This window comes from Podarcis erhardii (genome assembly GCF_964252035.2).
Source record: "Podarcis erhardii genome assembly, chromosome: 7".
Classification (NCBI taxonomy): domain Eukaryota; kingdom Metazoa; phylum Chordata; class Lepidosauria; order Squamata; family Lacertidae; genus Podarcis; species Podarcis erhardii.
In genome coordinates, this window is record NC_138511.1 from 54547234 (window position 1) to 55038041 (window position 490808).

At 46.5% G+C, this 490808-nt stretch overlaps 13 protein-coding genes and 4 long non-coding RNA genes across 42 annotated transcripts in view; 9 read left to right on the forward strand and 8 right to left on the reverse strand.

Moving 5' to 3' along the window:
* The window catches only part of LOC309347366 (C-signal-like), a 6831-nt gene extending 4236 nt beyond the window's left edge, over positions 1-2595 (reverse strand). The window contains exons 1-2 of the mRNA XM_081871897.1: positions 2355-2595; positions 758-809 (exon numbers count right to left, since the gene is read on the reverse strand). Coding sequence (XP_081728023.1) covers positions 758-809; positions 2355-2501 — 199 coding nt within the window. The 5' untranslated portion in view covers positions 2502-2595. The remainder of the gene's footprint in view (positions 1-757; positions 810-2354) is intronic.
* Positions 2596-8920: 6325 nt separating this feature from the next.
* Positions 8921-23017, reverse strand: LOC309347364 (C-signal-like). Of its 12 annotated transcripts, none has more exons than XM_081871894.1 (9): positions 22878-23017; positions 17385-17488; positions 14915-14999; positions 13428-13623; positions 12970-13021; positions 12225-12415; positions 10924-11082; positions 9925-10035; positions 8921-9131 (listed from the first exon to the last, which is right to left on the reverse strand). In XM_081871894.1, exons 3-9 carry the CDS (start codon positions 14965-14967, stop codon positions 9018-9020), a joined length of 876 nt encoding a protein of 291 aa, XP_081728020.1. In that variant the 5' UTR covers positions 14968-14999; positions 17385-17488; positions 22878-23017; the 3' UTR covers positions 8921-9017. The 12 variants fall into 12 exon arrangements, with proteins under 12 accessions (XP_081728020.1, XP_081728017.1, XP_081728019.1 ...); XM_081871891.1 differs by having other exon boundaries at positions 13428-13632; XM_081871893.1 differs by having other exon boundaries at positions 17367-17488.
* Positions 18935-27198, forward strand: LOC309347365 (C-signal-like). The gene is made up of 6 exons (XM_081871896.1): positions 18935-19608; positions 21854-21914; positions 23017-23204; positions 23444-23602; positions 25171-25281; positions 26941-27198. The coding sequence occupies exons 1-6, from the start codon at positions 19462-19464 to the stop codon at positions 27052-27054; spliced, it is 780 nt and encodes a 259-aa protein (XP_081728022.1). The 5' UTR covers positions 18935-19461; the 3' UTR covers positions 27055-27198.
* A 2066-nt stretch (positions 27199-29264) lies between these two features.
* ST3GAL2 (ST3 beta-galactoside alpha-2,3-sialyltransferase 2) lies at positions 29265-68034 on the reverse strand. Of its 2 annotated transcripts, none has more exons than XM_081872098.1 (7): positions 67755-68034; positions 48061-49345; positions 42240-42433; positions 40263-40442; positions 39716-39761; positions 39071-39190; positions 29265-33769 (listed from the first exon to the last, which is right to left on the reverse strand). In XM_081872098.1, exons 2-7 carry the CDS (start codon positions 48397-48399, stop codon positions 33596-33598), a joined length of 1053 nt encoding a protein of 350 aa, XP_081728224.1. In that variant the 5' UTR covers positions 48400-49345; positions 67755-68034; the 3' UTR covers positions 29265-33595. The 2 variants fall into 2 exon arrangements, with proteins under 2 accessions (XP_081728224.1, XP_081728225.1); XM_081872099.1 differs by lacking the exon at positions 67755-68034 and adding an exon at positions 65788-65891.
* Positions 68035-71572: 3538 nt separating this feature from the next.
* FCSK (fucose kinase) lies at positions 71573-94797 on the forward strand. 3 transcript variants are annotated; one of them, XM_081872295.1, is made up of 24 exons: positions 71573-71695; positions 73577-73695; positions 74349-74500; positions 74949-74999; positions 75230-75355; positions 75537-75609; positions 75847-75944; positions 76565-76645; positions 77273-77392; positions 80462-80636; positions 81259-81386; positions 81871-81972; positions 82726-82896; positions 83149-83219; positions 84395-84771; positions 85370-85580; positions 86780-86946; positions 87454-87681; positions 88388-88531; positions 89557-89676; positions 91383-91570; positions 92575-92674; positions 93655-93878; positions 94460-94797. In XM_081872295.1, the coding sequence occupies exons 2-24, from the start codon at positions 73617-73619 to the stop codon at positions 94544-94546; spliced, it is 3273 nt and encodes a 1090-aa protein (XP_081728421.1). In that variant the 5' UTR covers positions 71573-71695; positions 73577-73616; the 3' UTR covers positions 94547-94797. The 3 variants fall into 3 exon arrangements, 2 of the variants coding, with proteins under 2 accessions (XP_081728421.1, XP_081728422.1); XR_014158994.1 differs by lacking the exons at positions 93655-93878; positions 94460-94797 and adding an exon at positions 89956-90023; XM_081872296.1 differs by lacking the exons at positions 71573-71695; positions 73577-73695 and having other exon boundaries at positions 74366-74500; positions 74884-74999.
* COG4 (component of oligomeric golgi complex 4) lies at positions 94776-113783 on the reverse strand. 2 transcript variants are annotated; one of them, XM_081872299.1, is made up of 19 exons: positions 113557-113777; positions 111614-111696; positions 111404-111518; positions 110036-110210; positions 109237-109430; positions 108326-108431; positions 107888-108045; positions 106767-106825; positions 105376-105509; positions 103666-103784; positions 101616-101782; positions 100672-100837; positions 100020-100082; positions 99058-99174; positions 98227-98319; positions 97381-97464; positions 97086-97187; positions 96399-96527; positions 94776-95557 (listed from the first exon to the last, which is right to left on the reverse strand). In XM_081872299.1, exons 1-19 carry the CDS (start codon positions 113716-113718, stop codon positions 95423-95425), a joined length of 2361 nt encoding a protein of 786 aa, XP_081728425.1. In that variant the 5' UTR covers positions 113719-113777; the 3' UTR covers positions 94776-95422. The 2 variants fall into 2 exon arrangements, with proteins under 2 accessions (XP_081728425.1, XP_081728426.1); XM_081872300.1 differs by lacking the exons at positions 94776-95557; positions 96399-96527 and having other exon boundaries at positions 97114-97230; positions 113557-113783.
* A 1036-nt stretch (positions 113784-114819) lies between these two features.
* Positions 114820-148303, forward strand: SF3B3 (splicing factor 3b subunit 3). Of its 3 annotated transcripts, none has more exons than XM_081872292.1 (26): positions 114820-114960; positions 115682-115787; positions 116365-116691; positions 117833-118005; positions 119158-119299; positions 119998-120110; positions 121742-121879; positions 122036-122139; positions 122946-123111; positions 124691-124786; positions 125355-125427; positions 131234-131385; positions 135117-135272; positions 135701-135856; positions 136866-137009; positions 137613-137735; positions 138432-138586; positions 139520-139694; positions 140225-140430; positions 140904-141060; positions 141862-141987; positions 142895-143107; positions 143774-143872; positions 144917-145060; positions 146524-146628; positions 147586-148303. In XM_081872292.1, the coding sequence occupies exons 2-26, from the start codon at positions 115718-115720 to the stop codon at positions 147724-147726; spliced, it is 3654 nt and encodes a 1217-aa protein (XP_081728418.1). In that variant the 5' UTR covers positions 114820-114960; positions 115682-115717; the 3' UTR covers positions 147727-148303. The 3 variants fall into 3 exon arrangements, with proteins under 3 accessions (XP_081728418.1, XP_081728419.1, XP_081728420.1); XM_081872293.1 differs by having other exon boundaries at positions 114838-114960; positions 115685-115787; XM_081872294.1 differs by lacking the exon at positions 114820-114960 and adding an exon at positions 114997-115133.
* Positions 148304-148514: 211 nt separating this feature from the next.
* On the forward strand, positions 148515-150743 carry LOC309347620. The gene is made up of 2 exons (XR_014158995.1): positions 148515-149545; positions 149611-150743. It is a non-coding gene; the product is annotated as an uncharacterized lncRNA (long non-coding RNA).
* MTSS2 (MTSS I-BAR domain containing 2) lies at positions 150234-209604 on the reverse strand. 5 transcript variants are annotated; one of them, XM_081872308.1, is made up of 16 exons: positions 209124-209599; positions 189396-189457; positions 181576-181649; positions 171454-171538; positions 171052-171143; positions 170718-170792; positions 169105-169113; positions 163254-163411; positions 162084-162191; positions 161153-161250; positions 160104-160230; positions 158437-158511; positions 157896-157961; positions 156436-156612; positions 155290-155455; positions 150234-154966 (listed from the first exon to the last, which is right to left on the reverse strand). In XM_081872308.1, the coding sequence occupies exons 1-16, from the start codon at positions 209190-209192 to the stop codon at positions 154203-154205; spliced, it is 2205 nt and encodes a 734-aa protein (XP_081728434.1). In that variant the 5' UTR covers positions 209193-209599; the 3' UTR covers positions 150234-154202. The 5 variants fall into 5 exon arrangements, with proteins under 5 accessions (XP_081728434.1, XP_081728431.1, XP_081728433.1 ...); XM_081872305.1 differs by lacking the exon at positions 169105-169113 and having other exon boundaries at positions 209124-209604; XM_081872307.1 differs by lacking the exon at positions 158437-158511 and having other exon boundaries at positions 209124-209604.
* Positions 209605-211211: 1607 nt separating this feature from the next.
* Positions 211212-283707, reverse strand: VAC14 (VAC14 component of PIKFYVE complex). Its single transcript, XM_081872301.1, has 19 exons — positions 283451-283707; positions 282601-282751; positions 281444-281611; positions 280856-280918; positions 278473-278580; positions 276768-276877; positions 276172-276278; positions 275778-275912; positions 274621-274779; positions 273482-273542; positions 269442-269586; positions 267787-267852; positions 257794-257950; positions 246121-246253; positions 226436-226610; positions 225725-225843; positions 223858-223937; positions 220843-220993; positions 211212-212118 (listed from the first exon to the last, which is right to left on the reverse strand). Exons 1-19 carry the CDS (start codon positions 283552-283554, stop codon positions 211950-211952), a joined length of 2361 nt encoding a protein of 786 aa, XP_081728427.1. The 5' UTR covers positions 283555-283707; the 3' UTR covers positions 211212-211949.
* A 153-nt stretch (positions 283708-283860) lies between these two features.
* LOC309347622 lies at positions 283861-285189 on the forward strand. Its single transcript, XR_014158997.1, has 2 exons — positions 283861-284037; positions 284836-285189. It is a non-coding gene; the product is annotated as an uncharacterized lncRNA (long non-coding RNA).
* Positions 285190-285191: 2 nt separating this feature from the next.
* Positions 285192-420879, reverse strand: HYDIN (HYDIN axonemal central pair apparatus protein). 2 transcript variants are annotated; one of them, XM_081872290.1, is made up of 86 exons: positions 420865-420879; positions 416813-416955; positions 415010-415135; positions 413766-413885; positions 408937-409071; positions 407604-407803; positions 406287-406411; positions 404117-404318; positions 399030-399213; positions 394197-394296; positions 390923-391041; positions 389574-389797; positions 388678-388745; positions 385245-385480; positions 382910-383010; positions 381415-381550; positions 380886-381050; positions 379022-379174; positions 375376-375614; positions 373083-373323; positions 367995-368138; positions 365803-365946; positions 365271-365584; positions 355287-355397; positions 354381-354489; positions 353858-353977; positions 352817-353026; positions 351000-351137; positions 349725-349902; positions 349507-349634; positions 348861-348994; positions 347810-347946; positions 346852-346979; positions 345342-345533; positions 344488-344637; positions 342811-343050; positions 342404-342554; positions 340931-341125; positions 339617-339787; positions 338736-338909; positions 337271-337494; positions 335526-335663; positions 334295-334478; positions 333401-333542; positions 332247-332421; positions 330883-331524; positions 330119-330334; positions 328158-328351; positions 327731-327913; positions 326605-326724; positions 325989-326148; positions 325727-325899; positions 325074-325272; positions 324142-324241; positions 322846-322945; positions 321619-321787; positions 320322-320560; positions 319604-319724; positions 318393-318597; positions 317907-318142; positions 316590-316741; positions 316302-316491; positions 315150-315261; positions 314635-314886; positions 313306-313448; positions 312681-312899; positions 311703-311863; positions 311301-311425; positions 310098-310323; positions 309123-309335; positions 307846-307981; positions 306398-306563; positions 305623-305770; positions 305020-305227; positions 303314-303535; positions 302926-303095; positions 298978-299176; positions 297811-297969; positions 295676-295956; positions 294767-294986; positions 293400-293612; positions 292456-292619; positions 290757-290907; positions 289428-289658; positions 287809-288033; positions 285192-286129 (listed from the first exon to the last, which is right to left on the reverse strand). In XM_081872290.1, the coding sequence occupies exons 2-86, from the start codon at positions 416930-416932 to the stop codon at positions 285641-285643; spliced, it is 15357 nt and encodes a 5118-aa protein (XP_081728416.1). In that variant the 5' UTR covers positions 416933-416955; positions 420865-420879; the 3' UTR covers positions 285192-285640. The 2 variants fall into 2 exon arrangements, with proteins under 2 accessions (XP_081728416.1, XP_081728417.1); XM_081872291.1 differs by lacking the exon at positions 420865-420879 and adding an exon at positions 419054-419075.
* Positions 404479-408058, forward strand: LOC309347621. Its single transcript, XR_014158996.1, has 4 exons — positions 404479-404577; positions 405834-405946; positions 406644-406801; positions 407776-408058. It is a non-coding gene; the product is annotated as an uncharacterized lncRNA (long non-coding RNA).
* Positions 420880-430980: 10101 nt separating the features above from the next.
* CALB2 (calbindin 2) lies at positions 430981-457863 on the forward strand. Its single transcript, XM_081870462.1, has 11 exons — positions 430981-431176; positions 446883-446959; positions 447803-447892; positions 449017-449097; positions 450185-450241; positions 451815-451892; positions 453132-453187; positions 454381-454420; positions 454835-454888; positions 455353-455424; positions 457321-457863. Exons 1-11 carry the CDS (start codon positions 431086-431088, stop codon positions 457435-457437), a joined length of 813 nt encoding a protein of 270 aa, XP_081726588.1. The 5' UTR covers positions 430981-431085; the 3' UTR covers positions 457438-457863.
* Positions 457864-462168: 4305 nt separating this feature from the next.
* LOC309347623 lies at positions 462169-463315 on the reverse strand. Its single transcript, XR_014158998.1, has 2 exons — positions 462841-463315; positions 462169-462456 (listed from the first exon to the last, which is right to left on the reverse strand). It is a non-coding gene; the product is annotated as an uncharacterized lncRNA (long non-coding RNA).
* Positions 462632-473572, forward strand: GOT2 (glutamic-oxaloacetic transaminase 2). The gene is made up of 10 exons (XM_081872310.1): positions 462632-462800; positions 466230-466386; positions 467190-467318; positions 468455-468514; positions 468652-468813; positions 469698-469802; positions 470117-470267; positions 471159-471324; positions 471799-471949; positions 472567-473572. The coding sequence occupies exons 1-10, from the start codon at positions 462715-462717 to the stop codon at positions 472687-472689; spliced, it is 1290 nt and encodes a 429-aa protein (XP_081728436.1). The 5' UTR covers positions 462632-462714; the 3' UTR covers positions 472690-473572.
* A 3014-nt stretch (positions 473573-476586) lies between these two features.
* On the forward strand, positions 476587-487824 carry SLC38A7 (solute carrier family 38 member 7). Of its 4 annotated transcripts, none has more exons than XM_081872321.1 (11): positions 476587-476896; positions 479051-479506; positions 480228-480426; positions 481801-481945; positions 482241-482336; positions 483390-483447; positions 484548-484662; positions 484855-485002; positions 485142-485341; positions 486092-486146; positions 486259-487824. In XM_081872321.1, the coding sequence occupies exons 2-11, from the start codon at positions 479246-479248 to the stop codon at positions 486359-486361; spliced, it is 1380 nt and encodes a 459-aa protein (XP_081728447.1). In that variant the 5' UTR covers positions 476587-476896; positions 479051-479245; the 3' UTR covers positions 486362-487824. The 4 variants fall into 4 exon arrangements, with proteins under 4 accessions (XP_081728447.1, XP_081728446.1, XP_081728448.1 ...); XM_081872320.1 differs by lacking the exon at positions 476587-476896 and adding an exon at positions 476907-477277; XM_081872322.1 differs by lacking the exons at positions 476587-476896; positions 479051-479506 and adding an exon at positions 479558-479828.
* The last annotated feature ends 2984 nt before the right edge of the window (positions 487825-490808 follow it).

The window sequence follows — 490808 nt, forward strand, 5'->3', positions numbered from 1 at the left end:
TTTGCAATGCAAGCAGTTACAACAGCAAAGCATGGTCGTTTCTGCTAAGCTTTTCTTACCTGTTTATCCCACAGAATCTTAGATGTGGTTTGGTCAACTGGAAAGTAATTCATGAACCCGTATGGCATTCTCAGCCCTCCAAAACTTTGTGTCTAATGCCTGTTATGAAATTAGAGCTAAATGTGCTGCTTCTCTCAAAGGTTTGGGTGGGTATCACAACCCTGCAACATTTCTCTGATGAAAATGATAATGTCTTATAAGGTACCAGGAAGGTTTGTGGGTGACTTAGAACCACAAGGGGAAATGGAGAACAGTTAGAAAACTATTGTGCATGCTTAAAAAAGCTATGAATATTAGTCAAACAACCTGGTTGGAGCTAGAGCTAATCAGCATGATCATGGGATGTATGTAATGAAGGGGGTACATATCAAGGGGGAAATATGAAATAAGCAGACCAGGAAGTCTGTAAACTGCAGTTTCCAAACCAATAGGACAATGTAGGAGGAAAATTTGGATGGATTACTTAGGGCAAATTTGTCCAACAGATTCTGACTTGTAGTGCTTGTTTTGGGGCAAGTTAAGGGAGGGGAGAGGGCTTGTTAAAGATCCTCTATCTAGTACATAGTCTTGAGGATCATCTAAATACAGCCAGTGCCTTAAGAAATGATTGGATACAACAGGGAGAAGAAGTTGCCAAGGCTCAAATTAAGAAGCAACAGCCTTGCTGCTGTTTGCTGAAAGAGAGGAGAGGGCTTACCAAGCTGCAGAATTGCCAGATTGGGGTGCTTGGATGCCAGGTGCCTCAGCTCCTGTAGGAAACAAAAGAAAACAAATTATATCATGTTGTAATGTGTCCGAAGTTCTCCCACATAAATTACCACAGATCTTGTAAGTAGGCCAGTCTTAGCCCCATTGTGCAGGTGGCAGCCTGAGACTTCCATACTAGCTCTCACAAGGGCATTGTGGGACTGAACTCAAACAACATCAAGGAAGAACTCCAGAATGGCTGGCGAGAGCCATGTGGTGGAGCTGGAGCAACAAGCTCAAACCTCTTCACAGCTGAAGTTCACATGTAGACTGAAGGAGAACAATATACTTAATTACCCATTTTCTCCCAAGGTGAGCTAAACCTGGCAGGACAGCTTACTCTATGGCATTAACCCTTTCATGCATTAATTAGACTTAAGCAGGTTGGTTATATGAAGCAGTTTATCCCATAGAAGGTGAGTCCTGGGTCTGAAAAGGTTGAAAATTTATGCCCTATGGGAATAGTCTTGGTGATGCAACTAACTGACCAAAACAGCCAAGTGAGGGGCCATCTACCCCTGAGAAATTGTGCAGCTATTCCAAAGTTTTTTAAAAACTGGATTTTCTGTGCTCAGAAAACAACAGCTGGAAGCTGAAGAGGGGGAAGCATTAGAGGGGAATGTTTTCACATTGTGCAGGTGCCTTGAACAAAGGTGTGGTTGTTCCATAGTAAATGCCCAGCTTAACTTTTAACATGCCCTGGAGCTAGTTGAACATGGCTGCTACCACTGTGAAAGCTCCAAAGTATTCAATGTAGGCTGACTTCACCATGTTAAAACGAGGTCATGTGCTAAGGAGTTTCTTTGCAAACCACAGCAGTAGACTCTTTTTTCTCTTCTTGGAACAATAAGTGCCATTCTAATATTCAGCCTCATGTTTATTTCTCTTTGCTACAAACTCAGTTTGCCTCCAGCAACACTCAACTTCCGCATTTGTAAATACCGTAAATCCAAGCCTCCCTGTTCTCTCCTCCAAACGGAGAGGCCCCTAAATTAAGGAAGTCTAGAGCATGCAGCTCCACAAACTAAACAAACAACCAGAGTTCTCAAACAAGGGTTTGCAAACTTGCCTATCTCCTGTTTTAAATTCTATGGCTGAGACGAGCCTCTTGCTTATATAACAAATTGGAAACTTTTTAGCACAGATTCTGAAAAGGGCTCTTGCATGCAACACTGACTTATGGAAGTCAGAGTAACACAATCTGGCAGCAGGGAAGGAGACGTTCCAGCTTGAAAGGATGGAGTGTGGATGGATCCCTGACAGTTGCTTCAGGGGAGGGGAAAAAGTGGATCTTTCTCTTGCATGCACACGCAGGAATTGAAATTCCTAAACTGGAGGAAATAAGATATTTCTGCTTATAAACAATGTGCAGGGGTTGGGGAGACAACGGGATTTGCAGAAAGAAGCCTGTCTCAGACACATCAGCTTTGCAGAGAGAAAGTGTTTGTCCTCCTATTGTGCAAGGGTGTGTGTGTGTGTGTGTGTGTGTGTCCCGAGAGGGAGACTTTCTGCCTTCAAAGTCAGCTAAAGAGAGTCTAACAACTCACCTGTGCTCTGGCCCCTTCTGGATCCCGGCAGGTTGCGAACACTACTTGGGGAGGGTTTGGTTTCTCAAGGAAACATTTCACCAGCTGCAGCCCGATGCCTCGGTTGGATCCTGTCACCAACACACTGCGAATGTGACCTGATGCCATCCTGTTCTCACAGAAGCCGTTACTCCTTTCTGCAGCTCCTCTGTGCCTTGCCCCAAGTTTTCTTTCCAGTGGGCTGGGCGTGTGTCACTTCCTGCAGTGACTGGGGCACCCGTCTTCTTTCCCACTGGCTGGCTGCAGAAGAATATCAGATTCCATGTAGGCAAGCTCAGACTGCTTTTTGCTCAGAACCAATGGGCAGAAGGGATGTGGTCAAGCATGAGGAAGTTTTTACAAGTTTTGCAGGCTTTTGGACTTAAAAATAAATACGCCTCCAAGTCCTGTGAAATAAATGGGTGTGTGTGCACCAGTGCTTCTCAAGCATTTTAGATTGAATTGGGACCCACCTGTAAAAATTTCCACTTGACCTATGCTTTCTAGGCATGGGTCTGAGTGGTTTACCCCCACTCCTTTCCAAGGGGAAAACTGCTCTTTAGTGGCAGATCAGAAGAAATGGCAATCCAGGGGAAACCCAAATTGCTGTTTGCCCTAAAGAGCGCTAAAGAGTTGTTTTTCCAGGGGAAAGCAGCAGGGCAATAGGAAGTGTGGATAAGCTGTAAATTCTCCTTTCAAACCCCATCATCCTTCCTGAAACAGTCCATACAAGTAAGGACAAATTCCAATTCCTTCACATCTTCAATAGTATTTACTCATGGCACAGAGCAGAAGTGGGGGACATGTCATGCTTTTTCTGGGGTAGTTGGTCCACCTTTTGTCGCCCCCCCCCCCACTCAGCTCTCACCTGTGGCTCCTAGAAGCTGTCAGCATGCAACAGTAGCCACACCCTGGGAAACAGCTTCGACTGGCCGGCTAAACCAGGTGAGAGTAGCCGATGGATGGTAGCCGATTACAACCCAGGGAGGTAGACTAGTATTTCCTTTTCCTTTCTTTTCTTTTTTTACAATCAGGTAGTATATAAATTTTAGGGGGGGGGGGAATAAAATAAATAATTTTCAGAAAACTAGAAGGGATGTTGGGAGTGCAGTGGCAGCAACTGTGAGAGGTCTCTGACTTGCACCAAGCTCAGGACTATCAGAAACTAGCCCAGGCCAGGAGAAAACCAGGCTGGCAATAATACTATTAGTAATAGCATGTATGCATAGAGGTGGTAGCCTGTTTCCTTTAGGAGGTGTGCTAAAATAAAAAAAATACCTCTAATTCCCTTATGGGATATATAGAGCTCGTATAGAGTCCTTAGATGGAGTTCCCTATCGGTTGGAGAGAAAAAGCAGAGGACAAGAAGTGTATATTGAAAAGCAAAGCGGCTTTATTAAAGAGAAAATAAACTGTTGCAACAGGGTCCCCACTCACCACACGCAGGAGGGAGGAGAACCCCAAACAAAAGAAAAACAGAAGTTTATACCTTCCAATCCACAGGTGGACCTTCCCACAACCTATCCAGCCAGAGTGTAAGTCATACATCAGAAATACGTTATAGAACGGGGTACATCAGTTACAGATAAGTTTCACAGGATGCAGGTAAGTCTTTGACACCTCATTGAGCACTCAGTACAGTGATACCTCGGGTTACAGACGCTTCAGGTTACAGACTCCGCTGAGAAATAGTACCTCGGGTTAAGAACTTTGCTTCAGGATGAGAACAGAAATTGTGCTCCGGCAGCAGCGGGAGGCCCCATTAGCTAAAGTGGTGCTTCAGGTTAAGAACAGTTTCAGGTTAAAAATGAACAAATTAAGTTCTTAACCTGAGGTACCACTGTATTTAACATTTATATGTGTGGGACACACCCTTAGTAATGTGAAGAGGAAGTATTGAAAGAGCAACAAAGGGAATCTAGGGCTTGGGGTTTTGGCTTAACAGCGTATAGACTTAACTCATTCCCTTACCCTTTGTCTGCATAATAAACCTTATTGTTTTATCAGTTTTTGTCTCTCTCTGTATACTGTGTAAATCACATAAGGCATTATGTGATGTACTGTATAGGGAAAACACTGCTTGAAGGTTCCTGAATGAGCTTCCGCCATCCATTGAATAAATGGCTTGACATTTGTGGATTGGTGTTATTCATTATAGACAGTTTCTGTCTTCTTACAACAGGTGTGAATGCCATTACTTCAACGCAGGGGAGATTTCTGAGCAAGGCTGAACTTCAACCCAGAGGCTAAAACAGCTGTGCCCCCAAAGGACGGCTTGCCCCAGACAGCCTATCCAGGATGAGTGTGCAGTTGCTACTCTTGATGGGTAGAAAATCTGCTTGGCATGCATACTTATGGTACGGGAAAGGGAAGATTCATAGAAGCTTTTACAACCATATAATCAGGAAATCATTAATGAGAGTATGGGAGAGATATAAAGACTTATTGGAACAAAAGACTCTGTGGTGGCTTTCACCACATGAAGCATTACTGCTCAAACCACTTGGAAAGAAAGGAAAATGGCTCACATATGTTGATTTATTAAAGGACCATGATGGAAAATGGAAATTAAGAGATTATGATGAGATCAAAGACCACTTTCAGAGTTGGTTACATTATCAACAACTACATGAAACATATAAAGAAGACTGTAAGAAGGATTTAGTTATACTAGATCTAGGTTTATTGCAGTCATTAAGAGTCGTCAACAGGCTCATCACAGCTATCTGCCAATCACCCATTCCCACAACCCTTCTGAGTAATAATAATAATAATAATAAATTTTATTTATATCCCGCCCTCCCCAGCCGAAGCCGGGCTCAGGGCGGCTAACAACACTAAAACAGTACAACATTATAAAACATTATAAAAATGAATTAAAATCAAAATTGATGGCAACCATAAACTAAAGTTTTGTCAAGATTGCCAAAGGAGGGAGTCAGGCTGCGCCCTGACCAAAGGCCAGGTGGAACAGCTCTGTCTTGCAGGCCCTGCGGAAAGATGTCAAGTCCTGCAGGGCCCTTGTCTCTTGTGACAGAGTGTTCCACCAGGTTGGAGCCGCAGCCAAAAAAGCCCTGGCTCTAGTTGAGGCCAGCCTAACCTCTCTGTGGCTTGGGACCTTCAAGGTGTTTTTATTTGAAGATCGTAAGTTCCTCTGTAGGGCATACCAGGAGAGGCGGTCCCGTAGGTACGAGGGCCCTAGGCCGTATAGGGCTTTGAAGGTTAAAACCAGCACCTTAAACCTGATCCTGTACTCCACCGGGAGCCAGTGCAGCTGGTATAGCACCGGATGAATGTGATCTCTAAGCGAAGACCCCGTAAGGAGTCTCGCTGCGGCATTTTGCACCCACTGGAGTTTCTGGGTCAGTCTCAAGGGCAGCCCCACGTAGAGCGAGTTACAATAATCCAGTCTGGAGGTGACCGTCGCGTGGATCACAGTGGCTAGGTCAGGGCGAGAGAGGTAAGGAGCCAACTGCTTAGCTTGGCGGAGATGAAAAAATGCCGCCTTTGTTATAGCTGCAATCTGCGCCTCCATGGAGAGGGAGGTATCGAAGATTACACCCAAACTCTTAACGGACGGTGCTGGCACTAATTGCACCCCCGCAAGAGATGGGAGTTGCCCCCTCAATCCCATATCGCCCCATCCCAGCCAGAGGACCTCTGTCTTCGAAGGATTTAACTTCAACCGGCTCCCACGTAACCATCCAGCCACAGCCTCCAAGCATCTGATCAGTGTGTCTGGGGCCGAGTCCGGGTGGCCGTCCATCAACAGATAGAGTTGGGTGTCATCAGCATACTGATGGCAGCCCAGCCCAAAACTCCGGACAAGCTGGGCGAGGGGGCGCATAAAGATGTTAAAAAGCATCGGGGAGAGTATTGCACCCTGGGGCACACCACACACCAAGGAGTGGCAGGATGACAATTCCCCCCCCAAGCGCCACCCTCTGTCCCCGACCAGAGAGAAACGAGCGCAGCCATTGAAGGACTGTGCCCTGGATCCCCACGTCGGCAAGGCGGTGGTCCAGGAGTTCGTGATCGACCATGTCGAAGGCTGCTGACAGGTCTAGAAGAATCAGCAGCCCCGACCCGCCTCGATCCAGCTGCCTGCGGAGATCATCTGTTAGGGCGACCAGAGCCGTCTCGGTCCCATGACCAGCGCGGAAGCCAGACTGGAATGGATCCAGAGCCGATGGAGTAATACCCCTCCCCACCTTCTCACTATATAGAAGGGTCTGGTGACTTCTGTTTCAGTGTTTCTGAAGAAGTGTGCATGCACACGAAAGCTCATACCTAGAACTAACTTAGTTGGTCTTTAAGGTGCTACTGGAAGGAATTTTTTGTTTAGGTTTCAAACGGAAGTGATTGAAGGGAAAGTGAAACTACTGAAGGCCGCATATAACATACTATTAGAATGGGAGACAAAAGATGAAGAGGTAAAATCAGTTATGATTAAATGGGCACAAGATGTAGGTCACAACATTATGATGGAAGACTGGGTTAAATTATGGAAAACTGACTAAGGAAAAGGAGGGAACATTTTATCATATGTGGTGGGATTGTAAAGTAATTAAAAAATTTTGGGAAATGATATACAATGAATTGAAGAAAATGTTCCATTTAACATTTGTTTAAAAACCCGAGGCATTTTTGTTGGGGATTGTAGGGAAAGACCTGCCCAAATAGTTGAAAAACATCTTCATGTATGCGACAACGGCTGCGAGAGTTCTGGTAGCACAAGGATGGAAGACTGAAGAAACTCCAACTAAAGAATCATGGCAAGAAAAATTGTTTGTTTGTTTTTTTTTAAATAATTTTTATTAACTGGCCAATCACATCAAATTAAATCACATTGCATAAATTCCAAATTACAAAGCCAAATTTTTAAATTTTGTTGGGGGAACCCATACTTCAAGATCCAAAGGGGGATTCAGATCATCTTCTTATTACTGCGTTAATGTCCAAATCAGTCCCAATCAGTCCAGACAAAGTTCATAATTCTATCCAGTCTTATCTTGGTGTTTCCACATCATATCTTGTTCATATAATTTCTCTTTTTCCTTTACGATCTCTTCTGTTAGTCTCCTTAAACCGATAAGCAAATATAATAATCCTGTGTGGATTTCCTTTTCCTCCAAACTAAGTCCAGATGGTTTCCATATATCTCCTTCGTAGATAACATCGCTCTTTCCATCATAAATTAGGCATTTGTCACTCTTAAGTCCCACCAAGAAGTTGATTTCTCTCTTTCTCCTCCCAGACCCAAGAGCTCCAACAATGCCTCCCAAAATGGCGATGGCATTTTTAACTGCATCATTCCAAAACTCTTGGCTTTCCAGCTTCATCTTGAAACATTGCTTTGGTTCGGAAGTTTATCTCCACACAGCCTTAAATCTACAGCTTAAGTCCTTAATTTCTGACTCATTAGGGGAGGGGATTCTTGTTTAATCACATAAAAAAAGGAAAGGCAGGTTTTTCCCCCTCCCCCCTCAGTCATTTGTCGTACCGTATCTTGACGTATCTTTTCATATTTTATTCTTGTCTTGTTATCAGAGATCTCTTCTGTCAGCAGTCTTTACTCCCCCTTTTTCCTTGAAGTATGTGCAATTTATCTTGTCCAAATTGTTTCTTTTGAAGATTCTTGCAACTAGCGGCGCGGATCAGGGACGGCATCCAGGAGTGCCGAGATCCCACAGGAGGACTTTGTGCCTAGTGCCCCCACCCCCACAAATTTGGGGGTGGTATAGGGCACAGCAGGCAAGGGCTGTCCCCCCACAATCCTGGGGGGGTTAAGGAGGCTAATTACCCCCATCATAGCCTCCAAATTACCTCGTGTAGGTCGGAGAGATGTTATTGTCAGCCATCTTCCGATGCACCACCTAGTGGCCCCCCCATGGCAAGAAAAATTGATGGACTATGCAGAACTGGCAAAACTGACACATAATCTACAAAATAAGGATAACTGTGACTTTAAGGATGAATGGGAACCTTTCACAAAGTATTTGAGGATGCAACAAAGTGAACTGGACTCCTTGGCAGGTTTTGAATAAACATTCACAATTTTTTTACTGATAAAAATAAGCTAAACAGTTGGAGGATCTATACAACTCTGTAACATGCAGAAAATAGCATTATTTGAGAAACCAAAGACTGGAACTGAGGGAAGTCAGGGGGTGGGGTGGGGGGAATGGGTTTTATGGGGGGAGGGGAAATGGGGGGGGGAAATAAGGATATGTTTTTGGAAAATATCTTTTGTTATAATGTTGAATAAAATTTATTTTTTAAAAAAAGAAAATCTGCAGCCACCAAGAGCAGCTGGATGAAGAGAAGGGGAACCCTGCACCTCCTCTGCGGGACAACAAGGTCTTCTCCTTTGAAGAAGGAGCAAGTGGAGGTGGGGCTGTGTTGCCAAGTCAGGTCTTTTCCTCCACCAAACTGAAAACAGACACAATTTGCAAACTTGAAATGGGATCTATCAGTTGGCATCAACAGGCATTTCTAGATACAACAGAAACAAGCAAGCAAGTGAGAAAGAAATGGAAGCGGGCAACTCAGGAAGTTCACGTAGCTTTATCTGTGTTTTATTGCCATTGCAGACTTCATGGAGGGGATGGATGGATGGAGGCCCATGATTTGTGACTCGTTTTCTCACCAAGGAACAACACGCCCTTTCCAGTCAATGAAAGACCCTGAGTCTTTTTCAGTGACAGCAGAAAGCACTTTCAAGATCCCACTGCAACTCTCACTCACTGTAGTTGGGACCTATGAAATTGAGAGGGAACAGTTAGAAACGCCACGGGAATTACTAGGGAATCTGCCTTTCCCCTGGTTGACAGGGCTGACTACCTGTTCTGTTCTATCAGTCTCTCACCCTCATGAGCACAGGGACAGACCTTGTCATAAACTGCCACACAACGGAATTCATGAACATGTGCAAGCGAGAAGGCCCTGGCATCTCCTCTCCAATCCCAGAGCTGCTCACCAGCGCCACCTGCTGCTGCGCCGGCTTCCAACTTTTGTGTTATACTATTTGATTGAATTTTTTTGTTTTGTTTTAGATATGTACGAATGACCCCCGCTAGTTTGTCCCTCCTATTTACCTCTTTCTCACTTCCTTAAGAAATTATCTATATATTAAAGAATCATACAAATGTTTCCCAATGCATAGGTTGAATTAACCAAGTTTATACCCTCTCCGTCTGCACAAGGAACATGCTGTTGGGGTTCATTGATTGAGCTGGCCTTTTGCAGTCTAAAAGAGGGCATTCTTCCACTTCAAGGTATTACTATTATTTATTGAATTTATACACACTCGCAGGTCTTAGGGCAGTTTACAGAAGTACAACCAGATTAAGGTGCAGCTGGAGCTAAAAGTGAGTGTTACACCTGCCCAAGAAAGACCTCAGCAATGGATTTGAGGCTGCAAATGTGGAGCCCCCAGGAAGACTCCCTGATACTCCCTGGCCTTCCATTACAGAGACTTCCTCTAAGGGGAAAATCACTAAAATGCCTGAACATCCAAGGCATTTTAATGGGTGGATCTGGCCTCACTTACCAGACATGTCCCCATGGAAGTTTTCACCCAGCCAGGGTGGATGGAGATGCAAAGGATCCCCAACGGACCATACTCCAAGGACTGGCACCTGGTCAGCATGTTCACAGCAGTCTGAGGGCAAGAGGTTCCATGAGAAGAGGGCACATCAGGTGTGAGGTGTTCCAGGTAGAGGGCCCTTAAAGACTCAGGAGCACCAGGGTCCAGTTGCCCTGATAATTACACAAAAAGGTGGTGTCCAAGGTCTGGTTGCCCCCCCCCAAGTGTTTAGGATTAGGGAGGATGCACACACAGGGCACCTGTGCTGCCTGGAGAAGTTCAGAGCATATCCAGCTTAAAAGCAGCACTCAGGTAGCAGCAGCAGCAGGAGGAGAAGCTGGCCACTCTCTGGCAGCCAGAGCACAGAAGGCTGGGTTGTTAAATGCTGAACCTCTGAGTGTGGCCAAGAAGTGGTGAGTTCACCATTCAGAATTATTATTTCATTTATTTAAACAACAACACCATTATCAATGACATTGCATTGTTTGTTTGGGTAATGTAATGGTGGTGCAATTGATAATGACTGTATATGATTTTATCATATCACCATTACCATTACGTCACCCAAATAAATAATGAAAGGTAGATGACACGGTATATCTACACAAACATAAATTTTATACTGTTTCTGGGCATTATAATTCCCGTTGCCACTAAAAATTCAGGCCTTGAGGAGCTACCCCAGTGGACTGTTGTCATGAGGGTGAAGTCGCATGAAAACCCTGGTGCAGAATAAGTTTAAAAGTGGATCTCATCAACATCACATTTTCCAACACATCCACTAGGCTCTGACGTTTACCCTACATAAGAACTCGAAATTTCATGACTTGGCTAATTCACAAACCACTTGGAATCTGGTGCTTCCTTTAGACTAACTGGTGTGGGCTGCTGTTTTGGACTAGCTGCATCTTCCACATCTTAATCATACTTCAAACATTAGGAGCACACAGCCTTGAAAGGTACCTTGCTGCAGCGGTAGGAGATGACTTGAGAGAGGCCCCATCCAGCCATTTTCTCCAGAGAGCCAAAGTCACTGGCTAAGTTGACGATGCTTGCCTTGCTGCAGCTCAGCCCTTCTTGGAGGCTTCTTTGGGCAGCAACCTTCAGCAAGGGCAAGAAGGCCTGGGAGAAACCAGCACAACTGGGCTCATTAGATGGAAGGAAGATCCCAGGCGATGGACAGCTACTCAGAGAAGCCATTTCTAGTGGCAGGAAAGTATCGAAGGAAGGACTGGAAAGGGGGAAGTGTGGAAATGAGGAGGAGAAGGGGCAGAACAGCAGCCTTGACATCTCTGAGTTTGGGCTCGTCTTTCTCCTTGCATGCTTTCATCTTCCTGTTTAGGGTCACTGTCAGACAACCCATCACATTGTCGTAATTATTGTCTCATTCACACAAACAGTAACACAGGAAGCTGTCTTCTATTGAGTCAGACCATTGGTTCATCTAACTCAGTACTGTCTACACTGTCTGGCAGCAGTTCTCCAGGGTTTCAGATAGGAGTCTCTCTTTAGCCTTCCCTGGAGATGCCAAATGATTGAACCTGGAAATTCTGCATGCAAGGCAGATACTCCATCACTGAGCTGCAGCCCTTAATGTTAATAATAATAATAATAATAATAATAATAATAATAATAATAATACCATTGATATATTATATAATTTTAATTTTAACATTATTATTTGCACACACACATATAGTGTATATGCATATATATTTTCCTTAAAAAAACTTATTTAGAAAATAACTCTTTGGTACAAACCCCCTATCTGATGTTTAAAAATGGACCTCATCAATGTCAACAAACTTCCCTTGTCAGATCCTAGGAAGACACTTGCAGGGTTTGAGGGGCGGCGGCGTTGTAATGAAGTACCCTTCTCCGATGATCCATTGAAACCTCAAGTTCCCTCAGTCCTTGCCTGGTTGTTTTATCCCCATAGTCCAGAACAGACTTAACCTAAATCAAATCCACCTCAGCACCACTGCCCTATTGCCACCAAAGTCCAAGTGTCTTCCTTGTGACCAGGATCCTGGGCCCATCTGTCCTGAGCAGACTCTTGGGGCCATGTTTGCCTTGAGCAGACTTGGTCTAAGATGAAGAAGTCTCACATATCTGTCACTAGGACTTCTGTGGCTCTTGGGAGAGGTAACAGCTTCACAGGACCGTTTCCTTCCTGCACCTGCTCTCACTTTCATCATGTAACTTCTGGAAGGTTCCAGAGAAATGAAGAGTTTGCCCCCCCCCCCAACCTGGCACATCCTCACCTGACTGACTTGCAAGGTTCCCACAGTGTTTGTGTTGTACAGGGCGGACATGTTCTTGGCTGTTTCATTAGCCAAGTGGGTAAACTTGACCAAAATGGCAGCATTGTTAATTAGCAATGTCAGGCCATTTTCTTTGACGTGCTCCTCGACTCTCTGCACAACAGCCTCAATGCTCTTCAGATCTCGGATATCTGCTTGAAGAAAAGGGATAGTGATGAGCAAGCCCTGTTGATTGATTTAGCTAACTAGCCCTGTCTTAGCAACAGTGGCTGTCCAAGATACCAGAAGATACCAGAGACCAACTTGGGACCTTCTGCAGGCAAAGTAGATGTTCTCATGTTGAGCTATGGCTCCTCAGTTTAGCACACTACACTGCTTTGCCTGCTTGATGAAGCCATCAGATGACCATTTCACCACAAATTCACCACAGGATCAGACTGGCTGGACCAATGGTTGGAGCTGGTAGAAGGAAGTTTCTTAAGTTCCTGTGTTTAAGCTCTCAGCCAATTTCTGGGAGGCTTGCACTCATGCATCAGCCACAAGAGCAGTAGAGCATTCTGGCAAGTTTTTATTTCTGGCTAGTGTTCCACAGTGCCAGTGCTCCCTGGGAACACCTCTATTCAGGTGGGGATGAAACTATATGTGATGCCAACAACAAGATGAAGACAGTAAGTGAGAATTTGCAGGGGAAATGTGTAAAATTTTGCATCCATCAGCAGTGTTAGCAGGATGAAAACATACATACCTAACTGTAGCACCACCAGGTTTGGATGTTGCAGAGCCAGCTTTTTCAACTTCTACAAAAAAAAGAGGAAAAAAGCATTTCTGAAACCCCCTTTTTTACACCAAAATGATGAGACCCAGTGGAGGATATTAGTGCAGAAGTGGCCACATCCCAAGCATCCAAAGTTTCCCTTGCTATGTCATCTATTCCTCCATAATCTGCCATCCTAATGTGACCTCCTAATATTTTGGACTACAATTCCCAGATGACAACTGCAGTCCTAAACAGCTGGAATACTGAGGGGATGCCTCATTCTGTATCTTTGGAGCAATTGCTTCTCCTGTGCAAATGGAATTGCACAGAACTGGAACTATGTGACAGCCCCCATGAAACTGCGTGAGGCTTCCAGTGGCTTCTTTCCTCTCCTTGATATTACTGCCCCATATTTCTGCTTGTGCAATGGATAGGACCAGCCTTACCTTCCCATTAGGTCCTTCAGGATCCAGACTGGTGGCAAACACCCACTCTGGTGGGTTTGGCTTCATCAGGAACTGGGTGACAAGTCCCAGGCCAATCCCCTGATTGGATCCTGTCACTAGAACACTCTGGACATGAAATTTATCCATGGCTGTTGGTTCGCAGGCTTCAGAATTCTTCTTATATAGCACCTGTGTTCTAGGATGACTCAAAAGAATGCACAACATTTTAACACAGCAGTGTGTACATTTGAACTGCCTTACAAGAAAATTCTCCGGAAGCATCTTCCTCAGTGACTCATGAAAGATGCTTTCCAATTAAATCTAACTGGTAGGCATTGTGAAGAAGCTTTGAAGTTAACCTGAGCAAGGCCCAGCCCGGTGTGTGCAAAGTCCAATGTTTATGTGACCTGAGATTTGTAAGACAGATGATACGATACGATACGATGCGATGCGATACGATACGATACGATACGATACGATACGATACGATACGATACGATACGATACGATACGATACAATACAATACAATACAATACAATACAATACAATACAATACAATACTCTTTATTGTCATTGTCCCGTACAGAACAACGAAATTGAAAAAAATCTACATAAGACATTAAAAAACCAACAAGCTGCTACCCCAGCCATCCCAACCCCGTTAGCCCCCTAAAAACTCTGATACCCCATTTTTAAATACAATATACTTCCACAGAGACTCCTTACACAGCGTTTAAAATCAAAATCGCATTTGGATAGAAACTATTTCTCAGGCAGCTAGTCCTAGTCTTTATAACCCTGTTCCTTCTTCCAGAAGGCAGAAGCTGACAGAGATCATTTCCAGGACGTGCACTATCCTGCGCTATCTCTGCAGCTTTCTTATGGCACCTGGAAGCATAGATTTGATCCAAGGTGGGAAGAGTGCACCCAATTTATTCTCTCCACAGTCTTTACAACCCTGGATAGCATTGCTTTTTCTCTGACCGTGCAGCTCCCAAACCACACACAGAGACCATAAGTTAATACACTCTCAACAGTACAATGGTAAAATGCCATCAACAGGTCCTTTGAGAGATTGTTTTTCCGGAGGTTTCTCAGAAAATATAACCTCTGCTGTGCTCTCTTCATCAGGTCTTTGCTGTTTTTGCCCCAGGTTAGGTCATCTCTCAACTCCATTCCCAGAAATCGAAACACCAAGACCTGTTCCACGCACTTCCCCTCAATAATAAGTGGCTGAATATTCTATTTACATTTCCTAAAGTCCACAATAATCTCTTTTGTTTTCTTTCAGTTAAGGAGTAAGTTGTTTTTCCTGCACCACTCCCCCAACTGCTCAACTTCCTTCCTATAGGTTGCCTCCCCCTCTCCAGCCATGATTAAACCAACCACCATTGTATCATCTGCAAACTTAATGATCTTATTACTGGGGTATTTGGGGGCACAGTCAGCTGTATAGAGCATATATAAAAGTGGACTCAACACGCACCTCTGCGGCATCCCCGTATTCATGCTGAGATCGGCAGAGATGTAGGAACCCATCTTGACCTGTTGGGAATGGTTTGATAGAAAATCTAATGAGTAAGACAGATAAGAAAAGGGGCATGTCAAGGAAATGGGGCAGTGTCTACTAAAATGCTATGTTAGGAATGTACGGTAATCACCAATAAGAGCATATGAACTGAACAAGCTCATACTTCTGTGAAATGTAACCAATCAATTTAAAATTCTTTGTCTCAGAGTGCTAAGAAAGGGTATAAAAGATTTTGGTACTGTGCCATTTGCATCTCATGACCCGCACCATACCTTGGAAAGACCAGGGGATCCTAATGCAGCAGTGAAATAAGTATCAACCTCCTGGGTGCTTTTGCTTTATGGAAGTGGTCTCTGTCTATTCGTATTAGTCCCACCTGGAGACGGACAAGGCAGTGTGGAGTTTTTCCACAGCAGCAGGTTCCTTCAGAATTCAAGCACAGTTTCTCCAGACACAGTAAGAACTAAGTCAAGGCTGACTACCCAAATAACTTCAAGTTTCTAGGCCACAACTCAAGACCAAACACTGCAAGTATTCTTAGCTCAGAATTGGACTGCTTTAGGGACTGAATAATGGAATCCTTTCAAGTCCTTTCCTGACCCTTGGGCTGAGTGGATGTCATCTAATTACCCTGCTAGCCTGCTTAGATGGTTGGTGAGCAATCCAGGGGTTGGCATTGTTTAATTCTACTCACTGCACACCTTCCATTGTGAAGGGCAAAACACCAAGCCAGGCATAAAGCCCCAAAGTGCTTTTTTTGGTAAAATTATTAAGCATCCCTGAAGTTACATCACTGACTGCCACCCACTTTTATTCACCTTTACTTGGAAATAAACCAATGGGCACAAAGGGAGTTGCCCCAAGTCACTTTGACAGGCAGGACTGGCGCCTTAGTTGGCACCCATTTATTACTCCGCGGCTGCTATACAGCTTTTAAAAAGGCTATTCTGGTTGCTAGTGAAAAGGACTAAAAGCTTAGAGTTGTGTGTGTGTGTTGTAGGCCATCTAGGAATCCAGCCCCTAGCCTGATGCAGGAAGTCCCCATTGGGTATTTGTCCTCTTCTATGTGACTGTTCCATTCACCCTTTGGAGAGGACTTTCAGATTCCCCCCTCTGCCTTCTCTTCTCCAGAGTTAGCATCCCAACTTCCTTCCGCCTCTCCTCATGAGACATGTCTGCAATCTTGTTTGGGGAAAAGGTGACTATTGGAATACAAAACATCCCAAGGGCACAACAAATTCTTCCAGCTGGTGAGCGACTGGCACATGCCCATTATCTAGTATTGATTGGACAACAGATGAGTGAGCTTGCAAATGCAGCAGCTTCACTATCCTGGCTAAAGGATACATGCTCTGGTTACCACTGACAAGGCAGATAGGATCTCAGCCGCCATACTAGATGGAGCTGGTTTACAGCTGCCCTGTGGCTCCTAGAAGCAGCCACATCCTTGGAATGGCTTCTACTGGCTGGCTAAACCAAGTTAGCGTAGCCGAGGGGTCTTAAACTTGGTGAGTTAGGGACTTCCTCTGTGTGAAAAGAAAGGCGGACTGAACAGATGAGACTAATAGTGGGTCCACCTACACAATAAACCCTACAGAATCTGGAGGGGAGTCCCTAAGATGGTTGGATGGCACCTTGTACACCTCCTTCTGGCAACTCCTGCAGCCAAGCCAATGCCAAACATATTGCTCTGCTTTCCTTTGGACCACATCAGTGAGACCAAGGACCTCCATACACACTACCCAGGCTTGCTCCTCAGGGAGGTCACTTTGGCGCTGCTAACACAGAGATTTGACTCCACCCCCGGAGGTGCACTCCATTGACTCTCAAGACAGACAAATGTCAACAATCAACAACACCAATATTAGATACAGGAGTACCTTACTGGTACAGGAGATCTCCAGATTAACCAAGAGGCACCAGACTATGGAACAAATGAGGCTCAGACTGCTGAGCCTTTGGTCATTTTGATTTGATTTGATGCTGGGGATTATTACTGGTAACTGATGTGGCGATTTTATAAAGCCTGGGAAGGAAGAGTGAGAAAAGACAAAAGACGAAATACCAGGAAGGTGAGTAAAAACAAACAAACCCAAGAACCAATGAGCCCAGTTTAAGGGAGTCCCACTCTACTTGGAAATCCTTTGGGGAAAAAAGTCCTAAGTAGTTTAAGATACAAGAGGGAAAAGTGGTAAGAGAAAATCTGCCAGTGGCAGGTGATACTTAAATTCAAAACAAAGAGACAGTGAGAACAAAGGAGCAGCGCTGCCTAGTTGTAGGAGGGGAAATGACTTGATATGTGGTTGGGACTTACAACATTTTCCCTTTATGGCTGTATAGACTGTATGTCATTAGCTGCCCTGGCTTCTTTGCAATGGTATTTTTTTAATTACATAAAATTGCTTACCTGTGTTAACTTACTAACCTGGGGCCAGACACTTTGATGCACTAGAGCAGACTGTCTGGGGACAGAGATACAGGCGGTGCCCCTAGGTAGGAGGAAGATTGCCCAATGCAGGAGACAAACCCCTGGAGGAACATGGCACAAAAAAGCAGGACTGTCAGCAGCCATGCTGTGTCTCTGGAGCTACAAAATTGATTCCATGCAAGTACAGCGGTTGCAGACCTCAGAAAACACCAAGGTGGCAGTGGAAGGTACAGTGCAGAGAACGATTCCTGCCACTCTCCAGAGAAGGAAAAGACATGTGGTGATGACAGGTGACTCCCTACAGAGGGGGACAGAGGCAGGAGTGGAACTCTAACTCTGCCAGGAATGTAAGATCCAACCAATTCCTCCATTGACTCACTGACAATTTCATTTCCCAGAAGGTGGAATAAACAACAAAGGGATCATCTCTCTTGGATCTGGTCCTCATCAGAAGGGAGAAACCGACGAGGTGAAAGTATAGGGAACCTTGGGAGGAAGTGATCATGTCCTCTTGGGTTTCATTATACACAGGCAAAGGAAAGCTGCTAAAATGTGGGCTGGGTGACGTAACTGTTAGATGGATTTGTAGCTGGTTGACTGACTGAACCCAACGTGTACTCATTAATGGTTCCTCATCATCATCCTGGGGGGAAAGTGACAAGTGGGGTTCTGCCCTGGGACAGTTGTTGTTCAGTGTCTTTATAAATGACTTGAATGAAGGAATTGAGGGAATGCTTAATAATAATAATAATAATAATAATAATAATAATAATAATAATTTATTTATACCCCATCCATCTGGCTGGGTTTCCCCGGTCACTCTGGGCAGCTTCCAACAAAAGATTAAAAATACATTAAAACATCAGACCTTAAAAACTTCCCTAAGCAGGGCTGCCTTCAGATGTCTTTTAAACATCAGATAGTTATTTATTTCTTTGGCATCTGACTGGAGGGCATTCCACAGGGTGGGCACCACTACTGAGAAGGCCCTCTGCCTGCTTATAAAATTGCAGGTGATGCCAAACTGGAAGGGGTAGCCAATGCCTCAGAAGACAGAAACAGGAGATTACCTTAACAGATTGGAAAACTGGGCCTAAACTAACAGAATGAATTTCAGTAGGGACAAATGTTAGATTCTACACTTAGGCAGCAATAACCAGCTGCACAAATATAAGATGGGGAACACCTGCCTTACTAGTAGTACACGTGAAAATGATCTAGGGATCTTAGTAAATCACAAGTTTAACACAAGTCAATTGTGTGATGGAACATGTGCAGAGGAGGGCAGCAATGATGATTAAGGGATGGGAAACCAAGCTTTATGAGGAACAGTTTAGGGAGCTGGGTATGTTTAATCTGGAAAAGAGCACACTGAGAGGACATATGATAGCGATCTGAAGGGCTGTCACATGGAGGATGCAGCAAGCTTGTTTTCTCCTGCTCCAGAATGTAGGACTCTAGCCAATGGCTTCATGTTACAAGAAAGGAGATTCTAACTGAACATCAGGAAGAACTTTCTGACAGTAAGAGCTGTTTGACAGTGGAACAGAGTCGCTCGTGAGGCCATGGACTTCCTTGGATGTTTTTAAGCAGAGATTGGATGGACATCTGTCATAGATACTGTAGTTGAGATTCCGACATTGTAGGGGTTTGGACTAGATGACCCTTAGGATCCCTTCCAGTTCTATGATTCTATGAGCTGCAGCAAGACCTCTCCAAACTGATCATATCGTCATCAACATCATCATCAAACACCCACTGCTAATGCTTTTCAGGGAAGATGGTGTGATCAGACCTATTTTTCAAATGCCTCAACATCATTCAGGCCACACCTGATCTTGACACATCTGGGTGATGCATCATTTTAAATAGTTTCTTGTTGCTGAAATTAAAGCTGCTCGTGTGTGATTACTCTGGTGCTGAGGCAACTTAATTTACATTTTGCAAACTTGCATAACCATGGATATCAGCTGAAGATGGGCAGTGTCTCTTATGGCCCAGATATCTCCACTCCACCCAAGTTCCTCCAGTCAGAGGAGAGAGAAACACAGAGAGAGACAGACGGACAGACAACATGGAAGATTTCAGAATTCAGAGCATATTGTTGACAGGAAGCGACCGGGGGATTGGCCTGGGCTTGGTGGAGCAATTTCTCCAGCTGCCATATCCACCTCAGCTCATCTTTGCCACCTGCCGGCATCCAGATGAACCTGAAGGACAGGTAAGCACCTGAAGATTGGGATGAAACAGTTGGACATTGGCCAATCCATCAATAGATGGCTTGTTTATACAGGGGAGGAAATTAATGAAATCGGGGTTCAAGCAGGCAGAGAGTGTTCCATTATTTGGAACGGCTACACTGGAGGAGCTAATGAGAAATGAGCAACATGGGAAGCTGCCTGGCACTGAAAGACCTATTGATCCATCTAGCTCAGTGTTGTTTACAATGGCAGTAATGGCTCTCCCGAGTTTCAGGCTTGGGAGTCTCTTCCAGCTCTTCTAGGAGATGTCATTGGGAACTGAACCTGGGACTTTCTGCATGCAAACCAGTGGCTCTAACCACTGAACTCTGGGCATTTTTGAATGGAATGGTTTTGAAATCTTCCAATGGGTGGGTGTTGCATGTGCATTCTTGAAGATATACCAAATAATCATTTTCCTGCATTGCATTCATGTTGTACAAGACTACACTGCAACAATAGGGATTCTGTTAATTAATATATACAACATTTATCTGCATTTGGTTCAAAAGCAGTTTGTGTTGGCTGAGCTAAGTACTGATGTGTTTTGGGTAGTTTTGGTTAAAAGTTAGAAGTTAAAATGGAGCCAGTGATGGGTGCAGTTGTAAAGCAGCAAAGCCACCGTCCCTTTCCATTGTAAAACTCTGCAAATTTGTAGTAGAAAGTGGCCGGTCACAGCTGCCACCTGTGACCCCATGCAGAACCTTCTCTGCGACGGAGTGAGCTCCCGTTGCTTGGTCCCAGCTCCTGCCAACCTAGCAGTTTGAAAGCACGCCAAAAAGTGCAAGTAGATAAATAGGCGGGAAAGTAAATGGTTTTTCCGTGAGTTGCTCTGGTTTCAGTGTTCCATTGCACCAGAAGCAGCTTAGTCATGCTGGCCACATGACCTGGAAAAACTGTCTGCAGACAAATGCCAGCTCCCTTGGCCTGTAAAGCCAATATAATAATAATAATAATAATAATAATAATAATAATAATAATAATAATTTATTATTTATACCCCGCCCAACTGGCTGAGTTTCCCCAGCCACTCTGGGTGGCTCCCAATCAGGTGTTAAAAACAGTACAGCGTTAAATATTAAAAACTTCCCTGAACAGGGCTGCCTTCAGATGTCTTTTAAAGGTAGGATAGCTGCTTATTTCCCTCACATCTGAAGGGAGCGTGTTCCACAGGGTGGGTGCCACTACCGAGAAGGCCCTCTGTCTGGTTCCCTGTAACTTTACTTCTCGCAATGAGGGAACCGCCAGAAGGCCCTCAGCGCTGGATCTCAGTGTCTGGGCTGAACAATGGGGGTGGAGACGCTCCTTCAGGTATTCAGGACCGAGGCCGTTTAGGGCTTTAAAGGTCAGCACCAACACTTTGAATTGTGCTTGGAAACGTACTGGGAGCCAATGCAGATCTCTCAGAACCGGTGTTATGTGGTCCCAGCGGCCACTCCCAGTCACCAGTCTAGCTGCCGCATTCTGGAATAATTGCAGTTTCCAGATCACCTTCAAAGGTAGCCCCATGTAGAGCGTGTTGCAGTAGTCCAAGCGGGAGATAACTAGAGCATGCACCACTCTGGCGAGACAGGCGGCGGACAGGTAGGGTCTTAGCCTGCGTACCAGGTAGAGCTGGTAGACAGCTGCCCTGGACACAGAATTAACCTGCGCCTCCATGGACAGCTGTGAGTCCAAAATGACTCCCAGGCTGCGCACCTGGTCCTTCAGGGGCACAGTTACCCCATTCAGGACCAGGGAATCCCCCACACCCGCCCGCCCCCTGTCCCCCAAAAACAGTACTTCTGTCCTGTCAGGATTCAACCTCAATCTGTTAGCTGCCATCCATCCTCCAACCGCCTCCAGGCACTCACACAGGACCTTCACTGCCTTCACTAGTTCTGATTTAAAGGAGAGGTAGAGCTGGGTGTCATCTGCATACTGATGAACACCCAGCCCAGCCCAATATAATAATAATAATAATAATAATAATAATAATAATAATAATAATAATAATAATAATATGGAAGCTGGGGCAGGGAGTAGGAGAAAATGTGACTTTGAAACTGGGCCTGATATAACGGGTGCCTGCTCCACTCCCTACACAAATGGAATGTGTAGGGATTCCATTTATCTCTTTCCCCCCCAAGACATAGCCCAGTTGCTTTTGAATTTTGGAGCAGGCGCTTACTAGGGACTAGCATGTAAAACTTGCCTGTTTTCTCAAACTGATTTCTCTTTCTCCAGGTATTAAAGGAAATGGCTCGCAAGTATTCAAATGTCTCAACTCTTGTTCTACTTCAGCTGGGTATGTACCTACCATGAACTATAATAGCCTTACACTGCCCTTCCCATTGGCAATCCATTTCTTGTTGCTCCTCGTCTTTCCAAACTCCTCCACCTCTTCCAAAGAACGCAGGGAGCAGATAACAATTCCCATCTTTATTCTTCACAACGCTCTGAGGCAGGCTATCATAAGGTAAAAAAAGGTAAAGGACTGCTGGACGGTTAAGACCAGTCAAAGGCAAAAATGGGGTGAGGCGCTCATCTTGCTTTCAGGCCGAGGGAGCTGGCGTTTGTCCACAGACAACTTTCCGGGTCATGCAGCCAGCATGTCTAAACCACTTCTGGCGCAACGGAACACTGTGACGGAAGCCAGAGCGCACGGAAATGCCATTTACCTTCCCACTGCAGCGGTACCCATTTATCTACTGTATTTTTCGTCCTTTGGAACACACCAGACCATAGGCGGGGGAGAACAGAGAGCAGGTTGGGGATCAGCTTAAAGGCTGCGCGCAGCGCCCCATCTCGCTGTTTTGGCCTTGGGGACAGCAGGCAGCTATCTGCAAGCCTTGGGAGCCCAGCGGGAACTCCCGCCGGGCTCCGCAGGCTTGCGGATAGCTGCCCTAAGCCTGGGGTGTGCAGTGCCACGCTCCCCAGGCTTCGGGCTCCAGGCACCGACCCCTCTCGCTCTCCAGGCTTCAGCATAAGCCTGCATTCGCTCCATAGGACACACACACATTTCCCTTTCATTTTTGGAGGGGGAAAAGTGCGTCCTATAGAGCGAAAAATATGGTACTTGCACTGGCATGCTTTCAAACTGCTAGGTTGGCAGGAGCTGGGACAGAGCAACGGGAGCTCACCCCATCACGGGGATTCAAACCGTCGACCTTCCAATCAGCAAGCCCAAGAGGCTCAGTGGTCTAGACCACAGCGCCACCCGCTAGGGTAAGAGACAGCGGCCAAAGAGAGATTTGAATTCAGTTCTTACCTTTATACCTTTGCCATTCTCCTTAACCCTATCCTGGTTCTCCACAACTGCAGAATTACCACAGCAATATTTTGCTTTTTGCCACGGGAAGGAGCAGAGTGGCAGCAGCTGGCAAACTTATTAAATTCTTTTGATTTAGATGTCACAGATCCTCACAGCATCAAGGAAGCTACCAAGAAAGTGGAAGAGCGTGTGGCAGGCTGTGGTCTCAACCTGCTAATAAATAATGCTGCCATGGCTTGTGAAACAACTCTGAGCTCTGAGAACGCCCAGAACATGATGTCCCTATATACCACCAACACGATTGGGCCCATGCTGGTGTGTCAGGTGAGGAAAGAGTTGGCTAAAACCCTTGCAAGGCCACCAGTCCTACTCATAAGCCAGTTCTCCAGCTCTGGGCCTCTTCCCACTCAGAGGAAGCAGCAGGAAGCTGGTCTCCAGCTAATTTGAAAAGAATGGAGGAAAGAATTGAGGCTTCTTAGCAGGAGAGAGAATGAGAGGGGTGGGGGCCTGTAGGGTGAAGCACAACAATGGATGATGGGTGCTGCTTCTCTCTCCCTTTACAGGCCTTCTTGCCTTTGCTCAAAATGGCAGCTCAGCAAAGCAGGCATGGCGGGATGAGCTGCAGCAAAGCCGCCGTGGTCAACATGTCCAGCAGCTATGGCTCCATTTCACTCGTTGATGGGTGGGAGTGGAGGCAAGACGTCAGCTACCGCTGCAGCAAGGTGGGAAAGGAGGGGGAGAGGCTGGACTCCTGCTAAGGAGCCCTGAAGTTCCACTTCTGGAGGATGTGGGGAGGAGAGAGAGGGAGGGAGGGAGAGAGAGAAGGTCTTTAGGCCAAGTGAAAGATGAGTGGGGCACAGGGTGAATCTGAGGCACACTGTACTGTCTATGAGGACACATAGGTTTGTTTATTTAATGTATTTATAGGCGCCTAAGGTAGATTACAATTTCAAAACACTAAAGCAAATAAATGATATAAAATGCAGAGAATGGCAGAGGCCTCTCAGGCCGACTGGGAGCTAATGAGATGGGTGCTCCCTGGAGCCTGGGATCCATCACTTCTACCTTTGCTCAGGGCACACAGGGTTTTCTTTAGCAGCCCCATGGGAGGCAAAGAGCTTGCTAGGTTTTATGAGGTAGATGATGGGCTACAATTAACTATATTTTATTCCCCTACAGACCCACGGGGGGGCGGTGTTAACAGACAATAGGTTCAGCTTACCACTTGTGCTTAAAAGTACAGGCTGAACAGACTTTAAATCCCATTTTATGCAGTTTAATTGAAAGCATTATGCTGATTTCCCCCCTTTGTTACTGGATAGTAAAGATAGAGAAGATTTTTAGTTGCTGCGGTTAGTTCGCCTACTACCCGTGTTTCCTGTGTTTCCTTAATTCCCCATTTTCTCTCTCATACTCACTTCCGCATGCACTGTTCCTGGCGATCCTGGGATCTCTTGACTGGTTGTTTAAGGCCGGCCCGATCGAGCTTTGCTTCCTCTCGTTAGACCCACTGGAACTCGTTATTTCTGGACTCTGGGATCGCTGGAGGACTGGTGGCGCCTCCTGGCAAATAGCCTGGTGCGCGCTGGATCACCAGTCCTTCCTCGCCCCCAGAATCTGGGCAACTGAAACTCCTGCCTGGCTCGCCAAATTGTTATAAGAAAAAACGGCTCCTTTTTCCTTATGGGGTACCCAAGAGCCCATATAGAGACCTTTTGTAGGTTCTCTATTGATAGGAGAAAATAACAGAGGCCAACCAGAGAATATTGAGAAGCAAAGCAGCTAGTAAGCCTGATCTTTATTAACTGTTGCAACAGGGTGCTCACAACCACACACTGGAGGCAGGAGGGACCAAGAACTCCTATATAGACTTTTGAAATTCCCCACCCTGGAGCTCAAGACCACCCCCAGAAACATCATACATACATCACAGGAAGGGTGTAGCCCAAAGACCTACCCCAATACATCATAGAGAAGGGGCCGGCAGGAAACCTGTTGATGGGTTTACCTGGCTGTTAATGGGTTTACCCGGAGAGCCTGGCTAGTCTTTTGTGGTGATAACTACTTACGGTAATTCCTGAATCCAGGTCACAGGCTCACCCTATTCATATCTTAAATGTGCTCCATGGCCTGAGAGCCACAAGATGCTTGTAGACGGCTGGAACCAGCCAGGGCATGAAAGCAGGCAACAACGTAACCCCCTCTTGCAGCCTCAAACTTGGCTAGGCATCCCTTGAACCAATAGGTCCCAACTCTCCTGCCCCAATTGACTGTGCTTCTGCCTCTGCAGGCAGCTCTGAACATGCTGATGCGCTGCCAGTCTCTCGGGTATGGCCCCTATGGGATCCTGTGTGTCTCCATCCACCCTGGAGGAGTGAAGACCCACCTTGGAGTAGAGCAGGTAGGCACCAGCCCAAGTGATAATGGAATGGGGTGGGGGGCACATGGCACTGTGGATTTCAGCCTGACCACCTCCAAAGAAGAATCCTCAGGGCCCACTTCTGAGCAACGATATAGGGTGGATTTTGATGTGCCTGCAGGGAGGTCAGACCCTCCTGGACTTCGCTACCTTAGTCACAGAGAGGATGCACAGAAAGGGGAGGGGAGTGAATTCTACAACCCTCAGGGGAAGCCTTGTGTACCCATTGGATGAAAAAGGCACAAGCTTTCACATACAGACCAGTTAAGCTGTTGTGGGAGCTTGGAAAGAGGCACTTAGGGAATATTAATAAGCGAGAGCAGCACCCACACATGATCATCCTTACTTTCCTGGACTGCACAGTCACTGGCGGGAGGTCACAGATGAGGTCAGCCTCATCCAGGTCAACGGCAGCAGGGGAAACGCAGTCTGCAAGGTTTCCATGCAGCAGTTCCCTCTGAGCACCTTTTGAGTGGACCTCACCCCCCCCCCAATGACAGCGTTTTGGGGCCTGCTGGTCAGATTCCAAGATGTAAATGTCTCCATGGGATGAGGCTGAGGTGAGAGTTGAACAAAAATTCAGGTTCATCATTAATGCAATCAAGGAGCTGGATCCCCTGGTTTCCTTGGCGTGCTCCTTCACATCATCTGTAGCTGCTGTTGACACCTATGGACGGGTTAAGAAATGCTGCCCAACCAGAATGGCATCTGGTTAACACCCATAGGCAGCATAAAGCAGGGGAGGGTGGAGGCATCCCATGACTCAGGAAGGAGGCAAGTAGGAGGGGGGAGGAGATGGTCTATTTCCTTGTTGAAGGCCACTTTCCCATAGAGTCATCTGTCAGGGGCCAGAGGGTGGTACTGGGCAGAGCCAGAACCAGAAGTAGGTGGGGCTTTCCCTTTCCACATGAAACAAGGCCAAAAGGGCTGCCGGTTGCCCTCTTCCTCTGCCCCACCAGGAACACAAGCAGGGAACCATGTAGAGTTGGGCTGTTTTGCGAGAGCTCTGGGAGCCATTGTGACCAAGGGGAGCAGGGCTGTGCTGCAGCCCCATGGAAACGTACGGCAGGGTCTCTCCCAGCCCCACTAGGCAAGTTCATGTATCAGAGGAAGGAGCTGTAAGAGCCAGGGGTGAAACATAGCTGCTTCTTTCTGAGAAGCAGTGGTGCAGCACAGCCTCCTACCAGTTCCCAAGCAGAAAGAGGGAGGCTGAAATTGTGAAATTGGGCTCAGTTTATACCTTGAAGCAAAGTTTAGCTTGCATTTTTGGGGGGAGGGGGACACACCACAATTTCCCAAGGCGCCTCCTTCCACCTGTCTCAATAATTCCATGCCCTCCACCCAGGCTGGTGTGGTGCCACACCCCAGCCTTCAGCTCCGCCCCCAATCCCATTTGCAGCCCTTCACCCCCACATCCTTTGCCTCGTCCCTTGCCTCGCAAGGCTACTTCAGCATGCACAGGGCAATGGGCTGGCACTCCTGAAGGAAGGCTGCTTTGTCAGATTCTTGCAGCAGGCACGTCCCCAGGAGGTGCCAGCCTTGCTTCTGCGAATGCCAGGAACCTCTGTGGAGCTGCTGGTAGAACAGATGGCAGCTTTTGGCCACTTAATAATGCAGCATGATGTCGGTTTTTTGTTCCAGGGAGTCTTGAGTGTGGCCTCCAGCACAAGAGGGATCATCCAAGTGCTTTCCCGCCTCTCTGACCAGGACAACGGAACCTTTTTAGACTGGGAAGGAAAAACTGTCCCTTGGTGAGGAAGAGAATACAAAGGCAGAAGATGAGGGCCTTCCAGAAGTCCTGAGGGGGATGCCAGATTCACACAGGAGATGGGAAGAGCCACAGTTTGGGGTCTTCAGCTACTCAGGGTGCAAAGCAATAAAAGGAGCTCTTGGATTAGACTTTGGTAGTAGTTTGTTGACCTTCTGGGTGCTGTCTCCTTCACTAGCAAATTGCTAAAGCCAGCTACAAAACTGCCCAACCTCTCATCTATAGAAAGCCCCCCCCCCCAAACTGGTAAAATCTTGACCTAGACCAGAGATGGCTGAAGTTCTCAAGCCTTAAAGCCAGGTAACTATATCTATATATACATGGGACGCGGGTGGCGCTGTGGGTAAAACCTCAGCGCCTAGGACTTGCTGATCGCATGGTTGGCGGTTCGAATCCCCGCGGCGGGGTGCGCTCCCGTCGTCAGTCCCAGCGCCTGCCAACCTAGCAGTTCGAAAGCACCCTTGGGTGCAAGTAGATAAATAGGGACCGCTTACCAGCAGGAAGGTAAACGGCGTTCCGTGTGCTGCGCTGGCTCGCCAGATGCAGCTTGTCACGCTGGCCACGTGACCCGGAAGTGTCTGCGGACAGCGCTGGCTCCCGGCCTATAGAGTGAGATGAGCGCACCACCCTAGAGTCTGGCAAGACTGGCCCGTACGGGCAGGGGTACCTTTACCTTTACCTTTAACTATATCTAATTTTGAAAACAATTTTTAAAAGTCCCATTCGTACATGCTAGAACACCAAGAAGTGCACAATAATGTTAAATACACACCCTAAATAGAATCTTGTGGCACCTGAAACTCAGGAAGATTTATTGTGGTGGAAGAAATGTGTTATTCTTCAAAGGCTCCTCTTTTGTCCAGTGACCTCTCAGAGCATCATTCAAAAATTTCACCTGAGGCAGGAGAAACTAAGCCTAGAAAACCCCCATTGTGTGGAGGGAAAGTGGCACCCCGACTCTCAACGAGAACAGTGAGACCCTGTCCTTGGCACTGTATGCCCACAGAAGGCCTGAGGTGGTAAATGCATCTATGAAGAATATGCCAATCCTTGGTGGCAACTGTAGGGCTCTCTTCAAGAGGCTGCAGGGTCTTCCCAGGGTGCTCTGGGAACTGTACCTCTGGGAGGCGACTAGGGGTTTCCTTGCAACCGTCAGCACCCTTAACAAACTCCAGTTCCCAGGATTCTTTGGGGGAAGCTAGGATTGTTTGAAGCGGCAGCATAGTGCTTTAAATGTGTAGTGCAAATGGGGCCCAAGTGTGTGTGTGGGGGGGGGGGCTCATTATACGGGACCATTGGAGCCAGGAAGTCACAAACAAGAGCTGAAATTGCAGAATTACTTTCTGTGTTTCAATATAAAACTCAGTTCAAATTTAAGGAAAATACATGAAATAAGCCAATTCTAATACTTCTTATATCTCTGGATCCAGCAGTATCTATTAAGAGACCATTTTGGAATGCAGTTGCAAGATTACCATCACCACCTTCATCCATGAAGATGAATGTCAGCTCACCGAGTGCAACCTGAGAGGCTGCCTGGCTGCTCCCTACCCCCAGGTGATGGTTGACAACCTGTAGTGGTTACGTAGGATTGCTATGAGGAATGATGGAAAAATGAAGCAAGCCATTGTGTCAGTGATGAAAGCATTGCTTTGACTGGGCTGGTATCATTTCACATTATTTCTTATCAATCCCATCTCTGACCCATTTTCTCTAGGCTTGACAAATCTGTACACAGACCACTTGCTTCACCAGGCGTCCTAGTCATAAAGATAAGGAGGCAGCTTTGATTTAGAGTATACCTGGAGGTGGTAAGGGTTTCCTAAATGCATCCCTCCTTGGTTCTTGTTTATTTAGCTTAACTATGTATGCATGCTCAAGTAGGAAATAATTTCTTTGTAGTTAAAAGGATTTCTCTGATCTGATTTTGTCCCACATGGGGATTTTTTGAAATGCTCAGAGGAAATCTGATTGGTTCTTACAAATGCTGTGTTAAAAGTTCTTTTGTTAATAAAAGGGACCTGGGCCAGGGAGTGGCAGATTATTATGTGCCCTTCCTCCCAGAGTCTTGCTGGCCAAGTCCTTCCTTTACCTTCAGAACGCAACAACAACCTGGGTTGGGAGATGCTTAGGGGGCCAGAAACACAAACACAGAAAGGAAAAGAAAAAAGCTCCACCCACGCAGCCACTGCAGAAATCAGCAGAAGGAAAAAGGTACAGATTTTATTTTGTACAACAGAACACAAAATAAATCCAGTTTCTTCCAACTGTGGCATGTGAAGTCAAAAAGTACAAACGGAGGCAGCAGAACTGCATGTAATACTGATAAAGTGAAGTGTAGTCTAGAAAAGGAGGGCAAACAGCTTTGGATCCATGATTTCCTTAGTTTATAAGTAGCTGCTTATAAGAGATTTGTCTACAGAGGCAGCCCAAGGCAGAAGGGATGGGGAGGCAGGCAGAACTTTCATTCAGAGGAGGAGAAAGGAAGTCTTGGGGCTTGGACCATGGGTGGGAGCTGATGGTCCAGGCCTCCAAGTCTACCCCAGTCTGTGGAGCTCAGGAAGCAGAAGGGGGAGTTAAGCAGGAGTGCTTCTGATCACTCTGGGGAAAGCACAAGACCTCCTCCAGACTTTTCCTTCCCTTAAGAAGCATGGGGCACACCTCTCACACCTGCAACCTCTATTCAGACCATTTTGCTGGTTTGAGAAATCGTCCTGGGGTTTGCCAGCAGCCACCGCATACGTCGTCCAGCTCAGCCACTGGCAACTCTGAAAGGGCAGAGGTTTGTTCCATGCAGTTCTAAAGTTCCAAACCACCCACCCCCCGGTTATTCAGCAAAACTGCTGGCTGGGGACTGAAGGTCAGCTACTGTGGAGAAAGGAATCGTGTCACAGCAGCAGTGGGAAGCTCCCTTGCAAATGATCCACCAGGAACAACCATTTGCCTTATCCTATGGATGGGCTGGCCATGTGTCCAGCTGGCAGCTCATTTGTAGGAGCCAGGGGAGGGTGGCTCAGAGATGCAGGACTCTTTGACCAGGTGGCAAAACCAAAGTCAAGTGGAAATTACCTCACTGAAGGTGTGTGTGTCTGGGGTGAGAAACCTGGGTTCAGCCAACAGAGGTGCCCAGCAAGAGCATCTTAAAGAATCTTTGCAAACTGAGAACATTCATTTGGCCACTTACACAACCAGAACTCTGATCCTGCCAGTCCACAGCTCACTGTTGGCAATGTAGGATGCAGAGCCCTCCCTAGGGAGGAGCTTTTCTCTTTGAAGCAGAGATGGTCCCAAGGAGAAGGCAGGTGGTAAGGCAGGATCCGACCAAGGTTGCACATTTCATGCTCTGCCATACAAGTTCTACCTGGATATAGTCACCCATCACAACCTACCAGATATGTCTCCTGCAGGCATTAAGTGACCAGGCTGCTGAAGAGGCAGAAGAGATTCTTTCAAGCCACTCAGCAGGAATAATTGCAACCCATTTACAAAAGAGGCAGAGGGAAGGGGTGGGGAAGATTTCCATTTCCAAGTGACAGAGTGAGATGAGGAATATTTGCTGCTCTGAAGGCCCAGGGGTGGAGTGGCCTGGAAAGATTGTCCCCCACCAGAAGGCAGCCATGCAGGTGCTGCTGAGAGCCAGGCAGGGGCCAGCCTTGTTCCAAATTGGCTCTTTTGCTCAGGCAAAACCTCTCCACACATACATAGAACAGCAGGAAGGGAGAGACAGAGGGGGAAAAGGCAAGCACATAGCAGTCAAAACCACCAGTGAGTGGAAAGAGTCCAAGGGAGCCAGCAGGGCAAGTCAAGGCACTCTTTGATGCTCAAAATTTATCCCCCACGCCCCCCCCAAAAAAGTGCCCAGAGATTTTAGGAAAGTATTGGAAAGAAGAAAAAAGAACAGGTGGACTACCTGCTCCCTCAGCCAGCTGGCAGGAGGGAGGCTCCAGATGCCCAACCAGATGTGCCTTCCAGGGGTTTTGGACTCTCAGCCACAGCAGCATGAGGCAGTATTGGCTTGGAGGAGTCTCAAACCCCTAGAGGGTGGTGCTTGGATGGCTGCCCCCCTAGAAGTACATGCTCTTCTAGAGACAGACTTGCTCCCTTTTACTCTGACCATACACAGCAGCTGGGAGGCTGCACAGTGAGCCTGGCCAGTCCTGTTGCCTCTCAGCATCCAGATGGCAGCAGAAGCTCATTAGCAGAAGACTTTGCGGTTCAAACAAAGAGCATCTCTCTGGTCTCTAATGTGCTCTACTCCCTCAACACACACAATCTCTAGAGAGGCATATAAACAGGGTGGGGGAGGTACAGGAGGAAAGTGGAAGAAACAGGGTTTTTTAGGCTGTGCAGTTAAGTCACTGTTGCCACAAGGAGTCAGGATTGGTCCCCTTTAGGGCTGCTCCCTCCTACACAATTCATCTTTTTTTCTTTTTAAAGAAATACTTATTCAATACTGTTTGGCATGATTGCAGTTTTGAAGGGCTGAGAAAAGGGAGGGCTGGTGCCTGGGGTCTTGGCCTGCATACCCACAAATGCCTGATGCCCAAACAAGAGGGAAGTCCTTTGCTTTGCCTTTGCCCCTGCTCTCCTCCCTTCCAAGGTCAAGAAATGTAATGTAGCCCAACTTCCTAAGCCTCCTGCCCCCAACTAAAAGGCGAGGCCAGTGCAAACCCATGGACAGTGCGAAGTGAGGATGCCACAGGGCTCCGTTCAAAGGACAAGCCTGCCTGCTCCTTTCAGTGGTTATAAAACATTTCAGCAGAACTTGCCCATGGCCCAACAGCAAAACATTAAATAATACCTGTGTGCAATACCTGCGTTGGTTAAATCCTGGAAGCCTTCAGGAATGGAAAACATTAGGTCTAGAGGGCTGACAAGTTGACAGCCAGTCCTCTTCAATTGCCCAAAGGCAGCTGACGCAAACACCAGATTCCTTTCATGAAGGACATGTTCCTGAGTAGCATGGCTCACCCGCCCCCTGACTTTCTGCTCACCAGCAGGAACCCCTGCTGCATCTGAATATGATTCTGAGAAAAGGGAAACAAACAAACCCTGAAACTAGGCAGCTGTCCACATGCTACGTTGCTTTCCACCAGCCTAGCTTCTAGAGCTCCTCCTACTCTGCCCTTCAGCTAGCTTGCTACCCTCCAGCAATGCAGCCTAGTGCTCTTCCACCCTTCCAAACCACCTCTCTCCCTCCCCCCTCCCCCTCTCTGCTGCAATCTGCAGGGACTTAGCTACACAAATCAGTCCAATGGCAGGGAGTCTTGGTGGTGGGGCAGCAAGCAGTTCTTTCAGTCAAGGTCTGGACTATCTGGAGGCAGCTGCCCAGTCCTTTCAGACTGGGGGCCACCTCCTTGGCTCCCCCCCCCGCATTGAAACAATTTGAGTAAAAGGGTGGGGCAGAAAGGTGGAGGTAGAGTAGGCAAACACATGCAGGCACCCTGCTCTGAGATCACAAGAAACGGTTTGCCATGAGAGGGAACCTGCTGCTCACCCAAACCCAAGATGGCGGCCAACTTGATTACAGCCATGAATGGTAGAGAAAGGTAGAAGTCACCGGGTCTGAAACTCGGATGGCTTTGGCATGGGCTCCCCTTAGGTTCTAGCACAAGGGGGCGGTGCCTGTCCCAAGTGGCACCGGCTCCCTGAAAACCGCCTGTGTCCATAACCACCTGCCAGAGTCAGGGTGCAGAACGACAGAGTCTTCCGTAGGCGCCGCACCTCCCAGACTTGGCTTCCGCAAGCAAAATCTTCCAGAGTTTACTTGATTGTAACAACAACAAATACAATCCAGCTGCTCTCTGCATTTTAAACCTGATTGTACAAAATGAAGACACACATAAAAGGATCTTCCCTGGGCAAAATTGGGAAGTGAGAAGTGCCATTTAGCAAAGGAAAGTTGATTGTTCATTTGCTTTTTAAAAAAATAACAACAGCGGAGTCTCTCTGGATTGTAAGGGCTTCTTCCAGTTGCAGCTTCAAAGGCAGCCTTGCAGTGCCTCGCTCTTAGCAACCAGTCAGTGTCCAGGCTTCCCAGCAGACTCAGAAGGGCAGACCTCTGAGAACTGGTCAAAGAGCAGCCAAACCTGGCCAGCCACCAGGTAGATTTCCTCCTCCTTTGGCTGCTTTTGTGCACCCCTTCCTACTTCATTCAAAGAAAGAAAATGTGCAGCAATGTATCTCTTTTTAGCCCCCAGGTGGAAAGCCTGTGCTACATCCTCAAAACTTGATTTGTTCTATTTGAAAATCCTCTTGATTTGAGGGGAGAGGACCAACAAAACACACACACTTCCTTCACTCCCCTTTGAGAGTATCTTTCTGCTGCAATTGCTTTCAGAAACAGTGTACCTCATTTGCTCCCTGGGGCCTCCCTGGGGCGCAGGTTTCTCAGGGTCCATCTTGATGGTTTCAGGGGAAACCCAGTGCTCAGCCCAGGCCCAACAGGTAGCCGGCCACACCACCTGGCCCATCATCCCTTGCAGGCCAGCCACCAAGTCAGTGCTGGAACACCGCAGCCTGGAGGGGTCAGTTGCCACGATAAACATCAATCTTGTTTGTCTTCTCCAGAATATCAAGGATATGGGCTTCAAAATCAGCATCATGCACCCCAGTTTTCCGGAACTCTCCTGCATAGCGATTGTTTTCCCAGTAATGGTGCCAGTTGCCACGGCTGTCTGCCCCAAACCCAAAAACGTTCACCTACAGCCAGGGAAAGAAAAGAGAGGGTTCTTGTCAGCAAGGGAAACATCCACTGAAATGAAACCCAGTGGGATTACCCACTAAGAGACAATGGAGTGGCGGGGGGGGGGCACTGTAGGTGTAAATGACTACCAGACTTTGCAAAGCTGGCTTCACCGTATCATTATACACCTTTAGGTGCCAGGCAAAAACGTTCCTTTTCAATCAGGCCTTTGTTTAATCTGATTTACAGCCTATGCCCTTTTAAAATGTGTTGTTTTTTTGGGGGGGGCTATTGGGTTGTTTTCTTGTGCGTGTGTTTTGTGGTTTTATGTCTTGATTTTATTCTGTGAAATGCCCTGAGACCTCCGGGTATAGGGCAGTATATAAATAATTAACAATTAACAATTAACAATTAATAATTATACAGTAGTAATAATAATGGGAGGAGAGGAAGTGGTAGGCCTTTCATGGGAGAGGCTCCACACACTTGCCTGGCTTGGAGCCAAATGGGCACATTCATTTTTTCACAGCTCTTTTGTGCAAATCTGGCATATTAGGAAACTTGTATTTCAACAATAAATTGATTCCCCCCCCTTTTTATGATTACCTGTGCACATGCCCACAATGGACCTCATGTTTACAGAACATTAGGTGGGAGAGGACTGCAACATGGAGCACAAATGCTATCCATCAACACCATCAACTAACGTGGATAGGAAACACTAATACAGATTTTGGATGCATAAATTTAAATGCGTTCATGTGTGGATGAAGTTGCACAGATGCACACATGGAAAGAGCAACCCACATACACACAGACGTCCCAGTGTGGACACAGCCATATAAGACATCTGGCATTGTTGGTCCCCATCAGGTTGTTTGGTTATAATCTCTTCTATCTCTCAATTTACAGCATATTTTATTATTATGTCCAAAAGTGTGTGTGTGTGTGTGTGTGTGTGTGTGTGTGAATTAATGTACTATCATATAATTAAGTAAAACTAGCAGACCTGTCCATGATCCTGCCTTGTGTTGAATCTCTGTGCTGAGTGGTCGGCAACAGTGGCCCACCTTTTTACATTCTGTCTCCCTCGCCTCCCCTTTAAAACACACACAGGCACACATGTGTGTTGGTTTCTATTTCCCTCAGTGTACAGCAACTGCTTGTCACAAGACAATGTTTATATTCCACAGTCAGAGTTACTGTTGGGTTCCCATGGGAATGGGAGACTGGATGTGATGTACACTGGTTTCCTGTTTTTCAGTGTTCTCTCGGTTTCTTTGTGTCGAGAGGAGTTGCTTCTCTGCTCTCACAGAGGCAGAATGGATGTTTGTATTCTCTCAGCATAGAGTGTAAATAAAATTTAGCATGTAGCACAATACCTACTTATCCTTTTGCTGTGTGACGACGCTCTGCTTGGGCTCAAGATAAGATGGGCCTGTACCAGTTCCAGATGGGCAGGAAGCTGATCAAAATCTGACATTTTTGGTTATGGGCCCAGAGGATTGGAATGTCGGCAGAGGCAACGTGGCGTTATCTGCTCTGCGCGTCAAGAAGATTGATGAGAGGTATGTGCTCTTACTATGGGCAGCCTGCCAGTTCCTAATTAATGGCTTTAAGGCTGGACTTTGAACTTTTAAGCCAAAGCAGTTTTTTGCTGCGGCAGAGGCTCGAAAGTGCTTTTGAAAGTGCTTTTGGAATGCAGCTGCTGTAAGCAGACACAGCTTGTTTAAAACAGCAGAGATGGCTAATGCAAGGCTAGCTGAAGTTTTTGGGATTCCAAAGCTCGATAAAAAGAATTACGCTGAATGGGTGTTGTACGCAGAGGCTCTTCTGCGAAAAGAGGGTCTGTTTGAAGTAATAACAGACACCCCCCCCAGTTCCGATGATGGATGAATGGGCAGCTAAGGATTCCAAAGCAAGGGGAACTCTTACATTGCTAGTCTCCCCAGAAGAGCTATGTCTATTGTGTGATAAGGCCTCAGCCAGAGAAATCTGGGACACTTTAAGAGATTCTCATTTAAGAACAGAAGCTGGTGCTTCTTTGTTCTACTATGCCAAGTTGCATGATATGGCACTTGCTGAAGGTGCAGATGTACGTGCTCATCTGATGGAGATGCAGAATCTGAGACATGAGCTGCAACAGAGAGGTCTCACCTTTCCAGAGGCTGTGTATTCCTTCATGATACTACACTCTTTGGGTTCAAGTTGGGAATCCGTTGCCACTCAAGACTGCTGTTTTGCCAACTGCTCAGATCACAGTAGCACATGTTACTGCCGTGATTCAGAATGAAGCTGACCGCCGAGGTGCTAGCTGCATCGGATAGGAGGGAGTCTTCACAGACGTCATCCCAGAATGCAGTGGAACCACTAATGGCGCCAAAGCTTTGAAGGCAGTTAAATGCTACTCGTGTGGACATCTAGGCCATATGAAGAGGGAATGCAAACATCCCAGGGCCAAGACAGAGCAGCGCAGCGAAAGTTCAACGCGTGGAAAAGGCAAAGGTCCGGTGTCCAGGACAACGCAGCACAAGGCAATGGTCTCACGCTTCACTTCAAAGGTTGCAAAGGTCCAGAAGACATCTAGATCGTTATTCGTGATTGACTCAGGAGCGACGTGCCACATATGCAACGACAAGCGACTGTTAGTGTCTTTTACACCGCAGGAAGGTGCGATTCACCAGGCGGATGACCACACGATCTCCAGTCAAGGCTACGGAACTGTTGTTCTTCACAGTTTGGACTTGTCGATTCACAATCTTCTCTACGTTCCAGATGCTGCACACAATCTACTCAACGTTCCGCAGCTGAATGAACAGAACATTGATGTTTCTTTCAAGAACAAGAAGTGCACCATCACAAAGAAAAACGATTATGTATTATATGCTGAATATGTTGATTGTTTGTTTGTATTGTATTTTGATGATGTGCAGGATGAAACTTGTTGCATTGCAGGTTCTAACAAGGTTTTGCATGTAGGATGTATTCATGATTTTCACAGGAAATTTGGTCATTTGCATTTTGAGGCAGTATCCAAAATGCCTGCCTTGGTTGAAGGTATGACTATTAAACCCTGCAGGTACCACATGAAATGTAAGGCATGCCCAGCAAACAAGGTGAAAATGGCTGCGAAAGGTAAGGTGTCTAGTAGACAAGCTACAGAACCATACCAGGTAGTGCATGCTGATTTAGTTGGTCCACTATCGCCCTCTTTTGGTGAAACAGGTACTTAACGGTTCTCATTGATGCATTTTCCAGGTATATTTATGTGTACATTCTCAAGCAGAAATCAGAGGCTTTTCCTAGGTTCAAGGAATTCTGTGCTTGGTTGGAAAATGTGCATGGTAAGAAGATAAAGACTCTTTTCACTGACCGCGGCGGGGGGGGGATTCACTTTTCAGCAGTTTGAAGCTTTTCTGACTGAGAAAGGAATTCAACATGATTTGTCTAGTCCTCGTTCGCCATGGCAGAACGGACTTTGTGAGAGAGCAAATCAAACATTGCTTCAAGGATTGAAAACCTTGCTGCATGATGCCAATCTTCCAGAGAGTTATTGGGCCGAATCTCTCGCCTGTTTTGTTTACAGTTATAATCGCAGGTTATCACCATCGATTGGTTGTACCCCCTATGAAAAGATGTTTGGCAAGAAGCCATACATCAAGCACATGAGAATTTTTGGTTCTGACATGTGGGTTCACACACCACAAAGCTCCAAGTTAGGTAAGCGTGGTTTGCATGGTATTTTTCTAGGTTATCAGAAAGGTTCTTACAGAATAATGATGACTGAATCTAAGACAATTAGGCTCACAAGAAGTGTTGAGTACAATGCCAAGTGGGGGGAGAATGTGGGAATTTTCCAATGTTATCCTGATGACAGTGGTGAGACTGAGGATAGGCAACAGCCACAGCAACAGCAGCAGCAACAGCCACAGCTGCCGCAACAACCCACACCCACTGATCAAGGTCCTGATCCTGAGTATGAATCAGATGATTCAGAGGATTTCAAGAGTGCGAAAGCCTCTATGCGACCCTCTGAAGGCTCTGATCAAGAATTGGAGGAACCACTGTTCACTATAGGCCACTTTTCTCCTAAGAAGGAAGAAGAAAGTGTTGAAGACCTATAACTAATTCACAGGTCACAAAGAGCCACTAAAGGCAGACCTCCAAAGAGATTTGCTGATGAATTTGCTAAAACAGCAGTGGCAGCTGTTAAAAGCTCCAAGAAGGTATTTGAACCTTCAAGCTTCCAAGAAATCCAGGATTTGGATTCAAAGGAAGCTGAGCTATGGTTAAATGCCATGAAGGCTGAGCTTGATTACTTGGAGAGGAACAAAACATGGGAGCTAGTTCCAGTAGTTCCAGGAATGAAACTATTTGGAAGCAAATGGGTCTTCAAAGCGAAGACAGATCAAAATGGCAAGATAGTCAGACACAAAGCCAGACTGGTAGCCAGAGGTTTTTTACAGGTACCAGGAGAAGACTATCACGAGACCTACTCACCCACTGTGAGGTATGAGAGCGTTAGGCTTATGCTCAAGCTCGCTGCAGAGGAGAATCTACACGTTTCTCACCACGATGTGAATACAGCATTTTTATACGGATCTCTAGGTGAATCTCTTTATATGCTTCCACCTGATGGCGTACAGGTAAAACAGGGATTTGTTTGTGCTCTGAAGAAGTCCCTTTATGGTCTCAAACAGAGTGCACGGTGCTGGCACACTAAACTCACTGAAGTATTGTTTTCTCTAGGTTTTCAGCAAGGGAAAGTTGATCCATGTGTATTTGTCAAAGAGGAGGGGCAAAAGAAGCTGTATTGCTTGTTTTATGTTGAGGATATTTTGTTCTTTTGGAAGGATGTCACAATGTACAATAACGCCCTAGCTCAACTGAAAGAACACTTTGACATGAAAGATCTTGGTGAGGTAAACAACTACCTATCTCTGGAAATAGAGAGAGATCAAGATGGTAACATTCTAGTACACCAGTCACGGAAAATTGCTGATGTGTTAAGCAAACTAAACCTGATGGATGCTAACCCTGTAGACACACTGATGACAACAGGTTATCAGGTAGATTATCCTTTTGCTGCGTGACGACGCTCTGCTTGGGCTCAAGATAAGGCGGGCCTGTACCAGTTCCAGATGGGCAGGAAGCTGATCAAAATCTGACTGTGTGCACACACACATACACACACTATTGCATCCAGCCTGTTAAATAGACCAGAGGAGCCTGCCAACTTCCAGGCGGTGGCCCTCCCTCTGCAACATGAAATCTGTCTTTACAGGCTAGGAAGCCTCTCCAGCTACTTAAGAACCCACCTCATCACAAACATGCAAGGCAAAGAACAGGACCAGCATCCCCGTGGAAGGGTAGCGTCCGTGGTGCTCTGTCCATCGGTCATGGATGTATTTGAAGAAAGCTGGGTTGTAGATTTGAACCTAAGGACACAAATCACGGAAGACAACATCACAACAGGCAGTGCTTTCTCTGTGGGAAGCCCCTCCACATGGCCATTGAGTATTTCAGTCTCAGTCCACACAGTTCAGAGGAAAAAACTGAGGCACTGTTAGTGGGTGGTTCCCTAGACCGGGTGGCTGGGAAGTTGCCTGCTCTTGATGGGGTTACACACCCTCTGAAGGAGTGCATAAGCAGCTTGGGGGTAATCCTGGACTCATTGCTGTTGCTTGATGCTCAGTTGCCCTTTGTGGTGCAGAGCGACTTCCATTTTAAAAAATGTATCTGATTACCTTAGGAAACCTGGAGTGTGTATGTGTATAGTAATGCATATAGTATTCAAGAACTGTTTGTATTTTTAGCAGAACCAACCAACCCAAAAACCCAAAAAACTTGCTTCTCAAGCTATCTTAAGAGAGATGAGAATTTAGAAAATATCCATGCAGATGAAGCCAACATGGATATTTTCAGAGCATCCCTTTCCTCTCCTCCATGAGGGCCAGACTTACCTTGTCTTTGTCCACCCGAAGGAAAGGCTTCACGGGCGCATAAGTGCTATGAGAGAAGCAGAAGGGAGAAAGAATGAGAATGAGATGCTCCTCACTCCCCTCTTGCTCTGCTCAATTGCTCCCTCTGCCCTCCCTTCCCTCTTTCTGTCACTTCTCCATATTAACTGGGGGCTGGACCAACCTGAAATTGAACCAAGCAGCTCTGGAGTTTACCTTTATGTATGTTACACCCCTCATTTTGTGTAAAACATTCAAGTGTGGACTGTCTGTTCTGCTTACACCCTGGAAGCAACCTTTTGCTTTCAAACATTTAGCCATACACTGAAAAATAATAATGGGTGGGACCAGCATGCTACCCAAGACAAGGTCCAGAAAGGGTTGAAGGCACAGGAATGGGAATTACTTGTCCCCAGGAAATGACACGGTGCCTGTTGGCCAGGACTGTCCATCTTTGCCTCACTGGGAGGGATAGAATCATGGAATTGTGGAGTTGGAAGGTATCCAAAGGGTCTTCCAAGCTTAACCCCCTGCAATGCAGGATACATACAATCGGATCTGGCCCGTCGACAAGGCGCTTGCCATCCACAGCAGGTCCAGGGCTTTGAAGGGCACGAGAACAAAGCTAACGTTGGCCGGCAGGTTCTTGGCACTTTCTGGGTACATGAAGTGATGGGTTGTCCTACTCCCAACATCTGCCTCAAAGCCCACTGTAGGGGCCTGGTTCATTCTGCAAGGAAAGAATAGGGGAGAAGGGAGAAGCATTTGCTGAAGTTGTGGTCTGGAGCATTTCATTATTACAAAAAGGTGTGTGTGTGTGTGTGTGTGTGTGTGTGTGTGTGTGTGTGTGTGTTGCAGCTCAACCTAGCCTCTGAACACAAAAATATTCTTTTGGGGGGGGGGGTACTTGCACAGTTTTTACACTGCAGTGATAACAGCATACAGTGAAGAATCACAGTGCCTTTATAACTATTTGCAGAAGACAAATGGTGGCTCCTTCGCATCGCCTTGAAGCCCAAATATTCTGCAGCAGCAGATGCAACTAATCCTACCCAGCCTAATCGCTGCAGCCCTCTAGTTTGGGGCAATACTGGTGAAAACAGCCACACTGCTGACTCTGGCTCTCCTCAAATACAAACAGCGGCAGAACTCAGCCTCTCCCATCTCCAACAAACACTGGAGGGAGCAAAGTTTTTCAGCTCAGTCCTGGATCACCCACCAGTTGCCAAGTTAGGCAAAATCATAACATTAGGCCCAGTTATAGTAATACCAAGGAGCAAGACCTGAGGGTTTTGCTTCACTGAGAAAGGAGAGGCTGCATTGCTTCACAGGAGGCAGCCAAGCCCCATCCAGGATGTGATTCCAGAGCTGGCAGAGAAACACCTGGATCTCATCACCTGCTATTTAAGGGCAGCTGGGAACCCTGTCCACCAGGGACGCTGCAGGATGCTTCACCACAAGCTGCTTTTTGAGAGATCTGCCACTAGATGGCAGCAAGGTGATGAAGGATGAAGCTCTTATAGCTGCAAAAAAAGGGTCCGGAAAGGGGTGCTGTGGTGGGGCAGACACTGCTAAGGCACCGCTCTTCCACAGTCAGCTGGATTCAGAATGAGAACTCAGTTCCCCACACCACTTATGTGTTATTTGCAAAAGCATCTCATATGTGCTAGGTGCTGTACAAGAACACAAGAGCCCCCTATCTACAGGGCTGCAACTGCAGAAAGCCATGAGATGAAAGGAGCGGGGAGTTGGAGGGAGAGCAGGAGAGAAGAGGTGGAGGAACGAATACGATTAACCAAGTGTCCACTTGACAACACCATCCAAATGCCATATTGACCTGCAGCCAAACACCTGAACTGACTCTGCACTGCCGGCAATCCTGTCAGAGTGGTAGAAGGTCATCCCATCTCATGCATTCAAGGGAAAACTACTCAGTTCAGGGGACTCAAGAGCAGCCACCAGAAACAATGACGAGGAGTCAAGACACTAACAAAGTAGGGGTCCAAGCTTGTCCAAGTTCATCAATTTTAATTTTAATTTTTTTGCTTCCAGTTGAAATGCCAACTTTCCAGGCCTTTCTTTGGGAAACAGTTTCAGCCACTTTAGGCCTGTTTTGAGCCAACCCAGAAACAAGTTAATACTATTGCAAATTGCAAAGCAGTGTCTGCACAGTGACAGACCCCATATGCTGGCAGAGCTTCTGGAAACTTTCACGCAGCAGCAACGAAACGCAAGCACAGTTATCTGTTCCTTGGACAGCTGGTGGGGTGTCTGAGGGTGACCAACAGAGAATCGCCAAGAAGTCAGATGGTCACTTGGCCAGGCAAGAGGGGCTGGGAGTCAAACCTCCTTCCTTGGCAGGAAGAGAAACTGGAGTGGAAGAGGCAGGAAGCGCCAGCTGTTGCTGCTGCTTTCTTCGTCCCCAATGTTTGCTGGGCTGCTGTTCTCCGATGCAAGAGCCAACCCAGCAATGATGGAGAGAAGACAGCCCAAGACACAGAGGGATCAGGCCCTCCCAGTCACTCACCTCATGATGAAGTCATGCCCATTGATTTCCCTGCCATAACCAGAGCCTTGCAAGTTGCCCGAGTTGCCAACCACAGCACAGCGGCGGCACGGCTGAGAGTTCTGGGAGCTGTATGGGTTCTCTCCAGGGACAATCTGGAAGAGCTTCCCCAATACTTCATTCAGGTTGTGGGACTTGAACTGCGGCTGTAGCATCTGCAGGGAAAGGAGAGGGCAACATGAGGCCAAAGTGAACACCCCACAGGCACCAAGCAGCCTGCTGTTAGTTAGTGTGGTATACTAAATATGCTTCTGTGATTTTCTTTTATGAATTTCAGATATATATTGTACTGCTTTTGTTATTCTGATAAAATGAAATTTGATAGGGCTACGATTTATGTGAGCCGCTGCACTAGCTCAAGCATATTTGGGGAAAAGCAACATGCAAATATAACATCAAGATCCAATCCAGGGTATTAACAAGCCTCTTTCCCCAGGAGTCAAGGTGTGTTGCAATATGTGGTGTGAATGCATACCTGTTTTCCAATTATTTTGGAAATTAGTCTTTGAAGAAGTTTCTTCTATTACAGGACAGGTGATACAACCTGATCCAAGGCTAGCTTTATTAAATCTGTTTACAGATGACCATAAGAATTAATTATTTAATTTTTAATTCAGGAAGACGAAGACCAGAGGAACTATAAGGTGGATGTTTAATTCAGTACAACGGAAAGGACAATGTTGTCCACCCACCACCAGCTACCCATGCCTTACTCTGGGACAATCGGTTAAAACAGAGAGTAGAAGACCCTTAACTGCCCTAATCAAGCATGAACTATTGTACTAACCTGCTTATTGTTTGACTGTAGCATTTACTTTGTATATTCACATATGTTTCTTGGGGGTTATATGGGGATTGCTTGTTATATGCGTTTTTTGAAACTGAAAAATAAAGAAGTGGGGAGTGGAGGAGATGTGTTACAAAAGATGGGAGGCTGAAAAGCAGAGTGTGAGATGGCATTTCCTGCTGCTGTATATTCAGAAATGTGCAGAAGCCAAAGAAGAATATGAAGCACTTCTTGGTCCTGGGAATTCTGCCCTGCATGTCCACACTCTGCTGGACAAAAGAAACAGTGGGGTGGGATAGTTGGGGGCCAGCCTTTCCTGCAGCAGGCCCTAAGAAAGTTCTCCACTAAATCTTTGGAGAACTGACTTTGGTTAAAAACAAGAAATGAAAGACTATTCCCAGGACTGGTGACATATCTCTGGAGGACAACAAATGGTGAGATATGGTTTCGACTTCCTTGGTGACATAAGAAAAGGTTGCGTTGTTGCTCTGTTCTGTTTGGTTGGTTGTTTACCTGCCAAACATTAAATTCAAAAAGAAGAAGAAAGTTCTCGTCTGCAGAGGTGGCCTAAGAGGGACAAACCAAACCATATACAGCAAGAACCAGCTATCATATTGAGAGCCAGTGTGGTGTAGTGGTTAAGAGCAGTAGACTCGTAATCTGGTGAACCAGGTTCAAGTCTCCGCTCCTCCACATGCAGCTGCTGAGTGACCTTGGGCTAGTCACACTTCTTTGAAGTCTCTCAGCCCCACTCACCTCACAGAGTGTTTGTTGTGGGGGAGGGAGGGAAAGGAGAATGTTAGCTGCTTTGAGACTCCTTCAGGTAGTGATAAAGCGGGATATCAAATCCAAACTCTTCTACTCTTCTTCATCATATCCTCAGGAAGGCAGAAAGTGGTTCTTGCATATGGCCTCTTGCTCTTCCCAGTGCCAGAGATGCTTAGAGGATGGATGGTGCCTTCCCCCCAGGTATCCTCACCTGGCTCCTCAGAATCCCCAGTTAAAAGGTAGCAGGACTAGGAAAAGCCCTTCTCTGCTGAGGACCCTGGAGAACTACTCCTGGCAGGAGCAAATCAGCCACCCCCAACCTGGTACCTCCCCACCCCCACCCAGATGCTTTGGGCTACGACTTCCATCAGCCTCAGCCAGCAAAACCATGCTGGTAGAAACTGTAGAACCATAGAATTGTAGAGCTGGAAGGGACCACAAGGGCAATCTAGTCCAACCCCCTGCAATGCAGGAATATTTTACTCAATGTGGGGCTCTAACCCATGGCCCTAGCTCCACCGACTGAGCTAGTATGACAAATGGATGGCACTAGGCTGGGGAAGAGTGAAGGAAACATTCGAGGCAAAGAACAGCTGGCCTGCTGCTTCCTTATTCTTCTTTGCAGTTACACAAAGAGAGCACCAATCTGGGCCTTTTAAGAAAGGTGAGAAGTTCAGCCCCTGCAGCAAATCCAGCCTCAGTCACTCAGCAAAAAGCTCTGCAGCTTTCTTCAAACAGATGGTGCTGCTGGATGGGCAAAAGGAGAGGAGAGGAAGAAGCAGGCTATCCCAGGCAGAGGCAGAGGCTGGAGCTGGTTGCTTCTTCCCAAGTACCAACACCCAAACTAAGAACACATCTGGAGAGGCACAAACCTTGGTTCTGCCCAAACGGCAGAGGGAAGCAAAAGCCAAGCAACCTACACATGCATGAGTCATGGCTCTGTTTAGACTGCAGGTTTCTGGTTCTCCTCCCCTTGCACTAAAGGGAAAACTCCTGCAGAGGAGAAAAGCAAACCAAAGCAGCTTTCAATGAAATGGTGCCTGTACCATCTTTGTCACTTGACCCTGGAAGAATGTATTGCAAGGCCTTGTCTGCAGATGCTGAAGAATAGATATTTAAGATTTGCAGGCAAGATAACAAGCCACACGTCTAGGAAGCCCTATTGCCATGTACAACTGATAAAAAGCACTCCTGGTCAGCTGCTACTTGAGCACACGCTATTAGTTTGATTATTCCATTTGTAGCCCACCTTTCCACCCAAAGGAGCCCAAGGCAGCCAACTGCTAGCCACACAATGGCCCTGGTACCAGAAGAAGGGCTTTTGGATGATGTCATGACATGGAAAATATGGAATGGACAGAATTTGATGGTGCATTAGAGGTGCTTAAAAGGAAGAATCAACAAAAAAAAATCCTGGGATTTTTTATTCTTGGGGTGGTGGAGGGGTGCCCGGAGGTAAATCACTCTTAAAACTTCAGAGATCTAGGGAAAGGCTTTAATGTGACTTTTAGTCATCCCTCCACTAAGACAACCCAAAAACTGCATTCCATCTGGCCTTTGGGGAGAGAAGCCTTTGGGTGATCACTTCTAGGCAAGGTGTTATTTCACCTAGATTAATCATAGCACTGTAAATTATACCAGCAGTAGTACCAGAGAGCTTGATGGGAACCACTAAGAAACTTGTTAATTTTTTGAATTACATTATAATCTTTTTAAAAAACTCCAAGCTGAATTTGGAGTGGAGGGGTATTGTTTTGGCTTATTACAGGTGAAGGGCGGCAAAGAAATTTTAATAGTAACAACAAGAACAAGAACAACAAGAACAACAACTACTCATCTCCACTATGGTTCTCAAACAAACATGACGGATACAATTTGATAATATTTGAACAGCAAAGGGTTATAACCATTCCACGGATATTTAATTTCGACATAAGATAGAATTCTGATTTTGGGCTATTTGAATTTTGGAAATGAAACAGAATACACACACATAAACTGTGATTTGTTGGGAAGCGATGGAACTCAGTTGTAGATAGATCTACACCATTGAAGCAAATAGAGTTTCAGATGCACTTAATTTTATGCTGAACATGTCCTGTACTCACAGAACATAAAGTTAAAGCCTTGGTTTGTTCAGCCCACTATATTGCATCCACTGACTGGCAATGGTAGCTTTCCAGGGTTTCAGGGCAGGGATCTCTCCCAGACACACCTGGAGGTGGTGGGGATTGAACCTAGGACTTTCTGCATGCAAAGCAGATGTTTTCCCACTGAGCTATGGCCCTTCCTTAACATTTGATATTGAACAAACCACAGGGAGATAAGGAGAAAAAACAGGTTTTGAAAAGACTGAGGAAAACAATAAGCACCTGCTTTTTAATATAGAAAAGATTTTGTCACAGTATGACTGCAAAACAAGCAGGTTAAAGAGTTGATAGCACAACTGGGCTCCAGACCTCAGCAATAATATTCAAATGCAGGTCTGGAAGTATTTATGGTGAACAGGGGATGACCTTCTCTTGTGCATAAGAGAATTTTGAAATCAGTTTCAAAACAATGGTAAGGTGGTGCAGCAGTGATGGAAACCTCAAAGTAAGAGAAGACTTGTAGTAAAAATGTGAACTATGGGTTGACAAAGGATTTATAAAAATAGAGTTTTGAAAGAGATGCAGAGGGGGAAATCATTACATTAAGATCCACAATTGGGGGGGAGTCAAAGGGGATTATATGTTTATGCATTTAATTCATTCATTTATGTAAAATAGAAAATGCAAAAATAAAATTTATTAAAGAAAACAAAACCACATTGCCTTGGCAAGCTATAGGATGACAGCTACCAGGGTCCTGTATGGCAAGGACTGAAAACCTTAGTGGTGCCTACTTTAAAAGAACAGATGAAAAATATGTGGGGGTTTGCTCCAGCCATCCAACTGGCTTGTTATGTTAAGGGTTAAGGAAAACAGGAAAAAATAGAATAGTTTTATGAGCAGCTGGTCATCATTCATACATTAGTGTAAACTTTTAAAGTTTATTTTCAAATCTGCAGCTTTGTTTCAAGATTATGAAAGTTAGCTTATGACTCAAAGATATAAACATGTGTTCAGATCTACATTCATAATATACCAGTACGTAAAGACAGATTTTGAAGAATGCACACCAAGAGCTGCCAAATTCGTCCAAAAATGCTTAAGAATCATTGTACAAAATATGGAACTTTGCTTTGCCTCATCTAGTCATCTAGACAGTATCTCCCAGTCTGATTTCCCTTGCCCAGATATAGACTAAGCAGCTGGGAGGCTGGGAGTTTTGTTGTACGGTGCTTAGACTTAGCAGGCTGTAATCCTTGGGCAGGTCCACCAAAGGTGATAAAAGGTTCCTTCACATTCATTACACTTCCAGCAATTGTTATTGGGCAAATGATATATCTTTGCAAGCTTGACTGGGGTCATGTACCACCTATAGATCATTTTCATTATGTTCTCTTTCAGGGCACTACATGCCGTAAATTTAATACCTGTGGTCCATAACTGCTCCCAGTCAGCAAACATAATAGGATTAAGGCCTACTGGGAAATGATCTATAATGAAATTAAGAAAATCCTTAAGTGGACATTTGTAAAGAAACCGGAGGCTTTTCTCCTGGGCATGGTCGGCCAATTGGTACCAAAGAAAGATAGGACCTTTTTTATGTACGCAACAACAGCAGCAAGAATCCTTTTGGCGAAGTATTGGAAGACTAAAGAATTACCTACTCTGGAAGAATGGCAGACCAAGGTGACTGAATTTATGGGACTGGCAGAGATGACCGGCAGAATCCGTGACCAGAGGAAAGAGACAGTGGAGGAGGACTGGAAAAAATTTAAAATCTATCTTAAAAATTGTTGTAAAATTTCGGAATGTTAAGATGTCAGGGGATTGGACACTAAGAATTACAGCTATAAATCGAAATTTATAAAGCAGAAACTCTTTTTAAAGAGAATTAAATATAAAAATGGGATGAAGAATTGCTAAAAATTTTGAAATTTGGATGCAGTGAAGGAGAGGTTTGGGGAAGTCGCATTATGTTTGTTTGTTTTTTGTTTATGTTGTAAAATCAATAAAAATTATTATTAAAAAAAAAAAAATAGACTTAGCAGGCTGTCCTGGTCTTGCTGCCCTAAGTGGTTGTAATAGGAGTAGGAATGTCAAACACCCCCCCCCGGTCCCTGGTCCCCAAAAAACTCACCATCCACCACCTCTGGACATCCAATGGCAAGTCCATGTTCTCTTTGGTCCACACTGGGGAGATGTTACTGTCGTAACGGGTGTCGAACCACTCTGAGTCACTCACGTCCACCATGCACCTGTGACAGGTGCAGCTCCGCACAAAGAGCCCCTCCTTGCTGAGGCGCTGCATACCAGCATAGCCTGGAACAAGCTTCACCCTGTGGATGCCGTTCAGCCCATTGGGGTCTAGGTAGGCGATGCTGTGGTGGGAGTAGGTGAAAAGGAGGGACATGATGAAGACGAGCAGGAAAGCCGTGGAGAGGAACCAGAAGCGCAGCGAAAACTTCATGGTGGGCATGAGAGGGGAGGGGAGGCCAGGAAGGGTCACTTGGCCTGTGTCTCTCTTGCAACAGAAAAAAAGGCAGGGGGGAAAGCTGGCAAAGAAAGCGTTTGGCTTCTCAAAAGCTTCCTCTGGGAACCCTCACAGTTCTCCAGGTGCTGCAGAGACCAACTTAGTCATGGAAATGCGGGCAGGTGTTTAGAACAGACCATCCCAGGTAGCCTCTCTTTGGGGTTTTCTTACATCAGTCACAACTTTCTTACGCCCAAGCCTTTTGCATGCAGAATTTGGGCCACAGAAGAGCAAAATAAGAGCAGCCTGTGCCCTCTTCCACTGTTTGACTCAAGAGAGAGCCGTTTCCACAGGTTATCCCAGCAAACTAGGTCCCCAACTCTGCCTGAGTACTTTTCCTTCCTGAGAGGAGGGGGAGAGCCTGTCCTAATACAAAGGAGAACGCCATGGTCCCGTCTGCTCCTGGGCACACATTTCAAGGCTCTGCATCCCAGCCGGAGAAAGAGAAAGCAGCTGTTTACCGAGTATCAGAGCAGCTCCATCCTCGGGGTTAATGAGCCACGTTCCCTCAGCACCACCACTCCAGCAGATGGGAAGCTCCTGCCAGTTCCCATCCCAGGACCTCGCCTCTGAGCTGGCAGCTGCACATCTGGATCAGCGCTGCCCAGGGACAGCTGCCGCTTGGGTGGCCCAGGCACTCTCTCCGCCCTCCGCTGCCGCCACACACGCTCAGTCTGCAGACGCAGCTCCTGCTCAGTCCTGCAACTTCCTCTCCAATTTGGCATCTGGCAGACGTGGAAGTGCAGTGTCCCCGTGGCTCATCCTCCTCCTCCTCCTCCTCCTCCTCCTCCTCCTCCTCCTCAGCTGCTTAGGCTTTTAAATAATCCCTTGGCAATCTTTCCCTCTCCACTTGCTGGCCCAGAAAAGGTTCTGCTGCAACAAAGCCCTGAAACTGGAGAGAAAGAGGAGGATTTTAAAATGATACATATGCAAAAGAAGAATTGTCAAAGGTCAGCAAGAGGGAGTAAGCCTCAGCTCAAGGGTGCCTGGTAGAAGGGACCCCCCCCCCCCCGCCCCCTAATATGCTCCAACAGCCCTCAGGGAAGGCAAATTATTGGTTGCAACATCTGATCAATGCAAGCCCCCCTCCCCTCCTGTAAGAAACAGGGAACTTGTGTGAAATAGTCCTCTCCTGCAGGATAGACGATGAAGGGCCACTACAGATGGCTCAAGCCAGTCGCACCCCAGGATACCACAGTAAGAAAAAGAGAAGACTGCTTTCCATGGGCTTCTTCTCTCCCTTTGTATCAATTGTGCCATGAATAGAAAACCACTATAAATCTTTGTAGTCAAAGCCTCAGATTGCCACACTGGTCTCCAAGAACTAACGCAGAAGGTTGAAGAAAAACCCTTTTCCTGGACCCACCCCCCTCTGTTGTGCAAATGTATTGCAGGCTGTGGGTGTCAGGCTTCAAGTTAGAACTGCCTTTCAAAGTAGAAGCACCACACCCCCAGCTCTGGGCACTTTCTGGCATAATTTTGCATTTCTCACTGTCTTGCATCATGTCCTTTTACTAGTAAGGACTGAACCCCAGGGATAGAAACATGCTCTTATAAAATAAAAGCAGGCAATTGCCCACAACATGACATCCAGCTGGTTTTAGTCATTCTCCTAGAATCACGTCTTGGAATTCTGCAGAAAAGAACAGCACATCCACAAACCAAGCTTGTTCCTTTATTTTAATCAAACAGGACAAACAGCCCATCTTTCCCAACCCAGCCTGGCTTTGGATCAGTTCTGACACTCCAACAGCAGCCAATACTGCAGGCTGCTGTGTATCAGATTCATAAACATCCCTTTTACAAGGAGGCAGGAAGGAAGCAGTGACTGGTAACCTCAAACTGCCCAATGGCATCCAAAACAATATGACCCACAGCCGTATTCCAAGCCCACCTCCCTGAAACACTTCTCCAAAGAATCACAGAATCCTAGAATCTAGTCCAAATCCCTGCAATGCAGGAATCTCAACTAAAGCATCCATGGCAGACATCCACCCTTTCCAAGGGAGTCCATTTCCCTGTCAAACAGCTCTTACCATCAGAAAGTTCTTCATGATGTTTAGTCAGAATCTCCTTTCTTGTAACTTGAATCCATTGGTTTGGGTCCTACCTTCCAGAGAAGGAGTAAACAAGCTTGCTCCATCTTCCATGTGACAGCCCTTGAGATATTTGAAGATGCCTATCATATTGCTTCTTAAGTCTCCTCTTTTCCAGGCTAAACATGCCCATCTGCTTCCACGTTTCCTCACAAAGCTTGGCTTCCAGACCCTTTACCAGCTTAGTCACCCTCCCTCACACATGTCCCAGCTTGTCCATATCCTTTTTAAATTGTGGTGCCCAGAACTGGACACAGTACAACAGGTGGGATCTGACCAAGACAGAATAGAGCAGTACTATTGTGATAGGAATTTTATGGTCTTAAATATATGGCAACGTTCATAACCACACGTACATAGATCAGCACAGGGAAGCCAACCTGGAACCATTTTGATTCCTAAACTGAGCAAATGTTTCTCTGCATGGTCAAAATGGAAAAGCCTCCCCATTGTCTCTTCCTTCACAAATCCTGTCTTAATCTGTGTTTGAATAAGGGTGTGAGCCTTATCATTACAAAAGACTGCCCAGGCTCCCCAAGAAATCCACTTAAGTAACCTGCCAGACAGGAAATAAATAAAGCGACAGGAGAAAACGACATGCAAATGTTCTGTTTTAGATCGCCTTATCTGAGGGGTGGTCTTAGGTTACACCCCTTCTGTGATGAATGCATAATGTTTCTGGGGGTGGTCTTGATCTACAGGATGGGAATTTCAAAAGTCTTTATAAGCCCTTGCACAGCAATTTTGGGGGTCCTCCTCCTCTCCTGCGTGTGAGGGGAGTACCCTGTTGCAACAGATGAATAAAGATCAAGCTTACTAGCTGCTTTGCTTCTCAATATTCTCTGTTTGGCCTCTGTTATTTTCTCCTACCAATAGGGAACCTATGTAAGGACTCTATATGGGCTCTTGGATACCCCATAAAGGAAAAGGGCATATTTTTTATTTACAACACTATTCCTTAGGGACGTGGGTGGTGCTGTGGTCTAAGCCACAGAGCCTAGGACTTGCTGCTCAGAAGGTCGGCGGTTCGAATCCCCGTGACTGGGTGAGCTCCCATTGTTCGGTTGCAGCTCCTGCCCACCTAGCAGTTTGAAAGCACGTCAAAGTGCAAGTAGATAAATAGGTACTGCTCTGGCAGGAAGGTAAACGCTGTTTCCATGCACTGCTCCGGTTCACCAGGAGCAGCTTAGTCATGCTGGCCACATGACCCGGAAGCTGTCTTTGGACAAACACTGGCTCCCTCAGCATATAGAGCGAGATGAATGCACAACCCCAAAGTCTTCCGCAACTGGAGCTAACAGTCAGGTCAGGGTACCTTTACCTTTTATTCCTTCCCTTGATGTGGACACAATGCTTCTGTTGGTGCAGCCTAGAATAGCTAGGGAGAACCTCTCCAGGCAGATGTGGAAAAACTCAGAAGTTAGATGCAATGACATTTCCATACTGGGATGAGCACTACACACTCAGCTGATCACCAATTGCACAACAGTCTCCAGAACACAGTTAGCACCTTAAATTTGAGGGGGGGGGACCTGAGAATGATTTATTTGAGCAAACATAAATTAGAATTACAAAGTGGTCCTTAAGCTCCAGGTCTGAAGAGGATGCTAACTCCTAAAATCACCCTCCAATGAGGTGCCAATTTATGTTACAAATGTACCAGCGACAGGGTCAAATCATCACACTGTTATATATGAGGCTGAGAGGCCCCACAACTCTGTTAGGGGAGGAGGGGAGGACTAATAATAATAATCTGTTTAATTTACTGCAATAGGAAAAGACACAGATTCTTTTCTTCCCTAAAACAAAGGAAGTCTTCCTCTAGCTGAAACAGAAAACTCACTGAGAGGATTCACTGGCAAGAGTTCAAGGCCGACTTTGTCAATAGAAAGACAAGAGCCTCTGCATTGCATTGTTTGCCCCACTTACATGCAAACACACAGTATGTCCATTATTCTGACCAATGCTCTATTCATTCTGCAGCAAGCATGTTGCTTTTCACAAGATTCAATCCCTGATGAAGCTGCCCCTTACTTAAGCCAGTGAGTGCTCCTGGTGAATTATTTTTTAATATAGCCACTGTTATGAGATCAACTTGATTCAAATTATGGCAGGTGAAATTCTAGGCATACAAAGAGATCGGAGCAGCTTGAGTCATAACCAAAGGCCTGGTGGAGGAGCATCTACAGCACTGTCTCAGCCCCCACACCTGTGGCTCCTTCTGAATTGCTTGTTAAATTGAAAAACCAAGTCCCCCACTTAGAAGCAACAGACAAGGGTGGTTGCAGCTCAGGTTGGTTTTACCCTTTCTTTTGTTGGACCAAGACCTTTAACCAAGGAAACAACAATCTCTGAATACAGGGAGTTTGAGTAGACAGGAAAAAATAGATTGCAAGTCTTTGCTTCTATTTACATCATGAAGCCCTTATCTTGGGCATAAAAACAACTGCTTTTTGCCTCAGCAGCTGGGAACCTTTGGAAAAGAAATCTCACTCATTTCACGACGACATTCCATGTGGAAACCCCGTCTTGTCTCTTCTCAGCCCCACCACCAAGTCTTCATCTTTGCAGAAGTAAGGCAAAAGGTAAGGTAAAGGACCCCTGGATGGTTAAGCCCAGTCCAAGGTGACTATGGGGAGCGGTGCTCATCTCCCATTTGTCCACAGACAGCTTTCCAGGTCATGTGGCCAGCATGACTAAACCGCTTCTGGAGCAATGGGAGACTGTGATGAATGCCAGAGTGCATGGACCATTAGCTGCCCAAAGTCTATATTTTCCTTCTTGCCCCCAATCTCTCCTCTACAGGATTACCAGCTTTCGCTCACTCCCAGCCCCCCTTTCCCCAATCTTGCTTTCGGAGATCTGCTCTTTGCTTTGCCCTTTTCTCCTTCCTCATCTACACTTCTGCTTTTTTGCTGGTATATAACTTGCCCATTCACCAGCCATGCCCCCCAAGTCTCCCACAGCTTTCTTTCCATTCTTGCCCGAATCTTACCTAATGCCTATGCCTCACAAAGTCAATACCCAAAAGCCTTCTTCCTCCTCTGGAAACTTCTATTTCTCTTCTGGCAGCAAACAGCCCCAGTCACCATCCATTTCATCTCTTCACCTCACCTGTCACTCCTCCTTGCTTCAAGCTTCTTTCTCCAACTTGCCCAATTTTACCCCATCTAGGTCTGGCTTTGCATTTCTGCCTCTGCTTTTAGAACTGGCAAGCTTGGCCTGTAAGCTTCCACACTTTCAAAACTGAGCTACTGCTAGTGTGCTCTTTATGAAAGTCTGTGTCAATTGTTTCTGTATAACACACACACACACACACACACACACACACACACACACACGGGGAGAGAGAGAGGTACCTTGGTTTACAAACTTAATCTGTTCTGGAAGTCCATTCTTAAACCAAAACCATTCTTAAACCAAGGCACACTTTCCCTAGTGAGGCCTCCCGCCGCTAGTACCCTTCCACCGTTTGGATTCCGTTCTTAGACCGAGGTAAAGTGCTCAAACCAAGACACTATTTCTGGTTTTGTGGAGTTTGTAAACCAAATCGTTCTTAAACTGGACTGTTCTTAAACCGAGGTACCACTGTATATGTGAATTATTTTATAGTACAATAAATTGCTTGAATGATATTCAGTGGCATAAAAGTGACAGCTTCAGGATGCACTCAGGTCTCAAAGTCAAAAGATTCCGAGAGGAGAACCAAAGGTCTCCTATTGTTCACTCTGGACTTCAACTGCAGACCAGCTGCCTTGCTTCCCAGACATTCCTGCGACCTCTGATATTAAAGATTCTTCACCTCGCCTGCCTTCCTCAGATTAACAAATGACCTTTATACAAAATGTGTGCCCTTTGTGATTTGTTGGAAGTGTTGCAAGGGTTGTTTATTGTTTCGTCTTGTTTTTATTGTATGTCTGATGAAAAACTCCCAATTTGGTAACTGTTGAGTACATTCCATGAAAGAGCCCCATCCTCACGCAGACGAAAACCTCAGCCATCCAAGTTAAGGGCTACACACACAAGGGCCGCTTGAGCCCTGCAGCCTCTCACCCCTCCTGATTCCTCCTCTGGCTGTGCAGTTTTGAAGTTGGTTGTTTCAAATGAACAATAAGCTAACATTGTTCAACCACAGCATGCCTGACGAAGATAGCAGTTCCTACAGTAAACAGGGCTCATAGCTACAAAGGTTATCATAAATTTACAGAATGCTAGATGCTAGTCCTGGTAGATCTTAAAGTTAGCTTTAAGACTGAGACACAATTCATAGAACTGTAGAGTTTGGAGGGACCTCTGAGAGTCATCTAGTCCAACCCCCTACAATGCAGGAATCTCAACTAAAGCACCCATTATAGATGGCCATCCAACCTCCGCTTAAAGGCCTCCAGTGAAGGAGAGTCCTGGCTACAGGTGATAAAATTACTAGCTGAGAAACTGAGGTATTTCATGGAAAACAACTGATTGGTCAGGACTGCTTGGAACTTGCCATTTCCTGGGATTCATGCTAAGAACCCAGCACTTTGGCCTGATTCAGCAGGGCACTCCTAAAGTTCTTAAGCAACAAGAATGACCTGGGCAGTCAGGTTCAATGAACAAAGGTAAGTTATGCCTTCACTCTTAAGAAAGCCCAAACACACAAATTTGCTAAATAGCTTCATACACACCTGGGGTGGGGTGGGGGAGGTGTCTAAATATGGAAGTGACAGCAATATGTTTTGTAAATTCTGCTAAGATACTTTGACACCTAATAGGAACGGATCCTAGGATTACCTTGTTATCTGAAATAGTCAATGAAATCAATATATTTTAGTTTGGCTAGAAATCTTGGCTACCAAAATACCATTGCATGCCTCAGAATGGTAGAAAAAAACCACAATTATTTATTTCTTTTTATAGGAATTTATACCTCACCTGTCAATAAAATTTCCAAGCTTGCTTATAATAATTAATACATATCAATTTAAAATATACAAAAATATTCTAGGTACAATAAAACCATTATGAGTAACCTGGTCAACTTCCAACCTAGTCCTAGTGTTATGAAAGAGGGAGAAAAACTTAGCTCTTTCCACTTTCTCCAAGCCATGCATAATTTTATAAACTTTCATCATGTTGCCTCTTACTCACCTTTTCTATAAACTAAAAAGACTCAATTGCCGAAACATTTCTTCATAGGGAAGTCACTCCCATCCTCTTGGTCATTTTGGTTTCCCTTTGCTGAACCTTTTCCCAGCCCTATAATATCCTTTTTGAGGTGAGACAACCAGAACCGTACATAGCATTCCAAATGCGATCACACCATAGATTTGTATACTGTAGTGGCATGATGATATTGGCAGTTTAATTTAATGATCCCTAGCATAGAATATGCCTTTTCCAGAAATGGTGTACACTGGGGTGACATCTTCATTGAGTTATGTACTGTGACCCCAAGGTTTCATTCCTGGTCAGTCACCACCCTGGGAGCGTAGCTGTGAAATCAATATCTTTTTGCCCCAACGTGCATCACATCACAGTTGTTACACCGAACTGCACTTGCCATTTTGCTGCTCATTCTCCATCTGGAGCTCCTCACAATCCCTTCTTTTGAGTTGCAGTCCAAAATATCAAGAGGGCACCAGGTTGGGGGAAGCTGCCCTGCCCCACAAAGCCGTATGCTCCCTTTATTCATTCCAACACAACCCTGCCTGTAATGTATTTAAAGGCAAGGTTGTTTTTCTTCTTAAGGACATGCGAATCAACCACTATGCCCTAGAATCAGGAGGTTTATCAACCAATTCAGCAGACGAACTGGCAAAAAGCACCTCCAGTGGAGTTTCCGTGTGGAGCCAGCACACATTTACCTACATGTGCAATAGGCAAAATGGATCCCCTCCCCCACCCAGAGATTTAACTGCTGCAGTGCCTGGAAAGTGACCTGAATCCTAAAGGATGTCAAGCTGGTCAAGCAACTCACTAACTGAATAGCTTAACAAGGCATGGCCAAAAGGCAAAAATAAGCTCAACGATTTAGCTCCACAACAGGAAATAATTGGAATTTATGCAGAAAAAGAGCAAGAGAAAGTATGGTCCAGGATCTGGCCCAAAATAGTTTACATGTGCCACCCAAGGAAATGCAATCCTTAACATGAAAATGCTCTCCTCTCCTGGCTCAGAGGTGTTAGGCTTTTGCTGTTTCCCACTGAGCTGTGATGACCCTTCAAGGGCTCCCATTCACCAGCACATTTCATATTTCAAGATTGAAGAGGACAACTCTCAGTCTCCTCTTCTCAGCATCTCATATCCTCCTGTCCTCCTTCCTCCTCCTCCTCTTCCACCTCTTCCTCCAGCAGGTCACTCTGATGCCCACCCAACAGCCATCAATTGGTCCAGCTTGTATCCATGACACCCTCTGCCTCCTTCTGCCTGGATTTAGCCCCTCCCCTTACATTATCTGCCAAGAGGCAAAGCAAGCTCTTCTCTCTATGGGCTCCTTCTTAAAACAGCAGCTGGAGGAATCCAGGGTAATCCCTGCAATGGGAGAGAGATTTGCTGCAAAAGCAGCTCTGGCACAGCTGGAAGCAGTTAGGGATTTGCACTTCCCACCCCTCAGCAAAATCCCCAGAGCGGCTTACAAAAGGGGGACTTGGGGCAAGAAAACTCACTTGAAGCATCTCTCCCCACCCACTCACTGCACTTCAAAAGCTATGTATGCCGCCGCCACCAACCGCATCTGGCTATGGATTATGAATATTTAAATGGCTCAGATAGGCAGCACCTTCTTGAAGTTGGTTCTGCAGTACTGGCAAAGAGACCAAAACCACAACACAGCCACCATGCATATACAAAAGCTAGCATGGCAGGGCATGCCTCAACATGCTAGCTTTCTCTGTGGTGGGAGTTTGTTCAGGCGGCATCAAGTCCTCTAGATCTAGATTGAAGGTGGGCAGAAGGATCCAGGCAATGCTTTTTTACTGCCATATGTTTAACAATATTAGCCACCCCACTCCCACAAAGTATATTGCAGTAATTAAAAACGCTTGTGATCACCACAATGGATTTTTACATGGAAGGACTGTGCAGTCCATCCAGTTTTAGTACTCAGCATTAAAGAATTCTGAGCCCAAGATTTTCTCCTATTTCTTTTGCAACAGTCTGAAGCCTGATTCATATCTTGGGGTTCTTTTTTTAAAAAGATAGCAATGACTGATGGAGAATGTGACTGGCTCCTACGTACAGTCATGGTGGCTAACCGGCTCTTATTCCAGGACTGGAAAGAACAGCCACCCCCTGCCCTGTTTAATAGTGCAATGGCCGGAGGATGTGACTTGACTGTGCTGCATATGAGGAAGCAGCTTTCCACAAATTAAGACAAGATGGAAAGGTCTTAGGTGTATCAATCTCATATATGGACATGTTTCCTTCAGGCTGTATGAAGGACACTCTGGAAGTCACATCAAGTGACTGTGCACACCCTCCTCAACATTTTTTTTTATCCACCCCCCCCAGCACCCAAAGGGTTACCTGTATAAAACATCAAAAAGAAAAACTTGAAATGAATTTTTTAAAAGAGGGCGTTGGCCAAATAGAGTGTGCCCAGAAGAGGAAGACCAGGATGGTGGCCAGGGACCCCTCTGAGGAACAGTGGAAAGAGCTGGGCTATGGTTAGCCTGGCAAAGAGGGGTTTCCAATGGGAGTGGGGATCCCATGAGAGCTGCCTAGAACCAAGTGGCAGAAATTACATGGAAGCAGGTTTCAGCTATGCTAATGGGAAAAGCTATTTTTCAACAGGGGAACAGGCTGGCTGTGGCTGGCTGGGCCACCTGCCAGGGAGTCTTCACTTGGATCCTGCATTGCAGATCTGGCAAACAGCATGGGGTAGGGCCAGAGGGCCTTCAAGGCCCCTTCCAACTCTTATTTTATTACCCCAATCTGCTATCAACAACATTCTCTATTTACAAAAGACTTGGTGCTAACAGCAGTGAAAGTGGAGATGCCTAAGTACTGGAAAAGTGCCTTGGGCTACGCAATGCAAAGCTGGATCTTGCAACTTTGGCAGGGTGCGTCAGCTGAAAAACCAAATTAACATGATGATTCCACAAGCAAGACAATTAAAAAATAATAATGGTTCCAATCTGTCTCATGCATAAATAGCAGGATGCAGAACCTCTTTTCCCCCATCAGCAATCTGTCTTTCGGGAAACTCCTTACATAGCACATAGGATAACCATGTTTCTTTTGACACTTCCAAAAGTAACTCCTGATTCTACAGAGCATGTTAAACGACATTCTAAGATTAGCTGAATCCCTTTTGCATGTTTTGTACAGGTGTTGTGTTTGTTTACAAATACTTATTTTCAGTGGAGCAGGCAGAGAACAGAGGAAGATCCAGGAAACTACTTTGATATTGAGGAAGATCCCCGATAACATCAAGGAACACTGGACCAAGCTAAAAAATCCATTATTGCAGCCTGTGAACAAACTATTGGATACCAAACCAAGAAACTGGTTTGATGAGAGTGACAGTGAGATTGACCACATTATTGACAAGAAAAGGAAGGCCTTTCAAATCTGGCAAAGAGATAGAAACTGTGCCACTAAGAAAAAAACCCTATGCCAACGCTAATGCTGAGGTTCAATGAAGAACCAGAGAACTAAAGAACAGGAGGTGGATAAAAAAAAAAAAAAAGCTCAAGAGATCCAATACTTAGCTGACACTCATGATACACAGAGTTTCTTTAAGGCCACAAAGACCTTCTATGGGCCAATAAATCATGGCATAGGCCCCCTACTCTCAACAGACAGACCACACTTCTAAAAGATAAAGAAGCTATTGCACTGCACTGTAAAGAACATTGCCAGCATCTCCTTAGCTGCAACTCCCCTGTAGCTGCTGAGGTCCTCTCACAAATTCTCAAAAACAAATTAGAGATGAGCTTGCGGTATCTCCAAAACCATTAAACAAATGAAAAACAACAAAGCCAGCGGACCTGATGGAATACCTGCCATAGTCTTCAAAGTGGACAGAATTGTGCTTACACAACTTCGCAAGCTCATCATAAAAATCTGGGAGAGAGAGGAGATCCCAGCAGACTTTAGGGATACCAAAATTATCAATCTCTTTTTTAAAAAAGGTGATAGAACGGATTGTGGAAACTATCGAGGCATCTTGATTATTAAGCTGCAGCCGGCAAAATTCTTGCAAGTATCTTAACAAACCATCTCCTGACAATATCCAAAGCTACCCTTCCTGAATCCCAAAATGGTTTTCGACCTTCTAGGGGGACAGTGGACATGATTTTCACAGCTTGACAGCTTCAAGAAGAATGCACCCATTGTTCTGATTCAGCACTAAACCATGTGTTTTCCTGGGGGAAAGCAGTGGGGCAAATGGAGGTGTAGATGAGCCCAGAGTCTGAGCCTGTTGTCAAGAGAGATGCACTCAGGGTCGCCCTCCATTCAAGTGAGAGCTGCAGCAAAAGAAAAGAGGCTAAGAAAGGAAGTGGCCCTCAAAAAAGGAAAAGGAAAAATTGGGCCTGGTCTTACTGCCTTCTAAACAGCCACCTTATCAGACCAACTACAGGCATTTCCTGCCCTGGGATGCAGGGGTCCTGTTGACAGCTGCTGACCAGAATCAGCTGCACTGGGTACTCTTAGTTCTTTTGCTTCCTGAAGGCTCAATCCAGCCTCCAGCATGGAACAGGCTTATGGTGATTACAATGCAACTTTTCTGCTCTTCTCCATCACTTTCATGAAGAATCCTGGGAGCTAAAACTTGCTCTTAAATGCAGTCTGATGCATTCTGGGCCTGCTGCTTCATTATCAGTTTGCCCTCTCTGTCATTCCATATGTGGGACACTAGGTGCAAATGAACTGTCCCCTCATGCAGACTGGATGATCTGGCCTCGCTGCCCTGGACTTCCTTCTTCTGTCCAACAAGAACAGAGGGGATGGCTCCTTTCGGGCCAAATGATTTTGCTGGGTGCCAAAAGGGAAGCCCTTCTTCAATTTTCATTCCGAAAACCTGTGTTTCCCCAATATAAGCACTGAGCTTGGACGTCTGGTAGGGAAGGGGTGGTGGAAGATCACGGAGGGTTAGCAGCCTATAACAGTTTCTACAGAAACAGTCACCTTCTCCAGAGGGCCCATGCTGCATACTGAATCCATTGTGCCATCACTTAAGAGGAGGTTCCTCCTTTTTCTCATAACAGTTGCTGCAAAAAAGCAACACTAGACTTGAGCGTGCATCTGGCATACTTTCTAGGAGGAGGAGGAACCCCACCTCCTTTTCATGGTGCTGCACTGCAGCAAGAAGCAGCTCTGCTGGAGCCGTTGAAACCCTTCCATTGGCTGGATATCAGCCTGCGGACTCCACCAGGTGGAAAGGAAACTGCCAATTGAGGGGGAATTTGAGCCAACCACAGATAAATCCGAGGCAGCTTGGCAAGGCCTTGGCCCAGGGAGAGAGAGAGGGCAAGTGGGGGGGGGCAGTCAGAAAGAGCGTCTACCAAGAGGGATGGGAGGCTGACCTTGAAGGACCTCTGGTCAAATCCAGCTGCAGGGCTCTTCTTATAGGATGCGATACAATATGCAGATTGGCACAATGATAAAATGGAAGAGATGGAGGAAGCAGGTTCTTCACCTTCAGCTTCATAGAGAAAGAGTGGGCTATATAATAAAATGTATTATTAGGATTATGAGTAATTATTATTTTTTATACTGCCCTTTATCTGCAGATCACAGGGTGGTTTACAACTTAAATAAAGCTTATGCTGAAACAAACCCTGACATTTCATTTGCATGGAGTTCCTACACTGAGTGAGTGGGGACCGGCAAACAGATTGAGATGTGGTGCTGGCCAGAAGGAACTTCACACACCAAGTCGCTTTAGAATTGGAACAGAGTCATTCTAAGAGAGGATAACACTCTAGTAATGTTTTCAGCTCCCTCTTTACTTAAAACACTCTCTGATTGGGGGCAGGAATTACAGTGCAACTAAGGGGTTTGAAGTAACCGCTGGTATTTAAACTTTCCAATGAAGTCACTTTTGCCACATGATTCAGGCTTACTCCACATCCTCCTGTGTAGATGAACAAGGCTTGGCTGCTCACAAGATCAGGAGGCAGCGGCGGTGGCAGCCAAACAGAGCCAAGAGCCTACTCTCTATCCACAGGAAAATCAGGAGACTGAAGAGAGGCTGCATGAATAGCAAAACCGCAAACCTCACAGTACCTGAAGGAAAGTGGCTGCTAAATGGGCAGGAACCTTTCCCATGTGCCCCCCTCATTCCTCAGTTCTCTGTGCTCTTGACAGGGCTCCTCCTCCTCTTAAGTCTGTGTGGGCCAATGAAACCAATAATGAAATCCTTTTAAAAGGTTTCTGGACAGAGAGTGAGTGCCTGGGGATTTTCATACATATTGAGAAGTTTCAGAAATCTGGGCCATACATAGTAACATTGCCTGAGTATAGATTTCTCCAGCTCATTTTAGATGATGACGATGATGATAATGGTGTTGTTGTTGTTGTTGTTGTTGTTGTTGTTAAGTGAGTTGAAGTGTCCAACTGGATTATTCTTCAAGGTTAACTGTTGCAATTGTAATTAACTGCCCACTATATCACACTGGGCACCACAGAGCAGAGATTCAGTTGTACAGTTTAAAGTACAGTGGTACCTCGGGTTAAGTACTTAATTCATTCCAGAGGTCTGTTCTTAACCTGAAACTGTTCTTAACCTGAAGCACCACTTTAGCTAATGGGGCCTGCTGCTGCTGCCGCGCTGCCAGAGCACAATTTCTGTTCTTATCCTGAAGCAAAGTTCTTAACCAGAGGTACTATTTCTGGGTTAGCGGAGTCTGTAACCTGAAGAGTATGTAACCTAGGTACCACTGTACTTTATGTGGGTGGAATGTGTGGCTGCCACTGTCCAGCATGAGCATTTAACGTTTTCATTGTCCCCTCCTCTGGAGCTCTAGCACACAGATCTAGAAAAGGGTAGGTCAGATCTAAAGATCCCCGCAAGAATCTGCTGCTAAAAAACGATGACTTTGTGTTGCGCTGAAGTTAACTAAGATGGCTCTTGTGCCATCCAGCTCTCTACAAAAGCACTGCACATAAGCAGATCTGAGTGCAATGCAGATCACACACTTGTCCAACAGTACCCCTAGAAGCATTGTCTCTCACACACATACAAAGAGCAACGAGGCCTCTTAACTGCAACAGCTACTGAAAAGACCAACTACAAATTTGGCCATCAACTGTCTTCTCAAGAACCTGACCTCTGGTTTTGCAGGCCACGCTCCAAAAGCCAGAAGTACATTTTGCACTTTTGCTGTTGGCTCCCTTGCACTCCATGCAGATGTAAGATTTGCAATTTAGATGTCACAAAGAAAATAAAGAGGCAATTAAAGTGAGGAAAAACTTTGAACTCTTTTCTTTTCCCCTCTCAGGTGAGAACCCTGGGCAAACTTTTACTGCACCTCAGCTAGCCTGTGAAACTGCCTTGGGGCTGGATCTACGAACTTAGCCATCCATGAATGGTTTAAATTGTTTATTTTAAAATATGTATTTGCTGCTTTTCTGACATGGGTTCAAGGCAACTGCAAACAACTGATGAACCACAATTTTAAAAAAAACAACCTTAGCTAGAAGATGTTCTCAGCCATTCAGAAAAAACTCCCAAGGAGAAATCCTAGAGCAGCCTTTCCCCATCTGGTGCCCTCCAGATGTTTTAGACCACAACTGCCATCCGCCCCAGCATCATACACCTGTGCTGGTGAGAATTGATGTGAGTTGTAGTCCAAAAGATCCAGAGGGCACCAGACTGGGATAGGCTGTGCTAGAAGCAGGCAAGGAAAAGTTGTGACAGTCCTTTCAAATTATAAGAACAAATCCTCAGTTCCAGAGGGAGAGAGTGCCGTCCTAGCAACAGATGCTCTAATGAAGCAGGATCTGGTTGGGTAAACAAAGAAAGCAATAGAGATGACTTGTGTCAGAGGCATCTGCGTACTAGACTATGGGAATCTTTATAGCTTAAGCACGAGCACCTTGAACTGGGCCAATGAGCTGTGGTGCCAACCCCTCCTCTGGAACTGAAGGAGGAAAAGATGCTCCTTGCTTCTTCCCTCTGACATTTAACAGATGGGCTGCAGAATTTTGCATCTCCCAAGTCATCATCAAGGGCAGCCCCACATGAAGAATACCAAAGCAGTCAAGCTCAGCAGTTGCAAAAGTATGGGTCAAAGTGGCAGGCCCCATCATCCAAGAGGAGGTGCAGTGTGCACAGATGCTCTAGAAACAACAAAAATCCAGAGACAATTCAGAAAATTCCTGAGCAGCCTCAAGTTGGCTGCTGCCTCCTCAGTGCAGGTCTGGTTTGCAGCCCTTGGCATCGTCAGGAGCACAGCAGGCTCCAGAAGACCCCACGGCTGCCAGTCTACAGTGGTACCTCAGGTTACATACGCTTCAGGTTACAGACGCTTCAGGTTACAGACGCTTCAGGTTAAAGACTCCACTAACCCAGAAATAGTGCTTCAGGTAAAGAACTTTGCTTCAGGATGAGAACAAAAATCGGGCTCCAGCGGCGCGGCAGCAGGAGGAGGCCCCATTAGCTAAAGTGGTGCTTCAGGTTAAGAACAGTGTCAGGTTAAGTACGGACCTCCGGAACGAATTAAGTACTTAACCTGAGGTACCACAGTATATTGATGGAGCAACAGCCAGCTTGGTGTTACACAGTAACTTTTCTCACACTCTCTAAAATGTCTTTGCCTTTTACATCTTGTAACAGTAGGTTTCAACCAGGATTTTAATTAAAAGAAACCACCAGGCTTGTTACTCTGCCATGTACGCTTTTGTGCTTGGGATCTTGCAGATTTTATCATGCAGTGACTGCAGGGGTTTTGGTAACATGATGTGTGTTGCATTGCCCACAAACTAAAACATGTGTGCTCATCAACTTGCCTATTTTCAACTGCAAGTCTGAACTGGCTCCTGAGTCTAAGATGGGAGCCAACTGGGTGCTAATATTTTTTCATTAAAACCCTTCCAGCCCAATCCTTGAACCTGCAGTCTGAGAAACTCGACAAAGTTGGACCCCCAACTCTTTGCAAAGCACACCATGCCACACAAACACAACAAGTGGGAGGCTATGCCAACAGTGCAGATATGTCAATAAAAGAATATTTTATACTGTGCTGTTTTAAAAGCAGCAATGGGCACGGAAGTGTTTCCTTCACTAAGCACTTCTGTTCTGGGCCCACATCCATCACAGAAGCATCACATAAACTATGCTCAGAGATTAGGATGCAGTTGCCTCACAGCTTTGACTCCAACCAACTTATTGGGTGCTATCCGATGCAGCTCCGGGGCAGTCACAGAACCTGCTGTCTGGCACAGAATTTGGCATCCTGGAAAAACCTGAGCTTTAATTTAAAGGTCTCCAGCCACATGTCGCTCTCCCTGGACCCTCCTAATTTCATTAACCCTTTCCTTGGTTTCCCTCAATATCCATTTAGGAAATCTGAATCATGGAGCACTACAGGAAACTGTTAAGTGACAGCACAGGAAAAACTTTCTGGGAGCAGTAGCAAGCACAGCACGATCAAATTCAACATGTCTGCAAGTGAATGAATATCTAGAAAATCTTACTCAAGTCGTATTTAATTTCAGGAGAGAGAATTACTCAACAATGGAGGATCTGTAAAAGAGATGTTACATGGAAGAATTAAAATCCATTAAAGAAACTTGGAGGTTCTTTTGAAACGACTATAGCAGAGGCTCAGATAGTATGTATCACAGAGGAACAAGAATTCAGCATACTGCATAATGAAGCATTTTGTCTATATATTTGTTTGATTTAAGATCCTCTTCATCAAATAATTCAGTGTTGGTTTTAATTGAACATTAATAATATTATCATGGATTAGATATGCTTCATTCACTCACTTTTTAACTGGTCTTTAACTAACTTATGCAAAGCCTTTTTGGGGGGGAATGAAATATTTGTACAATAGTGCAATCCAAGAAGGTGCAAATTAAAAAATATACAAGCTGCCATTCTACTGCATCTACTGACAGTCAACTGCAACTCTGCCTGGGGTTATGGAAGTCATAAGAATGGGAGCAGGGAGTGCAAAGCATATTGCCCCTGGATAAAAACAAAAAGGAAGACAAACCCTGAGCAGATAAGTGCATACTGCAAACAGCAAATGAAGACATTTGAAGTGTTATTTCCTAAAGGCATAAAGACAACCAATTCAAATACCTCAGGAAATGGAAGGCAGCCAGGGCCATGATGGCAAAGGGCTGCTGGAGAGCAGAAATTGCAGGGAGAAGCTGTGTCAACTCTTTCTATCCTTCTTCACTGTGCAAAATGCTGGAGAGAGAAACCCATCGGAACCAGCTTTAAATAGCAAGCCTAGTCGCTATAGGCAACAAGGAATTCCATGCTGGCAAGTGAGTGGGCTGGTGGGGAGAGAGATCACTGCATGGCTTGGTTTTTGTTGTAGACACAGAGGAGAGGGAAGCCAAAACAGAAACACAACAACAGGCTAGCGGAGGAGCAGATCCAAGCTCACTTGCTTTCTGTGCTGAGCTGTGAAGGAAAGTCAGTTCCCTTGTGGCTACCAGCACAGAAAGCAAACGGGTTGGCCCAATGGCTCAAGGGCAGCAGAATGAGCTCTCCCTCCCTCCTCCCCCAGTCTGCTTACTAGACAGCCGAGAATCCTCCAGGGCAAGCTCTTAGCAGACTAGAGACTTTTGTGGGCTCATTTACAAGGCTGACCTGAAACACAGGTTTCGGTGGTGCTCTGTATCAAGATGCAAAAATTTGATACATAGGACGTCACACAGTTAAGAAGTCGGAGCTCTTTTAAAAACTAGGCCTCAGGGTCATGCAATGAAATTTACTGACAGCAGATTGTTAAGTAAGGATAAAAGTCCATTCACACACGCAAAACAAACCATCAGCTTATGGTCACCCCCTCACCTCAAGGGGCAATGATTGCCACTGATGTAGGCCTTCCCTCTGTAGGTTTCTCTAACATCACAGTTAAATGCAACCTCTACATCCAGAGGCAGTCTACATCTGGACAGCAGGTGCTGGGGGCATGCAATGTTGCCATCATGTCCTGTTTGTGGGGCTTCTCTTTGAGACTCCTGTCTGACCATTGCTGGGAACAGAGAATGAGGTGGGGTGGGTGGACCCCCATTCTGGTGCCCTCCAGATGTTTCTGACTGAAACTCCTCTCACCCAGCACAGCTGTAGGATGCTGGGGTCAAGCGCAGCCCAAAACATCTGGAAGGCAGGTAGTTGGGAAAGGCTGCCGTCAGATCCATCTTGTCCTGTACTGACTACACGGACTGGCAGCAGCTCTTCCGGGGCTGGACCCGGGGTCTTCCGCTCCAGTACTCTCTGCCACTGAAGTGCCCTCAGGAAGCAATCCGACCCCTTTTCAAACTCTTGGGCACCAACACAAAACAACGAGAGAGGTGCTGCCTCTGACTGCTCTCAGCTGCGGCAGGCAGTCCACTCTGCACATGCCCAGAAGCAACCGAATGCAGAGGGAACAGCCGTGGCAAGGTAACACGCCGGTTACAGAACGAATTTTACCGATTTCGGGGCTGAGGAAGACTCCGTGGGGGGCAGCCGGCAAGAGGCCCGGCCGGAGGCAGCCCCTTTTCAAGCCAGGAGCCGGAGGGATCCCGGAGGCACAAGCCATCCGGCTCTCCGCGTTGGAGAGGCGAGGGACCCAGGATCATCCCCGCCCCCGCCCCCCGCCAGAATAGAGATCCCGGCTTGGCCCGGCCTCCCGGCAAAAACAGGTCGGAACCTGGGACCCCTCACAGGGAGCAGCGGCAGAGCTCCGCTGGGCTGCAGCCGGGCGCGCAGAACCCAAGGCGGCGGCGCCCTCCCGAGTGGGAAAAGCCCCTGAAAGCGCGGCGGCGACCGAGTGCCCTTTGCCGCGCGGAGCAGGAGAAGCGAGAAGCGAGAAGGGAGCAGCAGCAGCCCCCGGCCGGGCCCTCCCTCGGCCTCGGCCCCAGCTCAGCAGCCCCTCGCGACGCTGCGGCAGGCAGGCAGGCAGGCAGGCAGGCGGTCCGCCCCACTGGGCTCGCTGCGGGCCGGGTCCACTCCCCCAGAGGGCCGGAGAGACAAAGGCGGCGGAAGGAGCTGCTCGCTGCCCAGCCCCGCGCAGGCCTCCTCTTCGTCGTTGTCGTCGTCTTGCCCCTTACCTGCCTCTGCGGCCGGCGGCTGCCGCGGGCCCCATCCATGGTGGGCGTTGGGGGGATTCAGCGGCAGCGGGCGGGCGGGCGGGCGGACTAGCGACACCGGGCCCAGCTCAGCTCAGCTCAGCCCCGCTTCACCAGGCGGCGGCAGCGGCCTCCTCAGCAGCAGCGGCAGCGTCGTTGTCCTGCCGCGGGGCTCCTGGCTGCTGCCTCCGCAGGCGCCCCGCCGCCCCATCCTCCGCGCCGCTCCGCCGGCCGAGCTGCGCGCGGGAAGGAGGGAGCGAGGCCGGCCGTCGGAGGGGAGGGGAGGAGGGGCGGAGACTCTGCGGAGGGGCGGGGGGCTCCCAGCTGCCTCGGCCCCCCGGGCGGGAAGAAAAGACCGCCTCTTCGGCCTCTCGCCAGCTTCGCCTCGGCGGTGGGAAAGCGGAGGGAGGGGGCTGCCGTTGCCTCTGTGAGCGGGTGGGCGCCGCTGCGTAGCTAGTCCTAGCCCTGCGCTTTCCGAGATCTCTGCCCCAAGGCATCTAGCAAGGGCACCGGGAGGAGCGCGCGCTCTTTCAGGGCATCGGCGCGCAGCAGGTCTTGTCGCCTCCGATGCGCTACCCGTGGCCAAGAAAGCCAGGCTGTGAGCTTCCTTGCGAGGCGGCGTAAACCGACCTCCGAGGAGAGCGGATGGAGATAAGGAAACTGGGGTGAGGGGAGCTCGGTGTTTGTGTTTGCTAAAGGGACAGCTCCTCTAAAAGGTGGGGGAGCTTTGAGCCACTATTGGTAAAACTCACCCCCCCCCCACCCCGGGGGTTGGCTGTTTATTGAACTATACTGATTTGTTTGCGAGGAAGAGCATTTTCCCTGCACTTTCCTTAACCCAAAAGTCTCAAAAACTCGATCTTGGAGGGGGGGGGGATTGGTTTAATGTGCAAAACCTCCTAACCTGCAGCAATTGTGAGGCCAGAATTTGCCAATTCCTGATTGAGTTAGCGACAGTCTACAAGCGTACTGCCTTCATCACGTACTGCCAAACTCAGGTGAAGTTGTTGCAAAGCTGTGTGCTTCCCCAAACGAACAGCAATAAAAAGAATGGGGGGGGGGTGCAAGCAAATCAATGAGCAGGTTGTTGCCTGGAAGCACCCATAGTTGATCTGGGAGTTCTTGAGCAATCAGCAGACTCCCCCGCCCCCAAATGCCCACTTTCAGTGTTCAGATTGTCCCGTCTTATGGAGCAATAGCCAAGCTTGCTGCCGCGAGGAGGGATGTCATTCATTATTTGTCTCTCAACTCTTTGGACAGCTCCTCCAGCACATGGTTAGCACAAGAGACTTCCGACACTTGTTTCCCCACGTGCACTAATACATCTCCTGTATTACATTTCCTGTTTCCAGAGTGGGTTCAAACATCAATTGTTCTTCCCAAGGAACTCTGGGAATTGCAGCTCCGGGGAGGAGAGCTCTCCTAACAACTCCCAGTACCTTTATAACACAACAGTTCCCAGAAATCTTTGTATGGAAGTGAGAGCTGGACCATCAAGAAGGCTGATCGCCGAAGAATTGATGCTTTTGAATTATGGTTCTGGAGGAGACTCTTGAGAGTCCCATGGACTGCAAGAAGATCAAACCTATCCATTCTTAAGGAAATCAGCCCTGAGTGCTCACTGGAAGGACAGATCCTGAAGCTGAGTCTCCAATACTTTGGCCACCTCATGAGAAGAGAAGACTCATTGGAAAAGACCCTGATGTTGGGAAAGATGGAGGGCACAAGGAGAAGGGCGAGAGGACAAGATGGTTGGACAGTGTTCTTGAAACTACCAACATGAGTTTGACCAAATTGCGGGAGGCAGGGGAAGACAGGAGTGCCTGGCGTGCTCTGGTCCATGGGGTCACGAAGAGTCGGACATGACTAAAGGACTAAACAACAACAATGACCATTTAAAGTAGCAAGATGCTGTTTTAAATGTATAGTGCAGATGGGACCTGAGAATCATAGCCCAGAACCTACACACTCTCACAGGTCCACAGACAGTCTGCTCTGTCCCCCTGAGCAAGCTAAGGGGACCCATGAAGAGCAAAGGCTTCAGCTCGGTGGCAGAGCACCTGATTTGCAAGTAAAAGGTCCCAGGTGCAACTCCTGGTTCAACTCCTTCAGGCAAGGCTGAGAAAGCCTCCTGCTTGAAGGCTTTTGGGCTGTACTACTCAAGGCACAGGGATGGCTGCCAGGAGGGGAACAGAGCATAACACAAAATTAGAACAAGTACAATCATAGTGAGGCTTTTTAATACCAGAAAAGTCTTAACCTGTTGAAATTCTGCCTGCCATGCAACTGTTTGAGGTACAAAAAAACCGGTTTTCCCTAGCGCCAACCTAAACCAAAACCTAGGCTGTCATCTTATACTCGCTGGGAGTAAACCCTCTTAAACACAGAGAGACTTTCTTTTGAATAGACATATATTATGGTGCTGCAAGCTAACAATACAGTAAATTCTTAAGGAGTGCCTGGTGTTCAGCTGCAGCACACCAGGAAACGTGCCTAAGATGTTTTCACGTTTGCAGAGGGGGCGGGGGAGAGAGGGGCTTTCTCTTTAACATCCACCTGCACATACTATGTCGTAGTATTTGCAGAAAATGACTTTATTTAGAGATTACCTGATCTCAGAAGAAGCCTTTTAGGGACCACTTTTCTGAGAAGAAAAATGCATACAGTATTGCTGCCTGGGAGTAAAGGCAGTGGAAACGGTGGAGATTCCAAGGGCTAGAAAATGAGGAGGATGTAGGGAAAGCACACTAAATGGGAGGAGGAAATGACCGCTTTTAAGACTACTGGGATTATTTCCCCCTGGTGTCGGAACAACCCGCTTGTCATCAATCATAACTCTGACTTTGCTGATTAGCTAAGAAGAGTGGCAGGCCACAGGCGCGAAAAGCATTTGGCTCATTTCACTTCACAAAGGCACTCTCATAGTTTGCTTGGAAAGGTACCCTCCTAAATTTCTTTTTCGGAGGTCCAGAGACTTACTTTTTAATATTTAAGTTGTTAAGTTGTGGGTGAACATATCAGATGACACAGCGATTCTTCAGACAGCTCTTGTTTTTTTTGTTTTTTTTTTTTTAAAAAGACCAGACAGCGCCTGCGGGGTATCAAACTGCCGTTAAGCAATTAGAAAGTCAGACAGCTCTTGTTTATTCACAGGCCAGAACAGAACTGGACTGAAGGGCTCCACTACAAAGCAACAGTATCAACTTTCTGTAACTATTCAATCAGTGAACGTCACTTTCAATTCCTTATTTGCATATGTGGACCTGAGTGAAAACTATCTATGGTATCCCCCTGCTGGCCCAGGGTGAGAACTTAAGTACATAACATAAGTGAAAGCTCAGGGTCTGGGGCATCCACCCAAGGGTACCAATGAAGGTCCTAGGGGCTCATTCCTAGTAGGTGAGCATAGGATCCGGCTGAACATCTAGTTGAGAGTTAACGCCTGCTGAACTCAGGGGACTTTTCTTCAAGGTAAGGCGCATAGGACCACTGTGCGCGCAAACGCAAGCACACACATATAAAACTTCCAAGGAATTAGCATTGCAAGTTGGTGCTGACTCAAATCCTGCAATATCGCTATCGCCGCCGCCGCAGGGTCTGGTTAGGAGGCACCCATGTGAGCGAAGGAGGGCCTGCGCCTTTAAAGAAGGAAAAGCAGCCCGCCCTCCCAGCTCGAAGGATAACGCCTCCTGGGAAGTGTAGTTCTACGGGCAGATGGACCTTCCCCTGTTTGTGAGTGAATGGACTACATTTCCCAGAGTGCAAATCTCGGGGTGGGGTGGGGATCTAGGGGAAAGAGGGCTCAGTTAAAGCGCCAGTGCAAGAGGAGGAAGTTGTCGTGGCGTGTTAAGGAGGGGCCGATTAATCCGATATTATTAAGGGGCTTGCAGCCTCAGCGTGCTCTGCTGCACGTCTACTCGGAAGTAAGTCGTTTTGGCTCCCGTGGGACTTACTCCCGTGTAAGCGTGCCATGCACTTTCGGGCTGCAGCAGCTTCGCTACCTGCAAAGTGGGCCTCACGGAAGGAAGCCCCGTGAAAGGGCCGAAAAGTCCTTCCCACGAGGGGTGGAGGGGAAGCCTGGCTCCTAGGAGGGAGGGAATGTCCGTCCCCCCACGGGCAGCCTCAAGGGCAGCTGAATGGCCGTGTGGTGTGTAGTCCTGGCCTCCCAGGGCTTGGGAGACCTGGGTTCAAAACTCCGTTCAGTCATGGCAGTCTCTCTCTCTCTCTCTCTCTCTGAGCTTAACCTACCTCACAGGGTTGATGTGAGGTGAGGATAAAAATGAGGAGGTGAGGGGAGAACCATCTACACCTCCATGAGCTCTTTGTAGGAAAGGTAGTGGGATAGAAATGTAACAATAATGACAAAAAAGTAAAACATGTAAAAGCTTAGTAAGAATTCTTAAGATGCTGAGCCCTCTGGGGTGAGACTGTGGGGTGGGTTTTTCCCCTCTCTAAACAATGGAACTGGGAAAGGATAAAATTTCAGGGATGATGTTGGCAGGGAGCCCATTAGGAAGGCCTTGGTGTTGGCACTGGGTGTTGGCTGCACGCATGCCTGTCAAAAATGCAAATATTTGAAGGGGGGCTGTGACAAGTTCCCACAAACTCTTTGTTTCACTGTGGTACAAAATAGGGTCACCTACTTGGGCGGCGGGGGGGGGGGGCAGGATGCCAATGCCAAGTAGTCCTGGAGCAATTTGTTTTGTTTTCCCTGCCCAAGTTAATGCCCAGGACTGTTTTTACGCTGTGCTGTGCTGATTAAAACACTTATGTCTATGTTCAGTGGCATTAGAGAAAAACAAATTTTGCAGCCGGTATAAATCATGCTAATTTTGCATGTTTTATATTTATATATTCAGCTTAGTTTGTTCAGCTTGTGAAAGAAGGAATGATGCCCAACTCATTTGGGATGGGAGGGCTTTGCAAAAGCGCTGAAAGAGCAGGATCTTCACAACTGCTTTGCTGCCAGAATGGTGGGAAGTGACCACAAAAGCCGGAGACCCAAAGCTCCCCACAGACCTATTAAGGATCCCTTGCCTTCTGGGGAACTTTGAGACCAAAAAACTTTATCAGCATAAATAAACTTTATCCAGGAGGAAGTGAACATGAATCAATCTCTTTTTGAGTGAAGTATGAAAGTGATAAATGCAATGCCCTTTGGTGATATGCAGTAACCTTTGTATTATTTATTTTTACATAAAACATCATCCATGATGTTCCTGGTGTTTATAGAGTGCACCAGAGGAGAGCCGACACTGCCCTACCCACCCCTGTCCCGAAAGGGGCATCCAATGTATATTTGAGATTGCATGGGCAGGAGGAGGGAAGTGGGAAAGAACAATGTATGCATTAGGGAAGTTATACCCACTTAGGTTTACCTACAGGCAGGCACAGGGACTCGCAGTAGTCCAGTGAGACAGCAGGTAGCCCACATTCATCAGCCAGCAAGATTCATTAGCAGACAACAATTGGAACACTGGCTCCCCTGCTCTCTTCACCCACTGCACCCATATGGTGTCCCCCAGAAGTTGTTGGACTCCATCTCCCATCAGCAATAGCCAAAAATGACCCAGTGTTCAGTGGTGATAGGAGTTGTAGTCCAACAAAAAAACATGTTGGCTCTTCAGTAGACCCAAGAACTGCATGGTTGGGCTGACATATGCCACCACCACCCCTTTTCCATGTTCACTAATAGATACTGGAGGGGTCCAAGCTTGTGATTTGGCAGGGCTTGTGTAATTGTGTCACTTAGATCAGTGGCTTTTAAGCTGAGCTTGATTGGCAGGTGGCTCCCTTATTTGCAGGCTCAGCAGTGTGAAAAGCAGAGAGGCCTGTTTTAAACGCATGGCTGGAGGAGAGGTGGACTGGACCGTCATCGTTTTGACATGTCAGCACAAGGACAGCGTCTTTGCCTTCCAAAAAGGTGAGTGGAGGCCTTCCTGTCCACACAGGGATCTGAGCCAACACATTGCAGGGCAAGGTTAGGGCTGGAGCTGAATTAAAAATGAGGGGGGTGGGGTGGGACTCAGAACAACGAAGTTGGAGTGGAGCTTGTAGGCCACCTCACTCAACCCTTTGTTGAAAATCCAGAGCTATTTTATGATTTTGTAATTTCATTATGCTTTCATGATTTTGTTGAAGAGCGCTGTGGGGTTTTTTAAAATGAGTTGGCAGTATGGTATTAATTTTTTCACTGACGACATCTTCTTGATCTTAGACAATCCTTTAACTGCTATTCTCGCCCTTTAGGCTAGATTTGATGTCTTTGGGGAGGTGGCAGGCTTAGCAGCTAATTATGAGCTTTTAATATTCTGTTGCCTAACCAAAAGCAAGCCCAAGCAATGTCCTCGGTCACCGTGTATTTAGGAATCCACCTGCAGGCGTGGCTGGACCAGCATCAGACAAGGGCTGGCAGGACTGAGGGATGCAGGAAAGGCTGGGACCAACCAGGGAGCCACTGACCCTTCCACTCCTACCTCCAGGGCTTCTCACAAGCTGCAGGGATCCTTCTTCCTTCGCCCTCTCTATGCTGTGACCTGTGTTTACTAACTGAGTCTCTATTCATTTGGCTTCCAGAGCTGGAGATCCGCAGGGATCGGAGCTCCTTGGGGCGACAGCCCATCCTGCTCACAGTTGAAGACCCCAAGGGCCAGGTTGGCAGTGGAGGAGCCACTCTCAATGCGCTCCTGGTGGCAGCTGAGCACTTGAGCGCTCGAGCAGGCTACACGGTGAGCAAGGGAGAAAACAAGTGCCAACTGACCTCCACCAGCCGAATCCCCCCACCCTCATGCCTAAGGGCACCTATTGACTGAGCAGGTATGGGAGGGCAATGTTGTGATATCTGCCCTGGTACCATCACAGCACTGCATCAGGCCGAGGCCCCATCCTAGCCCAGCATCCTGTTCTCACAGTGGCCAGCTAAGTGCCAACACCCCTTCTCTATGCATTTATGACATTTATTTATTTCTCTTTAATTTTTAAAAAATCAAACTAATAGAAGATTTAGACATTTATGAAAGCAGTAATTAGAATGGACTCCTAGGATCCCTGACCCCAGGCTGCCTCCTTCTGCCTCCTCTGCCCTGCTCATGGCACCTCTTTTGTCTCTCAGCTTCCAGACCACTGTATTTCCTAATCCACTGTATTTCCTAATCTAACCTCTGATGTTCCTTCCAGGTGGTCACATCTGATGTCTTGCAAAAGGCCTGGATCCTCATTCTGCACATGGTGAGCTCTGTGGTGGGGCTGCACTGACCATGCTTGGGTGTGATCCTCAGAAAAGCAAGAGGGCGGTGCCTATTTCTAGTCAGGCACCAAGGATAAGAGCTCCCAAAGCAGGAGACTTCCCTCCTCTTGGGTGGGACGACCTGCTCCTAATCCTCAGCCCAAGTACTTGGAGGCTGTGCCTTCGGCCTGCTCCCTCTGCTGCTCTGCTATTCTGCTTTCCTTCTTGCCAGGGCCGGGACTTCCTATTCGATGACTGCAGTCGGGCATTCACCTGCCTCCCCCTGGAGGAGCCTGCGGCCCCCACTGAGGCACTCATCTGCAACCTGGACAGCCTCCTTGCAACCCTGATGCACCAGGTCAGTGGGGCGGATCCTGTTTCAGTGCCTTGGTGGGCTTTGCCCTGGCCCTGCTGAGATTGTGGGCAAGCCTTCCACTCACCTCCTCTCCCTGCCAACCCCCACCATGCCCTGCAGGGGCTCAGAGGTGCTGCTCCTGCTCCTACAGGCTCAAATTCCTCCTCCTTGCCTCCATTTCCAGGTGTGCAGAGGCTCCCCCCCAGGGGTCTGGGTTTCCAGCACAGATATGCTTCTCACAGTCCCAACCATGACAGGTGAGGTGTATGGGAGGCCTCAAGGACTGGCTGGGAGAGAGTGGTGGTTCTTTGCAAGCCGGAAGAGGTTACGTCCTGAGGAATAGCTGAAAAGTGCCTTCTTTCTCGTCCCCTGATTCATTTTGAGGTGTTCCTTTAATTTTGATATCTATTTTGGGAGGTTGTGGGTGGGTGTTCCTCTATGGGCAAGACTTGCCAAATCTGATGTAAAGCTGGACACCTCCCCTCCCCTCCCAGAGATCGACTGGCATGGATTCCAGGGGGTGAGAGTCATTGCTGTGCCCGGGAGCATCTCCTATGCCAGGCAGCATGGAGTCTACCTCGCTGACACTCAGGTACCTCGCCCAAGGCCTCTTCCGGCAGCCACCCAGTTGCCCCTATAACCCCCTGCCTGGGGCAGGCAGAGGAGCATTCTGGTTGACCCTTTTGGCACTTGGGCTGGAAAGCCTCTACAATTCCCAAAAGTAATGGACAACAAGTTTCAGGCCCAGAGTTCTTTTGGGTGTTTTTCCCTTTGATGGCATCATTCTCCTGGGCTGCTTGCTTTCCTCCAGGCATTGCTAGACTCCCACTCCCATCTCCCCTGGCCATTAACCATGGTGCTTGCGGGGTCTGATGGGAGCTACAAACCCAGCAGCATCTGAAGATGCCTCTCCTCACTTGCCCCACTACTTTCATGGGTCCTGTAAGAAGACATAGTTGTGTATCTTTCCTTCCAGGGCAGATACTGTAGATGTGGTTTGGCAGATGCAGCCCAGATCAGGACTGTGGAGGAGACAAAGGGTGAAAGCCTCAGTCTCCGGGCTATGATGTCAGAGAAAAATAAAAAATTAAAAAGCCAACAAAGTGATTAGCACCGTGTCTCGTTAGGCCCTCCTCTCACAGATAATTGCTGCCCAAGTTCATTAGCTGTTGATGCTCCTTGGGGTAACTCTGCTCATCCTTGTCCCTCCAGGGGGTGGTGCAAGACATCTTCTACCAAAGCCCCGAAGACCAAATCCGGCAGTGCGTGGGGCCAGACGGGAAGGTCCCACTGGTGAGTTCTGGGCCTGGGCTGGAGTCACAAGAAGAGCCCTGCAGCTGGATCAGACCCATCTAGTGCAGCATCCTATTCTCTGTTGAGTTTCTGGATGTGTGCTCAATGTCTCCAAGACATGAGTCACTATAAATTGTCGGGGAAGGCTGTCGGAACCCCCTAGAGCTGCATGTTGGTGGGAGGGACAAGCTGGAAACGTTCCTGTCATTTGCCTGGGGGTCATTCATGCCCCCGGCCGACCCGACATTCTCACCATAGCCAACCAGATGCCCCCAAGGAAAGGAAGCCCCCAAGCAGGACCCGAGTGAAACTTCACCTTTCCCATTGTTATTCCCCATCATCTGGTATTCAGAGGTAGACTGAACCAGAACAAATGGCAATCTGTGGAAACCCAAATTGCTATGTATTCTGATTCTGCATCAAAGAGCTGGTTTTCCTGTGAAAATTGGGGGTGGGGGGGGAAGCATGGACCTGTGGCTAGAAAGTGCAGGGCAAAAATTAAGTGTGGGTGAGCCCTCAGTTGCAGGGCAAGCCTGCTGCAGAACCATCTGCCTAAAACTCTTGAAATCTCACTAGTCTGCAGGGCTGAAAACCCTAGAAAAGCTGAGCTTCTTATTACCCCTGCAGGTGTGTGGGGTTGTCTTCTTCTCCTCTGAAGCAGCGGAGCAGCTTCTGGCCACCCATGTCATCCCACCCCTTGATGCCTGCACCTACCTGGGACTGGACTCAGGAGCCCCCGCCATCCAGGTGAGGCCCTTAAGAAGAGGCAGGTTAGGGAAGAGGAAATCACCTGGGTGGCTGCAGATGAATCTGCCCAGGTGTGAATGCAGCTGGTCTGGGGGAAGTCCTGAGTGGCCAGCAGCAAGCCCCTGGCCAGACACCCCCACAATGGATGGTAGCAGGGTGAAGGCCAGGTGAGTGAGCTGTGGGGCTTTGGGCCCATTGAGTCAGCCTTCAAAAGGACAGTACAACCTGAGTTTGAGGTCAAAGTGCTCTTGAAGATTGTCTTAAGAGTTGCCAAGTCAAGCTGGGGGGCAGCTGACATGGCATCCTCTTGGAATACAGCTCCCGCCATCTGCAGCCAGCACCTGGAGGGCACCAACTGGGGTCTTCCCAGGCCCAGAATGGGCTGCTGCCTCCAGTCAATGCAAGTGATCCAGAGGAGGTCCCCAACACCACCTCCTAGCACATCTTCTCCTGGGCAAAGCATTTCCCCTGTTCTCCAACTGCAGCATTGAGTTGTTGGGAGAATGTGCTCCCCCCCTCCACTTCTTCACAGTAACAGCTATTTTGCAGGAAGCAGTGCTGTGAGGATTGTGGGCACACTAGTGTTCTCAGGTCCTATTGCAGCTTTGCAAGCCCTTCAAGGCTTCCCTGCCATGGTGAATTCTTCTCCATTTGAGTTACCTCTTCCCCTGGTGGGGTTTTTTTTTTTGAAGCTCAGTGCTCCAGCTGCAAAATGTTGGGACGCCCATGTGCACCAAAATATGCTATAACAGAGCTGCAGTTGTGTTGCCCGCTCCCCATCTTCCCCTATGAGGAGGCAGGTGGCATTGAGGCTGGGCTGGCTTTAGCGTTCCGATTGCAGTGATGGTTTCTTGGGCATCGGGAAGAATGCCTCAAGCTGCCAAGGACATCATGATCTGACCCCGAGAGGGCTTTATTGCATAATCTGTCACAAAAGCGTTTTCTTCATATCTCAAGGGTCAAAGAGCTGCCTTGCACCATAGATGGCTGCCCTGCAACTGCAGCCCCAGAGTACTGCCAGCCCCAGAGGTGTTCTTAGCCTGCATTAGAAACCAGGCTTTTAGTATTGCAGCATAAGCTCTCTGGAATTAATTCCCAACCAAAAACATTCAGGCCCCCCCTGAGATGACGTTTAAGTGCTTATGGAAGTCGTTTTTGTTTAGAGGAAGGCTTTCCCTGAGGTGTAACCTTACCATTTGTGGAAGATCAATTTTGTACCTGATGAAATGTTTTCTTTAGCGTGTGTGTGGAAGATCTGAGTTTGTTTAACTGATCTTATTGTTCTCAGAGATTTGTGTCTGCATCTTGTTCTGCTTTCATCTTGTATTCGATGGAATTTATGCCGTGATGCAGTCTGTAATAATAATTGTTTGTGGTCTTCCCCCATCATTTCTTTCTACTCCTGAATCCTGGTAGCTTTTTGCAGGTGTGTGTGTTTGTGTGGTGGAAGAATGGCTTCCCTCCCTCCCTATTCTTGTGACTTATACAAGTGAGGCTGCCTTTGGCCAAGGAGGAAGCAGCCTAAACAGTATTCAGTGTTCCGGCAAAACTGTTTCCCCCTGAAGCAGCTATTCCACCTCTCAATGGGCATTAACAACTATAATAAATGGGTTTTTTTGGGGGGGGCAATTTGAGAAGCCCCTTCTCTCTCTCTCTCATCTCCTTTTCTGTATGCAATACCCTTTTTTGGGGGGGGGAATAACACCTCCCTAATACAGAGACCGCTGGAGCTTGCACAGCTTCCCTCTTTCTGCACTTTGCGGAACAGTGAGTGAGCTTTCGTGTGAGCCCAGAGATCCTCCGCTACTAGCCATGATGGCTATTCTCTGCCTCAACCATCGGAGTTAGAACCCTTCTGAATACAGTGGTGCCTCGCAAGACGAAAAGAATCCATTCCGCGAGTCTCTTCCGTCTAGTGTTTTTTTCGTCTTGCGAAGCAAGCCCATTAGCGGCTTAGCGGATTAGCGCTATTAGCGGCTTAGCGGCTTTTAGCGGCTTTTAGCAGCTTAGCGGATAAGCGGCTTAGCGGCTTAGAAAAAGGGGGGGAGGGGAAAAAAGTTGGAAAAACTCGCAAGACATTTTCGTCTTGCAAAGCAAGCCCATAGGGAAATTCGTCTTGCGAAGCACCTCCAAAACGGAAAACCTTTTCGTCTAGCAGGTTTTTCGTCTTGTGAGGCATTCGTCTTGTGGGGCACCACTGTACCAGTTGCTAGAAACCGCAGGAGAGAAATGTGCTCTTAAAAAAAAAAGTTTTTTATTAAAGATTTTCTTGTGGAACAAACAAGCAAATAAACAAAAAAAGGACATATAGTGTCTCCACTTTCAATTCATAAGAGTCTTTACCATAGTTTGTTTGCATTCGGTATGAAACACTGTTGTTATCTGCATTATGCAGTTGGGAGAAAAGAGAGAGGAGAGAGAGACAGGGCAGGGAGAGACGGTAGGGATAATGATTTTCTGTTTCGTAATGTTTGTACAGGGTGTTTGTGTCAGCATCATGTGCTTCGGTCCTCTATCAGAGCTCGGCTGATTGCAATGTGATTTGCTTGTATGCGTGAGAATGGGGTCGTTGGGTCAGATTAGTCATATTGATTCATATGTTGTTGGGTTGGATAGGTCATTATCTTCTTGGCCTCTATATGTGATAAAGGGGAGCCACACTGGGGTGAAGGTGTCCTCCTTTGCCTGTCCCCATGCTACTTTAAGTTTGTTGGTGCTCGGTTCCTGCTTGTGGGTTTCTCCCAAGCATCTGGCTGGCCACTGTGAGAGCAGGAGGCTGGATGAGATGGCCCACCGACCTGATCCTGCAGGCTTGCCTTATGCTCTTAAGCCTGCTTCCTTGCAGATCCCCACAAGCCCCTCTGGGTAGCTTTTAACTTGAGACAGTGTTCCTTCAATCTCTCCCACCCACCCCATTTGTTCTTCCAGTCAGTCCATTGCACAGCTTGGAAACTGTCCCTCCACTTGTCATGATGTGCAAATGCTTTGCTTGGGTGTCTCCTTGTGGAGCCAGATCTTTCCCTGTCCAGAAGACTCATTCGCCCCCTCCTTGTTCTTCCCCCATGCCAGCTCTCTCTCTTCTTCGACATCCTGCTCTGCATGGCCCAGGGAGTCAGCGAAGAGGCCTTTGTGAAGGGTCAGAGACCAGGGATGGGCAGTGGCGACAATGTCCAGGAGGCAGGGTCAGAGAGAAGTGCCCGTTCCGTGCTGTGGAAAGCTCTCCATGCCGTGCCTCTCACGATGGGTGAGGTTGTGAACTTGCCTCGTCCAATGCCAGCCAGCCTCTCCAGCCTGATGCTTGGTGCCCTCGAGATGTTTTGAACTTTGACCCATCGGCTGTAGCTAGCACAGCTATACAATGCTGGGGCTGATGCGAGTTGTCAAAAACATCTGGTTGGTGAAATCGGCCTCCCTTCCACCATTTGGCGATGCTGCTTTTCTGGGGCAACGCATCGCTTTCTGTCCTAGGGTGTGGGCAAGGGTGCCCAGCGGGGAGGCAAGGGGCACACTGCACACAAAATCCTGATATCTGCCTCCAGGGAAACAAGCCTGCATATCTCTCCATCTCCTGCTCTGTAGTGGCTGTTTTCCTGTGGCAGGAGGCAGAAGAGGGGCTGCCATCCTGAGCCCTGGGGCAGACAAAACACATTGGCTTGTATAGGCATCTAAGTTCTACTCACAGCACACCAGAGTCAGCTGTGTCTATTGATTTCAGTGGGTCTACTCTGTGCAGGACTTGAGCTGGCTACATAACACGTTTCTGGCTTCCCTCTTTTGACCTTCCTTCTCGAGGCCTTTGGAGGCTTGTTGGTGTGGGATACCCTCTGAGGTGCCAATTGTGGCCTCTGGCTCCTCCCTCTCCACAGCGTACATCCCTGAGGGTTGCTATGACTACATGACCATGTCTGCCAGCGACCACATCCACCACCTCACACCCCACCCAGGCAATGCCCGCAGCAGGTCCTTCCGCAAAGTGGCACATTCCCATGTGGCTGTGAGTACAACCCTTGGTTGGGGGATGCCTCAGAGGCTCTTGAGTGCCTTGTTTTGGTGGGAGGGTTCCTCACGCCACCCCAGCAGCCCTTCTCTGCAGCACAGTTGTGTGTGTGCTTGGCAGGGTGGGGCAGCAGGGGAGTTATGCAACTGGGTGAAGCTGAAGTCTTGAGACAACTTTCCATAATTAAGATTCCAAAATTCTGGTTTTCTTGTAATTTAGAAGGTGTTGGCACAAACTGAGGACAGAAGGAGCAGCTGTTGCCAAAGGGGAAGGGGCAAAGAGCTGCTATGGGGCTCATATGGGGCAGTTGCTTCTGCTAAGCTCTACTCTGGGCCTTCCATTTCACCTGATGCTGCCCCACTTGATTGCATGTTTTGCTCCCCACCCATAAGGACTAGCAGCTTATGTAGGCAGAGTCTACCAAGGCTGCCTGGACTTCCCTGCCTCACCATGACCCCTCCTTCTCTTTCTTCCCATGCAGGAGCCTCAGCTGCTGGCTGAGGGCTGCTCTGTCACCAACAGCCTCTTGGAGGGAGCAGTGAAAGTGGGGCCTGGGAGCGTGATCCAGCACTGCCGCTTGAAGGTGGGCCATGCTGGGGATGGGAGTAAGAAGTTTGGCAACTGCCCTTGTTCTCTGCTGAGCGCCAGAAGTTCTCTCTCTGGCGACACAGGGTCATCTTTGGTGGATTTGGAACAGGAACCAATCCCAGAGATGGTATTTAAGGCCAAGCCTTGAGGTTTGGCAGCATCAGGCCCAGGGCAGGAGATGATATGAGGAGGACAAGGACCCAAGGTTCAGTATGGTGTAGGGGTTAAGATGGTTGAACTAGGACTTGGGAGACCAGGGTTTGAATCTCCCACTCAGCCCTGAAGCTCACTGGGTGGCCGTGGCCCAGTCATGGCCTCTCAACCAGACCTACCTGACTGGACTGCTCTGAGGATAAACTGAAGGGGTGGAGAACTACATCCGTCACCTTGAGCTCCTTGGAGGGAAGGAGGGGGGCAGAAATGCTGTAAACAGGCTGCAGGGAGCCAGAGCTGTTGGTGTTTTGCCTACCCTCGTTTGCTTTGAGAGTTCAACTCTCCCCAGCCAGCTAGTTGCCTGACACACAGGCAGACAGGGTGACTTGGCTGCAGCAACCTTGAGTCAGGATCTCAGGCCTGCTTTCTCCAGGTGGGCTTTGCCCTTGGGCAGTGGGCAAACAGTCTCCCCTCTCTCCCAGCTGTCCTGCTAACTTAGAGACCCAAAGAACAAGCTCCGTGTGGACTCCCTGCAGCGGCAGGAGAGCTGAGTGTGTGTCACAAATGCCCGAGTCCCCTTGGTCTTTTTCTCCAGGGTCCTTTGGAGATCCACACTGGCTGCCTCCTCACTGGGCTGGACATGACATCCTCCGTGGCCCTCAGGAGCTACCTGCTTCGGGACGTGGTTGTCCAGGGACACATTGTCAGGCTGAGAGGGATCTCTTGCAAGGTCTTCACCCTGAGTGGGCATCATGATGATTGGCAGGTGTGTAACAGGAGTCTGCTTGGCCTGGGAGGAAGGAGCCTGTACAGGTAGGAGGCACCTTGCAGGTCTCTGGGGAATCCCACTCCCCACAGCAACTCTGCTTCTTCTTTCAAAGAGCTGGGGGTGGCAGTTTGTCTTGAGGCAGGTGACCTCAAGAACCCCAGAACTGTCTGCCCCATCCCACCCCGCCTCTATTCTCTTGGTTATTCCTCCTTCTCTGAGACGCTCACACCTGCCCTCTTCTCTCTTTAGAGTGTGGCAGAGGAAGGCGGCACCTACCTGAACATGCCCTGGAGTGAGTTTTTCCTCCGCACTGGAATACGGTACGTGTGCAGGTCCCAGCCCATTCTCTTGAGGGCCCCACACATCAGCCACCCCACCCCCACCCCGTGTTGTGGAGCTGCTGCTCTGCCTCCATTTATTTTATTTATCTACAATTGCCCCTGAACAGTGTATGAAAAGTACAACAAAAAACCACTGTGCCGCTTGGACTTGCCGATCGAGAGGTCGGCAGTTAGAATCCCAGCGACGGCTAAAAAGATATGGGTTTAAAAATTAGTGGTTTGCAGGGGCGTTGATTAAGGAAAAAGAATAGAATTATCAAAAACTATGGGAAATATGGGAATGGATTTGTTGATAAGATAAATGAGATTAGAATACAGAAGGGGGAGGTGTGAGGAGGTCGGTGAAATTAGGTTTAGAAAATAAGGTTTGAATTTATACTTGTTTTTGGTTTGTTTGTTGGTTTATGTATGTTTTTATTGTTGTCTGTGTTTATATGTGTTTATTCGAAACTTTAAGAAATATCATTTTTTTAAAAAAAAAAGAATCCCAGCGACGGGGTTAGCTCCCATTGTTCGGTCTCAGCTCCTGCCAACCTAGCAGTTCGAAAGCACACAGTGCAAGTAGATAAACAGGTACCGCTCCAGTGGGAAGGGTAAACGGCGTTTCCATGCACTGCTCTGGTTCTACCAGAAGCAGCTTAGTCATGCTGGCCACATGACCCAGAAAAACTGTCTGCAGAAGCGGAAAAACGCCGGCTCATTTGGCCTTTAAAGCGAGATGAGCGCTGCAACCCCAGAGTCGTTTGTGACTGGACTTAATTGTCAGGAGTCCCTTTACCTTTACCTTTATAAATTAAAAATGCCTCCTTGGACACATGCTCTAGGTGCTTGGGCTCATCATTAACTAATTAAGACAAGATTTCAATTTGTATAACTGATACTCATTCAAGAGACACTTTCAGGGTGTATTTCATATTCAATGTACAATCTGTGTTGCAAGTTTGGATTTTTGATCCTTACAGTCCCGTTAAAAATGAGAGACAAAGCAGCCTTTTTGTTCATCATTTGCAGTGGAGGACTTTACTGGTTTGTGGCCTTGTAGCAGGAAGGGCTGGCTGGGGGCTGCCACCTTCCTTCCTTGTGGGGTTGAGGCTGCTTTTCCATGCTTTGCTGGGTGGTAGTGACTGACGTGCCACCATCCCTGCCCTGCCCAGGAGTCACGACCTTTGGAGCCCAGACACCCCTTCCAACCGCCGCTGCCTGCTGAATGCCCACCTGTTCCCCGTGCTGCATGCCTCTGAGCCCCTGGGAGTCGGGGATGTCCTCTGGCTCTTGGGCTCCCTTCTTTCTCCTCCAGGGGCTGAGCAGCTGCAGCGCTGGCGGACTTCCTGGCGCATGTCCTGGGAGGAGCTGAAGGGGAGCCTGGACCAGGAGGCGGAGCTGGCTGCCCGCAGGGCCACCTTCTTCTTGCAGGCCCAGAGCAAGACCAAGAGGGTCCTGATGGAACACAGCAACTGCAGCCTCCTACCGCTGATCCGTTCCGCAGCCCTGGAGGGCTACCACAAGGCTATGCTGGAGACACTGGACCAGGGTGAGACATACTGGCAGGGTGTGTGTGTCTGTGTGTCTGTGTGTCCGGGGCAGCATTTTGCCCATTTAATTGCAGGGTGCCTATATATGGGAGTGGAAGGAAGTAAGTAAGTGGGGGGCTCCTACCCAATTCCTGCCAACAGCTGGGTGAGAATTCCACCTTGGTTCCTTATGGCCGCTGCTGGATTGCCTTTCCCCCAGTCTGGGGAAACGGGCACCTCTGCTTCAGCTATTCCCAGAGTTCCCTGGGAGTCTGGCAGCTCCACCCACCAGCGCCTCAGTGAGCAGCTCCGCCATTGCCCAGCCTGGCTGTTTTCAAAGATGGCAGACTGGCCTTGCCCATGTGGGCGAAAGGGTTCTTTCCCCTCCACTCTTCCTGGCTCCAGGGACACTTGCATTGTGAATCCACACAAGCTTTGTGCAGACGGTTCCTCCCAGCCCTCCCATGGACCATTGGCTCTGGGGAGTTCTTGCAGACCATTTTGACACCCATTAAAACCTCCCAATGTTGCCAGGTGTAGCCATTCCCAGGACCAGCCCAGTTTCAAGCCAAAGAGCCACTTTTCAGGCTCTGAGGCCACTTCTTGTTTGCCTCCTAGTTGCCTCCATGGCCAAAGACCCTGGCGTTGCTGCTCGATCCCTGGCTTGCATTGCTGACCTCCTGGGCTGCCTGGCCAAAGGGGAAGGGGGCTTACGGAGCGGCCCGGCAGCCAACACAGCTTGGGCCCAGGCCTTCCAGCACTTGGAGAAGGGGGACATCCCTGAGGGTGTCAAGGAGCTGGCCAAGGAGAGGAAGAAGTGGCTGGACAGGTACTGCAAGCGTGTGTTTGTGTGTGTGTAGTGATAAAGCTGTATTCCCGCTGGCCCCACCTGTCCATCTGCCTGGCAAAGGCAAGTTCTCTGTGCAAAGCTCAGTCTGCACATGACCAGGAAAACTTTGCCATCACTGCTCAAGGCCATGCTGTTTCCTGCACTCACCGGGAGCATGGAAGGAAGGAACATGCTCAATGTGTCCCCCTTTTAGCTGCTCCAGGTGGGCTGGCCTTGTCTTCCGAGGCCCCAGGGGAAGGGCAGGTGTGCAGTGGCAAAGCACCTGAGCCAAGTTCAAATCCTGGCATCAGGTGATGGGAGGTCTTTTTCCACCTGGCCTGGTTGGGCAGGTCCCTGACTGACTCCAGTTACAAAAGCTGAGGCTCTTGAACAGGCTCTTGGGCTGGGATGTTGTTGGGGGGCGGGGGCAGTTGTTACTGTTATTGATAATAATTTTATGTATATTTATTTTTATATCTCGTTATGATTTAATGTGGGAATTGTTAAATTGGTTGTGCAGCTTCTGATGTGTTCTATTTACTGTTTATGGCTGCTTTCGTTATATTTCTAATTAAGTATGTTTTTCATGTTGTAAGCTGCTTTGAGCATGGTTTTAACTATGGAAAGGGGGCATACAAATAAAACGCTGCTTGTATGGGACCCTCCTCTGCCAAGGTGCTGGAGAGCTGCTGCCAGTCAGAAACTGGGCTACATAGACCAAGGGTTCAATTCTGCTTCTGATGTCCATGGGGTATTGCAGAGCAGATGCCTGGGCCCATGAGGGCCTTTGGAGTTGTGTAAGGGACAGAGGCTCACAAGTGGCCCTCCAGAGCAAGCCTGTGGTGGCAGACAGAGGATGGGAGAAGAATCTGGGGGCCTGCATGAGAGAGAGCTGCCTCTGTCCTGGAATGCCTCTGAGTGGAACTCACCCCACTGAAAAAATGGGAAGGAGAGTTTCCTTCAGGATGGCCTCTGTGTGGGCAAACACAACTGAGACGGAAAAGCACTTGGCCAATCAAGCAGCCTTCGCCAGCCTAGGACTACAACTCTCATCAGTCCCCGCATAATCTATGACCATGCTGACTCACAGCATCTCATGCTGATGGAAGTATTGGACCACTGCAGGGGACCCAGTTGGAGAAGGCTGTTGGCAGAAGCAGCCCAAGCAACCAGAGACACCCTTTTCTCCTTCCTTGCAGGCCTGTCCTCCTTGTTCGCGCTGCTCGACACTATGAGGGTGCCGAGCAGATCCTCGTCCGCCAGGCTGTGATGTCCTCCTGCCAGTTCATCAGCCTCAGGCTGGCCACGCTGCCTCCCATGGGCCGCTGGCTGAGAGCAGCCTGCCCAGCCAGAATAGACCTCTCTGGTAAGTGGCTGCTGGGCCTGGGCGTGTCAAGTTGCCCTTTCTGGAGCCAGGTAGCCACTTGCCTCTTTCGACCCCAGGTGCCTTGTGCCCAGAGGGCCAAGCTGGCAAGCCTGGGGAGGCTTAGCAGGGGCTCTTGTCCTCCTGCTCCACAGAACATGACTCAGTGCGGTCTTGAATGGAGGGAAGGAGCTTGTGTAGGACAGTGCAGGGGGGATTTGATAGGAAAGGGGCTGTGAGTGACATTTGGCTCCTGGCTTGAGTGCCGGGGGATCCTTTCCCTGCAAGGCAGAAGCAAGCCCTGGGCTCACTGAGGAGCAGCAGCATGATGTGCAGGGTCTCATGCAAGGGCACAGAAGATGAGTTGGGTGCAAGCAGCATCCAGCATCCTTTGCAGCACTGCAAGGTCTCCTGGGGAGAGTCCCACTCTTGGGTTATGGGCTTGGGTGGGTGGTTGGGCAGGAGGCTGTGCGGTTTCTTACGTGACCCCATTTGGGCTATTTTTTGCAGGTGGCTGGAGCGACACCCCTCCCATCACCTATGAACACGGAGGTGCAGTGGTGGACCTGGCCGTCCTGGTGGATGGGCACAGGCCCATTGGTGCACAGGCCCAGCGCATTGCCGAGCCAGAGCTGCGGCTCGTTAGCCGCAGCGGGAGGCTGGAGGGAGAGATGGTGGTGGAGCTGGTCTGCAGAGACCTGGAAGACCTGCGGGATTACTGCCAGCCTCATGCACCCGGTAAGAGCCCCTTTTCCTGGAGCGGGAAGGGAGCAACTGTACCAAAGCAGCTTCCTTGCTTGCTGTGAGGAAACCCTGTGAGAGGCATATCAGGTGGCAGTAGGGAGCCCTGTACTGGCTGGGCTGTAGCTCAGTGGTAGAATAGCTGTTTTGAATGCAGAAGGTTCCTGGTTCAATCCCCTGCAGCATCTCTAGGTTGGACTGCCTGAAATCCTGGAGAACTGCCGCCTGTCAGTGTAGACAATACTGAGCTAAATGGACCCAAGGGTTGACTTGTTATAAGGCAGCTTCCTATGATTCTAGGCAGAGTTGCATCTGCTATAAAATGTGCCTTTTGTTTTCACATGTCTGTCGGAGGCCTGAGAGTAGCCAGCCTCTTGCTCCTCTTTTAATGGGCCTCAGGACCAGCTACTCACTTGCTAGTTCACAATGCTTTGGAATGAGGCCAGTTTCTCTGCAATGCCATCTTGACTCTTGTTGTGAATTGTGCCCGCCCTCCAGTGTCACTCCTGCTGACTTTTGAAGTGGCTCCCCTGCCTGATCTCCCCACTATGGCCTGTTAGGTTTCATTGCATTCCCACTCCCGAGTTCAGATCCTAACTGCAACCCCGCCAGCCCCATCCCAAGTCCAGGTCTCATTTCTTTCCACTGTGGGCCAGAAAGGGGCTGTCCTGGCTTCCACCCCCATCTTTCTTCTTCTTCTTAGGAGCTTTGTTGAAAGCAGCCTTGATTTGCACCCACATTGTGGACCTTGCTTCTCAGAATTCCTTGCGGGAGCAACTGATGGAACACTTTGGAGGCGGCTTTGAAGTCCGCACCTGGTCACGTCTTCCTCACGGATCAGGACTGGGTATGCCTCCAACCTCTCTACGTGCATGCCTGGCATTGCTCAAGGGGACCTAGCAAAGATCTCAGGTCCACTCTGGCAGCATTTCTCTTGTTGACGTTGGAGGGGCCTCGTGTATCCTGCCCTGCTCCAAAGGCATGAGATGAGAACCCCATCCACCTCTCTTTCCTTTCCTCCATTCAACTTCAGTGCTTTTTTATATACTTCAACAAACACCACTATTGCTTCATTACGTGAACCACCTTTTGAACACAACACCCACATAACTAGCTGTAAAGTAACATAACGTGATATGTAATAAAAATGTAATTTTAATTGTCATATCAAAAAGCACAGTTCCTGATGGCAACATATCTTAACTTCTATATATATTGGTATCGTAAAGTCCAAGGATTGTCAAGTCCAAAGATTACAATGCAGTTCCTGTTGGCAATGCCATTACATTGCAAGCAGGAACTGCATTGTAATCTTTGGACTTGACAATCCTTGGACTATTCCAATATATATAGAAGATATGATGCATTGCCATCAGGAACTGTGCTTTTTGATATGATGATTAAAATTACAGTTTTATTACATATCATGTTATGTTACTTTACAGCTAGTTACGTGTGTGTTGTGGTTTTTATATACTTCTGCAGACCTTGTGCTCCTTCCCTTGAGTTTTCCAAACCTCCCTCTTGTTTGCCACTGTTGCTCTTTCGGCTGTAGAAGAACAGAAATAGAAGTAGAATATGAGATGTTAGGTATATGGAACCTCCAGTTTCCAGGCACTCTGCCATTGACTAGTACCAGCTACCAGGGAGCAACAGCTGGAGATGGCTGTTGTAGGGCTTCTCAGAGGCATCTACATGGCTAGAGAGGCCTTTGGTCTGACCTAGTCTGGCCCTTCTCATGACAAGGTTCTGGTCTGGTACTGTGGAATCCAAAGGGTGGCATAGGGCTCCAGTGACAAAGAAAAAAACTGGTAGGCCTCCACGCACACACACCCCGCTAGCCATGTTGTGCTCACTTGCCCTCTCCTATAGGCACCAGCAGCATCCTGGCGGGGGCTGTGATGGCTTCTTTATACCAGGCATCTGGGCACTCCACCAGTGTTGAGTCCCTCATCCACGCCGTGCTGCATTTGGAGCAGGTTCTCACCACAGGTAAGACCTTTTATTTGTTCTGCTGCACATGCCAAAGAAACCAAAAATCTGCAGAAAGGGAGATGTCTAACTCAGTGCCATCTCTCCCTCCTTTTCTTGAAGTTAGCCTCAAATATAGCATTAGCAGGGCCTCGAAGGCATTTCTTCATCTGCCTTGGTAGCTCAGTCGGTACAGCATGACAGTCTTAATCTCACGGCTGTGTATTCAAGCCCCATGTTGGGCAAAAGATTCCTGCATTGCAGGGGGTTGAACGAGATTATCCTTGTGGTCCCTTCCAGCTCTACAATTCTGTGATCAAGACTTGGCTGGAATCTCTCCAGTTCATTTGACTGCTGTGATTTCAAAGGTGCTGTTGGCTGTTTTCTTCCAGAAAATATTTTGGGGTGTTTCTGTTGCTTGCACAAAACTGCTCCCTCTTCTCCACAGTTCTGGCCACGTCTGATTCCCATGTCTGTATGTTTCATTGGATGAATGTTTTTATTCCTTCTATGCTGCTCCTTTTAAAATGTCATATCCTGCCCTTCTGCCAAGCAGCTAAGTCAGTGACCTCCTTCTTGCTTTGCAGACTTTTGCCCTCCACTTGAGTAACACATAAACAGGTCTTACGCCAGTCTGGATTCTGGTGCCTTCCAAGCAACTGGGCCAGTCCAGTAGCTTCTGCCCTTTGGCTGTGTTTTTGACTTTGCCCTGAAGGAATGTGCATAATAAAAGGCAGAGCCCCCACCAACAGCCTGACCCAGACTTGTTAGGAAGACAGGAAAACTAGCCTTGTGATGAAAGGATTCTTGTGCGATGAAAGAGTTTTTCAGAGGCAGCTTTTCAGAGTTGTGATCTGGGCCTGTGCCCAGAGGTGGAGAGGAGCCAAAAGTGATTAGAAGCAAACAGGGTTCTAGGTCAAAGAGGAAAAGGCAGTGGGTGGGATGCATGAGAGTGAGGGTGAAGGCAGAGCAGCCCTTTCAGGCCAAAGGGAAGGGCTAGGTTGAAGGCAGGGGGATCCTCATTTGCATCTCTTAGATATGCAATGGGATGTATAGGAGGAGGGTCTTTACCGTTTCTCAGTGTCCTTTTCTTTTGATAATTACATTCAGTGCTGCTTTGCCACTGGGGCAGAGCATTCCCATGCAGATAAACCGATGTGGGTGTATCTCTATTGGCTGAAGCAAGGATCTATTTTTGGTATTCTGCTTCTCACACCTACAGTACTTCCTAATATTGCCGAGGATGAGACATCATGGAAAGGTGCTCAATCTGACAGGGGAAATCACTTTTGATTAACCCCTCTCCATGGCACGGTTCCTACTCAAAGGGTGCCCAGGATAGCTTACAACATAGAACGGGATAAAACCAACAGCAAAATACAATAATTAAATGGCCATCATCATTCTGCAGGCCTGGACAAATAAAAGGACTTCAAGTGATGTTAATAATGTGAATTCTATCCCATGCTTTATCATGTCTAATTATACATTTTTAAACTATAAAAACATGGTGTAATAATTGAAACCGGATTAAACCAAAGCAGGGTCCTTCTGTCCTTTCCCACATCAGCAATTTTACTGCTTCAGAAAGGAAGAGGGTTCCCAACTATAGATTAAGTCTTCTCTCCATTGGATCAGAGACCCCTCCTGCCTCCCACAAGGGATTCACCTGGCAACTGGTAAACAAGCAGGATCTCTTCCTCAACACTTGTTCTTGTTCCTTGCAGGTGGAGGGTGGCAGGACCAAGTGGGTGGGCTGGTGCCAGGCCTCAAGATTGGGCGTTCAAAGCCTCAGCTGCCACTAAAGGTAGAAGTGGAGCAAATCACCGTCCCAGAGGGCTTCATACACACCCTGAATGAGCACCTGCTCCTGCTGTACACGGGCAAGACCCGCCTGGCCCGCAACCTGCTCCAGGTACGGAAGGTGCTTGGAGGTGCCAGTTGTGGCCTGAGGTCCACAGCTCTGACGTACCTTAGAGCAGAGAGTTGTACCTGTCCTACAACAGGTGTACCTTTCTCCCTGTGCTGTTGGCATGATGCATTTCACCCTTGAGTTTTGGTCTACACAGGTAGGATGACTCACCTGGTAGGGTTGCATGTATTCTTATTAATAGTTTTCTTATTGTTTTATTACCCCCCCTTCACCCTAAGGTCCTAGGGACATGTAAAATGCAATTTATTTTATTATTTATTTCAATTATATCCCACCTTTTCCTCCAATAATAATAATAATAATAATTTATTATTTATACCCCGCCCATCTGGCTGGGCCTCCCCAGCCACTCTGGGCGGCTTCCATAGAAACCAAAAATACACTAAAATATCACATGTTAAAAACTTCCCTGAACAGGGCTGCCTTAAGATGTCTTCTGAATGTCAGGTAGTTGTTTATTGCTTTGACATCTGCTGGAAGGGTGTTCCACAGGGCGGGCGCCACTACCGAGAAGGCCCTCTGCCTGGTTCCCTGTAGCTTTGCTTCTCGCAATGAGGGAACCGCCAGAAGGCCCTCGGCGCTGGACCTCAGCGTCCGGGCAGAACGATGGGGGTGGAGACGCCAAGCTCCAAGGAGCTTGAGGTGGCCTACAGGGTTCTATCCCTCCTCAATTTAATCTCCATTAACAACCCTGTGAAGTAGGTTAGACTGAGGCACTGACTGGCCCCCAAGGTCACTCAGTGAGTTTCATGGTCGTGTGGGGATTTGAACCCTGGTCTCCCAGGTTCTAGTCCAGTGTTCTAACCAATGACACCAGGATGGCTCTCAATTAAAACACAATGTTAAAAAGAGTATTTTTACACTGGCACTTTCCCCAAGGTGCAGGAGGGTGGTTGTAGAGGAGGAATTTGCTAAGCCTTTCTTCCTCTAAGCACTCTTGAGCACCAGAAAGGGAGACAATTTTTAATTGCTTCCTTTTCTTTCAGGATGTTCTAAGGAACTGGTATGCCCGGCTACCCGCCATTGTGCAGAATGCCAGCGCGCTGGTGAACAATGCAGAGGAGTGTGCCCAGGCCCTTCGGCAAGGTACTGCAGTTTGTTCATTGGGCATCTTGTACAGCTCATTACCCAGGGCAGAGGCTACAGCGCCTCTGCTCAAAACACCTTGCACAGAAACCATCTCCTATGTTGAACAGGCTCTCATTTTGCAACTAGGATAGTTGTGTGCATATGTGTGCTTCAGAGCAATTACCCCAGGCAACAACCAATGGGAGTAGGAGGGGGGCATCTTTTAAGATGTCATCATGGACTTTAAAGGTAAAGGTAAAGGTACCGCAGACCATCAGGTCCAGTCGTGACCGACTCTGGGGTTGCGCACTCATCTCGCTCTATAGGCCGGGAGCCGGCGCTTGTCCGCAGACAGCTTCCGGGTCACATGGCCAGCGTGACTAAGCCGCTTCTGGCGAGCCAGAGCAGCACACGGAAACGCCGTTTACCTTCCTGTCGGGGAGCGGTCCCTATTTATCTACTTGCACTTTGCGGTGCTTTCGAACTGCTAGGTGGGCAGGAGCAGGGACCGAACAACGGGAGCTCACCCTGTCGCGGGGATTCGAACCGCCGACCTTCCGATCGGCAAGTCCTAGACTCTGTGGTTTACCCCACAGCGCTACCCGCATCCCCATCATGGACTTTAGTCTTCCCCAAATTGCTGTAGCCCAAAACATCTGGAGGGCAAGCCCCATCAGCCCCAGCCAGCACTCACTGGTTTGGGGAAAGCAATTCTATCTAGCTGGATCTTGTAGCGCTCCTCTTGCTAGATTGAAAGCAGCAGAGAAGCAGCAGGGAAGAGCAGCCAGAGCTACTATCTTCCCACTTCTGTGGTGGGCAGCCCAGCCCAGGTGTCAGATTTCCCCAGAAGGAAGAAGGCTGACATGCACACCATGTGATTGGAGCCAAGAGCACTGTCTGGCTGTATCTGACAGGGAAAGGAGACCTAGCAACTTTGCTCTAAGATGGGCTAATCGTTCAATGCCAGAGTGTCCTGTAACTCCTCCTTCTCACCCCAGGCAACCTGGCTCTCTTGGGCAAGTGTATGAATCATTACTGGCTGCAGAAGAAGAATATGGCCCCTGGGTGTGAGCCTTTGGCTGTCCGGCGCATGATGGAGGTGCTCCAGCCTCATGTTTATGGGCAGAGCATGGCTGGCGCTGGAGGAGGTGGCTTTCTCTATGTTTTAACTAAAGAGCCCAGGAACCAAGAGGCCTTGCAGAGGATCTTGATGGAAACAGAGGTGAGTGGAGCCAACTCCTAAGTCCCTATCAATCGGTGTCCCCCTGCAGAAATTTCAGCAGGTTTGGGGTCCAGGAGCAGGTTAATGCACACCCTCTCCCAAGGAAATTTGGAGAGGAGAAATTCAGTGATGGGTGGGTACCATGTAGTTGCAGGGAGGGGGAGCCTCACACTTGGGAGCTGAGTTTGGCCCTCCAGGCCTCTCTAACAGGCCCTTGAGATTCTGGCCAGGGTTAGGCCACACCCCTTGCCAAGGCTACACTTCTCACCAATACTGCTTAGCATAATCTTTGAGTGCTTTGGCTGAGCTCTTCTGTTGTGATGATGCCCCTTTGCTTGGTCAGATGGAGACATGTGGCAGTGTGTAGAAACCTAATTTTTCAGAGCTAGCCTCCTGGCCAAAGAGAACAGTGGCCTCTGCACTGGCCTGTGACCTTCTAGGGCATGTAGGCCTAATGTCAGGTCAGGAGTGGCAGTCGACCCCCTTGTAGTGTTGAAGTTCCACCGGGCTGCAGAACAAAATATTCTGATTTAAATATTTTGTAGTGAAGATTTCACTCACCCTGCATGCCTTCCTTTCAGGGCCTGGGGAATTTCAGCATCCACACTGTGGAGGTGGACACAGCTGGGTTCCAAATACAGCTTCTGGAGGAGGATTGGGAACCATAGGCACTGCAGGGTTTCCTGCCCACGTCCTACAGCTGTGCAAGATCTATGGACGAATGACTCAGTGGCTGAATTTGGTTTAGTATTTCTTTGGAAGATTCATGCACTCCTTCACTGCAGATGGGGTGAAAACAGCAGCTGCCCCACCCAAGTGAAAAACAATACTTCGTTGTGAATTAGTAGGGCCTGGCAGTCAGATCTACAGCATTCTTCAGGAAATTATGTGAAGTAATCAATGAAAAACTTTTTATTTCCTTGCTGATGTAATTCTCTTTTATTTAAATTGACCCACCCTCCACACAGCATATGATGAACACATTAAGGGATCTTAAATGAATTCAGACCATTGATTGGTGGAGCTCAGCACTGTTGACTCTGACTGGAGGCAGCTATCCAGGGTCATAGTCAGGCATCTTAACTGTCTGTTTCTAAAGAGCCTTTTCACTGGAAACACCAAGGACAGAATGCAGAATCTACTGGCATAGAAGACATGTCTACATCCCCCAAAGCACCATCTTGTTCCTGTGACTTAGTTGATCTGTGGTCTTAGCCCCAATTAACTAAAATTTACAATATTTGCCTGGCAATTTCAGTTGCTATTTAACTTGAATTTGTGTAGAAATGTTTGTGCATTATGATAAAGATATAGAAACAGGTGAGCTGTACCAACTTGCAGAAAAACAAGAGAGAAATCTCTGAAGGAGGAACTAAGGTTTTGAAGTTTACCCAACGTATACTGAGTTGGCTGTTCTTTCAGCTTCAGAGATCCCACTGGGAAAGGGACTTGCATTTCCCTCCAGTCTTAAGAAGATAGCAAGGTCTTCTTAGAAGAGGGCACCAGTGATCTCCACTAGCAGGAGTAGGTTGTTGCAAAGACAGCTAGAGGCGAAGTCGCTTGATGTCTTCACTGCGAAAATCCATTCGGAGAGCCAGCACTTGACGGACCTCAGCGGGGGTTAAGCGCCATGTCAGTGGGCCTGAGTTTGGCCCCCAGTAATCCAAAATCTCTGCTACCTGAACGGAAGAGGGAAAGCAAAGTGATTCACCAGGCAGAAGAACAGAGTGACAGTCCACCCAAAAAGCAGTTGGGCAGCTTGGAACACAATAGCTGTGCCTGTCCTCAGCAGTGGGACTGATATGTTGCTGGGTTGGATGCTAAGCTCTATGTGGAGGAAGAGAAGCATGTACCCAACATGGGCCCACAAGTGCTCTCCTCTCTAGCCAGTGTATGACGTGCGAGAATTCCAGCTGCAAGGCCCAACACCAGCACCTGAACAGAAGAGACTGAGGCATACTATTTTTAGTCTATGCTATATTTGCTCTGGTCATCAGTTTTCTGAGCTTCTAAAGGTGGGACTACACAAGTCAAGTGAGTCAGCCATCCAGCCCTCTGCTCCTGCCTGTGCATCTGCTCCGCCTGCCTTGCTCTTCTGCTGCTGATTGCCCTTGACCCAGTGGGGGAGGGGAGAGACATTCTGCACTTGTTCAACGGAGCCTGCTTTGAATGCTGGGACCCCTTGGACCCCTTTCTATAAAGCCAGGTGGAAGAAGCAGCAGTTGCCTCCACGGCTTTCATATGCCTGTGCTCTCCACAGCCCTGTGAGGATGGGATGCTGCTAGAGTGAGAAAGCAAGGCGTGTGACTTGCTCTCTACTGCACTGTTTTGTTGCCAGCTGGGAACATTAATAACAATTAATCTGTTCCTGACTCAGAGCACAGCAAATCCAAGGAGAGCTGGTGGGTTGTGGTGAGTGGAGCAAATGGGTCAGAGCCCACCCTGGAACATACATATCTTGTCATTGCTTCCTGCTCCCTCCCCACTCCCAGTTCCCAAAGACAGCAAAAGCCTGCTCACCCTTTCCAAGTTGAGGATGGTTGCCATCTGGGAGAGCCGGGCAAACTTGTCACGGATGGTCCACGTGGTCACTGTGGTGAGGTAGGCAATTAGGGAGCGCAGCTCTTTGTCAAACTGCAGCCCACCCAGCTGATGAAGCCAAAGGAGAGCAAGAGGTTAGGGGTTGCCACAGGTGTGCCACAGAGTGATGGAGAACATTCGGTCTCAGGTAATAAAGCCAAACCAAAGTGAAAATAAACGACACTGATAAAGCCCAGATGAGGCATGGCTTGGTGCAGCATAAATGGGCAGGGTCCCAGAAAGAAGGGGGCAGCTGCTTTGCTCTTCTTCTGATTCTTCTGATTCTGCTGCTGTGGGCTATTTTGAAGGTGAAGCCATAGAATATACCTCAAACCATGGCTTAGTCCACAGCAGCAGGACCAGAAGAGAAGCAAAGCAGATGCAATCTTCTCTCCAGGAATCTGCAATAGTTTAGATTCACACTGCCATGTCTCTTGTCAGCATTTGCTTTGCTTACAAGATTCAGCTTCTCAAACTGAAGCTGCTGCTTGCAGCAAGTGCTTCTCACTGTGAGAAACCCAGCTCCACTGAGAGAAGAGCAACGGGACACGAATTCTGAGGAGTGGCAAGAAGGGAGCAGTCAGGCTGCTGTCTCTTTGGCCCTTCCTGCTTAAGGTCTCTCCTTACCCTACTGAAAGTAGACTTGAGAACAACCTTCTCCAGTTCAACAGCAATGAGGGTGGTCATCAGGCTGGTCAGGCTGTCATAGATCACCGGTGACAATCCTGCCTGCAGACAGAAAACAAGGGCTGCATCTCACAGGGCAATGTTACTGGAAAACAAGTGAGAGGAAAGAGTTGAGGAGGGCACTAATGGCCCCCTCTGTGGTGGTACATCCACTTGCCTGTGATGTGTCGTCAGGGCCACAGGCAAGCTGGGTTACAAAAGAGTACATAACGCCTGCTCAGGGCCCCAAACACACCTTGAACTCTGCCATCTGCTGCTCCAGATTGAGGATGAATTGCTGAACCCAGGGGTCATTGGCCTCATAGTCATTGAACTCTTCCTACAATGGGAGAAGGATACAGATTGGGTCTCCCATCATTCCAGCACAAGCCCATGAATTTTTTTAAAGCTTTTAAAATATACCAAAGAGGAAAAAAAGGAGGGAAACCCATATTAGTTTCCATTAACAAGAATAATCAATCAAAAAGGATAAGAATAACCTATCAAATTTAATTTAAACATATACATTAATGCAAGCTATCCATATGCCCAAATAGGTGTTCAAGCAATATTGTAAGATATATATTCAAATGTGAAAAGGGCAGTAAGATCTTCAAACCCCCGAATCACAGGTGGGCATTTATCCTTCCAACCTCTTTGTAGCTAGAAGGGCTCACAGGATCCCCTTCAACTGCCCTGGCATTTTTAACCAAAGCATCTTCATCAGCACCTGGCAGGTTTCCCTGCAGTATCACATGGAATTCTTCACTTCCTTTTAAGAGGCTGTTGCTTCCGCAGGCCAGAAGGCTTGAGGAAACACCCCCCGAGGATGGATTTTTAAAATACTTATCCTGCCTCTCCAAGTGCTTGAGATGGTGCAAGATATAGTAAAAATAACACTGAAAGTTATTTTCTTTAAAACCCACAAGAGTACTTAAAACTATCAGCAGCATAAAAGAGAGCTGTGCCAGTCAGTTTTAGCCCAGCCATTCTCTAGCTTGCTGTTTTGGTTGTATTTCTCTGCTGGAAAGTAGGAGTTCGTTCCAACAGCCCCTTCTCTGTACCATCTGAGCAGTTCAAATGAGCAGACAGTAGGACTCACCTCTTCAATGTTATGGGAGACTGACAGGAAGAGGTTGATCCAAGGTTTCACCTGTGGCTTGATAGCTGAGTTAGTGAGCTCATTCAACCCTTCCTGGGGGGAAGCAGGTGGAGAAAAAGAGAAAACCTCTGTCAATCTACCAACATATTTAAAAAACCAGGTACCAGAGACCTGTTCTTAGCCATTGCTGGCCTACAGGTACCAACTTTGCTCAGGAGAGCAGCTCCTGACAAAGGTGCAAATGAAACACAGGACTCCTCTGCCTCCAAAAGACAGAGGGAGGTTGCTTGCAATTGCAGCAACCTAGGAGTGTAACAACACTGGGTAGCAGGCTTATGGCCACACGTATATATGCCTGAGTCTGAGTGACTCCTGCAGTGGAGGAAGGGATTGCCTCCCAATCATGGAGTCACAGCATGGCCACCTGCAATTTGAAGTGGCAAAGTCCTGGGAAGCCCCAGAGACAAGACACAGGTGCTTAAGGATGGGAAGGGGTGTCACAGCAACCTGTCAGGTACTGGCCTGGTCTTATATTGCTCTAGGTAGGTGCTGCCCCAGGCAGTCCCACAAAAGGCTTCCCACTCTGCAACATCATAGCCCCTGTTCTGGATTCCACTTTAAGCATCAGCCAAATAAGATGTCTCTCCCTTTACAGTGAAGTTCTCATGCCTCAGAGGCTGAATGCCTCATGCAGGGCCCAAGCTTGTTGATTTCTGGAAATCAGAGGCAGCCTGCTGAGCAAACCATCACTAGGCAATTTTGTAAGACAGTCCTTGGGATTTGTCTGCTGAACGGAGCTAAGAGGCCATGTTCAAACATTGGAAAGCTTACCTGCAACAGATCTCGAAACTTGTTGGACATGGCAGCCATGTCTGAAAGACAGCTGTCAATCTTGGGTTGTGCTTGTTCACCCCCAAACCCCTGGCTAAGCAGCTTGGCACAGTCACTCTGTGTGAAAGCACAAAAGAACCTGAGGCAAAGGAAGAGCCTTGTTTGTTACCAGGAGCAAAGGAGAAACATGACTGGTGATTGTGAGAGAGAACATAGTTAAAGAGAAGTTAAAGAAATGGCCTTTGAAGCTAGACTGGCAAGCAGGAAACAGTGGGCTCATGCATTAGTGTAAATAAACACAGAAGAATCCTCTGCTCACTAACCCTCAGGAAGAAAAGGAAGTGGGAGGATAGTCCAGGCCACAATTGTTTCAGGGATTGCCCCTGCCCTTCATCACTTTCTGGTAGCAATCCTGATCCAGGAAGCAGAAATTGCCCATTTCTGCCCATTTTTCTGCTGGGAACAACCAAAACAATTGGGGGAGGGGGCTGGCCTTAGAAATAGGTGGGAAGACTCTCTGCCACAACCCACTGTTTTGTGGGCTCAACACAGTATGTAAAGAGTAACATTTTAAAGGGCGAAGGAAAAAGAGGTAAGAGCTGAGGTGGGAGAGGACTTCACTGACAGCCTCTACCACTTCACGCCATGCAAACTAGCTAGGGCTAAGCAGGCAGTGGGCCGTTTAAACCCAGTAGCTTATTTTAACAGACATCTTATTGAGAAGTTTCATTAGTCTGTGATTTAAGTGTGTTTACCACCCTAAACTGCTGGGATGAGCCAGTTAAAAAGTTTAAGAAAATGAATCAATCTAGATAAAAGCTCCCAACTGCAGATTTGAGTCAGGCCAACAGGCAACCTCCCAAGAGCAAAGAGTGCAGACTAACAACGCTAACAACAGATAAGAGAAAGATGCCCTCAAGACCTTTCTTGGTAATCAGTGGTGGAAGGTCTGCTGACAGTACCTCCAGGGTCTTCTTTAGTGTCATGATGTTTTCACTGCAGATCTCCACATTGTTTAATGTCACCTAAAGAATGGGAGGAGGCAGAGAGGAAAGGGGGATCAGAATCTTGTGAAATTTGCTACTCCTGGAAAGATCCTTGCTGTGGGCACAATTAGGATTGGGCACGAAGGACATAGCCAAATGCTCTCTTGAGACTTGCCACTGCTTGCTTGGCTAGTGGGTTAAGACAACCCACCTGCTTGTTTGTTTGTTTGGTTGGCTGCCTCCCTCCCTCCCTCTGGACAGAGAATACAGAACACCGTGACCGACCTCACCACTCCCTCTCCATCCTATTCATCTGGATGTAAGTACAACTTTCTTCATTGCAAATACAAAACCTTATTATACTTGACATTCATTCTTGGAGCCCATCACACTGACTTCTACTTGGTGACATCCATCCTTTCTCACCCAGTTACACTGCTCTGACACTATAGCTTAATCTTCCAGATCCTGGCTAATGCTTAATTAAATAATAATAATAGTATAATTTATATACTGCCCCTATACACGGAGGTCTCAGGGCGGTTCACAGAAAAGATCACAATGCTTGCTCCTATTCCTTCCCTATGTCTCCCACCTGTATTGCAGGGGTTTAAAGCAGCAGACCCACCAGAAAAGACTGCTTGGCCTCATCTGTACTTTCAATGCCTTTGGTGTCAAACTTGCCCTGCTGAAGGCTGCTGTGCATGATGCTCACTGCGCTGGTCACACCTCTCTGGAAGTCCTGGAATGTGGTGGCTGGGAAACCCATCTTGAGTTTGTTGCACAAGACCTCCCTGGAAAGGGCAAGAGAGGAGATGGAAGTTGCCAAGATGTCCTGTGAGATCTGACCACTTCCAAGTCACTGTCATACCACGCTGGGCAAAGGGGACAAAGGCAGTGAACTGCTCCAAGGCTTTCCTTCCTCCCAATTCTTCCAGTCATTGCCTGCCACCCTCCTACTCCCAACCTTTATTTAGAACCAGCTTCTATTTCAGCTGCTCATCAGCACATGGAAGGGACATACACAGTTCCCAAGAGGGCTCAGATAATATTCTGCTCTCTTGCCCAGGAATATTCTTGAGGCACTTGGCCATCCATCCCCAGAGCATCTGTTCACTGCATGCCAATGAAGTGCCCCACAAGTCACAGCCCTTCTTGTACACAAAAATGGCCAGGAATCTGGAAGGCTGCAGTATGAAGAAGCCAAGGAATTCTGCATGTAACATTTGCCATTGTGGAACTAGACATGATGGGACCCTTGTGTCAAATTCAGAATTTCTCTCTCTGCTCAAAGAAGAGGCTAGCCTGCTCCTCTCTGCTGCTCCTCTTGAAGCCTTTCACAGAAAAGAGGCTGGAAGTTGACTGCCCTTTCAAAGGGGGAGACAAAAGCTTAGGAAGCTTGGAGCAGATACTTACAAGGCAGGTAGGAACCTGCAGCTCATGGCGCCATCTGGTGGAGACCAAGGAGGCCAAAAACCAATGTGCTGAAAATCTGTAACCGTAAGCGCTATATTAGGTGAACTGCCTGGACCACCGCAGTCTAGGAGGGCCAAAAAGCTGCACACCACACACCTGAAATCTGACTCCAGCTCCGTGATGGAGTGGTTGATCATAGCACAGAGACAGTCAATGCTGGAGCTGGAAAGAGCCCGCCCAATGCACTTCTTCACAATATAGAAGACATCATCCACCATACTGGAGGTCAGCTGACCCTTCTCACATGTGTCCATAGCAACAGCCTGGCAAAGAAATCAACACATATCAATGACTTCCACAGAACACCTACATTGGTGCAGCTGCACTGGCTACCTGCATGTTTCCCGGCCTAATTCAAAGTGCCTGTTTTCACCTATATGATTCAGGACCTCGCTGGAGTCATTGATCTTCATCTGAGCCATTCTCTGGGTGCACTCTTTGAGGGAGATTCAGAGAGAAGGAACAAGGGAGAGCATGGCTTTTCAGCTCTGGTTCCCAGTCTGTGGAAGGCTGTCCCCAGTGAGGTCTGTCTGGCACGGTCAACAACATCCTTCAGGTGCCAGGTTAAAACTTGTCTCTTCTACCAGGGATATGACCTAGTATGACACCTATTTGATTGCATGCTCTTCCAGCTGATGTTTTTGGTTTTTCTGCTGGACTTGATTATAGGTTAGCAGAATGGTTTTACTGAAATGTATTGCCTTATATGTTATGTCATTCAACCTTTAGTAAGTCACTTAGAGTAAGACAAGTAAATAAAGAGGGCCAACAAGACTCTTCACGACCTGCAAAGCCAGCTGATCATGAACTGCTCTGGCAGGCAGGTGCGCCCTCCAGACATGGGCTGTAGTAAAGTTAGTACTTCCCTAGTAGCTGTTCTTTGGTCAAGTGGAAAGTGAGGCCTTGTGAGAAACCAGTAAGAATTATGGGAGCTGTCCTGTTGCTTTAATCCGTGGACTTGTTGGCCCCAAGGGTGTGAGAGGTTTACTATGGGAAAAGAATTCTCTGGCTCAATTGAAGGTCTGACACCTGGGTTCAAAGTTATGCACATACCCTCTGTGATGTTATCTATCTTTAATTGCTTGGGAATGTACATCTGCCTAAGCACCACCAATCTCCATGGGAAGGGAGAAAACACCTTGATCTAGGCTCTGGAGTCTTAATTGGTTCAGGTGCCACAAGTTAGAATTATTAACCCACAAGCTGGTCGTTGGACAATTCAGATGTAATCAAGGGTTTTGACTGGTCCTGGGGTTTCTGATTCCACGTGCAAATTATGGATAAAAGATCTTGAGAATGGTTTGAAAGCGCGCGCTCTGCAATTTGCAAAATTGCCCGGCTGCTGATGTCCACCAAAGCAGCCGTCCTTTCGTATTTTGTTCTTGTGTGATGAAGAAGGACTTTGAACTGTTCTATCTTTGCTTTAGAGTATAGAAGTAAGTATTAGCTAGCTATATTTTACAACGTTCTTATTTTTCTCTGTACTTGTAATTCACAAAAAGATGTGCCTGCTTATTAGCATGTTCTTTATGTTTTTTAAAAATAAATTTTAAGAAATAAAACTTCCTCTTGTATGTGCCTATCCGGGGGAATGGCTAATTCCAACGCCTAGACTTCTTGGTTGCGCTCTACCAAAGGATTTCTGCCTGCAAGCTTGTGGAAGCAACTTGTAGTTTGGGGTTAGCCGGTAACAAAGGAGCACAGCTGACTCCCTTGAGCTGTGGCTTCTGGTAACCCTAGGTCAAGGGAGTGGTGGCAGCCCTACCAGTTCTATTTTGTCCTGTTTTTGGAAAAGTAAACGGGCTTGCCAGCCTTGCTCCAGAAGCCTGCTCTGGCCGGAGAAGCAAAGGCAGGTGAGGGAGGGGCAAGTGGCTGGGCACTCGATTACTACTTTCAGAATTTGCTGTGGCTGAAGAATAGAGGATATTTTTTAATCTATGAAGAGAATTTCAAAGGGGTCTCAAAACCATAACAGTCCTTTCTGGTGCTCACACTATAGGCAATTCACAAATCCCCAACATTACACCCCACAGGAATTTTCAGAGCTCAGTCAATCAGAAGGGCCTCAATCCACTATGATGCACTCAGTACCCTAAGATTCAACTCAATATCCCCCCATCCTGAAAAGGAGGGCAGCTTCCCCTACCTTGTTGACAGTCTCCCTCATGAAATACTCCTCCATGGTAATATAATAGCCAATCAGCTCCTGCATGGCGCAGCTCAGTAAGCAGTTGTTCAGCAGCTTGTCCAGGCACTTCTGATGCTCTGTGGAGTACAAGCAGAGAAGCAGGCCATGGGCTGCAGTAACAGGACACCAGTCCAGCTCCTTCTGAGCAACTGCAATTTCCTGCACACAACATTCCCCACCCCTGGTAAGTCACCCACTTTGTATTGCAATCAACAGCCTATTTAGGAGGAAAACAAGAACAGTGGAATGATGCAGTTACAGATAGGTAGCCGTGTTGGTCTGCCATAGTCAAAACAAAATAAAAAAATTCCTTCCAGTAGCACCTTAAAGACCAACTAAGTTAGTTCTTGGTATGAGCTTTCGTGTGCATGCACACTTCTTCAGATACACTGTATAGTGAGAAGGTGGGGAGGGGTATTACTCAGAAGGGTGGTGGGATTGGGTGATTGGCAGTTAGCTGTGATGAGCCTGTTGACAACTCTTAACGACTGCAATAGGTCTTACATTGAACTCCCAGGACATTCTATACAAGATCTCAAAGTAGCTGTTCTATTACAAAGGAATTTCAGAAATAGACTGGAAAGAGAAGCTGCTGAATTGCAACTTATTACCAAACTTAAAACCATGGAGAGACCTGGTCTGCACAAAGACATTGGATTCTTATCTCATTATACATGACAAAGCCATTTTTCACCTTCTCACCCCTTGCTTTTTCCTGTAAGACCTATTGCAGTCGTTAAGAGTCGTCAACAGGCTCATCACAGCTAACTGCAATCACCCAATCCCACCACCCTTCTGAGTAATACCCCTCCCCACCTTCTCACTATATAGAAGGGTCTGGTGACTTCTGTTTCAGTGTATCTGAAGAAGTGTGCATGCACACGAAAGCTCATACCAAGAACTAACTTAGTTGGTCTTTAAGGTGCTACTGAGTGGAATGATGCTCACACAAGACTTGGGCCAGGGGAAAAAATGCACTCAGAATGAATTAGGCAGCAGGTTTTTGGAAGGCTTCCTTAGATCCTGAGGCAGGAGTAGGAGATATGGACTGCAAGCTCTGACTCTTTCCCAATATCAACACCAAGCAGCTTGTAAGCCATTTCCACACCCTCCTTGGTAACCACAGCCCAAGGGAACACAACCTTCTTGGCAGGACTGAAGTTGCAGAGGGGTGGGGGTGGGTTGAGCAATTCCCTAGTCCTGCTCTGTACTTTCCTAAAATGTTAATGCCTCTTGCCTGCCTGGATGGAGGCTTGAGACAGATATGTCTGAGCGTGCCTGGAGAAATCTTGTGCTGTTTGTTGCATGGCTGGAATTCAGCCAGATGTACAAAGGTGAGAGTCATTGTTACTCTGCCCACTTCCATCCCAACCCTACCCACATTGGCACATGAATCTTGGGAAATCCTGCCTGATCCAGAGCCCACAAAGCATGGCCAAGGAATCCTAATAGTGCAATCCTAACCATACCTACTCAGAAGCAAGTCCAACTGAATTCAATGGGGCTTACTCCCAGTAAGCGGAGTTAGTAACGCAGCATAATTTGTTAACTTATTATTTCTGTTTTGAAATCTTGCCCATTACACAAGTTCATCTGGTAAGCCAAACCAGCCACAAGTTAAAGAGCATCTCAGATTTGGTTTTGTGCAAGGAGCACTTAAGTTTTCACCTTGCTTCACATCCTCTGAAGCCATGGAATCTCCCACCTCAAAGTCGGAGATGATGCGCCTTCTAATGAATCTCAGATACAGCTCACTCCGTGCATTCATCAAGGTAACCTCTGTTAAAATGGGGTCAAGTTCCCTGTGAGAAGAAAAATGACAGTCAATAGCAGAACCACTGAGAGAGCAGGCATTTCACAACAAGATGAGGTAGTAGAACAAAGCCCTCAAGACAGCTCTGGACAGCCAGCAAGCTCATGTTGGAATCCTGAAATTGCCGCATGTAAAACAATGCTTCCAGTCAACAAACAAATGTTTGCAGATGTGGAAATGTAGTGCAATGAGCCATTCTGGGACCATAAGACTGGCTTTGCCATTTCCTGTCATGCCAGTGATTTGTGGTTTTTGTTTACCAGTTCTGTGAAAACCTGTTCCTCATAGCAGAGGAACAAGCTTAAGGGGAGGCCTTGCTGTTCCTGCAAGGAAATTGGTTAATAACTGTGCATTTGGGTTTGGCAGGAACAAGAATCCCTAGACACCTCAGCCTAGTCATCAGCTGGGTGGCTAAAACTTGAGCTTAGCAATGACCAGAGACAAACTCATAAGGTAGATAAAACTTGCCACAGCAGCTCTGAAGAGTGGGTTTTAAACTGGTGCAGGTGCAGGTGCATGTCCACACACACATACTTCCTTTCCAGAGAGAGATGCAAACCTCTGGCTGCTGCAAATTGCCTTCAATCCTATAAATTCACCCAGCTAATTGAACAACTCAAGCAGAGAAATGTAATACCAGCCAGGCCTTAACCTAGATTGGAACAGGGTCCAGTTAATGGCCAGTCTTCAACAGAGCCAGCAACTGCCACAACCCTCTTGAGTACCTTCCTGAGAAAGCATTAGCAACCAAGTGGTAGTTGTCATAATCATTTGCTCCAGGGTGTAAGTCACCTCATAAGTCCCTGGCCTGCTCATCCTCACCACTTTACATTCTTACCTATTCTAATCCATTCTTTCCCCTTTTCCATTCCAATTTGCAGCTTATATGATCACTCTCTGATGCAAATGGTTCCATCAAACACACAAATACTGTACAACACAATTCCATCTTGTGCAGTCTTCCATTGTGAGACAGGCCAGGGGAGAAAGCAGGTGATCCCCCCTAATCTATGAAAGAGCCTCTGCTTCCTAGTGGGCAGATGTCTGGCCCATTGGGTGGTGACAAAGGAGAGCACACTGGATGGCATCACAGAGGGAGAACACACTAGTTTCATAAGACTGGGCCTGGTCCTGTCCAGGATAGCCTTGGACATTTAAGTGCCAGGTCAAACCACAATTTCCCACAATGAAAAGAGTTGTGGCTGAAAAGCAGGAAGGAAAGAGGGGGAGATTTTGGCCAGTTTACCTTGGCTCAATCTTTTCCGCAACTGAACTCCTCATCATGCTGTTCTGAACATGCTGAAACTGCAAGCGTAAGAAGTAGAGAGCTGTTAGAAATCTCTTTTCTGCTTGTTGACTCCTAAATTACCAGTCTCCTCCCGCTGGAGCAGTAATAAGGCAACAGGTAGAGGGAAGGAGAGCTAAGGATGACCTCTTCATTCCATACCCAAGGGGAATTTACATAGGAGTTAGAGAGAGATCAGAAACAGAAGGATGCTGACAGAAGCTTTTGAAAGAAGCATTGAAAAGAAAAGAAAAAACACACTAACAAGCAAACCCCAGAAGTATTTGCTATGTTGGACAATAGGAGTCTACAGGGAAATCACCACCAAGCCTTACAGCATGACTCAGCAGAGAGAGAGAGAGAGAGAGAGAGAGAGAGAGAGAGAGCGCGCTCATTTATTTGCTGGGCCCTGAAGCTCATTGGGTGGCCTTGGACAAGCCAGCTAAACTGACACACAGGAGAGTTGGAAGGCAATGGGTAGCATTGTTACCCATTGGTGTACATGGCACATTGCAGAGTTAATAACTTAGGGACTACAGGAAAAGTCACTCACCTTCTGACATGCCTTGAGTGAGAGGGAAGGGGAGGGTGTGGGCTGTGGCTGCAGAGAGCTGCAGACATTTGGGGACACTTTTCTGTGTGGAACCTCAAGACCCTTTAGGCACCTCGGTCTGGGTACACTGGGTGGCCACACTCTGCCCTGATTCTACCCCATTTTGCAGATGGGACAGAAACAGTGACAGCCACCACTGGGATGTTGTAAAAATTGAACCAACAAGGATTGAAGGTATACAGTAGGCAGGACGGAGTGTGTGGGTGAGAGTCACTGGGGCCACTAGTAATTAGAGCATTTGAGCTCCCTAACCAGCCAAGAAACTAGCCTTCTGCACTGCCACCACCAGTAAGAAAACACAGGTGATCCCAGCAGCAGCCCACAATGTGAGGTCTGCATGTGCTGTTCCCATTGTTACAAGCCACATAAAGGGCTCTCTTGCACCAGCAAACTCAAGAGAAGCCTCATGGAACTGGCTCAAAGTGGGTTCCTCCATGTCTTCCTCAGGCCACACTGGCAAGTCTCTCACCTGTCTGTGATAGGATCTCTGCTGGATAAACTTGTCCACAACCTTTTCTACCTGTCGATCACATTCTGTCTGTAGGTGCTTAATCAGTGTATAAAGCCTGCCTGGTCCATAGTAGGTCTCCACAATGGGCTGGTGGGTCTCCACAATACGGGCAATCCCTAGAAGAAGAAAAAACAGGTGATATGAGATTGTTGTACAGTGCTCCAGAAAAAGCTGCCACCCCATCCTGTGAGGACAAAAGGATCATTCTAAACAGAAGTCCAAGACTATCCCCCAACACTTCACTGCATCTCCTAGTAGGTCTGGGAACACGCCCCAACTGAAATCATGAAAAGTCCCTGGCAGTCAGTATAGGCAGTACTGAATTAGATGGACCAATGGTTTCACTTAGCATAAGGCAGATATTCTAAGGTATTCTCAATGACGGCAGGGAGTTACCTTCAAAAAGTAGGGTCAGCGTGTCTGCAAAGATAGCTGCAGCTCTACGGTCACTCATGTCTGTCTTCATCACCAACTGCAGGTTCTCCTCTGCTTTATTTGCAACCTGAAAAAAATGGAGACTTTTAGCCTATGTTATCCCACAGCCTCAGTCAAAACTCATGCAAGGACAATCCTCCTGGAGGAGCCTTTTTTTAAACTAAGATTTTGTTAATCAATCAATCAATCAATCAATCAAATCTTTACAGCAGTCCAAGCTGGTGGCGATCACTTTTGCAGATAATTCCATAGTTGAATTATGTGTTACGTGATGGATATGAGGCTGCTTGTAACTGCACATACATCTACAGTGGTGCCCCGCAAGATGAACGCCTCGCAAGACGGAAAACCCGCTAGACGAAAGGGTTTTCCGTTTTGGAGGTGCTTCGCAAAACGAATTTCCTATGGGCTTGCTTCGCAAGATGAAAATGTCTTGCGAGTTCCTGCGGTTTTTTCCCCTCCCCCCCTTTTTCTAAGCCCCTAAGCCGCTTATCAGCTGATCCGCTAAGCCGCTTATCAGCTGATCCGCTAAGCCGCTTAACAGCTGATCCGCTAAGCCGCTTATCAGCTGATCCGCTAAGCCGCTTATCAGCTGATCCGCTAAGCCCCTAAGCCGCTAATAGCGCTAATCCGCTAATGGGCTTGCTTCGCAAGACGAAAAACCGCAAGACAAAGAGACTCGCGGAACGGATTCTTTTCGTCTTGCGAGGCACCACTGTACTGTGTTCCCTCCTTACCCATCTTTCTTTCTAAACTAAAAAGTCCCAGGTTCTATAAGACTGACCCACTAGAACAGGAGCAATGGCTCACCCCCAAGAAGCTCGGAATGCATCTCAGCTGTAAATGAGCAGCAGCTCTCAAGCTACTCTTACCTGTTTGCACAGGTACTCGGAGAATTTACTTAGTCCTTCTTCATGCAAGCCCAGCAGAGGAAATATCTTGAAAAAGCGCTCCACTTGGGGCAGGTCTTCCTGTTTTGTGGCAATGTCAAATTTCTCAGTCACAATCACCTTCAGGCGCTGCTCTGCCTCCTGCAGAAGCTTCAAGTTGGCCTCAATTATGCTGCCTGCCCAGAAAGGAGAGTCTCAGTATCTGCAATGGCTCCATACCTAAGAAAGGACCTCCCCTCAGATGTGGGTCACACATCAATATTATCACTTTAAAAAAATGCTCCTTTTTGTTCAGACCTTGGAAGGGCACCGTGATTTGCTTCTGCTGGTTATCTTTTCATTTCATCCCTGTTGGCATTTAATTTTACTTTTAATTAGGATTTATGATGGTTCTGTATTTATATACTGTTTATTATGTTTTTAAAACATGTGTCATGCCCTGCCCTGAAACACTTGCGTGAAGCACTAGGGTGTTATAAATATGGGGGGGGGGGGGCGGAATGGAAGTAGTAAAAGTTTAGGCACCATTTGTTCATAGTGACAAAGCTGGCTTTTGTTCATTTTTACTAGTAACAAGAGAAATCACAGAAACACAGAATTGAAGGATGACTTCTGGGTGTATTCTGTAAAACCAAATGAGACTTAATGTACTGGTACTTCACAACAATCAGATGTCTTTTTGGCTATTGTGAATATATTGGAATCCACCCCAAATATTGTTTCTACAGTGTAGGGTGGGATATTAGATACAATTAAATAAACCAATAAACATAATGATTACCTTCCCGGCCCTGCCTGCTGAGCTCAATGACAGATTTGTCCAAAGAAAGGTAGCGATGAATATGCGCAGCAGCCTGTTCATAATCTTCATTCCTCAGGGCTGTCTGGACTCCATCCATGCAGAACTTCAAGTCCAGAATGTCATCTGCTCTCTGGATGGCTTGATAGAGGCGATTCTGCCAAGAAGGGCTCCAATTAATTCCCCTCCAAAATTGGCAAGGCCAGGAGCAGAAGAGGCTAATGGAGACCACAACAGCTGATGAAGCTACATATGATGATTTCTCAGCTGTGGGTGCTCTGTGCCAGTCCCACCAGCCAGATTGCTGCTCTGTGAGCATGCATTCAAGACATGACAAGCAGGGCCTCCAAGATCTAGCACAGCAGGGAAGAGTTCTCCAGGATGCAAGTAGCCTGGCCACGATCACACACATTTGTCTCATCAAGGCTGGGCCAAAGCAGCACACCAGGATCAGGATGTCTTTGAAAAACATTTGGAAACTTAAGCTGAAGTTTTGACTGCGGCAAGCTTTTTTGCAGCTTGCTATTGCTATATCAGGTGTCATGGCTTCCAATGACTTCTTCTAAAGTCCTAAACAGCTCGGAGGCAGACCATCTCTTCCCACAAGGATCCTGCCCAGCTATACAGGGGAGGCTCTGCTCCCAGCACCAAAAGGGTGCCTGGTGGGAATGCGGGGGACAACCATTGTCATGGCATTGTATGTGTGGCATTCCATGCCCTGGGAGATGAGATGGGCTCCCTTCCTAACAGTTTTCAGATGCCAAGCAATGACATTTTTGTCCCAGCATGCCTACAATGCACCCTTTCCTTGCCTATCCCTGTAGTAACTAATATATTTGAATACCTTAGACCCTGGCCTGTTGTCTCTTTGCTCTTTCCCCTTTCTGTGATCATAGCCCACTTTAACTCCAGGTTAAAAGATCCCAACATGTCTCTTGATTATGCATATGAAGGGATATGCCCATGTAAATGGAGAATGTGTGGGAACAATTGTATTTGAAACAAGTGCGTCTGAAACATTTCTGCAACCCTTGACAACTCAAATAAAGACCACATCTCAAAAACAGATGAGTAAAATGGGACAGCCTTGTATTCTTATCTTTTATTTAATTTCTATACTGCCCTACTTATGAAGATCACACGGTGGTTCACAATATAAAAACACAAAAATACATACCATGATAACAAACCAAACAATACTCCCACAATGTTATTATTACTGTATAGGTATTAAAGGACCAGTGATGGGGGAGGGAAAGAAAAATTCATCCCTAAATGTAGACAATCACACACAGCCATGTCATGACAACCCAATCAGACTCAAAGCTCAGTAAGGCTTTATCTAGTTACCTTGGCAAGGTCGAGCTGTCGGACTTTGCTGCTGACATTCTCAGCCAGATTGCAGGTGAAAGTGATCATCCCAGCTAGCTGCTTCGCATCGCCTTCAATGAGCTGCAGGTTAGGACTGAAAACAAAGAAACAAGGGAAAGTAGGATGTCTATTTTGGAAAAAGCAGCAACGATGCAGCACTGCACATACAGTACTACAACTGCTACTCACCCCATGCGATGAAGGGTAGCCATCTTGCTCTCCATGGAGCTCTGCTGTTCCAGAAGCATCTCCAACTCTTCTTCCACGGCTTTCTGAAAAACAGAAATATAATGCTGCAGGCATAATCAATGCCCAATTTGCAGCTTGTCCCTTTCAAGATCAATGGTAACGGCATGGCTTAAGAACTCAATGTGACAAGAGATCAGGGATCCAAGCAAAAGGTTGCTAATAGGGGTTGGGCACATCACATGCTCTATTCTGCATCAGTTTATCCTTTCCATGAAAGAGGGTATGCTTCCTCTCAAACTACAATGGAGTCCGTTACTAGATAAATGGGATATTCATCACTATCATATCCTACTCCTGAGCTTCCAGAGGCAGATACTGCCCTGGAATGATCCATCAAGGCTCTTTTGTCTCCTTGGGTTCAGTACCTTTGCACACATGACCAATATTTGTTGCACATCACTAGCTCTGATTCTACCCAATCATATGACACAATCCACATTATGCTGGATTTGGGGTCCCCAACGTAACACCCATGACTACTCCCTGTGGTGCACTCTGAGGACAACTGCACCTGCCCATGCATGCTTAACACTGTGTGGTTCTGCCAAGCAAACTGCAGGCATTCGTGTGCTGTACAGTCTTCCCTTTCTTGGACCAGAGAAATTCCTCTTAGGAAAGGAAAGGAAGGTGGGGCAGCTGGAGGCTCATGCCTTTCTTTGCCTTGCCGCCTTTTCAGGAAAGAAAAAGGCAGGATCCTTTTAAAGGAGAAAGTAATATGGGTATGTTCCTGGCTGTTTTTATACATATGTTACTTTTACTGGCTTTTATGTTGAGTGGGTTGGAATGTTTTGCCAGTATTTGAGTGGGTGGTAGCAGCAGCAGGCTTAGTGGGACTGTTTTGCCTTCTTTGTGGGGGTGTTTGGATTGCCTGCGTTTGAGGTTGCATTCCTTTTGGCTGTTTGTTTTGGTAGGTTTGCTGATACCTCTTTTGCTTGTTTTGGGGGAGGTTGTCTCCCCTTTGACTTGCTTATGATGGTGTTTTCTCTGTAGTTTACTTAGGACAAGGTATTCTGTGTATCACTAGTTTTGGGGTCTTTGTAGTGCCCACAACAGTTTATTAGATTGCCAAATGTGTCCCAGGCCACGAAAGGTTTGGAACTAGAGTACTGACGGTTGTTACAACATCTGTCCAGAAACCGAAACAGACACTTGCTCAGATGCACCCAGGAATTTTATCTGTGGAATATTTGTGGCCCTATGACATTTTAGGTTTTCATCATTTTACCTTGTTTTAAGTTTTGTGAGGGAGAGTCATGAGCATCTCTTTAACCCACCCTTTGCCAACCATGCAGCCCCGACATCATTTGACCACATCTGGTGGGCAACAGGTTGGTGAAAGCTGGTCTCTCATCTTGAAGGAAGGAGAACCTAAGAGGGGTTTGATGGCTCAGGCCAAAGGCAGCCCACAGAGTCCAGCATCCTTTCCTCACCATGGCCAACCAGATGCCCCCAAGGGAAACCCACAGACAGGATATGGGTGCGACAGCAACTCTCCCTTTGCAATTCCAGAAACTACTATTCAGAAGCATCGCTGCCTCTGACCATGGAAGCAGCACATAGCCATCCTGGATAATAGCCACTGAAAACCTCCTCTTCCTCCATGAATTTGCCCAATACTCTTTTAATGCCCTCTAATTTAGTGCCCACCCCTGCCTCCTGCGGAAGGGAGTTCCACAGTTTAGCTCTGTGCTGCGGGAACATGGGGCTTTCTTTGGGGGGAAAGGGGGCCTTGCCCGCCGCTTACTTCCCCGTTCCTAACTAAAGGCGGCGGCGCGGAGGGGGGCACCCTAGACAGGAGCGAGGCCCGAAGGGATACCGAGGCAGCCTAGTTCCGGAGTGACGGGGGCTGGGAGGGGAGGGGGAGAATATAATCCAAGCCGCACCTCCTCCCCGCACAGGCGGCTGTAGGCGGCCTCCAGCTCCGGCAGGTCAGTGAGCGCCCGGATTTGCTCCATGGATAACGAGGAGGATGAGGAAACAGAAGGTCCGGAGCCGCCGCCATCGCTCCCTCCCCTCAGGCCTGAACCGGCCGCCGACGCCGCCATTTTGGCCCCGCGTCGTTCTAGAGATAAGAAAATTGAAGAGTCGCGCTGGATTAGCCAGAAAATGGCGCTTCCGGGCTCCTGTGGACGCTTTTTTTAATGGTACCCTCCTCCCCCGCCCGGGTCCTAAGCGTAAACGGACCACAGAAGCCGCGGGATGGCGGCTTTTGTTACTGATCTGTAATTAGATTTCTGCGCCCTCTTTCGGCCAGGAAGCTTACGGCTCTCCTCCCACATTTTATTCTCACAACCACCCTGCGAGGTAGGCCTACAAGCCGAGAGGCAGTGCTTAGCCTAAGGGCAGCCTCTGACTTCCAAGGCTGAGCGGGAGCGTTGAAGCCGGGTCTCCCGCGGTCTCCCCTGGCTCTTGATGTTTTACTTCATTTCACTTTGCCTCTCTTCGCCTTTCCTCCAAAGGGCCCAAAGCGCTGTACGCAGTCTCCGTGCTCCACGGGGGTTGCTTTATCCTCACAAAACCCCTGCGAGAGAGACGGGGACATGCCCGAGACCTCCCAAGTCCTGGTCTAACACGGTCACCAGGACCCCGCACCGGCTCAGTGCATTTCAGCCCAAGCGTTTCAACATAACAACAATTATTTTTTTTTTTACCCCAGCCACTCTGGGCGGCTTGCAGCATATATATAAACATAGTCAAACACCAAGCATTAAAAGCTCCCCGATACAGGGCTGCCTTCAGATGTCTTCTAAAAGAATACAAGCGGGGAATAAAACTCGCGAGGCAACGGAGCACAGGGAGACAAAGGCTGGCAGGAGAATGGACAGAAAAGACAGTGAAGCTCCTAGAAAATGGGGAAAGCACAGCGTCCAAAACTGAATTCGGCTTCCGGCGTCCGTGTATACGTCTACCCAAAATAGACTATAGCAGACAAATCGTCACATCCGGGAACATTAATATAGGTGCCTAAGCTATTGCCTGTGTCTCGGGGTGGGGATGGGGAAACAACCACCAACAGCGGCGTTTCTATTGCAGAATAAAATAGTGAGATTATTTCCTGAGCAAAACAACAACAACTCCAAGCTAAAACGGGTGAAGTGGAACAGTCCAAGCCGCGCGGGGGTTGCTTCCGGCACGCCGTGGCCAGCCCAATCGCTCAGTTCCGCGCTACGGACGTGGAAGGACCCAAGGAGCGCGGGAGGCCGCTGAGGCAATGGCGGTGCTTGACTGCGGGCTGTGGAGGAAGTGAAGCAGCGGCAGGATCCGCCGCCATCCGCGCTGCTCCTGCGGTAAACGCCGCCAGATCCCTTTCAGAATTAGGCTGCAACTTCTCTAATCCCCGGCGGGAGGAGGCCATGGCGTATTTGTAGGCTGCCACGCGCGCGGTGTTACCGAGGCCCTTGAGTGAACCGTTGCTGGGCGACGCCGGTGCGGGCGGGAAAGAGCTCTGGACAAGCAGGCAGTGAGGGTGCCGCGCTTTGTACACTTCTCTGGACAATTTTGGCCGCATTTTCACTTTGCCCACTGAGGGGAGGGGGCGCCTAGCAGCAGCGGTAGGACGCGCGCTGCTTTTTCGCAAACCACGAAGGAGTTTTTCGTGCAGGGTTTAAGCCCGACCCTCCATTGTTTTAACCCACATAGCTTGCAATACCAAGGCAGGTTTATTGTGGAGGGGGAAGCCCCGTTGAGCGGGGTGGCAGTTACGTTTGAGTCAGCGTGGAGAGGACGGTGCTGTTCTTTATTTGTAAGAGACTTATTTCTCTCCGCCCATCCCTACTGCACGTGTACTCGAAAGTGGATGTGGTCAGGATTTATGCAGCCGTGCAGTCCTGTGCATGTCTACTCAGAAATAAGGCCTGTTAAAATTGTTCTCCCTGATCATGCCATACATCTTTTAAGTTGTCTAATACTTTTTAAAATAACTGTTTGGTGAGCTGGACTTTAGTCCATAAAATCTTATATCATAAATACACACATAGTGTATTAACTGCTTGGTGTTCCTTTTCTCAGCAGGTGAACTGAGGGGAAGTGATATCAATCGGCACCATGTTCCTTTATAACCTAACTCTGCAGCGAGCCACGGGGATCAGTTATGCCATCCATGGCAACTTTTCAGGTACTCAGTTCTGACTGAAAGCTTAGATGAAAGGTGAAAGCAAAGTCTGGTATTAGACATAGCATGTATTTCTGCTGAAGTTGTATACCTGCAATTTTGTTTAGAATGGCAGAGATACTATTTCAGGATTCTTGTAGAATATGGGATCTCAACTTTGTCATATTTTTCTGAGCCAAATAAACTAAGTTTTCGGAACCTCTTCAGACATCAGGCAGTGGTTAGGCTTGCAACGTTCACTTTTCTCCTTGGCTTATCAAAAGGCAAGGAAGGGCAAGGTTAAGTGGCCACATATGTATATGGATAGCAGAGCAATATGCTTTTGAAAAGTAAGCAACTTGTCTGTTGACCTCCAATTCTGATTCAAGATTTGGCATTCTGATTTCTGGTCTGCATCACAATTTCAGGACAACTACTTATGTGTTCTCTCTGTAAAAAGTGGTCACAACTCAGGTAGGGAAAACAAACCTACAAGGCACTTTTGAACTTGTAAGCAGCAATGGGAGGTTTGATAGAGAAGTGCTGATGCTTTGGCCATCTTCCTCTTTGGCTGATGATCAGGTTTTTCTTTTCTTTTTAGGTACCAAACAACAAGAAATTGTTGTTTCTCGAGGCAAAATCTTGGAGTTGCTTCGTCCTGATCCGAACACAGGAAAAGTTCATACTTTGCTGACAGTGGAAGTCTTTGGAATCATTCGCTCTCTCATGGCCTTCAGATTAACTGGTGGAACCAAAGACTACATTGTGGTGGGCAGTGATTCAGGTCGCATTGTTATCTTGGAATATCAGCCCTCCAAAAATGTGTTTGAGAAGATTCACCAGGAAACCTTTGGCAAGAGTGGCTGTCGCAGAATTGTTCCTGGACAGTATTTGGCTGTGGATCCTAAGGGGCGAGCTGTCATGATCAGTAAGTTGGGATGGTTGTTTTCAGTGGTAGCTGTATAATACTGTTGAGTAACTGAATGGGAGAAATGATTTGGATAAGAAACATTGGTTGGTTTTTCTATCCTTGGTCTAGGTTTTGAAACCGCTCCAATCAAAAGTGCTTTTATTGGCGATCCCAGTGCAACTAGATCTGTGTTGCAAATGGGAACTGAGAAGTTGTGAGTTTCCTTAGGCCATCTAAATGAGTTTGTGGTTGAGTTGATATTTAGACCAGGGTTTCCCAGTTTATACTCTTAGCCACTCCAGCTAGATTTACTCTCAGCCAATCAGGGTGATTCCATGTTACGAAGAATTTGTTGGAATGCAGCATAATTCAAAATACTTCCCTTCTACGCATTTGGTACTTGATGTGGTTATGTGTATGACTGCTGAAAACTGAACTAGAAATAGAGCTAAGTTTGCTTAATGGGATGTAAGTGGAGCCTTCTGTGGGTGTCAGTTTGAAGAAAAGCACTTAAGCCCCATATAACTGGTGCAACAGTTTTCTCTTCCCTGATGTGATGATTAGGAATTCATGTCTCTTCTCTGACATAAGACGTGGAGACATTTGGATCCAATTCTGATCAGGTTCTCATCATAAATGCCCATTTTCTTATGCATGCATCATGTCATTTTTTTAAAGCTGAAATGTAATTTTGGGGTTTGATACAAATCTTAGTAGCTAAAGTGGATCTGTAAAAACACTGAATGTTGAACATGGTTTTCTAATTGTTTACCATCCTGTGATGGGAAAAAAGGTGTCTTCAGGTGAGCCTCCACTGCCATGGTTATAAGATCATATGCAGCTACCTTAATGCCACCTTTCCTTTATATGGGGCTGCACTATGACAATGGCAGTTATGGCTCTTGTAGTCCAGAAGAGGATGGGTGTGCGAAACCCAATCCTGCTGTGGTTCAACTTCTAATGTTAAACTGGTTTAGTGTTACATCTGAATGCAACTACTGGTTCTTCCAACAGGAAAGTAGCTGGGGAAAACTGCTGTGTCTTGAGAGGGCTGCAAGGCCTGCTTATGCAAGAGTAGGGATTGGGCACCTTAAGCATTAAAGTGCAGACATCTTCTGCTTCTGTATTCCTAATGTTCTCTCTGTCTATCTCTTCATAGGTGCCATTGAGAAGCAGAAGCTAGTGTACATTCTGAACAGGGATGCTGCAGCCCGACTCACAATTTCTTCCCCATTAGAAGCGCATAAAGCCAACACCTTGGTTTACCATGTAGTTGGAGTAGATGTGGGGTTTGAAAATCCCATGTTTGCCTGTCTGGAAATGGATTATGAGGTAATGAGGAATTCGTCTCTCTGGTGACTTCCTTGCTCAACTGTGTGTCTCTTTTTAAAAAATGCAACTAACACCTTATTGACTCCTTTGTCAACAAAGTCAACTGTCCATCTTCAAGTTCTCCAATATGCTTAGTATGCCCTTCTTATAAATAAGCTGACTTTCATCGTATTCTCCATAATACAGCAAAATAGAGATTTCTCTGGATGGCGTGGAGGAGGCCTCCAGTGCAACCATGGGTTAGGTCCCCACTATCAGAGTTAGGCAAGTCATATGACTGAGTACATAAACAGATCAGAAGGGCAAGGAGGGAAACAGGCCTTGGTGGGCAAGCAAGCAATTGCAGAGAGCAAATGCTCTCCAAAGGTGCCCAAGTCCTTGACTTTGGGCTTAGAACACAGCTTACGATCAGAGGGCACCTCACCTGAGTTTGTACTAGTATTTTGTTCTTAGTGGCATATTAATAGCAACAACAGTATTACTATTTGTTGTGTATATAGTGTCATTTATGCACCGGTATGATATATTCCTGTAACCTAAGAGATTTCTATTCTAAAACAGACACAGGGAAACAGTAGAGGAATTGGGGAGTGAAGAATGTGTGTTTGTTATTTATGTCAGCTCTGGATACATGTGGGACAGGCACTGTAAGAGAGGAGTTGCATGGATGTCTCTTGAAGTGCTTTGCGGTGTTTCTATTGGTTAGTTTGATTATAAGTTTATATTAGAGGTCTCTGTACTGCCCTTCACCAAAATAGTCACAGGGTGGTTTACAAAGAACAAAACATAATTTTAATTTTTATAAGTAATTCTTATATATTATGTTCCATTGATTTTGTGGCAATAGGGTCAGTTGCTGCACCAGATAAACAGGCAGGTGACAGCCTGAATAATCCGTTTCTGAACTATTGGATATTTAATTTTTTTATTCATGGCAGTTTTTCTTTCGGGACCTTCACTTACAGTGCAGGCAAACCTTTTCAGTCTGCTTTATTACTCTATTTTTTTTCATTTTATTATGAACATTTATATAGTATTCTTCAGTTGATATTTCCAGGACAGCTTACGTTAAAAATGCATCCAAATGTATGTTCTCTTACAAGGCAGAGTATGACACTAATTTATTGTTGGTACATGTATTGTTTTCCACAGGAAGCTGACAATGACCCCACAGGAGAAGCAGCAGCCAACACCCAGCAAACCTTGACATTTTATGAGTTAGATCTGGGTTTGAACCATGTTGTCAGGAAATACAGTGAACCCTTGGAAGAACATGGCAACTTCCTTATTACAGGTACTGCTACCATTTCCAGTCCTTTTAGGGAAAAGGCTTTATCCTAAGATGTCAGAAAGAGAACTGCTTGAGACAAATGCACATTTTCTGTAGGCTCAAGCCATACTTGATGAATGAAAAGTACAGCAGCATTACAACTATCCTTGATAGTTGCTTTTGTGCCATGCTTTACAAAAGTGCAACAAGTATTTCCACTCTATGCTCTACATTGGAAACCTAAAGTAGGTTAAAAAGTGGAGACCTCTGTTAGTAGGCAGAAACCATCAGATTGATGAAAGCTCACCATATGTAACCCTCTCACTCCTGTGCTTTTCTTTGCTACCCTGATGATTGTCTGCACCTTAGCCCAAACCATGACATTGTCTTATTGCAGCAGACATTCAAGCACGAATACATTACTACCAAGTAGTCTGGCAGCCAGGCCAATACTGGACAGGGCAGGATTGCCCGGAGGGGCAGCCAGAGTAGGAAAGCTGGCTTGCCAACCAGTTGGGTAACGCTGGATATTTGCAAGTCCCTTCATGCTTTCACTTCCTCTGCTTGAACATAGACCCCTCTTCAGCCTGAAAATGGTGGCAAACTTGTGCAGTTTTTTCTCAAGTGTACCTTGGGTAAACCAGTTCCACAAGAACCAGACGAAACTATAGATGGAGCTGCTCTTCTTCAGCTTCTTACAACATGTTTCTTTTATTCGTCAGTCCCTGGAGGTTCTGATGGTCCCAGTGGAGTGCTGATTTGTTCTGAAAACTACATCACCTACAAAAATTTTGGTGACCAACCAGATATCCGATGTCCCATTCCCAGGAGAAGGGTAAGGATCTTGTAGCCTTTTTCACCCTAAAGGAATATCCCAGTAGCATTCTCTGGGCAGCTGAAAAAATGGTTCACCTTTCAGGTTTGGCCAAAAACACGCAGCATTTGTATGAAGATGAATGCATTATTAACAAAGCTGTGTAGGCTCCATTGAGGTCCTTAGTGAACTTGGGCTTCCATGGAGTGGGGAGTGGGTCTTCCCATGCCACACCTTACTTGTTAACTCCTTTTCCATATCAGCTAGAAAGAGCTGGCAGCAAAAGGTTGACTTACGATTTTGCAAAATTCCCAAAATTCTCTCAATGCTCATTATCTTGCTAAGACTTTTAGGGACCATTAGGAATTTGAATCTATGTAACAATATATCTGAAGAGTCCACAAGGGACTGTGCTGCCTGAGCTAGGCAGGCAGGCCACCATTGCCACCTCCAGCAGCTGTGCTGGTAGACTTTGCAATAATTGTGGATGAGGTTGCTCTAGAAAGTGCATGCTCCATCACCACTTTGTCATAACTGTGGAAAATACTCTTAAACAGTATTTGCTTTCATCACAGCAAAATGGCAGCAATGCAAGCACTTTGCAGAGTGATCTTGCCCACTGTGCCTTATTCTGAGCAAGGTGTGAGATAGGCACCAAGGAGAGCATTTGGGTTATCCTTGCTTTATGGGAGGAAGGACCCAGTTGGATGGCTAGCAGTAGTGGCAGCTGGTGATGGAGGCAGGTCATTTGAGGGTAGGGGTGCCTAGTCTTCAGCCTGAGTTATGTGGTGTAGAGTGGCTCATTATAGGACCAGCCACAAAAATATTAATTTCCTAGTAGCTGAAACCATTATGATAGAAATTATTACTTAAGTATGGAAGTACTGCTAATTGTAAACTGAAAGTGAAAACGCTGTTGTGGCTTGATGTGATGAGTTGATGTCTCTTCTCTGATGCTTATTGTGGAGATGGCATTTCTTTCTGATCAAGCATTGTTGTTGATTACGTACTTGGTGCTGTGCAGGACACAGAAGACACTGTCTAGAGGTTTTTAAATTGCAAATCTATATTAGACAGTCAGAGACATTACTGAGAGAGGGCTCTGGTGGAGTTGGGGTACAGTCTCTTTTGTTGCTTTAGCCTTCAGGCAGCAACTACAAATGGTCCTCTTTCAGAGGATGTTTGAGACCCTTGAGCTGCAGTTTTAAGGTTCATGTTTTTGTTCCACTGCAAACCATTGCTTTGTCTGTTCTTTTTGTTGGTAGTTTAATTTTATGTTTTAATGTTTACTTGTAAGGTCTCTTGAGGTGCTTTGACAAGAGTTGGGAGATAGAATTAATTTAATAAATAGATCGTGTTTGAAATTGATATTTGATGGTGGGGGGGGGGGAGAGCTGGACCCAGGGATTGTGAGGTTTATAGCTCCTGCAAGGCCCAGCGAAAGAAGCGAGGGAAGTGGCTTGATAGAGGGCTCGGGAGCAGCATCCCAGAAGGGCCCAGAATGGAAGGAAGCAGTGAGGGAGCCTGGCAAAGCTGCTATAAAGAGGGGTGATATTTGCAGTAGGAGGGAAGCCATTAACAGGTGATTTCTAGCTATGATTCCATTAGGGCAGCTTCTAACTTTGAGTCTGACTTGCTCTTCCTTCTGACAGAATGACTTGGATGACCCTGAAAGAGGCATGATTTTTGTCTGCTCTGCTACACACAAGACCAAGTCTATGTTCTTCTTCTTGGCTCAGACTGAGCAGGGTGACATCTTCAAAATCACCTTGGAGACTGATGAGGACATGGTACGTCTCCTGCTGTATTCATGAATGTTTGCTTGTGTGTGAGAGAGAGAGGGGGGGGAATGTTTGCTTGTGTGTGAGGGGGAGAGGGAGGAAGAATGGGTGATGTGTGAACTTTCACATCTAGCTCAAGCAGTAACTCATTTGTGGTGGTTTCAGGTAACAGAAATTCGACTCAAGTACTTTGATACAGTTCCTGTCGCTGCTGCCATGTGTGTTCTGAAAACTGGGTTCCTCTTTGTGGCTTCTGAGTTTGGAAACCAGTAAGTAAAATCTCCGACTTCTTTCTGAAGGGTTGCTGAATTTTTATGCTTGATACTGCTGTTGATGTTCTGCAAAGCACACATGCAGTTTTGGCTACCTTTCCTTCTCCAAATCTGGAAATTGTTCAGGTTGTGGCTGAATCTCAGACCCTTGCAACCAACCACAGGTATGGCCTGCCTGCTTGGTTTCATCTTGCCAATTTCATCAAGGAGTGTGTCAGTGTCCTGTTTTCAGAATCTTACAGCAAGCATGGGTGTTGTGGGTTATTATGTCAGGATAAAATTTTGGATTTGTTTAGCCAGTGAGGCCCAAACACATCTATACACATATAGCTCATGGTGTGATATTTCATTCACAGGAAGAGAGAAAGGATCTGGGGCAGAGAGCGTATCGTATTGTTTGCCTTTTCTACAGATAGACCAGGGGTAGTCAATCTTTTTATACCTACCACCCAGTAATGCATCTTTCTTGATGGTAAAATTTCCTCACCGCCCACCAGTGCTCGATGGAAGGAGGATTCAGCTCGTTCCGTAGAACCACCTATCGCTCACCTAGAACCTTGAAACGCCCACTAGTGGGCAGTAGGGACCAGGTTCACAACTCCTGAGATAGACAAATAAGGATGTGAAGATGTGTCTTAAACTTGGCCCCTCAGCTACTCTCCTTTGTCCTCAAAGTGTTTTCTTCAGCAAGCAGCCCTACATCTTGGACATAATTGAAATAGCAAAGCCTGGGGTGGGGGTGGGGGAAACGGTCCAGTTTCATCAGAAGTGGCCCTCCTAGTGTCTCCCTCTTCTCTTTGCAGCTACCTCTATCAGATTGCTCATCTGGGGGATGATGATGAGGAGCCAGAGTTCTCCTCTGCCATGCCCTTGGAGGAAGGAGACACATTCTTTTTCCAGCCTCGGCCTCTCAAGAACTTGGTGCTGGTGGATGAACTGGACAGCCTGTCTCCCATCTTGTGTTGTCAGGTATGCTGTGTGCTTTGTCCCATAGCTTGTGACAAGCTGCTGGGTTCTGTGTTGACCTCTGATGCTGGACATTGCATAGCCCTCTAGACCTTGAGAATAATTCCAAAAATGGTATAAGTTTCCAAAACTCCTTTAGATCAGAAACGCAAAGCAGGTGAGTTAGTTCTTTGTCATGTTTGTATTTCACTTTTCCACAGAGTTGCTTAGCGCAACATGCCTGTCCCTCCTCTTCCCACCATTTATTTTCACAGCTGCTACTTTGAGTTGTAGGTTAGGAGGTGATACCCCTATGAGAGAGTGTTTGACTTGGTGGAAGTTGTATCCAGTGCACTGCACTCTTCTGAATTTTGCCACTTTTAATTTTGCATGGGATTTGTTAGGGGCCCAGGACTTAACACTTTATGCACCCCCAATAGTTTGCAAAGTGGGCTAGCATAATATTTTCTTAAGTTGAGCCAGCTGTAGGTCATTGTGCAGCATTTTTACAGAAGTGACTATCTGAAGGGAGGGAATTCTGTCAGGAGAGAGCCCACTCCCAGTGGGAGCAGTCAGAATTTTATTTATTTTTTTTAAAAGGTGAAATTTGGGAGAGGGATGGCTTGAAGGCCACATTTTTTTTGCCAATCCTCCATGACAGCGGGGGATCTATGGAAGCAGTTGGTTTTTTTAAAAAAGGCCTAAAATATTGGAGGTCTTGAGTGGAAACAAAAACCCTTTGGGGGAGCCACTTGCGGCACCTGATTTATAAAAAGGTAATTTTATACAAAACACCAAAATGTAAATTAATACTTTAAAATACCTCACAAAACTGCAAGCCTTTCAAAAAACCTACATAATTGGCAAACCAAAGTTAATGGACTATGCTGAAATGTAAAACTAACTGGAAAGCTCAGAAATCAAGACAACAAGAAATTTAAAAAAGAATGGGAAATGTTTATTATGTATTTGCAAAAGTATTGTAAACAGGTTAATACATTGGCAGGATTTTAAAAACACTTGAAATTTAAGAAATAGTACAGGAAATCTGAGGTAAAAAAATAATTTGGTGTAGAAATGATAATGCAGCTGAAAAGAAAACTTAAGGAACGGGGGGTGGGGAGTCACAGGGTTCGGAGAATCCCATTTTATGGATTTGATATTGTTTATGTATTTTTCTTTGTTTGTGGTTATTGTATTTGTTATTATGTGTTGTTGTTGTTTGTTATTTTTGTTGAAAATTTATTAAAAATATATATTAAAAAAGCCTAAATACAATTTTGAAGGGAAATCCGAAAAGTTGAAATCTGAAAAACATGGAGTAAAAGGTTGGAAGATGAGCTCTTCCATAAAAGATTGCTCCAACCGTGAGACTAATTCAGGGGAATATCTTCCCCACTTGATGTCATTTGCCATTAGTTATTAATGCAGATTACCAGTTTATCAAGTGGCAAATGTGAGAACCTTTGCCGCAATCACATATGTAAATGGGAGTAAAATGTTGTAGCTCTATTTATGATGCTTCGAAAGTGATAACCATCTTAACTGAACAACCTGTCACCTTTCCTCTCTTATCCCTGCATCTTGGCTGCTTTCTGTGCAGATAGCTGATCTGGCTAATGAAGACACCCCTCAGTTATATGTGGCCTGTGGGAGGGGGCCTCGGTCGTCACTGAGGGTCCTTAGACATGGTCTTGAGGTAAGAAGGGCAGGACATGAAGAGCAAAGCCATTCTGGATCTTCCTCTTGGGTGAAACCTTTTTTGTTAGATGAGAATGGATTCACTGGTGTATTCTGAAGCTGAGTAGAGCTAGAACAGGCATAGGCAAACACTGCCCTCCAGATGTTTTTGAGACTGCAATTCCCATCATCCCTGACCACTGGTCCTGTTAGCTAGGTACGATGGGAGTTATAGTCCCAAAACATCTGGAGGGCCGAGTTTGCCTATGCCTGGGCTAGAATGTCAGCCTAACTGATCTCACAGTTTGGTTAGATTTTAGAGCCAGGTGGATGAATCACATTTGCTGCGCTGTGTGAGAATGTCATAAGAAGTCATAAATAGCATGTGCATTGGGGATTTTGGAGAAATATACTGAGCTAGATTTTCCAGTGGTTGGGTTCAGTGTAAAGCATTTTTATAGTGGTTGAAGGACAGAATAATTCTTTTGTTTTCTCCTGTGTAATAGTAATAATTAGGTCCTTTTTATTTGGTGGAGAAAAGCCCTGTTTTAAGCTTTTTAGCATTAATAAAATATGTCTTTCTCTAGGTATCTGAAATGGCCGTCTCAGAGTTGCCTGGTAACCCCAATGCTGTATGGACAGTGAGGAGGCATGTTGAAGGTAGGAGGTCTTCTGTGATGCAAATGCAGTGGTAAATGGCACGTTGAATTTCATTGTTCATCTACAAGTCACCTTACTTGGTTCAGCTGTCTTTGCCTGGAGAGCATCTACCTGCCTCAGGATTATGACTTTCATTCTTAAACTGGAGTAAGCACAAATGTTGTGTGAAAATTGCACATACCAACTCGGAGAGAAAATCTGCCTGTTTGTAGGTTTTTAGGAGTCCCTCCCTGCTGAGAGCAGGAGCACTGACAATGCTGTTGCCCCTCTTGCTATAGATGTAGTGCATTCTGTTCAGTGATCTCTTGGCAGTGTTGCCTTTAAGCTCACTGCTGTGGCCTTTCTTGGTGTCTCTTAGTATATGATTATGATCTTTACCACTCATGGTGTTCCTTCAGCCTCCACCCCTGCCTTTCACTGGAATTGTCTTTGCCATACAGCCTTTGGTATCTTATGTGCTACTACACCTTCTGTGTGTTCCTGGAATCTCTGCTGGCGCAATGAAACTGGGCGGCTGTCCTGGGACATTCTGTCTTGGGGTGTATTATTGCAATAGAACCTGACCTGTCTGTGGAAGAAGAAGAGACCTTAATGCACAATCCTAGGCTTATGGTGGTAACATGATTGTTTCGCTCAAAAGCTCCATGGACAGCACAATTATGACTATTCATACTACATCATTTGCTTAATCATGAAAGAGTATTGTGCTTTTTTGGAATTAGGGGAAGTTGTAATGCCCTTCCCTGAAGGCATGTCTGAGAAATAACCAGGTACCCCTCCTGACTTGCATTTGCCATTTGCTGAAGGCCCTTGCTCCTCATTGTGTGTGTGTGTGTGTGTGTTGTTGTTGTTGTTGTTGTTTTTCTTCATATATTAATCTGTCCTCTGTTATGGAGTCAAAAGTGTGTATGGTCTTCAGACAGGACATCCGTGCTGTTCTCAGCTGTCTAGCTAGCACAGAACTTTGGAAAGCCAGGACCTGTTTTGATCAGCCTTTCTGTATTTTCAGCAGTTCAAGATTTGCTCTGAAAATGCTTTCCTGACCTGCAAGGGTTGCTTGTCATTCACATGGCTGGTGGTCAGGGGGGGAAAAATGCCCCTGTGAGACTTTTCCCAGACAGCAGCTGGTTTTTCATGGAGTGGAATTTAGAATCTTAGAGTTGGAAGGGACCCAAGGGCCATCTAGTCTAACCCCCTGCAATCTCAGCTAAAGCATCCATGACATGGCCATCCAACTTGTTCCATGTGTGAAAATAAATTTATTATATGTGGACTTCAGTGCCTCATAAATGTTTGGGTGACCCAAGTGAGTCCCAGCTCTCACGTTACAGTGTGATTGAGTAGAATACATTGGTCAGGAGGATAGCTTTACTGGTTCAGTTTTGCATCATGCACAAGGTTGTTTGATGCACTTAGTATTTATTAATGGCTCCCTCTAACCAGGTGTGTGCCAGTTTTCGCCATGTAATGTGTTAATGCAATGGCTTGGTGTCTAAAAAATACTAAGCCATGGTTTCTTAAACCATGGTTGGGTTGTACCCTGCCCAGTGGCTTAACTATGGTTTGTTTACTGCCAACAAACCACAATTTGAAGCCGTGGGTTCTTGTTGGCTTTGGAACCTTGTTTAGTTTTTAATTACGGCTTGCTATTATGTATGAATCCACCACATTTCCTCAATCACTATTTCTTTGGCCATCTCACCACCTCCTCACTAAGCTACCAAGCTACCAAGCTACAAAGACATGTGGCAAGATCAGCTTGAAAAGAAACCAAACTTTGGAAAAGAAAGCCATGGTTTGTTTTATTATCTGTGGTACAACTTGTGCCATATACACGGTCAAACAAACAATGACTTCACTTTGTGTGCAAACCAGGCCAGTAGTACAAAACTGACCTGGTCATAATGTGGTAATCCTGCCTGTGTCTGGCTTGTGCTTCTGAAGTTCTGCATTCTCTCATGTTACATGTGTACCATATGAACCCCTTCCAAGCAAAAACTAACCTTGGCTGGTATGTGGTCCCTGCTACTACCAATACCAAGCCTTCTTTTTTCTTCCACAGGTGGCTGGTGGTGGAGGTGCTGATCCCCTCCCACAGGTGTGTACCTACAGCCAGGGGCTGTAACTGGAGGGGGGGAGGAAGAGGCACAACCTTGAGGCTCTTTTTAAATTACTTTTCTTGCAAACACCTCTTTCAGCAAACTATGTAAGAAGTCAGTCAGTATCCAAGTACCATCTGAGTCCTCAGCCCTCTCCTGAGCTGGGATAAGAACTGGCTTTTACTGTCCAATTGCTTTCCACATCCTTGGGGTCTTTCTCAAGATAAAGTTAAGCTTCACATGCCTGTAACTATAAGGAACTGCCATCTTTTCTTGCCCACTGGTCCTGGGCATTCCAGTATTTTAATGGGGGTGGTGAGACCAAGTTCACGTTTAGAGATGTTAAAGTCTAGATATTCATTATACCATATTCTTCTACACCCCAGAGTTCTGGGTTTAGTGACTGTTGTTCCTTACCAGAGTTCCCACTCTGGGTACAAAATGAACAATACAGGCAGCTGTCTGATGCGCTGTTGACATATGATGGACCTTGTCTGCTCACTCACCCTGTTGGCCTCACCTTGCTCTGTGCTGAGGAGGAGAAAAGAGGTGCTGCTTGCCTGTCTTGATTCCTCTCTGGCTTGACTTCTTTCTCCTGCCTTTCACAGCAAGTTGGTGGTGGTGTTACCATTTCACTGCTGCTCACAAAATGACTTACAAGACTATTTAAATACAGCATAGCTTATGCAGCAGTTAAAATCCATGTGCAAAGTTAAGAGGCATGAGATCACGGGCATATCTGCAACTTTTAAACAGTGATATTTCAAGTACTTCTGTGATCACTCCCTCCCTCACTCAAAACTTTGCCGATGCTGTCTTTTATGGAGCAGTCAGACACTGGGCATAAGTTTCATTTAATTTTTCCAAGAGAGTTTGGGCTAGGAAAGCCATGTATGCACTGTCATTAGTGCTAACAGGTTACTTCTGTAACCACAAGAAAGGAATCTCAACAAAAATTAATGTTTGTGAATGAATTCCCAGTGCTAATGATACTGTTAACAATCTAGTCCATGATGAACTTCTGACTACTCGGACACCATGATTTTCCAAATAATTGATTTGCTTCTTGTGTTTAAAAGGGGTAAAGTCAATTGTGTAGATAAAATGAGGGATGAAGCTGCATGGGAACCCCGATAGTTGTCCAGGAGCGCCCCCTCCCCCAAAAGCTAGTTCTGGCAGCTGTTGGGTGCCAGCAGACAGAGGACAGTGGGGGTGCTTTGTGAATAAGGAAGCCTTGCTGCCTGTGTTGCTGAACCTTGTGCTCCATCACAATCGAATGCTTATGACATGGGTGAATCTGAACACCTGAGTGCCTCGATTTGGAACTGTGTTAGGAGTCTGTGGAGGACTTGGGTGGCGGCTTTAGCCTTTATTGTGACAGAGAGGAGCACATGTCATGGACTTCTGCACTGAGGTGGGAGTGAGTTCCACTCAGGTCAGCAAGTAAAAGTGTGAATGGCTTTGCTTTTGCCAACCTTAGGGCCCTCTCATCTGTTTTGGACTATCAGCTTTCCCCAGCACAGCTGATGGGAGCTGCAACCCAAAACAGCTGAATGGGCATGAGTTTGGTGAAGGCTATACAGTAAGCCTGAAATTTTGGGGGCGGGGTATATTATGGGGAAAGCACCAAAAGCAAAAATCACATATGGCCAAAACACATTGGAGGATATTGTGAAAGTCGTCGTCCCCCCTCAGATGCCTGCCCCCCTTTTAATTTATTTGCCAAGCACAAAAAGCTGAATTCGCACAAATTAAATATATGTAAGTTACAAGGTTACTGTATCTAGTTTCTGAAGCTGCACTAATTAGAGCCCTCCTATATGAGTTGCTCAGTTGCTTGCTCCTTTGCCTGCTGCCTCCACAGGATTGGCTGTGAGCTTGGTGGGCCAATCCGCTGTTGGTATTTAACTCTTTAGAATGACTGTTTTCCATATCTGAGTTCTTTGAAGCTGGTGGTCTACAGATGAAAAGAAATATACAGCCTAAGAGCCTGATTTGTGTGCTGCCCCTGTAAAAGGCCAAGCTGGAGAGTGCTTAACATGGAAAGCAGCTACGGAAGCAGCCTTGTATCTATTCAGACCATTGGGCTCAGTATTCTCTACCCTAACTGGCCGTGTCCCTGCAGGGCTTTCTTTTGGGAGGTATTAGCAGCGCTACTAGGGATTGCACCAGCAGGGGAAATGCTTTCTGCTATAGTGGTAATTTCTAAATGGTTTCATTGGCAGAATGAATGTGAGGAAACTGAACAGTGACGTGTCTGTTAAAATGTTACATATTTATTTGTTTATTATTAAATTTGTTAGTCACTTTATATTTCTCAAGGCAACCCAAAGCAACTTACAGCCAATTAAAATTCATATTAACGTATCTATGCATTGTCTAAATCCTGTGTAATCTCTGGCGCTATATTTAAAACATGTGAATAAGCTATTTTGTTTCTGTGGATAGAGGACAACTGGAAAGTGTTCATGTATCCATTTTCAAGCTGAGTGGACACCATGTTAGTTAACATTACAGTCTCTTCTTCAGCCCCACTTTTTTTTTACTTCAATTGAATGCATGTTGCCCCCCTGGTATAGCCATCCTTGGCAGTATTGCTGTTTAATTCTTCCTTTTTGCCCCCATTTATTTCCATGAAACTGCAGCCAAATTCTTTCCCTTCTGCCCCTTGAACAAGAAATCCCCTTGGTCTTTTTGGTGGTAACTAAACCGGACTTGCCACTTAGCATCTACTGTGGAAGCCTGAACTCTAGGGAGGACAACTGCTTGACCTGGAGTTCCTGTAGGGCTCCATTGTGGGAAGATGCAAAGAGAAGATGGGCATCTCTCTTTCTAGTGGCTTCTAATCTTGCATTTTGATGGTTCAATGCAATTTATACCTGTGAAGCCATAGAAGTTTCTCTAGCTCTGCAAAAGCCTGCTCTGACTCAGATTCCTCAATCTGGTGCTTAATAGTTCAGTGGCATTCTGGGTTTTTTTTCCTTTCTGGAATGTGGAAAGAAGGTGTGTGGATTCTTACTATTAACTTCTGGTGGAAAGATCTAAAATCTGTGAGAGGTTGCTAACCATTTGTTCTCTGAGCTTCCATCTGCTTCATTAATTCATTGTTTCCGTAATAGTGTTTTGTTATCCCTCCTGCCAACTCCATCATTTTTTTTAAAAAGAACTAAATTAGCTGCATCTCATATGTTTTAGTTAAGTTACATTGTCTGGGTTGGTGTATTTTTATTAACCTGTGGGATTTATTTTGATCTACATCACAATTTTTGTTTGACAGATACTCTGTGTTTGTGTGTGTTATTTAGAGAGAGCAAATGAGAATAAACTGTTCTGTTGGCTGCAGGCATAAACGTCTTGTCTGATCATTTTCTTGTGGTTAGGAGGAGAGCAAGAAACTGTTTTCACTTCAGTTGTATTCTGACCCAGATGTGATTATGATATAAATGGGGGGGGGGAGGGAGAGGCTCTTAAAGAAGGTCCACACTTCTTGCTGTAGCTTCCTTGTGCCTTGAGTATTCTTCTCCTTTTACCACAGTCCAAGTGTCTGAAGGCCATGCTGCCCCTTTGTCATGAACTTGTGTGTGATGGTGATGATGGAAATAACTGTAGTAGCCTTTGTGAAGAGTTTCTGTTGTCCATATTTGTTCTACAAACCTCTTTCTTGACCTTCTAAATATTGGCACCCGTCTTCTTTCTTCTGTAATTAGATGAATTTGATGCCTATATCATTGTGTCCTTCGTCAATGCCACCCTGGTACTGTCTATCGGAGAAACTGTAGAGGAGGTTACAGACTCGGGATTCCTTGGTACTACGCCCACCTTGTCTTGCTCATTGTTGGGAGATGATGCTTTGGTGCAGGTAAGGGGCCTTTTACCTCTTAGTGTTCTGCTTGCCTTTTGCAGCCAGGCCCGTTGGCCTTCTCAAGAGATGCAAGGAGAGGGTTTGGTTGTGGTGCTCTCCTGGCATGGATGGGGTGGTGGTAGCTTATTTAATAGTTGTGACCTGCAAACTGGCTAGAGAATAAGGTCACCTTTAAGGTTGGGAAAGGACTGTTTCCAGAGCCTTTCAAAGTAAGATTCCCTTGGTGTTCCGCTCTTACTAAAAACGTTTAGTCTTCTACTGCATTGTTTTAACTGGTTGCATAGACTAATATTCCCTGTGATTTTTGTTTTGTTTTGTTTTGTTTTTAAAGGTAAATAGGAGCTTGTGGAATCTTGATCATTTACCTTGGTAGCACTTTTCAAGTTGCTGTTTGTTGACCTTGCCCTCTCTCAGCTAGATATAATGAGAGCACTTGATGGTGAACGGCAGAAATTAGTTGTGTGAATGAGATAAAGATTATAGATCATTTTGTAAACTAAAAAGCTGTATAGGTAGGCATGGAAATCTTGCCATGTGCTTGTGGCAAATGGGCTAGAGATGAGCATTCTGAGTAAACTTTTGTAAACCAGATAAGAGGTGCTGGTTCTTCTGCTTCCCTTGTTGACCTGTGGTGTGTCCAAATGACAGTAAAAAACTGTATGTGAGCAAACAGTTTAGGAAAAAATTAAAAAAGGCTAGGCTGATAACTTCTGTGAACTGACTTGCAAGGCTAGCCTAATACAGTGGTGCCTCGCAAGACGAAATTAATTCGTTCCGCGATTTTTTTCGTCTAGCGAATTTTTCGTCTTGCGAAGCACGAAATCCCATAGGAATGCATTGAAAATCAATTAATGCGTTCCTATGGTCAAAAAAAATCCAAACAAAGCCAAATTTGGTACAAAAAGAGTTTATTAACTGCTCTTTAAAGTCACACATACTGTAAAGAGCATTTCAAAAATTGAAGGAACAATAAATTAAGTTTCTAAACATGACAGAAAAACATTTAAAAATTAACAAAGTGTACAGTACATTTTCTAAGACTCTGGGGGACCACTAGAAGAAGGCTCCTCTTCCACTCTTTGCTTCTTGCTCAAGAACCTGTCCATAGTCTGCTGCTTCATCCACCTTTTCAGCACCTCCCTGAAAGGCGACATGACCGTCGTATCATAAGTGTTCCCAAGGTCATGTGCCACATGCTTGCTAGGGTGGTGCCGCTCTGCAAAAGCCTGCACCTCCTTCCACTTCAGGCAAATGTCCCTCAGTTCTTTGGAGGACAGCCGTTCCTCAGTTGCTTCCTCCTCTTCCAGCGAGGCCCGCTCCTGCGCAGCCTCTGCCTGCAGTTCGACCAGCTCCTGGGTGGTCAGCTCGTGGTCGTGCTCCTCCACCAGCTCGCAGACGTCCTCCTCTGTGACCTCCAGGCCCATGGTCCTCCCCAAGGCAACAATGTCCTGCACCACTGTTGACTCTGGTGCATCAGAGTCACTTGGTGCCACACAGTCCGGCCACAGGCTGCGCCATGCGCAATTCAAATTTCTCTGGCTGAGCCCGTTCCAGGCCGTGGTGATCATCTTCAAGCAGGTGACGATGTCGAAGTGGTCCTTCCAGAATTCCCGCAGGGTGATGGTGGTGCAATCAGTCACCTCAAGGCCTTTAGGATGAGCAGGGGCATTGTCCATCAGAAGCAAAGCCTTCAGCGGCAGGTCATTGTCCAGCAGGTACTGTTTGACAGCAGGGCCAAAAGCAAGATTGACCCAGTCCACAAACAGCACACGTGTGACCCAAGCCTTACTGTTGGATCGCCACATGACACTCAGCTGCTCCTTGTCCACCTTGTGTCTCTTGAAGGCCTGTGGGTTCTCCGAGTGGTACACCAGCAGGGGCTTGATCTTCAGGTCGCCGCTTGCGTTGGCACAGAAGAGCAGGGTCAGACTGTCCCTCATGGGTTTGTGGCCAGGCAACTTGGCCTCCTCCTGTGTGATGAAAGTCCTTTTGGGCATCCTCTTCCAAAACAGCCCGGTCTCGTCGCAGTTGAAGACCTGCTGTGGAACGTAGCCCTCTGTCTTCACAACCTCCAGGAACTCCGCTGCAAACTCTTCAGCCGCAGGAACATCAGAACTGGCAGCCTCTCCATGCCTGACCACACTGTGGATTCCAGATCTTGCCTTGAACCGGTCAAACCAACCTCTGCTTGCCTTGAAGACTTCTGGCTTGCCTGAGGTTCCTGGCTGTTCCCGGACGAGGTCTGCGTGCAAGGCCTTGGCCTTCTCACAAATGACGGCCTCAGTCACTGTGTCCCCTGCACGCTGCTTCTCTTCTATCCAGATGAGCAGCAACTTCTCGACCTCTTCCAGAACAGCTGGGCGGTTCTTGACGATCCTGGTGACTCCCTTGGCTGCATCCGTCGCCATGATCTTCTCCCTCATCTTCAGGATGGTCCCGATGGTCAATGGATTCCTCCCGTACTCCCTGGCAAGGTCCGTCACACGCATTCCGCCATCGTGCTTCCGGATGATCTCCTTCTTCATTTCCAGCGTCACCTTCTCCTTCTTCCTCTCGCTGGCCTCTGCAGCAGCAGTCTTCTTGGGTCCCATGGCAGCACAGCTCCTACCTTCGTAAACTCACACACACAAAAAAAATCAGTGATGTGCTTCAAATAAAAAAAATGCAAAAGCACCCAGCCACCCACCACACAGAAATTAAAACCCAGAACCAAGTCCTTGAATCCCAAACACCCCAACCCAAAATCCAAAAACCCCCCAAAAAGTTTTAAAAGTTTAACTTACCAAATGGATGCAAAAGAAGTTCTGGAAAAGCTTCAACCAATCACCAAAGTCTTCAGAAACCTCAAATGGCTGCAAAAGAAGTTTTGGAAAAGCTTCAAAAATCACCAAAGTCTTCAAAAACCTCAACTGTTCCCCCAGCCACCCACCACACAGAAATTGCAAACCCCTCCCCAACTGCTGCAAACCCCTCCCCAACTGTTCCCCCAGCCAACCAGCACACAGAAATTCAAACCCAGAAAAAAAATTCAAAAAACAACAACATGGCCCAATTGTCACAGAGAAACAGAAAAATTCAAAAAAAACCCCACAAGCTCCCAGATTCCTGCAAACCCCTCCCCAACTGTTCACCCAGCCACCCAGCACACAGAAACTCAAACTCAGAATTTTTTTTTCAAAAAACAACAACATGGCCCAATGGTCACAGAAAATCATAAAAATTCAAAAAAAACACCCCACAAGCTCCCAGATTCTCGCAGAACCCCCCCCAACACCAAGTCCTTGAATCCCAAACACCCCAACCCAAAATCCAAAACCCCCCAAAAATTTTTTAAAAGTTTTACTTACCAAATGGATGCTAAAGAAGTTCTGGAAAAGTTTTGGAAAAGCTTCAAAAATGAGCAAGGTCTGAAAAAAGGCTACCAAACCGCGTGCTAACAGTTGCTCCTCGAAGTCAAGTCGCAACTGCAGCTGTTCAAGCAAGGCACCCTTGGTTTTAACGGTTTTAAGACAAAGGAAACAAAGTCGCAAGACGTTTTTGTCTTGCGAAGCAAGCCCATAGGGAAATTCGTCTTGCGAAGCAACTCGAAAACGGAAAACTCTTTCGTCTAGCGAGTTTTCCGTCTTGCGAGGCGTTCGTCTTGCGGGGCACCACTGTAATGGAAAGAACAGCAAAGGCACTTCCTGTCAGATGGACTGACTCAGCATCTTATTTCTGTATTTGTTTAGGTTTATCCTGATGGCATCCGGCACATCAGAGCAGATAAAAGAGTTAATGAGTGGAAAACACCAGGGAAGAAAACCATCGTCAAATGTGCTGTGAATCAGAGACAAGTGGTGATCGCACTGACAGGGGGAGAGCTGGTCTACTTTGAGATGGACCCGGTACGTGAGCTTAGCTGGAGGGAGATGTGACTTTCATGAGGGTTTGCAGACTAGGCTTGCAGTGGAAATAAATGAGAACTGCATCACAGCATTATTGGGCTCCTTATGTTGCATTCCTTCATTTCAGGGGTTCTTGTGCAGAATAACATTCAGGTAATTTGTGCTATTTGGATGGGGTGGGTGTTTGGGGGTTGCTTTGGTGGGCCATTGCAGAGACTGGCATATTTTTTAAGACCAGCTTATCTCTGATAAACTTGGTGTTCTTCAAAGTGCTCTAGGCTTCCTACCTCAAAAGGTCAAACAAGCAAGGTCACCTGTCATCATACGTGGTTTAAAGAATTACTGCACAGCTCTTGATCTGAAATGAGTCTGGTTCTGCTAATCCAGGTGTGACTTCCTTCCCCCATTGTGCCTTTTTTCCACACCAGTCAGGGCAGCTGAATGAATACACAGAGAGGAAGGAGATGTCTGCTGACGTGGTGTGCATGAGCTTGGCCAACGTTCCCCCAGGAGAGCAGCGCTCCCGGTTCCTTGCTGTTGGGCTGGTGGACAACACTGTGCGCATAATTTCCCTTGACCCCTCTGTAAGTGCTTCCTGAGAGTCGCTTGCCTGTAGCTAAGCCTTTGCTGACCCGACTTAAAGTATTGTAACCAAAACTACCCCCCCCAAAAAAAAAACTGAGTGAGAGGAAGTTCCAGGGGTGGTTAGCAGGGCTTTCCTTTCTTTGGATGTGAGAATGCACTAGACTGACTTTGGTTTGTTACCTAATATGAAAGGAGAGCATATTGGAAGCAAGCAGACTCATAAAGTGGGCAATACAACTGCTGGTGCTTCGTCAGAAACCCCAAAGGCATGGCTTACTCCTCCAGTACCCCAATATGTCTTCCAATTTTAGCTGACTCCAGCTGAACTCTAGCATGCTCTTTTCCCAACCCAAACTGCAGTTGCTTTCTCTCCCCTCCCCTTCTTTTTTTGATACCCTGCCTCTTAATTTGAAGGTTCAGGCATTCCAAAGGGCTTGATGCCAGTAAGGCGCATCCAAGCCTCTGGTCATGCATATAATAGGCCAATTCACAATAATCAAGGTGTATGTTGTACGTGAGCTTTCTCCAACCTGGTGACTTTCAGATGGTTTGAACTACAACTCACCCCAGCCCTAGCCAGTTTGGCTGAGGATTATGGGAGTTGTATTCCAAACTTTTGGAAGATAGTGGGTTGCCTGAAAGAAGGCCAGAGCTAAAAATGATTCTTCAAAGACTTCCTCAGATGAAATGAATCTTCCCACAGATTGCTCCAAATGGAGAAACACTTTGAGCTGGTTGGCATAATCAACATTGCCATGTGCTTCTTCAATCTGTCTCTTCAGACTGCTGGGGGATGTGGTTGAATGCCCTCCTACATAGCAAACTGGCAGGTCAGCCTAGTCTTCTCCTTCAAATATGCCAGGCATTTTTGTACAAAGGAGAATCCAGCCATTTACAGTTCCTCAGCTGATGTCTGAAGTGGTTCAGGGTAGCAACAAAGACCTTATGTGTTATGCTTTGTTCTTTCTCTCTGCTTTAGTAATGGTGTCTTCCTTCTCCATCCCTTAGGACTGTCTTCAGCCGCTGAGTATGCAAGCTCTCCCTGCCCAGCCAGAATCACTGTGTATTGTGGAAATGGGTGGAGCTGAGAAGCAGGATGAGCTGGGAGAGCGGGGCTCGATTGGCTTCTTGTACCTGAACATTGGCTTGCAGGTAAGCAATTACTGCCCAGAACCTTTGCTGGATCCTCGATATACGGGATTGGACCAGGTCTTGGTGCATTTGACTGGACTGTGTGGGAAGCCATACTCTTGAGTTTGTACAACCCTATAGAGACCCGTTCCACATACCCTCCCAGAAGGCCTGCCAGAATGGAACATTGCGTCCCTCCTGTCACCTTCTTCACTCTTCCAGAGCTCCCGAGGAACGGAGCCCTCTCCCGCTTTATTAAGGCAGACTCTAATCCCATTGTGAAGGATACCTTCTGTCTGCCAGGGAGGAGGGTGGAAGTGTTAGAGCTCATCTTCCAGCGGGTCAGGGGTCTTTGTATTTAGGTGGGAAGTGGCAGTAGCCTACACTTTAAGCTGCTTCACAAAAAAGCCTTTTCTTAGTTTGTTAAAGGAGGAAACAGCAGCTTTGTAGCAGTGTTGTGCTTAATTTTGTACATGCCAGAGAGAACCTGGAAATAGTAAGACTTCCAGAGTCAGGAGCCGAAGATACATTGGTATTCTGAGTTCATCTGGTGCTCTTTTTCTCTCTGCCTGCCCTTGTCCCTCTCCCCACACCTTGCTTTGCTCATCTTCCCTTGTAACCCAGAACGGTGTGCTTCTCCGAACTGTCCTTGATCCAGTTACTGGTGACCTCTCTGACACAAGGACCAGGTATCTGGGCTCGCGCCCTGTGAAGCTCTTCCGAGTCCGGATGCAAGGCCAAGAAGCGGTGAGTGAGCGGGGAATCAGAGGAGTGCACTCATGAAAAGCTGGAGGGGGAGGAGCAAAAACTTCAGGAGGACTGTGAATCTGGTGACTAAGATCTTTTAGAAATTTGGGGCGGGATGAGTTCACATCTAAATTCCTTGTTTACCGTCTGGTACAGACGGAAAATACATGCTATAGGATGGGGGTGTGAGTGAGGGAGAAAACAAGAGTGTTGATCAGGCCAGGGGAAAGGAAATACCTTGGCCTGCTTCTGGATCCTGCTCATTTTAGCTGCTTGTGAGAAAGGGAGGGGGCATTAAAGGAGGAGGAAGTATTCAATGTACTTTGTTTGCCTGGCTCTTGCTGCTGTAAATCATTGCACCTGATTTACAGAGTGCAAGGTGTTTTTGAAAGTTGGTGATAAAGTAGCCAGGCTTGTGGCCTTCAGGATCATATTGTTGTGGAGCTGGAAGGGACCCTGTGGGTCATCTAGTCCAACACCATGCAATGCAGGAATCTCAATTTGGCCCCCTCACAACTTCTCTTATGCTGCTGGCTTGGGGACTCCTAGAGCCTGTAATTAGTTCTGCCCTGCCAACAGAGCCTTTGATTGTGGAAGAAGAAGGCAGCCAGCTTGGTTCCTAGAGGTGTGAGCTGCTCTGTCCCATTTGCTGTTCTCTCCCTGAGTTTTCTCTCTCTTCTTTTCCTCCTGCTCCAGGTGCTGGCCATGTCAAGCCGTTCTTGGCTGAGTTACTCCTATCAGTCCCGCTTCCACTTAACACCCCTCTCATATGAAACGTTGGAGTTTGCCTCTGGCTTTGCTTCAGAGCAGTGTCCAGAGGGCATAGTAGCCATCTCAACAAACACACTGAGGTTCGTATCAAAATGCCAGCGGTGGGAAAGGAAACAAATAATGGAACCTGTTTGCCTTCTTTCTTGGCACACAGGACTGTCTGTCTGTCTTGCTTGTCTGTCCCAAGCTCCTTCCTGCGCAAAGCAGGGGCATCTGGTGCCCAAAAGGGTTGCCCTGAATGCCTCCTTTCTACATGACCTTGCATGGGTAAGGTGGCTTACCCACTCTGCATTGAGTAGCTTGATTTGGCCTCCTTCCTAGTTTCTCAAGATGGGAAGGAGAGCTGTACATGGCAGCCACCCACCCACTGCATCCCACCCGAAGCATGACTGGTTGTTGGGAGGAGATTATTCCTTGGTGGTAGCCAGTCTGTGGAGTGTACACTTCAGAGGCTGCTCTACTTTTTCACAAAGCATCGGGTGGTTCTGAAAAAGCAGCCTTGTTGGTTTTGTTGAAGGTCTACTTGATCTCTCTTCAGGGGCAGGAGGCAGCTGTCTCTCCTGATCTTGAATATTAAAGGAGGTTGCCTGGCATGCTGACACCCACAGGCTTTCCTGCATGAAGCTCCATAGAATACAAAGTACTGTGAATTGGCTGTCAAGGGTGGCCATTGTAAATAAGCCTGCAAAAGTAACTGGTCTTTAGCCATCATGCAAGTGCAGGTACAGCGCTCTTCCTTCCACTAAGCAGACTGAAGGAGGAGGGATGCAAGGACCCTTTCCTCCTCTGCCTTTCACTCACACACTCATGGAGCTCCCCATCACTGATGGCTACCAGGCAAGTTGTTAGTTTTCAGGTTGAAAAGGTCCCACTTCTCCTTGATGGAAGGTGGTTCATGCCACAGATGCTTTCCCACAAGGGAGGCTCCATTGTTTGGCCTGGATGTCCTTTTAGTTCCTTTAAGGTGGCTCACTGGGATAAGCTTAATGTCTGCAACTTTTTGGCTCCCACAGGATTTTGGCCCTGGAGAAGCTTGGAGCTGTCTTCAACCAGGTTGCCTTCCCGTTGCAGTACACTCCTAGGAAGTTCGTCATCCACCCTGAGAGCAACAACCTAATCATCATTGAGACGGACCACAATGCTTATACTGAGGCCACTAAAGCCCAAAGGAAGCAGCAGATGGCGGAGGTAACATGCCTGGCTTCTGCCTCGGGCCCAGCTCTCACCAAAGAAGGGCAGGGACAGGATTCTGTGAGCTGGAGCTTCTTTTGCTGCTGCTGCACTTGGTGGGGAAGTTGTCGCAACACAGTGCAGAGCAGTGACCACTTTCCTTTCTAGAGAGGAGGCTAGTCTGCTTTTGTAACCCATGGAAAAGCTCACTTACTTTCTGCACCTCAGTTAGGACTGCCTAATCGTCATAATCACAAGAAGCAGTGATGGCCACCAACTTGGATGGCTTTAAAAGAGCATTAAACAACTTCACGGAGAAGTATATTATCAGTTGCCTACTAACCATGATGACTATATTCTGTCTCCATTGCCAAAAGCAGCATGCCTCTGAATGCCAGTTCTTGGGAATGACTTAGGTCCTGCTTGGGCTTCCAAGAGGCATCTGCTTTGGCCACTGTGAGAACAGGATGCTGCACTAGAGATAGGTCTTTGGCCTGAACCAGCAGGCAGCTCTTACAGTCCTTTTTTTGCCCCTTTGTGCATTGCAGGAAATGGTGGAAGCCGCAGGGGAAGATGAGAGGGAACTAGCTGCAGAGATGGCGGCAGCGTTTCTGAACGAGAACCTTCCCGAGTCCATCTTTGGTGCCCCAAAGGCAGGAAATGGACAATGGGCGTCTGTTGTCCGGGTGATGAACCCCATCCAAGGAAACACTTTAGATCTAGTCCAGCTGGAGCAAAATGAAGCTGCCTTCAGGTAAGGAACAGTTTCTGCACCTCTGAAGCAAGTTACCCTTTTGAATGCTGCCCTTTCTGCTAAATAATGGAAATACTCTTTATACTTTTGTATACTTACTTTGGTCATACTTGAAGTACACCAGTCAAACCAAATATTTACTTGTGCTATTGTAGCTAGATGACTCTAGAATCTAATTAAATAAAGCAAAAATGTGGTCTACCTGAAGTTGTTTGGGGTCTTGGGGCTGATACACGGCAGTCATTTACCATGATCTTCTCAGCTGACAACGGCCCTAATTAAGTCTCATTCAGTTTGCGTATTGCATTTCTATGCTTCCTTAGTCACAAGCAAATGGTACAACATACTCTTCGCTGCTGCCTTCCCCCAAAGTGTTCTCTCTTGCTCTTCGTTGCTGTGAAGCAACTGCTTCTTTTGCCTTCCCAGTCTTCCCTTGTCTTGTCAAGTAACATTATCGTTCTGGCTCTCTACAGTGTGGCAGTGTGCCGATTTGCCAATGGTGGTGACGACTGGCATGTTCTAGTGGGCGTAGCCAAGGACCTCATCCTGAACCCACGCTCTGTGGCTGGAGGCTTTGTCTACACCTATAAGTTGATAAACAGTGGGGAGAAGCTTGAGTTCTTGCACAAGGTGAGAATTTCCTCCACTAGTGGGTTGGAGGGGGAGGAATCTGGGAAGATGAACATGGATGGGGCTTGCCAAGAGGTAGCTAAAATGTACTGATGAGACCCAACTCTTTGGGACGGAAATCTCTTGGTTGGGAACAGAGGACCATCACTGTTAGTAAGTACTCCACAAATGGTTTTCCTTCTGTCCACAAAACAGCAGCCATATCAAAAATCACATTGGATTTTGTCAGTGTTTGCCATGCAAAATGTATGCACATTGCTTGCTGCCAGGGAAATTTGAGCAATTATAGTAATGGTGTGACAGTTGCAGTTATCTAATGGACATTTGAAGCAAAACAAGCATAGACCTGTGAATGGGTCATTTATAGGTGATCTGACTTGAGCTTTTGCAGCATCTGATGGTGGTTGCTGAATACTTTGGCTTCTGTTGACGTGGAGAAAGCCAACAATGTACAGAGCACTGCAAAAGTTGAATTCTTCCTCCTTGTTGATACCTAGCAGCCTGGACCTGTGTGGATGCAGGTTCTTTTGTTGGGCAGGAACTGGACTAGGAGGCCCCTTCCTAGAGGCAGTTTGTCCTTGTGGGCTTGCAATGTCCATCTCTTCCCCAGTGGATGCAATGGGTACTTGATTCAAGTGGGCCCCAAAACTCAGTGGTGGTGGGTCTGCATCCTTTGCCAGGGCTGAAACTTGCCCATCCTTGCAGTGGCAGGGCTTCATCTATGCATTGAGGGTACTATTAATGATCTTTGTTTTGTCTGCTTGACAAAGGCTACTTCTCTTTCATTTCATTTCTGTTCAGACCCCAGTAGAGGAGGTACCAGCTGCTATTGCCCCCTTCCAAGGCAGAGTGCTCATTGGCGTGGGGAAACTCTTGCGGGTATATGACTTGGGCAAGAAGAAGCTGCTCCGGAAGTGTGAGAATAAGGTATTTAGAACGTGTTGTGTGTGTTTGTGTGCGCAGATCTCCTGGATGCTGCATTTCCTAAGGCAGACATTCCCTATCGCTTTTAACAAATTTGGTTGAAACCTTTGAACTTTTTTCAAGCTTCAGGGAAACGTTCTCTTGCCCAGAACTTTGGCTTCCTTCAAAAATTTAGGAATTAAGCAATTCCTAAATTGCTTAAGGGGTAAGTCTTCAGGGCTGTTTCCACCCTCTCTGTACCTTATTACATTTCACTGGATAGATAATCATTTTCTTTCCCTTTCGAATAGAATTGAGAATCAGAGGCTCAAAGGTGTGGTTTTGTGTTTCTGAAGCCATGGCCTATGATTCACATAAGGTGATAGTTGAAAGTTTTGGATTTTTTTTTGTCATTCCTGACACCAACTTTATAATGGTGTAGTGAACAGTCTGCACAAAAGGGCACAGAGCAGCCTGGAGCCCTCCAAATGTTTTGGACTACAACTCGCATCAGCTTTCAGCGTAGCCAATGGTCAAGGATGATGGGATTTGTAGTCCCAAACATCTGGCGGGTGCTGGGTTATAGAAAGTAGAAATAGGAAGATTTTCATATTTCACATATTTGCTTTTCCCTTGTTTGTTTGGCCTTCTGAGTATTATAGAATCAGGAGAGCTACCTAGAATGATGTTAGCACTGGTTCTCGGTGCACATTCAGATATAGAAAGTGATCACAGATAAGCAATGTCCCAACTCCCCTTTTCTCTCTTAGAAAGCTACAGCTGTTGCACTATAAATGATCATAGCCTTGCAGAGAGATGCCCGTGATGTTCAGATTTCATGAAGGCTCAGGAAGGGATTTTAGGGCTTGCCTTGAACAGCCTCCCCTTTCTGCTTTTTGAACTGCTTTTCTAAATTGCTATCACTTCCCAGCACATTGCCAACTACATCTGTGGGATCCAGACCATTGGGCACCGAGTGATCGTCTCAGATGTCCAGGAGAGCTTCATCTGGGTGCGCTACAAGAGGAACGAGAACCAGCTGATCATTTTTGCAGATGACACCCACCCCCGCTGGGTCACCACTGCCTGCCTCCTCGACTATGACACAGTGGCTGGGGCTGACAAGTTTGGCAACATCTGTGTGGTGAGTCAGCCTGAAGGCAGCCAGGAAACTCCTGGGGCTCATTTGAGAACTGTCCTGCTGTCGTTTTGATTCCCTGATGTGGGAGATGCCAGTGAAACCCCGGCCTTTTGCTAAGCACCATTTAGCTGGTGGCCTGAGACCTTTCTCCTACACTCACACGCTGCTGTCATGGGCGGTGGCAACTTCCTCTGGACACTCTTCTGCCAAAGTGCACACCTTGTGACTGTTCTGTTAATAGAGACATATGCTTGGTTGCTCTCCTTTTGTGGCTTGGATCACACATCACAGTCAGCCCACAGCTAAAAACAGACTGTGGATCTATGTGGTTGTGTTGGTGCATGCTGCTGAAAAGTTCTTGCTTTGCTCCTCTCCTACTACTGCTGCTGCGACGGCTTGTTGTGACTTCCAGACTTCATCCTGTTGGTTTGTTTGCTTCCAACAAGCACAAGCAATGAGTCAAGAACAAACCTTGTTAACTCTCATGGTTTGTTGGGGGAGAAACATGCTGTGAACCCAGGTTGGGGCACTCACTGTGGTTTTATGTGACATGCAGAGTGTTTGCTTGTTTGGGCTTTTCTGAATTCATGCTTACAACACCTTCAAGTTATTCCCATTTGCCATTGAGGCCACGCTTGAGTTTGACTCTCCTGATGCCTCCTCCTGTAGGTGCGGCTGCCACCCAACACAAATGATGAGGTAGACGAGGACCCAACTGGAAACAAGGCGTTGTGGGATAGAGGCCTTCTTAATGGGGCTTCTCAAAAGGTAACTTTGGTGTAGGGAAGGGGGTGCTTCCTCAGGTGAGAAACTGGAGGCTCTTTCTAGTTTTCTGGTTATTTATTAACTTCATTACCTGCTTATTTCTGGAACTGGCAACTTCCTTTTTAAGAATATATAAATCTACTGATAAAAAACATGTTAGAGTGATTTCTTTTTTTTTTTAAGCCAGAGTATCCCTATGGAATTAATAACATGACTGTCTGCCTGTTGGAGCCTGAAACGGCTTTTGAAATTAACTTCTGTGTCTATGTAAATGCAGTGTGGAGCAGAGTTAAACCCCTGCCTAGAGTGCAATTGTACTCATGTGGTCAAGCAGATGCCTTTGGAGCTTTGTAATTAGGGTTGTTTGTAGTTGTTTTTCATGCACAAAGAATGGAGATTTTTAAAAAGTTCACAGAAAAATCTCTTCCGTGTTCTTGAAATACTGTAACATGATACAGGCAAAACTTTTGTGATTTCCCCCTACTCTGCTTTGAGAAGTTCCTGGGGAGAGGAGGGACAGTTTCCCTTTCCAGTAGGGGAACATTGGACCCCTTTAGTTAAATGAAACTTGAAACAGAATGGGGGAGAAACAACCCAGGACAACTGACCCCGTGCAATTGTTGAGCCAGTATAGGGAGTATGAAGTGATTCAGGTTTGCTTAATTAATTTATTTATTTTTGCAAATATTTGAAATGCCTTCTGAGGTTCATAGCAAATTTTAAGACATATTTCAACAGTCCTCCTGTTTTAGGGGGGGATAATTTAATTGACACCTCATTTTAGAAATGTGAAATACTGTCCTAATGAAATACTGTGCTCATAATGGAAGGGGTCCAATGTACTCCAGTAGCCTAATTGCACCTCCCTCCCCAATCATTACACATAGGAAATCACTGTTGCAAGTTTGCATTATAAGTGTGTTTAGAAATGTCCTCACCAACCACTGGAAGTGATAAATGTAGGTTTTCTTTGATGAAAATGAGATTGTCTTGATTTAATGCATTATCTTAGGTCACCTGCTGAAGTCTTGCTTGTCTTACTTTCAGGCAGAGGTGATTATGAACTACCATGTAGGGGAAACAGTCCTGTCCCTGCAGAAGACAACTCTAATCCCCGGAGGCTCTGAATCTCTTGTCTATACGACCTTATCTGGGGGCATTGGCATTCTGGTCCCGTTTACATCACATGAGGTAGGAAGTTCTTGTATGATGGAAATATTAAGAGTTGTTCATCTACATAGTGCAGCAGGAGCACTTAATGCCCTGCAGTAGGGACAGTGAGTTATGGGAGGATGGAAGACAAAGCTGAAGGGGGGGGGGAGGCTATGCCACTCCCTGCCCACAGTTGGCCTCTTGGCTCTTCCTTGTGTGGATCAGAAATGGATCTGCTTAATGCACGTACTGAGCTTGGCTGCTGTTGGACCTCCTGAGCTGCCTATGGCTCTCTTTGCTCTCTGTATGTCTCCCCCCCCCCCAGTGCATACACTGATATCTGGCAATATAATGTACCCTGAAATTTGCCAGTTGGCTCTGCCCATGAGGCATGACTGAAATTTTATTGCATGACAGAATGAAGCAGAGCTAAAAAGGATTCACGGAAATTTTGGCATTTGGTTGCCCAAGGTACAAATGGGCTGGGCTACACGTTAGAAGCATCTGTCTAAGGAAAGGACTGGGTGACATATTTTACAGGAATATATGGCCCCCGCTCTGACTCACCCTCACAAGTTTACTATACTCAGTTGTTATAACTGCCAGAATGGTCAGACATCACGCCCAATCATAAGCCAATTAGCCAATAAAGCTCTAGGAGAAGACATGATCCCAATGGAGATTTATAAGACCGGATTTCTGGTCGCCCATTTTTGCAAAACAGTTTTCATATATTAACAGCTCAGGTTACATACCGGAAGGGTGGAAGCTGAGTATAATTGCCCCAATATACAAAAAGGGTGATTAGAAAAATCCTGCCAGTTATAGACCCATTAGTTTGTTAGATGTAGCCTCTAAACTATATGCTAGGCTCCTTCTTGGGAGACTGGATGAATGGGCAGATACAAATAAGGTGATATCTGAAGTCCAGGCCGGTTTCTGAAGAGGGAAATCCACATTGGACCAGTGCTTTGTGATGAACTTTCTGCTATGTAAATACATCCTTCCCCAAAATGATGCATGCCAGCCTGCAGAGGGCTCACTCTCTCTAGGACAGGGATCAGCAATCTTTTTTAGCTGTAGGCCGGTCCACCGTCCCTCAGACCATGTGGTGGGCTGGACTATATTTTGAAAAAAAACCTGAACCAATTCCTATGCCCCACAAATAACCCAGAGAGGCATTTTAAATAAAAGCACCCATTCTACTCATGTAAAAACACCAGGTAGGCCCCACAAATAACCCAGGGATGCATTTTAAATAAAAGGAGACATTCTACTCATGTAAAAACACTCTGATTCCCGGACCGTCCACAGGCCAGATTGGTCAGGCCGCTGGGCCTGGGGTTGCCTACCCCTGTTCTAGGAGGTTTGTTCAGGTGGCGTGTTGTCAACCAGTGTACCAATCACAGCTGCTCCTCTTTTCAGTGCTGGCCCCGGGTTTGGCCTGACACTGCTGCTTCCAGCTGTTTTCCTTTCCCTTTGATGGCGCTCTCTCTTTTCAGGATCATGACTTCTTCCAACATGTTGAGATGCATCTGAGGTCTGAACACCCTCCTCTCTGTGGACGAGACCACCTCAGCTTCCGCTCCTATTACTTCCCAGTGAAGGTAGGCTGAGTTTGTGGGTCTCTGCTACGTGTCCATCATAGGCTAGTAAGCACTTGAGCTCTGCTCATGGGTAAAAGTTGCCAATGTGAAGGCCAAATTTTCCCCTGCATTTTATGCTTGGTCAGAGCATCTGCTGAGGTTGCTGGAATGGCTTTTCCAGGACAGGATTCTGCTTGCTAAGAAGGGTAATCAGCAATGGGGCCTATATGTCTATGTGATTCTCTGACTTTTTCACCATCTGGGTGGTTTGTCTGAATGGACGTTTATCTTTTCTAAGTCATATGTATAGATTTCAAGCCCCGATTCCCTATTGCAGTTCTCCCTGGTGATGGTAGCATCCTGTTAGAACTGACCTAGGTATCAAGGTGGGTCTACTTTTTTCTTTGGAAACCATGTGTTTCTCTTGGGTCACCTGTACATCATGGATAGGGCAGCACTGTCCATTGTGTCAGAATTCGGTTTCTGCCCCCCCCCCTATGAATCTGCATTTCAGGAAATGCTTCTGTCACAATGAGGAGTCATGCAGCAGGTTATTTTTGCATTAGCATGGTTAAGTCTTCATTTCCAGACTTGCAGCATTAATAGTGTAGCTCTAAAGCTGCAAGTTCACCACATGCCAAGCCCTGGGGTGATCTTGAGCAAGATAGTTCAAGTTTGTTTGTTTTTTTGCTGGAGTTTTCTAGTTTTTTGTCCCGTCCCCCCCCCCCCCAATTCCATGGACTTGTGGACACCTTCATTTTTCACTTTTAGGAAAATGTCTGCTGAATACCTGTACTTTTTTAAAGAGAGAATTTGCTTTTTTTCATTCTGACTCTTGTGGAGAATCTTTGGGCCTCTTAGACAAGCCTCTTGTTCTGTGTGCTTTGGGTCTGCTTTCTGTGCTTGAGCCCATTCCCTCCTTCGTTCCATGGGCTACAGCTTCTAAAATAGCCCCCCACCCTTTCTTTCTCTTGCTAGAATGTCATTGATGGGGATCTGTGTGAGCAGTTCAACTCCATGGAGCCCAACAAGCAGAAGAACGTGTCTGAAGAGCTGGACAGGACCCCACCAGAGGTGTCCAAGAAGCTGGAGGACATCCGCACCCGCTATGCTTTCTGAGAGGCGCCTTTTCAGGGACGTGGCTGGGATTCCTGTTCCAAAGATGTTTTGAAGGGTATGAGCTTTTTTGGCCAGTTGCTCCCACTTTGGTACTCTTGTTTTCTTCCAGCGACGTGAAAGCCCAACCGTGTCATCAACCTGTTCTGTCCATGCTGTTCCAGGAGTCAGTCAGGTTCTCCCAAGTGGCGAGGCCTCCCCTTTCAGGTGTGTTTCTGGCTCCACCCTTTTTACAGACAGTTTGGGTGCTGCACCCACTACCAACCTGCCCTTGGACAAGGCCCTGGTGCCCTTTCCTTGTCAAGTGAGCTAGCTAGATGAAGTCCCCTTTTCTGAGTTGGTAAGATATGAGCACAGGGACGTTAGGGCTCCTCCTCTTCCATTGGCCAGTGTCTGGGAAGCCTTGTGGGCGTGGCTGGTGTAATTTTTCCATCCTGCAGTTTTTATCTCTGTGTTTGTAAATAGAGTCTTGTACCAAGTTAGCCTTTTGTCTGCTGAAGAGATGGCCTGTGTGATTCTGGCCATAGATTTTTCGTTAATAAAACCCAGCATCTGGATTAAAGGTTGGCTGACAAACCTGTTTGGTGACTTCTCTCATGAATTTTACCTGCTCCTGGGGACATGAGCTAGGGAGGAGCTCTGCCAATGGCACATTAAATTCATGGGAGGATCAATCTTGTCATCCATTTTAAAATGCACTTCTTGCCCTTTTGGCTGCAGAGGAAAGCCACATTTCCCTGCACTTGCAGTGTCTAGTATTAGGCTCTGTATTTCTCTAGAGATCTTACTCTCCCCTACCCTACCCCTTCAGAGAAGATAAGTTGCTGTTATGTTTACTTTCCTCAAAAGCAAACCTTTTGCACTCCCTCCCTCCGAGCCATTCTTAGGGCTGCATTACATGTGAATGACAGATCTCTTTGTTTCTATGGTGGGCTGACTACTTGTTTTAAATGTAATATAGGGGTTTGATTCATCCGAGTCAGCCTGGCCCAATAGTCAGGGATAATGGTAGCTGTTTGCAAATATTTGGAGGGCACAGGTTCCTGACCTCTGGAGGACAGTGCAGGTGTCTATGGAACTTGTGACTGGCTGCAGCTCCTAAACACAGATACTTGCTTGAAGAGATACAAATGCCCTTCAGATATTACGGGGACCAGATGTTCAGTTAAAAATGTGCTGGCTGCTGAGAGATCAGTGTCTGGTTTTAATAGTCATGAGCTCACCTTTAGTTGAGGTCCGGCTAGAAATACAGTGGAACTGGCAGCACTGCCCCTTGGTGGAATGGGCACTTGCCGGATCAGGCTACAGAGAACTTATGAGCAGTAGTTTATTTAAGCCCGAAGCCAGGTGATTTCAGATCTAGAAATTGGGCCAGGCTTTCTGGGCCTTTTTCAAAAGTTTCCTGGTGCTTCGGGTTGCTTTTGTTTCAAATGTCTTCACTGAACAATTACTTTAAAGGACCATTTCTCCTTCCATGTATGGATGTGGGAGTTCTGGATTGGATATCATCCATTTCAGAAGTAGAACTAAGCAAATTCTCTTGCCAGCTGAAAATCTCTCTTTCGGCTAGGCTCTGACATGCTATGTCAAACTGCCACACTGGACCTTCTCTGGCTCCAAGAAAAGGAGAGCCCATCCCATCAGAAGGGAGCCAGTAGCCAGTGAGGGATTGCGGAAAAGGGAGTAATCAGTGTCTGGTTGGGAAGTCTCTTGCCCTCTTAGACAAGGCCAGAGTGGAGCAGTGTGTAGCCTTTGAGGACTGCTGCTGCCTCACTAAGGTTGGGGCTGGTGGAGAGGCCTAACACAGCCCAGCCTTGAAATGGTTCAGTGATTAGGGGTGGGGATTGATGTGAAGGGCAACTGTCAGTGACAAAGACTGTGGTAAAGCTTGCTGTGGGGAAGAACTATCTTCTATGCTGCTATAGTGGAAGCTACAGAAATAATACCCCTCAGACTTCACCCCCATTACTTCTCCACATACACAAGCAGGCACACTTGGATACTAAGCAGCTCTTTAGATTCTATGGGCATGGTAATGCTCGTTTCTTGCTACAAGGTGTTGGAAATATGCAAATGGCTGTGAGAAGAGGGTTGGGGATTGATGCACTGGCTGGTACTGAAATCAGCAAGGTCCAGCTCCTTTCTCCTAGTCCAGGGGCTGGGGCTTTAGAGCAACAGCATTAGAAAAAGGCAGGCCCCAGAAGGCTAAAAAACAACAACACATGCTTATTGCTTTCCATGTGAGAAGATACAGAGAGACGCAGCTATTGATTGCTACTTCCACTGTTGGAGACAGTGTGCTTCTGAATACCAGTTGCTGGGAATCACATGAGTTATATTGTGCTCTCCCTTTGAGTTTCCTACAGGCATCTGGTTTGTCTCTGCCAGAGTGGGATGGGTCTTTGCTACAATCCAGCAGGCTCTTGTGCTCGTCTGAAATACACCTTAAGACATCTCTCTTAAGAACCCCTACTAGGCTAGAACTATAGAAGCTGGTGCTTTGTTTTAAAAAAAATACACTTACCTTTCGATTTCTGTAACCATAAATTCAGAATTGGAATGGCTGGGACAAATGTGTGTTAGCATTTGTGTTGTGATTCCAGGAGGGTTACAGGTAGGGAAACCACCTGTGGATGTTGTGTGCCTGGCCTGAAGAAACAACTGCTTTCTTCCTCTTATGCGTAGGAGAGTAAGAATGGGTATCCCCATGGGGTGGGAGGAACCAATTTGCGTTAATTACAGTACAACTTTTATTAATACTGGAATCTTCACAGTGCATTCGTTACTTGTAGCAGTGACTATTTTAAATGAAGGGAGAGGATAATTAACTTTAAGAATGAAAGAGGGTGGGTGGGTAAGGCCAGGGCTGCTAGCAAAGGGGGGGGGGTAGGGAAAATAAATTAGAAAAAAAGAACAAGTTAACAGCACCAGAATAGTTAACATCAGTTGAGAGAGACATTTTAAAGGGTTTTTTTCCTCTGTACAAAAAAATAAAAATAAAAAGCAAAATGCAAACATTTCTCACGCATTGTCACTGTTGTCATTTCTGGCCATGACAGGGAGGAGGGGGGCACCCACAGGAAGGTTGGTTGGTTAGAAACTAAACTGTTATTACTACGACAGTATAAGAGTTAAGGAGGCTACAACGTGACACCCACGCAAGCGCACATAAGACGTCTGGGCTGTGGGGAGGGTGGAGGGGACTGCTGTGGCTCTATGTACAACAACGACAACACCAGGCCCTGCTGTGCCTTGCAGGAACTAAGGATGGGGAGATGGGGAGGATCCAGCAAGAGGGAGCAGGCGCAGTTGTGCTTTCTCAGAGGCTTCTAGGCTCCCCAGCCCTTGCAAGGGGCCTTGAGTTGGCTGGTTTGTATTCACCACCGCTGTGCTTTGCTTGTGCCTCACCACACAGCACTCAATGCTGTCCACAGCTGTGCTCTCTCTCTAATAGAAAGGGTTGTTGACCACCATGCTGCTGCTATGAGAAATGTGGTGGCATCTCTCTTGAATAATTGTCACAAGCCCATCTTTCATTTTTTTCTTTGCATGGGTAAGCTCTGTACTCGAATGCCTGGCCTGTCCAAAGACAAAGGAAGCCCCTAATGTCTGGCATGGGCTCTGCCTCCCCCACTTAGCCACCCCATATGTGCTACATCTGTGCTGTTCAGTGATCCTTGGATACTCAACAATCCCACGAGAGGAAAGCAAGACATGCTCATTCTTGAGCCCAACAAACACAAAAGGTGGAGGTTATGCAGCACGGGCCGTTTAATGGACCCTCATTTGTTGACGAAGCTTGATCTGTAAAGCATGAGACTCTTAACCCAGGGCCAGGCCCCATGTTGGACAAAAGATTTCTGTATTGCAAAGGGTTGGACTGGATGACCCTCATTGTTCCTTCCAACTCGACAATTCTCTGATTCCTTCCTAGTCAAAGCACAGGGAAAGGCGTCTCCCTCTTTCCCCCTCACTTTAGACCACCTTAATTCCCAGCCACTGACTTTCCCCATCACTTTCTCTTTCTTTCAAGACTGTCCCCTTTCCCAACAACACTTTCCATTTGCCAACAGAGCCGATTTCTAGACTTTCTGGGACAATATCAGGGTGAGCACAAGGTAGATCCAAGTCTCTTGCACTCTCCAGATCTGGGTATAAGATTACGTAACTAATATAAATAAACTCAATGAATTTATCCAAACCCTTAAGTTGTTTCTGCGGGGCAAATTCTTCTGTTCCAAATTTGGGGGGGCAGGTGGAAGTAAATGAAACAGCTTAAAAAGTTGATAGGCACTATTTGTATTTATGTTCCTTCTGACTACCTGGCTTGCGTGCCCTAAATTCCAGCCCTGCTGAACTCTTAACTCCCATCAGGCCCAGAAACCGGCCTAGCCCATGGTCAGCATTGATGGGAGTCTTAATAACATTGGAAGGTGAAAAGTTATCCATCCCTGGCCTAAAACAGTGAGAAATGTGGATATTCTTACAGCAGCTGCATGGCCCAAGCTGGAGCTTCTGGCTGGGAGCTGCAATCCAACTCATGCTCCTTCAGCTCCAAGCACAAAGGAAGAAGCTGTGCTGAATATTCATTTGGTTATAGATCTGGAGGCCAAAACCAGAACAAGGGAGCTGGTCTGTTTCTGTAAATCCCCTCTGCCCCCATTTTTAAAGCCTGCTTGTGGCAATTCTTTCCTCACTTTCTGCTGGGACTCTAATTTCATGAGCAGGTCAGGGTGAATCGGGGAATCGTACCATGAATGCGATGTGGTTGACCATATAGCAGATCTGGCTAAGCAGCAGCAACTTCGCCAAAGGTAAACGAACCAACCAAGAGGGTTGGTTCAGCTATTTCCCTCTCTGCAGATACTTTAAACCCCTTTCAAAGTATCCACCCAATATTGACAAAATTGGGCCCCTTTTGATGCTGTTAGAAGAGGCACCCTGCCACACACTCACAGGCTTAGTCATAACCATACCCATACTTGGCCAAAACAGGCTCACATTGGAAAAGGCAGAGGACACTGCCCCAGACCCAGCACTCCGCCTAACACTGCTTGGCAGCAGCCTCCCACAACAAAGATCTTTCCTATTCTTATCTGGAGATGCCAACAGTTGAACCTGGGACCTTCTGCATGCCAAGCAGGTGCTCTACCACTCTGCTACAGCCTTTCCAGTGACACCAGAACCTGTGAGCATCAGTTTAACAACCTTTGGCCTTGCCAGATGGTTGTAGGAGAATTCAAGAGCAGACACCCTTGGTCTTTGCACACACCCTGCTTTCAAAACCCTCTAAGGCCCTCAATTACCAAAGTCCTCCACTACCATCCACAAAAATACTTCTTTTGCTCCTATATCCACTTAGCTACAGCTATTCCGGAGCAACAGCCATCCACCTTCACCTTTCCATCACTACCAATTCTGCTCCCTCCCACCCAACTTCAAGGGAGAACCATGGCCACTGCTCTTATCAAAAGGTTCAAGCCCAGTCCTGAAGTGGCACTGAGGGCAGATCAACAGCAGCCCAACCCTCGGCCTCAGATTACAGAGCTCCTACCCCACTTGGGATGAGAGCACAATCCTCTTCCTGAATATAACCAACCTGCCCACTCTGCTCCCAGTAGAGCCACGGAGGAAACGGAGGCCAATAAGTCTGTGGCTGTGACTCAACCTCTTGTTGGGGGGGGTTGGGCCCTCCTGCCTGGTGACATGCCTGCAGGTTGTTCACTCCCTGCCCCTTGCACCCTCTCCTCCAGCTGCGCATTTGGGATCCACCTGGGAACACGAGAGGCTTCCGGGATTGTTCACGGGGGTGTTAACTGCTGCTTGTAAAGTCTTTCTTGAAGTAGCTGATACAAACAGATGGCAAACAGAAAATAACTGGAAAGACAGACAAACAGACAGACAGACAGACAGACAGACAGAGAGCTGTGAAGGGAGGATTCAGCACAGGACTAACAGTGCATTTTTTTTGTCCGGAGGAGGTGGGTGCTCTCTAGGAACGGCAGCCTCCATTTCTTTGCCATGTGCAAGTGTGTCGGGGCGTGTGTGTGTAGTTTATACTAAGAACACTGTAGTTGCTAGATCCAGTTCAGGTTTTCACTCCTCCCTGACAATCATGGAGCAAGGGAATGGCCTCCCTCCTTGTGGCGGCAGCAGCAGCAGCAACCGGTCTCTCTGCAGGCCAGGATGAAGGAAGGTGCAGGAGGGGAAAGGAAACCTGGGCAGGGCAGCAGATGGAAAAACAATGTGTATAAAAGAGGCTCCAAAACCAGTTCAGTGCCAGGCTGTGCCTGTGCAGGTTTGTTAGCAAAGGCGTATAGATTAGTCTCCTTTATATCTAGACTCTGACACGATCTCCATAAAGTGGCTTTGCCTTTTGTGGTTCGTTTACTTCTCTTCCATTTCCCCTGGTTTAGTCCTGACTCTGGTTGCTCTCCAGCCACCGGGTGGGCACTGAGCAGGCGCTGGGGAAGAGTCCATCACAAAAACCGGGGCGCCGACCTGTCATTGGTGATGGTCCTGCGAAGGCGCACCCCACGCCGGATGGCCACCAGCATGTCTTCCGCCGGAGGGTCGCTGGAGGCCGCCGGGGGAGGAGTGGGTGTCTCTTCCCCGGGACCGAGGGCAGAGACCCCCGTGGGGAAGGGAAACTGGCCCTCGCCAAGGGCATGGGCACTGGCTACCAGCTCCCCAATCTTCTCCACAAGGCTGTGCCGGTTGGCTGCCAGCTGCTGCTCCTCCTCCTCTGTGGAGAGGTGCTTCCCGGCATACACAGAGATCTCCATCACGTTGCTGCCCCAGGCGGTGTTTGGCAGGCTCAGCCTCTTGGGCGAGGCTTTGGCAAAGTCCATGGCGCTTGGTGAGGCATCGTCAGTGTAGAACACACATTCCTCGCTGCCCACCCGGGTGGGGCCGGTGTACCCAGGGGAGTCAGGCACTGTTGGCGTCTTGACAGGGACAATGGGGGGTCTGATGGGAATGGGGCCGGCGTTGGAGAGGGTTCGGCGTACTGTGGGCTTGGTGGAAGGTGTGCGGCGGATGGTGGCCACCCCTGGCGTGGCGCCGGTGGGCAGGGCAGTGCCGGTGGGCAGGCCAGCAGTAGAAGCAGGCCGCTTGGTCTGGATCATGCGCCGGTAATTCTGGGCGATGTTGCTGTTGCGAGGGATAGTCGAGGATTTGTCGAATTCGCTCTGGTTCTCCCCTTCCATGTCGCCGTTCACGGAATAGCAGTCGTAATCTGAGCCTGTGGAGGCGACAGATGGACAGGGTGGGTGTCAGCATTCTCAGCTGGCAGGTGCAGCACAGCCAAGCAGCCACTGCTGGACTCCATGCGCAACACTCTCCACTATATGAGATCTTTCATACGTATATATTTTGATTTTGTTAATATATATAACCTGTGTCTATTTTAGTTGTAAGCTGCCTTGAATCCCATGGGTGTGGGGGGGAGGCAAGATATAGATAAATGTAATAACCATGTATGCCACCCTAAAAAAAATTACCACATTAAGTAAAACGCCACCCCACCCCTTCCCTGGGTGCCAATAAGCCCATTGGCAGAGATACCTTGCGAGGGGATGGTGTCCTCAGAGCAGGAAGGAGTGGTGGTTTGTGTGCTGTAGCCACTGGAGTACTGCAGGGAGTCCCGGCTACTCTTCTGGTGCTCAAGACTCAGGCCTCGGGTCAGCACCATGGCCAGGTCACTTGCGGCTGGGGACACCTCCTCCCCATGCTGGTGGAGAAACAAAATGGGGTGGGAAGTGAGCGGTGTGATGAGCTGGTCTCAAAGCAAATGGCACCCTGAGCTGTAGGAGATGGCACCATGTGTGTGCCTGGGCCAGGCCACCTGCACCCAAAGGTCAGAAAACATGAATGGAAAGCAAGTGGAGATGGGGAGATAGGAGAATGATCAAGTTATCTCATTCCCCAAAACTATGTTGGCCGTGAACACAACACCCCTAGTGGGCAAGCAGCTGCTGACATGAGGGTGGTTAGCCTGGATCTCTCCCAGGCTAACATGTGTGCCCCAATTCCACATGCACCCCATGAGTCCCTGCTCTGCTCAAGACAGGATGTGCAAATAATGCCCATTTCTTTTGTGTGTACTGGGGGGGGGGGCTGAAGTGAGGAGGCTTTGTGGGGCAGAGGCAAGGTGGAAGTAGGAGGAGGAAAGTGGCGCCTAAAGGCAGTGGCCAGCCCTCCCTCCCTCCCTCCCATGGCTATTCCCCAGTGACTCACATACAGCAGCTGGTGAGAGTAGGCATCATGTCTGCCAGGGTCACTCAAGCAGGTCCCTCATCAAACATATGAAGTATAAGCAACAGACATGCATCATTCAATTCCTCCAGGGCTCCACAGCCCCATCAGGGCAAAGGGCTACACAGGAAGCTGCTGGCATGCGATGGCATGCTGGGGGTGGCATTTTTTCACGATTCATATGAGCAAAACCCATCAACTGCAAAACACTTCTCCGAGAGAACTTCCTCTGCTGCCCTGAAATTCCCTTCTGCACTCAGCTCAAGGATGCCAGTTGCTATTTGGGTAAATCTCCTTCTGGAACAAGATATACAGAGGAGGCCTGGGTCTCCTCCTCCAGGGAGTTGCCTCCTAGCTAAGGTCTGGGACAAGTAAGTGCTCCATCACCTGGGTACCAAACCTATTCCAAGTTCCTGTCCCCCCGGTCTCCCATTTTGACACTGAAGCTGGCTATACCTTGGCAGCAATGGAGGCCGGGGACATGCGGGGCCTGGAGCCTTCCTCCAAGCTGATTCCTGGGTATACCAGGCTGGTGGAGCCCAGCTCAGCTTCACGGAGATGCTCTACGCGGTCCTTCCTTCGCTGCAGTGTGCTTGCCACCGGCTGTTCATAGAGGCTAGCCTTGGACCAATCCTGCAAAATCCAAGAGGAGATGGGTAGGACGGCACAGCTGGGGCCCCAACATCGGGCACAGCAGTGCAAAGTCAGGTGGGTATGGAATAGGGCAGAAATGGGAGATGAGACTGGATGGAGAGGGATTGGGCAAGGGGGTGGGGAGAGAGGAATTGGCAAAAGGGCCACCCCAGGGCAAAGAGCAGGGGTTGTGGCAATCACAAAATGGCTCTGCCACCATTTTGCTCTGTTGGGCTGGTGACGGAGAAATCCCCTCTTGGCTTAAAAAGGGTTTCAACAAAGACAGGAAAGGTGGAGGCGCCAGGCCAGGAGGGTGCCTGCTTCCTTTTAAAAGTGTGGGCTGCTTCCCCAAGAGCTTGAAGCAGCTGACAGTCATGATACCTCCAACAATATGTGTCCCCCATCCCACTGGAATCCCAATTCTCTCACTCTCCTCAAACACATTTTCTGGAAAGTCAGGTGAATGCATCTTCCCTCTTACAGAAAGTGCTATATAAATATTGAGTGTTCAAAACACAGCACATTCAGTTCTGCACGATCCATACAATGGTCCTGAAAGGCAGACTGCTGTCTAAAAGAACTCAGTGAGCTCATGGCTGACCTGAGAATGGAAGGACTTCCAGGCAGGGGCTGTTCTTAGCCCCCCCACCACCACCACTTCACTCCACTCACACCAAACCCTACATGGTGTTTGTTTATGGGAAGCAGTTCCTGCCCCAACTCAGAGAGATGGCAGCACAGGGACATTGCAGAGACTTTGGGGGGGGGGCAGGTGGGTCAGCTGAGGGGAAATAGTTCATATTCTGCCATCCCAAAGCTGTCCTGATGCAGGCTTCCTGTGTTCAGGAAGAAGGAAGCAGCACTTCCTGTTTCCAGAGCACTTTGATGTGCTCACAATGCCAGTGTGCAAGAGGAAAGAACGACTGCTTCAGACAGCCTGATGGGTTTGATCTGGGGCCACATGGGAGCCTTTGCTACCTGCACCTAAAAATGCTGGGGTGGGAGCCTGGCTGGGTTCAACCATTGAGCATATTAAATGATGCAGAAAACCCCCCAAACAGAACGGAACTTGTGCAGAGCAGAGGCTCTTGCTCCTGAGTGACCTCTGCAGCATCACCTCCATTGCTTTCCAGAGGGGAATCCCTAGGCTGCTGCTGGAAGATTAGGCTTGGAGCTACATGTTTCCAGAGCCAACAGAGCCACAGAAGGCTCCTGTTCCAGCTCTGGAGCAGCTGACTCCCCTGGTCAAGATCTCGGAAACGGACACACCACAATATACACACCAGGCTAAGGCTTCTTCTGGAGCTTCCTTCAGTCCTGGCCACATGAGCTACATTCAGGGGTTTCCACTGAAACACAGTAAGAAACCACGGTGAAGAGAACCCAGAGCACATGCATGACCGCTGCACACCCAGCCAACCTGCAGGGGGTGGGAAGGGGGCGGCCCGTGGCAACCGGCTGGGCAGAGCTGCAGAGGAAGCCAGAATCACACCGGAATCATCAAGCCAGGACCAAAAAAACAACAACCATCAAAAAGCCAAGAGCCAAAAGCCAGCCAACAAGGTGGGACCGGGAACAGAAATGGTGGAGGAAGAAGAGGAGGAGAGGGAGACGGCAACCAGAGGAGCAGGAGGAGGTGTCCATTTCCCCAAAGGTTTGTGACATGCTAAAGCCCTGCAGTACATCAGCCACTGGGTGGGGTGCGTATCCCTGGATCCTGGGTGTGTGATGGGTGGGTTGGTGGGTGGGTGGGAAGGATGTTGCCGATTTGCGCGTCACCTTCCGGCCGCCTGACCATGCCCCGGGGGCAGAGCTAGAACTGACCGAGGTCGGGGAGTTGCATTCGCTAACAGACTGGCAGGTTTCTGAGGCCTCGGACGATGCGGAGCTGGAGGACTTCTGCCATGCCCAAAGTCCAAAGGTCAGCAGGAGCAAAACAGACATATGGGAGAGAAGGGAGAGAAGAGACCTGGTTAAGCAGCTGGTGGAGGGAAAGCAGCAGGCAGAGAGAGAGAGAGAGACAGAGAGAGACCCGAGGAGGCAGATGCAAGCGCAGGGCAGCCAGCCTTGACACTTAAGAGCCAGGTGTTAGATCACAGCAGGCAGTGCAAACACCGGAGGAGCCACACACGCTCACGGGAAGCCCATGAGAGGCCTCACATGGATTTTGCACAGGCACTTGCAGGCCCTCTGCAATAACTCTTCAGCAGGGGAAGCGATGAGGAAGGAGCCGAGGAAAGGAAGGCCTCCTCCCTCTGCAAGGGCAATAGGAAATGACCAGCTGCAGGAAGCAGAGAGGCAGGGGGGGAAAGCCTCCTCTCGCCCAGGGTGTGGAAACAAGGCACACAGGAGGCCAGAGGGACGTCCCAAACTTCCTGCACCTTCCTCACAGGTGCACTCGGCAGCTGCCCTCTTCCTGCCCGCAGGCCAGACATTCTGCTTGCACCTCCATGAGACACTTTACAAAAACACAACATTATTCACAAATATCTTAACTTGCTTTTCTTGGAGCCACCCTCAGCTCAGAGCAGCTTGATAAACCCTCGCTCTGCAAGTCTTGGATAAAATCCCTCTGGACCATCTGTTGCAGAAGCCCCAGAGAAAGAGCTGCTGGCTCTTTACACTTAAAAGAAATGGGGACGTGAGAACCTTTGAGTGGCTGTAACCCTTCACGGCTGTGGGATTCAGAAATCCATGCTTTAGTGCCGCCTTCACGGGCCTGGAGCCCTCCAGATGTTATGGGCTCTTAATTCGCACTGGAACGGCCACACTGGGGCAGGCATCTTAATAGGCAGCAGGCTGGCAAAAGCTACTTGAGTGGGTGAGGGGGCTTGTTACATTCCCCGCAGCACTAAGCCCCTTCCCCAGTCACAGAGAAGTAAGCCATTATGTGCACCTGGCTATTCAGCTGGAGGGATGAGAGAGATCTTTTTGCCCTTCAAGGGAGGCTCCGAGCTGCAGGTCCCCCAAATCTGAAGCCTTGACACCTATGTAGGAGTTCTTCACCACCCCTGGAGAGTTGAGGCTGTCAGTTCCTGGGGCTCTGCAACCACCAGGTGGCCAAGGAGAGAAGCAGGCTTCTTTTCCTCACAGATTTCTGGGCCTACTCCCAGGCAAAAGAGAGACGTGGCTGCCAACAACTCACCTGGAACCAGCTAAAATGGGGACTGGCACACCCATCCGCTGCACAGCCCATGTAGTGCTGGGAACCTACCCCACCTAAATAGTCAACCAGCCTGGTTTATAAAATGAAGGACTGAGGGCAGAGGAATCTGATTAAACTGGAGGGGGTGGGGGATGGTAGCTCATTCAAGGGGTCTGTCCTGTGGCCACCAGTACCCTTGACTTCCCCTAAGAGACTGTGCCTGCACAACCGGATTGGGCCTGCCTGCAGCAGAGTAACAGCAAGAAGAGTGTTGATAGCTGCCATGTTTGCCCAGGGCTTCCCCTTTTCATTCTGTGGCCTTTGGCGGCTGCCCCGCTAAGCTTACCTGACTGGTGAGGTCCGAGGGCATTGGCGAAGGTGGCTTGGAGAACATGGCGTCCTGGGAGATGAAGCCAGAGTCATGCGATGAGACGCTGGACAGGCGGGTGTTGGCATTGACGGGCTGTGCCAGGCTGCGGTAGCGACATATGGAAGTTGGTGAGTATGTTTGAGAACCCGTGAGCCACGGGGGGCCACCCTGAGCACTGCTAGCGCCGCTAAAGGGTGGCAGGATGAGACGGCATGGCGGGCAGGAGGGGGGCGGGACGAGACGCGCAGGAGAGACAAAGCGCCATCAGCAAAGCGCATTGATGGGGTAGGAGTGAGAATAGCAGGGGGTGCAAAAGAAGGAAGAGAGAGTTTTGTTTTCATTTATTAAAAAAACAAAAAAACCAATCCAACCCACACAAACTGTGAGGAATTAAGTGGCATTACAGACAGGAAAGGAGCGTATTGGGGAAAGTGACACACTTCTCTCCCAGCTAAGAGACTGCAGTGGTGCTGAGGGCCTGACAATGATCACACACACACACAAATATACACACACAACCCCAGGGTGTTTCTGCACTAGGCCCACTGCTCTGGAAGTGCCATGTTCCCCCACTTCTTAGTCCACATGGCATGTCAGTTTCCTGAGGAGCCCGAGACACAGTCGCAGCATGAGCAGGCAACATGTGCCTAAAGCACCTCAGGGCTCCTGTGCCTTTAAACATGTCTCCTTTGCAAGTTCAGGTGACTGACTCCATTGCTTCCTGTTGATCCAAACTAGGGGACTGTTGGTCAACAGAGCTTTGAATTGCTAGCTTCTCTTCCCACAGTGATGGGGAGAGGTTTGCATTAGTTATTTGAACTTGGGATTTTTTAAACAAAATACCACAAAAAGAACTATTAAAAAAAGAAGAGTCACTCAAGAATTATAGCACCTCACTGGCTACCTCCATGGGATCATACGAGTGGCGACAGGCCCATTTAGAGAAAGGCAGGTCATGCTATGCTCCCCTTGGCAGTCATGCCCTTGAGCTTGGAGATTCCTCCAGCTGCGCCAAACACACCTACCTGCACATGCTGGATTTGCGGGACCCAGAGCTGCTGGGAGAGGACGGCGGGGTCTGGTAAGACCAGCTATAATCAGAGCCCTTCAAATCTTTGATCACCTGCAAAATATTTGGCATTAAAAGGTAGCTCCGTGACACTTCTCAGGGTGCAAAACGTTCTTCCAACTGTGTCTCATTTGTCCTCCCAATTAGAGCAGAGTCCAGGGGGTTACTCTACTTTCTCAGAAAAGGAGGAAATGCCACCAGTGGCCACTCAACAATCCCACACAGGCAGGCACACATTCTGACAATGCCCCATTAAGACCACCTTTAGCTGCCTCGAGACCACTGGCCCATCTAACCCTTCAATTCCACCTTATAAGTCTGCACTTCTTTTCTTTGTTTAATTCTCAAAAGACATATGTTTGCATATAAGGCCCATAAGTCATTACTTGGTTTGGCTAAGCTCCTGTATCCATCACTGTGGGTGTGAAGGAATAATTAGTTTCCATTATATAAAGGTATTTTGAACCTAGGAAGTATTTTCCAATTCCTTCCTTTCGGATTACCTCCTCCCTGGTTTCAGTTAGAGACTCTGCCACTGCTAGAAGTTTGATGCTGGGCTATCTGGGCACCTGTCACAATTAAATTCTGAAAGCTGGAGCTTGGGCTGGACTAGTTCCATATTTCCCAAACTGCATGATGCAATAAATTAACTGAGAATTTAATCAAGGGCCTTCTAGGATTTGTTCTGATTTAGTGAAGCTGCTACTGTGTTATCATTATTGTCGCTTTTAAATTGTTAATGTTTTATCTTTTGTACTGGAAGCCAATCTGAGAATTTGACTTGAAGAATCACATACAGATTTGGTATATAAATCCAAATAACATCCACATAGCTACACATCCTTTTCTAAAACCTCCCCAGCACTCCATCCTTTTGGCTCTCCCACCTGTTCACTGGCCGATGGCAATTTGTGGGGGTCAGCTGTCAGGACCACCAGGTCGTCAATGATGCCCTGCAGGTGGGTGATCTCTCCCAGCATGGTGATCTCTCCATTCTGCAAAAGAGACAAGAGAGAATCAAGCATTTGCTGTGTTCTGGAGAAAGACAACTCAATATTCCTGGCATTGCAGGGGGCTGGACTAGATGGCCCTTGTGGTCCCTTCCGATTCTATGTTAAGTATCCTTGCATTACAAATGGACCCTTTGCAAGTGCTGGTTCTGTCTGATGAAGGTTATGTGGCTTAACTTGGGCAGGGCCCAGCCATATGGTTCCCTAGCCTTGGAGATAGAAGTATGGATTTTTGGATGAAGAGTCAAAGGCAACTTAGCAGTTCAGCCTGGGCGATACTACCACAAGCACAGCCCACCTCTGGGGCTGATGGGAGTTGTAGTCCAAAATAACTAGAAGGCACCAGGTTGCAAAAGGCTGATCTAATATGTAGTCATCAAGAACCACATACACGGCCTTGAGCTCCTGGGAGGAAAAGATGAGATATAAATGCAATAAATAAATAAATCAACAGCATCTCTAGGGAAGGGCTTGACCAAAGTTTCATTAATTGTTGGCGCACACAGCCTCCTTAACCTTAACTTGGCAAGTCCACCTAAATCCACAATAGGACTGGCTCCCATGCACAGGGCTGAAGCCTTGGAAAGGAATGGATAGATAAAGACAGAATGTAGATTAGCAATATAAACGGGGCAAGTCCTTTTAAAGCATTGCTTCAGGTGGGAGCAGAGGTGTGTGCAGGTGTGACAGACAGTGTTGGGTGCAATCCAACCCTGTTGACACCCCATAGCTCAGAGTAAGTGTAGGAGGAGCCAGAGTTTGTTTTTCTCTGCAAGTTGCCTAAATTTGCATCTATATGCATAAATCACCACATACAAAATTGAGGCACATTTTTCTCCAATGGGCCCGTGCACCAAATATTTTAAGTACCTACCAATACCCAGAGATGTATAATGTCACTATGGGAGGGGTGGGGGTGGCTGCTAGAATTTTATTTGCAAATTAAAATACACTATAAATAAGGGACTTGTTTTCTCAGTTTACTCAACCCATGAAACAAATGTGGGCAGCTGAATATTGGGTAAGGTAGGGGTGGGGGGCACCTACCACCACAGGTTGCAAATAAGCAATGAAGGTGCAGAACCGCCCTCGCTCCTCAATGAGTGCCTTGCGGACAGCCTGTTTCTCCGTTTCTTCCAAAAGAAGGTACATGTCATTGACATCTTGGAGTGCATTGTCCAGTTGAGGCTGCAGGTCCCCTTTACCTGAAAGGAGGACAGGGAGACAGAGGCATCACCTCCTCTTCACCCACCAGCCCCCAGGTCCAGCCTCAAAGCTCTGGCCTACTTCTGGAGGTAGCCCCTGAACAGATGTGGCATCTCAAATCTGTCTATTTCCTGACTATGGTGAAACTGGGTAACCTAAACTGGAGCACTGAGAGGTCATCTAGGTAGGGAAAATGCCAGTCTAGAAACAAGCAAACCTTCCTAGATTTTACTGCTGCAAGTGATGTCTCCTGATATCTTCAGTGACTGGTGGTCTCTGCTGAATTAACACTACCTGGGCATAGAGCAGACTCCAACCTGGTGTCACAGATTTCTGTGAAAAAGCCTGTCGTGTCCTCAATAAATGGCAATTCCTCATCTTCCATTGTTCAGACACGAAATTAAATTCTGTTTAAACCAGTTTGATTATAGCATAATGCACCCGTATCCAGACTTACTGAATAGCTCCCAAGAAGCAAAAGCAACCATTTTGTGAGTCCTCTGACTTGTACTAGAGATGTTTAAAATACTCAAGAGTGTTGTGAAGAAACACACCCAAGTTGGTTTGCCAAACACTATGAGGGGCTCTTTTTTTTGTTCAATTTATAAGCTATTTTTGGAGCCTTTTTGCCTGAAGAGCAGGTTAAATGACTTTTTAAATAAGTAAACACTGGTCTTTGACCCTGTTGTCCAGGATTTGTCATTCTGATGAACTATGATGTTGGCTCTGTTGCTCTCAGTCCCTATTGTTATGATAGAGGGAAGCTCAGTTTCATGCTTGCTTAATTTTTATGGATGTTCACATGTGATAAAATTGATGATTTCAGACAAGTAGCATCATGACTGCATATATTGCAAAGGTCTATAAAAGTGTGAGGGCCACTATTAATATCTGTAGCTGGCACTGGGCTCCTGGCCCACATCAGCCCTGGCGACATTTCTGTCCATGTCTGCATCCCGAAAGGAGTGATATTGGCCAGATATGTCATATCACTGGTCACTGTGGAAAGCAACAAATTGTATTTATGTCTTTCCTAGGCTGCATGTTGTGCACTGACTGCCTTATACTTTGTATACCGCTTTGGATTTTTTAAATATTAAGCAGTTTACAAGTAATTTAAACTCAATCTATCAATAATAACTATATTTGTAAACAGGGCTAAGCCAAAACCTTCATTGTTTTTCAGGAACATCTTCTGCATAACCGAAAATGCCCACCATGCTATTTCAATATTGCTTGCAAAAATACTCCCCCCCCCCATCTCTTTGTACTGCCCTCCCCTGCCTACTCCCTCAACTGACTTCATTTGACTTCGCAGATGTCATCATGGAACCAAGCCTTATTTCACCCCATAGTCCCCAACTGCTACCAATTCATGAAGACGTATGAGGCAATAAAGGGAGTGGAGGATGTCACAACTGTCCCCATCTCCACTCCAAGGAGCACCTCACTCCTCTCCTTAAGCACCTGTGTTGGCTCCCACCAAGGATGCAAGCTCTCCACCCTCTTCACTTCCTATGAAATATTTCTCTTTTTGTCCTCTTAGTCTGAAGCAAGTTCTCCTTTACCTCTGCCTTCTTCTCCCTACTCTGCCTTTGCACCTTTGACTATGCCATTCTACAGCATCTGGAACAGCAGCCTCCTCGCTTTCAATCTGTGAAGTCACCTTTCTACCTTCTGGCCCATCGTGACCTATGCAAAGCACAATCGCTCCACCATTCCTGCTCCTCCTGTTACCACTCCCTCCACCTCCATGATTCACACAAGTCCTTTGCCAAGCCTCTACTCTCTAGCCTGACTCTCTAGACTGGGAGAGGAGCCATCGTACTGCTAGCAATAATTAGATGTTACATGAGATGCAGGTTGTCCTTCTCATATAGGGTTGCAGGGAGAAGAAAGCCCCATTGGCCCACGCAAGTCTGAAGGGGTCATGGTCAAAGCAGTGGGAGGCCTTCTCGTGCTATGCAGCATTTTCATTTTCTGGGTGTAGCAGCAAAATTGGGCCAAAACAACAAGAGCTTCTGGCTCTTCAACTCTCCAAAGGTGGGCAGGTGTGTCTAGATCCATCCTTTTCTGCTTCTTTGAATTCACCCCACAGGCTTTTTCCAATTGCCCAATGGCAAGAGGAGTCCCAGCAGTGGATCTGTGTATCACTAGCCAGATACAGAGCACAGTGGTCCTTTGGCACTCCTAGAGTCATGGAGAAGGCTGCCCTGCTCCCATGATGCACCTTGCCTTTCCCTCCTCCATCCCAGTTTGTGCTGGATTCATCACTCTCTCCTTCCCACACAAACCCATTCACAATTCCAATACTGTAATTCAAAAGCAGAAGTTCAAATTCATTCCAAGTTCAAACTGTAGTGTCACAGCGGTGCTGAAATTTGTGTGACTCAGTTCCTTGGAAGGCTGCACTGTGAGCAATCTGGGGTGGAGTGAATAGGTATTGCTACTCATACAAATACTCAAGGACACACAAAGGGAGACACAGACACAATGACTTCAAAAGCTCGTCGGAAGCACAGACACCAAGAGAGTCCTTAGGATCAAGGCTCCCCTGGAGCTGTCCATGCTCACAACCACCCACTGATCACAAGCTATGCAAAACAGAGGTGCCAGCAAGCAATTCACAATGTGTGCAGAACCAACCATGAAATGCTTGGCTTGATGGACAGCAATGAAGACCACCCTTGTGCAACCGCAGCCCTGCTGTCACTCAGATATGTTGCCTCCCACCACCACCACCAGCAGCCCACATGCAAAGAAGGTAAAGCAAGATGACGGAGCAGCCAGGCGGGTGGAAAACCAGTGTGGGGAGGAACGGGGAAGACTGGAAGAATGGCTGATTGCTGAGGAAAAGTCAAGAAACAGCCAAGCTGTTGAGGCAGTGGGCCCCAGGATATTGGAGGGCTAAGGCTGAGATCCTGATGCTTGGGCTTGGCAGCCAAAAGACCCAGGGAAAAGGAGCTATAAAGTTGAGGGGGGACCTGCGAGACCTATATAACGCTTGCTGAATTTAATAATGCTTGGGGAAAGCCAGAACTGGCCTTTTGAAAATGGAAGCCAAGGCACCAACCCACCCTTCTGATGAGCTGTTGCTGAAGGGTGCATTCCCTGTCCAATTCCACTTTTTAAAGTGGCTCTTCCCCCATCCCTAATCTCAAGGTTGTCACTCTCTGGGGTGGATCTGGGCCCAAGGTGGGTGGATCTCAGCATTTGCCCCAGAGCCATTTTGGAGCGGTGCAGCAGAGCCAAAGAATGAGGAGTGTCCAGATGGGAATAATGAGGCCCTGTGGTGATGCTGATAAGGCCTGAAATGAAAGCCAACTTAAAAAGCGCCCACTGACTATGTCTTGTTGCTTATGCCTTTGTGGTTCATGAGGGTGAGGATGCTAAGAGGGATCATAGGGACGCTCTTGTGAGTGTCTCACAGCACAAGACAAGAAGGCCTCCTCTTTGCTTTGGCCTAAGGGGGAAGGAATGGTTATTCCAAGCTGCACCAATCATTTTAACCAGGCCTTTGGTCCCTAACTGAAAGCACCTGGGGCCCTTAAGTGCCCAGACAAAATGGTGGCACTCTGCTGCAGGTGGAAAATGTGGTCTCCCTCTGAAGGAGACCTAGCCATCTTCCAGAACAGCCTTCCCTGAAGCCGGTGCCCTCCAGTTGTTTTGGGTTACATAAGCCATCCCATAAGCCAGTGGTATCCAAACTTTTTAAAAAGAGGGCCAGATTTGATGAAGTGAAGGGCCATGGGGGCTGACCAAAGGGCCAAGCAATGTTGTTGACCTTTTTTTAGGATTGAAGTTGTTGAGGGGTTTTTTAGGCTTTTACCCCAGGAAATAAACTGACGCAGGGGCTGGATTAAACCGACCAGCGGGCCACATTAGGTCCCCGAATTGGACTTTGGACATGCCTGCCATAAGCAATACCAAGGAGGATTTCCTCTAGAGAAGGCTGAGGCTGATGGGAGTTGTGGTCCAAAACACCAGGTTGGAGAAGATGGCCCCAGAGTGAGAGACTGAGCCAGTCTGGATCTGTGAGAATTCTAGCTGTTTTTCCATTGTGTGTTCAACTGATGAAACCAAAGTGTATGTGCTTTGAATGTGCCCTTTGATTTCCCCCTTTTCAAAGTGGCAGTAGGGCATATGAAGCAGCCTTGCACTGAGGCAGACCCCTGCCCAGAGGAGTGGCTCTGCAGGGTCTCAGGCAGGTGGAGAGGGTAGGACCCCTTCTTCCTCCTTCACATTGCTTGCTGCTACCAAATTCTTTAAACTGGGATTAAACCCAATACATCAGGCACAGGCAAACTTGACCCTCCAGATGTTTTGAGACTGCAATTCTCATCATCCCTGACCACTGGTCCTGTTAGCTAGGGATGGTGGGAGTTGTAGTCCCAAAACATCTGGAGGGCTGAGTTTGCCTATGCCTGCAATACATTCTGTAAAATAACCCAGTTTTTTGCAGCCCCAGGAAGGTGGGGCCTGAATGCAACTCTTCCAAATCAAACTAAGGGTTTTCATGTATGCTAGGCTTCTTTTAAGACACACAGAGCACTGTCTTTAGAAAACAGCTTCACAACAACCTTGTAAGGGAGCTTAGGCTGAAAGGTAGGGACTTTCCAAGGCCAGGAAAGGCCCAAGGTTGGAATGGTCAAACTATAGATACAGTGGTGCCTCGCAAGACGAAATTAATTCGTTCCGCGAGTTGCTTCGTCTTGCGATTTTTTCGTCTTGCGGAGCGCGGATTGCCCGGGTATTAACGGTTTTACGAAAAAGGAAGCAAACCCGCAAGACGTTTTCGTCTTGCGAAGCAAGCCCATAGGGAAATTCGTCTTGCGAAGCACCTCGAAAAACGGAAAACCCTTTCGTCTAGCGAGCTTTTCGTCTTGCGAGGCATTCGTCTTGCGGGGCACCACTGTAAATAAACCCAGCACACACCACATATTTTGACCTAAAAGGTCTCATAAGCCTCAGCCAGCAAGGCCAAGGGTTGGGGGTAGGAGTTCTACTCCACCAACATCTGGGAGGCACCAGGTAAGTGGGGAGTGTGGGGGGGGAGAGACTACTCTAAACAGAGGCAAGGCAAGAGCCCCATGGATTTTGGCATCTCAGGTGCTTAGCTAGTTTGTGGATGGGCTAGTCTGGATGTTGGCGTAGTAGGGGAGGCACACACCCATTTCCCATGGAGTCTTGAATGCCAGCAGGCCAAAATAAGATGGCTTTGGAACAAACTCCCAAGTCTCCAATTTGGCCTGAGGTAAGCTGCTCTTCTTCAGCCTCAGTCTGGCCACCTGCAACATGGGGGGCAGTGATGCTGGCCTGCCTTACAGGGTCATTGCAAGGTTCACTGAGAATAATGAAGCAACTTTGAACTTAGCATTTCTGTTCTTGCCATGTGATCTGTCAGCACCTTACACCTCAGGTTCCTGTGTTCATCACAGAGCAAGGACCACCTCCTCTCTGCCTCCAGCAAAGCTGGGCTGAGCCTCAGTCGGCCCCATCAGCTTAAGCTGCTCCCAACCCTCAATGCACCACTTGCGTCAGCATGGCCTCTGGAGGTTTCATTTCATTTCAAGCCCAACCGAAACAGAGTGGAGGGAGGGAGGGAGGAAAGGATTACAGGTAGTGAAGCCAAGAGCGTGGAGGAAGGGTGAGGGATGCCTGGATGAAGCTGAGATGGCAACATTTGACTTACCAAGTAGCTCTACAGGAAGGATGTGGAAAGGAGGGAAGAGAAAAGAGAGAGGGAGGAAGAGAGAAAGAATGTGTGAAAGACAGGCTGATGTATAGAGCCATCTTCTCACCCGGAACAGGACCCCACAGAACCACCACCCAACTCAGCCACATCACCAGGTACACAACTGCCCTCCCGCCATAAAATGACAGCAAGGGACAGCTGCATCTGGTCAGGTCTTCTCCACTGGCACAAGGAGCAAAAGTGGGAGCCACAGGACTCTGGTAACCTCCCCCAGGTGGGGGGTAATGGCAGGTCCAGGGATGGGGTGGGGATTCCCCAAGGCAGAATGCAAATGCCCCAGACCCAAGCCAAACGCCACAGGTCCCCAATCCACCTTGCATGGAGCAGCCAAACAGGAGGAGGAAGGCACAGAGACATTTGCACCCTGCACCTTGTCTTCCCAAGGAGTCACTGGTGGCCACGTGCACACGCAACATCTGGTTTGGGCCTCAGAGGGTCTGCTGCAGGAGCCAGGAAGATCCCTCTCAATACCTAGAAGGACTGAGAATGGTATGAGACGCCACACTGAGAACACCAACACAGTTCTCTTCCCATGACAGAGTGTGTGCATAAAGGGGAGGGAGAGGCACTTTGATAGGCAATTATCCCCGAGCCCCCCCCCCTTTGCAGTCAGCACCAGCATACACACATGGTAACTTCAAGGAGCAACAACCTGGATCAACACACTGGCCTCATTTTAGGGCAATAAGAACTTAGCAAGGCTCTGAAAGCAACCCTCCCCTGGCAATCACATGTTCACAAGATGGGAGGGCAAACCAAAAGTGCAGAAACCTAAAGCACCGGCTGTACAACGCCCCCTGCAGAAACTGCCACTCTCATCCAGACCCATTCAGACACACAAGCGAACCAGAGGCAAGCAAGCTTCCTTCTCCCCTAGGAATCTGCTACCACAACTCTGAAGACAGCTGGGCCTTCTTTCTCCTTGGGGGTTAAAATGCCTCACAGCTTTGAAGAGGATCGATAGCTGAGAGGCATGTGTTTTCTTCTGCACTTAAAACAAATAAATCCAAGATTCTTGAACTGAGCAAAGGTGAATGCTGTGAGCCTAATCAGCAGACCTCTCACTCGGCCATCTCCTCCGGTTTCTGAGGTCTCAGCCAGCATTGCCCACCCACACTGTCAAGCCACAGGGGCCAGAAACTTGCTTTAACACCCCCCCCCCAATAAATTCAGGAAGCTGAATTCAAGACTTCATTCCCTTTTCTGTCACTGCCTAACACAAAGCTCTGTCTCACCTGCAAAGCAAACAACCCACAAAGGGATTTGGAGAGCCTCTGGGCCCCAGGACATTATGCCGCAAGGAGGCCTCCACCCTAGTTTAACCAGGATCTTACACTGCAATGCATTTAACTGAAGAATTAAACCAAGGTCCTTGCTCCATCCATGCCATTACCTGTGCAGGGAAACGTTCACTGCTAAGGCAGAAGCAAATTATTTTATCCAAGGGCAGCCCAGCAAATCCAGCCCCCCTCTTCAATCAGGGGTTGGAGGCCAACATCACTAGCCAAACTGAGCTGCCCTTTGGCCAGAAACACCCTGGCAGATCTTACCTTTGCGGGCTTTCTTCTGAAGCTTCAGTGTGTCAGAGGACTTCTTCTTTATCTCATGGCGGGCTCGTTTGTATTCTAAGGAGACAGGAATCGGGAAACACGAGGCCTGATTCCAAGTGACCAGAAGGCAAACAGCTTGGCGGGTGGACCCCGAGGTCCCCCACATGGCGTGAGCAGACAAGGGAGGCCACTGCTCTCTATGGGGCCCAGACTCCTGGCTTTCATCTCCTCCCACCCTAAGCCACACAGTCACATCCTTGCCACTGCTTTCCTCTGAGCATCAGACACTGCCTCACAGGCTATGGGGCAGCCAGGATGCCTCCTGCCCTTTTACCTTTCGCGTGATCTTTGTCAAGCTGGTTAGCAGTCTTCTTCCAGTCCTCTATCCGATCCTGCAGGGGGTTAATCAGGCTCTCCATCAGGGCGCTGCAGGAGGGGGGAAGGCACCCAGAGAGAGGCGGGTTAGAAGGGCCAAGGGATGTGGAGAAGAGTTTTGCAACGAAATCCCCATAAATGTGCCGTGATCCAAATGGTTCAATAACTCATTCTCTGGACTAGAGTATGGAAGTGGCTTGAGTTTCTAAAACCCTGAGCCTCCTTCTGCATGTCTTGCCTATTTCAGCACCTCCCCAATCCCGTTTTCAAGGCCACTGAGCCTCTCCCTCTTCTTCGGAAAGGGAGCCTGGGGCTGGCCCGCACACATGACAAGCACACGAGTCTAACAAAAGGCACTTACTTGGTAAACTGCCTCAGCTTGGTCTCAATACTGCGGTGCCGCATACACATCCGGGTTAGTGCGGAGCCGATGTCCCTCGTGGCTCCTGAGGTGAAAAACCAGCCCTCATGTTAATGGAGAACAGTCAAGAGGTACTGCAGAAAAATTCAAGTACGGAATTTCTTTTCTTTCCTTCTCTCTTGTTCAGTCAGAGAGAAAGAAAATGGAGAGGCAAGGAATTGAGATGTCAGCACAGGCTGAAGGAACGCCTGACATTGGGGCTGGGTGAGGGAGTGAGATCACATGGGCTGGGAAACCAAGTTGCCTAAGAGTCTGAGGAAGGAGCACCTTGTTTCAGAAGTAGCAAAGCAGAGCTATCAGGGCTCTCTCCTGACTTTCCTCCTGAGGGGGCATACAGAAAGGCATCATATGTTACTCTCACAGGAGCCCTGCAAGCTGTTTCTTCAGCCTCTACCTGAGACTCAGTTCCTCCTCTCTGGACATCCCTGCTCTGTCGCCACCTTCTCTGAGGGAAAATGGATCTCCTGAACACTGTCCCAGATCTGGCTTTCTCTCCAGTCTCCTCAGAAGCCCCTATTATCTCCAGGCATTACATAGTACTGAAAAGTCAGAATAATAGAAGCTCTTATGAAACATTACTTTGGGGCAACATCTTCCCCTCCAGGATTTCACAGGTGAAAATGGACTCTCCAGTGGGCTTGTAACACTCCCCCCACCCAATTCATCTCACAAACACTTCTTCCCCTTGCCAAAGGTTATTCCAGGATTCCATTCATGCTAGAGTGACTCACTTGGCAATAGCCTATCTTACACAAATTAGTAAAATGTTCACAAGAGTTTCCATTAAAAAGAAAGGGTTTTTTCCTCTTACACAGTGGAGCTAGAGGCTGTGTTTGCAACTTAAAGAGCATCAGAAGGATCCTTCCAAACTGGGAGATTAGGAAACAAATGCATTTTGATGTTAAGAAGGTGTGTGGAGGGGAATGCATTTGGGGCACACCCCCTAACTTCACCCATAAATACACCATGATGAGGTCTGAGCTGCATTGCAATGTTGCAACCTTTCTGCAAATGGGGTTGATTAGTCCAGCCCCTTTGATAATTTTGGTTGCTCCTTTCTGCCTTTCCCTCCCAGCTCTAGAATATCCTTTGAGTTAAAGGCTATCACTATCAAAGGCTAACAATTGGCTCCAAGTCTAGATTGAGGGCCCTGCCTGATGGAGAACAGAGCAATTCAGATTTTGTCCATTGGGGGTAGCAATAACCACACTGACACTGACCCCTCTCTTTCTCTCTCTCTGAGCCTTGAACATGAGGATATGAATGGATGGAACAGTCTTTCATAGGAACCGCCCATCAAACTGCATCCCTCACAAAGCATGGATTATGGGGCATTCTGCTGCTTGAGGGAGAGAAAAATGCCCACATACACTAATTCACATGGGAGCCCAATCCAATGAGAAGTTATCTAGTGCAAGCCTCATTAAAATGACCGTGAACATGCATTTTTAGGGGCCTTTACGCAAGATGAGATGGCAGCCTGTGGGTCGCAGCTAAATGCCCTTGATAGTGCCAGAAACTAACAGCCAGAGGTGATTTCTGTCTCTTTCTGCTCATTTCCATTTCAGCTTGCTCCTGGTCACACGTGCTGTAATTGCTATGAGTGCTCCAGTTGGAGAACAGCCTCTACTAAAGGTGTCATTGACCTTAAAGAAGCACGAACTCAGGACGAAAGGGAGAAACGAGCTAAGAGGAAGGCAGCTTTGACAAATCCTCACCATGATCAACTCCCACCCAGAAACCTACGTCCCCACTATGGAAGGACGTGTGGATCCAGAATTGGCCTCCACAGCCACTTACGGACTCACTGTTAAGACCGTGGTCATGGAAGACAATCTTACTTGGCTACGAGTGATCGCCAAAGAAGAAGAATTGCTGCTCTAGAGAAGCCTTCTCCAATCTGTTGCTCCCCATATGCTTTGGACTACAATACCTGTGCTGACTGGAGCTGTTGGGAGTTACTTCCCAAAACATGAATGGCACCAACTTGGCAAAGGTGGCTCCAGGATCTAGACTACCTTCTCTTTTCCTTGAGATATACATAAAAAGTGCCCCCGAAGGATGTGTCTTCCTCTCAATCCTTCCTTTTAAGCACTTCCTAGGAAGAATACATTGCGTACTCCCACAACACCGAAGCAGAATGATTGTGAAAGATTAATGAGGCAAAGGCACGCAATTGTGCCAGGAAAGACGAATGCACAGAAATCACACATCAGAGGAACCCGGTGTCACCTGGGAATGGCAGATCCACCCCTCAAAGGTACTGGGAGGGAGGAAGTTAAGAGTGGATGCAACAGACCATGATCAACTCAGCCGGCATGATGAATCCAGGTTAATGAGGGATCTGCACGCACACCAGTATGCAGCACTGCGTGAGCTGCAGAGAGAAATTTGCCCCTCTTCAAAGCAGGATATAAGGCACTGCAAAACAGTTCACCTTCTGCTGGCCAGCCTGAGCTGGCCAGGAAGTGGCAAAAGTTGCAGGGAGTCTCCAAGACACAGCTTTCAGGAAGGGATCTTTGGAGGCTGCCCCAGAGCACTTGACATGCATTCTCTAACCCTACTCCTTAAAACAGCCCTTTAAAGCAGGCCAGCCACCACACTGCTTGGAAAGACATCTTTCATCCAGCTCTGGGTGAGGCACCTGATGCTCATTCAGTCCATGAGTTGGCCTGACCTGTCAGCTATCACTGGGGGGGAGGGAATGGAACAAGCTGCAAAATTTTTAATCAAACAGAGATTAATCAATTTCAAACTTTTGATCAAAAAGGTGCTCTTAAAGGTAGGGTACCTGTGAGGGCCAGGTGTCCTACCAGTGACCCAGTTCCTTTTACTAGTCTTGGATTACTAGGCAATGATTCGCCAAGTGGCCTTGCTCAATGCTAAGCACGATCACTGCGCTTTAGTCATCTCTCTCGTACATTCCAAGAGCCCAAGACCATTTCCTTCTTGACCTCAGATGAGGCCAGCTAATTCTCCGCAAGTCTGCTTGTGCTTATGGTTCTGGTCCTGCAGTCTGTTGAGCCTGACCTTCCAGAGCAACACTCTTTAGTGTTGGGGCATCAGAAGGTGACATTGTTGTGATTGACCCTCTGTTGCTTTTTGGAATTTGCTCCCAACCATGGAGGATGGAAAGACACCAGCACTACCTCCATAACAGTGGTGCACTTCACATACCCCTTCTTACTGGGGGTGGGGGGTCATTCTGGCTCCAGAGCCACCGCTGTGCAGCTGCAGCAATAGACAGAGGAGGATGACTCACTTCCTTTGCTTCTTTCCTTAGCTTGCTGAACGGGGCTTCTGCTGCATATCACAGCCATTGACAGGGAGAAATCATTTCCTCCTGTTCCCCCTTTCCTGGTTCTGACCAGGAGTGCTGCTTCCTCTTAGAGTTGCCAAGACATTTTGCCCCCAGCCCCCAACCCTATGGCTGTAATCACCTGACACAAAATACATCCTTAGCATCTCTTTCAGAAAAAAATTTTCCCAGCATTTTCTGCAAACATTGAGCTCTTGTGGTCCACATTCTGAATCACACTTGGCAACTTCACTAGCAACACCCCCCCCCCAGCAATGTCCACACATGTGCAATCAGAGCAACCCCCCAGTTTCCCTTGCCCTCTTCCACCACCCCACTAACAACTTAGTGGATAAAACTGTGCAGTCCCAGAGGTCCTTCTGTCTCTTTTCAGAGACCGCCTGGGGAATTTTGTTGCCATAAACACAAAAGTTAAAATGACGCAGCACCTCCTACTCACCCACCCATCAACCTTCTTGGACAACAGCGAAACATTAAAGAGGAAAGACAGACAAGAAAATTTAAAATGGGGTGGGGGAGGGGAGTCAATGCATTCAAAAGTCATCAGTGTCAAGATGGGAAGGCCAGGCCAAGTTGATTTTTTTCTCTCCTTCAATTACTGAGCTCAAATTGGCTACTTACTGGGGCTGGAAGCTTGGAGTTTCAGTAGCTGTGGTGTGTTTCTGAGACCTGGTGCTGACATGTAAAGCCTTGCTCTGCTTAGAAGCTGGTACCTGAAGAACTGCCTGCTCCCTTCCCACATCCCTTGGTGGGAAGGTTCATCCCCCGCCTGTGATTGTTTTGCACTTCAGTGTTTTTGCCTGCCTTTGAATTGTGAGCTGAATAATATTGTGATCATTTCAAGCTCCGGGACACCTTATGTTTGCAATTATTTATACCTTGCCTTTCCAAGGGAGCTTATACACATCTGTTAAAATAGCACTGAGGACAAAATACGAACTAAAACAGGCTAAACTACAACAAGCAAATAGCTTCATTTCCTTCATTTGTGCACCCCAGAGTGGTTGACATAATAAAAGCCATAAAACACAGTCATAAGCAAATGAGCCCACAAACGCAACTAAAAGCAAAACATAATCAGCACTAATAACCAGTTAAAGCCAAAAACCTGTCCTTAATGGTGTCGCACTAGCATAATAGGGCAGCTTTCACTTGGCCCTGAAGGAGAAAAAACTGGGCAGTGCATGATCCCCCACTGCAGCAAAGGTCCTATCGCTACCCTGCAATGGGAGTGGAGTGGAGTAGAGTGGAGTGGAGAGAGAGAGAGAGAGTGTGTGTGTGTGTGTGTGTGTGTGTGTTACCGAGAGCTTAGCAACTCCATATACAGGCAAGTTCATATGGGAGTTGTCCAGCCCTGTCTCCAAATATGTTAGAGGGCACCAAGTTGGGGAATGCTAGGATAGACAGCCCTTCAAAAGCCATGATTCCAAGCCACTTGGGGCATTATAGGTAGAAAACAAACAAACAACATGAGCTGAGCCTGGTAGAGAACTGGAGAAGCCAGTGAACGTCTTTCAACCACTGGTCAAATATTATCAGCACAGCAGATAGTAGTCCATATGCATGTCTACCACACTTTGAATCTACTGCACTGAAGTTTCTCAACACTTTTTATTGGCAGCCCCACATATAACATTGCCCTAGATATTACCAAGGCATGAGAAAATGTGGCAAAATTATTATTTTTCCAGACAAGCCCACAGTGCTAGTAAAAGTCACTCTTGAGCCACAGACTACTTTATTGCACTGTTGACCGTTTTAACTCTGCATGTAAATTTCCTTGGCAAATTTCCTGCCACGTCGAAGCATTAGACAGCTTTAGAATACCAAGATGATGCAGGCTTGTGGGCACAATGGCTTCCTTCCCATGGACTAGCTGCTTGTTTACTCCAGGAAACTTGGGGCAATGAAGCCAGCCTTGATTAAGGACAGCCAAGTGGTACAAGCACATGCACCAGGCGTTCAAGCACATGAAATTAAGAGTCTCTGAAACAGGGAACCTGTAAAGGGAGCTGGACATCCAACAGAGACAACCATGACTTCCCCAACCATCAAATTATGGTGAACCAAGGACCCACAAGCAAATATCCTGGACATATCTGCTGCCTTTAGAATCAAAAAAGCTGTCGCCATTGAAGTGTTTTCACGAGCAGCCTAACACAGTGCGCAGGGCAAGGCATTGTGAGTTAAAGAGCAAACGCTACAAGAAAAGGGGTGTATTTAAAATTGTTTCACCTTCTATTTTCTCTCTAGATGTTTTCTTTACTTCGTAAAAAAGCTCTCAACGTCCCTTTCTGTCCTGAATGTGCAAAAGGCAAAATAACTCAATCATAGCAGCAGAAGAATGCAAATAACAGCTGAGCTGCAAGTCTGCCTTACAACTATTCAAAGTCTCAAACTTCAAATTGCAATGGCAATCTCAAAACTGCATGTACGCAATTAAAGAAATGCATGAATGACTTTTTGCATATTTGTACAGAACATAAGTATACCACCTGAGACATCCCTGCTTCCGCTTTGATCTTCCTACAGAGGAAAGAACCACAACTGCACACTTTGCACATCATCAAAGTCTTCCCTCTCAGCTGCTCTCTGCTGAACAGCTGGACAGAAGGAAACCCAAAGAGAAGGATGATATCTAGCTGCCAACAGGCTCTGGGTGATTACCTATCATGTCCCCCTCTATATAATTCGGTTCCTTTTAGTTTCATGCCATAACCAAGACATCTAACCTCCAGAGGCAGAAACTGCCCACCCACACAAAATACCTGGATGGTGAAAAATTGGATTCAGCCATTCTTTCAGTAAACAGCTATGGGTGAATTGGCAGTTCTAGTCTGCAGGAAAAATTGAGAGTATGGAACTGGGTGATGTCCTAGGCATGTGGTTCAAGCATAGAAGCCATGTTCCCAAGATAGATCCAGATGCATCAGATGGGACATTCACTATGGTCTGAGTCAGCAGTGCAGCCCACAGGCTAGGCAGGCAACAAGGATGTCAAAAAGAATTACAGAGCAAAGCAACTCTCATTCACAGCCTGAGACTCACATATAGAAAGCTGGGGGTGGGGGTGGGGTAAGGAATAGTTGTATATGCTCATATGCTAATAACATGCTAATATTTAATTTGCTGGAAGCTGCTCAGATGACAGAATATAAATTATTATAATTACTACTACTACTATTGAGAATCATGCAACTGTTTCCCACTTGTGATCTGAAATGGCGCAGATGAAAAGTATTACCACCTCATTTTCCATTTGCATGATCTATGCCTCAGTCTCCCCTCTTGTGGAATTCTCCAAAGGGCCACACACTGCAAGCTACCAGGCAGCCCAGAAGCCCCTCCTCCTAAAGGACTCCCTTTCCTCTCCCCTGACCTCCTTTCCAAATCACAGCCGTGGCTGAATTTTCTATTACCTGTGGCTCCCTCCTTTAGTAATCACCCTGCACATCTGTCCACTAAGGCTTCCCTTAATTCCCTAGACCTAAAGAACAGGGAATTCTGTAGACTTGGGGGAGGTGGCAGGCTGGGCTAAGCCAGGCATGGACCTGTTCATTAAACATGTGTTGCTCACTGGTTTGGAAGAGGGGGGTTACTTCTAAAACTAAAAGTAAGCACACAAGGGTAGGTAGGTTTGAACCTTGCTCCCTTTCCCTACCTCTTTAAGACATTTCCCACATGCCATGTGGTCCGTTTTGCGTTAAAAGGGAAACTCCCTCTCATGATTTATAACCAAACTGATGAGCATGTGTTTGCTAGGCATACACTCCTGGCCTGGCACGGGTCACTGGCATCGCCACATCTTCCCAAAACATCATCTCAGCAGCAAACGCAAATCTCTACATGGGTTTGAGTAGTAGGTGCAGAAAGCCTGTGCAAGTAAATATGGAGGTCTACCCTTGTTTCCTCATCACAGCCCTTCCCTAGATGTTTATAGATAACAAGCTGTGGCTTCTTGTCTAAAAGCCGGAGTGAACCAGCCATAATAGAATGTCAGGAAACCGCTCCATAGCCCTTCTGCCCTCATACAAAGAGTCACGTTCAAAGGAAGAACCCTTCCCACACCAAACTTTTCCTGAAAAAAGGAAATAAATAGGTTCATAAGAATGTATAAAGAGCCTGCTGGGTCAGGCCAATGACCCATCTGGTTCTTTCAACGCTTTGTAGGGTTTTTTTGTTTTACATTTTATTTCTTACGTTTCTATCCCACCTTTCTGCGACCAAGGGAGCATTCCTGTGGTTCCCAGGTGGTTTCCCATCCAGGAGTCAGACCAGGCCCAGGGTTGCTTAGCTATAGCAAAGTGGTGAGTTCTTGTGTCTTCAGACCTTATTCTGGGATTAACTCACATTCCAAATCAGTTTTTTCATCCTGCTTCAGGTGAGAGGTGTTATTTACATTTTGCTTCCCTTCCAAGCTGCATTCGGTGCTCCCTATATCTCTCCAGAATACATCAGCCCTCCCTCCATCTCCTTATTTTGTACTAGCCTCCTCAGCTTTCCTTTATTGCCTGCTCCATCCTACCCAATTCTCTGCTTGCTTTCAGAGATTTATCCCAGTAACTGATGGCTCAACACAAATGCTGCCCACATACATTATTCTATCAATTGCTGTCAAACAACAAACTAACCTGCACAGTCAATTCCTTCCAATTCTGGCTTACTGCTGATTCTCCTTCTTTAAATAACCCAGTTTTTACTGTGGCATACCATGGCCCTTGTTTTAATTGTAACCTACCCTGGACCTTAGGGGTGAAGGGCGAGAAAATATATATATAAAATCCCAATGCCAGTTCTGAGAAGGGGCGGGCGGGCTCTTTACACGTGTACACAAGGAGGCATGGTTACACTGGTCTTTTTAAGGCTCAGAGGAGATTACTTTTTTAAAAAGCTGTGTTTTCCCTCTGCTCATTTTTGAAGAAGTTCAGGGCAGTGAAAATGGGTTATGTAGGTCAGCTCAAGGTTGATCAAGACCATCTCATGAGCTTCCTGGCTGATTTGTGCTTGGGTGGTGCCCATATCCAAGAAAAATCTGAGGGGCCACAAGCAAGACTGGTCCTCAGGTGCAGACCTCTGCGATCTACATGCCACAAGGTGCCCAGAATAGGTCACTTCGCCCTGCTACACCCCTACACGGAGGGAAAAGAGGCACACTCTGAAACTCTTCTTTCTTTCACAACATTTCTATACTGCTTGATAAAATCTCAAAGCAGTTTAAAGGTAAAGGTAAAGGTAAAGGGACCCCTGACCATTATATCCATTCGTGGCCGACTCTGGGGTTGCGGCGCACATCTCGCTTTATTGGCTGAGGGAGCCGGCGTACAGCTTCTGGTTCATGTGGCCAGCATGACTAAGCAGCTTCTGGAGAACCAGAGCAGCGCACGGAAATGCTGTTTACCTTCCCGCCGGAGTGGTACCTTTTTATCTACTTGCACTTTTGATGTGCTTTCGAACTGCTAGGTTGGCAGGAGCAGGGACTGAGCAACGGGAGCTCAACCGTCGCGGGGATTTGAACCGCCGACGACCTTCTGATTGGCAAGTCCTAGGCTCTGTGGTTTAACCCACAGCGCCACCCACGTCCCTTCAAAGCAGTTTAGAAACATAATAGAATGATCAGTAATAACAACAACAACAACAACAACAACAACAGGTAAAAGCAAATATTTAAAACATTCAAAAAGAATAAATATCAACAATAAACTAAACCAGATTAAAACACATGACAGCTTCTACATGTCTGGAAAGACTGCCACTTGCCTGAACAAAAACATTCTTAGCAGGAAACCAAAAGGTGCACTGATGGCGCCTGCCCAATGTCAGTGAAACTCATTTATAGGTAACTTTTAAGGGCTCCTGCCTTGCTGCCTCCAGAAGCCCGTTTCCCCCGCAATTGTAACACCCACCCAGAAATGAAGGAAGTGCCACTTAAAAGAGGGCCCTATTTATCACAGGGCCTCCGAATGAGCATTGCTAGAAAAGCAGGGTGATTGCTCTTCCCCTCATGGTGATCCCACAAGCATGTCTGGATTAGCAGAGATCAGCAGGGGGATTGCCGATGACCACGTAAGACCCCACCATGAAATTAATCTCTCTCTCTAAGCACCACAAGCTCAGGGTTTCCCAGATGCTGACTGGAACTTGGTTCAGAATGCAACACATATTTTATCTGCTGCTGCCACCCCCTTCTCATTTGGCTGTTTTATTACTATTGTTTATTACTGATGTGACCTGCCTCAAATGCTTCCTCAGAAGTGGGAAGGCGACATAACAAATCCTCTAATATATTTTTCTTCGGGAAAATATATTTATTGCTAAAAAATTAAAAGCCTTTGGAACTCACTGCCACAAGATGTGGCGATAGCCACTAAACTTAGTACCACAGTAGGGTCACCCATGGGGATGTCACAGAAACAGAAAGAAACACACACAGCAATTCTTGCTCCATCTCTGATGTTTGAACATGTCCCTCTTGAATGTTTCCCAGAGGCACCTGTTTGGCTGCTGCAGGTGGAAACCAAGCACAGGGCTAGATTGAGTGTGAGTACAAAGAGGGATTAAAAGTAGGTTGTGGGGTAACTGCAGCACTGTAAGTGATCACAAGAAAACAGAAAGGGGCCATGGGCCTGCCAGTTTGGTGGTGAGTTTTTTTCCACAGGTATTGTTCTGCTCTCTGCCATTGGCTGTGCGACATGGCTGGTTTTGCAGTCAGCTAGTTTTTAGTCCAAAAAGCTCCCACAACGTACCTCGTGTGTTGGTGGCCATGTCTGCCACTTTCTGGAAGGCATCCAGGAAGGCCACTGCAGCCAGGACAGTAGTCCTAAAACATAAGGACAGAGAGAGAGAGAGAGAGAGAGAGAGAGAGCTCAGAGGGTTGGCGGTCTTCACGCAGGAACAGCACAAGCCATTTTGCCATCTCAAAGGGCTGGGTGGGTGCAACAAGTGAGTCGGCCTCATCTCATCCCTTCACGGCCAGACCTGCATTATTAACACTTAGGCCTAAACCTGCAATGCTGCCAAGACTCAGGTAATCAGAGGTCAAAAGTACAACTGGGCTAATAATTCTGAGAAAACCGAATCTTGTTTGCTTCTAAAATCTTGAGGACATCCAGTGCCTCTTGCACAACTCTCCTCAGTTACCCTATTTAACAAATGATTTAAAGCCCACACTGTCAGCCTGTGGTCTGGAGAACTCTTGAAATTCCTCTGAAGCTTATCAGGGTCCCTGAGAGGCAGAGCGGTCCAGAAAGACTACGGGCTGACCACAGCTGACCTTCTACCAACATCGCACCCCCCCCTTACATGTACCTACCTTGCAAAGGAGCACATGGTGTGTTTCAGTGCACACTGTGTGTTTCAGCGCATACTCTGGGCTCTATGGACACAGGCTGGCTGCAAGGCCAAGAGAGCCAAGCTAGCAACCTGAGCATTCCATGTGCCAAAAGGCTCAGAGGCATGGAGAAAGTCCCATGACACATCCATGTGCACTGATGTTAAAAAGCCTGCATGTGACGGATCCTTACCCTAACTTCTAGGCCAAGCCAAACACCACACACCTGTCTTAGGTAGATCTTAAAGAACCAATCACAGCAATCACTATCAGGTGCCTTACCCCCAGGAAATTGGGAGGGTAGGGGGAAAACCTACAATTTTCTTTTTGTGGGGGATGGGCAGCATTTATCTCAAGAATGAACTTAACCAGCTCAAATAGACTCTATGCCAGCACCAATGTTTCCCCAGCTTTCCAGTTTTCTTGGAACTATATTGCCTGCCCTGTTTTTGTTTCAGCTTCCTTCCTTCCCTCCTTATTCTTGTCTTTCCCCCTTAGGCCTCCCATTCCCTGAGTTTCTCTCTGACGTCCTGCTGCCTTTGGCCACCTCAGGGCTGGCTCCTTGCCCTGCAGTCTGCCAACCTCTTCTTTACACATCATCTGGCCTCTGTGTTTAGCAGCAGCACTTGGAAACCGGGTGGGCTGGCCCAAGCTTCTGTGAGGACTTTGCACTCCCTGCTCTCCCCAGTCTGAGCAACATAGGAAGCTGCCTCAATACCGAATCAGACTGCTAGGTCTATCTAGTGCAGCATTATGAACACTGTCTGGCAGCCAAGGCTTTCCAGGGTTTCAGACACAGACCATTCCCAGCCCTACCTAGAGCTGCCAGTAGAAATTGAGCCTCAAACAGTTTGCATGCCAAGTAACCGAGATAGTGACAGGGCCTTTTCAGTGGTGGTTCTCTGGCTGTGGAGTAGCTGACAAAATACTGTTTCAAGTAACTCTAAGATCACTGGATGGAATAATGTTTTTAGCTGCTTCTAGAATTTTTTTTATAATTTAACTGCAACTGATTTTAGATGTTTTTAATTGTAGTTGTTTTTACAATGCTTTAAACAGATTTAAAATGTTTCCTTTTTTATTTTGTTTCTTTATTTTAAATGATACATGTGTTTGCTGCCCTGGGTTTCTTGGAGAGGAAAGGAGGGATATAAATCAAACCAATCAATTAATTAATTAAAACAGAGGAGGCTCTTCCCAAAGAAAGGCTTTAAGCGCCAAGTTTGTCCAGCCTTCCCTTCTACTTATGGGTTGGCCTACACTCCCTGTTAGGCAGAGCCCAGAGCTTCCATCTCTCCCTCCCCAAACTAGCTCTGAGCCGATGTGGAGTTACTCTGTGTGAGGAGAAATCGGAGGAAATAGAGAACACTCTCTCCAGATAGGCAATGAGCACAAAAGGCGCTTTGGGAGAGTGGAAGGGGAACACAGTGCGCAAACAGCTGAGGAGATGCTGAGCGGAACACAAGAGGCTCTTTCAGCTCCACGGAGGGCTGAGAAACACCAGCGAAGCCAGGGGGGCTATTAATAGGGCAGCCGCACAAGGCATATCCGGCGACGGCAAAGCCAGGGTGGACGGGCTGAAAGGGCCCCTTCATAGAAGCCTTTGATATGCCAGAGGAGGTGGCTGGCAAGCAGAAAGGGGGAGGATTCCAAAAAACTCTTGGGGAAAAGCAAAGCAAGGGGGTGACCCTGGGAACAAGGCTGGGGGGGGGGAGAGCAAGGCTCCTTTTGGGAACTCTGGGGAGGAAACCTTCTTACTCAGCGTTGATTGGAAGCTGCTCACAGGCAAGGCAGTCGAGGCAACTTTCAACCTCTTGGGATCTCAACTGCATCGGGATCTTGGGGCCGTGATATGTGGGGAGGGGGCTCTGCAGCTTCCCTCTGGATGCTGCAACTGCCTTGCCACTCTCAAAACCAGCCCCTTTGCTTCTGTGTTGCTGCATGGGAAGGAGCAACATGGCTTGAAGAGAGACTTCACATATCACAATTTTGGCACATTTACCTGGGATTTAGGAGAGCCAGGGCTTGCATTCTTAGCTGCTGGAAGGAGCTGGTAATGAATCAAAGCCACACTAGGCACTATGATGCTCATGTGTGCACTTCTTTTATTTCACTGCAACAGGGAGGCAGGGCTCCAACTTCAGCTGGAGTAGTGGGACAAAGGGAGGGGGGCTTAGCTAATACCCTGATCATGTGACTCTGTAAGTCACAAGTAGCTTAAGTGGTGCCCTGTATTGTTGGGACTACAGTACAACTTATCATCCTTGGCCACTAGCCATGCAGCATGGGACTAATGGTTTGGGGGAAAGCAGGGATTTTTATTGGGGAAAGGGCAATGGAGAAAGTCCATTAGCACCCCTTGCTTGCCCCCCCCCTGCAAGCACAAAAGGAAGCCTTGTCCATATTGTGTCATCAATACAAAGAATTTACAGATTGAATTGATAATCTTTCATTAATTAACAACTTCTGTGCTGTTAAATTGTGCATAATAACTCATTGGGGTTATATATGTTCCTATACTTTCCAATTCCAAAGAATCTTACTCAACTCTCAACTGAATAACTTTCCAATTTACTCTGCTTCTTGTCTGAGTAAAATTAGTAAGCTTCATCATACTAAAATCCCAGACATTTTCACAGCCATTGAAAGCTCGTTGTAACCTCCTATTTCTTGTTATACGTGAAATACATATTCCGGCAGCCATTAAAAGATAAATAACCATTTCCTGATCTTCCTTAGAGAGTATTATTTCTGTATGATCAAAAAGAACGACTAACGGATGTAGTGGGAGTTTATGGTCTGTCTTGTCTTCTGTATCATTGTTCCTAAAATTCCTTTATTTTAAGGCAAGATCCATCCACTGGTGTGGATGTCAAGCAGCAGAATATCAGTGACTATTAAGACAGGGGGAAAATGGGATTGCGTGGAAGGTAGCGTGCCAAAAGTGCACACAGAAAAATTGAATATGCAGGACTTGTTTGCGGCTTAAGAGCTGCTGTCCGGAAGCATCCTCAGTCTCTGTGGAGAGAAACATCATCTGCACAATCACTTGTAAAACTTCTTAAGGTTTGTGCTCATATTCATTTGAGTTGCAGAGTTCCATATGCATTTCCAGCTGTCTAAAGCAATATTTATCTGTAGATCTCGCTCCCATTTACCTTGCTAGGGATAAGGGCAAATATCTGATTCTGGCAATACTTAATATAATGTACTCTTTAGTATCTGGAGAACTTACGCCTTTCTCAAAATATACACATTCCTTTAGGGGCCTGTGTTTCCAGATTAATGGCTGGACCAGGTGGCAAGTACCTGGAAGCACTGGAACCATCACAGAAGGTGCGCCTGTGAAAATATCCCCAAGGCTTCTGAGCAAGACAACATGTCTCCTTGGCACAGTATATTTTCTTACTTTCACTGGATTATCTTGCTCCCGAAAATATCCTCATTTTTTACTTCAATATTATAGTAAGAGGTGGCAATCCTGGAGACAGTTTATTATTATTATTTTATTATTAACCAAAGAATCCTTCAGTTCCTTGTGCCACCTCAATCAAAGCAACCTACACTCTCTCTGTTGCAAAGGCGTGACACAATGGACCCATAGCTCATTATTATCCAGCATAGATACCCAAGAAGTGCTCACAAGGGCTCAGCATTAAAATGGAAGGGAGGTCTCACAGGGTGCCCCAGGGCTCTGTCCTAGGCCCTCTGCTGTTTTATAAAAGACTTGGAGGAGAACATAGAGAGTGCTTATCAAAACTGCAGATAATGCAAAACTGAGGGGTAGCTAACACTACAGAAGACAAAATCGAGGGCTAAAACTGCCTTGACAGGCTGGAAAGCTGGGCTGAAACCAAGAATGTAAATTCAATAGAAATGAATGTAAAATCCTCCATTTAAGTACCTAAGGGCCAAAGGTACAAGGATAGGATGCAGAGACACCTAGCCTGGCATCCAGATGACACCTTTCCACTCATTACTGAAACCTACCAGCTCTTAGCTGATTGCATCAGCACTGCAATTAATTTCACACACCAACCCCTGAAATCCCTTTTCCCTGTAAAACACATACAAGACTGTTGTCATGGTGTAATTCACAAGGCCACTGACAGATGGCACTAGCCCTGCAAACTACAGCATGATGACAATTAGGAGGAGAGGAAGGTGGAAACTGGAGGACAGGAGGTTAAAGCTGAAGCAAAGGAGGGGGGGAAGGGACTGAAGGAGGAGATGAGGCAGAGGAGAAAGGGTGCACAGCTGAGGAAGAGCCTCATGAGAAAGGGAGGAGGACTTTTGTGGGGTGGGGGGGGGGTGGACCAAAGGTGATAGCCCTGTCTGCCAATTTTATTTCAATTGCTTACAAAGAGCTCCGTTTGGCCATTCCTTCTGGGAACAGGCCAAACAGATGCGCCAAACTGCCCTTGACCTCTCCACCCATCAGCTGATGCATAGGGAGATCAAGTTAGCTTGACCTGGGTTCATGAGAGAGCTCCCTGCTCCATTTGCTGGGCTTTGGAGTCTTGAAGTTTGGACTTCAAAGTACCTCACAAGCAGCAATGTGGTACTAAAAGGAAGGCAAAAACCTTCTTTTTAGCAGCATGCAGCTGCCTGAGAGGCGATTTAATGCCCAGGCTTAGAAGCATGATGCCATTTGTGACATCACTTGACTGGCAGGTGGATGGACTTGCCCACCTGTCAATTTTGGACCACAAGGCAGATCCTGGTAAGGATATGGCTTGCAGAGCCAAAATGGTTCCCCACCCTGGGCTAAAGGGGGTATTGCAAGTAGAGGAAACAGGGGCACAGTCCCTAGTTTTTAGGTTTTTTTAATCCCAGGATAACACCAGACTATACTCTATCCTTCCTCCAGCAAAATGTCAAGAAACTCAGGTGTGATATAACACTAGCATAAGAAAACAGTGTTTTCCATAAATTTTTGAACTGTGATCAGAGTGATTTGTACAGGATTTTTTTCTGATGCCCTACATAATATTCTCATTTATCATGTTTATTTTACATTTGATTAGTAAACAAGATTAAAAACTTTGAAACTGCCAAGGTTGCCCGATATTGTACTTACAGTTGGCATCCACTCATTGCAACTAGCACACTCATAAAATATAATAGTGTGCATGTGTAAAAGAAGGCATTAGAAAAAATTATGCCCAAGGTAACTGTTAAAAAAACCAACTGCCACAGATGCTTTTAGCAGACTAACTGAATATAGTCAAATAGGCAAAACTGAGGCAGGCTCTACTCAAATACTGGGTTGGGCCACAAAGTAGTGTTTGGAAAGGTGCTTTTCCCTAAAGAATACCAGGAAAATGCTATATTCTTCACTTGAACCCTTTAGTGCTGCTGAGGCACTCACTTTGTTCAATTAACTAAAAAAAAAATTGAAAATAGAGGTTCCACACAAAGCCTTAAAATAGCTTTGTATTATCTATTATTCTCAAGATCCTTCTATAACATTAACTCACAAGAAAATCCTGTTCATGAAAGGTTTTCAGAAGCTTTAATTAAAAGTTTACTCCTTATAGAATGATCCCATTTTATGTTACCTGGAATCAATTATGAACAGCCTATTAATTGCCCCTTGAATGGACTTGGTTAATTGCCGGCCTAGGGTCAGTTTCTGTTCCCATGGGGTGGGGGCTTGGATTACAGATTTCCTTGTGTAAGTGTGTCTCCATACACACCCACCCTCATTTTTATATAGCCAAAAATGTATTCTGCTATTTTTTAAAATGATTTTTTAAAAAAAGAAAAATGATAAATGGAGCTTTCCCCTCCCCATGGGAACCACAACCAATATTAAGGCAATTAAGAAAGGCTATTCAAGAGGATATTAAAAGCTACTCACCACTAATCTTGAACCAGTGCTAATCACAAAGCTATGAGTTAAATCTGCAAACAGGAACTGTTTAATTAAAAAGGCAAAGGAGCCATTAAAAGACTCAATAGCACTTTGCCTGTAGATGGGCTGGGACTTCAATTTTGTTTTGTTACAAGAAGAAAAAGAGCCACAAGGTCTGAAAAGTATTGAGAGAAAATAAAAACCCCTAGGATACAAAGAACTAACAACAAGATCACAGTGATGATCAATCAAAAGGGAGAGAAGGAAGAATGGCAGTTCCAGAGAAAAGAGCAGGCACACTTGTCTGAGAGAAAGCAGCTGACATGGAGGAGGCTGTGGCTTTGGCACATGCTTTTCTGTGATGGCTGGAAGGGGATGGAAAGGAGGATCAGAACATGCACACCAGATCATGCTAAGAAATGGTACCTTCTTGTGGAGAGGGACATTCAGGTAAGAAATGGCAGGTGAAAGGAACTCAGGGGCCAACTATGCTGTTTCTGAGCAGCCATATGGGTGGGACCTCATTACTGGCAGCAAAGCTACTAGGATTCTGCCCTCCCCATTGCTTCTAAAACTTCTTAACTTAAAGCAGTAAGTTATTTTATTTTTGCATTGAACCAGGGCATTCCCAGCTCATTATGTGGTAGTCACAGCCTCCAGGGGTGCCAGCAGAATTTCCTGGGCCCATTTCACTGTATGTGGATTGAGCCCTATAACACACTCAGAAAAACTGACACAGATCTGCACAGGTTTTGTTTCCCCACATAGAAATGAGGCAGGGTGGTTTTTAAAAAATACGACTTAGACTGCATTTCGTCTGAGAGAAGACCTCCACCCAGCTTTTGGATCTAATGATATCCAAGGTAGCTTGCAGCAGATTACAATAATCCAAAATCGGCTCTCATTCTTCTGGCCAGTGTCACTCAACTCCTAGAGTAGCTGCCAGCTGGAAAATATACACCACTTGGGGTTATTTGCCCAGCTTGCACTGCTGTTTGGCCAAGAGCGCCTGATGAAACCATAATCTGCCATACAAAATCTACCCCATCACCTGCCACCCTCCAGCTGTTTTGGACTACAACTCCCATCAGCTACAGCTAGCATGACTAGGTGATTTGGGTCTAATGGGAGTTGTAGTCCAAAGCAGCTGGAGGGCACTCTCACTACGTACAGCGCTACTGCCTGTGGGGTTTCAAAAGAACCTGAACCAGCTGGGGACACATTGTTTGTTTTCTAAAGAAAGGAGGGTGTGGGGAGAGGAAGCTGAGAGCATAGAAGAAATCAAGAGTCTCTTTTCATGACACACATGGCGAGAAGACCAGGCTGGGGGACAAATGGCAGCTGTGTTGTTGCTGTGCCAGCTCTGTCGAGAAACTCACCGCAGCTGGGAGTGGAGTTTAGTTGCCTTGGAGTTGAAATCTTCCCAGATGGGGTAGGAACTCTGGAACAGAGAAGGGAGGGGGGAAAGAGTTGAGCAAACAGGTGACTGCTCTGCGTTCACTGCCTGAGCACCCCAGCCCCACAAACAGGACACAACAAACAGCCAATCTTGAATCCAGAGGGCTCCTGTGAAAAGACCAACCGTCATCTCCTTGTACATTTTCAGCATCATTCGTAAATGTGAGCAGCCATCTCTGGCTGAGGATTGTTGCCTCTCTTTGAGAAGAAAACTGTTAAAGGCGGCCATTTTTAAATGACTGATTGTTGAAGCTGAACTTAAAAGAGGCCTCAGCTGCTTAGCAAACCCTGGTGGGAACCTGGTTTACTTTAACCATAGTTACCATCTGGTGCTGATGTTTACATTGTTAAGGGGTGTTGTGCTTGGGAGGGGAAGTGGGCAACCCCTCCCCTGTCTCAGCCCAGCCCTAAAATCTTGGCAAGGGTGAAAATATCACCTCCACTGCATCTGCTGTCCCAGCAGTCTCTTGTCCCCTATGTTGGAGAGGCAGAGATGCTGCCAGGCGGCTGCCAGGTCCAATGACCAACAGCAGAGACCCAGCTGTTTCTGCCGGGTCATGAATGAGGAAAAAATATTTCACTGTTGCAAGGAAGAAATGCAGCTGTCCACATTCTCCTGCCCCAGTTTGGAAACTGACAGGCCTGCGAGAGGCCTAAAGGCAACTCAACAACAAACTTAGCTCTTAACAAGGACTGCCTATAATTTCTTCTTCTGCAAATCCTATCAAGGGAGACGGCAGGGAGAAAGGGAAAGATGCCAAAACGGACTCGCCTCTCTCCCCCCCCCCTTGCACTTTGTGGCAACTTTGTGCTTATGCACTGCTGCACTGCCACATCAAAACCCGGGCTTAACATATAATTTTCTTTAAAGATTCTAGGCCAAACATGTGTCCTCAGATGTAGAAGCAGGACCAGCAGAAGTGCCAATCAGAAACAGTATGGAGAGCAGCACATTTCATGTCCATAGCTTTGCATACTGCTCATGGAGGGTGCTGTGCCTTCCCGGGTCTTTGGGGAGCAACAGCTTGGACTGAATTGCCCAAAGGCGGCTGGAGGTGCCATTTTCTGCCTTTCTTTGGAGAACTGGTTGTTTCCACAGAGAGTTTATGTCCACTATAGTTACCACAATACCACATGACCAAGTCTAAAGAATCCAAAAGGTACTTTATTACTGGTTAATGTTTGCTGAGACAGAAAAGGTGGCAACCCTAATAATTTACCCCAAATTTATTGACCCTTATTGTTATGAATCAACATAAATTGATCTTCTGCATGGGCTCTCTGTGTGGTACAAACTGTGTCTGTGAAATTGAGTGTGTTCTATGCAGGAAGAAAGAATAAATGAAATAACCAAACCTATGCTAATTGATTGAAAAAGCAGATGAGAGGAAAAAATGACCCCTCCTTTTTTTACTGTGAAGGATGGGTTTTTTTATTGTTCATGCTGAAGTTTGTCTTTAAAATAGAAATAACAGTACCAGAACTCCCTCTCCACTCTTAGACCGATTTTGAAATCTTTATTTTTCCACAGCTAGTAGCACGAGTAGTATTAACACTATTAATAATCAGATTTGCTATTTGCTTGCTACCTGAAGGTCTCCAAGTAACTTACAACACTGTTAAAAGAACAAATAAATATACTGTAGCATGGAACTAAAACAAAAAGTAACCCCCTTAAGAGCCACAGGAAACTTGGGCAGCACACTAACGACAAAAGCGTCATCTTTCATCTGTCAAAAGGCTGGGGGGAAACACAGGCTTTCTCCTGGTATCAGTCAATGAAGGCATTAGGCGGGCCTTGCTGAGGAGCACATTCCATAGATGGGAGCCACAACTGAAAAGCCCTCTTCCCTTGTCAGAACCCTCAGAACCAGAATCTGCAGAAGGGCCTCAACAAAGCTCTAAAGGCCCCGGTAGGTTCATATTGGAGATCCTGAGCTCTAAAGGTCAAAACCAGCACTTTGAATTGGGCTTGGAAGCATACAGGCAACCAGTGTTGTTGGAACAGAACTGGTGTTATATGATCTGTTTGCCTTGAAGCTGTCAACAGCTGGGCAGCCACACTCTGCACTAATTGAGGCTTCCAAAGTTTTTAAAAGGCAGCCCCATATAAATTGCTCTGCAGTAATCTAGCCTCGGCGTTACCAGAGAAAAGATTGTTGTAGCCAAGTTATCCTTGTGCAGGTAGGGTCATAATTGAACTGACAGCAATGAGTCTTGGAGGAACGCCCAAACTATGAACCCGCTGTTTCAGAGGGAGTGTAATCCCCACCTAGAACAGGCCAAACGCCACTCAGCAGGTCAGAGGAACCACCTACCAACATTTCAGTCTTGTCTGGATTAAGCTTTAGTTTTACTGGCTCTCATCCAGTCCATTATTGCAACCAAGCACTGATTCAGAACACTGCCTGCCTCATCTGCAGAAGATGAAAAGGAGGGCTAGAACTGTGTCATCAGCATACTGATAACAACACACTCCAGAAATCAGTATGAACCCACTCAGCTGTTTCATCTAGATCAGGGTTCAGCAACCCGCGTCTCCGGAGCCGCATGTGGCTCTTTTACACCTTTGCCGCGGCTCCGGGGCAGATACTAGCGAGGGGAGGAGGTGCATTGTGTGCCCCGACACTCCCCACTGTTTTAAATGTCGTAATGGTTTTGCGGCTCCCAGTTGTTTTTTCTTCGGTCCAAGTGGCTCTTTTTGTCTTAAAGGTTGCAGACCCCTGATCTAGATATTAAAGAGCATGGGAAACAGAACTGACTCTGTGATTCATGCAGGACCCCATACTAGATAAAACACAAGAGTTGAGCAATGCTCCCCAAGAACTACCTTCTGGAGCCATCCATCCAAGGAGGAGTGGAACCTCCACAATGCAGTGCCCCCAATACCCAACTCAGACAGTCGCCTCAGAAGGATACCATGGCTGATGATATTGAAAGTCACCAAGCGATCAATGAGGATCAACATAGTCACAATCCCCCTGCCTTGTTCCCAGCACAGGTCATGTAACTAAGGCAGTTTCGGTACTAAAACCAGGCTTCAGTCCAAATTGAAATGGATCCAGAAAACCTGTCTCTTCCAAGAGCACCTGAATCTGTTTGGCAACCACCCTCTCAAGAACCTTGCCTAAAATGGGGACATTTGATACTTGTCAAAAATTATTCAGATCTTCCAGGTCTAGGGAAGGCTTATTCAGGAATGGTCTTATGATGACTACTACTGATAATAATGGTCTTATTTAATGCTTGATCTCTCCTCTCCTCTTTCTAACATAGAAATAAACCAAATAAAGAATGATAATACAGTACCCTCTGCCCAACTTAAGCCATACTAAAATACGTTTCCTCCCTGAACTGCAAGGAATACCCACCTTTGAAGGGGTTGGCATGAACCACCCCTGTTGGCACTAAACAGCAAGTAAATGGCTCTCTCAATTTGAGACGCTGTTCTTTTTCTGGAGCACCCTTTAATATACGCAAAGCAGGCAAGTGCCACATTCTCTGTCTCTAGGAACTCCAGGAAAGGCTCCAGGTTTCTCCCGGTCCTGCAGTTGTGGAAAACACGGTAGCCTCCTCCACCACTTTCTCAAAACAGAGCTGGAGAGGGGAAGCCCACCCCTTTCAGATATGGCAGAACACCTCCCACTGCAGTGCTCTTACCCATGACAGGATTGCAAACAGCAACATCTCTAGCCAGGCAGTTCTTCAAGGAACCCAGGAGTCCTGCCGGTTCTGATCTAGGGGCTACTTTGAAGAAATTCAGCTCTCTCAGACACAGGCACCCAAAGTGGCACCAAAGTGTTTTTTGTGAGGGAGAAGGAGGTCAAAGCACGTGCCCTGGCAACACCTTTCGTCTCACATCTATCATGCAAGCCCCTCTCCAAGCCACTGCTGGGAACACATCAATCTGACATCAAGTATCTGCATCACATCCAGCTGAGCCTCTTCCCCTTCTGCTGTAAACTGCCTGAACCCTTTGCACTAAAATCTGACTTCCTTGCTAGTAATTATGAAAATCCTGAAAACTATTGCGGGAACTGGGCCACATGTCGAACTGGGCTGGGGGCATGCGGGAAGAGAAAACAGCTTTGGAATGCCTCATTGGCAAAACATGTACTTCTTGAGATGGAAGGTAGGTGGACATCTTGAAAGCAAGTTTTCCAGACAGAAAGAAATGTTCGACCGGGGCATCAAAACTTCTGGGGGTACCACTGAAGGTGGCAGCACCAAGGGGTGGGGGACTGCAAGTGATGCTAGAGCTCCTCCCCCAGATTGCTGAGCGGGGCAAATGAAGATGCTAAATACAGAGTGAGACTATTCACTCGTCTAGTACAGTGCCAGCAGCTCTGACTGGTAGGATCTCTCCAGCATCTCTCCTTAGACAAGAATTCTTTCTGGCCCTACTTGTAGGGCTAGCAGGGGGGACGTAAAGGGGGCCTCCTGCATGCACAGCATGTGTTCTGCTCCTGAACTTATGAAGAGCCTGCTGGATGAGCTACACAAGTCAGGTACAGCAACATGCTTTGTGGAAACATTCCTGCCTCCAACTTGGGAGGGCTGTTTGCTGCCTCCTGCTCCTCTTATAGCCCAGGAAGAGCTCCCTTGCCTTGCTAGAGAGAGCTTGCCTGAACTCTTCCGCGGGTGCTGTGCTCTCCTGATCCCTGGCTGCCAGATGGGGCTGCCTGCTACCACTGCCATGGCTCTGGTTTTGATTTAACTGTACTCTGCTCTCCCACATCCAGCTGCCAATAGAAGCCAAGCCACACATAAACACAGAGACAAAAAAACAGCAAGAGCTGGAGTTCTCCATCTACTCCAGATCTCTATGCACAATCTTGCCCAGCAGCACCGGTCAGATTAAACATGAAGGAAGAGACTATGGAGACTTGCAGAACCAAGAGGAGAGGGGATGTCCCAAGGAGCTGGACATCTGGACTGCAAGGACCAGTGTTCGAAACTCCCATTGTTCTAGGCGCATTTTGCGACAGGGAATTTCATTAGCACAAGCAGTTTCTGAGCTCTGGGCACAGTGCTGCGCCTAAGATTTCAGATTAAAACTGCAGAGTCGAAGGAAAGGAGGACCTTTTTCTGCCTCCCCACTTCCAGCTACTCTCTGAAGACTGGAGAAGAGACCCTCTTAAGAATATTGGGGGGTGGGCAAGGGAAGGAATAGACCATGTGAAAAATGAACACTTTTAGCTGCAGTTCATTCATTTTCAACTTTGAAATCTTTTTTTAAAAAATATTTTTATTGGTTTTTAACATACAGAATTATAAAGCATACCACACAATTTATCACAAATACATTCTTATTGGACTTCCATCAGCACCTCTGATAATCCTCCGTCTTAATCACTTCTTACGCATTTCCTAACTTAATATTGCCTTTACATTCTTAATATATCATGTCTCCTCCTCCATTTTTGCAGTATTTCTAATATTATTCCTCACAGAACTTCTTGCAAACCTACAAACGTCGTCTGGTGATCACAAATACTTTTCAAATAATCCGTAAATTCAACTTTGAATTCTTGTTATAAAAAAGTGCACCTAGACATTCCGTTGTTGCACCCATAACCTAGATTTAAGGTGCCATTTAGCTCCTAGCTTTTATATCTCAGTTTCTAATACTGGTCAGAAGGAGGCAATTCCTACGAATGTATTCCAGGTGGCGAGATGTGGTACTTGCTAAGCCTCTCTTATGGAAATGATGAAAGTAACATTCCGCATATGACATCATGCAAAACCACCTCAGGATAACTTGGCTACAGTGCACCTCAATACTGCCACAGATACACTTGATGAGCAAAATCCAATAATCAACAAGGAGAGAATGCAATCAAGACTCTTTCCAAGGATGAACAACAACAACAACATTCCCTGGCCAGACTGCCCAATGCAGAAGGCATTTGTAAGTGTAGAAAAAACATGCACCCATTTTCTGCTGGATTCTAGAATGTCACAAATGGAGAGGACGAAGTATCTAGACCACCAGGCTTGAAACTCAACTTGGCTTCAAAGAAATTGCAGCACAACCCTCCTTCGTCCAAAATGCTTAGGTAGACATGCTCTATCAAAAATCAAAACCACAACCTGGGGAACTCCCTCCCTGCCCCCTTTTAAAATTGTGTTCACATCCATTTTGTGCTGTAAAATAATTTTATGACATATACAACAAACTAGTCAGAAAGTCTGCCTTGGAGACTTCCCTGTGATCTTTGCCCATGCATGATGCAGAGGGAATCTCACCCTGCTTCTCAAAATCATCAATTCACCATGCCTTCGCCAACCTGGCACCCTTCATCTGCCCTGTAGTACAACTCCCACCTGCCTTTGCCTTTGGTACTCCAAAACATCTGAAGGGCACCAGGTTGGCAAAGGATAGGTTAGGTAGCTAGTATCCCCCGACTTGCTGTGTTTATTGTTAGTCCCTCCAGTTATTCTCTCAAAATGGTTGATCTGAAAAGTGACAGTTCAGTTGTTCAGGAAATAGGATGATGGCAACAATTTACATGGCTTCTTTGCCTACTTGAGAATTTGTCTTTGTCCCTGCCAGCTGGCTCTAGCCACTTGCCCACTCTACTTTGGCATGTGTTGAAGTCATCATGGGTAAGGTGCCCGACAAGGCCCATTAATAACACCTACCCAGGGCCCACTGCTTTGAGCAGCACTGGGGGGGGGGGAGGTTGGGTCGAGTTACTATTTTAATTTTCCCCAGTGCCCCCAGTATAGAATTACCCCAGGGCATTGTGGGAATCAGGCCCAGTTGCCCGGCACTGCTTGCAGCAAGGACTGCAGCAACTAAGTAACACTCCCAGGGCTCCTGGAGAGAGGACAAGGCCTACCAATCAGATGGAGCTGGTGCTGGCCACACAGGCTGTTGGGTAGAGCCCCATAATCTATGTGCTGCCTAATCTTCTGCAGTTCTAAATAAATTAGCATTGTTGTATTATATTGCCAAGGCTCTCTAGTGAAGTACCATTTAAATGAAAAAGCACAGCCAGAAAAGCATTAGTACTAAATAAAATACAAAAAGGTGTTAAAAATGGTGCCCATCACAAACGTTATAGTGAACATGTGCTGAGATTCAAGTGGCTTCTCAGGTGAATTAAACTTCCCCAGCCACAACAGCCCACTGGGGTGCATGGAACATAGTTGAATGACCACACAGAAGAAATGCAGCAGTTATAAGGAGTCAATCCATGGCAATTCTGCTTGCAGCTTACAGCTGAAGTATAGTGACTATGAACACTAGAAGCCCCCAGACTCCATCAGAAGACAGCCCAAGGCAATGCACAACATTTTGCCGAAAACCATCAACCTATTGCCGAAAAAGGTGCCACGAAAACCATAAGCAGTACTGTCCTTTGACAATTTTGGAATGCAACTGCTGACTGGAGTCTGGCATCCTATGGCAACAGCAGAGCCAATGCAGACCCAAGCAGGTCAGCCAATGAATGCGGAAGAGAGGAGAAGAGAAGCAAGGCAGGTGTCAAGTGTATGTTAACTCTCAGGGTTGGATTGATAGCAAGGCATGTTGCCTAGCAGCCAGAGGAGAAGGAAGACACTCAGTGCAGCCATGTGGGTTTTCTAAAAAAAATTAAAGTGGAAAAATTTCAGATGCAAATTAAGGTAATTTGCATTGAAAAAAATTCAGTTTGCATCGGAAAATTATCTTCTACCCAGGAGTGATCTCATTTCGGATGTTTACTGTATTACTCAGCAGATATTCTCCCAGCTGCTTGCAGTGCGGTTTGCAGGGCATCATCTCTCCCTCCCTGGCAAAACTGACTCGCAGTGGAAACCCCTGGAGTGCCTGTGGTTATACAAAGCCCTAGTCACCGGGCTGGGTCAGTGGCCTGCGTGGCGTCCAGAGGAACCTGGGCCTTCAGAGGCACAGTTGTCCTAGCCACAGAGGCCTCTGTCTCTCTGCCAGGGAAAAGCTCAAGCAGTCAACTGCAGCGCCTTTCATTTCTCACCCAGCTCATCTTCCTCCGCCTGCCCTGTGCCAGACGGACGGGTTGCCATGTCTGCAGCTAAGCCTCTTGGGGAAGTCTTTTTTTGTAAAAAAAAAATTGTGTGTTGCCTACCCAAGGGAGAGAAAATGAAGATGTCGGCTCAGTGTGCAGCAGCTGTGAAAGAGGCAAATTCCATGCTAGGGATCATTAGGAAAGGAATTTAAAATAAAACTGCCAATACCATAATGCTGTTATACAAATCTATGCTGCAACTGCTCTTAGAATATTGTGTACAGTCCAGGTCCTCTCACCCCAAAAAAGGATATTGTAGACCTGGAAAATGTTTAGAAAAAGGCAGCCAAAAGGATCAAGGTGAAGAAAGGCTGCAGCATTTGAGGCTTTTTAGTTTAGAGAAAAAAGATATACGAAGCAACAAGACAGAAGTTTATAATAGCTATGCTGTACCTTCACTATCAGAGGCAGTATGCATCTGAATACCAGTTGCTGGAGGTGAGAGTGCTGATGAGCTCTGGTCCAGCTTGAAGGCTCCCCATAAGGTCATTTGACTGGCCACTACTGGATGCTGAACTAAATGGGCCGTTGGCAAGTGGCACAGTCACAGCATGTGCCAAGTGGTACAGTAACAGCATGCCAAAATGATGGCAATAGCATGAAGCCACAGCGTGCAACGGAAAGCTTCTCTCTTTTGCAGTATTTATTATTGCACTTCCTCATTCAACACTACTATTCCTGTCAGGCCCAATGCCTAAAGTGATCCTGGCACTCAGGCCCAGCAAACCCAAAGGCTGACACTTGACCTTTGAATGACAAGACATTCTCAGGAAGGCTCAGTGTCATGCCACCAGGCAGTTCCTGGATTGAAATGGACCTGAACCATCTTGTTTGGCCCCGTGGAACCTCCAGCTGCAGGAGCAGTGTGCACCCCTCAACTCCAGTGGTTATAGGGCCTCCCCCTTGTGGGCTTCTCAGAGGCACCTCTGACTGAGCACTGCAGGGAGCAGAGGGGCCTGTGGGTGGTGTGACAAGATAAGGTGCTTAACAACAGCGGGGCCCTTGTTCTGTTTAACTCAAATGCCCCTTTCCTCTATGCTGCAGGGTCAAGCTCTGAAAATGCTAGGTCTCTGCAAGTCTGCAACAAAAGGGCTGCTTGTGAATGGTGCTGACTGATGGCATCAACTGTGATGCTAAGAAACTGCTTCCCTTCCCAGCTCCAGAAGAGTATTTTAAAAAAGCAACAGAGGAATGTTTCAGATATATATATATATATATAAAAGCAGGTAGCCCAACGTAGCCATCGAGGCAGGGCAAGTCCAATGGCAACCCAGCCAGATGGGTAGGGTATAAATAATAAAATTATTATGAATATTATGTGTGACAATTCCTCCCTCACGCCCATTTTCCCCTCCCCTTCTTCGGTTGCTTCCTGTGTGCCATATTCTACACCACAAGCTCCAGAGCCAAGGCATCCTCTCACTCTTCATAAAGCACCATTTTCATGAATGGACCTAGATCAGTAATAAAGGGGTAGTTGTCATTCAAGATGAGAAGTCAGGAGGGAAGTAGGATTTCCATTTGTCATTGAGGGGCCCACCAAGAGTTATTTTCTGTATTATATCCACCTTCACCCCGTATTCCACCTTCTCTCCAACACTTTAGGCAGGAGAGCTACAGGACGAGGCCCAAGCATCTCCTTTCAGGGGTTGCCACCACCTGGTCCTCACAGCCAAACAATCCGCTGCTCCTCTGAAGCCAGACAAAACTCTGCAGCTGCTCATCTTCTGCTCAAAGCGCGGAGCCAACTGTCACTTTGCTGCTTCTGGCACACCTGTCACGGATGGTCCCCACTGCAGGCAGCCAGTCACTGCAGACCCCGGAGCTATTTTCAGAATGCTTTGGAGAGATGGTTTTGGAAGTGTTGCCAGTCTCCACACCACATATACTCCCTCTCTCACACACGCTATTTTAATCCTTAAGTTGTACTTTTGCAGGGTAGCCTAAATATCAATCACCATTGCGGACAACAGATTCAGAGATGGATGTTTACAGAGAAAGGGTTAATATTAAGATGGCAGTGAGCAGGGCAGAAGAAAAAAATTTGTACAAATGTTGTGCACATGAAGGGGGAGGATTAAGCATTGCCTACCACAGACAACAAATGAATCAGGAGCGTGTCATCGGCAATAAAACACCACCCCCATATTATCCACCATATTGCCTATACTTCTGACCAAGTAGCATGGGATGCCAGTATGAAATTAATGTAAAATTAAGCTGTTGTGTATATGGTGCCCATTACATGGAATGACCAAGTCCACATCTGCTAATCTGGGAGAGTGACAATGAGTTTCCCACAGCACCTGCTCAGATATGCCATCAAGAGAGGGAGGGAGGGTTGCCTCCTGTACCTATACTTGGGACTCACTTCCTCACTTGGCCCAGCCAACGTGGTCCAGAGAGAGGCTTGTGGGCCAATATCATTATCCTCTTTTAAGTATGGCTCCTCCAGGACAAACATACCTGCTGGCTGGGATAAACTGGCTGTAATATACAAGTGATATACAAGAGGACCGAAACATGAAAAGAACTTTGATCTGCAGTCATTGTACAAAAGAAAAGACTAAGAATCCTGCTGCAATGGAGTCCTCCAAGAAGTTCATGACAACAAACAGAATTGACCAGAGAGCTGCAGAGAAGAGAGATAATAACAGCCCTATGGTTTCATTATGAGTAACGCTAACAATGTGTGATCCCTATCCCACCTTTTCATATATAAGCTAAAACCTGAAGTGAAGAATAGAGAAGCCCAACAGCAGGATTCAAAAATAACAAGGGGTTCTGGGGTTTCCGTAAATCATAAGCTAAATGCAGGCCAACTCTGATGTGGTGGCGAAAATGACAAATGCAATTCTAGGCTACATTAGCAGAAAAAAGGCATCTAGAAGATGTTGTTGTAACAGCATCACCCATCTCTGCTTAGGTTGCACTACACCTGGACTGCCATGCCCACTTCTGTGTAACACAGTTTAAGAAGGATATTGGTAGACTGGAAAATGTCCAGAGAGGGCAGGAGGCCAAGTCCTAAGAGGAGGAGAGGCCTACAGTGCTTTGAATGTGTAGCCTGGGTAAGAGGATTAAGAGGTGAGACGATAGCCATCTGAGACGATAGCCATCTTCAAAGAACTGAAAGGCTGTCACAAAGATGATGGACCAAACTTCCTTTGGTCCAATTAGCTCAGAAAGGACTACTCTGGCAGAAGCAGCCCCTCTGAGGGTCTCTGTCAGAGAGAAACGTCTTTCTCAGACTGCTCCTGAGGATTCTTTAACCAAAGTAGCTGGAGATTGAACCTGGAACCTTCTGCATGCAAAGCATCCATTCTGCCATGAAGAACATCAGAAGAGCCCTTCAGCAGCTGGATCAGACCAAAGGGGGCTCATGTAGTCATGCATCCTGTTTGCACAGCAGCCAACTAGATGCCCCAATGGGAAACCCACAAGCTGGACCTGAGCATAAGAGGGTCCTCCCCTCCTATGGTTTCCCACAACTGGGATTCAGAATGGATAGTCAGACCTGCTAGGAAAGACTGATGCAGCTGTACAAGTCCAGGATGGAGAGGGAACAGTTTTAGAGATGAAATGATAGCCGTCTGCAAATACCTGAAGGGCTGGTGTAGATGACAGGGCAAATTTATTTTGTGATCGTCCAGGATGCAGGATCAACAAGTTCAAATTACAAGAAGTGAGATTTTTGAGCAAACATTAGGAAAAATGTCCAGCGTGCGTGCTGCTTTGACAGTGGGACAAACTGCCTCAGAAGATGGCCACCTCTCCTTTGTTAGATGCACCTCAGCAAGGGCTGGATGGAAGCTGTGACTTCCTGCAGAGGTTTCCTACAGGGGGAGTTTTGACCAGTTGTCCTTTGAGATCCCTTTCCCACATGTCAAACTCCAATGTTACAGGTCGGACTCCAGTCAGCTCCTCACCTGATCTTGTTTGAGAGTTGGGCAGCAGCTGGAGCTATGTGTTCTGTGTGACCTTATCCTGCCCCTTCCTTGGCCTGCACACCAAGCAGTGGACCCTGCTCAGTCCACATAGACAAAAAATAAAAATCACTCATTAACAGAGAAGTGAAACCCTTACTGCTTCTGCCCAAGGGCAGGAGGCCCAACAGTTCTCATAACCACGAGCCCTTGAAGAACGAACTGAAACACCTTGCAGGTCAAGGGTCTGTGGAGCAGGCACGGCCCCCTGGATCCAAAGCTGAGGATCCACTTGAGAGGCTGTGTGGGTTGATCCCTGGTGAAAAATCCCTACAACTGTCAGATGAGGCTCCTCACTTGACCTTCCCTGCACAGTCCTCAAGAACGCCAGCACCCAAAGCTTGGGGTCCAGGCCAAAAACGACCTAGTATGTGCCTTTGGATACAGTCACAGATCTACTCATGAGTATGCAATCTCTGATACTCCTTCATTTTCACTCCCAGCAGCTGTGGTTTCAGAGACCAGAGGGTTTCAGAGGGTATAAGGCCTCCCAGTTAAGCCCCCCAGTAGCTGTAAATAAAAAAGGGCTTCTGTCTCCTTTTTGAACTCCCTATGAGCCAAACCATGTTTCCAGATTACATTTTGGATCTAAAGTGGTTGTCTCTGCTTGACTTCAACTTGTTGAGACTATGCTACACCTTGAACCCTGAGTTTTGGTAAAAGGGTTTGCCCCTGTTGGGATGAGAGCCTAGCCTAGTCCCCAAGGGCACCCACTGGAGCACAGAGCCTAGGCTATAGACTAGAGCTACAAACAGCTGCACACAGGGTGTTCCTGGTGGTCCCTGCACTTCCGGGTTCTCATTTGGGGATGCAATGTGGATGATGGCTGCTTTGTGAATTCAGCAGGAAAGAAATGAATGACTCAAACAAGAAAGTAGGAATGAATGAAGCAAACAGCTGGAAAATCCAGGGCAGGCAAGTTGCCTCTTCTTTCCCCTAAAATGGCGATAAATGCTTTCACCAACTTGGTGTCCTCCATATTATTTAAACTGAAGGTGATAAATCATGCTGACTGTGGTTGATAGATGGTTGTGGTCCAAAACATATGAAAAGCACCAAGCTGATGAAGGCTGGCATTGGCCAGGGCCTCCGGGCTCTCTCTTGGTCCAGCTGCATTGGCACTATCTGTCCAGGCCCTCCATGGGGCACCCCTTGTTCTGAGAGTGGGAGGCTTCCTTCTCCCTGCCCCCACAAGGATCTAGGCCTGAAGAACTCACTGCAACCTTTTTTGTCCTCTCCCTGGCTCTGAAGGGCTCTAGAGCAGAAAATGGCTTCCCCACCCCCCTCTTGCCCCTGGGGAAAAGCTGCTGGAAACAGGGCGGCATCAGAGCTGGAGGTTAGCCCAAAGCTGGGCTTCCTGAGAGTTGCAGCTTCAATGTGAGAAAAGTTTGTAAATGGTATATAAGCAGGTGTAGGATGAGGCATCCATTTTTTTAAGTTCCACTGAACCACCTAGGGCACCTCTCCCTTTTCATTCCTCAGAAGATGATATGGGAAGGGAATCAACAGACTTGAGGAAGTCTTAAACTCCTCACTTGCATGCTTCCTTTTGTCTGAAAAATCAGAAGCCCCTGCTAACTTTATCCACATGTAAACATAAAGGCCTCCAGCCCCTGCATCTAGTTTTGGCTTTACTAACTTTTCATTGCTAACCTGGCCTGCACCTGTGTACAATTAACATCTGGAAGGGGAGATGGAAGCCTGCAGTATCTATACACTTAAAGTGCTTTGTGCACTGAGCCTGAGTGTCATCAGTGGCAGAAAATGATGCTCAATCCACACCAGGGGAATTTAAAATTATGGAACATGGTGTTCTGTCTGTGCTTTGGAGATGGTCAAAGTTTATCCCAATATTTAAGAGCACCTAAAAAGGCCCATCCCCCATGAAAGGCTTGTTCAATAAAACGAGACTGAGTGCCTGGCTACATTCTCCTTGCATTCCTGAAGCTCAACCTGCGACCTCATCATCCTCCCATTCATTCAAGGCTTAACCTTTGAGCTGTGCTTTCCCCTACTTCCAATTCATTTGTAAATTCTAAATGAAATGGCAACAATTATTTTAGCTCTGTTAGATTAATTAACAGCCACATCCTATCCTCCAGTGATGTCAACTGGGCAGTCCAGGACTACCTCTCAGTCACTTAGTGTAGGCATCACATGAGACAATGACCTTGCGACTCATCCTATGTATGTCCACCATCCGCTCTGTGGAGAAAGGGGCACAGCGGAAGAAGTGGAGGCATGGCCCCTTGCAACACACACACACACACACACACACAGGCATCTTAGAATCATAGAGTTGGAAGAGACCACAAGGGCCATCGAGTCCAACCCCCTGCCAAGCAGGAAACACCATCAGAGCACTCCTGACATATGGTTGTCAAGCCTCTGCTTAAAGACCTCCAAAGAAGGAGACTCCACCACACTCCTTGGCAGCAAATTCCACTGTCAAACAGCTCTTACTGTCAGGAAGTTCTTCCTAATGTTTAGGTGGAATCTTCTTTCTTGTAGTTTGGAGCCATTGCTCCGTGTCCGCTTCTCTGGAGCAGCAGAAAACAACCTTTCTCCCTCCTCTATGTGACATCCTTTTATATATTTGAACATGGCTATCATATCACCCCTTAACCTCCTCTTCTCCAGGCTAAACATGCCCAGCTCCCTTAGCCGTTCCTCATAAGGCATCGTTTCCAGGCCTTTGACCATTTTGGTTGCCCTCCTCTGGACACGTTCCAGTTTGTCAGTGTCCTTCTTGAACTGTGGTGCCCAGAACTGGACACAGTACTCCAGGTGAGGTCTGACCAGAGCAGAATACAGTGGCACTATTACTTCCCTTGATCTAGATGCTATACTCCTATTGATGCAGCCCAGAATTGCATTGGCTTTTTTAGCTGCTGCGTCACACTGTTGGCTCATGTCAAGTTTGTGGTCAACCAAGACTCCTAGATCCTTTTCACATGTACTGCTCTCAAGCCAGGTGTCACCCATCTTGTATTTGTGCCTCTCATTTTTTTTGCCCAAGTGCAATACTTTACATTTCTCCCTGTTAAAATTCATCTTGTTTGTTTTGGCCCAGTTCTCTAATCTGTCAAGGTCGTTTTGAAGTGTGATCCTGTCCTCTGGGGTGTTAGCCACCCCTCCCAGTTTGGTGTCATCTGCAAATTTGATCAGGATGCCCTTGAGTCCATCATCCAAGTCGTTGATAAAGATGTTGAATAAGACTGGGCCCAAGACAAGCCTGTGGCACCCCACTAGTCACTCATCTTAACTCATCTAAGAACCATCTGCTGTTTTACAGATGCCAAACCGTGCTTCTCTGGATGATGGGAGGCTGATAAACTCACCAGCCAACTGGAAGATTAGTAGCCATGGCAAGGAAGCCAGCTCACCTGCAGCAGCGCAACTCTGCCTGAAGCCGTGGCAGAAGAAGCAAGGAGGTGGTGAGTGACTGAGAACTTGGTTCAGCTCACAAGCCTCCAGCAGCCAAGGGCAACAGAAATGTGGAAGCCGGTGCAAGCTGGCTTAATACTTGCAGCCTCAGAAGCTGGGCATTAAGACCAACCACAAAGCCACAGGGGATACAGGCCAGCCAGGCCAAAGCAGTCCTCGCCGACACACAGAACAGTGGGCTAGGAAGACGAGAAAGGCCACTGGCCAGGCACCCACACCTCATGAAACACTCCCAGAACAGAAGGAGGAGTGCAAGGTCTCCCTTGACGCAGCAGGTCAGAGTCTCCTGCAAAACCGCCAGTTCAGCATGCCTTGTATGTAAGTGGAGACTCACATGGGCAACAAACCCGACCAAGGCCAGGAAAGCTCCAACAATACACAGAGGAAGGACATGGAGAGTCCAGGCAGTCAGTGAACACTGGCAGAACTGCAGACCAGACACTTGGTTCTGTGGAGCCTTTCTTGAGGGAATCCAAACAGATAACAGGGGCCATGGCAGCAAGATCTACTGAGGAGGCCTAGTGTTACCTAACATCACCATCACCTCTCTCTGTAGGTGGGCCTGTTGGCAAAGGCATTAAGAGGACCAGGTGAGCACACCTTAGTGACATAGTGGGTAGGTGTGTTTGAACTTTGTCTTCCATCTGCCCCAGCTAGCATGGCCAATGGGACTTGTAGTCCTACAATATCTGGAGGAAACCACGCTGGCTACCCCTGTGTACATGAAGGGCGGTAGAGAGAATGCCCCCCAGGGCCTCAAGAGATGGCAGCAGTGCACCCAGCACAAAGCCCAGGAGCACCTGACTGGATACAGAAGGCTCTATTGCCAGGCATCTCCTTGGGATGAGGGTCTACTTGGCTGAGAGAAGATCCAGCTGCAAACAATGACTCAGCAGATGATAAGGAGGAAGAGGAGCAGCAGGCAGGAAGGGCCTAAGGGCCTTCATCTCAGGCGCTTGCTGGCTTAACAGTTTTCCAGCTCCCACACCAGGTACTCATCATGAACAAAACTGCCCTGGCTGCTGTCCCAGGGCGTGTTTCTGGCCTGTTAAGAAACCAAAGCATACAAAAAAGCAAGGACAGAAAAGTAGAACTGAGGGAGGAGAGAAATGAGGAGAAAATTTAAACGTGCACTGCAGGTTATAGTGGTATAAAATGAGTTTGAGGTCTGAAGGGGTTAAATGATTCTTTTTAATGATGCAACCTGTTCTGGGACCCTTGGGCAAAGGACAGGTAATAAATCAAACAACAATGACACGGTTTTCCTAAAATGTGGGGAGGAGTTTCTGAATGAATGGAAGAGAATGCTTCTGAAGAACTCTGCTGCTTTATCTCAGAGCAAAACTGCTGGCTTTAGCCCAGGCTGGGGTGACTCCATCATCCTTCATCACTGGCCATGATGGCTGGGGCTGATGGGACATGATGAAGGGCACAGGCTCCCCAGTCCACAGAATTATTTGGGAAACTACAATTAAAAACCACCATGCAGGTGCTTGGGGTGGCTTCTGATGCAGCTGGTCAGAGTAAAGGAAAGGGAAAGTAGAGGCCCTGGAGAAGGCAGGTGGGGAGGAACCCTTCTCACTTGCAATTGGAGGGTCATCCTGGGCCCAGGAATAGACTCAGGGGGCTCTTCAAACATCCATGGGCTTCTAAGGATTGTATGCCAGTTTTAAGAGGAAGCCTGGTGTTTTAGGAACACCCTTGGGTGTTCAGTGGTCATAAGAGGACAGGGGAAGAGAAAGGGAGGCAACTCATCAAACTGGGCATTGAATGCAGGATCCCAGCAGCCACAGGAGCTTCCATCACCTTCATGAATTATTTACTATTATTTAAAAGATGCAAGATCCGAGCCTGTTCATTTGAAGGGAGTTTTCGCTCCCAGGTTTTTGCTGGTGCTTCATTCTGGTAATTACTATGATTATAATTTTAAGTCTGTCTTAGATTATTCGTTGCATTCTATTATGCATTACGATTTTAATTGTTCCAATGATTACTTTTCAAATGGTCTACTGCCGTGGGAAGTGGCTCCTCCAGGATCTAGCTACCCACAGTTCCTGAAGCACTAACAGTATCTAACAACACGCCCCCCCCCTCAACAATCTCTGCGAGGAAAACCCACACATGTGTGAGCACACGCCGCTCCCTCCACACTTGGTATAGCCAGAAATGGAGGGGGGGTTTAAGTGCATATTAAGCAAGTGAGTGACATCTGCAGCCCGCTGCATTTTAATGCAAAACTAATTTTGCTGAAGCAGGGCCAGCCTTTGGATGGGTTGCCTTCCTCCCTTCTACTTTGTTGCACCAGTTACAACTCAGGTTAAGTGGGACACACAGCTTTCAGAATTGAGGCCATCTTGAGTCCCCCTTGAGAGAAAAGAAACTGGAAATCAAACTTAGCAGTAGGGGGAAAACTGGCGAGTGGGTGGGATCTGTCCAGCTCCATGATTTGATGCAGCAAGGAGAAACATGGCACTTTGTGCCTATGCCCAACTTTGACAATGAAATGTGGCTCGGAACAAGGTATCCAGGAAACTGCTTCATGCCTCAGGAGCCAGTGCCAGAACTGGAACCAGAAATAGAACCAGGGGTCTGGCTGGAACAGCTGGTGGGAGTTGTAGTCCAAAACACCTGGAGGGAGCCAGGCTGAGAAAGACTGATCTAGGAGAACCAACCCAAAGCTTCACTCTACCGTGTCTAGCAATCTCCTCCCAAAGGCTTCACCCGCTGGATTTTAACAGCCTCCCCACTCGTGGCCAATTTCTGTAGTGGGAATTCAGGTGCATGAGGTTGTCCACAAGGTAATCTGATGCTCAATAAACTCAGCCGCCATCAATTTCAGCTGGCCAGATTTTCCACCTTGTCTGGGATGTGGCTCAAGATGAAGTTCAAGACAAGAGAGACTCTTTCTGTCTTGATAATTCCCCAGATCCTTAGCATGGGGCAATTTGCCAGAGCCGCCAGGGCTCACTGGTGAAAAACTGGTTGTTTGAATCCTCAAAGGTTGTTGAGCCTGCTAATTTGATCCTTCCAGGTTAAATTGCCATTCTAATGTTCATTCTCCAAGAGGGTTGGCCACTTTCTCTTGTAAAGCCAGTTAGGTTGCTGATCCTCACAACTCCTGGTTGCAGTCACCCTCCTAGGGCACACATTTTTCTAGGGTGTGTGGATTTCTTCCATGTGGCATTTTCACTTTCCTTACAAGCCATGTAAGAGAAGTAATCTTGACAGGATTGCATAAGGGGTGGTGGTGGAGGTGGTAGAAGAGGCTCCTGCAGGCCAGGCCAAGGGGCAACTACCGCCATGCTGAATCTGGCAAGGCAGTGAGCGCCACTCGCCTCTGCTTTTTGCTCTCCAGGCCCAGCACCAACAACTTCCCCGCCCCCTTCCTCCATCTGCCACTGATCCACTCATTTCTCTCTAAGTCCCCCTCCCGCCCCTTCCTTGGTATTTAGATAAATTATCACTATGCAGAGCTTTACGGCGCTTCTACTGCGTAGGAACTAGACTAGACTAGATATAGATAGTAAATGGTGGCGAAAGGGCCCTCTGCCCATGCTCGGAGGTATCGTCTCCGCGACCGTCCAGGCTAGAACTGCTACTATGCTCAGCTCTTTCCGAAACAGCGCCTGGCCATTTTGAAGAAGGAAAACCGTCTGATGGAGGAAGCCGAGCAGCCGGGATGGAGGGAAGCACAAGGCAGACGCCGCCGCGCTTGAGGGAGCCTCGGCTACCCGATTTACAGCTTCGGCGCCGAATGAGTTAAGGCGGCAGCAGCTCCGCTCCCCCCCCCCGCCATCCCAATGGTTTTATTCCCCCCCCCCTCCGAAATCGCTCCTCCTGCAATGACAGCATTGTCTGGGCTGGGGGGCGGCGGCGGCAGGCCAGCCTCGAGACCCCCCCCCCCCACTCCGCCCGCCGTCGCGCGTGCCCATCCTCCGCGCGCTGCCTCGGGCGTCCGGCGGGCCAGGGAGCCAAGGGCGCGACGGGCTCCCCGGGAAGGGAGGCAGAGGCGAGCCCCCTTGCCTTGCGCGCCCCTCCCCGCCAGGCTTGTTTACGGGTTTCGGCCTCCCGCAGTAGCAGCAGCAGCAACTCCAGCCTCCGCCCCCCGTCCCCGCATCCTCCCCATTCTGTGCAGACGGGGCGCGGCGGCGGCGGCCGGACCCTTCCTTCTTCCGAAGCGGCTCACCTTCATGTCGTTGACGATGGCTTGGAAGAGGCCGCCCAGCGCCCCGCACTCCTTCTCCGCCGTCTCCATGGCCGAGCGGCGGCAGCCCGTCGAGGGGGGCCAGTCCCGACACAGCCCCGCGAAGGCGAAGGCGGCGTCTCCTCCTCCTCCTCCCTCTGCCTCGCCGCAGCCTCTCTCTCTGTCTCTCGCGCTCGCTCGCTCGCTCGGCGCGCCTCCCTCGGTCACTTCCCGCCACGGGCGGCCCTCCGCGCTGCCGCAGCCGGGAGCGAAGGCGATGAAGAGGCGCTCCGAGCAGTGGCCATCCTCTGGCCCGGAGCAGCAGCAGCAGCAGCAGCGACGACGACGAGAAGGGCGGCGAGCGCCCCGCCGGCCGGGGAGGGGGAGGAAAAGAGCGTCGCCGCGCGCAAAAGGGGAGCCGGGCGGACGCCTCAGAGCGACGGGGCGCAGGAGAAGGCAGCCGGAATCCGCGGGGAGGGGAGAGGGATCCAGTCACGTGGGCGATGCGGGGAGGGGGCGGGCCGGGAGGAGGGGGAGGGGCCGTCCAAGCTAGGGGCTTTGCAGGGAGAGCGGTGGAGCCGCCGCCGCCACTCGTGGAGAGCCCGCGGGTGACCCACAACTCCGCGCTCCGCCTGGGCAGCTTCGATGCAGCGGCTTCTTCCTCTCGCCCACCGAAGCCTGGAGCTGCCGAGGGGGCCATGGAAGACGCTCCCCTCGCCACTAACAGGAGGCGGCTGGCCCCTTGGGGACAGGAGACACCCCTCCTGTCGGACCCGAGGGAGTGGGCGGGAGCGAGGCCCGATGGGTCTCGGCTACACATGGGGGACGGGGTGCAGAGCAGTTGCGTTTTCTAGCTGTTGCCTCGAAGCTCCACGGACTTTCCCCGCCCCCGTCTGCAAAATGGGAGCAACCCTGCCCAACCTCGCCAGGGGAAGCAGGGTGGCACCACGTCACCCAAGCTTGCCTCCACTGCTTGGCAGCCGCTCTCCAGAACCTCAGACCTGGCTGGACTGCTGCCGGGGATTGAACCTGCGGCATTCTGCCGGCCAAGCAGCAGCCCTCCCCAAGGCCTTCTTAATTGCAGGGGCTTCTTGGGCCTAAAGCTAGAAACGAGGTCAAGGTCAAAGGCAACCCTGAGCCCAAAGTCCACCTGCAGCATCTCCACGGAGTTACTACTTAGGCCTGGCCTCCACCTAGGTAGTAAGAGATTGCAGGTGGGGAGGTACTGGTATCATTGCATTGCTGCAGCTGCAGCTGCTGCATGATTATCTCCTCTAGAAGAGGCTGCCTGTTGCATCACTGCTTGAGGCCCTGCTGTCCTAAGTAGGAGGCACAGCCCGATATGCAAGAGAATCAGCTTCTCAAAAGGCAGGCAGATTTTCCTGTCACAATTAGTAAACCTTTTCAACCAGAAGGCTACAAAGTGAGGTTCCAGATTTAATGCAGGTACACAGAAGGAACTGCAGAAGCCCCCGCAAGTGAGAGCTTGCAAAGAGAAGTGTGGCTAAAAAGGGAGCTTTGCTTGTGGAAATGACACTCATTGATCCAGGAGAAGCCTTTATTTTTTAAAAAAACTTTATTCATACAGGACACCAAAGGTTAAATAAAATGTCAGGGTTCAGATTACTAGGGCAAAGGACTTCCCCACTCTGTAATGGAAGAAAATGCCATGTCTGTTCACAGAAATGAAAGCAACCAGACCTACTTCTGAGTATAGCGTGCAGGAACAGGGAGCACTTTATGCAGAGTGGATAGCAGCAGAAAGAAGGTCCAGCACCTGCTGTGGTACCTTCAGACTGGCACACAGGATAGATTCACCTTCCAACCTGCTTTCCTCCAGCTGTTTTCGACTAGAATTCCCATCAGACCCAAAATCACATCCTCGTGTTGGCTGGGGCTGATAGAGGATCCTTTCCAGCTCTACAGTTCTATGAACTGTAGTCCAAAACAGCTGGAGGAAAAGGCTGGGTAAGTCTTGGGCAGCAAACTGAGGTTTCAGCAGGCCCCCTTGGCCAAACAGCAGTGCAAACTGGGCAACCCCTTTGATCTCTCTCATGGCAGGGAGGATGTAGCCAAAGGAAGTGAAGTCCATTCTGCCATCAATCATTTTATTTGCCATACCTTTTATTGCAAGGAGTGTTTTACAATAGTACAAAGAAATCCAGGCTAGAAATACAGTTGGTCTATAGAGATCTATATATACACATACACACAGGTTAGCTGTAAGCTAAGACTGTGCAGTCCAAACACATGGTTTTGGGGGGGCTGGGTGGGAAGCAGGCAAGGGAGGTGATCCTGCTGGGAGTTCATAGCAGTTGACCAACCCACACATGGGGACCAGTGTGCAAGCCCACAGGGTTGCTGAGAGGGGTCAAGGCGCTGTGGATTTGGCAACTGTGTCCCCAAATCAGTGGGGAGGAAGGGCTGCACCAGGGTTTCCCACACACCCTCCCCCCTCTCAGGCTGGAATTGGGAAGTCCTCCCATTTCTTTTCCCCCCTCTGGCAGTAGCAAAAGCACGGCTACAACCATCAGATGATCATCACAAGGGAAGGCGAGGGCTCTTGCACCACTGCCAGAGAGGAAAAGCACATCCCAAACTACACAGCAGCTTCTTGTTCCACCTCACAAGCAAATCTTGCCTGGGAGGATCAGAAAATCTTGCCTGGGAGGATCAGAACATGCTGGCTTGTCCCCACAGCCAGGTGACATCTCTTCAGTGTGTAGCTAGCAGCAATATCCAGCCAAGGTTGCTTCTCAACTCCAAGCCATGGAGTTAAGCTACTCCGGCTGCTTGGCTGCTTCCTCCGTGTCCCTTGGGTTCCGGCCTTCAGAAGACAGTTCTCCGATCCAGGTTCTCGCCCCGGTTGGCTCGCTGGTGCCGGACCTGGAGGTGTTTGCTCTGGACCTTCTCAAAGTGTTGCAGCAACTCTGCGTAGTCTATGGCAGGGGTGGTGACAGAGGTCTTCTTGGAGGTGAGGCTGGCCTTTGGGCCATCCCTGGGGAGAGGGAAGAGAGAGCATCAGGGGGTGGGGACTGTTGCCAACAGCCTTGTGGCCAGAAAGAGGGGCTGGGGACTGGAAGACACATGCACTCTTGAGATAATCACCACTCAGGTGCCCATGGATGCAATAGTAAAAAAGAAGGGCAATGCTGTGACCACCTCTACTCCATCTCCCCGCAATCATATGCAGGTACAGCAGGACCCTTTTGTGCTCAACCAATCCCTTTGAGGAAGGGGAAATGTTCTTGAAGTTGCACAAGACCTCTTGGTATTCTTGCTCACTACAGACTATCTCTGATAATAGAATCCTAGTATCAGAGAGTTGGAAGGGACCTCAAGTGTCATCTAGCCCAATCCTCTGCAATGCAGGGATCTCAGCTAAAGCATCCATAACATATGGAAATCCATAAGTTTACAAATAACTGAATTGTTGCTTCAGAGAAAATATATCTGATACTGTTTTAATATTCAGGATTTCTCTTCCCAATCTCATAGAAGGGTAAGCTAAAACGCAAATATTAAAACCACAGAAATCCAGCCCAAGTGCAACGAATCTGAGTCAGCCACAAGAGCTTTGCTCCACCTGAAGTTCAACACAGTTGGCCTTCAGAATTGGCAGGCAAGTGGCTGCCCAAGGCAATGCCCCCCACCTCTGACCCCCATTTCCTGAATATGCAGCTTGAGACTGATCTTGATTCTCATGCAGAGACCTCAAGGGCAACGAGGAATAATGCCTGCCAAGCTCTTCAGTGCTCTTGAGCCATCCCCATTTATCTCAAAGTGGTGTCTGCCTGCAACTTCCTTCATTCAAAGCTAATCATGTTCTTGAAAAAGATTGGTTTTCTGAACCAGAAATGTACAAGGGCTGTTTTCAACATGGAGGTCTCCAAGATCCTCCCAACTGACTTGGATTTTGCTTTGTTTTTGTTCACGACATTTGTGGACTGCCCTTCATAATATTTATCTTCATAATATTTATCCCAGGGCAGCATGCTGAGGAACCTCTCCTTGTGCTCTGTAGATTGTTCTGGGGCATGCAATCAGCTCACGTGGCATGAACTAGTTTATTGCAAACCATATACACCCAAAAACTCCCCTGTGGTTGCAGATTGCAGGGGAAGATGGAAGCAGACATGTGAGCAGTGTCCTGTCTGCCTTCACTCATCTTCTCACTGAGGAAGCCCTTAAAAGCTACCATTACAACCTAGACAGTTTGAAAAAAGGACCTTGGCTGGATCACCCATCACAGCCTCAAGCAGAGAAATTTGCAGCCAACCAACCGTCCCTCCCTATCAAGAGGGAGGGGAGCAAAGAGGTTTCCCTCCATGGCTCCCCACAAATGCCAGGAATGACATGTACATGCAAGGATGCTGTGTTTCCTCATAGGACAATTGTGTAGGTCTCACAGCCAAGACAAGATGTCAACTCTGTATCTGACCTGGGCAGTTTGAATCTCGTCCTCTCTGCTTCCTACAAGCTCCCAACATTCATAATGGGGCAAGAAGGGCCCTTTATCCTAGCCTGCCCTTTTGGTGTGACTAATCCAGGGTGTATTTGGAGACAAAGCCCAGTGCTTGAGCTCTGCTCAAACTGCAAAGAATTTCCTGTTTGTGCGCCTCTCCCTTTGGTAAGCGGACAGCCCAGCGGTTGGTGCTCTGTGGCTCAGCACCCTGGAACTGCAAGTGGGATAGGAAGGCAGGCAAGACGGGGGATGGGTGGGGGGTAGATGCAGGAACAACAGCTGGAATCAGCGGCAGCAGCAACAGGGCTGCTTGAGCTGCCAGCCAGATTCCAGGAATGGCAGGTCTTCATCAGGGAGCAATATCGCAAGAAGATCTCCCTCCATTTGCCAGCTCAAAGGCAGCTGTCTCCAGGAAGGCTCATAGCAGAGATACAAGCTAGCACACATGTCCACAGCTCTGTTCCCATAGTAGGTTGGCTTAATAGTGGTGAAATCGTTCTAAGTAAGCATGCTTAGAATTGCACTGTAAAGCAAATGGCTGAATCTGTGTTTGGTGACAAACACCGAACTGAGCGCAGAATTGAGCCCACTCTGAGCTCACACCCTCCTGCTTTCTCAAAAATTGCAGGGGAATGTGAAACACAGGGCTGGTGTAAACCAAAACTGGTGTAGATGCAGACAGGTGCTTCTACAAAGGAGAAGGAAAGGAGGCTGCACCTTCTCAGATATCTCAAATACATTATAGGCTAAAAACCAGCTGTTAGTAGACACCTGTCTCCAATCACCGGCTGATTAGCTGTGATGTCACAGAATGTTCATAAACATTACCAAGTGTCAGAACCTTGGTGAACTGCAGTTGCTAAGAGGAAAGTAGGAGGACAGTTTGACAAAGGCAAACCTCATTTAGGCCCTAAAGGCAAATGTGATGGGATGGAGGAAGGGGGGGGGGTTTGCATCATACCTTAAAATAGGCAGATACACCTTGCAATGAAGCTCATGTACTTAATTATGCAAAAGACACTGGACTAAATAAGAGTCTTGCAATGTTATAATACTCTGCAACTCCTTGCATATACAGTGGTACCTCGGGTTAAGTACTTAATTCATTCCGGAGGTCCGTACTTAACCTGAAACTGTTCTTAACCTGAAGCACCACTTTAGCTAATGGGGCCTCCTGCTGCCGCTGTGCTGCCGGAGCCCGATTTCTGTTCTTATCCTGAAGCAAAGTTCTTAACCTGAAGCACTATTTCTAGATTAGCGGAGTGTGTAACCTGAAGCATATGTACACTGTAATATTGTAACAAAATCTTACACTTATAACAACTATATGCCCCAAGTTTAAAAGTTTCTTTTTTGTAAACTACTCTGAGGTGTTTTGTTTTTTACAATCAAGCAGCACATAAATTCCATGGAATAAATAAATATTTGTGATTAGGCAACTGAACTAAATTATTGGAAATATTAGTGTTTCTATCTAATATTTGGTAAATGATATAACTGGAGAGGGGCAGTCTAATTTTATGCATGTTTGGAAGTGCAGCTGAATTCTATGGCCTGGATTTGCCCAGGACCACAGCCTTCGTTTTAGAGAAAGTTAAAGAGAGATTTCTATAGCAAAATGCAATTGGGAAACGAATTGGGGTTTTTCATCAGCTCTCTCCCCCTCCACGGAAGGCAGCCAGCACCTTCCTTGTTCTGGAGCGCTGACTCTAGTCAGTAGGACCACAGTGGGCTCCAGATGGGGCCTACCTGTCCCTAGAATTGCTGGGCAAGAGCAGAACCTGGCAAAAATGTGGCATCTCTTGTCTCCAGTCCTTGCTCTACAGCTTGCAGAGGAAAAGAGTTGGGGATACTTTGCTGTAATCTCAAAAGTTGCAAGAGAGTTTAAGAGAAGTGTCGTTGGTCAGTGGCCACCTTCCTGCTCCTCCTGCACAACAGTTCAAAGCACTCTGCCCTCTTCCCCGGCTAATCTGTCACTGATCAACCCTTCCTTTACATGAGCCTTTGCCCACCGCCCCCAAAGAAAGCACATGCCTTGAAACAAGCAAACTGGTCAGATTTGCCTAATCTGCTATGATTGCAGGGTGAGGATGCTTTTAATTCAGATCTGGCTTTCTCTCTCTCTCTCTCTCTCTGTGTGTGTGTGTGTGTGTGTGTGTGCTGTGCACACCCATAGCGTATACAGGGCCAGCTTCAAACAAAACAAAACCTGCTGTTAATAGTTATCAACTTCGCAAATCCCCACCAGACACTCTCTTTCAGCAAGTCAAAAGAGACCTCCAAACTGCTGCTGACCTAAGCTGGTCCAAGAAAGAGAGCACTTCTCCAGTTCTATCCGCCTTTTTCCCTGCATTCAATGGAGCAGCAGCAGCAGCAGCAGCAGCAGCAAATGCCTTGGAAATTCATTTTCCACAAGGAAAGAAGTGAAATGTCATGATGGAAGAGTTTAGTCCTTGGCAACCAGGAGAAGGATGTTGCAAGAAGTGGGAGCTGGAGAGGATGGGGTTCCAAAGGGATGGAAAGACTTGGAGGATGCCAGGCATTGCAACCCCTATGGTTGTCGCCAATTGAAACAATTACAATTAAAAGAATAAACATGGATAGGTGGTGGGTGACCTATAGAGATTTGTTGGACTTTTCAAGGAACAAACCCGGACTGAAACCACTGGAAGAAGTAAGGAGCCAAGTTACTGATTGGCTTCAGTACCACCAATTACATGATATGTTTAAATTAGATAAGAAAAATTGTGGGTTTTTTAAAAAGCTCTCAATTTGAAAAAAGAGTTATTGACAAACAAGGAAAAATTATTGTCCAAAATGTATACACTGTTATTGGAATGGGAAACAAAAGATGAGCTGATTCAATAATCAATGACCCACTGGGCAATGCATATAGGATATAATATAGACTTAAACCTCTGGGAGAAACTTTGGGAAAAACGATCTGAAATTTAATGCATGCTACACATTGAAAGAGAATTATATGAAAATGATCCATAGATGATATTTAACTCCGAGTCGATTAGCTAAGATGTATAAGGTGGAATCGGACTTATGTTGGAAATGCAAAGAAGTAGAAGGAACTTTTTTCCATATGTGGTGGGTATGCAAAAAAGTTAAAGTATATTGGGAAATGATATATAATGAGATGAAAAAGATGTTTAAAACAACTTTTAAAAAAAGCCAGTGGCATTTCTCTTAGAAATTATTCAGACAGAGGTTCCCAGGAGTCAGAAGAACTTATTCATGTACGCAACAACAGCGGCTCGGATCTTGTTAGCCCAAAAATGGAAAGTGAGAAAGGTCCCTAGTAAGGAAGACTGGCAACTTAAGATAGAATATGCAGAACTAGCAGGCCTAACAAGTAGAATATGAGAACAAGAAGAACAGGTATTTAAAGAGGAGTGGATTTTTTTTGTCAAGTATATTGAAAATAATTGTGCACAGTTAAAAATGCTGGCAGTATTAAAGTAATTCAACAATGTAACATATTTTGAACTGATGTAAGATAGGAAAATTAAATTAGTTGGATATATTAAAATATGCAGGAATGGTGGATAAGTTAAATGAACCTTGGAAAGCGAGTGAGGGAAGTCAATGAATGTATGGTATAATAAAACATGTTTAATTTGAAATGTAAAATTTGAAAATTTAATAAAAAATATTAATAATAAAAAAGAGAGTCCCCAACCTCCCAAGGGAGTCTGTTCCACCACTGAACAGTGCTTACTGTCAGAAAATTCTTCCTTATGTTTAGCTGGAATCTCCTTTCTTGTAACTCGAATCCATTGGTTTGAGTCCTAGCCTCTGGAGCAGGAGAAAACAAACTTGCTCCATCTTCCATGTGACTGCCCTTTAGATATTTGATGATGGCTATCATATCTCCCCTCTTTTCCAGGCCAAACAAAATAATTCAAATACTGCTTTAGAAGGGAGAGGGGGGTGAAATCACAAAATAGCTGCATTCTGTACTAGCTACAGCAGCTGACCCATCTTCAAGGGCAGCCCCACATGTAGGGCACAGCACTAGTCTAAACAGAAGATTACAGGAGCATAAATATCTCTGGCTAGACTCTTTGTCAGGAGAGGCTGGCACACAAAGCTGGCGAAAGACAAGATGTGCCACTGAGGTCCCTTGTGCTTCTATAGTGGCAGCAGCTAGATCAATAAGCTCCAACAATCTGCACACACGATTCCTCAAGAGGAGTGTGAACCCACCCAGAAGATCTGGAACACCATCTCCTCAAACACCCTCTGTCTTGGTGATTCAATTAGGGCTTCTAATGACATCAAGCGATTGACTGGTGGGTGGTCACCTTTGCCAACTGGGGGTGTGGGGAGATAATGAACTTGCCCTCTGGGTCAAAAAGGTCCCCCTCCCCTCCCCTCTCCCATTCAGTGCAGAACTTTTCTTTCTGCAAAAGGAGAATTTGGGAAGAGATCTGCTACCTGATCCCTGCAATGAAATGGAAAAAAACACCAGGGAAGGGTTGGGGGGAAGTAGGAAGGCAAGTTAATGCTGCCCATCTCCAGCTAATTCGGGGAGGGGATGCTTTTCAGCTGCATTTGTTATGAAAGTCACTGCCAATGTTTAATGGAATGTAGGTCACAGTTAATCAGATGTTCAGTCTGTCTGACAGCTCCAAATATTCAGCAGTCATGGGAGAAAAACAGCATAGAAAATACACAGAAGAGAACAGCTCACACGCAAAGTGACCCTCCAGGACCCCCAAGCCTGGGGGTGGAATGGGGCTGTGTCACAGTGACACCAATCTGGGGCAGGAACTGACATTAAAGAAATGGGGGAGGGGCAGACATACCCCCACCCCCACCCCCTACCCTGGTAAAATCCACACAGCAACTCTCACTTTCCCTGTTACTTAAATGGATTGCTATTTTCCTACAGGTCTCCCCTACACACAACTGACAAGGAAGGCCCTCGTGGTCATTTACAGGCTAAAGAAGACTGACCACCCCTCACTCTCATCTTTGCCCCAGTGCCAGAGCTCCTTCCTCCCACCCCACCCTTTCTTGGCCAGCTCAGGAGACTCTGATATAAGGGCCTTCCAGGAGGTGAGAGCCTTTCCTGCTGCAGCCTTCATAGAGCTGGGTGGGGTGGGGGTGGGGGAAGGGCCCCAACAGTCACTACTCTTGGCCCAAAGCCCACACAAAGAGGGTCAGTGACCTGCATTCACAACAGCCGCACAGCAGCAACTTGCCCATGAAACAGAGCAGATTTTTAAGATATGAAGAGGGGAGTCGATGTGCAGCCCCTCCTGGAGCCATTTCCAGAACGTACCATTTCCAGGTGGTATTACTGGACTCCCAACTCCCATCATTCCTGGTTATGTGATGCCATGCTGGCTGTTGGGGCTGATGGGATTTGGAGTCCAACACCTGGCTCCCTGGTTTAGGAAGTTTTTTTTTTTAATGGATCTTTGGACATGGACTCCATTCCCCAGTGCATGCACTGGGCCTCTTTGAAAAACAGCAGCACCAAAAGCTGCTGCCCTTATGTGCAAGAATCCCGGCAAAGAGAAAGCTCTCCTGAAAGGGAAGGAGCCTTCCAAATGCAGCTGCTGTACCCGAAGGGAAGAGGAGAAAAGGGGAGGAGACAGCTGGTGGCTCACCCTGCTTTGCCCTGCCGGACAACAGCCTCAACAGCAGGCACACTGCGCCTGGAGGAGGAGGAGGAGGAGGAGGAGGAGAGAGCTGGCTTCTTGCTGCCTGTGGTTCATGCAGGATCCCCAAGGAGACCTAAACAAGCTCCCCTGGCATGCTGATGGGAACGGGCTCCTTCCCATCTCCTCCATGGCTCTGCTTGTTTCCATGGCAATACCACAAGGGAAAGTTTCCATCCCAGATGCCAAATGCCTGTGGATGAGGCACAGCCCTCCGAGGCTGACCAAATATAGACAAAACTCAAAAAGTGCTTCACTGTGCAGGGCAAGGAGGGTGGACCTGAAGTCCTCCCCCCTCTCACAAAACAGCTCCAGGACCGGCTCTCGGCACACCCTTGGGGGCCTTGCCTGCTGAGAGTTGCAGCCCCCCACCCAACTCAAAGACTACCGCCCCTGGAGCAGAAGAGCCACAGAAGAAAACTGGACGGTTCAGATCGCTGCTCCCTTATAGCCTCTCTGCCATGGGGGAAAGAGAGGCAAGAGGCCAGTCACCACCACCACACAGAGGGACTCTGCAAGAAGTCTGAAGGGCAACAGATGTGGGCCTCAGCTGGGCCTGAAGGTGACAAGCTCAAGGGGCAGGAAAGGCCAGCAGGGGAGCTTCAACTTAAGGCAGAGCCCAGGCTAGAAAACCCATGCAAATTATGTTTGCCTGGGGGTGGGGTGAGGCATGGTTGGCTGGCAGGATCTGGGCCATGCACAGGGATCCTTCCCCTTCCCGCTGTGCTGAAGTCAGAGCTGGGCACTGTTGGCACACACAGGAATGCCCAGTAGTGGTGCCAGGCCAGGCAGACGCTCCATCATTGCTGTTGAAAACGAACTACTGTTCCTTCTCTTACTCCAGCCAGCTTACATGAGTCATGGGGCCAACAGACACTCCTTCTGCTAACAAACAGAAACTGTCATGGGAAGTGCTGTCTACTCAAAACACAAGCCCTGACTGAGTGCATCCACACAACCAAGTCCACAAGCAGATCTGCACCTAATGATCACCTGCCCCCACCATCAACGAGCACCACCAACCAACCAGAACTCCAGTCTTCTACAACCAGCACTTGGCAGATGCAGAGAGCTCTGAAAGTCCTGCCAAAGCCACCATGAGGTGTACTAGAAGGAAAGGAAGGCCAATGTGATGGCGGAGAACTAGCAAGTGGGGCCAGCTCCTGACCCAACATAAAGCTCTGGGATTAATGCAGTAGCTGCATAGGAGAGAGGGTGAGGGGCATAGACAGACATGGCTTCTCTCCTCATGGTACCACAACAAGGCAGCGTGCTGGATAAGTCCACACCTTCCTGCCTCGTGTACTGGACAGAAAAATCATAGCATTATTATTATTGTTGCCTTAGTGTTATTATCTTGAAAATGTGCACCCTGCCCTTAGTGCTAACAACAAATAGCATTTTATACGTGCTCTCCTGTGCCCAGGGAGTCCTCCCCACCCCTTTGTTGCTGGACAGTCCTGCAGCAAGACAGCCTCTGCAGAAGCCCTGCCTCTTTGTAGGGCAGGCGGCAAAGGAAGTGGGGCAAGTCACAGGTTGCTCTGAAGGATGCCCCAGAGAGGCGTTGGCAACTTACGCTGTTTGCAGGAGTTCTGGGTTGGGCACGCACTGTAGGCGGTGGGAGAGGAGCTGGAAGGCATTGCTCTGGGGCAGGAGCATCAGAAGCCCGTACAGAGCCTTGATGAGGTACGGGTTGTTCTTCACGTCCAGCAGCTGCAAGCGGAGATCTGCAAGCAAAGAAGGGAAGGGTAAGCAGGGCTGTGAAAGCTGCTGACCTTTGTCCAAAGAGGGGGAAGGAGGGAGGGAGGGAGAGGCAGGGTGCACAGAACCTCTGAGTCCTTCTCTTCCATCCATCTTCTTGCCTTTTGCATGCATGCTTGCAGCCACATGCCATCACACCATTTGTGTCTCCCTGGTGGAAAATGGGGAGTTTTCTGCCATGGAAAGCACAGAGATGCTGCCATCCACTCAGCAAACAGACCCAGAAACAGGAGAGGGACACTGGACAGTGAAATGGTAATGAATCTCGGAGGGTCGGGGTGGGGGGTGGGGAGAGTCACAGTGGGACTGCTTTTGTGCAAGAAGGAGTGTTGTGTGCATGCATGTCTCTTTGGTAGCATAGGCAAAGGGATTTGACGAGTTTAACACATGCTCTATGGGGTATCATAGGAACAGGAAAGCCAGCTGATGGAGAAAGGTTTGCCATTGAAGCAGCAGGTTCAGGAGACAGTGTGAGGTCCAGGCAGGGATGTGAGCCCAAGGGCTGACTCAGAAGGTCACACGACAGCCTGATCAATGGCTCAATAATCTGCATGGGAACAAGCTTCTTGGCTTCCTTTTCCAACATCAACTGGCACTGTTACCTTGGGACTACCGAGCTGAGTTCTGGTCAACAGGAAAAACAACCAAATGCTATCTTGCCAGAAAGGGGGAAAGGGGACATTAAAGTTCTGAGTAGTAGAGCTCACGAAGGAGGTTGACAAGGGAAGAGGAGATCAGAGGAGAGGCTTGAAAGCTGGAGAGGGCAACACAGTCAAGGACAGGCTGGACATAAGTTTAGGTTGAGCCACCTGAAAGGCTCACCTCACAGTAGCCAAGTGTATCCATAGCAAAAAAGTCACAGGGTGTGAAGGGTTTAAAGGACATGGAGGTGGTTGTTCTAGCAGGACAATGCAAGGGCGTTTTGAGCTGCCAAGGGAAGCTGTGGTGTCACCTTCCTTGAAGGCAGCTGGAGGGTGGAAGCGGACAGGGAGATCTTTTTCTTCCTCTCCCATAATACTAGAACTGATCCAATGAGGCTGATCCAATCAGGGAGATTCAGGAGAGGCAAAGAAAAGTTCTTCTTCACCAAGTGTACAGTTAAACTATGGAATCTGCTCCACATGATGTTGTGAAGGCCACCAACTTGGATGGTTTTAAAAGATTAGACAAATTCACAGAGGAGGATAAGGCCATCAATGGCCCCGAGCCACAATGGCTGCTTACTAGCTCCAGAATCAGAAGCAGCCTGCTTTTGAATACCAGTTGCTGGGAATCACATGGAAAGAGTGCAGCTGTGGACTTTCCACTGAAGCAACTTGATGGCTGCTGTGAGAACAGAATGCTGGACTAGATGGGCCTCCTTTGGCCTGATCCAGCTGCAGAGCTCTTCTTATGAGGAGCAGCAGGCAAGAGAGGCTTTATTTGGAAAAGGGGATCTTGGTGTAGGCCAGGGTGCTGCTCCAGATTGCCTTGCAGGTCCCCTCCAGAGTGAGATAGTTGCCTTGCAACAGCCCAGTTGGGCAGGCATGGGTGGGAGACAGCAGTGCCCCACCCCCAGTGAAGATCCCAGCAATTCAAAAGAACGAGGGGGGCTTCTGCATGGAACAGAAGCTCCTTGCAACCATCACCGCAAGTGGCTCCTGTGTTGACATCCACTACACTGGTGGCTACTGCAGCTGCATGGAAAGGAAAACTCTGGAGGGCGTGGTACAAGGTCACACGGTTCAGCAGGAGTGGGAGAAATCGTTGTTTCTGCTGCTGAGGCTCTCTCTTCTGTAGCAACAGGTAGCTCAGAAGCACATTCCAAAGTGGAACTTGCCACCTGGGTTTCCACACCCACCCTCCAAAGCAAAGGCCAGAGCCTAGACTCAAAAAGGGTCTTTTTTGTGGGGGACTATAGGCCACCTGGTAGTCCAACCCCTTGCCTGCTCAATGCAGGAGATTGAGAGCTGGAGCCTCCATCCCCAGCAGATCAAAGAGGGATTTGTCCAGCCTCTGAGAACATAAGAAGAGCCTGTTGGATCAGGGAAACAATCTGTCTAGTTCAGCATCCTGTTCTCACCATGGCCACCCAGATGCCTATAGGAAAACTGCAAGCAGGACCTGAGCACAGGAGCACTCTCCTCTCCTGTGGTTCCCAGCAAACCAATATTCAGAAGCATGACAGCCTCCAGCTGTGGAAGGCAGAGCGTGGCCATCGTGGCTAGTAGCCTTTGCTTGAAGGAAGACAGCTAAGGAGGGCCTCCACCCCACCCTGCAATCGCCTTGTCCAACAGCTCTTCCCAGCAAGCCTCTTAATGTTCAGCTAACAGCTACCCACCTATTACTTAAGCCCATGTGAACAAGTCTCTGTCCTCTCTGGGGCAGCAGCAGCAGCAGCTAAGAAGGCTCTTCACTTCTCTTATGCAGGGGGCCCTCAGGGACTTGAAGTATGTTATCTTTTTCTTCTCCAGAGCAGACCCACTCAGTTCCTCCCACCTTCCCCCCCTGGGGCTGGTTTTTCATCCCCTGTTTCCCTTGGTCTCCCCTGAGCAAACGCAGTTTGTGTCCCTAACCTACATTCTGCTTCCTATCCACTGCAACGCTGCTGCTGCTTTTGGATGGCCCTAATGGGCACATGAGCCAGAAGGTCTCACAGCAAAGAGGCTCATAACTTCTGCTCTATTTATTTGGGCCACGTCGCCAGTTGCAATGAGGGAGTGAGGGAGGAGAGGGGCCTCGGGTACGTGTGTCAATGCTAATGCACCACAAAGTGCAAAGCCCCCCAAACCCTCCTGCCAATGCGAGCGAACACACATACACACTTCGGCGAGAGTGAAAGAGAGCTTACATGTAAAAATCGGACACTCGATCAACTGGACCAGCTTGTCAACCTCAATCAGGAAATCCACTGTGACCTCCAGGTCACCACTGAGCACGGCTGTTAAGGAGCCTAATCTCCCCATGCTGGCAGGGGCTGATGGGATTTGTAGTCCAAAACATCTGGAAAGCACTAGGCACTAGGGTGAGGGGTGGACAGAAGCCACACAGCCTAACACCACGCAGCCCTACAAAGCCAAAGACCAGAGAGAGGATGAACAAGCTTCTTCTCTTAAGCTCCTGGCTTTGAAGATGGCATGATGAAGGCGCTTGCAAAACACCACTGCCTTTTGATGGGGCTTGTGCAGAGACACAGAGAGGCCTTCCTGGAAGAAACCCCCCCCCCCCACTCTTGCCTACCCGCAGGCCACTTTTCCAATGCTAAGCACAAAATGTTGATTATTCTGCCAGATCTGACTGTTCCCGCCTTCTCAACATGGAAACATGAGCTAAAAACAGAGAAGCTGTTTAATCCTCATTGTTGGAAAAAAAATCCTGGGAACGGACAGCTTGTGCTACGCAGGCCCATGTTCAAAATTTTTGTGGCAGAAGCAGGTCAGTGGTAACAGCAAAAATCTAAATGTACACAGTCTAGTGTAGCCTTCGCCAACCTGGTGCTGTCTGGGGAGCTGATGGGAGTTGCAGTCCAAAATGTCTGGAGCGTCCTAGGTTGGCGAAGGCTGCTCTAGCGGATTAAAAGTTACTGGTGGTGATAAACTTAGTAAGATTAAAATTGTAATTTTAATAGACTCCAAGTGCTCTTAAAAGAGAATCTGAACTTGAGCGTACCTAAGAGATTGGTCATGCACATACAGCCTGTAGTACTCTGTTTATGCCCAATAATATAATTTTTAGAAGTCTGAAGATGAGTTCGCCATGAATTTTAAAACATGGTTCAAAGCACATAGGAGACTTCAGACAAAAAGCAGCCCCATGTAACGGGGCCTGGCGGTTTGCACCCCCAGCAGCATTGGGCATGAAACTGGCCTTAGCTGAGAACTGTGCGAGTGCTACAAATAGGCTCTTCTCAAACCTCCCCTTTTCCTGGAAGTCCTAACCAGCAAGTTGTGCCACGTGCTCAGTGGTCAATGCTTTGCATGGCTGGGAGCTTTAGGTTTCTCTCTGTGTTACTGCAACCTATTGTAAGCTGCTTTGAGGATCAATCCAAGGCAGGATATAAATCTCCAAAATAATATCCTACTGCAGCTAAGCCAAAGGATGTGTAATTGAAACGATGCTCTGCTGTCTCTTCTGCCCCCATTCGCCCTCTGCTTTCCTCTGTTTCTGCACTATGCCCATTTTAAGATGACCAAGTGGATCTCACATAATTTAGTGCAATGTTTCTCAAACTGGGGTCCCCAGCTGTTGTTGGACTACAACTCCCATCACCCCCAGCTAGCAGGACAAGTGGTCAGGGATGATGGGAGTTGCAGTCCAACAACAGCTGAGGACCCTGGTTTGAGAAACATTGCACTAAATTATGTGAGATCCGTCTGGTGAGGGAGAGAGGTAGGGAGCACATCCAGTCCTGTACATCATCCAACATCTCCCAACATCCTTACGACTTTTGAGCTCTTTTATCTGAGAGACTTTTCCAGCCATAGGAGCTGTTCTGGTCTCTGCTGCTATCATGATGTGCAATGGTGAATCTCAGAAAATGAAGATCCCTTCCGCAATGTAAAGGACCTTGGGGCTGACCACTTCTAATTGGCAGCCCGAGTTCACTGCCGTATTTTATGGGCCAAGGGGCAGCAGCTTCCGAGGCCTGCTTAGACTCCACAGTGCAGACAGACGCTGTCTCATGCTACCTTCCCTCCCTCCCCATGCTAGAAGGATACAACTTCTGGATGAGGTCATAGGCATGCTTGTAGTTCTGAGTGAGAAAGCAGAGGGAGACGGTGGTCACTGGGTTGTGGCACCAGGAACGGTACAGGCAGCAGAACAGGTTGCGGCTCTCCTGGGGAGACAAAAAAATAAGAGGAGTTGACTTGCACCTCCACACACCACTCCCAAGTCCGCTCTTGGGAACCAAAGGCAACTCAGGCAAAACAGAGCCCCAAAAACTGGGTAGCAAGGTGGGACGAGGGGTCACCTCCTGCAACAACGCAGAGCCAGATGTCCTGGTGGCAGGGCTTCAGCACTGCCAAGCACAGCAGGACCACCATGTGATGGTCCACCATGGTAGATGGCGACACAAGCACATAATCCGGCATTCACAGCCTGCCCCCCCCCCCCGCCCCCGGGGGCTTTGTTAAATTTATGTTTTCTGTCCTGCTGGTAGCAGAAAACAGCTGAAAATTGCATATGGCCAGCTGATGCCAGGAAGGAAAGGAAGGGGGAAAGCGGATCCTCTTCTCATGTTCTGATTTCACTGTGAGAGACAGTGGCGACAACCAACCTGGACAGCTTTAAAAAACAGGGTGGGTGTGTGGGTGTGTTGATGGCCGCCTGAGCTCCAGCATGCAGTGCCCAAGTCACTTCAAGGGTGGATGGAGAAAGAGGCTGCACAGACCAGCAGTCACAGACACATCTTCTCAGGTGCAACATACCGCCGTCTTCAGATCCTTGAGTTGGTTCCTCAGCTGGAAGAGCTCAGAAGAAGTCAGGAGGATGGTGTTGAGGGTGTGGACCATCGTCGAGGCAAACTTGAGGTCTTCCTCCCGCAGCAGGATGTCAGCCATCGAGTGAAAGATGTTCTCAGCATTCAGGAGAAGACAGAGTTGCCTGCATGGCACCAAAAAATGGAGATTAGGAGTTGACCAACAAAGGGGGTTGCTGTGAATCTGAGGTGGGTGGGTGGGTGGGTGGGTGGGAGGGATACTACCACCACAATCCCCAAATATCAAAGAGAATAATCTTGGGCGAGAATCTAGGATGCAACAAGTGCCTGGCCCCATCCTCTGCACCAAGCCTTTACAAAGGTGTTCTCCTTCCTATCAGCATTGTCACCATTTCCGCCAGTAGGCCAAGACTGAACTTGCCCCTTAGGGAAGAAGCCCCATCACTCCTTCTAACAGCGAACTCAGCTGGTGAGTGCCAATGGGGTTTTAGCAAACAGGGTCACTGAGGAACAAAGGAGGAATTAAAATGCTCTGGAGAATATCCCTAGGTCTTGCAAAGGTATAGCACATATTATGAAGAAAAAACACTTAGGGGAGAAGAGAAAGAACAACCCCCAACAGCCCAATGATGTAAGCCCACTCAGAGGCCATGGAATACTAGGTTGCCTGTTGGAAAGGGGAAACCAGAATGGAAGAGAGAGAAAAGGAGTATCCTAGGAGAGCAGTGCTCCATATTGCAGCTTTTTTATTACAGGACCCATTCACACACACACACACATAGCAGCAGCAACAGCTGCCTCACCTAGTTTCTCTTCCTTCCAACTCGATCTCTGGGACACACCAGGCAGCGCCCCCACCCTCACCCCAGACCAATCTGTTCTGGATTAACACAAGCAATTTCAAGCTTTCCAGACAGAGTGGAGGGCTGAGGTCAAACCCTTGTTCTTTCACAAATGACCTTGAGTTCAAAGCAAGTGTAAGGTAGGAAAATGCAAACAAACAAACAAACAAACAAATCTTGCATGTGGCATTATCTTCATCCTTCGTTTCCCTTCTATCAATTTTTTTTATTTGAATAAATATTTATTCCCCACAATTCCAGTAAAGGCTCCCTGTGGTGGCAGTAATGATATATCTGGAAGGTGTGCTAGGTGATTGCAAAGTTATTTGTGCAGGGAGGGAGATGCCCCTGCTTTCACAGCAGAAAGCCAGCAGAGGTTCACCTGTGTTGCACCCTGTCGCCAATTCGCAAGGATGTGCTGGTGGTTCTGACTTACCAATATATCTGCTCAGAGCCCACCCAGCCCCAGCCTTGCTGACCCTTTCTGGAGCTTTTTCGCAGGGACTCAGCGAGTCGCAGCAGGAATGCTCTGCTTAACCTCTCCAGGAACCCCCAAGGTCTTCTGCATTGGAAACAGAGCGCCAGATTTCCCTCCGTGTTTGTTTTGATTCTATGGGCTCCCTCTTTCTCCCTGCCAAGCCTGCGGTGGTGGCACTGTAGGGTTTGCCTGAGGACGCCTGACACAAAGCCCAGTGCTAATGCCGCTACCGCTGCTGCCTCCTTTAACAAGCTTGGCTTCACAGCTCTGTGCATTCAAAGGACATGGGAAACGGCAACCCGAGTTACCCCAGGCGAGGGAGACTTGATCAATTTTCTCTTTCAGCCCTTCTAAAGGCTCTAAGCTCTGGTTTTGATCTATTTCCAGCACAGAATAATAATTCATTTCAAGGCCTCTGCTCAAGTCCAAGAATAGTCATTCAATCAGTCCCAAACAGAAACTCTGGAGAAATCACCCCCACCCCGCTCCCCTAGTGCATTGACACTCATTAAGATTTCCTTGTCAAAGACCATTTAAATTGCAGAGACATGCTTTGAAAAAGTAGGCCTCCAACTTTGGGATACAGCTCCAGAGAGTTGGGAAGGGAGCCAACTCAAGGGGGCTTTGCCTCTCCAAGCTCATCCCTAAGCAAGGCTTCGCCCCCTCCCAGGCCCCCATCGCCATCAGAGGGTTCCACTCCACTAGCAGCAGCTTGCAAGAGTCTTGTTGTCAGCTGCTTCCTTGGGAGGCAGGGGCGGGATTCTCAGAATCAGCACCCAATGGGCTCTTACTGCAGGAACAGCTTCAAGTCTGAAGGAGGGTGATTCAGCAAGAGATTGTAGAACACAAGCACCAAGGTTTGCATATGCAGCTCCCTTTAATCTCTCTCAGAGAGACTTGGAGAGAAATGCGAGCAGGTGTTGATGGGGCTCCGAGTCCTATCGAGACCAACACCCAGCAAACATGATTAGGGCATGTTCTTGAGATTGGGGAAACTATTCCCTAGGAAATGAAGATACGGTATTTGCTCAGATGTTTAAGTCACCCAAAGCTGCAGCGTTCTGCTTGTGCCGCAGTGGCAAGTGTGCACAGGCCACAGTTCAGTGGAACATTCTAAAACAAGATACATGGCTCACGTATGTATCTCCTCCCTCCCATCAAAGGGATGGAATGCATAGGCTGGCCCCAGTCAGAGCTGGACTCTGAGCATGAAGCACAAAAACCTTACCCAGGGATGACCATGCGTTCTGGAATGGAGAGGCAATTCTTACCTGAACTCCATTTTATTATATATTTCTCAGCTCATTTTCAGATAAAGATGGGTCTCTGAAAACACAGACCCTGCTCTCAGGCTTACAAACTGAAAACACAGGGCACCTGAGTGTGGGTGGAGGGAAAAGCATGAGAAAGATCAGACTGATACTGGCTGGAACTAAGTGGTGAGTTGTAAGCCAGGCCAGGCTGGTGGTGCCCTCCTCATCCTGTGCCCACCCGCTCATGGTTGCTATTCCTCTGGCCAGTTCAGAGGCCAGCCTCCTTTCTTCTCATGTTCGCTAGGCAATTCCATTAGCAACTGTGAGGTCAAAAACAGCATTGCTGCAAATCAGTCCAGAATTTGCTGACGTTGTGTTGAGAAGGTACACCGTTCTGTTTCTCCTTTTCATTGGCTTCCCTGAAAAGTTGTCGTGGGCCGAAACAGGGCAAACCAACTCCACCCAGAAGAGAAACTGTAGGAAGGGGGGGGGCACTCTACTAAGCATGGGGGTTAGGGGCAAGGAGGAGGGCTGCCTGGGGTCCAGATGAACAGTTGGGATAAATGCTCTTTGATTTAGCTGTGCCTCTAGGCAGCCTTGGTGGCTGGATGTGGCTTTGCAAATGTGCTCTTTCCTATTTTTCTCAGTTTTATGCATCCTCTGGCAACTTCTTCTTTGGACTCTAATGCGTTGTGTGCAGGGCTGGCTTTGAAGAATATCTGGAAACTTCAGCTCTCAACGGATGCCAGCTGGAAGAAGCCCATCACCCTGACACTGATGGACTTGCTCTAACTATTAAAGCCCTAAAGGTTCCAACTCCAGGTTTCTTGAGGGATCAGATCCTCCCATACGTTAACAGCTCACCAGACAAAAGTCCTGCTCTCTGAGTACCCACCAAGGCCTTCTGGATCAAGAAGTGCCCACTCAGCACGCTTCCCTATTCTGTGGAATTCACTACCTAGAACGTGCTTTTTGAATGGCAAGCTGATTTGCATTTTTGATCTGCGCTTCTGATATGCTACTGACTGGATCTGAAGCACCTGTGGACTTGCTTTTATTTCATTTTTGTTGTGCATAACTTGAGGGCCCCATTAGGATTAGTCTGGCAACATATAAATCTGAACAATAAAGGTGCTCCTTGTGAACACCACTTTAGAACGAAAGTGCAAATTCCTGACACTTCTTTGCTCCCTACTCCACACAGAGCCAGATGCGAGGATCTCCCCTTTACTCTACAGAGAGGATTGAAGGGCCTCTGCAGGTCCATAACAAGCTGTTCTTCGCTCCTGCACCGACCAAAGACTTTGCCATCAAATAATCAGAAGTGGCATCTGTAAATACTGCCTGAGGGCATCCGACACTCTCCTGAAGGAAAACACAGCCGCCCCATCTTCCCCGCTAACAGGAATGGGGCTCAAAATAGCAGCGCTGTCAACCTGCTGGTGAGGCCAGGCACATGTTTAATGGCAATCAAATCAGGGAGCAGATCTATCTCCAACAGAGCAGAAGGAAGGGGGTAGCAGCTTTCTGATGGCCCTGCCTGCTTTGCCGGCATGCTGATTGTTAACAACCCATGCTGAAGATTCTTGATCTCAGCAGGAGATGCCACCTGATTAATTTTTTAGAGGCCCAGCAGAGGACAGGGTCACAAACCTCATCCACGGTCTCCACCTGGGCAATCCTAACACGTTGCATCTATTGACCAAACTGGGCAAGGGGTGGCAATAAAGCCAGAAATTCTGTGAGCAAGATGTGCCACTCCAAAATGCAGCCCCAACTTGCCATCTGCAAAGTGCAGACTCACCCACTTTGAAAATGACAGCCAGGCCCAGTAATTTTAAGGGGATTCTACACACTTTTTCTATCACAAGACAATCTATTAGGAAGATCTTCACAGACCTTTCCCATACTTCTGAGGAGACATTCCAAGTCTCTGCAAGAAGGCTAAGGGGTCAGGAGGTAGATATATCCATGGCTTAAAACCATCATGCCAGTGACTGGAGTCTCTGAACAAAATAAACAGTATGTGGATTCTGATGCTGGACTTGGATTCAAGAAAATCTTGTTGGTGGGGAGGAATATTTACTTTATGGTAAATCCTGCTGCTCTAGGAGCCTAGAGGACAGTCTTTGTATTTGAGACAGCATCACGTTCTGGTTGGGTGTGGTCTTCCAACCTGACCAAGAGAAGGAGAGCTCCCTCCTCTCCCAGAATGAAAGGGAGGGAACTCTGACCTGGTTTGCGTGACTTTTATCCACAGGGTTCCTTAAAAAACTGCTCTGTGTTTTGCAGATCAAGAGTGAAGATCAATACTATAAAAAGCAGACACAGTCTGGAAAGTTTTCTAGGAAAAGCAGGAGCAGCAGCCAGGAAGAAAGAGATGTATGAAGGAAGAGAGTGAGGGAAGTGACTGCCTGCCCCCAAACACACACACTTTACAGCAGCAAGCAGGGAGGGGGGAGAGAGAGAGAGAGAGAGAGAGAGAGAGAGAGAGAGAGAGAGAGAGAGAGACACACGTCTGGCTCCCTTGACCAAAAAGGAGGAAGGAGGAGCCATTTTCCAGAAATAGAAGCCCTGACATCTCACTGGCTCATGCCTGACTCCTCACATGCAGGAGCCCAAAAGGAAACGGCTGGCTACTAGCAGGCCTACTTTTGATTAGCCTGGCAAGGTTGCTTGGGTTTTCTTTTCATTTTGTTTCTTTGTGGCCTGGGGAAATCTGAAAAAGAGCTTGCATGAAAGGAATGTCACACAGACGGCACACCAGCGGCTGCTGCAGCCATATCGATGCTGCCCTTTTCGGCTACTTCCTGGGCTTCATTTCAGATTCTGGTTCTCAATTAGGTGGGTGAAGACAACAAGAACAAAGCCAGGCCCACCCAGATGCCCCTTCTTGCCAAGGCCACTGCTCAAAGCACAACACTAAGGAAGGGCGACAACTCAAGGCCCCCTCATCCAGGTGAAAAGAAAGGAGGAAAAGGGAGAGGAAGAGGAGGGAAAGGCCTCTTCCAATCTCCCCTTCCCCCACTCACCAAGTAGCTTTTTGACATGTCAGTCCTGGAGAAGAGGTTGAAAAGGCCTTGATGGAGACAGAACATTGCTCTCCCTGGCGAGCGAACGATACAAGATTGAATGCAAAGATTCTACACACTGAGACACAACAGGCAATTCTTTCCATGCCACACACCCACACCTGTCACATATGCTTCACAGTGACGACACTCAGCGTTTTGAGGCTCTTTAGTTACTACCCTGAAACAACAGCCATGCTGCATCTGGGTTTGGGGCAGTGAGAGGGGGGAAGGCTACTAAGAAGACTTATTCTGTGTTCTTGTTTCAAACCAAGAACTTCTTTTCTGCCCTGCTGCACCTCTGGGAAGTTTATAGATGCTCTCCACAGAAGGTGGAGGGCAGAGGGGTGAGGAGAGAGAACAGGAACAGCAGGAACCAACAGGGGCAATGCCGCAGCTGGCGTCCTCTGTGATCCCAACCGACAGCTGAAGCATTCCACATGGAAACTCCCTTATGTCATCTCAGTAACGTGGGAAATGCGGAGCACATACATTTCTGACGGGTGAATTCCATCTCATTAAAAGCCAGCCTCTATCCCCTCCTCCCTCCCTCCCGGCATCCTTGGCACAAGCGGCTTGAGGGGGATTATGGCACATGGGCAATGGAAAGGCTGCAGAGAGGCACCCTAGCAAACCCCAGCGGGTGGCACTATCTGCTGTGCAAGCCCCAAGCGTGCAAGGTTGGCGGCGGCATCATCACCATCCTGCAGGGCATACCAACAAGGGTTCACAGCAGGCAGGGGTAGGCGATATAAGGCCTTCAACATTGTGACATATCACCAGGTGTACATTGCAATTTAGTGATATATCATGATGTTGAAAAGGAAGGAGCACCGGCCCTGCAAGGCACTGGGGTGAAGCCACCCCTGCCCCTGCCAGTGCCCAGCACAGGGAGGAAGGAGGCAGCCTGCCCATTTGGCCGGAGAAGGGAGTTAAGGTGCCAGCCCCACCCACAATATATAGCCGGGTCCAAACGCCATCACATTCTGGACCTCAAACCGGTCCGAGACGATGTACCATCACTCAGGCCTAATGGCAGGAATACCTCCAAGGACACATTACATACTACAACTGATCTAGGCATAGCAAAAGTCAGCTGGGTGCCCCTCTCTGCCTAAGTGGGTCAAAAAAGCCTAAAAGGCCTTGCAGGTTCTGGTCCTGATGAGGAGATAATTTTCCAAGGTGCTGTCTCAGGGATTCTGGCTCCATGTTCAGGCTCCAACCTGCTTGAGGAGAGGCCACGGGGGGGGGGCAGGTGGGTACAGTAATCTAAAAGAGAGAGCCTCTCTGCTGCTGCCTCTCACACTACACAACCTCTCTATCAATAGGAGCTGGCAAAACACAGACATTTGCACAGATTTCCATTCAGCTATTTATTATTTGCATTCCCTGGCTACAGGCCAGCCCCCTCATTCAGCCTGCCATGGATTTGCTTGCTTTGAAATGGGAAACTGTGTTGCGATGACGAGAGCAGGCATTTGTCTCACACCTCTGCAGTCTCTGTGCCCACAGTCTGAAATGTGCCTTTGCAGGCTGCAATAGTGCTTTGCCAGCTCAAACAGCTTGTTCTAAGGGGCTGAGAGCACACAAGACTTTCCTCTGCAGGTCACACAGGAAACTGCCCAAACCAAGTCAGGCAGCTGGTCCATTGAGCTGAGCATGGTCTATACCCAGGGGATCAGGACCTGTGGCCCTCCAGATGTTGTTGGACTACTACTACCATCATTGCTGGCCAAGTTGGCTGAGGCTAATGGGAAATGGAGTCCAACAACATCTGAAGAGCCGCAAGTTCCCTTCCCCTGGTTGACAATGACTGACAGCGACTCTTCAGACTGCCAGTATTTTGCAGAACGGATTCAATAACACACTGGAAATTTGGTTTTGTGCAGTTAAAGTGGATTAAAGTGATCTGATGCAACAAATTCATTTTTTAAAATAAAAAATGACCTTTTAAACTAAAACATTGTAAGACAAATGGTCAATGTATAACCTCCACACAAGCAGGTCAAGAGGGATGCCCATACTCGTATAATCTCCACCAAAACAAATCAGAGTGAACGGTCAATTTAGAGGAGACACTGTGTAACCTCTTCATACAGGAGCATTTTCAAGCCCTAGTTGTAGGTGCCAGAGGCTGAACCTGATACCTTCTGCATGCAAAGTGTGTGCTCTACTCACTGACCTAGTAACCAGCAAGGCCGCAACCCACACTCAGATCTAGATGGAGCCCCTTTTGCACCATCTGTGATATCCAGGGAAGCAGAAATAGGGTGACAAAGATCCCTCGGAGTCCAGACACACCCAGAGGTACCTTTGGCTTTCATAAGCAACATTTGCTAGATAGGACTGAAAATGCTCTAACAGAAAGAGGAAGGTTGCCCAAACCTCATAGGGTAGTTTCAAGGTCTGAATCTGGTTTTCCACATCTGCGGGTAGCTGTTCTACCTCTGAGTTTGGCATTTGCACATTTCTCCTTGTGTCCATGCGGCCGGGGCAAAACATGCTACGTAGAGGTGCAAGGGGAAGTTGCTGCTTCCAGGTTACTAAACTCCAAAGCTTTCTGTGAAGCATCTGGAGACTCCAGGGAAGAGACTGCCACGGCTGAAAGACGGGCTTGATGGCCAAGCAGAATCACACCCCAGGCACCCCTCAGCCGTTCAGGCGCAGCGAGGCACACAGAGCCCTCTATGAGGAGCAGGAGCAGGAGCAAGGCAAAGGCCATTAACCATTCACACTTGAAAGTCAATAACACTCCAAGGACCACAGGCAGGAAAGAGCAGAAGCAGGTTTGGCTTGCTGTGGAATTATACAAGCCGGAGAAGAACATAGAGAGGGCACACTGTTCGAAGTGTTAATAAAATCCGGAAGATTTAACCAAGCATGGAGGATCCATTAAATCCAGATTTTCAATCTGTTGAAAAATGGCAGTTTACTTAAAATGCCTCTCTTTTATCAATTTTGTGTTGCTTGTAGCCATTTTTGCACAGGTAGAGCATACAGCAGGAGGCTTTCATGCCCTTTTAATTGCAGCCAGACGTTCAAAGGAACAGCAGAGGGTCTGCCCTTTCTATTCTGAAAAAAACCTGTTGTGTTATACATTTTCAAGTCTCTTTGTAAATCAATGGATTATCATTAATGGAAGAGCACAAATGACTTGTCTGGGCAGAGATTCTTCCCTAAACCAAGATGGCTGCTACAGGAATGAGATGGTTGGAGGAGCTGGTGTTTGTGAGTGACTGGAGGACAAAAGGAAAAACAAGCTAGGAGTGTGTGTCTATGCAGGTCATCTGTGTGTTGTGGCTGAAAGAGAGGAAAGCCTCCTAGCATGACCAGACACAGGACATAAAGCCTGAGCTTCTGCAACAGGCATATAAGGAGCCAAAATGTGAAAAGATGGGGGGGGGGACTGCAGTCCTGACTCCATCATGGACAGGACGCAGCCTTTTCCTGAAATCTGGTTGCTGTGCAATTCCCAAGATCCTGTGGAGATCACAGCCATTATTTCTGGCTTGTTGAAATATGGCCTGTGGTACTGCCCCTTGCTCAAGCAGAGTGTATGGGAGCAGAAACAATTCCACATGGACAACCTTGTTGCATTTTTAGAATGCCCTAATACCAACAAAGCAGGAGAGATACCACAAGTTCTTGCCTTCCTCTAGTAAACCTTCTCACTCTGGAGGGACCAAAGCAATCGCAGAAGATGAACCTAACACTGCCTTTCCCCCTGCTGAAACCACAGGATGTGACTATCCCTCCTGCCAGCCCTGCCTTTATTAAAGCTCCAGAGCAGGGAACTAAGGAAAGGAATCATGGAGGATGAGGAAAGATAGTGGAGCCAGAGGGAAAGGGAGCGTGAGCAAGCATCTCCCAAGCCATTGTGTTCAAGGCTACCATAAGCCACACAGGAAAATATGAACAGGAAGGAAACACTCTGGAGGGAGGCTCTGTCCTTGCAATTGCCCAGATTTCACCCACCCTGCTGGGCTCTCTGCAGAGTTACAGGATCACACCCCAAAGAGCTACTCTGACGCCTGACTCCAGGCCTCTACAGAAAAGCATGTTGGCCGAGCCTATAACAAGAGGAGAATCGCTGAAAAACTGAGCAGCTGCCACATGGCCGCTCCAGCTCCACTGCCCCCATCCGCTACACATGAAGATCTGTGTCCAGGCCGCAGCAATGCAGCAGCAGCAACTGGTGCTGAGCGGCGAGGGAACCCTTTTGGAAAGTGCAAACACAAGAGGATCAAAGCAGCACCCTCATGGTGGAGTTTGGTGACGTGAGGCTCTGCCGGGCCTGGGTAAGAAGCCCCAGCTTCTCCTGGCTAAAAGGGACACCCCCTGGCACAACTCTCCTGACTGCCCAGAACTAAGACAGCCAACTTCCCAACAGAGCATGCAAAATGACAAAAAATAAAAGGTGGAAAATTCCGCAACCCGTATTTTGCAGCAGCCTTCCTCTGCCAGTATGACAGAGCAAGCATCAAAGAGGCACTTGCAGCAAACGCCATCCCAAAACTCCTGCTTATCTCTGCTCTCAGAGAGATCAAGAGACGCCATGGAGCATGACGGAGCTCTTATGGCCAAGGACTCCCACAGAGCCCAACGGTGAGCCCTGGGGGGGGGGTGCGCGTGTGTGAAATGGGCTTGCGCACCACTCCCCAAAGGCTCAGGATTGACAGATATAGCAGCGAATCAGCAGGCAAGGACTGTATCGCAAGAACGCCACTACTTAAACTGCTTCCAAGGGGTCTACAGGGAACACCTTTAATGTACCATGTAGATGGCATCTGACCCTGTGCAAACAAATTAAATATAAACATGAGCTTGAGGCATTGACTATTTGAAAATTAAATCCACATGGAAGAACGAGTTCGAACTTGTTTTCTGTTGCTTCAGGGAGCAGCATCGCAATCAATGGGTTCAAAGGACAAGAAAAAGGACCTCCAGTAAACTTAAGCCGACGGCACAAGCTTTTTCTGCAGTGGAACCACCTTGGAAGGTGGTTGCAGCCTCTCCTTCACTACAGACCTCTTGGCAAAGGCTGGACGGGCACCTATTAAGGAAGCTGTGGCAACAGATTTTCTGTACCAACAAGGGGGTCAGATTCGCTGACCTTTGAGTGGAACAACACAGAGACAGTGACACTTAAGTCACTTTGTAATAAACACACTTTGCCCCAAGTGTTTATTAAACACTGCAGAGGTTTTAGACTGCAATTCCCATCAGCCCCAGCCAGCAAGGCCATGCTAAGGGAAGACTACACAGCAGGGCTGTCTGGGGCTGATGGGAGTTGTAGCCCAAAGCCTCTGGAGGGCACCAGGTTAGGGAAGGCTGAGCTGGACCAAAGCTCCAAAGACCCACAGCGAAAGGAAGATCTCTGCCCTCGCTCTATGGAGGAGGCATCATGTTCCATTCCCTGCCTCTCTCTGGCTGCTTTCTCCAGCTTGCTCCAAGGCACCAGGAGTTTTGTTTTTGTTTTTTCATCTCGGTTTAAAAGGGGGTTAATCAGCAGCGGATTCTGCCAGCAACTTCCTCAGAGATGCATGTTTTGCTTTCAGGCTGACAGCTGTGGCCTAATTTCCAAGGCAGTTCAAGCTCCTTATTTCTAACCATTCAATTTCTTCATTAGAAACGCAATAGATGAAGACGCTTCAGGAGGGCTAACAAGAGCAAATGCTCACAGGCTTATCCAATTTTGAGGAATATGCAGTGATAAGGCTGTACCTTCCTTTTACACAGCATGAGAAAGGTGAATAAATGTTATTAAGGATTTCCACAGAGGGAGGAGTAGTGTTGAAGGCAGATGGCACCTTCAGATATCTTCACTGCGTTCAGAAATGCATAGGGAATCGGGTGAATAGTGTACACACAACTGATTACTGACTTAATGGCAGCCAATTAGCATCTTCTGCTACAGAGAACCATGGCTCACTTCAGATGTAACAGGAGACCATGGTTTCCTGATACTACAGATAGGTAGCCGTGTTGGTCTGCCATAGTCAAAACAAAACAAATTCCTTCCAGTAGCACCTTAAAGACCAACTACTTAGTTGGTCTTTAAGGTGCTACTGGAAGGAATTTGTTTTGTCCTGATACTACATTAGCTAGACATCGCAAGTCTTAGGCTTCTGTATTCCTACTTCTCAATTGTGCCTGGAAGGAGGCCGGAAACTTCTGCTTTCAATTTTAGAACAGCTACACTTCTCGAGGACATTGAAGCTCAAGGAAGTGTGGTTTGTTTAAAAGTATAGTTACTGAGAATACTCGCTCCTGTCACGGTCCTTCTATTAATCCCCATGCTGAAATGGTGGATGTCCTTTGTCTAGTTGGACCTGGACATCATGGGGCAAAACAAACTGATAACTAAGCTACCCAAGTGAATAACTTAAGCAGGGTTTTCAAAAACAGAGTGTCCAACCCCTTCTTCCCAGGTGTGGGACTAACAGACCGGAGGAAAGAGCGAGGAGTGCTAAGATCACAGCCGGCTGTAATGAACTGAATGCATCCTCCAGTCACAAGACTCCACTTGGCAGGAAGAAGGCAAACCCACAAGAAGCCCAGGGGAAGGCAAACACAGTGGTTCCAAAATGCCACCCTCTTCCCAGAGAGGCACCTGCACTCTGAAGTGGCTCCCTTCTGCACACCACTGACTGTGCAGCCTCCCACGCCAAGGGCATTCATTCCCCTACTGGCCAAATGCCCACTGGGCGCAGAAGCTCCGTCTTCATATTTAAGGCTGCTGATGGCACCGGAACAGCAAAGACAAAGAGGAGAAACGTTTTGCTTTGCTTCGGGTCTTCTTTCTCAGGGACACGTGGGCCACCCTGAAAGCAGGATGTGTCCCTCTTCCTAGGGTTCTCCAGCAGGGTCTGGTTTAACCTAATCAGCTGCTGCTATGAGGAAAGGGGAGGGGCCGTGTCTCTGCGGGGAAATGAAGGAGGTTGGGAAATTATTCTCCTTTCCCCCATTTTTCTGCCCTGGAAAAATTCTGAACATTTTCAATCCAGGCCAAGGAGAGCTTGCCTATCTCTAGCAGGAAGCTATCAAATCGAAACAGACTGGCTTCGGTTTTACAAGTTGCTCCAACGCCCAAGAAACCCCTCGGAAAAGCTACTCACACCCCCCCCCCCATGCAAAGGTTTTTAAAAAAGCAAAAATCACTCCCTGTCATTCTGGTTCTTCTGAAAGCAGAGTTGCCACCTGCCCCATACTGCAGATATATGCCACTTCTGCATCTACATCTAGTGTAGATGTAGGGGGGGGGCCTTCCACATCACAAGCACTGGCATGCTCAATTTGACCACCTACCTAACTAGGCAGCCTGCCTCCCACTCTCAGAATCTGAAGCCATTAGGCTGCAGATGTGAAGCTTAATGTCAATCAATTACTAAAAATGAGCACTGAGACCAAGCACGGATGATCCCTGCATATTTCAAAAGCATCCTCTTATTTATCGGGGATGGTAATAGCGCCAAAGGAGCCATTACCATCTCTGAAATGAATGGTCTTTGGCCAATATGCCTTCTCCCCACAGAATGGACCAGCTGTTTCCCAAGTAGTTATGCTTAGCCACATGTCAGCAATGAGGGGTCCTATCCAGCGCAGATAGACCAATTAAGATTTAATTGCAGCAATGGCTACTTAGAGATTGCTTAACTAGTCAATTATTACCTTGAGATAATCTCAACACTGCCAAGAATGCTTTCTACCTTACAAACATCATGCAAGCTTTGGGAGTAGGAAAGAGGGAGAGGAAGTCACTTTGTGCACAGGGCCACCTAAAGCACTTTGCAAAGCTCTTGGAGCCACAAGGAAAGTACATTGCCTTGTGATGAATGGAAAAGGAGATCCGTGAATTAATACATAAATGAGTAAAATAATTGGACATTTGCCCAACCAAAGGGTCTCCCACACAGACACAAGATGCCTCAACATATTGATAGAGTGTGGTATCATACATTAGCTTAATTTTGTAAATAATCCTATTGCTGTACTGCAAGAATCTATTGATCTATTGAACAAATCAATCTATTAACTTTAAAAAAATAAAGCCTGGGCTTGCTGTTTTAGGCAGTTTGCTCAGATGCATTGAGAGCTGGAGGGAGCCTTGTTGAGTTCCTGGAAGCCCAGTCTACCCACACCCACACCCACCAATCTCCAGTACAGCTTGATGCAGGAAAGCCAGAGATCTGGAGCACCCCGGGTAGACAGATGGCTGTCCAGCCCCTGCTTGCTTGAAGGCATCCAGCACAGGAGAACCCACCACTCCCCTTCAGCTAAATCAGCTCAACTGTCAAACTGCTCTCGTCATCAAATATTTTGCTTCATGTTCAACAGAAACCTACCCTTCAAAAGGAGAAGGGGAAAGATTAGGGCACCACAGGCATACAGATAAATGTGGCATCAACTGCTCTCGTCATCAAATATTTTGCTTCATGTTCAACAGAAACCTACCCTTCAAAAGGAGAAGGGGAAAGATTAGGGCACCACAGGCATACAGATAAATGTGGCATCGTACACAGGAAGCTGCCTGATACTGAATCAGGCCCTCAGTCCATCTAGCTCAGTACTGTATGCTCTGACCGGCAGAACCTCTCCAGGGTTTCAGGCAAGGAGCCTTTCCTAGCCCTATCTGGAGATGCCGTTGGGGATTGAATCAGGCAAACCTTCTGCAGGCAAAGCAGATGCCCTCCCACTGAGCTACAACTCTGCCCCATTAGCAGCACTGAGAGGCAGCCATGTTGTGCTCTGGCTCCCCTTGCCCTGTGGCCTTCACTGATCATGCAAGAGGGACTTGAATACTGTGGCTTCCATTCCACTGGTTTATAACCCAACAAGCCACCTTCTCCTCTCCCATCCTCTGAGAAACCCACTGCCAAAGTGCATTGAGCGAAACAGAAAAATCCAGTCCTCCAATATCTAAAAACAATGCAAGACCCAAAGACTTCCAGCTTCTAAGAACAGGGGGAGCCCAGCGTGACCCCCTGCAATCCTCAGGATGAGCATTCCCTGGCCATGCAAATGGGGAAGAGAATGTCAATAGGCTGCTGCTGCTGCTGCTGCTGCTGCTGCTGCTGCTGCTGCTGCTGCTGCTGGGATTCTGAAAGCCATGGATAGTGGCTGTTTGCAGCTGACACATACTGCTTTGCCATATGTTAGTAGCTTTCTAAGACTTAGTGGTATTTCAAAAAAAATTGGAATCTCAAGAAATCTGAAAAAACCTGACTGGGGTGAATTGTAAGGGCAGAGGTGGGTTGTCTTGAAAGCACCTGGCATAGGATTCAGTGCAAGTTATCAGCTTTATTATTATTTTTAAGTAAAATAAAAGGTATTCAACTGCTGTGCAGGGGCCAAAATTCAGCTATATCTCAGAAGCCAATACAGTGGTGCCCCACAAGACGAACGCCTCGCAAGACGGAAAACCCGCTAGACGAAAGGGTTTTCCGTTTTGGAGGCGCTTCGCTAAACGAATTTCTCTATGGGGTTGCTTCGCAAGGCGAAAAAATCTTGCGAGTTCCCGCGGGTTTTTCCCCGCTTCCCCCCCTTTCCTAAGCCGCTAAGCCGCTTATCAGCTGTTCCGCTGATAAGCCGCCTCTCAGCTGATCGCTAAAAGCAGCTGGACCGCTAATAGCGCTAATCCGCTAATCCATCAATGGGCTTGCTTCACAAGACGAAAAAACCGCTAGACGAAGAGAATCGCGGGACGGATTAATTTCGTCTTGCGAGGCACCACTGTACAGGGGAAAACATTTTTTTGGGGGGGGGACATGTGGCCCCCCTGCAGTTCCCTGGTCCTCTGCACTGACTATGCTGAGTTGGTGCCTTCCTCTCCACCTGTCTATCATGCTCTCAACTCCTCCCTCTTTCTTAGTCTTTGTAGAAGCAGGCACATTTGTGGCACCTGTTCAAACTCAATGAAAAACATTTGTTTGCAGAGAGAATCTTAACTCTGATTTCCAAAACTTCCAACAACCTTGACATACCCACAGAGCACAGCTACCAATAACACAAGAGGCCCATTTCCAACTGGGCAAGTGAAGCCAACTCCACCCTCTTCCACATTCAGCTGTGGACTGCAGTAAACTACTACTTCAAGTGCAGAATGAACACTGCGGCACCAGTGGTCTTTTCCAAAAAGTGCAGCCTGTGTCCCAGAATTCAGTGACAAGCTTAGAATGGCAAAGTAATCAAATGACAAAAGGCCTGGAGAACGACCTGCTTCTTGCTGCCCTCAGATTCTCACCAGGACTATGCCCACAAGAGCCTCACGCAAGACGCACTCAAGTCTCCTGAACAGCAAAACAGAATGATGCAACCAGAGGTGCTTCTTTCTTTATCCAGCAAAACAGCAAGAGGAAGTACAAGTGATTGTTACAAAGCTTCACACTGGCAGCTAGGTAGAACATGTTATGAAGAAGGCCCACTAAATACCCTTAGGATCTAAGCAGAGATCGCTGCCACTTCCACTGGATGGTTGGTGGTCTTATCTTCTAGAGCAGTGGTTCCCAACCTTGTGCCTCCAGCTGTTTTTGAACTACAACTCCCATCATCCCTGACTAGCAAGACCAGTGGCAAGGGATGATGGGAATTGTAGTCCAAAAACAGCTGGAGGCACAAGGTTGGGAAACACTGTTCTAGAGCAGTGGTTCCCAAATTTCTTGTTTCATTTATTTTTGTTTATTATATTCATATACTGCTCTTCACCCAAAGATCTCAGGGCATTTCACCGGATAAAAATACACTGACCCCTTGGTTCCATAAACTCATCCCCAGTGCCCCCTTCCCTACGCTATGAAAAGCACTATTCAGAACAGTGGGTTGCATGACCCACTAAGGAGAATAATAACATAATAAAATTCAAACAGGTAACAATTAATTTCATGTTTATTCAAAATCCAATTAAAACTGTTCAATTTAATTAATTCAACAAAGCTGGTGAACTTGATCCAGTGATACCAGCTTTTCAAAGTCTGATAATCATTTGCACCTCCAGCACTCTCCTATCACCACGCCTCCTTGCCTCTTAAAGGTTCCCTTAGTAAGCTCAGTACTGCCCACTTTGGGAACCACTGACGTAGAGCATTATTCCTGCATCAGGGTATCACTGTAGAGTGAGTTGTGGCGATTGATTTCATCATTTTGACACACCCGAGTCTTCCTCTCTGAGGAAACTCAAGGGAAGGGATGTCAAGGCAAGCCCCAGCGGCACAGCCAGAATAGCGAGAGGGAGGCATTGTGAAGCCAACAAAAATATTGGCCAATGGCTCCCAGTCTTAACAATTTGGACGTGTCGAAGACAACAACAGCAGCAAACAAGAACAGCCATTCATGTTCAGGACATGCCAACCAAAAAACAAGGGCAACCTTCACAAAAGGGCGGGTTCTTTGTGCCTCTCGCCACAGAGCAATTAAAAATGAATCGAAGTTCTAACTACAGCAAAGTAACGCTCCGATTGCCACCAACCTTGCAAGCCAAATGGTCAACGGCCACAGAGTGGGCTGCCGTGCATCCTAATGACTCTTATGTAAGTGGAGTTATGAGAAATGTGGAAGGAAGGAGGGAGGGGAGGGCGGCTTGAAAGGTTTGCTGGCCTGACCTAGAAATGAACCTGGACTCGCTGATCAGATGCTTCATGGGCTACTGATGCATTTGGGGTATGCATATGGCGGCCAAACCCCAGAATTTGTCCTGAGGGCCTTTAGGAAAGAAGCCTGTCAGGAAGATCCTGTGGCTCTTAATATTTTGGAAAAGTTGCCCTTTCACCCACGTCCTTCACTCAGCCCTGCATCTGCCAAACCATTAGAGAGACAGAGGAAAACAGAAGCACTCCCTCCTTCTCTTCACCCATCTGCCTTTCTTCCCTCCCTCCCTCCCAATAGCCAAAATGTGGTTTATAAGCTCCCAGGAGCAATCGCTTCTCTTTTGGGCATGACTTGGAAAAGAGCTGCAGACATGGATAAAAATAGACATAAATAATAAAATATGATTTGTTCTCAAGGTGATCCACTCTTGCAGTACAAGAGTGCCACAGTTTAGGAATTATATTGACAAGCTTGAACACACGCAGAGGAGGGCGACCAAGATTATCAAGGGTCTGGGAAACCAAGCCTTATGAGGAACAGTTGAGGGAGCTGAGTATATTTAGCCTGGAGAAGAGAATACTGAGAGGTGAAACGATAGCCATCTTCTAATATCTGAAGGGCTGCCACATGGAAAATGGGGCAAGATTGTTTTCTGCTGCTCCAGAGGGAGAGGACATGAACCGATGGATTCAAATTACAAGAAAGGAGATTCCAACTAAACATTGGGAAGAACTTTCTGACAGTAAAGAGCTGTTTGACAGTAGAATGGACTCTCCTTCACTGGAGGTTTTTAAACATGTGGCTGGGTGGCCATCTGTCAGGGATTCTTTAGCTCTGATTCCTGCATTGCAGGGGATTGGACTGGATGGGATCCCTTCCAACTCTACTATTCTGATTCTATGAGTGGGTTTGTGGACACACTGCTCCCCCTTTGCCATCATCTGGCTTCCCACAAGCCCATGGCAAGAGTGAGGCCTGTCGGCACAGCTGCCCTTGCATCCTCTGACCCACAATTGGAGAGATTTAAGAAGTGTTCTCTCTGCTTGACACACACAGAGGCACATCCTAATGGTGCCAAAGTCTGTAGGCTCTCGGTCTGAACAGAATCCTTTCGTTTCTCATTCAGGAATGCATCCTCAAAATCTAGGGTAGCCAAAAGCAGGCCTGGCTCTGTGACACACAGGAAACCCAAGGCTTGAAACCTGTGGCTGCTGCCTCCCCTCACATGGGCTGCTGCATGCAGTTCACTTGGACTAAAAGGCATTCATGAACAACAGTTGGCCTCTCATGAGCTGCTCCTTTCCATAAAGCAAATGAGCTGGCGGCAGCCGAGTGCGGGGGGGGGGGGAGACACTCTGATGAAAGAGGGCGACTGGCCAGCCTAGTTTTGCCCCAGCTGAGCAGAGCATTGTCCCAGGCAAGCCTGCAGCCCACCACAGAAGTAGAGCTCACAGCTGCTTGGCCTCCATTGTATATCCGTTTATCAAAGAGCCAGAGGCTCTGCTCTCCCCTCCCCTGACTTTGGTGAGGAAAAGCTGAACAAACATGGAGAAAGTGGAGAGAGAAAAGTTTCTCTCCTGCTCTTCTAGACACTAGAACTCATGGACGTCCAACTTAGCTGAATGTTGAAAGACTCAGGACAGACAAAATAAAGTGCTTCTTCATGCACCGCATAATTAAACTATGGAACTCGTTCTCACAGGAGGAAGTGGTGGCCACCAACTTGAATGGCTTTAAAAGAGAATTAGACAAATTTTTGGAGGAGAGGGCTATCAATGGCTAGTAGCCATGATGGCTCTGCTCTGCCTCTGCAGTTGCGAGGCAGCAATGCTTCTGAATACCAGCTGCTGGACTCTGCAGAAGGGGAGCTTGATCTTGAGCTTGGATCCTTTTTGCAGGTTTCCCACAGGCATCTGGATGACCACTGTGAGATTAGGATGATGGATTAGATGGGCCATTGGCTTGATCCAGTGGGTTATTTTTATGTTCACATGTTAAGTTCAAAGGAATAATAATAATATAATGATTTATTATTTATATGCTGCCCCTCTGACTGGGTTGCCCCAGCCACTCTGGGCAGTTTCCAACAAATTAAAACATCCAACACAGTAAAACAGCAAACATTAAAAGCTTCCCTATACAGGGCTGCCTTCAGATGTCTTCTAAAAGTCAGGTAGTTGTTTATTTCCTTGACATCTGACGGGAGGGCGTTCCACAGGGCAGGTGCCACTACCGACAGCCCATAGACAGCCTGTCTCCTGACCTCACACCAACAGAAGGGTCATGAGGGAGCTGAGAGGAAGGTACCACTGGTTGCAGGAAGAGAACTAAGCCCCACCCAGCCCAGCACTTGAGGCAGGCACCAAACCTGTACACAGGAACACACAGATAGTAGAAAGGCATTTGGAAACCCAGAGGTGGCAACTCAAGGCAGGATGTGGCCTCACCTGATGATGAAAGCTCCCCGCAACTCCAGGAGCTTCCGCTCACTGCTGAATCTCTTGAGCAAGTTTATCATGAACTTATAGAAGTAGGAGTTCATGGTGGGCGTCGAGGGAGAGCACTCCATGCCTTTGGTACCTGGAAGAAGGAGGAGAGAGGAAGTTAACTCTGTTTAAGAAAGAAGCACCTGTAGAAGTACAGGTGGGTTTCTAAGCTCAACTTGTCACCCGTGATCACAGCAGGCAATCCTAGCTCTGATTTGAAGTGGCAGCTTTACTCTCTCCAGCTACATGAAGTTGCCTTATACCAAGCAGCTCCTGTTGTCCACAATGACTGGCAGCAGTTCTCCAGACTTTCAAGCATGGATCTCCCAACCCTACATGGAGATGCCATGGGGGATTGAACCTGGGACCTCCTGCATGCAAGGTAGATGCTCTGCCACTGAGCTACTGTGGACCTTCCCCTGCAATACATAGTGAAGGCACACTGCCCTTTGTTTTACAGTCATAAAAGAGATCAGGAACTCTGGTCCTCCTCTGAGTAACAGGGAGAGGAAAGGTGTGGAGATGCCTCTGAACAGAAAAGGCATAAAAATGCATTTCCTATATGTAGACATTGGCACAAACTTGGCACAGCAATAGAAAACCAAAGCTGGAAGCTGACAGATAAAGGTGAAAACTTGATTATTAGGCAGTCATTCCAAAGAGCAGTTAAAGTAACCCAGCTAAGAACAGATATAGAGCAGGCTAGGTTATGGAAAAATGGAAATCGAAACATCCTATGGAAATGAAGCATCTCAGGAGAGATGCTCTATGAACCCACAAGACTACCTTGCACAACAGGACTCTCAATATGTCCAAGAAACAGCCTTTGCCAACTTGATGCCCTCCAGATGTTTCAGACTACAACTTCCATCAGCTCCAGCCAGCATAGATAAACTGTGATTCAAGTCGGTCACTAGGCCATGGAGAACAGAGGTAAAAGACAACCCCAAAGTCAAACTTCTTTTGAAGGGGAAAGGTATGTCCTCTTGCTGGAAAGGGTGGTGGTCATGGTAGGCACTGGCAATACTTGCTTAAACCTTCAATCAAACAGCATAATGTTAAAAAGATGCAGAATGAGCAGGCAAATATCATTCTCAAAGCCTCTCCTCAAACCTAGGGTATAACTCTTTGGATGTAGGAAACAAAACATGTACTTCTTTCTTTCTTTCTTTCTTTCTTTCTTTCTTTCTTTCTTTCTCCCTCCCTTCTTCACGAGCACCCAGTTCCTTTGTTTTTGTAAGGTTTTGGAGAGTCTGGAGGGACTTAAGTGCCCAACCCACTTGTTTCTTGACTCTTGCAAAGGCTTACTATCCTGTCGAAATATATGGAAAACAACAGAAAGACAAGGGGTGGGTGGGAACTGATACTCAAGGCTGAACAGGGCCTTCTTCAAAGGAAGTTATCTGCAAGGGTCAGACCTGATGTAATCGGGCAGAATGTCCAGGTCACAGGAAAAGCTTCAAGGATTGCACCCTAACATAGGTCTCTTTTTCCCCTTATACAAGTCAGATGCTGATCATGCCTTTTCAAGAGGAAAAAAAGTTGCAGGTCAGACAGTTCCAGGCATCGGCTGTTGATGGGGAAGTCAATGCATGGCTCTTCAGTCAGCACTCCTGGGCTCCACACTCATGAGCAACAAGGAAAGAAGATGTGCACCACTGCAGAATGGACCAGAAAAGCCACTCTGACTGCCTCTCTCCCTGCCCGCCAGGCAGCTTGTAAAATCACAGACGTCTCATTTGGGGTCAGGAGTTGGCAAATATTGCTGCACAATGCACAACACAAGCAGGAAACAGGCTGCAGCTTCACTATTTCAATCTGCTGCTGGTTCAGCAGCAAAATTTGTTAAATTTGGATACACTGTACAAGCGGTGGTCAGTGTGAGGCATGCAGAGAGGAGACCCACTTCCTGCTATGAAGGTACATCCATAACAAGACCTCAGCTTTGTATTCCTGCGCCCACCATCTCACAGCTCCTAATCTCTGCCCAGCCAGTTTTCAATTAATCTGCACGGTTACAACATAGAAACAGTCAGGCAGCAGAGAGGCTTCCAAGAGTCCAACCCACGCCTCCCAGATCCCTTTAACTTCCCCTGTTCCAGCTTCTGCCACCGATGGGTGGCTCGCCCACGATGGCATAGCAAGTAGATACAATTAAACCCGCCTTACTATTTATAGGAGCAGAAATACTAGAAAGGCAGGAGGAGGTGTTAGGAAAACACAGTTGAACCGATTCATTCATGCTGATACTCACAAATCAGAGGCTTCACAGATACGCAACACACCAGACTGGCTGTTAGTACACATACAGAGAAGCCTAAGCCCACAAGTGTTGTGTTGGGACACCTCAGCTGCCCACAGTGAGCACAAGGGTGAGTTGCAACTGAGTAGGGTTGTCTCAGGGGAATTGCTCAGGGAGAAGCTGCAGAGGTTTCCTGGAAAGCAACTAGGATGGTGTTAACTCTCACTGCCAAGGTGAGCATCACATGCCTTCGCCAGTCATCATCATGTTCCCGTGGCCTGCCACAGCAGACTGCACTCTAGCAGGAAGCTCAGAAAGAAGACAGCTTGAATTTCTCCTCAACTCCACCACCTGGTCAGCCATACAGCTTGATCAAGCGGGAAAATGCTACATGTGCCTAAATTCAACTTCTCTATCACACACATCCTCACTTGGTATTAAACAAGTGCCTGAGCTTCCCTTTCCCTTAAGGTTTCTCTTCTCTCCCTCTACTTCCTCAGAGGTGAAGATAATGGCGAGTTCTGCCCAGCAACCCAGCAGTTTGCAGGCTTAGCCTGTGTTCATTACTTCTGCAGAAACTGTCCTGAAGCAAGTTTTACCTCTCTGGCATCTGCAAACGCTGGGTGTATGGGAGGATTCTGCAAAGATTCCCTAAAAGGATAAGCAGTTCAAGGAAACTGTGTGATACGCATGGGCCTACTCAGGTAGCTCACCATCAGTCAGAAACACCAGTTGTTTTGGACTAGCACTGGTGGGAGCAGTATTCCAAAACAAGCTGGTTGGGGAAGTCTCCTGCAGGCAATTTTCTTTCTTTAGACCAGCTCTACACCGTTTAACTATATGATATGCTTTTGCCCACGAAAATTCCCTACAAGCCCAGCTTTATTCCTTGCGTAAAGGCAACAGGAGGACTAGACATTCTTAACTTGCTCTCCTCTCCCGCAGTTCCATACAGATGGTCAACACCACAGAAGACTGCAATTTGGCACTGCCCTGCAGAGTCATCCCTCTTGTGGCAGGACAATTGTCTCTCAGCACTGCATTATGGTAGCTTTTTGTAAAACAGAAGCAGCCCTAGCTCAACACTGTGCCCTCCACTGTCAACAGAGAAAGGTTCTGAGGAGGCCAAAAGTTCTAAATGCTAATGAGGGGCCCAGGAGATTCAGCAACACTCCCTCCCGCTACCTTTTTTCCTCTTCCATCACCACAACAGGAGTCTGCCAGCCCAACCATGGCAGCTTCAGTCCCCAAACTAGGTGTCATAACTGTCTGTAAAGACCAACAGAGCATTTTGGATGTACATCAGTCCCAAATTTGCTTGCTTGCCCTTTGCTATTCAAGCTCTTTTCCAAGTTCCCCCCTGAAACGTTTCAGACTATTCCCCACCCCCCAACAGAAAGCTCTGAGAGCCTCTACAAACCCCTTCCTCTAGTCTAAAGCATTTTGCTCAGTATCTCTTGCTTGTGACTCTGGGGCAGAGCAAGATGGAAGAAATTCTGTGTCATTCACAGAGCAACTATTTTTCTGTCTCTTGGCTCTTCTGCAGGAACGGAGGGGGGTTGGAGGGGGGCCACTGGAAAGTTCCTGGAGTGCCTTGAGACCAATGATCTTCCAGCCCTCATCCCCCTCCCCCAGCTGTCCGCCAGGCAGATGGGGCTGTGAAAGGGCTTCAGAGAGCTGCAGCTCCACCAATCCTATGCTTCTAAAAGTAGGAACCACTCAGGAGGCAGAAGCTGCCTTTTGACCATCAAACTCCTATGAGCGGGTGCAAGAGCAGATCCCCACACCCCCTTCTCCATCCCCAAACATGCACTAGGATTGTTGCTGCTGCCGCCGCCACCAGGGAAGGCAGGCAGATTATCTTAAGTGAAACCTGATGTGCAGGAGAGACTTTCCAGCCGGTTAATACTACTACAGGATGTTTTGTATTTCAACTTGGTAAATATGATGTAAAGGAACATCACATGGGAAGATAAAAATAGAGCAGCTCAAAGAACAAAAACAGAACCGCCCCAAGACATTTGCCTCTCAATTCATCACTGAAACAGATGTTGTTAAGATGTAGGCTCCCCCTTCCCAAGGCTCATGGAGACACAAGCCAGTCTTCATTCCTTCCCTCCCCAACTAGAAGGCACCTGGGTGTGTGCCTGTCCCTCCTCCCTGTCGCCACACACCCTTGACTGCCCTGCCCATTTCCAGAGGCACATGGCAGGAGAAAGACCCCTCTCCGGAGTAAGCTCTTGTTTGACTGAAACAAGGCAGAAGGGGAAAGTGTGGAGGTCACGGGGAGGGCGGTCGTGGTGGTGAAGCACAAAGGGGAGGCATGCCTGCAATCCAGAAAGCCAATTTGGACCCAAAGGGATGGCTGCCCTGCCTAAGGCAGTCAGTTCTGAATATTGGGCACAAGACCTGGGATCTTCACAGGGATGCTTCGTACCTCCGCAGGGTTTTATAGCAAGAGAGGTGCACAGTGAGAAAGTGGGTGGATGGAATGTACACACATTTAGAAACATCTTAGGTTTATTGGGTGAATCCACTGACAGAGCTGCTCTCCCAGGCCAGAACACAAGGCAAAACAGTCGCCTACAAAATGTCAACACCTGATAGGGCAAACCAGCTTTTCCCCAGCCTGCTGCCCTCCAGATGTTTTTGGACTATAGCGCCCATCAGCCCCAGGCCAGGGAAGGGTTAATGCACACATTTCTCCGCATGGGAGAAATTGCTGATTAAGAGGGTTTGAAGGTCAACCCATGTGGTACGCGAGACTTCACCACAACCAAACGCTAGGAACTTCCCTCCAGAAATGAAATCTGAATGCCAGGCTGGAAATGGGTGATGCCCAAGCAAGACTCCAGGAAGGCCATGTCTGGCTCTAAGCCCAGCATCCTCCTGTCCTCTTGCTCTGTGGGTCCCTGACTCAGGCCCTGCTCTGAGTGCCTAATCCCCAAAGCCTATTTCACAAGCCAGCTCAGATTAGCACAAGTGGCTGGCTTTGTGACATCTGCTGCCTCCCTGACCTCTCTTCCCAGAGAACACCACTGACTTCTTTCATGGGCTGGGATACACTGGGAGGAGCATAAGTCAAGGCATTTGACACTGTAAAGATCAAAATCCTTTGCTTCACCTGCCCCCCCCCCCAAGCCCATCACAAGGGGAGGGGAAAGCAACTTGCTTCTTGATCAAGCAGTCTGAGGTGAAGAATCGCTAATTGGGGGGTGGGGGGGGCGTTAATTCCAGCCCACTACTAGGATCTCAGAGGTCCAGCCCACTTTAACATGTTCCATGAAGTGCTAGCCAAGCAATTCGAAGACAGAAGGGGCAACCCACCTCTGTGGGTGGTTTTGTGTCTGACAGAGCTACAGATTCAGAGCCAGCATTTTGGCAAGGGGATTAGCTAGCACACCAGAGCAAGTCATTTACTCACAGCAGAGCTTTCTGCTTCCCCTCTGGCTGGGCCCTCACATGACAAGGCAGCTGATCTGCTGGTTCTGAGAGCCTGCCCAAGTATTTCAAGATCACAAGCCAGGCCTTCTCCTCATTAAAACAGAAGTCACGAGTACGGAGAAGCTAATAGTTATTATCCTGGCTCTCTGCCCCCTTTAAAATTGTTGTTTCTGTCCGGGGCAGTGGGGCACAATCCACTTACTCTTACAAATTTATCCCTCACTTGAGGTTTAGATGTTCAGCCTGTTTCTGACAAGGTTGCACTCCCCCAGAAGAACCCACTGGGCGGTGGAAAGGTGGGGTACAAGGAAATATTTGAGGTTCCACATGTTCATATTGGGCTACGAACAGGATACTTCCAGACCAAGAAAGCACTTATCATCTTTGTGAAGCCCTGTGAAAGCGAGGGCATGTACCAATGAAGTCACAGAAATATTACCAAATAAAAGAAAGGGCAGCTTGAAAAAAGTACGAAGACTTTCCTCAAGCATGAAGACAACTCAGCACACCTCGCTGCAGCTTTCTCAAAGGGGAAATAAGGGGGAAGCAAAGCAGGGAGCAGATCTGCTCAGCAAGCAGAGCAAATACACCCCGCCAGGAAAAGCAAACAGCAGCATTTGCATAAACAGATTCTGAGGAAAGTGTGAGGATGAAATGGCACTGGCCCTCTCTTCCACCCTGGGGAGCCAATCTGGTGGTTTGCCATTTGAGCAGGCAAACATATAATGGAAACCAGCAGGGAGGGCGAGATGGGGGCTTGCAAAGGTGCCATTTAGCACAGCATGCCTAGGAGTCTACTTGGAAGAACAGTCCAGCTTCTGATCCTCCTATCTTTGCCATCCTCCCCCAGCTCTGTCTTTGCCCAGAAAGAGTCCGGGCAGCTTGCCACATCATCTTCTTGGCCCTGAAGCCCACTGTGCAACTGGAGAAACACCTTGTTGAATGTACAGAATATGCTGGCGGCCTCAGACTGGAATAACCCTCCCCCCAAAGGAAAAAAACTCTGGCACAAGCATGTTTGTCAAAAGCTGCTGGACTTTCCCCCACATCACCAAATTCTTCTCTTCTCTCAGAAGAAAGAACTTAAGAAGTGCCGCGCAGGATCAGTCCCGCAAACCTGGCCATCTGCCTTAACGGTTATGATGGAGCTGCACCTACTTGTTTCTGGCCATGAGATGCTGGGGGGGTTCGCATCTCATAAAATTCGGCAAACCTCTTTGTGTTCCTAGTCTCTAGCCAGTAGACACTTCTACTGGCAATCAGCTGCAGATATTATGGTCCTGGGCACAAAAACCAGAGCCATGTCCTTAAAAGGGCTGCACAGATATGGATGTTTTAAGTAGTAAGAATACTGGGAGACACAGCTTCTTGGACATCTTCTTTCCAAATTATTATGTGACATAAAAGGCTTGGACTGGAATGGCGTTAAAGGGGCCACGGCAGCCTTTAGGATGGATGCCACAACTGCAAGGCTATTTTTAGATAATCTACAGGGGAGGGAAGAGAAAGCCATCCACTTGATCTAAAGCACAGCTCTGCAGCCGCCTAGCCAGCTCCTCCCCCCACCCGTCTCCCGCACAGACAGAGGATCAATAGCACACTCGAGGCCCTGCGCATTTGCTCCCAGCTGTGCTCAGCGCAAGCCAACAGTGGGACAAGCAGCATGAGCTCATTGTGCTTCCTAGCCAGGGCATTACAGGCTGGACCAAAAGCTTCCAAGAAGCGGGCCTCCGAGATAGCAGCACCATGGCACTGTGCAAAGGTAGAATCAGCCACAACTTCAGGTAACCTGGAACCCTCTCATGAAGAAGTAGGGAGCGTCTGGTCAGATGGTGAACTATAAGCAAACAACCAGGCAGGCTATGGTTGGCGTTTACCCTATTATCCCTTTCCACCGCCTGTCATGATCTGTCCCTTTGCCCTTCCTGCTCATCATCCATGCACCAGATGGGAAATCAGTGCAGGGTGGTGGGCTGAGCATTAGACAGGGAAGAGAGACCAGGATAAGCCCCTGCTCAGGGATGAAGCTTGCTGTGTGACTCACTTCTCTTACACAGTTGCTTTGGGAGAAATGCACATGTGAGTGAGCTCCCAGGGGGACAGGGGGAGGGGGGAAATACATAGGCTATATCCACTCCATACATTTAAAGCACACTATTCCCCCCCACCCAAAACCTGGAAATTGTAATTTACCCCTCACAAAGCTACAGTTCCCAGCACCCTTAACAAACCTGTCCCTGGCACTCTTAGGGGGAAGCAATGTGCTTTAAATATATGGCATGTACATAGGCACAACGTGATAAGCCTAACAAAACCTTCCTTTCCCTCATGCCCTAACCTTGCCAAACACATTTTAAGCATTCTGGAACGTGAGTCAATCAAGGCAAGTAAAGGGCTGTCTGCATAGATGCTTCCTGCATGCAAAATTCACATTTCCATGGTGCTGATGAAATCTGTAATCTTCCCTGCGATTTTTTAATCTTCCCTTCTCAATGAGGCCTTGATTAGTAGGTGAGAGGGTCTCTTTGACAGCAGGCAAGGGTTGGTTCAGTGGCCCCTCTGCCCAACAGAGGCTAAGAGGATTAGGGATGACTTGGGAGGGCATGCAATTCTCCCATAGATGTCATAAACCCAGTCCTGAGGACCTTGGCCATCTCCAAGATGTTGCACTCTGAGCATCCTTCAGCAACCTGCCATACCTGTGCAATCTGGGTGGGTGATGAACTTTTATGGATTCTTACCTGCTCTGAACCTAAAGGAAGCACCCTGTGGGTGCGTCTACTAGAGATCTGGACTGGACTGCTACCTGGGATCCTTTGGCAGACTGGAAGATTTGAAGTCACAAAAGAATGAGGTTGCTTGGACTTCTACTCTTTGTCTTTTGAACGGACAAGGTTCAACAAGTTCTTAAGAGTTCGCAAAGAACTCAAATGTGAAAGTGCTGATCTTCTACCAAAAGTACGCAACTCACCCTGAAGATCAGCCTCCATATCTGAGGACTGGAAAGGGGCCAATATAATACCAGTTTTTAAAAGGACATCTTGAAAGGATTTGAGACATTACAGGCTCATTAGCTTAACATCTGTTCCAGGAAAGCTGGTGGAAAGCATAGTTAAAGATAGAATTGCCAAACATATAGAAGAACAAGTTCTGCTGAAGCAGAACTAGCATAGCATTTGCTCCCACAAGAGCCAGTGATGGCCACAGACTTGGACAGCTTTAGAAAAATTCATGGAGGAGAGGGCTACTAGCCATTATGGCTATGTTGTCCCTCCACTATTGGAGGCAGTATGTCTGGGAATGCCAGTTGCTAGGAGTCACAGGTGGGGAGAGTGTTGCTGCTGCACTCTGGTCCCGCATGCTGGGTTTGTTAAGGAATGCAGTTAATGGGTTAATAATTCTTCATGAGTCAGCAGAGACAACTCATTCACCAGGTGCATCTTGTTACTCTCTTATCTGTGTTACTGGGCAGATTTGGCACCAGCAACAGGGTTCCCATTATGAAAACTGTTTGGCCAGTGTAGAACAAGATGCAAGACTAGATGCAAGATGCAAGACCTTTGGCCTGATCCAGTTGCAACTTCAGGCTTCATCTGATGTTCTCACACTGCCTTTAGTCTCCACCAAGATGGTATTTGAAGAACTTGGAACCTTGGAAAGAAACACTGGCAAGGCAGGAGCGGGAACCACCCAAATGAACTCCCAATTGGGCAACCACTTCTTTCTGTGGGCCACATTTGTTGCTACAGAATTGGCCACAGATTGAAGAGAGATAAGAAGAGTCAACTAGGTATTCTACCAATAAGGAAATCCTAAGTGAGTTATCCTTTCTTCAAAGAAACCAGCCTCCACCGGTGCCATGTGACCTACCCACATACACATTTTGATACGTTTTTGTGTTTTTGATCTTTAAATTTATTTCCCACCTTTCCACCAAATGGTGCTCCAGGTTGCTAAATGCAACAACACAAGTACAACAAGATATAATGAAACAGCAATAAAATACAGAGTGAGGAAGAACAGAAAAATAAGGCAGATAAATCAATAAAATCAAAACCACCAGAAAAAAACCAGTTTCAACATATTCTAAAGTCAGCTTATCTGTCTAAATAAAAATGTTTTTGCCAACTAGTGTGTGGTCAAAAATTGAGCAAGCTCGTCCCCCTTGGAAATGAGTCCCAGAGACTGGGAGCAGCCACCAAGAAGCCCCTGCTTGGGGTTTCTGCCAAATGTGCATCAGATGTGAGCGTATTGAAACTGCTCCCCTAAGGAGAACCATTGAAAAGGGGTGCAAAGCTCTCCAGAACGGCAGCCCATGGCCAATGATAATGGAAGCCCCTGCAAAATCAGCAGAACCAACAGGGACCCAATCGCCTGTCCAAGTTCCTTGTGTTCAAAGGCAACCAAACAAGTCACCAAGCCTTTGCTATGTCTCACATTACCATAAGAAACATTACAAATAAATTCAACATTATTACAATCCAAAAAAGACTAAAGTAATTACTGTAAGAAACAGCAGATTAGCACGACAGAAAAAAGGTGTTTGTTTTTTTGGGGTGGCGTGGGAAACAGTGCAAAGGATAAGCAGATTAATACAGCTCTCTCACACACATAGAGCCCAAATTAATTGACCTGGACGAAGAAAACTACTTGAAGATTGTTAACTATTCTTGTAAGGTGGACAGCAAAGAGGAAGACAGTGCAGTCTGGCACATGGAAAGAGGAGGCATTGATCCTTAAGCTCCATGGGGGGAGGGGGTGGACCTGGAGGGCCTCCCCTGATGACTTGGAAGAGTGGGCAGCCAGTCCCTGATAATGAAAAAGCCCTTCAAGCCCTTTGAGCTGGGCCTGGAAACCCAGGGGGAGGTGGCGCTGTTTCAGTGCTTTTGACCTGTGTTCCAAATGCCACAGTTCCCCAGCACCACTGGTTGGCTGTTCACTTGTGTGTGTGCACGCTCTCTCTCTCTCTCTCTCTCAATCCTCATTCGTCTTTCCCCTCCCCTCTATTACCTTCACCCCTCTGTATAGCGGCTTTGTTGCTATGTATGTTGATTAATGCTAACATTCATCAAGTTTCACCCATCTGGGCTAAAAAGGGTGCCTGTGCTCTGAGATGTCCCCATTCATAAAACCTCACTTGCCCTAAGACAAAATCAGAAGCAGTTCTGGGCAGAGGCAAGGACTCCCACTATTCACAAATGGCAGAAATTAGGCACACTGCACAACTATAATGTACATCCCTTAAAAGCTTTGGGATTGATTTGCGTGGAAATATAGATTCCCTGTTAAAACTTTAGCCATAGTTTCCTTTCCTGTTGACACAAACTCTATTGAAGACCAGCCTGATGAATTGCTATGGCTTGCTCCAGAAGGGCTGCCCTGCAGTCTGTCCCAACGACACAGCATTTCAGAATCAGAGGAATAGGAAGAGATGGGATGAAGGAGACTGGCCAGCAATAGGGAAGAGCAGGAAATGCAGTCTAGGTCTCACCCTCAAACTTCTTCTAAGCTCTCACCTGGCTCAGTTCTACTCTGCAGGCATGAGGACTCAAGGCAGGCACACAGCAAAACATTTTTGATTCCCAAACTGCCTCCTTGTTGGTGTCACAACTGTTGCTTCTCTTCTCACCTCCCACCCTCCTTCTGCATCAGTCTGGAGGTGTATAATTATCAACACAAACGCTTCCGTTCGCTCTCCCCACCCACCAGCCGTTACTACAAGCAGAAGCTGCACAGAAGTCTTCAGGCTCCAGCTGTAGCTGGAACCACACGCTGTGGCCCTCCTCTGTGGCAAACACATTTCCCTCAAATACTGGTGCCGATTCTGCCAGGGAATCACTTGCCTTCGCCTTTCTAAAGCTGCCCCGTGCCACTTTGCACCAGGAGAAAAAAATATCCAGAGGCTGCTCAAAGCGTGTGAGAACTTTGCCAGAGACAGGGGCACTTACCAGAGGAGCCAACCTGGGAAGGTTTAGTTGGAGCAGGAATGTGCAGTTCCAGTTGCCCAGGTCGTAAACTGGGGCCGTCAGGTGCCCCTTGTCCTTCTGTCTGACCTGCTGGAGAAGATGCAATCTCGGCCAAGACTTCAAGGTCCTTGAGGATAACCTGGAATCAAGGAATAAAAAGAGATCAAGGGGTGGCTGACAAGGCAGGCAGAGAAGACAAGGACTCCCTGTGCTCTTTTCCTGCACTTTCCCCAGCTCTACAATATCCATTTTTGAGATACGGTAACCAGAACTGAAACCAGTATTCCAAATGCAGAGGCTCTAAAGGTTTGTACAAGGTCACTTTAATATTGGCAGTTTTATTTTCAGTTCCTTTCTTAACGATCCTGAATATGGAATACTCCATTGCAAACAAATGTTTTAATGGTCATAGCCATAGTGTGCGCTCTTGAAATGCATGGATTTAAAATAATGGGAAAGTGGTTAAATCATATGAATGGAGATTAAGCCAAATACAGGATTTGAGGTGGGAGTGTGGAAGCCAAGCGATACCCAGCTGTTATTAACCTGAAATGGGTACACCCCAAACACAATGACGGCTTCTAGTAAAACTAGCCCCTGGCAACCACAAAGGTTAAGCTGGCAAGCAGGCAGGCATGGTGTCTTTTGAACAGGTTCTGCCTTGCCCTTGTGATCTGACATTCAATCCCTGATTGATCTTCTGATTTCTATGAGACTCTTATGAACTCACTTCCATCCCTGCACTTGAAAGACTATGGACAAGCTTGATGGTGCAGCTCCCACATCTCCTGCCCTGCATCCCATAATTTCTAGCTATCCAAACTGTGCAGTATAATAGCTCCATGCTGCATGTCTATCCACACACACACACACACACACACACACACACACAAATGTCCCTTACTAGCCACCATTTATGATGGTGGGGAAACTTGCGATGCAACGATGGAATGTCTCACTTTCCTCTTATGTGCCTTGGGCAAGGGAAGGTGGTGTAGGGATGTCACTCAGAGCATAAGCAGGACATCCAAGCAAATCTAGTTTTGAACTAAGAGCAAATTCAAACATCCAAAGGGAAATTTCTTCACTGGCTTCATGATGAGAACTCAGTGCAGAGGGTCCTCTGCATAGGCATTTTAGAGGTTGTCGTGGGCATGGCAAGTCACTGTTGCCATTGTCAGCAGGAATTGAGGCTTTCGGGAGGATAAGGACCTGTTTTCATGCATCTCACCAGGGATGCTTTTCCAAGAAATGATTACCTGTCAAGCCAACACCCCCAGTCAATGGGATCAGGTAAGGTGAGCATGCAAAAATGAAGAAAGAAAAAGAAAAGATATTTAATATCCCACCAATTTCCCTCCAAAGAGCTCAAGGTAGCCTCCATAGTTCTCACCACTAATTTTATCTTTACAATCACCCTGAGCAGTAGGCTGGCCCGAGAGCTATAGTGACTGACCCCAAGGCCAGTTTCATGGCTGACTGAGAATTTGAATCTGGATCTTCTCAGTCCTAATCCCGCACTCTAACCCAGCCTCTGCCAACTTGGTTGTCCTCCAGGTGTTTTGGACTACAACTCCTATTAGCCCCATGGCTGTGCTGGCTGGGGCTGATGGGAGTTGTAGAAGAAACATCTGGAGGGCCCATGGCTGGGAAGACTGCCCTTGCCCCTACTATGATGCCACCTGATACATGAAGCATTAGGCCCACAGGGTTGTCTGCTCTCACTGGCAACAGGATTTTCACGGTCTTGGGCAAAGATGCCCCCAAGTGCCAGAGGCTGGGCCTGGGGTCTTTCACCAGCTTCAGCCCCTGCCCAAGGTCCACTAAAAGAAAAAAACAAAACACCAAACCAGGCATGTGTACAGCACCAAGCTTGGCATCTGTCCTGTATTGTGCCATGTTGCATGTTTAACATGTCGCTCAACCACTTGTCAAGCTGCCACAAGTATCACAAACTTGATTCACGGCTGTGGCATCACCACGACTGCACAGGTAGCACAATCTGCCCACAGGAGCCCAGGAAGGCATTGTGCTCCACTGCCAAAACAGAGGCGGCACACAAGGTTTTAATCTGGTGACTCAGTATAGGCCTCTCACTTTTGCAATGTGTCCACTCTAACCCACCTTCCCTAATCACACCACGCATTTGAAGCACTTTAATACCACTCTGAACAGTCATTACTTCCCCCAAAGAACTCTGGGAGTTATAGTTTGTTAAAGGTGCTGAGAGTTGTTAGGGGAGCATCGTTAGAGCTATAAAATCCTATAAAAAAGTGGTTTAACAGTCAATCCCTCTTCAAAGGGAACTTGGGACATGGTAGCTCTGTGAGAGGAACAACTCTCCGCACCCATAGCCAACGGCAGTTCCCAGAATTACTTGGGGGAAGTCACTTTAAATGTATGGTGTGAAGGTGACCTCAGTGGGTGAGCTCTGCTTCTTGCCTAGGTTCTCCTCACCTGATCCTTCCCCTGGGTTGGGACAAGTGAGGCTCAGTTATTCCACTGCACAGCCTGGCCTTGGAAGAGGAAGAGCGTTTGGTATATGGTAGCCTCGATCATGAACTTTGAGCACTCTCTGCAAGCAAGGAAGGAAGGCTCCACAGGAGCAGCATGAAGGTATCTGCTCTGGCCAAGGCCCAGCACCTACATGAAGGCAAGAGGCCTCCCGCGGCTACCCCTCCTCAGCAATGGCCGGTGTCCCATCACACCCTACTGCTGAACCTATATAGACAATGTGGAACCACCTGGGAATGGCATTGAGCAGCAAGCAGCTGTGGCACCAGGAGGCTGTCAGGGGAAAGCACCACATCTTGGCCACCGCTGCCCTGGAAGAGGAACGAGCAAACGAGTTTGCACATATCCATTTTTTGATGTGCACTGCCTTGCCTTGTCAAGTTAGCTGGACCCCCCTGGACCCTATTCAGCCTGGCGGTTTCCACATGCAAGGCTGCCTTTGAATGAACTGAAATGGTGCATCCTACCAAGCTCAACCAGGATGGTGGGGAGGGGGAGGGAGAGTGTTTTGCATGCGCGATGCATCTTTCCACTAAGCAAGCCTCCAGCAGGCAGCTTCTCTCTCTCTCCCTCTCTTTTGTGCGAGCGAAAGAATGAAACTGGAAGGGTGTAAGAAAAGCAATATCCTGCAGGAACACAAATGCCTAACGTTGCCACGGCAACAGGCCAGGTGCCAGAAAGGCGCATCAGCTGGGTCCCATCATCTGAGAGCAGCAGAAGCAGAAGCAGCCGAGGCAGCAGCTCTTTAAGCTCCCATTATTGGACATGAAAGGGCTGAGGCCACAGAGGCCCTTCCCCTCCCCCACAGACAAGGCAGAGCGTGCGGGGGGGGGGGGGGCCTTCCTGGTGGGGGAAGGGGTGCAGCCCAGAAGCACAGCCACCACCACCCCTAGCATTAAGAGCCACCAGATCAGCTGGCAGAGATTATTTTTTAAAATGGGAAGGTGAGATTACTTTTTTAGGATTTAGGCTCAAAGAAAGAAAAGCCCTAGATAAAACCGGCAGCGAGAGATGCTCCTATTCTCCGAAGGTGGGGAAAAATAATAGCATGCATCCGTGCCAAATATTAATCTGGTTTGCACAGGTCGCAGCAGCTTTTGCCCAAGTTCTACGTAATCTGGAAATCTGTTTTTATTTCTTCTCAGATGCTGATCAGATGTGCCTTATGGAAAAGATGAGAGCAGAGACAGACCAAAGGGGGAGGGTGGAAGGAGGAACAGCCTTATTGGGAATGGCAAAGAATGCATGTGTATCACAGCATAAAGCTGAGCTTTTTTTGACATGTTTTCATGTATTTGTCCATAACCACAACGATTAGGAAACAGCACTGCAAGGAGGTCTTGGGATTTTGCATCTAATATGTTTACTACCACTGCGGAATGGCTGAGAGTGACGGAAAGTGGAAAAAACACAGCTCAGCCTTCCACATGACACTAGCTTTGCTGAGTGGAGAGCAAAAGCATTTCTAGGAGGCGTTTTCTAGTAATGAAAATCCTGCTGCTGCTGCTGCTACTGCTGCTACTGCCTTCCCCCAATGCATGTCTACGAGACTTCCTCTGCTAACCAGATCTAGGTCAAGTTAATGTGCCTCATGTTCCAGTTGAACCAATCTGATGTTCGCTCCACTGGCTCATGTGCAAGCTGCCCCAGTCTTGCTGAAGAGGCAGTGCATGAAAGCACACAACACACACTCCTCCTCCCAAGGCTCGAATACTCAAGAGTGCCAGGCCTCAGCACCTCGGGAGTGCATCCTGCTGCCTCTTTAAGGATGGGAACACAAAATGCCACCATGGCTGGAAAGTGGTCTGTGGGGAATGACATATCTGTCCCAGGATCACCAGTGCAGGAACTGGTGCTGCGTGTTGGATTCAGCTCCCTGAAAATCTCTCATACCCACTGCTGCAAAAGGGGGCAATGCTGGGTCTGGGCTTTGAGGCAGAATTCCTGTAGCCTCCAGGGCTTCAGCACCCTGTGCCTGCCCTGGTCCTTCCGCACCCCTAGCATCAGAGCTACACGATACAGGTGCATTACGAGCACTGAGTAAATGGGTCACCTCTTTCCATAAAATGAAGGCAGCTTTGCAGTACGTGCACATAGCTTACGTAGGGGCAGTGGGAATGCCATTATTCAGGAGATAACTTTGCCACAACATCAAAAAGAGAACCTCAGGGCTTGATATTGGTCTTCTGAGATCCCAGGAACACCATTTCACACAGAATCCACACACAGCAATTATTTAGCACTAGTCATTGGTGCTCTTGCATCCTCTTGCAACCTACTTTTGTGCAAAGCTATCCTCTGCTGCTCACTAACAAAGGGCTCTTTCTCTCTCTCTCTCTCTCTCTCTCTCTCTCTCACACACACACACACACACACAAGTCCAAAAGTCAGCATCCTGAGCAGAAACATCTGCCTGACACTGCTGTCACATCCCATCCACTCGTCCCACCGCCACCACTGGTGGGCAGGTTTCTGGTTACCAAAGGAGTCACCCTGAGCTCTCTGCCTTGCTTCCCTTGCCTCTCTGCTCCCTTCTGAAGAGGCGCGCGGTCAAGGGAGCAGAGCTGCCAAAGATAACTGGAGCTAAAGGAAATGAAGCTGGCCTCTGGCAGACCTCCAGCGCTCAGGCAGACGTGACACATTCGACAGCAACTGAGAAGCATCTTCCCTTCATGAAAAAGGAGCTGCTGCTGCTTCCCCCTCACTTCCTACCATCCGCAGAGAGCAGTATCTCAAAGGATAGAGGCCTCCTTATACTTGGGATAGGCAGGGTGATGATGCAACTTGTGAGTTAGCCCCAACCACAGAAAAGCCAGTGGGGGAAGCTCCAGATCCTCCTTGAGAAAGAATGGGAAAAGGTACTGCTGCTGCCCCAATCCGCTGCCACGTGGCTCAGTTCCCCAACTATTAGCACCTCTATTTATTTAAGTATTTATAGGCACATAAAAACATGGCAATAAAATCAACAGAAACATCAACAGAATCAATAAATACTGGCTAGCAAAAAAAGAAAAGAAAAAAAGAGTTCAAGTTTCAAAAACCTGTCTAAATAACAGTGTTTTCAGAAGATGATTACAAGAGGGCAGGGATTGTTTTTGCCGAGCCCTCTATTGGCAGTGAGTTCCACAAGCCAGCCAAGCCCACCAGAAACACCCCATTACAGGATCTCAGTGACGGAGGTGGAGAGCAACAGACCAGGCAAGTCCTTGAGTTACTTTTGGTCCAGGTTGCTTACGGCTAACACAAGAACCCTGAATCAGCAACCAGTGCAGCTCTCTCAGTGCCGAGTAACATGCTGCCAGTAAATCTGCTCTTGTGGGCAGCTTTGCCGCCTCATTCTGGGCAACCCAGCCGGATGGGCGGGGTAGAAATAATAAAATTATTATTATTCTGTACTAGTTGCAGCTTCCAGACCAGCTACAAGGCAGCCCCACACAATGTGTGTTACAGCGATCAAGTCCCAAAGTTAGCAATGCATGGGCCATTGTGGTGGGGCCATCCTGGCCACAGAAGTCACCTGGGCATCTAGGTGACAAACACGGACTGAGGAATGTCCTCCAGCTTAATGTTCAGATCAACTGCCCCTGGGCTGATGGATGAATCAGTGGAACACAACCTGCCAAGTGCAAATAGGACCGTGCTGCTAGAAACGCTTCCGCACAGGTTTCTGAATAGCAGAGGACCAGGCAACAGAAAATGCAGAGGCTGCTGAGGCCCCCTAGTGGCCAGTGCCTGACAGAACACTTGATGCTCCCAGCTGTAGGGCAATCAAGGAGCCCAAGCTGCTCAGCCCCACTGGGAGGTGGGAGGGCTGAAGGCCATCTCATAGGAAGGCGGCCTGGGCCCTGAACGCAACTCCCCTTCTGCAAGGGCAGGTGGTGAGCTCTCTCTCTCTCTCTCCCTGTCGCCTCAAAGGGCTCCTCAAATTAATTTTCTTTTTGTACAACCATCAGAGAAAGAAGAAACCTGGTCAAGAACAAGATCTTCCCTATTTGGCAGACCCCCACCCAAAAAAAGAGTGCAATGTGAAGACTAAGCTTGATCCCTCTTCCCCATTTCCAAGAGAAACCAATCAATCTTCCAGTGACAACTTAACTAGCCCCCTTTTCAGTGGGGGAAAGGGATGGTGAACTTTGCCCCTTGGTCTCTGAACCAGAAAATTTCACAGCCCCCATCCTGCTTCTGTTCAATCTGGAACTGCCAGAAAGCAGGAAAGTCCCTCCCTTCTCCCCACACTTATTTAAGCTATTGTGACTTAACACAAATGCCAGCAAGGCCCCAAAGCAGCAGCAGCAGCAGCAGCCACCATTAGCAGCCACAATCCACTGGGGAATTTATCCCATGCAAGCCCCACTGAAACAAAATGGGATATGCCCAGAAGTGCCAACACCATTCTCAATGAGCCATCCACCACAACCCCAAGATCTTCCCGATTAGTCCCCTCTAGTTCAGACCATACAGGAGAGGTTAGGAATTTTGATGACCCAACGTGCACCTTTTATTAATTCAATATTTTCTAAAGTCGAATTCATAACCTCTGACTACCCAAATGTTTTCCCTGAGTCTAGAGTGTACACAAACTAAAAGGAGGGGTGGCAGAGGAGCTTGCCTCTCCCATGGCACCAGCTCACACATCTGAATAAGTTGCCTGCCTCACCCCAGGGCTGCCCAGTCCCTAAAAGTGCTCTCCCACACCCACATTGTCCCTGAAGGCTGCCACATTCGCCTGCAAATCCGCAGGCCTGCAAATGAAACGGTGACTCCAGGACTACAGCGAGAACAAGGGGAAGGGAGCACATCCGAGGTCACGTCAAGCTCACCCTCCTTGTTCTTTGTAACACACCAAAGTCCCAAATTTCAGCCTTGGCAAGCTGGGAGCTGGGAAACCGGGGGAACTGCGGGCCAAAATCCAACCAAGCACAAATAAAAGCATAAACGGATAAAGGCAGCCATTCACTTTGGCACAAGCTTTTGTTAAGCTTCATTGTACTTGGGATCTGCATCACATGGAGAAAAGCCCCATGGGACTCAGTGTGAAAAAGCCCATTCCGCAGGAAAGGCTGGGGCAAGAGGGCTTGCAGCTCTGGGCGATAACAGAGCAAGGAAGGGGAGTGCAGGAAAGCCCCTCCTTCAGGAAAGCCCTGTGGCAGAGTGGGACACAGGAAAGTGGGGGAGAGCGTGAAGGTCTTCAGAAGCATTTGCAATTTGTCTCCCCACCACCCTAAATAGTTTCAGGACAACCACATGGATGTCTCAGTACGCTGAGCAAATGCCAGTCTCTTCCCTGCCAAATGTCTCAGTGAGCGCCCCCCCAAACAAGCACCTCTCCTTCCTCCCTTCCTTCCTTCCTTCCTTTCACTCACCCAGTGGCACCAGGGCCATGGGCTCGCTGTTCCCATGGGATCCCACATTGGAGCTCAGCCTCACAGTGGTCTCAAGGATGCTCCCAGGCATCTTGACTCTGAAATCTCTGGCTTGCTGGGCAAGTAAGACACAGTGTGCCCTTGCATCAATCAATCAATCAATCAATCAATCAACCAACAGGTGGGACTCTTGCCAGTCAAGCATCGTAGTGCCTTATTTTCTGCCCAACCTCTAATCTGATCAACCCACCCAAGGTACAACTTGATCTGGTTTACTATTGGAGAACAGCCCATGCCCAAGACAATGCAATCCCCTGACAAACACATCCTAGGTACCTGAACACCCGTTAGCATCCATTGAGGTTAGGATCCTCCATGCAAAACATGCACCTCCATGCAAAGTATGCAGCTGGAACCCCTCCTTGCGCATCATGCATTTTGGCTCTCAATACGCCCAGTGGGAAAGCTCAGATCCAACTAGTACTCCAGCTCCCCTTTGTTGCAGGGGGAAACCCTTCCTTGAGTAGCCAGAAAAAAAATTCTGCTTCTAAATGTTAGTGGTCTACTCAAGCCCATTCAATTCAATTCAAGCCCATTCCAGCTTTGTCTGCTCAAGGCTGGCTTTTGGGCAACCTCAGTTGTTCCACTCCTTGTTAGCGTTGCCCCCCTTTCTACTTGCCTTTCCTCCCTCCTGTCTTTTTAAATTTGCTTAGGGAGGGCTCCAGGAGAGGCACAAAACACACAGACATCTTTCACAGTGATACAGATGCAATACAGAGCTCAAGAAAACCTTCAGGGGCTCAGCCTACCACCACTCTCCCAAACTACCTTTTCTCTGGTTGTTTGCTGGCAGCAATACATATTATCAATGAAGAGGCAGAGGTTCAGGCAGCTTAAGTAACTCCAGGGGTCCAAGTGCCAAGACAAACTCCTGATTAACTGCAACCCACCCACCCAGCCGAAGAAGAATCACTCCCCATCTGGGAATAGGTTATATCTGAGCTTTTCTCTCACACAGGTACTGATGCTGCTTTGCAGAGATGTGTGTTTGCATCCTTCTTTCCCCTCCAATGCAATTCAACTCCACACCTGTCTACCTGGCTCCAGCAAATCTTTACTGTCTATATTTGCTATTAGATCCCTCACATCTGTACTGTGTCCTAGATTTAACTTCCAGGCTGCCAGTCCAAACCAAATACTATGTAAATAATCATGGCCTCTATTTGTAATAAACAGCGTATTTCCAAACTTTGATCTGCTATCTAGTTGCTCATTCCTTTCAGTGTAATTTGCATCATGGTATGTGACTCCAAGATGCATGTACTTCCCAAATTGTGGACAAGGACACATGGCACTAAATTCTAACAAAGGATGCCCTGGACCACAATGATCGCTTACTAAGGACCTGCGTGCAGGGCCTCTCCTGCCAAGTGTATCCAGCTTCATATATCTTCAGTATCCCAACAATATCTCAGCCTCTTTGCAACAAAGAAAGTAGCAGAGAGGTCAAAGCTAGATGATAGAAAGGGCCTCATCCTGGCGCAAGATCCACCAAGTGGGAATACTTCAGCAGGCAGCTCCCTTCTTGTGAAAGTGAAGCTGAACTTGCCATGGATTTTTATTCTAGGAGATCGCAGAAAACATTCCTAAGAACCATCCCCTCCAAGGCAGAATCAAATTAGAAGCTTCACCAGAGACAGCAGCCTCTCAGCTTCCAGGCAAATGCGACTAGTACAATTGCTTCCATTATTCAACAGCTCAAACTGCCATGGCCTCCAAGGGAAGCACCATCTGAAGTTCCACGCTGAGAATCTGTGGCTGAGGAAGGGAAACTCTGAAAGCCACTTCTTTCAATCCCCTCTTAACATGTGGGTGGTTTAACAGTGCTTCACTCTGTTTACAACCTAACCCACTAAATAGAGCTGCCCAAGAGCATCAGTGCTGAGGAGACAATGAATTTGATGAACTTTTCACCTGTGGTCTGAGTAGCCTACTAGCCACTTTTACTCTCTCAGTACACAGGTTGTTTTTATATATATATAAAAACACAAATAAAATAAATGGAGTTAAATGTTTCCAGTGCAGGATTTATGCTCACCTCGTCAGACTCATCAGATAAGGTCTTTAACAAGATGGGAAACAGGCTGTCTGTATGCCGGAACATCTGAAAGGCAAAAGAAGTCCATAACAGTCACAGAAGTCACTGTGTCTGGTGCTCTGGCAGAGGCTGCCACCACAACAGCAAAGGCTGCCTCCAGGTTTAAGAGCATCCCAGTCCTTGCGCTGGAAAGATGCCCTCCTTTCCTGCAAGCTTACCAAACAAACTCTGCAGCTGAGGCCAGAGTCACCAACTAGAGGAAGGGCTTCTTCCTTTGAAAAGTATTCTATTGCTTTTTGATATATTGAACTAGTTTGCACGTAACACTCAGCCAAACTGTGTTTTAACATGAACACGCAGAGAGGAGACAAACCATGCAGCCAAGGCTTTTCTTGATTTACAGCTCATGGTTTGTCTGCAGTGAGACTAACTACAGGCCCCAGGTTCAGAGCTCTTTCCATGCCAAACCACAGCTTAGGTCAGGGCAGCGCAGCAGCACTGGAGGGAGAGAAAATCAGCTGTGATCTCCTCTCCGGGAGCCTGTGTGTTCACACTGAAGCATGGCTTGGCTTCTCATAACCTTAGCACTTTCAGCAGACTCTATGTAAAGCAAGAAACAATTTGGGCTTCCATCCATTGCAAGCAGCTTTATTACCAAGCCAATCAACACCAAAGTGTGTGGGAGGGGGGAGCAGAAAAGCTGGAGGAGAAAAGGAAGAAAACTTCTGCCAATGAATGTTCCAAAAAGAGCTCCCAAATTTCTCTGACTCAACAACTGTGGCTCACTTAATAAAAAAAAATAGTTCCTTCTGGGCTGAAAAAGCACATGTATCAGGAGTGCAATGCTATACAGTGGTACCTCAGTTTTCGAACAGCTTAGTTCCCAAACAACTTGGAACTTGAACACTGCAAACGCAGAAGTCAGTGTTCTGGTTTGCAAACTTTGCTTCAGAAGCTGAACGTGGTCCTGAGCTTCCATTTTCACTGTTGCCCTGCTAATTTGCGGGGGGGGGGGGGGCATTGTAATCAAAGCCTTCCATTTCTGACTGCAGTGTTCTGTGGTGATATTTGGAGCTTGTATTTGGTGCTTTTGTTTTTGCTATTTTTTGCATTTTTGTTTGTGTGGCTTTTTTGTTTTGTGACTGTGGCTTGTTCTTTGTTTTATGATTGATTGATTGATTGATTGATTGTGTGACTGCAGAAATGGATAAAAGCCCCCATCTAAACAATGACTATCATCAGTGCAGGTAATTTTAATTTTTATCATCTACTATTCTGTCTTATTTATTTTATAGTACTGTACAGTACATTTATTGCTTTCATTTTATGGCTCAATGGTCTCATTGGATAATAAAATTCATGTTAAATTACTGTTTTAGGGGTTGTTTTTTAAAGTCTGGAACAGATTAATCAGTTTTGCATTACTTTCTATGGGAAAGCACATCTTGGTTTTGGAACGCTTTGGTTTTGGAACAGACTTCTGGAACAGATTAAGTTTGAGAACCAAGGTACCAATGTATTCTTAAGAGGCAAGCTTGCTTTCCAAAGCTTTAAAAATAGCATTTGCTCTTCAAGGAAGAGTCAGGAGGAAAACAAACTCTAATGTGGGCCAATGGCCATGCTGCAGGCCTGATCTGATCAATGAGCAGACTTGCCTTGCGAGGCGTCTTGATATACAAGTGGTACAGCCACTTCAGGACTGCTATCCGTGTCATCATCCCAATGGTTGAATCGTGAAGGTGACAGTCCAATACTTGGACAATTCCATCGAGGTTCAGGGTCACCTGGATTCTCTCAGTGCTGAAGGTAAAAGGAGACAGAAGTAAGATCAGGCAGGAGCATGGTTTCATTCATTCACTCAATGAATTCCTATACCGCCCTTCAACATAAATAACCTCAGGGCAACTTGTACCATTTGGTTTCCTTATTGTCAATGGCATTTGCTGAATAACTTCTTCTCAATACTGCCTATATTGAGTCCATATAAAAGCAGAACACAGAAAATCACAATGCAACAGGCTCCTTGGTTCATCATTTCACCTCAATAAACACTTCCCATATACACAGCTTTCACCTTGCAAAGAGACAAAGTTTCTCTCCCATAAATCACTAAAATATTGCTCCTTTGCTTGCTTTCCTTAGCTGCCAACTGAATGAAAGCAAAGTCATTCTCCATTCCAGTAATGCTGGCAGCTATTTTCCAACAACTGCTCCCATCCTTTGTCTGTATATTGAATACTTTTTTCCATTTTGCTTCCACCATTCCATTTTGTATGCTTAAGAACAAACCCTTAAAAATCTGCGGCGACTAAAGCAACTGCCGTTGACTGAATACCAGCTCGTGGATCTGTGTGGCTGCATGTTGCTGAAAAAAATTATTCTCTTTGGCTTTCGGAAGAAGGGAAGCAATATATTGACATTCCATCCCATTATGAAAGATACACACATAACCAAGAGGATGTAACTTATTTCCTCCCTGCTCCTGGTGTTGCCCTGCATGCTGCAAACCCCTTCTGTGATTTGTTTTGTTGCTAATAATAGCTTGTGCTAGCCGATCTAACCGGAAGAGTCCAGAAGGAGGAGGAACACCACGAAGAATGGAAGAAATTTAATGATTATTTAGCTAAATTTGTTAAGCCAAAATAACTGGAAATAGCGTCCAGATACTTAATGTGCTTAGGATTGTATTTATGTTAACTGATAAAATAATATGTCTAATACAAGAAGGAGAAGATTTAAAGATGTTAATGTTTAATTTAAAGGGTATTAAAATTGGGATTTGGAAAACAATTATAAGGATATGCAATGAAATTCAATTAAGGGGAAACGAGGAAGTCGTTTTACAAAGTAAATAACTGTTATTTTCAATAAGGTTATGATTTATGTTTGTTATGTTTTGTTTGTTGTATGTTTTTGTTTGTCGCTGATATTGTAAAAACTAATAAAATTTTTAGTAATAATAATAATAATAATAATAGCTTGTGCTTATTGATTTGGTCCCGAGAGCACGTGATGTAGCCACTTTGCAAAAGCCACAAAGGTTTGCGTCTTGTCAGTGCACGGATGTGCAGGACACTTGGAAGTGCCATGTGCATAGCCTTGAGCTCCACAACGAAAGAACAGTGGGATGTCAATATATTACTCCAATTCCAAGGAAGTACAAAGGCTCCTGCTACTCCCAAGGGTAGATCACGTCTCCCTTCCAAGCAGATCTGGAAGGAAGGGAAGAAAATTGGTAGCCTCACAGTTAGCAACCAATTCAGTTCCATACAGAGAATAGCTGGAAGGAATGCATGCTGCCCCTTTTAGGAGGTATTAGGAGGCATGCGTGGAACAGAGAAAAAAGCAGGTTTATATTACATCTATAAAACTTTTTTTTATATTTTTAAAAAGTCACAGGGGGTATTATGCAATCTCATTTCAATATTCCAGAAGACACAGGGAGCAAGCCCACCAGGTACTGCTTACTCTGCACCTTAATTTTACTGGGGGTTGCATGGGACCCACTGCCCTGCAAAAGCACCGCAGAAAAGCAGCCCTTGAGCTCGCCTCCTTTCCTGGTCACAAAGCCTCCAGGATGAGAGGTGGAAGATGATTCCAAGTGCCAGTCACTGGGCAACAAAAGGGACAGGAGGGAGATGTGCCCTCCCATGTCCTGCTTGTGGGAAACACTTGCCTGCGAGTGTCCCAATTGGAGAACAGCCTTTACCAAAGGTGTCATGGGCTTTGAAGACACTCGAACTCAGGATGAAAGGGAGAAAGGTGCTAAGAGGAAGGCACACTTGGCAAACCATCACCATGATCAACTCCTGCCCAGAAATCTATGTCCCCACTGTGGAAGGATGTGTGGATCCAGAATTCGCTTCCACAGTCACTTATGGACTCATTGTTAAAACCGTGTTTATGGAAGACAATCTTACTTGGCTATGAGTGATCGCCAAAGAAGCAGCAGCAGCAGCAGCTTGTGGGGTTCTCACTGAGGTGTCTGGTGGGAAAGAGGTGGCCTGGGTGGTTAGATCCAGCATCAGGCCTCCAGTGCTCTAAGGCACTTCTCTTTCTCCAGCTCTTATGCAGCCCCTTATCTATGAGTCCACAGCTAACTGTGTTGACTGCTTGCCTCCAAATCACCACATCCACTTTTGACTCCTCGTTTTCATTGCTCCTTCTCCAAGAATTTTTCCTTCCTCCTGACCATTCTCAGCATATTGATCAACTATTGTTTGTAACTATTGTAGTTAAAAGTTGTGATGCTGTTATTGTTAAAAGTCAAATCTATAACTACTTCATATAAACCTGTATGTGGAATACAATGCATGAACAGAACGTTATGTATGGATCACTTTCCCCACAGAAGCCTACTTGTGCCCCAAGGTTACCCTCAGGGAGGAACTTTGAGTGCCCCCATTTCCCCAAAGCAGCAAGTAACCACCAGGAGAAAGGTCCGTCACAGTGCCAATGCCTTGCCCTGGCACCTATGCTCAATATCCTGTCAGCACTGAGCAAAGAAAAGTTTTACTCTCCAAGGCATTCCAGCCATGAGTTCCATTCCCAAGGCTTGGCCTTTGTGCTGCTCTGCCATCTCCTGGTCTAGACTGTTTTATTGTAACATAACATTTCTTAAAAAATGAATACATACAGTTCTGGTTGTTGCCTCATCTAAAAAAGGGCACCTGAGAGCTGGAAAACGAGTATGTGGTGGGGGGAGGTTGGGTTGAGAACTTTCCCTGCAAGGCAAACTGCAAAACTAAGATGACCGGGGGGGGGGGGGGGGAGAAGGGAGACTTGAGGAGCTGCAGAATTATGCATGCTGCAGCACAGCCTTTGCCAACCTGGTGCCCTCCATGTGTTTTGAACTACAACTCCCATCAGCCCCAGCAACCTTACAGATATGCTAGCTTCCAGGTATACAAGAAACCCAAGGCTGCTGAGAGGGCCACACTCAGGTTCCATGCTTCCTTTATATACACAAACAGGCTGTCATGGCCTGTTCATTTTGTGGGGTGAAAGCAAGCTAACTGTCTGGGGCAAATGCCACTCAATTATCACCTCTCTGCTTCAGCAAAGTTTTTATCCCACAGGATTCAGCTGCTTTGCTCTTTCTGCCCAGTGGACAATGCCCATCCCAAATGCCCGGAAGGGATCCTGCAAAACTGCTGAGTGCCCAAAGGCAGAACACCTGCCACTCACCAGCTTCTGCTGCCATTTGAAATCAGATGTTTTGCACAAACTCAAATACTGCCCCTAGAGACAGCCAAAAGCACGTTTCATAGCTATTCACAGAATTCAAGTCTAAACAGCGTTTGGGTTTGTAAGCTACACTTTGTGGGTTAGGAGGAGGTGGTTTACTATCCCAAGCACAGGTGTGCTCTCCCACATCACCTCACTGTGGGGGGAATGCATGCAGAAACATGCTCGCTTCATCTGAATGCACCCCCCCCCCCGTTACTAGCAGGAAAGAACCTCACATCATTGAGAGGTGCCTCATAGTTCACCAGCTGCTCTGAATTCCTTCTAAGCAGCATCCTCTGCCACCAAAGCCCATGCAGTACTCTGTAAACCATGGTTTGCAGCAACTCAATGGCACTGTCCAGTCCAGTGCAAGATCCAAGCATAGGAATGCACAGCAGAATCTCCCCCTCTGTAAAATGCTACAGAGGATCCCCAGTTTCATTAACAAGAGGCAGTTGTTTTTTACCTGGCTGGTATAAAGACACTGGTGTTGCTGAAATTGGAATCGCCGGAGGCATCCAGGCAGCCTGCAGGGAGACAGGTGTCAGTTAGCTTGAACATGGCACAACACTGTCAGAGGAACACAAAGGGCTGGCACTTGCAAGGACTGCTCCCCAAACAAAATAGTGATGTGGCCCCAGGTAAGAATGTTCTGAAAACATCAAGACAGTGAGGTAGTCAGGTCTGTAGATAACATTCAGGATGATGAAAAACAAGCAGCCTCGTTGCTGAGGTCCATGGTGTAGCTGACACTCTGAGCAACTGCCTAAACGTCTCTGTGGAAGACCTGGCTTCATTTCCAACTGACCCTGCCCTCACCGGGAACCTGATCAACAGTTGGTGTTTGCTTCTCTCTCGAGGACAGCATCCTCCACCCTTTTTTTACACACAGAACTGCTTGAGAACAATGCCTTTTAAAACCCAGCCAATATAAGACAGGCTAAGTGACTGGAGATACAATTTTCCCACTATGGAGTGATTGGGTGGCCTTAGAACACAGTATCTTGATTGCCTCATCTTTTCCCAGTCATTCCGTGGTGAGAAACTTGTACTGTCCTATCTCCACTTGTTTAGCACATTACAGTGGTGCCTCGCAAGACGAAATTAATTCGTTCCATGAGTTTTTTCGTCTTGCGATTTTTTCGTCTTGCGAAGCACGGACTTTGGAAAAGCTTCAAAAAGCACCAAAGTCTTCAAAAACCTCAAAAAAGGCTACCACACCGCGTGCTATGAGTTGCTCCTCGAAGTGAATGCACGGTTTTAAGAAAAAGGAAACAAACTCGCAAGACAAAGGAAACAAACTTGCAAGACGTTTTCGTCTTGTGAAGCAAGCCCATAGGGAAATCCGTGTTGCGAAGCAACTCAAAAAACGAAAAACCCTTTCGTTTTGCGAGTTTTTCGTCTTCCGAGGCATTCGTCTTGCGAGGTACCACTGTATCCTGCCACTCCCCATGCCTCGTATTTTTCTCAGGTAACCCCTTCTCTCCAGCCCAACAGAAAGCACATTGCAATACTCCAAAGTCCAGGTCACGAGAGCAGGAATAAGTATCTGTACAAAAAGCCAGACAGAAAGACAGTTTGCTTGGGGGGGGGATAACGACTTACCGCCCGAGGTCACCTCCTGCTTGGAGAGAGATTCATCCTGATCACCCTCCATTATCTGGGGGGCTGTTGTGGGCTGCTTGGTCTCATCAACCTCATCATCTTCCGGAATAACCAGCTTCATGAGGCTCTGGTTGCACACATTGGCCACCTCTTTGATGCCTGCACCGCATGGATGTAAGGAACATTCATTCCCAAGTCATGTTCCCAATCACCATTGTAGAAGGCTCATACAGAACAGGCCCTATGGCAAAAGTCTAGCCTCAAGATCTTTCACAGGGGCCCATAGGCACTAGAACCACAGACAGGGGAGAGGGAGGGAGAGGGGGTGCTGGTCCAAGCCAGAAGGGGCCCATCAAGTCCAGCATCTTGTTCTGACCATGGCCAACAAGATGCCTCACTGGGAACCCCACAAGCAGGACCTGAGCACAAGAGCATCTTTCCCTACTTGAGATTCCTAGCAGCTTGTATTCAGAGGCACACTGCCCCTGACAGTGAAGGAAGAACATTGCCATCGTGGCTGGTAGGCACTGATAGCCTACTCCATGAATTTGTCTGGTCTTCTTTTAAAGCCATCCAAGTTGGTGGCTATCACTATTTCTTTTAGGAGTGAGTTCCATAGCCTTTTAAGTGCTAGAAAACTGGTTTCAGGCTGATATTTTTAGGCTGGCAAAGGTTGCATCAGATATCAGATTTGGCACATGTTTAGAGAACATTACAGCACAAACCCTCTATAAGAAAAAAATAGGGAAGATTTTCAACTCATGGGCCAAAAGGAATACTGAAGTATGTTTGATTCCTTCTCATGGCCCAGCCTGAGCGATGCTACATCTTTCAGTAAAGATACCCACAACAGGGATGTCCACATGAAAATGGCTCTTCTACTGAAGCCAACCCTTTGCTTAAGCATCCCAGGAAAAGCAATTGTGGGGCTGCTCTGATGTCAAGGAAAGCACAGAAAGCAGAGCTGCTTATGGAGCTGCCCCCCAGTCCTTTTCATGATCCACAGGCTCACAAGGAAGCTGCAGCAGCAAAATCCTCCAACGGCATAAACCAGGGCTGTTGACTTAGCCTGACCCTCCTCCCTCCTTTCTGCCAGATGCTGATGGACATTTCTGAAGGAAGGGATGGGAGGAGGACAGCCTCTGCTGCAAGGATACTCTTCTTCCGGTCATCATAGGACAGGCACGGCAGGACAGCTGTCAGGATCCCCGAGGAATATGGCAGCATCACCCGGCCAGCCAGCTGGATGAATTCGCGCATCCAGCACATGGCAGTCAACTGGATTAGGTCATCTGCAGTCAAAGTGATCAGGAAACAAAAAGGTGGTTTAGCAGAATGTCTGGAAAGGGGTGGGTGAGGTGCCTCTCTTTCCCCAGGAAGCCTTCCCTCCTCTTCCCTCCATCACTGCTGAACAGTGCTGCTTCTGTTCTGCTCCTGTGCTTTGTTTGTCTTGTGGTTTAATTTTAATAATATTTGTTTCAGTTGCGATGGTTCTGGAACACACACAAGGATCATATGGTGAAGGGTGGGCTGGAAATACAAATAACTTACCAGAAGCCTGGCAGTGAATCACCAAGATGTTGGCCATCTCAGCAAACTTGACACTGGAAGGGTTTTTCTTGATCTCTTTCAAAAATTCACCAAGGGCCACTTCACACCTGTTTGCAAGGGGGGAAAGGCAGGGGGTTTAGAAATAGGTCTTCTGCTATAGGGGAAACAACATGAAAAGGTGTAAAGGGAAGCAGATGTCCCTTTCTGTTCACTCTTTCTCCTCACACAGACACGAGGACAGGAGTCTGCTTGCTGGGCATCCAGCACAGGTTCCAGCCTAGAAACTTTTCTTTTTACCAAGACACTTGAACATAGAGCCCTGAAGCTAGATCACACCGAGATGGGCCCATCTCACCCAGCATCCTATTCTTCAAGTGGCCGAGCAGACTTCCCTGTGGGAAGCCCTTGAGCAGGACACACAAGGCAACAGCCCCCTCCTCTCACCCAAAGCTGCTGCTTCCTGTTTAAGAGTGTCAACTGGGATGAAGCCGAAGGAAATGGTGATGCAACTTATGGAGCACTGCCCTGGAAACAATGGGGCAAAGCCTGCGTATCAACAGCCAAGTAGTTATCCCCAGATCCAGCTCTGCACTCACATTTTACGTATCTCCTTGCTGTTGTCACCCAGGATCTGGAAGAGGCCATCTAGAATCTCTGGCAGGTAATCCAGAAGGTTGATATCTGGAACTGACTCCAGAACCAAGATCTAACTCAAGGGGAAAAGACAAACAAAAGGAAGATGATACAGAAGCGCAGTGGCAAGTAGTAGCATGTGTCTCTTTAGACCTAAACTGGATTTGCCACAAGATGTCAAGTGGTGCTTTTCGGGTCCTAGAAGCAGCTTGCATAATGGGAGAGGAGGAAGGGGACAGAGAGTGGGAGTAACACCATTTCAGGGGCAACCTTCAGCCAGCCCAGTCTGGCCTTTAGCAAGTGAGTTTCTAAAGGAGATGGGTTGTGTTCTGGAAAATTAGATTATGTGCCAGTGGCGGACCTACATTTTGGGGGCCCTGAAGATTGAACTGTCATGGGAGCAACCAGAAACAAGATCTAGGTAGCCACTGTTATCTTCTTCAATGGGGTTGTTCCCATGACAGATCCCCACACATTCACATATGTGCTACTGACTCTCAAACTACGGGATTGTTGAAATATATACAATAAAGCTCAACTCAAATTGGGTCTACTAGGAGCTAGGGATGCGGGTGGTGCTGTGGTCGGCGGTTCGAATCAGCGCAACAGGGTGAGCTCCTGTTGCTTTGTCCCAGCTTCTGCCAACCTAGCAGTTTGAAGCACATCAGTGCAAGTAGATAAATAGGTACCGCTGCAGTGGGAAGGTAAATGGCATTTCTATGAGCTCTGGCTTTCATCACAGTGTTCTGTTGTGCCAGAAGCGGTTTAGTCATGCTGGCCACGTGACCCAGTAAGCTGTCTGTGGACAAATGCTGGCTCCCTTGGCCTGAAAAGTGAGATGAGTGCTGCACCCCATAGTCGCCTTTGACTGGACCTAACTGTCCAGTGGCCCTTTACCTTACCTTACTGCTAGAACTAAAATTTTTAAGCAGTGTGGACTAAATTCACTTTTGTGGCCCCTCCAGGATTAAGGGCACTGCAGCTTAAGCTTCATTTATTTAATAGTAGATCTCCCTGTTATGTACATTCACTCAAAAGAAACAAGACCCAAAAAGTCTTTGAGACACATGGAAGATTTGCCTCACTAATCATTTAAATTTTTAGCCAGCTCCAGGTTAAAATATGCTCCCCAAAGTATTTGAGTCTGACAAGGTGGAAATCAGCCTTTGCCACTCTGAAAGGTCATTTTAGGCCACTAAGAGGCACCTCACATAGAAGAGAGCTGGTGCCTTCAGCACCAGCAAGTCTTCACTGGTAAGGAATTCCACACCTGTAGAAAGTCTCTCAAAGGCCCTTTTCACACAGCCAGGTCAGAGCAAGGGACTCCCTTCTACTAAACCTGCAACAGGGCTTGGAAGGAAGGTATCAGGAAGTCAGCAGCTACTGGTGACAAACTGCAAACAATTGCCAAGGAGAAACAAGAAAGGCCTTTCCACAAAGGAACTATGCATCATCTGTTACCAGCAGTTTCTAACAGAGCCATCAAGAGCAACAATATACACAACAGCTCCAGCTGCTTCCCAAGCAGGTAACAAGCACCCCCATGCTGCTGTTTATACCACCATCCATTCCAAAGTATCAGAAAACACTGAGCTGACAGTTATAAAACACACTGCTCATTTGAGATGCCAGAGAAACAAATCCCAGCATCAGACCAAAAACACTTACCCAGGAAATGATAAACTGTCGAGCATACTGGTTGTTGGAGTAGATTCTCTCACGCAGCAGTGGAATGAAGCTCACCAGATCAAAGTTGTTGCTCTCAGTCACAATGTCCTAGAAAGTCAGAGCCAATGAGCATGAGAATGAGCCTTGACTCCCTTCCTATCAGTGCTTGAACCCTACATAAAGTCCAGGACCTCTACCACTCTAGAAAGGAAAGAGAGCCTTCCAGCCATGCATAAGCTCAGCCTTCACCAGCCAGGAGTCTTCCAGATGTTCCGGACAACTCCCATTGGTCACAGCCAGCACAGCTGTTGGGAGCTAGAGTCCAAAATATCTGGAATATGTCAGGTGTGCCAAAGGCTGCATTAGCTCCAGACCAACTGCCTGAATTCAAGACATTGTGGTGCTTGAAGGTCCAGCCTTTTCCTAACAGAGATGTGAGATCTGGCTGATGCTGTCCTACAATCTGCTTCATATGCTTGCTGAACACACCATGATTGCCAAGACTTGCCTTTATATTCCAGTGTAAATGTATGACTTCTCAGCATTTGTAAGAGGATGATGCCTGAACATCCCCCATTTCCAAGCATTCTGCAGAGATTTAATGTCCTTAATTTTCCTTTTGAACTAATTTCCTTCTTATTGAAAAAAATCCATTTTCCAAAATCTATGCAACCACAGTTCCAGTTACAGATAGGTAGCCGTGTTGGTCTGCCATAGTCAAAACAAAACAAATTCCTTCCAGTAGCACCTTAAAGACCAACTAAGTCAGTTCTTGGTATGAGCTTTCGTGTGCATGCACACTTCTTCAGATACACATCTGTGTATCTGAAGAAGTGTGCATGCACACGAAAGCTCATACCAAGAACTGACTTAGTTGGTCTTTAAGGTGCTACTGGAAGGAATTTGTTTTGTTTATGCAACCACAGTTAACTTAGTTGGCAAATCTCCAGTCACCCTCATATGTATACAAATGTGAAACATCGCCAACTAAATTAAACATAGTCCCATCTGGTTTCAAAAGAGGAATCCATATGCACACAAACACACTTGGTAACGTTGTGTTCTCGATCAGTCAACAACATTTGTATCAGGGGCACAGGTCCTGGGGTTAATTATTAAAACCAGCATTAAGTTCCTGGTTGCTGCACTCTTGGAGGCTCCATGACCAGAACCTTTCTAAGGCACAGCAGCTTAGTAAACCTTCAGGTAATTTACTGTGTTCCAAACATGTTTTTACTCTGTTGATGTGAATGTGGTTGAAATCATGCTCATTACAACACTCTTCCCACACTTCTTTCTCCATTTCCAATTGATCCTCAGAGTTCTGGTCATGAAATTAGTTTTCATGTTTGGTATTATGACCAAGAGGGATTCTGTGGAAGAGCTGGTTCCTCTTTCATTTTCTAGTTTTTTGAACTCTATGCCTTCTTTCTCATACAGAGAACAATCACGCCCTGTCCGGTTTCTATAGAGGTTGTGAAGAACCAAATCTTCACAATCTTTTATTTTTTAAAAACCCTGTTTGTTTCCCTTGTCCTAGACCAAAGCGCCCCCCCCCCCGTTTTAAATATCTGCTCTTTGTTCTCTGGGGTGCTTGAGAAGTCCTCTGGTGGCTCAGCCAGATGCCCAGGCAAAGGCCAAAGCTGCTTCAGAGGTTTTACTGTATAGCATTTTCTTCCCCTTTCCTATGAAACTCAGATACTCTGTTTCTTCTGGAAGAGGAAGCTCGCTTTCATGTAATTCTGCTTGCTCTTCAGGGAACAACCAATCTCAGAGGACAGTGGGAACAAGGAAGGTGACCTTTGATCTCTAAAGAAGAAGGCTGGTCAGCAGCATCCGCCTTGCCTCTAGAACAAGATGGCTTGTTTCTTAGCAGTCTAGGATGTCGTGCCAGTAGCTAGAGCATCCAACCAGAGGTGCATTATGCATGCTCAGTTTGCTTTATGAACTTGGTTTCGGTTTCCCATCTTTCCCATAAATTTCTGATTCCCTTAGAAAAATTAACAGAAGCGTTTGTCTGTGGAGTTGGGTCCACATTCCAGTGTACTTAGTTCCAACACAGTCTCCAGCCTTCTCAGGTGCTTCATATAAAGCATGAATGGCAGGGCTGCTGAGAACATGATCTCTCTCCTGGCCTGGGACCCTGGCAGACACCCAAACTCACCACTTTCTGCAAAATTACTTTTCATATTACTCATCGCTTCTATCACACCCAGAAGAACATTCTCACTTTTTTAGCACCTTTCTATATTTAAAACTTGAAAACCAGGATAGCAGATTCTACATGAGATCGCAAACAAGACTAATGCAGGAAATATGCATCCCTCCACCTGTAACCTATCCCCAGCACATCATGAGCTGCTGTCAGCAGGAAGGACTGTACCTTCAGAAGCCGGTCCAGGAGTTCAGATCCACTTTTGACATTTGGGTCTGGATCTGCAGCAAGCTAGGAAAAACAGAGAGCGTATGTGGTGTGGCTGAGCCGTGTGCATAAGACACTAGTAGTGACTTGACCAAGAGACAACTATTTTCTGTTGGCTATTGACTCCCAGCAATGGGGCAGGGACACCACCTCCTGTCTGACAATAAACTGAGCTCCAGAAATGCCCAGAAAGTGTGCAAAGCCAGAGGCAAGCCCCCACCCACAGGTGCACACCACCATCCGAGCTATGGTTGCCGTGAGCGATCTGGAAAGCACATTCATGGACCCCTGGACCAGACTCTCCGCCAGGTTCCCAGAGCTCTTCTGTAGACATGTTAGTATTAGGAGGATGAACTGGAGTGAAGGCAACAATGTAGGAGGAACATTTTCCTCTAGGGGATGCTTATGGAGATCCTCAGTGCCATATCTCAGCCCCAGTTGTCCAGAATCAGCACCCACCCCTCCAAAGAGCCCCAGAGCAGGAATATACAGGACATCAGAGACCTTACATGTGTGAGACATTATTGGCCTGTCAATAAAACCCATTACCTTGCTCAAGCCATCAAACAGCACTTTGAAGTGGGGGAGTACAGAGCCTCTGGCCACCTTCACAATGTTGTACAGGGCCTCACAGGCGTAGTACCGCAAGCGGCTGTCAGCATCATTGAAGCATGTCAGCACAGGCTCAATGAGCTCCTTCAAGTACAGCCCAGAGTCCTGCAAATCAAAACACAAGGATAAGGAGGGGGGAGCCATGGACTTAAGCAGTGGCTACACCAGAGTGGAGCCCCTGCTTTCTTGCAAGTGCACCGGGTGGGGGTGGGGGCTTGGAATAGGGCCAGCAAACCTGGCTAAGAACAGAATGCCCAGGCACTGACTATAGCTGGAGTCACCAACATCATGCTTGTGGGCAACACAGATTCCTCAGGCATACAGGTACTAAAGTCTCCATCACTTGTCCATTTTGTAAAAATGAGATGGGAGAGAGTTGTTGTGGAGAGTTGTGTTCTGTGAAATGAACATTTGTTGGTCCCACAACAGTTTCTTAAGTTTCCAAATGTGTCCTCAAATCCAGAAAATATGGGCACCCCAAACCTAGAGCAAAAGCTCCTTACTATGCAGCAAAGGCAAGAAAGTCCATTTTAAACAGTGAGAGGAGATGGGCCAGAATTCAGCCTCTTTTCAGGAATGTAGGAAGAGCCGTCACTCTGCTAACAAGAAGTCCCATCTCCCTTGCCTTTTCTGGCCACTGATGGGAGGGAAGGGAACCTGTTCCCTTCTGACAATGCCAAAACATCCAAAGGTGGCTCAAAACTTAGAGTTCCTTATTAGCCAAGTAATGTGTGAATAAGCCTAAATTTTGCCAGGGAAAATGGAAGGAAATTGGTCAAAGGCAGCTGGAAGCAGCACACAGCTTGACTAAATGCTTCCCTACATATGAAGATGTTACTTGGAGATATTTCTTAACATTGCACCAAATCAGCATTAGAGCTTAATTATTCATAAAAAATTTTTTTGGAGATTGTGATAAATAATTTTGTAACTAATTTGGAATCCATTTTTTAGATTTCCAACGTCATCCATCACAGAATGTCTTCCTCCTCTGGAACAATTGTGAGGTTAGAACAGACAGCCTCTCTCCCTTCTAACAGAAGACAAGGGCTCATGTCCTCCTATGGGGTCAAAGAAACAGCAACACCACCTACCTTCCCAAGAGCAATGGAGCAGGCTGCCAGGCCAATAAGCCCCCCTTTTCGACTATGTGGGTGCTGGGAAAGTGCAAACTCCTGAGAAAGAATCTGAATCACATGCTTGATCTGAGCTGTGCTGTTCTGAGCCACAAATTCACGCACCAGCCTAAAAACAGGAGAATAAGAAGGCTGTATCATGTCTCACCAGGTCCATGTCTGGCTCCAGTTTAACATGAGGAATATATTTCTTTTAATTTAGCTGGACATTAGCAACCTTGTTTGCCTACAAATGAATCCTCTATGAACAAATGAAACGGAGCCAGAAAACTAGTCCACCTTGCCCAGTTTTGCCCACTCAAGCTGACAAGTAGCTTTGCAAGGTGCGTGCAGGGAGAAAGGCTTGGTTTTCTCTGTGGCTGGATAAGGCTCCTCCACCATACGAACAGCAGCCTGCCTCTGTGTCACCTATTTCAGGGCTTGATCTCTATGCCTGGTATGTGGTGAGAGCGGAGAAATACAGGATTGAGAGAAGAGGCGCAACTTCCTCAGAGCTGCTGTTTGTAGATCCCGCTCTAAACCAGCACTCCCGCCCCTGCTCAGGCCTGCTCCAAGAGAAGGATGAGGCCCTTCGGTGACAGGAGGAGCAGGAGCAGCCAACGGACCAGCCCTTCAGCAAGGGGAGGCGGGCGCTGAGGAAAGGGATTTGGCTCAGCGGCTGAAGGCCCGCCAATGGCACCTCAAGGCAGGGCGGGGAAAGACCCTGCCGGGCACTACTAATGCGGCTGCTGCTGCCAGTGCGGTGCGAGAAGGGCCCGCTCAGCGGCCCAAGAGCGTGAATGGAAGGCAGCCCGCCCCCCTCGCTCACTTCTCGATTTCCAGCGCCGCCACCTTCCGCTTCTCGTAGAGTTTGTCGTTCAGGGCCCGCACGATGCTCGGCGTCAGCGGAGAGAAGTCCTTCTCCGGGTTCATCGCGCCGGTTGTCCCGCCTTGCCCCGGCCTCAAGGAAGGAAGGAAGGAAGGAGGGGAGAAAGGGACGAGCGGCTCCCGAGCGCAGGAGCAGGTGGGCGGGAAGGAGGCACTGGTGCTGCTGTAGCGGAGGAGGCGCTTCCCCGCCTCTCTCTCCGGCTACCAGGCGGCGGCCATCTTGGTCCAGTCACGTGAGATATCAGGTGCTTCCTGCTTCCCCCCCTTCCCGGCGGTCTCACGTGACAAATTCCCCCGAGCCGCTTTTCTTCGTTCATGCGGTCCTCGAACGGGCTCCTGCGCGTCGCCAGCGATCAAGGCGCAGTCAGGGTGGCGCAGTCCACCTTGAAGCTCGGGGAGGCTTGATGGGGCTTCTCGCCCAGCGCCTTCGAGCGACGCCTCACCCGGATCGGCAGACGCCCCTCTGGGGCTGTGGAGCGGGATCGCCCAGCTCCAAGGACCAGCAGCTCTCGCAGGTGGCCTGACCTAGTATAAATCACTTTCCTGCCTTTCTGGGCTGCCTCCAACTCAGTGCTGCTCATAGACCCACTGATACAGATGGCTTAAGTTAGTCGCCTTCATTTATGTCAGCGGGTCTCGTAGACCCAGCATTTTCCTCACTCTACTGTATAAACTAATTGCCTTCAACAGTTTGACACTCGAATCCCACCTTTCGTCCAAACAGACATTTGGGGACCCCTTTAAAATTCTGGCAAATAATGGCGCTGTCCCAACCCTCTGTTGCAGAGCATTGCTGTAAAGGAGGGTTGGCGAACCTGCAGCCATCCAGCTGAGGAGACTTGGGAGACCCAACAACTTCTGGAAAGTGCCGACATTAGCCTGCTTAAAGCATTTCAATTTGAAGGAACTTAAATGATGGCATGTTGAGTGAGAAACAGTCAAAACCATACTTATCCCCCACGTCCCTAAGTTTCATTTGAAAGACTGGCAGCACAACCCCCTCTACCTGTTTATTTAAATGAAAGCCTGGCACTAGGACAACTGTGAGCAGTGGCAGAGATTGTGCTGCTCAATTAGGAATCAGCCACTTGTGGAAATGGCTCACTTTTCTCTATTTGGCCCTAGTATGTTGTCAGAGCCAACACTGGAGGAGGGCAGTTCTGAAGAGAGGCATGCTGGCAAATAGCACCTTGTTGGAAAGCATCTGAGTCATAAGCAAGGAGGCCCTGGTCTCCATCACTATCACCAAGAGAAGTCCTGTTATCCCCTCTGGAGTCAAATATTTCACTGGATATTTTGTCCATGCCCTTATATATTTCTCTGCAGCCAGAAGTTCCAGAAACAGATTATCAGGATGCCAGCTGTCCCTCTCAGCCTAACCTGCACATTTGCACAGCTGAGTCTACAGACAGGTATGTGACACTATGCACAACCCTGATGTCACAGGTCTTGGTTGTTCTGCCTCTCCCACTTTCTACCATGGAGGGAACTGACAGCTGATTATTGCCATCCAAATCATCTAACTGTTTGCAGGCAACCTGAGCAGACATTAAGCTTTTGGTCTGGCTCTCTCCCAACCAGATCCCAGAATCCTACCTGCAGCCTTGTCCTGACAAACTTTCAAGCAGTTTCTTGTTTTGTTTAATAAGCTTTATTCCAAAATAAAATCTTATGTAACAAGACATTCTTATCATGAACACAAGGCAGAAGCTCATTTTGCACATTTCCAGGTGATGTTTTATGCTGCTGCATTAACTTATTCAGCAGATTGAACACTGGAGGAATGTTAAGGGAAGAAGGACATTCCTGGTATGGTGTGTGCTGCCCTCCTTACACAAGGAGACACTTGGTTTGTTCTGACAGAAATCTTGCATGTGGAAGCCCTGTATAACACACCCTGCTGTCCTCCGTGCCTGCCGCAAGGACAATCACAGAGGGCTTTCCTCCCCTCTCCTTCCAAAAGGTACAGAGGCATTGCCAACTTTCCCTTCTCCTAAGAAAAGCAAGGAAGATGCTTGACACAGGGGCTCAAATACCAAAAAGCAAGACAATGCGCTGACCGTCTAGCTCTCTCTCCCTCCTTATGGCAATGCTTAAATGAAACAAGACAACACAGTGGCTCTCCACAGTTTCATTTCTCAGGTGTGATACCCTTTAGATAATAAACCCAGGAGACCCCTGAGCCCAGCCCAGCTGCACGAGGACAAGAGACAACCAGCTTGCTGGTGACAGCGGCTTTGGTGCCACTTGGGTTCCCTTCAAAGGAAACTAGGATGGTAGCTGATTTCTTAGCCTTAATAGTCTCTGTGGCCTTCACGGTGAAGGCAGAATTCTCCACAATGTAGGAGAAAGCCATGGGATGCAGGAAGACATTCTTAAAGGGAATGGATGTGCTGGTGCCAGCCCTGATCTGAATAGGCCCCTGTGGTTTAGGAGGGATTGATGTGCCACTGAGAGGGATGACGTAGTCGCCTCCTATGGCTGAGGAAAGGACAAGTGTTCCCTTGCATTCACCCAACTGGCAAGGCTCAAAGATTACTTCCACGCTGACCTCAGTGCCTCCTAGAGATCCTGCGGGTGCATTGATGACTTTATCCACGTGGAAGTCAGGGCAGTCAAGCTGGAAAGAGAGAAATCACAGTCTGGTTGGTCTGGTGGCTGCAGTTGTACCACAGAGCAGACAAACGTAACATTTCTTATTGACTCAAGTCTTGTCCAGAGGGTCAGAACAAACAGTAAAACAGAACAAACAAACTGGGTTGCATTACTGTTGTGCTCAGGCTCAGTTACTGCTTCCTCTCCCTGGCAAAACTCCTCCTGCAATGCCTTTGTCCTTTGGAGCAATGAAGCAATCAGCCACCAACCCCAGACAGAAGAGCACAACCCATTGTACTGGTGTGTTCTGAAAACAAGGAGTCTCCCTGGAGAGGGGAGGGAGGGATAGAGGCGGGGGTACGTCCCATGCACGTAGAGGCATTTCACCCTGGCAGCCTTTGAAAACTAACACAGGCATCGTAAGGCAGATCTCCTTTTACCCAGAATCCTTCCTTGTGAGAAGAATCCAAACTTGGGCACAGAAGGAAACAATCTGGAGCCTGGCAGCAGCTATTTTTATTTATAATATCCTGGAGGATGAGATATTTGTCAGAACCCAAAAGGTGAGTAGGTTCTCCACAGTAGTTTGGCCTAAATTACACAGCCTGAAGTGTAGGATGGACTCTCAAAAGTGATGAGGCTTCATGTGCAACAGCAGGAAAAGGCATCAATATACCACAGCAGGTGGGCAGCCAGGCTTTCTGCCATTTTTTCTTTCAAGACCAGAGGCCTCTTGCTTTCTCAGTTGCAAATTTGCACTGCACTGCATTGTCACATCCACCCTTGCCTTCGTGCTGCCTCAAACTTTTCCCACTTCCTCTGCAATTTTCATTTGCATGGCAGCAAGGGGGAGACTGATAGAACTCCTTGCATCTTCTGCAAAGAAAAGTCAAAGTTTCCTCGTGGAGAACTCCTCACCTCATCCCAGTCACACACATAAACAACCATTTGACTGCTCAAGTCAGCCTGGGTTAAACCTATTGAGTAGGGAGAGGGACCCACAACCAGCTAGCGCAGATTTCAGCTGTGTCAGAGCCAAAGTCCAGATAAATTTAACAGCCCTTCCCCACCCTTGCCATTGTCTGCTGGGAGTGGGTGGCACACACAACAGGAGGGTCACAGCTCAGGACAGCAGAGCAAATGCTTTGCAAAGAGTCAAAGAGACTTGGGAATCTCACTTCAAACCCCGACTCAGCTAGTGTCGCTACTTCTCACAAGTAGGATTGTTGGGATGGGATGGGAAAGAACTGTGTATGCTACCTTGAGGTGTTTGGAGAAAGGCAGGGTATAAACATCATAAAGTAAGATATGCACATGGTCCCTGCTTCCGTCCCAGGCTGGGAAATACCTTTCTCTGCCTGCAAAAGCAGATGTTAACAGGTCTGACTCAGCAGAAAGCAGCTCCAGAGGGATGTTCACATGCTTTCCAGCTAGTTGGGAAGAGAAGCTTGTTGGCACTGTGGGAGGTGGGAGGAAGCATGGGAGGAAGCATGGGAGGTGGGAGGAAGATGGGGTGGGAGGAAGCATTTTGCTTCTGCAGGGCCTGTAGCAAGAGCTACAATGCCACAAAGGTGTGGTAGTATCATAAGCTAGTGGAGCGGGATGATGGGAAAGTTGATTTGCCTACAAGCAAAGGCTACCATGGGTGAAAGCTCTGTGTCTGTCAACTTGGACCAGAAGTGGCATCACAGCAATTGGAATCACCTTGGTGGTGTACTCGGTCTTCTGACGGGTGTAGTTGACAAACTTGGCAAAGACAATCTGGCTGCTGCCCAGCATGGCACAGAAGGAGAGGGCTTTCTCTGGCCGGGCTGGGGTGGATTTCAGGATCAAGTCGTACTGGAAGGAGCCCAGCTCATTGCTGTAGAGGGACAGGCGCCCAGTAACTTCTCCAGGCCTCATTGGTTGGAACTCAAACACCAGCACCCCCTGAGAAAAGAGGGGAGGAGGCAGAACAAGCAACTGGTCAAGAAGTGGAGGGGGATTTGACAGTCACTGACTGACTGGCTCCACCCAACTCCCTTTTTCTGCAAGAATGAATGTTCAGCATCCATGGCCAACACTGGGCAGCAGCAGAGAAGGGAGAGCATGTGGAAGAGCAGAAGGGGCAAATTCTGGCAGGTTCAAGAGCAGGGTTGGGACCGAGGCACCACAGCCAGTGGGTCAACCTAGAGACAGTTGAGCAGCAGGCAAGCTGATGAGGGTGGCAGGCTGGGAGGGCAGGCAAGGAATGGGCAAGAGAATAGGCAGGCATAGAGAGCTAGAGAGTTAGTATGGCATAGTGGTTAAAAGTGTCAGACTAGGACCTGGGAGAGAGCAGGTCTCCCCACTTGGCCATGAAACTCACTGAGTGGCCTTGGGCCACTCACAGTCTCTCAGTCTAACATACCTCAAATAGTTATTGTGGGGATTAAATGAGGGAGAGAACCATGTATACCACCCTAGGCTCCTTGGAGGGTAAGGTAATAACAGAGAAATAACATCTCTAGAGGCCAAAATATTCCCATTTTCAGTTGGGCTGGGTCACTTTCTGTTCTACAGAACAGTATGGACTGTTGAACAATGCTAGTAAACCCCTTTTGACAATCTAGCCAGTGACAGCCAGACCAATGCCAAAGGTCCTTGCTGCCTGATGACTCTGGGAGGGGCAGGGGACAGGAGGGCGTTCCACACCTTGGAGGTGTTGGAAGCAGCAGCAGCAGCAGCAGTGACATTTCCCTTACTGTGAGGAGCTTGTTTTCATCTGACAGTAACTCGTGAATTGCCTCCCCTTCCTTATCATGCTGCTTTCAAAATGTGAAAAGAAAGTCAACCATTCCTTCCTGCAGGCAGAATGCACACATGGGGAAGGAGGGAGCATCTCCACAGGAGAACGCCAGAGGGAAGGTGAAAGGGTTTTTTAGAGGCCTGCCATAAGGAGACAGTGGGAGGAAAAAGAGGGTGTGTGAGGGAGCAGGAGAGAAATGGAAAAAGAGAAAGAAGTCCTGGATTCATCAGTGAAGAAGGACATATGAGGGTGAGAAGATTTGTTCCTTCAGCAACTTAAGGGTAGGACTAAAGTTATCCCAGGGATTGTGTCAGGTCTGAGCCAGGCTCCAGGCCAGACTGCAGCAGGTGGGAAATCCAGATTTACTATTATAATTATAATTATATTATATTATTATATTTATATACAAAGTGGAACGAAAACATTTTAGGGAAAGGAAACAATCACCCAGATGTAGTTCTGCTGACTGCCGAATGACAGCAGAGCCGTCTTGGCCATTGCTGGCTGAGGCAGCTGCAAGACCAGGCTCTTGGCCACTTCAAAGGCAAATTCATACCTCCGACTGAGCCGGGACAATGAACTGGGGGGGAATGTTGATGTCTGGCACTTTGCAGTCAGTGTTGAAGGTCACTGGGACATGGAGAGGGTTTTCAACCTTCACAGAAGATGAGGTGCTTTGCCGCACGGGGGTCATCAGCTCAATGGTGCCAAGTGGGCCACATGGGATGACCTTAAAAGTCACCAAATAGAACAGGAACTCCTGAGTCGTTTCATTGCGGAAGGTCACCTGCAGAGGTAAGGAAGTGTCAAGGTCAGGAGCTGCCATGGTGGTGACTCCATTGCAGGATGGAAATCCATTCAGGTCAGCTTTATCTCACCCACCTTTTGGCAAAACACTGTGCAAAACTGAGCACCCCTGCTTTTTCCAGAAGCACTGAGCACTCAGACTGCCTAGTGCAGGGCAACTGAACTAGTGTTGGAGCTCAGCATCACTGAAACTATGATGAATTGCAGTTCTTGCCAGCAGTGGCTGGGCTGCTCTCAGAAAAGGAGAAATGCAAAATGGTCAGGTGACTGGAAAGGATGGCAATGAATTCTCAGCCTACACAAGACAGCAGATGTAGAGCTTGAGGGGAAATGATTCCAAAGCATTTGATATTGGAAACTTTTTCCTTTTCAGCTGTGCACCAGGGATAACCAATGTGGTACCCTCTAGATGTTTTGGACCACAACACTCATCAGCCCTAGACAGCAAAGCCAGCAGTCAGAGATACTGGAAGCTACAGCTGTTTGGCACTGTTTGGGAGGGAGGGCAGGGTATAAATGTAATAAATAAAACAATAAATGGTCCACAACACCTGGGGGCACACTCACTGCGAGAAGCCAAGTTACAGGGAACCAGGCAGAGGGCCTTCTCGGTAGTAGCACCCGCCCTGTGGCATGCCCTCCCACCAGATGTCAAAGAGAACAACTACCAGACTTTCAGAAGACATCTGAAGGCAGCCCTGTTTAGGGAAGCTTTTAATGTTTGATGCATTACTCTATTTTGGTATTTTGTTGGAAGCCGCCCAGAGTGGCTGGGGAGGCCCGGCCAGATGGGTGGGGTATAAGAAATTATTATTATTATTATTATTATTATTATTATTATTATTATTATTATTATGTGAGCTGCCCTTCACCCATTTGATACAAAATGCCTTTAAAAAACCTGCAGAACAGCCTCTTGTATGGAAATCCCTGCAGCCCAGAAAGGGGCTGATGGTGGATTAGCTGCATCCCCAAATGCTCTGCTGAGCAGGCTGTCCTTAAACCTCCACTGATGTGGTCCTTATGAATGGGAGGGATCCTTCTACTTCAGGCACCCTCAGAAGGGCTGGGTATTTACCTTGGCACTGTACATGCCTTCCCTGTAAGAGAAGAAGGTGAGCTTGTGGTCCTTCTTGGCAGCAGTAGGCACATCCACATAGTCCAGGGTCTTCAGTGTGGTGGTCAATTCCAGCCTTTCAGGCTTCAGCATATCCACTGTCACACGGAATCTGTCAGAGGAAGGACAGTCACCACATTCACCCTCTAAATGCTCCACAGGGACTAGATGTGGAATGTTGGCTGTGGCTGTGCAGACAAAGGGAGGCCACTTTCTCCCCGGCTTTATCCACTGAAGAAAAACACCCACAAGCAAATAACTGTCTTCTGTATAATTCGCAGCTTTTCAACTTTTATTCAAGCAAGTTAAAAAAATAAACAGCTTAGCCTCTTCAACTGGGTCATGGGCAGGGCCAGGTATGCAGACATTTAGCAGGAAATCATATTTATTCCAATGATGTGAAAAGTTTCTCTTGCTGGTTTCTACAGATTAAGCTGGTGTTAAAGGCACAGGGCAGCCATTACTACTACTACTACTACTACTACTACTACTACTACTACTACTACTGAAATTTGTATTCTGCCCTATACCCAAGATTCTTGTCCGATTCCACAGCATCCTAAGTCTTTAGTTTGGGTTTTCTTGGCAGAGAAATATAATATGGACTTGCTGGAGCAATATTCAAAGGTGGGATTTGATTGATGTGACCACAGAAAGTAACAGAGAAGGAAAAGATGAAAGGAGGCTGAAAGTTCATTTGGGGGCAAGCTGTTGACTTCCAACTTGGAGAAGCACTGGAGAAACACCCCCCCCACTGCAATTGTGAAAGGAATATATTCATTTTGCTCCTGTGGCCCATCACAAGCAGCATAGTCTTGATGAGGGCTCACCAACCTGACTCAAAAGAGTCACATTTCATTGCACAGCTGGACCATCAATCTCACACGTTTCATGGTCCTTCAATATATTTCTGCTTAGATATATCATCATCAGGCATGAAACTGGTGTGGTTAGGGGGTAGGAAGAGTCTGAGCAACATTTGGGGTGCTCAGAACCACCTCTATGGAAACAATGTTCATTTTATGTGGACCTCATAGTGTCTAAGGTTAAGAAAAGCAACTGCTGGGAGCTCTGGGATGTATTGCAGTTTCCTCACATAAAATAGAAGAAAGACAGGTGGAGACTCACTCAGAGCTATACTGTTGCCCTGGACTTAGGAGGAGGAGGATGTAACAAAGTAAAAATTATTGTGCCACACAGTGCAACCAAACTGCAAGACCTAGACCACAGACTAGCCTATCTGCTGCATCCTTCACCGGTGCTGCCCAGGTTTTTGAGGTATGCCTAACTGTAGTTCCTTCCTTCCTTCCTTCCTTCCTTCCTTCCTTCCCACTTCATGCTGTGGGAATAAGTCATAGTCTGCATGGAGCTCACCACTGGTCACTGCAGAAGTCTCAAGGCTTTCCTTGGACTGCAACCAAAGCTCACCCAACAGAGTGCAACTCTCAGCCACTGGAAGTGCAGAGAGAGCCTGGGGAAAACTCAGCCTGGGAGGGCTGAGAAAGGCAAGAGGTCTGAAGAATTCAGGGACCATGGCCTGTAACAGGTTACTGACAATGGATGCCAAGGCACACCTTGAACTGTAGAATCCAGCTTGGCACTGGATGGAACAGACACTGCCAATCCCAACCCTATGACACACACACCCCGTCCCATTTACCTTTGTGGCTTGTTTAGCCAATTGGAGATGGGAAGAAGTTCTGTGTAGAATGTTTTGCATGGAACTTCTCTTATGATGTTCCCAGCAGACTTTGGAGGCTCTGCGGTGCCTTGCAAGAGGTACAGCAGCCCCGTCCCATCCGGGAGGGGGAAGAAGATGGACCCCTAACAGGCAAGAGGAGAAATGAGAACCTCAAGATACAGACATGGCATGACCAGATTTCCCCTGTGAAATGTGGTTGCTTTGAAAGATACTAGGAAAAGAAGATGGTTCTTAGGTCACCTGGCATTTGCAACAGAAAAACAAAACAGCTGCCTTCTCCTGGAAATGCCACTCTCTGGAGTAAGCCCGCCATGCTCAATGCAACATAGCAGAGCATCAAATGAAGCTGCAGAGGTGCTTCTACAGCTAAAATACTTTTAGCTCACCTAAAGTAATGAACCAAAGTTAGTCAGATCCATTAACTTCAATGGGTTCATTGAGTATGACTAGCACTGGATCCAACTCTTAGTTTTAGTGTTCTTTTAGTTTAATGTTATTTTATCTTTAATTCCCCCCCCCCCAAAAATTGTAATCCTTGGCCATGAAACTCACTGGGTGACCTTAGGCCAGTCACTGCCTCTCAGCCTGACCCACTTCAAACGACTGTTGCAAGGATTAAATGAGGAAGGAGAGAACCAAGTACGCTACCCTGAGCTCCTTGGAGAAGTAATGTGTGATATAAATGCAATAAATAAAATATTTCTTTTTAATAATTACTTTAAAATAATTATTTTAAAACAATTGGTTGATAAAGATACATGGAAACTTTGGGCTGCCAATAGCAAGTCTCCATAGAGAGAAGCCCGCAAATCTAGTCCAATTCCCTAGCAATTCTGATCTGAGACCCAAAATATCCTCTCTGCCCCCTCCCCCCGGCATCTTTGCCCTTTGTTGTGAAATACCTGGTCCTTCTTGTTGTCTGAATTCATGGCAAGGGGTTTATAGGTGACTTCATATGGCTTGTTTTGCTGGTGGGCTTCTACCCTAATGAACTCTGGACCCTTCCATTGCTCCCCTTCGATGATTGGCCGCAGGGTCCAAGCTTGGTTGGTCTTGTTGGATAACATAATGGTCTGTGTGTGCTTTGCCCGCACCTGACATGTGAAATTCACCACCTGAAGAGTGAAAGGAGGGGACGGAGAGTGTCATAGTTTTTTCCTATATGGTCAACACACTTGAATTCTGAACATGTTCCGGGTGGTTTTAGCACATTCAAAACCAGGCTGTCCAAGCCTCCTTTTCTTCAGAGCTGTTTCAGTACTGATTTCCTGAATTTCACCTTTCTAAATAATTTCCCTTCACAAAGAGGAAAAAGTTCTCCAGGGCAGTTGACTGAAGATGGGAATTACACTGGGGAAGCAAGAGTTCCAGTGCATCATCTCAAAGAAAAAATAAATGGGTGGGACTGGAGGTGGTGGGGTTGTTGCCAGTCCTTCATAGTCTGGAGTCACTTAACCTTGGGCCCTCAGATGTTCCTGGACTCTACCTCCAATCAGCTGTAGTCAGTAGAGCCAGAAGTCGAAAGCTGATGTGAGTTGTAGTCCAACAGCATCTAGAGGGCACCCAGTTGGGGAAGGCTAGCTTAGAGCTCAAGAGCCCACAAAGCACATCTTCCCCCAAGCACAAAAACATTTGCAACTGGTATTTTATCACTGGGGGACATTTTGAAGACATTTGAGTTGCTACATCTGTATTACTCCTTATTTGGTAATTCAGGGATAGCAACAACATGGTGTCCTCCAAATACTGCTACAATTTCCATTACCCCTGGCCATCAGCTATGCCCTCCAGATGTTTTGGGACTACAACTCCCATCACCCCTAGCTAACAGGACCAGTGGTCAGATATAATGGGAATTGTATTCCCAAAACATCTGGAGGGCCGAGTTTGCCTATGCCTGAGCTATACCTACTGAAAGGCCTCTGTAGGTTGTATACAAACAGTTTCCCCAAATAAAAAGTGTATGTTGCAGGTTATTGTGGCAAGGGTGGTCACATGTGACCTTTATTTTTTAATAAACAGAAAAGAACAACTAAAAGGAGAGTGCTGGGACATGGCCAAATGGGGGGGAGGGGGATGGAAGGATAACTGTATTTTTCCATGGTAGTTCAGAGAGTGCAAATCTCAGAGGTTTCACATCCAAGCCTGATCCAAACACATTAATCCTCTGCCCAAATATGCAAATACAGCTGCAGAGAGTGTTCCACAGGCTAGTCACATGTGAGACCTGCCATCCCACGAAAACAGTCCTGTTGAGGAGGTCTTGTACCTCTTTGACCTGGGGGACTCCCACACAGCATCCGGTGAGCATGAGCTTGAGCGGTTCTCTGCCTTGGATGTGACACTGGAGGTTCTCATAGCAGATGTCCTGGCTCTGCTCACAGGGGTGGAAAGTCACTTCAAAGAAGACGTCCGTTCCTGGGGAAATGTAGCCTTCCACTGGCCTAATGGAGAAGTCTGGCTTGAAGCGCTTGGCGTCCCATTTAAATCTTTTCACGAAAAGAAAAAGAAGCATTTCAGCAGGAGGGTGGAGGACAACCCAGAAAGCCCCTTTGCTCTCGTTTCCTCCATGCTTCCTTTCTTGAGCCATTTCAAGAGGCACATTTGGAAGAGAAAGACAGGAGGCTGACCTGGGAAGCTGAAGACCAAACCCGCTGGCTGCATATTGCTGATCTCTAGTGCTGAGAGTTGCTGCCATGCAGGGAATTAGAGGTATTGTAATAGACACAATCTATTAGAAATGCCTCCATTGGGGTTGGGAAAACACACATTTTGGATTAGCCCTTCTGAAGATGGTTGGTGCTCCATGGTAGGGCTACAGAGAGGAATTACTGAAAAGGAGTTTATGCAGCCACAACCCCCTAGTGACAAAGACAGTGGGAGGTGATGGGGGAAGGATAACAGGATTGGAAGGAGACTCAGGTGAGTGCCATTCCCCTAACAGAATCCTGGGTTACTCAAAAACATGCAAAAGTTTTTACCAGCTGAAGCTGGCCCAGTGGACATGGGTTTACTGTCCTGTTTCCTTTCTGTTTTGTTTTGCCTTTGACACCTCTGGAACAAGTGAATGGCCACTTAAGCCAGGACTTGAAGGGAGGAAGACCAGCCTTGTGGAGCATAAAGGATGGTGGAGTGGGGTGGGGAGGGAAACTCAGCCAGAAGGACTTTCTTTGTTTACCCCACACCGATGTCTCCTGTGTTCTGCATCATGATGCGGCGGGAAGCCTGGCTCCGTAGCACCACTGCTCCAAAAGGGACATGATCCTGGTCCAGACTGACTTCGATGCCCTGGCTGCAGCCTTGCACCACAAAGAGGGAGCGCAGGATCCCATGGCACTCAAGCAGGACCTCCTCTTTGAATGGCAGGATGCGGCTCTTCGGGGCAAAAGTCAACTCCACGTGGCATGTGCCTTCTTTGGGCTTCAGGGTTATTTCATTGCATGGAGTCATGGAAAGAACCTGTCAAAGAGAGATGGGTCTGAACACTTCCTGGACCAGACATTGCCCCAGATAACTCCAAGGGGCTGCTTTTCTCCAGCAAGTCTGGTAGGTTTGGTGGCTAAGGTTGCCACTTTTTTCACTGGCAGAACAGCTGCATAACAGGCATATGTATGGCTTTTGCACCGTGAATACGTAATTAGTGAAGGGCAAGCTCTTCCTGGATTGATTTAGAATGGACCTACCTCAAACAAATTAAACTTGTGTCCCATTCTGAGGTAACACCCTCTCATGCTCCTGATAAACAGGCCTGGAATCCCCACCTCAATGCTTCACTTTTTTCCAAACTCACTTGCAAAATGTTGCAATTAGGAGGACTTAACCTTATTCCCAGTGCAAAGTTTCATGGGAGATGTAGTTCCATGGCTCTTGGTGCCCTATTAGACCCATCAGGATCCATGGATACTACATACTTTACAGAACACTAGGCTGTCTTTTCAACAACTGTTAATTGTCTGTGCTTTTCTGTAATTCATTTCCCTCTAACCTCCCTGCACTTCCTCCACATGTCAAACATATACTGTACCTGTAATTCAGGATAACACTTCACACATCTGATGAAGTGGACTGTAGTTCACCTCAGCTTAAGCCATAATAAATGTGTCAGTCTTGAAGATTACACAATACTCTTTGTTCTTTTCACTGCAACAATCTAGCATGGCTACCCCTCTGGAACTGGGAAAAGTAGCTCCCATGGATCCTGATGATGCTAATGGGACATCTTTGGGAACTAAAGCTCCCAGGGCCCCTTATGCCTAGGATACTGCTATAGCTGTATCCAAAGTCTAAAGGACCAATGAAATCTTCCTGATGCAAACATAGCCATTTGGTGATCTTGGATTGGAGGCAGTTGTGTCAAGGAGGGTCAACACTGGGCTGAACTTCAGAGGGGAGATGGATTCTATCTAAAATGGGTATGAATTTTCAGAACTGTGAAATGTGATAACCAAACAAACATCTCAATTATAAACTTTGACACCCTTACTAGGTAGGACAGACAGTGCTTCGTATTTCTCCTTATGCAGTTGTTAAAGGTCCTGCCAGATAAATGGGAAGCAATTCAATTGCCCCAGTAGAGACCAGGCTACCTGGTCCGCTAGCCAACCATTTTTAGAAATAACCAAACCACTCATATTTCTCATTTTCCTTGCATTCCACCAGCATATGGTACTGCTTGAACATGGAGGTTCCATTTAGATCACAAGGCTAATAGAACCAGTCATAATTTCACAGGAGTGCAGTTGAAGAAAAAAAAAAGTTATAACATTAGTCTGCATAAAATATACCTGAAGTTGTTCAAACCCAGTTCAAAGTGCCCAAACTGGAGCAGAATCCAAGTTTTGCCAGAGTTCTCCCCTCCTAAGGTAACCAACTACAAAAGCCCTCCAGGCTTCCCATGTGTTGTCAAAAGGAGAGGAAAGCCAGAAAATACATTATGTTTGGGAGGGCCCTCTTTGGTGAGAGTTTGCCTGGTTTAGCTTTGGCAGTGTACCAGAAGCCAAATTTGACTGGTAAGACATTTTTGGTTAATGATTCTGCTATGCAATAGCATTTCTTTCTTCACTCAAAACAGAGTCAGATGAACAATATCCAAGTCTTAACTTTTCTGAGCTAACAATGGATTGTAGCCTTACTTATTAATCTGAATTCTTTCTCGACGATTTCACATATGCAATCCTACAACGGGGGGGAAGTTATGTTTAAGCCACTGAAATTAGAAATGCATCACAGTATTAAGAACACAATCCCTTATGTTAGAATGACCAGTGGTGCAGGGGGTCCCATGGCAGGAAAGGAGGGGGGGACGACCCTTACCTTCTGTTCCTGCAACTCTGATGCAGAGTACATGAAATTTAGGTTGAAGGTGACAAAAGTGACACTGCGGTTCACTATCGTCACCATCTTCTTCACACTGTGCCCTGGAGGGACAGCTCCAAATTTCAGCACTTTGTTGTGAGGTTCTGTAACCTCTATCTGTGGGCAAAGAAAACACACAGTGGGGACAACTGAAATGGAGCAGGAAAAAGAGGTAAGAAAATGGCACAGGCTAGTGTGATGAAGGGTCCATATAACAATGAGACGTGAAGACAAAATGACACCAGGAGAGTGCATGAAAGGCTCAAGGATGAGAAAACAACATTGTCTTTTAGGAAAAAACAGCAGGTGAGTGATTATGCTGAAAGCAGAAAAAACTCAAAATTTTTGTGCCTTCGTGATGTCTGGATTGCCCTGAAGAAGCTGCTGGTGCTCCTTTCGGATGCCTCAGTCCCCCTGTCTCCTTCCAAGATCTCCAGATTTCCTTCAGTGGTGGAAAGTCAAACTCCTCACCATTTCCCTCTGGCCTAGCATGTCACCAAGCAGAGGTGGAGAACGTACTGGGCAACAGCTCCCGCAGTCCTTGCGCACTGGTCCTGCTGGCTGCTGGGAGTTGGGGCACAGATGATCCCCATCCCTGTCGTGAACATCTATCCTCCTTCCATTGTGAGCTTTGGATATCCCTGACTGCGATGCAATGTTGTTTCAGAAATGCCTAATTCAACAATCTCATATTCAGCCGAGGGAGGAGACTTTCAAGAGTTCTAACCATGTTGCTTTGCTCCTACCCTGTCTGCAACCACTTTCATGTCACTGTATATTTGCAAGAACTTAGTAGGTTCTGCCCCACTCTGCGCACCTCAGTTAATGACCATGTCAGTGCTAACTCTTCTATCTCAATGTAAAAATTGAGAAGCAGCCTCTGCTCGTTTGGAGGATCTTTTCCTTGCCTTCAACTTAGATTTGACTGCAGAAACTCAACAAATGCAAGGCTGAAGGCAGCCAATTCAATAAAGATAAATAAGATACAGCTCCTATGAAAACATCCCACTTGCCTAAAGAATAACATATTTGAGCTGCATCTTATAAAAGGCACAAAAGCTGAAGTCTTCATTTGGCCTCTCTGGCTGTGGAGCCCAGATGTCCAGGACACTCACTCAGTCTCACCTTCATCTCAATGCCCTTCCCGAAGACCTCAATATTACGCTGCAAGACCCCATTGATTTCAAAGGTGATGACCTCATGGTAGGAAATGGCCTCTCGGGGATAGAAGGTGATTGGAATCTCTGCCTTTCCTCCAGCACCCAGCACTTCAGCATGGAAACCAACCTCGAGGTAAGCTGTGTTGGTGAACAAGCATTCCAGGCTATGAAGAGGCAGAAGAGACTATCATAAATAAAAATTATTATTATTATTATTATCAACCTTACAGAGTGGTGGTCATTCTCTCCAGCCACAAAGCCTGCCTGAGCCCCTACTAGGTTCTATACTTAGGTGGCACTGATACCACATTTTGAAACAGAAAGATTCTTTCTCCAAAAAGGTGCCTCTGACTCTGAAAGATGAGCAGCTTTCCAACAGGTTGACTTGTGGACCTCAAATATGACTAAAAAAAGGATTTTTGGAATACATATCAAGGAGTGCCAGGTTATAACTCCTTTCCTGTTTTGTAAGAGTTCTATATGTTGCTCAGAAGAAATTTATATTTAAGGTTTAGGTTAATCTTTATGTATACAATGTGACAATTTATACTTTTTACAGCACATTTTAATTGATTTATTTTTTAAAAAATGATATTTATTCAAAATTTCAAAAAGAATACAAGAAAAAACAAAAATACAACAACAAAACAACAAAAAACAGAAAAAAGAATAACAAAGAAAAATACAAATCCAAATTACATCCTTTCATTTACTTATTTCTTGGACCTCCTCACACCTCCCTTTTTGTATTCTATCTTAATTCATTGTTTCAGCAAATTCTTCCCATACTTCACCATTTTTTATTTAAATAATTTGTCTTAACAATCTGTCTCTCTTTTCCCCCCCCGTTAACTCAACATATCCTTTCCAACTTTTACTATATTCTGTTATTCAATTTACCATTGATTTCTTTAACCTTATCTTACCTAAAGAACCATAAAATTTCAAAATTTAAACCATATTTATGCATACCTCCTTCAAACCTTTCTACTAAAGCCAATTAATTCCTTTCCAACATATTCTGATATTTCATTAGTATCACACTAATTCCAAAAAGAAAATATATAAAAAGAAATTCTCTTCTAATTAAATCCAACGTCCCTTCTTCCTGGCTTCGAGTTATGTCAGTCCATTCTAACCATTACATCCTGTCCATCAATCTGGTGTTCTAATATCCGAGGCTCTCAGGTCTCTTCCACGCCCCCTCTGCAGATTTTCTTGTTCCCATTTATACTTGCACCCTTCCCTGTCCCTTATTGGTTTCTTTCGTAGTTTCTTCCCTCTCTCCTTGAGGAGAGGGTCACCGGGGAATTCCAAACGGTAATAATCTTTATTTTCTTTCATCAAGTTAGCCCATTTCCCACAAACCCCCTCCCCTATTTTAATTTTGTAATCCAAAAAGTAGTTATTCCAGAAGTAGTTTTCAACTTGTTTCACAGTCCCACCAGAGCTAAGAGCTTCCTTGACTCCAGGCACTTCCAGACACACTCCAAATTCAGTCTTCCCATGTTGCGGCTTTTGGTCATGCAGGACTTTGGATCTCTCCCTTTGTATCTTTTGAGGTGCAATCGCGACCTCTTCCATCTTCATCTGCCCTTGGACTTGCCTTGTCGAACCAGTTTCCTGCGTTAATTGTTGTAGAATTTCTTTGTCTTTGTTTCCTGTTAGGTCATATTTACTGGCTACAGCAGTCATAAAATCCAACTTTTCATTCATCGAGTTCATTTTCTCATGCAACTGCTGCAGCATAGCAATTGTTTTGCCAAGGGCAGACGTTAGAACTTTCTCCCGGCTCATTTCTGTTCAAGGTCAAATAGCTGGTCGCACGGTCTAATTCTCACAACTATAACATTTCCCTGTAAACTGCAGCAACAAACTGACAAGCTCCCTCTAGGGGACACAGTTTCTAACGTCCATCTTTAAAAAGTATCCAACAAAGGGAAATTTACTTTCGATTTTCAAATACTTTGTTTCCTTAAAATACAAAATGCAGAAAGCAGCGTTGAAGTTCATTTGTTTCTCTTTTTTAACTATCTGTCAAAAGTGTTCCGTTTTCAATCAATGGACATCTCCAACCATTTCTGTCCTGACACCCCGTCCCCAGGTTTGGGACGATAGAAACTTATATTCCTTTACTCTTTCTCTGCAGGATTAAACTGTCAAAGTTTCCCCCCCCCCTTTTCTCCTGCTGTCAAGGGGGTTTTGTTGGTTATAAATGCAGGAAATTTCAATCTTTGGATCAATTTTCCAGGCTATTTAGCTTGCAAAGTCTTTACTTCAGTCTATTTACAAAAAGCGGAAGGCGGACTTCCTGTTTAGACCTTCCCGCTTCGTTGCCTAATTCATAAATTTCATAAGTTTCTTAGTCAAATCTTCCGTTTTTACTCACAGGTACTTGTTTTAGAGTCCAATTGTCATCAGGAAAAAGTCAGCGCTCTCCGGCGATGGCTGTGCGGCTTCCCTCCGTGAAAGTAGCAATCGGTTCGCAGCACCGCGCTGCTCACCCTGCTCCGCAGCCCCAAAAAGGGGTTTCCCCGCGAGTGGGGGAGGCGCTCTTGGTGCTCTGCCGAACCCCACGTTCCCAGGCTTCTCCACCTGGGATTTCTAGCGGGTCCCCACCTTTGCCGCGGTGGGAAGACCCAGTTTCCATGGAGCCCGTTCCTCCAATCGGAGGAACTCCGCCATTCGCCGATTGCGCTAACCCGGAAGTTAGTTAATTGATTTACATGTGACTGATATGATCTATGCTGATCTGCCTACCCAGTTAACTTTTTACTTAATTGTTTACTTAATTATTTATTAACCTGCCTCATCATTTTATTTAATTATTTAACTTGGGGTTATAATTATTTGTATACTGTATTATTTGCTTTCTGGTTATAATATCTGTATCACTGAGAGCTAAAAGTAGCAGGATTGCCAATATAGATGGTAAAACTAATTAATTCTGTATCAACTGCCCTGTGTCATGCCACCTATTTAACCCATGCCACTTATTTGGAATTATTAAGCTACATTTTCAAAAAGCAAATGAGTGTGACAGGGGTTGAACTTCACTGCTCTCCTTTTTACCCTCTCACAGCCTCCACAATCTCCCTCTCCCCACCCCACCCCTCTCTCTCTCTCCATACAGTGATCAGCTCTAATGTCTGTTCCAACTCTCTGTGCTTCTGCTATGTGCATTTTTTCTTGGGCTAATAGCTGCTCTCAGTGGAGAGATGCACAGTGCTTTGGGCTTTTGACAAACCAACACTGTTGCCTCCACTGACAATGTTGTGGCAAGGCACTAGAACACAAGGGGCTCCTCCCAGGGCAGAGTTGGAGCAGGCAAAGAGAGAGAAGACATGATCCAAAGTGTTGTGTCACACATTCATCCCTTCCTGACTGCTAATGTGCCTGTTCAAATGGGGCATCACACATTTGTCAACTACCATATCAGGGGTGAGGTTTATACTTTCCAAAATTGCCTTCTGCCTTCAACAAGTGAGGCAAAAAATGGAGGTTGGGACTACTAATGATACCAGCTAGCTCATCCGAAAAAGCCCATCTAAGCAGCTGGAGATCTTCTAATTGCAACCCCAACAGATGCTGCAGATTGAAAGGTTGACAGGGCTATGATGCCTCTTAAGGAGAGTCCGCTGATCTAGGTAGCGTATTGATTTGCCCTTTGCTGATGGGGCTATATAAATTCCAAAGGCAGGCATGGGACTTTGCCTGAGCAATGGTCAATTTGAGCTTCCTGCCTGTGATTCTTGGTTCTGATTCTCCCACCTTTTGCCCTCCACCCTGCTAGCTCTTTGCTCTGTCTGTAGCCCAACATCACACCACTTCTGGAGCTGTGCACCTGAATTTACCTCCTGCACATCTGGCATGGTGCTCTGTGTCTGCGAGGCACATCATTGGTCCAGCTTACCTTGCATCCTTGGCATCCTTATTCGTGACAGTCAGGATTCGTTTGGAAACGGTCATTCCACCTTGGTAGATGAAGCAGCTTCCAAACTCTACTTTGGTGAGGGAGAAATGGATGCTGGGATTCACAGCTGAGCCTTCCAGCAAACAAGTAAATGTTGGTCCATGGCTGATCTGTGAGCACAGAGAGAGGCTGCCTCAGAACTGGTCAGATTAGTTGTCAGACTAATATATACTTGGCTAATTTTATTTTTAAGACAATATCTGATTGTGCTGGGAGTTCTAAGCTTTATTTTTTTATATCCTTGGTGTAACTATTAAGTGGGTGATTTGAAACCTTCTCGTCAGACAACAGAAGAAACCCACCACCACCGACCCTGGGTCTTCCTTACCTGCAGCTTCAGCTCCACATCTTTTAAGGTGCATGGCTTCAGCGGGTGGAAGGACAGCAGGACCTCTGTCCGATCCCCTGCTTCTACTACTTCGTTATTTGGAGAGATGGCAAAATATTGCTGCACTGCTTTGGCAAGGTCAAGTTCCCATGAGAAGTTGAAGTTAAATTTGCCAGTATTCAGAATATAGAAATGGCACTGAGCATAATCAGTGACTTGCATCTGTCCAGAGCAAAGAGAAGATGCAGCATTAATACTGTTGCAGAGCCACTGCTTGTTATAGGCTTGTCTTCCTTTGAGCTAGTGGTGCCACCCACAAAGTGGTGCCATCCACCCCTAGTTTGGATAGTCACTCCAGAAGGATACCATGGTCGATGGTATCAAAAGCTGCTGAGAGGTCAAGAATAATTAACAGGGACATGTTTCCCTTGTGTCTCTCTGGATAGAGGTCATCATACAGGGCATCCAAAGAAGTTTCTGTGCCAAAATCGGGCCTAAACCCCGATTGGAATGGATCCAGAAAATCAGTTTTTTTTCCAAAAGTGCCTGAATCTGGTCTGCAACCACTCACTCCAGAACCTTGTTCAGGAAAGGGAGATTAGCAACTGGCCGGTAGTTAGGTTTTCCGAATCCAGGGAAGGTTTCTTAAGGAATGGTTTTACCATTGCCTCCTTCAAACAGGCAGGGACCACCCCCTCTCATAAAGAGGCATTGATCACCTCCCTGGTCCAGCCAACAGTTCTCTCCCTGTTGGTTTTTATCAGCCAAGAGGAGCAAGGATGTAGAGTGCAAGTGGTTGCCCTGACCGATCCGAGCACCTTCTCCACATCCTCAAACCTTACCAACTGAAACTCATCCAACACAACAGGACTAGACTGTGCTCTGGACATCCCATGAGATTCATCTGCTATAACAGCAGAGTCAAGGTCTTGGTCGATGCAAGTGATTTTATCCTCAAAATGCTTTGCAAACAAGTCACAGCGAGCTACCGTTGGTTCTCCAACCTCCTTTGGGCCAACCTGTAAAAGGCCCTGTACAACCTGGAAAAGCTCTGCAGGAGGACATAATGAGGGTGCAATGGAGGCAGCAAAGTATGCTTTCTTTGCTGCCTTCACAACCAATAGGTAGGCTTGATAATGAGCCCTTACCAGTGTTCAGTTGCATTCATTCAGATCTTTCCTCCACTTGCGTTCAAGATGTCTCCCAGCTTGTTTCCTTGCCCTAAGCTCTGTAGTATACCAGGGGGCCAAACAGGCTCCATGAAGTGGGAGAGGGCAGTCACGGGTGATCATGTCAGTAACCCAAGCCATTCAGGTGTTAAGAGTCCAGTGGCACCCGTGCCCCACCTCTGCACTAGGGTCTAAGCTCCACTGAGCTCAGTTTGATTTTTTTCTCAAGTTGCATGCATAATACGAGCCTTCTGAAGTGGAAGAGAGAAGGGAATTTGTCACCACCTAGAGCATTGCCAAAGAGCATCAGAGTACATTTCTGCAAGGACCTCTCACAGTTTGTGACCCTACCTTTCCTACAAATGAATCCACAATGCTGATGCTTAGGGATCGGCCTAGCCGATCTGCTTGGGGATGTTTCCATCAACACAGCTTGCTGTTAAAGACACTGTTTCTCAAGCCATCACTATGGAAAATTCTGCAAATTGTTGATGCTTGTTCGAGTCAAATAGCGATAAGATAATCCTGGGCTCTCACCTCTTGAAAGCTGATCCGGTGTGGCTGGTCAGGGTCCAGCTCAGTAAGCAAACCGCTACTTTCCTGACACTTCACAGACACATTCATGGTGTGGCCAGTGGCTTTGATATTCAAACAGAGGGGCTGGCTCTTTCTTTTGACATCACAGATCAAGTTGAAGTTTACCTCCCCCTCCAGGTTAGGCATGAATAAGATGCTAATAGGAAGCCTGGTGAGAAAACACCACACATTTGGTTGGGGTTGGTTGTACTGAGAAAACTAGTCACAAGGATAACTGCATCCTATAGGATGCTGAGCCCTTTCAGCACTGAGGGCTTTTCAAGACCAGTTAACCCCCCCATAAAACTGTGGAAATTTGCATGTATATCAGTGCATGCTTTGTGCTAAGCCTGTAGCCAAAATCCTTCCCTGCAATGCAGAATGTGAAGTTGCAGGGGAGAAAGGGGCCAAAGAACAAGTGCTTTACAGATAATGCCATGGGACCAGAAACACAAGAATCTTATGAAGGGAATGTCTGGCTCGTTCCCAATCAACAGGGACACCCTGAGTACCAAGAATGTGCCATTCAAGGCACTTGTCATCTAGCTCCACATCCTCTTTTACCTGGAATGAGGTGGGATTGAGCCTTCCATAGGCTGCAGTTTTAGACAGCTGATTCGCCCCTCTGAAAAACGAGAGCCTTCTCTGAAGGAAAAATTGTAGGTCTCATTCTCATTGTTGATAATGTCGATGCTCTCACGAGCCTCGTGTCCTTAGGGAGAGAAGAATAGCAGTGGAATGCTAGGGTTTGAGTCAGTTTGCTAGAGAGAACTCACCGCCTTCCCAATTATATTTACTCAGAATCTTTACTGTCTAAGAGTAAAATGTATTTTCCCCCAATAAAAACTTACACAAAATGAAACACATTTATGCTTTAAAATTCACATGTCTCTGAATTTTGCAGTGCCAATGCAGTTTTTCAACTATATGTTTAGGGAAGCTTTTAATGTTTAATAGGTTACTGTATTTTAGTGTTTTGTTGGAAGCCACCCAGAGTGGCTGGGGAAACCCAGCCAGATGGGCGGGGTATAAATAAATTATTATTATTATTATTATTATTATTATTATTATTATTATTATTATATAAACAAAAATGGATATATTAAAGGGAAAGACCATTTGGTTCTTACCTTGCAAAGTTGATTTCTTTGTGCACCAAAATACTAAAGAATTTTTATGAATATTTGTTTTAAGATCAAATTGCAGAATGATTAGATTGCACCATACGTTTATACAAATTGTGTGAAATATGGCAAATAGATATTCAGACTGGGAAAATAAGAAACTGAAATGGACAGATCTCTCCCCCACCCCCGCTGCCTCCCATGTCTGTCCTTACCAATCAGGAGTGAGCGGAAGTTCAGGTGGGATCTTTCCAGAGACACAGCAGGGTCCGTGGTGTGACCAACCAAGAGGAATGGGACAGAAAGGTTGTGTTCAGGGATTAAGAAAGTCCAAAAGGATTCTGTGGTGTCCAGATGTTGAGGGATGAATTCAAATATGACCTACAGGTAAAAAGGCAACTGGAAACATCTGGCACAGTCCTGCTCTTGCTAGTGGCAGTTTTATACCTCCTTCCCCCCTGCCTTTACTACAGTGCTTTCAAAAGTATTTCAACACACACACACACACACAGCATCACTAAGGACTTCCCCAGTTTTGCAGCCTCTTCCTTCTCTACTAGGAGGCATTGACTAAAAATATTATTAAAACCCCAGGTTTTCCAATAGTCAATAGCTATCATAGCTCCATTGAGGAACTCTCTTTCTCAGCACTCTCAAGGAACAGCACAGGCCTGCTTCACTTTATAAGCAGTTGCTTTGCTCCTGTTTCCACAGTTATGTAGGTCAATAAAGGTTCTTGCTGTTATCACTGTGTCTTGCCTCATGGAAACCCACCTACACCAGATATATTCTTCCCTTTCCATTTCTTGCTCTTAGTGTGGGTCATGCTGGCAAAATTGTCACACCCATGTTTCCATAGGCTTTCTAAAACAGGGACTCTTTCACTCTTTGGGTCAAGGGCAGTGTGCTCTGTAGTAGTTGCTGCCTGCTTAACTTGTAATTTTGCTGTCTGAAGCAACATTTATCACTTGTATTTCCTACAATAAACCAAGCTTTCTTTATTCCTTGGGGTGATAAATTATTGTGCGCATGAGGTTAAGGGTTAACACATAACAAGCACATGTCACAACTCCAGCAAAATATCCTAAACCTATCTTTATTTTTTTTATATAATAATATTTATTGAGTTTTACAAAAAAAAAGTTTACAAAAACAGAAAAACACACAAACACAAAAAACAGAAGCAAAAATATAAAAAGAAAAATTAAAAATCATTTTTTCAAGTATCATACCATTCATTAACTTATTTTCATGACTTCCTCACATCTCCCTTTTTTGTATTCCATTTAGAAATTTAATCGGCAAATTCATATCCTCTTATTTTACCCTTAATTATTTATCCTCTCAAATTTTAACTTCTAATCATATTGCTAGAACCACTTCGTTTCATTTCATGAGTGCTAGACATGCATGTGGGTTCAAAACACATACTGTTACCTGAATAGATGTGCTTCTGTGTCGGCTTGCTGGAATAAGAACTACCAGAAGTGGCACATGGAACAGGTACATGTATATGACACATCCATATATGTCTCGCCCTTTGTTTGTCTGAATTCCACACTTGCAAGAGGAACAGGCTACCAGAAGCGGCCACACCCTTGCCAAGGAAGACTCAGAGGCAAGAGATGGTGGCCATAACTTGGCATTCCCTCTGCCAACTCACCTCCACTTTTTTCTCTGGCCGGAGCTGGCCTCGCTCCGTAAAGCAGATGAAGGCAGCATAATCTTTGTTCTCCTGCTGCTCACAGACCCACTGGAAAGAGTAGGTGGCATTGGTGGGGTTCATGATGGCAAAGCTCCTACCCAAGACATGGAAGAAGTGACATCAGAGACATGTTAGGCTGTCAGCTAATGGGGGGGGGGAGTCTAGTTGATTGATCATCTGTCTTTTAAGAAACCAGTTCAGTAACAAATTGCATTTATGTACTTTTGCATAGCACCCAAGGCCTAGTGCAAGGATATGTGCTTGGTTGTTGTTTTTTTGTAGTGAAGTACAGCACAATTTATTTCTTAAAGCTGTCACTCATTTTAGAGAGAAATACTATTTTTAACATTTGATTTTCTTTCCCTTTACAGTAACAAGCCTATCAGACAGCCACATAAAAAATAAGCAAGTGTGCCTTCATTTTCAGAATGCTACTGATTAAAAGTCTGCCCCCACAAGTGAATCAAATAAACTTGAATTGATTAATCTACTTATCACATCAATATAAGCTTGAAGTCTGGATGCAAATAAAAGTGTCTGATTCACTAATTCAGGATGGGGGTCACTGTCAGCCAGAACTCAAGATATTGGGTGAAGTTATGAAATTCACAAGCTTGAATCCCTGACTCCTGACTTTTATCAGATAAGTGACATGCTTTATATGAAGAAAAACAATGGTAAAGGTTCCCAGAAGCCAAAGCATAAACAATAACAAGACCAATTTATTATATCAATAAAGATACAGCAAAACAACCCAAATAATATTAATTAGAAGAGGGAACACCAGTTGAATAATCCATTTTGACAAATCTTTTTCAATAGCATCTAATTCCTCATCGGTCCTTGGAGGCAGTGATAACATCCAACTACTGAGGATATATCCTTATTCCTCTTGTGCTTTTCTGCTGATAAACATTCTTTTTTCTATGTAGGTGCTTTTGCACTGATGCAAAATTTTCAGATGTTAGCAAATCTTCCAAGGTAGCTGCTTCAGACCCTCTCCAGAGTCATGACTGGCACTGGTGTGTCATGCAGGAAGGAGAAATAGCAAAATGCAGCCATGGAATAAACTGCTGCACCAGCAGCCCCACCATCCTGGGCATGCAACACTGCCAAAGGGAAAGCAGCTCTCTCGGCTAAAAGCCCAAGCCCAAGGGATGTTCCCAGTCACTGCTTGGAACACCTATGACTGTTTGAATGAAGCAGTCAATGCAAAGAACTGACTGGATACTCACCGGGTGTTCCTGACGTACACTCCTATAGAGGTAAATTCAATCACTTTGGTGTTGGCATCCAGGCTCATCCCACCAGGCCCTCGCAAGTCTTGGTTGCGTCTGTGCGCAGTGATGTAATTGGAATCTTCCAGCTCAAAATGACAGTAGGGCAGGAGGCTCTTTGCCTTCACAGCCACAACTGGGCCTTCCTCATCAGGCTTCAGGTTAGAAATACTGAAAGGAAAAAAGACCCAGGTTGACAGGGAATATGAAAATTAATTTCTGGGACTCCCTACCCCACACATGGCATGTGATCCATCTTTTCCCCACAAGGAAACTCTCTTGCTATTTTTCTGCCTGTGATCACCACCCTTTCTGGACTAACAAATCCCCATTTTACTCAGTTTCTCACCAAGCATTATGTGGTGAATGCACATTTGCATCTGCTGGCATTCTAAGGCATGAGCAAAAGCTTCACCCGCATTTTGTCCCACTGAGCAGATATATATATACTATTCAGATAAGTTCAGCATTTGACTGGTGTAGGCCTTCACTGCATAAGGCTCAACTACTTGTGGCACTGTCGGGGAGAGTCAAAACTCTGTTGTTGGAGGCCTTTCCCCCCTATTTATGGCAACACTTGAGCCGCCACCATCCCAAGTCCATCAAAAGAGGGCAATGAAGTAAGAGGAAACCTGTGTTGCTGCCTCTGCACTGCTCCTCCTCCCCTGGATTCAGAGAGACAGTGTTGATGGCAGAAAGATAGTGACTATAATTTCTGTGCAGTCATACAGAACAAAGTTCAGAGCCTTCTAAACCTAGGTAATAGCCATTTTGTTAGGAAGTCACAGACCATGCTGCCTGCCTCCCACCGAACACCACAGCAGCTGTGTAAGGAAGCACTCAAGGTGAGAGCAAGATGTAACAACATCTGCAGTGTCGGGAAGATTTGCTCTCTCAGGACTTGTTGATGGCATTTGTGGGAAGTCTCCTTACCTGCAGAGTAGGCGGCCCTCAAACTCTCCCACTTCCTGAGGACAGAATTTCACCTGGAGGGTCTGGGAGCTCTTAGGAAGGATGGTACCACAGTTAGGCTCCATGAAGAAGGGGGCTCCAGTGGCTGTTGGGGACACGTAGGAAGAAAGGCTGTCCACCATACTCTCAAAATGACTGAACCGTCGGCTGGACCCGGTCTTGATGGAAGCAACAGATGGAACTTCCGCTGAGTTGAAGGAAGAATTTGCTGAGACAACTGCTTCTCCTCAATGCATTATTCAAAGCAGCATTTTGTGACCTTCCATTTATTTTCCACATCTGGACGTTATGGCTTGTTATGAACTCATCTACCAGGGCAAACATCTCTGGGACTTGGTGTGCAAGTTTGCCCTGGCCAGTGTCCTTCATGCTCCAGAGAATGTTATGGGGAAGAGGTGATGGCAACAGCAAGCACTTGAGACATAGAGCAAAAATGCCACGTTTAGGGTTGGCCTGGAAGCTGCAGCTTGGACAGAAGCAGTGAAATGGCATAACTGAGTGGAGTTGTCGACTGTGAGCAAGAAGCACCACTTTTAAAAGAACTGTGCTGCCTGCGTGTTTGCTTCTGGGCCAAGTCCTTAGCAAGCTTGGCCTAGGTTATGTGGAGGAAAACCTTTTTGCAGATAGACCTGTCTCTCTACTTAGATAGTCAAATGAAGTTGTATTGCAGCTGCTGAGATCTATATTGTGATAACTGGGGAGGGGTGGTGTGCTGCTTTTCTGTTGTGATGCTGTTGTAAAAATTGTCCTGCTTAATCTGGATGCATTTATTGCATTTTAATGTTGTAGTGAAGTTAGGAAAGACTTTACTACAAATGTGCTGGGGTTTTTTAATAGAATATGTATTTATATGCTTGTCAACTGCCAAAGAAATGTTATAAATAAGCATACAGACAAGCTAAAAGTTCCCCATTAACTCTCTAGAAAGCATCCCCTGGCAAGTAACTCCCTTCTGGTGGATGCAGCTACTGTTGTACCTGTTGCAACCTGCCCTGAATGTCCCGGGCAAATATATGAACAGTCTTGAAAGATCCAAAAAGATGAGAGGAAAGGGCCAACAGGCAGGGGTGTGTGATGTTCCACAAGCTAGAAGGGAAGGATCTGAGGATGTTCTCAAGGCACCTGAGAAATGGTGGAGAGCCTGAGAAGCCCACTAAGGCTTACCTGTTGCACCTTCTGGGCTGGGGGCCAAAGCCTCAGTAGCAAAGTTGACTGCCCTCCCAGTCTCCTCCATGACCACATTCCAGGTGTATTCTAGCTGCACGTTCCCTGTATTAGACAGCTCCACACTGGTAGAACAAGAGGGCAGAGAGAAAGGGAGGAAATTGGGAGGTCTGGCTCAGAACAAAGGAAATAGAGGAGTCACTGTGCTCTGGTCACATATACTTAATCCTCTTCATCACTAAGTTTGGTGAAAACAAGGTGGCCTGAAGCATGAATCAGCCATGGGAATGCAGGTATATGTGCCCAGCACACTGTAAGGTAGGGGAAGCTGGACTCCACAAAAAGGGGGTCACAAAAATAGAAGGCAGCCTCTGAACAAGATTCTGCATATTTGTTACTCACTCGTACACCCTCGTCTGGAACAGCAAAGTGTCCTTGAAGTTCACTGTCTCCACTTCCATTTTGTATTGTGCGTAGTCCACAGTGGCACTCACCCAGAGCTCCAGTTCTCGGCCACTGTCTTCCACAGTCGTGTGAGCAGGTTCCGGATCTGTCTCAATCACCTACACCAACAGCAGAACAATAGGAAGCAGCCACAATAGGAAGCAACCACAAGGTGGCTTGTTTCCAACCTTAAGAACGTAAGAACAGCTCTTCAGGATCAGGTCAGTTGCTCATCTAACCCAGCATCCTGATCTCATAGTGGTCAATAGGAAGCCTGCAAGCAGGAACCAAGTGCCACAGCACTGTCATCCTCCTGTGGTTTCCATTAACTGGTATTTAGGGGCATTACTACCACCGGCAAGTGGATGGAGGCACAAGGAGAGACCACTTTGCCAGTGAGATTCAGCAAAGGAAACAACTCATGTCCCAGTTCAGCAAGCAGCTTCAAGATGTCAAGCTTTTGTCTAATCTTAGCTACAGCAGCTCAGTAAACAAATTAGGACAATGTCACAGGTCAGGTGATAAGGAAGTAACTCATTCCAAGCAATATGTAAATCCCAAAAGGACAGGCTTTATTTTCAGCACCCATTAGATCTGGGAAGAAAATAGCATTTGTTTCCTTTGACATCTCCAGATGAGAGTGTAGCTCGTGAACCCAGAGCCCAACAAGTGCCAGGTGAGGTTCATATCTGGCAAGGCAGCAAGCAGAAGAATAAAACTGCAGAGAAACCTCCTGAACAGCAAAAGGCTACAACAGGTCATGTGACAAATCCTGAGCTGTACAACATGTGCAACATAAAGAAACTCCCCTGTTTCAATTTGTCTTGGACCTAGAATCCTCTTTCCCTTGATGCAGAATTCAGCCTTGTTCAATTCAGCTCCATCAGTGCCTGCATGAGACCGCTCTGAGCACCTCTTCGCTCCCTTGTATCTTACCTTCTTCTTAGTTGGGCGTGTTGTTGTGATACTTTTTGAGATGTCCACCCATTTGACAGTGTGGAGGCGATCGTCCCAATCAGGCACTTGGTCAGCTGGCAACTGAAAGGCAATCTTGGTCACCTTGCACTTGATGGCCTGTTCTTTCAGTGTGACGGGGAGGCTAGATTTCACGGTCACTGTGATGTTTTTGGTGCACCCGCTGTGGAGGTGGCCAACCTAGGGGAGCGGTGTGGAGCACCAGAGTGTCAGATGTTGGCAAGATAACCAAGGAGAAATAGCAGGGTCATAAAAGACCTGCATTGATCACTGGACAGCCCTGAAAGTAAACTGAGTGCATGTTGATGGTGACCTGCACTTTTCTCCCTTAGGATTAATTCAGCACTGGTGAAAAGCACAATGGCAGCTTCAGGCTGCAACCTCCCCTGTATGATCTTCAACATGCTGAAACATATTTTCATTCCAGTTGGGATTACATGTGGCAATTCCACACTAAACAATTGTGGAAGCCTGCCCCCACCTTTGGTAACATGGAGCCTGCAAGAGATAAGTGGGGTGCAAAGCCCTGGGCCTCTGGGAGCTTTGGCAGCAAAGGAGAATTGAGGACAGGGGTGCCTCCACCTACCTGTGGGGAGAAGTGAAGTGGACCCGAAGTCGGCCATTCAAATCTCATCACATCTGACTTGCTGTGGTTGGTTATGGTACATGATGCCTGATAGGACCTGCCAATGTGACAATCCCCAAACTGGACGCAATCTATTCGGGGAGCTGTGGGGAAAGAGGCCAGGTGTTCTGAACAAGGGCAGCTTTTGTTGCCTCCCAGTGATAAAGACATTCTTACTTCCCACTTGCCTTCTTGATCCTTGAAGCCCCTTTGCCCATTAGCTCAATTCAAACGCCACACTCAACCATGGTATGCACAGAACGTTAAGAACCCACATCATGGTTTGAACATCCATATGCATAGCTGGCAAACTACGGTTTGGAGCTGCTTGCCTGCTTTTGTTTTCCATCTGCTTAGAACTCAGGTTTCTAAGTTCACAAGTTTGCTTCCACTATGGCTAAAAGACTGATATTGATCCACTGGAACCCAGTGGTGGAGCTTCATGTTCTGGCACCAGGGGGCGGAGAGCAGGCAGGGGCATGGCATGCCGCCTGTGGGGACGTGGCGCCCAGCATGGGCTGGGGGGCAGCCCCGATGGCAACCCATCAGGATCGTGCTGCCTGGGGTGGTACGCTCCCCCCGCACTCCTCTTCCTCCACCACTGCTGGAACCATAAATCTATGGCCCCCTTTAATCAATGGGTAGAATATATGACAACTGTTGCAACATACAAACAAATAGCTTATAGACATAGACTGTTTATGGATCACTATTATGACATTTGGAAGCCATTTATAAAAAATATAGCAGATTATAAAAAACTGTGTATGTATTAGAATATTAATTTCATTTATATGCCTTTGTATTAGATAAGTATGTATGTCATTAAAGTGGGTCCCCCCTTTTATGCACCATTTGTTTCATTTTTTTGTTTTCCACTTTATTTTGTTTAATTGAAATATTTTCAATAAAAAATGAATAATATATAGCCTTCACATCATGAATGTTTACCACATTAGTTGGGTCTACTTATGCATCAGATGTGAATACAGTTACTAGTTTTTATTCTGTAGTAGAATTATATTCTTGAGACATAAAAAAAATAAAGTTGGCCTCGAGAGCTGTCCATGCAAGAAGAATTATTGTTTGTCTTATTATCCCAGCATAGAATCTTCAAGTTCTGGGTAAGATTTTGCTCTGAGGAAATCCATTGCTTCAATTAACTGTTAATCTGTGATCAGCTAGGTATGGCCAGCACATTTTGGGAGAATCTCTAAACAAGGCAACATTTGTCACCCATTGCTAGCGGTCCCACCCCCAGTTCACTGAAGCACCTCCCCTTTCTCTCACCCTCGGCTATGTTCTCTTCCAGATGTCTTTCAGAATCAGTCTCCGTAATCAAGCTGTGGATGTTGTCCAGCACAACATCATCCTGGTAGCCCTCGCCCACCATTTGGATGCTGGTCTCCTCGTACTGATTATCCACAATAGAGAGGTGGATCAGTCCTTCAATGCGCTGGGCCAAGGTGGGTTGGAAAACCACATCAAACTCAGCAGACTCCCCATTGTGCAGGATAAGAGAGGCTGTGTGAGGTTTCCTGACTATGAAAGGACAAAGGAAATAGGAGACCAAAATATCAGAATTCCTCCTCCACAAGGCCCAGAGATCTCGGGGAGAAAGAAAAGGCCCTTCCTTTGCTTTTTGTTTACGAGACCTTCAGCTGTACTTCTGCAGATATTTTGTTCAGGCAGCCGTCTCAGTGCTCTGGACAAGGGGCTAAAAGGAAGCCAGTGCCACAGGGAGCCCCACCCACCTTTCCACAGCTACTGCGCCCTTGCCATGGTAGCAGGTATGTGTCATTTACCTCCCTCGCTGGGTTCATTCTCCTCATTCTGAGAAGTCATATAAATGCACTTGGTAGTGGGTCTGTGTTTCAAAGTGAAAGCACAATTTTCATCTGAGATGTTGAGAAACAGCTGGGGAAAGGGACAAAACAAGAAAAGCAACACAGCCATGAGTCCTGGGAGACCATTTAGATCCAGACAGCACCTTGGAATACTATCAAACAGACACAACTTTGCCTCACAGCCTTTTCTGTAAATTCTTAACATCCAGATGTTTAAGGTAACCAATTCAGCATATGCTGCTATGAAACCCTTTAATTCATTAATCTAGGGATAGGAAACTGCTGACCTCCAGGCCAGATCTTGTTCCCAGGATATTTAAGTCAATCCTGCACCGCCCTCTCCCCCTTGGCTCTGGCATGGTCTGCTGTCCCGGCAGATACTCATGAAAGCTTCCTGGAGGCAGCTTTTGAGCCCTTTGAAGAATGAACCCTGGGTAGCTTGAAAAATACATGGAAGAAGAATGCAGCTGGGGAAAAATGGAGAGCTACTTGGACAACAGTGGAGGGGAGCCAGCCTGGGGAGTGACACCATCCACCATCCACCCATTCTCCTGGGCAGCCTCACTCAGCGGCACACCCCAGTGGCAGCAATGGTGGCCAAGAGTTGCTTCCTCAAGGGCTAGCCCTCAGATGGGATGTGTGGCAGAGTGGAAAAAAGAACAAGAAACAAGAACAGGAGGGTTGGGTGATGGCAGCGGAACTACTCTCTCTCACTCTCTCATATATCCCAAAGATCTCAGAAGCACCAAATCAGAGCAGGGCATTTAGAGTAGCTGTCCCTGTGACCGGGGTGGTGGGAAGAAAGTGAAAAGCTCTCCCCGCATGTATAAAAAAAGCCCATGACTTCCCCTTCCATGCTGACTTTTAAATGCCTGTTGAAAACCTTCCTATTTCCCCAGGTGTATGCAGGCAATACATTCTTCCACAATGGTTAACTGATGCCTCTTTTTCACTTTTCATATGGTTTTTCATTTTTGTTTCGTTTTATTGCTGTAAACCACTTTAATATATTTTAACAACATATGTATTACTTATTTATTTAGAAAAATATTTATAAGGGCACTTTATGGACCACATAAGAGCAACGTTGCCATGCCCAAAGCTGCCTACCTGGACTAGGATGCTGCCACAGTTCTTAAAGACCAGAGGAAGGATTTCTGTATGGCCCAACAGGAGCCTCCTGAAGAGTAGGAGTGGGTTCCCTTTCTTATTGCGGAGCACAGGGCGCATGATGGTGACCTGAGGGAGGTTGCCATCCCCAGTGACCTCAAAGGATAAATTCCTTGACTTTGCAACCACACTGAAAGTAAGAGACAAGGGAACACATTGCCCTTGGGTGCATGTCTAGAAGATGGCCCAAAGGAGCCACCACCTTTCCATCAGCCATGACTGGGATACCTGGGTGGTGCATCAACAGCAGCCTCAAAAATGCACTGGTAGTTTTGCATGCTCTGCGGTGAGAAGGTCAGGCTTGTGAAGGCATGTGAACGGCTGGCAATGCACATCCGCACTGGTTGGAGCTCAAAGATGTCACTGATCCGGAAACTGGACTGTAGAAACATCATACAGCTGGTGAAGCTTCAAAAACCACTCACAGAAAGCCCCCTCCCTGAATAACAGGATGTAGAGACTGATAGGACACTTCCTGGACTAATAATAATAATAATAATAATTTTATTATTTATACCCCGTCCATCTGGCTGGGTTTTCCCAGCCACTCTGAGCGGCTTACAGCACATACAAAATTGTAAAACATTAGACATTAAAAATTTCCCAAATGTCTTCTAAGAGTCAGATAGTTGTTTATTTCCTTGATATCTGATAAGAGGGCATTCTACAGGGCAGGCACCACTACCAAGAAGGCCCTCTGCCTGGTTCCTTGTAACCTCACTGCCAGATGTCCCTCGGAGCTGGACCTCAGTGTCTGGGCTGAATGATGGAGGTGAAGACACTCTTTCAGGTACACTGGGCTAAGACCATTTACGGCTTTAAAGGTCAGCACAAACACTTTGAATTGTGCTCAGAAACATACCAGGAGTCAATGTAGGTCTTTCAGGACCAGTGTTAGCCTGCTTCCATCCAAGCTGCCACCAGCTCAGCCAATGCAGCAAATGCTGCCATGACTGATTTATCAATGGACCCAGTTTGCTATGATAGGGGCAAACATATAAGCCTTCCCTGTATTTCTATAACAAGCTTCCACATGAAATTCCTAGACCATTAATTTTATTCTGTTTCAGCTATGTACATGGTGATTTCTTGGGTTAAATAGAGATGGGCAAACTTTTTGCTTACCCCTGAGGACCATATGCAGCCACATATGGTGGAGCGCATGATGGTGGGCATGGCCATTCATTCCTATGTACACTCTTGCAGGGAGAATATAGATGGGGAAAGCGAATCCTCCCCATGCTCCAGTCTTCCCATCGCAGCCATGTAACTTACATGCCCTAGCCAACCCTTGCAGGGAACTGGCTACAGGAAGCACAAGGAAGGGAATCTGTTTTGTGGTAGGCAGTCAGGCAGGGGAAAATAAAAACATGGTATCAAAGCTAGCAGTGGAGGAATATTAGGAAGATTGCAAGAGACACCCATGATGGCCACCTGGAGCCCTGTTAAATAAATACAATCTTAACTCCCAATCTAAGGGGCGGTGGCAGCAGCAGCAGCAGCAGCTACCACACAAAACCACCACAGCACAGCAGATGCTCTCACCTTGGAAGAGATGGACTTTATGCTAAAAACCACATCACAGGGGATTCGGCCAGTGTTGCAGATCTTGAACCGGGCTACTGCCTGGTGCCCAACCAAAACGTTATTGAAGATGAACTTGTTTTCATCAGTCACAAACACACACTCGCATCCTATGGTCTTCAGAACCTGGCTGAGGTTGCTGCTGTTGCAGATTCGATGCTCCTCAAAAATGCTCCCCATGTCATCCATCACAAAACCTTGGGGAAATACAGTGAGGACAACTTAATTACAGATTGAAGTTGAGATAGGACAGAGCAACTCTTCCAAAAGTAATTATTTATCATTCCTTTCACAGGGCTTCAAGGGAAGGAGGGCTACTCCCTAGAATAATATCACAGGAAAAAATAAATCCCTCCCTCCCTGCAGATGGCAGGCAAAATGAAAGAGACTCAAGAGATTAGTTCTCCTTCCAGCTGTGATGGTTCCAGAGCTGCTACCATCACCTACCTGGGACACATGATTCTGCAAGCAGACTGTACTGAATACCACCAGGGTTGTCGTCGGGGTCTCGGTCAGTGATCTCTATGTTCATGTACTCCTCAAATTTCCCTACTGCATCTGCAATGCAGTCCACAGTGATGGTCTGATGGCCTCCCGGAGGAATGGTTCCAAATCCAGGGGAGACGGTGAATATGCCAAGGGAGAAGCGAGCCTATGGAGAGAGCCCAAGCAGGAGGCAGCCTTCACTACAGCTGCCACTGAACCAATGCAGGTAGTGCTGCACCAGCTATTTTGGGTCTGCTTCCTATAGAAGCAGGTGAAAGAGACAGCTGGCAATGTAAGGAAGCTGCACTTGGCAAACCTTACACAGGTGCAGTAGTGTGCCCAGTGCTGAGGATGCTGAAAGCTGAGGACCAAATCAGAGCATCCAGCCCTACTTGCTCTTCCTTCCTGGAGTCCATTAATGTGGGACACCTGGGGAGGAAGAGGTTGTTTCCAAGGAATGCTGTTCTCTGCCTCCTCTCCCTGGTTTCCTTCCCTGAGCACAGCACCTGCCAAGGTGGCACACGTGTGCTTGTTTAGATACTTCATTTAATTCATTCATTGGTCTCTAACAAAGCATCTCAAAGCAACTAACAACAGTTATGTCCATATAGATGCAATTCACAAAGTTACAACATTGAAAACCAGCAAGGTATTGGAAGACTCTAGATAACTCTGGGACTTAATATTAATGGACAAACTGGCAACCCACATCCAAGAGAGTCGAACAGACAAAAAAAAAAATACTTTCAATCAACCCGGCATAGTTTTATTACATGGGCAACTTCAACAGAACATGGATATAGGCCTCCAAGAACAGAATGTAGAATGATACCTTTTCTTAAAAACTGAAGTGACTTAAACGTTAAATGTAACTAAGAAGACATTTGGTGCTTGGGGGTGGAGTGGGCAATTGCTGAATATTGATTGCTGCTGCTTGTATAAATAAGTGAAAACAATAACATATTTGGCAATACCATTCCCACCAAACCTCCCCAAAACAGTAAGATGTCTCACATTTGCTCAACAGGAAACACTATCCCTGCATGGTTAGAAGGTCTGAAGGACAAAGAATGAGGAAAGAATAGCTCCCAAGGAGCCTAGAAAGAGCACAAGAGACCCAGGCGCCAGACCCAGAGCTCATGGGGATGAAGGGGAAGCAGGCCCCTGCCTACCTGCACCACCATGGTCACATCCTTTTGCATGGATTCTGTGCGCTTGCTTTGCCTTCCCAGCTGAGCCGTCTGCCGGCCAAGGTAGACATCACTAGAGCGGGAGGTCTTCTCATGAGAGGGTCTGCAAGAGAAAGTGGAAACAAAATACTTCTGGATGGGGGTGTAGACTCCAGCCACCACTCCAGAGCCTGACTTTGCTACAGCTGGGAAGAACTGAAATATGCATCTTATTGGGGATAAACTCATGAACAAACACATGTCAGAGGCTCCCAAAGTCTGAGTCACCAGCAGACAGGCACCTCCAAAAGGGCCACAAGTCCGTGGCTGGCTGGCATGGGGCCAGTGATCTCAGGCTGATGAGGAAGTGGTGAAAGCAGAGGGGCAAATGACTTCATGTCGCAGCTAGACGGTGTGTGTCAGGTGATGAATGGAGGGTGAAAAGGAGAGCAAGGAGTCTTCTAGGCTGGGAGGCGGGGGAACTGCAGCAAACCTTCAGGGTAGTTTCATTACATTGGAAACATGCTGCCTTCTTGCAGTGGCTGGATTTTATGACACTTCTTTGGAACCTAATTAGGTTTTGAAAGGAAAAGGAAGGTTGAACATGGGGATTCTGCATGGCCACACTGGCCTTGCCTGAGAACACACTCCAAATTACAATCAAGTTCAGAGCCCAAATCTATCCTCTCTCTCAAGAAAACATCCCCCGTTGCCTGCTCACCCTTTCCTCAGTGGGATCACCACATCTCGGATTTGCCTGCAGATGCCATACTTGAAGTCGAGAATCCCTTTGTTCTCAATGGTGAAGCTGTTGGTCTTCCGGGAATTGAGTACCACAGGCCCAAAGTTTATGAGTGATGGAGGGGTGATGCTGTATTTGGTAAACATGCAATGCACTGACACCTTGATGGGAATGGTGGCAATGATCTCTCCTCCTTCGCAGAGGTTGGGCTCAACAACCTAGACAGAGGACAAGAGATTAGGCTGGCAGAAGGATGAGCTCCAGCTTGTGTCGATAAAGCACCACAATCCAAATCCTTGCCCTGGTGACCCTCTTGTTCTTCTCTTCCCACCTGGAAGCTGCAGAGGGAGAGGTGGGAAACACGCCCCCCGCCCAGCACAAACTCTGCTGAGAGATTGGTTTTCTTTGGCTCCTCCTAACACAGAACTGTTCCAATGCATGTAGGTCATCATAAGGAATGGCAGTCAGAGACCAGCGCTCCAAGAATAAACTACCTGGGCACAAGAGCAGACTCCATGCCAGGAGGCACTCTTTATTCAAAGAAACTAAAACAGTGCAGGCCTAGTGATCACAGCAGTAGATCTTGCCCCAATGAGGCAATTGCAAGGACCAAAGGTCCCCACCTTCCCACCTCTCTCTCTTGCTCCTCTCCCAGTTCCTTCCCCAGCGGTCTACGCCTCCTCCATCTTGTCTCTCTTTGCTCTGCTCTGCTCTCTTCATTTATCTACGTGTTCTGGGAGACAAGTGGCAGGGAAGCTGGTCACAGCAGGAAGGGGAGATTCCCTAGTTTCTTCAGCAGCCTGCCTTCACTCTGCCTTTTCACACACACACACACACACACACACACACACACACACACACACATAGCACATCTGCCTCTGAGTCTGGATTGCTCTATGCCATAGCCTCTCTCTGCTCATTAAACCCTGTCACATCTTCAGCTTCTAACACCACCTCCTCCCAGTCTGCTCCCTCTTCTCCCTTTGACCATTCATCATCCTACCACCACCAGTCCCCTGGCTCTGAGCCTTCTTTCCCTGTTTTGTCTCTTTGGTAGGTAGAAAGGCTGACTGTTAAGGCTTCTCCACTCATATGGTGATTTCTGGAGTGACCACCTAAGCAAAGAAGGATCCTGTAACAGCAGCAGCAGCTATGCATTGAAGGCACTGCTTAGCCACCAAGTCCATGTGCCATGTACAAACACACACATACTCAAGTATACACAGTGAAGGCATTTCAAGGCCTCTTTACTGCCAGCTCTTGCCAGCTCTCTTACGTGGCACTGCAGAATAGGCTTCTCCTCAATTTTCACTTCCCTCCCAGATCGAAAAAGTATCAGGACTGAAGTGGGACGGTCATTGGGACCCAAATTCCCTTTCTGGGGTGTGATGGTGAAGAGTGGAGTCACATTGGGCATCCCATGATCTGTGGATTCCACAACAAAGCTAGAGAGCAAGGACAAAACAAAGACTCCTCAGCACTGGTCCAGAATCATGACAGACACTAAAGCTAGAGGCAGTAAGAAAATGAAGAGATACTGAAACAACTTCCCAAAAGGTTGTGGCCAGCTGTGTCCATTTTAAACTAATATAATGACCCAAAAAAACGTGAGGTGTGCACACAATGAGCCTGTGTCAATGAGCCTGTGGGTTGAAGAGCCCATTTTTCCATGTATGCTTTTGTGCACTTTCATCTACACATGATCAATTTCAACAGAACTCTATCTCAATGTTTCCCATCCACATTAGTGGTTGGTGCTTGATGGGATGTTGTGTTGTCTACTCCCCTCAACTGGAGCTTCTCCATCCTCCCTGGGTACTGGAAACCTGAGATTCATTGTAGGCCATGCACTCAGGTATTGGTTTGCCTGTGCACAGCCATTTTTAAATTTATTTTTCAGTTACACATTTTCCAGTATATCAAACTTGCACAAAACAGCATAAAAGAGAGAGAGTGTGTCATGTCTGACTCCATCAGCAGCCCACCAGGGATCAGCTTGCCAGTGGAAGTGGAGGGGTGGTAGACAACACTCAGCAAAATGTCACCACTCACTCACACACAAAAACCCTGCCCACACAACATACTTCAGTACATCCACAGTTGAGTAACAGAGGATTTTATGTAGGAGTTTTTCCTTGCTGCAGATCAGGAAAACCCAAATTAAAGTGTGGGTGGGAAGTGTGGGCTGCCACTTGGATGAAGGAAGAATGCCACTTACTCTGCTCCTGCCTCCAAAATACCTAGACCATAAGGAAAGTCCTCAGCCAAGATATTGGAAACACAAATAATTTACTTAAACCGAAGCCCTGAATGTAGAATGACCTGAATCTGGGTTATAATTAGGGTAAAGCTAAGCTCAATAACTAATCTCAGAAGGACTGAGGAGGAAGAGGGTGGTGTTTGATGGCGGTAGTGTTTGTGCACCATCTTCAGTCCATGCTAATAAAGCCAACAGGAGACAAAGAGCACAACAGAAGGTGCCTTCAGAGTAAATGGAGCTCACCTGTACCCAATCTCATATTTTCCCTTGTTCTTCAAGGACAGCACTTGTTTAGCTTCATCCATGACTTTAATATTCCCAAGCTCCACACCACCATTTGTACCTGCAGCAGCCAAAAGTCATTGTCATGAGTGGTCTGGATTTCACTGCTATTTCCCCACCCTTAGGAGTAGAAGTCACAGGCAGGATCAGGTAGATTACAACCCTTATACTGGCAGCAGTGGAGGTGGCAGAGGGAAGCAGCAGCAATTGCTGTAGAGTACTAAGGAAGGAGTGATGCAGGATGCCAAGGCACATCTCACAGAGGGCAGTTTCCGCCATGAAGCTCTTTATATCTTTCTCCCAGAAGCTTTGTTATCCATGATGTAGCCAGAAAAGCAAGGCTCTTTTTTATCTGCCTTTTAAAACCAATTAAACTCCTCCTTTGAGAGCAAAGGGGAGGTGCATATGTCTGGATGAAGCAGCTTAAGCATAGAGAAAGGCAGAAAGAAAGATGGGGAAAAGGGATGTCCAAGCCTTTCCCCATCTGGTGCCCTCAGGTTGCTTTGGATTACAACTCCCATCATCCCTGATCACTGATGATGCTGGCTGGGGCTGTTGAAAGTTGGGGGTCCAACAACACTTGGAGTGCACTTGCAGGTAGTAGAAGGCTGCACTCCAGGCAATCATATGATAACAAGGTCCCAGGTGAGACAGGATGAATTTAGGAAAGGGTTCAAAAGCACCATTATTATGTGCACACACGCGCACACACACTCCCAAAGTGACTTATTTACATTGTATAGGAGCTCCTACACCTGTCAGGATCTTCTTCTCTGAAAGGGGAGGGTCACAAGAAGCAATAACATATGACCATGTTGAAAGAACTATCTACTGAGAAATGTCCCAGCAGTGGTGGCTGCTCTCATGGTGGCTATATGTTACTCCTCCAGCATGCCTCTGAACACCCCCAGCTGCTGGAAGAGCAGGGGCTATTGTGTTTTGCTGTGTTCATGGGCTTCTCAGTGGCCTTTCGTTGGCTGCTGTGGGAACAGAATGCTGAACCAGATGGGCTTTTGGTCTGATCCTGCTGCAGGGCTCTTCTTACGGGTTGCATAGTTTAATTAAAAGAAAGGGACATAGGGAAGTCCTGTCTTGGGAGGCCAGGAATTAAGTTTCTTGTCCTTTTTTATTATTAGTTTTCCAGTATTGGTTCATTGTCCTTTTGGTCCTTTACTCTTGACTGCCCACCCTTACTTAGCATTCTTTCCAGTAAGCAATCAGTTCAAAATGGTTTTGGCTGGGAAGCGCTGAACCCACCTTTGGGAAAGCTGATGTCCAGGGCAACATCATAGGCCTCAGCAATAATTTGGATGTTTTCAATCTGGACAATCCCCAGAATATTTTCCACATCTGAAACCTGAAATGACAGCAAGCAACAGTCCCGTTGAGCTCCCTTAGGATCACTCTTTGCTGGGTGAAATTTGTAGCCAATACAGCCATATTTTCTGGACCAGAATTCAGTGAGAATGATGCTAGGGCTTGTGGCTTGGTGAAGAGTTCCACAACTGGCTTTGCCCAGAACAAACACACACATTCTTATCTGCACACACATTCTTGTTGCCATAACTTGCAATTATCTGGTCTCAAATAAAAGTATGACTGATACTTGCAGCGCTCAGAAGCAATCAGAAAAAAAACACCATTATTTCCATCAATGTTTTACTACAGTTTAGGATGAAAATTTATATTCTGCAAGTGAGTAGGGTGTAACTTTTAAATTGATTCTGGTCTTAGTTCAAGCCCTAGTCACCAAATGATACAGAGAGCTAAAGAAGTGCCCAGAGTCTGGCCAATATTTTATGCTGCTTCAGGCAAAGGACAAAATGGGGTCCTCACCTTTCCACATGTAGAGGCTGACCAGAGTATCCCCTGGAATGAACTTCAACGTAGGTGACTGATGGGACAGTATGCCAAGTGAGGGGGTGCAGGGAAGACAATGTAGCACACACAGCTCTGTCCTCCAGCACCTCACTGCTGCCCCACAGGATTTGCCAACTGAGGCAGGTGCCCCATCCTGCCAAATGATAGGGTTGTTTCTGTAAGCTCCACCCTGATATTTTTACAGCCCCAAGGACCAGAGACACTCCCAAGCTTTTGCAAAAAAAACCAAAAACCAAAAACCCACACCAGGAAAAGTGGCAGCATGCAAGACCCAACCAACTGGACTGTAGCTGCCAAGGAATGCTCACCTCTAGGCGAATGGCCTTCTTAATGTTGAGTGTCTTTGTGGCCCTAAAGTTCACTAGCAGGCAGTACTCTGAGTAGGGTTCAATCACACCCATATCAACGGCAAGAGAGAAATCATCACCAATGTTCTCCATGCCGCTGACCCTCCATGCAACAGGCAGAGGAGTGAAGTTCTTGAGGTAGAGAGGCTTTGTCTCCTTTCTGCAGAAACAAGAGAAGCCAAAGGAGCATCGTTTTCTGGGGGCTACAAGAGTTTTGCTGTGCCTCTTTATGCTGGGCAGGTGAGATCATGTTCACCCAACTGGGAAAGTGGCCATGACTCATATGGCAAAAGGAAGGGAACATCTCTTGGAGAACGACACCCAGTTGAGTTCCATGCTGTAGCTTGCATAATGGCTGAGCAGAGGATTCATTTGCACACAGCCTCAACTGAATAAACAAGGCCAGCAACTTCAGTTTTACATGCTCACAGTTTACATGCCCTTCAAACCTCACTCAATGCAGAGAAATACACTGTATGCTACCCTGGAAAGCTCAGAGGTCAATGGTGAAAGTTCATGTCTCAAACTCCTGCTGCATCCAAAGCACCCAAAAACGTTCAAGGAACTTAAAGCAGAGGAAGCAACTGGAGATTGGTCAAAGCAGCGGGATCTACCTGTGCAATAGGAGCTTTTCAAAATGTACCAGCCGGCGATCTAACTCCAGCTCTGGGCGAACTCCTTGGCAGCTGACCCGGAAGATTACAGGCTCTGGATTCTCTTTAATGCAACAGACAATGTTGTCCTCAAATATACCACTGGCTGTTGGATAAGCCCAAATTGTCAGCTCCTGGGGAGTCAGAATGACACACATTCAGCTGGAAAGCCTTGACTTGCGTGAAATGCACACTACAGACAATGGTCGCCTCATGTCATTACCTGCTTCTCATTGGGCTTGAGTGTCATGGTAGGGGGGTCAAAGAGGTATGTGACTGCCTTGGAGTCAAACTGGAAGAAGAAATGAACTTCCGCATCCAAAGGAGATACGTTGAGGATGGTGAGCTTTTCATAATGATTGGGGTATCGCAGGGCCTTGTACCTGTAGGCAATAATAGCTTACATTGGGAGTTGCAGGAGAGAGCAGGGCTACACTTGCCTCTCATGACAAGGCACTGCCTAACACTGAAGCACTTCCCATGTTCCCTGGCTCAGATATGTTTGCCTGGAGCAGGCAACATCCTGTGCGGACTGAGCAATTTGCACTCAAGGGAGACCTGCATCATGGAATCACGCCTTCTTTTACAGCCAGGATAAAGAACACAAAAGTGGAGGATTGTTTGGCAGAATTTGAAGAATCATTTCATGACCCCGGAAAGCTTGTTTTTGCACTGAAAATGTCCTCCACTGATCATGGGGCTTGGACCCAGCATTCAGGTTTCTAGCTCATGTGGGGGCACTTCAACAATTCTGGTATATTGTCAACCAGTGAGTTCAATACCACTGAAGTTCTGGGCTAACTGCTTGTCCTTTTATGCTGAACACAACTGGCACTTACTTCTCCCTTGACTTCCCACACAGCAAGGGGCCAAAGTGAAAGACCCCCAAATTCATGATGTACTTTTTGGATATTATGTCATCGGCTTTGACGCTCTTTACACGGTGCGGGAAGACAATCCTGGAGGAAAGAAGCAGAAATGCATCAGGAGGTGTGCAATGGCGGAAAGATCAACAAGACTGCAACAGTGGAACTTCAGGTGGTCCCTTGGGGAAGGGATGAATATCCCTTTTGGAAGGAGATCCATACTATGGCCATACTGGAGGTTTGTCCACCTTGGACGAAAGCAAGAAATGGATTGGGTGAGGAGGACAGGAAGTAGTAATAGTCTCAAGTTTGAACATTTCCTGCCTTGGACACCAGGTGGCAACATCAACCCATGTGATGGCATAGCATCCATGGGGGGGGGGGAATACAAACATGCCCCTCAAATAAATAGCCTGTGAACTACTGAGTCATTTCCCTTGGCCTCAGTGCCAAGATGAGACAGATCTTACACTGTCAACTAATGTCAATGATATTCAAGAGAAATCCAATTCTAAATTTCTTTGACTAAGAGGAAAATAGGCATAATCTTTACCCCCATGGTAGTGTAATCTCTATGTATCTTTTAGTTGGAAAATTCACCTGCTCAGGACAAGCATCCACATCTCATTATTTGCCTGGATGTAGAGGTGCTTCAGCAAATAATCTGACTGCACAGTGTCTTGGCAGGTATCATACAAGAGGGGCAAGGAATGAGGTTCACTCTCACTCTCATTATAACTGCTTTATACAGATGTCTGATTTCCATATCAGCCTTTGGCAGCATTTTTCCTTACTGTCTTCAGAAAGAAAACAGAATTCACCACAAAGGGAAGCAAGAGATCCATAGATTCACGGGGCAGTCAAGGGCACAGCCCTCAGCCAGTGTCTGCAACCACATCAGCAGGAGACATGTTATCTGCTTGGAGCATCCTCTCTCTTCTGTGTTGTGCTAGGACCTCATATTTGCAGAATACCTTTCTGCTGGGTACTAGATGCAGCTTTATTTTAAGGAGGTGAAGGTACACATCTCTCAGGCCAGCTCTGGATCCTAGCCCAGAAGGCTTATATAACTAGGCAGTGCCCTTTCCCTAGCACTTACGTAGGGTCTTGGCAAATGGATGGATATATGCAGACACCCCTGCAGAAAACTTGATACTGTCGCTGGGTCCCCAGGATCTCAAAGTTTAGGACCTGATCAAAGTACCCTGTCGTGGTGGAAGAGAAATGGAGGCGCATTGTAACCTCTCCATTAGCAGGGACCGTCCAACGAAAGCAGGTCAACCTGTGGAATACAAAGCACAAAGAGTCTACCTCAAACAACTGGGGTGGGGTATATGGGTATGCAAGGATCATAGGAGCAGAGTTCTGCCCACCCTCACCCCCACCAGATCAGCATGCAAGGCTCACTTTCTGCTTCTGCTCAGCCAATGTTTCAAGGAGCACCCCAGCCCTGGCTAGTCAGAGGCACACAACTGCTTTCTGTCTGCTGTGAGACATGCCCCAGGCCCTATTTCTTGCTCCCTTACCGGCTGAGCTTCTCAGTAGATGGTTCCCCTGTGAGGCCACCCTGATCTAGCTCTGACAGAGTTGTTACTGCACCAGGGGTAGGATGAATACCCTTCCTGCCACGAGAGCTGCCTTTCTTATCCTTTGAAGAATCACGGGTTATGTCGGTTTTCTCCTTCTTGCCCTTGCCTCGGGTTGGGGTTGTCTGTTCCTCCTAAGACCCAGAAGAAACACAGGAGGAAAGAGAGGAGCAGGCAGCTTATTGTAGATATACTGCTGCTGCTTCTTGCAGGTTTTCATGGCACACACACACACAGTTGTCCTCATCAAAATGCTGTCCCCCCATTTCTCCTTCCCACCCCATTTCTCCTTCCCACCCATTTAATCCAGATTTACTATTACTACTAGAAATCTTTAGGCTTTCTAACACCATGGACATAAATACCTATTTTACATATCTAATCTATATGTGTGCTTCCTCCAGGAGTTCCATTTCCCCTTATGGATCTTGCGGATGGTTCTGGAGCCATAGAAAAAGGTAACAAATGGTGACAAAGGGGCATCCCTGCCTAGTATTCTTCACAAGCAAATATTTTTTTCTGAAAGGGAGTCAATCCAGATCATTGCATGATATTTATTTTATTTATAAGTTAAACATCCCAAGCAACTTTAACAAAAATGGCTACTCCATTATCAAAAAGAAAGAAAGAAAGAAAGAAAGAAAGAAAGAAAGAAAGAAAGAAGGAAAGAAAGAAATTTAGTAGAACCTTATTTAACATTAGGTTACTCAATCTTAACAATTATTGATCATGGATCATAAAAGATCAGTAATTATTAGACCACAAAACCTATTACATAAACCAACTGCTACATTTTTACCAGTTAAAAATATTGTTTAGTCTGCAGAGATTCAGTTCCCACTACACTATTTACAGTACAATCCTGAATATATCTACTCTGAAGTAAGCCCACTGAGTTCCGTATTATTTACTTTCAGGTAAGCGTGTATGCGATTGCAACTTAAGTCTAGTACAGTGGTGCCCCGCAAGACGAACGCCTCGCAAGACGGAAAACCCGCTAGACGAAAGGGTTTTCCGTTTTGGAGGCGCTTCGCAAAACGAATTTCCCTATGGGCTTGCTTCGCAAGACGAAAATGTCTTGCGAGTTCCTGCGGGTTTCCCCCCTTTTTTCCCCCTTTTCCTAAGCCGATCCGCTGATAAGCCGCTTAACAGCTGATCGCTAAAAGCCGCTAAACCGCTAATAGCGCTAATCCGCTAAGCTGTCAATGGGCTTGCTTCGCAAGACGAAAAAACCGCTATACGAAGAGCCTCACGGAACGGATTAATTTCGTCTTGCGAGGCACCACTGTAGTTAGAACTGTTGTCTAGTTTAAAATCTTAGTATTTTTTATGAGTGAAAAGATTTTCGCTTTCTTAAGTCTCATTCCGGATCAAAATAATCTTTGTCTTCCCCAAATGCTGGCATCTCTCCCTTGGTCAACGACAGTTGGGGGTGCTCCTTTCCATTCAATGTGATGTGTTTCACACGCCTGGCAATTAAGGCAGCCTTACCTCTGATTTAGTCAGCATGCTGACCTGGTCAGTGTATGTAACAGAGGGCTCACACATACTTCTGTTTGCCCCATGATTTAGTGCTCAGTTGGAACAAACAGCAATCAGGTTTTCCGTGGATTGACATTTGCTCTGATTCAGCACTGAAGAGCAGGTTTTCTGGGGAAAAGCGGTGGGGTAAAGGCTAGAAAGCATGGGTCAAGCAGAAAACAAGCATACGTATAGAGGAACCCAAAGACCTGACTGGATAGAGAAGGAGTTCATTTTTTAAATTTTGCCTCCCAGGCAACAAACCCAGCTTCCCTGATCACGATGGCGTTTGTCAATCCTCCTTATTGTGCAACTTTATTGGCAAACTTTCCCCTTCTCAGGTTCTGTTTTTCCCATGAAGGAGCAAAGAGGCCCTCTACCTTTACTGTAGGAAGATTCACTGGAGTCTCCAAGTTATTCTCAGTCTCCTTCTTGTCCTCCTCCAGACTCGGATCTTCAGGTGAGAGGAAGGTGAAATGCTTGAGAGCTTCTCCAGGAACTGGTGCTGCCCGCTTCTCCGGATATGGGATCACAGAGAAACAGGCAGTGGGAGGAATGGGTGGCCCAGAAGGACCCAGTCCCAAGCCATTCAAGATCTACAGCAAGAGAGAAGGCTATATTAAGGCCACATTGCAATGGTGCCATTGTAAAATGCAAATGAAATGACCTGCCTCTTTCTTTATACCAGTGGGCATATTGTTCTTCCTAGTAGTGGCCACGGGGGACTAGAGGCATCTAGGTGGAACTGCATCCTTCCCACACATAGAATGGGGATTTAAAAGACCAGCTGCCCACAGCACCATAGCTGTTGAAGGATGGCATGAGAGGATGTCTGGATCTGTTGGCCATTCATTTCTCGAGACTATGAGCCATTTGCCTGTCTCAAACTGCCATTGCCTGCCTGAAGACCTGCCTGTGCTGTGCATAAACAATTAAACCAATATTCTGTGAGAGCTAGAATCATGCTTATTCTCTAAATGAAAACTGATGTCTTCAGGATTCCATCACATCTGTAAGGCTCCCTCAAGCTAAATTTCTACATTCTTGCTAATATTGGAGAGGTTCCTTTCCACTAGAATAATCCCCATTTCTCTGGTGTGTGGAGGCTAGCCCACATTCTGTGAAAATCACTGAGGGTCCCCACCTGGACAATATCTGGCAGCTTGCCACTCTCCAGGATCCTCTTGCCACTGGAGTCCTCAGAACTGAGCACCTGGAACTCCAAGCATGGGATCCCCACATCTGGTTCTCCCCCTTCTCCCTCCTGCCCTCCAGCCCTGTTGTCCTCCATCGCTTTGAGCCTCTCTAGGCGCTCTCTCTCCACTCTCTCTTTCTCCAGGCGCTCCTTCTCTGCTCTCTCCTTCTCCAGTCTCTCCTGGCGCTCTCTCTCCCTGTCCTTCCTGCCCTTGCGGCCCGAGGGTGCTTGCCGCTGGTCTTCTGCTTCCTCCTGCTTCTCTTCAGAGCCTGGTGGCAGCAGCTGCACCAACTGAACTCTGTCCCAGAAGGTCAGGATCTGGACTATGTCTTTCTGGTTGGCATCATAGAGCTTGAACCTCAGAGCCAAGTTCTTCTCACTCTCGCTCATCATTTCCTTCTCGGCTTCCTCATCTTCCTGGGCTACGGGTGGGGCAGCTCCTGGCTGACCATTCTGTGGGCCCGCCTTACTTTTCCTCTTCTTCTCATCTTTGTCATTGACATTAAACTCTGGGCGCTCCTTGGCGGATGCTTTCCGCTCGATCCCTTCATTCAGCCTCCCGTCAGATTTCAAAGCAGGCACTGGGGCGTTCTGGAAGAGCAGAACCAAGGAAAAAAGGAGAGCCTGTCAAGTACGTAGCTTCAGCCTTGCAGCAAGGAGCCCAGATAGCCACCCTTTCAAGCATTCTAAAGGATCCAAGTGTCCCAACAGCACGATGATGATGATGTTGAGAGCCACCTGGGACTTGGCTTATTCCTAAAAAATGCAGGCCACTTCCCCACAACCTGGTCACTAGTACAAAAGCTTCAGGAAACAAAGCCACTCAAACTGCCCAATGCTGCCAAGTGGAGATAAGTGCCCTGGCATGAGCTGATGCATCACTTAGCCATAGGAATCTTATCTCTTTTCTCCATCAGCCACATGCCCCTAGATTAGCGCTTCCCAAACTTTTTGGGGCTCCTACCTCCTTGGTTCCGTAAACTCATTCCCAGTGCCCCCTACCCTATAAAAAACATTATTCAGAATAGCAGTTTGCATGACACACTAAGGAACGAAAAAACACAATACAATTCAGAATAGTAACAATATACTGCACATTTTTTCAAAATTAAATGAAATTTGGTTTAACTACTTCAACAAAACTGATTAACTTGGTCCAGTGAGACCAGGTTTTCAAAATCTGATAGTCGTTTATACCTCCAGTACTGCCCTGCCACCCCCTTGCCTCTAGGTAATCCCACTGCCCCCTGCGGGGAGGGGCAAGTACCACGCATTGGGGGAACCACTGGGTTCAAGGGCTGCTTGGGACTTACTTGCTTGCCTCCTTGCTGGGCCTTCTTTGCTGCAGCCTCCTCTTTCTCCTTGGCCACTGCTGCCTCCCTCTTGTAGCGCTTGCTCTTCCTCTTCATCTCCTCCTCCTCCCGCAGGCGCTCCAGTTCCTGCTGGTGCTTCTTCTCCTCCAGCTCCCGAGCCAGCTTCTCCTGCTCCCTTCAATGCATGGCACACAGGAAAATCAGGAACTTCATTCATTTCCCAGGTGCCTGAAAAACTTCCCCAAATCAAGCTTTTCTTCCCCCCCCCCCGATCAAGTATGAATCAGCTCAGCCTTTTCAGCCACCGAACCCCATCTCAGAGTACTCAAAAGGGCCCAGAGGCTTTCCCACCCCTGCTTCTGGCTAAAAAGGCAGCAGGTGGCTGCAGTTGGGAGGCTCCGATGCTGGGCAAATGCAACCCAGGTAACTAGGCATGGGGAGAAGTATGGCTTCCAGGATGACCAGCAATTTAGGATGCCCCAACCACGAGCAAGAATGTCCTTGTGAAACCTCTTGCCCTCTTCTCCCACTCCCTCCTCAGCTATCAGTAAGAAGTACAAAGTGTGTGTGTGTGTCTGAGAGAGAGAGAGAGAGAGAGAGAGGGAGAGAGAGGTCCTTCTTCAGCTAGGAAGACTATATAGGGAGGCTGTTTGAGCAGTTCATTATGTCATCAGGTGCACCATGGGCCAGCCAACCTTTGGCAGGTCAGAGTCATTTTGGCCCTTTGAAGTCTATTTTGGATCCTGGAGTCAACAGGGCTCTGATATGGAGGATGAGGTGGAATCTTAACTCTTAGTTCCAGAAACTGGAATTACAGGGATTTGGTGCCATCACCACATTCTGGTTGCAGTGTGTTGGGCTGTCTGAACGTTGGCTCAGCATTTAGGGTCTCCTTCTTGAACCTTTCAAAGTATGCTTATTTGCCCTTATCTCCCCCAGTTTACATGCTTAAACACCCTCGGGGACATGTGCTTCTCACAGTTCTGGGATCAAGCCTGAGGAAAGAATGAGAGGATGAAGAGCAGCAAATATTATAATGGAAATGACCAGCGAACTACATCCATTCCTAAGGATATCTCTACAATCACTGCCCACAGTGACAATGTCCTCCCCGCTCTTTGAGGGACAGAGTATATCCCCAGGCCTGCTCTGACCTCTTTTTTCTCTCACGCAGGGCCAGCAACAGTTCATGATCAAACTGGACTTTTTGTTCTTCGGTGAGGGCATCATACTCCTCTTCATCCATCTCCTGAAGACGAACCTTCTCTCTTGCAATGGCCTCCTGCTGCTCCCGTTCTTCCAAGCAGACAAAGGAGAAAGAAAGACACCAGAAACTTACCAGGAGAGCCACATCCAAGGCAAGTGGCAATACCTCATGCCACCCATGCCCCCAAGCCATTAAATTTATTGCAGAGCAAATATCAGGGGGTGGGGACAGCAAAACAGGGGAGTTGCAAATCAAACTGAGTAGTAGCATTAAGCTAAAATCCTAGGAGAGAATGATTGGGTTCTATATACAGTAGGGAGGGGTGAATCTCTCCATTTCCATTTCTCATCTTTCCACTCTTCAGTTTGTTTTCCACATTTCCAAATGAGTTTGCATTTTTAAAAAATAAAAATAAGAAACAAATCCTCATGAAAATTCATCAACATTTGACTGCTAATATTCCCTAATATACGTAAGTTTGTATGCAGTTTTGCCTAAAACACATTTCTGCAAAGCAACGTTCCCTTATATTTGCATTTTTATGCACACTCGGGGTTGCCATATTTCACAAAATTAATTTCCTAGCACCCACATAGTTGTTGAGCAAGACCACAAGATTTTTGAGTTTTTAAAGGAAACCACCTTTTTGTGGGAACAAACCCAAATTGTTGAAAACTGGGGCAAGTGAAGATTTTCCCTAATGTATGGAAAGCCTGTAAATCAAATATACAAAATTGAATTTCTCCCCCATCCCTGATTCTCAGCAACTGGAAGCAAAGCAAAGAGGAACAGCTGGGCTAAGCAAGGGGCCACCACCTTCCCAACTCCTCCTCCTCCTTACCTTCCTGCTCTTGCTTGGCCTTCTCTCTGGCTTTCATAGCAACAAAGTCCTGGAACAGGTTCACAAAATAGATGTGGCGCCTGTTGTTGATAGCTTTGAGTAGACAGGTAAGCGCCGATGCCATGCTGCGGGCAAACAAGGTATCCAGCCCATCAAACACCATGCCACGATAGCAGTCGCTCAGCTGTTGGAAAATGAAAGCACATTCCCGTTAGGCTCAGGCAAGGCTTTGGCCACTACCAGGCATAGCTCCTGCCAGGCAGCAGGAGTCACCTGGCAGAAGTCACTCTGCTGATAGGCTGCCTGCATGAGAGAGATGGGAAGCAGGAGGCTCATCCCATCAGCTTTGCCAAAAAAAACCCAGCTCCATACGGCACCTCCGGCCCCTGAACTGTTCATATGACAGCTGGTCATGCTGAGAACTAATATTTAGGAAGTGGTGCCTGAGTTTGCTTTTCCTCTCTTCTCACCCCATCCATTTTTCCTTGTGTGTTGTATTTCTTAGATTGTAAGCCTGTGTGGGCAGGGACTGTTTCACAACCATCTTTGCAAAAGAAATTTTAATGGGAATCCTGCTAGTCAACTGGATCTAGATTATAGCTATTGCTCCACATTTTTGGAGCTCATTCGAAGTAGAAGTGATCCATAGTCCTTAGCACTGTAGGAAACCCTAATTCTTGTTTGCCAGCTACAAGAGAGCCTAAGTGCATGTAACTTTACCTGCTCACACCCATCTCTTCAATTCTTTGCTCTCCCCATTCCCTTGGCAATCTTCACAACTGCCAACATTTGATCTATAAACTCCTTGTGACAAAAACCTGACTTTTTTAGTTTACAATATGGAACAAGAATTGATAGTAGTGATAAAATTGTCTGCAATAAATGTGTCATTGGTACTCTCATTTTAGAGACTGGAAAACTGAGGTTGACAGGTGCTCATGGTCCCTCCGTTTCTTTATTGTGATTGGCCAGGAATTGAGATTTGGCAATGGGGTATTTGATAGCCAAGTGCACAGGACTCTGGGCCACACTAGCTCTCCACTGGAATCACACCAGAAAAAGGGACCCTAGAAAGCCATCTGCAACTCTCCCATGGTCCTTTATGCAGGAAGGGACAGGATACTCCTGACCTGGCAGGCAGACATTGTGCAGACCCAGGCCCAGGATTCCAGATGTAACCATTGTGAGACCCCCAGGCTGCATGGCTAGTGTCTCCCTTTGCTGCTGTTACCTGCATCCTCTCTGAAAGAATCTCCACCAATAGCTCCTCTGGAAGCACACAGCTCAACAGGCCATAATCTCCTGCCACACTGCCACAGAGGCTAAGGCGCCGCTGGATCGGAGCGCTGGGAATAGGGCTGGACGGAATCTGTAAATTGGGGATAAGGCAGAAAGTTCCTACAATAAACCTGTTGAGCTAGAAGGCACCTGCTTCTCCCTTCAACACAGCCACCCCTGGGTCACCACTTTCCTTCCCAGCTTAGGGAGATGGAATAAAGCATGGTCAATCGCCAAGAAGACAAGGGAGGGGAGCCTGAGGCTGGGGAGAGGCAGAAAGAGAAACACACATGCAAACTAATAAATACACAACACTTTGAAAATTGACCTCTCCACAAAATATGGCTCTCTGGGCCAGTCTCTCAAAGCTGAGGTCTTTTTGTGCCTCCCATTAAGATGTGTCTCTTGCCCTTGGCCATCTGGGCTGCCCTCTGTGAGAGCAGGAACAGAGTGGGGTCAGATGCCAAATTCTGACTAAGGGAAGCTTTAAATGCAAATGGCACCGTTTAACTTTAAAACCAGCAGGATGTCTTTCCAAGGAAAGTGCTTCAGAGGTCTGATGTGTGCATTGTTCTCTCCAAGCTTCAGCACCTGGTTATCAAAGGGCAGCGGGGCAGCTCCAATCAAGTGTCAAGACAAGTGGACCAGCCACAAGTGGCTCCTCTTCCCAAGGGCAGCTGCATCAGCACCCATTTTTTTCCAGTGGCTCCATGGCAAGGTCAGCAAGAGAGCCTGCCAGCAAGAACTGCCCTCAAGGCATGAAAACAGGAATGTTTAACCAAAGGCCACTCTAGACAGGTAGTGTATTGCTTTGGGTGTATTCTGCAAGACATTCCTGACACAGTAATAGTGTATCAGCAGTGGGTTTATTCTGCTTTATTAGTTGTTCTACAATGCTACCATGTACAGTAATTGCTGGCTGGAGGAGTTGCAGTGCAATAAAACCAGGACAAATATAAGCCAGAACATTAGTGCTAGAATTTTGGGGGGAATTTCAGCAGGAAGGTACGGGATGTGCACTGACTGGAAATGAAGCAGTGTAACTGCCCCAGAACTTTTGAAGGCACAAGCAGTATTGCAAGTGGGATCATGTGTGACCAACTCGACAGCATCATGAGCACAAATCATTGTGAATCTGCACTAAAAAGTATGTCTGCAGGGGCCCAAGCACCTCAACAGTATAAGAAAAGGAATCCACGGAATGGTTTGAGAAGACCTGATGTTGCTGAAGCATTCTTGAAGCAAAGCAAATACAAACTAACCAATTCCTGGATGGGTGACCATTGGGAGACCCACATGAGAGAAAGGTGGGTTTATCAGAAGTATTTACAGAATGGCATTACAAGGGGAACTAGGCCTCAGCATTGGGACACCATACTATTTCCCTCCGGAAGGGGCAAGAGGGTGGCAGGAATTTTTGGCAAATCTTAAGAAGCTGCCTTACAGTGAGTTGGACCATTGGTCTATCTTGCTCAGTATGGTTTACACCAACCTGGTGGGTTGATGGGAGTTGTAGTCCAACACCTGAAGGGCAACAGGTTGGTGGAGGCCTGTCTACACTGACTGGCAGAGGCTCTCCAGGGTTTTAAACAAAGTTTCCCATTCCATCCTAGGAATGTCAAGGATTGAACCTTTGACCTTCTGCATGCCAAGCATATGCTCTACCACTGAGTCATTGCTCTTCCTCAGTTCTCTCACCTGGGATCCAGGTTGATCAGATTGTTGGTGCTGCTGCTGCTTTTGTGATGTGTGACCTTCAGACTTGCCCTTTGCCGTCGCCGTGCTTCCCCTATAGCCTCTAGAGATGGCTGAGAGGGGTCCTGTTTTGGACTCTGAACTATGGCTGCCTTCTGAGGTGTGCTTACCCAAAGCCTCTGTACTGAGCCTGTTATTCAGAGGCAGGGTAAGCTGCCCTTCAGTTCCTTGATGAGAAAGACAGACAGACAGAAATAGATCCTTGATGTTTTACAAGTCAGAGAAGTGAACACTACTTCATCATCCAAACTTGGCAAGGCATAGTGATGTGATCTCAGTGGGTGAATTGGGAAAGGTTGGCCTCAGCCAACTATGTCTGCCTGGCTACCCATTGCAGTGTCAGCATAAGCAAGGGGAGGGAGTGCTGTGCTCTCTTCCACTAGGCCTCTTTACCCAGGGCCAGGTTTTGAGGGCCTGTATCTAGTTTGGGGCCAAAAGGTCAGACTGGGCATGTAGCCTCCCTGACTGAGCTGCTAGAGGCCCTCTCAGATGTAGGGTTGCAGAACATTCATACTGAGGTCACTATTGGGTCAGCTCAGGCCTCCACAGCCTTCATGATAACATTAAGGTTTTCCTAATTTGTCGCTAGGCAAGACATACCTTCAAGTAGTTTCCCTATGGGAGAGTAAAGGTAAAGGTAAAGGTACCCCTGCCCATACGGGCCAGTAGTTTCTGACTCTAGGGTTGTGCGCCCATCTCACTTAAGAGGCCGGGGGCCAGCGCTGTCCGCAGACACTTCCGGGTAACGTGGCCAGCGTGACGAAGCTGCTCTGGCGAGCCAGCACCAGCGCAGCACACGGAAACGCCGTTTACCTTCCCGCTATAAAGCAGTCCCTATTTATCTACTTGCACTTAGGGGTGCTTTCGAACTGCTAGGTGGGCAGGAGCTGGGACCGAAAGACGGGAGCTCACCCCGCCGCGGGGATTCGAACCGCCGACCATGCGGTCGGCAAGCCCTAGGCACTGAGGTTTTACCCACAGTGCCACCCGCGTCCCATGGGAGAGTATTTGCTATTTAATTGTTACATTTCTATGCCATCTTTTCCTCCAAAGAACTCAAGATGGCATACGTGGTTCTTCCCCATCTCATTTAATTACCATAACAACCCTGCGAGGTAGGTTAGGCTCAGAGACCATGACTGGCCCAAGGTTATCACTCAGTGAGCTGAGGCTGAGTGGGGATTTAAGTGGCCGAGTATGGATTTTGATCCCTTGTTTCCCAAGTCCTATTCCAATGCTCTAACTACTACCCCACCACTGGATATACCCTACTGGAGTGAGAGTCAAGCTGGTCCTGAGAAGAGAGTAAATGTTCACTGAGGATGGGCTATAGGGAGGACAGGCAAAGGCCAGATGTGTACTTGCCATGATGTTGAAGACCCCCACAACCCCCCCAATCCCCACTTACCCCCCTCTTCATTTTCCCGTTGTGCCAGTTCAATGGCGGCTCGGATGCAGAGTTCACGAGCACGAAGCCCTGCTGAAGTGTTCCCATCAGAGATGGCTTCCAAGACCACAGAATCAATGGATAAGCAAGCAGCACTGTAGTGTTTGGCAAGGGTGATGGCCGCACTGGACTTTCCTAGAGGAATCAGAGACAAAGGTATTGCTAAACACACACACACTTTCACCACCCATCATTTATTGACATCCCTTTATATCTGGGATGGAGGGGCTTTTTCAGTCTAAGGGCCACATTCTCTTCTGGACAACTTTCTGAGGGCCACATGGCAGTGGGGGGTGGGGCCAGAAGCAAAAGTGGGTGGAACAATAATGTGAACAGTAAGCCAGTTTCTACATACTCTCTCACTTACCCCTCTCTTCCAGATAAGCAATAATTCAAGGACATAGTCCAGTAAGACAAAAACATGGGGGGGGGGAGTGAATCAGAAGGGCCAGTAGTGATGGATGGGTGGGGTCTGGGGAGAGTTCTAATGGGAGTTCTCAACAGACTCTCATAAAACAGGAACATGGCTGCCTTCCCAGGGCAAATTCCCTCTCCCTAGCACCCGCCATTCATCAAGGAAGAACAAGGCAGGTCACTCTGCCTGCTCTGCATTAAGCACACCTCTAGCTTAGCCCACAGTTAGAATCAGCCTTGGTAAGAAAATACCTCGAGTCTTTCAGCCCCCCCAAAAGTTGTTCACAAACTAAAAAATATTCAGAAGAGAGCTGCAAAAAAACAGAGGATGTCAGTGAGATCTCAGAGCACATGGTGATACTCAGATACCATATGGGAGTATACAGTCACCACAGATGTAGCCCTGCTCTCCGAGGTGGTCTCTGTACCTGTAAGGGGAGCACCATGGATGATGATGGCAATGCCCCTGCGGTTCCTGGCAGCCCGTCCTTCTGGAGATATATCAATGCCAAGGTGACGCGCAATGGCTTTTGAGACAGGGTTGTTGTCTAGCTCTCCAACAGCTTCCTTATTCTTGATCACACTTTGCTGACTCCCTCCTGAAAAGGAATCAGGGCTATAGACAGCTTGCTCAAAGGCCATATCCTTCAAAGGGCTTCAGAAAGGAAAGATGTCAGGTACAAATAGTACATCTTCAGAAATTGCACAGACCCTTTTATTTTCAAGGAGGAACAGAGGGTTGGCCAAATGGGAGAAGTCCTTAAGCCCAGTAAGGAATGCCACTCTCTCATCTTTGCTGCTGCAGATGGCAGGGGTGTCCGTGGCTTTTTTAATCCTTTACTGCAACAGACAGTATATATCTATACATTTGCTCTGGGATTAAAAATAAATAAATCTAACTCCAGAACCTGTACGTAATCTGTTTGAATGAGCTTATTTTGAACAATTTATACTGATCCTGTCAGGCAGGGCAAGAAATGTTTTTGTTTTAATTTATCACATTATTAATGTACTTGTAGCTCTCTTCTTTCTATTGCTCGCTCTGTCCCTCCAGCCTCAACACCCTTTATGTGACTTCTTACCAATGCTGTCATGTGCATTGATCAAACACTGTGCATTGGAATTTCACCACAGACCCCTGAACATAATATGCAAAAAAGATCAGCAATATCAGGGGAGACAAGCCAAGAGTGAAGCCTCATTCCTCTGTCAACATAGTGAGGGCCTGTGCACAAGCAATGGGTGGACAGGGCTTAAGCCTTTGTCCAATGGGAAAAGTCAAGATAATGTATTTCCACTACAACTTCTGCAGTTGCTTCATGCTGGAGAACAAAGTTTGCAGGAGATGGCATGCAACACAATTATGGGTCAAAAGGATTTTGTCAAGCCAGGTATTTTCGAGATTTGGAAAACATGCACTGGTCCACAATTCCAACACATGTGGAACCTAAACTCTCCTGATCTAGATTCAGGTAGGTAGTCGTGTTGGTCTGACGCAGTCGAAATATATATATAAAAAAAATTAAATGTCCAGTAGCACCTTAGAGACCAACTAAGTTTGTTCTTGGTATAAGCTTTCTCCTGATCTAGTTCCTTATAGATTTTCACCATGAGGTGGCAGCAAAATGTCACTATGTGGATGTCTAAATCTTTCCCCATTACATCACATACATTTTCTTTTTTCAGTGGTAATGATGACATGCTCTTTTCACTGTCCCAGCAGACCAGAAGCTCTCACTCACCTTGTCCTCTGTCTGTCCCCTCCTCTTCCTCCTCTTCCTCCTGATCAAATTTCGATTCCACCCTGAAAGTTCTGGTATCCTCATTAAGGGAAAGAGAAGGATGAGCAGAGGCCGCCGTGGATGTTGTTTGCCCAGCACTGGAAGGGAGGAGCTTCATCCCATGATCAGAAAGTAAAGCATTTTCTTCATCTTCCACTAAAGAGGAAAGGAGAGCAGATGTCACAGTGCATACAAGAGACATCAAGTAATGTACTGGTGGCACTTTCAGAAGTTCCCCAAACTTGGTCTTAACCAAAGCAAACCAGTGAAGGACACGCCATTCTCTATAGACCAACCTTTGCCAACTTGGCACCTTCCAGATGTTTTTGCCACTAGCACCAATCAGCTCTTGGAAATAGGCTCAAAAACACAGAAGACTATCTTCTAGCCTTCAGATTGTGTTGCCTGGACAAATAACTGCATTTATGTATGGCTCACCTTAACCAATTGTAAAATAAAATGGGCAGAGGCTGCTTTTGAAAGACACCATGGCTTTGGAATGAAGGGATAATGATTTATACCACCCACCCAGTTCATGCTCTATGTAGTCCATCCTGTGAAGGTGTGGTGATGTAGGGATTAGCACTGGGCGGGGGTGTTGGTAAAAGGAGAGGGAATTCAATCACAGCAGCCAAGTCTGTGTGGGGAAGCAAGTCACAAGTCCGGTCAATGGGAAGCATGCAGATGTGCCAAGGTGGGAGAAGGGATTCCCCTGGCCTGGCACTTAGACCATACCCTTGGGCTGCAAATCTTTAAGGAACATGCCCCACCCCCAATTCAATAATCCTGGGGACTGTAGTTTGTAAACTACTATTCCCAGGATTCTTTGGGGAACCGATGTGTTTCAAATGTGCTTTAAATGAATGGTGTGTATGCAGCCCCAGAATTTTGGGGCTGCAGGGGGAAGGCAGTTGTGAATCAGGTAGGGCCTCCTTTAATACTGGAATAGGTGTAGTCAGATGATATGGAAGCAGTGTGTCAGACCTGACATCACTTTGGGTTCCCACTTTAGGCAATGCTCCTGGATAGTTTGAGTAATACTTGCAGAACTCTTTTGTCACATTAAATAATGAAAGTTGCAGGCACATGGTTGTATCCAACTAATTCCTACTCAGAGTACACATTGGCCAAAAGATTCCTGCGTTGCAGGAGGTTACACTAGGTGACTCTCATGGTCCCTTCCAACTCTACGATTCTTCACCCACTGAAATTAATGAACCTAAATTAGTCATGTCCATTAACCTCAATGGGTCTACCGTGAGAATGACTAGCAAGGCATTATCCCACCTTTTCATTCCAGGAGTAGATGCAAAATCTAGAAATGAGCACAGCAGGTAGCTGGAATTAGTCAGTCCCCTTACACCCTCTCTGATGTCCAAAAATAGCCACCCCATGCAGCTGGACTCTCCAAAAAGCCCAGTCTCCTCAGCTCACCATTTTCCTGATTAACTGTCTCCTGGTCACCTTGAAACTTCTTCTGCTCCTCATAATATTCCAGGACTTCAAAAGGCAGCTTCTCCCCAGGGATGCGAGGAGGCAACAGAAGCATGTTATGGGTGTCATAGCCCTTCAACATCCGCAGAATCTAAAACCAAGCAGATATATAAGGATACAAAGAACTGTCTCATGTGGAGTCTGGCCAGTGCTCCATTAAGGCCAGTATGAATGACCCTGAATTGCTGCAGTGTTCAACTTGTAGAAGTCAGTTTGCCCATAACCTGTTAGACTTGAGCCCACCATCTGTTGTTGACACTGTACCACACTTTGAACAGTGTGATTAGCAGAGTATGCACAGCTAGAGTTTGCAGCCTCAGATGGGAGGAAGTGTGCTTGGTTCTTACCCGCTCTTCCAACAGATACTGCTGGTCAAATTCCAAGGAGTAGAATTCAATGGGGAAGCTGCAAGGGTTCTTCACCACCACTTCAGCCTCATCCCCAACGGCGTAAGGCAAGAGGGGCCCAAGTTCCAGAATGGAAGGAGTGAACTCTAGACGCGGCTCCAGACCTTGCCCAGAGACATTCAGCTGCAGCTGCTGGGTGCTCTGGGAAATGCTCAGAATCAGGTAGTGGCGGTAGGATTTCTAAGATAACCAAAGTTGGAGAGATTATTTCACAGAACTGTAGAGATGGAAGGGACACCAAGATTCATCTCGTCCAGGGGTAGGCAACCTAAGGCCTGTGGGCTGGATGCGGCCCAATCGCCTTCTCAATCCGGCCCACCGATGGTCCGGGAATCAGCGTGTTTTTACATGAGTAGAATGTGTCCTTTTATTTAAAATGCATCTCTGGGTTATTTGTGGGGCATAGGAATTCGTTCAGTTTTTTCCTTCAAAGTATAGTCTGGCCCACCACATGGTCTGAGGGACGGTGGACCAGCCCATGGCTGAAAAAGGTTGCTGACCCCTGCTTGTCCAACTCTCTGCAATGCAGGATTCACAGCTAAAGAATCCCTGACAGATGACCATCCAACCTCTTTTTATATAAGAAAGAAAGAAAGAAAGAAAGAAAGAAAGAAAGAAAGAAAGAAAGAAAGAAAGAAAGAAAGAATATAGAAAGGCCCAAGTTTAGCTCTTGCCTAGCAGTCGTAAGAAAACTATGCCCATGGATTCATACTTGTTGCATTGTCTTGCTCTACATTTGTGCTCAGCATAGTAATGTCAACTACCCATCTATTATAATGCTGGGAGTTCTGGCCTCACTCTGTTATAACATTCTCTTCCACCACCCATGCTGATATAAATACACCTGCCAGCAGAAGGCAGCACTTGATGTTTGATAACGCAGGCTCTCTCTAGCCCATGAAACCTCCTGCCATGAAATATATATTAGCCTGGAAGGTGCCACAAGATTTTTGATTGTTTTGCTGGGCCAGACCAAGATTCCTCTCATCCCTCATGGCCTGTCATCAGCACTTTTCTTTAACCCTCTAAACTGGAAAAGCCCTCTTGGCTATCAAGGCTAAAGCTGTTGATACCTTATTTATTTGTTATTTGTCATTTGTAAAATTTCTTACCCATCTTTCACAACAATACAACATGTCATTATTAAAAAACAGATAAAACCATTCCTATTATAAAAACAAGTTAAAGCACTCCAAATGGAACAGAATAGTCACTTTCTCCCCAACTTGTTCTGGCCCTAGCCTATTCTCAACAGCTTTTATTAACCTCATGTGCTCTATGTTCAATGAGGCCAAGTTCCTTCCCATGTTCTGATCCTTAAGGACTCTGGGTGAACACACCGCTGACCTAGCCTTCCATTCCAAAACATCATCGCTTTCAATGTTATCAATAACAGGGCTATCAATGCTGTGGTTCAACTCTAAGAGACTTGTTGACCTGTCTGCCAACATTTAAAAAGCTAAAATAATTCACACTAACTGTCACCAAATGAATCATTTAAATCATCACTCCCCCCTCCAAATACTGACTAGAGGACTCTCATGTGCTACCATTGAACCCTCTTTGCAACGAGAGTTGCAACTGTTCAATAGCATGAACAGCATCCTGACCTCCTACCTCTTCTCTGGGTGCAAACTTGACTTGCACATTGAGCCTCTCCCCCGGAGCCAGAATCCCATAGGGAGGGATCATCTCAAAGACATTGGGCTTGTGTTTTAACTCACGGCGCATCTTCCGACGTAAGGCCATTGGCATGTGCTTGTCCACCTAAACATACAACAAACAATGACATCACTGAGCAATGGATCTCTGTGCTATTGTGAACAGACCTGTTCCCACCCTAACTGCATCTGAAATTCAGGTGCCTGCTGTCTTGTTACATGCAGCAACCTGCTAGCCAGGTAGATGGACCAATGTTTCTTGGCAATTCAGTGCACCCTGGGTGGTGGTGCCCTCCATCCATAGGCACAAGAATAAAAGGTTTCCCCAGTTTAGGGTGACGGGGAAGGGAAAAGATGCTTTCCTCATTGCAGCAGCAATGCTCTCTGAGGAGAGTGTTTTACCTCACTGTTTTATTTTATTTTGCATTCTTCAGTGGCTCAAGTGAGTCTGAAGCTGAATTGCCTGTTGTGGGCTTAACCAGCTACAGGGCCTGCCTCTGAGTACTTGCCTTTCTGAACCTCTGGAGACCTTGCCTCAGTGCTTTATGGATCAAAAGGACTCAGCCTCAAGAGTAGAAAAAGGAGGGCAGATTCTGTCAGCTTTTCAGCTATCATCTGTAGCTACACCTTTAAGTACAACTTAATCTCTATCCAGTGCAAAGATTCACTGGTCAGTTTCTGGAGATTGAGCTGCTCATTTCTGAGAGGCTGACTCATTTCTGATGAGGTGGCAACCCTCGTGGAAAGAGCAGGGTGGAACCTGATGGTCAGAAAAGGGGAAAGAGAAGCCTGTGGCCAGGTCTACTTTACCTTTTTTATTTGCTCGCTGCTGGTGGCAAACCACTCACAGGTGACCTGGAGCTGGTTGTGAAGTTGGATTGTCTCGACTTGGCACTGGCCGCACTGAGTGGCAGCAAACTCCAAATTGTCATTGGACATGCAGAGAGATGGCATAATCACCATGGCACGTAGAGAGATGTTGAATGTGGGTCCGGTCAGGACCTGGAGAAAAACAACAAACAGGACCTAAGCACCATGTGCAGGAAATGGGAACCTCTAACACACATACAGTGGTACCTCAGTTTAAGAACAGTCCTGTTTACGAACTATTTGGTTTACGAACTCTGCAAAACCAGAAGTAGTATCCCGGTTTGCAAACTTTACCTCGGTCTAAAAACGGAATCCAAACGGTGAGGAGGCGTCATTAGGGAAAGCACACCTCAGTTTAAGAACGGTTTTGGTTTAAGAATAGACTTCTGGAATGGATTAAGTTTGTAAACCAAGGTACCACTGTACGCTTAATAGCACTTGGGGCACCATGCAGGTATCAAATGGTGGAGAAATCATATATATGTGCTGCAGATTGAGCCTGGAGCTACAGGATCGGTCTCTCCCCCACCACTCACAGGCCAGGTTTGACAAGTGGGCAGAGCCACAGTGGCAGATATGGGGCTCTCAAATTTCAGCACTGCCCTGTGCAATGCTAAAATTTGGCATGGCCTCACCTCTCACACTCCATTCTACAGCATTGTTGTGTCCCGAAGGAGTGTTATACTCCAGGCCAGAGCACTTTTAAGGAGCCTGGTCTGACCAAAGAGAGCTGGGCTCAGTTCAGACAGAAAGAATTGCTCTAGTTATAAGGGCTCAGTTTGCCTATGGCACTTCTTGGAGCACAATGTCTGCCTTGGAGTCAGATGTGGCCTTCCTAAGCCGTTCTTAGGAACACAGAAAGCTGCCTTATACTGAGTCAGACTATGGGTCCATATAGGCCAATACAGTCAACACTGACAGGGATCGACTCTCCAGGGTTTCAGATAGGAAATCTTATCCCATCCCTAAGTGGAGATGCTGCTAGAGATTGAGCTTGGGACAGTCTACATGCCAGGCAAGTGCTCTACCACACAGCTATGTCCCTTCCCCTTTACTATGGCCTATACAGCTGCCCTCCATAAATCCCCATGCAGTTGTCCAGTTGCTGGTCTCCCCTGCCCACCCATGTGGCTCCATAATTCATGGCAGGCTTTGTCTTAACTCCAAGGACTTCAAAGTGGATCATGGGAGGCCAGCTGTAGCTACAAATGAAGTGGGTGTTCATGGCTCTGCTGATGACTGCATTTCTTTCTGAAAGTTACATCCTAGCTGTGATGCATCATAAACTTTGCCTGCCTTGTAGGACATGTCAATTAGGAGGGCTGAACCCACTAGTTTCAGTTCCTTGCAGTGTCCCATTTTTCCAATTTCCCAAATTCCTTCCCCATCCCCAGCCTCAGCCAAGGGCCCCAAGGCAGTGCAGCATGGAGGGCTGCGAAATGAAAGGCACCTTGACTGGCAGGATCACTTCCACCTCTCCCAGGGGCTGGTTGGCACTCTGGGGATCAAATCGTACTCCAAATGTCTCCGTCTCGCAGTAGGGCAGGTTCTTCACTCTGTCCAGCTCTGTGTCGAAACCTGGCTCAAAAGAGCAACAATGTCATTCCTTGCCAATTCAGGTGTGCAGGGAGGAATCAGCCATTGGTTTGTTTGTTTTCAATTACACCGACATGACACTCTTCCAACAAGGAGCTTAGAATGGCTGCACAAGGTTCTCTCTCCACCCTTTTTATCTCCCATACCCAGGGAGTAGGTTAGGCTGAGGAAGCCCCTGGGGTTGGAAAACTGGAGGCAGCGCAGCCATGTCAGGCTTGCCTGCTTGGTACAATTCCCTCTGAGAGAAACTGAATGTGGGAAATTAGCAGCCAAACCTAACAAATGCATATTCTTGCTAATTAGCATGAGAAGGGGCTACGTCCACATAGCTGTATTGCTGATAGGCAAATCTCAGACCATAGAAATACAATTGTAGGGAGGGCTCTGTGTAGTGTTATTTCAAGAATTTGGGGCTGAGAGAACCACTGACCATCTTCACAGCAGTCAGATGAGCAGCCATTCCAACCATAATAATCTTCCCAGCACAGGGCAAACTGAGCAGGATCAGATGTGAATCCTGACAGGGCCATCAATCTGCAGATGACACACATCTCCTTCTCTCTTTGGTCTTTGTGCTTAGCCATACTCTGCCCATAGTGGGCAACTGGATGCGGAAGAAAACCTTATTTGGAAAAAAGTGTTCAGTGTCTGAGAGTAAAACAATTGGGGTGGGAGGGGAAGGGCTTGTACTGGTGGCAAATTCATTGGGTTTTTAATATATTTATATATGCTTTTCCCATTCAATTACTGATCAATCAAGTTTTCAGGATAGGCTGAGCTAGAAATGAAAAGGAACCAGATCTTCTTATTACCTGAGTCCCGCAAGTTCCGCCTATCTGCATAGAAGGACACAGGAAACTGGCCAGTGTTGGTGATTTTGATAATGTGGGTCCGGACGGTGCCCAGGATGATGTAGCCAAAGTCTAAGATGTACTCAGGGAGTTGTGCTCTGAAAAAGTAGCAACGGCTGGTTGTAAATAGATGTTTGATGCTCAGCTGGATAGCAAGGGCTGCATTTTCAACAGGACTTTGAGGATTTAAGCATTTCACTTAAGTGCCAGAGCATACTTATGGCAGAGGGAAGCAGAGCAGAAAGTAACATTGTGCCAATCACAGAAATGGCACTGCAGCCCTTTGGGAGGGGATTACTTTTATTATCCAATGAAGTTGAATGTTGGAAGATACAGGAAAGGTAAAAGAAAATGCTTCTTCATGTAGCACTATTAAAATATGGAACTTGCTCCCATAGGAGACAGTGATGGACATGAACCTGGATGGTTTTCAAAGAGGACTGGACAACTTCATGAAGAAGAAAGGTTATCAGTTGCTACTAACCATGAAGGCTATGCTCTGCCTCCACAGCTGGAAGCAGAAATACTCCTGAATGCCAGTTACTAGAGACCACAGGAAGGGAGAGTGATTTTGTGCTCAGATTCTGCTTCAAGGTTTCCCACAGGCATCTGCTGTGAAAATAGGATGATGGACTAGATGGGCTGTTGGCTGATCCAGTAGGCTCCCCTTATATTATTATTATTATTATAGTTCAAATGTAGGTAGATTCAAAACAGCATTCAGCTAAGAATACCTGGACAAGCCATGGGTTGACTCCCCATGCATCTCTGACAGAGTCTGATGGCTTGCTACAGATTGCAGACTGCCCAAATAGAGATTGCCAGCGAAGCCAAGAAACTTCACATGGTGAAAGCTTCCCCACTTCCCAGAGGCAGAGGAAACTGGGTGGATTGGGAGGACCAGGCAGTTTCCTGAGATTCTCCACTTATTTCCAAGTACTCAGGTGCTGGGAGTCCCCCTCATAACCCTGCAGTCTGGGGAAATGGCCATAGGGAGGAGATCTGCACCCACTTGACAAATCTGCGGCGAATTCGCTGGCTGATGGCAGGGTCCTCCTTTGGGTCACGAGAAAGCTGCATCTGCTGCTCCAAGGCATGTTCTCGAACAAGGAGCCTCTCCACCTCCAACTGCACTTGCATGGCAAGCTATCAAGACCAAGGAGACAGTCAGCCAACCTGACCCCAATCCTGCACAGTCCTTCCTGCTACCCCTACAGCATCAGCACCAGAAAGCTCCCTTTTCTATCAGTTGCTTTTGATCTACTGGCCTCCTACACCTCCATGGTTGCCAATGCCCACTTTTGCCCTTCTGAAGAAGCCATCTGCCATTTTGTGCTCCTGCTCAGCCCTTCCTTCTGCATGTCAGACCTGTGTGGCTTGCATGGCTCTTCCAGTTTTGGGAAGCTTTTAATGTTTAATAGACTATTGTATTTTAATATTCAATTGGAAGCTGCCCAGAGTGGCTGGGGAAACCCAGCCAGATGGGCAGGGTATAAAATAAAATAATAATAATAATAATAATAATAATAATAATAATAATAATAATAATAATAATTCCAGTTCCCCCTGCCAATGTGTCCCACGTCAACTCCAGCCCTCACACAGCCCAGCCCAGCCCAGCCTAGCTCACAAGCAAGCAAAGGAGCTTTTAATCTTACTACAGAGTTGGATTCCTCCATGGTTGGGTCTGTGCCCACTGCCTCCGAGTTACTGATGGAATCTTTGTGTGAATCCTGCTCCATGCGTTCCTTGACTTCTCTTAGGAGGATGCTGTACCGGTCATTTCCTACAGCAAGCACAAAGGGGTGAGAGTTTGGACCAGGGATGGAGCTGCACTTTCCAAGGAAGGTGGAAGCTCTAGGATACTAACCCCTACCTTTAACATTTATGGGTAGATCCACGCAAATTCTGGGGAAGATTCCTTCTCCTTTCAGGGTGATGAGTTCTGGATCCATGTGGGCCACCTGGATCTGGAAGGTTCTTTGGAAGACCTCCGGAATGCCAGGCAAATAATATACCTTCAACACCTGCTCCTTCCCGGATTCAATATAACTCTAGGAGATACAAGTGGGAGAATCCTGAATAGGTAACACTGCTCCTTGCCAAATAGAGGGCTGAGCAATCTTGCCTTCATAGAATGGTTTAAGTGGACAGCCTGGCATCTTCTTTGTCTTGGGCACGGACTGGATCAGTGAGAAACATTACGTTAGCCTGTTACACAGATGGTTGTGTAAACTCTTGCATTGTTTTTTAAATTTAGATTTCCCACCAAATAAAAGCCAGGTTTAGTGACCAGAGACATCATGCAAATTAAGCACATTTGCTTTTGTCATTTAAATATACAGAAGGATTTGAGCTTTCAAAGAAATTCCCAAGTAAGCATTAAAGGAATGGAAAGAGATGATGGCATGGATAGTATGGCATCTTCACAGACCCAGTCCCAGATTGATGGACTGTGCCAGTGTCTCCAGTGTCTCTAGTCTAGGGGCAGGGTTGCCATCTCCCCACCTTTTTGAATTTTATTGTTGCTGGAAATTTTACTTCTTCCCACCCAAGATGAGCAGGGACAGGATTTGGTGGGCATCTCACAGGCCTGCGCTAAGAAAAGTACAGGCTTTCTTGGTGAGGCACCAAATAACTAAACACTTAAGGGGCATTTCCCTCCAGTTAGGAAAATGGTCAGTGCTCCCCTCTCTTGTTGTGAAAGAGCAACTGGCTCAATGCTGACCCACCTACAAGAAAGGAACCTAGAGCAAGTAGCAAAAGAGGAAGGCTCTCCACACCAAAAACCTCCCTTCTGACATCTATAGGATGGACTTCACCTCGGACAGAGGGGCGGGGGGGTGCTGCTCAGCCTGAGTCTTTGTGAGATGAATGAGTTATCTTAAAGGAAAGCTCTTTCCAGAGAACAGACAGACAGAGAGGCCCAGGAAGGAAGGAAGGAAGGAAGGAAGGAAGGAAGGAAGGAAGGAAGGAAGCCTTAACTTTAAAAGGGTTCATGCTTGAAGGCAGATTCCACCTGAATTCTAATGACACATTTACAAGAGCCTGCCTTGCTTTGCACAATCTGCACAATAATTCAAAAGTCAAAATGCATAAAGAAGTGACCCTTAAACACAACAGCATCTATCCGGCTTCTGCTCTTACTCACAGAAACAGGCAGAGTCAGTGGCACACCAGGTGCAGGGTTGTTGGCTGAAGCTGCAATGGTGTTAGTCACAAAGTACTCAAATCCAACTTTTCCTGTATTTTTCAGCGTAATCTCAGTCACACATATCTGATCAAAAGGCTTAGGGAGAGAAAAGAGAGTGATGCCAATATGAACATGCAAACCTTTTGCTGCAATGCTGAAAGCATCTTGCCCTGAGTCCTTCTTTCCATCCCTCCTCTGACTCAACACCAACCAGCTGTTTGGGAGGAGATCATGTAATATTTCCAGCACCACATCATACATGATGCTCTGCACATTTGTAAAGTTGTCCAACCAGCACTAGTCTGCTGTATTTTGATGATCTTGTCAGCAACAAAATATCTCCAGATGTTTCACTTGAGCAGGACCCTCCTAAGTCACCAGAAATCTTATTTTAAGAAAGATTTGGTAGCGTCGCTGTATATCCTCAGATCATGTGAATGCACTATCTATGTCGCCTTGCATCCCTGAACCTGAACCCCCATCCCCCTAATCCTAACACCCTAACCTTAACCCGGTGGGGAATCTTTTTGGTCTGGCAAGCCAGATCTTTTAATCCTACCATGGGGGCCAACTTTGGCAGGGGAGAAGAATCACCTGCCTCTCGGTCATTTGATGCCAGGTGATGAACAGATGAGTTGTTTCAGTCACCTGCCAAAGTTGGCTGTGGGGTAGGGATAACGACCGAGCAGGATTGAACTCCCTGCACATCAGCTGATGTGTGGAGAGTTCAATCCTGCTTTCCGCAGGGGTCAGCTGCACAAGGTGTAGGGCAGGTGGAGGGAGTGGCCTTGTGGATCAAACCATGCTGTAAAATTGGCTTTGCCCAACCCTGAGAGAAGGTCAGCTGCTGGGATGACTTCTTCTTGGAGGGGTGCATGTATTAGAGGCATAAGGACCTGACAGAGGCCACCTGAGAATGGTTGGTTAATCAGAGAGCAGATATCTAGGGAAAGAATCTTCCCTACTGCCACCCCAGTTCTTGGGCTCAACAAGCCTCTCAGGGGTATAAAGGCAGTGGAGGTGCACTGCAGGTTTTGCTGTGGTGAGGAGGAGGAAGTGGAGAGCCAAGGAGAACCCAAATTCTCTCCCTGAATAAATATCACTTTAGGCAAGGTTAATGCAGGCTTAGTAGGTGTTGTTGAACTCTTTCAATAGGGCCCAATGAAGAGGGGAAAACTGTCCTTTTCAGCAGGGTCCTTGTGGGGAGGGGGACAGACAGCATGGTTCTTACATAGAATGTGCAATTCAAGAAAGAAGCATGTAGAGTGGAAGTTTGAAGGGTATAAGCAGAAGCAACACCTGGAGCCTGAGAGCCCATTTTCTGAGGTATAAGAAATCCAGTGGACTTGACAGACACTCTTCCATCTGAGGGGTATTGTGGGGTGGGATGTCATGTGGAGGGGAAGCATATATAAAGGCAAAGAAGTTGGGCTCCCTTTTGGGAAGTGGGTGTGAACTAGGTGTAAACAAGAAATGGGTGGGAGGTGAGGAAGAGGAAGCTTCCAGTGGTCTACTGTGATCAGAAGCATTTTTGTGTTCTCTTGCATATAATAAATACTTCAGAGGCAATTAGGAAACCCATTCTATAAGTTTAGGCTTGAAAAAGTCCCCATAAGACTCAACCCACCATAAACTTCTGCAAAACATTTTCATCATAGGATGGTGGGTTGGAGGAAAGCACAGGGGGAGATTTCAGCAAGGCATGTTTATTGGGAAAATAACTGAAGTGACCTGCTGGAGGCCTGCAGAGTCAAGTGTGTGCAGCTTTCACTTACCTGGAGTCCATAGTCAATCTCCTTCCTGTCAAATGCATAACTCACAAGGGAGGCCTCACCCCTCAGTAGGATCTCGTAAGTGGGCCCCCCTTCCACCTCACAGATGGCTTTGACACGAGCAACAATGTCAGCATGGCCATAGAATGTGAAGGTCATCCGCTGGATCTCACTCGGCTCCAGCATCCCATACAGCGGCATGATGTCAAATACCTGATCGGGAAGAGAGAGGGGCAGAGGCTGCATGCCAACAAATGCCAAGATCCAGTTCAGGATGAGGGCAGCCAATGCAGCTGTGGGGAAAGCATGGTGGCTGCAAAATTGGCACCGAAAAGATGGATCTCCATACATTCTGACCTTTACTCAGGCTCTTCCTGTGCAAAACCCCATGTACAGCACATTTCCATAGGATGATTACAGTCTTGATCCTCTTCCCAGTGTCTTAGCCAATCCAAGTGTGATAACCAAGGTCTGAAACTGTTGTGCCTCCCTGCATGGGAAGGGTCTGGCTGCTGCTGCTGACCAGGCTTGTCTCCTGCCTTAGGCTTAGGAGGAAGACCTAGCTTCTTTGGGAGCAGAGGTCATCATCAAACACAAACATCGAGGCACACACTGGAGAGAGGGACTTTGGTGGGCTTCAGCCAGCATGAAGTGGCATAGCCACACACGGCTCCAGCTCTTTAGTCTTGGCCCAGCCTTGAATGATCAGCAGATGGAGACTGGGTAAAGGTTTGGAGAACTGGACCATCAGCAGGAGTAGAGCATTTAGTTATGATGATACTATGGCATCCCCTCCCCTTGTATATTAAGCAAGTGGCTATTTTATTTTACAGGCACTTGAATGCTCTTGTTTGCCCTGAAGTGTGACCACCTTTGGCTTATCAGATTGATCGCTGGACTGTTTTCAGTGTTGTGGTTTCTTAACATATTGCCTTATATTATTTTATTTTCACAGCTTAGAGAAAATTATTTCTGAGTAAGTGATATACACATATATTACATGAATAAATATAATAATAATGATAAAAACAAATTCCTGCTCACTTCTTCCACGCCTGTCAGATGATGATCATCTGCTTCTGCACACCACAGGACTTCCTTGGTCTCCACCTCGCTCTTCTTAGGAATTTCCTCTTCCCCATGATCAGCAGCTGGCAATGGGGACTAGAAAAAAAAGCATCGGGAATGGGTGCAAGAGGCAGTGGAGGTAGGTTGACTTGAAGGTTTTCAGTATAGAAACCCAGACCTTGTCAATAAAAATATCAGTCAGGCCAAGGCACTGGAATGTTTTGCACAGCTGGGAGAAAATGTCAAGGATAAAACTAAGGGAAAACCTTCTAACATCCAGATGTTCTCCTCCTAGTAAGAACAGCCCCATGTCCTCCTGCCACATGAAACTTTTTGCAGATGCTCACTGGCTGCTCTAGCAGCCTCAAGACAGTCATAGAGAGCAACCCACTGAGCCCGTTCATATCAGTGGTACTTGTGCAAAATCACCCACAGGTGCTACGTGTGTCCTAACCAAGCCATGTCTCCAAGCCAAAGGTAAGGTGAGACGAACAATTACCCTGGAGGCTGCCTTGGCTTCTGGGCTACTTTCTGCAGTGTCTGGAAGTTCCTTAGGGACAGTCTCTTCTCCATTGACATAGTTGATGTTTTCTTCTGTAGCTGCTTCTCTGGAGTCATAATATCGGGACAGAAATTTTACTTAATGGTTCTCAGGAAATCTCAGGAAATTAATAGGGACACAAACGTGGTTTTGTATAAATATGAGTGAGAGGGTAATCTTTGGGGGCAGGCAAATGTGAATAATTGTGGGGAACATTCTTACCTTTAAAGTCTTGTGGACTGAGGGGTTTTGTGTTGATTTTTAACACACCCACCCTCTCCCCACAAGAAAAGGCTCATTGCTGCTTCTGTGGCCCTTATTGAATATTTGTTTGGAACAATGCTGGGGGGGGGGTAGGGGTGTGCTCCTGCATGTTCTGTTTCCTCGCCTTGAACACAAAGGTTGTGTGCACATACCATACATTCAAATCAAGAATCCCAGGAACTGCAGTTTGTACTGGGTGCTGGGAATAGTAGGTCTGTGAGAGGTAACCTTCTGTTCCCAGGATTCTGTGGGGAGAATACTTTGAATGTATGTAAGCAGTGTAAGAAGCCACAGTTGCACTGCAGAGAGGTATGGTTGCAGATGAAGCTGCTGCACTTGGGTCAGAAAAAACCAGAGCATGACTCTGGAGTGGAGTGGCAAGAGGAGCTTTGCTGTATTTCACTTACAGACGCAGCCAATACATTAAGGAATTAACTGCTCAAGCTAAATCCCTGGGATGGCAGAGAGCAAGAGCCCCCTAATCTGTCGTCTGCTCTCATTCTCAAAGTGTGGCATAGCAGGCAGAGTGATGGGCATGGACCACCTAGTTGTGCAGGGCCAAGACACAGACTACGCATTTCTGAGGGCTTGTGTACAAACCTCTCAAAGTCTTTGGTGTCATTGTGACTCGTAGTTTCTTGTGGCTGTGGGACCTCCTGCTCAGTGGCTGCTTCCTGTTTAGGAAGGGCTGTAACATCTCTGGGGCTGAATCTGAAAAACACAATGCCATTTTGATTTGATTTGCTTGTATTTACTAGTTGTATTCCACTTTCCCAACAACCACACTGAGCTCAAAGCAGTTCACAACAACAGCATGAAAAACATAACATTATGATCACTATAATATATATTAAAAAACCAACAGCAGATAAAGTAAGGTAGAAAACAAAAAAATCATCAGATTACTAATATGATTCACTACCAACTCACAGTGATTTAAAATAGTTTCTGAGCACCAACCCTGTGCCAGTTGACAGACTCTCTCTAGGAAGGGGCTTCTTCATTCTGTGCAGCAGCAACGCTGTCCTGACCCCTACTTGATGCAGAACTCAAACTCAGGTTGCAGTTTGTACCCAAATCTTTAATGCTCAGATTGGTGTAATACATAGGCAAAACACTGTTCAAAGGCACAGTAGTTGCTACACATGACTAAACAAGCAAAGATGTTGACTCAAAAACAACACCCCCTTACCCCGCAACCATGTTGTAAGAAAAAGGGGTGGAGACAACATATCATGGCAAGTGGAATTTGGTCCTTAGTCTGGGCAAGCAACCTAGCACTTCCCCAAGAAAGTTGGACCAGCCTGTCTGCTTATGCCTGAGTTGGCATCTCCATGACCTAGGCAAGATATTACTGCCTCCTCAAAGGTGGATGTGACAGCTGGGACTGGACATGATTTCTGGCAACTCCAGAGGCACAGCAGCCAGAGTGATAGGCAAGGTGAAGAAGCCAGAACCAGCTTCTGGCCTGGAGCCTCTTCCTCTGGCTCTCCCAATACGGGTAGAGACCTTTCCAGCCCACTGTATCCCACCCTGGAGTCATGTCAGCCACTTCTCTTCTCTGTCCTGGCCCAGCCAGCCCCCTCCCACAGGGCTCATGGCAAAGCAGCTAACAACACAACCTCAAAAATCCACATCAACACATCATTCCAATTAACAGTATAATAGCAACCAATTTCAGATAACAATCCATTCTGACAGTACCGTAGTAACATTGCAACATTTTTAATGCATTATATAATAGGCAACATCCATCAATAAAACACAGTATGAGCTGTTATTATTAATGGTAAAATATTAAACCAGAGTCCGATATGATTTATATGTCTCTAAATAACATGAGCAAGAGAGAACTGAGCTCCTCATCCTACTTGTGGGATCCCCACAAATATTTGGTTGGCTGGACTAGACAGATCTTTGGTCTAATTGAGCTGAGCTCTTATGTTATCAAGAAGCGGGGAAGCACCCGGTGAGAGTCAGGTTCCACAATACAGTGGTACCTCGGGTTAAGTACTTAATTTGTTCCGGAGGTCCGTACTTAACCTGAAACTGTTCTTAACCTGAAGCACCACTTTAGCTAATGGGGCTTCCTACTGCTGCCGCGCCACCGGAGCACGATTTCTGTTCTCATCCTGAAGCAACGTTCTTAACCTGAAGCACTATTTCTGGGTTAGCGGAGGTCTTTAACCTGAAGCGTATGTAACCTGAGGTACCACTGTACCTGAAACATTTTCCTAGGACAGCACACATCCTGCCTCTTCCTTGCCACCCTATCCTGCAGTTCAATCTCATCTGATGTCACTTGAACACCCCTGCTTTCTTTACCCCCCTAGCAACTCTTAAAGGGGCTAGAAGGAAGAAGAGGTCAAGAGGTCCTGCTCAGGGCTCTTCGGCTTAGCCTTAAACTAGCCTTCCAATTCTTTGGCTTGCTCTCCCTGTATCCTCAATTTAATGCAATGTGACCTCATGCAACATGACTGAGCCAAACATCAAAGCCTCACTGCAGGCATGAGGAGGCCCCAAATGCATCTACAAAACTGCTCATCCTATCTCCACTACAGGGCTGCAATGCACAAAGCAGAAGGATGGAGATGTGAGGGAGCTGGGACGGGTCCAGAAAAATACAGATTACTTCACTGTAACTGTTTCACAGGATGTCAAACAGAAATAAAGAAATACTGAGTATGATCACAGAAATCCCATCAGACGGAAACAAGAACAGACACAGAGTTGGCAATGATTTCTATATTGATGGGGCTGGCTTAGCCAGCCAGGGCACACATGCCTCAAACATCTGAAATCAAAGGCTCATCAACAGCCAATAACATCAGAATATGCCCTCCTATCCTGCTAGTTCCCAGGCCAATTATGTAAACAGCATGGAATCAGTTTTGTTTTGTGCATAAGGTCAGGAATATCAGAAAATTCTGCCTTAAGTCAAGTCAAGATCTCCATCCACCTAGCCAGCTCTGCACAATCTTGAGCAGGGAAGTGTGTTTCTCATTACTTGTTATGGGATTCTATTAACTGGAGATGCCAGGAGAGGATCCAGAGATCTTCTGCATGCAAAGCACATGTTCTGCCAGGGATCTGTGCCTTTTATGCCTGCAGACTGGATGGGACATCAAGCTGAGGAAAGAGTATAATTGTCAGAAGCTCAACATCAGGGGTAGAAAACCATTTTTGGCTCCATGCGCCTGTTGCTGGGATCCAGTTCCCAACCCATGGAGTAAGGCAAGGATGGGGAACTTGCAGCCCTCCAAATGTTGTTGGACTCCAAACCCTACCAGCCCCTGCCAGACAGCATGGCAAGTGGTTAGAGATGATGGAAGTTATACATGGAGCAATTTAGCTGTGTGGCCCTGGAGCCTGTTTCTTATGAGGCAGAAACCCTTCACCACCCAACGGTATCCTTTCAAGACCCCTGATTCTCCTGTAAATCCAAACCTTGTTTTCTGCAATTGACATTCATGCTATTTGGCCTGGGATGTCAGAAGCAAGCCCCAGGGGAGCTGGCTATACAAAGCTCTATCCCCTATCAAAGAAGCTATCAGCCTTCAGCTCATCAAACTGTTCTCCAGTGATGGGAGAAACAAAGAGGAAAGTGTTGTGGTATCTACTTGGCTGCTCTTCCTCTTGTTACTTCCATTACATTTGGAAGGGTCAAGGTCTCCATGAGACTTTTGGACAATGAACATCCTTGCCTCAAGGAGCACACAACCCAATGGCTAACACAGACAGTAACACTGATTGACATGAGGGTCTGGCATGGGAACAAATTGGTGCTAAAGAACTCTGAGGCCAGCGGGGGTGTTAGAGCAGAGGCTTGGTTTCAGACTCCTTCACAGCCTCGGATAATATTTCTTTCACTGTCAGCAATTTAAGAGTCCTAGAGAGCTGGAGGATGCGGGAATGGGGAGCTATTTATTTAAAAATGCAAAGATTCCAGATATTCCAAGGTAACTAGCCAACATTAATAAAACATGTATAATCCTCTCACCCCAACACACACACACACACACACACACACACACACACACACACACATGTACACACACAATCACAAGATTTGCCCTGGGTCCCTTTGCTATGCCACAGAAGATGTGGTCTGCCTGCAATCCCATGAAATCCCTGCATTCTCTTACCACATTGCAAGAGAGTACGATGCAGCCACCTGGAACAGAAAAATGTATTAACTGGGCTGTGGGAGGGAAGAAGAATTTTCAGAATCCTACAGGCATGTGGAGCGGAGGCGTAGGGGACAGAACGCATGTATATTGAGGTCTGCAGTCCAAACCGTGCCCCATGTAAGCAGCCTTAATAACTAATCTTGTCTGGAATCTCTCTTTGAGAAGTTATTGGTTCTGCTCTTGAACTCCTATTAAGTACATGAACTGAGTCAGGCAATCAGTCTGAGAAAGATGGTGATGTCTAATACGACTAAAAGTAGCTTTCCAAGTCAGAAACAAGGCTCCCCCCCCACCCCGGTTATGCAGATATCCTTATGTGAAAGCACTAATAAGACATCAACTTCTTTTTAAAAATGGAGATGCCAGGCAGCGATTAACCTGGAAGCTTCCATGTGCACAGCATGTCCCCTGCCATTTGGTGAAGGCCATCCCAGGTCTAACTGCAACATCCCTTTAAGATGTTTTGTGGGAAAGAGGATCAGCTTGTTTCTCCATAGGACAGACCTTCTAGGCTCTTCAGTACAGTATTTATATTTGTCTGTTACCTATGTGGGGATATCATCCCCTGGCCTTTGCTATGTAAACCTTGATTGACTAGGATCCCAAAGGAGGAGCAAGAGGAGGCGGGGGAACAAAGGACACTAAAAATTGGGTATGTTAGTATTTCTGAGTTCCTGAATATGCTTATTTATCTAATTTATTTGCATCCTTATAAAATGGGGAACAGTAATCCATCAGAACCCAGAAGTGCTGGGCTTACTGAGCATGCTTCACATATGGTGTGTGTGTATATACAGACAGACAAACAGACAGACAGACAGACAGACAGACAGACATCATTTTGGAGATTTACACAAATTGTAATATTTCCCAGATTCATATATCAATAATTTACAAAGTATGGCCACCTCTGAACTAACTTTGTTTTATAGACCAAACTGGTCCGCTATTTCTGCTAATTCAAAGCACTTCAGAAGCCATTCCCATATAGATTTGTAGATTTGTACTACTCTGGTTGCAATTACCAATACATCTGTTCCACAGACACATCACCCTAAATCCAATTAAATATTACCAACACTGTAGAAAGTTTCAAATGTGCTCCTATCATCAATGTAACCTATTGCATAGTTTGTCTCCCAAAATCATAGGCATGCTGATGTTCCCACCACATATGACAAGTGATCATTTGCTACACATGTGGTGTTTTGTTAATGCTGCATGCCATGCAGAATGGCATTTGCCTCTTTTTGCAGCATGAATCTCCCACTCTGCATGTTAGCATGTGGAGAGTGTGGGGAATAATTCCAGAGTACTGTAATGCAGAAGAACGGAGTGCTTTCATGTGAACTCTCCTAAGGCGGGTAGGGGGAAATGAAAGGTTAAGACTGAATAATTAGATGAAAACCATAAAAGTCACTGCCCTAATTATAAGGTCCAGAAATAAAACTAAATAAGTCACATTCTTCACCCCTAGCTGAAAAACAGATGTTAATCTGAATGACAATTAGTTACTGTGATGAAAGGCACAGAGTGGATAGAATAGCAGTGACCTGTTTTTTAGCTACCAAACTGTCAGGCTGCATTAGCTGGATGTAATTATACACATGGTAGCAAAAGAGAAATAATATCTGACAAGCTGTGCTTTCTTCCTGGCCACTTCATGGCCAAGTGAAGGTGCTAACAGCTTGGAGGCTCCCTTCAAGCCCAGCTGTCCTCTGGATAGTCAGGTGGTGCCGACACAAGGACCCCGTGAAACAGCCGGGAAGCCTAATTAATACACAAAGAGAGAGAAGAAAAGAAAGGGGTCAACCAGCATCACATCCGGAAGGTTAATGAGGAGCCTTGCAGAATGAAGGGTCTAATCCTGTGAGATGCTGGTGATGCCCCTGAGCACCGCATGTGGCAATTTCACCTTCACACAGTCTTCTGAAATGCCAACATGCCACAGCGTGGTTAGAGAGTCTGAAGGGGTGTGTGTGTAATAGTAAATAATGGAGGATTGGCTGGGGAAGCCAGAAAGGAGACCAAAAGCCTGGTTCCATTATGGTGGGTTGCAGTGATATAAAATATTTAAGCAACTTCACAGGAGGTGGAGATGTGTGGTGATATGTGGGGTATATGCACCATGTGTCCTGGCTCCTATCCCCAAACACAGAAATAGATACTCTTACTTGTAAGTAAGATCTCTCACTTACCATTATTCAAGTATTGGTACAGCCCAGCAGCAGACAAAAGGCTCAGGAGCCATAGTTCAAGAGCAGGGCAAGAAGTTCAGAACCAGACAGAAGCAACAAAGATGTCCCAACAAGTTTCCATGACCAGTCACAGCCAGGTGTGGTGCACTCACTCACAAGAATCTGCTGTCTTCAGGGAATGTCAGAATTGCAAAAATGTGCTTCTAAAGGGTGGGTGGGCCTGCTCCCATCTACGAAGGCAGAGCTTGGTTTGAAGCAACAAGACTGCACCCTTCTGTTAAGTCATTTCCACTTCCAGTAGTTCCTCCCACCTTGGCTGCTCCGAGCCCTCCCAAATTTTTGGCAATACCTGATATCCCTGCTCTTTCCCCCCAAGCAATAGAACCTGGGGTAGAAAAGGGAGATCCCCCCTCATCTTACTCAGGTACTACTCATTCAGCACTCCCTACTTCTTCCTCCGCCACATATGTCAGAGCTTGCCAACCCAAGTCCAATATCGATAGAGCTGTGGGCCTTACAACACCCAGCTCCATGCGCCTCTCCTGTGACCTTCAAGCCGAAGGGAACCTCCATGGCCTCTCTGACCTATCCCAAGGGTGCAGATACTACTAAATATTAGCCCTATGATAATACCTAGATAAGAAGCAGTTCTACCTAATGCTGGGGGCACTGATCATATTTTGAGACTCAGGATTTCACCACACCTAGGAAGGAGGTGGGCCACAGCCTCATATCTATCATGGCTGACAAGAGCAGACTGCAAATGGGAGCAAGGGAGGGGGCTGTGGACTGCTAGAAATGGTCCAGCCTTTCTACAATCCAGTAAGAGCAAAGCCAGAGGTTGCCCTATAAGAAAGTAAAAGAAGGAGATGCACAACCAAGACACCTACCTGCCTTCTAAGGCTTTCACTTCACAACCGTTCTGATTTTACATTGCAGCCAAAGCACTACCAAATCAAGCTAATAATATTGGGAATGCTGTGTCTAGTTCTTTATATATACTTATGTGGAATCCCAGAGTACAGGTCAGGTGTAGGGAACCTTTGACCCTGCACATGTTGCTGAACTATAGCTCCCATTATCACTGGACATTAGCCATGCTTGCTGCGGCTGATAGGACTTGCAGTTCAGCAACAGCTGAAGGGCCAAAGGTTCCCCATACTCAATAAAGATACAACACTGGCAAAGACTCCTAGTGCAGCTAGGAAGCTAGCAAGTGAGAATCATACACAGGTTTGAGGAGCCAGGAGAGCGGACAAGCCCAGTGTGTGCTGGGAAAACAAAATATTCCTGCTTTCCCTGAAGGAAAGTCCTCCGGTTCCCCTGAAACAAATTTGTAAAAAAATTGCATTTACTATGTAGGAAACTAGCAAGATGCCTTATGTGGAAAAGTCCTTGGGATCCTGTAGATCACTTTATGTTGCAAGGACCACCTGGAGCCACCACAGAACAACATCATGGTTCATCCTCTTCCCTTCCCATAGCTGACTTAAGGGATGCTGTCAATCTCAAGTAAAATAGAAGTTTGCTGAAATGGAAACTAGAGCATGGCTCCAACAGCATGCCCTCATCTTGCCTGTCTGCCTTGCCAAATTGCCTCCCCACATCTTTTCCGCCTGGGGTACTTGGCTTGCTCCTTTATCCCACAGTCTTTGGCCAAGCCTTGGAGTTAAATGCAGCTTAGCCTTGGAGTTAAATGCAGCTTCTAAGCCCCACTGCCCTCCAACCATCCTCCTCCTGCTACTAGGGTCCCACACCTGCATTTGTTTGCTTGCTGAAACACTGAAGATGAGGAAGAAAAGTCTCTATGAGCAGCCACAGTAAAAATGTGGCCTGGGACTCTCTAGTGACAAAACCACCAGCCTCAGACCCAGAAATGCTTTGGGTTGGGGTTGCATTTACAGTACTTTAAATCTATCATCTTTCTTTCTTTCTTTCTTTCTTTCTTTCTTTCTTTCTTTCTTTCTCATCCTTCAGACTCCACTGTTTGCCATACAGCTACAAACTGCATTGAAGGGATGACAGCAGTCAGTGTCTGACAGAAAACACTTGGCACAGACCAGGATCAGACTCCTTAATGAGCTCACAAGGAGGAGTGCCTCTCAGTGGCTCCCCCCACCAACCCTCCCCCAGCCAAAAAGGCCTTTCCACTGGGTTGGCTTATGTTTTCCTCGGGAAATTGTTTATTGATGTTATTCAGAATGGCAGACCATCAATGCAGTTGTTATGTTTACTGGACTTCCTGGGGCACTGTGGAAAATCCGTTTGCTGCTGTAATTAAAATAACTGCACGAAGGCCAAGTTTGAGAAAGCAGCAGCACTGCTGGTTCATATATTTGCAAGGAAGAAGGTTTGCAGGCAGCTTGAGAAAAGCTGTTCCTGTTTGCAATCATTTCTACCATTTGCACTCTCTCTCTCTCTCTCTCTCTCTCTCCCCTACTTTCAGAAGAAGAATAAAACCAAAGTTCAGTCATTCTGGGGCATTTAAGGCAGAGGGGAGGCACTGGCAGCGCAGTATAAGCTGCTTATCAAATAGGCAAGAAAAGGGTAGTACCACTGGCCAGATCCTTTTCTCCCCCAATCACTGCAGACCAACTTTGACACCCAGCTGTCATTCATCTGCCATAATAATGATGCTTGATGATTGACAAGTGGATTATCCACAGGGGTAAGGAGAGATAACAAAAACAGCCGGGCTTCAGCTCCCCACCCATCAGTTAGTGGGAGGTGAATTGAAGCCTGCCTTTTGTAGGGATCTACTGCACAAATGCGTTTCCCATGGGGAACTCACTCATGCAACTGAACCAAGCAGAATTGAACTGCCCACTGATCAGCTTACATCAGCCACTCATTGGGTGACATCACCCAATTCATAGGTGTATGTGATTTTGGAAAAAACGGCCATGAGAACCAAATTGGAAACTCTAGCAGGCCAAGACTGGAGGAAAAGCCACATCCTCAGAATGAGGCAGTGTGGAAGGGGGAGCCGAGGGCTTCCTCTCAAGTTGGGTGATTTCCGGCTTTGAAGATGGCGGAGTAGCACACTCCCTGTGTGAGAACATTTTATTGAACTATATACCTGCAGTATGGAAATTATCAACGGGATAACAGAAATAGATTTTCCATGCCCTAAGAGATTGATATTGAGGAATTGGAAAAAATAAGGAAATGATACCGTTTAATCAATGGACTGACAATATGACATCACTGGCAATTTATGAACGGACTGCTTACAGGCAGACACAGACTCTATGGATATGATATGATTAACATTTGGAATGAGTTTATACAAAATGCAGTAGGCTATTAACATTTACATAAGCACTAGGACAATAACACTATACCAATTTATACAAGAATGTATGGGAACATTGTATATTTTTTGCAGGTTTTTTTTTCATATTTTCGCTTTTATGTGTATCTTTGTTGTTGTTTTTTCTCCCTCTCACTTTTCCTTCTTTTTTTCTGTATCACTTTATTTCTTTTAACTGAAATCACCTTAATAAAATATAAATATCAGGGGGGAAAGTTGGGTGGCTGGCGCATCATCCAAATCAGAGTCATCCACAGGCTGACATTGGGAACCATATGTTGGTTTCAAGAGATTATAAACAACGTAAATAGCATATAATTAATACATTTTGATCCAGCCTTTACTTCATCATTGTCAGGGAACTGGGGGCTGAGAAGGGGGAAATGCTGGGAATACAGAGATAAGCCTCCGATCATTAGTAGTGGTACCTCATCAGGGGAGGACGACGATGAAGGGTTGTCAGGAAGCAATGAAGCAGAGAGGGGGGAGCAATTTCTGGGGCTTAGCTCTTCACGTAACAGAGGAAGGAAAAGAGGAGGCTCTGGAAGTGGTTATGCTGGGGAAAACGAAAGCAGCAACCAGTTGCTGCATCTGATTCCAATGAGCCGGATGTGCTCTGAGAGCTCTGAGTGTAAATAGAAGAATGAACCAAATAAAACCTATAAAACTGGCTGGAGGCCCGGACTCTTATCTCTTCTAGCACCCACCAATCATTCCTGACAATCATGGGTCTCAGGGTGGTATCCATTAAGTTCCCAAGTATCTCCCATTGAGACCCAGACCTGCTTAACCACTTAGTAGGGTGACTGTGTCATGTACCCGTAGACAATGTCTTGGGAACATCAGACAAAATCCCAAAGGGAGGACTTATGATTGCTCTTACCTGATCAGGGTCTCATGATCCTCTGTCATGAAGGACCAGCGGTATTTTACAAGAAGGGGGCTGCAGTTGGTCATATTGATCTCACGGACAACTTCTGTGTCATTCAAGATGCAGCCAAAATTCAAATCCATCGTCTCAAAGTGTAGGTTAGGGAAACGCACTTCTCCCCGTAGGTTGATGTGGTCTACATGGGGATGCTCCAGGTAACGGAAAGTCAAGACTTCTTCTGCCACTCGGTTGTACAAGTCATCTCTGTAGAGAGGGTCAAATCTGATACAGAGGTCATGCATCTCCCCAACATCCATAGTTAAGGCCTAAATCAGGAAAGAAATAAGTTTATTTTAAATAAATAAATAACTGATTGGTATCTGCCTACCACTGTAGTTCTTTGAAAATGACTTCTGCATTTTCAGTCACTGGAGACTGTTTGCAGTGCTGTCTAGGACTGGACAGGTCACAACCAGCAGCCTGAACTGTACCCTGCAAAGGGCCTCGTATTTAGAGGCCTGAGGTGAAAAGAGACTCCTCATACCTGACAAGGTACTGGCAGCATTTCATGATCAGTATCACAGAGGGAAAAAGGTTCTTGCAAAGAGAGGAGGACATTGATTGGCAAAGACGAAACATTTTTCAAAGTCAGAGGTTCGTACTGGGGATTCAGGCTATCATTGGGGTCCTGGCAGGGGAAAACAAAAACATTTGAGATGTATTAAAGAACAGGAAAAAATATATATCCTGCTGTACATCACAGCACCAAGTGATCAACCAGAGGATCACTTTCCATCCCATCCTATCAAGCCCTTCCATATTCCATGATGAGAAATGACCTCCTCACAGGAATAGCATTACGCTTTTAATAGCCAGCTACTTGGTACTTGGTACTAGAGGACACCGATTGTTCCCATTCATTGGGGGGGGGGTAGAAACTGATGTGATTCTATTCCCATTTATTTATTTATTTATTTATTTATTTATTCATTCATTCATTCATTCATTCCATGAAATTTACACGCTGCTTGATTGCAAAAAAACAAAACCCTCCAGGCGATTTACAAATTGATATATCAATAAAATTATCAATAAGAAAAGTTAAAATAACAATAGATTACAAACATTAAAACTCACATCAGTTTTATAAACATCTGGGTAGGATTGTCTAAACAAAAATGTTTTTAGCAGGTGCTGGAAAGAGTACAATGAAGATGCCTGCCTGATATCGATAGGCAAGAATTTTCAAAGTTTAGGTAATAATAATATTTGTTATTATTTATACCCCGCCCAGCTAACTGGGTTGTCCCAGCCACTCTGGGCAGCTTCCAACATATATAAAATATATTTTTTAAAAATTACACATTTAAAAGCTTCCCTATACAGGGCTGCCTTCAGATGTCTTCTGAAGGTTATATAGTTACTCATGTCTTTGACATCTGATGGGAGGGCATTCCACAGGCTAGGTGCCACTACTGAGAAGGTACCATCACACTAAAAGATTGAGTTCTTACAAATGCAGAATGGGCACCTGTAACTGTGCCAGTTCCATTGATCAAAGCAGTCAAGAGAACCATGTGTTAATTTTCAAAAGTTATGTCTTCCACATTTCTAAAGCACCGTCAAAAACTCCTATTTTTTCATATAATAATGTCTCTTGGAGGATCTGAATCACACAAGACAGGTATTAGCAATTTAAATCACTGGACTATCAAGTCCATAATATTGTCATATTCTGCCCCTTCCACAAAACTCCTCAGATGAAAATTGACCCTTTAAGTTTGTTTTGAAAATCTTACAGCTTTGATTTTATATTCATATTCACCTGAAGAATTTTTAAATGGTTTTTTAATGTGGTAAGCTTAAATCTATTGCTGCTGATGCAGTTTCCACAATTCCTTCTAATTCCTTTGACATTGCATTTGCCTTATTTCTGAGATGAACTATCAGTTCCTTCCACGTTTCTGTAATAATTTCTTTAATTTAATGAGGATACCTTGAGCTGCAAATTCCTCTCAGCACTGCATTTGTATCTTTTTCTACCATGGCTTTGGCAGTCTTAATTGGGCCAAGTGCCATGCTGTCTCTCTGTTGGCTCATTGCCCTGGCTTCTCTGCAAGGTTCTTGTGGCTTGAGAAAGTTTGATAAACTGCCTTGTTTCGATTTCAGCATATTTATTGACATTCCCCCCTTCTGAGTGGGGGTAAAAAGCTTTCCAATTTTCTGAATTGATCAGCTGCTTTGAAGAGAAATTATATACCCAAGGGCAGGAGCTCCAGGCTACTCAGACATCTTGATTGTTGGCTGATCGTGGCCCTTTCTGTTCCTTCTTAGGAATAATTTCTGTTATGAAGCCACATTTCAGCCCTGAGTTGGAGGAAGCTAAACAAGTTGCAAAATGACCTATTGGCAAGCATGTTTTTGCAGGAGTGAAGGAAAGGCCTCTTTGAGCCTAGGAGTTGGGCTGATCTCTTTGGCAATCATGGTTTTGATGTGTTACAAGGTTGCCCATCTCTGCCTGCACAAACCTTCTGTCAAAACTGAGGTGGCTGTCACTTTAGCTCCTGATGATGCCCAGAACATCTGAGCCTCTTTTGAACTGAAATGTGATTGAGTGTGTGTTTGCAGTTTCTGATCACAGCTCCACCCCCCTTTCCACAACCCACTCCATCCTCTATTCATTCCACTAGCCCTTTGTAACATGCCAGTAAGCAGCCTGATGGCCAAAGCACTAACCTTCTCCACTTGGAATGTGATCTCTTTGGGGAAAATGTGTAGAATGGGTGCAATGAATTCACATATGACATCAACCTTCATGATAAGCTCCTTCCCAGATTGCTTCCCTATGATGGCATGACAGAGCAGCCTTTCCTTTACAACCTGTACATGGAAACAAGAGCACAGTTTTTTTGCCAGAATAAAAGTGGTTGGGCCACTATGCCTGTGGTGCTTTCAGTGGACCCCTGGCCATGGGGCTCCCTGAAAACTATGCCTTGGCTACCATTTGGTTCCAAGCAAAAGAAGCATGAATTGGCAAATATATAATTCTCTTTTGTAGAAGTTTGATTCCTGACAATTCCATATATCCTGAATTCTGCACCAGTTGGTGCCTAAGGATTGACCTTTAAAAGCAAATCATGGAAAGGTGATGATCATACCATCCTTCCACAAAAAGGTTGTATTGGTATCCAGTTGCAACATAACATTTCCCACAGAATTATTTTTTTTTAAAAAAAAAACAACACCTTCTATATAGTAATAAATTAAATGGCTGTGAGAATCAAGGACATAATCAGCCATTTGTGTAAATGGTAGGGATGTACAAGCACGTCTCAATCTGTTCCAACATTCATCCACATTTTCATCTGATATTTTCTGTTCCACTGTGATTGGTTTATTGTGCACAAGTCTCACTACTGTTTCAATGTAACTTTTTACATATATTGCACAATAGATATGCATATCTCAGCCATCAACAAATATTTAGAATTCAGCTGTGTTCCCTTTGAAAATTAATTAATTTCCAGAGGTGTAACTGTCAAACTTTTGCTTCAGAAAACCCAATGAATCTTGTGGCACCATAAAGGCAAAGCTAATGGCCAATCATTCTTCTTCTTCTTTCTTCTTTGGTGATCACTCATAGCCAAGTAAGATTGTCTTCCATAAACACTGTTTTAACAATGAGTTCGTATGTCCCGAATTGACCAGATTTGGGTTTCTGGTGAATTAACTACAAGAATATTGAAGATTGAGATTCAACCCAAAGTATTATCAGACCACAACGCGGTTAAAGCCATTCTAAAAGGGAATGAAGAAAGATCTTTCAGGTGGAGACTAAACGAAAACCTTCTGGATGATCAAAAAATTGTGGATAGGGCTAAGAAATGTTTGACGGACTATTTTGTGAATAACTCTAACAAAGGAACGAAAACGAGTACGGTTTGGGATGCCAGCAAAGCTGTAATGAGGGGATTTTTTATTCAACAAAACTCAATCAAAAATAGAATGAGAGAAAAAGGGAAGAATGAAATCTTAAAACAAATAATGGAAAATGAAAAGAAACTGACTATAAGACCAAATGACGAGAGGGCTAAACAGAGTATAAAAATGCTTCAGACACAATTTGCAATGATAATCAATAAAGAAGTGGAATGGAACATAAAAAGGATGAAGCAAAAGAATTTTGAATTCGCAAATAAATCTGGAAAATGGCTTGCGTGGCAAATTAAAAAAAGGAAGGAGCAAAGTACGATCAACAAAATCAGAATAGAAGAACAAGAGATAGAGAATCCGAAGGGAATAAGGAAAGGATTTGTGGATTTTTACAAAGATCTATATAAAAGAAAAGAGAAGCTTAATATTAAGACAATAGAAGAATATTTGAAGAAGAAAAAGGTGCAAAAAATATCAGAAAGTAACAAAAATAAATTGAATGAACCAATAGGATTGGAAGAGATTTCAAGGGCAATAAAGGATCTAAAAAGTGGAAAGGCACCAGGACCGGATGGATTCAGTGCAAGATATTATAAAGAAATGAAACACATCCTACTTGTACCGCTGAAAGAAGTAATGAATAAGATATTGGAAAAAGGAGAAATACCTGAAACATGGAAAGAAGCATACATAACGTTAATTCCCAAACAAGATTCAGATCTAATGCAAGTCAAAAACTATAGGCCAATCTCATTATTGAATAATGATTACAAAATGTTCGCAAATATTCTAGCAAACAGATTGAAAAAGGTATTAAATGAAATGATACATAAGGATCAAGCAGGATTCCTTCCTGGCAGACAAATGAAAGACAACATAAGAAATGTAATTAATATAATTGAATATTTGTCTAGTGGGAAGGAAAAACAAGCTATGCTAATTTTTGTGGACGCTGAGAAGGCCTTTGATAATATCTTTTGGGAATTTATGTTAAAGAATTTAGAACATATGGATGTGGGCCAATCTTTTTTGAGTGGTATACAGGCGATATATTCAGAACAGAGAGCAAAACTAATTGTAAACAATGTCATAACAGAAAATATTGCCATCACGAAGGGTACAAGACAAGGATGTCCGTTGTCACCGCTGTTATTCATATCGGTTCTGGAGGTTTTTCTAAGAACAATAAGAAACAACGAAAAGATAAAAGGTGTAACAGTGGGTGGTAATCAATATAAGGTCAAGGCCTTTGCTGATGACTTAGTCATAACTATAGAAGATCCCATACAGAGTGTTCAAGAGGTGTTAGAAGAAATTGAGTATTTTGGTCAGGTGTCAGGCTTTAAATTAAATAGGAATAAAACCAAGATAATGGTTAAAAATTTAGATTAAGAAGTGATAGAAGAAATACAGCAACAAACAGAAATGAAAGTGGTTAAAAAAGTAAAATATTTAGGGATTACGTTAACTCCCAGGAATATTGACCTATTTCAAAATAACTACGTACCTACTTGGAATAAAATCAAATGTGATTTAGATGTATGGACAAGGATGAGACTATCGTTATGGGGAAGAATCACAACGATAAAAATGAGCGTGCTACCGAAATTGTTGTTTTTGTTTCAAACAATACCAATAATTAAAGGTGTGAAAATATTTAAAGAATGGCAAAGAACAGTGTCAAGATATATCTGGCAGGGCAAAAAGCCCAGAATTAAATTTAAGATATTGACAGATGTAAAAGAAAGAGGAGGCTTTGCCCTGCCAGACTTAAAGTTATATTATGAAGCTTCTTGTCTTTGCTGGTTAAAAGAATGGATAAAATTAGAGAACACAGAATTGTTGGACTTAGAAGGATATGATAATAGATTTGGGTGGCATGCGTATTTATGGTGTGATAAGAACAGAGTGCACAAAGGTTTTGGAAATCATATTTTTAGAGGAACGTTAATTGAAGTGTGGAACAGGTACAAAAATCTATTAGAGCCTAAAACTCCAATGTGGCTATCGCCATTGGAAATAATGAGTACTAAAGGGGTCAATATGACAGGGAATTGGGCCACATATGAAAATTTGATAATCAAAGAAGGAGATAAGTGGAATCTGAAACCATATGAAGAGGTTAAAGAAAAGGTGAATGTTTGGTTGCAATATTTCCAATTGAATGCAATGTTTAAAAAAGACATGCGAGAAAAAGGTTTCTTAGGGAAAAAATCGAGGTTTCAGCAAGAAATCTTGAATAGTTTTGTAAAAATATTGTCAAAAATGTACAAATTATTACTTGAATGGCACACAAAAGATGAAGAAGTAAAAACGGTTATGATTCAATGGGCCAAAGATTTTGGTTACAATATACAATTAGAGGAGTGGATTAAACTTTGGAAAGAGGGAATGAAATTCACCGCATGTACTACGATAAAGGAAAACGTTATGAAAATGATATTCAGATGGTATATAACTCCTGTGAAACTTGGAAAGATGTTTAAAGTTAGTAATAAATGTTGGAAGTGTCAAGAGAAAGAAGGGACATTTTACCACATGTGGTGGGAATGTAAGAAAGTGAAATGCTTTTGGGAAATGATTTATAATGAGATGAAAAAAATGTTGAGATACTCTTTTGTAAAGAAACCAGAAGCATTTTTACTTGGTATAATAGGGAATGATGTTGGAAAGAAAGATGTGAAGTTATTTAGATATGCAGTAACAGCAGCCAGAATTTTGTTGGCCCAAAGGTGGAAACAGGAAGAAATGCCAACGAGGGAAGAATGGAGAATGAAATTGATGGAGTACGCAGAAATGGACAAATTAACTGGGAAAATTCGAAACCAACGCGATCAGAGATTCACCGAGGACTGGAATAAATTTACAGAGTATATGAAAACTGTGTGTGATCAGGAAATAACGCTTGTTGGATTTCAAGAAGCTTTGTGAAAAAATAAACTGGAATGTCGCTTAAAAGAGATGATAAAATAGGGAATGTCAAAGTGCAACATAAATGTATGAAATGTGAGAAGTTGTGATAAATATGAAAATTGTCAGATAGGCTGATGGAAGTCAAAAAGAATGTATAAGTTAAATTGGATGTTAAATTATAAATGAATTGGTTATTGGAAATTTGAATAAAAATTAATTTCAAAAAAACACACCAATGAGTTCGTAAGTGACTGTGGAGACCAATTCTGGATCCACTGCAAACCTAGCCATGTCTACTCAAAAGTAAGTCTCATTGAATTCAGTGTGGCTTACTTCCATGTAAATGGATTAGGATTGCAGCCTTGCAGTGTTGATTTTAAAATTCAGTACTGTATAGCCTTAATCCTGTCTCATTTTTCTCCTGCAGGCATTAGGGAAGGCATCAATACCCTGTTGATATTTTGCTCTTTGTGCCCTGGATTATATTAATTCCTGAGAGCATATCAGACATTTCACTCTAATGCCACTTATATTAGTCCTTTTTGTAATGTAACATTTTATTTCATTAATATGTATTTTATACAGAAAATGGTCTCTTGCTGTGATTTTACTCACAGACACACACACACACACACACACACGTAGGATGTAGGTTGAACATGGGTCAAGGTGGCCCTCAGCCTGAAAAAGGTTCGTCTCTCCTGGATTAAGCACTCTTGACAAAATAATTGAATATTGAGCTTTGATCAGGCCTTGTGGAACTCTCCTTACATCAGTTATAAACACCCATATATGGTTTTTTGAGATTGACTATATGGTAGCTACAGTAACCCATGGCAACAAGTAGTTGAAATGCAGCTGATGCTACTATGGCAACTTGTGACATGGAAGCAATCCTTGAAAGAAGTTGGTTCATTTCCAGAAATAAGTAACTGAGAGCCCAAAATGCCCCCAACAAAGAGGTGAAAGTCTCTCTACCTTGGGAATGTCAGAACAGCCTTCCAGCATCATGTCCATGCTTTTTCCTGGGGTCAGCTCCATCCTCAGTGGTTGAAGCTTAAAGAGCGGAAGTTCAGAGGACTTCTTCTTTGTGTTAGCACTGATGGGAGGGAGGGTGTTGCGCTGGCGGAATGGGGGGAAGCCTTCTGTCATCCAGTAGAGCTGATGCGTTCGGCGCCCACGGTTAGTGATCTTGAAGCGATAGCAGCAGGAATCCAAGCTAGGAAAGGAGGGGCAGAGAGGGGCTAAATCTCAGGACAGCAAATAAGAATGGTCTTTACTATATATTGTGGAATATTTATTTAAGGGATTTAGATGCAACCCTTCAATATCAATATTTCCAGGGCAGCTGACAAGTTGAAGCAAACACCACACAAAACAAGATTAAAAACTAGAGGTGTGTACTGCTCCCAAGATTTTATGCTCCCAAGCATCCCAGTTTGTTTGAGAGTTGCTCTATCTTTTTCCAAGGACCAAACTAGTAAGATCTGTTGAAAAGAAAGTTTCTCTATAATGGGGAATCTAAAAACAGCTCAAAATTATTTTTCTTTTCATTGAAGTGAAATTAAATTTGTTGGCATAGGGGTCCCTCCAGAGTAGATTACACCTATTACAGGTTGTATACTGATACATCCAGAAAGTTTTTGTTTTTAAAAGAAAAACTATTGTTTTCTGCCAGAACTGGAAACCATTTGCAGCTAAGGGGAAGAAGCATGCCAAATGTCAGAATAATAGGTGACATGTTTTCCTGTCAGAGAAGACTACCATTTTTTGAGTGGCTATGATAGCAATCATAGTGGGGCAAAGGGTGAGGGTCCCAGAAAAGACAGGGGTATGTGAAATGTCCCCTCCCAAGGAAGGACTGTTGCCCCAAGGATCACTGGTGAGGATAGGTTTGTGATTTCCAGCAGGATTTTGGGGGGATACAACCTCATCTCTCCGGGAGAGAATTTTCTCTCCATTGACTACCATGGAGGAAGGGGTGATTGTGGAAACAACAGTATAGATGCATGTGAAAAATAACACCTTAAAATATTTACTTCAACATCCCTCTCACAGATCAGTGTTTAATCCCAGGCATCAGAAAATAAGAGGCTGGGATTAGAAGATAGACCCGTCTGTCAAAATGAAAAAAATCCCCCATCCCTCCACCACTGCTTCCCACTTCAACGGAGGGCATTTCCCTAATTAGCTTGATTTTGCTTTTTATAAAATGAAGCCATCACTCTAAGGGCACCCATGTCCATAAAGCAACTTGTGATAATAGGAGGTCCCTAACCCAGCTCAATCCTGCTCATGTGAAAACCTCACCCAAATCACTCCTATTTGCCTCATAAAATAATTCAGAAAGCAACCTTCATAGAAACAAGAGGGAGAGAGCAGATAAAGCAGCATAATAATAAGACAGAGATGTCCTCAAGGATGAAAAGGCAGCAAGGTTTCCAGACACACCTCCTTGAGAAGAGCTTCCTACAGTGGTTTACCACCAGTGATAAAGCCTTTCCTTTGTCACCACCCATCTTACTTGACAGGGTAAAGGTACCTGCAGAATTACATCTAAAGTTTATCTCAGGGTATAGTGAGGTTCATGTTGCTGGAGGCAGTGCTCCACATAGCAAGCCATGAAGGACTTCAAAGGTAAGCATCAGTATTTTGAATTGTGCATGGAAATGGGTCCAAGAGTTGTTAAGTACTGGTGAATATTTTCCCACCACCTGGTCCAAGTTGAAAGCCTAGCAGTAATACTTGGAACTACTTGCAGTTTCCAAATAGTCTCCAAAAGCATCCCAACACACAGTGCACTGCAGTGACATAATATAGGGCTGAGTACAAAGCCCAAGGGAGCAGGTCATGCCAACTCCTAAGATTGTAAGTGCTTCTAGATCAACTTGGTCATCATGCCATGTTTACCTCAATGGCAGCTACAAAATGTGAGATTAGTCATTATTTCACGTATATCTACAGATGTGAAGAGTTGTGCATACATTTTAGAGATGTTACCACCCATGCACTTTCCACAGTCAGTCATTTACAATGCATGCAGTGTAAGTGGGCACAGGACTGCCCAAGAATGAGTTATTTTTGCTTTCACAAAATGAAATTTGCTCTATGGTACTGAAGTATACATTGCCTTTACTTGTAGGTTGCCAAGGCATCATGACAAGAGCTCAATGTTTCCATTTGCTTGTACTGCCCTATGAGAATTAAATGACTCATATCCTTTCATCCCAAAACAGAATACTATTTCCCACAAGCTACAAAGCCAGCCTACCTGAAGTGGGGTCCCAGGTCAATTGCTGGAGCAAAGGGTTTGTCTGTGACAATGGTGGTACCAATGCCAGTGGCCTGGATTGGGATGATGTAAGAATTGCTGTTCTCTATGCTCAGGTTAACTTTGTCCTGGAACAGTACGGTGTCATCCAGGTTAGCTATTAGCATTAGAGATATCTCATTCTCTGGAGGGACAATTCCTTTATTAGGCTCAATTCTCCACAGAGAATTACTTCGGGCCTGAAACACAATCCAAAAGCCAGTCTTAGCCTCTATGTCTCACATGGCAAGACATAAACTTATTTTTAAAAAGAAAGAAAGAAAGAAAGAAAGAAAGAAAGAAAGAAAGTGCCATCAGATATACAGTAGTACTTAAAGCAGGAAACATTTTTTCAAGAAATTGCACATATGTAAACCCAGCTCAGAAGCCACCCAAAAGCATGTGCCCATGGCTGCAAACAAGTGAGCTCACTTAGCAGAATTTGTGTTCTGTAGAACAACACATAGACTGTGAAACCAAACAAATATTAAGCTATCTATTAAAATAATTAAATGAGGATCACAACAGCACAAGCTTGGCACACATTTTAGAGACCTGGGGTGCTTTTCAAAAACTAGGAAGCTGTTAGAAGAGCTGAATTGTTATTGCATCAAGTAGAATTAATTCTTTTGATTCTCAGAACTTCAGACCATCAGAGCAAAGCCTCCCATTCTGTAGGACAGGCAGGAAGGTAGAAAAATGTTACAACAGGAAACAGAAAAATCACACAGCAAACAGATTATTCAGACTTTTTAAATCAGTGTTTCTATTTATTGGTCACTTTCCTGCAAAACATAAATCACAATCAATAAAATAAAAGTCAACTATAAAAATCATCCTACATCTCATAAACAGCAGCAAAATTCTAGATGCAAAATCTTTGTATCTGCCCATCAACAGCATGGAAGGAAGGCTTTCCAATAAAGGGAAACCTTCACCTGACACCAAGAGGAAGCCCACCAGAGCCCAGGAATTATTGTAGGTGGACACCACAATGAAGGTGGCCTTGCTCTTTCCTCACCCAGGCATGCAAAATGGGCCTTTTCTCTCCTTGTGAGCAGATCTCAAAGAATGGGGAAGAAATATGCAGGAAAGTGTTTCAGCAAGAACAGCAGAGCCAAGCCATTTACAGGGCTTGAAAGGCAAATGCTAGAACTTTTAGTTCAGAAACCATGTAGCTGAACTACAGTAGTGGACACATTCTCTACATCTTGCTCTCACCAGCTGGGCAGGAACATTCTGCACTAGCTGCAGTTTCCAACTGCAGACGCAGCGCCACAGAGAGCCCCACATGCTCATTGCTGCAAAAGCCCCACATGCCATTCAGGCAGACTGAAACATGGAGTGACTCCCCCAACCTTGAGGCAGCTCAGGTGGGGAACTGCTTACAGAGACCCTGGAGGCAGCAGTGAGGCCCTGGCACTCAGTCAGGCCCTGAGCCACACGCAGAAGCTATAATAATAATAATAATAATAATAATAATAATAATAATAATAATAATAACAACAACAACAACAACAACAACAACAATAATAACAACAATAACAATAATAATAATTTATTATTTATACCCTGCCCATCCGGCTGGGTTTCCTCAGCCACTCTGGGCGGCTTCCAACAAAATATTAAAATACAATATTCTATTAAACATTAAAAGCTTATTTTTGTTTAATGTTTAATAGTCTAATGCTTAATAGATTATTGTATTAAAATACAATAGACTATTAAACATTAAAAGCTACAAATCTCTACAGTGCTCACCAGATTCCCTCCTAGTCACAAAATCTGTGGTGGACCCCTTTCATTATGAGCAGAAAGTTGCCATGGGCAGAACAAAACAATGGTGTGTGGATCTCAAACCTCCTCCTTGGAAGGCCTGGAAGCAGACTCCTTCCAAATTCTGTGCCATGTTTAATTATTTTTATTATTATTATTCATTAAATTTGCATGCCACCCTTCGTCCAAAGATCACAGGGCAGTTCACAACATAAAAATACAAAACAGGAACACAAAATACATAATAAAAAACAAAAACCAATAATCCCCCCTCCCACAAACACATTTAAAAGGACATTGAATGTGAATCAGCCGAAGAGAAACATTTTCACCTGGTGCCTTAAAGTATGTAATGAAGGTGCCAGGTGAGCCTCCAAGGGAAGAGCATTCCACAAACAGAGAGCTACTATAGAAAAGTCCCATTCTCGTGTTACCACTTTGCTCCAGTTGCTTCCCACCAGGGAAGGGCAGCCTGCCTCTGCCCACTGATGCACTAAACCATTCTTACTCTTGGGTTGATGGGTTCACTGGGTTTTGAAGCAGTATCCCAACCTGCTCTCTGTAGTTAGGTCAAACAAGTCTGTGACCATATTCTTCAGATAACTGCAGAACCATCTCAACTCTGCCAGATACAATTTACATTTCCCGGCCGTTCATATACACGGTTCTAGACCTTTACAGTTCACACTGGCAGTATCAGATAATAAAACACCTGGCTATCAAGTCCACCATCTTTGTGAAAATATAAAACCATTCCAAAAGTGGGCTGGTCTTCTGTGACCGCTTCACTGGCTGCACAACTGCTCTTCTGGTTAAATGTTGACAGTAATTAATAGAGAGGGAATGATCACTTCTGAAATTGCTCAGCAGTGCACTTGGCAGCGGAGGCGCAGAGGCTGCCACACAGCTGTTAAGAGCACAGCTGGAGATGCCTCTCTCACTCCAAACAACACCCTCCCCTGACACCAATTCTTATGCTTGTGAAATTCGACAGGATTCAAATGACTCCCTGCCCAGAAGGCTAACAGTCTCAGTGACAGATCTTAGGAAGAAGGGCAGAGGATTAGGGAAGAGGTTGGTTTTTATTTCATCTTCTCAACAACATCCTTGGCTAAAGAAACATTTTTTGGAAGAGTGATAAAATTGTACTTCACATACATGACCTCTGTAATCCTTACAACCACCTGGTTAAGGCAACTGTAATTATTATCCCCAAATTACAGATAGGAGACTGACGACATTTTCTTGTTTAAGGGCACCTTGTAAGCTGAGGCTCAGATTTGCACCAAGAACTTCCAGCTCATAGCTTATCTTTTTAATACAGCATGCATTTATCAGGTGCAAAATTATCTGTGCAAAACACTCTGTAGTTGGTTCCTTCCTTCTTCACCACTTACTTTAACTCATTTTTTTCCTGAAGAAAAGTGAGAAGGGACCTATCCAGGCTTCCCAGCTTTACATCCAACATCCTTATCCCCTGGGCCACTTGCAGATTCTCAGCAGAGAGGCCTGTAGAGAATGCCTTGCCTCTGCTTACCAAGAGATGTAAATCACACCAGCACAGCTCAGTGACCATCACTACTATAAGGAAGAAAGGGGAAATGGCAAGAAGGTACGGTTGGGAGACAATAGGAGCATCAAGTTATGTCAGTGAACGTCTCATGCATTTGGAGGCCACCCAGAAACACATGAGTGCAACCACATCCAATGACCTTTCAGCTCAAGATAGTTTAATGAGACGCCTTCACATAAAACCAGACCACAGGCTATTATAGATACAATTCCTTTCCGTTCACAGTTTTCATTAGAAACTATGCCACACTCTGCTTACCATCTGTGCCTCAAATGGTGCAGGAATAACAGATTGATTGGAAAGATAGAGCACCCGAGAAACATCCTTTAAAACCTGGATGGAGCCGAAGTCAAGCTTAGCAGGATGCACATAAACGACAGGGCCTTCTCCAAAGGACACAAGCTGGATCGTCTGTCACAGAGAATAACAGGAAACAAGAAACAAAGATGAAAAGTTAGCATCAGACTCAGGCTGTTGAAAGGGAGATGGGACTGTACTAAGGCCTTGGGTAGCCAATGCGGTGCCCTTCAGAAGTGGTTGGGCTCAATCCCCCATCACCCCTGGCCATGGGTCATGCTAGCTGGGGATGATGGACTCCCAACAACATCTGGAAGGCATCTCATTGTCTGCCTCTATTCAAAGAGATCTTCAGGCTGACAAGATTTGGCTCAGTTGGAGGTCCCCACCTAAGCTGAGTACAGACCTGGGCCCTGCATTTTCAACCCTGAGGCCTCAGTTCAAAATAAATACTGCTGCTGGACTCCACTTGGGAGTCTGACTGCTCTTGCTCTTCACATGCTCACCAATATAATATAGGCAGACAGTCCTTTTGCCCATTAAAAGCCCACCTGACATGAATAAAAAGGATTGATTTTGCAGACTCCAAAATGCATTTGCACAGGACTTTCTTTGCCAGCTGCTTGATAAGAAGAAGGAAGTTTGCTATCAGTCTCAATTATCTTGTTAACTGGTCCACAGTGACAATAAAAGGCCAATTCTGCCAGAGGCAAGCCCTACTTGGGACTGGTTTATCATCTAATCTTGACCTATCCCAGTGCCAAGCAGCCTGCCCCAAAGTGTGATCTGCTAGTGTTTTAATGTATTTTTAGTATTTTGTTTGAAGCCACCCAGAGTGGCTGGGGAAACCCAGCCAGATGGGCCGATGATGATGATGATTAAATAAATAATAATAATAATAATAATAATATCAACTATTATTACTAGCAGTGAAATGACAAAGCCCAGAGCATGAACAGAACATGCAACAAAGAAGGCAATTTATGAAAAGCAGGAGGAAGATTTTGCATGCACTATCTAGATGTGATACAGAAGGATACTGCAGCTCAATAATCTCTATTTAAAAGGCACTCATAAAAATGAAACAAATTAGTAAACTGAAAAGACTCCATAATGGGAGCAAGAACTGTATACCCTACTTTGTCATAAATTTGTCTCTGCTTATTATGTGTTTCCATTATATCATAATGCTGAACTCTGTCCTGCTCCAGCACCAACAAACATTTCTTTTGTGCTTAACTCACATTTCAGGTCTGGAGGAAAAATACTTTCCCATTCATGTCTCCATTTAGAATAGGAGAAAGCAGGGGCGGGGGCATGCAGTCACTTCTTTTTAACTTAAAGAGCCAGACTTTCAGTCTCTTCCTTGTTCCTGATGGGAATGGACATTTGCTGCCAAGGGCTATAGGCACATGACTGCCCCTCAAAGGCCTTCCTTTCTGAATCTGGTAAGGTGTGGATGTCCTAGACCTAGAGAATTTGGCATCTCTCTCAAATATATTGTTTAGATTTCTGGCTAGGAAGAGCATAAATAAATGGCTTGGCTGGTCTCGATGAACTGTGGCTTTTAACAGTGCAAAATCACCTGGGGCAACTGTTGCTTTTCAATTTCATGTTCAAAAATAGCGTACGAATTGTGGATTGTGGCCAGAAATCCTCATTTCTGCAATATGCAAATATCCCAGAGACATACTAGTTCTGAGCATGCACACATTACAAAGAGGTGGACTTGTTACCATATACAACCCATTTCCCTGAGCATTTTTAGAGTGCAAAGGGGTGGGAGTGGGCAGGGGAGAAGACCTCCTTCATTTAGTTCACTCACCAGTGGAAATACTTCATTCCCAAAGACAGCAATGAAGGCTACTGCCTCCTGCTGCCCTTTCTCCTGGACTTCCAAGGCCAAGGGGATCTCAACAGTGGAATGAGGCTGAATGATACCACAAGGCAGAGGACTGGAATGCAAGACGGTGAGGGACTTCTCATATTCCTGGATGGAAATAAAAGCATCACACCAAAACTTCAGAGAGAGCTGTTTCATACTTTTCACTTGCTAAGCTGTCAAAGTCTTCTCAGTGAAGAAACCTATTTATTTCATCTGTTTGGACATCTTTTTTGTTTTTTAAAGATCTTGATGACAAAACGCTCAGTTTCAGACCACTGGTGTCACGTCAGGGCTCTTCGTGATTTTGGGTAGCTTAAGAGCTCCAACAAAGAAGATTCAAATATTCCAAAATAAAATAAAATCATCTGGGAACTGTGATAACTGGACTTAAACATTTCCTCTCTGCTCCCAGCTTTATCTGTAGGCTCCCTCAGGGCCTTTAAAACACAATAGAAACAACTGAACTAACCTGGGGAAGAACACCATAGCACCCTGGAAGATCACTTTCATTAACAAGTTTCACCATCTGCTGGTATGGGAACTTCAAGAAACAACGTCCAAAATTCAGGATGGGATTAGCCACATGCAGTGGAGGTGTGCTGCATCTAGTCAGTTACATGAGCAAATAAACAGAGAGGAAAGCTTGTTTAGATCTGACCCATAATGAGGAGGCAGAGAATAATAACAACTCATCTATCATTATAAAGAAGAGGCTCATCATCAGCCATGTGGTCACTAGAATTCAGAAAGGCCAAGTTCCTAGTACACCATCTCAAAGTAGATCCGAAGTGAAGACGATAGACACAGACCCTTACTTGGCAATAAGAGGCATGCACAATTTGTTAACAGCCTGGCTTTCCTGGCCTTTTGAGTGTTAAGAGTCCTGCTGCACAGAATGTCAGATATGGCCTGGAAAATGTGGGATAACCAACCTCACATTACCAACATACTTATGTCTAATTAATGAATGAAGGGTTTAATAACATAGAGTAAGCTGTCCTGCCATGCTTAGCTATATCCACTCCCCTCACCTTGGGAGGGACCAGGTAATTAAGACTTTGTTTGCCTTCCAGTCTATCTGAGAAGCTCAGCATGTAAAGAGATTTGAGCTGGTTGCTCCAAGCTCAGACCACATGGCTCCAACAGGCCATTGTTCTGTTCCTATACTAATAATTTAGGAACTTTCACCACTGTAACTAAGTCAGGTTTTACTGCCTGTGCAACTTTTTCTGAATGCTGTCTAGAAAAGCATATGAACCTGGCCTTTGGAACGTTTGTATGTTAACCATTTTTAGCTCACCAAAAGTATGGTCTTTTTCTATGCTGGGGGAAGAGGGGACAATTTTGGAACTCATAAGGGTATATTTTAAAGGTCTAACGGTCTATATGTCCACACTTTACTTTGCTGCAGTCTGAAGATGGATTTGGATGGTAGCTTATCCTAATATATGAACAACTTTGTTTTAAACACTTGGAAGGGGACAGGAGACTCAAATGCGGAGTCCTGGTGACATCATGTGGTACTGCTGACTTGTCCAAGCTACTGGCCTCGGAAGAGCTGCTCTAGCAGGGATCTTTTTGCCTCTACTTTTGTGCTGAAAGAAAGCCAGGTTGTTTTCCTCAAGAGCCTGTTGGAATTTTTAGCACTGTCCATTTCTGTACATCCAGGGCTGACTTACCAGAGGCAGTGTGAAAGTGCTTTTTGAAACCAGGACTTAAAGTGCACAGAGGGAAGAGAAAGCAAAGAAATAAAGCAAGACAGAGGTGACAGGTCTTGCATTTTTCTGGTTTCTCTTACTGGAGCAGTCACAAACTCCTTCTTATGTTGCATCTTGCTGTACCCAGGTACTCAAACAATGGCAATTATGCTGTTGCAATACCCATCTCATTCAGAATTGGCACAAAGGATGGGGTCAGCACAATACACATGATTCCAGCAAAGGCAGCAATCAAAGTAGCAATACCTCGCTGTGATTGGGAGAGCCAGTACATCTTCTCCACTCCCCTTTACATCCACTACTAGTGCTGTTTCATACGTCTTCACAGTGTTGGAACATAAGGTCACCTGCCATGGGAAAAGGAAGAAAGAATTCAGGTTACAGGAACAAGGTTCATAACCTTGTGATTGACCAGCCCAAATTCCAATCTCCCAAAGGCAAGCATGTAAAAAAATATATAAGAAGAGTAGCCCTGGGATGTTGGGGCACAGAGAGATATAAAATAAAACAGAAAAAAGGTGTAAGGATTGCGACAAAATGTTTCTGATGGCGACATGCCCTAACAATCTTCAAAGCACTGTGGGCCAGTTCTCACCCAGCACAACCCATGTAAGATGTCTCACTAGCATTGTTTCTTTGATGCCTTCAGCAGCCAAAGGTGAACGAACATCAAAGTGGGAGAAACAATGAAGCCAGCAGTGAATAGAAGAAACTCAGCATTACCTATTGATCATACTGGTGAGCATATAAAATGTATTTGGGTGAATTTTTGTTAGGGGAAGAGGGCTCTGAAAGACTGATAATAAATAGAATTAAGTGGTCACGCCCAATTTTCTGTCCTGGCCACATCCATTTTACCATGTGGCATTCAGAGGCTTGGAAATCTCCCCCTCAAATTTTTAGGGGCTGATTTTGCTCAACATATTTTGGGGCCTGTGAGCTCAATTGCAAAACAAAGAAACAGGCATGGGTACCATCAGCATCCACCCACAAACAAGCACACAAGACAACCTATTTTATTGACTACAATGAAATGCTTCTTTCAAGTTTAATTTCAGTGGGGGGGAGTGTATCCTGTGGGCACCAGGGAAAGTCTCAGCAGCTGCATGTGTGTCTATGGGTGCCACACTGGTAACCCCCGATTTGGGGAGACAGGTGCACAGCAGAAATAAGCTGTATCTTAAAAAGTTTGGTCACCTTAATGTCATCTTTGATACCTACCAGTTTGGTTTTTTAAACAACCCTAACCTCCATGTGAGGGCACATACTTCCCTTGAATGAATGGGGATTAGTCACCCTATGAGATGAGTGCTCTTAGCTGATGCACTACTTAGAAGATAAATATATAGCTTCCTAGCCGACTATCTGCATGGAGTGTGAATGGGTGAGAGAACTGTGTCCTCTGATGACCCCATTATATGATGGCTATCCTCTGTGAACTGTCATCTCTGATTGATTGACTCAGGTTGATCCCATCTTCTCCCAACTATATTGTTCTATTAAAAGGGGCTGTGAGTTCTTATGCTGTATAGGTAATAGATATGGAAATGTGAAAATCAGTAAGAGAGACACAACTTCTACCTTTGAGACTTAGAGTGCACTCAATCAACAGACTTATTATTATTCTCCTTCTCCTATCCAGCCCCCTCTATACTCACAGAGGCAACATGAACTCACAGAGGCAACATGAACTATTTTTCTGCCCTCTTCCTGACCATCATTGGGGACCCAGGAAGCAAGATGTTTACACTGTCATTCTTTGTTCTTATCTTTGTTCATGTTTCTCTCTAAATGTCTGTAAACTCTGATTTCCTCAATAAAACTATTTTACTTCATAATTATAATTCTGTGCCAGGGGTAAATTCATACTCAACCCTACTCACATTGCTACTGGGTCCCATGCTGTTAAGGGTCTTGCACCTCCCCCAATTAAAGCGAGTTCTTTTGAAAGGAGTGTTGGACAGACACATCTTAAATATTGGCGACCTGGCTACTTCAATTGTAAGAAGAGCAAGACAGTGGCAGCTTTATGAGGAAAGATTTTTGTGCTCCTTAAAATGGAGGTCCCAAGTAACCCCAGCTTTTGCCCCCAAGCCATGAGGGGTGATGCAACCTTAATACAGTGGTGGGAGAGAAAAAGGAGTTTAACACAAATGGGGGCAAAGATGGCAGGAGAGACATACTGCAAGGAGCATCATTATGTGGCCTCAAACAGCACGGAGCAGAGTTTGTACATGCATTATTTTCGCAGGAGGAAAAGACAAAAAAGGCCAAGTCCTGAAGATGCTACAAATGAAGTAGGAGTTGGCAGCCCTTTGGATAGAGGAGGGGAATTCTCTCTCTTTTCATTTGAGGTCACTGGCCAGTCTCTCCAAGCTTTTCCACTGTGAACAGTATGAACATTACTGTAACTTAAATTGACTTTCAAGTGAGTGATTCTGCAACTCAATAATTGCCTTATAGCTTAGTGAACCTTTATAATACAATCTATCCTCAGCACAAGTCCTATAATCAATTTGCTGTACTTCAGGAGCCACCTGCTTCTTATTGAGGACAAACAGCAGCATAAGTGGCACTGTACCTGGATGTCCATGAGTCCTTGTGAGCGGATGGTGCCTCGGTTGGGAGTGATGGTAAATTCTTTGGGCTTTGCCCCTCCACTGCGTGCCTTCCTCCACGTTGGCCTTGAGATGTCAGAGGCTTGATGCTCACTCATGACACTTGGCTCCCCAGTGCCATCTCCTGGGACACGAAGGTCAAAGGTCATGGGCACCAAAGAGGTGTTGATGAGGCAGCAGGACAGGGTGTGAGGGAAACCTGCAAGAGAATGTTTTCACCCAACAGGAATTGTGAAGGAGCTTCATGAAGGCACTGAAAGTGACCCAAAAGGACACTCATTTGGACTCCTCCACACAGTCAACTTTTTCTTTTAGGAAAAGGAGTTTGTGCCAACGGCCCACACAGCAAGCGCACAGGTCCATGTCATATAGCAACAGTCCCTCCTCAATCTGTAGAAACAACTCTTCACCTAGAGGTATAGGTGTTCTGAAGGAATAACCATACATGGTTTGCAAGGAGAGGGGGGTTCCTAAATGACACTCCAAGCCATATGCTAGAAGGGAAGGAAACCCTCCAACCACTTCTCAAGGCTAATTTCCAGTCTACACAGGTGTCAATCTAAAAGTAACTCCCAAGCCCATATATGGTAGTGAGTCAAGATCTGCTCGGGAGAAGTTCAATGAAATCCTTAGCAAGGAGTTCTAGAACCTAGAAGCAGCCAGTGATAAGATCCTCTCTTGAGTTCCTGCCAAACGTGCTTCAGAGGTTGGTGGGACAGAGCAAAAGGCTCCTGAGGGTCTTAAGAGCTGGGCAAGCTCAAGTGGGAGAAAAGGAGACCATCTGGTCCCAAGTCGTGTGTGTGGAACACTTTGAATTGTTCGTGGAAATTGATTATTAGCAAACAAAGTTGGTATAGCCTAGGAGCCACATGCCTTGAATTACTCTTCCTGGTCAATATTTTATATATTTGAAATATTTCTAGACCACTCTTAAACCAAGACAACTCCAGGATAAGCATAAATGGGCACAAAAGGTAGATCAACACAAACAGGTACAATAGGCATAAGTAAAAAAATATTCATACTAACAGTTAACATAAGAGATTAACAAAATGTCATGGTGAAACATAGAAATAGAACTATAAAAACTACGATGCAAACTATGTCACACATCACAAAAAAGATTGTCGGGTTGGTGCCACTTGAAGTATGTTGTCCACAGGCATACCTCATTTTACTGCATTTCATTTTATTGTGCTTTGCAGATAATGCTCCTTATGAGGATGTGGGTACAGCTGCAGGCAGCCCAGCCACTTCCAGAGGAAGGAAGCCCACCCCTCACCTGCCACTACCCCTCTACTGGGCATGGCAGTGGAGCTGGCAAGGGCTATATCCAGGTTTCCTCCCTCCAGCCTCTGCAGCTAGGTGGGCCTGGATTAGTATACAGTATGGTGTAAACATAATTTTTATATGCACTGGGAAACAAAATAAATTGTGTGACTCGTTTTATTGCGATATTCACTTTAGTGTGGTGTTCTGGAAAAGAACCTGCAGTATCTCCAAGATATGTCTGTATTTGCAAATGAGAGCACCCCGCTCGACTTTGGAATGCCCTCCCCACTCAGGACTTTTTCTTTTAAAATACATCACATACTTCCACTACAGAAGGCACTCAGAGCAGGGCCTTGATCAAAGATCTTAAGACGTGGGAAGAGGAACTCCGCCATGTATTTGGGTCTCAAGCTTTCTAAGGTTTTAAAAGGGCCAGCACTCGGAATTGGGCTCGGAAGCAAAGAAGCAGCCAATGAAGTTCTTTCAAAACTGATTCAATGAACCTACCTGGCTGTACCAGTCAAAATTCTGGGATTTGAGTTCTGCACTAACGGAAGCTTCCAAGTCATCTTTAAGGGAAGCCTCATATATAAAGCCATTACAAATGATCCAGACATGAGGTTATCAATGTACTGATCGCCATGACCAAGGTATTCCTGTCTGGCTACAACATTCTGAACCAGCTGGAATTTCCAAACACCCTTCAAGGTAGCTCTCTAGGTAGGCCAGCCAGCAGCCAAGGCATCAAAAAGGACTCAATTGGATTTTTATTTTTAATTTATTCATCAAAAACAAAGAGGGGAGGGCTAAAATGAAATGGTGTTGAGTGCTGGAAAATGTGCAGAAAAAGTAATGAGTTCTCTTGAATAACAGGAATATGGGGCAGGATGGGGCAGGTTATGGTGGATATCAAGCACCAATTACGCCTTCAGCCACACCACTATTGAGTTCACATTTAAACATCAGATTGTCTTTAATGAGGCTGGGACAGAGGAGCCAGGATCAACACTGGAATGGAAATTATCTGAAATAACGAGTTAAGAATATATTGGGGAAGATGAGTTTGCAGCAGGAAGAAGGAAACAAATACAGGCCTACAAGGAGAACAGGGGGGTTGAATAGCTACATCAGCAATAGGAACATAACAAGAGGATCAGACCAACAGTCCACCTAGTCCAGCCACAGTGGTCAGGCAGATGCCTCTGGAAGTCCATAAAATGGAAAGACAGCTGTCCTTTCCTAATTAATTTGATGGTTTTTAGAGCTGGAACCCCTAAGGTTCAGAGGCAGTCCATTTAGCTATCATATTAATCGGTTTTGAAAGACATTAATTGGTCTTTTTTATTATTCAAAGCCAGTGACCATCATTTGTTCTCGCAATAATGAATTCCATAAGGAAATTATGCATTGCATGAAGTGGTACTTTATTTGGTCTTTCCTGAAACTAATCTCAGTCAACCCTAATCCTTCCTAAAGATTATCTGATTGATTGATTGATTGATTGATTGATTGATTTGTATTTCCCTAGCTCTTGGTCCTTCACCCCTCCCCCCCATCTCATTGACTTTTGTTAGGCTCTCTTAGAACAGCTTCCACCTCTTTCTTCAAAACCCACCTTAAAACTCACTTCACAATCACCATTTCCTGGAGAAGAGTTAATGCCTCACCTTGAGCACACTCTCAGCTGCCCTTACCTAGCCCTCCCCATCCTATTATTTCTACTCCTGCCATATGCATGCTCTATGGCTGGTACTCCCTACAGTAGGTGGCCATGCTGGCTAGGGCTGATGGGAGTACTGGTCCAAAACAGCTGGAAGGCCACAAAGGTTGGTGAAGGCTACTCTAAGTCATCTGGGTATGAAGGGACAAACCCATCACAATTTCTATGCACTGCTCTTTGTGAGCACCTGGGTGGTGCTCCTTAGTAGGAAACAGAACACTAGAGTATTAGATGGATGTTGGTCTGATTGAGCAACACATTTATTATGGCCTTAAAGCCAGTCTAGCTACAAGTAGGATTGAACTGGCCTTGTTTTTAACAAGTACAACAACAACTACTACTACTACTACTACTACTACTACTACTACTACTACTACAAAAATCCACAAAGAGTGCAAACTTACCAAAGGAGACATCCCCAAAATCGAGGGACGGGACATTGAAATGAAATGTCGGTCCAATGACGCAGCCCCTGAAAGGGAAAACAGAGACTCCTTTGTAACAGGACTCAGAGAAAAGTCACCTTTAGTTGAAATAGTTAGCAGAACTTTTAGGGCCAAAGGCTCCCACCCTGCCTTTGCAACACACACAAGTGTGGTTGTCAGGGGACCAGGGGAGAGAGTTATGCTTCAATTGTTGTGGAATACAGTGGTGCCCCGCAAGACGAACGCCTCGCAAGACGGAAAACCCGCTAGACGAAAGGGTTTTCCGTTTTGGAGGCGCTTCGCTAAACGAATTTCTCTATGGGGTTGTTTCGCAAGACGAAAAAATCTTGCGAGTTCCCGTGGGGTTTTTTCCGCTTTTTCCCCCCTTTCCTAAGCCGCTAAGCCGCTTATCAGCTGTTCCGCTGATAAGCCGCCTCTCAGCTGATCGCTAAAAGCCGCTAGACCGCTAATAGCGCTAATCCGCTAAGCCGTCAATGGGCTTGCTTCGCAACAGGAAAAAACCGCTAGACGAAGAGAATCACGGAACGGATTAATTTCGTCTTGCGAGGCACCACTGTACAGAATCTAACGTCAGATGTATTTGGATTTACATGCACATGTGCACATATGTGCACACACACTCATCTGTGTCCCAGACTACAGCTCAAGACAGCAGTAGAGAACTGGGACCTCCACTGTCTGCATAACCTCCTTCTTGAGTTATGAATGTGATGGACATCAGGAAGTGGGTTGTCAGTATAGCTTTGTGTGTCTGTATCTCTACAAAAATGTTTTCTTTTTAAACATCATTTTTTTACCTCGAAACTTCCCTAAGGATATGCTTGAAACTCATTGCCATAGTTTCTCCAGCTTACCTAATCGCTAAGATCACAGGCTGGGGCGATCCATTCACGCTAAATTTGAACTCTTCAAAGAACTGTCCCAGGATAGTACAGCTGAAGGTGACCTGAATGGCCTGGTGGCCTCCTGGCTCAATTATTCCTTCACTGGGCTGAAATGTGAAACAGGCACCAAGGGCCGTGGATGGCCATATCAGGCTGAAGAGGGCATCAATAGCTCCTTTGTTAGAAAGGATGGCCTGCAGCAAGGGAGAGGAGAAGATGAAAACAATCTTAATTCTCAAAGAAGCAACTCATTTACATTTCTGTTAAAACTCGTGCTGCTGTCTCCAACTTCCATTCTATTGTTACCGTCATCACAGATGTCTAGATTACATAATCCTTGGCTAGGAATGTGGGAGGTTGGCTTCTATGAAACAAAGGTAATAATAATAATAATAATAATAATAATAATAATAATAATAATAATTTATTTATACTCCGCCCTCCCCAGCCAAGGCCAGGCTCAGAGCGGCTTACAAGCAATAATAAAAACAAGATGAATGATTACAACTTAAAAACAAAAATAAAATACAACATTAAAATAATGGAACATTAAAATATTAAAATGTAGCCTCATCGCAGGAGGAGAAGGAAAAGAAAAAAGAAAGGGAGGGAGGGAATCAAATTGGCTCCAAGCCAAAGGCCAGGCGGAACAACTCTGTCTTACAGGCCCTGCGGAAAGAAATCAGATCCTGTAGGGCCCTGGTCTCATGAGGCAGAGCGTTCCACCAGGCTGGAGCCAGAGTTGAAAACGCCCTGGTTCTGGTTGAAGCCAATCTAACCTCCTTAGGGCCTGGGACCACTAGGGTGTTGTTATTTATGGACCTTGAGGCTCTCCGTGGGGCATACCAGGAGAGGCGGTCCCGTAGGTACGAGGGTCCTAGGCCGTGAAGGGCTTTAAAGGGCAAAAGCAGCACCTTAAATCTGACCCTGTACTCCACCGGGAGCCAGTGTAGCTTGAAAAGCACTGGGTGAATATGCTCCCATGGCAGAGACCCCATGAGGAGCCTCGCTGCAGCATTCTGTACCCGCTGGAGTTTCTGTGACAGCTTCAAGGGCAGCCCCGCGTAGAGCGAATTACAGTAGTCAAGCCTGGAGATTACCGTCGCATGGATCACTGTGGCCAGGTCGGGGCGGTAGATAAGAGTGTTGGACTTTAGACAGGGAGACCTGAGTTCAAAACCTCACTCAGCTATGACTCTGGATGGCCTTGGATACCCTGTTTCTCTTAGCCTAAGTGACCTCAAAGGATAAAACAATGTGAATGCCCTAAGCTCATGGAAGGAAGGCAGAGCACTGCTCTGATGAATAACAGGACTCACCTCATAACTGTGGGCTGAGCCAACAAAAATTTTCCCAACATCCAGCTGGTCAAAGTTGAAAAGCAGCTTGGGGGCCATGGCCTCTCCTTTGATGCGCAGAGGGAGCCGGGTCTCTCGACCTGAGAAGATGAGACTCTACCCTTAGGATATGAACTCAAAAGATACTGAGTGGAAGGAAGCACTAAAGCAAAAAAGTGAAACTGGACTGAGAGAAATAGTTGAAATAACAGCTAGGGTCTTGTCTGACCAGGACTGTTTTGCACAAGTTGTAATTTCAAAGTTACATCAATTTCTGAAAAAGCATGAAAATGTAATGTTGGGATATTCTAAGCAATGCATCAAACTCAAGAGAAATGGTGCAGAGAGGGCTAAAACTCAGAACCAGGTCCATACTTTGAACACCCGAGTAGATAGATATATAGCCAGGAAGCCAACTCAAGCAAGGCAAGTTCTGACTTACTTGGAGTCCTGGATCCATCATGTTGCCTGGACCTTCAGTGTTACTACATGTTACTACTTTGGCTTGAGCCCAACATACTAGGAGGAAAAGCTCTGCTCAAAAGGCAAAGCTCCTGGTTAATAATAACTGAGTCTTTCTGGTGGGCTTTCCAGGGAAGTATCACTCCCTCTGGGCTTTAGATGAGAGTATATATACTTTATACAAGTAGAAAAAACCCACTGTGTAAGTGGATGCTTTAATTTGTAGTCTGTGTGGCACATCCATTTGTTGAATCCTCTGCTTTAGCCCTTAAAAAGTTCCTGTTCTCTCTCTCTCTCTCTCTCTCTCTCTCTCTCTCTCATCACTGCATGGGGTTTGCTTGGCAACAACCACACATGGTAATTAGCACAAATGTGTACTAACACACTGCATTTGTGTCTGGCAGCTAAAACGGCTGTCCCTGTTTTGCTTCCAGCCAAGGGAGTTGTTTTAACTCTTTCCTCCTTATAATTCCATATCGTGGGACTGTCACAGCTTTACAGGGTTATGCCTGCAAATGATCCATGGGAAGGGACAGCAGTGATGGCATAGTTATGTCAGGGAGAAGCCAAAGTCCAGAGCAGCAAATAAAAATAAGAGCAGCCAGGGCGAGAACACAGTCATGGTCATATGGGGTGGTCAAGTTCCGAAAGGCAGCAGTCTAGAAGTGTGAGGTGCAGCATGGGAATTTCTAGAGCAGTTACTCCCTCAGGAGGGACAGTTATATAAGCCTGGCAGTCAAGTTCCTATTGGCTCCCAAGATCACTTGGTCCAGCTAGGCAGATCAATAGTTCCTTCTGCCTGACAGCTGTCCTGGCAGCACAGAAGGGCAGGTGCCAGGGCCCTGTGTTGCCACATCCCCTGCAAGACAGAAACAAAGTACAAGGCAAGGAACCCTTATTCCTTACATTAGGTCCCTTCATTTCTGCATATCCTTCTGTTCTGATTTTTTTGTTATCCTCTTTCTAGTGACTTCCTGCATTCCAACTCTCCTCCTATTCTGTATCTTTGTACATTTTCTCTCATCGTTTCTTATTTATGGAATATATTACTAGCCCACATTAATTCATTCAATTGTATCTTTTTCTTTTTAAATAATAGGACGTTGAAGTTCCTTTATTTCAGCTGGCCTATTTCTAATTACAGTTGGCTTTCATGCACTCAAGTTCTTAGTTTTGTTTCTAATATTTTGTTGTCAAAATAAGGTTGTCAACCTCTATTTTGATGCATGTTCTTATAGCACCTAAAGTTAGCTTAAGCACTTCATAAATTATTTTTACTACTGTTGTTATTAAAGCTGAAGAAAATTGTGTACTTTTCTGCTGTACTTGTATTTGAAGTGCTATCCATCCTTCCAGATGTTTTTACCACTGAATCTAAGCAGGCTAGCTCTGATCAGTAGCTGGATAGGACACTGCCTGAAAACCAGTCTGCTCCCACTCCCATGTATGTCACCTTGGGTTCCAGGATGCAAGAAAGGCAGAATATAAACCATACTAAAAAGAAAAGGACCCAGTTAAGGCTGGTCCATTAACTGTCCCACCAACCTTGGTCTGCCATCAGCCAGTCCCCACCTGTCTGCTTTCGTACATCTGTTCCAGGGGCTGCTGGCACTGGCTGTCAGCTTTTTCCTCCTCAATCTTTGTGTTGTCATTAAGTAGAGAGGAGGATGGGGGCAAAACTAGAATTAGTTGGCTCTGCCTGTCTTTGGCTCTAGCTCCACTTCCTACTGGCCTCTCTGCCTTCCACCAGCCACCACTGATTAGACCTTCCCAGCCCTATACTGGGGATCAGCAGTCAAGTTCTTCAAGGAATAGCTAGCAAGTTGTCAACAAATATAAATTTCTTTTCCCCTCTCCATGGAATCCTGGTGGATCAATGTGGCTTATTGTGAGTGGCTGATCATAATACCATTTCTACGTGCTCTTGCAAAGCCTACAAGGATATGGTTGTTTTCTTGAAAGATTACAAAGTACCACAGAAGTGGACTTAAGTCTTTTCCCTATCTGCTGTTTCTCTACTCCAAATATATCCTCCTCCCAGCAATATTTCCCCCTCCAATTGCATTTGATACTCAAGTTCAGTGTTCCAAATGTTTGTGGTGGGAACATTTGAAACAACGTGGAGAGAATTAAGTTTGGGTGAGATGATATGGAGTAAAAAAGTGGCTGTGGAGAAAGGGTTACACACTCCTTCCCTCCCGCAACCACTCTTCCATTCAAGATTTACACACACACACACAGAGGGGAATGTGTCAGCAGCTGCTATTGTTGCAAAGACTGCTGTGCTGGAGACAAGCACCTGCTGCTGCTGCTGCTGCTTGGGTCGGGGAAGTGGCAGAAGCAATGCTACCCTGGTCTCAGCCTCTGGCCAGGTTGGGAGTGGCCCAACATGGAAGGAGAGAAAGAGAGGAATGGAGGAAAGATTCACATGGCCCTTCTGCCCCACACTCACTAGCAGCACGATTTCCATGCCCCCTTGGGCCTGCACCCTTGGTAGAGGCCAACCTCACCAATAGCTAGGTATGCTCCTGTCTAGAGCCTGCAACAACACACTGCATCTCTGCAAAGGGCAAACAAACATGTTCAGGGCTGGTTTCTTTCCTCTTGTCAAGCAGAGCAGACTAAAACATGTGCTTCAGACTGTGCTAGGCACCTCCCAATCAAGATGGTAGGCATCTGATGTAACTGGAAGGCCTACTGATCTCAGACTCACCAGAGTCCGTGATTAGACTTCAGGAATTCTGAAAGCACCTACTGTATCCCATAATGACAGTGTGAGGTGGGAATATCATACCTGAGATATCACAGTATACAGTTCGGTGATAAACCCCAGCTTCTTGTGGCCTGAAGATCACGCTGATTTCGGTTGTGGAATTGGGCCAAACTTCTCCCTCCTAAAGATGGAAGGGAAGTGATATGTGAGGTCTTTCAAAAACACTTTAAGCATCGCACTTCCAGCTCTGCCTTCTCAACATGAAGCAGGTCTAAGTAATCCTTTCATCCTGGTGAGCAGGAAGTGCAGCATTTGCTGGACTGTCTTCTATGGCCAGAGATTCCAACAAGACCCAGCAAGGCAATTTCCCAACCCAAAATTAGGGGCACCTGGGGCCTCTAAAACGTTCCCTTCCCCTTGCTAAGCTCTCCCATACCATCTTTACTCAGTTTCACACATTCAAGTCTCATCCTCCCTACTTCTGTCTGTGCATGGAGCTCCACTAGCTTAATAGGACCTCCATCTTCAAAAACAGTGTCCCTCCAAGTGGCAGGTGCCAGCAGCAAACATGTGCTTGTGGCTATTTGCTTTATGCTCTGCTTATAAGCTTTCCAGAGGCATTTGACAGGCCTCCATTGGAAACAGAATTCTGGAGTAAGTGACACAAAGGCAGAAGCCCCTAATGCTAAAGGACCCAATGGAGCACCTCACTTTTTCCTCCAAGACATTTGAAGCACCCCTAAGAGCCCAACCCTTCCTTCAAGGAAGAAGATACCACCTTCTTACCCAAGCAGGTTCTTTAATTGCTCTGTTGACTAACCCACCAGTGCTCAATGGAGCAGCACTATCCTTTCCCAAGACTTGGGCATTATGGTCTTGACAGTGACCTTTTGAGCCACTGAAACAACACACCTGACTCATGCTCAGTGTGTCATCCAGCAACTCTCTCTGCTAAACCTTTTGCAGTAATCTTTGGCTGCCTTCCTTCCATTTTATACTTGTACCTTTCTTTTTTTTAACCGTATGTATGTAACACTTTACATTGAAAATTAGGAAGCTGTCATACACATAGTCAGCCCTCTGGTCCATCTAGCTCAGTATTGTCTAAAATTATAATAATTAAATTAAATTAAATTAAATTAAATTAAATTAAATTAAATTTGTATGCTCCCCTACATCTGTAGATCCCAGGGCAGTTCACAACATAAAATTACAATATAAAACACACACAATACATAATGAAAATAAGAACAAAAACAGAACAAAAATCCCCCTCCCAGTCTACACTGACTGGCAACAGCTCTACACTGTTTCAGTCAGGGGGCATATTGTATTGTTGACAAATCTGAAGATCATAGTTGCTACTCACACATCAAATATTTGACTAAGGCACCAGAACAGGAACACTGAACTCTGTGTATCACAGGATATGGCTTTCCAATCTAATGTTGGTCTGATTATTACTTTACCTTGCTTTCTTTCAAACCTCATACAATAACACAGGCCTCTGACAGAAGCCTAGCAGAGGTCAAGGTATATTGGTTGGATCAAGTGCTTAGAACTTTATCCACAAAATCCATTAAGTTATCAGAAAAGACCTGGTATGGCTTGTTTTTTATAAAAACATATTGATTATCAGAACTAATGCTATTTTCCTCTTACTGCTTACAACCAAACACATGAGCTAGTTTGTCCGCACATGGGCTGGGAAGCAGAGGTGTATAGCTATGTGTGCTGGATGGTCAGTGCACACAAATGAGTGGGCATTTCATTTCAGGGGTCTTGCAGCTCTTACCAAGAGCCTGCAAAATAACAGCCAACATTGAAGGGTCAGTGAGCAGGACAGATTCAGATAGGTTGGCTGCATAGCCATCATTTCATGCCACAATCAGCAAGACCAAGGATGCCCTTACAGATGGAGCTAGCTTACCAGGCTCCTTCCTACCTGGCCTCTCAGAGTTTCAGATGCAGCCCAATAAGGTTGTAAGAATTGCATCACTGGAATTGCTGTTTGTTCCCAGCATCCTGTTCTCAAGATGCATTTTACTCTATGACTTCCCCAGGGAACCAGAAAGCCAGACACACCCAGGTAAAACTACCCTGTTAAGAATGGAGCCATCAGAAGCTCATTGCCTTAGTGTTGCCTCCTTGGCACACATTCCCAGACAGTCCTTCCCCTATTAGCTGGAGTCATCACCAGAATATCTAAGCTTGCAGGCCTACCTCAAAATATTATGGGCTTATACATGACAAATGCAATACATCACCAGCTAATTAAAAGGAGCTCACTCTGGTAAATATGCATTTGCCAAGTGGCTTTCTAGGCGGCTGAGTTTAGCTGTGTTTCAGCTTTTATTTGCTGCTGCAACAATCTGATAAGAGGGTATAAAAAGTTAAATTTCCTGACAGAGCAGCATATTTAAAGGGGAGGGCAGTGATGTCCTGTCAAGGGCAGTGCAATAGCAGCACACACCTTACCTCCCTTTGCTTCTGGTTTCCATTTCCAAGGAGTCAGCTTGCACATGTTCACAATGTGACTTGCAGCTAATAGATGTTGCAAATGGAATCAAAGCTATTCAGCAGTTAGACGAGCAAAAGCCACCTGGGCTTCCCCCAGAGCTTTTTTGCTGACAGATCATGCTTCTTTGCAAAACCAAATCAAGCTAAATTTGAGATGTACTCTGAAAGTCAGAGTTGCATAACCATTTATTTCCCATGGGCTTGGAAAGATGCTCAGATCGTTTGGCTTTTTACTTTCCACAAACATATTCTCTTTTTTTAAGTTGGGTTCCTTTATTTTTCCATAACCCTTTAGTTTCAGAATCTGTCCTCAAGTTGCTTTGTTCAAGCAACAAGATTAGACCAGACCACAAAGAGCTTAGATCTGCAGCCCAGAAACAACTCTTTACTAACACCACTTACTGACCAGGTGGCTCTGACTCACCAGTGGGTCTCTGGAGTGATGCCTGCAGACTAGTAAAAACAACAAATCATCTTGGATATAGCCTCGTTGGCTTTTGTCATTTACTGGTTCCCTGCTGGAGATCTTGCTCTTCACATACAGTTTGCACAGTGAGAGATCTTCAGTTCCAGATTTTCTGCCTTAAGTAGCAGGTTGGACTAGGTAACCTACAAGGACCTCAGTCCCACAGGAATCAGTAATGACCACCAACCTAGGTGGCTTTAAAAGAGGATTCACCAAATTCATGGAAAGGGCTTCTGAATACCATTTGCTGGAAATCACAGGAAGGGAGAATGTTCTTGTGCTCCGCTCCTGCTTGTGGGTTTGCCACAGGCATCTGGTTGGCCACTGTGAGAACAGGATGCTGGACTAGATGGGCCACTGGCCTGATCCAGCAGGCTCTTCATGATCTTACGGTTCCCTTTCCAGGTCTAAGTTTCTATGACAACATCATCCAAGGTATATGGTTTTGGAAAAAACACAGATAACAATAATTACAAGCTTTCCTGCTTGCAAGCAAGGTTTTAATTGGTGCCAGCAGAAGAGAAAGCTGAATCTCCCAACATCCAGCTTCATTGAACGACCCCCAGTGAGGTCTAGTTTCAAGAGAGAGGGAGAAATTTATCTGTCTACTTTCTCCGCACTACAAATAATTTTATACAACTCTCATGTCACCTCAGTACTCAAGAGCACAGCAACAAAGTTTGTGAGAACGGTTGAAGGAGCTGCATGTGCTTAGCTTGGAGAAGAGCAGATTAACAGGAGGCATGATAGGGGTCTTCAAATATCTAAAGGGCTATCAGTCATGCAGAAGATGGAAAAGGCTTGTTTCCTGTTGCTCCAGACTACAGGAAAGGGCAGGAAGCAGGTGGCAAGAGTTGTTCAACTGTGGAACAGGCTCCCTTAGCTAGTGGGATGCTTTCTTCCTCTGGAGGTATTTAAGCAGAGACTGGATGTCCAATTGCCAGGGATGCTGTAGCTGCACCTCCCTCATCCCTTTCAGTGCTATGATTTAATGGGAGGGAATGTCCTAGTGCTGGGTCCGAGGATGGTGTACAGCTCCACTATTGATGGAGGTGCCCTCAGGATTTTAAGAAGTGTTAAATATGGCTTTTGCCCAGTGCTACCCCCATCCTATCAATGACTCTGCACTTTTTAAACCATGCTCTGCTGCCATATATTTAGTGGCAGAACAGCTGCAATGGCAGAGCATTCTGCTGGCATACCTGTGGTGTTCCATTGGCCTTGTCTGTCATGGTGGTAGTCATGGGTGCAATCAGGATTTGGGGGGGGGCAGGGTTTTTTGGTGGGTGCCAAACCTCAAATTTGTATTGATTTGTATTTAGGGGGGCAGATGTCTGCCACCCTGCCAGGGCTACACCGATGGTGGCAGTGCATCTTGCATTCTGCCAAATCCAAGAGCCCCTTAGCCAGCATAGCTCAAACACAGGATTGCTTGGTCAGCCTTCCATCTCCAGCGTGAGGAGAATAACAGGTACAGTGGTATCTTGGTTCTCGAACGTAATCCATTCCGGAAGTCCACTCGACTTCTGAAACGTTTGAAAACCAAGGTCCTGTTTCTGATTGGCGCTGGCGCCCCAGAAACAATAGCTGACAACTGCATCGGACGTTTGGCTTCCGAAAAATGTTCGAAAACTGGAACACTTACTTCTGGGTTTTTGGTGTTCGGGAGCCGAAATGTTCAAATACCAAGGCATTCGAGAACCAAGGTTCCACTGTATATGCAATTTGACACTGTTCTATTTTAATAGGAAGGAAGGAAGGAAGGAAGGAAGGAAGGAAGGAAGGAAGGAAGGAAGGAAGGAAGGAAATTTCTCTTACAAAGTTTGGGTGAGGATTACTGAGAATACCCAAAAGCTTCTTTAGAACACAGCATACAAATAGCATAGGCACTCCTATGCTTGTCATAATTTCTAGGCACAGTTTCTTACCAGAGGCTCAACAGTAAAAACGCGATTGTTGAAGAGCATGGAGTCTTCCTGCACCCTGGCCTGGCGGTTCTGAAAGGTACGGGTGACAATGGAGAGATGCTCACGAAGATCAGGATGCATATTACACTCAGCTAAGAGCTGATCCAGCACACCCTCTTCCTCGGCCTGCAGTGTATGGCATATCCTGGAGCCACAGGGGGAAAAAAGGAGGAAATGGATCATGTAATAGGCAACTTGGAGCCAAGAAGAGAGCAAGTGAGGATGGCTGGAACTCTCAGGCTACAACTGGCATTTGCTTGCAGGATAAACAGCAGGTTTTCAAGATTTGGGGGAATTTTGAGACCCATCCCTCCAGCTCTGACAGCCAACACATCAAGCAGCAGTCTTGGGATCCTACGCAACTTTTGAATTTAGCAAGGCCTTAGGGCAGGCTAGGGGAGTCTGCCCTAGCCTGCCCTAACCTCCCCGCCAGATATTTTAGACTTCAACTCCCATCAGTCTGAGCCATCATGGCCAAGGGTTAGACATGATAGGAGCTGTAGTCCAAAACATCTGGAGGGCACCAGCTTGAGGGAAGTTGCTCTAGGCTATGCCCCTCTAAGACCTTCTCTCTTCCCTTAGCTGCTCTCTCATTCTGACTAGGCTGAGAGGGCAAGAGAATGAAACATGTGTGTGTGTGTGTGTGTGAGAGAGAGAGAGAGAGAGAGAGAGAGAGAGAGAGAGAGAGCGCACACACACACACACCAGCAACAACTTAGTGCAGGCATGTTTAGTACTCCACATTCTAAAAGGGTATGAGGTACCCATCTTGCAAGTTAAGATGCCAAACCAATGAAGGTGGCCTAGTAAAATCAGCCTCAGCTCAAATACGCAGTCCTCTTTCCCCCCTTCAGCAACCAAGACCATCTTACTCAAGTAAAGCCTGGTTTAGCATTCTAATAGGAAAGTGTGGGGGATGAGGCTGACTCCTCCTCAACAATGGATAATTTTTTCATCTATGCAGCAGCCATGGCTAACTTCTTTCTAATATAGTTTTATTGGTTTCCAATATATAACAATTACAAAAAAGAAAGAAAAGAATATAAAAACAAAATCCCAACTCACCCCTCTTTCCCCTCCAATACAGATCAATCTAGTTAAGTTTGCCAAAGTCCAATCTGTGGTTTCAGTAGTTGCCATTCTTCAGGTTGATCAGTAAAGTATTTTTAAAAAGCCATGGCTAACTTTAAATAGTTGAAAATATGGAGTAAGATGGTGCTTATTCTGAAAATTCTCACTGGCAAAGCAGTCAAGCAAAAAATAGAGTATGACCATGACAAACAGATGGCCTTATGCCATTTAGCATCGTGAGCAAAACATCCCTCTCATAACCACTCCTTGTCAGGAATTCTTCCTTCATTAGCCAGTTACACACCTCCAAAGTGTTATCACAGAAGCTGTGTAAATTTAATAGCCTCACTGCAATGCCTTTTAAAAAGTCCCTCTGAATTATTATCCTCCTTGGTGCTCCCAGAATGAAGAATGACTCCCTGATGTCTTCATGGGATGTCAAGAGCAGAAGGGGGCCTGCTGCACCCTTTGTCAGGTGGATCAGACTTTTGTCACACTTCAGGTCTGGCTGTTCTCCAGCCATTATTAATTCTCATGACAAGGTAAAAGTGTCCAGAAATGAAGAGTCTGCTCTGCATTCAGCCCTGAAATTCACCTTCCCATGAAGAGCTTAGGTCAGACCAGCATAATGTGGAATCCACCCACATTGAATATGGCCCACCAGATGTACCTTGAAGCCTGTCAAGGGTTCAACAACTCCTCCCACCCCATTATTGCAGTCCCAAGCAAGCTACCAAAAAAACCCAGGAAGTTGTTGGACCTTCTGGTGGGCACTTGCCTTTGGCTTGGTGGGATGCAAGTTGTGCATATATGGCCTAGAACCCTTACTAAAGATGCCCCAACAGCACCACAAAAGGTCCTAAGTGGTGGCCTAGACATTCAGTGCTTAACAGGTAGGGCCAGCCCAAGGCATTTCATTGCCTGAGGCAAAGGACAAGACACCAACTCTCTTTCCCACTTCCAAGTACAAGAGCCAACCAACTGGCAGCTGGATCTTATTTTAACACTAGTGATGGGACAGCATCCTCTTCCACTGCACCTGGGGGCAGGGTTTACAGGGATGCTGCATGACTCACACACATCTGTCCGCTCCCTACCCTTCAGTAGCTGCCACCGGAGATTATTCTTTCACTCTGCCTAACAGTAGGGCCAGCCTGTTTAAAATTCAAAATCCAGGCAACTAATCCTGCATGTGGATCCTGTGGTGAGGAACCTTTCCTTGCAGCCCCAAATCCCATTACTTGCTCAGATCTGGGTCCCCATAGGAACAAAAATCACCCCCTCACTTCTTCCCAATTGTGCAGTTATGGAGGGGCTGTGCCAGCCACAGGGATCCAGAGGGGTGGAAGCAAGGAAAGGAAGGGGCTGAACTCATCCTCACTTCAGCCCCACTGGAGACGGAGGGCAAGCATCATGCTCCCTCTGGGCAACAGCACTGAGACTTAGCAGCAGGGGCTAGAGTCTGAGAAGGGTGTCAGAATGTGGCTGCAGCTGCCTCCCCTCGCTCTCAGCACCCTGCACCTATCCTTGAGGATCCCCCTTTTATTGAGGGAGAAGGGAAGGAACCCTGGAAGATCCTGGCTTGTAACTCTGAGCCCCCTTGCCCCAAGTTGTTCCTCTTTCTCCTTGGGGCATATAGCCCATGCACTCACTGGCCTCAAGTCCTACTCTGACCAAGGAGGAAGGTTACAGCTAGAGTTGCCTGCAGCCTGGTCCTTTAGGGAAGCCACAGGTGCCTTCAAGTCCACAGCAAGTAGAAGGCAAGGACCAGCCCACCAACTCAGCCCCAGCCATCCTGCCACAGATCCCTTCCATTCTCGTAGCAACACCTGCCACACACACACTCCATTTCCCCACCTGTTCTGTGCCTCTCAGAGAGCTCTAGACTTTGGTGGCAGCAGAGTCTGCTGCTAGAGATGAATGAGTCTGGCAGTTTCAGTTTCTTTCCATTCCTCATTTTCCCAATCTTCAGGTCACCACACTTCCACATCCACTAGCATTAGTTGTTCTTTTTTAAACTCATCGTAAAATTTATCAGTAATTTAGTGCATGTTTGTCCTAATGGCCACATTTGTGCAAGCAATTTTCCTTAATGGGATGCATTTTTTGATGTTGCTTTCACCAACACAGGGCTTTTAATGCATACTTTTCCTTAACATAAACATTTTTCACAAATTTTGGGTTGGAGAACAGGAACTGCAAAATGCAGAAAAGTGCAAAGTTGGAAGGGTCCACCAGATTGCCCATTTTTCACCTCTCCTGCTGCTAGAATTCCTTCTCTGTTGCCCAGTTACTCCACACACACTCTGCTGCCACGGCCCAGTAGCTGCACTCTGCCCCCGTGCAGAAGCAGCATTAGCATCAAGGAATCTACTGTCCATGCTAAAATTGGTGCAAGTTGGAAACCGAAGTCTGGGAGACTGGGCATGTGAGGTAAAACAGCAGGCACATGCATGTTGTGCTGAGGGGATCATGCAAAGTTGTGCACTGATAGGTAGCCACAGGAAACCAGCTCATTGATTGGTGCCTATTAAGTTCCAGCTTTGGTCCACACTGAGAGCACTGTTAGAGCCACAGGAACCAGAAGAATCAACAGAGCAATAGAATTACACAAATGTGGCTGGTGTAGAAATGTTATAAGATGTTCTGGACTTTAATATTGTTGTGAGATTTTTGGGGCGGGGGGCGGGGGGAGAGGTTAGGCTGACTGCCTGAGACCCTTCTAATTCCTGGATCCAGCAAGGATTCAATTGTTAAACTAGCCAGTAAGAGCCATTATGGCCTAAAATGGGTGGTAGGCCCTCCCTCAACTAGCTGTTAGTTAGAAGGACTAAAGCCATAGTGGTGATGTGTGTGAGAGAAAGCTAAAGGCTAGAGGCAGGCTGGGCAGCTGAGTGAAAGAGCCATGCCTGATTTCTGCTGGAATCCAAGGTGTGGCTATTGGAAGAAGACCTTCTTATGGGTTTAATGCTCCATTGTAGGCTCAGGTTCTATACTGTATATGTATAAATAAGCCATGTTATCATAGAGACACCATAGTCTTGGCCGTCCCATATTCTGAGGAAACCAAACCCAGTGTAAGTGCCTGGAACCCCTGCAATCTTGCACCACTCAGAGACTGAGGTGGCATGCAATAATATTTGACCAAGATCAGGGTGGCCCAAGATGTGGCCTGATGACCAATACATCCTCTGGCAGCCCTCAGCAACATTTCTCACACACACACACACACACACACACACACACACAGCCCTCATGCTTCCTTCCCAAAGTCAACTAAGTGAGGTGCTGGGCTATGGGAAGCATGTATGAGGGCTCTGACAGGGACCTAGAGTCCTCCTGCCTCCTTCCCAAAGCCAAGTTAGCACTTCTCCAGCTTTGGGAAGGAGAAAGGAGGACTCTAGGACCCTGCCAGAGCCTCACATTTCCTTCTTAAAGCTCAGCACTTCACTTAGCCAGTTTTGGGAAGGCAGCCTGAAGGCATCAAATTTTGGCCTCACTTGTCTCACCCCACCCCACTCCCTGTGCACCACAAGGCAGTGTATGGCCTGCAAGTTCCATGTCAAAGTACCCTTGCAGCCCACTTGGTTGGACTGCCCTGACCTAGATAGACACACATTTTGGTTTCACACAAGGAGGGTTCAGAAAATACTTACCATAAAGTACCCAAATGATGGACTGTTTTTCAAATTATGTGACACCTTAAACTTCTTAAAAACCATGCATACTTTCTCTGTAACATGAAGATAAAACACTGCAAGCTAACAGGGATTTCTTTTTAAATATATATTTTATTTGGGAACAGTTGGCCACTTTATTTGTATTTATATGTTATATTAGATACGTTGTATAATTATATGAAACTATGGTGTAATAAACTTTGAAAGTGCGTAAGGATTGTGAATATGTTTCACTATAATACTGAATTAAAAAATTTGGGTCGGGGAACCCAAAAAATCCAGAGCCCTCAAGTTTACCTTTGTTTTTTTTGCTCTTCCTCTTCTTGTGTTGCAAAGATCTTCCACTGGAAACGCGCAATGATATCACTCCGATTGTGAATAACCACAGACCTCTGGCTCACTAAAGTGATATATGTTTTCTCAACTATCAAGGAGTTCTTGTCCAGTCTCACATTGACGTCTGTAGCTGCTCCATATAAGCATACATGAATATCTTCCCCTAGGAGAGACAGCAAATGAGAAATGGAGAAGGACTTACAGAACTGAGAAGGTCTGCATTTTTTGAGAAGTGCTTTCTTTCAACAAGCTCCACAAAACACAGATGCTTGTGTGTGTCCAACAAGGAATCTTCCTCTTTAGAAGATTTCCTAGGCCAGACATGGAATGGAACTGTCTAGGCCTCAGCCAGTGTTGCCATTGTCTCAGCAGTAATACTTGGAGCTTGTGAAAACAGTGGAAGAGCAGTGCAATCTCCACAAGTAATAAGCTTAGCATTTGTCTCTCATCCTTTCAAAAGGTGTGATGTTGACATGTGCAATAATAAAGCTTTCTGGCAAGCATTTACCATGCATTTACTTTGGCGTACCATCCCTATTACCTTTCTCCAATGGAGCCCTTTTATCAGCATGCTTATTTTTCAAAGCAGAGTTTATAATTTGTGTAAAATATGCAATAGCACTTAAACAAGCAACTGTTTTAGGGCAAATTCAATATTGGATTGTTGTTTTAGCATGCTGCCATTTCTAGTCTTTCTAGCTGGCAACCATTTTATCATCATGCTTTTCCACCCAACCTTCTAATTCACCCTAAAACAACCTTAAAGATATTTTCAAAGTTATGCATAATAGAGCTTAAATTTAAAAAGTGCTTTAGCACAAATTCAACATTGATTTAAAAATTGATTGATCAAAGTGGTTTTTAAAAATTGTGAGTTTGAGTGCATTGTCCTTTTCCTGCACACATGGTTATATCACACCCACAAGTGTGGATGGGATATAACAGGTTGGATACACACCAACAGTGCCATATTCCCTTCCCTACCACAACCCCTCCCCCCCCCCAAAAAAACCCCTGTGTAAGTGCCGAGAACCCCTGCAATCTTGTTCTGGACTACTATGGTTCTCAACTATGTGTGTGTGTGCCTTCTCAGCATAACAGATGCAGACAATTGACTGAGCATGTAACAGTATTGATTTGTTGTTTTGTCAGCATAGAAGTCTGAAAAACCTGAATCAGGCACCTATTTATCTTTTTGGGTAACATGTTTCAGAAAGAGTAAGACATGCCATCATCAATCATGTTGGTATCCTGCTGTGCATGCCAGGTAGTTTGCAATCTGGATTGAAGGGGACTCAGTGGCACAAAGCCTTCTGTGAAGAGAAGCCAGGCTGTTAATGCACAGGTGCCATGCGCTGCACACAGGGGTTGGTTCTAGTGAAAAGGCAAAGGTATTTCTCTCTCTGAGTAAGTCAGGATCATCTTAACACTGGAATCATTGGCTGTGCAGTGACAGCAGAGTGGGATTTTCCACACTGCGACGGAACCTTTCAAATATAGGCTCCGGCATAAACAGCATCTTTGGCAGGACAACTGCAAACTGCTGGTACTATTGCTGCATCAGATGCTTGGGTGAAGATCTTCTCTTGAGCTGGAGCCAAGGTTTGGGGGCCAAATCAGATGTAACCTTCAATTTAGGTGCTTCTTGACATGACTGAAGACACTCATTCACATACAGCATTGTTTTAGCAGTTCTGAAAACTTCATCCAACAGAAGAGATTTCTGCCATTTAGTGCCTGTGGAAGTATCACACCCATATGCTGCTTTGGCATAATTACAGCAGCTGGCAGGTAACAAAAAAAAGGTTACTGAGCACTGTTGCTTCAGCAAACTGTGTTGACATGGGAGGAATCAGCGACTAAGCAAAGCAGGGTTAGGTGAAGCATGTTGTAGAAAAGTCTGCAAACAATCCTGTTAGGCAGCCACAGTTCATTTCAGCAGGGCTCTTTGGCAACTCTCATGCCAAACACCTGGAAGTGACTTCAGTTCAGACAGCAGAGCAGCCCCATATAAGTAGCAAGGCATCTGTAGTAGAGGTTCCTAGATGACATTGGATTGATTCTATGTACCCTTTTATTCCACAACAAGAAAGCTAAAAGAAAATGATACATCCTTTTATTTTGCACTCACCTGTGTCATAATGCACTACAAGGTCCTCACAGTGGTTGCCACTCTTTTGAGGATGGAAATCAATGGTGAATTGTGTGGTTTCCTGGATTCCAAGGGTCCCAATGGAGGGCTCGATAGAGAATGGTCTGAAATGCAAAGGAGAAATCTGGAACCAATGGGACAAACTAATTTGAAGCCCATGGGAACTAATTGCAATTACCTTGGTCAGGATCAAGCTCATTTTTTTTACTAGGGCCACCTATTCAAGCCTGGTTAACATGGTTTAGTGATCTTGTTAACACTTTTCAACTAGGCTTTTGTACTCCCAGCCAGAGGGCTAAAGAGATCTAAAAGGTGTATTTATCCCTCTCTTTCAAGGCATGTCAATGAGCAGCACTGACCATTCTCAACTATCTTCATATCAGAGACAGCCTCTGGATTCAAGTGGACCAACTGCTGCAGTTGCCCTCAGGTCCTGCTTGAGGGCTTCTCAGATGCATGTTTTTGGCCACTGTGAGAACAAGATGCCTGAAGAGGTGAGTTCTTTGATCGTAACTAGCAGCCAGGGTCATCTTCTTATGTCCTTAGGCTGCAAGTACAAAACCAAGACTGGATATTCCAGACCCACTCACGTGGAGTACAAGGACATAAGCAGGGAGCTCTTTTCAATGCAGAGCTCAGCTAGATAAGACAAAATGAAAGCTAGGGAGCAGTTAAAGCCATCGGTAGCCAATGATATCTTAAGTCTAAGCCACACCCACAGCACCAGCACTCCAACCTTCTTAGCTCTCACTTACGCAGAGCTGTGTTAGACCCAAACCATGCCAGTGGTCTATTTCTAAGGTGTGGCTGGCCCAAATTCCCCTAGGTTAAAGCACAATAAATATTTCCTGTAGCCTATGACAACCCGCTCAGTAACTTTAAACATGTTTGACTGAAGTCATTGTCTCCTTTATTATACAGAAAAATGAAATTACAGTGCTACCTCGGGTTAAGAACCTAATTCATTCTGGAGGTCCGTTCTTAACCTGAAACTGTTCTTAACCTGGAGCACCACTTTAGCTAATGGAGCCTCCCGCTGCTGCGCGATTTCTGTTCTCATCCTGAAGCAAAGTTCTTAACCCGAGATACTATTTCTGGGTTAGTGGAGTCTGTAACCTGAAGCATCTGTAACCTGAAGCGTCTGTAACCCGAGGTACCACTGTACATACAATAAATGTTTATTTAAATTGGGGGGGGTGGGTGGAGAGAAGTCATTGTCTCATGCTCTGGCTATTACTGATGTCACATTCCATAATCTGTAACCTTCTAACCCAGACAGAAATCTCAAGGTTTTACCTCTGTGTAGTGATTTGATAGCGGGCCTCTCGGTTGCCAATGTTACGAACAAGCAGTGTTTTCTGTGTGTTGTACTTGACTGGGCAGGTGGAGAAATTCAGCTTGTCTGGGAAATCCAAAATGCCTCTGGCACCAATGGCTCGAATAGGGACAATAAACTTTTCCCTTTCAGTAATGCAGGTTACTTCATGGAAATAATCCTGGAGAGAAAGAATAATATGCAAGTGAGAAGCCTTGCTTCTGGGGGCTCAGCATCCCTCCACCACAGAAGATGCCAGAAAAGATCTTCAAGGTGCACAGCATAATATTGTAGGATCTACTGACACACCTAATTGCCCCAGAAAAATGACACCTGAACTCACTTCAACCTCTAATTAGGGTCTCACTGCAAACACCTGCAATGACTCTCCAGGAGCCATTTTACAAAAGGAGCTGATTTTTGTCTCTGGACAAACCAGGAGTCTCTGGAGGAGACAAACCATGAACCTGAGTTCAGACAACAGACTAAGCCAAACCATGTCTTAGTGCACAGCAGGAGAAATAGTGGAGCAAAGCAGTTGCAATCTGCTCTCTGGGAGCCTATGAATTGTGCTAAGCCATAGTTTGGCTTCCTGTTACATGTGAACAGATCCATGTGAATATGTGTAGAAACTACCCACTGTACAAATGTAAAATTTATATTCATTGCCCTACCCACGCTTGCCTCAGGCCCGTCCACCACTGGCACATGGTCCCTGAATAGTTACCCAGATGTATCCCTCAGGCTGAGACAGGTTCCTGATCCTTGTGCAAGATGATAAAAGGCAAAGGATCAAGGCAGCCTTGTCCATATCCTTGGGCCTCAATAAATGAATTTTTTATTCATCTCTTTAATGTTTCCATTTCTTCAAGTTAGACAAGATTCATGGGTATCTGAGGCCAGCCACCTGTGTCCTTGATCCTTGCCCATACTAGCTCATTAAGAGAGCCAGAGATAGAACGAGCAAATGAATGGCAGAGTGCAGCATTAGCATATCAGCTCCTATACATTGTGTTCCTCTTCAAACATCCCGAGTGCACATGCCCAACTACCAACTTCTCTTTCTCTGATTTATTCCTTTTGTTTGAGAAGTCCTTCTGCCAATTGTGTGTTCAAGGAGGGTGACGCTGACAATAGGAGGAAATGAGAAATGCCATACATTCCACAAAGGGTGAGCCTGAACTGCAGGGCTATGTGAAAAGGCCTGCTAGTCTCAGGCTTAGGCTCTTTGGCTCCCAGTCTCCTCCATCTTTCTTTGCCATGCAGCCTTAAACAGAAACACAGATTTCCCAGCAGGAGAGGCGATGGTCTTACCTTGTTCTCTTCAGGAGTGAAGAGGATGCGGAATGTCGAATGCATGCCAGGTGCAACTTTGTTACACACATCATTGGGGCTTATGACTCTGAAGTAAGGTGAACTCTCCAGAACAACTTTCACCAGCCGAGGGATCTATAAGAAATGCAGAAAAAATATTTTGCCATGATTCAAATAAATGAATAAAATTAACCAGCCTTGCCATGAGAGACAAATTCTGTATTCTAGCAGCAAACAACCTAGATGGGCTGGTCCAGCTACATCAGTATAGTGGTGGTAAAGTAATCCTATGCACTTACAGCAGTAAGCACAAGTGAGGTAGCACAAGAATTACTGGAGAAATAAGTGCTAAGCTGCAGCCTTGAGAACATCCCTGGTAACTCTGCTGCTCCTCACCAAACATGATGTTGTGCACCAAGACAGCCCACCTTTATCCATGCATATGTCAAGGAGCTGTCAATGATCCAGGTCAACCACAGGACAGGCACACACATGGAAGGCACAGAAGGCAATTAACTTTTTCTTAACAGAAAATAACAACACAGCGGAGTCCTCTGGTTTGCCTTAATCCAGCTAAGACGTTGCTGAAACTGACCACTAGCTCCGCCATTCCCCCTCTAGCCTTTCATTCTAGATTCCTCCCAAGCAGGCAAAGGCTGCAACAAGGGGGCAAGCTCCTCCTCTGGGCCTGTCTGGCCTGTTGCTCAGCAACTTGCACGACTCTCCTCGAGCGGGGTGTCAGAGCAGGAGGCAAGCCAGCAGGACTGAGACTGTCCTGCTGCTGTGTAGCAGGGCCCACCTCTGACTCCTCTTGGTCTGAATCTGTGCTCACACTGTGACTTTCAGCCTGTCCTGGAAGGCCCTCCTTCTCCTGACCCCTCTTGATCACTCAACCCCCTTGCTTCTAGAACCTCCCAGCTTGTCCCTTCTGTAGACTGCTCTTCAGTGTCCCACCACCAGGATCCAGTATCTAAGTTGTCATTTTCTGTGCCCTCCGGGGGGGGGGGGGGCGCTATTGGACAGGTGACTCCCACCACTCTTCCTTATCCAGTCCTTATCCAGCCAGTCTCTGACAGCATACATGGTACCAACAAATGTGCAGCAATGGCAGGAAAACCACAATGACATCAGTAAGGGAAGTATTAGTACTGCTCTAGTCTGCCTGGGAGTGCTGTGTCCACTTGTGGGCACCACAGTTTTAGAAAGATATTGATAAACTGGAACGTGTGCAGAGGAGGGTGACCAAGATGTTAAAGAGTCTTGAAACCAAGCCTTATGAGGAACAATTAAGAGAGTTTGGTATGTTCAGTGTGGAGAACACTGAGAGGTGATATAATAATAGCCATCTTCATATACCTAAATGGCTGCCACATGGAACATGGAGCAAGCTTGTTTTCTCCTGCTCAGGAGGGTAGGACTTGAACCAATGGATTTGAGTTACAAGAAAGGAGATTCTGATGAAACAGCTGGAAGAACTTTCTGACAGTAAGAGCAGAGGTTGGATAGCCATCTGTCAGGGATTCTTTCCTGTGATTCCTGCACTACAGGAGTTGGGCCAGATGACCCTTTGGGTCCCTTCCAACTCTAAGATTCTATGATTCCATGATTCCTAGTCCACATCCCCTTCACACACAGTTCACAACCATGCAATCAAGAGGAGCTCACAGCACCACCCTTGTCAAAGGCCTGCTGCAATAGAGCAGTAAGGAGGGCAATGACTAGTATATGCACAAACATCACGGTAAAAGGCTCAGATATCTTTAATCCTAACCCAAATACCACCACCAGCAGTCTCCAAAAAGCTAGGAAAAACACCAGAGCCAGATGGAAAAAGAAGGACCGCCATTTGTACTCAACCTTATATGTAGCGGCGGGGAGTATGTGTATTTATTTTTAACACTTGTCTGTTTGCAAGCATTAATAAGATTTAATTACACTGCAGCCTGATTCACCACAACTCGGCTTTAGAATGATTTCATCCTACTGAAACCAATAGGGCTAAATAAATTCACACCCAAATATATCACCTGAACTGAGGTGTGGATGAAAGAAACTTGCAAAATTATCTCCCCTAGGCTCTTTGGTATTGTGAAAAAACATCATCTCTCTTAGTCTTATTTCCAATATTCTTCTATTACTAACATTCAGTGTTGTGCCCTCTGGACATAGACACTGTGCTCTTCAGTTGAGGCTGCAGATAAAAACCTTGTCATAATAAAATTACACAAGATGTATTAGCAAAACCACATTGCATCCACTTTGGGCTTCTGCATCAGTGATCTCCCTATTAGCTATTCTCCCAGTAAAGTATTCATTTGTCTCCAAATCATATTTCCTTATATTTAGTGCTGCACATGTTTGCATTGCTACTATGCTGCTGCATTTCTAAACTTTTCACCATCTTCCTGCAGTATTTAATCACAAAACTGTAGGGCTTTGATTACTTTTCACACTTCCTTGTTAGTTCATGCTGCCCTTCTGTTCATTCCTAGCACATTTATTGCAAAGTATCAAGGAAAACATTCAGACCTTCAATATTCTCCTTTAGTATGTTTTCTGCTTCATCTTCATCAATGTAACTTTCCTGATGACAATTCCCACTGGATTCCTCTTTTAGCAAGTGTTCCCCCACCCCACCCCCCAGACCCTTCCAGTTCCCTGTAAACTATTTTTGTGGGCCAAGAGAGATGCAGCAAAGAAAGTCAGGGTCAGATGGGGTGGAGCTGGTAAACTATCAAAGCCAATCATGGACAAGCACTACACTGCCCCACATGGAATTCCACAAGTTGCCAAATTTAGAAGTTTGGAGGTAGAGAGACAGGCAGTCCAAGACGGCAGACAGTGTGGATATGCACTATCTGTGCAGTGTAATGCTCCTCTAAGCAGCATTTGTTTGATTAAAACTGGCTCCGTTCTCAGCCCAAAGAAAATGGGGAATTCATTGGGCCCTGCCCATGACATGGACCACTGGCAGGAGGAGGCTCTCAGCGTGGTGGTGTCCCACATTCTCCATGGAGGATTGGAAGAAAGAAAAGCATAATTATGGTGACACTAAGGGAGAAAGACAGTCAGCAGCCACTGACAAGACAACAACTGATACAGCCCCATATCCTAAATGACATGTAAATGTTTTTGGCCTATCAGGTTTTTCCTCCTTTCATTGACACAGCACAGCTTGAAAACCTTACTTCAAGAAGCAGCTTCCAGGAAAGCAAAGACTGAAACTGAAGTGCCCTCCCAGGACTAGGTGAAATGCCCCACCAGCTCACATTTGGGAACAATTTCAGAACAGAGGCAAAATGTTTATTTCAGATTGGGTGGATGTGTTTTTCAACCAGTCCATAAACATGCTACATGACATTATAATTAAATGCCAAATTATTCAACACATTATTCCTTTCCCTAGCAAAGATAGAAATGACAGCAAATTTAACACTGATTGAACACTAGAACAAATATGTAAGTCATACTTTTGCTAATTTGGGGCAAACTCTGCACAAACAACCACTAAAGGGCCAGCTGTTCCTTTCAACAGCAGCTTAAAGCCAAGTGCTGGAAGGAAACTAGCTAAATGGATGCTGGCAGCTGAGGGGCAGGGAAGCCATTTCTGACAGTTGGAGGCAATCTATTACTTGATGGACAAAGCATAAGGGATGCAGTGTGCATGTAATCTGATCATGATTGCTCAGTTAAGCAAAGAGTACACATGCTGCAGGCAGCAGCACAGGACTTTTGGTGAAAACACAGTCCTGAAGGAGCCATGAAGGAGTCTTTGAGCCATGAAGGGAAAAAATGGCCAGTTGAGAAGCTGTGGGCTACTCTACTTTCAGTGTTCAAAAAGCTCCATTTATTTATTGCCTCTATATCCTTCCTTCTGTGGTGGAACTCACAGCAGCATTCATAGGAATCCCAGGCACTGAGCAGACTTCAGTTTCATGACTATGGTCATAAGCAATAAGAAAGATCAAGCAAGCCTTGTACAGTATATATTTGTGAGAATGAGATCTGAAAAGATTATGACATTCAGAGGGAGCACAAAAAAACAAATCTTCACTAAGGAATCTGGTTGCCCTTTTGGAAAGGACTTACATCATTTAACTTCACAACATTTAATAAAACATGCAATCAAAAATACAGTGGTACCTCGGTTACATACGCTTCGGGTTACATACGCTTCAGGTTACAGACTCCGCTAACCCAGAAATAGTGCTTCAGGTTGAGAACTTTGCTTCAGGCTGAGAACAGAAATCGTGCTCCGGCGGCACGACAGCAGTGGGAGGCCCCATTAGCTAAAGTGGTGCTTCAGGTTAAGAACAGTTTCAGGTTAAGTACAGACCTCCGGAACAAATTAAGTACTTAACCTGAGGTACCACTGTACAGGTGTATCCTGCCTTAAATCCTTTGCATTTAAAGAAAAAGCAGCTCTGTAGATACATATATCATTTCCACTGATAGTTTGTTTACTTTGGTTCTTGTTAAGATCCATAGATAGATCACAGATATGTGAATTGTGAGCCCAGTTGCAGTAAGCCTGGAGTCACCATGGTAGGGCATAGGAAACAATAAATGACATTGCAACCTTTTTTGGTATCAAAATGGACACCGCTTTTATCGAAACCTGGGCAAAGCCTCAACCAGGCCATCCTCTCAGTCCTTAGATCAACTAGATAGCAAACAACAAGAGGAAGTTAAAATGGGACATAGGCACTGAAAAGTTTGCCAGGAGAGTTATTTCACTGGGAAGAAGAGAAAGAATACTCCAGCCATCGTGCTTTCTCTCCCTGCATCCCACCTCAAAACTACTTTACAGTTTCACTGACATGTCATACCTTGTCATTGTTCCTCAGAATTAGTGGCACTTCATACATCTCACAAGGGGCATAATTCTGGAAAATCACTTCCGACGGGAATGGTTGAAACAGAGACTGGTCCAGATCAACAGAAGAGAACTGAAGAAGACACAAAGGGATACATGTAAATGCTGCCTGGCAGTCGCAGGACTGGGAAGCAGGACAGGCCAGCGCCACTCAGAGTGGAGCCATTCTGCCCAAAAGGAAAGGTACAGCTTCAGGCATTCAGGGAAGTGTAGCATGCCATTCTAGTAGTATTCCAACAGACCTATTACATGGGTTAGTTAGTCCTGTTTTCTCTGGTTATGCCTCAGTGCCATTGTGTACCACCATCTCCTGCTTAGCCTTCATAAGTTTGTCTCTTCCAGGCTGTTTAACCAGGCAACATATCATCAGTCTGCTGCTGCTGGCAAATTACCAACTTCAGAACCAAAGCCCACAAATGTTCACTCAGCAGCAAGTCACCCTGTGTTCAATACTATAATAATAATAATAATAATAATAATAATAATAATAATAATAATATTTATACCCTGCCCAGCTGGCTGGGTTTCCCCAGCAGCTCCGGGCAGCTCCCAACAGAACACTAAAAGCAAAATAAAACTTCAAACATTAAAAACTTCCCTAAACATGGCTGCCTTCAGAGGAAAAAATGCATAGGATTGCACACTTTCATGATAATAATTACCGTAAATAAACAATAATTGGAGTTATACATTGGACAGTAATTTAAGAAACTAGCCCATAATATTTATCCTAGGCCGCAACAAGCATGGTTTGTTGTGGCTGCCTCTCTTAATGAAAGCACACTTTCATTCCACGGGTCTCTTTCAGCATCATGTCAGAGACATGAGAAAAAAGAACTACCAGTCTTGTTGATGGTAGTGAATAGGAAGGTTGTGGCAATTATTTGGAAGGAGCAAGCACAACTGATATTAACTCAAACGTACAAGAATGTGTGGACTACCAGTTTTTAACATATAGCGTTAAAAAATAGATAACAAAGGCACTGGACACCCATAGCAAACTTTGGTCAGACATTTTTGGATGATGGCACTAGAACCCTCTTGGGACTGCAAATCTACAGGCTGAACAACTAGATCAGCATTCCTCAACTTGGTGCCCCCAGATGATTGAGCCTGCAACTCCCATCAGCCAGCAAGTATATCATTATGTTAATGTGCTATGTCATAAATAAATAGGGGTGAATGTGGAAGAGATACCTTCTGGTGTGAGGTTTCACTCATGTCCAGAAGCTGCACAATTCGAGGCCGGCGCACCTCATGGGTGTTTGCCAGCATCTGCTCCGTCGTTAGAGTCATTGCTTTCAGGAAGGCAGATGGAGTCAACTGCAGTTGAAAACAAAGACCACATAAATGCCTGAGTTAAGAAAGGCTTTCCTTGTTAAGCACTTCTGATTAATATGTGTTCACTGCTGAATCCTAGACCTCCATTAATTTTCCTGCTGAAACATTTAAAATTCAGGATGCAGGACTTCCATTCTACCTATCTTAAACGAACTCTTACTGGAAATGGCACCTGCTTGCAAGATTTTCAGATGTCCGCATGATTTCTCTCTTGTGCTGAACAAAGTCAGCAGTTAAGGCACAAAGTAATTAAATCCCATTGCTATTTTAGAGAGAGATTGTGGGATTTTGGTAGGGCTAATTTCTCTAGATGCTTAAAGGGCAAGGGACACAATAAAATACTTCGGCTCATGTACAGAATGACAAATAAACCGGCTGAGAGTTGCAGCCGGGGACAGGGTGGGAATGTTTAAAAAGCATAAGCTCGTTTTCCACTTTGTGTCTCACAAACTAATAAGGAAAGTGGGACAGCAATTATATAATAATAATTTATCAAACTGTGTGCATCTTTGTCTGTGATTACCCCAAAACTGCGGAACTCCCTTCCTATTGACTTCTGCCATGCTTCATTAGTACAAGTGGTTTTGACATGTGTTGATAACCTTGTCTTCTTGCTCCTATGTAGGGAGCAAAAGAACAAGCAAAGGGAACCAGCGGAAGCTCTCTTCCTCAAACTTTGGAGGGGAAAACTTCTAGACTTAACAACACACACACAATCCATCATATACTGGTGAATCATTGTCTCTCTCCGCCTCAATGAGTCTCCTTCTAGTCTTCAGTACACACTAAGGGGTACTTTAATCAGTGACAGGTTTTTCTGTTTTTAGAACATAAAGCCTAAACATCACCAAAAACAGGAGGGGACAGATGTCCAGATTGCAGGATCTGCTGTTCTTATTCTACTAGAACCCTGAGATCTACCAGCCTGGTGCAAACGTCATAGTCTTAGAAAGAAACCATTTTGAGCCCAGGAATTAATTTTGAACACTAGAAGTAAACTGAGCCCACAGTTGTTATGCACAGAAATGCACTCCTGGTCACCACAGGCTTTATTCCTGCAATCAGTCTAATTTGGGGGGCAGGGGGTGGGAAGATACATTTTTTTCTCTCCTAGCACTAAACAGCTGGAAGTTAGAAGTCCTCCTTGCCAATCTACTGCAAACTCACCCAGAAGATGCTCATCTACTTTCTGTCCATCCTGATCTAAAATGGACATTGTATTTAAAATGCACTGTCTTTTGCTTACTGTCTCACATTAAGGGTTTATTCAGATTTACTTTTTGTCCTGCTCTTTCCCAGCATGGTGCGCACTTTAAAGCTCCATGTTCAAGGACCTCCCCACCCCCGAGCTTTCTGTGCAAAAGCCCAGTCTTAAAAGCCGAAGCACAATAAATGGCAATGTGGATTTTCCACGGATTGCCATTTGCTCCAATTCAGCTTTAAAGAGCAGTTTTTTGAGGGGAAAGCTCCAGAGAGAAAAAGGGGGTGCCAGAACACGGTGCTTTAAAGTGTTCACCATGCCTGGAAAGCATGGAGGAAAGGTAAATGTGGATAAGCTCTAAGGCATGTCAAACTAAAAGGTGTTCAGGAGTCATTATCACAAAGGCAGATTCAATGACTTGGCCAGTTATTAGATCAGCTGAGCGCAAGCAAACATACTGGGGCATGCTTCTTTTCTTCTTTGACCAGTTTTGGGATGTGAGGTACCACCACCTTGCTTTGAAATTCTTCTGAGAACTTGTGGGGACCCAAGGATTTCTGGACTCGGTCTGTTAGCATCTTTGATTAATCTGTCAGAACCTCTGGAATAAGAACAACAACAAACTTGGTTTAAACAGTGAGAAAAAAGTCTCCTGGAATTCACAATTCTGCTTGAGTTTCAATCCTGACTATCACTGAACTGAGAATGGCTGCCAATTATTTCCCTTCAAAAATATATCAATATGAAACTCAAAGTGGAAATTAGTAGAGAAGCAGTCTCAAAATCTGATATTCTCATTTACATGGATTTTTGTTTCTCTGTATTCCAGCAACAACAGAATTGTCAGCCTCCCATTACCCAGTTATCACTCCCTTTTGTGTGTGATGTGTAACGGGTGCCTTGAGCCCCCCTTTCCAATTAGCAGATGACATGGTGTGGCTGCATCTCTCACTCCAGCTGAGTCGCTGCTGCATACTGGAGAGGGGAGACCACAAGGTTGGTGCTGTGCAAATGTGCTAGTAGGAGTGTCAGAACAGTTCTTCCAACACAGTAGCATCACACTGACCTTGTCGTCACTGCTTCCATCTCCCTCTTCATCCTGGTATGCAATGGCGACTTCATTGGAGGGAGGTCAGATGACCCGCCCAGTCCCACCATGCTGTCTGCTAATGGCCAGGACTGTTTATTTGGATCAGAACAGAACCTGGTTGTTTGAAGATGCGGCAATGCACCACCCTTGCAAGTTTCTATCTGCACGTAGGAGCATCTTACTTGAAAGGGCTCATGGGCTCTTAACTGAGCTCTTATTCAGCTAAGTCATGCGTGGCTTTCAGCTGGATTGTGTATAATGGTTTCTGTGATTTTAGGTATTGTTTGTTTTTTCATGAACCCTATGACAGAGATGCAATAGAAGCTAATAAACTAAAACAAGAAGACCAGAACGTAGGGGAAATCAATTTACTTAATACAGTTTCAAAGGGAAGTGGTCAGGGAGCTGTACCTTAAAATGGAAGATCTGTAAAACAGAAATCACTGGTTGAACATTGGTATCTGCAGCCTCAAAGAACAGAAGGAAAGTGAGAAAACTGTAACATTTCTAACTTAATGGCTTAATGTAGCCTTTGCCAACATGGTTCAAGATCTTCACCCAGAGACACTGTGCAGGTAAAAAGCCAGTCACCTCTGTTCAAGTTCAAACAGATGTTTGGGCCCTGGTGAGTAAAATGTTGGGCCCAGGTGGAGTGAAATATGGAGCTTGTAATGGGGTGACTGCTACTACTAGAAAACCACCTTTGCGTGCCAGTGTCATCCCCCCACCCCGAAACTTATCCTTGTGAAGGGATGAAGGAACAAATGGCAAGGAAGGCTTACTGGAAAGGTCTTGTGGACCTCTCCTTAGCTGGACTGTAATTTCCTGCCACGATTCATAGGAGTTACAGTTTTCTAGGCCTCCCAATTCAATGAATAAACCAAAAAGCCTAGGAAACAAGTTCACTGCACCCAAGCAGGAACTAAGTACATCCTCAAGATTGTTCAGAAAGATGCTTGTTGGATCAGGGAGCGGGCAGGATTGAAACATTGGAGTGATCTCTGTTTTTTTTAAGCTTTCTCCTAGAAAGCGGGGGGGGGGGGGGCGCAATCCAAGGCAAGCTGGGGAAGCTCACTCATCATCACTACTATTGATGTACTGAATCAATATGCCAAACTCCTGACATATATTCTGTCTGGAAGTATCTGTACAGTAATCTGCTACGAAAAACTGGCTTCCATAAGTTATTTACTGCCTTTTTACAGATAATGTAACTAATTTCCTCTCAGTGGCCAATATACAAGAATCTACTGTCCTGCAGTCTTCATATTCCCACCCCCCATCAAACACAGACTGGAAATACTTTACACTAGTTAAAAAAGAATTGCTTATTATTCACTGCATAATCTTAAATATTATATTTCTGGAAGCACAGATTCCAAAGCACACTTGCAAGTTACAGTGTGGGGAGACCTCTTTAAAAACAACTAAATGGAGCCCTGGAATTATATGCTGTATACACCAGCAACAGGAGAAGAATCCAGTTGAAGCTGGCATGGTTGCGAGTGAATTCAGAGCAGGACTCGGAAGTCCTGAGTTCACATCCCCCTTAAGCTATGAAGCTCACTAAGTGACCTTGGGCCAATCATCATCTCTCAGCCTAACCAACCTGATAGGGTTGTTGTAAGGACAGGGAGGAGGGAGTAGAGAACTGTGTAGGCCACTCTAAGCTCATTTCAGGAAGGATGGGATATAGCTACATAATAAAAAAAATAAGAAAAGAAATGCTATTTTTAGTGAGTAGGCTCATTTGGGAGGAAGGCATATGGTTATCTATGACAGCTGACAATTTAAAAGGCAAACAGCAAGGTTCTTACCTGCCTGCTTTTGACACTTTCTCTTTCCTGTCAGTAAGAACTGAAACACTGTGATCTATCTGAGGGCTCTATAGGAACTTGAAAGCATAGCAGATGGCATTTCAAAAAGGCCATATTCCACTGTAGCACCTTTGCCTCCTGCTATATGCAATAATACAGATGTTCAACTGCGTGTGACCCTGAAATGTGCATCCCAGCTCCAACAGATCTCTCCTTTCATGTTCTGCTTCCATTTCAAATCTTTCAACATGAAGGTATCAGTACTTACATCTCCTCTGTCCCCTGCCTCTTTATATGGTAGAAGGCTCAGAAATGAGACACAGGGAGGTAGGGTGGAGATAAATGAACTCCAACCTAGAGGCACTTAAGCAGCTATAAGAAGACCTGCCTCCTTCATGGCCTGAGTGAGATCCAGCTACACAGCCCTGCTCCCTTGCGTGCCTCAGGGCTGTTGCACAATAGATAAGGAGCAAAAGTGCAGCAGAGAGGAGGCAGGCAGGCAGAACACTTAGCACCAGAGGGACACCATGTAATTTTTGCTCCTGATATTAAACCTGAATATGATTTATTCTGGGAAACTTCTGTAAGCTGCTTTGAAAGTCTCTTGTAACATATACATAAGAACATAGGAGCCTGCTGGATGAGCTAATGGTCCATCCAGTCCAGCATTCTGTTCTCACAGTTGCCTGTGAAGCTTGCAAGTAGGACCTGAGCACAAGAGTCCTTTCCCCATCTGTGGTTTCCAGCAACTGGTCTTCAGAAGCATTAATGCCTCTGACCATGGAGGCAGAGAATAACCATCATGGCTAGTAGCCATTCATAGCCCCATGTTGAGTTCCATGTTGGGCATTGCAGGGGGTTGGACTAGATGACCCTTGGGCCCCTTCCAACTCTAAATTCTACGATTCTATGATTCTTAAGCCATCCAAGTTGGTGGCCATCACTGCCTCCTGTGGAAGGGAGTTCCATAGTTCAACTATGCACAGTATGAGGCTAAAGAGCAGGCTATTAGTATTCTTAATAAATAATAGCTTATACTTATAGCCTTGTGCTTTCAAATCCAGAATAACTCCCTATAACAACCTGTCTGGATTCAAAAGTGCGCTAGCACCTTAGTGAGCAATTGGTTTCTCATAGGAACATAGGAAGCTGCCTTATACCGAGTCAAACCATTGGGTCTATCTAGCTCTGCAATCTCTACTTACTGGCAGCCATGGCTCTGCAGGGAATCAGGCAGGGGCCATTCCTAGCCCTACCTGCAGATGCTGTGGGGACGTCGGATCTACTGCATGCAAAGCACATGCTCTCGTGATGCCACCCCATCTTTCCGAGGCAGTTGCCTCCTCCATCGCTACTTCCTAGTGTGGCCCTTCCCTCTAACACTGAGGCTTTTCGTCCCTCCTTCATGCATGCGTTCAAAGGCCGGGCCTAATCAACCCTCTCCCCACACCACAAGTTCCTTGAGTGCAAATGCCAGGTGCCAGTTCAAGCAAGGAGGAGCAAGAAGGTCTCCAAGGACGTTGAGCAGGTGTCCCAGGGCCCAGCAGCCCATCCTCAGCCATTCCAGACCAAGAGAGCAGACAAAGGCTGGCTGAGCACTTACTTGCCTGGTCCTCCTCCTCCTGCTGCTGCTGCTGCTGCTGCTGCTACGGCTGCTGCTGCTGCCTCCAGAGCAGCTCCACAACTTCTAGGCCTTCTTTCTCCCTGCCGGCCTGTGGCTGTTACTCTGGTTCCCATAGCAACAGGGCCTTCCCTCTGGCAGGGCGCATACACAGAAGGCTGCAGGCCTTCCAGCGCCATGGCAACTGCTGGCTGGCAGGCAAGCCTTAGCCATTAGCCCCAGGGAGTGAGAGGAGGAAGACTAGAAGCGTCTTAAAGCAACACTGGACTGGCTGGGGTTTCTAATTTCTTTTTGAACTGTTATTTGTTGTTCTTGCTCCGACAAGGACACCAGTATTGATTCGGGAATTTGGGCCACAGCAGCCTGCAAAGACACTGTGATTTCCCTGCTCTCTGCACCAATCCAGCATAGTGTGCTACAAGGGTGACCTCACCAGTTTTGGCAGTGGCTAAAAGAAAAGAACAAAACAAAAAATAAAAAATAAAAATACATTGTACTGGTGAGGATGCAAACTAATTCCCTCTCCCACAACCCACCTCAATGCTGCCCTGGTGTACTGCAGCACCAGCAGGTATCTATAGGTGAAAGACATTTCTAACAAAGGTGATGATGAGTCCAATATGCCAGAAATACAAGTTTTTGCTGGATTAGGAGCAGCCTGTGAGCAAAACCTTCTGGAGGCCAACACAGTTTGCCATTGTCTCAAGTGTAATGGCCAGTCAAACTCTCTGTTCTAGTCCTCTCTAGAGGCTTTCACATCAAATTTCCTGGGTCCTATAAAGGTAGATTGTGGGTTTTGGATAGTGTATTGAGGCCATCAGATCCTCTAATAAGGCTGTCAGATCCTTTCAGAGACACTTTGAGCCTGTGGGGCATAAAGAGAAACAAAGAAGTACCACAACTGAAATTACTGTCATTTTGCTACAGAGAGGAGGTTGAACTGATCTTCTCTATAATGCAGTATTCAAGAATTCACAGGCCTGTGCAGAGCTTGTCTGAGGCCTGAGAAGATCCATAATAGAGTAGATCCATTTTGGGGTACCAAATTTTGATCTTGCACAGGGCACCATATTATGAAAGATTACCAAAGTCCAACCCTGCCGAATGACTCAGGCTAATCTCCAAAGCAATGGGGAGGAGGGGCTACACATATGCAGCCCAACAACATCATAGTACCCTCTGCAATATAAGGGTCCATGAGAAGGTGTTCTCAGCTTTCACACAAGGCAAGGGGGCTTCAGATTGTGTTGTAAAAATGTAATGTGGCTGATAACCATTCTACTAAAAGGTGCTTTCAGAATACCAAATAATTTACCAACAATATAAAGACGACAATGTCTGTACACTGACAAAAAAAGAAATACATCTGCAGAAGACAATGAATGTACTTTATGGCTGTGTGTGAGAGAGAGACAGAGACAGAGAAAGTGTATGCACGCCTAGACAATCTTGGCAGAAGGAACGAATAACTTCTCAACACTACCCCACTTCATTTGTGGTTTTGGTTCAGTAGCAGACAAGCAAGTTGACCTCTTCCTTATCTGACTAGAGTAGCGTTAGCAACATACTATTAATTCCATGGTAAAAATCTCACACTGAGCACAGTGATTTAAAAAATGGTGTTTGAATGAAAAAGTAAACAGATTAAGGTGAGAAGATTTTAGTCTAGCAACATCAAGGATAACATTTTCAACTTTTGGGAAAACATAGGAGCCAACAATGTTTTCTGTGTCTCAGGAGAGAGAAAGAGAGAGGTGGGGACTTGGGTGTCACTCATCTAGCTCAGTACAGTCTACACTGACAGGCAGCAGCTCGCTATGCTTTCAGACAGGGGTCTCTGTCAGCCCTACATGGAGATACCAGGGATTGAACCTGGAACTTTTTGCATGCAAAAGATGCTCTACTCTTGCAATGTTCATTGACTGCATTATTAAGATTAGTAGTAGCAGCAGCAACAACAACAGTAGTAACAGGGGATAAAATTACACTTTTGAGTCCCAGGATTGATTATTCTAACCTAGGTCCTTGTGGCTTAACTTGAATATTTCACCAGGCTTAAGGTTCTTGCTCCAGTGTATTGACTTTCCACTCCTTCATATTTGCAAATGTTGTTAAGGTGATGGTTTACAAACATGGTTTCAGGTTCCCCAGTCTGGAGCATTTCTGTGTGGCACAAGGGATATGCAATCTGCTCCCAGGAAATGATATTACATAGTAGGTCACTGACAGAGTTCACAGTAAGCATTTTAGAGTTACAAGAGCAAGAACATTGTCTTTGTGCACCCTGTTTAGTCAGATCAAGCTTCCTGGATCACAATATGAACTGTGGGCTAAATGCAGGAGTGCCATTACCCCTGCATGTCAGGCTGCTGGTCTTTATGTCACTGGTCAGCTCTGGAAGTAATCTTGCCAAGGTCAAAATGTCTCCTAGGTCAACTGCTCCTACTGAGATCAATGTACAGAAAAGCTTTTGGGTGTTGCAGTGGTAATTATACCAGCTTCACTTATGCTGAACAGGTTATATGTGAAAGCATTATCTGATGAATGTTTCAGGATATACTGTCTATCACAGCTAGCCACATATACTTTGGCCTTGTCTGTATCATTTGTACATTGTGCATTTGACCTGCCATCCTGTTTTGCACTGAAATTTTTGGGAAATTGGTACAAATATGGCACAACACGTAACAATGGTTACAGCTGCTCTTTGGTCTACCTCTTGAGCCCATGGTTGTTGTGGCCAACCCTGTCACTGAAAGAATGTACATGTTCACAGCTTTGAGATTACACCATGCAACAAAATGAAAGCACAAAATATATAATAAAACAAAAAGTTGGATGGCAGAGTGTATTGTCAGACTCAGCTCCCACCTAGCATTATAGAAACCATTCTGGAGCTGTCAAGCAACCTTTTAGAGCAAAACTGTGTTTGCCCCAGGCTGTCTAAAATAATCTCTTTGTTTCGTGTATCCAAACCTTACCAGATAGTGACCCAAATCCACATGCTTTTCTCAAAGAGTGAATGTCTTTGCTAATAAAAGATGAGCAAAAATGCATTGTTAAGTGCTTCCCCACTTATCCGAGCAGTGAGAATTCCAGGGCAGCACTAAAGGCTTTCATTTCCTTTGGATAGGAGGACATAGGAGACTTAAGAGATGATATACAATGCTATTTCTACTCAGAGTAGACCAGCTGAAGTTAATAGACATCAGTAGCTTAGGTTCCTTAATTTCAATGGGGCTGCTCTGAATAGATTTAGTTAAACACTCCCATGTCTTTGTAATATTTATTTTATGGAAAAATATATACAGCAGAGCATGGCGAAGTAAAACGAGTACTACAGCAGACAGCACTATGGCTAATCCTGCTTCAGGTTTCCAATGCAACAGTGTGGACTCCCATAGACTTCTCCCATTGCCCAGTTACATAGGCATAGTCAGAGCAGGTCCACAATAACTCATGGACACTTGGCTGCACTTTAAGCATGTTTAAAGAAAATGTTCCCTAACTCGTTTTGGATTATAAGAGGAAATGTGGTTTGGGGAAATTAACTAACACAGACCAGTTTAGTTTCCAGATAGCAAACGGGCAGTTTATAGTCTTTTCCATTGTTCACGTCTGGATTTTTAATCTTTCCAGGGGAGAAAGATTAAAAAGAAAGAAAGAGTGGTCTTCATTTTTTTATTCATTTTTTAAAAAAATCTTTTTGTAAAATGCTTTGGGGGGTTTTTTACCATAAAGTAAGAAAGATTTTACTATCAAGTGTATAAATTTTAGGGAATAAAAAATAAATTAATAACAATAAAATTAATATGTATGAAGCAGTGTCCCAACTAGATAAACAGATATTAAGACATTGTTGTTGTTGTTGTTGTTGTTGTTGTTGTTGTTGTTGTTGTTGTTGTTGTTGTTGTTATACAGCTACATAATCTAAATCATTTTAGTTCCAGGTATGTGATATTGGCTCTGCTTTCCCTCATGGGTGTAGCCTGACACCCTTCTTGAGCCATCTCTCTGCCTGGCAAGCACCAATGGGAACTTGCTCTCCCAGCTCTAGACAAATGAGGGCTGATCAGGGGACTAAGGAGCAGGTGTCCTGGCAATGCAGGCAAGTGGAACTTTCTGCCTCCATGATTCAATGGAGCAGCTCCTTCCTGGAGCTTGTTATCCTGGTGTTTTCACTGTAAAACAGACCAGTGAACTGAAGAGACCACTTTGAGAGCCCGTGCAGTACAGTGGTTAGAGTGTCCAACTAGGACCTGGGAGAACAGGGTTCAAATCCCCACTCAACCATGAATGCCTGTGAGCCTAACCTACTTCAGCCTAACCTACTTCACAGGGTTGTTGTGAGGATAAAATGGAGGAGGAGAGAAGTGTGCACCCCACCTCAAGCTCATTGGAGAAGAGATGGAATATAAATGTAATACTATAATGATGATGGTAATAATGTTAAAAGGCCTCACTTCTTCCTTTAGATCATCGCTGCCCTGTCAGAAAGGCACTGAACTGGAAAGAGTGAAATATTTATATCCATGCAGCCATATCATTCCCTTAATAATTAATATAGACATTCAGCTGCTTGCAAAGGCCTCCCTCCTTTTCCCCTTTTCCTAGCTATCATTTGAAGCTCTCAGAGCAAAGAATGCACCTGTCTATCTTTCTGGCTTCAGGCAATACTGTATCTGGGAGCCAAAACAGAGGAGAGGCGAAATGCAGGGATGGGTTTCATGTGGTTCTTTTCCCACTTTAAGAATAGTGTCTTGCAGGAGGAGGTGGACTCTAGCTAATGGCAAGTGGTTTAATATTTTCCTCCTGTGCATCTGTCCCACCAAAAATCATCACTGCTCGCCATCCCTACTATCAGCCTGAGAATAGAAGCTTGCACTGTCATCTGTAGAAGGGAGTTTCTGAATCCCTTTCCCTCAGGACCCTTTCCTCTACCCCAGCTCTAGGAAAAAATATAAACAAAGAGGAAAGTTTTATGTCCTCAAAACCCATAACTTTCTTCTTCTTTTTTGGCAGAACCTTGTGAACTACCATTAGAACACAAACATGTAGCTGAGTCATACTATTTTAGCACAAAGTTTTAGTGACAGCTCTATTCTGAGATGGGCCATTTGGCCTAATCATGAAATCTGCTCCATCTCTGATACTGAGAGGTTAGTTCCACCTCCCTGATGACTCTGAGCATACATTTCAAAAGGTCTGCCCAGCTGAGACCAGTTGATCTACTGTTTTGAAGGGCTCAGCTGGAAGATATTTATTCAGAGACTGTATAGTAAATAGCTGTCCATTCAAGGTTAACTTCAGGTGTAAGAATCCCAGACACTCTAGGTGGCACCACTAAGCTACATCAGACCTAGTCCCTCCTGTATTCCGCCCCCCCCCAACAAACAACTCCATCGAAGTGTGCCACACATAGACACTTAGTGCTACCTGTACAGCCTGAGTGGCTATTCAGTGTTCACCCCAGGAGACAGAGAGCTCTTTCTTTCCACCCCTGAGCACTCTAGAACCATTCAGTGTTCCTTTAATCTTTAATTAACCATTTATGTCTGACAAACATTTTCTTTTGGAACCTGCCTTCTTTTCCCTCTGGTATCCATGGCAATGCACTTTCCCTCCAGATGAGAGCAGTTGTCAGAGCAGGCGCTGGAAAAGAAAGAAGGAAGATCTTGCTTAGGGTCTGGATCTTTTGTATATGGCAGGAAATGCCAGAAAGCGGATTTTGCAAACAGTCCAAACGATAATAGGCACTGCAGGAAACCTCTATGGAAACCTCACTCTCTTGTCCTGAAATGGGGCCATCTTCTAGGTGGGATTTTAAAAAGAGAGAACAGTTCTGTGAAGCACATTAGCTGAACATTAGCCATACAACAGCAGGATACAAAACTTGAGGAAGAGGATCTTGCACCCAGTATTTGCGGGTGAGGTGGTGTGGGTGGGGCACTGTTGCTCTCCCAGATTCCCAACACAAAGGGCCCCTGGCACTTACCGAAAGGGGAAGGAGAGGTGCAGAGAGTATGGTGCAGTGTGGCGCAAGATGGTGGGCTGTGCCATACTCTCTGCATTTCACTCACTCCCTCGCTCCCCTCTCCCTCTTGCTAAGTGCTAGCGCCCTCTTGTGTTGGGAAGCCAGGAGAGCAACAGTGCCCCATTTGTGCCACCTAATAGACCGCTACTGCATATACCATCTGCCGATGGGACTTTATTCTCTCCCTCTACTAGGTAAAGCTATCCAGTGTAGCTTCTATTGCCTCTATTGCCTTTTTCGCCCCTTTGCACCCCACCTAAAATTCACCCCAGCTTTGTTAATAAAGAGGACCATCTGGTTTCTCTTTATTCCTATCTGCCACCTACAAAGAGAACCTGTGTTTCCCCCTAAGGATGGAGGCAGAGCTGAGTAATGGTTACAAAGTACCACTAACATCCAGCTTTTGCTGTAAGAAAGGTAGCCTGCACCTGAGGAGGGAAGCCCTATTTCGGCCTTGTGAGGAAAGAATGGAACATCCCTTCTAGTAATTTGGCAAGACATGTTAACACAAGCAGTGTGTGTGTGTGTGTGTGTGTGAGAGAGAGAGAGAGAGAGGGGGGGGGAGCTGTAATACTTACCAAATCCATGGATCACTGTCTCCTTTTCCTGTAAATCTTTGCCATCTTCCCCAATCACTTATAAATTCAAAGTTAAACAAAGGAACACCAGACACTTTCTGGGAGTATTAAGCTGGGAGATGTGCTAAAAGTTACTCACTCCTTTATTTGCTCACCTCTCCACAACCCAGAAGATTGGCTCATCTCCCCACCAACCCTGTTGCCCCCAGCCACCTGGAAAGCAGGAGGAAAATGCACCTTTGAAGCCGTCTCCCACAATATTTGTGGTGCTTCCAGGTGGTTGCCAGTGGATTCAATCACTTACAGGCAAATTCAGATTGTCAGTTAAAGTTGGTTTGGTGTTCTTCCACAAACAACTCACCCCCCCCCCAAAAAAAAGACTTTTTGCAATAAGCAGAGTGATGGGGAAATGCACTAGAAGGTGTGAGATAACAATTGCTTGATGCAACACCATATAACCTCCCGGCAAACAAATCAGAATTGATGTTTAACAGCTGAGGTCATCCTCACAAACTTTGTGCAAACAAATCAGGATGAATTCTCAGTAAGCAGGTCTGTGTGAGTGACCTTAGAACAAATTCTTCTGTGTGGCATCATTTAAAAACATTAACAAAGGCAAGATTTTTAGTCTTTGTTTTTATTCGAACACCCACCCTCTTGCAGTTGCCAGGAATAATAGTGTCTTCTTCACATAAAAGATTGTCTGCCCTTTCCAGGAACCAGAAACTCCTCCAAGCTTGAGTTACTGCAATGCACTCTATAAGGGACAGGCCCTGAACTGACCTGGTAGCCACAGCTAGGACAGAATGCAGCAGCAGGAACATGGCTGCGGGGGGTGAAAGGGGACAGCATCTCACACCTGTGCTGAGAGAGCTGCATTGCTCACCTGTGCTCTGGTGATGCATGTATTCTGGATTGTTTCATTAACGTAATATTACTGTTGATTTTATGTTGTTCCTACACAACAGTATTTAATGTAGGCAGTATAGAAAACTTTGCCTATCATCATCATCATCAAATACAGGGTGATTGCAATTGACACGAGGGTTATGCCCCTATTGGTTGCCATAAAGGCAAAATTGTGCAAAATCAGAATGACCTTCCCCAAACCAACCCCTCTGTTCTCTTGAGATCTTGCAAGGTCAAGGCTGTCCAAGATTTCATGGGAGCCTCTCAGAGACCTTGCACAACCATCCCAGAACCCTGGGACATGGTTGACTGTAGCTCATTCTTTATCCTTTTTAGTCTAGAAAATGATCTTTCGCCAATACAGTTTGTAACCATTAAACTCAGGAACAATCTGAAAATTGTTTCCACATTTGCAAAAGCTGTTTGAATTTTCTCCTGGGATGTTATTTGATACATACCTTGGTAGCTGAAATTTTATTTTTCATCGTGAGCTAGTTTGACATGAAGGTGGAAGTGCAAAGTTCATGGACTAGACTAAGGTCAACATCCTTTGGATACTCTTGCATCAATAATCTCAATGCCATTGTGAATCTGCTCCTTGGTTGCTTGCAGGTTCACCCAAAATGAAAAATAGCTAGCCATACTCCTGTACACTCCTATACTCCCTTGCTCTTCTGTCTAGGTTGGCTTCAACAGCATGCATGACAGGGATAAATGAATTTACCCTAAACTTGCCTCTCAGAGAAAGTTCATCTAAGGCTAAGGCTTCAGGTGCTGTCCCATCATGGTGTGTGTGTGTGTGTGTGTGTGTGTGTGTGTGTGTACTCTCTGCCTTCTTTTGACAGTTTTGTACTTTGCATCCGGCAGAGTAAATTTTGCTTACTCTTCAATTTCATCAAAATTGGTACCCATGACATAATGTAGGGACGGGATGCGGAAGTTAGAAGGTACCGAAAGAGTTCCGCTGTGCCCTTTCTCTCTCTCTCTCTCTCTCTCTCTCTCTCTCGGCTGCTTCCACATGCCAGTTTTTGCCTTGGTGCATAAATGCAAAGCTTATGGCCAGAGTTGCCCTATGCCTCTTCCTCTAGCTCTGTTTCCAAAGATTTAGGTGCATCCTACTGCACTAATGGGACACCTTCGGCAAGAGGATGGTGTGATCCCAGCATCCTCCAGTGACCTCTGAGTTAGCGGAAGCAGGGACTCTTCTCTGTGAAAAATGAGCCAGCTGGCAGGGCTGGTGGGGTCAAGTGATGCTTAGTGTGCGTGAGAAAGAGAGGAGGCAGTGCAATTAGAGGGAGGGAGGGAGGAGGAGCAGGGACCTTTCCTGCAATATGCCATTGTCACAAGGACTGGCTGTCTGGCTGAGTGACTAGCCAGCAGAAAATGGATGACCCCAGAAAAGAGGGAGCCCGGGGGGGGGGGGAGCCAATGGCCTCTGTTGCCACAGTATTGTGAAACGCTGGATAAACTGAAGTTGGGGTGACTGACTGAGCCCATTGACCGAATCCTGGTACTGCAAAGGACTGCATAGGAGCAGCTGACCCTTGGAGGGTAGAAGTGGCTATGGCAATGTCCTCCTCAGTGAGTAGGTGCCAGTTGAGGAGCCCTTTCCCAGGAGAAGTTAGGGTGCCTCTTGCTGTTGCTTTCCCTTTGCAAGTTGTGATGCTGTCCAGACTTCACCAATCTGGTGCCCTCCATATGCCCAGGAAATGTGTCCTCAATTTGCTGCCTCACCAGTTTTACTGCAAAGTCTCGCACTGATTAACCTTGTTGCATGCCACCCCCCAATCTACCCCATGTATATCACTGGATGTCAAGGAAGCAACAGCCACATTCCCAGTCAGATAAGGTAATGGCAAGAGTCTGAAATACTTGGGATCTGCTCTGTCCAAAATGCAGAATGTGCCAAACTCTGGGGTGAACAATCTTATAGAACTAATTGCAGTTTGGTTCAGATATCCTCTGTTGGTAGTGGGAGGTGTCCAAAGGGGGAAGGCGGGTTCCAGCTGTGGGGCTGCAGGGGAGGAGAGGCAGAGGAGGAATCACTTCTCAGGAGTGGCTACTCCTGCTCCTTTTTTTCCCTCTCCATTTCCAGCAAATGCTACAAATCCCTATGCCAATCCTGCCATCTGCTGCTGCTGCCCCAAGACATAGTTTCTCTTCATCATTTTTGGCGGGTTTTGTTGGGGGCAGACCTTGCATGGTCTGTCTGATAACTATGAAGACTGTCTCAGATGATTAGCTGCCCTGTTCAGAAACCAGGAGTTGCACATGTTTAACCAGTGTAACTCAGATATTTCATGTAGACTTCCCTCCCTGTCATCTGTCATGCACCCCAGTACTTTGCTTTCATTAGGTTGTAGAACTTCCAGATTAGAACACACACTGGCACAGACCTACGTCTCTCTCTCTCTCTCTCTCTCTCTCTCTCTCTCTCTCTCTCTCTCTCTCTCTCTCTCTCTCACACACACACACACACACACACACACTTACTTTCCCTTGCTGCTGCCGCCGCCTTCTCCTCAACAGCCTGTGTGCCCTCTAGTGGACGTTGCCTCCTTCTGCAAGCTTTGAAAGGCTTATAAAGGCAGAGAGGGCAGCGAGGGAGCTGGAGAGGCAGCTGGACAGTTCCTGGTGCTGAACGCAGACAAGAGAGCAACGCGGTTGAGGACCAGTTCGCTCATGGCAGGGAAGCAGCAGCCCCCTTATCTGCACCTGGCAGAGCTGACCGCCTCCCAGTTCTTGGACATCTGGAAACATTATGATGCTGATGGTCAGTGAGAATGAAAAGAGGGACACAAACTTCTGTTCATTTAACCTTTAGGGACAACTGATGTTTTATTGCTTGGTGCCAACATGTGGCTGGAGGAGATTGATCAGTGGCTTAAAATGGCCAGTGCTAATCAGTAGGCATGCTAAGTTTCTTCCTACTTTGCCTGAAATTTTATTTAAAAGGCTGCAATAAGGTGGTTTTAAAGACAGAATTCAGAAAAGGTAGTTTCTGTTGCCTGTTCTTTTTGCTGTTGGGTTGCTGTTGGTTTTTAAGTGTCTACGTTTTATAAATTGTTCACTTTTGTTAGCAGTAGTAAATGAGAGTTGGAAATAGTAAGACAAAGAGTGAGCAGAGAGGAGTGGAAATGTTTCTGATGAGAGTGGGCATAATGGGTGTGGGTAAGTTGAAAAGTGTTTCAGTTGGTAGAATTCAATATGTTTTAGACTAGTATAGTCTCAGTCTTCTGTTTTAGACTTCCTGGTGTTTGTTTTCATAAATTTTGGAGGCTCATAAACTTTTTGCCACTATAAGTAAGTCTGGTTAGAGATCCTGTCCCATGTTAGGAAGAGTTGAGGTGGTTTTGCTGTTGGCTTGTGCCTGTGCAGCTAAACATGTGCTCCTATAGAGAAGGGCAATGATTGCAGTATGATGGGAGTTTGCCTTACTTTAAAGGGTCCTGTGACCATGTCTTGATAACACCCCCTGCGGGTGTCCATTATCATTTAGAAACCTTTGATCTGAGCTCTGGAGAATTCTGTGTACAATATGTTTTCCCCACTAGTCACTGTGTCAAGACAGCATAGCAGGATTTTACTCTAGATAGCTGCAAACCTGCCTCTAAGCACCGCTTACAAGTAATTCACATGAGGTAAGCCACTGGGTGCCCGAGGTGGTGGCTGTTAACATCTAACACAACACAGGAAGAGATGGCTGCTATCCAGAACGCTGAGCCAAAAAGGTTTTTATTTATGGGAGAGGGGGATACATGCATATCCTGAAACTCTTTAAGCCCTTTGCTGTGCCTCCTCTTCCAGCCATGATGGGATAGAAAAAGCAGAACTTGGAAGAAGGTGGTCTTTAAGAATTTCAGCTGTAGGGGTGAAACAGTCTCCCTGATACTGTTGCAGGAGGCAAGAGGTTCACATGGTTTGGGGCCATAGGGACAAATCTAACCAGGTCCTTTTCTGACTTTTTTTGTCCTATGAAATGAAAGAGAACCAAAAATTTCATAAATTAAATCCCCCACCCTGTATATGTGCATGTTTTGACTGCACCAATTGCCACACCGGTGACAGGGAAGAGACTTTCCTCTGAGATGAACTGGCTGAAGGCACACCCCAATATGCAGTAGGGTGTGCATGATGCTTCCCTGTGGTGTGCTACCGGGTGGGTTTCTTGCTGGAGCCACTTAAGTGGAGCATGTGCTTTCAAAACAATGAGTTTCTGTGGCATATTGTGCATGGCGTGGATGATCAAAGGGCTGGGAAGGTGAAGCATGTGGGTGGATGGGCCAGTTGCCTAACAATGGACCGGTCTCTGTGACTGCTTGACTACTTTATGATTCTCCATGGTTGCAGCAACCTCAGGACAAACAAGGAGCAGGGATCCAGGGGTGGAGTTTTATTGTAATTGTATATCACTTTTCCTTAGAAGAGTGGGGGACAACCTGCGGCCCCCGGCTTAGTTTCAAGTGGCCCTCCAGGAACTGCAGGCCCACTTTTCCTTGCTCTGTCTGTGTGTAAGAAAGAGAGGGGGGCACTGTGTAATCCTGCAGGGCTGTAAACACCAGCCAATTTTGACCATGGCCTCAGCTGTCAGCATGCAGTTCCGCCCCACCTGATTGCCTCTGAGGTTATGCAGCCCCTGATAGAAAAGAGGTACCCAGCCCTAACTCAGAAACTCAAAGCAGCTGAAACAAAAAATCCTAGTCTGTATGTCAGAAGGAACTGAGCAACCTTCACCTTGGGCAGATGCTGACGGGAGAGGAGCGAAAAGCGGGGTGGTGTTTTCAGCTCACTCAGAGTCCGTGATCTCCTGCGGGGCGAGGAAAGCTTAAGCCTACAGAAACTGATTGGGGATAAGCTCACATAACTCACTGCTGGATTGTGGCTAAAGTGTACTGAGCAAGTCCTCTTCCAGATGGCTTGTTTATTGATTATTCACCCTGATTTGTTTGCAGGGAAATTAAGCAGTGTTGACTATTTAATGAGCATTTATTCTGACAATGGTGCATCAAGCAAATGCTAGTCTACACTTGCTGGTGCATTTCCCCATCACTTTCCGAATCTCAGAATGTCTGATCTTTTCGGGGATAACGGTTTTGTTTTGTTTTGTTGCATGACATTCTCCCAAGCACAACCTGAATTGGCCAGTATGTGAACCGAATCCCACCCCAAAATAGCAACAGCCTGGAAGCTCTCAAAAAAGGAGGAAGCTGACCTCGTTGCCCCTCCTAAAGAAGGAAGGCTTGCTGGCATCTTTTATTTAGTTTATTTATGGCAGCCTAATAACATATGTTCTCTGGGAGGCTTCCACTAAAAATTAAAGCAAATAAATATAAAGCCGGATAATAAAACCATAAAAGCACCACAAAATCTAATAGAGCAGAAAACTACCAGCAAAATACAAAATCAATACGACAGAGCTCACAGCTGCACCAAAATGTCATCAGTCTTAAAACTCCAAGAATATACCAAAGATCTGAATGTCACTAAAATATATTAAGACTGAAAACCCAGGAAACATAAAAAGGGGGCTCTGTAAGCAATGAAAGTCACCACAGAGATCCTCTCCCTATAAACTAGCTGCATTATCTTATTTGTTGGGGAAACCCTGAGAAGGACCTCAGAAGATATTGATATCCAGGTAAGTATATATGGCAGAGATAGTCCTTCAGGTCACCTTGTCCCCAGCTGTTGAAGGTTAATGGATTAATGGTGGCTCTTTGAACTGGGCCCGGAAATGGACGGGAAGACAGAGCAGAGCAAAAAGCACTGGTGTAACATTACCATGCCATGCAGTCCTAGTTAACAAATTTGCCTGCCCTATTTTGGACCAGAGAAAATTTCCAGATTACTTTCAAAGGCAGCCCTTTGGGAGCATGATACCACCCAGACGTTAATCAATTGATTCAAATATTTCTAGATCACTCTTCATCAAGAACTGATTCCAGGACTGTTCACAAAGTGTTCAAGACTTTGTGGCTCTATCTGTCTATTTGGCCCTGTGGGCAGGAAAGGTAACATTTTAAAAATTGCTGCCTTCATGTGTCCTGGGCTTTAATTTGCTAACTGTGAACCACATTTCCCAAAAACATCAGTACTATGACTGCAGACTCTCTCTTGAATTCCAGCAACCTTTCTAGATAACGCATGACATCTGCAATATTTTGCACCAGGTACCCAATTTGCATTTGTCAACTGTACTTCACAAGGCCACCTGTTTCTCTTGCAATCTCACATTTGGAAGACCCCTGTACCTTCCCCACTTAACCCCTGGAGGTATGGTTGGTTAGTTGGATTAAGCTGCTGTGATCGTATTTCCTTGCGTTGTTCAAAAAGCTCAACCTCTTACTCCTTCTGTGAGATTAAGAGCCACTCCATCAAATGCATTTAATAAAAGAAGGACTTCCCTTGCTCTCTCTTTGAGGGCACAGGGGATTCTGACTTTCCAGCAGCAACACAATCCCACCCCTGGGATGCGGCTGGAGATGGCAATAATCCTACAAGGCTCACTCTTGAAAGGCAGCAAGACATAGCCCTGTTCAGGCACCCTAAAGAAGGAGAGGGAGGACCTCTCCCCACCCCATCATCATTACCCCCATGTATTGGAGGGATAATTTTTGAAGTGGGGAGCCTGCTCTCCTTGGATAAATTCCCTCCTTCCCTGATTTCTGTACCATGCAGAAAGGCTGCATTGACAGAAAAAGGCTGCCTGCTTCAGGCACTATCCTTCAGCTCATGAAGGATGATTGATGGTGCGAAGCAGGCAAGGCAGAGCATACTCATTCTCACTCACTCTGAACAGAATGTCTGAGTATGGCTAGACCTTGTTAGCATTGTGGATTATATACCTTGTTGTCCAAGCAGTGCCATGTGGGGCATTATCCTAAATGCCTAATTGGTAGAGGAGGCAGCAAAGCAAGATCCCCTTTGCCTTTCTGTAAGGCAACAAGGGTGTCTCCTGCAGCCACTTCGCAGCAGCTTGCCTCCTGTATCACCAGGACTTCAGCCTGTCAGCAAAACTGGTAGATGAGGCTCAGTGGACTCAGGGCACCCTAGACTGTCCTTCCAACCTGAACACGGTCAGCTGACCTCACTGGCCAAGGAGGACACACCAAGGAAGAAAAAGCCAGTCTAAGCAGTGCTAGCCTGATCTCATTGAGTCGCCAGGCCTTGCCTTGCCTCACTTCTGGTAAGCAAGCGGGAGCAAGCTGGAGTCCCTCTCAGTCCCTCCTACTGGTAAGATTTGTAAGGCAGTTTTACTTGTGGCACCAGGATGGTGCCCCCAAGATTTTTCAACCACAGTTCTCATCATCCCCAACCAGCCCCACAACTATCTGAGGCTGGGGCTGATGGGAGCAGGAGCATGGATGTGCTGGCTGGGGTGGATGGCTGTTGTAGTCCAGAACTCCTGGACAGTACCAAGTTGGAGAAGGCAGGTATGAGGAATACAAGAGAAAGGGGCGGGGGGGGGGGAGAAAGAGAAAGACAGAGTGCCCAAAAGAACTGCATTTCAGATTGGCCCCTGTAATTCCTATGTACTCCTCCTCACCCCTCCAACCATGGTTGCCCTCCTTCTAAATTTGAGCAGGATGCATCACTAAAGAGTGAATGCAACCAAGACACCTTTTGTCAATTCAAGAAAGCTCAGCTTAAAAACAAACACGACACCCCCACCCCGCAAACAAACACACATACACAGACATAAATGATATGTTGTTGCAGTGTAATTTGAGGGTGATTCAATGTGTGGAGGGGGGTCTTCCCAGGGGAGCTAAGGAGATCTAACCTGTTATTAATATAATCATTTTGGCAACTTATCATTAAGCACAGCTTTTCAGTTACATCACCTCACTTGCAATGATCAGAGCAGAAACCAAGGACTTGGCATCAGTATGAAATTATACTGTCCCTGCTTAGTAATCCCATTATTATATCGGAGGACCCCTGCAATTTCTATCTTATCTATCTTTCTGATGAATCAAGCCGTGTACAATATACTCAGGGTGCTCAAAGCATCACCATCATTTTCATTGCATCAGCAGCTGATGTCGCAGAGGATGCAAAATCTGGAGATCCTAAAAATGGTGGATTCTCACCAAGTTATGTCCTACCTCAACCTTGGTGCTTCCTGAAGCCCCTTCAAGTGGTCAGCCACTTCCTCCTTGTCTTCCCCTTGGTTCAGAGGCACGCAAGACGACCCAGGGGCAAGAATGGCATCAGCAAAGCTGGATGGGGGTGGTGCTCACAACCAAACTGCAGGATGACAAACCACTCACAAGTTAGAAAACTGCACATAACTTTGGAATACAGTCCTGCAGAGTCCTGTATTTCATTAGTGTACTTCTGAGTAATTTCCCACATGTAGAAGCCAAGCACAGCAGGCCAAACCCTGATACACTAGTTTTCTATCTGCAGCAAGTTTCCCCCTCCCCACCACGTTCATAAGGACACATGCAAAAGTAGCAACTACTCGTGTGTTCTGAACTGGTACTCACTTTGCTTCATGTGTAAGGCAGGCCTCCAGAATCATGGGTTAAAGTACAGTGGTACCTCGGGTTACGAACTTAATTCGTTCTGGAGGTCCGTTCTTAACCTGAAACCATTCTTAAACTGAGGTACCACTTTAGCTAATGGGGCCTCCTGCTGCCGTTGCCGCACCACCGACCGACACGTGATTTCTGAGGTAAAGTTCTTAACCTGAGGTACTACTTCTGAGTTAGCAGAGTTTGTAACCTGAAGTGTTTGTAACCAGAGATGTTTGTAACCCGAGATACCACTGAAATTACTTTACATATAACAAGTGTTGGAGGTAGGGGTACATTAATTTAACCATGTTGACTGTGTGTCACTCAAAGTTGTGTGAATGTGGTTTATTAGTTTCCGACTGCTCTTGTGAACATGCAAGGTCTCTTTATAGCGCCCTCCATTTTATCATTGCTCACACTTTCTCCTTTCCAAAGCCATGGCTTAACCTTCCCCCTTTGCAGGCTTGCTCTGTGTCACCCTATCCCACACTCTTTCACTGGCTGCTCACCCCACAGGGATGTGCCAGTAAAACCTCCCCTGATTAAAGGTTCTCCCTTGGGGGCCCATCAGAGATGAATTACACAATGCCACCTGCTTTAAGAAAACACTTGCCTCGCCCATCTCAGGCTTTCCAGCAGGACTCATCTTCAGGACTGCTGCGATTCCCAGAGCCCGTGATGGCCCTGTGTACAAAGTTGCTTAGGGCCAATGTGAGCATAAGACTCAGCAAACATCTTGTCCCAAATTCACACTGGACAAAATAGAGTGCCAAGGCCAGCTCAAGGCATTTTGCTGCCTAAGGCCAAGATGCTGCACCTATCTACATGCAGAGGCAATCTGGATTGGTGTGTGAATCTTGCTTCCACACTGGCTGGTGGGACAGTGTCTTCTGCACCTGAGGGCTTTTTGCGTGGCTGGGTGGACTGCATGGCATTGCCAGTCCTGTCTGAACCGTGGCCCTCAGCATCTGCCGCCTGAAGTCTGCTGCCTCACTCTGCCTAATGGTAGAGCTGGTCGATGATGGCCCCATACTTGTGGAATCCCAGCTGAAGGAATATAGGGCTGGCTCTATCGTCAATAGCTTTTGAACCAGCCTTGAAAACCCACTTGCTTCCATCTGCTTTCAGCTGAAATGCTGAGCTGAGTTTTTAGCATCCTATTGTTTAAACAGCATTTGACTTCCTTGCAATTGTTTTAAATTTTACAGGATGTACGTGTGTGCCCGCTGGGGCTGCCTAATGCCTTTAGATGGCTATTTTAGTTTGTTAATATAAGTGGATGGTTTTCGTTTTGATATTTTCAAGTATGTATGTGGGCCGCATTGGATTGAGAGGCTTTTACCCTGAGGGGGCAATCTAGAAATATTCAAAATAAATTAATACAATGAATATGGCAGGAAAGGGAAGAAGACTCATTCCTTTCCCCTTCAGCTAACCTAAAACTGAGTCCACGTCTCCCCCCAAAAGCCCCACCCCTCACCTGGGCTCACTTCCAGCTCTGGAACCCAATGAGGGAGGAGAGACATTTTAAAATAACCAAGGGGATCTGCAAGGGTGACCCAGGGACTAGGAAGGAGTAAGTGCCTCCTCATAGCCACCAATCCCTCTCAACAACCCCCACCCCAGGTGCTGCCACGAGGAAAACATTGCACTGGAAACCCATTGTTTCCTTCGCATGATTATATATTTGGTTGGGAGCCTTATAACTTTCATTATGCAGGTGAAAAAGATGCTGGGGGGATATTTTGTACTGGAAAACAACAGGAGGGGGAAGGGGGAAGCTGCTGCCTCTCCCTGCCTGCCCTGCTTCTGCTTAGACACAGCCTCCTCCTGTCCTGGCTCCTTGGGTTGAAAAACAAAATGGAGGAGGAATGGGTCACTAGAGCCTCTGTCTGGCAGGGGTAACTGCCCTGTGGCCCTCCAGAAGTCATTGGACTCCAATTTCCGTTAGCCCCTGCAGCCTGCATTGCCAGTAGGCTGGGATGATGAGAGCCAAACCATATCTGGAGTGCCACAGGGTCCCCTCCGCTTTCCACCCCACCCCACTGCCCACTCTATAGTTCACAAGTTGAGAAACAGCAGGCCTCAGTGCTGGTCTATCAAAACACCAAACAGCAGGTGCCTGTTTCTTCCATATTGTCAAGTGTGCCAAAAGCACATTTTGCCTCAGGATATTCTGAAGAATGTGCAGGGACACATTTATCTAAAGGAAGTATTTTACACATTCAGTTTTCTTCAGATGGGGGAGCAGACCACTGACAACCCAGTTTATTTAAGTGCTTTTTCTTGTTAAATCCAAGTAAACATTTGAAAGGCATTTTACCTATACAGTGGTACCTTGGGTTACAGACGCTTCAGGTTACAGACTCCGCTAACCCAGAAATATTACCTCGGGTTAAGAACTTTGCTTCAGGATGAGAACAGAAATCACGTGGCGGCGGCACGGCAGCCGCGGGAGGCCCCATTAGCTAAAGTGGTGCTTCAGGTTAAGAACAGTTTCACGTTGGAGTGAGACTGAGTTGAGAAATAAGACTAAGAGCACATATTGATATAGGAATGTATTAGATAATATGTAAAGAAATATACAGTGGTACCTCGGGTTAACTACTTAATTCGCTCCGGAGGTCCATTCTTAACCTGAAACTGTTCTTAACCTGAAGCACCACTTTAGAAGTTCCCACTGCTGCCACACCGCCGGAGCACAATTTCTGTTCTCATCCTGAAGCAGAGTTCTTAATCTGTATATGATTTTTGGAAAAAAAATGGGTTTTTTCTTTGTTCTTTCTTTCTTTCTTTCTTTCTTTCTTTCTTTTTTGTTTAATTTTATTTTTAGGTATATAAAATTTGTATATAATTTTTATATACATGTTGGAAATTATATTATAGTAAGTCCTGTAATGTAATATGACAATGTTTACCGATGTGATATAAGAATGTTAATAAATAAATAAAATGAAAAAAAGAAAGAAAGAACAGTTTCAGGTTAAGAACGGACCTCCGGAACGAATTAAGTACATAACCAGAGGTACCACTGTATTTCTTAAAAAAATAAAAATAAAGCCTGTATCTCCATAATTAGATAGATTGGCCCACAATAAAAAATCCAAAATCCACAGTTCGATGATGCCATTAGTAGGACCAATCAAAATGTCCACAAAAGAGTCTGCAAGGCTTTTGAGTTATCCAAACTCTTCATAGATAGTTTAAAAAAATTGCAGGCAGGCAACAGGAAGGTAAGATGGTTTGTGGTGAAGCTCTCTAAATCTGGTAGGAGTCAAGGTGGAGCAGATGCTGAAATGAAGTTCTGTTTGCTTTGCCTAGGAAGGTTGACTGCTGGGAAGGAGAAGCATATCAGGGCAGATTCCCTACTTCTGGCAATGCAACAACCCATTCTGTGGTGGTGGTTAGAGAACTGGACTCAGACTGGGAGAAGACCCTGGTTCAAATTGCCACTTAGCCATGAATCTCTTGCAGCCTAACCTACCTCACAGGATTGTTGTGAGGGAAAGAGAACCGCATACACCACTCAGCTCCTTGGAGGAAGAGTTGCAATACTGATATCAACAACAAAAGCCCTGGAAATTGCAAGGCATTATAAGGGTTCTAATGTGTAAAGGGGTTTGCGTAAGGGATTTAAAAAGTGCTATGTATTTCAAGTTTGCATATAAAATCTCAGCTTGGTTTATACTGCAATTCAGAGCCAAGGACAGCACTTTTGAAAAGCTGAGGTTTACGGCTGTGCAGCAGGCCAGAACAAGGCAAAAGAATAATTAACTACCACATTATTTTGATTTATTGCCTTTGTTACAGGCTCCATTTTGAATGGGCTCTCCTCCAAGAGTTCATCTATTACTGGCTGAATAATGGCATTGATGGAGCTTATCAATTTTGGTTTTATAAAATGCTGTGCCTATCTATTATCCTTCTCGCTGCACTCCCAAATAGAATGCTGATATTGGATTTCAGCCCAGGAGTCAGAATGATGACTGGGCTGCCCACTGTGCAGACAGGACAGGCAACAGCCAGCTCTCCTGCCTACCCAGGTGCCCATTGGAGGAGAAATGGGTGAAGCACTGCCAGCTGCTTTCCTTCTCCTGGACCTGGGAAAAGGGGGGCCCAGCAGCTCCCCACGCAGGCTGATTTCTTGTGCCACATGCAGCTGGAAAAGGTCAGGGTGGAAGAGGGAGTGCCAGGGGATTTCAGGGCTGGCCAAATTGCGTTTTTATTTTGACAATTAATATACCACTTAATTACAACTGTCTTTAGGTAGTTAATGGGTAACTCAAGACAAAACAAAAAGAAGAACAAGACAGTTTACCCAGCATGATCAGGATCGTCTTTTCATTACTTGATCTGCATTGCATTTATGGGAGGGGACAATAAATTTTTCCTAAGGATATTGGGAGAATTAAAGAAAACCATCCTCCCCACCCATCCCAGCTCCTCTCATACCACCGTGTCCTGCAACATTGCAACTTCTCAAGGACCACAGATGCATATTTGGGTGATAGGCAGCTTTTTAACTCCCAGGCAAATCTTGTGAAGGTGTCCTTTCCGAGGACTACATGCCTACAAAGGACTGGAGGGTCACAAAGTGTATACCAGCCTAATGGCAGGGCTGCTAGTAGTGTTCCCATCGGATGCTCAGGAGGCGTCCAGTGAAATCCTCTGGCAACCACTCTTCTGAGTCCTAAAGGAAACAGACATGCTTAAGGATTTTATTAATGAAAGCAAGCCACAGTCTGAAAGCAGAACAAATTAGAACCCTTACACCTCTATTGTGAGATGAGCTAGGGATGCCCACATAAAAGCCATGGGAGAGGTTGCCAGGGATTCAGAGTGTAAGGCAGGCATAGGCAAACTCGGCCTTCCAGATGTTTTGGGACTACAACTCCCATCATCCCTAGCTAACAGGACCAGTGGTCAGGGATGATGGGAATTGTAGTCTCAAAACATCTAGAGGGCTGAGTTTGCCTATGCCTGGTGTAAGGTCACCAGTACAAGGAAAGCATCCAGCTCTCTCTCGCTCTCTCTGCTTTCCATCTTGCTCCCGAAAGCCTCTTGGGGCTCTGAACCAGCTGTGTCCTAGGGGGAGTCCAAAGGGCTAAATTTGGCTCTCCAGCCTGAGGCTGTTTCTCCTTTGAAGCTGGTGGCTGAAGTCCAAAGGCTTAGAAAGAGACACATTGAATATTCAGACTCTCCTGTTTTTAAATGCTGATACCTGTGCATGTCTGACATTATGAAACTTTAGTGTTGCAGTTTCCCCTAACACCTCATGAAAAGCCATCCTGCACCTGGTAATACATCGAAGGAAGGCTTGGTACCTTCCCAAAATGACAGTTCTCCAATGGCACTCTATTGGAAGGAGCCATCACAGTTTGTGTTGATGGTGCAGAAGAGATTATGTGCCCTTCTGCCTTCCTGGCTGACTTGTATGAGACCCTCTTTTGAGAGGCTAATCAGGCCCCCGGATGGCCTGCAGGGCATTAGCGTAGCAGAACTTTTTGCGAGGAATTTAAAAATGCATTGACTGTTTTAGTAAGTCAGGTCTTATAAGAGCCTTGCTTCAGCTGACCTAATTTGGTGAGACTGCTCTAGGAGTATGAATAAATGCATATTAAGCCTCCCTGTCTATGCATGAGAAATACCATTAAAAGATGTTTTTCAGAACACTCATTTCCATGCTGCTTGGGATCCCCAGAGTTGGAAGGGACACTTGCAGGCCTTCTAGAGCAAGATTCTAGGTTCAAAGTGTAGCTCTGTAAAAGACAGAGCCTCCACAGACACTCCTTCTCACTGCTGAAGGATTCAGCCAAATTTCGATCTTCAGTATTAAAGATTCACGAGCCCATCCCACACCCCTGGGCATGAGGGCTATGCTCTGCCTCCATGGTGGGAGGCAGTAATGCTTGGAATACTCAAGTCCTGCTTGCCAGTTTCCCCATAGGCCATTGGCCTGATCCAGCAGGCTCTTCTTATGTTCTATATCGTGAGAGGGAATAATCTAACCAATTCATAATCAATTGCTTCTTGTGTTACCTTTGCTGGTTACAGGTGTTTATCTGTCCTTCTTCTTACCCTGCTTTAAATATCTTCAAATCAGAAAGAGTGTTTTCAGACCTTCTTAATGACTCATGCTTTTCACACAGACCGGTTGACTTGCAACAGCTCCATGCACGCAGCTGTGGTGTTGCATATACATCTGCCATACCTGGGTTCAAGTAGCCACTGAGCTGCAGATTCTGAGGTGGCTTCAAGCAAGTTGTCTCAGTTCCCCTTTCTTAAAATGGGTTCCTTAGCAACTTCCCTCACAGGGTTATTGTTAGAGTGAAGGTTTGTCGTGTATTTTCCCCAGTTAACCGAAAGGTTTAACAATAGAGAGGTTTGTAAAACTGACTGCAACCTGGTAGCTAGCCTCTAAGGAAGAGACTTTAACAATCTAGACTAAGCCATTGTTATCTGGAATGTCCTTAGTCTCATTCAAGATAAGAAGTGAAGAGGGCCTCTGTCCTTCAAAAAGAAGCTTGCCAAGCCAGCAGCAGCAACTGTGGAGAAATCAGAGTGAGCTCTGTGCCATTTAATAAGGGCTTTGCTGGGCAGCTTGTTTCTATATGAAAGAGTTTTCTGCTGCTTTGAAACCCCCTCGTCCAAATGATTTTTAAGGGATGCCATATGAAAACCAGAATTTTTTGGACTTCCTGCAGAATGAGGCCCAGTAGGTATAACCATGCCTTTCCTTTTAATTCTTTGATATTTGAGCCTCTACCATTAAATTCTTTTAAACAATATTTGAAAGTGTACTCAAAGAAAAGCACAAAAGAGAAATGTTCAAGTCAGAAAGGTGGAAACTTTCATAGAGGAAAGAGGGAATTAGAAAGCCTTTGGCCTGCTGAGCCAGCTTTCTATTGGCAGAGCGTTTGCAACACAGGGAGCAGACAGATATGTCAGCCATTGAGACAGAAATTAGCAGTTAATTGGACAAGCTGCTTGATGGTGACCAAACCAGCTCCTCCCAAATTCATTCATTGTCAGCTAGGAGTGGGGGGGGGGGGTACCTCAGTTCCTTACTGGAGAATCTGGCCTCTCACTGGGAGTCAGGTGTGGATTCATAGTTCTGCTGAAACAGATGAAATACTGTGCTGCATAAAAGGTGGTATTTCTGTATTTAAATGAATTTATATAACTGGGAAGTTAACCTCCCCTCCCTCATTGGGCCGCACTGTCAATTCTTGGTTAGTCTCCTTTGGCTAAATGTTGCCAGCCATGAAGGATCCAGAATCCAGCAGGCATATGGGAAGCTACACCCCCCTACAAGCACCTGGTCCACATACTCCGGTTGCAATAACTGAAATGTATTCTACAAATTTAAGTGACACAACTGCAGAATTCTTGATACCCAAGTCATGGCAGATCCAAAAGGGTGTGGGTGTGTTTGGCCTCAGTGTCTTACAAATGTGCCACCACTTACTTCCAGGAGCTCTCTTGCATCTTCTTGTGGGCCAAGATGGAGCACAGACCCTGAACCACTCAGAAAAAATGGTGTTGGGTTTACTTATTTCATTAAACTTATACCCTACTTTTCACTACATCTGGGTCTCAAAGGGGCCTTATAGAATGACACATCTCACAGGCTTCAGCGGGATCACCCACAGCATCAGCCAGAAACTTCCCTAGTAGGGTTCTCAGAAATACTTCAGAAATCAACCTCAGAGCAGAGTGGTGTCCTTAAATGCCCAGCAGTATGTCCCAATACTTAAAAACTGCATCCTGCCAGAAGGGAGATGGAGATGTAATCCCTGTTAGCTACAGCTACTCATTCTCCACAACCCCACAAGCCTACACTGGTGCTGCGCAGAGAACTCAGGAGGCCAAGTCTGAGAAGGATCCACTCTTTCTAGCCCATCCACTTTGGTCTTATTATTGAATGCCAGGTTGGCTCCTACATTAGTGATTCAATCCTGGGTGGCAGAGGCTGTCTACACAAGGTAATTTAAAATGGAGTCAAGGCATCTCGTGTATGCATGTTTTCCACATTGTCCAACACAAGGTTTTCCTCATTCAAGCAGCAGCCCACACTCCCCCTCCCTCATTTAATTCAAGTTTTCCTGATTAGCAGACAAATTGGTAAGCAAAAAAAATCCAACATATAATTGCTTGTTACTCAGCTGCGGACATACCGAAGTGCATTGTGTGGGTGGTTTGTTTGGGGGTTTTTTACATGTGTGTTGACATTTTAGTGTGCGCTCAGGGCTGCCAACAGTTGGGCAGAAAGGATCAGATTTGGGGGGACCTCAAGGCCACCAGAGACCCTGGTTGCTTAGCTTTCTTTTTGTTTTTTAAAGTAACTTCCTCCATTCTCTAAATCAGAAGATATGAGCCAATCCATTAACACCTCTACCCCTGTGTCACAATTTCTGTGAACTGAGCTAGTCTTTTCAGTGGACTCTACTTTGCAGAGTTCTAGCCAATGAATGGCAAGTGACCTTTTTGGACATCACCAGGAGGAGCTAGGAAATCTTAAGCTGCCTGTTCCTGCTTCTGTCTCCTTGCTGCCCAGATACTGCATATAATGGGGAAGGGGGTGCACACATCATGGGCGTTGAGTGAGTTTTTGGCTTTCAGCAGTGGCACCACATGTGCCTGCCCTCCCACTGTTCTCTCTCTGTGTACATCCAGTAGGAGTTCCAGAAAATCAAAGAACACATATAGGCAGCATCTTGGTAGGCACATACATTTAACAATTTCTGTGGTGGTTATAACAAATCTGTACACACACACAGAGAGACACTTTTTTCTTATTTGCAATCATGTTTTCTGAAGGGAAATATAGAAGTGCAAATGCAGCTTATGATGCCTTTAAAATGTGTTGATATTTTCTTCTTCTAAACATAATGAGCTATACAAGTTTAATTTTTCCTGGGCTGCTGAATAGGGCAGTTTATTTGTCTATTTCATAGCCTGTTTTTAATCTAGTCCTGGCATCCTATATTAACTTTTCTGGGAGTAAGACTGCAATCCTCATCCCATTTACCTGGGAGTAAACACCATTAGATTCAACAGGATTTACTTTTGAGCAGACATAATTAGGATTCTGCTGTATTTTTGAGTAGATCTAGGATTATGTTGTTAATCTTTTCCTTTCTCCCTCCGATCCTAAATTTTAAAACAATTACGCAGGGATTACTTAGGTGTCACTGATGTCACTTGGCAAGAAACTAATACTAATTTTTAAATAATTATTCTGCAGTGACCAACTGGTTTTGACAGTAAATATGTGGTGCATGTATTTTTTACATTTCCAGTGTTGGAAAGCTTTTTGTTTTGTTTTTGGCATTTTGCTGTAAAATATCATGGCTGTGAAATGGTGCCGCTAAAGCAAGGGAGGGGCTGCTTTTCTGGTTTTGTGAAGGTTTGTATTTCTTGACATGAATGGCAGTACATGTTTGTATCTTGATTAGCTGGCTGTTTTGTGCAAGTCTGGCATTTCAGAAAACTTGTATCTCAAAAATAATAATAATTGTGCCCCCCAAAAAACTAATGCCTCTAGGCATGCCCTCAATGGACCTCAAGCTTCCAGAACTCAGGGAGGGCAGGGGAAGTACTAATTGAGGGGAGGGGGCAACATACCCCATCAAGCACAACCCACTAGTGTGGATAGGAAAAACTGAGGCAGAGTTCAACTGAAAGCTCACATATGTGAATGAATGTGCACAAAAATATACATGGAAGACTCTGATCTGTGGCACTCATGTGTGCATGGACACTGGTGTGTACAGAGCCTGGCCTGGCGTGTCAGTGTGGAAACATCCTTGGTGGGGAGGTGAAGGCATGGCTGGATGAAAGGGTAGCACAGGCCACGTTCATTTGTTACTCAAAGCAAGATGAGAGATGCCTTCTGCTATCCTTTTTTCCAGCTTCGGATGCTCCTTATTGCTCCCTTTGTGCTTCTTCTTTCAGGAAACGGCTACATTGAAGGCAAAGAACTGGAAAGCTTCTTCCAAGAGCTAGAAAGCGCCAGGAAGGGAGCAGGAATGGTAATGACCTGTGCATTTTTTTTCTCCCGTCCATTAACTTCTGCTTCTATTCCTGTTTTCAGCTTAAAGAGGCTGTTCTGTGCCCATTTACTTGGGAGTAAGCATCTAGCTTGACCCCTAAAAGAAAGGACTAAACTGGGTTTTAAAATTTGTATTGCTGCAATTTTTGCCTTTGGGTTAATCAAAATGTCATATTCTTATTATTCAACACTGTTGCTTTATTGCAAAGGTTGGGGGAACCTGTGGCCCCCAGAGGTGTTTCTGAGTGACAACTTCTGTTCCATCTAAGTTTGGGGGATTTTAAAAGCAAAGCCTGCCGGGGACGGGGCTGCACTCAATGGGGAGGTGTATGGATCCCAAGTGGGACGCGGATGGCGCTGTGATCTAAACCACTGAGCCTTGGGCTTGACGATCAGAAGGTTGGCGGTTCAAATCCCCGTGACGGGGTGAACTCCTGTTTCTCGGTCCCTGCTCCTGCCAACCTAGCAGTTTGAAAGCACGTAAAAGTGCAAGTAGATAAATAGGTGCCACTCCGGTGGGAAGGTAAACGGTGTTTCCGTGTGCTGCTCTGGTTTGCCACATGACCCAGAAGTTGTCTGAGGACAAACGCCGGCTCCCTTGGCCTATAGAGCGAGATTAGCGCCACAACCCCAGAGTCATCCGCGACTGCACCTAACGGTCAGGGGTACCTTTACCTTTATGGATCCCAAATGCCATTTCTCCTCAAAATGCAGCTCGCCTGCTGATCTGAGCACAGGACAGAGCCCAGAAGTGGCTTTGTTTCTCCCCACCTGCAAGCTGAGCCTGCATCAGAGGAGTGAGCCGTGCCCCCTCTTTTCTCAGGAATCGAAAAATGTCAATGTTGCAGAGAAGATGCAGGAGTTCATGCGGAAATACGACAAGAACGCCGATGGGAAAATTGAAATGTCTGAGGTGAGCTGTGTGACACCCTCCCCCCTGCAGAAGTCCAGAAGCCCCCTGCCCTGAAGAGGGTGTGAGCCTGTGCATTCGCCAGAATGCTCGCCCCTCTCTGCATGATGACTGCTCTGAGTCTGCCTATATGCAGGCAGGCAGGGACAAACTCAGCAAAGGGGAAATGCTGCAGATCTCCTGATGGGAAGAAGATTGCCCCTCTTGCCACTGCCATGCCTCCTTGCTGCTCTTACCCTCTGGGCCCAATCCTCACCATCCCTCAGGAGGGCAAGAGGAGGTGGCTGATCTCCACACTGTTGTTGCTGTTTGCCTCAGCCCTGATAGAGCTGTCTTCCCCAAGCTGGTGCCTTCCGGTGGTTCTGAGCCACAACTATCAGTCCTCATCAGCATGGTTATGCTCCCCTAAGTCCCAGGATCCTATGGCTAGGACTGGCAGGAGTTGTAGTCCAAGACATCTGGAGGGCACCAGCTTGGGGAAGGCTGTACTAAAGCCTTGGAGAATGCAGAACAGCAGGCAGCAAGAGCCGGAGGAAGTCCATCTAGCATAATACCAAGTGGCCACCATGGCTTTCCAGGGTGAATCAGAGGGGACATTCCCAGCCCCACCTAGAGATGCCACTGGAATTTGAATACGGGACCTTCTGCAGGCCATGCAGGTGCTGTATCCCTAAGCGTTTTCTTCCAGAGGCTGTTCAAGCCTCCCTGCAGCTGCTACATAAATAACAAAAATGTGTGTGTTAAGTGCATTCGTACAATGGACATCATATCTAGTTTGGCCCTTGGTTGTTCTGAGGAATCCTCCTGAGCATATTTCTCAGCAGCTTCCCTAATCTGGATTATGCTGTTCCAATACCAGTCATTTTACCCTGTGACCAGGAGTCCTTTGGCGTGCCAGCAGTTCACTTCAGTGATCTAAAGTGGGCTTGCTCCAAAACTGTCCAAGTTGAACTTCTCCCTATAGTCTTTCCTAGAAAAATGGCAAGACAGAAGGTCAGGGGAAAGGAGACCAGGAACATACTCTTAAGCAGTTGTTGTTGATATCGTCAACACTGTTCTCAATCAGTTTCTCTCTCTGAAGTTGACATGCCTTTCCTGTCTCTTTTTCCTCCCCTTTCCACACCCAGCTGGCACAGATTTTGCCCACAGAGGAGAACTTCCTGCTCTGTTTCCGGCAGCACGTTGGCTCCAGTGCCGAATTCATGGAGGTAAAAAGAACTTAGCTCCTGCTAACTCATTTGGGGCTCCTCCAGACTGTGGTGGGTTTTGTTCTTAGCAGGTGAATTTTGCAAGAACAAAATTCTGACGCTGACGCTGTAAGAGTGATTGGTAGTAGATTTGTACTGGGCCATCCACATCAATCTGCTTTGTTAGTTATTCTGTGTTGCTTCCCCAGTGTTACCAAATTATTGCCATCTGAAAAGGCCCTCTTGCACTGCAGAGCACCGAGAGCAGGACAAAAAATACACAATAACATTTGTCATATGAAAAGTTACAGGATTTCATCTCTGAGATAGGCACCAACTGGAAACGGGCCAGCCTGTTCGCCCCAGAACTTTTGCTACAGGGCTACGGCCACTTAGTGAAGCAGAGGAGGCCAGGCCAGCAGGGCTGTCGTAAGGTTGGCATTGGGCAACTTCTCCCTGGAAGCAAATAGGTGCTGTCTGCCCTAGAGGCACATAAATAAATAAAAACGCTACTGATATGTCGTCATCTTGAGACATACATCCAACAGCTGTGAAACAGCGATCCATCCAAGCAATTAAAATGAATAATAGGAAATGAATACTGTGTTGGGAAATGAAACTGGAGTCCATCTGTTGTTAGCTAATGGGCAAATTAAGTTGTGTGACAGGCACAGGCAATTAAATATTAAAATTGATCTGCTTATAATAATTTGTGCTTAAAATATTCATTCTTTCAATAATGAAGGTGAACCCTTGACACAGCGTTTTCCATTGTGCTGGCCTTTCTCCAGATGAAAACAATATTGAGAATCTTTTCCCACTGATACTGAATATTTGGAAAGCGGTTGCTCTGTGACACAGGATGGCTCCAAAGACCATTTCTTAATTGATTGAACTGCTCTCTGATGGATTTTCAGTTACCGGCTCATTATTGCTTTTTCCTAATCTGCTGATTCATTTGTTATTTTCTTCATTATTGGTGCTGCTGCTGCTTCTGTTCTTAGCCACCTTGGGGCATTTTGTGAGAAGGTGGGTTATAAATCCCAAAATGTATAAAAATCAATATAAATGCAATTGTTGTGACAAATCTGTGCTCTTTCCATTGCAGGCTTGGCGGAAGTATGATACCGATCGCAGTGGCTACATCGAAGCCAATGAGCTCAAGGTGGGCTGAGTGAGGTCAGGGCTAGGAGAAGATAGAACCAGATGCAAAATGGCTCATAGGGATAAACATCTTTTAAAAGTTAATGCCAATTACATACTTGCAAGCACACACACACATTTTCTAATGCACAAATAGCCTCTGTGCAATATCAGTGCTCAGCAACTTCAAAGCACTTCTCTTTGGTTTTCAGTACTCTTTGTAATAGCCTTGTAGGGTTGGCCAGTGTTAAGATGGCCACATTATAGGTGGGAGCTGAGGTCGAGAGAGGCTTTCCTGTGCAAGCACAATGATGAAGTGAGATTTGACTCTCCCGGGTATTTTGTGGCTGGCAATTCACTCTTTGAACCACTATTCTATAACAATGACCCCCCCCCCCCGCTCTTCACAAAGCATCCATTGATCACGGCTCTGATACTGCTGTTGTCCTTAGCACTTGAGGCATGGCGGAGTGGGAGGAAGAGCAGCGGCACTAAGAGGCGGCTTCAGCAAGGATCCAAACAGTGGCAACAACATATTTTGTTTGTGCTGAAAATGGCCTCCCTATCCATCACGTTGCCATGCTCTTACGTGTTTCCCCAGGTGCATCCAAATCTCTGCATGGAGCAGGCAAGAGGTGTAGACTCTGCAGCATCTCTTTGCTGTGGACTGAAGGACTGGAGGGGAATGGAGCTCCTCCTCATAGGGAACTCCAAGGACAAAAGAAAGGATCAGGCAGCTGGATCAGGACAAAGTGCCCCCCTCTAGTCTGGCATGCTGCTCCTACCATGGCCAGCCGGATGCTTCAATAGGAAGCCCACCAGCCAGACCTGAGCACAGCAGCAGCTCTCTCCCTGCTTGTGATTCCCAGCAACTGACATTCAGATGCATACTGCTTCCAACCATGTAGGAAGAAAATAGCCTTAGTGGGTAGTAGCCACTGATCTCCTCCTATTCCGCTTCCGCCGCCTCCTCCTCCTCCATAGGTTTGTCTGACCCTCTTCAAAAGCCACCCCCTGCCTGTGGCGTCCCTTCCAACTCTACAGTTCTATGATTGTATGTCACACTGAAAGGCATGTTGCACACTTATTTACAGTTTCTAGAGCACTTCTCGTGTGCAAATGCTTCTTGCTCTTTATTGTTACCACAGCATTTGCCTCTTGCCCCCATTTTACAAATCAAGACTCTAAACCAAACAGAAGCCAGTTTTGGTCAACGGAAGAGTCTCTTGTTAGAAGGCAGCGCTGCGGCTTTTCTGCACAGCTCATTCCACTTCTTACTGTAATGTCCTGCTAGGAGATGTCTGGCCTTACTGTGTGGCAGGATTCTCTTTGCCTGCTTCCCCTACAGTCTTGTCTGTCACTGGGGGCTGGGGTCAGTGGTGGTGGTGGTGTTTATGCAGGAAGGAGAGTTGTAGCTGCCTTTTTCAGCAAAAGTTGAGTCCTCCCCAGGATGCCTCATTTCTTCTGCATTTCTGTGCTTGCTTCCTAGGACATCAAGGCCTGTTGAGCTTACAGTTGAGCTTAGTTCTGAGTGGGCACATTTACGAAGGGGCTGTAAATCAATCTGCGCCTTCTCATGCCTTCTCTTTTTGCAGGGATTTCTTTCGGACTTGCTTGAAAAAGCCAACCGGCCCTACGACGAACCAAAGCTGCAAGAATATACACAGACCATCGTAAGTGCAAGAAGCCCCCTGGGAGTAGGAAGGTCTCCTGTGGGGGTGGGGAGGTCCGTTGCTCAACTCCAGAACCGCCTGCAGGCTTCCTCTGTCCCCCATAGGCTGTATCCCCCAAAAGCGCCTGTCACAACTAATTAGTTAGGCTTTAAAAGTGCCCTCTCTGGCTGCAGTCCACATCAGCTTTCTTCAACCTGGTGTCCTCCAGATGTTTTAGACTACAGCTCCTAACCTTGGCCAGTTCATTTTGTTTTTCCAAAGACACCAGAAGGGTCTTCCGTTTTCTTTTTTCCAAGGGAATCTGGAGAAGAGGAAGCAAGTAGGCTTCTTCAGGGACTGCTGTGCTACCTCTGCCGATTTCAGCAGAGGCTGTGTTCACACTCTGATTGACTGTGCACTCCCAGCAGATCCAGTTCTGGGTTTTTAATCTGTGGTTGTTATCCCAAATGCATGTGTATTCTGTCCTTCATTATAAAATGCTACTGTTTGATGCCATTGTTTCTCAAACAGCTTCATACTGACTGGGGTCCTTGAGCTGCAGCCAAGGTGCAAAAACACCTTTGCATGGGGTAGAGACATCCCTACCCTGACAATGCCCACTAGTGTGTACACAAACAGAAACAAGTCTGACACAAATGAAGCTATGCTGATTTGAACAGCTAAAGGAGAAAGAGCTGTGAAATGCAGCTTCACTGCACTTTAAGGTGGTAATATGAATACACTTCACATTGCATTGCATTGCAGAGGGGCAATGAAAAGAGGCCACCTGGTAGGAGCCACCCAGAGTCAGGGGTGGAGGAAGGAGGGTGCAGTGGGTGCAGTCTGCCCTGGGTGTCACCACTGAGGGGGGTGACAAAATGCCGGGCAGCACACACTGCGGGGCCTGCAGCACGCCCAAGCTACGCATCTCTCCTGGGAGAGATGTGGTGGCTTGGGTGCGTGTAGGCTCCATGCTGCCCATATGGTCCGCCCGCTGCCTTGCCCCCCCCAGCTGAGTGGGAGGAGGCAGGCAGACTCTGGAGGCCCTATGGTGCCCCCTGCCTTCGCCCTGCTCCTATGGGTGCACCCCAGGCATCCGAAAGGCTTCCTCCACCACTGCCCAGAATGGCTGGGACAACCCAATCAGACGGGTGGCATATAAATAATAAAATTATTGTTACTATCATTAGGAGTGTCTTGTTGCAGCCCAAACCTTTAACTTAGGAGCCACTCACAGACTGTCGCTTTCTGACCCCACAGCTGCGAATGTTTGACTTGAATGGGGATGGGAAGCTCTGCCTGTCGGAGATGTCACGGTAAGATTCATAGAATCTATAGGGTTGGAGGGGATCCCAAGGGTCATCTCGGTCACCCCCTGAAATGCAGGAATCACAGCTGATGGATGGCCATCCAACTTCTGTTTAAAAATCTCTAGTGAATGGGAGTCCACCACTTTCCAAGGGAGTCCATTGATCCATCACATTGTTATAAGCCTCAAAAAGCCAAACATATTTCTTTGGTTGTCACTTTTCTGGCAGGGAAAACTCTGGTTTTGTCTGAGAGTTTACTGCTCTCATGCCCTCAGACCTCCCCACACTCCTCCATATGGCAGAAATAATATAAGTGTAGAATCTCTTTTTCTCGGGGTGCAATCTCCAATGTACCCTTCCAGCGTGAATAGTTGAGTTTCTTCCTGAGTAATCCCCAACCTGATGCTTTCCCGCCATTTTGGACTACTGCAGCTCTCCTCACCCTCAGCCAGCACAGCCAAGGGGGGCTGCAGTCCAAAAAATGGGGTGGTAGGCATTTTCCAGGTTATGCAAGGCTGGATCAGTGTGGAATAGTGGTTAGTGTGTCAGACTAAGATCCAGGAGACCAGAGTTCAAATCCTGACTCACCCACGAAGCATGCTGTCACGGCTAAAATGGCCGCTGTTTCTTTAATGCGAATAAAGCTGGGTCAGCATGACTCAGCGGCCTGCAGCAGGTTGTATATATAAAGTGAGAAATGTTAGTTTGTGCTGAGGCTGGTGTTTGGGTTTTCTCATGGACTCTTTTGTGCAGACAAGGGTCCAAGGACCAGGCTGAAGAGACAAAGGGAGGTCAGAACCCTTTCCTCTTTTTTCTTTTTCTTTTTACAAACACTGACACATGCTGGGTGACATTGTCCCAGTTAAATTTGGCCCACAGCCTCACCTACCTCACAGTCACACCCATTTAACCCACATCTTGAGCAGAGGGGTTTCTTGCCACTTGTCCCTGTAAGATGACCATGTTTCAAAAGGGCTTCTGAGGCAAATGTCTCCAATCCCAGTAAGGCATGGTCCAGTTTCCAACTATCATCCCAGCTCCAGAAATCCACATTCCATCTAAAAGTTTGCTCCAAGCAAAATACATCTGGAACTGACAGACAAAACCCACCTATTCAGATGTGGTGTTGATCCCTTTTCTTCCTGGCAAAAGTCATGCTGTACCTTCTTTTGTCTGACATTATCCCATTCATGTTGCAGACTATTGCCTGTGCAAGAGAACTTCCTTCTGAAGTTTCAGGTAAAAAAAAGTGGTGGTGGGATGTTGGTGGGGTTACTTTCCTCCTGTTTATCTTAATCCATGGGTAGGCAAACTAAGGCATGGGGGCCAGATCCGGCCCAATCGCCTTCTAAATCTGGCCCACAGACAGTTTTAGAATCAGCGTGTTTTTATATGGGTAGAATGTGTCCTTTTATTTAAAATGCATCTCTGGGTTATTTGTGGGGCCTGCCTGGTATTTTTACATGAGTAGAATGTGTGCTTTTATTTAAAATGCATCTCTGGGTTATTTGTGGGGCATAGGAATGGGTTCATTCCCCCCCAAAAATAATATAGTCCAGCCCCCCACAAGGTCTGAGAGACAGTGGACCAGCCCCCTGCTGAAAAAGTTTGCTGACCCCTGTCTTAATCCATTTCTCCTTCTCATTTATTCAGGGAATGAAGCTAGATTCCGACGAATTCAATGCTATCTTTGCATTTTATGACAAGGTACAATATCTAGATCTTCACTCACCCCTTCTTCCCTGGCCAGGGGGGAGCTCCATTTTGTGGCTCACCTCAGGTACCAAAATGTCTTGGGCTGGCCATGCATGGAACTCTCTTCTGGCCCAAAGGAGCCTCCGCTTGGTCTGTTCTCCTTGGGGGCAATGAGTAGGCGTGTGAAGAAAGCCATCCAGCTGATACTGTTTCTAAAGTCCACCAAGTTGACCACTTTGTTCGAATAAAGTAAGGTTTTCCTTTGATGATGCTTATATTTCCAGGGTTGCAAACAAGAAAGCAGCTATAAAGCAGAAAATTTTCAAACAGCTGGGATGGAGAGTAAGGCTGGTGTGGCTGCAGATTACAAGTGAAGGAAGAGAAGACTTTCAGGGGTGGGGAATCGTGTGCCTTGATCTTTTGCGTTGAAAGAATAGTCTAATCTCTCTCTATTATCTCCTACCATTAATATCCAGGATGGAAACGGCTTCATTGATGAGAATGAATTAGATGCTCTTCTGAAAGATCTCTATGAGAAAAACAAGAAAGTAAGTGCATAAGGTGGTTTGTGTGTGTGTGTGTGTGTGTGTGTGAGAGAGAGAGAGAGAGAGAGAGAGAGAGAGAGAGAGAGAGAGAGAGAGAGAACACACAAGATTGGGAGCGGGCCCTCCTTACCCCAGAACACACATCATGAGGAATGTCCAAGCACTTACTGTGAAGATTATAGCCCGATGCACAAACATCAAGTGAGAAAATTTCTTTGCAAATCTGCCCCCAAAACAATGAGGGATCTAGTACCCTTTCCTTATTGGTGCAAATGCACTGCTAGCAATTGGAGGCTTAATTCAAAATGGAGCCTTGGGAAGAATTCTGGTTTTAAAATTCATACACTTAAAAACTGCATGTGAAAAACTTCTCATTCCCCATAGTCAGAACTTGGAATTTTTAAGTGTAAGACTTGATACTTCAGTGTAGTTGGCTTTCAGCTTTTGTTAAACATTTACTTTTTGTATCCAGCTTCGTAGGAGTGAAAGAGGGATGATTGTTGAGTTCTGGGCTCATGATATCAGGTGTGTGTGTTGGTCTCTGTGTGTTTTGAGACAAATCACCTTTCGTCCACAGCAGCTTGGGGCGATATGCAACAGGTATGAACTGCATAACACAGACATCAATAAAACAGTAACTAAAATAAAAGTTACAGATAGGTAGCCGTGTTGGTCTGCCATAGTCAAAACAAAATAAAAAAATTCCTTCCAGTAGCACCTTAAAGACCAACTAAGTTAGTTCTAGGTATGAGCTTTCGTGTGCATGCACACTTCTTCAGATAAGGTATCTGAAGAAGTGTGCATGCACACGAAAGCTCATACCTAGAACTAACTTAGTTGGTCTTTAAGGTGCTGTTGTGTATTGAGTCAAAGGATTTTATACTGTATCTGTATTATTATTGTCTGTATTTGCATTAGGGTAAAGTAACTGCCTTTTGGTTCCAGAGGGTACAGCTACTATTGGTTCATTTAAGCTGCTGTATTTGGATCCTCTGTCTTATTGGTTGCCTCCAAAAGGCAGGACTGTGATTGCCTGATATTGTTCCCTCCAAAATGTATCCTTTCTAGCTAGTTCCCTGTCCCTATAAATGTAGCTCTCCCCTCCTCAAGTCTCAGTCTTGTTGCTTTAATAAAGAAGTGTTACTAGAGAACTGTCTCCAGCATATTATGTCAAGAGAGCTGAAATCACAAACCCCACGTCACAACAGTGCTACTGGAAGGAATTTTTTTATTTTGTTTTAAAATAAAAGTGTTAATGCAAAACTAAGAAGTTATTAAAATATTCATTCACATATTGTTGCTGCGGGTGAAAATCCCATAAATAAACTACAGAAGCCTGGATAAAAGAGTCCTTATTTGCCCTCTGAAGACCAGCAATGAGGGTGACAATCCTACCTCAAGGGGAAGACGATATCAAAGCTGGGGGCCTCACCACAGAATTTCCTTTCTACATATTCCCTTTCCCAAATACTGTTTGGGACCATAAGCAGACCACCCTTTTTTATATTAAAATAGGAGGCTAAGAAGGCTAAGAAGTGCATTATATGATTCCTGCATTGCAGGAGGACTAGATGGTCCTTTGGGCCCCTTTCAATGCTACAGTTCGTAGAATCATATAATTGTAGAGCTGGAAGGGACCCCAAGGGTCATCTAATCCAACCCCCTGCAATTCAGGATTCTCAGCTAAAGTATCCATGACAAATGGCCATCCAACCTCTGCTTAAAAACCTCCAAGGAAGGAGTGTCCACAAGCTCCCAAGGGAGACCATTTGCTAAGTATTCCATTCTATGCCATTTGCTAGACATTCCAGTTCTCTAAAGCCTTGCTCTGAACTTCGCTCCCCTCTCCCGTCATGTGAAATTTCATTGCTCCCTCCCCTGTTCTTTTCCCTTTGCCAGGAAATGGGCATCCAGCAGCTCACCAACTACAGAAAGAGCATCATGAATCTGTCTGATGGGGGGAAACTTTACCGCAAGGAACTGGAGATCGTTCTCTGCAGCGAGCCCCCTCTGTAAAGATGAGCCGCTCCCTCCACAACTCAACCCGCCGCCCCCCGCCCTGCCACAACCAACCACAAAGGCAAAGGAAAAAGGAAAAAAAGACCACGAGGAGCAACGGGAGGCCGACTGTCCATCCTGTACCTGGGCAATCCACTTGACCCCGCAAGGCTTGGCTTGCTGATCTGCTTGCTGACTTTGGGCACACAATTGCTGCCGGATGGTGGCGCCTCCTCTCCCAGAGGGGGCTCTGATCCAAACCATCAGTTTCCTCTTCCTGCTTGTTTCTCTCTCTGTGTTGGTTACCATAGTTTGTGTCCTGTACATCCTCAGATCTGGAGTGTATTTTATTTTTGCTCTTAATTTTTATCTTTTGCTTTCTTTTCACACTAAGTCTTCTTGATTACCAAAGAAGAGTTTACAAATAAAACTGATCTTCTGCTACGGGAATTGTGTAGTTGCATCTTTTCATTCCCTAAATGTTGCAAGGCTCTGCAAGGATGGGCCAGATTTTCAAGAGGGCAGACTTGGCACCCATTCAAATCCCTCTTTGACTGAAACTGTGAGAATCTAATATGCCCAGATCTTGGCAATGCAAAAGTGCAGCTGGCCTTCCCTTCTCATTGTAGACACTGGGTGGAGAGAGACAATTTTTGGGGTGGGAAGAATCAATGACTTACTGAAGTTAGCAACTTGTGACTTCGCTCATTTTGGCTGTCTACACACAGCAATTTAAAAGTGGATTTGATGTATCTGAGGTGTGTGTCATCCGCATGACATTCTCATCCAATTAGCAGCCCACACTCCCCCCCCCCATTTAATCTGGATTTCCTGATCTGCAGATAATGTGGCAAGGGGGGCAGGGTTGGGAATTCAACATAATATCACATGTTACCCAATTCTGGACATACTGAAAGGTTTTTAAGCAGAGGTTGGATGGCCATCTGCCATGGATGCTTTAGCTGAGATTCCTGCTGGGGGGGTGGAGTTTGGACCCTTGGATCCCTTCCAGCTCTAAGATTCTGTGAAGCACCTTGTTGAGGCAGGACTGGGTTTTTTAAATGTGTTTAGTGGCGTTTTTCTGTGTGCTACCCCCTACATTCCTACTTCCATTGATGGGCTCCTGCTGGGAGTGGCACAACACATTAAAATAAAGAAAATTAATGTGCTGTTTTATGCAAGTCTGATATACCAGAAAATTTGTATTTAATTTTTTTTAATGGCCGCGTGCGCACAGACGCACACGTAAACCGATGTCTGTAAGCATGCTCACAATGAACCTCAGGCTTCCAGAACTCAGGGTGGATAGAGGAAGTACTAATAGATGGGAGGGGACAACAGAACTCATCAAGCACCACCCACTAGTGTGGGTAGGAAAGACTGAGGCAGAGTTCAATTGAAAGCTGGCATGTGTGAATGAATGTGCATAAAAGCACACATGGAAAAATCTAATCTGTGACACCCACATGTGCATGGACACTCTGGGATGACCTGGCATACCAATACGGAACAACCCTTGGTGGGGAAGTGAAGGCATGGCTGGATAAGCACACTGGATCATTTCCTTCCATCCCCCAAATGTGGAGTTTAGACCCCAATCCATTTCACCCATTCCACTTGTGTGCATATATTTCTAACTTAGGGACGCGGGTGGCGCTGTGGTCTACTCTAAACCACTGAGCCTGTTGGACTTGCCAATCGGAAGTGCGACGGTTCGAATCCTCGCGACTGGGTGAGCTCCCGTTGCTCAGTCCCAGCTCCTGCCAACCTAGCAGTTCAAAAGCACGCCAGTGCAAGTAGATAAATAGGTACCACTGCGGCAGGAAGGTAAATTGAGTCACAGTGTTCCATTGCACCAGAAGCGGTTTAGTCATGCTGACCACATGACCCGGAAAACTATCTGTGGACCAACGCCAGCTCCCTCGGCCTGAAAGTGAGATGAGCACCGCAACCCCATAGTCACCTTTGACTGAACAGTCCAGGGGTCCTTTGCCATTTTTACCTTATATGTTCCTAACTGCTAATAAGAACAAACTAGATTTTTTAGTATTGCGAATTGTTATAACTGGAAACAAGGAATAGGAACAGATGTGAGTGAAGATCAGTAGAGGTGGATGGCTGACCCTCCCCACTATGCCCTGAGCCCTCTGTACAGATGGGGCATTGACAGTGAAGTCTTTCATAGAAACTCTCTGTACATATTCAATGGTCTTTCCAAAGCTAGTGGAAGGGGGTGGGGAGGGAAACATGCTTGGTAATGAATGTCATATTTTTAAAGAGCAGCTGACATTTCCATCTTGATAAGATCGAAGTTCAGGGCACTCAGCATTGTTTCCTCTAATTGCCAAGTTAGCCAGCAGATGGCTTCTAGCAAAATATCTGTAGAACACAAGGAGGCTCTGATGTCCAATGGGAGACAAAACAAGATCAGACAGACAACATCTGCTGGGCTAGTCTTAATTGCAGCAAATTGCAATCTATGCTGAGGCTAAATTAGGACAGGTGTGAACAGGCGCACCAAGACCACCTGACTATTCCACAGTACAGGGTGCATTGAATCCACCCAGAAGCACCAACAATAGATGTTTTCCCTTGGCGCATCTCTGAATGCAGCTGGAATTTTGTTGTTGTTCTTGAAACTAGAGCATTCGCCCCCATTAGTGCTGGACCTCTTAATTAGTGGGCTCTGGGATTCGCCCCCAGGGCCTGTCTCTTTTGAGAGGCTATTAAACAAATCTTTAAAGGCAGGGAGCCTTTGGTAGCCTCTCATTGGGCTCAGCCTTGATTGACCACAGTGGAAGATTTGTGCTTTGGGGGAAGAATGCGATGCGGTCTTCATTACCCTGTGTGGCAGCCAAAAAGATAGTCTTAAAGCAGCTGAGAGCTACAATAAGGGTTGCTCTAAATAAAAATCAATAAATAGTTCAAACAAAACAGATGCCAACCATTTAGGTCTGCTATACACATTTTTCTTATGTGTATAGTTAATAAATGTTAACCACATTTTTTTCTAAAAGTATGAATATATCTGAGATTTATACACATGACTGGGCCAAGACATTTTACAGCCTAAGGCAAGGACAAGGTGGTCTCTTCACTTCCCCCACACCACACACACATCCACAGGGACATAGGAAGCTGCGTTATACTAAGGTTACCAAACATCCGTCCCCGGATTTACAAATCAGTCCCCTGACAAAATCCATTGAAGTTGAAAAGTGTCCCCAGATTCATTGAAAAAAATCTGGTAACCTTCCTTTATACTGAGTCAGACCATTGGACCATCTAGCTCAGTATTCACTGACTGGCAACAGCTCTTCATTCTTTCAGCCAGAGAAAAGTCTTGCCCTGTGTGGAGATGCCAGTGAGGATTGAACCTGGGAGCTTCTGCATCCAAAGAATATGCTCTGCCACTGAGCTATATGCCCCCCCCCCCTAGAAAAATACAAAGTCAGAAATTAAACCAGATTATTCAACTGCTGCAGGTAACAGGGCAGATCCTGAGGGCAGTAGACTTGCTCAGAGGTGCAGGTCTGGTCCCATGACACACACACAGCTCTGCCCTATAACAACTGCCCTCTGAGGCTGCATCTTCACTCTGCCTCACAGTGAATAATTCCTTTGGTGCTTATACTTCTTTTGATTTGTGTAGCAACCTTTTATCAAGAACTAACATTTCCCATAACTGACTGAACCATTCTAGCATAGATGTGCATTTGGTTTCTATATTTATCTGGTTGCTATTAAATATTTAGCTGTCGCTACTAAATGTAAAATGAATTCCTTCCACAACTGGGGAGCAGAGCACCTAAAAGTTCAACTGCTGATCACACACTTAACAATTGTTTTCATCATTGTAGTTTGAGGACATGACTTCGGGAGCTGAGGAACTGGGCCAGTGACTCCATATTTACACCAGAGTCAGTGGAGTATAAGACTGAATTTCAGAGTCGTGGGTTTGAGTCCATTGGGCTAAAGATTCCTGCATTGCAGGGGGTGGACTACATGACCCTCGTGCATGGGCATAGCCAGGATTTTTGTTGGAGGGTGCAGGCTTTTGTTAGTGTGGCAGAACCTCAGATTTGCATGATTTAGGGGGGACAGCTACCCCCTCTTGGCTACGCCCATGCCCTCTTGGTTCCTTCCAATTTGACAATTCAGTGATTCTATATCAGATGCAACAAAGCTAGTGTACAATGCCACCTAGCGACAAATTTGAGAGCTACGGTAATTCTTCGATGCTTTCAGAGCAAAAAGGAAATGAATTTAAGATGACTAAATATTGGTAGAAGTTTTGGGATCAACTGTCACTCTTCAATGCATCTCCTTGACCACTTATTAATATACAGGAGGTCCTCTGACCAAATGATGAAAAACCAAATGATTATACACATATGATGCTTACACTTTAAAATAAAGAGGTATTCAAAGCAGGTGGGATTGCTGGACACCTGGCAGCTAACATGTGATAGTCAAAACCAAAGACAACCACCCACAACCTAGGTCATCCCCAACCTCTCTCACCATCAAGGAAATACAGCAAGCGAATAATAACTCATACAAGTTATGCTGACACAAAACCCCACACATATACACTAAGTAGAAGAACAGGTGCATAACCACCCAACCCCACCCTACTCACCATTCTCCTCTTTCCCCTAAGCTAATACTACATGCAATGCAAATGTCTCACAACAAATGAAATGGATCTGTAGAAAACGCAATTGGAAAAAAGAGACAATGCACGTATTTTTGAAAACTAAGAAATCTTTAATAAAAATTTATTTTTTAAAAACACCCCATTGGACTGGTCCATCTGAACTTCTCACTGTATTTTAGAGAGTAGTTTACCCTGTCATTGGAATAGACTCCCATAGAAATGTCATCATTGATAGAAGCTGCCACTTGGACGACATAGGAGATATAGTTTGGGAAGGAAAAATATTGTGTGAACATATTGTGCGCCAGTTGGCATAAGTCTGTGCGATCTGTTTTCCGCTCCTGCAGTGCCTGTCTCATGAAGCCCACCAACTACATCTGTAAAATAATAAAATATTTTGTTGTTGGCGAGCTGGCTGCCCTTCCCTGCGGCTCCTCTTTCAGCCTCAAGGCGGGGACAAGCAAAGCGGCCTTCCCTTTCCTCGAGTCTCGAGGCCCAGGCCCGCCCCACAGCGAGCCAGCACCGCCCTCCTTCCCTCCCTCGTCGGACTCCGCCTCCTTCCGGCTTCCTCCAGGCCAAGGCAGCAGCTGCAAGCGCTACCGTCGCAGGTTCCTCTCCATTCCGCCCACTCCGCCATGGCGCTCCTTCACTCCGCCGCCACCGGCAGCCGCCTCCTACTCCTCCCGCCGCCCTGCTTGGCCTCCCTCGCTGCCCGAGCCAGGTAACGCGCGCCGCGGGGCGGGAAGGCCTCGACTGGCTACATCCATGCACCTCTCCGACCCGACACGTGTCGCGCTGCCAGAGCGCCCTCGAAGGCAGCTCGAGGCTGCGTCGCGTGCGGACGCTGTCGACTCGTGTCAGGACGGGAACGTGTGTGAATGGGGCCAGGCCACGCCTGAGGGCCGGAAACCCCGGCGTGTTGGACGAGAGAGGCAGTTGGCGGGTCAGGGCATTGGCCCGGCCAGTGTTGAATGCGCGAAAAGGCGATTTGGAGGGGAGAGCCCCCCCTCCACCTTTATGTCCTTTGGCGGGGCCCGTCGCTCGCGTTTGGTGCACGCGGCCGGCTGGGGAGATGGTCCGCGGCCTTGATTGGCTGCGATGAAGGGCGGGAACACAGGGGCTTCCTCGGATTGGCTGGAAGACGGTGGCGTTGGCCTTGGACTTGAGTGCCCTTGGAGAGGGTTTGGAGGGCGGTGGGAAGGGACAGAGACTGCCAAAAAAAAAAAAAAAAAAACAAAAAAACAAAAAAAAACCACACACACACACCAAAAAACCCCGCTACTGTCCAGGCCTGTGTGTATGTAATACACCAGCTACAATTCTGCCCACATTTACCTGGGAGTAAGCCCCGTTGGATTCACTGGGACGTCCCTGGTTAGGAATGTGCTTTGGTTGCCTTATCCCATGCGCCAAAGTTCCAAGTTCATCTGGCCCGGAGAGATTCTGGCAACTGAAACTGCATTAACTCCTCTCTTCCCACCCACCACCCACCCCTTTGAAGTTTTGAATTGACTCTGCACTTTTGATTTCAACACGTGTCTATTATCTTATTTATGGCCATGCAGTTGGAAATCTTTCTCCTCTGATGACCCTTTTATTGGTATAGATGATATTGTTAGTAATGATACCTGATGGTTCAGGGTGGTAAAAAGAAAGGGGGGGGGGTCTGATGAGCTCCAGAAGGGTGAATAGGTGTTAAAATGGCAGCCTAAGCAAGCTTAAAGCGATGCACTCAAGGGCAGAAAAGAAAATCCCAGCTCCACTTTGGGAACTTTCACCCTTGACACTTATACCACCATGATAGCAACATAATCTTTGCCTATTTGTCCTTTAACATCCTTAAGAAGATTTGGCTGTAACATAGCCAGTGATACCTTTAATTCTTGAAATTATCTTTTAAGATGCTTGCGACTGAGGTACGTCTTCCTTTCTGTTTAATAGAACAGCAGCAGGGGTATGTGTGTTCAAGCTGTGGCATGGCTGTGTAGTCAGTAATCTCACCCTTTTAAAAACACACATACCTCTTTGCAGCAGGCATGTTCCCTCCCACAGCAATAGTTTTATGGTTTCACTCAAAACAAGAACATAAAAATATCCCAGCCGAATCACTTATGCATTTACACTTACTTCATGTAGAAGGGCTGCAGCCACACCACTGAGGCTATTTCTAGTGGCCTTCACTTGGACATAACATAAGAATAGTCTGCTGGATCAGGCCAATGGCCGATCTAGTCCGCAACCTGTTTGTGCAGCATCCAACCATGGATCTCAAGTAGATTTGTCTTTGCTCTGCTACTTCCCCCCAGAAAATCAGAACAAACGACAGTCACTGAAAACCTTATTGCTGTTTGTTCCAGTCTAGCACTAGATCCTGGGAAAGCAGTGGGGCAAACAGAAGTACAGTATGGGTGAGCCCTTAGTGGCTGCAGGAAGATCAGGAATATTTGCATGCCAAGAAAGCAGTAACAGTGAGTGCTTGTGCTGTTTTGTTCTCATGGGTCTAAATGGCAGTCTTAACACTGTGCTATGACATAGAATCATAGAGTTGGAAGGGACCACAAGGGTCATCTAGTCCAACCCCCTGCAGTGCAGGAATCTTGCCCAACATGGGGCTCTACCAGGGGGCAATGAAGAAGATGAATGGGGGGGCTGTGGGGAGTGAAAAGGGGTCAGGTAGTAGGCAAGAGAGGCCTGAAGGGGGGCTGCTTGGGTGTCCCCCACAGAAAAGGGTCAGGGGCTGTGAAGGGGAGGGTCAAGGGGTGCCAAATGTGGGCCGTGGGCTACAGGCCCAGAAGCATGGTAGTTGTAAAGGAGTATTAGTGAACAGGAGGCTTCTTCAGCACTAAAGGACACCTACTTAATAATGTGAGAATAAGGCACAGATACTTAATGCAATGGAAAATGAAGCCCTCTACATTTTTAAAAAATGTGTATCCCTCATGAATTATTAAAATCATTTACATAATACCTTTACAAAGTTATCAAGTTGGCATACAACATGATAACTTAAGATTATCCATTAAAACACATTAAACACCATTATAAAAAACTATGGCTGCCATATCCAAGAAACAGTAAAATCTGGTATAATTTATGAAAGGCCTGAGTGAACAGGTATGTTATTCAGTTACTAGCAGTTACTAGTGAAGTCTGTGCCTTATGCTCAGTTAGCATGTGCTTAGACACACCTTTCATACCCTCCTATTACAACATATAATTGCAACTGTTCTCACCAACAAGGACAGCTTTGCCCAGTTCTGCATGCCAGGCTTGCTTTGGGGTTTGATTTTTTTTCCTCGCAACCAGCTGCCCACAATTTTGGGTTGGGGGGGGCGCTCTCAGGCAGTAGCAGTTGGAATGTACAACGAAATACATCTCTCTGAGCAAGAGCTTCAGGTGAAGAGCAGATACCAGGAGCAGCACAGCTGACAAAAAGAGCCAGCCTAATCCTAAATAGCAGCAACCAGGACAAGGAACATCTGGACCAAGGCTCTGAGCGTGCCAGTTGGCAAGAGGTCAGGAGATCCTATTCAGAGCAAATCCCAGCAGAGCAGCCTCACATAAATGCCTTAACATGCCTCCATTTTGTGTGAGGCGTCTCCATTTTTCACAATGAAATTCAGATAGAGAGGAACATGTCACAACACATTCTCCCTCACCAGCCCGTCCTGAACAAGGAGGGCATCTTAGCAACACTCTTCTTCAATCACTAGCAGAAAAAAAATCAATTATTCACCTAGGCTTTTAAAAACATTTTTACTACCTTTAAAAAATACTTTTAAAGACTTAATTGAGCTTTTATCCACTAGCTGTTCTGAGGATTATTTATTTATTTATGTAAACTGCCTTGAAATATTTGATAAATGTAATACAGAAATAGGTTAAGCACACTCATACAATGTAAATGAGGCACAAGATCTGAAGTGTGTGAATTTGCTTGGGTCTCATCCAAAACAGCTTATATGTAGAGTCATTTTTACATGGTAAAAAGAACAAGAAACCAGTTTCATGGAAGACATTTGAATCACAGTATGGCTGCAAATGTCTTCTAGTCAGCAGCTAAGTGGACAGACTTGACTGACCATGCCTCATTTCCCTGTAAGGGAATGGAGCTCTGAACAGAAACAAACACTTTGCATTGATGTTGCAGCTCCTGGTGGGCTAATGTGGAGATGGGACCCCCTGATCCTATTCTGGGAGTGACTGAAGCCTTCAAGCGAGATACCAGCAGCAAGAAGATGAACCTGGGAGTCGGGGCTTACCGAGATGACAATGGGAAGCCATACGTCTTGAACTGTGTCCGCAAAGTAAGCAAAAGCGCCAGCTCCCACACATTAAGGGCATGTGTGGGATTGTGTAGATGTGGCTGTGTGTGGCTGCCGGACGTGCCTATGGGCAGCCATGGGAGCCAGGTTCTAGCAGCTAGGGTTGTGTGAGCAGCTTAGCTGCTTCCTACTCCTTTCAGATGTCTGAACAAAACAAAGAGCCAGATCTCTTCTCCATCCAGTAGCTGCCTGAGATGCGTTTGGAACCATCCCAGTGTGGCCATGTGTCTTCGTGGTGGTGGGGAGACACAAAACGATGGCTTTGTGAAGTAGCTGGAGGGTGGCAATAGGCGAACTGAACTATTTAGGTAGGAATTGAGTCTTGTGTTGTGCAGGCCAAGAGGCCATATAGCGGCCACAAGCATAAAAGGGAAGGGTTGAGACTGAAGCGGGGGTTGGAGAGAATTTGCAGCTGCTTGGCCTTTTCTGCATTGGGAATCTAAGGAGCAAGCAAGCAGTGGCAGCTGGGAGGAGTGGTATGGAGACAGCATCTGCAAAGATATTGAAGGAGCAACAAAGGCGGATCTGAGTAGATGAATTAGGAATGGGTTGGGGGCTCTTGATGCTAGATGTTGAGTAGCTTTGCTAAAGCTCCTGGGTTCCCACTTAAGTCACTTGTCAGTTCTTTCTGTGAAACAAGGATAATCCTGCAAAGGGATGTGCGCTCGTGTCCCTTTAGTTATTTGAGTGTGTAATCTAGGAGTGATAAATTAGGTGAATGGAAGTTGCCTCTCCTCTTAACCTATGGAGGAAACAAATAAGAAAATGCAATCTGTTCTCTCTAGGCAGAAGCCGAGATAGCTGCAAAGAAGTTGGACAAGGAATACTTGCCAATTGCTGGCCTGGCAGAGTTCAACAAGGCGTCAGCTGAGCTGGCTTTGGGAGAGACACATGAGGTTATTCAGAGTGGCCGGGTAAGGAGCCAAGGTTATCAAGTGCATTCATTAATACTGTATTCAAGTAATGGATTCCTGCACTGGGGGCCTTGACACTTTTCACCTATAGGGAACCTTTTCCAGATTGACATATGCTGAGTACCCACTGCGCAGGATTCCAAGATGGGCAGTTTGTTAACGTAGAACACTGGCTGGGTCTCACCATCACCCTTGCAAATGTAGTGTTCTCATGGATCATAGCCCAATTCCATCCTGTTTCACTTCTGACCTTTCTCATTGAGGAATGCCCGATAACATTCTGGGGAACTGCAGGGTTCCTCAAAATACGGTTTGAAAAGTCAGTGCCAAAGAAACTTGTAGCACATGAGAACAGATGTCCCCTGTGATTAGGTCAGTGGGGTTCATTTTAGAGTTACTGTAAGGATCTGGAAATGCAAGCAACACCACATTTTATTCTAGAGTCTATGATGGATCCTAGTCCAGAATTTGACTCCTTCCTTTAAAGCAAGATTCTAATCTCATGACTGTGAACATGTTAGATGTGTGTTGTGTCTTCTGAAACCAAAAAGAGAGCCAGTCTGTGCCAAAATTTCCTTGCCTAGGATCCATATTTCTGTGGGTCCTCTGTGTTGTTTTGGCCCCAACTTACCTTTTCCTTTGGACATGCCTAAGGAGTCCAAATTTTTCAAGAATTAAAAAAAAATGCTATTGGAATAAATAATAAAAACTGGGTCAGTTTAAATGCTTAGATATGAACAGAGTTTGAACTTCCTTGCTGCTGGGAAAAGCCAGCTAAGAGGAAGGCTCTTTTGAGTATATCACTCAGATGAGCCACTGGAATAAATGTTTTCTCGTTGTTCAAGTGTTGGCATGTGCTTCAATCTTAACAGATAGTGTTGCCTTTGCAAGCATTGAGAAATGCTTTATTTCTCCTTGTTACACTTTCTCTTTCAGTTCTTGGGCAGGTAGGATTGTTGACCAATATTGCACACAGCTGTCTTTTTCTCTTGCCCTTACATTCATGTTTCAAGGGCTTCACCTGTAAAATATTATGAGGCACACTGAGCTCCAGCTATCATTGGAGTGTTTACCTGTTGTATTTTGAGGGTGTGTCGTCTGGAGATGTCTCACATGCCTGTTCATTGTTCTTTCAGTATGTCACTGTGCAGACAATTTCTGGAACAGGATCTTTAAGAGTTGGTGCCAACTTCTTGGTAAGTGCTTCTGTAATCTAACAACATAAACATGAGGAGATGGTGGGATACAGTTTTTCCACATCTCTTGAAGGAGCTGTGGTCTCTGGCTTTGAAACTATGATTCAAACACACCCTGTCTCCTCTTCTTCATACAGCAACGGTTCTTCAAGTCCAGCCATGACGTGTACCTCCCCAAACCATCCTGGGGGAATCACACCCCCATCTTCAGAGATGCTGGGTTGCAACTGCAAAGCTATCGGTACTATGAGCCCAAAACCTGTGGCTTTGACTTTGCTGGAGCTTTGGATGACATCTCTGTAAGTTGACAGCTGAGGGTGAGCTAATGGGGATGTGTAGGTCATGGAGAGTTTGGGCGTGGCTTGTTTGAATGGTGAGCAAGGAAAGATACAGCCAGGAGGGTTTAGATATTAGGCCCGGTATGATCCCAAACTTTGACAGTTGCTGACAATACCTCATAGTAAAATGTTTTGGAGTAACAGGTCTTGGGAATCTAAACTTAAGAGAATAACCACGTTGGTTGCAAAAGTAAGTCTTGCAGTACCTTTCAAACCCAACACCATCATGGAAGGAGCTGTTATAGGAGAGAACCTGTTTTATCAGAATCATGAAAAGAGTGGATATGCAAACATGGGTTGGAGAGAGACACCTGCCCACTTTCTGTCTTGTGAAGTGGAACTCGCAATTCTTGCGATCCATTACGGATGAAGATTCTTCTGGTTACGCTGTATGTGATGGAACACGTCTTCTCATACCAGCCAGCCCAAACTCTGAGATTGGGCTGGGGACGGGGCTGCTTATGATACCACCAATGGATGTAGCTCACTGTATAGTGATTGGCCTTCTCTCTAGAGGTATCTCAGCTGTGGAGTTCCCTTCCTCTGGAGCCATGGATAGTCATGACTTTAAGGAGTTCAGCCACTTAGTGAAACTTTGCTGCTTTTCTCTGCCTTTTGGAGGCTCTTGTTAGATGGGTTTTGAGCCTTGAGTCTGTTTATTATTATTCGGTGGGTGGGTGGGTGTGTTGTCTGTGCAGTTTTATTATTGATAGTCCATTGTTTTGTGACACGTGGCTTTTAATGATGGTTCCATTCGCTATGGAGATTGCTTTGAGGTCACTTGGTATATAAATGGACTAAGCAAAGAGTAACGGCTCGTTTTTCTCACACCCTTTTTATTAAAGAAAATCCCAGAAAAGAGTATTGTTCTCTTCCATGCCTGCGCTCACAACCCAACTGGAGTAGACCCTCGGCCAGAGCAGTGGAAGGAGCTGGCAGCAGTAGTGAAGGTGAGGAGAGCTGTGGTACCAAGAGAGCTGAAGGATGAACTTCCCTGTGTGAAGAAGGAGTGGGTCTGCTTCCCTGTTTGGAAGGACACACCCTGGGAGGAGATCTCGGCTGGGCAAGAGATGTGTGTAACTCCTGTGAAAATCAAAAAACTGTCTGAATGGGCACTGCCGCCTCCCAATTATTGTTGTTGTTACCTCATTGTTTCTGTATGATGTGATGCTCCTCTGCTGTGTGACCTGTTCCATTTACCATAGCTGCCCTTAGGAAGGAGTGCTGTCATTTTTAAGCTGAGCTGGCCTCTGTTCTTTTTCAGAAAAGGAACCTCTTTACCTTTTTCGACATGGCCTACCAAGGCTTTGCCAGCGGTGACATAAACAAAGACGCCTGGGCTGTCCGCCACTTCATTGAACAAGGCATTAATGTTGTGCTGTCCCAGTCATATGCGAAGAACATGGGCCTGTATGGTAAGCCCCTAAGTCCAGGGTCTGTTGCCATCTCCGTGGGTGGGAAAAGCTGCTCAAGGGATTAAGCACTTTGCTAGCTGCTTTCACTTTCCAGTATATGGGTGAAAGGTCTATGCAGGACTAGAGGCAAGAGAAAGCCCTGCTGTTTGTTTGAGTTTGCATTTTGGACCTAGTCCCAGGTTAGAAATGGAAAGGCAGTGGCACTGGGGAAATGCTTGTGAGGCTCTTAATAGAGAAAGCAAGCCAAGAACTCTGTTTATGATTGAAGAGAGGTGGCTGTGATGTGGAGTCACAATTCTGTCACAAGAGAACATGAATTTCTGTAATTGTCCAATTTGTATGAAGGTGCATTCTTTGTGCAACCACACCGTGTCTTTGGGGACTCCACATGATAGGAGCATCAAGGAGGGCAGTTCTAGGGGCTGGGAAGTGTTTGGGGCGGTGAGATCTGCTCCTTGCCTGTCTAGAAGCCCCTTTAGCCTTGAATCTACCTTCTGAGTGCCTCTCTATTGAGTCACAAGGGGTTAACAACCCCCCTCTTTTTAAAAAGTAAATCTGGGGATAAAGAAATCCCCAATCCTTCCAGTGCAGGCATGGTGCTATAAAATCAGATTGCACTGCTCTAGTTTCTTAGTCTGCGTTTGAGCTAGCTGCCATCCAGAGGGCTGATGGTTTCTTCTTTCAGGCAGAGGAGACTGGGCTGGAAGGAAGGACTGAGGCTGATAAAAGAACAGGCAAGGCTTGGACAAGGAAGGGGATAGAAGAAGAGATCCAGGTGGCATTTGTGTGCCTCTACCAAACAACAGCACAAGTGCACAGCCAGACCAGTGTGGCTGAGCAGAGCCACAGAGGGAGACACAACTGCACTGCATTCTGGTCTTTGTTTTCCAGGGGAGCGTGTGGGGGCCTTCACGGTGGTTTGCCATGACTCCGATGAGGCCAAGAGAGTGGAATCACAGCTGAAGATTCTGATCCGCCCCATGTACTCCAACCCTCCCCTTAATGGGGCTCGGATAGCCTCCACCATCCTGAATAACCCTGGCCTGCGAAAGGAATGGTAAGGCGTCCTTGAAAGGCTGACTATGTGCAGTCAGCAGATGAACAGAAGAGGGCAGGGGGACAGCCAGCCCTGGATGGCTTTTAAGGACAGTAGATTGTGGGGCTGCAACAGCGAACCAGAGGAATCCTTCAAATTGGAGGGCAACACTTTAAGCAAGCTTAGTCTGCTCAACCTTGTTCTTGGTTGATGCCAACTCTGCACCAAAGGCAGAAGGGCTGTGGCTGTTCCTTTCTGTAGCAGGCAGGTGGCTGGGTTAAAGAAACAAAAAACAAAACCAACCTGGGGTTTCTTAAAGCTGTTTTGGAAGCAGGACTGTGCAAACTTCTTATGCTTTTCCATGGACATAAACCCCATCAGGGCACAAGGCATGGTTTAGCCTCCTAGATTATTCCTTTGGCTGCTCCCCCACCCCCACCTTCCTCTTTCTCTCGCCTTGTATTGACTCCACATTTGCCTCCTTCCCTGGCACAGGCTGGTAGAGGTGAAGGGGATGGCTGACCGAATCATTGGCATGCGCACCCAGCTAGTGGCAAACCTGAAGAAAGAAGGCTCCCCTCATAACTGGCAGCACATCACTGACCAGATCGGCATGTTCTGCTTCACAGGACTGAAACCCGAACAGGTGGGTGAAGGAATGAGCCTGAATCAAACTTGCTAACCATTTTGTACTGGCATTTGATTTGCGTGGTTCCCCCCCAACCCCATAGATGGGCTCAAAGTGCCTCAAACACCGCAACAGCTGTATAGAATTAGTCTTCGATGCACACCAGGAAAAGGCCAGAACATGATTAGTGTGGCTGCATCTTAATTCTCTGAAGAATGTCTTCCATTATTTAATTGGTGGCTGAGGGAAGTGGGGCTGGGCTGGAAGTGGGAGCTGTGTGGGAAGCCGGCAGCTGCTACTACTTTGGGAATGGCAGCATGTGGATCCCCCATTGATGATAAAAAGCACTCTGCTGGGCTGGTGGTGTGGAAAGGGATTGTTAAAAAACATGAAGCACAGTGGTAGTTGCATTGAAGTGAGATGTGGCAGCAGCCGACTTGAGTAGGTATCAAGCAGCCTGGCTGGGCTGCCGTTTGCTGAAGAGCGTTCACTTGAAGTTCTAGGAAGTTGCTTCGCTGTCCTCCAGGTTGCAAGATGGCCCTAGTAGGTGGTAGCAAACAGACGCGCCTGGCCTTGGGAAGCTGCCTGAGTGACCCCTTCCTGAAATAGCATCTTTCCTGTGCTTTGCTTTCCAGGTGGAGCGGCTCACCAAGGAGTTCTCTGTCTACATGACCAAGGATGGCCGCATCTCTGTCGCCGGAGTCACTTCTGGCAACGTGGCTTACCTGGCCCATGCCATCCACCAAGTCTCCAAGTAAAGCAAAGGCAGAAATGGGTGGACTGACCGGCCTTCCCTTCCATGCTCTCTGGACATTTTGACTCAGCAGAGGGTGGGTGAGAGAGGAGGAGATGGCGGCAGCATCAGCAAGCAAAACGGTTCTTTCCACAACACTTCAACGTCATTTGAATGTATCTCTGTAGTGGCAAAGCCTCCTCAGCCCTCCCTACTCACACTGCTTGGCTCTAGGCAGAGCTGTTGACGTGTGTTCTGCTCCTCCCTTCAGAAGTAGCCACTTTACCAAAAATGGGTCCTTGAATCCTTCAAGAGTTTGTGGCGGATTTGATGCAAATGCTTTAGTGAATGTTTGCCTGCCAGCATTTTGTGTGTGGTGGCCTCATCATATGAGTGTCAGGGCATGGTTGGACTACAACTCCCACCATCCTTGTCCATTGGCTGTGCTGGCTAGGGCTGATGGGTGTTGAAGGGCTGCCCCTGAGCCAGGGTTCTGGATGACGAGCCTTTCCTTGTCTGCCCTTTTAGACTTGGATCGGGGAGTTCTGCAGAGCCCACCTCTGGCTTCACAAGAGGCTTTCTCCCAAGGGATCCTCTCCTTGCCCAGTTCTTCCAAGGAAAGGCAAGCAGGGGTATTCCGGAGTCAGCATTTCTTTCCATTGGCTCTTGGCTTTCTAGTTCTGCTTTTTCTCAAAAAATAAATAAAAATCACTTGAAATCAGCCTGCTTTAAATGGACCCCTAGTCCTTGGCTCACTCTGGGAATCTGTGTAATGAAGCTTGAAAGAGAAATTACTTCCTCTTTTTTTCTTCCTTGCCAAAAAGCTCATTGTTTCCATGCATAGACAGTTTATAAAGCTGACTCATAAGTTTGTTTCAATATCAAATAAAAGGCAGATAACAGAACAATCTTTTAACTCTTCTCTAGCATCTTTGATCAGCAATAAGGGCAACAATTAAACTGTGTTTCTTTTAATTTTTGATCATGGGAAGCCCTGCTGGGCCCTTGCTCATTCTCTCCAAAATCCTTTCTCACACAATGCTTTGTAATCCTTTTCAATCCTTTGTAATCCTTAAATGGGACTAAAGCTCAGTTATGAATTTGGAATAGCTTCCCCCACTCCACCCCAACCCAGGAAATGTAACTGCTCTTTAAATGCAACTTAACTTTGGCCCTTTGTAGTTTCCTATCTGTTCTTGCCACTCACATGTGCTCAGGATATCCACCACCTGAGCCAAGAGATCCACTGCAATTGAATGACAATCACTAGGCATGTAAGTAGGGCAAGATAAACTCTGCAATGTGTTCAAGCAACTTAAGACTTAAACATTTTTGTCTGTGAAGCATTTTTCTCATGGAACTGAAAGAAGGGGGCAGGTGAAACCCATGGGAAAACTTACCAGATCTCTTATCTCTGTGTGTGTGAGTGACAGATAAGTTCTTCAGCTTTGGCACTTATACAACAGCAGATACCATGAACAGTTGAGCCTCCCTTTCTGTGGCCAGAAGTTGATTGTCTGGAGCTACAAAACATGTACCTTGCTGCCTACCCACCGCCCCTGTTGTGAAAAGGCAGTTGAGTATTTAATGCATTGTGTGAGTCTCCTTTATGTTGTGTGAACAACTTATGGCTTTCGTGCCTGCCCAGAAGCCAGGCCTTAAGCCCCATTTCTGCGTTAGCTGAGTGTCAAAGCATGCATATTGAATGAGGAAGAACTGAGGTCAAGAAGAGCTGTTGTTGCAGCATGAAAAAGCCTCAGGCTGGTGGCTTGCCTTTGTATCCAGCATCCATAGCTACACATGTGGAGCTGCCTCTAGGCTAGGGGGTAGAAGTGAACCTGTTTGTCCATTGCTTTCAGATACTACCACCTGCTACTGCTTTTCCCCTTGATTGGGGTATGTGTGCTTGTCCTGTCTGCCCTTAACCAGTCTGTTTAGGGTGCTTAGCTGTGAGTTTCATTCTGCATGAATAGCAGAGCTCTCCTTCTAAAGGCTGTGTTCAGTCGATCACCAGAAAGAAAGTTGTTCTTGCAAAGAGCTTGCAGGTTTTGCTGTAATTCTCACATGACACAGAGAAGAGAACAGCATTTTCCTTCTGTCAGTAGCCTTTGTGGTCCTCCTTTTTCAGCTTGTTTTGGCAGGAGAGTCAAGGCAGCCCAACTCCCAAAGCTTCCTTTTGATTCTCCCACACTTTATGCTGCTGTTGTACACTGAAAGATTTGATTTAGAGGATAGTCCTCATTTTTCTGTGCTGTGGTTTTAGGCCTCTGATTACTGTCTCCAATGCTCCGTCCTCTCACTAGAGAATATTCTGCTGTTCAGTAATAAATCATGTTGCCCTTTATGCAGCCAGTCACTTCTGTTAAAAAATTAAAACTGCTGTACATCTGAGCGTTACAGATCTGAGGCTTTTATTTATAATGAATTCTGCTCAGGCCTGCATCCTACTACTCTAAATCAAGCCTTCTGTAACCTGGTCTGCCTTTCAGCACTTTCAGAGTTCAACTCAGCCTCAACATCCAGCGAAATAACTATTATACCAACTGGATCAGCCCCAAGGTAGCCACACATTGCAGAAATCTGGCTGTGAGGTTTCCACAGTTAAAGCAACTTTCTGTGTTGCAACATGACAATGAATAACCAAGGCTGCATGGTGGGCCTTGCACTGATACTTTCATCCTGTTCAGAATGATCCTGGTGGAGGCACAATGGAGTCAGCCTGGTGTGCGGAAGAGTATACCTTACTGCTATTATGGGGAGTGGTGGTGAGGTGTGTGAACACTTCTACCCATAGCAGTAGCATCCTGGTAAATGGGGAGTGAGGAGTAACGTAGGGAATGAGGTCTATTCTATTTGGCTTGTTCCTGCTCTGCATAAACCAGACCATCTCTTGGCTATGCTAGAGTGTGATGAAGAGATGCTAGGCAGTCTTTACACCAGGCAGATTCTGAAGTAACATGTGCACATCCATGCTCTGATGTAAATAGTGGCTATATTTCCCCGTCTTATTCCTATATTGTATAAGATGTTTCTAGATCTGAATACCATATTGGATTAGTTTGACAAGAGTACCTTCCTTGTCCCTACTTATCAGTGCTGGATCAGACTCTGTGTTGTCCGTTCTCACAAGCCTACAGGAAAATTAGAGCCACTTTGCCTATTTGTCCAAAGCCGCCTAAGCTTCCTTTTTTTGTATCCCAGCAGAAGTGGGGTGAGTGGAGGACAAGGGCAGCTTTCTGAACTTGGCTCTGTGGAGAAAGGCAGAAGCAGAACTTTCTGAGGAAGGAGGGAGCCATTATTCCTTTGTCCAGCTACAGGTTTCACTTCAGCCTCCCCATCACAAATGGAAGCTACAGCTGGGATCAAAATAGTGATAATAACTATTATTATTATTATTATTACCCTCCCTCTGTGCTGTTGTTTTTTTTATCTGCTTCTGCTGTTCTTCATTGCTTCCAGCATCTTCCCCAACCTGGCTACTTCAGTTTGCAATGCTGCAAAGCAGGAGTTTCCAAACTGCTCCATTGACTACCAGTGGTCTGCAAGCTTCATTCAGGTGGTCCGTGGCATGTCCACATGAAATGCTCATATTGATTTTTATTGCTTTCTTTATTTCTTACACTGCATTACAATTTGAATTCCATGGAAAACAAATTGTATTTTGATAAAATGCAATATAAGAAACAAAAGGAGCAAAAAAGCACCCCATGCTGTTTTAAAAATATGCAACACCTAAACACACCACATTACAATTACTACAATAGGCAGGAAAGACGTGAAGTGGTCTGCCAAGACCCTTGGCCATTTTCAAGTGGATTATGGAGAACAGACTGGGAGACTTTTGGCCCTCTAGATGGCACTGCACTACAAATCCCAACAGCCAGCATGTGGCGGGATGATGGGAGTTGCCGGTCAACAACACCCGGAGGGCTCCACCACGCAGGTTCCTTATCCCTGCTACCCAAAGCTCCCAGCTCCAACCCGCGACATCTCTAGGCCTGGTTGTGACAGGACTTTGTCTTCCTGAAACCCCGGAGAGCCGCTGCTGCGAGTCAGCGGAGACTATAGTTGACTGACTCGGCCCAAGGCCGCCGGTTCTGTTTCTTGCCCCTGAGGGGGCGCGGTTAGGCCTCAAGAACTACGACTCCCAGCATGCCGCGCGTACAGGGGAGGGCGCCGCTGCCGCCACCGCCATGTGATTCTCGTCAGCTGAGCAGCCGGTGTGGAAGAAGGTGGGTAAGCAGGGTTGCGGCAGGCAAGGAGGCTGCAGGGCCGCTCCTGGCGAGCCTTCTTCGCCCCCACCCCGGGCTGAAGGTGTCCTTCCTTGCAAGCAGAAAGCTAGCTTGTCAGGGAGACGAAGGGGTCGCCGCTGCGGTAGCGGCAAGCGCACCTATGAGGGTGGCCGCGGGGGGCGGGATACCTCCATCATCCACTTTGGAGTAGAAGCTCCGGCTCCCCGGCCCGCTGGAGGGAGCCGGCCAGCCACGATTTGAATGGGCTGATCAGCTAAAGAGGTTGCGGGGTGTCTCCTTCCCGGGCCCGAGATCATTAAGCCCGCAGCTTACAATGGCCTGCCGGCTCCCTGTCTAGCCCTTCGCCTCTCCCTGCTGTGGGTGAGTCAGGGAGAGGCGCCTTCTCTGCGCTCTGAAACTCGCTGAGCGACCTTGGCTCAGATGTCGTCTCTTAGCATTGCCTGCCCTACTGGGCTGTTGTGAGGATTAAATGGAGGGGAGGGGAGGACGCTACCTTGAATCCCTTGGAGGAAAGTTGAGCCTAAAATGTAACTCACAAGTGAACACATTAGGGAGAGCTTTGTGGATAATTTTTCTCTCCTAGTGAGTTTCTCTGCCATATGCCTAGTCGTGTAAGATTTTGAATCCAAGGCTCCCACCAAGCCTAGTCACTGGCCTGTCAGTGTTGGCTCTGAAGCTTTTCTGCTCAGATTTGTGTCTGTTATCTGCCAGAAATAATAGAAGGAAACATCTGACACTCATAATTTTCCATTTAAAACTTGCTGGCAGAGAGGAAGAGAGGTAAAGGGGGATGAATTCATTAAAATAATGTTTGTGGTAATCCTCACAGGATTGCTAAACAGTTTCTTACTGTGAAGAAATGAAATGAAGAAATGAAAATTAAAATGTGTTATACAGTACCCAGGTATGAGAGAAGTAACTGAAGGAGAGGTTACAATATAGTACCATAAAGTCAGATGAAGAATTGGATGAGCTTCAAATGCTTCAAAGGAAATGTGGAATTGGCTACAGAAACATATTCAAAAATCATAGTTCGAATCTTAAAGAATCAGCCAGGATAACTGCTACAGGTTGTAGAGAAATGGGTGAAGATCCTACCATTTATTTATTTGTAGCATCCCATTTCAACCACTCCTTGTTTTTGTTATGTAATTTTTTTAAAAAAATATGCTTTTTAGAAAAAAAATCACTTAATTTTGAAAAAAATTGAAGTGGGGTGATTAAATAATTATCAATATCCAAGTCACTTGGATTTCGTTAATTGTGAATCTTATCTAGAATGTTGTATAATAATGGAAGATTTTTCTGAAACCTACACTAGTTTGTTAATCTTGGGGGGAAGGGGGGTTTAAATTTAAACAGAACAAATTACTCACTCCTGCTCCTCAGAGATTTTAATTCCCCTTGCTGATTACCAAAAAAAACACATGCTTCTGTGTGGCTGATTGAGGAGTTGAGGACTAAACTAGGTGATGTAAGCAAATAATTTTTAAAAATGGTTTTACCGCAACAGTGGATATGCAATAGAAATTATGGGGCTTGGGAGGAGCAAAACTGATTTTTTCACCAGTTGAGAAATCTTTCAGCTCCACCCTGTGGTTTTGTGGTTTCCCCCCCCCCAGAAATCCAATTCTAAACTTTGCCCAGCATGAGCAAAACAGGTTTTTTGCTGAGTTGTAGAGGGAAGTGCTTATGCAGCTGGTTTCTCTAGCAGCCCACAAAAGAGGATAAGCAGCAATGGAAGACCTCTTCAGCTTTTCTTGTTTTAGCCATTGCAAAGGGATATTTGGGTGCTGAGCGCTTGGAGCTTGGTGCCTTGGGAGCTGGGCCACAGTATTTTGAATCTTTGTGAAGATGGTACTGAGCGGGAATGGCTTCCTGGGTCACCACTTTGGATTCTGAGCTCTTAGCAGTTACTGCATGCTTTAAAAATCACGATGCCCAGAAATGAGTTTTTTAATGTTCCCCTCCTGCATGGGTTTTGAGGTCTTCTGTGAGCAGGGGCGTATATTTCCTCTCCATCTGCTCAGAGCTGACTCTTTCCTTTGGTTTCTTCTAGGGTCTTCTGTGAGCAGGGGCGTGTATTTCCTCTCCATCTGCTCAGAGCTGACTCTTTCCTTTGGTTTCTTCTAGGGCCATATGACCCACCAAACTGCGAGCATCTCTGCTTGTGACATTATTCTGAGCTCAGGCATGTCTCTTCTATATGCCACATATCCATGCCTGTCAGGATAACGCTTGGTGCTTCTCGGAGGCTGGGGGGATGCAAAGTGCGGGTCGTTGGATACAGATTAGCCTGCCATTGAGTGGCCCTTTCCAGCGGAGGAGATGTCTGAAGGCCACTTGGGGATCAACACCGAATATGGTGACTGGGAATGGAGTGCGGATGCTGGCGAGAGGGCCCGGCTGCTGCAGAGCCCCAATGTGGAGACGGGGCCCAAGGGCAACGAAGAGCGTGGACCTGCTGCAACCTCAAAGCTGGGAGCTGTCTTCATTGTTGTGAACGCGGCCCTGGGTGCCGGCCTCCTGAACTTTCCAGCAGCCTTCAGCATGGCAGGCGGAGTGGCTGCAGGAATCACACTGCAGATGGTGAATGCAGGGAGGGTGTTGGGATGAGGAAAAACGTGTGGGCGGTGGGAAGGGATCCATTTGGGAATGTGCAGAGTGTGCTGGTGGTGTTTCTCATTTGGCCTTGCTGGAACACAGCTTGATGTGGGCGGCTGTGAAGGTCTTGTGACGGTCACCAACTTGGATGGCTTTGAAAGAGAACTGGGCAAATTCGCAGAGAAGTCTTTCAGTGGCTGCTAGGAACAATAGCTATGCTCTGCCTCCACTGCTGGAGGCAGCAATGCTTCTAAATCTGGAAGCCACAGGTGGGGAGAGTGCTCTTGTGCTTGGGTTCTACTTGCAGGTGAGAAAAGGATGCTGGACCAGATGGGCTCCCCTTGACCTGAACTAGCAGGTTCTTACGCTCTTAAAAGTATTTTTAAAAATAAACTTGCAGCTATAGAATGTCCAGAAATTTGCCATGGGGACAATGTAGCCTTCCCCAAGTAGGTGCCCTCCAGATGTTTTCGACTGCATCTCACATCAGCCCAAGCATCATAACACCAGTGCTGGCTGGCAAGCTAGGTTGGCAGCAGGTTGGAAAGCTAGAATAAATTAAACTATGTATGGAGCAGGAGAGAGCAGTAAAGCAAGACAGGAAATGAGTAAAGAAAAATATGCCCAGAGCTTTTTACTGTTTTCAGTTTGCCTGCTGGTGCCTGCCACTCATCTCATGGTGCCATTCTTCCCTTTTCTGCTGCAGTGCATGCTGGTTTTCATCATTGGCGGCCTGGTCATCCTGGCCTACTGCTCCCAGGCTAGCAATGAGCGCACCTACCAGGAGGTGGTGTGGGCCGTGTGTGGCAAAATCACCGGGGTGCTGTGCGAGGTGGCCATTGCTGTCTACACCTTTGGCACCTGCATCGCCTTCCTCATCATCATTGGAGATCAGCAGGACAAGAGTGAGTACTGCTGGGAAAGAAGGAGGCCTGTTTGGGCTTTTATGCCCTTCCCTCTTTGTCAAAATTCATTTCATTTTGAAATTTTATTGGGAAGACAAGGTTTGATTGAGCTCCATTGGGGTTTGACATATACTCGGCCTTCTGTTTTTGGTACTGTAAGAGGCTTGAAGCTGCGCCCCCTCCTTTGTTTTGTGCAGCTTGCAGAGAGAACAAGAGCTGTACAATCTTCTAGAGCTTCCAACTGCCTGTTTTTGGCTCTGGCTTCATCCACCATGGCTGCAGCTCCTGATTTACTTTTTCTGTAGGTCAGGTGTGGGAACCTGTGGCTCTCCAGATGTTGCTGAACTTCAACTCCCACCAGCCCCTGTAGCCAATGGCCAGGGGTGATGATAAAGAGTTGTAGTTCAGTAACATATGGACAGCTAAAGGTTCTTTCCACACTAGGAAACTCACAGAGAATTATGCCACAAGAGGAGGTCCTGTTTCCTTTGTGGAGGGCATACTCTGTAGCCTTCAGAGGAATTATATAGCCTGGGGGGCTATATAGAATAACTGCCTGTGCTGTTTTTCAGTATACAGAATACTTTAAGTTTCTTTACAGCATTTTGCCCTCACAACTGCTCTGTGTGGTGAGCAAGGCTGCGGGAGGATGGCTTGCACCCAGGCCACCAACTGAACTTTATGGCTAATGCCCACGCACAACATTCACACTATACTGCCACACAAATACATTGAATAGTTGGGCACCAGCTGCCTGTTCAGACTCCTGCCTGTGAGTTTCTTGGCAAGTGTGCCACTGACCACTTGGAGGGGGGGGGGCTTGAACATAGCAAAAGGCGCTCAGCTCCCCTGTCTCAGTAATTGTGCTCTTGAATTAGGCCACCCTTGCTGGGGAGCAGGGAGGGCTGTGCTGACTCCTGGGCTTGCCTCTTGCTGGCGGTGTCTGCTGAGTGATGAAAAGGGTTTCTGCCAGCGTTGCCTTCATAGCGTCATGAATCACAGGGTCACAGGGAGCTACCATTAACCTGGTGCCCTCCAGATAGTTTGAACTTCAACTTCCATCATCTCTGACCATTGGCCATGCTGGCTTTGACTGATAGGACTCGTAGCTCCCAAAGTCTGGCGACTGCTTTAGTCCAGTGCAAGAAATCCAGAGCTTCTCTTGCCTGGGTCCTGGTGTTCTGTACAGCTTTCTATAACACAAAATTTCCCCTTAGTTCCATGCCAGTTGCTTTGTGTTTCCTTGGACATAAGAGGTTCAAGTCTCTCTGAGAGTCTTTTTGTGTGTGTAGCTGTGCACTGGCCTTTGAGCTTTGACTTCCCTCTGCCTGGTGGATTGGGCCCAGAGGATGATTGCAGTCTCTCTTTGTCTAGTAATTGCAGCATTAATGAAGGACTCCACAGGGGCAGAGAGCGGCCACTGGTACACAGACCGCAAGTTCACCATCAGCATCACGGCCTTCTTGCTCATCCTTCCCCTCTCAGTGCCCAAGGAGATTGGCTTCCAGAAATACGCCAGGTAAGCACAGGCCAGTTCTCAGCTGGCACATATCTTGGCAAATGCTCCTCAGCCACTGCTGCCAACCAGGGTCCTCATGAGATGAAAGTGTGAGGGTGGCAAACAGGCCATGCCTCTGTGTTGCTTGCCAGGATGTGTTGCTTGAGTGAAAGACTAGGTGCCATTGAACTGCTCTGTCAAGGGCAGGTCTAGATGCAAAAGGTGGGTGTTGGCATCTCAAGATGATCCTTGGAAGGAGATAGCAGCAGCGGCGGCAGCTCCATCACCTGTCCAACTCTCTCTCTTTTTTTCACAGCTGCTTGAGTGTTGTCGGGACCTGGTACGTCACAGCCATTATAATCATCAAATACATTTGGCCTGATGAGAACATCCCAGAGGAAATTACAACGAGGTATGTGGGAGTGATGCTCCTTCAGAAAGAGGTGGCACCTTCTTGAGTTGCCTCCCTTCCTGTCTTTGTTTTCTGCAGTGGAGAGACCTGACCATTTAATTACAGTGGTGCCCCGCAAGACGAACGCCTCGCAAGACGGAAAACCCGCTAGACGAAAGGGTTTTCCGTTTTGGAGGCGCTTTGCAAAACGAATTTCCCTATGGGCTTGCTTCACAAGACGAAAATGTCTTGCGAGTTCCTGCGGTTTTTTTTTCCTCCCCCCCCCCTTTTTCTAAGCCGCTAAGCCACTTATCAGCTGATCCGCTAAACCGATAAGCCGCTAAAAGCCGCTAAAAGCCGCTAAGCCGTCAATGGGCTTGCTTTGCAAGACGAAAAAAAACGCTAGACGAAGAGACTCGCGGAACGGATTAATTTCGTCTTGCGAGGCACCACTGTACTAGACTATCCAGTCAAGAGTCTCCAGTTAGCTTTTAACTATCAATATAAAAAAGCTTTTTATTTCTGAGGTGGGCACTGTATCTGCACTCTCTTTAAGCTGCTGAGAGGCACATCCCGTTCCTCTGACCTTTGGCCATCCTCATGCTGGAGACCCATCCAGTTCTCTCCTGCTCAGGACTTGACGACTTGCAGCTATCAGTCAATGGGGAAACTTGAAAGGCAGAGGGGAAGAAGGATGCATTAACCCATCCTTTCCCAACCCGATGCCTTCCAGATGTTTGGATTTCAGTGGCTGGGCTGGCTAGGGCTGATGGGAGTTGTAGTCCAAAACATCTGGAGGGCATCAGATTGAGAAAGGCTGTGTTCGCGAGTGGAAGGGTTCCAGTTTAGGCATTGTCTGTGAATATAGAGATGTGCATCTTAAGGTAGATTCATTTCATTGGAAGTGCCTCTCCTGCATTAATTTTGACTGTCTGAGTTAAAACTAGATCCTGCCTGTCAGTTCTTGACACGTTACTCCCCTCGGGGGAGGGTTTTTTTCAATTCTGAGTAAATGCTGATGGTAGACATTTGCTGAACCACACCCTGAACTAACGTGTGCGTTCCTCTCTGCAGCCCCTCCTCTTGGATGTCTGTCTTCAATGCCATGCCCACCATTTGCTTTGGCTTTCAGGTGAGGCTTGTCTGAAGGCCCCCGGCAGGTGTGGGCACATTGAGGGCAAAAAAAGTCCACCTCTCTCTGTGTCTCTATAACCAGGCCTTTGGCTGATTAAGCATTCTATGGCCTTTAAAGTGTGTTGGGGGGAGGGAGCAGCTATTGGTATTTGTTTTAGTATATATTTTGTGTTCCCATTTTGTATTTTTATTTTATGAGCTGCCCTGTGATCAGATGAAGCACAGCATACACATTTAATTAGTAATAATAATTGTACCAAGTAAAAGCACAGTGAACCACCCAACTCAATATTTTCTATGCTAGCTTGGTGCCCTCCAGACTGGCAGGGTCTCTCTGGGGTTTCATTCAGGGGTCTTTCTCAGCTCTATTTGGAGACACGGGGGGTGCAATGGGATGGGGAGAGAGACAGAACAATCAATCTAAACCCTGACCTTTGTTTCAAGTTTAATTCATTTTTATCTTGGATGAAACTGTAGTGTTTTCTTTTGTATAGTGTTTATGGTATGTAGCCTTGTGTTTTTCTGTCCGTTTTTTATAAGTAGGATATGATATCCTAAGTACACTAGCTTCAACCTCTTGCAAGAAAGGTTGAATAAGGTGTGAACAGACAGACAAAAGCTTTTGAGGTGCTCATATGGAGCCTGCGTGCCCTACTCCAGATGAGGGATAAGGGGAAATGGATTACTGTAGAATACAAATACAGCTGTCCTAGGAAAAGTTAAGATGGAATTTGGTTCAGAAAGCATTTAAAAAGGGATAATGTGAGTTACTTGGGTCCTGGAATGAGGCAGAGGTGGTTCTTATCCTTCAACCGTCTTAAGGGAAAATCAAAGGCCCTGTTATTGCATCCTCCCTCCAGATGTTCATGGCACCAGGCTGGTCAAGGCTACTTTTTGCTGAATTTGTTGACTGGCTGTTTGGTCTCCAGCTGTGAAAACGTATGTGTGGAAAAACTGCACTAGCCCAAAGAACAAGTCTGGGAGAAGGATCCCCTGTGCAAGTAATCACAAAGGCTGATGACTTCTGCATGATCAGAAAACTTGCATCCTCCTCTTCCAAACCTAACAACCCTTTCCTATTCCTCTTCTCCCTGGCAGTGCCACGTCAGTAGCGTGCCCGTCTTCCACAGCATGAAGCAACCAGAGGTGAAGCCATGGGGGGCCGTTGTGACAGCAGCCATGGTCATCGCTCTTTTTGTCTACACGGGCACAGGTAGGCGGGATGAAAAGAGAGGAAGCGTTCAATCGCCTCTTCTGAGCCACAAAAGGGAGACTGATCCCTGATCCCTATTCCCTCATGGGATAGGAAGTGGCTGGTGGTTGGCTCTGGGTCATTGTGAACCACCTTCTTCTTTCTTCTTCATCTTCTTCTCTTCCTCTTCCTCCTCCTCCTGTTTCCTGCCAGGAGTCTGTGGATACTTGACGTTTGGGTCCAGTGTGGAACAGGATGTGCTCATGTCCTACCCCTCCAACGACATCCCAGTCGCCATTGCCCGGGTTTCCATCATCGTCTGCGTTCTCACTTCCTACCCGATCCTGCATTTCTGTGGCCGGTGAGTGTGGAGCGGGAGGGGTTGGTGGGGCTGGCTGGCTGGCGTGAGCCTCTCCTGCTGCTGTGCAGTCCTTGCAGGGGGTGTTGCAGGGGCAGAGGGCAACCCCTAACTCCTCCTTTTGTCTTGGCTTCCTGCCCAGGGCTGTGCTGGAAGGCCTCTGGCTGCGCTACAAGGGGGAGGCGGTTGAAGAAGACGTCGTGCGGGAGAGGAGGCGGCGCCTCTTGCAGACAGTCAGCTGGTTCCTCCTCACCCTCCTCCTGGCCTTGTTCATTCCTGACATTGGCAAAGTCATCTCTCTCATTGGGGGCCTGGCTGCCTGCTTCATCTTTGTTTTCCCAGGTAGTTTTCCCTGGCTGACTGTGTGTAACAGGGGGGCTCTTATTCTGCTTTTGGTGGGGCGATCTGAAGCTGAGGCTGTGAGCAGGGACCCATGGAGGTGCCTCTCCCAGCTTGATTTGCCTGAGGAGTCAAGGTGCTCCCACTCCAGGGTCCCTGCCCAATGGCAGGGGGAGTCTTTCAGGCAGAAGGATACAGAGAGGCAGAGAAGCACTTGCCCTCAGGCTGGGGAGTCTCGCTTAGGAGGGGAAATCAGGACAGAGGGACTCAGAAGACCTCAGTTCACTTCTGCTTTTAGCAGAGCAGATGGCTCCTTTGGAACTTTATTTGGTGGTCTTTACTACCAGCCTGGCTCACCTCGCCTCGCGGGTACCTGCTCTGGATAGGCCAGAATATTCTCCTAGCCAGAATTCTCTTTCTCTATAAGTTCAACCTGAGTTGCCACCCTTCCCACACCCACTTCCTTTGGATAAATTAGCAATTGATTGTTAGCCCACACAACCAACTTTCTTCTGCACAGTGACTTTTCTGCAGCCACCTCAGTGGTGGATCTTCTTTCACTAAAATGTTCAAGACATACTTCCTTTGCACACCAACAAGAACCTGATATTGCTCAAAACTGTTGAACGTAACACTGGCTTTGTTAGAACTGTTCATTGTTCTGAGATCTAGATGGCTGCAAAAAAAAATGCCTTGGTGGTTCCTTCTGCTGCTTTTTTCCTTCACCGTTTTCCTCCGCTCCTTCCTTGCCAGGACTCTGCCTCATCCACACCAAGCTCTCCGAAATACAAGAGGCCAGACCAGCTGGGTAAGAGCTGTGCTTCTTCTTTGCTGCCTCCTCTTGCCCAGTTCATCCATGTGGGGTCAGTGGTTATGGAATCATGTGTGCTTCATGCCAGTCTCCCCTCTTTTATCCATAGCTGGTGGGCGATGGTGAGCTACGGCGTCTTCATGGTTATCCTTGGAGCATTTATCTTTGGACAGACAACTACCAACGCTATCTTTATGGATCTCAAGAAGTGATCCCTACAACTGCCCTCGGAGGGTGCCTTTCCTCCTCTGGATTCTTGAATTCCAATTTTTAGGAATGTCTCGTGTCGGCAGGAGGCGACCGTTCCCTCCACTCTCCCCCGGTGATTGTGCTACTCCTGTTTTGTTTTGTTGGGAGCCTCTTCCGAGACTTTGATTTCCATTTTCTTTCCCATTTTCTTCTTGATAGATCAGTCAAGTCCCCACAGGGCCACTTGCTGTGCATGCAGCTTCACACTCTGAACACAAACTGAATTCCTCTTTGCCTTTTGGGACATCGCTCTCAAAAAGGACTCTCCTTTTGCCCTTGCCTTCCACACACTTGTGTAAGAGGACCCAGGCCATTCACTACACAACTTCTGCTCTATATTTATGTGCCCAGGGGGCTCATCTTTGTATCATGACCAGTGATGTAGCAAAGGTCATGTGGTTGATAATGACATGACTGCACAGTGTTAACTACAGCTTAATTACTTTAAGGCAGCCTTCCCCAGCCTGGTGACTGGTTTGGATGACAACTCCCATCAGCCCCAGCTAGTACGGCTGTATGGTGTTGGGACTGATGAGAGTTTCCCTCTGAAACATTTGGTAGGCACCCTGTTGGTAAAGGCTGGCCTGTGGACTTGGTGCTTATTGTGGAAGTTATTTGTTTTTATATTGTTGCTATCCTTTTACTTTTTATATTAGAAAATGAAAACTGAGGGAAAAGATCCTTGAGTTTTAAATACACATACATTGGAAAAGGGAATATTTGACTACATTTGAGGGCATTTCCTTGGCATCAAATTCACACAGGTCCTTCCTTCCTGTCACCTGACTACTTCCTTCCCCTCCTTTCTGGTGAGATTCACCAGATTCAGATGCCACATGAACAAACTCTATTCCTTTGCTGGGCGGTGTCTCTGCTCCATCCAATCATGTTTTAACCCACAGTATTCATTTGGTTCTCAGTTGTCAGAGACCTATTTCCTTTTATGTTTTCATTTGATTAAGTTGATGCCAGATTCTGGAGCTGTATCACAGGTTTGCCATGTGTGGGGAACCTGTAGCCGCCCCCCAGATGCTCTCATCGGCCTGTGCAACCAGCCAGGTCCAAGTGTCAGGGATGATGATGTACTCTGTTAGTACAACAACATCTCAGGGCCACACTTTCTGTTGCAGGATCCCATTCGTATCTGTTGGTTCCAATGTGGCATTTTGTAGCATGTTCTGATGTTTACAAAGCAGATTTTTAGAAGGTCTCTATGTCCTGGCAGATGGGGCTAAAGTCCAGGCTCTCTCTCAATGTCAATTATACGCTAATTTTGAAGATTTTTTTCTGGGGGGGGGGGAGGTGCAACACACACCCCCAGCCTCCATTTCAAATCTTGTGTTCCAGGGTGGGTGGTGGTGGTGAGGTTTGGGATTTAATGGGACAATGTCACCATGGAAATAAGAATTAAAAAGGAAAATTCCAACTTCTAGGTTGCTTGTGCTTTGATTCCTGTCTATTAATGCAGATCCAGTTCTAGGTGGCTTCATAGGTTGGTTCTCCTGCAGAGAGGGACAGAGAAGCCCAAAACTCCCTTACCCACCTTCACCTTCTTCCTTGCAGGAACCATCTCTTTGCCAAACTGCCAGCTATTGAGCAACCCCTCCCAGCTTCTCTTTCACTCATTGAGTGATGCAGCATAGTTGGAGCAAAATAGTTTTGTCCCTCTCCAAGATCTGGAAATGGAGAGAGAGAGAAGACAGCTTCTAGTGGCAGCACTAGGGAAACTGGTGTGGGCCATCCATGCAGGGTAACATTGCCTTTCAGGTTCTGTTTATCTAATCTTTATGCAACAAATTGCATTTGATTAATGTTTGCATAACATATTCCTATACGTAACCAGACCCTTTGCTGCAGGCCCTTTAATTTCATATCTGTTTTTATGTTCCGCCTTTCTGTGTAGAACTCTGTGGGTCATGATCTCAAGAACCACTGTTTAGAAAGCCAGTACAAAGAAAAATAAAACCAGTCAAAGTCACCAGCAGAAATGCTACTAAAATGCGTGAGCTGAAACAGGACTCTCAGGCTCCGCAACCAGGTGCCCTCCAGATGTTTTGGATTGCAAATCCTCAGCCACTGTCAACAGTGATGTAGATGTAAGCCGACTCGGCGATTTTTCTCTTCTAGCATCCTAGATTTTAAGTTGTTCCTGGTGATTTCTTATCAATGTCTAGATTGGGGATACCATTGAGCTGCCACGGCCTAGATAAATTAGCAGTATGTATACAACTTTGGTTTAGTGCCATGTACAGTGGTACCTCAGGTTACATACGCTTCAGGTTACAGACTCCACTAACCCAGAAATAGTACTTCGGGTTAAGAACTTTGCTTCAGGATGAGAACAGAAATCATGCTCCGGCACCGCGGCAGCAGCAGGAGGCCCCATTAGCTAAAGTGGTGCTTCAGGTTAAGAACAGTTTCAGGTTAAGAATGGACCTCCGGAACGAATTAAGTACTTAACCCGAGGTACGACTGTACATAGTTTGAGCCAACAGAGTTTGTTTGGAGGTGTGCATGGAATAGTTTTTGTGAATGGCTTTGAGTGGGGGGGGGGGGAACGACAGCTTCCCCATCTCATATTTTTATATATTTTTATATCCTCCCACAAAGGACCCTGTCCTTTAAATGACCTGTGGTGAGATTTGTATAATTTGCATCAAGAAACCTCCTGTCTCTCACCACAGCTGTATTCCTCACTTGTGTCACTTGTTTTTGGTGTCTAAGAAGAATCTGCTTGGCCTCAAACTGCACTGGCAACAAGCTTTTGCAAGGGCAGAAAATGTGCTGAGTCAATAGAAAATATTTTGCCTGGAAAAAAGGAGGCAGCAACCTTGAAAAACCTCTTTAAAGATTGTGTGGGTCACTGCTATTTTTATCTTACTGTATTTTATTATTTGTTCCACCTCACACTGAGGGGAAAAATTCCAAAGGTGAAAAGTGGGGCTGATTAAGAACAGGTGTTGCTGAGTCTCACTTCTACTTGAAGAGGGGTTCCTCAGTTTCATCCAGATGAACTTTCTTGAAGGGATTGAGAGGTACACAAAGACCCTCAAAGGATCAGATAACACTTGATAGATGGCATTCAGTTTCCCAAATTGATGGATTTAGAGAGAAATGAATATGACTGGGTAGAAAACCAGATGGTCTGTCACCCCAAAGAGCCTACCTTGTGTTCAATAAGGGGCAACCACATCTGTGTGCCTTCCAGCATCTGCCAGGCTTGAATGGGTAAATTGTGAATTCACCATTGACACCTCAGGGAAGTGGGTTCTCAGAGGAGTGAATTATAGATGGTTCCTTCCAAGTGGGGTATTTGTGCCATAGCCCATCATTTGCCCGGCTTGGGCAGACTAGTGGCATCAGGCAAGCCAGCCTGGCACTCCTGACTGAATTTAAGCTCTCAGCCTGGGCAACATCTTACTGAGGGGGGACCAGACTGCTGGTATTCAGCCCATTTCAATCTTGCACACCATGATTCCAGGCATCCAGAACTTCTAGTCCACCCTCAAATATAAATATTTCTGGCACAGCTGGATGAAACAGACTGGAGAAGGCAGCCACAGTCTGCAGCATCCACCACATCAATAGAAGAGGGCATTTCAGGCCAGGAGGGAAAGTTTCCATGACTTTGAGAAGACGTGTTTTGCACTTTAGAAACTCTGGACCCAGCCTATGAGCTGGCCCACACATACACACTTAGGAGATGGTTACCATGTGGGATTGAGCCAATGCATATCTACCAGGGTGATCAGCCTGGGCCACCACAAAGACCGCACTGTTCAACGGGATCTCTTCATACAGTCAGAAGCCAGTCTCAGGTGATGTGCTCTACATAACTGAAAGGATACCTTATATTTTGGAAAAGCTTGACTCCTGATGGAGAAGTGAAATTCAGCTGGGTTATGAATAAAACCACCTAATTTTTCAAACTTGTTACTTAAGTCTGCTAGAGATCCAATATACCAACTTCCACCAGATGAGATCACCCAAGTGTCTTGTACCCTTACTTTTCCAGGTTATGCATCAGGTTTTAGCTAAGACAGTTGTGAAGTTGGAATAGAAGAGCACTGACATAATGGAGGTGCTGGACCCAGCTTTTAAGTGGCTAATTACCATTTCTGAATTAAGTGCTGGTTTTTAAGGCTACTAGAACCAGAGGTAATTCACTATTCTATAATTCAGTCTATCTCTATTGATCCAGTAAAGATTCAAGTCTTTCTGTAAGTGAATCAGCAGTGGTTGTTAATACACTTCATCAAAGAAAAGTTTCAGATTGGGGGACTCATACATCACTGTGCTGTTTTTTTGTCACTGAGCAACAGCTTACAGTACTGTATTATTTCTACATCTAAGCTTTTCTTACCTGTCCAAATGAAATAGTTTGTTATCCTTAGTTGGTTATCCATTTCC

Bases quoted from the DNA above. Each gene is read 5' to 3' on its own strand.
- LOC309347364 (XM_081871888.1), bottom strand. From the start codon at position 13,709: ATGCTTCCGGAGAATTTTCTTGTAAGGCAGTTCAAATGTACACACTGC. The intron at 13,022-13,427 runs GTAAGGCTGGTC...TTTTTTTTGTAG, and splicing joins CTGAAGGACCTAATGGGAAG to AAGTTGAAAAAGCTGGCTCT. The intron at 9,132-9,924 runs GTAAGTGAGGCC...TCAATTTCATAG, and splicing joins CTTCCATGGGGACATGTCTG to GTCCCAACTACAGTGAGTGA.
- LOC309347365 (XM_081871896.1), top strand. From the start codon at position 19,462: ATGGAAGATTTCAGAATTCAGAGCATATTGTTGACAGGAAGCGACCGG. The intron at 19,609-21,853 runs GTAAGCACCTGA...CTCTTTCTCCAG, and splicing joins CAGATGAACCTGAAGGACAG to GTATTAAAGGAAATGGCTCG. The intron at 25,282-26,940 runs GTAGGCACCAGC...TTTTTGTTCCAG, and splicing joins CCCACCTTGGAGTAGAGCAG to GGAGTCTTGAGTGTGGCCTC.
- ST3GAL2 (XM_081872098.1), bottom strand. From the start codon at position 48,399: ATGCCCACCATGAAGTTTTCGCTGCGCTTCTGGTTCCTCTCCACGGCT. The intron at 39,762-40,262 runs GTATGTATCCTG...CTTCTCTCATAG, and splicing joins TCGACGGGCCAGATCCGATT to CACTTATGCGCCCGTGAAGC. The intron at 39,191-39,715 runs GTAAGTCTGGCC...TTGTGTCCTTAG, and splicing joins TTCGGGTGGACAAAGACAAG to GTTCAAATCTACAACCCAGC.
- FCSK (XM_081872295.1), top strand. From the start codon at position 73,617: ATGGCTGGAGGAGAGGTGGACTGGACCGTCATCGTTTTGACATGTCAG. The intron at 81,387-81,870 runs GTGAGTACAACC...CTTCCCATGCAG, and splicing joins TGGCACATTCCCATGTGGCT to GAGCCTCAGCTGCTGGCTGA. The intron at 88,532-89,556 runs GTATGCCTCCAA...CCTCTCCTATAG, and splicing joins TCCTCACGGATCAGGACTGG to GCACCAGCAGCATCCTGGCG.
- COG4 (XM_081872299.1), bottom strand. From the start codon at position 113,718: ATGGCGGCGTCGGCGGCCGGTTCAGGCCTGAGGGGAGGGAGCGATGGC. The intron at 105,510-106,766 runs GTAAACTGGCCA...TTCTTCTCACAG, and splicing joins GCGGAAAAGATTGAGCCAAG to GGAACTTGACCCCATTTTAA. The intron at 99,175-100,019 runs GTACTGTCAGCA...GCTTTCACACAG, and splicing joins CACTAAAGAAGACCCTGGAG to AGTGACTGTGCCAAGCTGCT.
- SF3B3 (XM_081872292.1), top strand. From the start codon at position 115,718: ATGTTCCTTTATAACCTAACTCTGCAGCGAGCCACGGGGATCAGTTAT. The intron at 116,692-117,832 runs GTAAGTTGGGAT...ATCTCTTCATAG, and splicing joins GGGGCGAGCTGTCATGATCA to GTGCCATTGAGAAGCAGAAG. The intron at 125,428-131,233 runs GTAGGAGGTCTT...TTCTGTAATTAG, and splicing joins AGTGAGGAGGCATGTTGAAG to ATGAATTTGATGCCTATATC.
- MTSS2 (XM_081872308.1), bottom strand. From the start codon at position 209,192: ATGGAGACGGCGGAGAAGGAGTGCGGGGCGCTGGGCGGCCTCTTCCAA. The intron at 171,144-171,453 runs GTAAGTGCCTTT...CCCCTCCTGCAG, and splicing joins AAGCTGAGGCAGTTTACCAA to CGCCCTGATGGAGAGCCTGA. The intron at 156,613-157,895 runs GTGTGTATATTG...TGGATTTTGCAG, and splicing joins CCAGAAGAAGCCTTAGCCTG to GATTGGTCCAAGGCTAGCCT.
- VAC14 (XM_081872301.1), bottom strand. From the start codon at position 283,554: ATGAACCCGGAGAAGGACTTCTCTCCGCTGACGCCGAGCATCGTGCGG. The intron at 278,581-280,855 runs GTACAGTCCTTC...CTGACTTTCTAG, and splicing joins TCCTGGACCGGCTTCTGAAG to GACATTGTGACTGAGAGCAA. The intron at 267,853-269,441 runs GCAAGTCTGCTC...TTTGCCTTTCAG, and splicing joins ATATCAAGACGCCTCGCAAG to ATGTTCCGGCATACAGACAG.
- HYDIN (XM_081872290.1), bottom strand. From the start codon at position 416,932: ATGCTAACAGACCGAGTCCAGAAATCCTTGGGTCCCCACAAGTTCTCA. The intron at 344,638-345,341 runs GTAAAGTAGACC...TTGTATGTTTAG, and splicing joins GCAGCGAGCAAATAAAAAAG to GTGGACAAGCACATGCCAAT. The intron at 288,034-289,427 runs GTATGAATTTGC...CTCTTTTCTCAG, and splicing joins TTGTCCCGGCTCAGTCGGAG to GGGGTGCTGGTGTTTGAGTT.
- CALB2 (XM_081870462.1), top strand. From the start codon at position 431,086: ATGGCAGGGAAGCAGCAGCCCCCTTATCTGCACCTGGCAGAGCTGACC. The intron at 450,242-451,814 runs GTGGGCTGAGTG...CTCTTTTTGCAG, and splicing joins TCGAAGCCAATGAGCTCAAG to GGATTTCTTTCGGACTTGCT. The intron at 454,421-454,834 runs GTAAAAAAAAGT...TCATTTATTCAG, and splicing joins ACTTCCTTCTGAAGTTTCAG to GGAATGAAGCTAGATTCCGA.
- GOT2 (XM_081872310.1), top strand. From the start codon at position 462,715: ATGGCGCTCCTTCACTCCGCCGCCACCGGCAGCCGCCTCCTACTCCTC. The intron at 468,515-468,651 runs GTAAGTGCTTCT...TTCTTCATACAG, and splicing joins GAGTTGGTGCCAACTTCTTG to CAACGGTTCTTCAAGTCCAG. The intron at 471,325-471,798 runs GTAAGGCGTCCT...TCCCTGGCACAG, and splicing joins CCTGGCCTGCGAAAGGAATG to GCTGGTAGAGGTGAAGGGGA.
- SLC38A7 (XM_081872321.1), top strand. From the start codon at position 479,246: ATGTCTGAAGGCCACTTGGGGATCAACACCGAATATGGTGACTGGGAA. The intron at 485,003-485,141 runs GTGAGTGTGGAG...CTTCCTGCCCAG, and splicing joins ATCCTGCATTTCTGTGGCCG to GGCTGTGCTGGAAGGCCTCT. The intron at 485,342-486,091 runs GTAGTTTTCCCT...CTTCCTTGCCAG, and splicing joins CTTCATCTTTGTTTTCCCAG to GACTCTGCCTCATCCACACC.